This window comes from Phodopus roborovskii, unplaced genomic scaffold (assembly GCF_943737965.1).
Source record: "Phodopus roborovskii unplaced genomic scaffold, PHOROB, whole genome shotgun sequence".
NCBI classification, from domain to species: domain Eukaryota; kingdom Metazoa; phylum Chordata; class Mammalia; order Rodentia; family Cricetidae; genus Phodopus; species Phodopus roborovskii.
In genome coordinates, this window is record NW_026126585.1 from 4,226,509 (window position 1) to 4,748,571 (window position 522,063).

Below are 522,063 nucleotides of genomic sequence, written 5' to 3' on the forward strand. Positions count from 1 at the left end.
TTGGCCTTTTCACAGGGTGCTATATTTCCTGGATATTTTATGTTAGGGATTTGTTGGACTTAAGATTTTCTTTGGCCAATGAATCTATTTCTCCTAGTGTATCTTGAATGCCTGAGATTTTCTCTTCCATCTCTTGTATTCTGTTGGTTATGCTTGCATCTACAGTTCCTGATCATTTACCCAACTTTCCTATTTCCAGTATTCCCTCAGAAAGTGGTTTTTTGGTTGGGTTTTTTTTTTTTTTTTTGGTTTATTTTGTTTTGTTTGTTTGTTTTTGTTGTTGTTATTGTTTGTTTTTGTTTGTTTGTTTCTATTTCAGTTTCCAAACCTTGCACTGTTTGAATTGTTTCTTGCAATTTTTGGTTTGTCTTTTCTTCCATTTCTTTAAAGGATTTTCTCATTTCCTCTTTTAGGGTCTCTATCATCTTCATGAAGTTGTTTTTAGGGTCATTCTCTTCTGCTTCATCTGTGTTCAAGTCTTGCTGGTGTGGAGTCCCTAGACCCTGCGGGTATCATATTAATCTTTCTGTTGTTGACTGTGTTCTTATACTGTCATCTACCGGTCCCTTCTTCCAGTGCATACCGATGGGACCAAGGTTTTCTTCCAGTAGGTGCAAGCAGGTCCAATACTCCAATAGCTCTCCCCTTCCAGTGGGACTAGGTTGCAGGCAAACTCAGGATAGGCCAGTCTGCTGAGTCGGACTCACACACACACACAGTCCCTAGTCCTCAGGAGGCTCTGAACTGGGCACAGGAAGGCAGGTTCCTTCTGTGGGTGGAGGCAGGACCAGGAAGCTGGCAGCAAAAATGACAATTCTTGAATTGAAGCTTTTTAGTTAAATTGTAAATATGGTCCATAGGGAGACGTTACTTCCCTGGTCCTTTATAGTACACCATTGCAGAATATCATAGTTTCTTGTATGACTCAGTTTATCACTACAGCTTAACAAAGTTGGCAAAGACAAGGTGGGGAGACATATATTCTTAAGTCAGTTTCTTTAGCCTGAATAGACCTGAGGTAAGGAGAGACACTCATAGGCTCTCTGTCAAGATGCTTATGGCATTGTCTTTCTGCATCATAAGACAGAAAAATCCTAAGTTCTGGTGTCTAGTAGTTGTAACCCTAACTTCAGTTGGCCGATGACTACACTGGGTGTTTGGGATTCCAATCTGGCAGTGAGTCTTTCTCAGGGTGGCCTTTTAAGAATAAAAACCATATTTTGGGTTGACATATTTCAGTTAACAAAAAGAGTTCATCAGAAGCAGAAATACGGGACTTAAAAGGCAAGGTCAGCACATTTGAATATTTTCCCAGAACCAGAAACATTGATGGATTTGGGTCTTTGTTTTAAGATTACCTACCTATGCAGACTTCTTACTATTAACCTTCTGTTATAAGTTTTAAGTCAGCTTTTGTTACAGATTCTACAGACTTTTAATCATATCAATAAACATAAATCCGAGGTACAGAAAGCTCATCTTCCTTCCAACACTGGAGATTTAAAACAGCTACCCCTTTAATCGTAGCACTTAGGAGGCAGAAGCAGGTAGATCTCTGAGTTCAAGGACAGGCTGGTCTATAAAGCAAGTTCCAGGACAGCCAGAGCTACCAGTAGAAACCCAATCTTTAAAAAGAAAAAAGAAAAAACTTAAATGAATAAATAAAACCTGCCACCTTGTTCCAGGGAAAGGACATTATCATCCTTACCTCTATTTTTGTGCCAATTTGAAGTTTATACTGAATATGTGGTCATAGGATACTAGTGTGGTCTTGCTGCATGGCGAACTTGAACGAATTCGAGTCAGTAGGGTCCTTCCCTGGCTCCCTGTGGCCTCTATGGATGTTACTGCCCCCTCTGGCAGGGTGGAGCTTGCATTTGCAGTATCCCTGAGTTCACAGCCCCATTCCTTCCAGCTAGCTGTGCATGGGGAAGTCTGAGTCTGTGGACACTGGGGCATCTTGGTGCAGTATCTCTTCCAAGGGCTATGGAATACAGAATCCCTGCCACAGAGGAACACAAAACAAAGACACTACCGCCATGGCCACTTTGAATCCAGCCCTGTGCACACGCCTCACCCCAACTTCTAGAATTAGAGAGCTTTTTAAAAAGAACATGAGAATTCACATCCTTTCCCCTGGGGAAAGGCCTGCCCTCCAGAGAGCAGCTTTCCGTTCCTTTGGCATTGTCATAGTCCATAAGCATGGCAGAAGCTGAAAGGTCCTCCCTGGTGAGGGCACCCCCTCACCCTGACCCCTGCCTTCCCGATTAATATAGGTTCCCCCATCTGGCTGTGAGTTAATTCATCCTGGCTGAGGGGTGGGCCATTCAACCTCTTTGATTAAATTCCATTCAGAAAGTCCTGCCCCTAGAAGGAACAATGGAGGCCTCTCTAAGGTATATTCATTTTACAAAACCATATATTTAGCAAAGAGTAGAATTTAGAAACCATTCAACTCATGAGATCCGTAGAATAGTGCCTCCACTTCAGAAAACAGTCTGGCAGCCCCCACCGAAAATTTGGTATATGACCCAGCAATTCCGCTGGGCGTGACTACAAAGAAAATGCAAACAGGTGTTCACTCAGAAGCCTGTGACAGGCACAGAGAGGGGAAACCCATTGGTGGCCCGCTCGCTTTGCAAGCATGCGGCCCGGAATTTGTTCACCAGCGCCTATGTTAAAAAAAGAAAAAAATTCTGGGCAGAGTGGTGTACATTTGTAATCCTGTCACTGGGAAGACAGAGATATATCAATTCCTGAGGCTCCAGGAGACCTTGTCCCAAAAAAGGTGGAGAGTTACTGATGGAGACACCTCACATTAACCTCTGGTTCACACACACACGCACACACACACACACACACACACACACAGAGTCATACATGCACACTCACACATATACAATTTCTCACACACATACATGCATACACTCACACATACAAAATTTCTCACACACTCATACACATACACACACATTCACACACACACATACACAATTTCTCACACACACACTCATACACATATTCACACACACACACTCTCTCACACATACACAATTTCTCACACACATACTCATACACACACACATACATACATACACACACTCACACATACACAATTTCTCACACACACACTCATACATATACACACACATACATACACACACTCACATACACAATTTCTCACACACATACATACACACACTCACATACACAATTTCTCACACACACTCATACACACACACACACAAATAAGATAAAATAAATGTAAAGGCCAACTGCCCTGATGCTTCTCAGTCTACACACAGGTGCTCCAGCCATTGTTCCAAACTGTACAGAGACCTTAAGGCGTCTTGCACTGGGCTCCAAGAGAAGCTTCCAGATAATTACGTATTCTAGATATTAACTGTTGTCTGAACTATAGCTGGTACCCACATCTCTGAGCAGAGACCTGTCACTATTGTGTTTGTCCTTAGTGACATCAATCATCACACATCAATGACCATCTCAATTCTTTCCTTTCCTGTGTCTCTTTTACCTGAAAGAAACAGCCACACAAGCTCCTCCTCTGGGTCATCAGTTTTCACTTACTGTCTCTATAGATCAGGGCATGGGACAGAGAGATGAATCAGAAACAGTAGTCCTGCCTCTGAAGATCTCTCATAGTCTATCGGGAAGGACATAAACGTCATCTTTCATATTTCCTTTTTCTCACGGTTTTACTCTGTCTTCCCCCACTGATGTGAGCCTCATAAAAAAAAAGCAGGTTGACTGTGTCCCCTTAGTCATTCACATTAGGCACCAGATAAAAATATTCACTGAACTCAAATGCCACATGACCACCTCATCCACTTAGGACCAAACAAGATCCACAAAGGACTATGGATTGTGTTATTTCAAATAGTAATCTAGTTGGGCATAGTGGCACACACCTGTGATCCCAGCACTCAGGAAGTTAAAGCAGGAAAATGGCTAAGTCTGAGGCTAGCTTGGCCACACAGGGAGTTCCAGACCAGCTTGGGCTACAAATGATGAGCCTTTCTCAAATAATAACTATACATACATATACACATGCAGGCAAATGAGGCCAAAGTACTCGGGAGAAAACCTAAGCACATAGACTGAATGAGGAGGTAATAGCTCCTCCCAGGACCAACCTGTCACTCATCTTCTCTGAGCCTCCTCCCGTTTGACTGACTACAGTCCATCTGGGCTCCATCCCCTCTGCCTTTCTGACCTAGAAACTGGATGAGACCCACCTGTACACATGTAGTGCTGAAGGAATTGATGCTGGCTTATGCTGGGTTCCTGAACAGGATTCCAAAACCTTGAATTATCTCCTACCTATGTTTTTAGTCACAACAAACCCGTGTATTTCTACCCTTTTTCTTCTCTTTCCTCTCAGTTAAAATTCCAACTGTTTCGAGCTGGATGGTGACCCTGTTTGGTGGACTTCCAGATGTGGTGATCCTTTCCCTCCAGTCTCCATGCCCCCCCAACACAGAACCTGCCTCATGCTAGCAGCCCGAACCTAGCCCACAGACTAAGGCTCTCTTCCCCATCACTGTGGTCCTTAGACCGATTTTAGAGACATTGTTAATACAGAAATGAAGGCTGCAGCCTGACTCGGTACAGGAGAAACACACATCCTGCGTGTGATCACAGAGGAGCAGCAGCCCCAGACCCGCTGGGGTAAGAAGGCCCTGCACTGGGCGTAGAATTAGGAGTCAATATTAACCAGGTGGTCTGCAAACCCCGGTAGCAAAGATAATAAATTGCTGCAGTGCCCAGGTTTTCTTTGCTCTTGCACTTGGTCTATCTTTCCCTTTAATTAGATCACTGGAGACCTGGTCAATAAAATCAAGATTGATTCAGGTTTCCTCAGCCCCAGCTGCTCCTAAGGACCAAGGCTGGCTACTACATCTTAAATTAGGGTTCCACTCTGGGCAGGAGATAGGAATCAGGGCCAGGAGCTATTTTCTTCCAAAGAGAATTACCACCTAACCCTTGTAGGGAGGAGGGCTTTGGCTCTAAAGGGGAAAGTAACTCTTCCTATCCTGTTTCTAGGGCTGGAGCAGGGGCTGGGCCTGGGCCTAGGACAGGGACAGGGACAGGGGCTGCGTCTGGGACTGAGGCTGGGACTGAGGCTGGGACATGGGCTGGGGAGAATATAAAGCAGGATTTAGGGATGGGAGTGACTCAGCTTGGTCTCTACTATTAGATATGATTAAATTGTGTTTATTTTAAAAGAGTTACAAATAGATTCTTGTAATGAGTCCAAATAGTATATCCTTATCAAAATGAGAAACAAACATAAAATAATGAGGCTTTGTCAAATATGCTATACTTGTATTACAGGGTATTTGGCATATCCCTTTAAAAGTTGCAACTGTTGCAAGAAAAGATGCATATAATGTTATGTACTACATTAGAAAGAAAGCCTACAAAAATGATGTGAACAGGCTAAAGAGATGGAAGGCTCCACAGTTAGGAGTACTTGCTGCCCTCTCAGAAGACCTGAGTTCAGTTCCCAGCACCCTCATCAGGTGGCTCACAATATCCTGAAACTCCAGCTCTGTGGGACCTGACACCCTCTTCCGGGCCTGCATAGGCATTCATGCACACAAATGCACATGCACAAAAATAAACAAATAAGTAAATAGTATTTTTAATTGTGTGAAGCATGTTGCCACTTTTGTTTAAAAACAAATATATAAAAGCTATAGATATGGCTCAGGAGTAAGATCACCTGTTCCACAATCATAAGGACAGAGTTTGGCTCCCAGCACCCACACCCACCCCTAACTTCAGCTCCGAGCTGGGGCTTGCCAGCCAATCAAGAAAATGTGATCCCCGGTTTCAGGAACGAGACCCTGCCTCAGAGAAATCGGTAGAGCATAACAGAGGACACCCAACAGACACACTCTTCTGATCTCCATACATACAAATGCACAGACACACACGTGTGAACACACACGTGCGCATATACAGACAAAGCACATTTGGTATCAGAAGTGGAGTTGTTCTATTCTGTGTGCCTTGGGAAACTATTCCTTGAACCTCTTGAGCGATGTTACGTGAGAGAAAGCTGCCTCTGGTATGGTAGAAGCCAGAGCACAGTGTCACACCTGACCTCATGGTACCAGGTCCCATAATGCTAGGCATAGCTCCTTGCCTCAGTAAAGAACTGAGACTTAGGATCCCTGGGCCTCTCCATATCTAAAATGTACTAGCTGCAGTCTATGGTTTTTTAAGACCTGGAACTCTGGTCATTGTTAATAACACTCTTCACCACTGTTGTATGTGGCCAGTTTGTCTCTACACATGACTGAGGACAGAAAGAAAACAGCATTCAATTGATTTTTTTTCTTACAAAAATCAATTGTAGAAAAAAATTAATAACAGCTTTCAAAACTGTGTAAACTTTCTAAAGAACTGAATCCATCCAGGGGGTTTCTTCTTCTAGCCAAGCACCAGGTCCGCCACTAAATCTCTAGAAGGCTTTCGCGTCCCAGGAAGTGCCTCTTGCTTGCTATTCATGTATTTGCACAATCCCAGATTGAATGTTCACTCATTAGTCCTCATCCACAGCTCCAAAGGCCTCCCAGCTCAGAATCGTTTGTGACTACATGAACAGCCATTGGCCTCTCCCTCCTTGATGATTAATAAAAGCGGTTAAGGAAGTGGGATTTTTTTCGGCTGTTCAGGAATGGTATACGATTATACGTTTACCCTCTGCCTCCATCTCTGTTGGTTTCTAAACTACTCTCTCCTCCTGCCAGAGCCCATGGAAGCCATCACTTCTCAAGGAGTCCCACCTCCCAGCAGCATCTACCTCCTTCTATTGCCCATTTTCACCAGACATTCCGTTTCCTACTTCATGTTTCCACATATCCCTGTCTTCTTTAATATGTTCATGTGTGTATGCACATGTGTGTATGTACACGTGGAGGCCACATGGAGGCCAGAGGCTGAAGCTGAACGTCTTCCTCAATTTTTCTCCACATTATTTTCTATGGAAATATTTTCTCCATTGAGAGACTCTTTTCCCAAACCACTCTAGCTTGTATCAAGTTGACAGAAACCTATCCAACAAAACCTGCTTTTTTTTTTTTTTTTTAAGGCAGGATATACAGGAGTGATAGTTGAGTAGTTACGAGCACTTGTTACTCCTGCAGAGGACCCAGGTTTGGTTCTTAAACCATCTGCAGGGGATCCATTATCCTCTTATGACCTCTGTAGGTACCACGCACTCTTATCTCACACACGCACACACACACACACACACACACACATGCACTACTCAATCACATAAAGCATTTTTTAAGCCAGATGTGGTGGCATGTACTTATAATTCCAGCACTAGGGAGTGGAGATAGGCAGATCCCAAGGGCTCACAAGCCAGCCAACCTAGCTTGTTTGCAAACAGGGAGATGGGGAGTCAGGCTGCTCAGCACTTGCGGCCAAGCCTGAAGATCTGACCTGGATCCCTGGAACCCATATAGTGGAAACCAATGAACTCCTGCAAGTTGTCCTCTGACTTTGACATTCCCACACACAAACAAACCAATACATAAAGAGACAATATTTTTAAAAGTAAAAAGAGGGGTGTTACCTGAGGAAAACACCTACAGTTGATCTCCTGCCTGCACACACATGCACACACACACACACACACAAATGTAGGAGGCCCGATTGCATTTGAGTTTGCATAGGAAAAACTTACACTATTTATTTATTGAATTCCAATGTACCATGTGTCTGTCCTTCCTTTAACCTGATAACCCTATTAGAGTTCTCCATGCAAGGTGTTTTGATATTTTTTTGTGTCAACTATGAAGGCTCCGACCTGCTCTCCAGAGCGGAAAACATTCTGAAAATCTGGTGAGAGCTTCCCCAACTTCTTTGTAACTGGCTTGGTGTGCAACCTAAGCACATTGGGAGTAAACATGAATCTCATTTTCCCAATACCTGCCACCAGCCAGGCTCACTCACAACCCTCCTCCCCATCCCCTGCTGCGAGGCAGCTCTCTTAATGACGTCACAGTTGGATCCGTACTCTTGTGATGATTTTTGGCTAATTAAAGCAATCACATACTGTTGTAAAGGCTTGATGCTACTCATTTTAGAACTTCAATCTAAGATTTAATTCGAGGTAAAACTCACTCTCAGCATAGGGCAAGTTCATGAGCCTTGGGGGAAGGCAGGCAGAACTGAGTGCTGGATTATTTTCCTGTTGCTATGGGAAAACATCATGACCAAAGCAACTTAGGAAAGGAAGATTTCCTCTTGACTTACAGTTCCAGATGGGTAAGAGTCCATTGCAGGAGAGCTGGAGCAATGGCTCGGAGTTTGAGAGCACTGGCTGCTCTTCCAGGGGACTAGAATTCAATTTCCTGCACCTGTACGGAAGCTCACAACTGTTTGTAACTCTAGTTCTAGGGAATCCAATGCTGTGTTCTAGTTTCTCAAGACACCACATACATACAGAGAAAACACACACACACACATACAAAAATAAAATTTTCAGAGTCCATCATGGTAGAAGACATAACTGCACACAGCAAGCATGGCTACAGGAGCTGGAAGCTGAGACCTCACATTTCCAATAGCAAGCGGGAAGCAGAAATGAACACACTAGAAAGGGCATGAGGCTTTTCATCTCAAAGCCCACGCACAGTGGCATATGGCCTGCAGCAAGCCACTCCTAAACAGCGCCACCCGATGGGGACAAGTGTCGAGCTGCCTGATCCAGGACGTTTTCCTTCGAACCACAAGTGCTAGACTCCTCCTGATCATCCCCAGTGTTTGTCCCTCTGTGGTTGGGATGGGAGGAAAGGAAACTGTCCCTTGGGTGCACCATGAACGAAAGCCTCATGCTACTTTAGTCAGGGGTTGGACTGTCATGAAAAACACCAAACCTTCCAGATGAACTCCAGCCCAGGGGAGTCCTTCAAATTCCACGACAACCCTTCCACTTATGTTTCAGACTGACATCCTGGGCCCATCCCATCGGTACCCAGGGGGTCTACTGAACACGAACAGGATCCAGTTCCCTTGTCGTGTGCAGTTCTGCCAACAGCTGCCCACCAGCTGCTACCCAATTTCTATGTGTCCGTTTCCATTTACAGCAGATGTCGATGTGACATCTAGCCACACAAAGCTGGGAAGGGATGCTGCAGTGGTCATTCTTCATTGTCACTTGTCTGCATTTGGAGTCATCTAGGAGTGTGGTGGAGGCTCACCCCAGCAGTGTGCATCTGAGGGTGTTTCCAGAGAGGACCAACTAGAGGGAAGCCCTGAATATAAGAGGTCACCAAGCTCCCAGCTCAATAGTCTAGCAATGTCAGCCACTGTCATGGGTCGAGATCCCAGAGAGGATTTGCTGAGGATTTCTGAGCAAGAGAATTATAAAGGAGATGCTCCTGCTGGGGTGGGGGGGGGTAGACAAAGATGTAGACAAAATCAAGAGAAGGTCCAAGGCCAACCACCTTCCTGCTCTTGTATAACCCATAAGCTAAGAGTAATTTTTCAATCTTCACGTATTATATATGTGTGTGTGCACATATTATATTAGTAAACATACACATATAATATTAACTAAACTTAACATATTTAATTAAAATAATAAATACTATATTTTAAAATCTAACCAGGTATGGTGATGCACACTCTTAATCTCAGCACTCAGGATGCAGAATCGGGTGAATTCTGTAAGTTCAAAGCCTGTATGTTCTACATAGCAAGTTCCAGGCCAACCAGAGGTTCACAATGAGATCTTGCCCACTGCGCCCCCCCCCACCGCAATCCAAAACCTTCTTTCATTTTGAATGTTGACTGCAAACCCAAAAAGTTGCTCCCTGGCCTTTTCTATAATAGGAACCCTGAGCAACAGACTCGGATAAATTAGTAGGTGAATATTTGTCACGTAAATATGAGGGCCTGAGTTTGACTGCCCAACAGCCAGATCAAAAATCTGGACACAAGTGGCACACGTGTGTAACTTCAGAGACAGGAGAGTCCCTAGGTGGCAAGCCAGTCTAGAACGTTCCAGATTCAGTGAAGCCCCTGTCTCAAAAAAAGGGTGGATGGGCCAGCAAAGTACTCAGTGAGGAAAAAGTGTTTGCTCAGAAAGCCTGACAACCTGAGTTCCATCCCAAGAGTCTACAGTAGAAGAGGAAAACCAACTCCCAAGATTTATTTTCTGACCTCCACGTGTGCTGTGGCATACAAGTACCTGCACATACACACACTAATAATAATTATAACTAGCATTTTAAATTAAATAATAATAAGATAGCTTGAGTAAGACACCTGACATCAACTTTGACCTCTACATCTATGTCCATACACATAAACACATGCATACAAATACACACACACACACACACAACATACAACACACAACACACACACACACATCCCAAAACAAACAAAAAAAAATGAAATATAAAAGGTAAAGAGTCTTTGTGTGACCCAGGTTTGAATGCTAGTAAAACATTTTGGTAGTAATTTTGAAGATGTTGCTGTGAAATCATGTCGGCTACATTAGATAATCTGTTGGAGATGTGTGCTTAATTATTTAGGGTTGAAATGTCACAATGATTGTAATTTACTCTAAATGCTTCAATAAAGCAGATGAGGCAAACACAGAAGAATGTTAATGATCATTAAGTTGGGTGATGGATCTCTCCCTACCAGTCTCATTATCGTATGTGGAAAAATCTACAATTAAAATTATGAAATTAATGCTCATCTTTAATTTTTCACCTTCCACGGCTAATCCATCATCTAAGTCATGTCTGTCTAACTCTGTGAATTGCTTCCCAAGCTCCCTTTTCCATTATGACTGCCACAGTTTTAGCTAAACCCCCCGCCACAAATCACACAGCCAGAGTTCAGGTTTCCAAAGATTTTGCTTTATTTTAATTGTATTTGCATACATGAGTATGAATATTTTGGCAGATTGACTTTTATGCCCTTACATTTCCACCACCTGGTTCCTCAAACGGATTGTGCCCCTCTGGTTATTTAGGTATGGAACCCAGAGCAGGAAAAAGCTGATGATGGGCCACTCAGCCAAGTGTCCACAGTGAGATTTCTGTTCATATCAACAAGCGACACCAACATGCCACCTCCGTGGGAGACAGCTGAGCTGCTTAATATGAGCACTTTTTTGTCTGGAACCCATATGATATCCAGTGTGATAGCCACTCATGTAGCAAGAGATTAACATCCTTTCCAGGCATCAGTACCATCCAGACAGTCTGGAGATATGGGAGGGAGTGGATCAGTTATTGGTGGTCCCAAAGGGAATGGAGGCACCCACCATGGCAGGAAGGGGGCCTGGATGTGGTGAGCCACTGAGTCTCAGCCTTTCCTGGTCCAGGGACTGACCTCGGCACTGGGAGTGATGGAAGGAGAAAGGAATTCCGTGGAGCAGCTTTGAACTTGTGTGAGATCTGGGGGAAGCTTAACTCTCATTTTCCTTTTCCTGAGTTGCCATTTCTGTATTAGTAGCCACTTCACAGGCTGGGAAAGTAGATCAGACAGATCTTGCTCTGTTGATTCCAAATCCAATATAAACCACATCACTGGCTTCTCTCTCTAATCAACTGAAATGGCAGTAGCTGGGTAAATGCAGTTGCCCTCTGCCCGAACTATAGAACATTTATCCCTAACTTCCCACCGTTCTCAAGGGAGTTGGGACATTTCTTCTCTAGGTTTTTGCTCTCCTTAGCAGGTTTCCTAGCTGTGCCTTTGGGTTTATCTGGTTTCACAAGTGTCACCATTCTTAGAGCATTTGTAAAGCAAGCCACAGCTTTATCGTAAGTTTTTATCAGTGTTGATTCATCCCAAATGCTAACATCGCTCTGGCCACGACAGCACCTGTTCCGAGACCGCTCAGCCGCTGACCACTGGGGCCCTGAAGCTGCTTCTTGTCAGGCATTTGTCACAGAAACAAGAAAAATGACGGGTAAGAAACTGCAACCGATCGCTTCTAGATTATCACTCAAGTTCACGCCTATCTCCCTGACACAGACTTAGGTTTTTATCAGCCATTCCAGAAACAGTCTACGGAACATGCACTGTTTACACTGGCTACAGAAAGTGATACCCTTTCACTCTCCTTGAAAGGCTGATGTCAACCGTCACCCACCAGGACTATGCCCTCAGGTCCCCCCTCCACATGCCATACGGTTCCACACTGTGGTGGGCTAGTAATATTTTACTAGTGGCCTTTTGAGACTAGAGAGGGAAAGACACAACTTCTTTGTGTGTGCAAAGCAGAAAAAGGAGATGTAAGCAACGCACACTGGAAAAACAGAGAGAGGGGTGGGTGATGGTGGTTGTCTTCTAAGAACTAACAGTAGAGAACTCCCCGGTTTGTATGTTTGCCGGTGTCTGTAGTATAAACATCACCATTTACACCCACTTAGCAATATGAGAAGAGATGCTGCAGTTTAACCTTCACTGTTACTTGACAGAAGGAGGCTGGTGAGACTGTGTCTGAGGACACCGTCCAGAGAGTCCTGCCCTTCATGTGGGTGGCACCATCCATGTGCAGGGGTGGGACTTTCTCCTCTAGTTAATCCTCTCCTGTGCTCCCTGATCAGTTGTGGAGGGAGAAGCCATCCAAGCTCAGGGGACTAACCGACCATGTTAGTATTCAGGCATCTGTACTGGCCTGTCCTTGGGGTTCCAACAGGACACGCCCTCAGCTGCAGCCACTAAGAGCACCACCTGTGTACATTCACTCTGTTCCCTGTTAAAGGGGCCCTGCCCACCTCCCAAGCTCTCTTTCTCTCCCCTCCTCATCTCTGTCTGTTTCTCTCTCTCTCTCTCTCTCTCTCTCTCTCTCTCTCTCTCTCTCTCTCCTCTTCTCTTTCGCTGCTCCTGTCCCCAGAGGCTAGTCTCCCTGCTTCTCTTTCCCCCTTTCCCATTCATTCTCCCCTAATTAAAAAAAACACCCAAGTTTTGTTGCATGGCATCTTTCTCCCGCACAATACTTTTTAAAGTCTGAATCTTCTGAAACCTTGACCCCCAGATAGGTAATGCCTCCGTTATGATGTTTCTGTTAGGTGTTTGGTCACAGCAAGACCAAAGGTAACAATGATACCTGGAGGCTGAGGAGATGGCACACACACACACACACACACACACACACGCGCGCGCGCTCGCGCGCGCGCGCACGTTACAAGCACTTTCCCACCGGCCTGGTCCCACAGCTGTGTCAGCCCCAGATAACACACAGAGACGCTGTATTAATTATTAAACTGTTGGCCTGTTAGTAGCGTTTCTTATTGGCTAGCTCTGTCTTAAATATTAACTCATTTCTATCAATCTAAGTGTTTCCACGTGGTCTTATACATCTCATCGTGGTGTGGGTCATGGCAGCAGGAGTACCACGCAGCCAGTCACATTCCATCCACAGTCAGGGAACAGAATCAGAAAGCCCAAGGGATTGTGCTACCCAGACTCGGGATGGGTTTACACATCTCAGTTAACCCTATCTAGAAATTCCTTCACAGGAGTGCCAAGATGTTCGCTCCCAATATGACTCTAGATCATGTCACATTAATGATTATATTAACCATCACACTGTCTCACTGTAGAGCCATCCCAGAATAGTCTAGAGCTCTCATCTGGCTGTGCCACTTAATTTTTGATAATAGTCAAGCATAACAGCTGACTTACAAATGGCTGGCCTCAAACTCTCTATGTAGACCAGGTTGGCCCAGAACTCAGGGAGGTTAGCCTATCTCTGCTTCCCGAGTGCTGAGATTAAAGATGTGCACGTCTGGGGCTGTCCTCTGGCTCTCACACACATGAACATGCACCCACATCACATGCTCTCTCTCCCTCCCTCCCTCCCCCCCCCTCTCTCTTTCTCTCTCTCTCTCTCTCTCTCTCTCTCTCTCTCTCTCTCTCTCTCTCACACACACACACACACACACCTAAAAGGTTGGCAACCATATAACTAGAGTACCATGCAAACCAGTGACATCCTAACAGACACCTAGCAAGTAAGTGTAACAGCATCCCCGGTGAGCCCTTCCTCACACCGGTAAGCTCTGAACGTCCACCTTCAACAAGTAGGTCTTGAGGGCTTCGCATATAGCTTAATAGCACAGCACTTGAATAACATGGCCAAGGCCCTGCCCTCTATCTCCATCCCTGTGAAAAAGATGTAAGAGGAGAAAGGTGGAGGGGTGGGAGGTCCAGGAAGGTAGAGGGAGGGGAGATGAAAACTGAAGGGAAGGAAGGAGAGCAGATGGGGAGGAGACGATCTTGAGCTGGAAATGTAGCTTAGCGGTGTAGCACTTGCCTGCCATAGCCATCCGCAGCACTAGAGAACAGTAGACCTTTGAGAGCATTTCCTGACAGTGCACACTCTCTATTGCACTGAAAATTTCCATCCTGATCTAGGCCACCACCTAGATTTGGGTTTTTTGGTTTGGTTTTTAGTTTTGATTTTGGTTTTGATTTGTTTCCCCCACTGTGATGGGAGTTGCCAGTTTCCCTACAGCTCATAACTTCAGAGTTTGATTGTTGTGTGAAAACCCATGGCCCTCGAGCTGTCAAACCGTTCCCATTACTGTGACGAAACGCTCAACCAAAGCAGCTATTTCCATCTTGCACTACCCATCTCTGCCACTCCTGGGTAGATACCTGTGTTGGCAGAGCACAGAAATACTTACACAACATCACCAATACTGTATCTTTCATACTAGTCACATACAGAGCCAGGCTGGACAGGTGCCCATGGATGAACAAATCAGTAAAGCCCCAAACCGAAGGCCCACTACTTTGCTTTTCTATTACTTGATAAACACCATGACCAAAGAGCATCTTGGAAAGGCAAGGGCTCGTTTCAGCTCGTAGTTTATGTTCCTTCACTAAGGGAAGGCAGGGCAGGAAGCTGGGGGCAGAAGCTGGAGCAGAGACCATGGAGAAACACTGCTTCCCTGGCTTGACCCCTTGATCCTCTCAGCTTGCTTTCGTATACAGCTCAGGAACTCCTGCCCAGGGGCTGGCACCACTCACAGTGGCCTGGACCCTCCCACATCAATCAAGAAAAGTACCACACTGACTTGCATACAGGCATTCTAATGGAGGCATCCTTGCAGCACAAATAATAAAAACCCAGAGACAGACACTGGGCTTCAAGTTGAAGATCAGAAAAGCAAAGCAGCCAGCCAGTAGCTCTTACCTCTACCAAGACTGAAATGGAGATCCTGTCTTCCCTGTGACTGGAAACTGAATCTCACATGAGACCCTTTACTTCTTCCTTATATACCTCTCTAGCCCTGGAATTGAAGATGTGAACTGTTTCTCTTCTAGACTGATTCACTCTTATGTAGCCCAGGGTGGTCTTGAACTCACTGAGATCTATCAGCCTGTCTTCGAGTCCTGGGATTAAAGGTGTGTGCCACCACTGCCCAGCTTCTATGGCTAAGTAGTGTGAGTGGCTTTGCATTCTGATCCCCAGGTAAGCTTTATTAAATCATAGGCAATATGTCACTACACATCCTCTTTCTGTTGTGGTGGTGGTAGAGGTGGCTTCAAACAAGATCTCACTTTGTAGTTTTGGCTGTCCTAAAACTATGTAGACCATACTGACCTCAAAATCAGAGATCTGCCTTCCTCTGTCTCCCTAGCACTGGGATTAAAGACATGTGTCACTACACTCAGCTGGAGGCATCTTCTTAATTGAGCTTCCTTCTACCAGGTGATTCTAGCTTTTATCAAGTTGTCAAAACTAACCAACATGGGCTGCATTTTTTCCCCTTGGCTTTTCTTACAGGCTGAGTCTTTCCTTTTCAATATGGTGTCCTGGAATGCCATCCTCCAAGCATCCAGGTACCTTCCTTATCAGATCCCCTGCACCTGATTGCAAGAGACCATCAGAGCCTGTGGGTTGTTGGCATTCTCTCAAGTAATCTGAGAGGATCATTCCTTCTCAGTCTCAGGAGGCCCTAGAGTATAAATGCTGTGCAAGGTTGACGAAGAAGGATCCATCTATTAGTGTGGGTAAGCCATTGTCCAGGCCTGATAAAGGCACCCCAATGCAGCTGCTTTGAGATTCACCCACACTCCTGCCAATAATCCCTCACCCATGTTCTATAAGTAAGCTCATTGAACTCACAGGTTCCTCAGGGAGGACTCTGGTGGAATCATACCTTGCTTTGTCACTGGGACCTTATAGGTCGACCATTTACACCTCCCCAGGGAAGAAATTCTCACATCTGTGGGAAAGCTTGCTCTTCTTACCCTCTAGACAGCTTCAAGGCTCAACACCCAGAAAGAAATATCCAGAGAGAGTGAGCCCCATAGATAGCTTCCTGACATGAATGATTCAGTCCCGCAGCTTCCTGGCATCAAGAGTGAACCCCACAGCTTCCTGACACCAAAAGTGAACCCCACAGCTTCTGTCATCAGTCCCCATGTCAAGCTCCTGTGAATTCTGTCAAATCTCAGGAACTTGCTCTGGATTTGTCTTAGAAATAGTAGTGCAGAGTAAAAAATCCCTCCTATTCCCCCCCCCCGGAAGCCTCACAGTTATCACAGGGCCAGGGTAAAGGGGTGAAGGAGGGAACGGATGCTGGAATCTGAAATGTATCCATTTCTACTTAGCAAGACTTACTCCTCATTAAACAAGACTACATTCAGGGTGGGACATTCTTCACGGGGAGTGTGGTCCCGCGCCTGCTTGGTATAAAAAAAAAAAAAAGAGTCTTTCTTAGAAAGGGCCACCAGGCACTATTCTCAGAGAGATAAAGTGAGAAGGGGGAATCTCTCAGACACATGCCCAGACTCTTGTCTCTAGGTGTCTTTAGATCCTCTCAAGTTGATAACTGATATTAACCATCACCTCTACCTTCATTATAAGAATTATGAGTAAAGAGAGGACTCCCCCGCACAGCCCTTACATCTAAGAGGAGACAGTGGAATAAAGCAAATGCCTAACAGTAATAACCCGGGTGCCAGGGTATAGCGGACACCACACTAGCAGGGCTTTCCAGATGGGTGCTGCTACCATCGTGCACATTCTGTTAGCACGAACCTCCATGAGTTCAGGGCCCCCCCCCCATTAACCAAGCTTCAGTCAGGCTTCTCTGAGCCTCCTTCTCAACTAGGTGTTTCCCCTGGACTGCTGAGTCGGTCTACTCTTAGTAAGAATCCTCTGAACCAATTTATGAAGAATTTTCCACCCAAGATAGACAACCAAACTCCTTGTCCTCCATCCTTGATATCTAATCACACTTGTCTCAGCAGCTTTCTACTCATTCCTTGGTCCTGCCCACTGGCCCAAGTCATCTCTTGTCTCTGTTGTATTTGAAAATAATCCTACAGGCCTGTTGTCAACAGCTAATCGGGGATCAATGAGGGGTTATGGGGCCCTACCCCTCCCTGCTGAACTATTGACAACTAATGGGTTCTAGGGTAGGGAATCATTGCCTTCGGTCAATTAAACGGTGAGCCCATCAGGCTCTGATGGATAGTTCCAAGCACGTGGCCATCCTGGTTCAAATCTGTGGGTCAAAAAACAAAATAAAAGAAGCATGAATGTGGGAAAGAGAGGGAGATGAATGACATGTGTGGAGGAAGATAAGATAGGGTGGAACAAAAGTAAACAGAATATGAAACCATCAAAGGACAAATGTGATCAATAAACTGAAAGATTTTTTTTAAGAAGTAGGAATGCCCAGGCAAGCTAAGAAAAAGAAAGAATATCCCAAGATGAGAACATGCTCTATTGTGTTATCACTACTCAGGAAAAGCAGAGGCCTCCCAAGGACACTGCTGACTTTACACAGGCAGGTAGATCTGTGAGTTAAAGGCCAACTGCTCTATTTAGGAAGTTCCAGGCCAGCCAGGGCTACACAGTGAAACCTTATCTAAAAGGAAGGAGGGAGGGAGGGGGGAAGGAAAGAGAGGAAGGGAGGGAGAGGGAGAGAGGGGAAGGGAGGAGGGAGGGAAGGAGGGAAGGAGAAGGGGAGGAAGGGAGAAAAAAGGGAGGGAAGGAGGGAGGGAGGGAAGGAATAAATACCATGGGGCCTGGAGAGTTGGCTGAATGACTAAAGGCACTTGCTGCTCTTTTAAGGGCTCAGAATTTAGCTCTCCAAACACTCTGGGCAGCTCATAAGGACCTGTAACACTAGCTCTAGGGGATCCAATGACCTATTCTAAGCCCACATGCACATGGGTGTATACACACACACACACACACACACACACACACACACACACATTTAAAAATGTAAAAGAATGAATACCAAGAAATACCAGAAAATTGCATGAGCACCCCTTTCCATCACAATGGAGTCCTACAGAAGTGCATGGTGCTTCCCAGAAGCCAAAGCGCTCTTATTAGCTTTTACTGTGACAGTGTGATCAGGAGGATGGACTTGGTAAGCACTATGAGACCTGGGGTTTGATGCGCACACAGAGTGAAACCTTACAAAGAAAGTATGAACTTGGAAAGAAAAATCTCTCACCAACCAAGTTGACAATAAAAAAGAAAGAAAGAAAGAAAGAAAACTTGGCTTTCACTTTAGAGGGGAAAATAAATAACTCAATTGATAGATAAACAGACACTTCCCTGGGAATTCATAACCACAAACCTGCCTTCACACAGATTTGGGGCTCAAGTTTATATAATCCTAGTTGATCTGGAAAAGCCCAAGGTAAGAAGCAGCAACACGCAACCTGGTTCTCAACTAATGATGTCCCATGGGACTTGACCAAAGGCAACACTCCACAGTTGGCTACATTATAGAAAGACATAATATTAAAAACAAATCTATCCTCTACAAAGAGATTCACAGAGGGAACAAATCCCTTCAAAATCCTAGCAGGTGTTTTCATGGCAACCAATGCCTAAGAACCTGAGGTCACTGCCTCCATCCCACAAGGTTGCAGGACAGAAGAGACTCCCAGAGTTGTCCTCACACCTCGCACCTGCACATAAATAAATAAGAATTTTAGATACAAATGCAAAAAGCGTGTAGAGAGATGACTCAGTGGTTTAAACACTCGCTGCTCTTGCAGAGGACACAGGATCAGTTCCCAGCATCTACATGGTGGCTCACAGCCATGTGTAACTTAAGTTTCAAGCAACCCAACACCTTCTTCTGACCTCCCCGGGCATCAGGCACACACTGGTATACATATATACATGTAGGCAAAATACCCATACACATACAGTAGAATAAATCTATAAGTAGATTTTAATGTAAATGTAAGAAAGCCAAAAAAAATAGCCAAAACACAAAATTCCAAGGCAGCCAAGTAGAAACATCCAAGTAAAGAAAGGCAGCTGCACTCCTACACTACAATGATGACCAAGGGGCAGCTAAGTGACCCAATAGGGCACAGAGGCCCAGGCTCACAGCACAGAAAGAACACAGCCCATGACCCTGCCTCCCTAGCCTCGTTCCAGGGGAAAGGTGAAGCTGGGAGTCCTAGAAGATTCGATCATACTAAAAAGTCCCACAGTCACCGGAGGCTTAGGTCCCTGTTGTGACAACCGCCTTGGGTTCACACAGTAGCTTCATTTCAGAGAAGGAAGTCTCGCTCTCACTCACCCGGTCCCTAGACACCAGGCTGCTAGAGCACAGTGATGTTCTGAGAAAGTTGCTGATGTTGGGAACCGTACTGCAGTAAAGGACAAAAGCCTCTGCACACTTGTCCCTGGGACAAAGATATCCCCCTACGCTATCAAAACCCCTGGTTAGGGGCCTGAGAGACAGCCCAGTCTATACAGTGCCTGCCATGCAAACACGAGATGCTGAGTTCAGATTCCCAGCACCCATGAAAAGCCAGGTCTGAAGGGACAGAAAGGATGGTCCTGGGAGCTCGCTAGCCAGGCAGTCAGTCTAGCCAACCACAGTGCAAATCCTCATCGAGGCCCCTCCAAGAACTAAGACGCGTACTACCGTATGATCCATCTATGCAGTCCTTGGGGAAATAGTTGTGTTGATTAGCTTTGACAACTTGGTGCAAACTAGAGGCTCTGGGAAGAGGATTTGCCTCTATCAGACTGGCCCATAGGAAGTCTCTTCCTTGGTGATTGATGTGGGAGGGCCCAGTCTCTGTGGGTGGGGACACCCTGTGCAGGTGGTCCTGGGGTCTCTAAGGAGCTAGCTGTCCCCGTCAGGGGAAGTGAGCCAGTAAATAGCTTTCCTCTGTGGGCTCCCCCCTCCATTCCTGCCGCAGGACCCCGCCTTGGTTCTTGCCCTGGCCTCCCTCAGTGATGGGCTGTAAAGTGTAAACTGAACTCTTTCCTCCTCAAGTCTTGGCTTTGGTCAGTGTTTTATCACGGCAACAGAAACCTAACTAGAGGAATACCCAAAGAGATCTAAACAGGCAAACCTCGGGGATGCTTACTCTTCCGTGTTGATTGCCACTCTGTTCCCAAAAGCCAAGATTTATAGAAACAACTTAGGTGTTCATTAGTGAGCAAATGGGTAGATAAAATGTGGAAAGATACACACAGTGGGTTTTTTTTTACCCTGCATATAAATAATTAAGTTACATTATATGCAAGAAAGTAGATGGAACTGGAGATCACCATGCTAAGAGAAACAAGTCAGACTGAAGAAATAACTGTAACATGTTGTCTCTCAAATGTATGGAAAAGTAGAAGGGAAATTTTGCACAGGGAGGAACAAAAGATAGGAAATGGGGGAGAAAACAGAAAACATCACATCTGTCATCTCTCACTGACAGAATCTAGATTTAATTAGAAGTCAGAGGGTGGCCAGTGAGATGGCTTAGCAGGTGAAGGTGCTTGCTGCCAAGCCTGACAACCTGAGTTCAATCCCAGGTCCCACGTGCGGAAGGAGAAAAATCAAGCCTTGTAAGCTATCCGGTCGCCTCCACACATGTGCTGAGTGTTCTCTCAGAGGGGAAGAAAGGGACCAGGGATCTGAGAGGAGAGCGGGAGGAGGGGTGGTTTGGGTGAACATGAGTGAAATGCAACCATGCGTGTGTGGAAATATCGTGGCAAAACCCATTTGGGAATACATAAAAGGGACATAAAGAGGGGCTAGCAAGATGGCTCAAAGAGGGAAAGAGCTTGTCATCAGGCCTGATGATCCAGTTCAATTCCAGTGAGGTGCTCAGAAGAAGGAAAGAACTAACTCCTATAAATTGTCTTCTCACTGCTGCGGCCTTGTGAAAGCATGCATTGCGTGCGCACACACACACACACCGGCTCGCACACACGTAAATAAATAAGTGTAGTAAGAAGCCTTAATAGATTTCAAATAAACAATATTACAATTCAGTGAACTAAAAAGACATAACAAGCCAAAATTAAAATTAGTAAGTGAAATAATAAAAGCGAAAGCAGAAATAAACTCGAAACAAAAGATCAATGAAGCAAATAGTTGGGTTTCTCCTTTTTAATGATAAACGTAATTGAAAATCTTTACCCTAGCTAACCTAGAGGGGGGTAGGAGGGAAAAGAAAGGGAGCACAGAAATACAAACACAAGAGTTCATTGCGGACAATTACCAACAAACATACAGCAGCAAACTGGAAACCCTAGGCGGAAAAAAAAAAAAAAACAGACCAATTTCTGGACATGTGTGATCTACCAAAACTGAACCAAAAGACACAAGGTTCTGGAACAGACCAGCAGTGAGCATCCAGGCTGAATCAGTAATGAAGTCTCCCAGCAGAGAGCAGCCCAGGGCCAGACAGTTTCACGGCGGAATCATACAAAACATCTGAAGAAGAAACAGTGCCAATTCTTCTCCTACTATCCCAAAAATTTGAGAGGCAGGAGAAACTGCCAAAAGTGTCTGACAAGGCTAGAATTACTATGATGGCAAAGCTAGAGGGCCACATAATGAAAAGGGCAAAGTGGAGAGTTGGCTTAGCTGAGTTTGGTTCCAACACCCATGCGGGAACAGCTCCAGTGCCAAAGGATCTACCACCCTCTTCTGGCTTTCACATGCATCTGCACACTTGTATACAACATACACATGTGCATGTGCACACACACACACACACACACACACACACACACGCGCGCGCGCACACGATCTTTAAAAAGGAAAATTATCAGCTAATAGCCCTGATAAACAAAACATAGCTGTAAAATTCTCAAGCCAGGGCTGGTGGAGCACACCTTTAGTCCTAACACTCAAGAGGCAGAGGCAGGCAACAGAGCAAGTTTCAAGACAACCAGAGCTACACAGAGAAACCCTGTCTCAAAAAACACACACAAACAAAACCAAACATTAACAAACTAAAGCCAAGCATAGTGGTGCACCCCTTTAATCCCAGCACTCAGGAGGCAGAGGCAGGTGGATGGATCCCTATGCAGTTCGAGGCCAACCTGGCCTACGTGGTGAATTCCAGGACAGCCAGAGCTACACACTAATCTCCTTTCTTCTTGGGGGAAGAAAGGAGAAATATGTATGTGTGTGCATGTGTGGATGTACATGTGTGTGCATATATATGTATATATGTGTGTATATATATGTATATACATATATACATATATACATATAATTAATATATATGTATATATATACATATGTATATTAATTATATATGTATATATGTATATATCTATAGATATATACATATATACATACATATACATATGTGTATATATGTATATATGTGTGTGTATATATGTATATGTATATGTATATATATATATATATATAAAGAGAGAGAGAGAGAGAGACATTAAATCTAACAACACACCAGAAAGGTTACATACCCTGGTCAAGTGAATTATCCTAGGGAGTTAAGGATGATCAATACACACAAAATAACAAAAACAAGGTGTGAGGTAGAGCAGACCAATAGGTTCAAAGACAAAACCTGCATGGTCTTCTTGTAGAAGAATCATCTAGTAAAAACACTCTTCCATTACAATTAAAAACAAAGAAAACTCAACAAATCATGTCCCGAAGTATACCCCAACACAAGAAAGGGTACATAGGACATAACATTGCCAAGAGACAAGGAAGTTATTAAACATCTCCACTGAGATACAAAGCAAACACAAACATGGCCACCTTTACGACTCCTATTCAGCGACTACTGAACATCTTATACCGAATATTTAGGCGATAGAAATCAAGTACATTCAAATTCAAAAAGAAACCAAAGGCTGGAGAGAGTGCAACGTGCTTACCACGAGCACGTGAGCACCTGAATTTAAATCTCTAGAACCCACATAAAGCAGGACATGGTAGCATGCATCTTTGTCCTAATGTACGTCTCTGTGGCTGTGGTAACACACTGATAAAAAGCAATTGAGGGAGGAAAGGTTTCCTGGCTAGTTTTTACCAACATGAAACACTCTGGAAGGAGGAAACCTCAACTGAGAAAATGCCTCTTTACGGTGTGGCTGTAGGTAAGGCAAGCCTGTAGGTATTTTCTTAATCAGTGGTCAACGGCGGAGGGCCCAAGCCCTTGGCTGGCGGTGTTGGGTTCTATGAGAAAGCAGACTGAAGAAGCTATGGCCTCAGCATCAGCGCCTGTCTCCAGGTTCTTGCCCTGACTACCGTCATTGATGAACAGTGATGTGGAGGCCTAAGCAAACTAAACCTTTTCCTCCCCAAGTTACAGCCAGCCATGTTATTTCATCCCAGCAACGGCAACCCTAATGGAGACAGAGGATTTATTTGGCTAACGGGTCACAGTCCATCAGCAGAGAAGTCGAGGCAGGCGCTAAAGCAGAACCCACAGAGGGATGCTGCTTACTGGCTTGCTCCCCCTGGCTTGCTCAGCTGCTTTTCTTACACAGCCCAGGATCATCTGTCCAGGGATGGTACTGCCCACAGAGGGCTAGGCCCTTCTACATCACCTAGCCGTCGAGAAAATGCGCCCACAGACAAGCCCACAGCCAATCTGATAGAGGACATTGTGACTCCCTCTTGTCAGGTATGTGTCAAGTTGACAAAAAAAAAAATATTAGAACATCTGTAACACAGGCATGGGGAGACGGGAGGTAGAGACCAGAGAATCCCCAGAAGTCTATGCCCAACCTAGCCTGGTATACACATTGGGAACAAGGGACCCTGTCTGGAAGGTGAGGGCTGGCATTCAAGGTTGTCATCTTATCTCAATGGCATGCTATGCCATCCCTGCCGGAGAGCCAGTGTGAACGCTGTGAGTACCTGATTCCCAGAAGGCTGCTGATAAATATTCAACATTCGATGCCAGGAGGATGGCTCCTTCAGGAAAGTGCTTGCCAAGTGAGCTGCAGGGCCTGGGTTCAGTTTCCCAGAAGCACATGAAGAAGCCAAACAGGGCTCACAAACCTGTAATTCGAACACTACGAAGGTAAAGACAGGGCAATTCCAGAGGCTCACCCGCCAACCAGAGGAGACAAATCAACAAACTCCAGGCTCAGGAAGAAACCTGTCTCAAAAAATAAGGTGGAGGCTGGCGAGATAGCTCAGTGGGGTGCTGGCTGCCAAACCTGACAACCTAAGTGTGACCCCCAGAAACCACGAGGTAGAAGGAGAGAAGCCAATCCCCACGAGTTATCCTAACTTCTCAATGTGTGCCATGGCACGCCCCATACACACAATAAATCCATAAATGTTTAAAAGTTTACAATTAATAAATAAGGTGGAGATCAATTGAGGAAAATACTTGATGTTGACTGATGGCCTCTGCATGTGTACACAAATGCAAACACACACATATACACATACAAACATTTTAATTATGACACTGTTGTCTATTTTCTATCAACTTGAATCCCTGTCACTTTGTCCTGATAGCCCACTGGAAACGAGTGTAATCTCTGAGCTTCAAACCATGTTGAACAAGCCCACACACAGAAAAGCCACACAGCCGTCCACTGTGCTAGAAATACAAAGCAGCGGAGTGTTGAGATGACCCCCTCTCCGACCCCTCTTTGAAAAAGATGTTTGATCATCCCAAATATTGAGAATTTTCTCACCAACTGTTTTCTGTTTCTCTCCTTAGAAGCAGAGGATCAGGTGTGTGTGTGCCTGTTGGTAGAGGATGAACCTACTGTGTACCCAGCTCTGGGTTCTATCCACAGTATGTAAGAGGCATAGACAAGGTAAGACACACCTGCAATCCCATCCCTTAGAGAATGTGGCAGTAATATAGACAGTTAAGGACAGCCTGAGTGAGAGAACTTGCAAATAGATAATCAATCCACATACATCAAAACCAATAAATAAATAAATAAATAAATAAATAAATAAATAAGCAACTATTCACGTAATTCAGATTGACTGTAACTGGAGGGCCTATTCTCAACTGGTATTTGGCAACAACAAAGAGAGATGGGTAGACACTCTGGAGGATTTGGACACATGGTCTGAAGAACAGAGAGAAAACATGAGCCACGTGAACAAGGCATACAGGGCCCTGTTCCATTCTGCCAAAACAGCCATATAGTGAGGCTAAGTCTAAACAGAACTTAGGCAAAGGCAAATAGATCTCTGTGAGTTTGAGGCCAGCCTGGGTCTACATAGCAAATTCAGACTACACAAGACTACATAGCAAGACCCTGTCTCAAAAAACTATTTTTTTTAATAGAAGATCCATCATATTTCTAACAGGATCCCCAATTTGGGAGAACAACAGAGGATGGATTGAAAGATCATCTATAAATTTCCCAATCTGGTCCAGCCTGTGTTCTGCAATCTGCCGCCTTCTCAGCCCTCACAATGGATTGTGGGTGTTATGCATATCTCCCACCAAAACTAAAACACAGAACCAAACAGAAAGTAGAGTCTAAAGACCTTCATACTTGTGGTGGTTTGAAAGAAAATGGCCCCCAAAGAGAGTGGCACTATTAGGGGTGTGGCTGTGTTGGAAGAAGTGTGTCCCTGTGGAGGCAGCTTTGAATTCTCGTATATGCTCAAGCCCCAGCTAATGTCTCAGACCTCTTCCTGTTGCCTATTGAGTCCAGATGTAAGGACTCTCAGCTCCCTCTCCAGCATGGTGTCGCCTGCACACCGCCATACTCCCAGGAGCCATGCTCCCCACCATGATAATAATGAACTGGACCTCTGAACTAAAAGCAAGCCACCACAATTAAGTGTCCTCCTTTATAAGAGTTGCTATGGTCATGGTGTCTCTACGCAGCAACAGAAACCCTAAGACAATACTCAAAAAATCTGTCCACCGCTAGCAAAACAGTGACCTGAAATTGTGCCATCAAAGATTCATTGCTGGGCCAGTAAGACAGATGGCTGTCAGTAAAACGTTTGTCTTACAAGCTTGAGCTCCTGAGTTCAGTCTCCAGAACCCATGGGGTGAAGAGGCCAAGTGTGGTAACACACAGGAAGCTCTCTGGGGATCACTGGCCAATCTCGCCCACCTGGCAGCCTCCAGGCTGGTAGAGATTCTATCTCAGGAGGCAAGGTGGGAGGGAGGGAGATGGTTCAGCAAGTAAAACTTCCTGCCACCAAGCCTGACAATCCCTAGGTCCACACGGTGGAAACTGGAAACTGACTCCCACACGTTGTCCTCTGATCTCCACACACATGCCATGGTGTGTGGGTGTGCACACACAAACAAAACATTAAAAAAAAATGACACCAGAAACTAACATCTGGCTTCACACACACACACACACACACACACACACACACACACACACAATAAAATAAAAGATTTATTGCTTCTTTGGGGGCATTAAAGGGAAATTCAGCAACCCGGGTTCATAGGCGCTGCAGAGACTCAACCACCAACCAGGCAGCCTGCATGGGACTGACCTCAGCCCTCTGCATACATGTGACGGTTGTACGGCTTGGCCTCCTTGTGGGACTCCTAGTGGAGGGAGCAGGGGCTGTCTCTGACTCTTTTGCCTGCTTTTGGGACCCTTTTCCTCCTGCTAGGTTGCCTCATCCAGCCTTAACAGAAGAGGCGGTATCTAGCCCTGCTGAGATTAGACATGCCATGGCTGGCTGATATCCACGGGAGCCCTGACCTTTTCTGAAGAGAAACGGAGAAGTAGATGATGGGGTGGTGGGGGAGGGGGCTGAAAGCAAAAAGCAAGTTCAGAATAGACATGGGGAGGACGGAGGCTGACCTTGTAAGCGGGGACATGTGGCTGCTGATGGCCTGCTCTGTGGGCTGTAGCACCTACAGGGTACTGGGCTACACACACATGCTAGAAAACCCTTGAAAATGAGTCCCAGAGAAGGGTATGCAGTAAATCAGCAAAGGGGGAATTAAGAGGATCAATAAAAGAGTTTAATGAAACATAAACAGGTGCAGGAAAGGCTTAAACAAATCCACAGTCAATCCATAGCAGGCACTTAAGGGGCAACCCTGCCTCTTGAAGGCTGATACTGTAGAGACCAGCCATGCCCTCCTGCACGGCATCCCCAGACACAGACGCTCTGGCTGCCAGTCCTAGTGCAGACTGGCCTAGCAGAGTATCCCCTCGTTAATTTGGGAGTGTTGAGCCAGAATGGGAGCAGGAAGGCTGCCCCAAAAACACTGGCAAGCAACTCTTGCCTGGCTATGGGATCCAAAGCTGGCAGGAACAGAGCCAGCAAGCAGGTCCCGGTTCCACTGGGGTATGCAAGCGGACTACGGTGCTACAGGCAAGCAACACGAGCTCAGCTGCCCTCCCTAGGACCCCACCACACCACATGGTTGTCGAAGCATCCCAGGGCCCTCCTTCTGTTCCCTATACCATTTGCGCTCCCATATGATCCCCCTCCCCTCCCTAGGAAGAGGTCCACACTACAGAGAAGAGCAAATCCCTTCTGCCGCAAGCGCTCCAGCTGTTGAACCCCGGTCCTACCCCTCCCCAAGCCTGCCAGGGTTCCAGCACTCTCAGTCACAGAGGGGTCAGCCCCCAATCTGACCCGCTGCCTGCCTCTCTGCTGCTTCCCTGTATGGGAGGAAAAGCTGGCCACAGCTCTAGCCTGGCTACTCTCCCACTCAAGGCTCATGCCCCCAACCACCCACGCAGCAAGAGCCTCACCCCCTGCCCATCGGGATGAGAAGCCCTTGTCAGTTCCTGAAACCCATGTCCAGGACCCCAAGGAAGAGCCCACCGCGGCGCATCCACTCTTCCAGAAGGGAAGACCTCTAGGTCACATGCCTCCTGCTTCCAAGAGAGCACACAGAGCCTTCTCTCCCCAGTTCGCCGCACTGGCACGCTAAAACTAGGGCATTGTCACTGCATGTGTTGCTAGGACAAATAAACACCTACTTATGTTTCCTTCTCTTCTGCAGGGCGTCAGGCTGCAACAAGTGAGCCATGTACCCCAGGCGACTATAGAAAGTGATAGGTCCTCTCCGCCCACCTGCAGTTAGAAACTTAGGCGCTGGAACTTAGGAATTTAGGAAGACTGGATGCTGTAGAGAGCAATGCCTGGAGGCAATGCAACTTCCCAGCCTTCTTCCCTAAGAAATAAGGGCTCTTATGCCATGGGACTTATAATTAAGTAAAGCCTGCAGGCCTCTGTGGAATCTTCTAGATGGTTAGTGTGCTGGATTGTCCTGTGTCAATTTGACACCAGCTAGCATCATTCAGGAAGAGTGAGCCTTCCTGATGAAGGGAATCGCCCCTACCAGAGGGGCAAGCTGGTAGGGCATTTGCTTAATTAATGATTGATATAGGAAAGCCCAGTTCATGTGGAGGGCGCCACCTCTGGGCCAGTGGCTCTGGGTACTATAAGAGAGCAAGCTGAGCAATCCCTGGGAAGGAAGCCAGTAAGCAGCTTTCCTCCATGGCCTCCGCCTTGGTACCTGCCTCGAGTTCCTGCCCTGACTCTCCCGGATAACGGACTGTGAACTGTATGATGAAATAAACACACCCCTTCCCAAGATGGTCATGGTTTTTTTGTTTGTTTGTTTGTTTGTTTGTTTGTTTGTTTTAATCACAGCAGTAGAAACCCTAAAACAATCACAGACCTCAGAGAGCTTCAGTAGTCTAGTAGCCCAGGAGACAGTAGAATCCGGTTCCCAAGGTTCTTGTGACTCTCAATGAACAGCTGAGGATGCAAAACTTAGCTGGCATCTACCATGTGGCTCTTAAGCGACTGTCATTTTCATTGCGGGGTCCCCTCTCCATCTCCCATGGAAGGTAGTAGGGTAGAAGCTACTGTTGTTATTTTGCTAAGTGGTCATGGTGTCAAATTGCCCTCTGTACTCACAGACCTGGAAAGCTCTGAGCGAAGCTTCTTCTTCTTCTTGCTGGGAGCAGCAGCCAACAGAAAGATGCAGAACCGATCACAGTACAGAGAATGAGATGAATGCTCATCCATCAGCAAGACAGCAACATGTACGGGCATTGGCACTTGCACAGGCACACGTGCACGCATGCACACACACACACACACACACACACACACACACACACAATGGCTCAGAGAACATCAGGAGCAGGGACGAACGAAGATGTGAGAAGTGCTGTGAAACGTGCAAGCTCAAACCAGCCCCAATTCCAGCATAAACGGGGACGGCTTTCCCAGGCCCCGCCCCTTACAGAGAATTATCGGCAAGATTATTTTCAAAGAGAAGATATGAAGTTGGATTGGGAAGAGGATGTGTTGGGGGCAATATGGAAGGAACTGGAGAGGGGAATGGGGGGGGTGGATGTGACACTTCACTGTATAAACGTATGAAATTCTGAAAAACAAAAAAAGGAGTGCCTCAGCCAGGCACTGTGGCACACACCTTTAATCCCAGCGCTCAAGAGGCAGAGGCGGGTGGACTCTGAGTTCAAGGCCAGCCTGGTCTACACCATGAGTTCTAGATCAACCAGAGTTGCATAGCGAGACGCTATTTTTTTGTTTTTGTTTTTAAATCCCATCCAATTTCTCATCATCTCCTAATAAAACTGTGTGAAATGGTGTGAAAGTAGATTGTCTTCTCGTTCCTTCCAGCTAATATTCCAGGCATCTGCAAAGAGAGTAAGGAAAGCATGGCTTTGCAGCCAGCTCTGCCCTTTCCTGCCCTGTCTTTTCCCTGGGGAAATTTCTGGCCTTTGAAAGCTGGACTCAGTACCATTCTCCCATCTAACCCCTCGGTACCAACACCCTAAAGATTTCCATTTTCGTTATTGCTTTGCTCGCCTCCTCCGCAACTTCATATTCCTCTCCTGTGCCCGTGTTGGGCTCCAGTGAAGACCTGCACCTTATTAACACTGCTGGCAGGTTCACCTTCCTCCGCAGAGCACGTGCGCACTGGATATCATAACCAGAATGTCACTCAAGCCTTTGCCCCACGCCAGGCAGCCCTCACACAGCCCTGAGAGATGCTACCTGGACTTAAGACGAAATCGCTGAGGGCGGGTGTGCACAGGAGCATATAAGGTGCTGAGGAGGATGCACAGGGAGGGAGGGACGCCCACTCTGGGCTCCAGTAAGTTCCACGGAGCCAAGGCCATCACCTAAACCGCATCCCACTCCATTCACCTCCCCCTTCCAGGAGATGACAGTGTGAGTGAGTGAGTGTGTGTGTGTGTGTGTGTGTGTGTGTGTGTGTGATGGTTATTGATAATATCAGCTTGATGGAACGTAGAATCTCCTGGGGTGGGGGGTTGCTTTGACCATCTTAATTGTGGATGCGGCCATCTCTGGACCAGGCACCCTGAACCGTCTGAGGTAGAGAAATCGAGCGTGAACAGGTGTGTGTGCGCGCAGCTCTCGGTTTCTGATTGTGGGTTCAGGTGTGTGCAGCTGCTTCAAACTCCTGCTGCCTTGACTCCAGCACCGTGACGGATCGCCCTATAAATTATAAGAAAAATAAACCTTTGTTCCCCTTGTCCGGTATTTTGTCACAGCAACAGGAAAATAAACTTAAAAAGTGTCCCACTGTGGGCATCGTTTTCAAATCAGAGCTCCTACCCAGTGGCTTCCATTGAGCTGAAAAGTGAGTACCCCATCCCAACACACACGAGTGAGTACCCCATCCCAACACACAGGCACACACAAGCACACGCGGGCGATTCTACGAAGAAAGCTCTAGGCTGAGGTTTTCCCTTGATGAGAAGAAAGCTTGGCTCCTGCCTAGCGGTGATGGCCTTGCCCGTGCTCTGCGGGAAGGAGGAGCTGGGGTGAAGGAATAAAGAAGTAGAAACATAAAAGAGAGGCTCCTGAAAGTGGAACCCCGCGGGGGGGGGCCTCCCACAAGCTAAGCAGGCAAACCCGGGTGGTCCCTGAAAAGTGAGGGCTGTCGTGCCTGTCGGGGGGGGCTCCTTTTCACTCCCCGCAGCCCCTTGCCACATGGCTTATTTAACGAGTGCACACTATGTTACTATGAGCTGACCGTGGGACGGTTCCAGCAGCACTGGCCCATCTCCATCGCCTCCGAGAGAAGGGATGAAGACTCTGGGTATACTGCCATGTCCCCCAGTCCTTACCTGATGGCGGAACCTTGGGTGGCTGACTTGTGTTGAGAATGTGAGGTTAACAGCTAGAGTCAGAAGATGCCACGGGGGGGGGGGGGGGGGGAAGAGGCCCTGGTTACAAGGTCAGCCTCGGGGAGGGTGTGGGACAGGCCCTGACAAAAGTGTCTTCTGGGACTACAGACAGCGCAGTCTTGCTTAGGAGCTCCGGGTTGAAAACGTGTGCTACCCGCACCCACCCTGATGGTCAAACGCCTGCACAGGACTGACCTGGGGCTCTGCAGCCTGCCGGTTTAGCTTCTGCACCTGCAGCTAGCCAGCCCCTAGACAGGAGGACTCTGGTCTCTTCCCTATTGTTCTGCCGGTTGGCTTGCTTTCACTCCCCCTCCCGCGCCCTCCCCCCCCCCCCACTGGCTTTTTGGCTTCCTGGTTAACTTGGAGGATTAAGTGCTTCAGAGGCTTAGGAACAGGCCTGGAGGCTCGGCAGAATCCAGGTTTTGAGGTTTCCCCGCAAGGCGCCAGCACCCTGCAGCTACGTGGAATCGCTTGTGTCTGGTGCCCTCTTTTGGTCATTTTGGAGAAGCGCAGGTAACGGAGCTAAGGCACCCGGTCTTCAAGACTGGAAAATATTCACCTGTAGTCCAGCAAGCAGAAAGGCTTAGCAGTGGAAGGAAAAGAAGGGGGAGCGGGAGAGAAGAAGAGTAAGAGAAGAAAGAGGAGGAGGAGAGGAAGGAAGGAAGGGAGGGAGGGAGGGAGGGAGGGAGGGAGGGAGGGAGGGAGGGAGGGAGGGAGGGAGGGAGGGAGTCTTCTGGGATTTTATTTCTGAAATTTTAGGCCAGCCAGATGGCTAAATAAACAAAGGTGCTTTGTATTGGACTGGCTTACACCACGCAGGCTGGGCATCCTAGTGACCATCTACACACTCTGAGACACTGAGAACCTTACCAGAAAGCTCCTACTTCAGACAACCTAATCAACAAAGTCCTCACAGGCGAGCCCCATAGCTTGTCACAGCTGGTTCCAGTTGGCACCCAGGATTAACCCTCACATACTTCCTGGCAATTTTAATACAGAAATTTAGAAAAGACCAGCAAAACTGTGGCTCCAATGAGTGTGCCCCAAAGGCCTGTGACAGTCAGGAGAAACGGGGCAGGGGTGGCTCTGCAGTTAAGAACATGGATTGCTTTCCCACAGGACACAGGTTCATCCCCAGCACCCACATGGCCACCACCCGGAACTTCAGTGTCAGGGGATCCAGCATCTTCTAGCTTCCTCGGGCACCGCATGCATTTGGTGCTCAAGCATCCTTGCAGGCAAACGCATGCATTTGGTGCTCAAGCATACATGCAGGCAAAACGCCCACACACAAAAATAAAAGGAGAGAGCAGGAAAGAGTGTGCAGAGCTCGAGCTGGTGCCTAGTGCAAGGTCCTTCACGGGGGAGTCTGAAGAGGGCCGTGCAACCCATTTCCTGTCTCGTTCTGTTTCCTGTTCACGATGTAAGGAATTTTGTCCACCACGCACCCCTCCCCCAGGAAATGCTGCCCTCGGCAGAAACCAAAAGCAATGCGTCCACTCTATCCTGGACTGCAACTGTGACCTTTTCTCTTTATAAGTCAGTTGCCTTGGGTATGTCATTACAGTGATGGAACACTGACTCATATACTTCTCAAGAGAGGAAGCCCCTCCTCCAGATGCTCCTCTTCCAGAAGGAAGGGAAAGGATAAAGCAAGGAACTAAGGAGGGAAGGGAAAAGGAGGAAAATCCAAAACGCTGACACCAAATAGCCCACGATCAATTAAATAACTGCAAAGTGGGGACAGCTTTAAATGCTGAGAGTTTTGCCTTGCAAGCCTCTGTATCTGTTTTGGGTGTTGGATGCACGCCTTTTTAGAACAAAAATAAACACTTCTGGGGATTTAAGAGATGATTTTTCCATAACAAATTTTTTTAAATGTCAGGAAAAAACAGCATTCCTATTTGGTTCTGTCCTAAGTGGCCTGGGAGATTTACATTCAGTTTGCTGAGTGAGGGTGGGTTTGCTACAGTTGAAATGGCTTGGGGGGGGGGGGGTTCAGCGCCTTGATGGCCTCTGGCCACCCAAGATGACAACCTTGCAGAGAGGAGGAGGGAAGGAAGAGAGAGAGGGGGAGATGAGAGGGGAGAAAGGGAGAGAGGCAGGGAGGGAAGGAGGAGATAGGCAGGAAGGAAATGAGGGAGGGAGGGAGGGAGGGAGGGAGGGAGGGAGGGAGGGAGGGAGGGAGGGAGCCACACACTTTTTGCCTTTGGTAGTCACAGACTGAACTGTGATGAAATCATAAAAACTGCTCTCTGTTGGGAAGGGTTTTTGTTTGTTTTTGCTTTTTTTTTTTTCATTCAATGCAGTTTTCTTCCATATTTACAGTTTGATTGTGAGTTTAGAAAGAATAATTTATTTGTAATCACGGCCCCTCCCTCAGGCGAATATCTCCACACCAAGAAGCTATTTCACACTGCAAAGTATTGGTCAGTTGCTGTTTAGACATGGAAGGTCTCCTGTGTGGGGCTGGGGAGAGACACACGTGTGGGGACTTCAGTTTGATCCCCACAAAAGAAATCTGGGTGCAGCTGGCTGCACAAACCTGACCATTTGTTTCTAACTTGTACAGCCAAATACAATAACATGCACTTGGGATTTCAATAGTGGAAAGGCAGAGAGGAGAGTCTCTCTGGAGCCCAACGGCTGCCCAAGACCAGGGAGAGACTTGGCCTCGAAACAAAGGTGAACCCAGGGAGGAAAGAAAAAAAAAGAACCCACACAGCTATGGCCACCTAATTTTTAATAAAGGTATCAAAACACGCTGGAGGGGGAAAAAACATGCTAGCAAAACTGCATTCACACACACACACGACATCCACTCCCACAGACGCAAATCCGTAAATAAAAACAGCAAAAATGTTCAAATTAACTCAAAAGGGATCAAAGCCTTTTATATGAGATCTGAAACAGGCAGAACACCTCAAGATGCAAACACAGGCAACAGCTTTCTGGCATTGATGCCAACCGCTCACAGACTGATAGCCAGAGTGGTAAATAGGATCAACAGAATGGAAGGGCAGCTGCATTGGGGGCAGGGGCGGGGGGGGGGGGGGACTGCCACCTTTACAGCTACCAGCTAATATCTAGAACCAATAAAGAACTCAGATCATCGACTCAATAAATGAGCAACTGAATTGAACAGACAGTTCTCCTTGCCCCCTCCATCTGCGGTCAGGTCTAAGAGAGACGCCGCTGTGACACACATACAGACATACAGGGACATGAGAAAGCCAGGTGGGGAGCATCCAGAATCCCCAGCAGCCTGTGCACGCCTCCTTCCCAGGCTCACTAGCCCCATCCAAAGCCCAGAGTTCATAAAAAGTGACCCCCTGAATTCCGAGATACCACGCTGGGGGGGGGAATTTATAGCATTATTAATATGGAAATATGCAATGGCACTTCTGAAAGCCACTCACTCTTTTATTAGTAATGGTTATTCACAGCCCAGGAGTCAAAGGCTTTTCTGTATGGATGCTAATTAAAACTGGCCCTGCAGGAAATGGGAGGGTGACCGCAATAAACCTGCCACGGGTCTGACTATCTTGTGTCAGGGGTAGGGAAGTTCATCACCAGGGTGGAGTGACAAGCAGGGGTAAATCTCCAATTGCAGTCACTGAGCAGTGTGCTAGGCAGAATATGTTCCTGCCGTCACCCAGATGTCTACTACTGGGGGAAAAGCTGTATGCCAAAATTACCCATCATCCCTAGACTTTGCAGCCAATCAAGGGTGAGGAGAGAGAATTCCACAAATTCTGTTCTTGGCATGAGACCAGGTTATATTCCTGAAGAATTCCTTTGTTCATAGATGGGAGGGTAACTATGGATTGACCATGCAGCTTTTTTCTTTGGCGTTTGTATAGGAAAACATGATGCCAGCTTTGCATTGGACCTGGAGAAAAGAGATTAACATGCCAAACAGACAGGAGTTATGGGAGGTGATGGGAAAATGGCGCACCAGAAAATGAGGTCATCTCTATACCCAGATGTAAATCCATCTGCCTATGGACACCATATATATATATATATATATACACACACACACACACACACACACACACACACACACACACCAGAAATACATGATATGGGTGCAGTAAGCATCTTCAACTGGATGTAAACGAATGCAAATAGACCCATATACATCACACTACACAAAATTCAAATCCAAGTAGATCAAAGACCTCACTATAAAATCGAATATACTGAACCTAATAGAAGAGAAAATGGGGAATAACTTTGAACACATTGGCACAGAGACAACTTCCTGAACAGAATACCAATCATGCAGACACTAAGATCAACAATTAATAAATGAGACCTCATAAAACTGGAAAGCTTCTGTAAAGCAAAGGACACTGTTGATAAGACAAAACAGCAGCAGCCTACAGAATGGGAAAAGATCTTGACCAACTCCACATCCAACAGAGAGCTAATATACCCAAAATATAAACTCAAGAAAGTGTACATCAACAAACCAAATAACCCAATTAAAAAATGGGGTATAGCTCTAAACAGAGAATTCTCAACATAGGAATCTCAAATGGCTGAGAAACACTTAAATGTTCAACATCCTTAGCCATCACAGAAATGCAAATCAAAATGACTTTGAGATTTCATCTTTCACCTGTCAGCATGGCTAAGATCAATAGCACAAGTGACAGCTCATGCCGGTGAGGATTTGGAGCAAGGAGAATACCCCCCATTGCTGGAGGGAGTGCAACCATGCACATCCAATGGAGAAATCAATATTGTGGCTTCTCGGATAAAATGAGAACCAGGCTGGAGAGATGGCTCAGTGGTTAAGGGCACTGGCTGCTCTTCCAGACCACCTGAGTTCAATTCCCACAACCACATCATAGCTCACAACCATCTACAGTGGAATCGGATGCCCTCTTCTGGCATTAAAGTGCAGATAGAGCACTCATATATAAAACAAATAAATAAATCCTTTTTTAAAAAATGAGAACCAATCTACCTTAAGACCCAGCTATGCCACTCTTGGGCATAAACCCAAAGGATGCTCCATCCCTCCATAAGGATGCTTGCTCAACCATGTTCAGGGCAGCTTTATTCATAATGGCCAGAAACTGGAAACAACCTAGATGTCCCTCAACCAAAGAATGCATAGAGAAAATGTAGTACATTTATACAATTGAGTACTAATCCAGCTAGTAAAAAAAAAAAAAAAAAAAACAATGACATCATGAAATTTGCAGGCAAATGGATGGAACTAGAGAAAAATCATCCTGAGTGAGGTAACACAAACCCAAATGACAAACAAAGCATGTACTCATTTATAAGCGGACATTAACTGTTAAATAAAGGATAATCGTGCCACAACCCACAGACCCAGAGAGGCTAAGTAACAAGGGGGGCTGGGGGCCAGGGAGGTGGGTCTCTCTGGGAAGGGAAAACAGAATAGAGTTTGGGATAGGATTGGAGTGAGTGAAAATGGGGGGGGAGGGTATCAGATGGTGGGTGGAAGGAGATGTCCTGGGAGAGACAACTAGAATTGGGGGTGGGCCGCTGGATGGGGGCAACACAGAAACCTAGTGCAGTGGAAACTTCCAGTGACTCTAGGGGAAACCCCTAGTAATGGCGGATATGGAGCCTGAACCCACTATCTTCTATAACCAGGCAAGGCTTCCAGCAGCGAGACTGGAACATCAACCCAGCCACAAAAACCTCTGACCTATAATCTGTCCTGCCTGCAAGATGTGCACGGGTAATAGTAGTGTAGAACTTGAGTGGCCAACCAGTGACAGGTCCAACTTGAGGCTCGCACCACAAGAGGGAGCCCACGCCTGCTACTGCCTGGATGGCGAGGATCCAGAGGCAGGAAAATGTAGAGATCCAGGATAGAATCAAATATGATCGGGGGTGGGGGTGGTGATTTCCTCAATGAAATGATCACTAATGATACTCTGCTCTACTCATAGATTGATGCCTAGCCCAATTGTCACCAGAGAAAAATGTCATCCAGCATTCTGACGGGAGCAGAAGCAGAGACCCATGGCCAAACATTAGGCAGAGCCAGGGGAATCGCCAAAAAAGGGGGGATGTTGCAGGAGCCAGGAGGGTAAAGGACACACAGGAACGCAGCCCACAGAATCAACTAAGGCAACTAAGCAGGGCTCGTAGGGGATAACAGACACTGAATCGACAATCAGTGAGCCTCTATGAGTCTGCATTAGGTCCTCTGCGTATGTTCCGGTTGTGTAGCTGGGTGTTCTTGTGGGACCCTAACAATGGGAGCCGGGGTATCTCTGACTCTTTCGCCTGCTCTCGGGACCCTTTTCCTCCTACTAGAATGCCTCACCCAGCCTTGATATGAGGGTTTGTGCCTAGACTTATAATTTGTTATGCCTTGTTCAGCTGGTATCCCTGGGAGCACTGTTTTGTTTGTTTGTTTGTTTGTTTGTTTGTTTTTGAAGGGAGATGGAGAAGTGGATCTGGGTTAGAAGGGAAGTAGCAGAGAGGCCTAGAAACTGCAGTGGGGGTGTAATGTATCACTCAAAAAGGAAAAAAAGGAAAGGAAGCCATTGCTTATGAGGTGCCCTCAACAGAACAACAGAAACAACAGCAAATCTTACGTTTGGTAAGGAAGTCTTTAGGGGGTGTCAAGATGGCTCAGTGGGTCAAGGGGCTTGCCGCTGCCTATGACCTCCTGAGTTTGATCCTCAGGACCTACATGGTGGGAGGAAAAAAAAAAAAAAAACACTCCAAGAAGTCATTCTCTGACTTCCGCCTGTGCTGAAGCATAAACACAGACACACGTGCACATGCATGCATGCATGCACTCATGTACACACACAATAAATACACGTCTTATATGGACATTTTTAAAGTATTACAAGCCAAGCCCTTTCATCCAAAGCCCGGTCTGTTGCAGCCAGCCCAGCCTCCTCACAGTTCTGGTTTCCTGCTGTCCACCACCAGGTCCAGCACCTGGCACAGCAGCTCGAGATGGTTTCCTTTGCTTTATCTTCACATCAAGTATCGCAAGATTTAATTTGCACGTTCCACACGTCGCACCCGGAACTCAGGCCCTCTACACACTGTGATCTCAGCCAGCTGCTCTGAGGACGTCTCTAGACCAGCGCCTGGAAGAGCCCATTAGCTCGACTCTGAAATAGTTATGGATGATGCAGCTCAGGCTGCTGTGGGCAGTGTGTGCAGCCCAGCATCCGCATCAGAGTGCGCTGGGTAAGCACAGAGCAGGTTCCTCGCGCTTATGAACTATAAAAAACGATCTCCAGAGTATAGAATTGGGATCTTGACATTAACTTCAACCCTTCCGCCTAAGGACGGCTCAGGGAGCTCAAGACCTCTGCTTGCCAGGAGCATGATGTGACTATAATGATAGGGGTCACTTCCTCCAAGAAGCCACGCTCTCCATCTCCATGTTTCCTAGGGGCTTCCCACCCCTGCCCCTTCTGTAGCTTTGCGACTTCATATTCTGGCATTCTGCGCGGAGAGGAGAGATCTAAAGTTGTCACTCTCTTGCTAGCTAGTCAAAGGGAACGTCCGAATTAGTGTTCAAGGCTAAGATGCCTCCTTCTCTTGCGCCATCTCTCTTACTGCTTTTTAAGTATCACATTTTTGGCTAGGCATGGTAGTGCGTGCCTTTAACCCCAAACCCCTGGAAGCAGAGAAAGACACATCTCTGAGTTTGAGGTCAGCCGAGTCTACATAGAGTGTTCCGGGACAGCCAGGGCTAGGTAGAGGCATTTATTTTTCACTTGTATGTGTTCATACTCATCAACCAGGAAGTATATATAGAACTCAGAGAACAACCATTGAGAGACGGTTCTTCCCTCAGTTATGTGGGTCCCTGAGAGCAAACTCAGGTCGCAAAGGTTTTTACCACTAAGCACAGGCTGGCCTTGAATTCAAGCCTCTGCTCCCAAGTGCTGGGATTGATTGCCAGCCTCTGCCAGCCCACCGAGTCCTCTCTCGTGGTGTATGTACATGTCTCTGTGGGTGTGTGCATCCATTCCTGTTTGGAGGCCAGGGATCAATGCTCATCACCTTCCTCTACCACTCTCCACTTTTTTTTTCATATTGTTTTATTTAAACTTGAAACAAGCTTGTTTCACATATCAATCCCAGTTCCTGCAGCCTCCCATCCTCCTCTGTTCCCCCCACCACCACCCCCATCCCATCCCCTTTCTGCTCCCCAGGGAGGGTGAGGCCTTCCCTGGAGAGTCTTCAAAGTCTGTCATAGCATTTGGAGCAAGGCTCAGGCCCTCCCCCATGTGTCTAGGCTGAGGGAGTATCCCTCCATGTGGAATGGGCTCCCAAAGTCCATTCATAGACTAGGGATAAATCCTGATCCACTACCAGAGGCCCCTTAGACTGCCCAGTCCTCCTAACTAACACCACCCTCTCATCCCCTTAGCAGTGTGAAACAGCTCAGTGGGAGAGTGTGCTTAGCAGGCAAAGCTCTGAGGGACTGGGGAGAGATGGAGGCAAGAGCCTCACTCTATTTATGCAGTGTCTTTGCCCACTCCCCTGCCTGTCCGACCTTGTCTTGAGACTGCCAAGTCTCCGGGAGACATCCATGTTAAAGAATCCACACTGGTTTTTTTTTCTGTGTATGTTCATGTGGGTATACACGTGTACAGGTGGGTATACACATGTACAGACTCCTTCCACTTTTCAATTCAGATCAGGTCAGTCCTTGGCCTGGAATGTCTCCAAGTAGGTTTGACTAACTAGTTTCAGAGATCTGCCTATTACCGCCTCCCATCTCATCACTGGGAAGAGAGAGCCACTGTGGCTGACTTCTTCCATGGCTTTGAGGCACTTACACTTGGGTCCTTCTAATTGTGAGACAGGCACTTTTGCCAACCAAGCCATCTCCCAGGCTCAAAACCTTCCCATTAAATATATTACATTATTTCAGGGAAGGCTGCATATCATCATGCATGTGCAGAGTAGAGGAAACTTTTTACGAGATGGTTTTCTCCTTCTACTATATAAGATCTAGGAATCGAATTCGGGTTGTCAGGCTTCGCAGAAATCACCCACTATGCCGTCTCATAGCTCCCAACCCCCCCCCACTTCAAATTTGTTTTTATTTCATGTGCACCGGTATTTTGTCTGCAAGTATGTCTGTACCACAGGCATGCTTTCAGTACATACAGTAGCCAAAAGAGATCATTGGATCCCCCAGAACTGGAATTGTAAGTCACCATGTGCTGGGTGGGACTCAAACCCCACCATCTGGAAGAGCAGCCAGTGCTCTTAACCACTGAGCCATCACTCCCAGCCCTAGACCCTCTCTTTTCAAGTGGCAACTCTCTGGGCCCTCCCAGTGGCCAGGAGCAGCATACAATTGCTCCAGAGGGCAGCGTACGTGAGGAAAACTGGCCAGTGTGTCAGCAAAATCCAAGGCAACGAAGACAACCCTCCTTTCTCCAGCAGCCTCCCAGGCACTGTCTGTCACCCCTAACATGGCATTTGTCTGAATTACTTACCAAAATGTGAAAACTTGAAAGGATGCTATAAGATAGATAGATAGATAGATAGATAGATAGATAGATAGATGATAGATAGATAAATGATAGATAGATAGACAGATAGATAGGAGATTCCAAATAAGTCCCTGCCAAGTTGAGGCAGGGCAGTAAAATGCTTGTCTTGCAGGCATGAGAACTGTAGTTCAATCCCAAGACCCCATGATTAATGTATGTATGTATGTATGTATGTATGTATGTATGTATGTATGTATGTATATCTTGCAATCCCAGTGTTCAGGAGTCAAAAAATTGCTGATCCCTGAAGCACAAAGGCCCTCCAGCATAGCCAGAAACAAAGAAAAGAAACAAGATGGATGGTGCTTGACAAATAACAGCTGAGGATCTCTGGCCTCTGCATGTATAGTATCTATGGCATGTATGGCATGTGCAGGCACCTGTACAGACACGTACATACACAAGCAAAGTAAATAAGTCAGGAATTCCATCAGTGGCCCACCCCAAGGCCCAGCCACCCATGCCTAAGGAGTCCTGTTTGAGCAGGGCATGTGCCTGCTTCCCTTGGATGTGGGACTGATTGCTCATTGGTCACCTCAGTAGCTATTTGTCACCTCTGTCACCTGCTGCTCTGGGAATAAAGGATATGGCACACAAGGGTAGCACTAAAGCAGCTACTTCTTTACATTCTTAAATCTTGTAACCTAGTTTCCCACTTACCCATGGGGATGTTAGAATCCAGAATCACCTGCCAGGCAAGCTTCCGGCCACACAGTGGGGATTTGTTGACTAGGTTTAATTGAGTTGTAAAGACCCATCCTGAACGTGGACAGATCTGACCCTGGGTTATGTAGTGAGAATCAGCATCCATCCCCATTTCCTGATGATGGAGGATGCAACATGACTTCAAGTTCACGTAGCCTTGACTTCCCACCGTGATTGACTATGCCTTGAGCTGTGAGCTAGAGCAATCCCTCTGGGCCAGCCAAGTGACTCACCAGGCAAAGGCGCTTGCTCTGGGCCTAAAGACCAGAGTCCAAGCTTCCATTCCTGGGACCTACATAGTGGAAGAGGGTACTGACTCCCAAAAGTTGTCCTCTGACCTCCACATGTGTGCCATGGTGTACACAAGTACACACACACACACACACACACTGTACATATAAAATTTTTAATTATTTTAAAAAGCCCTTTCTCCCCTAAGTTGCTCCTTTCGGGATATTTTTTCATAGAAACAGGAAAGAAACTAAGAGCCCCAAATCACAAGAGCATTGAGTGATGAAACAGCATCAGCCAATGAGAACTCAGCATTACCAATGCCCAGGGACTGAGCTTGGACTCGGCAGAGCCTTGCCCAGCAGTCCCTGCCTGTTGGAGCAGCTCTCCATACAAGTGGATCTGGCAGTCTTTGTCAGCTTTGCTGACGCTGATGCTCCAGGCTGTTCAGAACTCCAGGAGATGGAGATGACTAAGGCACTGATCCCAGGCTGGCTGCAGATATGGGTCTCAATGAGCTCCCTTTGTGGTTGCTGTTTATGTTGACGAACTAGGCAGGCAGTTGCTTCTGAATCCTGACCTTGGTTTTTGAGCCTGGGAAAAGCTCACTAATCCAAAAACAAAAGTCCTTTTCTTCTCCTCAGTTGTGTGGGAATAAGCCTTTCGACGCTGTTCAGTGTGCATGTGTGTTCCCATACCTGTAAAACGTTTATTCATGGGCTGGAGAGATAGCTCATGCTCTTGAGCTGACCGTTCTTACAGAAGACCCTGGTTCAATTCCCAGCATCCACATGGCAGCTCACAACTGTCCATATCTCCTGTTCCAGGATTTCAGACACCCTCTACACAGATATATAGCCAGGCAAAATACCAGTGTAAATAAAATACAAACAAATAAATAATTTTCAAAAAATGTATTCATTCAGCAGGCAACTGTTGAGCATCTACTGTGAACAAGAGGCCTTCCCCACCCCTCCTCTGACAGAGGCAAAGTACAGAGGTAACACACAGGGGCTGGGCATGGCTGAGCTGGTCAAGTGTTTGCTGCACAAACATGAGCACCAGATTTGGATTCCTGGCATCCACATTAAAAGGAAAAGAAGAAAGAGCCGGGTGGTGGTGGTAGCACACATCTTTAACCCCAGTACTCAGGAAGCAGCGGCAGGCGGATCTCTGTGAGTTCGAGGCCAGCCTGGTCTATAGAGAGAGTTCCAGGACAGGCTCCAAAGCTACACAGAGAAATCCTGTCTCAAAAAAAAAAAGAGGAAGAGGAAGAAGGAAGAAGGAAGAAGGAAGAAGAAGAAGAAGAAGAAGAGAGAGAGAGAGAGAGAGAGAGAGAGAGAGAGAGAGAGAAAGAGAATGGAGAAGGGAAGGAGGGAGGGAGGGACAAAGGGAGGAAATTAAGTTGGGCACTTGTAGAATATTATTTTAACTATGTAAAGATGTGCTGCATTTGTTTGTGCTGCAGAATATTTAACTGTGTAAAGATGCAATGCTTCTGTTCATGCTGCCTTTGTTTAACTATGTAAAGATGTGCTGCATTTGTTTGTGCTGCAGAATATTTAACTGTGTAAAGATGCAATGCTTCTGTTCATGCTGCCTTTGTTTAACTATGTAAAGATGTGCTGCATTTGTTTGTGCTGCAGAATATTTAACTGTGTAAAGATGCAATGCTTCTGTTCATGCTGCCTTTGTTTAACTATGTAAAGATGTGATGCATTTGTTTGTGCTGCAGAATATTTAACTGTGTAAAGATGCAATGCTTCTGTTCATGCTGCCTTTGTTTAACTATGTAAAGATGTGCTGCATTTGTTTCACCTTGCCTGCCTCAGGCACCTGATTGGTCTAATGAAGAGATGAATGGTCCATAGCTAGGCAGAGAAATAAGTGGGGCTGGCAGATAGAGAGAATAAATAGCAGGAGAAATCTAGACTCGGAAGGAAGGAAAGAAGAGAATGGAGAGAATGAGGGACACACCTGGGGCAAGAATCCAGCAGCCTCCAGCCAGCACACATGAGAAAGAGTAAAAGTAAGATAGACCAAAAAAAAAGGGTGGGGGGAATATAAAGTCCCGAGGCAAAAGGTGGATGAACAGGTTAATTTAAGCCAAAAGAGCTAGCCAAAAAGGGGTCTAAGCTAGGCTGAGCATTCAGAACTAATAAGAAGTCCCTGTGTCATGATTTGTGAGCTGCCTGGTGGCCCAAAAGGAAAAGTCTGCTACAAGTTGGCATTCCAACCTGAGGCCCGTATTTCTACGTAAGTCCTGAGAGACTTGGGGGGGGGGGGGGAAGATACGGCGCCTTTAAGAGTCTCTGCTGTATAACAAAGCCCTTGAGCTGCCAGTGCCCCCCATAGAAATAAAAAGCTCAGTAAAAATGCCTGCCACAGTGTAGGCACCCACTTCCTAGAGCTGGAGGATCGAATGCAGTTCCCGCTCACACACCTCAGGACAGGCCCTGGAGTGGGGTGGAGTTGACCACCAAAGCAGTGTCGGAGGACCCAGAGGTAGCTTAGCAGTTTAAGATTTTGCTCATGAAGACAAAAATGGCAGTAAAGCAGGTTCAGATGGAAAAAGCCTCTAAACGGGTTATAGTGTGTTTAAAAATGCACATACGCTTAATGGGTACAGACAGTCATTTTAAAAACATGAAATAATTTATAAATAATTAAAAAAAGAGAATAAGCCATGTAGAGAGGGGAAATACACAGGGAGCCTGCATCCTGTTATGGTGTTGTATTGACTTTGGATGTTTGAATGCTGATGAGGAACAACAGCTGCTTGGAGACTTAGGACTGTGAAAGGGACTGAGGAATTAAATCAGCCTGGATACTTTAGGCACGTCTTAATTTTAAAATGGAAGTCAGAAACTGTATTGCTTTGGGGAAGAAGTTATGCGTTTGTTTCCACAAGAAAGGAAAGGCTGTGGATTCATTCAAGGTTAATAGAGATCAGATTTGATCAGGGAAGACCCCACCCCCAGCGAAAATTCTGGCTACAGACACAAAGAAATAAATCAAGGAAAACTACAAGATAGATGGCATGTATTTAACCTGCTCAAACACAAAAACAAAACAATCTTTGACTGGCCTGTGTACTTGTGTTGATGCAGATGTGTATGTTACCTCTGGAAGTGTGTTTTAACACGGGGACCGGACACCAGTGAAAATGGGTGGCTGAGGTGACCCAGTCTCTCTGAGTGCCTCTGTTACAGTTCCCTGAATTCTGCTAGAACAGCTGCACGGCTGCCGGTTGAGATGGTCCAGGCTCACTGACTATGCCAGCCAGGACTGTACGTAAGCCTTGTGCTTTCCCATTGCACAGAGACTGGACAACAAATGTTCTAACGGGTTTCCCCAGGACTTAATCATTACCTCAATTTTCTCAGGTTCCCTAAAGATGCATCCCCAGACAACAGGAAGCAGTCTAGAAAACACAACACCCACAGTCCCAAAGAGGTGGAGTGGGTAGTTTATGGACATTTGTTATCATTTAGGGGAATGTAGGAATATAGGACAAAAAAGACAACTATTAACCTCAAAAATTTCACATTGGTATAGATTTTGGTATATTGGTACAAATTTAAAGTTTTTTTTTATTATACTTAATGTGCTGTACCTATGCAGCTCATTTAAAAATGTAATGTATAATTAAGAAATGCAAATTAGTAGTTAGTCATCTATAGTAATCAAACTTGTAGTCATATTAGGTTAAACAGATATATTTAGATAGGATGGTCTTCAAATACGCTGAAGACCTACAGAATTTGGTATTTAAAGTGTTTGTTAGCATAGGACTTTTCTAGACGGTGAGACACACCTGCTCCTGGCAGCACCAATTTAGTTCAAAAGGATAGTGGGCATCAAAGAACCTCCATACGGAGTTTGCTTTCTATGTGACAAAGATAGCCATTTGGGCAGGAAACTGCCTTGCCTCGACTGATGACAGTACGCTACCCAAATTGGATGATCAGGATACAAAAGAAGGCAACTGTTAAACTTTGCCAAGGCAAGACAGTAATTAAGTTGGGCACTGTCTTAGTTTGGATTACAATTCCTAAGATGAAACGCCATGACCAAAAGCAAAGGGAGAAAGGGGTTTATTTAGCTTACGTGTCTACACCGTAGACCATCATTGAAGGAAGTCAGGGCAGAAACTCAAACAGGGAAGGAACCTGAAGGCAGGAGCTGATGTAGAAGCCATGGAGGGATGCTGCTTACTGGATTGTTCCTCGTGGCTTGCTCAGTCTGCTTTCTGACAGAACCCAGGACCACCAGCCCAGGGATGGCACTACCCAGAATGGCCTGGGCCCTCCCACATCAATCACTAATTAAGAAAATGCTCTGTAGGTTGCCTACTCAATCATATGGAGATACTTTCCTCAACTGGGTTCCCTCCTCTCAGATGACTCTAGCCTGTGTCAAGTTGACATAAACTTAGCCAGCACAAATGCATCATGGTAGCACTCACATTTTATCTGAATACTGAATCTCTTGTTTTGGCACCCTGAACATCTTTGTGAGGGTGGGGTAGACATGTATGCAGGTATATTTACATATGTAGAAGTCAGCACATAACCTCAGGGTTGTTTCTTAGGCATCATTTGGGGGGTGAGGATGCAAAGCCGGGGTCTCTTAAAAAACCTGTTGTTGTTCTTTTGCTGCAGCTAATGCCTAAGAAACACAAACACGAGACCCAGAGCCCACGTGGAGTTTATTGAGAGAGGGGAGAAAGAGGGGGTAGCTGGTGGCCAACCGAAAGCAGGAGAGACAGGAAACAGAGAGGGACCAGAGAGAGGCAGAGAGCAGAGGCAGAGAAAGAGCAGAGAGAGAGCAGAGAGGCAGAGAGAGGCAGAGAGAAGCACTTGGCTTTAAAAGAGGCTTGCGCATGCGTAACTGAGTCCTCTGGCCGCCAGGTAAAGCTGACTAGCGATGACAGGGCCATGAGCATCCCGCCATCGTCGGGGCGGGGGTCAGCTGCCTGCTAGTTCCTAACACCTGTAACTCACTAGATAGGATAAGCTGGCTAGCCAGTTTGGGTGGGGGGTGGTGGATGACCAGTCCTGGCCTCCCCAGCACTGACTGTTGGAAGTAAACATTTCTTTCAATTTGTTGAGAATTAGCTCCGGTCCTTGAGTTTACCAGGTATGTTAAGTTATCAACTTGGCAGAATCTAGAATCTCCTGAAAGACGGGACTCTGGGCATGCCTGTGGGGTTAGTTATTTTGATTGAGATGAGGTGGGAAGACTCAACCACTTTGGTTCCGTTCGATGGGCTCCAGTATTGGACTGAATAGAAGAGAGAATGCTAGTTGAGTGAGCACAAGTGTGCATTCATTTCTGTCTCCTAATGAGATGTGAGCAGCAGCCTTAAGCTCCTGCTACTTTGAGTTCCCCACTGTGATGTATGAACTCTTGACCTTCCAGCCAAAATAAACTGTTTCTATTTGGATTTCTCTTATCAGGGTATTTAATCACACAGATCCAGAACCATAAGACACAAAGCCCTAACTAACATCTTAAGGAAAGCCAAATCCTCCTCTTATCTTCATGTTAATTTTGAAGACAACTATACCCAGCTCAAAGTTATTTGCTGAGGGCTCCCAGCTGTTTTTGGATTTCCTCTTGGTCTCCTTGGGTTAGAGAGTAATATCACAGAAGATCATCAAGGGAGGAACAGTCTACACCAAAGTTACAGTTAAAGGAGTAGCCCAGCTACTGGGAAGAATCCAATTGAAGGATGGCTTGAGGCCAGGGTGCAAGGCCAACTTGGGCAACATAAGAGACCATGTCCTTAAATCATCCCAATACAAACTTAAAAGGTAACTGGCTCTGCTTCACAGCTCAGAACATGAATTTAAGGAAATTTCCTCTTGGAGCCAAGCACATACAGCTCACTGAATGCTGGCTGGAGGGCACCTCAATGGACAGAGTGCTCACCTACAGGGCACGAAGCCTTAGACTTCACCCCTAACACAGAAAAAAAAAAAAAAAAAAAAAAAGAAACCCAGCTCTGAGACGGGTGGAGGCAGTGTTAGGAGTTAGAAAACATCAGAGACCACCCTAATTCTATAAAGTTGTAATTAGCCAGATTTTTATTTAAGCTGCAGTTGTCCCTAGCTCCCATGGTTGGCTTTGGAATTGAGACCCAGCTAAAAGGGAAGGGCTGCTATTAAAGCCAAAAGCCACAATTTACTCTTCCAAGTGTGAAAGCTGCAAGTCTTTTGCATTCCTGGGATTCCTCCTGGTGTTGCCTTAACAGCCTCAAACTTCTAAGATGGAGTCCTCGGCTGCTACACTCCCTACTGGCGCTTGCTTTTATGAATCCAATCATTTATGTAAGTATCTAACGGTGTTGACTCTCCTTTTCATATGTAAGTAACCAGTTTAGGATAGAAGGACCTATGGTAACAACCACAAGCTAGAGAGGATTCTCAGTTGCCTAGTAATGTTTCCTCCTCTTTGTCACATGTCTTGACACAAGGGCGTCCCCCACGGAGTTCCAATCCCAGATATTTAGCAGGCTGTTATCCTTAGCTGTCACACCAGGAAGATGAAATCGTTCAAGGTCATCCTTGGCTAAATAGCAAGTTGAAGACCAGCAATGGAGAGATGAGGTCTTTCCTCAAAAAAAAAAAAAAAAAGTTTCAAAACACACATACAAACCCAACAGATGCTAGCTCAACTGTTACCTACCTCACAAGCAGGAACCGTCTCTCCTCGTCATCACAGGCAGGTGTGGCCCTGTCACCCAAGCCCACTGACACTAGTGTGTCCGGAGGCACACTGAGTAACTGTCCCTCCCACCTTCATATTTGACTTACCAGCTCTGACTCCCGCCTTACACCACACAATTTCACTCCGTGGCTTTTTATAGTTTAACGGGGCCATGAGTCCAGTTCACAGGAACCGGCTCTACAGGCGATGTGTCATTTCCAAACCAGAGCAGGTGTGGCTTCGAGAACTGGCACAGCTTTTTGCCTCTCCCTGTGAGCAGCCACTGTCAGGTTTGTGGCTGTCAGCCTAGGGAACAAGAGAAGCAGATCCCCAGCCAACGGGCACCGCACAGGGACCGTGAGTCAGAAAGAGACCGCCTACAGGCAACGGATGCAGACTTTGGCAGGGTTAGTCCAACGCAGCCCACCTAACCTGTCCTACAGATTACAATCGTGTGGTCCTCAGGCCGTGAGATGCTGTATTATAAATCTCTCCACCTGAGTTTGATCCTCAGGATGCACCGGTGGAGAAAACTGTCTCCTGCCAGGTGTCCTCTGACCTCCATGCCTACCACTGCAGCACACAAATGCAGGAAGGCGAACAGGACAGTCAGAAGAGCTGGGAAGCAGGCACTACCCTGTGAGCATGACGGCCCAAGCAATCACGATGCCACAGCAGCAGCTGCAGCTGCCTACAGTGGACCTGCACAAGACGAGGTCTATCAACTGTCCCCATCCTTAAGCCCACTTGGCCCAACCCTTGCCTGCCAAACTCTACACTGGATTACAGGTGTGCTGGCTAGTTTACGTCAACTTGACACAGGCTGAGAGTCATCTGAGGAGGGAGCCGCCACGGAGGAAAAGCCTCTATAAGGTCCAGCTGTAGGCAAGCCTACAGGGCATTTTCTTAATTAGCGATTGTCCCGGGAGGGCCCAGCGCATTGTGTAAACCATAATAAACCCTTTCCTCCCCAACTTGCTTCTGGTCATGGTGTTTCACCGCAGTAATAATAACCCTGACTCAGACACTAGGGGAGGAGCAGACATGAATTACCAAACAAAACAGGGACCTGGGAAAGGGGCTTGTGGGGGTAGGGGATTAGGGCTGGGAGGGAGACAATAGCAAGGGGACAGTTACCAAAATGCACCACATACCCGTAGGAAACTGTCAAATAAAATCTAACTCTCATCCCAAACCCCTGTATGGCTATCTTCTACTGGTTTCTGCCACTTTACCGCCAACCTCTCCGATTTCCTCTGCCTATAATGGAGTTGGGTGTTGTTTTGTTTGGGGGGTGGGATATGGCTTCTGTTCACCTGTGAACAGGTAGAGGCGGCCCAGGAGAATGGCAAGTACCCTGCTGAACGCACTCCCTTCCCCAGAGACAGGCTCTCCCCGTGAACCTGGAGCTGGCTGGCTGGCTGCAGGGCCCAGCAATTCTCCCATTTGTCCCCAGCCGCTAGAGTGACAGGAATACACAGCCATACCCAGTGTGGGGTTTTTTTAACCTGGTCGGGGGATCTTTATTCAGGCACTAAGCTTGTGGCACGTGTGCTCTTAGCCACTGAGCCAGCCCCCGACTCATTAAAGCATACCCCTAACTGAGGTTTCGGCCCTCACCTTGTGTTATCCATTTCACACATTCTCCATGGAGCATGGCCACTTCTGACCACCCAGCTAGCCGCTACACAGCATCATCCCAAAATATCCGAGGGTACCAACACTTCCAACAGCCAACGGCCCCTGCAGATGAGGTTTCTTCCTCCACTCCCCAGCTGAGTTAACTGCACCTTAGTCTAAGTTACCCAGCCCATCCTCAACCAACCAACCAGTACTAGCAGCTTTACACACCTTCAACAGTGTGGGCGGTGCAGCGTAGGTTACCGTCTGGTGATGGAATTGTTTTTGTTTATACAGTAACTGGCCTTGTCAGTTAATGTTACCCTTGGTTGTCAATTAGATGACTGGGCATGGGATCAATTAAAAACCCCATCTCCAGTATTTCTGGGACGGATGAGCTAAGGGGAGAAGACCCTCTCCCCGAGTGCCGGCACCTTCTGGCAGCCTGCCAGCCCTCGTTCCCGGCTGGGGAGTGAGTGCACTGGCTCTGCTGCTCTGCAGTCACCGTTCCCTGAAGTCAGACCCCAGCCTCTTCTGCCATCCAAGTCACACTGAAGACCAGCAGCTCTCCAGCAATCCTCCAGGCCTTTGGAGCCAAAGCATCCAAATTTGGGGGACTAAGCCTCAGCCTCTGCGGTGTGTAGACAGCCAGTTGAATTAAGCAGTCTGTGTTATACAAGGAAGCCAATCTAATAAATCCCCTTTTATAATGTATCCATTCCAAGAGTCCTGTTCCTCTAGAGACCCCAAACATAACTGTGTACTAAGAAAAATTACTTCAGGCTTGGGACGAGCCCTGCCTGGTGTCAGGCATGACTAGGAAGAAAACAGTTCAGTCCAAACAAAGAAAGCCACAGAAAGCTCTTCTCCTACCCAGGAGCTAGGGTATGTTTTTCTGGTGCCTCTTTCTTTTTAAAAAAAACTTTTATTACAGCTTATTATATGTGTACACTGATGCTAAGTCAGGGGACAACTTGTGGGAGCCCATTCTCTCCTTACAACATCCACAGGATCTCCAATCTGGAGACCCTGAAGATTAAAGTCAGGTTACAAGGTTTGGGGACAAGTGCCTTTTCCTAATGAACCATCTTGCTGGACAAGCTCTACCTCATTTTTTTTTTTTTGTTGTCTTTTAAGGATTTTTATTTTTAAATTATATGTATGCATGTGTATCTACGTAGGAGCACATGAACGTGATCGCCCAAGGAAGCCAGAAGATCGCAGTGAATTTCCTGGAGCTGCAGTTACGGGCAGCTGAGCCAGCAGACTGACACCCTTGCTGGAAACCCAACTCAGGCCCTCTGAAAGAGCTGTGCACACTCTTACTTGCTGAGCCATCTTTGCAGCTGCCCTATCGTAAGAGTGTTTGCCTAGCATGAACAAAGTTCCGGACTTGATCCCCAGCATGACAGTATTGTGGCTCACACCTGTAAGCCTGGCACACAGGAGCTAGAGGCAGGAGGATCAGAAATCCAAAATCATCCTCAGCTACACAGCAAACTGATGGCTGGCTGGGCTACACGAGACCCTGTCTCAGAAAATAAATAAATAAATAAATGAAGATAACGCGTTTATTATGTATCTCCAAAGTAGGATGCACGCTTAGTGTATGGGAGTTAGTCCAGGGCTCATCAAAACAAAAAGGTATTCTAAAACCAGAGGCAAGGTTTCTTGACCTCTTCAATTCAGATACCTTGAATTTCCTGGTAGAGGTAGATCACAGGCATCACCTGTGCTTTATGTCAAAGACCTAGGAGTGGCTAGTGCCTTGGTTAGCGTCACTATCACACAACAGCACATGCTAACCACTCAACAATTAATTTTCCAGAGAAGAGTTCAAGCAGCAGCACACTAAGTTACAAAGAGACCAAAAGACAGTTTTATTGCTTTACAAGGCAGCAAGGAACACGACTAATTATCAACATGACACTTCTAAACTCTCAAATGCAATTACAACACCAGGTCTAAACTCTCAAACGGAATTACAACACCAGAACGTACTCCTTCTATTTAAATGCAATTTCATTGCGTTTGTTCAAGAGTTATGTAGACACAGTGGCACTGGCCTAGACAGAATCCCAGCTGCTTGGCAGGCTGAGGCAGGAGGAGGGCTTGAGCCCCGGAGGTTGAGACCAGTCTAGAGAACACTATAGGCGGGACACCACACCCTGTCTCTAAACAGGTACATCTGAAACGTTTGGCAAGAGCTTTAATGTGTCCAGCAGCACAGCACCCACACTTAACCAACAAAGCCAGGACCTGTGGAACCACCTGTCACTACTGAACATGCAGCTGGAAAGCCGCCTACTCGGTCCAGCCTGTGCTACCACTGAGCATTTTAAACAACCTTCCCAGACTGTACTCACGAGGTGGAAACAGAGGTGCGAATCCCAGGCCAGCCTGGACTATTAGCAAAGCTTTGTCTCCAAGGGCAAACTAACGAACAATAGCCTAGTAACTTGGTCTAACGCTGCAAAAAGAACCGTGGAGAAAGCTGGTCTACATGTCCAACAATACGCAGCAATCACGTCCCATCCCCTCTGATAGGAAATTACGAGTCGCCATCACCCCACCCCACTGCAGAGGGGCTGAACCCAGGGCTTCACGGTGCTAGGAACACAGGCACTGAAACATTCCCCTGGCCTTTTTGGTTGTTTTCCTGCCACAAGGTCTCACTCAATTAATCAGGCAAGCCTTGAGGCCGTGAACTTGCCATCCTCCTGCCTCAGCCTGTGGATCTGGGAGGACAGGTCTGCACCTTCGGGTCCCACTTCCCAGTCAGTCTTTTAGCCACAGCCTGACAAAAGCGAGTCTCAAATATCCCACTGCACAAACATGAAGCCCGAACTAACTAACATCAAGCGAGAAAGGGTGACATTTCTAAAAGCTCCTTATTACAATGAAGACACCAGCAGCTTCCTCGCAGAGGGGGAAAAGAAAAAAGCTGGGGCGTTTTTTGTTAGATTTTTGGGGCGTTTTTTGTTCTCGTTTTTTTTTTTTTTTTTTAAGTCCCAGGAATGGACCCGGGCAAGTGCTCTACCACTGAGCGACATCACCAGCCGTGACTTCAAACAAAACTGCAGAACTGCCCCAAGAATGGCCACAGACGCATTCTTACACTATCTGAAAAGAAGCAATCAGAAGAGCACCCAAAGGTTGCGTCACTACCCTGAACTGTGCATCTAAAATGTACTGATCGCATCGAAACCCCAAAGTTCTTATTCCAAAAAAAAATACTAGCAACCACGTGAATTTTTTTTTTTTTTAAAGTCAAGTTTTACTTTCTTCCACGGCAAACAGCACTGTTTTCTGTTAAGAACACACTCCTCGGGTACAGCTAATGAATGAATGCATGAGGATGGCTTTCTACTCCCAGACCAGGGCTGGCTGGCTGCTGGGAAAAGGTCTCATGGTTCACAAACACAGCACACATGGGTGTTAGCTCACGACAGGAGTGGCGACTCTAACTGCTAAGGCAGGCAGGACAGAAGGGGACCTCAGAAAACAAGGTGCTCTAACCAGACAGCGGCATCACTTAACAGAAGATCCTTCTAAACTGGCCTTGCTGAGTTGGACTCTACAGTCTCATATGCAGTACTCTGATGGCAGTGAAAGAATTGAGGCCTCTAATTTCCTCGGCCAATAAAAAAAAAAAAAAAAAAAAAAAAAAAAAAAAACCTAATTTACAAGGCTTAAAATAAGAAGGGGAAAATAAGGTCCCCTCACTTGCCAACCATCCTCGCACTGTACTCAAGCTAGGACTAGCAATGGAGGACTAACTTGGACCTAGCAAACATCATGGGGTCACTTCTGGAAGAATCACGAACAAGACAGGAAACTCGTCTAGCAGTACATCAACAGTCAGGTAATCAAGAAAAGAACGTTCACCAAGAGACCAACACTTACACTTTTGACAAAATGGTAATACAACAAACTACACGGCAAGTTCACTGAAACTTCAACAAGGGAAATCCTATCAGTGGAAAGGGTTTTTTTTTTTTTTTTTTTTTTTTTTTAAGATCCAAAAAGTATCTCAATTCTGCTACTCACACCACACAGCTGGTTGCGAAAATAAAGCGCAGCGTTTAGCAGCTGGCGTGCTAACTAAAGGAGAGGCACTGTGCCAGCCCTCCCTGGCAAACGCCTTGTCGGCAAGGCCAGCCACAGGGAGGAGAAGCTCCTATTTTTCACCACAAGCCGCTGCTGTCTCCTTATTGAAGCCTCGGATGGAAAGATCATAGACCACCTCCTCCACTTTCTTCACGTCGTACTTCAAGCCATCGTAGCGCTTCCTCAGGGAGTCGTTTTTCAGATTGAGAAGGCGGAACCCTGAATCCAGCTCATTGATGAAAGTAGAGATGTGAAGGGGCCGAGAGTAGTCTCCAGCAGTCACACTATTGACAGACAGCCTGGACTGCACACGGAGGAGAGATCAGGAGCGTTACTAAGTGGCCTCTCCCTCGGCACCTCCCCCCAATCACAGCTAGAACCTTAAATCTAGACACCCACACCCAACCGTATTCGGGTACTCATCAGCACATTACAACAGAAGGTCCTCTGCAACAATCCCCACCAGAGCTCAGACAATGTCTGCTACAAGCGCTAGGTATAATTAGCATCTTCTAAAATCTCTCTAATGCCATTAGCTGGCTATTGTGGAATACAGTTATGTTAAATCAAGCAAATTTCAACTTCACAGCTCATCAGCTACTGTACAGAACAGGAAAAAAATGTCACAGCAATCAATGACTCTGTTATCATTGTAAAACTAGGCCAAATGAGCACACGTCTATATACAGCCCACTACTGAGGGCCATCTGTCACCTAGAATCAGTGACACAAGACAGGCGGGTTAAGAAGCCAAAACTAAGTCACTTCAATATTGTCTTGAAGCACAGGTAGGATTTCAAGACTCCAACTCAAGAGCCTCTTCCCCATGAAGTCCTTTCCTATCTCACAGCCTTCTCAGTACATTCCCATCATGCACAGTAGTCAAGACACTTCACCCTGGCCACTAACGGTGACCAGTGCTCAGAGATTCAAACTTCCTGATGAGTTAGTTAGTTGCCTCCCACAAGTCTGAGATGGAGGTGCAACTTTCCAATGGGCTTCAGTGTCCCCTCTCCCCATTTCCATATTGAGATTGTTCAAATCCTCACTGCTTTCCACAAACACCAAGAGATGGCAGATCCGGCCCCAGGTTAGCAGCCACAGAACGGCTGCTTTCTTTTGGTCCATTTTTGCAGTGCTTGCGCGGATGGAACCTAGGCATGCTACACGTGAGGCAGGGGAGTGACCCTACAGCCACATCCCAGCCCCGAGTCCTTAGGATGCTAAACGGAACTAAAAGTTGTTCCGTGATTTCCATGCACGCTTCATTCATGTCACACGCATGCAACATTCACAAATGTGCACCTGCACACATACAACGCGCGCACACGCGCGTGCACGCACGCACACACACACACACACACACACACACACACACACACACAACACTACCCCCAAACACACTCCTTACCAGCTCACTAGCAAGAATTAAAACTCCTGAGAGGTAATCTTCCACATCCAGATGAAATCCTTTCTCCCGATCTGGTTCAACTAAGAAAACACATCAAAATAAAAGACAGTCACGACTGAGGGCAATTTCAGCTGGAAAATATAACACACACACACACAGTCAAATGAACAGATGAAAAATCTTCCCTAGCTTCTTAGGGTGTCCCCACCTTTGCCAACCCTACAGATGCTATTACACACTGCTCATGCTGGCCGCCTAGCCTGGTGACCCCAGTTCATACTGGGAGCTGCCTGACATGCCAGAAGGCAACCAACACCCAAACTGTCCTCTGACCTCCACACGAATGCCTCATGTTCTGTGCACACGAGCACAAATAATTCAATGCAGTTAGGCTTTTGCTTTTTTTTTTTTTTTTAAGTAGACAGTACCCAAGGAAGAACACCCAGGGTTGTTGCTCTGACCCACTTAAAAACACAGATAGGAATAGTTCCCCACACACCAAACCTAAGCTAATGTTCATGACTCCACGGATCACACGGAGGCACTTACTGCCAAGAATCTCTGTAACCGCCTCCCGAGTCACCAGGGTCTCTGTTTCCAAATACACTACGAAGGCCGCCAGGAAGACAAGGCGCTGGAGCACAAACCGCCAGTGCTCGTGAAACCTGCAAAGGCACAGCAGGCGCCAGGGTTAGGGCTGGCTGCCACAAGGACGCGCCCAACGCGGCTCATCCAGCACACTGGAAATGGGGCTCTCCTACAACAATCGACGCGCAACCCCAATATATACAACAGACAGAAGCAGTCAGGCCTCGGTGGCTCTCCTACAACAATCGAATTGCAACCCCAATATATACAACAGACAGAAGTAGTCAGGCCTCGGTGGCTCTCCTACAACAATCGAATTGCAACCCCAATATATACAACAGACAGAAGCAGTCAGGCCTCGGTGGTGCACACCTTTAATCCCAGCACTTGGGAGACAGAGGTGGGTGGATCTCTGAGTTCGAAGCCAGTCTACAAAGCAAGTTCCAGGGCAGGTTCCAAAGCCACAGAGAAACCCTTTCTCCAAAAACAAAAAACAAAATAACAACAATAAAAAAAAAAAAAAAGGACAGAAACATCTCAAAACTCAAATACATTAAATGGATTTGGCATAAATTTGCCAAGTTCAGATTTGCAGTATTTACTTGTAAGTTTAATCAATCCAATTTTTTAATATAAAAATTAAAAATTGAAGACGGCTCAGGTAGTAGACTATTTGTCTGGTATACACAAAGCCCTGGGTTCTGCTCCACACACACCGCATAAAGTGGGCATGGTTGCACACATACGTAATCCCAGCATTCAAGAGGTAAAGGCAGGAGGGGGAGATGTTCAAGGCCATCATCCTTTAGTATACACCAAGGCTGAGGCCAGCCTGGGCTACAAGGAAAGAAAGAGGAGGGGAAGAGGAGAAATACTGCAATCAAATTACAATCTCAAAAAAATAATTGTTTTTTAAAGTAATGGTTTCCTTAAAAATTATTTGGAAGCAAACAGAAGGAAATATGAGAAGAAGGTGACTCTGTGTTGTTCCTTCTACAAAGACTTTTACCCACTCCCACGGAATACATCAGCACCTATTTTTCCCTTGCCTTTCTTCCAAAAGCCTAATGTTGTAAACTAGAGCTGGTTTTCTTACAAACCTGTAATACTGTTCCGCGGGGAACTTGGTCTTCAGAGATGTGAGGTGTGTCTTCACAGTACCAAAATGTTCTCGAGCTTTCAAGCACCGCTTTGGAACTGATCAGAAAAGAATCAAATTTAACAATGAAACACTTACCAAGTTACAACTACAGTTCTTGCTTAATAATCTATGTAGTTTCCCTGGACATTAACCAACTTAAAGGCAGAGACTATTATCCCTCAGCTGCCCAACTGTTTCTATCTACACTGTGATCAGAAAGAGCTCTTACTGACTACTGTCAGACTGGTAAACCCCACATCACCACATAAATGACTTGCCTTGGAGACTCCATGAGAGAATCACTCTCTCTTAGCTGTGCTGCCAGCCTCTTACTGTAAGGGCTTCCGTGTCTAACTATAAGCCTATGAATTTTACATTTTATATTTGTCACCTCATATCTACAAATGTATACTATCAGGTATTCCATCATTACAAGCATACATGCGCACACACACACACACACACACACACACACACACACACACACACACACACACACCTGTTCACCAAATAAAAGTTCTTAGATATGCAAGGTTCTTTTGGTTTTTGGTTTTGGGCAAATGGTTAATTGAAAAGCAATCAACATACCAAGAATACTGCAAATCCATAAAATGATCAAGCTGCTATTCTCTAATTTTTACTACTAAAAAGAAAGCATATTGGACATTTTACACAATAAGATGACACAGATACACTAGATATAGCTTCCTAAAGGAAATTAACTTAGAGACTGACAGACTGGACAGAAACCTTCAAAAGCAAAGCAAAGCACTTACTGTCCTGAAACCCAGGGCCCTGGTGAACCCCTTGAAGCAGGGTCAAAATCTCTCGAGCAGTTTGTTCTAAACTCTGTACAACTTTTCGGATTTCCTAGAGAATTACAAAAACCAGATAAGGTCAGTGTGATCATTATCAGTCATACAAACATGCTACCAAACCTCATATTATTCAGTCACAACCCTCTGAAGCCACACTCTTCCACTGATTTACTCTTGTCACAACTCAAGGAGTCACTAAAAAGCCTTAGATTCCTAAGGTAGCCATAAAAGAAAAACAGCCATCTCCCCAAGTACCCATCTGAGACACTATAAAAATTAATAGTTGGCAATGTGAATGCTGTCTACAGAAAAAAGTTTAAATACAAATTCTGAGTGGTTTTCATTAATTCAATTTACAAACACTCACTGAGCACTTTCAGTGATGGGCCTTATTCAGCCATTCAAGACGCAAACATCCCTTCTGGCAACTTAATAAGTAGGATAGCACTTTTTAATTTTTCATGAATTTAAAAGCTAGCAGAAAGCAATCCTTTATGTTAGAAGGTCAAGATGAGAGCTGTAAACTGTGCTCAGGCAGCGCCTGTCTGTGTAATACCAACACTAAAGACGCCAAAGGCTAAAGATTCAAGTTCGAGGCCACGCAGGGCTCCATATCAAGGTCCTGTCTCCAGTACAAAAGAGCGAAAACGGGAGATAAATTCCAGCAAAAGCAGACAGTACATTCAAGAGCCCTCAAACAGGATAACATCTGAAGCACTGGAGAAATGAAAAGGTAAATCTGAACACACGCACACAGGAAACAAGTGTAAAATGAGATCGGGGACAGAGACCTTATGAGCCACAGCAGAATCTAGACTTTTTAAATTCTATGTGGAATGAGAAGGTATGGGAGTTTTTTTGTTTGTTTGTTTGTTTGTTTGTTTTATTTTGTTTAAAGGAAAGATAGCAAGTACTTTTTAAAGAAAATCAGCAGCCAGTACTTTTCAAGAAAGGTGTACTGGATGATCGCCCCGGGCGTTAACGGAGCCTGGGAAGGGAATCCTGAAATAGTGGATTTCAAAGTGGCAGGAAGGCAAAGTGATATTCGAAGGGGCGGGTGATGCTGAGGAGCAAGAAGAGAAATCGAATCGGGAACCGAGAGGCGGCCTAACCTGAACCCATCGGCCCGAAAACAAGACAGCGAGCAGGGCGGGACCGAGCAGCCCAGCCCGGCAGGGAAGAGGAAAAAAAGGATGGGGAGGCTCGCCTCTCGGATGTCCTGCTCCGCAGCCAAAAAGCCCTGCAGCTCCACGAAGATCTCGCTCACAGACATGGCGCCGGCCGCCCAACAATCAGCCAGCGCCCGAGCACAGACAAGCAGCGAACTCGCTCTCTCGCTCGCAACGCCCGTCGCTGCCGCCGCCGCCGCCGCCGCGTCCGCCGGCTCTGCGCCACCGCTGGCGCCGGGGTCTTCCCACGCCCGCGGCGCACCGGAGCCCGGGCTGCCCGCCGCGATGCCTGAGGCGCCGCGCCCAGAGCCCCGTGCCAGGCGCGCGTGCGGACGCCGGGCAGCAGCACTCAGGGCGGGCCCCGGCGCCGGCGCCGCCCGCAGATAGGCATCGCCGCAAACAGCCCGACGCGAGGGGCTTCGGGAGGCACGTGGCCCTAGGCCCGCTGATAGGCAGCTCCAGCCGAGGAGGCGGGGCCGAGGGCGGGGACAAGCCTAGGCTTGCAGATAGGCAGATAGGGAAACCGCCGGGAGGGAGGGAGGGAGGGAGGGAGGGGGCCTTCGCGGCACGTGGCTCGAAGGAGGCGGGGCCAGCGAGTGGTGCTGCTGGCTTATGCATGCTATTTGCATACTTCAAGGGAGGAAAAAAAAAATACTGAGCAACAAAGGGCATGCACAGAGTGTGCAAGAATGTCAAAAGAAGTAGTCTAATAAATAAAAATGATAAAAGGGCAGAGTACGGTGAGTCACGCCTTTAATCCCAGCAGAGGCAGGAGGATGTCTTTGGGTTGAAGGCCAGCCTGGTCTAGAAGGCGAGTTTCAGGGCAGCTAAGGCTGTTACACAGAGAAAACCGATAATGATACTATACAATTTCCAATAGATATTAATAAATAAAAATGTTATCTTCAAAGATGTTTGCTAATGTAATCTTCGAGTGATAAAAAACACTTCATCTGGGAAAGTGCTTGGGGCTTTGAAATCCTTGCCTGCCCCACCACTAACCAATCATTCCAGTGAGTATCTTGAAAAATCTGGTCTTGAGCAATCTCGAAGCACCCAGAATTCACCTTGAAGCTTTTCCACCTAGTCAGAGAGTCCACTTATTGTCTGAACGAGCTTGGGTCGAGTCTGTTGAGTTGTCTCTCTGAAAGGGCATCTTCAGGAGTGGAGTGGAGTGGATGGCTCTTAGTCATTGGAAGATGGCTTAGCAGTTGAGTTTGTCAATAGCCTGACCGTCCAATGGAAAGGAAGAAACAACTCCCACAAGTGGTCGTCTGGCCACTTCAAACACACACACACACACACACACACACACACACACACACACACCAAATAAATAAATGTTTACTCTTTGGAGAGCACTCTGAAATTCTCCCCGAAACCCAGCAAATCTATTTTAACCTCAAAAGAGCCAATCTTCTTTGAAGGGGCAGGAATTAGCCAAGACACCAGAGCCCTCTTGTGCAGGAACTGTTTTTGATCATGTGATGGTCCCAGTTACCTCCTATCTTAGATGGGAAGGAATATTCCAAGTGCCATTTAACCTCAACATTTACCTTTCTTTGGAGTCCGTGGCTGGGGTTTAGACCCCTTGCTGCAGCAAAGGAGAGGAGCTGGTTCTTTTGATCAGAAAGTTTCTCTATCCCAACAATCAGCCTCTTGTTTTCTTTGGGTTTTTTGTTTTGTTTGTTTGTTTTGTTTTGTTTTTTGTCTTGTTTTGATAACATAGATAGGTGTTAGGCCTCAAAGAAACCCAGGGCAAGTCTCACTCATAGCTACTCCAAGTATTTCTCTCCCTGCCCCCAACCCTAAAACCCTCCCTCTCCCCCCTCCAGTTTTCTTCATTTTGGCTTTGTACTCCCTTGGTCCTCTGGCTCCCTTTTGACCTCTGGACCCACTTGCCCTCCTTCCCTTCCTCCCCCCTCCTCTCTCCTCTTCTCCCCACCTCTCATGGTCTTCCAGATGCTTGTGGCTAGTCCCTTCCTTGTATGTACAATAAACCCTTCTAAAGCATACCTTGGAGCAGTCTTATGTTCATTTGTCATTATCGGGGTCTTATTCAGGGTGCTGAACTCATTATGTAGCTAAGGCTAGCCATGCACCTTCTGACCTTCCCGGGATGACAAGCATGGACCACCATGGCCAGCTTTAAGTCATCACTTGACCAAACTCCCATGCCTGCTATTTTGTTCAAATACCACCGTCTGAGAAAGTTCCCAAGATATCCAAGTTCAGGGGTGTGGTAGACATGAGGACAATGGCTCCAGCAGCAACATCTGGGAAGAGTGGCTTGTGGATGGAAGGATAACTCTCTCTTGAGTCCTGTAGTCCAACACGTAGAAATATCTGGCCTCCTAGTGGACCACACCAAGTGACTATAGCTGGCATACAAGCCCAGGCGCTAGAGAATGCAGGCAAAGGATGGGACCTATGACCTATGACCTCCCTGCAGGTAGCAAAACCAGCAACATGGCTGTGTGTGACTTGAGATAGCTTTCTTTTCCCCTTGAGGGCATGGTTTCCCTGTCAAGTCACAAATTACTAACCCTTATCTCGAAAAGATAAAGCTAGACCTCTGAAAGGTGCCCTGGGGAGAGTCTCATACCTGTAATCTCAGTTCCTGGTCTACCCGGTGCGAAAGGAGGATCCTTGAGCTAGGAGTGTAAGACCAGCGTGGGAGCACTGGGTGGCATTGCAAGACCCCCATCTCAGAGGTGGGTGTTAGCAGAGTAGCGTTTGTAAGACCCCTATGGAGGGAGTGCAGAAAAGGTAGAAGGGCCAGGTGTGGTAATGTACAGCCGTGTGACCAGTACTTTTGACAGCCAAGCCATGAGGATTGGAGATTTAAGGACTCGCTAAGCTAATGGTGATACAGGTCAAAAAAAAGAAAAAGGTGAGGGTCCCAAAGTGTATGCCAAACAGAACTTTTGTCTTTATGACTGACTATTCTAGATACCTCAGAAATGCAACTTTAGGGGCTAGGGATGCGGTTCAGTTGAGTGAGTGCTTATCTGGTGTTAGGTCCCAAGGGCCTCCAAAATAGTAGTGCTGATGACAAAGTCCAAAACAGAAGGAATGCTGTTGGGTAAATGGAAGCCTGAGGGTGAGTTTCTATTTACCAGGAACCTCCCTTAACCCATCCTGAAGGTCCTCTACCTCAGGCAAAGGCATCTAGTTGCTGAAGAACCTGAACAGCCTAGGTTCCAACATCACATAAACTGCATGCGGTGACAAACACCTGTACCCCCAGCCCTCGGGAGGTGAGGCAGGTCAATCAGTAGTTCAAGTTCATTCTCAGCTGCATAGTGAGCTTCGGGAGAAGTGCAACTCAGAAAATCTTTGTTTTTCCGTGTCTGGCTTTGTCTTCTTAGTTCGGGTTTCTGCTGCTATGATGAAACACCATGACCAAGACAACTTGGGGAAGAAAGGGTTTATTTTAGTTTACGCTTCCAGGTGAAGGAAGTCAGGGCAGGAAATCAAACAGGGCTGAAACCTGGAGGCAGGAGCTGATGCAGAGGCCACGGAGCAGAGCTGCTTACTGGTTTGCTCATCATGGTTTGCTCACCCTGCTTTGTTATAGAACCCAGGACCACCAGCCCAGGGATGGCGCCGTGGCTTTAATGCCCACGTGGGAAGGGCCTTCCCCCATCAATCACAAATTCAGAAAATATTCTACAGGTGTGCCTACAGCCTGTTCTTATGGGAGCATTTTTGAGGCTCCCTCCTCTCAAATTAGTTTAGTTTGTGTCAAGCTGATAAAAATTTCCAAGATAGGCTTATGTCACATTACAATGGCCTCAATGTGCATCTGTGCCATAGCATGTGCCCAAATTTAAAATCCTTTCTATGAACTCAAACTTTACCAATTGTCTGTTGAGCAGAATTCATATTATCCACCTTTTGACTTTTTTCTTTTCTTTTCTTTTTTAAGGAGAACTAATATATTGGGCCTGCTTAAGGAGCATGGGGGGAGGGGCAACTAACAGGAGAGAGATATGGCACCTTTGCCTGGAAAACAGATTACTCATAGCTCCAGGGGTAGAGCCCAACCCGCTTCTGATGACCTCCCACACTGTAGCATCACCTGAGACCATGAGGCAGTTAGGGCAGAATGACAAGGAAATGCCTGGAAAATACAGGAGGGAGCAGCCTACATCTGTCTCTCCTCCCTCCCTGATTCTAGGCCAGAAAATCAACAGTCAGTGCACTCATGTGGGTGTTACTTGCAGGTCCTTCCAGATGTTCTGATGCAGATGATGGCCACGGTTCTCTGAAGATAGTGCCATATGGGTTGGTCGCAGGCTCACACACACATATTTGAAACTATGCTGGCGCTCCCCACACAGCAGGTGTGTAGCCTACCTCTACAACCACACGAAGACTCTATCCAGGGCTCCCATGCCCAGGACCTGTCTATCGAAGCTACCAAAGCCCCAATCTTGACGCCACAGTCCCATGGGTTGGACTAGGAGAAACCATCCTGAGTGAGGTAACCCAGCCACAGAAAGACAAACATGGTATGTACTCACTCACTCATATATGGATGGTATTAGACATAGAGCAAAGGATTACCAGAATACAATCCACACCTCCCGAGAAGCTAGGAAACAAGGAGGACCCTAAGAGAGACATACATGGTCCCTCGGTTAAGGGGAAAGGGACAAGAGCCCCTGAAAACATTGGGGGGGGAAGGGGGAAGGAGGAAGGAGGAAGAGGAGGGGAGAAGAGGAAGGGGAGGAGGACATGAGGGATCAGGAAGATTGAGTGGGGAGATGAATAGAGGATGGCAAGAAAAGAGACGCATCAATAGATGGAGCCATGCTCATCACCTGGGCACATCTCTGCCTCTCTGCCCGCTACGCCCATGTGGACATCTCTCTTTTTAAAGATACCTACTCCTCTCCCTCCATTGGAATCTTTGGTTTTTCCAAAATCTCTCCCAGTCTTCTCCAGCCGCTTTCGCCTCTCCTCCTCCACTGGGTAAGCATGACCCCAGAGCTGTCTGCTTTTATTACTACAGACGCCACACCCGTGTGCCAGGATGCTATCATGCGGACAGACGCACCTCTTCTCTGTGAACCGGGACAATTCTCTCAGTCCACTTGGGGAGGCCCCAGATTGGGCTTACCCCCTTGCTCCCTCTCAGTATCCTCCTGGGCCTGTGACCCTTTCCTTCTTCCTCCCTGTCAGAGCCACCTGGAGGTTGCCTGCCTCCCTGTAGGAGCTGAAGTCCTGTAGCTTCGCTAAGCCCTTCTGGGCTTACGTTAGAACCCTCCCTTGGGCTGGGCTCCTATACTTAGCAACTGTTCCCTCTCAGCTCTCTGCCTGGTCCTGTGGCTTCTTTGCATCCCCCTGAGCCATTGCAGCGAAGTCTTTCCTCCCTCCCCCCTGAGCTGCCTGCTCTCTCTTCCTTAGGCCTCCTGGGCTTCCTCATTCCCTTCTGGGCCTTTTATGACTCTTCCTCTCTTCCTTCCCAGATTCAGATTTTATTACACCTTCACCATCTTGCTGCAAACGCTTGGCCTCATTACAGTCCAATCAATGGCCAAACATTGACACTCTCGTTTTTTTGTTTTTTGGTTTTTTTTTTCCTCTGCTTCTCTCACCACTGGTGGGGCAATAAGCCAATCAGACCGAATTAATAAATCCAGGTTTAATCTGAACAAAGCATTCCTCGGTGGCCCAGAAAACCAGGACCCCAAGGTGAATCCAGAGGTGGGGGGATTTTAATGCCCTCCAGGGGTGCTGATGGTTAGCTTTTTAGGGGCGGAGTCTGGAGTGAGGTGACTCCAGGGAAGGACCTGCCATTGGCACTCTGAGGGTGGGGTTTACAACAGGGCTACCAAACACACATTCTGTTCAAAAACATTTTTTTTTTCCCTTAGAACTGTTGTGCAAACTCTATCTCAAGATTTCTAAGTTCATTGGGGGTGTGGCTAAAAACAATCTGTAACAAAATTTAGCTAAAAACTTATAACAAAAGGCTTATAGTTTAAAATCGATATATGGGTAGTCTTAATTAGCTATGACATACTTGTTTCATGGGAACCTCCATAATGCCCCTACATGATCCAGAAAGTCCCATTCCTGTCTCTCTCTCTCCCACCCCTGCACTCAGAGATCCTCTGAATAAAGGAAAGGCAGAGGGGGGGGACAGTCTGCATTTTTGGTAGTTACTGCAGCTTCCTCCCCTGAAGTTGCCAGCTCCTAGTCCCCACCTAAAATGCTCAGCTTTGACTACACTTGAGCATAAACCCAGCCTGTGACAAACATATCACCACCCCTCACCTACAACCTATACAGTCTCCCTGCTTTAGTTCTGGAATGTTGCTTCTGCCTCCATCTCTGAGACTGGAGAACTCACTCTTCTGGGAGTTGCTTTGCTCAAATAAACTGTCATGTGTGTACATTTCGGCCTGATCTGGCTTACTGCATCGGCAGAGGCAAAGAGACATATTACGGGTGGGGACGGGGAACCTATTTTGCTAAGAATATATTTTAAATAGCAACCCCATATAACTTGCCTCCATCTTTGCTGATGACTTCATTAGGATGGAAGCAAACATGTGGCTGGCATGCTTTTAACTAAGGTTAAAGGTGAGTACATGCCATGTGACTTCACCACCATCTTGGTTAAGATGACCACATTGCATAAAGCAACAATTATAAAACTTCTTAGTCCTACTGAGCTTTCTGCCTATCGTCATATCTTCTGAAGGGCCCAGACCCTCACCCAGCCCCCTGCTTTGGCAGCCATGACAGGTTGCAGAAAAGACCCAGCAAGATGTAGGTCTCTGACTCGGCAACATGTACTGTGCCTCTGACCTTGCCCTAATCACTAGGAAGCAACTGCCAGATACCTTCCATGTGGCAAGGAACCAATCAGAAGTTAGCTGGCAGGCTCTGGATGCAGGGCGTAGGAACTGCCCTGGGAGGGCCTCCAGGTACAACATCATGATCCAAAGCCAACAGGAAGTGAACTATCTCACTGGACGTGGCTTGAGCATATATGAGACCTCAAAGCCCACCTCTACATTGACACATTTCCTCCAAAAAGGCCACACCTACTCGAACGAGGCCACACCTACTCGAACGAGGCCACACCTACTCGAACGAGGCCATGCCTCCTTATAGCTCCGCTCCCTGTAGGGACTTTTCAAACCACCACAGTTGTAAGCCGTGACATTCCCTGACAGGATTTAAGGAAGCTGCATCTCCCAGAAGTAACTCTCCTAGACAAAGGAAGCTCCCAGAGGCTTCTCTTTGTGTTACTGAATCTCACAAGTATTTGGCTTAAAATAATGTTCAGACCAAGTCAGTGAAACGATTCAACGGGTGAGAGCACTTTCCAGCAAGCCTGACCCTGAGTCCAGTTCCCAGAACCTACTACATAGTGGAGGAAAGTCCTTCGACCTACTCACACAAAGGTGGACACCCCTGCACTCACAGGCAGGCACATGCACACACAAAATCAACCATAAATAAATAAATAACAATGAGGAGGAGAAGACCGAAAGGTAGCTCTTTTACCACAGCAACTCTCACAAACTTCTCTTTCCACGTTTTTTCAGAAATTCCTATTGTGTTAAGGAAAGAAATCTCCTCAGGGACGGGGGGGGGGGGGGGGGGTAAAAAGGGGGCGGGAGGGAGGGGGAGGGGGAGGGCGAGAGAGATGGCTCTGTGCTAAAGAGCAACAATAGTTACTCCTGCAGAGAACCCTGGCTCAAGATCCCTAACTCCAGTTCCTGTGTTTTGGTGCCCTCTTCTGGCCTCTGCAGGCACTGCACATGAAGGGTACGCATTCGTAGACGCATACATGCAGGCAAAACCCTCATACACATAAAAAGTATGAAGATTATTTATAAATCAATCACACTTTATATTATTTTGGGTGTTTGGATATTGGTGTGTACATATGCAAGCCACAACATATGTATGGAGGTCAGAGGACACACATGATTGGGTTTTCTTCTCCAGTCATGGGAAACCCAGATACTATGTTAATAGGTGGTAAAAACAAAATTTTCTCTTTTTAAAAAAATATGTCTTTTACACTTATTTTATTTTATATGAATGGGTGTTTTGCTGCATGTACTTCTGTGTACCACATGTGTGTCTGGTACCCAAAGAGGTCAAAAGACAGTGTTATAACTTGAAGACAAAAAACACCGGACTTTTCAGATGCAGGACTCAGGGGGAGCTGGATCTGACCTGGAACCCTCTTCCCCAGGGACTAGCTCTCATAGTATCAGAAAGGACTATGCAAACTGCCAAGGGCAAAAAAGTGATCAATATTCCTCCCAGGCTGTACAGCCCACAAACCACAACAACACCCAGCCTGGCAGGGCAGCCGCCAGATTGCAACTGCAGCAGCTTTACAATGGGTAGACCACAGCTGTCTAATTCGATGTAAAGCCCTCTTAATTTGAGAATTCAAGCCTAATCCAACATAATTTTTAACCGTGGTCTAAATATTTACATCCACAGACAAATATAGCTCTCACCTATTTGTTTTCTTCTATGGCAAAATACTAAAACTAACTTGAGGAAGAAAGATTTTATTTCGTCTTACAGATCATACTCCACCAGTGAAGAAGTCAGGGCAGGAATTCAAGGCAGGAACCTTTTGTGAGACAAGGTCTATCTTCCCCTGGTTGCCTTGGAACTTGCTAACTAGACCAGGCTGGCCTCAAACTCACAAAGATCTGCCTGAGTCATACGATAAAGGTGTGCACCACTATGCCTGACCCCCCAGTTTACAGCCCAAGACTACTCTCCCAAAAATGGTGGCACCATCCATTGTGGGCTGTGCTTCCCCACAGGTAAATCAAGAAATGTCCCACCAACAGGTCCATCTGATGAGGGAAACATTTCCATTGAAGTGGCCTCTTGCCAAGTGACTCTAGTTTGTGTCAAATCGTCAAATACTGCGAGCACACTCTTGTCAAAGAAGCTGCTTTTTGCAGCAGATGGAAGTGATTACAGAGATCCACAGCTCGTCAACATGCAGAGAATAAGATGTTAAGAGAAGCTTTTCCTGCCAGCCTTGTCCCAGAGCCACCCCAGCCCCAAATAACACACAGAAACGCTGTATAGATATAAAGCTGTTAGCCTGTTACTAGCATTTCTTATTGGCTGGCTCTGTCTTAAATATTAAGTATTTCCACGTGGTCTTATCTTACCAGAGAGAGGGCCCGGACCTCTGCTCCTTTGGCCTTACATGTTGACTCTCCTCCTCCCTCCTCGGGAATCCTCCTTGTCTCCTAGTCCCGCCTATCTTGTTTTCCTATTGGCTAAAAGTGCTTTATTCATTAACCAATACCAGAAACACATTTACAGAATGACATCTCCCATCAATAAGGGACTGTGGAGGTGCCCTGTAGCAACTGATGTATTTACAACGAAACCCCAACACCTACCCCAGTGGGAATTGTAGAAGAGTGGCCAGAGGGTAAGAGCCAGAATATGAGGATGCCTGCCAAGAGACAGTATCTTCTAGACATGAAAGGGAAGCTGCGCCCATGGAATCTCAACAATACAGTTGCCTAAGCAAGACCTGTGGAATGACAACTGTACATAAATACAGTACTTGTGTTTGAAATCTCAACAAATAAAACGTTTAAATTAAAAGAAGCTGGGGCAGGCCCAGTGTTAGGAGATGTGTTCCCACCAGCCTGGTCCCAGAGCCGCTTCAGCCCCAAATAACACACAGAGACGCTGTATAGATATAAACCTGTTGGCCTGTTACTAGTGTTTCTTGTTGGCTAGTTCTGTCTTAAATATTAACCCATTTCTATCAATCTAAGTGTTTCCACGTGGTTTAATCTTACCAGAGAGAAGGTCCACACCTCTTCTCTCCAGTCCCTATGTCTCCTTACTACATCTCCCAGAATCCTCCATGTCTCCTAGTCCCGCCTATCTTGCCTTCCTATTGGCCAACAGTGCTTTATTCATTAACCAATAAGAGAAACCTATTTACAGAATGGCAACTCCCATCAGCCCAGCTCAGGCCAGGGTGGAAGGCGGCCAGAGGACATAAGGCAGGTACCACTAGCATGAGCGAGTATGAGGTGGAGAGAAAGGAGAGGGGTAGCGGAGCGATGTGTATACTATGAAGAGAGGTGGGACTGGAGATATTGATGCTGAGGAACAGCCTGATGTGAGAGGCCTGTGCTGTCCCCTGAGGTCAGGGTGATGCCTACAGCCATGCTGCTACCAAGAGCCATGTCTCTGTCCGTGGCCCTGTTAAAGCAGGGGTCTGTGTAGCTCATGTTACCACCAAAAGCCATGCAGACATCCGTGGTCTGGGTGGCCATCTGAGGACATGTTGATGATGGAGCATCATGGTGACCTGGCCCTGCTCCTTACTGCACACAGCAGAGCTGGCCCCAATGGTGTAATCATGGGAGAGCTGGGCGTTGACCGACTCAGCTACCACCCAGGCCCAGATCTAACAACTACCCCACCTATGAGCTGCTGGGGCGAATGAAGAGACCAGTGTTAAGAGCACTTGCTCCTCTTGCTGAAGACCCAGGTTCTCTTTAAACACCCACATATGGGGAGGTGGTGGCGCACGCCTTTAATCCCAGCACTCAGGAGGCAGAGGCAGGCAGGTCTCAGTGAGTTCGAGGCCAGCCTGGTCTACAAAGCAAGCTCCATGACAGCCAAGGCTGTTACACAGAGAAACCCTGTCTTGAAAAAGACAAAATAAAACAAAAATAAACATAAACACCCACACAGTGACTCACAACCATCTGCAACTCCAGTTCCAGAGACCCTACATCCTCTGGCCTCGTCAGGCACCAGGCATACATGGTGCCCACACATGCATGCAAGCAAAACATGTGTTCTTTTACTGAGATGCTTGTGATCCCAGCACTGAGGATGTGGAGACAGTCCAGCCAGCCTACCTTAACGGGTGGAGCTACGCCAGTTAGAGACCCTATGTATGAAAAGGAGTGGACTGTACTCCCAAGGATGACACTATAGGTTGTCCTCTGATGTCCACATGTCATTCATCTTTGAACATGCTCACCCACAGACATACAAACACACGTGCACATTCACACCCGTGAGAAACATGGACAAAGGGCTGGAAAAACATTTCTTTTTTAGATTTATTTAATTTTAACAAGGTTTGGTGGTGCATTTTTTTTTGCTTTTGTTTTTTGTTTGTTTATTTGTTTTGTTTGTTTGCTTTTGTTTTTCGAGACAGGGTTTCTCTGTATTGCTTTGGAGCCTGTCCTGGAACTAGCTCTGTAGACCAGACTGATCTCAAACTCACAGAGATCCACCTGCCTCTGCCTCCCGAGTGCTGGGATTAAAGGCCACCAATGCCTGGCTGGTGGTGCATGCTTTTAAGGGAGGAGATGGAGGCAGGCAGATCTCTGAGTGAGACCCTGTTTCAAAGCCAACAAGCAAGCAAACAAAAAGATTTAGTTATTTTTAAGTGTGTGTGTGTGTGTGTGTGTTATAAGTGTGTGGGTGTGTGCATATGAGCACAGGTGCAGTCAGGGGCCAGAAGAGGGTGTTGGATCCCCTAGAGCTGGAGTTACAGCAGCTGGAAGCCACTTGATATGAGTGCCAGGAAACAAATTCTGGTCCTCTGGAAGAGCAGTACACTCTCTTAACTGCTTTCCAGTCCCCTTGAATAGACATTTCTCAAAAAAAGATGCACAGGTGTCCCCTAAACATGTGAAAAACCTGAATAATGTCCCCAGTCACCAAAGAATGCAACCCAAACCACACACACACACACACACACACACACACCAGCAGGAGTGGGAGAGGAAAGGAGATGAGTATGATCAAAACACATTTATACATGTATGTAAATGTCCTCATAACAAGCAAAGCACAAATGCGTTGGGGGTCGGCGGGAGGTTATGAGTGAAGGACCGGCTGGCAGTATACCGAGGGCATCCTGACCCTCCGGCCTCCACCTTGTGAGTGTGGGATTACAGACGTGGGACTCCAGTCTCGGATTCCCAGCCAGGATTTAGTGCATGCTGGGCAAGCCCTTTACCTGCTGAGCCCCATCCTCCCCCCCCCACGCCCGCCTGGGGGGGGGTTATTTTCAAAGCGTTTCCGTTTATGGCCCGTAGGTGGCGCTCGAGCCCGCCCAACCCCAGACACCGCGGCCAGCTGTTCTTTGCCCCGCCTCTTCCGGCCTCTACTTCCGCTTCCGAGAGGCGATCGGGAGCGCCGCTTCCGGCAGCTCCTCGTGGCCCCCTCCGGCATGGCGGTGGTAGCTGGTCCCGCGAAGCCGAGTCTGGCGCTGAACCCGAAGGAGGACTCGCTGTTCCAGAAGGAGGTGACGCAAGTCCGACAGCGCGTGCAGAAGGTGAGCGGGCGGGCTCCGGGCCGAGTGGGGAGCCAGGGGCGTGCGGACTGCGGTTCGCGTCAGGGGGCCCAGGCGGGGCGGCAGTCAGGGTGGGGCGCGGCTCCTTGGGCCGCCGGGGCAGACGGGGCAGACGGGGGGCGCCCGGCGGAGGAGCCTGGCCCCGGCGGCCCCCAGGGTGAGTCGGAGCTGGCGCGCGTCCGCCCTGGCCCGCAGAGTGACACATTCCGCTAAAGGAAGAGCGACGTCGCCCGGACGGTGGTGACCCACGCGAGGCAAGGGCAGGGCCATCTCTCCAGTTCCCGCAAAGAAGGGAAGGGAGACAGACGGAAAGAAAGGGAAAAAAGGAAAGGGAGACTAATAGAATAGAAACACGTTAAGCTCCATTTGTCCACAGCGGCCCCTAACAAAAGTTTATAGTCCCTTTGGTTTATAGCACCAAGTGTGCAGGAGGAAATGAAAGGTTTCCCTTGTTGTTGTTTTTGGGGGAGGGCTTTGTTTGGGGGGTTCTGGTTGTTTTTGTTTGTTTCTACTTTTCAGTGTCATTACAGGGTCTGCTGTAGCCCACGCTAGCCTTAAATGTACTGTGCAGCTGAGGCCTTAAACCCTTGTATCCACTTCTTGAGTTTCAGCTCCGGTTGCAGGCCTGGGTCGCTCCCTGGGTTAGAGTGTGGTGCCGGGGAAGTACAGTCTGCGTGTGGGGGTTAGCAACTGCGAATAGGTGTGAATAAACTCAGAGATGAAGGTGTCAGGTTCAACGTGACAGTGACGGGCATTTGCTTGTTTACCCATTCTCTCACTATAAAGCTAGCTTGCCAAACACGTTGCGCTGAGGTGATAGACTGGGAAGACTTCCTGGGGGGGGGGGGCGTGGATATGTGTGTGGCCATGTGCATAAGTCGGAAGACAACCCTTGGGAGTCTCTCTCTTGCACTGTGGCTCTCGGTAATTGTGCCATCTTGCTGCCCCAAGAAAACCAATGGCAGCCCAACAGCTTTCCTTAAGGGAAGAGAGACATCAAACACCTAGCTCTTTAATTACTGCTGTGATGGAGATATAAGTAGGTTCCTGGACCAAGGGGAGTGAAGGGTTTTGAAAGTTTTATTTCAAGCCAGGCAAGGTGATTGTGTACCATCAGTGCTGTGGAGCCATAGGCAGGCAGATCTCTGCCTCCCCTAAAAAAGACTGTAGAATTAATATCCCTCAAAGGACATGGTAATGGAGGCCTTTAATCCCAGCATCCAGGAGTTAGAGGCCAGCCTCCACATAGTGAGTTCCAGGCTAACCAAGGTTCCATAGTGAGACCCTGTTCAGATAAGCGCACACACACACACACACACAAGTTTTGGTGCAGTGTGAGTTTGTGTTTTTAAAATGTGTGTTGTTTTTGTCCTCAGCAAAAGAAGGAAGGAAATCTTAATCCTGGAGTGATCTTTCTGGGCCACCTGCCTTCAACGCTGTCTGAAACCCACATCTATGACTACTTCACCCAGTTTGGAGCTATTAGCAGGTTCAGATTGTCCAGAAGTAAACGGGTAAGATGTGTCTGAATTCAACTGTGTCTGTTTTTGTTTTTCCATTGTGTGTCATCTTTTGTAGCTGGGCGTGGTGGTACATACCTTTAATCCAAGCACTCTGGAAGCAGAGGCTAGCACATCCCTGTTGAGTTCAAAGCCAGCCTGGTTTGTGTCATGAGTTCTAGCACAGCCAGGGATACATAAGGAGCCTAACTATAAAGTAAATAACTTCACAGGTTGCAGTGGAGTCGCAAGAAAATAACCCTGGCATAGTGGTGTACACCTTTAATCAGAGGCAGGCGGGTCTGTGAGTTTGAAGCCAGCCATAGCTGCATAGTGTAGAATCCTGTCTCAGTAAAAAGAAAGACGAAATCATAAGGCGGGGAGGTATCTCAGTCTATAACTCTCAATCTACAGAGCCCAAGTCAAGAGCCAGATGTGGTCATGTGCACTTGTAATCCCAATGCTAAGAAGGTGGGGACTGCATCCCTGGGTCTTGCTGACCATCCAGCCTTGCCCAACTCCAGGCCAGTGAGAGACTGCTTCAAAGTTCTAGGTGGTTGGGGGTCAGGGAGATGACTTAATGGTAAGAGCACTTTTGCTGTAAGCATGGGGTGGAAAACACACACGTGAGGTTTCACAGCAACCTGATGACAGGTTGTTTTATTGTCCTCATTCCATGGAATGACAATCTGAGGCTTACATGTCACTTAACACAAGTCGGTGTCTGCGCCAGAATCAAAGCATAGGCATTTGAACTCCAGACCGCATGCTACACTTGAGAATAATATGGGTAAGGAAATTCACTTGTGAGCAGGGATTAGGAATTCAGGGCCTGCATTTCAGAGACCCTTGGCATGTTTCTTTCCCTGGGCTGGAGACTCAGTGTCAGTTTCTTGGTGAGCCTGGTGACACTGGAGAGTTGGTTGTTTCTACTCTTACCGTGTGAGATGAGGTGGTGCTGCCTGCGTTTTCCCGTCTAGTACTGGGGACTGAACCCAGGACATATTGGGTAAGTGCTCAGTTACATTCCTGTTTTCCTTTGGAGACAAAGTCTTAACTAAGTTACCCAGATTGGCCTAATTAGACTCATAAGAACCATGAGCTCCTCCTGCCACAACCTCCCATGTAACTAGAGTTACAGCAGTACCCTTACTGATATCTGATGTGTTCTTAGTGAAATAACATTACATAACAAAAGTCCAGGGCCGTGGGAGCCCAAAAATGGCAACACCGGGTGCTGCTGTTGAACGAATCATAGCCTCTAAGCCAGAATAATATCTTACTGAGGGGAGTTTTTTTGTTTGTTTGTTTTTTTGGAGACAGGGTTTCTCTGTGGCTTTGGAGCCTGTCCTGAAACTAGCTCTTGCTCTTGGAGGCCAGGCTGGTGTCAGACTCACAGAGGATCCGCCTGCCCCTACCTCTCAAGTGCTGGGATTAAAGGTGTGTGCCACCACTGCCCAGCTTACTGGGGCGAGTTTTAAGGATAGCAGAAAATCTGTTTATCCCAAGTTGTGACTGTCATGGTTGTTTTCTTTTTGTGTAACTGTTCCATAGTGTGTGGAGTGGGGTTGGAGTTGAGGTGGTGAAATTGTGGCTGTGGTGTCTCCTGGGCACCCACAGGGACATGTTAGGAGCTTGGTGGCGTGTTAGATTTACCTGTTCTTTCTGTGGGTTTTCTGTTGCAGACGGGAAACAGCAGAGGATATGCCTTTGTGGAGTTTGAGTCTGAGGATGTTGCCAAGATAGTTGCAGAAACAATGGACAACTACCTTTTTGGTGAAAGACTTTTATCGTGTAAGTACTCTGACCTAGCATGGGGCCTGTCTCTACACTGCTGAGGTTAAGCATGGGCTTGTCCTTGGGAAGAAGAGCTAACCCATCCTTAATGGTTGATTAAAATAGAAGATTGGTACCATTAAAGCCTACCATGGAGACCCATGCCTTTAATCTCAGCACATGGGGTGTGGAGGCAAAGGCAGGCAGAATTGTCTCCAGAGAAGGAGGGGGATGTTGATGTTAGAGAGGCCCTGGCTGGATAAAGGGATGGAGGTGCAGGCTGAGGTCATCTCTGACCAAAAGGGTGACAATACCAAACCAGGCCTGACTGGTGTTTAGTTGTTGGGGACTGTGAGGAAACCAGAATGGGGGATGTAGGCGACAGGTCAGATTCTTAACACCCATAAAACTCAGGGTTTATACTGAGGTCTGGGTACAGCCCACTCATGGGTCTGAACAGGATAACAAGAGACTGAATGGCATGCCAGCTCCAGGTTCAGTGGGAGGCCCTGAAGGAAACAGGACGGGTGGTGAAGCAGAAAACCATGTAGCTCCTCCCGCTCTGCACAGATGCACTCATCCAGATACACGTCCATTCACTGTACACAAGGCCAGCTGCAGCCGCTAACGCCTGGGTTCCATCCCAGGACACCCACGGTAGTGTGTGCCCTGTCCCGTGACCAGTCCACAGACTGGTGGGGTTCCGTGCTCAGTTGAAAGCGTGGCTCTTGAAAGGGAAAGTGGCTGGGCTCACTCATCTGCCTTGAAGGGAAACATTACCAAGGGCCCTGGATTCTGCAGACTGGTCTGTACAGGATGGACTCTGTGACTGTTAGCCCCCCAGGGTAGAATGGGGTCGTCTCTGGGCCTGGGAGTGTAGCTTAGTTGGTAGAATGCTGGCCTAGCATGCACAGGGCTCTGAATTTCATCCCTAGGGACACATGCACTGTGTCTGATGGCATAAGCTTTAATGTCTGTATTCACATCAAACATGAAAGCTGGAGGATCACAAATTCAAGGTCATTCTAGGCAACACAGGGTGTTCAGAAACAGCTTAGACTACATGAGACCCGGTGCTAAAAGGGGCAGAGAGGCGGCTCAGCAGGGAACAGTGCTTGCTGTGAAAGTATGACAATCGGTTCAATCCCGAGAACCCGCGTAATGGAAGCATGTGAACCCACACAGGCATTTGTTTAGACGATAATATTTTTTTTTTTAGTTTTAAAAAGTTATTTTCTGCCATGTAATTTAGTTCATACCACAAGAAATGGCCCTAGGAAAAATACAAAATTAAAGCTAAGATCCTTTTTGGGTTTTGTTTGTTTTGTTCTTTTCATATATAGGTAAATTTATGCCACCAGAAAAAGTCCATAAAGATCTTTTTAAAGAATGGAATGTTCCGTTTCATCAGCCATCATTTCCATCAGTAAAACGCTATAATCAGAAACGGGGGCGTTTTGAAATGTTGAAGATGGAATATCGGTTCAAGAGGAAGGAAAAATTACTCCGGAAGAAGCTAGCTAAGAAGGGGTTTGATTATAGTTTCCCCTCGCTGGTAAGTGTCCTTTCCTAAGGTTTGCTCGGTAGTTTCTCTTTGGGGTGGGATTTCTACCTCACAAAAGTCTGTGTGATCATGGAGACTATTGCAGGGCTTCTCACGTGCTAGGTTTTGGGTACGGGGCCCGTGGTTCTTTTGATTGGTTGGCGGCCAGGCTAGATTCTGTTCATGCTAGGCAAGTGGTCTATTGCTAAATACTTGTCCAGTTTGTGCTAAGGTTTTCGCTGAAACTTTGAAACACCGCAGGGTGGGTTCTTTCTTTCTAATGTTGATGGTACTGAGGATGGGACCCAGAGCATTGAGCGTGCATCATCCATCCACCCCACCCCCAAACACTGTCCTCCTTTAGAGGAAAAAATCACAGTGAGTTGCGTGGATTGGTTTGAATGCAGTTCCTCCTGCCTCTGCCTCTTGAGTTCCTCAGTGAATAGGTGGCTTATAGCCCCACATAGGCAGCTGCTGCTGCAGTTGATGGTGTTAAGACTGTCTCTTTGGGGTTTCTCTGTATTGCTTTGGAGCCTGTCCTGAAACTTGCTCTGTAGAGCAGGCTGGCTTTGAACTCACGGAGATCAGCCTACCTCTGCCTCCCGAGTGCTGGGATTAAAGGTGTGCGCCACCAGTGCTCAGCTAAAACTGGGTCTTTTGTTCCAAGCTGGCATCAGACTTGTTACGCAGCTGGGGATGACAGAATTTCTGGTCTTCCTGCTTACACGTCCTGAAGGTATAACCTGGGGTTTTAGGGTGCTGCTTTATAAGAACTACATCCCCCGACTCCTGCCAGTTTTGTTCCTGCTATGTACCAGATAGATACCAGGCACCTTGGAGGCCAGAAGAGGGCATTGAACCCATAAAACTCTAGTTTACAAGTAGTTGTGAACCATCATGTGGTGCTGAGTATTGAACCTGGGTCCTCTGAAATAGCAGCTTTAAGCCAGGGTCTTGCTACATGATTTAGGTTCCCCACAAATTGGAGATCCTTCTGCTTCCAAGTGCTGTGATTGTAAGCATGTAATACTCACCTGTGTAATAGCAAAGCCTTTGTTCACAGTTGTATTTGAACTAACCATTTCCTTTGGCAACTGGACGTTGATGTTCAAAATAGACATCCAGCCACAGCATATTTATGTAGCTTATAAATGTGCAAACTTTATTTGCAGGTCTTACCTAAGCTGAAGAAAGGGACTTCACAGGACACTCCTAGCACCCCTGAGAATCCCAAGGAGTCCGAGGGTACCCAGGTGAGATTGGCTCAAAACCGGCCACTGGTTACTATAGAAATACTTTCAGGAATATTGGTGAGATGACTTGGAATGAGGGCACTCACTTCCTTCACCTAATCAATCTCTGAAGGAAAGAGCTGCCTCCTAAAATTGTCCTCTGACCTTTACACACATGTGATGTGCACACAAAGTAGTTTAAGAAAAAAATTTAAGGCAGATTACCTGAAAAAAGCAAGTAATTTCTCCTACTTTGCTTTTTGTTAAGACTTCAGTTGGGGGAGGGGATTGAGACCTGGTAATCTTCAACTTCCTATGTTCTGAAGATGGCATTCTCATCCTCCTGCCTCCCACATCCCTAGTGCTGGGACTGTGCTTTATGATGCTGCAACAATCCTGACTGTCCTGGCACTCACTCTGTAGACCAGGCTGGCACCGAACTCAAAGAGCTCCACCTGCCTCTGCCTCCCAAGTGCCAGGACTAAAGGCGTGTGCCGTGCACCACCATTGCCCAGTGGGCACATTGTGGATTCTGAAAAGCTTTTAAAATCAGGTGGAGATGACAGATGAGGAAGAGCGCTTGCTATGTAAATACAAGGGCCTGAGTTCAGATCCCAGTTCCTGCATAATGCCAGGGCTAGCATGGATGTTCATGTACATGCCTGCACCTCAGGAAGAGGAGGGACATGGACACATAGGTGGCCACCAGCCTAGCTTCAGGTTTGGTGAGAGACTTTGGGACAGGACACCAGTGCCCTTCTGCCTTCAGGCTTGCATGCACAGATAGTGTGGTCCACCCTGTGGGTGCTGAAAATTGAGCTTAGATTCTCTGGAAGAGCAGCCAAGATTGAGTCATCTCTCCAGCCTCTTGATCTTCATTACTGTGGCATTCTAGTTAAGATTTTGCTTCTTACTCTTTTAAATTGGAAATGACCATAAAATCATCTCCTTCTGACAGTTGAGCATCAATTCTGTGATAGATTTCAAGGGTGTGTGGGCTGGACTACAGCAACCCCAGAAATAAGAAGTGAGTGAATTGCAAAGGTATTTTCCTTGCTAGTTAGGAGATGAGGAAGCTGGCTGGACTTTGCCCTCCACTTCAGTAGGAAGTACTGGGTGTTTCTCACTATAAAACAAGAATGTAGGTTCAAAGGGCTACACCTAAGGGTTGCTGAAGATCTTACCTTTTTCCTTGACTGAATCTTGAGTAAATTTTCCATCTTCCATAGGACCTGTCAGCCTTTTTCTAAAACACATGGTTGGTGAGAGATGGCATCTGTTTCCAGGCTATTAGACTTCCTCAGAAGCCAGGTGTCTGTTATCTCTTTGCCCGGTCCCAGTCTTTAAAAGTCACAGAAGCATCGTGTCAAGACTTGGAGATAGGGTCTGCTGTGTAATCTCAACTGGGATTATAGGCATGCCTCTAGTCCGCTATCATGAACTAGTTTAAAGATATGTACAACTATAGTGTATGTGTAGCTGAGAAATGTACGAATTGTTTAACTCCTAACCTTTGTTTTTAGGTTTTGCCTGTCCCAGGAGAAAGGCTTTCAGGTATACCTAAGAAAAAGGAGAGAAAGACATTTAAGAAAATTGTCAAACGCATTCGTAACAAGCAAAAGAGGCAGTCCAAGAAGTCTGTGGACAGCCAGGTGAGTGTGTCCTCATGCTCTGGGAGCCAGTTACTGCACTTATGGTTTGAAGGAGGAAAAGCAGACACTACTGTTCCCTGGGTGAGGTTTTGAAGTTAGCTGTCTTTGATTATTTGACACAGGATCTAATGTAGTCTAGGTAGTCGTCCAACTCACATTGTGGCCCAAACTAACCTAACTTCTGATCTTCTGCCCCAGCCCCTGCCTGCTTCCTGAAAGCTGAAGTTACCAACATAAACCATCCATTTGGCTCAATACCAGATTGAATCTTGTGACATTTTGATAGATCCCTCACTAGTAACTTAACAACTTTGTATTTAATGTCTTATAGTAAACCATCCACTCCATGAATTTGCATGCTAAGTAAGTTTGGTAAGCTCCTAAAGTCTCTGACCATCTTCGATGGTGTCAGCATGAGGTAAAAACAGGCTGAAAATAGTTCACATGGTACAACTTAAAATTAGGAGGATAGTGGTGTTGGGTGGTCATTCCTGATAAGCTAGGAGACAGTGATCTTGGGTGGTTGTTCTCGTTGCCTGTTCTCCATCCTGGACTGTAATGGACTTCCTGATTTCAGGGTCCCACACCAGTTTGTACACCAACGTTTTTGGAGAGACGAAAATCAGAAGTGACTGAAATCGGTGACAGTAAAGACGATGAAATCGTTTTCAAACAGCCTGTGTCCGCGGTGAAAGAAGAGGGGCAAAAGACTCCAACACCTGCCCGCTCTGGGAAAAAAAGACCAAGAAAAAGGAAGAGCAACCAGTGATCCTGAAAGCATCTGTGTGCACGTCTGGACAGATGTGATTTTGATATAAAGGCCTACTTTATTTCATCAGATGCAGTCATGTGCAAGCCATAGATGAGACTGTTGGAGGAAAATCCCGTGGTGGCTCATGCCAGTGAGGAAAGCCATCAGGAACTTGGCTGTTTTGCCCTCCTGACCTGAGTTGTGTTCAGGGTTCAAACCCCCTTAGTTTACTCCGCCCGTGTTCTGTCACAGGCTTAGTTAGACACCAGCAGCAGCCTTTGCTGGCCCCACCCGCGCTGTTTGATTGCCTGGTAGTTGTGCATATAAAACCCAAAAGAATGTGTCAGGCTTCAGCCTCAGACCGCTGACACTGGAAGTGCACGTGTGAACACATTTGCACAAGCACTGTGAGGGTCTGGGATAACTTGTTTTCACCCAATGCGGGCTTGACGGATCAGTTCCAGCAGGTATGCTGAAGATTCCAACTGTGACCAAACTTTGCTACAATTTATTTGTGTACTTTGGGGGCCGGGGTCCATCACCTGTTTCTGTGAGCACCCCGTATGTACTTTCGTATTGCTAATACAGGTTTGTTAAGTATACCTATCTCCACTGAGCAGTCTTCTCATCCAGGTGTCGAGTGTGAGCGCACACAAGCCCAAAGGGGAGGTCCGGGGTCTTACATCACTGCCTCTTACTCATTTGAGATAGGACTCTGTTATTTTTGTTTGGTTTTTCAAGACAGGGTTTCTCTGTAGCCATGGCTGTCCTGGAACTCACTCTGTAGACCAACCTGGCTTCAAGATCTGCCTGCCTCTGCCTCCCAACTGCTGAGATGGAATGCATGAACCACCACCGCGCAGCTTGAGAGGGGGCTCTTAGTGAACCTGACTTCAGGCCATAACACCGAGCACCTTGATGGCCCGGTGCTGAGTTCAGGACCTAGGTGAACACATGCTGAGTGTGAGAGCCTTTCCCATTCACCAGCAGACACTAGTTTCCTAGTGCTTGTTTAAGCTAATGACTACAACTTAGAATCAAGGCAGAATGTGGTGGGTTAAACGCTTACGATGTTTTGTGTGTGATGTAAGCCAAATATTTCTTCTTCAGTCACTTTATGTTATGTCTGTCTATGTCTGATGCTAGAGAAGAAAGGGGCACATACAGGCCACGGCATGTGTGTGGAAATCAGAGCTCCTCTTTGTGGTGGGTTTTCACAGAGCTCACCAGAAAGCCTGAGATCTTTTTCTCTGAGCAGGGATTCATCAGCAAGCCTGGTTCTTCTCTAGGTTCTGAATCAAACGTAAGCCCTCATGCTTGTGTGACAAGTGCTGTGTCACCTTCCCAGCCCAGTTCTCATTTGTTGTGGCCCTCCTTGCCTAGCATCTCTCCTCGCCCCCCTGCTGAGGATTGTACCTAGGCCATCCCTCCTCACTCTACCACTGAGCTGTGTCCTCAAACCTAAGAAATGGTTTTTAGATACTGTCTTAGGCTTGCTGTGAAGACCATGACTACAGCCACTCTTATGAAGGAACAGTGAGAGGTTCAGTCCGTTACGGTGGGACATGGTGATGGAGAGGTAGCTCAGAGTTCTACATCTTGTTCAGGCAACAGGGAGTAGACTGAGACACTGGCTGTGGCTTGAGTGACTGTGAGACCTCAAAGCCTGCCTGTACTTGCTCCAGTATCATACCTATAAACAGAGGCACTCCCTCCCTTTGGGGACCATTTTCACATTTGACTCAAACATCATTGTATTTTATATCCTTGTGATGTCTTCTGGCCTCAGCACGTGGACGTCTGCATTTATTGAAATCATGTTTAGGGAGTGACATCTACTTGGCTATGACCAGAAACAAAATCTCACTTCATGTGGACATCAACAGTCCAGTGTTTACCGGTGATTTGGGAAGGAAACACCTTCACCTCTACAGAAACTGTAATGTGAGCATTTATACTTTATGTATACTTACCTAAGGCAAAACAAGGGAAGCTGGAGAGATGGCTGATGCTTACAGCACTTGTTCCCCAGAGGATCTAGGTTTGATCCCCAGCACCCACTGTTATCACTAACTGCCCTATCCTGGCCTCCAAGGGCACCAGGTAACAAATGTGTGCACATGTGCATGCGGGCAAGGTATCCACAGATACAAAACTCAACACGGCCATCACAGTGCTGCATTGGACACAGCAGACCACTGTCATCCCAACACTCAAATGTGACATGGCTCGTTTTGATGCCATCGAAGTCGATAGAATTCAGGGCGGCATTATAGCACTGGCGTGAAGCCGCAGGACTCTATTGTGATGCAGCTGTCCCATAGACACTAGCGCGTCCACTAATAACAGGACGGTGTTCCACATTGCCACCGCTGTGATCATTGTGTCACTACACTGTGGTTGTGGCATCACAGGGCATCACCTACCACCCAACAATGTGACATTGTAAAGCACTATGACACAGCAAAACCCCACTGTGACATCAATCCTCAAATACTGTGCTGAAATGCTTTGCTGAGACCATGAACTGGATTTTGGTTATCCAGTGCTGGGCTTGGCGCTGTGCGTTGTAATCCTCAGGAAGCTGCGCTAGGGGGACGTTTTGAGGGCAGCCTGGGTTACATAGAATCTGTTTAAAAACAAGGAAAATAACCCCGAGATTTGCTCTGTGGCGTGCTTGTTTGGCAAGCTTGCATCCCTGGAGCTCATTCCCAGCACTGAAAACTGGTGATGGTGGTGCACAATGAAGGCAGGAGTATTTGAAGTTGAAGATCATCCTAGCATGCAAGAATCCTTATTCAAAAAGGGAGGTGGGGGATAGTATAAAAGACTGAACCCTTGAGTTCCCATTTAAGCACTCTTAAGTGCGTGATTGCAGTTTATACCGGTTTACACCATTTAGTGTGTATGTGGCTCAGACACTGTTGCAAAGCACTTTATCCTAGCTGCTTGTTTTTCCTTTCGGCATGGGGGTGGGGGATGTCCTTCCTATGTCTCGATTTCCCTTCTGCTGTGCAGTGTACTCCAGGCTAGCTGGCCCACAAGCTTATGGGTGACTGTCTCTCTGTCCACTGAAAGCGGGAATTACAGGTGCAGGAGACTGCGTACAGCTTCCTATGTGGTTTCTGGGGTAGAGCTCAGCTCTTGAGAGTTATAAGCACTTCTCCCTGCTGAGCTCTCTTTCCAGACCTAAATCTTTTTTGCTTTTTTGGGTTTTTGGTTGGTTGGTTGTTTTGGTATAGTTTGGTTTTTGGAGGTTTCTCTGTGTAGCCCTGGCTGTCCTGGAACTCTGTAGACTAGACTGGCCTTGAGCTCTCTTGCCTCTGCCTCCCAAGTGTGGGGATTAAGGCGAGTGCCATCATTGCCTGAGTCTCTTTTTTTTTTTTTTTTTTTTTTTTTAGGACAGTTTCTTGCTGAACTTGGAGCTCACCATTTTAGCTAAACTGGCTGCCACTGAGTCCCCAGGAACTACCTGTCTTGGCTCAGTCAGTGTGGGGTTTCAGACATGAGCTGTCACTCCTAGCTTTATGTGGGTGCCCCAATATCGTGGATAAATAAGAATCTGGGAAAACAGGCTGATGGATGTTCAGGGGAAAACTCACAGCAGAAACATGACCGCCAGCAGGTTCCCTTCCCAAGGAAGCCTCTGGATGTCATCTGTCTCCATCTCTGACCAGGAGGCAAGAGAGAGTGCTGGGGTCCCAGGCCCAGTTCCCCCAGGTCACTACCGCACCTGTCCCCACCCCCAATGGGCATGGTCAGTGCTACAGGTTCGGGCGGGGTGGATATCTCACTAAACTCCAGTCCTTACTGCAAGGCAAACACTTCCCACTGAACCATCTTCCCAGGTCCTAACTGGCGTAATGAAGCAGATGCTACCGTTCTCATCCAAAAGAGGAGGGAACTGAGACCTGGGAGTGGTCCCCTAGTTAAACTGACTCAAGCCCTTGTTTTACTGGGACAAGCGTGGCTGTTGTTATTATTCTTAGCAATGGAAAGGAAAGACAAAAGCCTTGTGGATGAGACTGGATGACTCTGAAGGTGGGATGGAGGCCAAGATCTCTTATTTAGATTCTGTGCTGGCTAGTTTTATGTCTAGTTGACATAAACTACAGTCATCTCAGAGGAGAAAACCTCAGTTGAGAAAGCGCTTCCCTCCATAATATAGGGCTGTAAGCCAACAAACCTGTCAGGCATTCTTAATTAGTATTTAATGGGGGAGGGTCCAAGCTGTTGTGGGTGGTACCATCCCTAGCGTAGTAGTTCCAGCAAACCAGTAAGCGGCACCCTCCATGGCCTCTACACCAGCTCCTGCCTCCAGGTTCCTGCCCTGACTTCCTTCAAAGAATTGCGATTTGGAAATGTAAGTGAAATAAACTCTCTTAGTTGCTTTGGTCATTGTTTCATCGCAGCAAAAGAAACCCTAACAAGACAGGGTCTCAAAATAGCAGCAGCATACCACTAGGTGGCAATCGAGCCTAAAGACTAATCCTAAAAAAACTAGATCTGCTGTTTAGATTGCCAGAAGTACAAGATTATTAGGGGAATTTATAGTAGTTAGTAGCTTTGTTGTTGTTGTTTTTAACAGTCCCCTTTATCCCCTACTAGCCTCACACAGCTGTGTGGCTAAAGATGACCTTGAATTTCTGATCTTTCTGCTTCTGCCTTCCAAGTGCCAGGATTGCAGATGCGCCCCACTATGGTGATTTGCAGTGTTGGGAATGGAACCCATGTTCATGCCAGACAAGCTAGTTCCCAGGCCCCCAGTCTCTCTGTAAAACTACAGTTCCGTGCAGGGAACTTGGCTTTGCTACCATAATTACTCTAAAGATTGTCTTGTTTTGTTTCTTTGAGAGAGAAAGAGAGAGAGAGCGTGCGCGCGCGCGCACGCGTGTGTGTGTGTGTGTGTGTGTGTGTGTGTGTGTTGGTGCCTGCAGAGAGCAGAAGAAGGTACTGGCTGAAGTTACAAGTAGATGCTAGCCACCAACATTAATGCCAGAACCAAATATGGATTCTTTGGGAAAGCAACAAGTGCTCTTAAACGTAGCCATCTAGCTCCTAAACACAGAACACAGTCTTTGATTCACGATGTATTTTCAACTCAATTGTAGTTATTTACATACATAACCACTCTACTTAGAATGGTGCCACTTTTCTGCTTCAATTAATAATCTCACCATTTTAGATCTTCTCTTCTTTCTAAGGCTGTTTTCGAACTCTCCATCCTCTTGCCTTGGCCTCTGGAGTGCTAGGATACAGGCCTTCGAGGCTACACTCAGCTGGAATTACTTTTCAAGTTCTATCCCCATGATGTATTTCTAGCCTTGTTCCTCTCAAAAACAATATTTTAAATTCCATTTGAAAAGTTAGAGTTTACCTTAGGCCAGGAGTTAGGGTCCTGTCCCCACCCCCCAAAAAGGACCTCACATGTAGCTCTGGCTGTCCTCGAACTCACAGATCGTCCTTCCTCTGCCTCCCAAGTGCTGGGATTAAAGGGGTGCAACACTATACCAGCTTGCGAGTCCTACTGTTTTAAGAATACTTAGCCGGGCAGTGGTGGCAGATGCCTTTAATCACAGCACTTGGGAGGCAGAGACAGGCAGAGCTCTGTGAGTTTGAGGCCAGCCTGGTGTACAGAGTAAGTTCTAGGACAGCCAGGGCTACACAGAGAAACCCTGTCTCAAAAGAGAAAGAGAGAGAGAAGGAAAGAAAGAGACAGAGGGAGGAAGGAAGGATGGATGGGTGGATGAATACTTAGGCTGGGGATGTAGCTCAGCAGGCAGGGTGCACGCTACCATGCCCAAAGCCCTATACTCTCTATTCTATCCCAAGCACTACAGAAACAAGGTGTGATTGTGCATGCCTATAATCCCAGCACTTAGGAGACAGAAGCAGGAGAATCAGAAGTCCAAGGTTGGCTACATGGTGAGCTTGAGACCATCTTGGGATACCTGAGACCCTGACTCATCAGGGTGGGGAGTGGGGCTGGGTTTTAACCTCAGAGCTCAAGAGGCAAAGCCGGAGATCTCTGAGAGTTTGAGCCTGGTCTACATGGAGAATTCCAGACGGGCCAGGGCTACATAGTGAGACCCTGAGAGGAAAAAAGAGAACAGGTTTTACGGGTCCTTACAGAGGACCTGCATTCAATCCCAAACACCCGCCTTGTGGATTCTAACCACCTGTAACTCCAGTTTCAGGGGAATCTGTCACCCTGCTCATCACCCTGTCCTGGTGACCCAGGGCACCTGCAAATTTCTCTAGTTTTACAATCACATTGCTCAGCAGGTGTCTGGATGCCTGCACTGGGTCTGCTGTGCTAACAGAAAAACAGGACTCTAAGCCATCAGAGATTTTACTTCTCTACTTCTCTGGCCAGATGGTGCCAATTTTAGAATCTCCCAGCTATAAATAAAGCTGTCAACTCTCTGATGCCCAGAAAAAGAGACTCAAGACATTTGATACTTGCCAAACACGGTCTCTCTGCAAATGTCCCAGTATTAACCCTGCTGTCCTCAAGGCCATTTCATTCACAGTTTCTTTGGTGTTCTGGAAATCTAAGTGCATGTATGGGTTGGAGTTGATGTTGCTATGGGAGAAGCAGAACCAAGAGAAACTCCTGTGCATCAGCCAGCAAGACGCTGTGATGTTGGGGCATTGTCACAGGGTCACTGGCAATCTGTTTCCTTCTGAAGGAACATGACATGTGCCCTTCTGGCTCTGCTTTAACCCTTCAGGAAATGGTAAGCACTGTGGATTGTTTTCTGTTTTTGAGACAGGGTCCCTTATAACCCAGGCTTGCTTAGAACTTCAGGTCTGAGCTTAAACTGACCTTGAACTCCTGATCCCTGCTTGCACCTCCCCAGTGCTGGGATCACACGTGTTAACCATTGTGCCTCTGGTTGCTTTTGTTTTGAGACTGGGTCTCCCTATGTAGCCCTGGCTGACTTAGAGCTCACAACTATAAGTGAAAGTTAGCCATTAAGAGGAATCAACTATTTAAATAATGTGTATGTGTTTGTGGCAGAAGCCGGTGCCCTGGATTTGAGCCTCCGAATTCACGGTGGGAGGAGAGATCTGATTCCCAAAATCATCCTCTGTCCTCTGCATACTCACACATGCTCAGTGAAAAATGAAATACTTGTTTTATATATTTGTATGTGTATGGGCATTTTGCTTACATGTATGATGTGGATGCCCTTCTGTATGCTGTGAATATGTGTTGCTTTTATTGGTTGATAAAGCTGATTTGACCGAAGGCCAATGGCCAGGCAGAGCAGAGCCAGGTGGGAAATCCAAACAAAGATATGGAGAGAAAGGCAGCTGGAGATTTCACTCAGTTGGTAGCAGGTAGGAAGAAACCCTAGGATTAATTTCAGGTGTGTTGGCAATATTAAATAATGCAGGAGAAGTCAGTGAATTAGGTATGGTCCCTGGTCAGATGTAACTCTTACCATGAGTGCAACTCCTACTCCTGTTTCGTTTTGTTTTTGAAACAGGGTCTCACCGCATAGCCCTAATGGCTAGAAACTCACTATGTAGACCAGACCATCCTGGAACTCACAGACATCCAACTGCCTCTTCCTCCCAAGTGCCAAAGGTGTTTTGCCTGTTTTTGTTTGTTGTCTTTGTTTTCTGTTTGAGACAGGGTCTTGCATAGCCCAGGTTGGCCTCCAACTCAGTGTGTATACAAGGATATCCTTAGACTTCTGACCCTCCTCTCTCAGCCTCCTGAGTGCTAACATTACAGATGACAGATGTGCACCACCACACCTGACCTAGGCACACACACACACACACACACACACACAGAGAGAGAGAGAGAGAGAGAGAGAGAGAGAGATTCTCACTAGTGCACTGTGAAAAGGGCCACTTTCACAGCCTTTCTGAATACTTTCCCAAGCCTCTGTGCTGTTTTTCATCACCACAGAGAGCTGTAGCCTGAAAATAAAGTCAACACCAGAGCAATCTGAGCCAAGAGATGGGAAAGATTGGCTTCCTGACAACCTTGCGTCTCTTGGCCCAGGCATACCTGATTTCCCCTTGACTTTTTGGTTAAGTTATGTCAATACTTTCCCTTCCATTCCCTTGAAACTGGTTTCAGTTTCATCGCTGTTACAGGCAACCAAAAATGTCCCATTAGAAGTTGCGTAAACTGTTGCCAGGCTATGGTGGTGCACACCTGTAACCCCAGCACTCAGGAGGCAGAGGCAGGCAGAACTCTTGAGTTCAAGACCAGTCTGGACTACAGAGGGAGTTCCAGGATGGCCAGGGATACACAGAAAAATTCTGTCTTGAAAAACAAAAACAGCATCAACAAAATGTATACTACACTGATGACATGACTGCTTCACGTTTTAGTTAAGGGGGAGGTTTTAGTGTGTGTGTGTGTGTGTGTGAGAGAGAGAGAGAGAGAGAGAGAGAGAGAGAGAGAGAGAGAGAGAGAGCAGCCAGAGGAATCTGGAAGAAACCTGAGCAAAAAGAGAAAGACTGAACGAGTCTAGCAGGCTGGACCTGCCTGGCCAGGACTATCTATGAGAGAGTGTAGAGTAGCAAGGGATAGAAACAGAGAAAGCATAAGATCTTGGAGCAGAGAGAACATAGCTAGAAGAGAGGAGAATAAGGAGAATGAGTAGCTAACAGAGGAGAAAGCCTATGAGCTGGAAGGAGTTTAGGGTAGCAGAGGACTAGAACTTTGAAATGTATAACAGGTACTTGTGAAACCAGCGTGCGCTTTTTGATATGCTAATAGGTGTCACAGGAAGCCATCTGTCCCTTCTGCCAGCAATAAGGGGAAAGACTCCCTTTGGTAGTGGGGAACCAGCTTCACAAGTTCCTGAGGAATGCTGGCTTCTAACCCCCAGCCCGTTTCTGGATATTTGGACTGCCTTTTGGAGTTTGGAGAATTTCTGTTGGACCTGACAGAACCAAAATTTTCTTGGGGGTGCATGTAATATGTGCAAGCATGTGGGGGCTGAGGTCTATGTCAGGAGTCTTCCTCAACCACTTTCCACCTCAGTGTGTGTGTGTGTGTGTGTGTGTGTCTGTCTGTCTCTCTATGTGTATCTGTATATCTCTGTCTCTGTGTGTGCATGTGTTTGTGCATCTGTGTGTGTGTCTGTGTGTATCTCTGTGTATCTGTGTGTGTGTGTCTGTGTGTGTGTGTGTATCTGTGTGTGTGTGTCTGTGTATCTGTGTGTCTCTCTGTGTGTGTATCTTTCTCTGTGTGTGTGTGTGTGTATCTGTATGTGTGTCTATGTATTTCTGTGTGTATAACGCATGTATGTGCACCTCTGTCAGTCGCTCTCACTTGAGACTGTCTCACTGAACCTGGAGTTCGTGTTTTCTAGCCCAGCTGGCCCCTGGATTCTCCTGTCTCCACTGCCACTCCAACCCCCATGTCACTGGAGTTACATGCAGGTATATGTTACAGCCATGTTGCTGGGGATTTGAACTCAGGTCTTCGTGGTAGACTTGAGGCACACGTGGCAAGCACTTTACTCCTCAGCCACACATTACAGCTTTTTCAACCTGCAGCAATTGCAGGCTTCAGAATGTAAAGTCTGACCCTAATGCACAGCCTGGAGAATAACACTGTCATAGGTGACTCGAGAGCAGACCACCTGGACTCTAGAACATTCTGAAAGTCATCCTAACCAACTCAGGGTGTGGAAACCTCATTCTGGGTCCTCTGGTTAGCAGGAGTTCCAGCCTTTAAACAGAGCTTCCGGAAGGAAAGCAAGCGCTTTCTGAAGTCGGTTGGGTGGGGGCCAGGAGCTGCCACCTGTTTTGTCAAGGAAACCAGCATACCAAAGCAGCTACGGAGAATTTTCCTCTGAACGGCATGGTAAATGTGTCTTGCAGCCAGGCGTTGGTGGGGCACGCCTTTCATCCCAACACTTGGGAGGCAAAGGCAGGTGGATTTCTGTCAGTTCAATGCCAGCCTGGGAGTTCCAGGACAGGCTCCAAAGCAGCACAGAGAAACCCTGTCTCAGGAAAAAAAAAAAAAAAAGTGTCTTGCACAATTCAGCCTCTCTTGTCCTGGTAAAATATTTCACATAGCTGCCTGCCCGGTAGGGGTTGTGTGTGTTGGGGGTGGGAAACAACCAATCAACAAATCATTCTTCAGGTCTGTGTTAGTGAGGAATTCCCATCAGGCAGCAGGAGCACCAGCCCTTAGGGTCCACCTGGGTGCAGTGAGTATAGATAGCACGGCCTCATGCAGATGCCTGTGTCAGGAGGACAGGGCTTTCTTTGATGTTAAAACCATCGGGCATTTACTTGGCCCGCTCTTATAGGCAGATACCATGACCCTAGTGGCATTGTTCTTATTTTCTCTTCCAAAAGCCTTGTGTTCAGATGAGAGTGCATACCTGTAATGCCAGCAGTTGGAGATGGAAGCAGGAGGATTGCTACAAGGCTGAGGCCAGCATGGGCTATGCAGCAAGTCACTGTCTCAAAAAAAAAAAAAAAAACTCAGCAGGTCCAGGGAGATGGCTTAGCCACTAAAGCAATTGCTGTACAAGACAAGGACCAGAGTTCAAGTCTCCAGAAGTACATGAATCTTGGACAGGTGTGGTAGTTCGCCTATAATCCCAGCAGCAGGAAGCAGTCAGAAGGGGTCTCAGGGAGCCAAGTGGCTAGCTAGACCACCCAGACAGGCAAGCCCAAGTTCAAGTGAGAGACCTGCCCTAATATGTACAAGGTGGAGGAAGGATGGTCAGAGAAAATATCTGATGCCAATTTTTAACCTCCACATGCACACACACACACACACACACACACACACACACACACACACACACACATGCAAAAATAAAGAAATAAATTGGGCTGAGTATGTTTCTCAGTTGGTAGAGTGTTTGTCTAGCATGCATGAAGTCCCAAATTCAATCCTCAGCATAAATGGTGTGGCCAGCAATCCCAGCACTCCGAGGGTGGATCAAGAGTTCAAGGTCACACTCTGCTGCTGTGTTATTAGGGGCTCTCTAGAGGAACAATAGAATGGATATGTATCACAACCGGGCTGTTAAGATCGGCTTACACATATGGGCTGGGTCATCTAACGATGGCTTTCTTCACACTGGAAAAGCCGAGAATCCTGTAGCTGCTCAGTCAACAAAGCTGAGCACCTCACCTGTCCAGGCTAGCAATGAGAGCTGGAGGATTCAGTCCACCATGGAAAGCTGAACAAGCAGGTTTCTGGCGCCTGGAAAAGAAAGTGGCACCTACAGCAGCGGCACAGTAGATGAACTTGCCAGCTATGTGAAAGCAAGCAGGCAAACAGCAAGAAACCTCTCCCTTGGACCATCATTTGTTTGTTTGTTCATTCGTTCCAAGACAGGGTTTCTCTGTATAACAGCCTTCGCTGTCCTGGAACTCTCTGTAGAGCAGACTGGCCTCTAACTCAGAGATCCATCTTCGTCGGTCTCCTGCCTCTGGAGTGCTGGGATTAAAGGTGTATGCCACAATCATCAGCCTTGTATATCTTTTTTTCCCCCCCATAGGTATATAAACTATTAACAGTGAAGGCCCAGAGACTCATTTCTTCTTGGATACACCCACAGTACGGCCCCGGCGGCCAGTGGTCTTAGTGTGCTGACCTCGGACACGAAGGCCCCAGAAGTCGCGCAGCCCTCTGTGGGCTCTGATCTTCTTCAGCCGCTCCAGGTCCTCACGTAGCTTGTTGTCTAGACCATTGGCCAGAACCTGGCTGTACTTGCCATCCTTCACGTCCTTCTGTCTGTCTAAGAACCAGTCTGGGATCTTGTACTGCCTTGGATTCTGCATGATGGTGACCACGCGCTCCACCTCATCCTCTGTGAGCTCTCCAGCCCTCTTGGTGAGGTCAATGTCCACTTTCCTCAGCACCACATGAGCATATCTCCGCCCCACACCCTTAATGGCGGTGATGGCAAAGGCTATTTTCCGACGCCCATCGATGTTGGTGTTGAGTACTCGCAGGATGTGCTGGAACTTCTCAGGGATCACTAGAGACATGGTGGCAGGAGAATCGGCGGCGTCTATATCTTTAATCTGGCATGCCACCCATGCTTAGAGTGGATCTTCCCACTTCAAGTTTAGTTAATCAAGAAAATCCCCCACAGATGTGCTCAGTAATTTGTCTTTAGTTAATCCCAGACGCAATCAAAACCAACATTAATCATTACAGCTACATAGTGAGTTTGAGGCCAGACTGGGCTACTTAAGACCCTGTCTCAAAAAACAAACTGGGGCTGGGGAGGTGGCTCTGCAGTGAAGACCACTAGCTGCCCTTCTGGAGGACTGGGGTTCATTTCTCAGCACCCACAGATATTAGACAGTCCCTGGACCACAGAGAAGGAGAGGGGGCCTGGCCAGGTAACAAAGGGGACAGATTAAGATGGAGGATTCTTCCTCACCCTCCTGGTCAGGGATAGAAGCCTGGCAGTTTAAAACAAAGGCCTTGTAAGCTAGTGTCTCCTACCAGCAGGCTCTGCTGATGGCCTGGCTCAACGAGCTGCAGGCCACATCAGGACGTGATTACCCAGCAGCCGTGGGCCAGTCAGCGGCGGTCCTATCTTTCCTCAGACTGGCCAAGCCTCAGTCCAGGGAGGAAGACTTTCAGAGGCTGTAAAATACCAGAAGAGACTGGATTTTTCTACTTCCTGAGTCCTGTGCTTGTGTCCTACCTCATGCCCACCCCTTGCAGAGGGTCTTTTCCTGAGTGCCTGCTGGAAGTGTGTTTCCCCATCCCCTGCCAACGCCTTTCTTAACTGCCGATTCTGGCTGCTGCTGTCTGAGGTGTTTGGGATTTTCCCGTTGCCGCCTGCCAGGCTTGAGATCATTCCTGCCTTCCAGTTCCTTAAGTGACAAAGAACACTAACAGAATCAAGACCCCCTAGACTATATCAACACGATGGCTTGAAACCAACTGTCACTCCAGTTCCGGAGCAGCCAAAGCCTTCTGACTTCTGCAGGAACCAGGCACACCCTTGGTACACATATGCATGCAGGAAAGACATTCCTGCATGCACACACAATTTCTTAACGTTTAAAGCAAAACTGAAATAAGTAAAATAAAATTACTTTAATGCCATTTTTTGCATGGAATTTGTTGCTGAGGAGTCATGACTTAAAACTACAAATTACAGTCTATGCCAGGTGGTGGTGGTGTACCCCTTTAATCCCAGCACTCAGGAGGCAAAGGCATGCAGATAGATCTCTATGAGTTCCAGACCAGCCTGGTCTACAGAGCGAGTTCCAGGACAGCCAGGGCTACACAGACAAACCCTGTCTCATAATAACAAGCAAATAAACAAAAAACCCCACAAAAAAAAAAAAAACAAGGAGTAACTTTTACATACTCACCACATATGTGAACCCATGAAAATACATGGAATTACTGGGTGTAGCTCACTGCTGCAGATATATTCACATGCTAAAGGCCGTGTGTTTAGTAGACAGTGTCTCCAAAATTTAATGTGCAGCATTTTTTTCCAACATAGAATTTTTATTGATTATTTGGAAATTTCACATCAAGCACTCAATGACACTCACTTCTCAGTCCTCAGGTCTGTCCCCAATCCTTGTGCCCCCCCCCCAGCAAAAAAAAAAAAAAAGGAGGAGGAGGAAGAAGAAAAAGCATCAAACACAAGTCCAGTTTGTCCAGTTTGTGTTGCCTATATACGCATTGGTCAAACTTCCAGTAGCCACCCCTTAAAGAAACTAGTTTCATTTTATTTATTTATTTATTTTTGAGACAGGGTTTCTCTGTGGTTTTGGAGGCTATCCTGGAACTAGCTCTTGTAAACCAGGCTGGTCTCGAACTCACAGAGATCTACCCGCCTCTGCCTCCTGAGTGCTGGGATTAAAGGTGTGCGCCACCACCGCCCGGCTTAGAAACTAGTTTCCTTTTTAATCACATGGATCATACAGACAAACAGGTTCAGATACACTAAGCAAGGGTACAGTGTTGCACAGCAGAGATTTGGTGAGAGAGCATTCTCTGAACATGCTGGACCAGACTCTCCCCTCTGTCCACTTTCTGTTCTGTGGCAGGAGGGTAGAGATTCCGAGAGAGAGGCATCAGGGTTAACACATGAGGGCTGGCAAGGTGGATTAGCAGGAAGGGTGCTTGGCACCAAGTTTGGGGACCTGAGTGCATCCCTGGAACCCACACCATGGAGGAAGAGGATTAACTCCTGCCAGTTGTCCTCAGATTCTCACGAATGTGCTTTGAAATGTGTGGGGGGCACACACACAAATAACAAATGTTAAAAGTTAACATATGAGCTGGGTCTTGGTGGCACATGCCTTTAGTCCCAGCGCTCAGGAGGCAGAGGCAGGCGGATCTCTGTGAGTTCTAGGCCAGCCTGGTCTACAGAGCTAGTTCTAGGACAGACTTCAAAACAATACAGAAAAACCCTGTCTTGAAAAACCAAAAAAAAAAAAAAAAAAAAGTAACATATGAGGGCTAGGCATGATGGTCCAAACTCTCAGGAGGCACAGCCTGTTGGCTTTCTGTGAGTTCAAGGCCAGCCTGGTTTATTAGCATATTCCCAGACAGCCAGGGTTCCATAGTGAGACTGTTTCAAAAACAAAAAGCAAACAGTAACGCATGAAAGCAGAAAGCAGGTCCTGATAGAAAAAGACTGAAACGTCTTCCCTCCTGGCCTACAGGCCACAACCAGATCGTGTGTGAGAAAAGCCTGTCATATCCAAGCTTGGGGAAAGGCAGGTGCCTTGTAAATGACCTACAAAGGGTCAAATGACTTCCGGCCCAGGGTTTCTGAGTATTTCTTTTCTCCATTCACTCACCCACTCTCACTCCTAGGAGGTTTCTCCCCCCCCCCACCTTGGTTTCTTCACCTTCGGGGGGGGGGGGTTGATATAAGGTTTCTCTGTGTAGCCTCTCCTGCAATTCCCTCTGTACATCAGGGGCTGGCCTGGAACTCAGAGATCCGCCTGCCTCTGCCTCCAAAACCCTGGGATTAAAGGTGCCACCACCGCCCAGCTCACACACTCCATTTTCAAAGAGAGCATTTCGTTTGCACATCTTGTCAATGGCTCCCTCAGGCATCCCACCCACAGATGGCTTAGCTTAAGTCTTATCATCCATAGCAAGGACAATTAGTGAAAAGTTTGTATACCCTGATAAGCCTCTCCGACCATGCAGCAATCCAAATCAGACCAAATCAAACCCAATTAGAAAAAGCCCATGTTTAATGAACACACTCCCCGATAACCTTCCAGTTCCCCAGAGAGGAGAAAGGAAAGGGAGACAGGAAAAAAAGCCATAAGTCTATTTCCTGGGGGGGGGGCAGTTTAAATTCTCTGTGGGAGTGGTCTTGAGCATCTCTGGGGGAGGGGTCATCATTTGACAGGCTTTCTGAGACTCAGCAGGGTTTGGAGAGAGACAGGGGAGGGGGCTTGGGTGGAACTTCCACCATAACATTCCAGACTTTGAGTATATGGATGCCAGGGGCTGGGGTGAAGCTTCCGCCATAACAAATAGTCCGCCCAGATAAACTTTTAGTTCTTTCAGGTCCCTGCCCATTTAGCACAGACTGAAGAGACAATTCTACTCAAGTCCAGCTTGCTGCAACAATTCACTTAATTGAGACTATTTACAGAAGCATGAGCAGCTGGCAGACATCTCTACCACCTAAGATTCTCTCGCCTTTGTTATCTATGCAAGTATCCCCCAAAGAGGGCGGTGCCTTGTTAGCCACACCCCCACCCCTACTGCTTTCTGAGTCCCCATAGCCTTCAGTGAGAGCATGTTAGCCAGCCGAACTCGCGAAGGTCTTGCGTGATTATTCATAGCTGCTCTGATTTCAAGAGGACAACCACCATATCATCCTCAGAGGACAGAGTTCTGTCCTAAGAGTGCACACGACAAGCAGAGTGATGGCATGTGCCTGCAACTCCTGTACTAAGGAGACAGAGGCAGGAGGATTGCCACAGATTTGAGGCCAGCCAGGACTGCGGAGTGAGAGCCTGTCTTTAAGAGCGAGCTGAGGAGCGTCACTCAGAGTGTTCACCTGGCTTGCAGGAAGACCAGGGTTCTATCCCTAGCAGTGCATAAACCCCACATGAGGCATGATGATGGCGCAGCTGTAATCTCAGCACACAGGAGGTGGGGCCAGAGGATTGGCTGTTCAAGGCCATCTTCAGCTATACAGAAAGTTTGAGTTTGAGGCCAACCTGGGATACGTGAGAACCATCTACCATCTATCACACACACACACACACACACACACACACACACACACACACACAGAGAGAGAGAGAGAGAGAGAGAGAGGCATACTCACCAGATTTGCCATGGACCAATCAAATCAGCTCTGGCCATAAAATGCTCACTTATTGGGAGAGCAGAAAGCAGGGCTCTGGCCGAAACCACATTGTCTTCAACAGCAACTTTTAATCCCATTGTCTGGCGAATGAAATCAGTTCCCAGAACACGGAGGTTATTAATAACTTTGGGACCTTTTCCCAGTCTCCGGATCAATTGGCAGGAGCCTCTGGTTATTCACTCCTGGATGCTCCTATTATTTAGGGCCAGGAAATGACTTGCTCTTCAACAACCTGTGCTGAAGTTTACCCTGCCTGGAGTTAGCAGTGACCCCTCACCCCACAAAGAGGCCGTGCCTGACCTTGAGGTTTCTTGCACAAGCTAAGCAGGTGGCAGCATCTTTGCCCACCGTCTCCTGGAAACTCTGCTCTTAGGTGTCTCCTCACTGCCAAGTGCTGTTCAGAGTGTTGACAGGGAACCATGGAGCCGGCCCCATTTAGACTGAGGTCACTTTGAGCTGGCTCCTCCCTTCAGGCTGGGTGCAGGCTTCCCAGTCAGAGGCTGAGCGGGTCATAGGCAGGGCCACCGTCTCAGTCTGGGGGCCTTGTAGTGGATGCTCTTCCAGAGCAACTGCTGCAGCCCACAGATGCCCTGGCATGGGGGCGTCCTGCGTGCCTGTATTCACAGGGCACCTTCTGCTCTCCATGTCCACAGAGTCTCACTGCAGCCACTCTGTCACCTGCTTTGTCAGCTTCTGCAGACTCACCTGCCCACACGCAAACTGCAAGAGATTGTCCCAACACCCTAATACTGCTGGGCACAACGGGGCACACAGGCCTGGTGCCCCTCCCTAGCCAAAGCTGTTAGCCGAGCTGAGAAGTATGAGAGCATGCTGTGGGAGGCCGAGTAACATGACTGGCATGTAAAGGGACTTGCATTAAGGGTAGCACCACGGGCCCCGGGGAGATGGCTTGGTAAAGTGCATTCAGCATAAGCTTGAGGACCTGAGTCCCAATCCACATGAAAAAGCCGAGCAGAGCAGTGTGTCCCTGGCCTCCCAAAGCCGGGAAGGCATACACAGAAACGTCTCTGGGCTTGTGGCCAAGATAATCTAGGCAGGTCACTGGGCACCAGTTTCAGTGAGAGAGCCTGTCTCAAAAAAAAAAAAAAAAAAAAAAAAAAGGAGGGCTCAGCTAGTAAAAACACTTGCCCCACAAGCCTGGTGATGTGAGTTCGATTCTTAGAGCCCATACAACATTGGAAGGAGAGAAGTAATGTCTCAGGGTTGTCCTCTGACCTCGGTGAAGACACATAGCACTTGTGTGTCCCTCATCTCACACACACACACACACACACACACACACACACACACACACACACGCGGAAATGACAAGTTGAAGACGCTGGAGATGTGGCTCCACGTTGGTTGCTTTTCCAGAGGACTTGGGTTCTATTTCTAGCACCCACGTGTCAACTGAAGTAACCATGTTACCCCAGTTCCAGTGGATCCAATGCCCCGCTTTGGCTTCTGCAGTAACTGTATACACATGGCGCTCAGACACACACGTAGTCATACGCATACAATAAAAATAAATAAAACCTAAAAGAAAAATAAATGTTAAACAATAGGGTAGAGAGTGAGGAAGACATCTGACATCTCTACCTCTGGTCTCCAATGTGTGCACGCACACACACACACCCACACACTCATATATGTGAACACAAATGTACATATTATACATAACACACACTCATGCGTGCAAACAAACAGACACAAAATGTGGTGTTGTGATCTCCAGCACCAGCTCATCTTTCTCTCGAGGCCTCTGCTTATTGTCCACCGACAGCATCCAAGTTTGGTCCATCCCTCACTCCAGGCACGCATCACTTTTCCTGGATTGTTTTGGTTTTTTTTAGATTTATTTACTTGTATGTGCTTGAGTATTTTGCCTGCATACATGTATAACACCATATGTATTACGCCATGGAGATCCAAAGAGGGTATCAGATCCCCTGAAGCTGGAGTTACAGATGGTTGTAAGCTACCATGGGTTCCGGGAGCAGAACTCGGGTCATCTGCAAGAGCAGCGAGCTCTTAACTGATGAGTCATCTCTATTGTCTTTACTGATCATTTTTTTTAAAACTCTGACCATTTTGTGCATGTATACAATGCATGATGATCATACTCCCTTCCCTACATGCATGGTGATCATATTCCCTTCCCTACATGCATGGTGATCATACTCCCTTCCCTACATGCATGGTGATCATATTCCCTTCCCTACATGCATGGTGATCATATTCCCTTCCCTACATACACGGTGATCATATTCCCTTCCCACTCCCACTGGCCCTTTGCTTCTTCCTCCCTACTTTCATGTCTCTCTGTCTGTCTGTCTGTCTGGTGCAGGCAACCACAGCTGCTGTGCGTTCGTGAGTATAATGGCGGTGCCACAGTCAGAAGACAGTGTTTCTCAGCTCTCCCCACTACCCTCCGGCTATTACAGTCTTTCTACTTCCTCTACTGTACAGTCTCTGAGCCTTGGAGGGGGTTATATGGATACTGTTTTTAGGGCCAAGCGATTAATAGTTACTTATCTCAGTTATGAGCCTCTACATTCAGTAATCATTGCCCACAGCAACAAGCAGCTTTCTGATCTGGGCTGAGAGCAGCACTAATCTATGGCTATGGTGGAGTCACAGATGTTAGCATCACTTTGGGTACATGTCTGTTCAGGAAAGCATTAGAGCACATTCCCTCCTAGTCTTCATTGTTTGGTTCGGTTTTTTGTTTTTTATTTGTAAAAATGTGTGTGAATGTTGTGCATGAGTATGTACGATTACCATGTGCATGTCTGGTATCCTAGGCAATCATAAGAGAGCACTGGGCCCTCTGGAACTGGAAGTAAGGATGTTGTGAGCCACCATGTGGGTGCTGGGAATCGGACACAGGTCCTCTGCAGGAACAACAGTGCTCTTAACTGCTGAGCCATCTTTCCAACCTCTGGTCCAACTTTTTAAAAGACAGAATTGTGGGGTGGCATGGGAGGAAGAGATGGTTCAGTGGTTAGGAACCGTTCTTTTGAGGACCGGGGTTTGATCACAGCACCCACATGGCAGCTCACAAGTGTCTGAAACTCTGGTCCCAGGGAATCTAATGCCCACTTCTTGACTCCCAGAATAACAGGTACACAAGTCGTACAAAGATACATATGCAGGCAAAAAAAAAAAGTGCACATAAGATAAAAAGTTTTAAATCTTTAAGAAATGAATACAAAAGAAAAGAATGTTAGCATCCTTTTGTGTAGGTCAGTGGTCCAGCACTCATCTTGAGAGTGGGAAGACAGGTTCAATCCCAGCACAGCGTAGATGTATTGTAAGTGAGCTAGTGTTTAGACAGAAACATTTTACATACATGTGTATATGGTTTGCATGTGCGTATATGGATGTGCATGTGAGGGGTTTCACATATGAGTGGGTTTACATGTGTGCACATACATGTGGAAACTAAATGTTGATGTCTAGTGTCTTCCTAGATTGCTCTCAACCTTGTATATTGAGGCAACTTCAGCTAGTCTGGCTAGCTGGATTGTCCTGTGGATTTTCCCTCTCTTTGCCTCCTACTGGCTGGGATTATAAAATTGCCACCATACCCTTGAATATGCATTCTAGGGGTTTGAACCCTGGTCCTCCAGAGTAGGCACCAAGTACTTCATTTGTCGAGGCACCGGCTCCTCAGCCCCTATTCTTGCTAGTTTTATGTCAGTTTCACACTAGAGTCATTTGGGAAGAGGGACCTCAATTAAGAAAACTCCCTCATTAGATTGGCCCTGACAAGACTGTGGTTCATTTTCTTGATTGATGATGGATGTAGGAGAACCTAGCTCATCATGGGTGGGGCTGCTCATGGGCTGGTGGTCCTGGGTGCTGTAAGAAAGCAGGCTAAGCAAGCTGTGGAGGGCATGCGAGTGAGCAGCACCCCTCCATGGCCTCTGCTTCAGTTCCTGCCTCCTGGTTCCTGCCCTGACTCCCTTTGATGATGGACTGTGATAGGGAACTGTAAGCTGAAATAAACCCTTTCCTGCCCAAGCCGCTTTGGGTCATGGTTCTTTATCACAGCAACAGAGACCTTAACTGAGACAACCCCTTAGGTAGGAAATGAGTGGCCAGAGTTTCACAGTGTACACACACAGGAGAAGATGGAGTAAGTTTTGTTTGGGCCAGGCCCAGGGTGAAACGTCCTCTCTTGGCTTCTAGCACCAGTGTCCCTTCCTCTTTCCTCCCTGTCATGTCCTTCCTGCTCACCTTGGTTTGTGTCCTAGCACCTTCATAACCCATGGGTTCTCTACCCGGAACCCTGCCTGTGCCCGTGGAAGAGATTTGCCCTTGCTGCCCTCCCCAGGTACGAGCCTGGATGCTGCGGACAGCTTGTCTGGCTGAGCATTAAGTGGTGTCATGGGATCTGCTGCCTTTGGACACTTCCTGGGAAGCCACAAGAGACCTTGTCTTTCTTCCTGGTGTTGGCACAGGTGCTTCCTCCCTTAGAGCCTCCCTCCATCCTCCTCCACTCCTCCTGTCCCTCAGTGTCCCTGCTCATTGCCCAGGGTACCTACAATAGGGCCCCCGCTCGAGATTCCAACCAAGCTTCCCAGCCACCAACCAAGCTTCCCAGCCACCGTGTCTCCCAGATTAGTAAATTTAGAGGATTAATCCATCAATCTTCGCATATCCCCTTCCTCTTCACAGTTAGTCTTCTATTATTTTCATGTTGTATTTGTGAACGTGCATATGGTGCTCGCTCATGTGTGCGTGCATGCGTGCGTGAGTGCCTGCGTGAGTGCGTATGTGTGTGTGTAAAACAATGTGTTTCATGGGTGTTACTCACAGGAGCATGGGCCTCTTACCAGTGGCTGCACCACTGAAGAAAATGTCTTTTCCTCTCTCAGCAACTCTTAACTGCCTCCGAGAGGGGTGGACCCTTGTGGCCCCCTCTGCCCCATTGGAGGCTTTTGCTGCCGGGTACCATTTGCCAGGCAGCATTGGTGCCTTTTGTCTTCCTACCTGTTTTCTTCTCTCTTGTCCCTTAACACAGGCTGCCTCCTCCACTGGAGATGCGGGCCATGGAGTCATTTACAGGTCAAAGCCACATGAGAATGATGCAGTGTGGGTGTTCCTGCCCCCAAATGCCTCCTCACAGGAGGAAGGTAGTCTGGAAAACTCCACTGATCTCTGTTTCCCACCCAGGCTTCTGGCCACTGTTTGGACTTCAGATGGGAATTATCAGTTAGGGGAAGGTTATTTATCCATCCATCCATCCATCCGTCCATCCACCCATCTTCTGTCTGTCTGTCTATCATGTATCTATCGATCATCTATATCTATCCATTTATTTTTTTTTTACTTAAAAATTTTATTGTGTTTAATCACTTATTTGTGTGTGTGGGGCACATGAATGCCACAGCCTCTGTGCAGAAGTTAGAGGACAACTTGTAGGTTTATTCTTTCCTTCTACGATGTGGGTCCTAGGGAGTGAAATCAACTTGTCAGGCTTGGCAACAAGTGCTTTTACCTGCTGAGTCTTATCATACGCCCTATTTGGGGTTTTTGTTTTATTTCCTTTTTGAGACAGGGTTTTTCTATGTAGCTCTGGCTGTCTTGGACTCGCCTTGTAGACCAGGCTGGCTTCAAACACAGAGATCCTCCTCAGTGCTGGGATTAAAGGCAGGTGCCACTGGGTAGTGGTTTTGTTTTTATTTTAACATTTATGCTGCTGTGTGTGTCGATATGAGTGTACCATCAGAGGTCAGAAGAGTGTGTCAGATCCCCTGGAGCTGGAAATACAGGTAGCTGTGAACGACTAAGAATTGAATTAATTACTCTTCTATCACTATGGTACAACATCATGACCAAGGTACCTTATAGCAGGAAGAGTTTATTTAGACTATTGTTCCTGCTCTGTTTAGTTTATGAGATGGTCTCATGATGAGGGATATTTGTTTGTACACTGTGTGAAGATGTGTGTGCTGTGATTGGTGTAATAAAACAAAACCAAAACTGAGCAGCCAATAGCCAGGCAGGAGAGATAGGCAGGACTTCTGAGAAAAAGAGGAACTGTGGATGATTCTAGGTATGCAAGAGGGAAAAGCCATGGAGGCGTGGAACAAATCAGAATGGAGAAAGGTAAAATTGTCATGTGATATAGTGTAGATTAAGGGATGGCTCAGGGGTTCAGAGCATTGGCTGCCCTCTCAGAAGTCCTAAGTTCAATTCCCAGCAACCACATGGTGGCTCACAACTGATCTGTAATCAGATCTGGTTCCCTTTTCTGGCCTGCGGGCATACATGCAGGCAGAACTCTGTATACATAAATAAATAAATCTTTTTTTTTTTAAAGACACAGATCAATAAAAACAGGTTAAGTTATAAGAGCTAGTTGAAAAAAGCCTAAGTTAAGGCCAAGCTTTCATAATTAACAATAAGTCTCTGTGTCATTATTTGGGTGCTGGTAATCCAAAGATAGTCGGACAAGAAAGCTCATTACAGTCTCATGCAACTTAGACTAGCTTGGAGCTCCCTGTGTAGCTGGAAGGTAGACTTGTACTTCTGATTCTTCAGCCTCCGCCTCTCAAAGGCAGTGATTAGTGGCACAAGCCACCACACCTGGTTTGTGGGGTGCTACAGATTTGACCCTGGTTTTGTGCATGCTAGGCAAGCATTCTATCAGCTGAGCTACAGCCATGTTTAACTCAACAAATGCATATGATTTGTGCCCGGGGCCAGAGCCAGTTTGGAGTTGCAGATTCAGAAGGTATTCGAAGGGGGAGGGAATGTTCCCATTGAAGATAAAGCAATGCAAGTCAGACAATGCAGCGTGCCCTCTCCCAGCCTTCCACCCGTTTTCAGAGAGAGAATTGGCAGTGGGACCAGACGCCTGCATTGCTGGTGAGAGTGGATGCTGACTGACACTTTGGAGAAGTGTTTTGTTTTGTTTTTCTGTAAATGTCAATAATGCATTTGGACCTCCTGAGCCCATACTCTGGAGCTGCAACCCAAGGCAAGAATTCCAAATAGAAGAGACACTTTCTGTACCAAGATCCTTGGGTTCAGGCTTGCTTTTTGTTTTATTATTTATTCTTGAGACAGGGGCTATGTAGCCTGGAGCTTGCTATGTAGAGCAGGTGAGCAGGTCTCTGTAAGTAGAGAGGCAGAGACTAAGCCAACGTTGCAAGGAAAACAAGAAATTCAGAGATCAGACTGCCAGTGCTGGGAAGACAGGCATTTGCCACCACGCCTGGCTCTGATTTTTTTTTTTTTTCTTCCCTGTTACTGGGTGCATGAGTGTGGGGTGTGTGTGCCACTTGGAATGTATGGAGGTCAAAGGACAACTCTGGGAGTGTCCTTCCTCCTTATTGAGGCAGGGCCTCTCTTGTGGCTCCTGCTGTTCTGCGTACTCTGGACTAGCTGGTGCATGAGATTCTGGCTATTTTTTGTTTGCTACCTTCCACCTCACCTTAGCAGTCCTTGGATTACAGATGCAAGCCACCACATCTGGCTCTTGTGGGTTCTGTGGTTTGAACCCATCATCAGTCTTGGGCAGCGAGTACTTTTACTGGGTGAGCCATCTAGCTAGACGTTTATTTATTTATAGATAAGATCTTACTCTTGGTAATAACCCAAACACCTAATTAGATGAGGATAATAATTTGCAGAAGGTTTGTTATGATACATGGTTGAGTAACTGTTACTGAAATAAGGATAAACTGTATAACCCAGAATTCATTACTGTGCTTAATAAGGGCTGCATGAAGACAGAAACACTGCATTTCAAGGGGAGAAAGGGACCTGTTACCAGTCTGGGTCTTTCAGAGATTCACCAGTCTGACAAGAATAACTTTTTAACAAAGAAGAGGCCTTTATCCATGCTGCCAGGTTGACACCTGACTCTATTCCCAAATGTAGTGCCTCCTCACATTTATAAAGACAAACAACACAAAGTTACATTTTCTTCCAGTGCAAGCAGACCATCATCTCCCGAGAAACAAGCTTTTATTTACAGAGGCAGAAACAGTAGTTGATCTTAGGATCTACGGCCTTGCATAAACAATAGTTTTGTTGAAATTGTATAACACCAGGCAATTACAAAAATTAACCCTTAATAGCCCTTAACATTTGGAAGTCTAATTTTGCTTTATAGTTCTCTTAAGAACAGAAAATTTAAACCTTTTTCCCCCTTTTTCTTTCGTTCTTTCTTTTTTCTTTCAGAGATGGGTTTCTCTCTGTAACAGCCCTAGCTATCCTGGAACTCACTCTGTAGACCAGGCTGGCCTCGAACTCACGGAGATATGCCTGCCTCTGCCTCCCGAGTGCTGGGATTAAAGGCATGCACCACCAAGCCACACTTTAATGCCAGCCATCCTCAAATGATGGGGCAGAGTGAGCATTCCTCTTTTCTATTGTTTTGTGTGTATAGTATACAAATTGTCCATCAGACCAGATTATGTTCATAGCTGGAAAACCAAGAACAAGCCAGTTATACTTTATGTTAGTCAAGAATATGGTTGGTTTGGTTTGGAGATCTTGCTTAGAAATGGGAGGAGGGGCCAGGTATGTTTGCACTCATCTGTCATTCCAGCACTGGTGAAGCTGAGGCAGGAGGATTTGCCACGTTCCAAGCTAGCCGGGCCTACATACTGAGACCCTGTCTCAAACACACGCACAAATAAGTAAGTAATAAACCGATTAAAAAAAAAACCAAAGCCAAAACTAAAACCAAACAAAACAAAGAAAACGAAAGGGAAAGAAAAATAATGAGTAAAGTACTTGGTGTAAGGGAAAAGGGCCAACTAAAGAAATCCACCCTGAGCAGAGTCAAACAATCACACCTGGGCCCTGCAACCAGATCCAAAGAAATTCTCCCTGAAACCATTGCCAAAGAAACACACTTTGCCCCTGGAATCAGAGCCAGTGAAAGAAATATACACGCTGGTCCTAAAATTACAGCCAAAAGGCTCAAAAGGGCCAGTGAAAGAAACACACTCGGGCCCTGAAACCAGAGCTAAATCTGACCCCAAACCTGCGCAGAAAACCAACCAATCCCTGAACAGGAGATCTAGCCAGTCTGAGCTCAAGGACTGAAATCTGACCAATCCCCACCGTGGAAATCTCCCCGGAAAAACTCCGCCCCCTAAGAATTCTTATAAACCCCCATCTGTGCGCTTGTGGCTGTTGGGTCTTCCTGGCTGTCCTCTGACATCCTGCACTCTAACCTCCCCCCCCACCCCCAGTAAATCTCTTGGACGAGGTTTGAGTGAGACCTTTCTCTGGAGCGGAGATGCATTGGAGCCGAACTGTAACATCTTCCCTGGGAAACCCTCTCCTGCCAGAGCAGAGCTGATAACACTGGGGAAGCCTTTCCCTGAAGCAGAGCTGTAAGCTGGATGCTTACTGTGACCTGTGGTACTCCTTGGCTCCCGAGTGCCAGAATAGCTTTGCATCTGAGCTGTAACACTCAGTATTTTGGCGCCCAAGTGCCAGAGTCCCTGTCCATCCCATCTGAGTGGTCAAAATGCTTACAGTTGGTGCAAGGCTGACAGCCTGAGTTCCACCCCTGAGACTACCACCAATAGGTAGAAGAAATGAAGGAAGGAATCTCCAAAAGTCTTTCTCTGACCCTGCCCCTCAGCAAAATGCTTTCATAAAGATGACTTGGTCCTGGCTAGGAGGAGACTGAAGATTAAAGGGAGTAGGGTCCAAGAAGCTAGTCCTGGGGAGTAAGGGCAGTACACATTCTCAAGGGTAAGAGTGTAACTGTTTCCTCTCAGACTGAAACACTCCATCCTGCAGGAAAGCTTCTTTATAAGCAGGAAGGTAAACAACTCAAAAGAGGAAGTCCCTGAAACTGACCAGACTCAAGGCCCCCAAAAGCCGACTCTCAGCGACTGTCCGAGGCCAACTGCCTGGGAGAAGCAGAAATCATCCAAGCTGCCTGGAAGAGCTTAGACCAGAGTCGTTTGGAAAGGACACTCCACCCTGTTGAGCTGCCTGCAGGCTGCTCAGTATGCTTCAGGTTTCCCGGATTTGTGAGGGGCCACCCATGCCGGGGTGATGCAGCTGTCTTTGAGTCATTTCTGCTCTTGTAAGTAACTCCTCACCCATGTTCCTGTAAGTAATCCCACTTAGACTCGTTCACTCACCAAGTCAGACTTTGGAGTTAACCGTACTTTGGTCCTCTCATGGGCTCCCTAACTGGAGCGACTAAGAGGGAGCTGAAGTTTTTTTTTTTTTTTTTCTTTTTTGGTTTTTTGAGACGGGATTTCTCTGTTTTGTTTGGAGCCGGTCCTGGAACTCGCTCTGTAGACTAGGCTGGCCTGGAAGTCACAGAGATCCCCCTGTCTCTGCCTCCCGAGCGCTGGGACTAAAGGCGTGCGCCACCAATGCCAGGCGGAGCTGAAGCTTTGAATCAATCTGAGGCATACCTCAGTTCACGCGGTGCCCGTACACTATAACCCTTTTCTTTCCTCTAGCCAGCTTTCCTTTCTCTCTCTCTTTCTCCCATCCCTCGTTCTTTCCTTAAAGATTTTTATGCGCATGGCTGATTTTGCTCTTGTGTATGATATGTGTGTACCATGTGCATGCTCGGTGCTCCCAGAGGTCAGAAGTGGACCCTGGGTCCCCTGGAACTGAAGTTACAAATGGTTGTGAGCTGCCAAGTGTGTGCTGGTAGCCAAACCCAGGTCCTCTGGAAGAGCAGGATGTGCTCTTAACCAGTGAGCCATCTGTCTCTTTAAAAAATTCTGGGTTTATGTGTGTGTGTGTGTCTGAGTACTGGCTTATGAATGTGAGTGTAGTATCCTCAGGCCAGAAGAAAGCATTAGATCCCTGGAACTAGAGTCTCAGGAGGCGCCTCCTCCTAACGTGGGTGCTGGGAACGAATCTCAGGTCCTCTGCAAGAATAACAAGTGCTCTCAACAAACTGAGCCCTCTCTCCAGCCTCAGATTTATTTTATTTGTAATCAAGTGTATGTACGTGTGTATCTGTGTGTGGGTATGTGCCTGAGGGGGCTGGAAGTGTTAGGTCCCTCCGCCTTTAACAGGCAGTGATGAGCCACCTGGAGAGGGTTCTGGGAACTGAACTCCCGATACCCTGGTGTCCCATGCATGCTTTTCACAGGTGGCCTATTGAGCCATCTGTCTAGCCCTGTTCTTTTTGTTTTGTTTTGGAAACAGGGTTTCTCTGTGTCCTCCTGGCTGGTCTGAATTTCACTTTGTAGGCCAGGCTTCAACGTGTTACGGCTTTGAGGGGAAAGGTTCCCCAGTGCAAATGCTGCAGCTTGAGGGAAAGTTATCCTGGCAGTCTGGAGCCAAGGGATGCCACAGAGTCACACCACATGACAAACCACACTCAAGAGATTTCTTGGGGCAGACAACAGAGGGTGGCCGCCTCTGCTCGGCTGAGAAGTAGCAGGGAACTGAGCAGGAGGCAGGGTTTATATAAGGTTTCTTTCCTGGCATACTTCTCCATGGTAAAGATTTCCAGGGTGAGGATTGGTGGGATTTCAAGTCCTGAGCTTGGTAAAGCTCAGGGATTGGTGGATTTTCAAAACCTGAAAGTTAGGGTTTTTTCTCCTGCAAAGCAGAGCTCAAATTCAGAGATCCATCTGCCTCTGCCTCCCAGGTGCTGGGATTAAAGGAGTGTGCCACCACATCTGGCTTTCTCTCTCTTTCTCTCTCTCTCTCTCTCTCTCTCTCTCTCTCTCTCTCTCTCTCTCTCTCTCTCAACAGAGTCTCATGTGGCCCAGGCTGGCCTTAATCTCAATGTATAGCTAAGGACGCTCTGAACTTGTGATCCTCTGGCTTCTTCTACACCCGGGATTGCCAGTGTGCACTACCATGGCATTTAAAAAAGTTGTTTTAGTTACATTTATTATCTGATTGTGTTTGTGCAGAGGTCAGCCTGCTGCAATTCTGCCCTTTCATCTTCAGTCCTGGTGGCAAGTACATTTCCTGGCTGAGCTTCCTCACTGATGGGGATGGAGCCCAGGGCTGGGTGAATGTTAGGCTAGTACTCTATCCACGGAGTCACGTCCCAGCTCTCTGTTGTGTGTGAACAAGTGTGAACACCTTCTGGTTCCAGAAACCATGGTGAACTGATTACCCAACAACCCAGGAGTGAATGCAGTAGATGAACAAATGGAAATGACTGGTTCTTCAGGCTCCGCCAAGGTCTATGGCTTGCTTTTCCTGTCTGCCTCCCAGGATCGGCTAGACACAAACAGGGTGGCTTCCCTTACTCATTTATGCACCCGTTCATTCAACTTGTGCATTTGGGAAGTTGGTGATCACCACAGTAGTCAAATCTCTGCCTTTGTGAGATTTCCTCGTGTGCTAGAGATAGATGCCAAAAAATGATGGAGGAACAGTGCTGGGAGTTGGATAAGCCAGAACAAATGTTGGAAAAATAGATGTGGGATACTGTATTAAGTACGATGATTGGGATAGACTATTTGAGCTGGGCAAAGACCTACAGGAAGGGACAGGGCAGGCCATGGTGATTTGGGTAGAAGAGCGTGCTAGAGCAGGTACATACACTACCAGTCAGTTTTGAAGTCCAGATGAATGTGAAATACTTTTTCCAGTACTAGGGAGATGACACATCTAGGGAGTATAAGCATGTGGACTTGAACTTGTTCCCCAGATCCCATGTGAAAGGCCAGGTATACCTGGAATTCCAACGTTCATAAGTCTTCAAAAGTAAGGAAGACAGGACTGGCCGATGGCTCGTGTAAAGGCACTTGCTGCCAAGCTGCAGCCTGAGGACCTGCATTCCATCCCCAGGATCCAGAGATGATAGAGGGAAAGACCCACCTCCCCCAGGCTGTGCCCTGACCCCCACTCACACATACACTCCTCAGTGTAAGCCTCAACTATCACCTGAGATGTTGATACTAAAAGTCATCGAAGTTCAGAGAAAAAAATTGAGACGAGGGCTCACTGTTTTACCCTGACTGTCTTAGAACTCACTCTGAAGACCAGGCTGGCCTTGAACTTACAGAGATCCACCTGCCTCTGCCTCCCGAGTGCTGGGATTAAAGGCGTGTGCCGCTGCCGCCACCCAGATCAAAATTCAAAACTTGATGTTGAATATTTTCTTAGAGCGAGAAATCCAACTACTGTGATTTGAGACGCCTCAAACAAAAAGTTAAGATAAATAATAAGGAAGCTGGATGCTGTGGTTCCTGCCTTTGGCTCTTGTACTTGGGAGGGCAAGGCAGGCAAGTCACAGAGTGTGAGGCTAGCTCGGGCTACACAGTGAGTTCTGTGAGATCCTGGCTCAAACAAGGGCTGGAGATACGGCTCAGTTGACAGAGTTTGAGGACAGCCTGGGCTATATATCTAGACCCTGTCTCAAAAAGAAAAAAAAGGACAAACAAAAGTTTTTGTTGTTCATTTTATTGTCCCATTATTTATTAATTTGAGACAGTGTCCCATATAACCCTGGCAGGCTTCAAGCTCACCAGAGAGCTGAGGCTGACCTTGACCTCCTGATTGGCCTAGGGTTTACCTCCCTGTGTAGTGGGGCTGCAGGCGTAGGCCACCGCACTGGGGTTAAGAGCTTTCTTTAAGGAATAATCCACATGGAAAGCCAACCTAAAAACAACTGCAAGCCTACACCCTCTGAGGTAAGGATGACTAAACCAAGCTGCCCCTCCTCTTTTGCAAGCGGCCACCTCTGTGCTGTTTTCCCAGGGCAGTCCCAACAGTGACAAACTGGGTGTCTTCAGTCGGAGCGGGTCTATTCTCTCACAGTGCCGTTTATGGGATGGCGGTGAAATCGCCACCTGGGCCCCACCCTCTCCGAAGACTCTAGGGTGAGAACCTTACTGTTTCTATAGTGCTAGTGGCCACGGGCAATCGTTCCCTGGCTTCTGGCAGCAGTGCCAGCCGGTGACTCCTTTGCCGCATCATGTTGTCTGGGTCCAAATTAAACTGTGTGAGTCACTGGATGACAGCATGCAGGAGTCCAGGATGACTTCAGCTGAACCGATACAAAGGCCCATTCCTAAATAAGGTCACATTCCCGGATCTTGGGGATTTCGGACTTTGATGTATTTTTCTTGGGAACACGATTCAGTCTGCAGCACTCAGTGCCAAGGACACCAATCCATCTTTGTTTCGGGAACTTAATGGCTTCTTCTTTTGGTGGAGAAAGAGTTAGAAGGTGCTTCAGAGGGTAAGATCACATCCTGCATGAGCAGGAGGATCTGAGTGCGAATCTGCAGCATTCGTTAACAGATATGGCTGTTTGAGCCTGTACCAGCAGTGCTGGGCTAAGTGGAGAGGCATATGGCTGGGGCTTGCTGGCCCACCACGCTAGCCAGAGAAAAAGGAGCTCCAAGTTCAGTGAGCAAGCCTGTCCCAAGAAAGTAAGTGGGTCTAGGTGTGTACATTTTTCATCCCTGCACTTGAAGGGTGAGGAGAGGTGGGCAAAGCAGGTGGATCTCTGTGAGTTTAGGGTCAGCCTGGTCTACATAGATAGTTCCTGGATAGCCAGCACACACACACACACACACACACACACACACACACACACACACCTTACATGAAGACGAAGGATGCTTCCAGCATTCCAGAAATCGGCATCCTATCCCATCCCAGTCATTACGTGTGTGGGAATCTTCCAAGGGATCTTGACTTCTATCATCATAGGTTGATGTACTTCATAGATTCTTGTACTTCATAGGTTCCCAGAACATCACTTACTTACAGTATCCAAGTAGAACACACAGAGCAGCTAAAAACTGCCGTCCTCACTGCTGTGGTTTACCGGTAATTCAGCAGATGCAGATCCAGTTGAGACAGCAGAAGAGGAATGTGATTCTCAGTCCAGGAACCTCCAGGACAGCTGCCATGTACTCACTCCAACTCCTCCAAGTGACAGTATATGATGGTACCCATCAATTATCGATCACTGAACCTTGTTGGGACTTCTGTAGACCCTGGTCCTACAGGCATGGCTGACTACACACATGGCCATGGCTGACCCGAGGCTTAGCCTCTCCAGAGGAAAGCATGAAATGCTAACTGCCTCTTTCCTCATTGTACTGGCAGTCTGGTTAAAAATTAACCGAGCTTTGATATATGAGTTTATTTGTAGGTTTTCTCAATTCTATCCTTGTCTGTCTATAAGCCAGCATCTTATTATTTTAATTATGACAGCTCTGTACTAAGGGTTTTGTCTATTTTTGTGCCCAAGATGGAACCCCCAAGCACACGCTCTCCCACTGAACTGGAGGAAGCTTGATTTAGCGTTGAGATTAGCAACTGAATCTTCTCTCTTCTTTACCTCTAGGATTGCTCGGATTTTCTTGATGCTTTGCTTTCCCATACTGATGTGTGCAGCACTTTTCTACTTTCATCCAAAAAGCTGCTGGGGTTTTCATGGGCATTGCTTTGACCTTGTAGATAAATTGAGAGTTCTTAATGACGCTGAATGTGTCAACCGGCAAATGCATGATATCTTTTCATTAAGTTTTGCGTTGCTTTCTTTTAGCAGTGTTTACCTCGTGTGCTTCTTCTGTTAAACATGTTCTTAAGTGTTAGCTGCTTTGATCCTATTACAAGTGAAATGTAGGGGCAGAGGAATCGGCTCAGTGGGCAAAGTGCTTGCTATAGAGGCATGAGGACCAGAGTTTGAGTCCCCAGCATCCGTGGGAGCATGTGTCTGTAACCCCAGAACTGGGGGAGGGGTGCAGAGACAGACCTTGGGGATCCATTAGCTAGTCTAGTCAAAAGGGACAAGCTTCAAGTTCACTGAGAGACCCTGTCTCAAAATACAAGATGGAGACTGAGGAAGATACTTTCTTCCTCCACACATGCACACACATATCACCTGCATATGCACATGTATTCCCAACACACACAGTACAAGAGACATTCCTGTCTGTCCAGTTACCTAAGGAAAGGGCATCACAAAGATTCAAGGTAGTTTTAGGGGTACGAGTTTAAAGAGTGAGTTGTCAAATTAAGTCCTAAGACTATCAGGACAAAGCCTGAATTATCTGGTTCTAGTTTTCAGTCTGTAACTAGCCAGGAAGATGACTATGGTGCATCTCTGAGCTGCTCTGGCCTTTAGCCTCCTCATAGTGAAATCAGTATGGGAAACTGTCTCCGTCAGAGTTTCTGTTGCTGTGGTGAAATACCATGATCAAAAGCAACTCAAGGAGAAGAAGGTTCGTTTCATCTTACGTTGTAGGTAACAGTTCATCACCGAGTGAGGTCCGGCCAGGAACCTGGAGGCAGGAACTGATGCAGAGGTCATGGAGGAGTGTTCCTCACTGACATGCTCTCATGACTAGCTTGGCCTGCTTTCTTAGTGCAAACAGGATGATCCAACCAGGGAATACACCACCTACAATGAGCTAGTTCCTATTACATCAACCAAGAAAACACACCATAGGTTTGCCCATAGGCCAGTCTGGTGGGGGAATTCTTCACAGTTGAGGTTCCATTTTCCTAAAATGACTCTAACTGTGTCACGGTGACATAAAACCAGTCAGCATGGGGACGAAATACCATGCATTTGTTTTCTCCATATAACTGATGTTATGACAGAATTTGAGATTCTGTTAAAAAGTTCTTTGGTTCCTTTACCTCTAATTTCTATCACACTGGTTGGACAGACACACACTGGTGATGGGGGATGTCCTCTGCATGCTGTGACTATGGGTTTCTCGGATTGGTTGATGAATAAAGCTGTTTCAGCCAATGGACAGGTAGAATTTAGTTAGGTGGGAATTCTGAACTAGGGCCGGGAGAAGGAAGACCATGTAGTCTCCAGGGAGTCAAGAGACCCTGGCGTCTAAAGTATGCCAATAAAAACTTGAAAATCTATTTCTGCTTTTCTCTTGGTTAGCACCAAAAGAATCTACTTTGTTTTCAGAGGCCTAGAAAATAGTTTTGGTTGAATTGAGATGTGTGATTGATGGACAAGGAGGGGCCCATGGATTTAAATGCTCTGTCCCCCAGAATCAGGCAGTGGCCTCTACAACCCTCTTCCTCTCCTGGGGACAGAGAGCTAAGAAGCCGTGCTGTGCTGTGCTTTCCCAGCCCTTCTGGAAGCTGCTAGAGAAATTTAGTTTTATTCACTACCAGGCTCCGTGCATACTAAACCAGTCTAAATCACATAAGAGGCTGTATGCCAATTTCTCCGAACTCACAAAAGTCAAATATTCCCTTTGGGAGAGTTCCTCGGAAGGCCCTCCCTTTCCTGGTCCTCTCATTCACATTGTCCATGGTAGCAGTGTCTCTTCATGCTGTGCTTAATAAATTTCGTAATAAAACTCATCCCTGGGTTTTAGAGAGAAGCCCCCCCCCACCCCCCACCCCCCTGCCAGGGGCCTGGTATGCTACTTCTAGTGTGATGCATTTGTCTTTATAATGCTTGTCATCTAAAGGCCCATCATGTCCCCCCCCCCCCATGGCCACTAGTCTCTGCCTCTCTGTAAAGCTTATTCTGAAGGGTAATGTTCAGCTTCCTTTCGGTCCCGTATGTTCTCCTAATTTGTTATAGTAGTAGTATCCCAGTTGCGGAGTTTACACGAATACAAAGAATTCAGTTCAGCAGTCTCAGAGGGATCAAACCTGCTGGAAGCAACCGAAGTCAGTTTAATTCACATAGTGTTTGAATCCAAGAAACCAGGCAGGCCATGAGGGAAGGTGAAATATCATACTCCTAATATTAGACAGAGTGCAAATTAGAACAACAATTCTATGTGATAGACTGGTGGTTCTCAACCTAATGCTGAGACCCTTTAACACATGTTGTGCTAACCTCCCCCAACCACAACATTATTTTTATTGCTACTTTGTAACTGTGATTTTGCTACTGTTACGAATCGTAGTGTAACCACCTGTGTTTTCTAATGGTCTTAGGTGACCCCTGTGAAAATGTCATTTGACGCCCACAAGTTAAAAGCCACTATGGTAGAGGCTAAAGTTACACACGCTAAGCAGAACTGGGGAAGTGATATGATTATGGAAAATGGCAAATTTGGGGAATTGATAAAAATCAAAATCCAGGGCTGCTATGATGGTTCAGCTGGTTAAGGAGCTTACCATGCAAAGCTGGCCACCTATGTCAAAATCCTTGTAACCCAGATGAAGATGGAATGACCACGGGCTCCAGAGTGGTCTTCTGACCCTCACGGGCAGGTCCTCACACGCGCATCTCTGCATCATGCATATTGGAAGGTTAGTTTAAGGCCTAAACAGGTCGACAAGAGAGTGAGACTCCATGCTGTCTACACCGTGACTTACTCAAAAATCCTTCCCTCCTGTCTCCCTCCCTCCCTCCCCCACTCCTCCCCACTCTCCCCCTCCCCCTCCATCTTTCTCCCCTCTCTCCCTCCCTCCCTCCCTCCTTCCCTTCCTGAGCAGAATCTCATTGTGAAGCCCCAACTGGCCTGGAACTTGCTACATAGATCAGGCTGACCTCAGAGAGAGCTCTGCCTGTCTCTGCCTCTTAAGTGCTAGGATCAAAGGTGTACGCCATCACGCTCAACAAAATAGCCTTTTTCAAATGAGACTTGGTCTAAATCATTGTTGTACTTTATACCATTTTATAATGGGGAACTTGCAAGTTTTTTTTTCTTCTTTCTTTCTTTTTTCCCCCCTTTGGTTTTTCGAGGCAGGATCTCTCTCCATATCCCTGTCTGTTCCAGAACGTGCTTTGTAGACCATGCTGGGCTTAAACTCAAGGAGATCTGCCTGCCTCTGCCTCGAGTGCTGGGACTAAAGGTGTGCACCACCACCATCTGGCAAGTCTTTTTTCTCTTTTTGTGTTTCTTTTGTTGCTGTGTTTATTAATTTTGTATGTGTGCATGCCCATGCAAGCTCACGCTGCACACACACACACACACACACACACACACTCACACGCTTGTGACCATCTCTATACATATTTGGAGGTCACAGGGAAACTTGCAATGTTGGCTCTTTCCTTTCAGTATGTGGGTCTCAGGGACAGAACCCCAGGATCAGGCCACAGCAGACACTTGTGAGCCAACTAGCTGGCTATCATTTTGTTGTTGTTCAACTTTTTGCATTTAATGTCACTGTGTGTCTTCATGCACGTGTGTGTGTGTGTGTGTGTGTGTGTGTGTGTGTGTGTGTGTGTACTCATGTGAGTGCATACCAGGGTGCAAGTGGGGTGACGGGGGCCGGCTTTGTGGGGTCATTTCTTTCCACCTTTTTGTAGGTTGTGGAACTCCAACCCAGGGAGTCAGGTTTGAGCAGCAAACAACTTTACACACTGAGCCGTTTGCCAGCCCCATTTTGTTTGCGTAAGGCCGTTGCCGTTTTTTTTGCTTTCTCAGCTTTCTTTGGGAACACTTTGCTAACAACCCCTTTTGTGTTGTTTGTATACCATCCTCACACATTTCTACCACTGTGGCACTTGCATAGTCTAGAAACTTGATTTCTTTCCCCCCACCCCCGCCCCACTAAACGCTTCCTCTAGATATAAAAATGTCTTTTGAGTTGTGTACAGCTTAGGTTTTGGAAAAGGGGAAGCTAATAGATAATGTATAAATGAAAACAGGTCCCTTCATTTGGTTTTGAAGGCCTCAAATAGTTCTCTGCATTTGCAAGGTCAGGTGTGGTTTGGATAGGTTTTGTTCCCCAGAGGCCTGAGTCCTGGTTGCTTGGTCTCCAGTGCGTCATTGCTGAGGTGGTGGGACCTTCAAGAGGCAGGGCCCGGTGGGAGGTGGTTAGGCAATGCCAATGCTGCTCCACGAATGGGTTTGTGTGCTTCTTATGGGACCCTGGTCAGTTTTCGTGAAGGTGAATTGATAAAATAGAGTAAACCCGATTCTTGAGGGTTGCTTTCTGGTTTCATGTCTCCACACCGTGATTCCATGTGATGCAGCCAAGGGAGCTTCGGCCAGAGGCTGAGCAGATGGGGGCCCTGGTCTTGGGTTTCTGGCTATCTGAAGTGTGGACTAAATGAATCTCCCCACCCTGCAATTTGTGGTGGTTTGGAGAATGGTCCCCACAGGCTCATATGTTTGAATGCTTAGGGAGGGGCCCAGTGTCTCTCTCTTCCTGCTGCCTGCAGACCTGGATGTAGAACCCTAGGCTACTCACCAGCACCATGTCTGCCAGTGTGCTGCCATGTTGACAACGGACTCAACTTTTGAACTGTAAGCAAGTCCCAATTAAAAACTTTTCTTTTCTAAGAGCTGCTGTGGTCATGGTCACTATGTAGCTAAAGGTGACCTTTTTTTTTTTTTAATTTAATTTTATATAACAAAGTTAAATTAAATGAAAACAAACATTTATACACAGTATTTGGGAATTTGGGTGTCGTTCTTTCCAAACTACTTCCTGCTGGTAAGGGGCGCTGTCTTGGGGGATTCGAAGAAGATTCAGATATCCTAGCTGTAGTCTGTAGGGCTGTTTTGTCCAGCTGTTTTGGCTAAAGATGACCTTAAACTCCTTGTTATGCATCTACTTCCAGAGCGCTGATATTAGAGGCCAGTACCTCTATACCCCATTGATGCTGTGCTCTGATTAAACCCAGGGCTTCCAAAGGAGCTACATTATTCGGCCCACCCCTTTAAAAATATCTACCCTCAAGGGTTTTATTATAGTAATAGAAAACTGACTAGTATAGACAGATTGGCTGGTCAGTTGCCTAGGTTTGCATTTGTAAACTGTCATTGACCAGTGTGACCTGGGAGACTTCACTGATAGCAATTCAAAAGGGAATGCTCAAGTTTCTTTCTGGTACTGTCCTTAGTCCTTCCTAGATATGAAGGATGGTCTTAAAAACATCTGGAATTGTGTTCCACATGTCAGGCAACAGGTAATGTTTAAAGGGTTTACTCAGGGCTTACTCAGGAATAGCCTTGAAGTAGAGTGCATGTCTAGCACTCAAAGCTTTGATTTCCAGAAGAGCCAACTGAATTTGTCACACTTCTTACAAAATAACGTTTTATTATTTTTTATCATTATTTTTACTCTATGTGCATTGGATGTATGTCTATATGAGGGTGTCAGGTCCCCTGGAACTGGAGTCTCAGATAGTTGTAAGCTGCCATTTGGGTGGTGGGTATTGAACCCGAGCCCTGTGGAAGAGCAGCCAGTGCTCTTAACTGCTGGGCCATTTCTCCAGCCCCCAAAGAACTCTTTTTAAATGACTTTGTCACTAAGATGTGCGTTTTGTAATACCAGTTTCACTGGTTGTGACAGTGTAAAAAGTAGAGCTGTCACCTCCATTAAAGGTGAAGTGGCCTTGGTGTAGTGCAAATGAGAATAAGCAGTGTGTTAACACCAATGGGAGCAGTTTTCAAGCCTGCTGGCTCCCAGGTTACTATTACTCAAGTGCCCACTGGATCTGCTGGTTGAGGAAAAGGCGCCCTTACTGTCTTCTCTAGCAGGCGGTACTTGCTGGGTCAGTCAAGTACCAGAGTCATGGCTCTTCAGGGTGTGGTTATGAACGTGATTTAGCAAACTGGTTTGCAATCTACCATCTCATCATTGGCAATGGCATGCCCCACCTCTGCCAGCATTTCTACAGGCTCATGACTTTTCTGGCAAAGACACTTTCTGTCCTGCAAGTGATGAAAACTTAAGACTCTATATGGGCCAGGCACAGACGTCAGAAGTATATACGTACTACTTTTCCTGAATTTTAATTTCTCTGGGCACAGAGTAGTTTTTACTGAGCCTTTAATCTAGATTACTAAGGAGGATAGGGTAAGGCTAGATAATTAGATATTAGTAGCTATTACTGAAGTATTTAGGCTAACCTAGTCTGGGAGAAAGGGCCTCACTGAGTCATATGGAGGAAAAGAAATCTTTCTACTTAATGACCCCCTGTTAGGGTATGGTACAAAAAACATATACCATGGCCAACTTTAAAAATCTATTTGTGGAGTAAAATGAAGGATATGACATACATGTTTTTAAGAAGAAACGTTAAAACATTCACTCATTTAGTGTGTATGTACATGCTGTGCCATGTCAATGGAGGCCAGAGTGTAACTAGCAGGGCCATGTGGGGCCTGGGGATTGAGTTCAGGTCATCAGGATTAGTAGCAAGCATTTTTCTCTCTAGCTCCACAGATGTAAACATTATTTAGTTAGTTTTTTGAGCAGGGGTTCTCTGAGTAACAGCTTTGGTTATCCTTTAACTAGCTCTGTAGCCCAGGCTGGCCTTGAACTCATAGCGATCTGCCTGCCTCTGCCTCCAAGTGCCACCCAAGGTAAACAAAATTTTAAAAAGAGAACGTTATCAGTCATGGTGGTAAATTCCTTAAATCCCAGCACTTGGGAGGCAGAGGCAGGTGAATCTCTGAGTTTGAGTCCAGCCTGGTCTAAAGAACATGTTCCAAGACTGACGCTCCAGTTCCAAGGGATCTGACCTCTCTTCTGGCCTCCAAAGGTACTATATACACATAGTGTGCAGACATGTATGTGGGCAAGAGTTAAAACATTTCTCATGTGTTACTTGTTCTCATTCCAGCGTCTTCCAGCAGTGACACATCATTACATCTAAGGTAGCTACATAGGTATTTTTGTTATCACCCACTATACAGAAGAGATTCTTTTCAGAGGTGGTGTCATCCCTGGGCTGCTGGTCCTGGGTTCTATAAGGTGAGTTGAGCAAGTCACGGAAAGCAAGCCAGTAAGCAGCCCCCTTCCATGGCCTCTGCATCAGTTCCTGCCCCTGGGATTCTGACCTGTTTTGAGTTCCTGCCCTGATTTCCTTCAGAGATGAACAGCAAGGCTGAAATCTAAGCCATAAACTCTTTTCTCCTCAACTTGCTTTGTGGTCATGGTGTTTCGTCACAGTAATAGAAACCCTAACTTCGATACTGTATTTGTACACTTTGATTTGTGTGTGTGTGTGTGTGTGTGTGTGTGTGTGTGTGTGTGTGTGTGTCCTGGAACCAAATACCCTGTGGATGTAGGGGAAGCCTAGTTATTTTGAAATTATTAAATTCCTTTGTGTATGTCCAGGTCAGACTTTGTTGTTTTTCTTGACTCCATTTTATTTACTGAGACATGGTCTCTTGAGAACCCAGAGGTCACTAATTAGGGTAATCTAGCTAGCCAGCTTTCCCAAAAATGTAATCTCCATCTCTGAAGTGCTGGGACTGTAAGTAGGCTGCCATGCCCACCTGGCATTTACTTGGGAGATCCAAACTTTGGTCCTCATGATTGAATAGTCAGCACTTCACCCACTGAGTCACGTCCCCAGCTTTGGATTAATTTTTAAGGTGTGAGGGAGGTCACTATTTTCCTTTTCTTTCTTTTTTGACACCAGGTTTAACTATGTGGTCCTAGCTGACTTGGAACTTACCTTAATACATAGACCAGGCTGGCCCAGAATTCAGAGAGCTGCCACCAGTCTCTGTCCTGGAGCTAAAGGCCTACACCACCACATGTGGTTTAGGTTTCTTAATGGAAACTCATCTTCTCCTGGTGTTTTCAAGCAAACTTCTTTCCCATCCCCAAACACTCCTCTATTTTGCTTCATCTCTACCCCCAGTACTTATCCTTCCTGTCACATCATGTATTTTACTCATTACCTTACTATTTCCTTGGTGCCATCAGAGAGGTTCCCTAAGTGGCTGTTTGACCCAGAGTCTGTATCCGGAAGTCTTGAGTGTATAAGAGCTATTTATAATGTATTTACATTCTCTGTCTCCTTGCTTCTCTAACATTAATTTCAGTGGAGTTTAGGCTAGGATTCCTGAGGAAGGTGGGGTAAGGTGAATAGAGACATTGTCCATTCACTGAGCACCCGTCTCTCAAAGGACCAAAGCAGAGTGGGAATCCCAAGGCTCTTGATTTCCTCACCTGCGAGGTATTCTGAGAGTACGAATGAAAGATGGAGTGCTGAGAAGTTAATTCATGACATAAAAAGGTATTCTGACCTAACTAAAGTTAAAAAGCCATTTCTGCCTGACACTTTGTATTTGTCAGAGGCAGATCTCTAATCAAGTCCAGGTTTGTTTTAGGGGTTTGGCAGATGCAATGTTGCTGTATTGGGCCTTGATGAACACCAGTAATGAGGGAGGGAAGGAAAGGGCTGGAGAGATGGCTTGTCAGTTAGGAGCACATATGGCTGCAGCCTAGGACCTGTTCTGTTTCCCGGCACCCACATCTTTCAGTTCACATCCACCTGTAACTTCAGCTCCAGGGGATCCAGCAATTCATTCTGACTTCTACAGTCACCTGAACACACACCACAGGAACACATACACATAACAAAACAAAAACAAGCCGGGTAATAGTGCTGTACCACTTTAATCAGCACTCTGGAAGCAGAGGCAGGTAGATTTCTGAGTTTTACATCAGCCTGAACTACAGCCAGGGCCACATAGAAAAATCTTCTCATTAAGGAAAAACAAAACAGAAACACAAACAAAACCCAACTCCCCCCCCCAAAAAAAACCAACAAACCCACCAAACAAATCATGAGTTTGTGCCATCTGTCACCTCTCCTGAGTTATATGTGAGCATTTGCTGAGCATGCACAAGACCCTCGGTTTGATGCCCAGCAGTGTCCCCTCCCTGCAAAAAAGCCACTCATACATGTGAATGTTTTCTTTCACATCCTGCCCTCTGCAGTGACCTGTCAGTGCCCTCAAGTACTCAGTTCTACGGCAATGTTCTTTCTTAACCGCTAGTGGGAATGCATGGCTGTTGGGGCCTCCCCTCAATCTATCTGTAACACAACCTGGCTTATCTCTTCCGAAAATAAGGAGAGTAACAACTGTCTCAAATTTACTCTGACGGACGTCATGACACAGATAATTTACAGAAAGTGCTCATACAGTACCTGGGAGAGGTACAGGCTTCCATGCATGCTTTATATAAAGTATAAATTTAGCTTCCTGGCCTTCTGGGTGACTCACTTTCTAAAACAGTTCTTGGGGCTGGGGGGGGGTCTAGCTAGTCTTAGAGCACTTGCTTAGCAAGTGTGAGGCCCTGTTCCTCCCTAGCATTGCAAACAACCCTCCCTCCCCACCCCACCCCCACTATGAAACTATCTGTAGTTAAGGTATGGGTAATATGTATCAAGTGTGCATTTCTTCTCATGGTTTCCCATCTTCCTATTTTATTAAAAGTGACTTAAAAACACATTTATCTATTTAATATGCGTTGAGTTTATGGGCCATAGTGTCTGTGTGGAAGAGAGGATAACTTGCAGGAGTGGGTTCTCCCCTTCCATTATGGAGTGTGATAGAATTCAGGTAATCGGGCTTGTAAACACGTGCCTTCACCCAGAGTCATCTTGAGCCATCTCCCCGGGCCCTAAAAGTAGGATCCAAAAGAGAGAATGGCATCCATGTTCACAACATTGTGGACAATGGCAAATGATGGAGGCACCCGCGGTGAATAATACGCTGGCATGGTATTCAGCTTTAACGAGGGCTCTCTGGACACATGCTGCAACATGCACAAACCCAGGGTCTATTAGGCTGTATGACATAACCCAATCACAAAGAACCAGACGACGTGATCCCACTTTTCAAAGCACCCAGTCTTCAAATTCATAGGAAGTAGACTGTTGTGACCAGAGCCGGAGGTAAAAACTTGGGAAATTACAGATTTCATCGGTGCCCGGCTCGATTTGTGAGACAGAAAGCTGTCTGGCTGGCTACACAACAATGTAACTTCACTGAACTATACAATAAAAAGCAGCTACAATATTTAACTTTGTTGAGAAAACATCGAGAACATTCCTTCCCGTTGTACTTATCGAACTTTACTCGCGTTTTCTCTTTTCTTTCCCTTTCCCACAGACTGTTCTTCACACACATTGTTCTCCCGGCACACCACCCACTTCCGCTTGACCCGGCGGTGTTTCTTTTCTAGAACGCTCTTCAGTAAACTTGGTTGCGACTGAAGATGCTACTTTCCCTGTATCCAACCATGAGTCCCACCCTGCATGCGAATCCTCCTCTTTAGACATAGTCCTTTACTCCTTTCCACACTGCAGAGGGTCTTTATTGGTCCCAAGTCCTGAGGACCAGTGGCATTGTCGCACATCCCCCAGTACAGACACACTGCAGACACCCAATCGCGATGGAGGGAGCCGATCGACACACTGTCACGGTGATTTTTCACCAGCGTACAGCTTCAACACGAAAGCTATCGAAGCCAAACTGTGGAGGAGCGCGCGGGCGCAGGGCGGCAAAGCTGGGCGTCCTTGAGCTCCGCGCAGGCAGCGCTGCAATGTGCATGGCCCGAACACTTCACACACACCCCGAGGGCCACGCGGGGCAGCCCTGCCGCGGAGAAACCTAGGAAAGGAGCGGTCACCAGGCTCGCCGCTACAGCCAAAGCCTCCAACCCGCCGCTTGGATGGCCAAAGCGCGAGCAACGGTTTGAAAGCTGTGCTTCCGGTAGCGGCGTCTGCCCGCATGCTCAGAGGAGAGATCTGGAACGCACCGCCGGCTACGGGAAGTCGTGGGGGTCAGTTTCCTTCGCCGAGCTCGGCCGATGAATAGCGGGTACCCATAACCCAGAAGTGAAAGCCGGTTCGCTTCAATATCACATACGCCGACGATCAAAGGAAGTTCCGGCTGGAAGACTTGGTCCACGCTCTCCTGACTTCTTCCTAGCTCTTTCATCACACAGCCTTCCCCTATAATCTTGCTTCCACTCCCCAAGGGGCCCAAAGACTCCTTGGTCACCTTTCTCATTAAAGCACCTTTACGCTACGGGTCGCCGTTAGGCTCAATCACCATCGCCCTAGCGGGGCAAAGGAGCTCCGCGCGGCCAGTGCGCCTGGCGTTACCATAGAGAGGAAGCCACCTCTCTGGGCTGACTTTGGAGTCTCTATGGTCCAACTGAGCTGGTGGCGGTAAGGAACACAGCGAGGCCTCACTGCGCAGGCGCAGTTGGCTTCTCACTTTTTTTTTTTTTTTTTTAATCCCCGCACCAAGCACTTAACCTCATTGGGGTGGAGGAGAAGGCGGCGGCTGTCCGGTCCGCAGCCCCAACAGTAGTGAATAATAGAGCCGTAAGTACCGGGTTAAAGACGAAGAATGCGGAGACTGGAGTCCACCCGAGGGCCCTGCTCCTTTCCCGGGCGGCGGCGGGCGCAGGGTCCGGGTGGGGACGGTGTCCGGCGCTGTCAGCCGCTCTGGGGTGCGCTTTGGGGGGAGGGGGCGGCCCTGGGAGGGGATCGGGCTGAGGACCCAGGATGCGCGGCTGCTGGGTCCAATCCTGATCGCAGGCTGCTTTGCGGAGGGGAGGTGGGGCGGCCGTGGGGTCAAGCCTGGCTTTGTGTGCCTGTCTCTTTCAGACCCCACCCCGGGGCCCCTTCTTGACCCGGAGTCTCCCCTGGCCGGCTTGGGAGACGCCAGAGCAGCCCGGGGTCTCTTTGAAAGAACCCGATGTTGCACAGAGCGGGAAGGGGCTCCAGGAGAAGAAACCCCACTCCAAGTAGTCATCGGCGAGTGATGGGTGTGGAGAAAGATTCTGAGGGAAGAAGGGGTTGTCGGGGAGGCAGGCCGGGCGGCCGGGGCTCCCAGCCTGGGCCAGACAAAAGCGGAGCAGCCGGGGCCCAGCGGGATGCAGAAGGTCCCCTTGGTCCCCAGGAGGGCCCCCTCTGCGAGGGTCTTTGCGAAGCTAGGAAGAGCCGACAAGTGCTGAGTTAAGCCCGTGCAGCCTCAACTTGCCTTTGTTGTTCTTTGGTATTGGCAGAGCCGCTCTGACGAGGATGAGTGTGTGATCTTGCACGTTAGTCTGGTTGGGTACAATGGAGCAGATTGAATCTTGCTTTCCATTTTATGAGCGGCTTGGATGAGTGCGGGGTTTTCCAAAGTCAAACTCATTACATAATATATCAATAGATTTTTAAAAATAGTTGAGTTTATTTCTTAAATTAAAAGAATGATTAAAGCATGCTGTGTCGCATCCGAGAGGGTTTCTGTTGGGGGATTCGTTCATGAAACGCTGACCTAATGGTGGAACTCATAGGTTCTTTAAACCTGATACTTTAATTTGTGATGTGGCAATGAGCGCTTTGGATGCTGTAGTCCTTTGGGAGGCAGTGATGCGGGGAGAGTCAGGAGCGATGCAGTTGAGTTGCTTGCTACTCTGTCCCTTGCACCAGATTCAGGTGCCCCGGGCTAGTAATTCTGGCCTTAGAAATGATCATTTTTACTGTTATTCGTGACATTTATGGAACTCTTATGAGGGACCCGAAACAGAGTGGTACGGTCGTTCATCCATGGACCAAGAATAGTAAAATTGATGCAGAGACATAGAGATAGGGAAAATAACAAAGCGCCCAGACAACTGAGTATTACTTATCTTTTTTACTTGCTAAGAAAGATTTAAATTTTAATGAGCTATTTGTTCATTCATCTCTGTAAAGTTGGTTAATTGCTCCCTTGTAGCAGCACTCAAATTTCAGTTTTTGTATGTCATTGTTTAGTATGGGTAACATGTAACTGCTAGTTTTTATTGTCAACTTGACACAACCTCCTTTCACTGGGGAAGAGGGAGCCATGATCCAGGAATTTCTCAGATCAGATTGGCCTGTGGCAGATGTGGGCGTGCCCAGACCACTGTGGGCGGCACCATTTCTAGGCAGGTAGGTCTGGGCCATATAATAAAAGGAAACTAGCTGAGGTAGTCTGTTTTCTGTTTTCTCCTGCTTTTTGATCTGAAGCCATGAAACTCTCCGTCTGTCTTTGAGGACTCTCTGTGCTCTGTGTGCCAATTTATGCTAATGAAAATTTGTTTGTAGACTTCTGAATTCTGGATCGATGTCAAAATTAGAGGAACACCTTACCTGGCAAGATGCTACCCCAGTTTTATGAGTTGTAGCTAGGGACAGGCTGCTCTGTGAGCAGATTCATAACTGACTTTGAGTTTATTTATTCTTACCTTTATGGATTCGGGACATTTATCCCATGGAACACTCTCATATGAATCAATGATTTTAAATAGCAGAGGTTATGTGCCAATATCATACTCGGTTTGAAAACAGTCTAGATTCACCCTTAACCCCCCTTCCCCCCAAAGTAGAGAACCATGGAAGTGTGTGTCAGGGAAATAGTGAATGAAAGACCCAACACCATTTCAAGTGTTGACTTGGGGATCTAACCCTGATGTCAGTTGGAAACACTCGCTCCTTTGTTGGACTTTTTTTTTTTTCCTTCTGGTCTAAGTGGAGGAATGAAGCTATAAATTTGGGTGATTAAGGCAGCCTTGATACCAGCTGCCTCAGGATGGCACTACCCCTTCAAAGTTGGATGGATGCCTATAGATACAGCATTTACTCTTGCAAAGTTTTAAAATGAGTTTGCTCTTCTTGTATAGGTTTATTAACTTTTTGAGGTTATGATTGTAAAAAGAGCCATTTCAAACTTTAAAATTCTAGTGAAGGTGTTTGTTTTTTTTTAAATAAAGTTTTAAATATTCAAAAAAGCAAAAGAAAACTAGCCTAGTAAGTGAGAGAGCAGGTCAGTAAGCAGTGGTTGTCATGGGTTTTGCTGGGAGTTCCTCCTGCCTTAACTTCAATAATGAATTGTGAGGCTCAATCCAAATAGACCCTTTCCTTCCCTAAGTTGCTTTTGGTCAGTGTGTTTGTCACAACAAAAGACAAACCAGAACAGTAAACTGGTTTACATCTTTAAAGTTTAATTTACAGTGCTGGGGATTGACCCCAGGGTCTTATGTGTGCTAGACCCTCTTTGCCAATGAACTACATCCCAGCCTCTAAGTTTTTATTTGTTTTTTTACGTTTATTTGTATATGTGTGAGTGTGCCATATACAACAGGCATGCAATGGGCAGAGGACAACTTGTAGGAATAGGTTTCCTTTTACTTTATAGGTCCCTCTGATCCTCAGGCTGGGCAGCAAGTGCCTTTACTCTCTGAGCCATCTCACTGCCCACCCCCCACCCAACGTTTCTTTTTGTATTGAAGGCAAGCAAAAATCTACAGCTTAGTTTGCTTGCCTCAGTAACAACTGTGATAGACTCTCTGAAGTGTAACACAGACAGTGGGAATTTGCTTTTTATAGAGCAGGATTCAGATCCTTAAAATAGTTTACATGGATGGTGAGGATGATTGGCAGAAGGACATTAGGACTACCATTCGGATGTGTTTCCTTTTGTTTGGTTTTGGATTTTGGATTTTCTCCCCCTAGTCTTTTATTAATTTTATTTTCTTGAGCAGCTCAGCATCTTGGTTTAGAAATTTGGGTAGATAACTTATGTTCTTGACTGCCTGTTATTTTTAGTAATCTACTTTAAATCAGCTCCTATTACTTTTATTTATTGGCCTATACTTAAATTAGTGTGTGTATATGTCAGGTGCATGATATGTAGACATCTTAGAACAACTTTCGTTTCTTTTTTTTTTTTTTTTTTTTTTTTTTTTTTTTTTTTGGAGATAGGGTTTCTCTGTGTTGCCTTGGCTGTCCTGGAACTCACTTTGTAGACCAGGCTGTCCTCAAACTGACAGAAATCCACCTCCTTCTGCCTCCCAGGTTCAGGAATTAAAGGTGTGCACCGTTACTCTTGGCTCAGAGGACAATTTTGAGTGTCAGATCTGTGGTTCCATGCTGTGTGTTTTAGGGATTGAATTAGGCTTGGTGGCAAGTGCCTTCATCCACTGAACCGTTTTAAGTGTCCTAATATCAGCTTTTAAGTAAACAGTACTTTAATTGTGCAGTACTGTTGTAATTATTGCCATCTAAGGGTGTTAGTCCCAGAGTTGAATTTCAATAGCTGTCAGTTGTGATAAGTGCCAGCCTGGCTCCCAAACGAAATGGTAGTTGATCAGAAACAACTAGAAATTTTCTTGAAGATAAAAGAAAGGTCCAGTTTTAATGGAAACAAAAACTACACAGGGAAGAAATCATAGCTGATACAGCTCTTGATTTGTAAAATGTGGTAGTCAGGAATGAGCCATGCTTTCTTCACTTGGGACCTAGCACAACATCACCTGTGCATACATGTGTGAGTGTTTGTGGTGTTTGTGTGATGTGTGTGTGTGTGTGTGTGTGTGATGTTGGTGTGTGTGGTGTGTATATGAGTGTTTGTGATATATTGTGATGTGTATGTGTGTATGGTGTGTATGTGGTATGTGTATGTGTGTTTGTGGTGTGTATGTGTGTGGTGTGTGTGTGGTATGTGTGTGTATGGTGTGTAAATGTGTGTGTAAGTGTGTGTGTGTGATGTGGGTGTGTGTGGTGTGTATATGAGTGTTTGTGATATATTGTGATGTGTATGTGTGTATGGTGTGTATGAGTATGTGTGTTTGTGGTGTGTATGTGTGTGGTGTGTGTGTGGTATGTGTATGTGGTGTGTGTATGGTGTGTGTGTGTATGGTGTGTGTGAGTGTGTGTGTGTGTGTGTGTGTGTGTGTGATTAACTGATTATGAAGCTCTAGGGTTTACTGATAGTTTCTAACTGGCCCAAGGCTTTACTGATTTCTTTGCTGCCGCACCTGATTCATGTCTTATCCCACCACGCATCATGGATCCCAACACTCCTGAGATGGGAGTGTTTCTTGTTGGCTTCTGCTCTCCTCCTGCTGGGAAGTCTCCAGTCCTTGCCATTTCTGGTTTTATCCCTCAGCTTTCCCCTCACACTGCTTCCCTCCTGGACATTTACTCTTCTTAAAGAGTGCTAGCTGCTCTTGCAGAGGACCTGTGGTCCATTTCTAGCCCCACATGGTGGCTCACAACTGTCTGTTACTCCAGTTTCAGGGGATCTGGCTGTCTCTTCTGGTCTCCAAGGGCACCAGGCACTCATGTGGTGCATAGACATAAAATAAAAATACAACACGCCACCCCCATATCTCGGCATAGGATTGGATTGGAGCTATGGAAGAACATCTAGAGACCCCACGGGCCGGCCATTGTGTCCCCTGACAACTGCAGCGCTCTTCTCCAATCTCAAAGTGCAGGTGAACCTGTTTGTTTCAGGATAGACTTTGTTTACCACAAATACTTTATACTGCATCCAATCTGGCCACTGCTTTTATTTGATGAGATTAGTTATTCCCCCCAAACCGACGCTTTACACACACAGCTCTCTCCATATTCTTGTGGACCATTATCAGGCTTTTTTTTTTTTTTAAGTTATATATCCCACCGCTTCCCTTCCCTCCTCCACTTTCTCCTTCTACCCTCCCCCCCCTACCCCTCATGCTCCCAGTTAACTCAGGAGATCTTGTCTATTTCCCCCTCCTCTTCCTCTTCTTTTTCTGTGGGCTGTTAGGGGATGGAAGTAGGTTCTTAAACTTGTGCGGCAGAGCCATCACCCCAGCCCTGTGTATTTTCTTTCTTCCTTTTTCTTTTTTGGCTTTTCGAGACGATTTCTCTGGGTAGCCCCAGCTTTCCTGGAACTCACTCTGTAGCAGAGATCCACCTGCCTCTGCTTCTCAAGTGAGCGCTGGGACTAAAGGTGTGCACCACCACCCATCTTCCCTTGTCCCCCGCTGACCCCCATCCCATCCCTCTTCTGCTCCATAGAAAAGGTGAGGCCTCCCATGGGAGATCATCATTTGGGGCAGGGCCTAGGCCCTCCCCTAACCCTTAGGTCTTCTTTAAATGCAGTTTGTAAAACAAACAAAGTCTTTCACAGGGCTACATCAGAACACACAGCTGTCTCCTCACATTAGAAAACCACAGCAACAAATTCTAAACTCTGCTGTGCATTCTGGCTCTGCTTTGGGCTGGTTTCTTTGTATGTTAGTCTATATATATATATATATATATATATATATATATAAAATGGGGATGGGGTGGAGTGAAGAGGGGTGGGGTGGGGGACCAGGGGAGGGTACCTATTTACATGGTTGTTGTAAGGATGAGATGAGATAATACATTTAGAGTCGGAAGACTGACAGATCATCGTGGCAGGAAGAAGCTCATATTAGTAAGTGCTATAGCACTTAGGAATTCAGCATGCTCACTTGGGGAGCTTGTACTAGTATGACTGGCCAGGCTCCGCTTCCTCTCGTCCATCCAGAGATTTGGTCAGCTCAGTATCAGTGGGACCTGGGCAGCCACAGTGTCTAACCCCCTTGCAGGTTGAAAGCCCTATGCTGCATTTAATGCTGCCAGCAATGACATTACAAAATTAAAATGTAAGCAGCTTCCCAAGCAATAGCTGAATAGAACTGGAACTGACCCTTGTTGACCTGGGGAGGCGTGGCCACCACTCACAAGCTCCTCTGGAGGCCAGTGTTGGTGTGTATACGAGTGGTGGCTTGAAGGAAAATGACCTCCAAAGGGAGTGGCACTATTAGGAGGTGTGGCCTTCCCGGAGTGGGCGTGGTCTTGTTGGAGGAAGTGTGTCACTGTGGGGGCGGGCTTTGAGGTCTCTTTTCCCAAGCTTCCCTCGGTGTAGCAGTCAGTTGACTTCTTGTTGCCTGCGAGATGCAAGACCCTTGGTTATTTCTCCAGTGCCCTGCCTTCCTGCGTGCTGCCATGTTCCCTGCCGTAATGATAACGGACAGAGTCTCTGAAATGTCAGCAAGCCACCACAATTAAATTCTACGCCATAAGAGTGGTCATGGTGTCTCTTCACAGCTATAGGAACTCTGGGGCAAAGACTCAGGTGGAATGGGGTGGGTAAGTGCATGTGGGGGACCAGAAGAAGCTGGGGCTGGCCTGCAGGAGCTGTCCACCGCATTTTTTGAGACTGGGTTTCTTACTGGCTTGGAGCTCACTGATTCGGCTAGACTGGCTGGCCAGCAAGTCCCAGGGATCTGCCCATCTCTGCCTCCTGCCTGTTGAGGTTACAAATGTGAGCCATCATGCCCAGCTCTTTTCGTGTGTGCTCTAGGGATTCAATTTAGAACCTCATGCTTGCAGGCCAAGCATTTTACTGCCTAAGCTGCCTTCCTTAGGCTGCAGACACGTCTTTAAAAATTCGCTTTTTATAGTTATTCAGTTATTGTTTCTCTCTCTCTCTCTCTCTCTCTCTCTCTCTCTGTGTGTGTGTGTGTGTGTGTGTGTGCTCCATTTGCACACATTCCAGGTCAGGGGACAACCTGCAGGAGTTAGTTCTCTCAACCCTGTGGGTTCTGAGGCTGAAACTCTGGCTGTGCCTTTACCCCCTGAGCCATCTCACCAGCTCCTGGCCCCCCCTTTAATCAGTGGCAGTGCTGTTGCCACTTTTGGTAGAGATATAAATGGATGATGTCATAATAGCAACAGTGATTTTTAAAAGCATTTTGATAGTCTTAATCCCTTTTGCTCCTTCCAAAGCTCAGAGCAGAGGTCAGGGAGAATGTGGCTTTGCTGGCACTTTGCAGATGAGAAACAGGTCTGTAGGTGAGGCTGCTCTCAGAAGTAGGAGACACAGGGCCTGTGTTGTTTGTCCTTGTGTTCTCTTCCACCTGCATAGTTTTGTTGATTTTTATTGAAGTGTGGTTCATGGAGCCTTCTGATCTTCTTGCCATGTGAATAGCTGTGATACTGGATTTCCTCCTTTCCTTTAGAGTATATATACTTACCTTAAAAAACAAAGCAAAGCAAAATCGGTGGGTGGTGGTCACACATACCTTCAGTCTGAGTACTGGGGAGGCAGAGGCAAGTGGATCTCTGTGAGTTCGAGGCCAGCCTGGTCTACAGAGCTGGTTCCAGGACAGGACTACACAGAAAAACCCTGTCTTGAAAAACGAAAAAATAGCTGGGTGGGCGTTGGTGGCACACACCTTTAATCCCAGCACTTGGGTGGCAGAGGCAGGAGGATCTCTGTGAGTTCAAGGCCAGCCTGGTCTACAGAGCATGTTCCAGGACAGGCTCCAAAGCTACAGAGAAACCCTGTCTCAAAAAAAACCCAAAAAAGAAAAAGAAAAAGAAAAACAACCCCCCCCCACACACCATCCTGAATGTGAATCCAGCCAGGTGTGGGGGTATTATCATCTCTTATCCCAAACTGAGGAGTTTAAAGTTTTGTACTCACATCTATTTATGTCTGAGATGTATCTTTCAGGGGAAAAAAAAAAAAGTCTAGAACTGGGGTCTTGACCACTTGTTACCATGGCCATTTTGGATATCTGTCTTTGATCAGGACAGCTGAGGCCAGCACTTCCTGCCTGTGTCTGTAACTTGTTGGAGTAACTCTCCAGGTAGAGTGAATTAAATTGACAGTCGTGTTGGTGTAATGTAGCAATAGTGCATAAAGGTGAGGTTAGAAGGGGAAACCCACATTTTAACATTCTAGAGCTGTGTGTGGCTAGGGATTTGAGTTCAGGGCCTCAGGGACGCTCAGCAAACACTCTTCCACAGCGCCTTACTCTCAGCCCTACGTACTATTTGAGGTGGATTTTTGAGTGCACTTTATGAGTAACCTTTGCAACACTGTAATATGTGTATATATATTATTTTAACTCTTAATATGTTTTCATTTTAGATGATACAGCAAAGTTCTTTAGAGGAGTTTTTGTTTTAACTTGGTGTGTGTGTGTGTGTGTGTCTGTGTGTCTGTGTGTCTGTGTGTCTGTGTGTCAAGGTGCACATGTGCAGTCCAGAAGATAATAAATGGTAATTGTTCTCTGCTCTGGGAGTCAAACTCAGGTTAGCTGTCTTGGAGGCTAGTGCTTTACCGACTGTATGTCAGAGGTCTTCCTTCTCTTGAATTCTTTCACTGCCAATACTATTTCCAAAGCTGTAGGAGGAGTGTGCCGCTCTTGCCCTGAGACAGAGAGAGAGAGAGAGAGAGAGAGAGGGAGAGAGAGAGAGAGAGCAGTGTTAGTCCACATCAGAATGTGATCACACAACATTTCTGTGGCCTACCTTCAAGTATTTCATTAAATAGTTGTGCACTAGTGTCAAGCTTAAAATATTTACTAGTCAGAATGGCTGTGGGTGGAGCCAAGGTTTCTGTTTTTTCAAACGCATTCCCCAAGTGCTTCTGAGGCCACTAAAGTTTGAGAGTAGCCCCTGGGGGCTACCTTCTGGGTAATTTCACAGATTGTTATCTTTTCTGTGGGTCGAGGCTGAGTCTTTCATGAACGGGTGCTCAGATGTGCTACACAGAGGCCTGTTGTGTATGGAGAATGAATTGTGTAGCAGGCCTTTCCCAGTGAAGGGTAGCTGGGCTCACTCGAGGAACAATAAGCCAGTCTTTGAAAGAGAAGTTGAACTTCATTCAAACAGCTCCTCCTCGGAAGTCTCCTTGTGGTGCTGAAGCTGTTTCTTTTAAGTTTTTGTATAATTTTGTTTTGACACAGTTGAACGTCTCATGTAGCCAGGTTGGCCTTAAACTCTCTGTGTGTCTCTACCCTGGCTTCTGGAAGATGGAGGCTCGAACCCTGGGCTTCTTGTATGTGCAAGGTTGGCTCTTTACCGACTGAGCTCCATCCCCAACTTAGACTCAGTCAGTAGGTGGCCAAGGACTGACTACCTTGAACTTGTAATTAACCTGCCTCTGCCCTCACGAGTGCTGGGATTATGTGTGCCACCACTTGGAAATCAGTGCTGGAATCAAATCCAAGGCCTTGAGCATGCTGGGCAAGCACTCTTCCGTCTGAGCCACATTTCCAGGCCTTAAAGTCTTGATAGGATATGGAGTTCTGACCCAAGAACACAGGGTAGGACACAGGCAGGACACAGATGTATATCATATTGTCACAGTTCATAGCTGTCATGGATTAAATGCTCACCCCCTACCAAGCACTGGTTTAAGTGTTGCAAATAGACTTGTATTATATTAATTTTTATGCCAACATTTAAAGGACAATGGTGTCCCCCCATTCCCCTCAAAAAAGGGTTTCTCTATGTGGCCCAGGCTGACCTCAGTAATAAGTTTTCTGTGTCCCAATAATAGGTTTCTCCGTCAAGCTGAATTGAATAAGTAAAAGAACAGGTTTGTTTTGAGCAAAGCAATTCCCCAGGTGAGTCCTCCAGCCCCTAGAGATTGAGGTGAGAGAAGGAGCCCGAGCTAAATGAGGGAGCTTAAATACCCTGTAGGTCAGGGGTGATGACTGTGTCCTCTGTAAACTGGGTTTGTACCCAATTATGACGCTTTGGGCAGGGATTGGGCCCAGGCAACTTTAGGGGAGGAGCTGCTTGCAGCGTCTAAGAATGAGGAACTGGGTTTTTGGCGGCTTTTCTCAGGTCGGAGATTCTCTGAGAGGGCGCGGTTTGGAGAGAGGAGCGGGGCTGTCAGGATCAAGCTGAGATGTCCCGAGGAGCACTCACCGAGATCTGCCTGCCTCTGTCTTCCGAGCGCTAGAATAAAAAGTGAGCCCCCACGCCCTGCTGGTTTCCCTTTATAAAGACAGGAAGCTGAGGTCTACGGCAGTTGAGTGGTCCCTTGTCACAGCTGCAGAAGTCTACGCTTGGCTTTCAGGTGCTTCATATGCCCCTCCATTTCTCCGTTTGTCTCCTGCGGCCAGTCTCTGTCGCTCTCTGTCTTCTCCTCCCCATCTGGTCCAGTCTGCTCTACCGTCTGACCCTCTCAGACATGTTTGCGTCTCTGTCGTCAGCTGGGTGTCGGTCTGTCTGGGAGGGCAGCTGCTGGGTGTTCGGCGTTTTGGGGCGTTTGCAGAAGAGTCCCACCGTGGCCTGCCACTTCCCACCCCACCAGCACCTCGAGCCTCCAGTTCCTACACAGCCTTACCCGCGCGCTGTTTGCTGTTGTTAGAAAATACTCTGTGGCTTTCCATTTATAGTGCACGCGAAGTGACAGCCGCGACTTTGATTTGGATTTCCCTAATGGCTAAGGTGCAGGGAACCTTCCCTTGGGTTTACATCTGAATACCTCTGTAGGAATGGCTCTGCCCATTTTAAAGTTGGACTGTCTTTGTGTTAATTTCAGAGGTTTCTTAAATTGAAAAAAAGAAATAGTTTATTTGGTGTGGATGGGTGCACACACATGCGTGTACATACTGTGGCACACGTGTGGAGGTCCAGAAGTGAGTTTGTGGTTCCGTCCATCACCATGCGGTGCTGGGTACTGAGCTCAGGTTGTCAGGCTTGGTAGCAAGTGCCTTCCCCCATGGAGACATGTCACTTGCACCAGAAGTTTGCTTCTTCCATTTTTGTTTTTGACATTTTCAAAATTTGTATGATAAACAAATTCTAGTCTCCAGAATTTCCTGTGTGTTTAGGATATGTCTCTTATCAGATATATGATCTGCAAGTCTTTTCTCCCACTCTGTATTTCTTTTTTGCATTTTTTTAAATTTAAATCAGAAACAGTCTTATTTTATGTATCAATCCCAGTTCCCTCTCCCTCCCATTCTCCCGTGCCCCCCACTGACCCACATTCCATCCTTCTGCTTAGGTCTTCTTCTTCTTTTTTTTTTAAATATAGATTTGTTTTTTAGTTTTTGTCTTTTGCCTGGTGCCCATGGAGGTCAGAAGAGGGTGCTGGATCCCCTGGAACTGGAGTTACAGGCAGTTGTGAGCTGTCATGTGGGGCTGGGAACTGAAGTTCTGCAGAGCAGCCTGTGCTCTTAGTCACCAAGCCATCTTGTCAGTTCCTAGGTTGCCTGCCTGCCTGCCTTCTTTTCTTTTTGTTTTTCAAAGACAGGGTTTCTCTATATAACCCTAGGTGTCTTGGAACTCACACAGATCCACCTGCTTCTGCTGGAATTAAAGGTGTACACACCTCCCACTACTACTAGTTGCCTTTCTTAATAGTGGTTCTGGCACAGAGCTTTCAAATGTCTGACTTGTGTATGTTCTTTTTTGTTGTTAATTACTGTCATGTCTGAGAATTTATTAGCAAATTTTCTGGATAATGGAGACCTACCCATGTTTTCTTCTAAGATTTTAAAGTTTCAGGTCCCTCCTTCCCTCCCTTCCTCTTTTCCTCCCTCCCTCTTTCCCTCCTTCCCTCCCTCCCTCCTTTCTTCCCTCCCTCCATCCCTCCCTCTCTCCCACTCTCCCATTACCCTTTAATCTCAGTTCTTCTCAGGTGCTTGACTAATTTTGAGTTTTTGTACATGGAGTGATAGAGTAGATTCATGATGATTCTGCTGCACAGGGAAAACCAGCTGTCCAAGCATGGGTTGTGGAACACTAACTAATTTGAACTTCGAAGTTCTCTCTCTCTCTCTCTCTCTCTCTCTCTCTCTCTCTCTCTCACTCACTCTCTCTCTCATATTTGCATTTTGCTTTGGGCTTTTATTTCAATGCATCCTCCTTATTTCTCTCTGCTTCCTGTTTTCTTTCCTTAAGAAAGGACACATGTAAGCAAGAACACTTGCCTATCATGTGTAAAGCTCTGCCTTTCTACCAGGCACCTCATAAAACTGGGCATTGTGGCAGTAATCTGAGCAGGAGGCAGAAGGATCAGAAATTCAAGTTCATTCTTGGCTACATAGTAAGTCTGAGACCAACCAGAGTTTGTGAAACATTTTGTCAACAAAAAAAAAAAAAAGTGGATTCATGAATTTTTTTTGTGATACTGCTTAATCCCTTGTATAAAGTTGATCAAAGTTGTGAGTTTTTTTTTTTCTATTTAAAAGTTTATGTTGCTTCATAGGGTTTATTTGTTTATTTATTTATTTATTTGACTATGTAGGCTGGCCTTGAACTCACAGAGAATCCACGAGCCACTTTGCTTCCTGAGTGCTGGGATTAACACTTGGCAACTATGCAGGTTTCATTTTTAATTAGAACTTTTGTTGCATTTTTAGTTATTTTATTTGTGTTGGGGGGCAGTGTTAGCATCACACATGTGTCACAGTACATTTGTGGAGTCTAGAGAACTTTCAGGAGTCGTGTCCCCCACCATGTGAGTCCTAGGAAGGGAGCTCAGTTGTCAGGCTTGGTGGCAGGCACCGCCACCCATTGAGGCATCTCTCCAGACCACTTTCTCCTTTTTAACCCATCCAGACTCGAGCCCGGGCAGTGGTGCTGAGTATACTCAGGGTTAGTCTTCCCACATCACTTAACCAAATGTAGACAGTTTCTCATAGGTGCTCCTTGATATGAGGTCCCTGGGTGATTCTAGGTCCTATCAAATTGCAGTCAGTATTAATGACCATAGGGTGATTGATACACAGTAGATAAGATGGTGTATGTCTGTAATCCCAGCACTCAGGAGGCAGAAGCAGAGGAGTTTGAGTTCAGGGTCAGCCTGCGCTACATGGTGAGACTCTAGGTCATAATAAAACAAAATAGGGATTTCAGTGACTGAATTCTCAGTTTGTTTTATATTAGCGGTGATTTTGTATTTGACTTTATTTTTTTCTACCCTAAGCTTTTTTCAGTTTTGAATGCTTAGTTTCAGATTATTTTCATTTTTCGCGAAGACGTGTATGTGTTCTTTCCAGCAAAATGGACTAAGCAGCATTAGCAAATTGTTTTGTCGAGAATGTCAGAGCTAAACTAGGGAAGAAGTGTCCAGTCCCCATCCCTGCCTGTCACCGTGTTTCCCCACTGCTCTCCACCGTGCTCAGGAGTGTCTAGTGTTACTTGTCCTGGTGACAAGGCCTCCCTTGGGAACCCTTTTTGAGCCTACCATCCACATTTGGTGCAGGAGCCCCAGCTCTCAGCCTGGTCTTGACGTTGGGTTTCCAGGGTGTTTTACTCCAGGTTAGTTTCTTAGCATCTGCTTAGATCACACTTCCATCATCTCTGGTGCTGTCTTGGAGCCTGGTTACCGGTGGAGCAAGGACACATCATTTCATCTTTCATTCCCTAGTTCTAAGCACCATAGCAGAGAGCAGAAGAAATGCAGCATATCTACTGTGCTTTCGAGGAAATTGTCAGTCAACAAAGTGATATATCGGTTGCTTAAACTCTGGATTGAGGGCTTGTCTGTAAAGTGCTGAGTTGGATCTCTAGAATTTTCTCTCTCACACACAATCATGGGGAAAGCTGGGTATGGTGGCCTGAGTTTGTAATCCCAGTGTTGGGAACTGGAGACAAGAAGCTGGCCAGCCACTCCAGCCTACCTGAGGAGTTTGAAGCCAGTAAGAGATCCTACCTCAAAAATAGATAGATGATAGATAGATAGATGATAGATAGATAGATGATAGATAGATAATGGATAGATGGTAGATAGATGATAGATTATAGATAGATGATAGATAGATAGAAGATGGATAGATGGTAGATAGATGATAGATAGATTATAGATAGATGATAGATAGATAGAAGATGGATAGATGGTAGATAGATGATAGATAGATTATAGATAGATGATAGATGGATAGATAGGCAGATGATGGATAGATAGATGATAGATAGGTGATAGATAGGTAGATGATAGATAGATGATAGAAGATGGATAGATGGTAGATAGATGATAGATAGATTATAGATAGATGATAGATGGATAGATAGGCAGATGATGGATAGATAGATGATAGATGATAGATAGGTAGATGATAGATAGATAGATGATAGATAGATGATGGATAGATGGTAGATAGATGGATGATAGATAGATAAATAGGTAGATAGATAGATCAAGCTCACTAGAGAGAAAGCTCGGTGGGTGAAAGCACTTGCCACGGATTCTGATGACTTTAGTGTGCTCCCTGGGAGGGAGAAGAGACATGACTCCCAAAAGTTGTCCTTTGACCCCCAGAGGCACTCTGTGGCACATACACGTGCAACCACACACACACAATAAATGAGTAAAGGTGGACATTGTGAGGGATGATACCCAACATCGCCCCTGGCCTCCACACATATGCACACATGTGCACATGCACATGTAACCTCCCCCCCCCATGAGCTTTAAACTCTTTAGTGGGAATGCTGCTGCATGCAGACAGTGGCGGGGGCTTGCAACTTTCTTTATCACCATGTCTTTTTAGGGAGAAATTGGGCTGGCTTTATATAGATTGAAGCTGGAGCTGGAGCTATACCTTCACGCACATCTTTTGTTCAAAGACTGATCCAAGTAGTGGGGATGTTATTTCTGTTGTTTGTTTTCTATTTATTCTACTGTACCACGGACTTGAGTTCCCATTTGAGGAGAACAGCCCTCTAAGGAGAAACATGCTTCTCAGTGTGTGAGATCTCTGTGCGTGGTCTCTGTGCGTGGTCTTGGTATATTGGAGGTCTTGGTGTATGCGGTCTCGGTGTGTGCATGGTCTCGGTGTGTGCAGTCTCAGCATGCATGGTACTCCGTGCTGCTTGGCTTGCTGGTACTGATGGGCATGTCGAACGTGTGGCTCATGACCTAGACCAGTGTTTCAAAGTAAGCACAGTGGAAAAAGCTTTCCATTCGGTTAACTTTTTCAGAGGTGAGAGTGTATTTCCGAGCTCGCCAAAGCATATGTTTGGATATAGTACTGATGTTTTGCTGAATTGTATAGTGATGGTTGTATAGAAGAATCAGGGATAAATGACTTGAGATTCTCACTGGGATTACTTGGCTAGACATCTTTCAGGATAGGTTGGGGCTAGAATGGGTGCAGATATGGTGTGTTAATGAGACCTGAGCCTCCAAATAGCCTTTAATGAAAACTGCTGCCATTCAGAGTTATTCTTGGGTGGAGGGGTTGGGGATGTAGCTCAGTCAATAGAGTGTTTGCCTGCCGTTCACAAAGCCTGCATTCCACCTACAGTACCACATAAAACTGGGCATGATGGCACACGCCTGTTACCCCTGCACTTGGGTAGCTGAGGCAGGAACATATAGAGTTCCCGGGCAGCCTGAGACACTGTCTCAAAATACTACCATGAGCCTTGTTATTGTGAGTGATTAGTAGAGACTGAAAGACTGCATAGATTGCTGAGAGTCTTCATTCAACAAACATTCCTTAATACTTAGTTTCTAAGGGAAGACAGACAAGCAATGAGATGGCAGATTCCAGGAGTTAGAGTACCACCATGGGAGAATAGAGAGGAAAGTGATCTGCGTAAGTTCAGATGTGTCCCCCCCACAACTGTATGTGTTGGACACTTAACCCCCAAATTCACATTGATGCCATTTGGGAGTGGAGCCTGGGAGACTTTGATGGAGCTAAGATGGTGGGGTTCCTCCAGTGGAACTGGTGGCTTTGCTTGGCAAGAAAGAGAGCCACAGCTAGTATGTTTGCACCTCCAGGAGCTGTTATCTTCCATCCATGCGAAGCTTTGTTGTCTGGAGGGGGGGAGGTCTGTGTTCATGAGACAAAGAGTCCGACCCCAGGTACTTAATTATTCATGCCACGTTCTAATTTAGTAACTGGCTGCAGATACACGGGTCCACAAGCACCTTGGCTGAGAGGAGCTGTTTGAAACTAACCTCTTGGAGAACGAGATCTCACAAAATCAAGACTTCTTTTTCCAGCTCTTTACTTGAGTCAGTGAATTGGTTTTGGGGTTTTTCGGGTGGGATGAGACATCCCCTTTTGGAAATCTTGTCATTTCTCCTGAGTAGTGACGGCATTGTATATATTTTTTTTTTATGGTAGTTACAAGCACAATACGTACACAGACTATTCACTTCAAAACAGATTCTTAGTGAATATATGCAGATAGAAGTTTCTGTCCTGCTCGGTCCTGCAGCTGTTTAGTCTAAATAAACACACGGAGGCTTGTATTAATTATAAACTGTTGGCTGATGGCTCAGGCTTCTCATTGGCTAGCTCTCTCCTAATTATTAACCCACTTCTATTAACCTGTGTATCTCCATGTGGTCTTGGCTTACTGGTGGATGCCCAGGTCTCTTGCTTCCTCGGCAGCTACATGGCGTCTCCTTGACCCTGCACTACCTTTCTCTGTTTGGGTTTCCCGCCTGGCTAAATCCTGCCTGCCCATTGGCTGAAACAGCTTTATTCATCAGCCAATAAGAGAAACGTATATTGACAGCCCACAGAAGGACCTCCCCCATCAGATATACTTGTGTTCTTTTTGTTATGAGTGGGTCTACTCCATGATGTTATTTTATTCACTATTTGTGTGGATGTGTGTGCGCTTGCATGCCATGGCACGTATGTGAAGGTCAGAGGACAACTTTTGGGAGCCCGTTCTCTCCTTCCGTCATGTGGGTCCTAGGGATTGAACCTGGTGTCTGTCAGGCGTGTGTGGTAAGCAGTTTCCCCATTGTCTTCTCTTCCTAGCTTATAAGTGAAGTCAATCTTGTAAGAGTTGAACCTGAGACGCTTCATATTTCCTTCTATTACCTGGAAGTGTCAAGGGTGTTGCTTAAATGATTGGGAGGTTTCTATTATAAAACTCCCTCCCCCTTTATTTTTTTTGGTGTGTGTGCATATATGGTTTAGGTATATGTTTGTGTGTATGTGTTCATACAGGTGTGGTATATGTATGTATGTGAATCCAAGCATATGTGCAGATGTGTGGAGGCCAGATGGTGAATTTAGGTGTCTTTCTCGATTGTGCTTCACCCTCCATTTTTGTGAATAGTCTCTCACTGAGTCTGGAGTTCACTATTCAGCTAAGCTGGCCGGCCAGCAAGCCCCAGGGATTTGCTGTCCCTGCCTTACCGAGCTGGGTTACAAGAATGTGTCACCACTCTGGCTTTTTACCTGGGTGCTTGGGGCTCAAACTTAGGTCCCTATACTAGCATGGCCAGCACTTTACCTACCAAGCCCTCTCCAGCCCCTTGTGCATTTAAAAAAGTAGATAAAAAAAAACCATATAAACACACACACTCCCCTATGTACAGATGGTTGTCTGTTACAGCCCACTGCATTGTATGGTTTGGTTTTTTGAGACAGGGCTTCTCAGTGTAGCTCTGGAGTCTGTCCTGGAACTTGCTGTGTAGACCAGGCTGGCTTCAAACTCACCGGGGATCTGCCTGCCTCTGCCTCCCGAGTGCTGGGATTAGAGGTGTGCACCATCATTGTATTTTTCTAAAGCTTGTGTCTTGGGAATTGTCCTTTCAGTACATCAAGGACTTCATCTTTATTATTTAATGAATGTTTGAATAACCTGCTGTTGTACGGTATGCTGTTTGTCCTCTATTAATATTTTGTTATATGTATTATAAATAATGCTACAGAGAAGAATTCTGCATTATTTTGTGTAAGTAAATACATTTCCAGAAGTTTGTTTTTCTCATTATTATTTTTTTTTAGTTTTTTTTTTGTTGTTGTTTGTTTTTTGAGACAAGGTTTCTTTTGCTTCGGAGCCTGTCCTGGAACTAACTCTTGTCGAACAGGCTGGTTTCAAACTCACAGAGATACACCTGCCTCTGCCTCCCAAGTGCTGAGACTAAAGGTGTGCACCACCAACACCCAGCTATTTTTTTAGTTTTTTTGAAGCAAGATTTCACTATGCACCTTGACTATCCTTGAATTCCTTATGTGTATAGACCTGGCTGGTCTCAAACGCATAGATATCTTACCTGCATCTATCTCTTAAGTGTTGGGATTAACGGCATGGCATGCACTATAACATCAGGAGATGGATGTTGGCAGTTTTTAAATACATCTTTTTGTCCTTTGAGCAATTCATACATGTATACAATGAATTTTGATCACGTTCACCTCCTCCAATCCTCTCCAGGTCTTCCATATCCCTCAGTGTTGACAGACTTTTAAAGAAGTATCATGATTTTTACATTATATGTATGTGTCTGTGTGAGCGTGTGTGCATGTTAGTGTGTCTGTGTGAGCGTGTGTGCATGCTAGTGTGTCTGTGACCATGTGAGTATGTGTGAGCGTGTGTGCATGTTAGTGTGTCTGTGTGAGCTTGTGAGTATGTGTCTGTGTGAGCGCGTGTGCATGCTAGTGTGTCTGTGCGAGCATGTGTGCATGCTTGTTAGTGCAGGTCCCAGTGGAGGCAGACAAGGGTGTTTGACCCCCCTGGAGCAGGGGTTATAGATGCTCCTGAGATACCTGAAGTGGTTGCGGGAACTAAACGTGGTCCTCTGCAAGAGCAGTGCGCGCTCTGACCACTGAGACATCTCTGCAGCCTCACTGGTGTTCTCTTGCTGCTGAGTCTCTGAGCCTGTCTCTTGTAACTATGCTTGGTAATGATTCTCTCCCTGGGAATGGGGGGATAGACAGGAAGACATTTATCTAGTTTCTTAACTAACAGCTGCTGCTGTAGACGGGAAGTTACCTCACACATGCCACAGCCCAAGCCTGCCATGCTTAATTAGCTAATTTGGAGGCAGGGTCCTGCTATGTAGTTTTGGTTGACCTGCAGTTTTGCTATGGATACTAGGCTGGCCTTAGACCTGGAGACATACGCTTCCTCTGCCTCTGGAGTGCCAGGATTAAAAGAGTGTGCTATGCTACCATGTCTGGTTGCCTTGCTTATTTTAAATTGTTGTGATGGAAACCAGCCTGAGGCGTTGTGCTGCATTGCCGGCTTGTAGTTTTGACTCCTTTACTCGGTAGCAGAGAAGAGTCCCTCATGTATTCATACCCCAGCCTTCTTATACCTTCTGTCTTCACATTGATACTCAGACCTTAATAGGCCCTCTTTTTTGTCAGCTGGGTGCGGCTCACCTCCCTGGGGACTCTGTGTCAGCTGTTACACTATCAAGTGACATATTAAATGCTCTCCTCTCATTCACCCAAGTTAGTTCAGATACGTCTGGGGAAACCTCTCAAGCTGGATGGCATATATGCTCCATGTTGTTTGGACTTTGAGTAGATTTTGCTGCAAGAAATGAACTATTCGTGTGGTGTTAGGAACTGGAAATCTTATTTTTAGAGGGTACACATATAATACAAAGATCTTAATAAAATAAGTACGTGCGTGTGCGCACACACACGCGCGCGCCTCTGTATAGAATTATTATAAAGAACAGGGAATAAGATGAAAACTTTAAGATTTATACAATTGCCACATTTTCCTACCTGAATTGGTCTAGATGGATACAGACTTTAAAGTATTAAAGGGACAGATATGTGTAGAATATTCCAATAAGTTAACAGCAGGCCAAGGACATATGAGCCTCCTATAGGATAGACCATATGTTAGCTCATAAAACCAGCCTCAATACATTTAAAAGGATGGATGCCATCCAAAGAGTTCGCTGACCACAGAGAAGTGAAATTAAATATCAACAGAATGGGATTCGAGAAATTTGCAAATATGTTCAGTTTAAAGTTTGTACTTTGCACCCTCCCACGGCTGAAAGAGAAGCTGCTGGTGCTATTTACAACGCCGTGAATGGACTTTTCCCACTGCATTACGCACTTCAAGTGACTGAGGTGGGGATTCTTACATGCGCTTTACGACAGTTAGAGAACACCTTGCTATTCACCTGTTCAAGAATAAATGTCTATTGAGTCCCAGCACTACTCCAAGCAAAAAACCCAAGCCAAACCATGTCCCAAATTAGATAATCTGGGCAGCAGCAGGGCTCAGAGGGAATATATGGTTCGTAAGGCCCTCCCAGAAGAGCTGTTGCCAGTTAGTGGGGGAGAGGAAGCTCGTTTCTTCAGTTTGCAGCCGCTGGTAAGAGGGCTAAATCAGTTGCGGCTGCTTGTAAGAGGGCTCAGCTGCAGCGAGAACCCCCGCCTCTATTTGTGCAAGCAACTGTGACTGCCAAACCAAAAGCCAAACCCAAACCCCAAACCTAACCACACAAAACAAAACACTGACAAAAGATAAAAAAGCAGGAGGGGCCACTCCCAGCACTCGGGAGACAGAGGCAGGTGATCTCTGAGGTCCAGGCCAGCCTGGTCTAGAGAGCGAGTTCCAGGACAGCCAGAGCTGCACAGAGAAACCCTGTCTCGAAAAACCAGCCAACCAACCAACCCACCAAACACACAAATAAATTAATAAAAGGTAGAGGGGGACTTGTTGGGAAGAAGGGGCTTCAACGAGAGTTGAGGGAGAAGGGTAGGGGGACAGACGACTGACATGTTCTACACATACGTACGTGCATACCTACATATAAAGGAATAAACTCCAATATCCTAATAGTAGTAATAACTTGACAGTAGTACTCTCAATAATCAAAAAGTAAGTTTTTTTCTGTACTTATCACCTTTTTTTTTAACCTTTTGATAAAAATATTTTATTTTTATTTTCGTTCATGTATGTGTGTGTCTTCCATACGTGTGTGGGAGCCAGAAGAGAATGTTGGAGTCCCCGAGGCTGGAGTCACAGGCCACAGGGGATTGAACTGGCATCCAAGCTCTGGGTCTCTGGAAGAGCAGTAAATGTTCTTTACCTCTGAACCATCTCTCTAGCCCCCTTTCTACCTTTTAAAAGCAGTGCCTTAACTAATGTAGTGTATTCAGATTCAGGGTTTCTCACTGACACCCCACATAGGCCTGTTTTGTTCTTTTACCTACCCCTCCCTCATGCATTCCCTTATGACCGCCTTTCCCCACCGTTCCCACTTCCCTATGGGTTTCTGTAGGCTAGCATGCTGACCCCTGCTTCCATCTGTTTCCCTGCAAGTGATAGCATTTCAGGTAGCTTTCTTCGTTGCTCTTTACTTATTGAGGCACAGGATCTCGTTTCCACCTCCACACAGATTTTCCTAGTGGCTGCATTAATTTATATTTCCACCAACGGTATGTAAATGTTAATTTTATTATGCATCCTTACTGGTGTTTAGTGCTTTTAATGTTGATGCTAACCAGCGTGAGATAAAACTCTTAATGTAGTTTTGATTTGCATTTTCTTGATAGCTAAAGATATGAGCATTGTATTTATTGTTCATAGTCCATTTATTGATTGGATTGGACTGCTTATTTCTTTTTTTCTTTTTTTTTTTTTTTAGACAGGGTTTCCTCTGTATAACAGCCCTGGCCTTCCTAGAACTCAATTTTTAGACCAGGCTGGTCTCGAACTCACAGAGATCTACTTGCCTCTGCCTCCTGAGTGCTGGGATTAAAGGCCTATGCCACCACGGCCCTGCTTATTCTTTTTAATGTTTTTGAGTTCTGTGGATATTCATCATCATCATCTTCTCTTCCTCCTCCTCCTTTTTGGTTTTGTGAGATAGAGTCTCACTATGTAGCCCTGACCTTCCTGGAGCTCACTCTGTAGACCAGTCTGGCCTCAACCTCAGATCTGCCTGCCTCTGCCTCCCAAGTGCTGGGATTAGAGGTGTGCACCACCACATCTGGCATTGGATGTCGATCTTCTGTCAGATATGTGGGTGGCTAAGCTTTTCCCATTCTTTAGACTGTAGACTTTGCTCTATAGTTTCCTTTGCCGTGTAAACCTTAAAATTTGATGTAGTTCATTTGTCAAATTTTGCTTTTATTTCCTGAGCCATTAAGAGCCCTCCTATGCAAGACGTCTTTGCTTCTCCACATATCTTGAAGTGTTTTTCTCTGTGCTTGCCTCTAATAGTTTGAACAATTTAGGTCTTACATTAAGGTCTTTGATCCATTTGTTTGTTTGCTTTTGAACAGATGTCTAGTTTCAGGCATCTGTGGATGTCCTGATTTTGAAAAAAGGTATATGAGTATTTTTTCATGACTATATGTACTACATATAGGCTACATGCATGCCTAGTTCCTAATAGGCATCAGATCCCCTGAAGCTGGAATTACAGATGGTTGTGAGCCTCCATGTGGATGATGGGAATCAAATCCAGGCTGTGCAAGAATGACAGGTGCTTTAACCACTGGGCAATCTCTCCAACCCTTGTTTGTTTTTTAAGGCCCTAGTTGTTATATGTAACTGGTTTTTCTTTAACATGATTTGGCATCTTTGTTGAGAATCAGATGGCTGTCTTTGCATCGGTTTATTTTTCTGTCCTTTAGTCTGTCCCATTGCTCTACCTGTCTATGTTAATACTGTACTGTTATTGTTGCCTCTGAATGACGTGGCTTGAAATCTGTTTTGATGGATATGTATAGGTTCTGCAACTTGTTTTTTGATCTCATCTACTTGCAAAATTATTTCCTATCCTTTTATTTTCCATGTCTCTGCAGATGAGGTGATTTTCTTTCAGATAGAAATGTGTTGGGTATTTTGTGTGTTTACTTGTTGCCAAATCCTTGACTTAACTACCAAGATCATGACTTAAACACAGAGAGAGACAGAGACAGAGATAAAATGGCAAAATAGATCTCATCAGCAAAGTTGGTGAGGACTTCACGTGTGTGATGTACTGCCTGAATGTGTGATGCTGAGATGGGCACAGCTTAGGCTCAGAGATGGCAGAGCCTTCCTTAAAGGTCCAAGTGTGAGTGTTGATAGCGTGTGCAGAGAAAGAAAGAGTCCACCACGCTTCCTCCCCACTAGATGTTTAAGGCCTGAAGACTGCTCCACCTAGACTGGCTAACCCTGTGCCCTTGATCCCACTACATAATGTATGGTAATAATGCCACCTCTGTTCAATGCTATATAATAAACAGATCAGCTCCGACCGTGGTGCGGTTTCTCTGTCTGACAGCCCAGACACCCAAACCCAGCTTTTCTGTGTGTTTGTCTCGGTCTTTTCTTTATCCCCTCATCGCCCCTGGTCTCTGTCGCTCTCCGTGTTTAAGTCATGATCTTGGTAGTTAAGTCCAGGCTGGCCTGCAGCTCAAGATCCTCCTGCCTCAGACTTCCCAGCTGTTGCATTTATGCCCCTTTTCCTGCTTTTAAGTCTTGGAGAGTGAAGACCTTCTCTCTTTGGGGCCATTCTTGGAAGGTATGTGCCAGCCTGTGTCCTTCTGTTGTATCTTGTGGGGTTCTGAGTATGCACCTTCTTTTCTGCCTGTGAGAGTCATCACTTTACTGAATTAATCATATTTGGCTTTTTCCTCTTTTCCTTTACTTGCCAACTATTCTCTTGACATTTCTCTTTCTCATGCTTTTATACTTGTGTTTATCTTGTGTTCTCTTTTGGTTGTATGATTCCTCTAAGGATATTTGATAGTGCTGACCTAGTGTCTTGAATTCCTTTAGTCTGTGCTTATCTTGAAAGGTTTTTCTTCGACTTTATATCTGAAGAATTATTTTGTCAGGTGTAGTAATAGAGGTTGGCAGTTATCTTCTTCCAGGACCACACTCTTAAAGAAAACCTTCCTGAGAAGGTTCTGTCTGAGGTTCCTCAGTTAGGGGTAGAGGCATGGGGACTCCCCTCCTCTCCCTCTCCATGTTGGAATGTGCTTGATCCTGTGCAGGTCTTATGCAGGTGACCCTGGCAACCGTGAATTCATGAGTGCAGTGGACTTGCCATGTCCAGAAGACACTTTGACTCTTGTCTTCTCCATCCTCTGGTTCCTAGTGTCATTCTACCTTCTAAGACTTGAGGGGGCAGGCACATAGACATCCTCTTGGTGGTTGGGTACCCCACTGATATTTATTCTCTGTAGTCTGACACTATAAATTTTCCAGTCATGCGTTAGAAAAATTAGATACCATGACAAAGTGGAATATCTCACAAAATACAAGCTTGGTTTAATATCTGAATATAGACCATTATATTAATAAAATAAGAAACAAAACTCATTAGTTCATCTTAGTAGCTGCAAGAAGACATTTGTGACAAAGTCTAGCACGTTCTCATGACTAAAAAATAATATGTGCCGGGTGTAGTAGTGCATATCTTTAACAGAAACAGATGGGTCTCTGTGAGTTCAAGGCTAGCCTGGTCTTCAAGGGGAGTTCTAGGACAGCCAGGGCTATTAGACAGAGAAACTCTGTCTCAAAAAATGAGCCAACAAACAAAGCAAAACAACCCCCCCCCATCCAAACCCATAACCTCAAAATATTTGGATTAAAGGCCTACTTCCTTGATGCGATGACCATCTGTGAGAACCCACAGCTACCATCTTCAGTGAGGACTCAATGCTATCCTTCAAAAATATGGAATAAAATAGAGATGCTTACTGTGACCACATCCACTTCATGTAAGAGAGAAGGAGCACAGGGCATGCACATTGGCAAGGAGGGTATGTAGAAACTGTTTTTGCAGATGACATGACTGTGTAGACAGAATATCCCAAATAATACATTCTGCGGTATTAGAACTAATAAAGGAGATAAAGCCAAGCTTCAGGGTCAAGGTCAAAGGTCAGCTCTTCTTGGCTGGCAAAGATAACGTGAAATAAAACCGAGAAAGCAACTCCCGTAATAATAAACCAAGGAAAAGACAGAACTAGGAGTAAACAAGAGAAGTTGACATTTCCCCTTGGAATTCTACAATACCATTTAGAGAAGGAAGGATCCGGCATCTCTGCATTGCAGGCTTGACCTTGCTGTGGTGGTAATACTCCCAAGTTGCTCTCCAGATCCAGCACGCTCCTGTTGGGATCTCAGATGCCTGTGTTCACAAGTAACAAGTAGATTTTAAAATTCGCATTGAAATGCAGGGGCTCAAGAGTCTTGATAGAGAGTGTAGTTAAGACGTAGCTACAATGCTACAATAATTGAAACCAGTTCCTGTAGACTGAAGGGTAAATATAGGTCAGTGGATTAGAAGGAGAGTCCAGAAATAAATGCTAACACTTATGGCCAATTGTGTTTTTTGTTTTTGTTTTTTGAGACAGGGTTTCTCTGTGTAGGAGCCCTGGCTGTTCTGGAACTTGCCTTAAACTCATAGAGATCCACATGTCTCCAACTCCCCAACCCCCACCCCCAATTTTTTTTTTTTTTTTTTTTTAACATGGCTATAAAGAATGACAATTCCGTGGAGGAAAGGAATAGCCTTTTCAGTAAGAAATGGTGAGACAAATAGGTGTCCTTGTGTAAAAGGATGGATTTGGGTCCCTACTGTATATAGATAGGTTATACATATACATATATATAAACTTGAAATTGATTATAGGCCTAAATGCAAGATCTAAGCCTATAAAATTCTATGAAGAAAAAATTGTCTATAAATCTTCACGCCTTTGAATAAGACAGCAGTTTGCCTTTCCTTTTTACTATATTGAAACAACCAAAGTAAATCGGTCTTCATACAGTTTAGAAACTTTGTCACATGACATCAAGAAAATGAAAAGAAGCTGGGCAGTTGTGGCGCACACCTTCAATCCCAGCACTGGGGAGGCAGAAGTAGGTGGATCTCTGTGAGTTTCCAGGCCAGCCTGGTCTACAGAGCGAGTGCCAGGACAAGCCTCCAAAGCCACAGAGAATCTTCTCTCAAAAAACAAAAACAAAAACAAAAACAAAAAAAATAAATGAAAGAGACCTTATAGATTGAGAAAAAGTATTCATAATATAGATTGAGAAAAAGTATTCATAATTCTTGTGATAAAAGAGTTTTATCTTGAATATTTTTGAAAATTTATCAATTAAACGATATGTGACCCAAGGCCAGGTGTGGTGACACATGCCTTTACTATCAACATTTGGGAGGAAGAGGCAGCAAGATGCATTCCAGGCTAACCAGTACTACAAAACACAAAACTCAATTGAAAATGAGTGAAAAATTTGATGAAATGTTTCTCCAGAAATGAAATGATGCCCAAACGATCTGCCTTAATCCTTAGTGCAAACCACCACCCAAACCCCCCAACCTTTATTTAATATTTTACTTTTTAATTATGTGGTGTGTATATGTGTGTGTGTGTGTATATGGATGTGTGTGTGCACACACATGCCATGATGGTAGAGGCCAGAAGAGGTTGTGGGATCTCCTGGAGCCCGTGTTATAAGTGTGCTGGGCACCATACTTGGGTCTTCTGGTAGAACAGCAGGTACTTTTAACTGGTAACCACCTTTCAGACCCGCTTGCTACATTCTTTAACAAGTCATGTCCATGAAAAAATAGCTGGTACTCAACCTCCATAGTCTTTGGAAAATACTAATTAAAGTCTCAAAAAGATACTACTGTGTACCCACAAGAATGGTACTAGTTAAAAGGGTGAGTTTTTTCAGGAATACTCTTTTTTTTAATTTAATTTTTTAAATTTAATTTATAATTTTACATGTCGATCCCAGTTTCCTCTCGCTCCCTCCCTCCCTCCCTCCCTTTCAGGAATATTCTTGATGGGGTTGTTTGTCATGGTCTCAAAGTAGAAAAACGTCCAAATACGGAAAGGATATATGACATATCTGCATGACAGAGGATCTTTAGCCAGGCTGTGACTGAAGAACATACCGAGAGACACATGCTACAATGTGGGTAAACCTCGGAGACAGTGTGCTGTGTGAAAGGGTCATTCGTGGAGGCCACATATCTTATGTCTCCATTTATATTCAGTGTCCAAAACAGCCAAGCAGAGTGGAGCATTCTTGTAGTCCTAGCTAAGGTGTGAAGATTGTGAGTGTGAGGCTAGCCTGGGCTATGCCGTGATGTCTCATAAAACCAAAAAGGAAGAAAAGTCAGAGAAAAAAATTTGCCAGAATTAAGGCTTTAGCTGGGGACATGGCTCAGTTGGTAGAGCGCTTAGTCAGCATACACAAAGCCCTGGGCTGAGCCCCAGCACTGCATGAACGGATGGTATTACGTGTGTGTCTACAGCCCCACAACCTCACAGACAGATGCAGGAGGATTAGAAGTTCAAGGTCACGTGTGGCTGAATAGCCAGTTTGAGGCCAGCCTGGAATACATGTGCCCCTGTCTCCAATGAATGAATGAATGATTATGATTCAGTACAAGGCAATACCATACAGTAGGGCTTGGAGGAAGAGGTGGTGGGGTATAATTCACACTGCCGAATCTAGGGAGAGTTAGTGATATCTGGTTATCCTGTTACCAGAAAGCCCTATGTAGATGTTGCTGAGGTTTGGTGATCTGAACCTGTAGATGTGGCTCTGTGTGTGAGAGGCAACTGAAGTCCAGTAGTGGTAGAGTGGGTGATTCCGGTTCTCCAGAGGAACCGGTGTGTGAGCCGCACCCTGTCTGTGATGCTAATTGTTTCCCTAACAAGCTGGTCCTCTGCCAGGATCTCATCTCCATGGAGGCCCTGCTTTAGGAAGCTGTAACCTAAGTTGTTATTACTCTCTCTTCTCCAGGGTTAAGTGCTTTCATTTTGTAACAAATTGCTGTGCTGGTGTTGACACTAATCCCTTTGTATACATTTAAATGTTTTTAAAAAGAAGAAAAATCAGCCTATTTTTTTTTTTTTAAAGGCTTTTGTTTTCAGTTGATGGTTCATTTTGGAAAACTAAGGTTAAGTAAATGGGGTTTCATTTGGGATTTTTTCTTTTCTGTTTAAAAAATATGAAAAGTATGGAAGTGTGGGGCTAGTAAGATGCTTTAGGGGATACACGTACCTGCCTCCAAGCCTGCTGATCTGTTTGAACAGAAAGAGAGTTCCTGTAAGTTGTCCCCTGCTTTCCACAGACATGCTGTGGTATGTGCACACACTCTAAATAAAAGGTTAAAAAAAAAATACATTAAGTAGAAGGATAACCATTCAGTAGAAAAGAATGCATTCTTGATCTTATTAATTAGGCTATACTTTAATATTTTATATTTCTATACTTTCTGAAATAATAGACTTTATCAATAGCACGATTTAATATAATTCCATAATCTGTATTGTTTATATTTTTTATTAGTATACTTTTCTCATACGTTTAAAACATGTTTGTTTATGAGGGTTTTGTCTGCCTGTGTGTCTGCACCACATGTATGCAGTGTCCTTGCAAAGCCGGAAAGGGTGTTGGATCCCCGGGAGCTGAACTTACAGATGGTTGTGAACTGCCATGTGGGTCCTAGGAGCTGAACCCTGGTCCTCGTAAGAGCAACAAGTGCTCTTTACTGCTCAACTATCTCTAAAAGCCGAAACCCCTTTCTTCTTAAAGTACTGGACAGTCTGTAGCACACACAGAAGCAAAGGCGAGTGTTGCAAATGCTCATCTCTCATCATGGTAGCTGTCTAGACGTGTTTCTCTTTTAATTTTTGAGAGAGTTCTGAGAAATAGAAAGATAAGTGAGTCTTTTTAAAAGTTTTCATTTTTGTGGCGATGGGAATCGAACTTGGGTCCTCCGCAAGCACATTGTACATACACCCTAGCTGCTGAGCTAGCTCTCCAGTCCCTTGACAACTGTGCCGCTGATGGAAGGCGTGTGTTGAGGGCCTTCTGAAGATGGGTGATTTGAGGGACCTTTACAGGTTGCTGGTAGAGTAAGCCAACAGAAGGCACAGCTCATTCATCCTGCAGCAGGTGACTGGAAGGTTGGAAGGTTCAAGGTTAAAGGTCTGAGGAGACAGAAAGGAGGCATTGAAGCCATAGCGGAAACTAGAAGAGACTAGGAGGGAGCCAGCTCACTGGAGTGTTGGTTGGTGACGAGGGAATCTGGGCTGCAATGGTTGCGCTGAGCCTGATTGAGGTGAGGTACAGTGGACGCCCCATCTTTGGCCCTGAGCTGAAGTGTTGCTGGGCCCCGAGTGTTTTGTCGTCTTCTTGCTTGCAGCTGCTTGCCTGCCTCTTCCTTGTTCTAGGCAGTAAGAGCCCTTGAGTCAGACAGATGCTGTGCAGTAGTCAGTACAGTACAGTACAGTGCCTGTCTTCCCGTGGGCCTGTGTAGTGTGTAGTGTTCGCTGAGTGAGTGTGGGCTGCAGCGTGGGGGCTTGTGTGGGAGAAGGAAGAAGGGAGAGCATGTAGAACAAGAACACAGACTCCTGCTCAGCGCATGCTAAGCTCTGACTGCTACAAACGCTGCAGAAGGAGACACTGACTGGTTGCTTTTGACTGCGTTCGCGTGAATTCTACCACTCCTGGTCTTCTAGGGTTGGCTACATAATAGCATGCCTGCCTTCTAAAAACATACCTGGTTTTAATTTATGTTTAATTGAATTATAGTTGCATAACTCTCCCCCTTCCTTTTTCTCCTTTCCATGCCCCCTCTGAAACAGTGTGTGTGTGTGTGTGTGTGTGTGTGTGTGCGCGCGCGTGTGTGTGTGCATGGATGTGAGTGCCTGTGGGTGCATGTACAGGCACAGCACATGTGTAGGACACAGGGCAGCCTCAGGTACCTTTTGCTAGGGTCTCTAGCTGGATTTTGGCCAAAAGCGCCGTTCTGTGTCCCCTGAGTGGGCTGGGAAGCTGTGCTGTTGTGCCGTATTTGCCCATGAACTCAGTGGTCTCAGGTTCTAGCTTGCTGGTTCCCCAGCTTTGCCTTTGCATTTAAAGGGATGGAAAGGGGTTCCTTGGCAGTTTCTGGGCATGTCAGTGCCTCTTGGCAGCATGGCTGGAGTAGCTAGTTCTGGCCGTGGCCCTACATTTTGGCATACCAGAAAGCAGATAGGGCTGGCAGCTTCCCTGTCCTTAGTGATGTTTCTGGGGGAATATTAGCCCCTAAGAGATTCCCGAGTGTTTGCTTGTGTGTTGACTGGCGCTCCTGAGTCCATGGCCCACTATTGTAGCTGGCGTTGAACAATGAATAGTGCTTGATACTTGTGCTTTCAACTTTCAATGAGGTGGTAGTGTAGTGGGAAGAGACACAGACTTTGGGACCACGTAGAATGCTTCTGTTTTTATATTTAAAAAGTCTATTATGAGGGTGGTTGTGCATGTCATGGCACACCTGTGGAGGTCAGAGGGTAACCTTGCCAAGCCAGTTTTCTCTCTCCACCCCTTGCATGGGTTCCAGGGATTGAATTCAGCTCACCAGGTTTTTGTGGTGTCTCTATCCACGGAGCCATCTTCCTGGCCCTCATTTTAAATTACTTGTGTGTGTGTGCTGTGCACACCTGTGTATGCATTTGCTCACAGAAGCCGGAGGAGGCCATGGATGTCTTCCTCAATCTCTTTCTTTCTTACTCCTTTGAAATGGAGCCTCTCCCTGACTTGGAGCTCATGTGTTTTGGCTGGGATGGCTGCTAACAAGCTTGGTCTGTCCTCCTGTGCCCTTCTGGGATCACAGGTGCGTACGAGACCAGCTTGTTATGTGGGTGCCGGGATCTGAACTCATGTCTGCATGCTTGTGAAGCAAGCACTCTTGCCCACTGAGTCATTTTCCAGCTCTCAGATGCTGCATCTTTAAAAAAGCTGGGCTTTCTGTGTGTTTTCCTAGTTTAGAAAGAAAGGAACTAATTAGTAGAACTAACTAGTAGGAGAGAACTGAATAGGAAGCATATTACTCTGCCGGCTACAGTTAACTAGTTAGCTCTTAAGTCTGTTTGGCGGAAACAATTTTGAGGGACTGAAGGTGGGTCAGCTCAGTGGTAGAGCACTTGCCTAGTACGCACAAGTGCCTGTGTTCCTGCCTCAGCCCTGCAAGAAGTCCAAACTCACTGTGCGTTTACAGTGCCCGAGCATGATATTTGAGCACTCTCTTCATAACAAAGCAGTCGTCCCAAGTGGAATTGATGTCAACTGGGAATACTGTGTCAACAGCCCATCCGTCTCCTTTTCTTCCCTCTGCTCCTTTCTCTCCTTTGCTTGGAAAGGAGGCTCCATCCGCTGTGAAACTGCAGAGCAGCAAGGACAGCGTAGGTGCTCGCTGCCTTTGACTTTGGTTAACGTGACCAAGCTTGGGTCCCTTCCCAGGACCGAGTTTATGGAGAGAAGGACGCTAAGGCAAGGAGCCTCCGGACCTACCATGGCTTCGGAGTGCGGCAGGGTTTTGGGAGGAGCAAAACTGAAGCCCCCGGAGGCAGAGGATTCCTGTCCTAACTTGTGCTTTGCAAGCTGGGGAACCGTGGAAAGTACCAGCTTCCCGAACACATAGCTCGCTGGCTCCATCCTTTGGGCTTCGCCGTTCTGCTAATAAAAATAATAATTGTAATTATGCTTTTCTGATACATTTGCCAAGTGCTCATGCTTCCCAGTCCACACGTGATCAAGGGTGTTTATATGCATGTGTGCTTTGTCTTTGATGAGTGTTTCCTAACAGTTGCGTGTTCTGCTCTCTGGCTGATCTGTTGTCCTTTCTTCCTTTTCAGAATGGACTGCTGAATTATGAAGTATGTCAGACTTAGCCGAAGACCATCACTCTGCCACTCTCTCCTTGATCGCCTACTAGTTATTTAAATTGGACTTTTAATACCCTACCAGCTGCTCTTCAGACACACATGGTGCATTGCTGCCATTCCCCGGATTGCATCTTTGAAACACACGCTCTCAGTAGACTTCGGCGAACAAAGAGGCCACCTCCCGGTACAGCTACCGGGAGGGAGTCATCCTGACTGCCCGCTAGCCTTGGCCGGATCTGGATTTGAATTCTACCATGGAACCTCGAATGGAGTCCTGTCTGGCCTTGGTGCTGCAGAAGGATGTGGGGAAACGGCTGCAGGTTGGCCAGGAACTCATAGACTATTTCTCAGACAAGCAGAAGTCTGCTGACCTTGAACATGACCAGACCATGTTAGATAAGCTTGTGGATGGACTCGCTACCTCTTGGGTGAACTCTAGCAATTACAAGGTAAGCCTCGCGTTAGGAGGTGGGTGTTCTTGAAGGTGGTAAAGCTGTCTTGGCAGATCAAATTTGGGTTGGGGAAAAAAAAAATCTTTTGGGAAGACTCAGCAGCCTGAGCCCTCAGCTTCAAACACGATACACATGCAAGTTGTGAGAAGAGGAGATGGGGGGGCTTTTATATGGGGATGTTTACAAGTGTTTGCAGCCTTGACACTGACGTCTTACCATGTTTTGCAGAGAGGTGGTTTTGACACCTTGGTGAGTGGCCTCTCACGACTGAAAGGTGTCTTCAGGGTCAGAATGTATAGCATTTTACTTTCAAATGACTACTTTGAAGTATACTCGGTACCTGGCCAGAAACAGTTTTAGTTGTCAGGCAGTGACTTTGACCCATAGGTAATGGACCTTAGGTAATAGGTATCCTAGAGGATAGCTTTTGGCTTTGAACATTAGGCTCTTCATGTGCGACAGGGGGGAAATGGGAGGGGGAGGGTGTCTGCAGGGAGGTGGCTGCCCACAGCCCATTTAAGTTGTGAACATGGACCATTTTACCATTCAGGGTTGAGTGTCGTGAATGCAAAATGTGGGATATTCTTCACCTGCCCCCTCCTGCATCTAACCCTAACCCTTCCAGGGGTGGCGTCTCTGGGTCAGGGTTGAGTGGATGGAAGGGAAGGAAGCTTGCGTGGCTGCTTTAGTGCTGTAGACTTTGTCAGGGGCATAAACACACAAAAGCGAGCTGCTCTTCAGCGACTCAGTTGCCTGAGGCTGTTTTGGATGTAGGAGCTGGTGCTTCCAGGATTCCTTTTGCTCTGCCTTCCACATACACGTAAGCCTCAGTTTCAACCAAGATGGTGAGCTCTGCGTTCAGACATTACCTAGTACGTAATAGTTCATTCACCACTGGGTATACCCATGGATCCTCCTGTTCTTGAAGCTGAGCTGAAATCCTATCTTAGTCTATTGCATTTGGCAGAAGTGCATGTCATGTGCAGGCCACCCCATGCCCTACGGTGAGAGCACTGGCCATGAGAGGTCAGGTAGCGTCTGCTTGTGCTTGTGAGGGCCGACGGGTTACCTTGTCTGTGTTTGACTCATGGGTCCACTGCTTCTGTGTGCATGTTATAAGCATTTGATCCAGAGAAACTGAGAAGGACCTTAGGAAATTTAGCAAGCCTAGTAGTAGCCCAGGTAATGTCCAGGGAGGAAGAGCGCTTTCTGAGCTCACAGCAGACCTCATGCATAACTCTGGCCCACTCTGGCCAGTCGGCCTTACTTCCTCCCTTCCCTCCCTGCAGGAGCATGGGGCAGTGAGCGCCATGGGGCAGTGAGCAGAGCATCATGGGGCAGTGAGCATCATGGGGCAGTGAGCGCCCTGGGGCAGTGAGCATCATGGGGCAGTGAGCGCCATGGGGCAGTGAGCATCATGGGGCAGTGAGCACCCTGGGGCAGTGAGCATCATGGGGCAGTGAGCATCATGGGGCAGTGAGCATCATGGGGCAGTGAGCACCCTGGGGCAGTGAGCATCATGGGGCAGTGAGCGCCATCGGGCAGTGAGCGCCAGGGGGCAGTGAGCGCCATGGGGCAGTGAGCATCTTCGGGCAGTGAGCGCCATCGGGCAGTGAGCGCCATGGGGCAGTGAGCAGAGCATCATGGGGCAGTGAGCATCATGGGGCAGTGAGCATCATGGGGCAGTGAGCACCCTGGGGCAGTGAGCGCCATGGGGCAGTGAGCGCCCTGGGGCAGTGAGCATCATGGGGCAGTGAGCATCATGGGGCAGTGAGCGCCATGGGGCAGTGAGCATCATGGTGCAGTGAGCGCCATGGGGCAGTGAGCGCCCTGGGGCAGTGAGCGCCATCGGGCAGTGAGCGCCATCGGGCAGTGAGCATCATGGGGCAGTGAGCATCATGGGGCAGTGAGCGCCATGGGGCAGTGAGCATCATGGGGCAGTGAGCGCCATGGGGCAGTGAGCGCCATGGAGCAGTGAGCGCCATCGGGCAGTGAGCATCATCGGGCAGTGAGCATCATGGGGCAGTGATTGCCATGGGGCAGTGAGCGCCATGGGGCAGTGAGCGCCATCGGGCAGTGAGCATCATCGGGCAGTGAGCATCATGGGGCAGTGATTGCCATGGGGCAGTGAGCGCCATCGGGCAGTGAGCGCCATGGGGCAGTGAGCAGAGCATCATGGGGCAGTGAGCATCATGGGGCAGTGAGCATCATGGGGCAGTGAGCACCCTGGGGCAGTGAGCATCATGGGGCAGTGAGCATCATGGGGCAGTGAGCGCCATCGGGCAGTGAGCGCCATCGGGCAGTGAGCATCATGGGGCAGTGAGCATCATGGGGCAGTGAGCGCCATCGGGCAGTGAGCGCCATCGGGCAGTGAACATCATGGGGCAGTGAGCATCATGGGGCAGTGAGCGCCATCGGGCAGTGAGCGCCCTGGGGCAGTGAGCATCATGGGGCAGTGAGCGCCATGGGGCAGTGAGCATCATGGGGCAGTGATTGCCATGGGGCAGTGTCTATGGATGTCTATCCAGGATCACTTCCCACCTCCTGCTTACCTGAAGGTCTCAAGGTCTCATCACAGATGCTCCTCCCTCCCCTGAGGGAAGTCTGTGCTCACAGGAAGGAGGAAGGAACAGGAGTTGAGTCTGTACTAGGAAGGGGAGGTTTTCCCTGGGATAAAGCTGATGAACTCCCTGTGGAGCCTGTTTCTCTGAGCTTTTTATGTGTCTGAGTCTCCGGTTCCCCATTTAAAGTCAGGATAATCAAGTTATTCACTAACCTTTAAAGAGTCATTTATTCTTATTTTATGTGTATGAGTGTTTGCATGTTTGTGTCCCACATGCGTGCAGTGCTCATGGAGTGAGGAGAGGCCCTCTCCCCAAACTGAACTGGAGTTACAGTTGTGAGCCACCACATGGATGCTGGGAACCAAACTTGCTTCTCTGCAAGAGCAGTTAATACTACTAAGCACTAGGCCATTTCTCCAGCCCCTTGGAAGATTTTTTTTTTTTTTTTTGTATATATGTGTGTTTATGTGTATGTGAGTGTGCCTATGCCATGGTGTGTGTGTGTGTGTGTGTGTGTGTGTGTGTGTGTGTTGGAGAACCTCAGGTGTTGTATTTTGCTGAATTATTCTGTTTCCAATAAAAACTGGAGAGTCAGATGTCGGTGTGAAAAAACTTACAGATCAAAGAAGCAGAGGAGCGAGCAGCTGACCTTCCCAGCCAGAATCTCTTCTCCAGAGTTCCAGGTGGAAGAGAGCCCCTCCCTTCTCCTTCCTGTCTGACTTCCCTGTCTCTATTTCTGGCTTCTCCATGGCTGATTCCCATCGGCTAGTGGCCGGCTCTGCGCCCTGATTTAAAGTTAACTTTATTGAGTGTCATAGGATGGTCAAATCTCCCTTAGCATTCAGGTGTTGGTCCTTGCCTTTCAGTTGATTTGAGATAGGGTCTCTTCTTGCTCACCACTGTTCTGTGTGCCAGGCTAGCTGAGCCATAAGCTTCCAGGGAGCCTTCTGATCCTCTCCCCTCTCCCCATAGGAGTGCTGAGATTATAGATGTGCTCCCACATCCAGCATTTACATGGTTCTGGGGAGCTGAACTCAGGTCCTTGTGCATGGGTACCAGTGACTTGACCTTCTGAGCCATCTCCCCGGTCAGATAACAGAGTTTTTTGAGCACTGAATGGGTCTCAGTTATTTCTTGCCACTGTCCCCTAAGCTCCTTAGTGGTGGCTCTTGTCTAGGGGCAGGTGCTGGTCAAAGTAGGTGATGACATCACTGTTCAGGTACAGCATGTGCACGAATAGAAATCATGGGATGTAAGCAGCACCGCTTGGGGGGGGGGGCTGGGACTTTCAGTCCTTTTCCAGAATGGATTTGGGAACCCACAGGAGGGAAGGTTTAAGACTCAACACTCTGAGGAGGATTATCTTTGCTCTCCCATGCTGTTCCCCCCCCCCCCCCTTCTCCTGTCCTCTTTTCTTTCCTCTTCTCTTTTTGATACAGGGTCTTCTAGCTAGCCCAGGCTGGCCTGAACTTGGGTGATCTTGAACTCAGGTTCCTGCGGTCCCCAGTCCTTAAGTGCTGGGATGACAGCGGTGGGTGTGTGCTAGCATGCCTGACCAGGAGTAATTAGCAAGCGAAAGCAGGTTGTTGGGAAGTAAAGTGACAAAGATTGGGCCCAGGACCAACTCACTTGTGACCAGGGTCGCCAACCCGTTTGTCATGCTGATGAGCTGAGTGTGATGTCACTTGGGGACACTCAGCTCTGAAGTGTACTGCTTTAATACAGGGCTCTTTTGTGGTTTTAATCCTGCAGGGCAGAGCACCCCCCCCCCAAGTGTTGAGGTGCAGAGACAGCCCTGTTCCCAGCCTGGACCTGATAGGGGCTCAGCAAATACTGGATACAGGGATGGACTTGGATTATTGAATGCTTAGCAGGTCTGGCAGGTTGCTTTGTTGAAATCTGGACATTAATCTTTTGGGTTCCTCCTCCTTTGTTTTCTTAATCTTAGTCAAGAGTTCTGAGAATCTGAGGTACATTTTATTAGACTTTAATTTTAAAATAATAGGCATGGAAGAGATTAGTTTTCCAAACAGAAGCTGCACTCGTAGATTCTTTTTAAGTTAAGGGCTGAAGAGATAGGAGGAGAAAGGTGAAGTAATTTTGGTCTTCTAAAGCGACAGTACTCATATGTTATTTCTTTTTCTTTGTGTGTGTGTGTGTGTGTGTGTGTGTGTGTGTGTGGTCATGTGTAGAGGCCAAAGGCCAGTCTTAGGTGTCATTCCCCAGGAGCTAGTTCCTTTTTTTGAGATAGGATTTCTCACGCGGCTGGCTGTGGCTAGTCACTGAGCTCCAGCTTCATCCAGTGGACACCTCCTCAGCATGTGGGTACTGGGGATTGAATCAGGTCTGCGTGCCTGTGTGGCTAGCCTCAACTAACCAAGGGCTCTCCCCAGTCCTTATTTTCTCAACAGGGAAGGAATGCCATGGAGACATTGGGCAGTTCACGCTGGCCTAGAACTCTTGTCCTTTGCCTGAGCCTCGAATGTGCAGACATTTACACACGTGACCCATGATGCCTGGCCAAGAAGGTTTGGCTGGGGCTTGAATACATTTACTTTATTTTCCTGACTCTGCAGACAGGTTGCCACTGACGATTTGCCGTTTACTTCAAACTACAAGTCAGCCATCTTACCTCTTATTTAATTATGGAGCACTCCTATTACCTAAAACTTAAACAATCTTATTATAGTGCCTGTGTGCGTGCGTGTGCGCGCACACACGCGCGTGCGCCACAGTGGGAGGTCAGAGCACGTCTCTCCTTCTACCATCTAGGCTCTGGGAATCAAATTCAGATTGTCAGTCAGGCTTGTCAGCAGGCACTTGCTTGGTTTTTCCCTCAGGCCCTTGGTCTCTTGCCTGACACAAACCAGAGTCTCCTGCTGTGGTTGTTCTACTGAGAAATGTCTCCCATGGTCTTGGGTATTTGAGCGCATGGTCTCTAGTTGCTGGCACTGTTTGGAGAGGTTTAGGAGGAAATGAGGAGTAAAAAGCCCTGCCTACTTCCAGTTTGCTCCACTTCACGTTTGCATTTAAAGATGTAAGGCTAATTGTTCCTGCTGCCTTGCCTCCTCTCTGGAACCCTTGGCCGTGGTGTTTTATTAGAGCAACAGAAAAATAGCTAACACACTTAGAAGAGGGAACTTCAACTAAGGACTGGTCTCTGTCGGCTGGTCTCTGGGCATGTGTGTGGGACAGAGTTTCATCAGTGGTTGATGTGGGAGGGCACAGTCCTCTGTGGACCATACCACCCCTGGGCTGGCAGTTCCCGGTTAGTTAGGCCAGCAGGCTGAGCACGCCTGGGAAAGCAAGCCAGTAAACTACATTCCTCCACGGTTGCTATTCCGTTCCTGCCTCAGGCTTCTGCTTGCTTTCCTCTCATCAATGAGCTGTGATCTGGAAGTATAATGAAGTTCAATTAAGTTGCTTTTGGTCAGTGTTCTTTTTTTTTTTTTAAGATTTGTTTTTATTATGTGTCCCGGAGTTACAGGTAATGTGAGCCACCTGTTGTAGGTGCTGGGAACTGAACTCAGGTCCTCTGGGGGAGTGGAAATGATCTTAACCACTAAGCCATCTCTCTATCCAGGCCCTTTTGGTCAGTAAGCATCTTAGTTTTCTACGTGAGGCGATTCCTGCTGGTGGTTATGGAAGCAAATCTTAAGTATGTGTCCTTCTTATGGCTGGTCCAGCCTTCTGTAAGATCCTAAAGGGCAGTCAGATCAGCACTCTAGTCATCGTGGGCCACATGGTTTTCTAACAAATACTCAGGTAATTCAGGTCACAAACACAACTGAAGAGAATACATGAATGAACAGGCTTGGCCATGCCCCAGCAACACTTGATTCATAGAAACCTTGGCCCTGTGCTCAGTAACAATGAACGCCTTGCTATGACTCAGACGAACACCTTTTCTTCAGCATGGGAACCATTAATGATTCATCAGGGTGAATCGTGGGGGTTCCAGTTTGTTTTTAACCCTTTACTGCAGGAACCCTTGCCTGTCTTAGCTCCCTCCTTCAGACTCATTGACGCCCATTTGAATCGTTGGCCTGTCACTGTCACGTATAGAGAACTGGCTTTGGACTTTCTTGGCTGGTTGAAGTCATCTGGAGGAGGCCGGAGAGCGCAGTCAGTAAGGTGTCCCCCTTTGAAGCATGAGGACATGAGTTCAGATCTCCAGCACCTATGAAAAAATGAATGTAGTGGCACAGGTTTGTCACCCAGATTCAGGGGCTGGGGGAAGGGAAGGCCGGCCAGCCTTGCCAAATCTGTGAGCTCCAGGTTTAGTGAGAGATCTTGTCTCAAATAAGGTGGAAAGCAACAGGGGAAGACAGCCAGTGTTAACCTCTCGTCTCTCTGCATGCATATGTATACACCTATACAAACAAGCCTCACACACACACACACACACACACACACACACACACACACACCAACACCAAGTCATTTAAAAATATTTATTTGTTTTATGAGTGTCTTGTCTTCATGAATGTATGTGCACCGCATCAGGTGTCTTCATCAGGTCCCCTGGAACTGGAGTTACAGATGGCTGTGAGCCACCATCACCATGTAGGTGCTGGGAACTGAACCCAGGTCCTCTGTAAGAACAAGTTCTCTTAAGTGCATGAGCCAGCATGTCAAATCTTTAAGGGTTCAGTCAGTAATTGGTTATTTAAATTCTGATGCAGGGGCTGTCAAGATGGCTTAGCAGGTGCAGACACTTATGCACAGTTCCAATGACCTGGGTCCAATTGCTAGATCCTGTGCACAGTTCCAATGACCTGGGTCCAATTGCTGGATCCTGTGCACAGTTCCAATGACCTGGGTCCAATTGCTGGATCCTGTGCACAGTTCCAATGACCTGGGTCCAATTGCTGGATCCTGTGCACAGTTCCAATGACCTGGGTCCAATTGCTGGATCCTGTGCACAGTTCCAATGACCTGGGTCCAATTGCTGGATCCCACAAGGTGGAAGAAGAGAATTGACTCTAGCGTCGCCTTCTGACCTCACATGTGTCCTGTGGCTTGCCCATGCCTGTGCTGGCCCCTTCCTCTCTCTCATATCCACAGGCATGCACACACGTACACGCACACACAGTGTAATTGGAAATTTAAACACTCATACATCCAGAGCACAGCACGGGGTGCTGTTTAATCTGGAATAATGTGTGGAGTGTCACTTTGCTGTAGTGACCGTGGGAGACCGGAGGCCCGTCTCTCTTAAGAGGGTTCTCTTTAGATTATCAGAAATAAAACATGGCAGTTCTCTCTCAGAGATCTGGTCTTCCCTTCCCTTTCTTTCTTCATCTTTTTCTTTTTTTTTTTTTTTTTTGTTTTTGTTTTTGTTTTGTTTTTTGGGGGAAGGGGGAGACAAGGTCTCACTGTGTAGCTCTTACTGGCCTGAAACAGAGATTCTTCTGCCTTTACCTCTGGAATGCAGGGATTAAAGGCGTGTACAACCATCCCCAGCCCCTGCTATTTCCTTCCTGGTTTCTTTGATGAAAGCCTGAAGGGAAGGAAAAGGAAGGGGAGGGGAGGGGAGGGGAGGGAAGGGAAGGGGAGGAAAGGAGAGGTTCTGGGGTACGTGTCTGTACATATTTGGAGCCATCATCTTCCCACTCGTCATCGTGTTCCCAAAGAAGAATAATCTCCCCTAAGAGGCTGGTACTGCGGCAGCCTGAGGCAGCTGTGAGGAATTTAGGCTGTGCAGTTTAGTTTTCCCGGCTAACCTTGCCACCTTTACCTTGTGCGGTGTTACAGCCTCTCATCCTCAGCAGAGCATGTGCCTTTGGTGAGCCCTGTGGATGGACACCCGGCATCCTAGGAGGGCAGTTTCTGTGAATACAGCCTTACAGCCTTTCCCCCAGCATCCTCGACAAGCACAGTAGCGTCTGTGACTACACCATACATCATAGCCCCCAGAGCCTAGAAATCTAGCGTTTCCCATAACTTATTTGCCATTGGAACTTCAGGAGACACCATAGGCTTCCTTACCAGCTGCCCAGGACATGTTTCACTGCAGAAGGAGGTTGATTCTTGTTGCTACCTCAGAGATTCAAGGAGTTATATTATTAAATAGTGCCATCTACCTTCTGAAAACCCCCCAAATTCTGTGTCCCAGAACATACCTGATTTCCAATTCTGGATAAGAAGTTGTGGGCCTATGTATAACTCTGTGGAATAATAATGGCAGCCTCTGGCTAGGACACATGCACTGTGCCAGTTGATGCTGAAGGGAGTTACTTTTTACTATACGAGGTACTTATTGTCATTTCCATTCTGTAGATGAGCAAATTGATGCTTGGAGGAGTCAGATGTCTTGTTTGGGGTGATGACCTAGTAATTAAGGTTTCTGGGTTTTGAACAAAGTCTTTCTGCGACACCCAAGGTTAAGCATTGACCATGTGGCAGATGTTATGCTCCACTATGTGGAGAGGATGGCAGCGGTCTCGGCCTTCACACTCTGTGGCTGGTGTCTAGGCAGGGTAGTTTGTTTAATCTAGTATTTGTGAATTTTGCCTCTGTCCATGGTTATCTCAAGGCTTCTGCCACACTGCTGGGAATTTGAATTTGGAGGTTTCCAGTTCCCTTTAGATTAGCCCTAAAGGCTGATATGGTTTGATTGGAGGAGCAGCTAGGATGTACCAGAGGGCAATGGTTTGATTGGAGGAGCAGCTAGGATGTGAGGGCAGTGTTTTGATTGGAGGAGCAGCTAGGATTTATCAGAGGGCAATGGTTTGATTGGAGGAGTAGCTAGGATGTGAGGGCAGTGTTTTGATTGGAGGAGCAGCTAGGATTTATCTGGAGGGCAGTGTTTTGATTGGAGGAGCAGCTAGGATTTATCTGGAGGGCAGGGGTGTAACCTACAGTGTGAGATCGCAAACAGTCATTGTAAATTATCACATGGGAATGTCTGTGAGTGCTTTAAGGGTGATGATGAAGAAAGGTTAATGGGGTATTCTCAGTTGGAAAGACCGATGGAAAGTGGAATGAATGTGGCCATGAGGAATGAGAAGTTACGTTGCCAGCAGCCTTTCCTGGTCCCTCTTTGGGCAGGACTGTCTCTGTGGCCTGTGGAAGGGTTAGCCTTGCCTAAGCCACTGGTCAAGCTCAGTGGACGCATGCATTTGTGGGCACGAGGGGGATGTATGGACGGATAGGGAGGTGCCTCTCTCTCCCCTTGCCTATCTCCCAGCCTTGGCTCCTTTCATGAGGTTCCCGTTTCACTCCTGTGTCCTTGAGAGGAGAGCCAGAAAAGATTATTGGGTTCAGATTAAGTGGCTTCTGTTTTTTGTCTGGCTGGTTGCTTGGTTCCGCCCAGTGGTGCATCTGTTAGGAGGCCGGGGAGACAGGGTCTTCCGGGCTCTCCTTGCAGGTGCTGGCACTGGAAGTTAATTTCTCTGGTGCAATTAAAATAGATGCCACTCCTGTCAGTAGAAAAGCTACAGTGAGCAGCTAAGCAAAAGCAGACAGCCTCATGGCATGTCATTTCAGGAAAATGTGTGTCGATTGTCAAGTGAAAATGATCTTTTTGATATTTGTAGTTGATTACTTTCTTCCTAAATGTGACGTGCGTGCGTGCATGTGCATGTGTGTGCACGTGCACACACACATGCATGTGCATGTGCACATATGCATATGACAGACAACAAGCTGTACTGGAAATAATTCAGATATGAGATGAGCCGTTTGGTTCTCCTCTGGGCTTTGCCATTTTGACCTTTGTGCTGTAATGGATTCAGTGCTGCCTTCTACATGAAGTTACTCTGAGGATTCAGACAGCCAGTGTGAGTAAGGTCTGCCACAGTGCAGTGCAGGCTGCATGTGGCCAATAAGAGAAGTCAATGAAGATAGGTAATTGGGGTCAAATGAAAGCATGAGCTGTTCAGAGTCAACTTTTGTAGGGCTGATGTTGCGTGCCTTCCTGTAGCCCTGCCTGTTACTTAGCCTGTGTCCTGGGACAGGAGACTCAGTCTGTCATAAGATGAAGCCCTGAGTTGTACAGTGTTGATGGACAGTCCCTGAGCAGAGCAGCTGGCTGGGGATCCTGTCGAGGATGAGCAGAGGCCACTGGAATAAATGAATCCATTGAGTGAGGACCCTGGCCTTTGGAAGCTTTTGCTTGTTCTTTTTATTTTTTTATACAACTGTTACACTTTGCCTTGTTTGCAACAGTTAAAATTTAAATAAGGATACAGATAAGAGATCATTAATTGAATCCCAAAAGCAAACAAAGAGAAACATCTGGGTGAGCAGATGAGCGAGGGCAGCCGTCAGTCAGCGAGGCTGCTGAGGCCTGAAAGCTGGTGTTTGCTGATGACTAGCATCTATTAAGTACCCTTGACTGCCTCGGTGCTTTGGATGCACTTTGCTAGGACCTTCAGGGAAGTGGTTCGTGAGTAGCCTCCGTCCCAGGAAACCTCCTAAGAGGAGTTCGGAAGAAACGTCTCTGAGATTCTGTGCCTACGCATGCCAGAGGCAGGTGTTATTTTACAGCTGTTCTTTGGCAATTCCATACAGTGCACGTACTACATGTGTGTCCTACATCTTGAGCATATCTACCAGTGTCCCCCTCACCTCACCAGCACTTCTGCCCCCCCCCCCCCACTCCCGTTTCTCCCGTCACTTTTTAAAAAGTGACCCCTGGACGTTGGCTGACCTGGTGCCGGCTGACATAGCACATAGCCATGTCCTGTCTAGAACTCAGTATTTCATAGCATTCTTGTCCATCCCCTGGCTCCGCCATTTTTTCTGTGACGGCCTGAGCCATATGAGGGCGGGGTTGATGTAAATGTCCCATTCAGGGCTTAGTAATCACTTAATCAGAGCTTTGACCAGCCATGACCTCCATCACCAAGTGAGACATCATAAAGTTACCGTATGTGGCAGGCTTGGATGTGTATCGTTCTCAGTCACCTTCATTCCCAGAGGTCGGAGGTCTTAGTACCGAGATTCTTCCAGGTCAAATAATGTTCTCCAGAGCGATAGGGTTTGCATGCCGGTGAGCCTGTTGTCCCTGCAACTGATAGGTGTATCCCTGCTTTGTAATCTCTTTGTGTAGTACTGGAGTAAGAAAACGAAAACTCATCTTGAATTTCCTGTTGGGTTAACAGTAATAGGTAGGAATTTTTATTTTCAGGGGGAGAAATTTTTTATAGAAGGCCAGCAGATTATAGAAGAGCAACAATTGACCCCCAGCTCCACGCCCATGAGTGTATATGTGTGTGTGCGTGCATGGTTTTGTATATATGTGTATGTGTGCTGTCTGTCTGTCTGTCTGTAGTGTATGTGTGGGAGTGTCTGCCTGTATGTGTGTGTGTGTATGTGTGTGCGCGCGCACGTGTGTGTGTGTGCTGTCTGTGTGGTGTATGTCTGGGAGTGTGTGTGTGCTGTCTGTTTGGTGTATGTATGGGAGTATGTGTGTGTGTGTGTGTGTGTGCACGTGTGTGTGCATGCGTGACTGTGCATGCATGCATGTGCCAGTAGAGGCAGAGGTTGATGACAGTCGACGTCCTCAGGTACTCTGATAGTTTCCTTAGGACTAAGTTTAGGAGGAAAGCATGTATTTATCTTCTACCTAAGAACAAAAGGGCCTGTTGGGAGTGAAATGATCACAGGGACTGGATTTCATAGCACCTGACGTCATTCACTCTGCAGTCACTTCTGAGAGAGTGTACATTGGAAATTCAAGGTCATCTATCTGATAGCTATTAATACAGGGACATGCGCGCGGGTAAACAAGGTCACTCTTGCTTCACGATTTTTGGTGTGGAGGTCAGGACAGGGGTCTGATTGTGAATGAAAACTGGCTAGAAGGCTTTTTTGACTGATTGAGGGCACGACCTTTCATTTCTAAGTGGTTAGAAGAATTGATGGTTCATTGTTTGTTCATTCCTAATGATGTGGATGGTGTTCTCAGACTGGAATACCCCTTTTGGCAGTGATGCTGCATCACAGTAACTTGAAAATAAATCTGTAGGTACCAAATGCATGTTTCCCCTGTGTGTGTGTATCCATGAAAGAAGTGTGTAAATGAAAGTTAGAAAAATTACTTGAAATGAGAAATGATAGCTTTCAAATTGGGCCAAGGCTTTGTTGAGTAAACCCAGCTCTTTAGCTTTACTTCTGTAAGGATTTTCATCTGGGTGCTGTTTAACATTGAACTTAAATATCTGTAGAAGTTCTGCATTTAGTACATGAGCTGTTTTGATGAGTTTTGCCAGCTAAATGAGCAAACACGGGTGTGAATTTATCTTTTTTAATTACTCATTTACTACATTTTAACATTTAGCTTAGTGTGTGTGTGTGTGAGAGACATGATTGCTGTAGGGTTTTTTTTTTTTTGTTTTTTTTTTTTTTTTTTTTTTTTTGTTTTTTTGGTTTTCACTTCAGAATTTTGAGATAGAAGATGGTAAAATATGCTGTAGCCAAATGTTCAGAGTTGATTAGCAATGCAAGCCAAATCTGTTGGTTTGGATTTTACTGTACAGTAGAGGGAGAAGCATGTGTACACAATGGGCCATGAGGCAGACCAGTGGGTTCTTCTTATGGATCCTGTGACTTAGGAGTGAATGCACTACACCCCCACCCCAGTGACAAAGTGGCCTGAGGACGAATTACAGTTGTATTGGGATTTGCAAGGGACCAGGGGAGTGGCTATTAATGGGATACTTTTTTGGGGGGTGGGTGACACAGGGTTTCTCTGTGTAGCTCTGTAGACCAGGCTGGCCTCAAACTCACAGAGATCCTCCTGCCTCTGTCTCTGTGTGCTGGGATTAAAGAAAGGTGTGTGCCACCACCGTCCGGTGATAATTGGTTTTTGAACTGTTAATGTGACTCAACCTATAATCACAAAATTTTAAGGAATTGCCAGGTTTGGTTGGCCTGTGGGCGTGTCTGAGGAGATTGTCTGGCCTGTGGGTGTGTCTGAGGAGATTGTCTAGCCTGTGGGTGTGTCTGCAGGAGATTGTCTAGCCTGTGGGCGTGTCTGAGGAGATTGTCTGGCCTGTGGGCGTGTCTGAGGAGAGTGTCTGGCCTGTGGGCGTGTCTGAGGAGATTGTCTAGCCTGTGGGCGTGTCTGAGGAGATTGTCTGGCCTGTGGGCATGTCTGCAGGAGATTGTCTTGATTGCTTGATTGATGTCTGAGGGCCTAACCCATCATGAGTGACACCATTCCCTAGGCAGGATCCTGAACTATTTAGGACAGGAGAAAGCTAGATGAACACAAGCAAACAAAGCGAGGACGTGGGTGCTCTTCTCTTATTGCTCTGACTGGATGTGATGTTTAAGTTTCTGCCTTTACCCTTTAAGTTGCTTTTCGTCAGTGCTGCGGGGACCTTTCTGGAATAAAACACTCTGACAAGAGTGAGATTGAAAGGCAGGCGATGTCACTGGTGCACGGAAGCTGGGACACTCCTGAAAGGCTTCCATCCCAGTTCAGTTTGTGTTCTCGTTTTAGATTCCAAACCACAGGTGGAGTGGGCAAGCAAGCAAGATTTTACCGATATGTGTGTGTGGCAGTCAGCAGGTTGTTAAGGGCAACCGTCCAGTGTTTTGGCTATTTCTCCAGGTCATTCAATTGATTTATGCTATTCTAACAATTTAGCTGTTGTTCCAGGTAGCAAGTTATGCTTGGCAAAAAGGCAGTACAGGCAGTATTTTAAAGTAAATCAATCAATCAATCAATCAATCAATAAATCAGCCAGCCATGGTAGTACATGTCTTTAATTCCAGCACTTGGGAGGCAGAGACAGGTGGATCTCTGGGTTTGGGGCCAGCCTGGTCTACAATGTGAGTTGCAGGACAACGCAGAGAAACGCTGTCCTGATAAAGAAAATCAGTATCTAATAATTAGTCTTTTCCACCTTCATCAGTGTGTTTTGTCACAGCAGTAGAAAAGGAGCTGGGCAGAGGATAAAGCTCTGTGTAGGAAGAAACATGAGTGCATGTGGAAAAGCATACTTCAGGGTTTGCCAGCTCCTCAGTCCTATTCATAATAAATCACAGAGATGCCTAGTCCTATCAGAATGCTGAATTCCATGGGCATTTGACAAAGCAAATGTATTCGTTCTCTGAAAGACAGGAGGATAGAGTATATGTAATTAGATGCCCTTTAGATAGTCCACAGAATAGAATTAGAGTATACACAGTTATTCTAAGGGGAGTTTATTGGATTGGTTTGCATGACTCAAGGCTGAATAATCCCACAATGATTGTGTACTGTCTGGAAATCTGGGCAAACAATAGCTGTTAGTCTAAAAAGCTGGACACATCAGAATAAGAAGACCAGCCATACAGCCGTAATCCAGTGCCAAAGGCCTAGAAGCTCCCTGAAGGGTTTCAGGGACATGTCTGTGTTCAATAGAATCTGCCATTCCCAAGCCAGTCAAGAAGGCTCAGTACATGTACTGTGTACTTCCCTTCTCTCATTCATGCTCCAAGCCTTTGCGGGGTACCGTCCACATTGAGGATTTTCTTCTTCAGATAGCTGACTCTTATGGCAGGCATCAGGAAAACCCCATCACAGACAGTATGTATGCTTTACTGTTTTTCTAACAGCCATCAAGCAAGTCCTGTTGACACCCAAGATTCCCCACACTGGGGGAAAAAAACATATAGTTTATCATTCTCCTATGTGGAATGTCCCTAGGAAGTTATAATCAGTTTTCCTGCCGGCCTGGTCCCAGAGCCACACCAGCCCCAAATAACGTACAGAGGCATTGTATTAGATATAAAGCTGTTGGCCTGTTACTAGCATTACTTATTGGCTGGCTCTGTCTTAAATATTAACCCATTTGTATTAATCTAAGTATTTTCACGTGGTCTTATCTTACGGGAAAGAGGGCCTAGCATTCTTCTCTCGTGGTCCTACGTTTTGAATCTCCTCCTTACTCCTTCCAGAATCTTCCTTGTCTCCGAGTCCCACCTATCTTGCTTTCCTATTGGCCAACAGGGCTTCATTCATTAACCAATGTGAGAGACATATTTACAGAATGACATCTCCCATCACATCGGTGGATTGTACTTTCAAAAGTCATATTGCAGTGAAGGGCTGGAGAGAGGGCTCAGCAGGTAAGGGCGGGTGGTCATTGGTCATCAAGCCTGCCCTACCTACCTGCAGAGATCATGACGTGAGCTTTCCTTCTGTTGCCCTTTTCCTTTGTGGCCTCTGAACTTCAGAATCAGACACATTTCTGTGCTTGCTCTCTAAGCAGGTGGCTCCAAAGCATCCCATCAAAAAATCTAAAAGACAAAACGAAAACACCAAGCCTTCCTTAGGGCTGGAGAGATGGCTCAGTGGTTAAAAGCATTTGCTGCTGCTCACAGTCACCTGTAACGCCAGCTTCACAAGATCTGCAACCTCTTCCCGACTCCTTGGCTGCATGCACATACACACATACTACATAGGTAAATGTAAAATACATTATGGGGAGACAAGGCCTTTAGAGTGGTGGAGATGGGCTCAGTGGGTAGGAGGTCTGGATCTGCAAGCATGAGGACCTGAGTTAGAATCCCCAGCCATGCTTATGGCTGCATGGACACTTAATCACAGTATTGGGAGGATAGACACAGATGAATCCCGAGAGCTTGGCGGTCAGTTAGCCTAGTTAAATGGCGAGTGAGAAACCCTGTCTGATGATACAGTGAAGCGTGGAAGAGGAGGGAGGCACCTGCTCTGGCCTCTGCATGTGCATGCATAGGGTTCATGCACAACTATAGATCCAGGCATCTCTCTCTCTCTCTCTCTCTCTCTCTCTCTCTCTCTCTCTCTCTCACACACACACACACACACACACACACACTTGTCTTTTTGAATCAACATATGAAATGATGTTTCTCATGTACAATGTATTCAAATATGTATGTGCTGTAGAATGGCCAATTGAACAAATTGCTAATGATATACATGCACATTATCTCACACAGTTAATTTTGTGGTAAAACACTGAATCTCTTGGCATTTATTGTTTACTTCTTGAGATTATAATTACATCATTTCCCATTCCCTTTCTTCCCTCTGAATCTTCCCATATACCCTTCCTTGTTCTCTTTCAAATTCATGGCCTCTTTTTTCATTAATTTCTGTAACGTGTGTGTGTGTGTGTGTGTGTGTGTGTGTGTGTGTGTGTGTGTGTCTATCCTTAAATACAGCAAGCCCAGTCTGTAATCATTTGGATGTATGTTTTCAGGACTGACATTTGGTACTGGACAGCCAGTTGGTTTGCTCTTCCCTGGGGAAGACACTTTTCCCTGCTCTCCTCGTTTCTCAGTAGTTCTCATGTCTTCCCGTCCATTCCAGCATTATTATTCGCCTATTGTTGTTGCCCTTGGTCTGCTCACGTTCAGGCAGGCGTGCTGGCGAGACTTTACAGTGTAGTTTCCGATATTACCAGGAGACACAGTCTTCCAGCACATTCCCCGTGTTTCTAGCCCCTCTCCTGCAGGGCTCCCCAAGCCTTAAGTGCAGGACTGGGCCTCACAATTGGGCATTTTGATTGGTTGTGGTTTTCTGTAATGATCTCCATCTGAGGACCACACTTATCTGTGGGTGTAAGGACACGTGTTTAGAATGTAGCCAGGGTTTAGTAAAGTGGTGATTGCAGATTCTTCTACAAGATCCAGACTTCACTAGCCTCGAGAAGTCAGCTGTGTAAGGAATACGGTTTTTCTGCCCGCCGCCACTGGTCTTGTCCCATCGCCATGCCAGCCCCAAATAACACACAGAGACTCTGTATTTAATATAATTCTGTTGGCCTGTTACTAGTTTCTTATCGGCTAGCTCTATCTTAACTATTAACCCATTTCTATGTATTTCCACGTGGTGTTACCAGCTAGAGGTGGCTGGAGGTTCTGCCTTCTCCAGACTCTCCATCTTGGCTCCTCCTTACTACTTCCTCTTTCCTCCTCATCTAGTCCCACCTAACTAGCTTTCCTATTGGCCATCAGTGCTTTATTCATTAACCAGTATGAGAAACATTTACAGAATGACATCTCCCATCATCTCCTCTTTTCTGTCTAAATAAAAAAGAAGGGTTTTAATCTTAACATAGCAAAATATATAACATAACAGTTATCAAATAAGAATCACAGTTGACAATATTTAGTCCATTAACATTTAGCAATATTTAAGAAACTATTCTATAATCTATCCCATATTTGCGAGTCTAAAGTCCTATATGTAACTTATCTTTAAGCTTAACTAAGGAAAACTATAACCATAACTGTCTTCAACTCTTTCAAAGACCACAGAAGGATAATATATAAACTCTAGAAATGACAGAGATATCTTGCTTTGTCAGTCACCTGAAGTTCTTTTGTAATCTTCCATCTTCAGTCCACAGGCCATAGTGTGTCTGGCAGACTCTTCAGTAAAGAATAAACTTTAAACTGTTTAGTCAGTCACTTTTTTCTGTGTCCTGCAGACTATCTGGCAGACTCTTCCATGAAGCAGGAACTCAGTAGCAATGTCCATCTTCAATCAGCAGTCTCTTTTCTGTGGGTCCTGCATGTCCAGTTTATACAGCATAAAGTTAAACAGTCCAGACAAGAGCAGTATCTTGTCCAAATGGCTAGTCTTGCCATATTGAAAGTGAACTCCATAACGAGTTTCTTCAATGTCTATCTTCCTTTTTGACACCAGGAGCATTTATGTCTTGCTGTCAAGAAAAACCCTAAATCATTTTAAATATCATATTCTGTAGGTCTTTGAAAGGTTTGAAGAATTCCTATCCATCTCAAATATATCTAGAAATCTTAACTGACTTAACTATAATATCTGACTATCATAGGTACTATCTATAATCTGTATTGAATTATACATTACATTTTAAAATGAGCTATATAAACACAATACCTAAACAAGAGGAGAAATATACTTAATTACAAAATTAACCTTAAATTTTTATCAATAAATGAAAATCCATTCCAAAACAAAGTATTCATATCTATACCATAATTCCCTTTTTACCTTTAAAATGAGATTGGTTGTGGTCATTAACCATTTATAACCAACCCCATTTAAATGAAAACAAACATTTATGAACAATATTTGGGAATTTGGGCGTCGTTCTTTCCAAACTACTTCCTGCTGGTAGGGGGCGCTGTCATAGGGATCCTAAGAAGATGCAGAAATCCTGGCTGTAGTCTGCAAGGCTGCTTTGTCCAAGCTGTTTTGAATGTTGGATCACCAGGAACGCTGTTTCAGGGGGTCTGGCTTGATCAAACCACATTAGTCTGGAAGGAATCCACAGCTTTTTATTTTCTGTGGAAACAAAAATAGAAATCCTTTTCCCCAGTAACTTGTCCTTAGACTTAAATTTTTGAGTCAAAGCATTTTTAAAATATATAAATTGAATTAATCCAGCAGCATTTGTTTTAACGGTTGTTTCCTCAGCAGTCAAACAATACAAAGACAGTATAATACCATACAGTAACCAGATTGATTTCCCTCTTTTATAGCAGGTTTTAGGAATACAGAACGTTGCTGTAATTGTAGTCCCTGTGCTCATTTTTGGCCCTTTTTGGACAGGAATTCTTTTTGTAACTCTGGCTGCCCTGGATTTGGTCTGTAGTCCAAGTTAGTGTTAAGCTCAGAGCTCCCACACCCCAGCGTACACCACCATGCTCAGTTGCTGTTGTATAACCTGACTGTGTCCCCTCACTGTGACTAAATATGTGACAAGACGCAACATTGACGAATAAGTATCTATTGTGGCTCACAGTGTGAGGGATGCAGTCCGTTGTATGGGGACATGGTGGCAGGAAACTCCATACTGGTAGATCACTCAGTGAGGCAGGAGCTAGCTGTAGTTTGCTTTATTTCAATGCACTAGGAAGGATGGGGAGAAGGGAGACAGATTAGAAGGAGGGCCAGGCCATAGCACTTAAGGCCTGCTTCCCAGAAACCCATTTCCTCTAGCCAGGCCTCCCTCCTAAAGGCTCCACAACCCTCCCCAAGCACCAGGGGGAGGGACCAAGTGTTGAACAGTCACGGAGACATTTGACATCCAAACCATAACATCTCCTTTCTATTAAAAGATTTTTTAAAAGATTTATTTATTTTTATCTTGTGTGTATGAGCTTTTGCCTGTACATATGTGTACCACATATATGTGTACCACATGTGTACCTGGTGGCCCTGGAGGTCAGAAGAGGGCATGGATCCTCTGGACTTGGAGTTATGGATGGTTGTGAACCACGTGGGCATGTTGGGAATCAAGCCCAGGTCCTCTGCAAGAGCAGTAAGTGCTCTTAACGCCTGAGCCATCCCACCCCCTCTACTGAAGTTTTTCTTCTGTACACACCTGCAATCGGCCATGCTTCTTGTCAACATCCCTCTCACTGGGGTGATCCCCGTTCTGCTGTGCTTGTGGGTCTGCTCTGCTCTGTGGCCACAGCGACAGTGATTCACAGGACACATGCTCAGGGGCTTTTGTGTTTGTGTATTTGTGAAATCTCTGTACCACTGAATTTGAGGTTAGACTAGATTCATCTGTAGTTATAAGAATGGAAGTTACCATGTGTGCAGAGGGGTCCTTTGTAGAAATAGTTTCATGTAATAGGAGAGGATGGATATATAGGTGAAGAAAAATATGATTGCTCTAGTTTCAGCTCCAGTGACTGTAGAACAACCATGAAGCATTGGGCCAACCAGTCAATCGCATCCTCTAAGGGATGTCTGCGAGAGCAGAGGACTGATGCTTGAGCACATAGTCCTAGTATTCCAAGGGCGTTTTGAGTTGTCGTAGTTCCCTGAAGACTGGGTGGGTCATCTTAGCTCACTGTCACTTTTTTTGCATAGTCCTTTGTTGAATTCGTGTCTTCTGCGTAGAAAACTGTTTGCTTGGGCTCCGCAGAAATGGTAGTGCTAGACAGAGTGCTTGCCGAGTCAGTGCAAAGCTCTAGGTTCTGCCCCGAGATGTTTGGGGCACAAATATCATGAGCATCGCAGAGTGATTGCAGTCCAGCCCTGGGTGGAGGACAACTTGCAGGTGTTGGTTCTTTCCTTCCCTTATGTGGTTCCCTGGGATTGAAGTTAGGTCATCAGGCTTGGCCGCAAGCTCCTCTGTCAGCTGAGCCATCTTGCCATCCCCGGCCTTTTTCATTTTCTAATGGGTGGGGAAAAGATGGCGGGTGAAGCTACAATGCTTCCTAACCTCCTTTGATTGTATTTGGTCTTGAGGCATGACTAACCACCCACAGTAAAATTCTAGCGTAAATTTCTCATGTGTCACATGTTCTTTACCCCCAACGTACACGGCCAATTAGCAATATGCTCTTTTTGCTAAAGAGCCTGTATTTACTGCTGTGTTTAGAGTTACCTACTTGAAGACAGCAGAGGAGCGTAAAGAAAACATGACGTGAAATGACTTGAAGTCTGCCCTTCACGCCTCCCTGCCTGCTTGTCCAGCCTGTCTCTGACACAGTGCTCAGACGCCAGTCTTCTTGCCTGGCTTGTTGAAGAGTTTTCAGCTAGCCTCTCCAGGCCAAGTGAGCTTTCTAATACACTTGACTGCATTCCCTGGGCTCCCAGGAGCCTCGAGTGCCCTGCTGTCTACAGACCAAGGCCCGAACACCCGAGCATGCTTTCAGGGTCTCTGCACACATGCCATTTCTCTGCTCCGTTCCGCCGCAGGCCCTCCGCCGCATGCCCTCCATTCTGGGACACACTGAGCTGATGCATGCCCCCTGTAGTTGTTTGGTTGCATGGATTGCATCTCCCTAGCTCTGCTGATCTTTCTTGTTGTGGCTAACAATGCATTGCATGTGCTCTCTGGCTCCTGCTAAGCCTGGGCGGCTTCCTGGTTGAAGGGATTGACATAGCAATCACTGCTTTATCCTCTTAGCCACCATTCATTCTGCCAGACCACGGTTGTCTTAAATTATGGCCTTTTGCATATTCGTTTCAACTCTATTACCCATGATTTTGCAGATGAAGACTTCCTTTTTATTTATCCTTAGGTTTCTGAACCTCTTTCTTGCCCAGAAGGACCCAGTGTTGTAACTGTTTATTAAATTCAGTTATATTTGGCTGGATAGTAAGTGTCCCTTGCTTGCAGTTATTTGCTGTGTGTGTGTGTGTGTGTGTGTGTATGTTTTTTTTTTTTTTTCCTTTCTCTAATTTGCTTTGTTCTAGAAAAACAAAAACAAAGCAAGGGGTTGGTGGCACACACCTTTAATTCCCAGGGAAGGCTGTGGAGGCCAGGGCAGGCAGTTCTCTGTGAGTTCTAGGCCAGCGTGGTCTGCAGAGTGAGTTCCTAGACACCCAGAGCTAAAAGAGAAACCCTGTCTCAAGAAACAAAACAAAAGAAATGAAACAACAACAACCATCACCCCAAACCAAAATTCCCTTTTAATTTGAAAACCATCCCTTTGAATGGAACTTGTGGGAAATTGGCTGACTTTTCATCTTTCTTGACGGTGAAGTTGGATGAGGTTCTGACAAATCTGGAAGACGGGTACTGGTTGGCTGGTAACTCCCTTATCATCATCATCCTCTTACAAATCTGGAAGATGGGTGGGTGCTGGTTGACACCTATACTAGTTTGCTTTGCATTCCTGTGATAAAGATTATGACCAAAAGCAACTTGGGTTGAGAAGATTTATTTAATTTAGATATTTAGATAACCCAAGTCACAGTCCATTGAGATAGGCCAAGGCAGAATCCATGGAGAATGCTTTTTAGTGGCTAGCTCAGTTTGCTTCTGTATACACTCCAGGACCACACGCAGGATGGCCCTGCCTGGGGGCGGGGTGGGGCAGGGCTGGGCCCTCCCACTCTCACATCAGTCAATCAGTGATGAAAATCCCCTATAGGCTCGTCTACAGGCCAGTCTGATGGGGGCATTTTCTCAGTTGAGATTTCTTCTTGAATGATCCCTTGTGTCAAACTGACAAAAAACTAACCAGAGCAACACCCCCATCCTAAACATAGTTAGCAGTCGAAGACTAATTAATTAATTAGTTACTTAATTATGGCCCACGTGGTACTGATTGATTGTCGACCTGACATTGTAGAATCACCTAGAAGGAGATTCTCAGTGAGGCTCTTAGAAGTCATCCGGGAGAGCAGCTGTGCGCCCGCTATGTGTCTCATGCCGGGAAATCTCTGCTAAAGTAGTTATGAAATACTGAAGAATGCGCTGTTACTTGGTTTGCATGGGATCCACCCGGCTCCTTCTCCGAAATCACAGACATTTTGAGTTTGTTTCTTCAGGAAATTCCTCTGATAGGACTATCCCAGAGTTGGGCAGGAGGTCCTAAAGGCCATCTGCCACCCTTCTTGGCTTCTCCCAGGGACCCAGGAGGAAGGAGCTTGACTCTCTTGACTCTCTGCTGAAGGCTGACTCTCTGAACTTCGAGCAGCCATTGCTAATGGGCTGTGAGCCACCCACCCTCTTCTGGGTCCACTGTGCTTGTGTGTGTGTGTGTGTGTGTGTGTGTGTGTGTGTGAGAGAGAGAGAGAGAGCATTGCACATTAGCACAAGTCTTCTGGGCGTACCCTCTTGACTTGTACCAAAATTTTTATTAGTCAGAAAATTTCTATTTTTGTTGTTTTTTGTTTGCTTGTTTTTTTGTTTTTGTTTTTGTGTGTGTGTGATAAGATTTCTCTGTGTAGCTTTGGAGCCTGTCCTGGAACTCCCTCTGTAGACCAGGCTGGCCTCGAACTCACAGAGATCCGCCTGCCTCTGCCTCCAGAGTGCTGGGACTAAAGGTGTGCGCCACCACCGCCCCACCAGAAAAACTTTCTAAACTGCATTAAATTGATGGAACCCTGAAAGTCCATCAGGCCGTAACTGCCCTTTGTGGTCTATGGATGTAAAAGTATGCAAGTCAGCCTGTGGGTGGGGTGCACTTCTTTAGTTTTAGTGCGCCTTTTTATTCTTGCTTTTTTTTTTTTGTTGTTGTTCTTACTTAATCCCACCCCTTCCCACTTCCCCTGGGTCTCTCTTGAGCTCTCAGATGGGTATAGGAGAGTTACGTAGAGATCTATTCACCCATCTTAGAAATGTTGCTTTTTGTGAAAAGGCATCTAGATGCCTTTGGGAATGATTTCTTGTCTTTAGAACGGATGCAATTTGCATACATCTCTGTATGTAAAATATTATAACTGGGAAGTTAATGTGTGCCATGAACAGAATACCTGAGTCCAGAACCTCTGGAGTTGATGGGTCTGGAGCTGGACCTTAAAGGTAGGCAAGGTTTTGGCAGGGGGAAGTTCACATTTCAGTGGCCTGAGCAAATCCGTGGCGGCTAGAGTGGGCTGGGAAGGTCACGGACACATGCAGTGAAGTACTGGGTTTCTGCCCTTCCCTATCCCTGGAGGAGGGCGGAATGCAGGGTAAGATAAGAACCGAGTTAGGGGAGTGCTCCCTCACTGTAGTGCTCAGCTAGTACTCCATGAATGGAGGACGCTAGCATAGCAAAAAACAGCTAAATGCACATCGAATGGTCCTTAGGCTCCAGGAAGTGCTGTGATTTCCTGCAAATTATTTTCATTCCCTGACAGCTGGCTAGTTGCCATTGCTTTCCCCTTTAATGCATGAGCGGGAGAGGTGTCATGGGAAACTGGATTATTTGTGATCAGAACCCAAAATTCTCTCTGAACTTGGCTCCCTAGAAAGGTAGGTAGGTGGTGCTGGATCCGAAGGACATGAATGGCACACTAAACTGGGTTTCAAGCCAGCAAAGGGTCCTCCGTGGCATTTTAGCAGTTCCTAGGGAGTTTCAAGTTATGTGGTATCCTGCATGGTATTCAGTACTGCAGAAATCACTTGAGGTGAAATATGGTTATCATCACCAAAATGGCCATTGGCGTTGAAACGTAATTTGAAACTGGACTTGTTCTCAATAAGCCCTCTCTCCCGTGCCTTTGCTTTGGGCCTTTGGATTTGCTTGACCAATGACATCCTTAACTACAGACATCTGAAGTGTTAGGCCAGTAAGTGAGGTATCCTTAGTTCTGTGTCCATAGTTCTACCCAATAACAGCTTTATGAGGACCACAACCATTTCTGCCATGTGCTTGGTTTGCAAACTGTAAGTGTTTGTTTCTCTGTGTGTAGGTATAAGTGTAAGCCTGCTTTAGTGATGGTTTTTTGTTTGTTTTTCGTTTTCCTTTTTGGAGTCAGGGTTTCTCTGTGTAGCCCTGGCTGTTCTGGAACTCACTCTGAACACCAGGCTGATCTTGAATCCAGAGATCCACCCGCCTCTGCCTCCTGAGTGCTGGGATTAAAAGTGTGTGCCGCCACCACCCAGCTTTTATTCAACTGTATTGTGTTTTGCTTGAGTCTATGTGTGTGTACCATGTACATGCTCTGTACTCACTGAGGTCAGAACATGGTGTTAGATCCCCTGGAATTGAAATTAAGGATGGTTGTGAATAAGTATGTGGGTGCTGGGAAGTGAACCTGTGTATTATAGTGTGTGTGTGGGGGGGCATGGCACACATGTCACGCATGTGCATGCCTGAGTCCATGCCATGGCATGACACACATAAGAGAAAGTTGGAGGAAACTTGTGGGAGTTTCTTTCTACACATGGGCCTCCGATATCAAACTCAGGTTGTTAGGTTTGACGGTAAGGACCCCTACCCACGGGCCATATTTTTTGTTTTTCTGAGACCAAGTCCCATACCATAACCCTGGATGGCCTGGGTATGGCAGTGTGGCCCAAACTGGTCTGGAATTTATGACAGTTTTTCTGCTTCAGCCTATTGAGCATGGGTCATGCTGTTGTGGCATTGTTATCCAGGGACTCGAGTATGTGTGTGTACTGAGCTGTTCTCATGGATGCAGAAGGGGGACAGCATGGAGCAACAGAAAGCGTCCAGTGTGAAATAACTGTGTCGTTTATGAAGCAGTGCCCGGCTAAAACATGGCCATCCATGGCATATGCCAGTCACGTGACTTCATGGTGGCCCCAGGAAGCACCTGAGGCCCCACCCGAGGGCCCCACCTGAGGCCAATCCTGCACTCCCTCCCTCCCTCCCATTTCTCTCTGGCACACTACAATCTCCACTCCCCAGATCCTGTCTTCACGGGTTATTGGCTGGTCTTGTCGAAACTTTCTGGTAGTTTGGATTACAGCAGTGAAATGTAAGGAGGGAGCTGGAGGTCCATTAATAGGGTCCACAGCTGTCCAACTCAGAGGGGAGCCTGGGTCAGAGCCCAGAGCCAGCCCTGTTCCTTCCTTGTTTCTAGCCTTCTCTGGGACAGTCTCCTTGTGCTTTCTGAGCAATTTCTCCTCAAAAGAACTGATTCCACCAGGCGGTGGTGGCACACACCTTTAATCCTAGCACTTGGGAGGCAGAGACAGGCGGATCCCTGTGAATTCTAGGTCAGCCTAGTCTACAGAGTGAGCCACAGGACAGGCTCCAGCGCTACAGAGAAACCCTGTCTTGAAACAAAGCAAAAAAAAAAGAACAGATTCTAAGCTTTTGTTTAGTGCCTTCCCTGAGGGTGACTTTGGACAGACAAACTGACCCAAACCAGGAAAGGACTTAGAGGGAGTTGGGGACGCTTGCTCCTTACAGTATATGCTGAGTCTCAGTGTCGCATTGACTTCTAGACTGGGCTGCGGATACGGTCATGCTTGGTGATCTTTGTTTGAGTTACTGTGCCAGTAATGGCCAGAGTTGGAGCATCCTGATGAAAAAGGCCCTGGGCTCCCAGCGTGGAGTGTCAGCTGTCGCTGTGGCTCTCAGTGGGGTGACAGTCTTTCTCTGCCAGGGAGGGATGGACATGGAAGGTCACAGCAAGTTCAGCGGGAAAGTAGCTTCGGGTAGAGCTTTGGCCGACTGTGGAGATGGAGATCGCTCAGTTCATAGCTCGTTTAGAGACCGTGCATTTTGGTTTTGTTTTAAATGAAGCCAGGTGTATCTTCTAGGGGACACGGCTGCTGCAGAGGGTATGACTGCCTCCTGGAGTGGCAGGGCAGGCAGCGCTGGGTGGGAATAGCAGGCGGGTTTACAAGGACTGAAGACCATGGCCGTAGCAACTGCTCATCCTCTCTTTGTCAAGGGAGACAAAGCTGCTCGGGAATGTGGAGCAGAGGAAGGCGTGTGCTTCAGCCCCAGGCAGGGCTCATGCCCAGTGAGTCTTCACGTACACTTCTTGTCCTGCTGTGGCAGGACTCTCTTTTGACCTTCAGAACTCCAGATGTGGGCGATAACTTCTTCGTGGTAGGAGGCAATCTCACGAGTGGCTTCTTCACGAACTGTAGACTTTCTCTTCTGCCTTCTCCGCCTGTTAGGTCAGAAGACAACTTGCAAGAGTCAGCTCTCTCGTTCCGGTGTGTGGGTCCCTGGGTTTGAACTCAGATTGTCAGGCTTGGCAGCAAGTACCTTTGCTCCCTGAGCCATCTAGCCAGCCCATCTTACAGCGTGCCTGTGCTTCTCGTCCCGCCGTGGTCTGCTGAAGCCGGAAGGGAGGGTATCTTAGGACCTGGGGGATCAGATTCTGACTTGAGTCTCCCGCCATGTCTCTTCCGTAGTTGTGCGTAGGGAAAGAGAAGTCATTTGCTGACTGGCTGCCGTGACCTCCCTGTTCCCCACCCTCCAGGGTGTTTGCAGGGTGATCTAAAGTGCTTCTAGACTTTTAGTGACTGTCAGGGCCAAGGTTGATAAAAATGTCTCCCCGACTTCTTGTCATTAACTTTGCAACTCTGGCGACAGTGTCACCGAGAGAGCTGGACTTGGGAGCCTTCCTCAGATATGGGAGCAGGGGACAAAGCTGTTGCTAGAACAGGGGAATGGGCCAAAGCCCTTCTGCCTTTCAAAACTGCGTGTGGCTCTGTGTTGTTGACGACAGCCATGAACTTGGCCCAACACAAAATCATAAACTTATTTAAAACACTGAAATCTTTGTGTGCGTGTGTGTGTGCACGTGTGTTTATGCTCTTCACACATGAACTTTGTAGATGATAACATTCTCTTGTGATGTCAAAAGGTTGTTCTTGCCTGGCTGGGCCCAAGGCCTTCAGTAATCCTTCCCTTGGTTCCAAGGGTGCAGCGGTTATGGAAATCAAGCCAGTATGCAGTCACAGTAGGAGACTGACTGGCAGCCCTGGGCCATGGGGAATCGCGACAGGGCTTCAGGGAGGGTAGATATACACTGCTCTCTAAAAGCAAGCTTTTAGATAGAATGGACAACGTTAAATGTTATCTCGGATTTGCTTTTCATCGTTGCTTAGGCTGCACAGATGTGTGTGTGTGTGTGTGTGTGTGTGTGTGTACACTTATATGTGGCGAAGGGCATGACTGGAAGTGAGAGCAAGCCTTTGGGAGGCAGATCTCTCTGTGTCCACCATGTGGGTCCTGGGGATTGAACTTGGGTTCTCAAGCTTAACTGCAATCCTTTTTCTTGCTGAGCCATCCCACCTGCCAGTGAACTCAACTTCCCAGCTCTCACTGTTTCTTAGCCTGTTTTTCCTAACGGCGGGTCTCTCTGCTAATACTCTTTACAGTTGAGATAGCGTCCGGATAGCAGTAGGAGACAGTAGAAAAGAAGCTGGCTGGCTGGCTGGCATTACACAGACTACCCCGAGAACCCGGTGGGGCAGTCAGGTGGCAGTTTGTGTGACCCTCGGGTGTGATGGTTGCGGGTTAGGGAAGCCAGGGAGAAGGGAAGACCACGCCCTGATGGGGAGCCCCCATCAGCCACGTGTACTTGAACCTGGAAGGGATTGGTTGGTTAGTTGAGAGGAGGAGGCGCTCAGGGCTTGGGAAGCCAAGGGGGGAGGGGGGCAGTGCCGTAGGACAGTTCAGCGGGGCCCGGGTGGGACTTAGGAAGTTAGCTAAGGTGCTTGCTGCCAAGCCTCACAACCTGAGTTCGATCCCCAGCACCATATGGTACAAGGAGAAAACCAACTCCCAGCGTGTCGTCCTCCGGCCGCCACACCTGCTTGTGCCCCCTTCAATAAATGTGTAAATGCAATGAAATTAAACAACAGAGTAACGCCTGTGTGTTGCAGCGCTTCACAGTGGAAGGGATGTGAAATTAATAGAGCTACTTGGTTGAGAGCTAAAGGAGCCCAGGCCTAAGTGACTTCCCTTTCGAATGTCATAAGCCCAACACCAGGAGAGGAGCGCACCAACCCTGGCATTGCAAGGGAAGACTTGGAAACCAGCACTTCGGTGACGCAGACCCGTAGGGTAAAGTGCAGTGAAATTTGCCTAGTGTACTTCTTTGCTTGGTTTGATCCCCCATAAATAATGGAAGAGTTTGGGATCGCTCCAGTGTGGAACTTTCCACTCTGTATTGATCTGAAATTGTTCAGGAGGATGTTCCTCTAGGGTTGCTAATAATTCTCCTCCTCCTCCTGTTCTTACTTTTTATTTTTCATTTTTAATTCTGAGACAGGGTCTCTCTGTGTAGCCCTAGCTGTCCTGGTACTTGCTCTGAGGACCAGGCTGGCCTCTGACTCACAGAGACCTCTGCCTCTGCCTCCCAGGTGCTGGAATTAAGAGTGTGTGCCACCACCGCCTGGCTGGCTCCTTTTTTTTTTTTTTTTAATGGAGACAAGACTCCGTCAGCTTTGGAGCAACTGTGTCTACTTTCATGTGCTCTTGGGGTTATTCTTGCTGGGTGATAGTATGTATGTATGTATGTATGTATGCATGCATGTATGCATGTATGCATGCATATATTTATATGTAGATCTCTGACAAACAGAATGTAGGGAAAGGTGTGGGAGCTGGAATAGGAGAAGGATCAGACCTCCTAGGCTGTGTGCTATGCACATAATTTCAAAATAGCTCCTTTTACCCTGTGAAGGACTTATACCTTTCAGCCAACATTTATTAAGCACATGGTGGGCATAGTCAACTCTGAGCCGTCCGCCTGCCAGGCTCCTGAGCTGAGTCCAGCCCTTTGCTGTAAGGCTTAAAGAGAAGGCAGGAGCCCCAGTTGTAGGAGGACTTGGTACCTGGGCCAGAGGCTGTCACTCGACTGTGGATGCTCAGTTTATGTGAGGAGCAAACATTTCATCCTGGATAGACCACAGATGGCAGAACACATGTCTGACGTTAAGCTCTGTGTAGGCTTCCTAATGAAGTCAGCCTGACCTTCGGCTGTCCTGATACCTGCAGACTGTTGTAGATGGGTTAGCTGGGAGTCTGATGGTCTTTCATGGGAGAGGGAGGCCATGTGCTCTAGATCTCATGGTTGGTTTTGTTTGTTTTTCCCCTTTACAATATGCCATGGCGCTGGGCATGGAGCTGAGTTGCTCAAGAGTCTGAGACGGGAGGTGTGACACTGTCAGTTAATTATTGGTTACCAACCAGCCAGTGATAAATAAACTCACTTCTTTTCTCAGTCCCAGGACTGATGCCCCGAGTTTTCCTGTGACAGTGGTGAGGTCAGGGGTCTGCCCTGCAGCTCCCTCCCAGACTAACAGCCCTGTATCTTAACCCTGATTCTAGAGTAATTTTCTTTAACTTGTATTGTGAGAGATTTGCCGCAAATCTCAAGTTTATATATGCTTGTAAAAAATTTCATAGTACAGACGTGTGTGATGTCTGAGATGAAAAGTTGGTTTCTCCGAGTTGCACACACTACACACTATCCATGTATTGAAGGTTTGTTTTGTACGTAGTAGAGTCATATTATCTATAGTGTTCTACAGCTTTAACTCTGTAACACAGGCTCATCTCCGCGTTAAATGTCTGCCAGTGTTTCAGGAGCTGTTTTTGAGAGTGAGACACTATTATTTGTTCTGTTAGACGTGCACATGTGTGTATACATAGATATTTAATTACATTTTTATTTTATTTATTTTTGGGTGTACACACCCACCCATGCATATTTGTGTGTAGGCACAAGTGTTGTGGTCAGAGGACAGCTTGTGGAAGTCACATTTTCTTTTTCCACTATGTGGGTCCTGGGGATGGAACCCAGGTTGCCGGACCTGGCAGCAAGCGCCGTTGCCGGCTGAGCCATCTCTGTAGTACTTGTCCTGTTATATTTTAATTAACGCCTTCCTTTAACATGATTCCGTGATTGCTGTATATATTTAACTGAGCATCTTGCCGGGGCAGAGTACATTTGTCAGGACTATACTAAACCACAAGGGACTTGGTTCAACACTGATCATTATCTGCAGGCTTTATTGGGTTGCTTCAGTGCTTTTGTTGATAGCTAGCTAGCTGTCTTCTCTTTTCTTGAATTCTTTCCAGAATACCAGGTCAGTAAATCATATTGATGGTGGTGGTGGTGATGATTTTAACTGCCTGGCTGAAATGTAATTCACTGTTAGAAAATTCACTCTTTTATATCACATGCAGCTTATCGTTCTTTTATATATGAACAGTTCTAGAACCAAGATTGTTCAATTAAAATTTGCTAAATTTATTGTGTGTGTGTGTGTGTGTGTGTGTGTGTGTGTGTGTGTGTACACGTGCCACAGTATGCAGGTGGAGATCGGAAGACGCTTGCAGGAATCTATTCTTTCTTTCCACCGTGTGGGTCCTGAGGAATTGAACTCAGCTCTTTTATCAGGCTTGGCTGCAAGTGCCTTCACCGCCGAACCATCTACTGGGCCACCACTGTCTGACTTTAAGGAACTTTAAGGAACTCCATAGTCATCAGCAGCCATGCTCCATCTCAGTACCTGGCAGTGGCAACCATTAGCCTAAGTGTTTTTCTGTCGCTACCCTAGGTATTTCGTAAGCACCGTACAGCATGTGTCCATTTGTGCGCCGTTCATTTCACTGACAGGCTCTGTTTGCGAGTTGTGTTATTCATGTTGTGGTATGAGTTTAGCCTGTGTAATTTCATTATTCCCAAATACTGGTTATTCAGCTGTTGTCCATGTGGCTTGATTGATTCTACTGACTGTTGTGAGTAGCTAGCTGTGCTTTGAACATTTGTGAATTATTGTGTGGACAAAGCTTTTCTGTTCTCTGGAGTGTTTCTCTAGGAGTGGAATAATTGGAACAGAGTGTCTCTCATGGTGAATGCTGATGAAGTAAGAGACTGCGCCCTGTGACAGTCCCATTAGCACTTAGGTACGGGTTCCGGTTTTTCCGTGTCCCATCGGCTGTCATCACCTCTGAGTTTTGTCCTCTGGGTTTCTAAAGATTGAGTGTTCTTCTCCTTTGTCTTGACCCATGTGGGTCACATACCTCCCGAGAGATGCCTAGCCCACCTCCATCCCAGCGACCTGGCTCTAAAATCTCTGAGTTTAGATAAGGCACAGCCGAAGCTGTGGGAGCGATGGCTCACATGATAAAGGATGTGGTGCTCAAGCCCAGGGCTCCGAGTTCAAGCCCTGCCATCCTCATAAAGACAGAAGGAGGGAACTGAGTCCACAAAGTTGCCCTTGACCTCCGTGCATGTGCCCCTCCCCCGTTATGCATAATAGTAATAAATATGGAGCGAGAGGCCATGGGAGGAGTTGGAGGGAGGGCAGAGGAGGGCAGAGGAGGGGGAAGTGATGTGATTATATTTTAATGAACGAAATATGGTCAGAAGGATGTATGTGAGAAAGTACTCATGTTTAACTTGACTTTGAATTCAAGAGAAAGATGATTTCCAAGGGATTCATTCATCTATTCAGCGAGTGACTGGGTAAACATTTCTATGTGCAGAGATGGCTCAGAGGTTAAGAACACTGGCTGCTCTTCCAGAGGTCCTGAGTTCAATTCCCAGCAACGGCATGGTGGTTCATAACCATCTATCATGAGATCTGATGCCCTGTTCTGGCCTGCAGGCATACATGCAGACAGAACACTGTATACATAATAAATAAATCTTAAAAAAATTTTTTTTGTATGTCCGTGGAGCTTGTATTCTGTTTGGAGAAAGAATCAATCTACAAGTCACCTGAATACATTTTGCAGAATTTTGGAAAACTGTACTTACCACCAAGGGAACAGTACGCCGTGGGAGGCTGTATCTTGTAAGTGGACACTGAGCTCCGACCTCCGTACAGCTTTGTCCTTCACCCATAGCTCCACTTACAGACCCCTTGGACCCCGCTGCCTTCTTCAGCAGCTAGAGCCCTCCATGGTCTCATCACCAGGAAACTGGAGAATTCTTTAAGCCTAGTAATAGCTTTCACCTTAAAAAAAAAAAAAAAAAAAAAGTTTTATTGAGATACCTAAAACTCAGCCACATGTATGGTTCCGTTATTCTTCACAGATTTGTGGAACTATCATCATCATAATCCTGTCTCAGGACAATCTCCGTCCCTCATACGATCCCTCATGCCCGTTTGTGGTCCATCCCCATTCTGAAGCACAGCCCTCGGAAACCACGGTCTCTTTTCTGCTTCTGGAAGTTTCTTGTGAGCAGATTTACCCAGAATGCAATCCTGGGCATCTTGTTCTTTTCGCCGAGCCTGGAATTTTCTAAGTGCATCTGAGGTGAAGTGTGTGTGTCACTAATCTCTCCTTTGTTGTTAAGTGGGGTTTCATGGTGTGGCTGTACCAAGTTTTGTTTGGTCTCCTTACCGCTATAACTCCCAGAGTAGGTTACCAGTGTTTTAACTCTGGCCTCTAATCCCACATGCTATTGGGCGGCTAGCTCTTAAGCACTGCTGGTGTTATAGCCGCCCTGGGACCCTTCCATGGCCTGCCTCTTTTCTCCTTGCTCATTTGAGTTTGGAGCCAGCTGAGCTGCAGGGTAGCCAGTCTTGGTGGCTATGGAAAGTGACATTAAGTAACATTTACGAACTGAAAACTTCTGGCTTCCATTTACACTATTTACGTTTCTGGGTGTATGCGTGCGTTTATGTGTATGGGTGTGTATGAGTGTGTGCACATATGCTTATGGCAGCCAGATAGCAACCTCAGTTACCATCCCTCAGAAGCTGGCCACCTTGTCTACCTTGTTTCCTCCCTCCCCTCCGCTCTCTGAGACAGGGTCTGTCTCTGTGACCTGAGTCTTGCCAGTGAGGCTTGGCTGGCTGGCCAGGGATCCCTAGCACGTCTGACTTCCAATGTTTGCCCGACACTATGATTTCACCTGACCTTGTCCTTTTGTGGCTCCTTTTGTGGCCAGGGTTGCCTCCTGTGAAAAGAAACGTTTTGATGGTGCAATGTCCGGAGTCACATCTAATAGTCACATCTCTGGAGGGGCAGCAACTGGCAATAAGCTTGTAACAAGTCCTCCAGATGGCATTCCAGACATGGATTTAAGAAAGAGCCAGCCCAGTGGCATTAGTGCGGTGGGTCAGGAACTGTGGGTGTCAGGAACTCCCTCGTGACTGCCCTGTAGGACAGCTCCGCCAGACGAGTCCTCTCCCCTGTGCATGTGTGGGGACTGACTCCCAGTGCTTCCAAACTTACAGCCTTTTCCTCTTCGGTTTGCATTGTGCTTTTACTTTTGAAGTTGGAAGTGAGCTCAGTAGAGAGTGCTAACTAATTTCTCTTTAATCGATAGCAAGCTACATCTGAACATTGGAAGCAACAGCTGAGCAATGTATAGAGCACAGTAGCGTGTGCCTCAGTTCTCAAGGGTGGCCGCTGAGTTTTGTGACAGTGCCGATGTAGAAGGAAGATTATTTTTCCCCATATTTTATTCTTTTTTTAGTATATTTTAAAAAAAATTTGAAACAAGCTTGTTTTACATATCAATCTGAGTTCTGAACCCTCCTGTCCTCCCCTGTCCCCCCTCCACCAACCCCCATCCCATCCCCTTTCTGCTCCCCAGCGAGGGTGAGGCCTGGAAGGAAGAGTGTTTTTATACCTGCAGATATCCTAATAAACATTGGTGCTGAGAGATAGCTGTGCACATGTGGACACGGGTATCCTAAGAGATAGAAGCACATGTGTGGTCATGGGTATCCTAAGAGATAGAAGCACACATGTGGTCATGGGTATCCTAAGAGATAACTGTGCACATGTGGACACGGGTATCCTAAGAGATAGAAGCACATGTGTGGTCATGGGTATCCTAAGAGATAGAAGCACATGTGTGGACATGGGTATCCTAAGAGATAGAAGCACATGTGGACACGGGTATCCTAAGAGATAGAAGCACACATGTGTGGTCATGGGTATCCTAAGAGATAGAAGCACATGTGTGGTCATGGGTATCCTAAGAGATAGAAGCACATGTGGACATGGGTATCCTAAGAGATAGAAGCACACATGTGGTCATGGGTATCCTAAGAGATAGAAGCACACACATGGACACGTGTGTCCACTTGTTTGTAAGTGTGTGGAGGATGGGGCCAGTAATCATGAAGACAAGCTATAGTGGGAAGCCGGCCAACTGAAGATGGACTGTAGTTGTGTTGTCTGAGAAAGATCCCCATGGCACTCTGATGAATGAAAACTGCACGTGTGGGCCTGGCAGACGTGCCACAGGGTGACTAACCGTATTGTCAGCTGTCAGTGACTGGTGTGGTTTTAGGCAATCTTGACTGTTTCTTCTTTATGCTGTGTGCGCGTGCGCGTGCGCATTCGAATGAATACATGTGGAGACCAGGGGTCAGATGCCTTCACCGGTCACTCTCCACTTTTACTTTATTATTTATTTAGTTGCATTTTTATTTACTTGTTTGTTTGTTTACTTTTGAGGTCGTGTTTCTCTATGTAGTCCTGGTTATTCTGGAACTTGCTATGTAGATCAAGTTGTTCTCGAGCTCAACAGATCCACCTGCCTCTGCTGGGATTAAAGGCACGTGCCACTATGCTCAGCTCACTTTTATGTCTTGAGATGGTGTCAGTATAATCCCAGCAGAGGCAGGTGGGTTACCTACCGTGTACCAGGCATACTGGTAAAGCTTGCCAGCTGTCCTGTGTGCTCTGTAGGGTGGATGAATTGTTAGGTGGTGCTTTTCAAACTTGGAGACGGGACATCTGGCAGGGGGAGGTTGAGCCTGGTGTCCCCTGTCCCCAATGAGCCTGGGTTTAGGGAGCCTGTGTGTTTTTTCAGGACCTGTCATTATCAGGGCACCAAAGAGAGCCAGGCGACTTTGGAGGTCATCTGGTGTTGGCTGGGAGGTGTTGTGACTTGCCCAAGGTCTTAAACTAGCTGGGCAGAGGTGAGGGAGCCCGAAAGCAGCAGGTCTGCGTATAAGGTGGTGGAGTTGCACTGGAAACAGCCTTGACATAGTCGGAAGGCTGGGGTTTGTTTGTGAACGTCGTGGCCGTGGATAATCTCTGTACGGTTTTGCGCTGCTTTGCTTCTCCTCAAGTGCCTCAGGGACGAGAGTCAAGTATGCCAGTTCATCAGTCTGGTCCTGTGAAGCCTGTTTATTTGGCTTGGATTTCCTCCTAGCCCAGGATCATGGAGCTGTTCGCTGAAGCTGGTGTGCCCAGCCTGGTGTGTCCCAGGAGGCTTTCTCCGTTTATTCCCTCTGGATAGTGGAGTGACCCGAGGGTGGTTTATCCAGAAACACCACTGTTCCCACTGCTTGCCTTGTCTGCTTGGGTCTGTGTCCTTTCCTGGCTGCTGGCGGATTTCTGTTTGTTAGCACTCTGCTTGTGAGCTAATGGCACCTGCCTTTGTTCCCGCTGTTCTGTAGTCAGTCCTGGTGTCCAGTAGGAGGGAGTTCGGCCACCTTGTACTGAATGTCTTGCCATTTGTATTTCTACATATATTCACCAGCCTATAAAGTCTTTCCTGAGGGGGAAACCAGGTGTGGAACCGTGTCCCCGTAGCCCTGATACTTTTCTCGTTGGCATATCCATATTGTCAGTGTCACTCTTGTGCTTCGGGAATGTTTTTAAGTAGCTCAGGCCTTCCTTAGCACCCTTGTGTCTCCCAGCAGACCAGCCAGTGGCTCATGGAGGGCATCCTATACTGCTTGGACGCTGGATACCAAAGGGATGCTTCTCATTCTGGGTGTGAGATTTCATTGTGCTGCTCACAATTTCGGTTGTATAAATTGTTTATTTCAAGAATTTGTCATGTGTCACAGAGAGCACCATTGTGTCTGAGGAGGGTAGAAGACAAGTGTGACTGACTTTAGGGCTGCATTCTACAGATAAGACTGTTGAGCGTCCTCGTGTAGAATGATGCCACGGATGAGGGCACACACAGCTCCTGACCCTGCTTCACCTCCCTTGGCCTTTCTGTCCAGAAGTAGAATAGCTGGGTCATATAGTTAAATTATATTTAATTTTCTGAAGACCGTTCCCACACTGACCCCATTTTACACTCCTACCAGCAGTGCAGTTATTTCTTTGTACTGTCCCGTCTCCCCTTTCCCTCCTCCCCCCTTTCTCCCATTTTCCTTTATAGTAGCCGCCCAGTGAATGTCAGCTGTTTATTGCCCACTCAGCTCTGTCTGAGCCTGTGTTCCCTCCTCTGCTCTGCTCCTGCTCCGTAGAGTTCCCCACAGCCTCTTTGTGCTGTATTTTGGAGCCTTCCCTGACTTCCCTCCCTCCTGTTTAAATTTTTCTTGTTCTGTTGTAGTGCACTTTAGACAGAGCCCTCTCATTGGCTCTTAATTTGGTCTGTTCACTATTGGGTTCTTTCAAAAAACCGTCTTTGGAATGCCATTTTCCTCTTCCCAGGCAACTCATGAGGTTACAACTGTCTGGGTACCCTTTCCCAGGAGTTGATGGCCCTCTGAGAATGGTAACCAGTTGCTACGAGGTTATCTTTAAAATTTTGTCTTCTTACTTGGTGGTCAAACCAGATCTCTTTTTAGTTTTTCCTAAAGTCCCCCACTACCTCTGGGAATTCTATCCAAGATGCCCATTATATTTATTTCCCCTCCTTTGCTCCCACATACCTGTGGCATGCTCTCAGACATCCTTGGTTTTGGTCTTGACGGTGGCGCTCTGGACAGGTGTTTGCCTTTCCCTTATGTGCTTGTGGTCACTCATGCTTACATTACAGGCTTTGGAGAGACTGTCACAGAGGTGACATGTATCTCACGTTATGTTTTCATCACCAGCATGACTTAGACTGTTCCTATTGACCTTGGCCACCCGGATGAGGTGGCTTATCAGGTTTCTGTACTGTAAAATTCCCCAACAGGTGTTCTTTGGAATGCTGTGTGTGGTTCAATAAATAAAACCAGTATTTTGAACTAAAAAAAAGAAAGTGCTCATAATTAAACTCATTTTAAAAGTTTGCTGGTAGGGCAACGTCTTTAATTCAAAATAGAGCTGTGAGTTGAGGAAGGAAAAAAAAGCCATTTCTTCACACACTTGCAAGTATTTCTTACTGGATGTGAACTAAAATACAGATAAGGTTTACACTCACAAAACCAAGTGTGTTACCAATGGATTCCCTCCCCTTTTAAGAGCGGTTTTCTAGGCAGGAAATAAAAACACAGGTTCGGGCGACAGAGTGCCCTCTAGCAGCTGATAACAGGAATGCTTAGGGAGCAACATAGTGCAACCGGGCCACTGCTGCCCCCTAGGAGCCAAAGGGAGAGTGGCAGAAAAATAGACTTAGACATCATACTTATTTTTCAACATTAATGCGAGGGAAAGAGGTTTTGTGGTTTCCAAAAATTGCACCAAGGTAAAGCAGAGCTCTAGCCGATGCGGGTGTGTTGTCAGGCGTTAGCAGTACTGCCCTCACTACGCGTTCATTGGACAGTAACGCAACCCCAAGAAAAGGATGGTTGCTGGACAGCATGCGCGCCCGACAGCCAGGAAGCTGCAGGCCCGGGTTGGCTTGCGGTGACCATCGCGGGGAGTTCTTCCTCAGCCCACGGGGTGGCCAGTGTTTTCTACAAGTACATCTTCCAGGGCCGAATACCCTGTCGGCTTTCCTGAAACTCCCGAGGGGCTTTCAGCCGCCTGCTCGGCTTTACCCAGAAGGCCGCGCGCCACACGTCTGGAAATTTGCATACGCGCCTCTCTGGGCGGGGCCGGAGGGTTTTCCGCAGAGAGCTGGTTATTTGCATACGCAGGGGCGGGGCGGGGCCGTGATGGGCTCCTGCGGGTTGAGCTGCTTCTGTTTCAATGGAGTTTCGCCTCCGTGACTTTTTCTTCCAAACCATAACCAGCTTTTCCGCGCCGAGCATCCTTTCTTGGCCAGCCCAGCTCTTCGTCTCAGTCATTAGGTGTCCCGGGCTGTGGGACCGCGGGGACCCGATATGCAGGCACTACCTCACTGCATCGCTGTGCCTGTTTCCCGTTGCAGGTGGTTCTCCTGGGCATGGACATCCTGTCGGCACTGGTGACAAGGCTGCAGGACCGGTTCAAGGCACAAATCGGCACAGGTAAGCTGTGAGCAGCAGACTCTCAGCCTCTCCTGCCACTTCGGGCTCAGCCCACATCACGGTTTCACCGCCTCTAAATTGGCACCTTTCCTTCTAATCCCGAAATAGTCCTTCCTGCCGGTGACCTCGAATGTGAAAGATTACCAGTCGAGGACTTTATGCAAGAGCGGCCATCAGACTTGGTGCATGCCAGTGCATATTGCCCCAGCCCCTCCTGAAAGCCAGTTTTCTATTTTACAGTCCTACAAAGAAAAGGAGCTAGTTGGATTTCCCCACAGTTTAAACGTCACAACATCAAGGTGTTTCATGGTGGCAATGTAAACACGAAGGAGTTCTGTTTATACAACTGTTTCGGCAGAAAATCTCTCCATCCCCTTTTTCTTTCTTCTTTCTGATTTGTGTGGGCAGTGGATATAACCCGTGGCCTCTGGGTGTCAGTCAAGCACTCCGACCACTAAGCCACGGTGCTAGCTGCTATTTCCCAGGTGCGGTCATCATTAGTGTTTGTCCGTTTCCTTTTCTGCAGCTCTGGTCAGTGTGCTCACTGAGAAGGATGGTGGGCCATTTAAGAACGTCATGCTAGGAATTTGGTGTTTGGACCATTTTCCATTTCCCTCCTACATTAGCTCAAGACTCATGGAGTCTCACAAGAAGTCTAACAGGCTTGGGATAGGAATGGGTGGGCTGGCCCACGCTTCAGTGTGTAGATGTGGTGTGTGTCTTATGTGCGCTATAAGTAAAATGTACCCAGTGCCAGTGAAGCATGTTGATCCCCTTTGTCCCCAGACAAGGCCTGTTTAATGTTTTTATTAGCACATGGCAATTATACAGCATTACATCTTATATATTGCATGCATACATAAAAATGTATGTATTAAATGTACATATACCTACTCCTGCAGTTACCTTCTGTTCCCCTCCCCTCCTGCTGTCCTCCCTTTCCCACCTAGTCCTCCTGCTTTCAGGTCCCTTTTCCTCCCGTGACCAGCGAGTTTCATTAGTGTTGTTTGCAGAATCTTAGGTGAAGGGTTGTTTATCCACAGTGTAACTACCAATGAAAATGTCTCTCCCATCAACAATTAACTGCATCTAAATCCTCAGGGGAGGGGAGGTCCTTGGGAGTGCTCCTACTGTCCCGCCCACCCTTCCTCCCTCCCTCCCTCCCTCCCTCCGACACTGGGTGCCTTATATCCTTGGCTGGCCTTGAACCATCCATGCAGCAAAGGAAGACCTTATGACTTGATCCTGGTCTTTCCTCCTGATCCTCCTAAGAGTGCTGAGATTTTAGGCATACGGCATTGCCAGCTCTTTCCTTCAGGGTCACCCTTGCCTGCCAAGCCTTGTATTTTAATATTTCACCGGGTTCCAGATATGTTGGGTGTAGCTAGAGTCAAATGAGTGTAGAGACAGTCTGCCCAAGTACAAGGTTCTGCCGGTGGTTATGGAAATGTACTTTGGCAAGGAGAGCGGAGCTCTGCCAAGGATGGGTGGCTTTGGAATAACTTGCCCATGGAATAATAGGCTTTTGGAATTCCTTACTTAGGCCAGCTTACTGCAGAGGAATAGTGGGTGACCAAGATCTTTTTCATTTAATCATTTCCATTTTGGTTTCCAGTGTTGCCAAGTCTAATAGACAGACTGGGAGACGCTAAGGACTCCGTGAGGGAGCAAGACCAAACCCTGCTGCTAAAGATCATGGATCAAGCTGCTAACCCCCAGGTAGGAAAGAGAATTACTCCTGTATGCACAGTGTTCATCCAGTTCATCACTGAAGGAAGTCAGGATGGGAGCTCAAACAGGGCAGGACCCTGGAGGCAGGAGCTGATGCAGAGGCCATGGAAGGGTGCTGCTTCCCATGGCTTACTCAGACTGCTTTCTTATAGAATGCAGGACCACCAGCCTAGGGATGGCCCCACCCACAATGGGCTGGGCCCTTCCCCATTGGTCATTCATTGAGAATATGCCTTACAGCTGGATCTCAAGGAGGCATTTCCCTAACTGATGCTCCTTCCTCTGATGACTCTAGCTTGTATCAAGTTAACATAAAACTAGCCAGTCTAGCAATGACCATTCTTATAGCCCACAGTTCCTCCTCGTATGAGAAGTTTAAATATATAACTACCCTTAGCTTACTTATGGCCCTGGCTCTCCCTTTCTCTGGAAAGGGGTAGCTGGTGGCATCTGAGAAGCCAGGAGGTCTGGCTGGGGCCCTGGTGCTTATATGGCCGTTAGTGGGACTTGCTTGAATGGATGGACTCAGCCCTGTCTCCAGGGCCCCACTGACCATTGTTTGGGGATGCAGCTGGGGCAGCCAACAGCAGTTTCCCAGGGGACATAAAACAATACTGGGGTGAGCCTCGGTGAGGAGGGCTGTTCCAGACAGAAAGCAGGGTGCATGCCTGCTGTCATTTGGGCCGTCCTGTTCTCAGTCATAAAATGGGGGTAATTATACCTCCTCAGGGGTGTGGGGAGAGTCAGTAGTGTTACATAAGTACACCCAGTTTTCACACTGTAACTGCATGTGTTTAGTAAAGTAATTCCCTGTCCTACTTCTGTGTGTTTGTGAGAGGACCCCAGGGTGGGTGGGAATGGGGCCAGTTTGGTTCCTGTGAAGAGGCTCGTACCTGTTGCCTCTCTCCTTACTGTGAGGGGCTGCAAAATCCTTATTCTCTCACCTGTTTCTTGCCACCTGCAGTATGTATGGGACAGAATGCTCGGAGGCTTCAAACACAAGAACTTCCGCACGAGAGAGGGCATCTGCCTCTGCCTTATTGCAACACTCAATGCGTAAGTCTGGGGTGAACCCGCAAAATGTGCTTGGCTAAAGCTCTTCCCCCTGCCCACAGCTTTGGAGCCTGTCCTGAAACCCACTCTGTAGACCACACCGGCCTCAAACTCAGAGATCCGCCTGCCTCTGCCTCCCAAGTGCTGGGATTAAAGGTGTTTTTCACCACTGCCCAACTTTTTTTATTCTTTTTAAAGAGAGAGTCTCATATGGCCCTCTGGTCTTGAACTTACTTTGTAATTGAGTGTGTCTTGAACTTCTGATCCTTCTGCCTCCACTCTTCAAGAGCTGGGATTACTGGCACAGGCCAACATGTGTCCTATTTCTTTGGCTCTGGGGATGCTAGGCAACCACTCTATCCGAATTAAATCTCCAGCCCCTTGGCTAAAAACTTTAAAACAAAACGGAAAATACCACCAACAACCTTTTGTTCATTAGCAATTAGATCTACAGGTAGTTATAAGGAAATGTACTGGGAAGCAGCTTCTTCCCTTCACCAGACTGGTACAGGATTTTACACAGGATCGTGTAGCCTTCAGTACGGGTGCTGCTCACAGAGCTCGCCCACTGCCCTTTTGCCACACACTTTGTAGCCTGTGGCAGCCACTGTTACTCTGTCTCTATGATCTGGTCACATCAAACTGCTATTCACATGGAATGAAGCCTTGAGAACCCCCTCAGGGTTGCCTTCTTGATTTCCACTTAGTGAGGTTCTACTCCTGAGTGATTACTGCTGAGTAGACTCCTTTGGTATAGTATCTATACCATAGGATAGAGTATATCGTTTAGAATATATATTGTAGATGTAGTCGAGTTTATTTAGCCATTCATCCATTGAAGAAAATGTGGGTGACTTCAAGTTTGGGCATCCCAGGAGTAAAAGTGCTATGGATATACAAGTTTCTCCACAAGTGTACATTTTTAGTTCTCTGAGTAAGAGTACAATGGAAGGGTCATTTTCTAAGCCCATTTTTTGTTTGCTCATTTATTTATTATTGTGTTTGGGAGTGTTGCCTGCATGCATGTCTGTGCACTGTGTGAGTGATGGTGCCCTTGGAGGGTATTAGATCCCCAGGAACTGCAGTACAGATGTTTGTGAGTTGCCATGTGGGTGCTGGGTAGTAAACCCGGTGCTCTTAACCACTGTGCTATCCCTCCACTCTCCACCCCATTTTTAGTTTTTGAGAGAAACTGCTGAAGTAATTTCCAGAGTTGTCTGCGCTGTTTCAGAGAGCATATTCACAGATGATGTCTGTGCCATGAGCACTGCAGTGGTGATAGGGCTGGAGCGATGGTTAAATGACTAAGAGTGCTCGCTTCTCTTCCAGAGGACCCGAGCTTGGTTCCCCGAACCCACAACTGCCTATAGATGTCATTCCAGGGGGACAGACATCCTCTTCTGGCATTGCATACAGACAGACAGACAGACAGACAGACATGCACGTACACAAGTAAAAATAAACCTCCAAAAGCTGGGCGTTGGTGGTGCATGCCTTTAGTCCCAGCACTCGGGAGGCAGAGGCAGAGGCAGGGGGATCTGTGTGAGTTCGAGGCCAGCCTGGTCTACAGAGCTAGTTCCAGGACAGGCTCCAAAGCTACACAGAGAAACCCTGTTTTGAAAAACCAACCAGCCAGCCAGCCAGCCAGCCAACCAACCAACCAACCAACAAATAAACAAAACCACCACTACCACCACCACCATCACCAAAACAAAAAAACACAACAACAAAAAATAAAAATAAACCTCCAAGAAAAGTGATAAACTTGAGTTCCCCAGCAGAGCAGTGTGTGGTCAGATGCCTTGCAGCCACCTTGTCACCAGCAACATTAACAGAGGGTCTGAAAGCCTCTCCAGAGGTGATCCTGAAGAGTTTGGCTGGGCCCACTGAGTTTGGCGGAACAGGAAATAAGATCTGACATAGTGGAGCGAGGGCCCGAGGCAGGCACGATCGCAAGGCGCAGGCCCTGGTGTGGTCGTCAAGGCCACGGAAGAGCCCAAGCTCTGCAGACAGGCTCTGGGGTGCTTTGGAGCCACGTTGAGTAGAATGGAGGGAACCTTGGTGTGAGGTTAATCCTAGGGCTGGAGAAGGGCAGATGTGGGCCTTGGCATCTTTCTGCCCTTTGTTCTTACGCATGCCTTTCGTTTGCAGCTCTGGGGCACAGACTCTAACACTAAGCAAGATTGTGCCACATATATGTAACTTACTGGGAGATCCCAACAGCCAGGTGAGTGCAAAGGCCTGCAGCCCATGACGGTGCATTCTGGTGTGCCGTGTGCCAACGGCGGGCGGACTCAACGACCGGGGAGCTCCGACTCTGATTGAAGAGATTAGCTATGCACTGGCGTTTATAAAATATCACAGGCTGGTCCTTGTGTCTGGCCAGATGATGAACTTGCAGTCGCGGGAGGGGGGAGTGTCTCCTGACATTGAGGGTCTTACTTGGGTGCTCGGACTTCTGGACCTAAGAAACCTGACTTTCCTGAGCACTAACATGGCTCCTCTCTCCCTCCCCACCTTCTCTTTCTCCTTGTGGGTGCGTGCATGCATGTGTACGCATGTGCACATAAGCTTGTGCAGGTCAAAGGACAATTTAGATATGTAGGCTCTGCTAGACGGTCACTGAGCCCCAGGATCCGTCAGTCTCTGCTGTCCTGGTGCTGGGATCATACGTGTGTGCCCATCTAGTTTTTTTTTTTTTTTTTTTTTTTTTTTTTTTAAACATAGGTTCTAAGGGTCACAGGGGTCCTCGTGTCTACAGGGCCAACACTTTACCGAGCAACTCTGCTCCTACCTTTCTACTATGACCTTTGCTTTTGGACAGTATTGACCACATCCTGCCTTCTTCTGTTAAAGTAACACTTGTGTGGTGTTGCTTCATTTTAGCATTGTAAATTCCTTGAGTGCGGGGCCCTGCTGGCCATTGCTCGGTTTTGTTTCCTGTTTCAATCTCCTTACACACGGAGCTGATACTTTAGGCGATCTTCTTATACAATGTCTTAGTTATACTAGAGACGCCATGACCAAGGCAACTTATAAAAGAGAAAGTTTCCATAGCGATGACGGGTTCCAAAGGCTGGAGTCTGCTACCATCATGGCAAGGAGCATGGCAGTCGGGGTGCTGGAGCTGAGAGCTCAAATCCCGACCCACAAGCTCACTGGGACTGGAGTGGGCGCTTGAAACGGTCAGCTTGCCCACAGTGACAAGTCTCCTCCAATAGGCCATACCTCTTAATTCTTCCCAAACAATCCGACTAACTGGGGCCACTGTCCTATTCAAACCACTACCCATCTGATGCTTTACCTTGTAGCGTAGTTCTTTTTCAGTTTTTTGAAAAGTCTTGTTTCCTGATTACATGATGAAGAATGGGGGGACTTGGGATCTGTACAGAAAGCCGGGGGCGTTTTCTGCAATTTGGATTTCCTGTGATTAGGGGTTGTTTTATGGGAGTGAAGACATGCAAATGTGCCCTTGCTGTACTGCTAGGCCGGTGATAAATTGGGGTGGCCTGTAGACTGCTAGAGTATCTGGGAGAGTTGGGGCGTGACCTGAAGTATCTGTAAGATCTCTCTTTTATGTCTAGGTTAGAGATGCAGCAATAAACAGCCTGGTGGAGATTTACAGACATGTAGGCGAACGCGTGAGGGCCGACCTCAGTAAGAAAGGGCTGCCACAGTCCCGGTGAGTGCTCGCTTTCTCCTTTTTCCACTTAAAATGTTACGTTTTTATTTGTGTCTCTGTGTATGGGGGTCCTTGTGCCATGTTGTGTGTGGAGGTCAGGGGACAACTTGCAAGAATTCGTTCTCTCCACGTGAACACTGGGGATTGAATTCAAGCTGTCAGACTCAACAGCAAGTGCCTTTTCCTGATGGCCCTTAAAAATATTTTTGAGACATTTATTTATTCTGCATATGTGTGTGGATGGGTACTCTTCCCACACCCTCCCCCCCCCCCTCCTTTTCAGGTTTCATCTTGGTTCATGCTCCCGTTTTTGATTGGTAATTTTATTCAAAGAACGCATGGTTATGAGATTGGTGGCTAGAAATCCCCTCCAGTTCGCACCAGAGATAGGGGAAGCCTTTTATCTTATCCCTTCAAAAATCAGACTTGGGGCTGGGGAGACGGCTCAGCAAAGTGCTTGCCGTGAAAGCTTGAGTGCCGAAGTTTGAGCCTCAAAAGTTACTTTAAAAATGCTGGATGTGGTGGCGTGTGCTTGTAGTCTCAGCACCAGGGAGGCAGAGACAAGATCCCTAGGGCTCCCTCATCAGGCAGCCTAGCTGAATTGAAGAGCTCTAGGCCAACGAGAGACTGTCTCAAAGGAAAGCAGTTGGCACTCAGGGTTGATCTCACAGCTCCCCCATCCCCCAACTCTCCCTCATCTACCTCAGATGACTCATGCGGACATCTGGGCCCATTCCATACCTGTCTTAAGTTACTTGCCTATTGTTGTGACAAAATACCATGACCAAGGCAACTTATAACAGAAAGCATTTTATTGGGGCTCATGGTTCCAGGGGGTTAGAGCTCATGATCAGCAGGTAGGTAGGCACGGTGCTGGAGTAGCAATTGAGAGTTTACATCTGGTCTGCAAACCAGCAGGCAGGTGGGTGGGCGCAAGCGCGCGCGCACGTGTGCACACACACTCACACACACACTCTCTCTCTCTCACACACGGAATGGAGTGAGTTTTTGGAAAGGTCCAAGCCCACCCCCAGTGACACACATCCTCCAAGGCCACACTTTCTAACCCTTCCCCCAGACGACTGGGGAGCACACATTCAAATATGAACTTCTAGATGCCATTCTCATTCAAAGCATCACATTCCATCCTCTGGCCTCTATAGTGTTGCCATATCATAGTGCAAAATGCATTTAGTCCAACTTCAAACATCCACATGGTCTTTCCCAGGCTCAGTGTAGTTTAAAAGTATGAAGTCTTGCCCTGCTCCAAATGACAGGACAGACTTTGAAGATTCCCCCCATGGAAGGCCTACCCTCCCTGGGGAGAGGGGACTGGGACTGACATGTAAAACTAGCTTGATTTTAATTTAAATTAAAAAAAAAAGTATGAAGTCTTTTCTAGGACTCAAGACAGTTTCTCAGTTGTAAACCCTTACAAAACCGAAAAGCTCCTTATATGCTTCTGTTGCATAATGGCCCAGAATACATATTACCATTCCAAAAGGGAGGGAAGGAGGCATAGCGAGGTAATGCTGGGCCAAAGCAAGACAGAAACCCCGGAGAGCAAACCCTAAGTTCGGTAGGGTTACTTCTAATGTCTTTCTCCTTCCAGCTTGTCTGACTGTGAGACACCTCTCTCTTGGGCGGGGTTCCACTCGTTAGCAGCTCTCCTTGGCAGATACTGAATGGTCCCGGTGTCTCCAACACCTTGAGGTCTCCCACACAATCCGCGCTTCACTCCCACAGAGTCATACAGTTGCCTTTCTGGGCCTCCATGTAGGGGCTGTGCTGGCACAGGCCGGGCCTCAGTGGCTTTCCTTGGCCATGGAGGAAGACCCCTCACCTTCATTACTCCTGTGCCCTTCGTTCATGACTGACACCAGATCCGTGCGGCCAAAGCGGTGAGGTTCTGCTGCCTTCTTGGAATGGAACCTGTTCCCCTTGAATTATATTTGCACAACGTTTTGATTTGTTGTTGCTCTTTAGGGACAGATAGTTCTGTAGGTTCTTTCCCCCAACGGGCTTCAGGATGGCAGTCATCCTTACCCCGAGGACATCATTCCTTTATCCCATTTCTCCACCAACTCAGGCTTTAACATTACATTTCCTGCTGCTCTTTTTCTCTTCTCTCTGTGTTTTGCATTTTTCTTTTTCTTTTTTGCCCATTTGTCTTTTTCATTGTAGATTTGCGGAAGATCTCTCCAACAGGGTCAAAGTTAGGCTGCCTTGAAATCTTCTCTGCCAACAAAATTAATGCACAACTCTTCAGTTAAGCCTCAGACAGATTTTTAGGACAGGGCCAAAAAGCACATTCTTTGCCAAAATATCAGAAGAATTGTGGCTAGTGATAGTATTATACGGAATGTCTTGAACCAGGCCTCCAGAGTCCACATTACCGTCAGTACTACTGTCTTCCAAGCTTAGTAGAGTGACCCACTAAGCTCTGCTTACAGCTGTCAACAACTTTGTTAGTTCAAAGACCCAGTCTTACACACAGTTCCCACAAAACAAAAAAACAAACCCCCCCCCCCGAAAATAACCCCGCCCCAAAACCCAGCCTGGGGGAGCATGGCAGCAGGGCAGGAGGCTGCAGCAGTGGAGTAGTGGCTGAGCTCACAAGCACAGAGGCTGGACTGGGGATGGCTTGTGAAATCCTAAGTCTGTCCCCAGTGACACACCTCCTCCAAGGCCATCCCCGTTAGGGGATGTCACCTGCGGCCATTGCAAAGCACAGCTGTTTTACATTACAATTCCTAGTTCCTACAGTTATGAAGCAGCAATGAAACTAACAGTATGGTTGGGTTCACCACCACATGAGGCACTATATTAAAGGGTTGGAGCATTAGGAAGGGTAGGAACCACTGTTCTGATCCTTTCCAAACACTTCCACTAACCGGGGATCAAGTATTCCAATTTGAGCCTATAGGGGCAATTCTTATTCAAGCCACTACAGCGTTCCACACGTCTCCATGTGTTCGTGTTGGGACACTTAGCACTCAGCATTTTTGAGGTTCGTTATCTTGTATACACCCAGCACCTAATGCAGCAGGCGCTTAGACGTTTGGATTAGTGAAGGAAGCCGTTCTAATACATGCCTGCCTATCAGAAAGCCCCTGGGGACCACATCCTCAGAAGGTTGGTGTTCTGTTCCACTGTGCAAGAAAACCAGCACCTTACTAGGCCCAAGAAAATGAGCTAGAAATGGCTCACTAGAGATAGGATTTAAAAATACAGTGTAACAATTGGCTCTCTATTCTCACAATCCTAGATGGCCACAACTCCCCAAGCCTGTCCCTGGGTCCCTAGAAACGGACGGGGCCCAGAGACTCAAGCTGACTTTGGAGAGATCACTCAGTAGTGAGAGTCAGAGCCAAGGCTCATTTCTTTGGACTCAGCTTCATTTTCTCTGCTCTGTTCCATGGGAGAGTTTCCAGAGTCCTGGGCACAGGGCGTGTGGCACTGTATACTGACAGAGATTAGGAGTCGTTTGCCTTGGTGTGAGTCAGGCCTGTGGTGAACAGGTGTGGGTGGAGCCTGACTTCAGGACCCGGGGATGTACATGCCTCAATCATGTGAAAGTGCGTTCATTTTGAAGTTACATTTATTTTGTATGTCTCTGATGGTGGGTGTATGCCATGCCACACATGTAGCGGTCCGAGGACAACTTTTGACTCTGTCCTCCTGCTTTATGTGGGTCCCGGGGAACCAAGCTGAGGCTGTGGCTGATGCCTTTATACGGTGAGTGTGGTTTGCATGTGTGTATGTATGGGTTCATATGTGTGTGAGTACGGTGCACATATATATCATATCTTAATCACTCTTGCTGTTGCTGTGATGAAACATCATAAGCAAAGCACCTAGAGGGAAGCTTACACTTACTGTTCATCACTGAAGGAAGTCAGGACAGGAACTCAAGCAGGGCAGGAATCTGGAGGCAGGAGCCGATGCAGAGACCATGGAGGAGGGCTGTTGACTAGTTTGCTCTTCATGGCTTGCTCAGTCTGCTTTCTTATAGAACCTTAGACCACCAGCCCAGGGGTAGAGCCTACCACCAGGGGCTGGGCCCTCCCCTATTAGTTCTAAGAAAGTACCCTGCAGCTGGATCTTATGGAGGCATTTCCTCAGTTGAGTCTCTCTCCTTTCAGATGACTCTAGCTTGGGTCAAGTTGACATAAAAACGAGTCAGCGTCCATGTGGAGGTCCAAGGTTGATGTCAGGAATCATCCTTAGTCACTTTTCTGCCTTATTTATTAAGTAAGGTCTCTCACTCAAACTCAGAGCTTGCTCTAGGGATCCCTTGTCTCTGCTTTCTGAGAGCAGCGTTACTGGAGGGGAGGGCCATCTCACTACCCAGCATGCACCCGAGTTCTGGGGATCTGAACTCTGACCCTCATGCTCAAGGGATAGACATTTTAGCCACCAAGTCATCTCCTCAGTCCTAGTACAACTTTTTGTTTTGTTTCGGTGTTTGGTTTTTTGAGACAGGGTTTCTCTGTGTAACTCTGTAGACCAGTCTGGTCTGGACCTCACTCAGAGATCTAGAGAGCTGCCTGCCTCTGCCTTCCAAGTGCTGGAATTAAGGGCGCGTGCCACCTCGCCTGGCTGAGGTCGAGATTTTGAGTACATGCTTCTTTTCTTTAAACACAATTGTGTGTATGAGAGAGAACTTGAGGGATGGCAGAGATTGATTGACAGTTGTGGAAGATGTGCACACGTAGCACAGTATGCACATGGTCTGCAGAGGACAGACTGGAAATTGGTTCTCTTCTTCTATATGGGTTCTGGGGATCAAACAGGTTGTCAGATTTGACAGCAGGCACTTTTGCTGGTTGAGCATCTCACCGGCTCTAATACTTGTATCTATGTTAAAAAAAATGTTGGTACCCTTATTCAGGAGGGGAGACTTAGGCTGAGCCTTTCATGTTTGGATGCAGTTTGTTGACTGAGATTCTCAGGATTTGTTTCTTGGGGATGACTTAAAATTTATGTTTTACATTACTAAAAAATTCTAGCAAAGATTTAAATATAAATCTTACAGTATAATAAACTATCGGGATTGAAGTTAATGTAAATAGTTAGATTCAGAAAAAAACTAGGGCAAAATGATAGTGGTGATTTGTCAAACTAATAAAGAAAGTAATTTCTTCTTTTTTGAGGGTAGTGAGAATTTAATCCAAGGTTACATGTATGGTACTCTGTATTTTACCACTGAGGCATACCCCAAGCCACAAGATGTTAAATTGAAACCTGAAGATTTAAGAACAAAACCATTTGATCACTTCAGAGGGTGTGAGGTCAGCTTTAAGGTCAACTTGACCCCGCCTAGACTCAGCTGGGGAGAGGTTGCCTGCATTGGATTGACCTGTGAGATTGTCTGGGGGGGGGGATTTTTTTTCTCCTAAGTTTACTTTTGTGGGACAATCCAACCCACTCTGGGTGTCACTGTTCCCTAATCATGGGACACTGAACTGTGTAAGAGTGGAGAGATCGAGGTGAGCACAAGCAAGCACCTGGGCACCGCTTCTCTGTGGCCCGGGCTAAGTGCGACTTTGGAGTTCCTGCTGCCCTGATGTCCCTGGCTGTGATGGACTACAGACTGGAGTTGTGAGCTAGAATGAACCCTTTCTCTCCTGAGCTGCCTTTTGTCAGGGTATCTTAGCACCACAACAGAGCGAAAGAAACTAGGATACAAACCTGGGACTCATCTGCTTACATTTGTGCCAACTGATGTTTCCACGAGAGGCCTCTTAAATGGTTGTGTTTGAAGCTAGCAGACCAGAGTGTTATTTCCATGCCTTAGGAGTGTTCTGTTGGTGTCCAGTTGCCCACAGCCAGGTTGCAGGAACCATGATGGGGTTACTACTGAGCAAAGAGTGAGGGAGGGGGTTGGTTAACCCGGAGTGTGACAGTGACAGGGCGCCCTCTGGGAGAATCCCACGTGAAGGCAGGAACCAGGGACAGAGTGCTTCTTTGGACATTTCCCTGCCTGCCTCGGGACGTGGTTACGGCTACCACAGTGTTTAGACAGAGCTCACCTCTTGGAGAGATCCTACAGCACTGTCTCCACAAGTGCCATTTGTAAGTGGGACACTCCCACGAATGTAAGTAACACTCACCTTCTTCCAGAAGCTTCTGAGACAGCCAGACGAAAGGGATCCCTCTGCCCTAACTTGTAAACTTGCTGGCATGTTCCTGTCGTGGCAGAGGGTGTGGTTGTGACGCAATAAAGTGGTACCTAAGTGAGGGCACACCCTGGCAACCTGTGCAGGGAGCCTACTTATGGGCTTGTGCATCCATCCAAGACCTCTGTTGCTTTAAAAGGGAAGGTGATGGGAACATCTCAAGGATTGATATTTAGGCATCTTTCCAGGTCTTTAGTAACCGCTGGATTTGAATGTGAGTGTTACTCATGTCTGGCCCTGAGCCTGCAGCTGGACTTTTATTTTAGTCTCCACTTTGATTTGTGGGCAGGAGTGTTCTAAATTTGGGAAGGATTCTGAAGCCGTGTCTGGACCTGGGAGTCTTGAAAGGATTATTGGTTTCTCCTGTGGGATGGGAGGGCTGAGGCACTGTAAAAGGCAGTTTCATCCCTTCGTTTGCCAGGAGTGTTCTTGGCTGGCCTGCTACCTCAAGTGTACGCTTCAGAGGGAAGCAGCCTCCCCAGTCAGTGTCTAGTTAGCTTTGAGCTAGGCACAGAATAGAAACGTGAGTATTTGGTGCGTGAATAATGAGTGAACTAAGACCAGAGTGTATTCAGTGTTCCGGAGGGAAGGCAGAGACATGGCGAGGTACCAGCTCAGACATGGCTCCCATCTCAGCCTCCAAGGAGTTGCCGTTCTGGAAAGGTGTGAAAATGCTTAACTCTCAAAGGCAGGCTGGAAGGGTAAGAGAGTGCTAGTGATTAGCCTGGTCCCAGGAGTGGTGGCAGCTGTTTGGATGCAGAGTGCTGTGCTCTGGGGCGCCGGTATTGGCCTCACAGCAGAGAGTGAGCCAGGAGCTCTTTTCCTTGGGAACCCTCTGTGCTTTTGCTTCTAGGTAATCTTACATCGCCTGTCTTTTTTCTTAGTTTCCGTGTCAGCTAGGATAGAATGTTTTGACCCACCAGCAGTTTGGCTTGCATTTAAATGCCAAGGTGGGATAATCTGTTATTAGAAGTGCCGCGTAGATTTCTTAAGCCGAAAAGCCTGTTCAGTCACAACATTTGTTTTTGGAAGGAGTTATTTATAACGTTTGGAATTAAGCGCAAGTCAGAGAAAGCCTGTAAGCGTGAAAAGTAGCACATTATGAACACTTTATCTAAAGTAACTGGCAGTTTGCTTTCAAAAGAAGCAGGAGAAACATGAACTTTTAAATCAAATTTTAAAAAATGTTTTCCGAGGGGAGAGAGAGAGAGAGAGGGAGAGAGATGAGAGAGAGAGAGAGAGAGAGGGAGAGAGAGGGAGAGAGATGAGAGAGAGAGAGAGAGGGAGAGAGATGAGAGAGAGAGAAAGATGAGAGAGAGATGAGAGAGAGAGAGGGAGAGAGATGAGAGAGAGAGAGAGGGAGAGAGAGAGAGAGGGAGAGAGAGAGAGAGAGTACACAGGCGTAGGATGCCCTGTTCTATCACCCTCGCCGTTTCCCTTTGAGATGACTTTCTCATTGAACCTGAAGCTAGGCTGGTGGCCAGCAGACCCAGCGACCCCCCTGTTTCTCAGTCCTCATAGTGTGGGGATTTCAGGTGTGTGAGTGACCAAAGCCAATTTTAACGTTGACACTGGGGGCTTGAACTCCTGTCCTCATTTGTGTGCAGCGCTGTAGTGTGATCTTTTAGACTGAGACCTTATACCAGGGATGGAGCCATTCTAGATGTTCATCATTGCTGGTTATCATCAGTTACTGAGGGAGTTAACCATCCCCCCCACCCCCCACAGAGTTTCTCTGTGTAGCTTTGTAGACTAGGCCGGCCTCGAACTCACAGAGCTCTACCTGCCTCTGCCTCCCAGCCCGAGTGCTGGGATTAAAGGAGTGCACCACCATCGCCCAGCTTGGAAGTTACTATACCTGCTAAGTGTTTTGTTTTCTTTTTGGTGTTTTTTTCCCCCGAGACAGGGTTTCTCTGCATTGTTTTGGAGCCTGTCCTGGAACTCGCTCTGAAGATCAGGCTGGCCTCAAACTCAGAGATCCGCCTGCCTCTGCCTCCTGAGTGCTGAGACTAAAGGTGTGCACCACCAACACCCGGCTTGCTAAGTGGTTTTTATAATTGATCATTTCGGGTGTGGGGGGCTGATTGTTAGTTTTAATTGTCAACTTGACACAATTTAGGATTTCCCGCGCATCTCAAGGAGAGCCTGTGTGTATTGACTTGGCCTATGAGCATGTCCATGGGGGTTATCTTGATTATGTCAACTGGAGTGGGAAGACCTGCCAACTGTGGGCAGCACAATTCCTTTGGCTAGGGTTTTTATGAGTCTGAGCTGATTGGGTGCATGTGTGCATTCATTGTCTCTCCGTCTTGACTGTGGGTGTGACCAACTGCCTCAGGTACTTAACGTGGGCTTCTCCACAGCGATGGGCGATGGGCTGTAACCTGGAGTCCTGAGCTGAAATAGACCCTTTCTCTCCTTGCTTGCTTTTGTTAGGGCATTTTATCACAGCAGCAGAAAGAAAACTAAGGTCTCAGGAGCAGTCAAGGTAATAGTTTGTTAATCATAAAGGTCATGATTGATATTCCATATATATATATTTTTTTGTTTTCAAACAGGTTGAATGTCATTTTTACAAAATTTGATGAAGTCCAAAAGTCTGGAAATATGATACAGTCTGCAAATGGTGAGTGGGAAAGCCAGTCTCCATTTCTGCATTTTTCAGTTTCACGGCAATTATGCTTTTGCTATTTCTAAATGGATACTACATGTTTCAATAAGGGTTTCTAGGTCTTAAAAGTTAGGTTTCCTCCATCTACTTCCCACTGGTTTTGTTTCAGAGCCTCAGTCGAATCCATTAGATACAGTCCGTTCTCCTGGGCTGTCCTGGCAGCATCCGGATGTTGGTTCCTCTTCCTCCCCCATGTCTATAGTCTATGTTCTGAGCATCCAGTCTAATCCTGTTAGAATGCAAATAAGGTGTTGTGGTCCACCCATTCATACTCATAGCCAGACTGCAACTTAGTGGCCCCAGGCCTGGAAATGTGGCTTAGACCCCTATTCTGAAGTCATCCTTTCTGAAAGTTCTCTCTACTCCTGCCATGCTGGCCGCCATGCTAAGTTAGAACATCCTGAGCACCTCTGTGCTTGCGACTTGCACTTCCTGAAACACTGGTCCCTGGTGTCATTATGGCCTCCTCTCCTGGAGGATGCTATAATAGTAGCTCTATTTTCAGCTGTAAAGAATGAATGTATTAAATATGTAGCAAGCCGAGTGAAAGAATAAATAGGTACTAGATAGCTAAACATCGTCAAATCAGGTCCTTGCAACATCCAGCCAAAGCCTACTAGCCCCTTATGGCAGCCACCTGAAGTTCAAGGAGAGGGAGTCCCAGGCAGAGAGAGCGCCCTCTTGGGTGAGGTTTCCAAGTAAAAGAACACATGGTAACAGATGGAGGTGGCATCATCAAATCAGGTGCTCACAGTATCCAGCCGAAGCTGACTGGGGCGGGGGGGGGGGGGCTGAGGCAGTCCGCTGGAGTGCCCAGTGAAGCTCTGTCTGTGGCCGAGCTTCCCTTAGCCGAACTTGCGGTGTCTGCTTCCCGCTGCAGACATTCTCAGTGACTCTGCTGGAAACAGCTCACCTTCTGTTTTTTAGGGGTTTTACTTTTGGGCTCTTTTGCTGTTCTCCTGCCCTGTCACAGAGCCCATGGGGCCAGCTTAGCCCTGCAAAGCGGGTCCCAGGAGACACTTGGCATACACACGCTTGGGCGTGAAGTTAGGGTGCTTCCAGCGCCAGCTTCTCAGTGAGCTCAAATAGCGCGTGCCAGTTTAACAACGGAATGCACTTAACCCCTTCACCCATCGTGATCTTCATGGCAGAGGCCACACAGAGTGCTGTGGTCAGGGGCTTCCTGAGGCGGTGTGCCTCGCCCTGTTTGATACTTCTTAGCAGTTTCACTAGAAAATACTTGCTTACTTATGAGGGGAGGGTCTTCATTTCATTCCCTTTTTTATTTTATTCCACTGAGCAGGATTCAGTCCTTCACAGCTGTCTCTGGCCTGTGCTAGGTGTGTGATAAATATTGTTCTATAAATATGGCGAGGACTGTGATAAGTGGCATGGCCTGCCCTTTCCTTCCTACTTCCTGACCTGCCTTCTCTATACTCGTTGATGGTAACTGAGGACAAATAGGTAACTTTTGTGATTCCCAAAAGGAGGAAAAGACAGAAGGGAATTGCTGTGGGAATGAAAAGCCAACAAGAGTTTTGTGTGTGTGTGTGTGTGTGTGTGCGCGCGCGCGTGCCCTAGCTGGTTCTCTAGAGACATAAAGCTGATTAGTACGAATAGCAATGGGGGGAAAGAAATACTAAACTTACTTTCCAGACATTTGCAGGTACACTTGGGTGAGGAGGAGAAGCCTGGCTCCCATAACCCTTTGCTGGCTGACACAGTGAATAAACTTTAAGCAGGAAAGAATGTGTGGTTCCAAATTGCTAAAGGAGTATCATCTGCCTTGTTTGTGTGTTACCCCTGCTTCAGTGTGAAGATACCTAACAGCAAATGAAGCCTTCGGCTCTCTCTGGTTTTGCCGTCGTGGACATTCTGTACAAATAGAATCATACACTATGTGGCTTTTCTGTTTGGCTTCTATGAAACAGGACGGTTGTTTCAGAGTTTACCCAATAGGTACTATATCTGTGCTAAATTCCCCTATCTCTGCTTCCCAAGTCCTGGGGTTAAAGGCATGCACTATCATATTTTTTTTTTTTTTTTTTTTTTTTTTTTTTTGTGGTCTTGTCAATAGGCGCTCCCTCCTTCAGCTGACCCTAAAATAGTGCCTTTTCAGTGATCGGTTCAAATCAGGTTCCTGACTTGAAAGTGTTGTCAGCGTTAGGACATGGTCAGTGCTGTTCAGCAGGTGGTAACTAGAGTGTCCCCCCCCCCCCCAAAGGAAATGTAGCTAGTGTTAGGAAACAGCTAGCAGGCAATTGAAATGTGTACATACCCTTCCTGTGTCCTCTCACCAGGCTTTAGCATTGCAGCCTGGGCCAAGCGAGTCAACTCTTGACAGTGCCTGTTTGCTATTTGCTCATCCTCAGAGTGAAGTGCCCTGTGAAGATTTGCAGAGTAGTGAGATAATGTGTAGGGACCTTAGCGCAGCGCTCGGATGGAGCTGGTGCCCAACATGACCCTGCCTCCTAGTTGCCCTCTACCTGGGATCTGCTGCCAGCTGTCATTCCACTCATCAAACAGCCAGTGCTCTCCTTATCTCGAACAAGTGAGTCACTGTGCTGGAATCCAGCGGTATGATGCACTCTGTCCCGCGTGACAGTTACTGCGCAGTCTCTTCCTCTGGCCTCTCGAGATGTCAGGTGACCCCCGTCAGTCACTTAGAAGTGTTCGCACCTGGCAGAGTCGGCTCTCCGCCAATGGTAACGTGGCCATCAAAACTGGTGCTGGGTTATTAGACAAGTTTGTGCACCTTCTACTCCAAGCAGCCCGCCACCTTTCATTTCAGAGTCACATGTAATTTGCTCACACACACTATGGCACTCAGCTGCAGGTCAGAAGTCAGTGTGTCCTTCCACCGTGGGAGTCCCAGGGATCGAATGAGATGGCTGGGCCATCTCACTGAGCCTTTGCTCACTTTTAAGCTGTGCTGTTTTAAGTCTTCACGATTGAGCTGTAGGAATTCTTTTTAGACTTCTGCATCATAGGACGCATAGCTCGTAAATAATTTGCAGGGTGTCCCTCTCCCTATGTCTTGGTGTTTAAGATTTAAGGTCTGATGAAGTGATTCATCTGTTTCTTTAGCTTTTGTCGCCCGTGAACAATGATGCCATTTTCAGCCAGAAACAGCAGCTCTAAATTAGTGCTAGCTCATACAAACTTGTTTTTGAAAAGATTACTGATTAATTTTGGACAATTTCATACATGTATGCGAATATGATCATATTCACCCTGCTGGCCTCTCTCGATCCTCTTCCCTGCTGGCCCTCTCTTCCCATCCAGCCCCCTCCTACTTTAATGTTATTTTATTTTATTTGGTGCAGGTTTTGAAAATAATTACCATGGACACATATTTTTACAAAACCTGCTAATGCTGAGGGCAATTCTCTAAGGAAGAGCTAATGCTCATTTTGGGTTGTTTCTTGACATGCTTAAAATTGTATCCTGTGAAGCCAGTGGGCTCCATTCTTTGTGAGCGTGACACGATTGTGACCGAGATCGGCGTAGAGACATAGCCAAGTAGCAGTGTAAAATGGCTTGCTGTCTGAAGCGGAATGTTTTCATCTGTATATGAACCCTCCCTGTTGCTAGGCTACCCAAGGGCTTTCAGCTTTGGCAAAAATATGGGCGTTAAAAATATGTTGTTTGTATAGATTTTTCTATCTCCATATAATTAGCAAACCCCTTGAAGAACAAATTACAGTTTTCTCTTCTGTGGTTTTCAAAAAGCAAATTATTAGTATTTTTTTTATCAAGCAGATGTGCTACGCTTACAGGAGAATAGGCCTCTCAGCATGAAAGAGCATTAATTATGGACTAGTCAGTGTCCTTTATCTGCAGCCACTTAATGATCTCGGATTGTGTTTGATTGACATGAGGCTGTGGACATAGTTTGCTTAGAAAAGTCACATGGTGGTATTTCCTAGGAAAAGCTAACATGGTGATGAGGGGATCTAGAAAGTATCATGTCAATTACATGCCTAGGAATGTCATAATCTGTAGCTAAAGGAAAGGACAAAATATCGTTTACAGATAAAGCCACACACTAAATTTACAGATAACGATTTAAAAAAAAAAAAAACCCTATTATTTGTTACATACATGAAAGCCCCTAGGGTATCATTTTGCTGTCAAATGCTGCCTTCCTTACATTTTAACAGTTGAAAACAACTTGCCAAATGTTACCCAGTTCAACTTTGTTGGAGGCGAGAGCTTTCTGTGAGCTGTAAACAAACTGATGAGCACGTTAGGTAAGGTTCACTTACAGGGGAACCCTTATTAAGCAGCCAGCCCTCCATTATCCACTCACAGGCTTTTAAAGACAGTGGTCCAGCCTAAGTGGTGCAGGTGGGTGATCCCGCCCTCCCCATTCTGCCGCTGCTTGTTTATGAGGCTATGCATCTCCCAGGCGTGGAGAGTTCAGTCTTAGGAAAGTGTTTCCATCCTCACAGCTACCGTGGGAAACGTGCTGCCAGGCTGGCCCAAGTGTCGGGCTCTGCTGAGAAGCCCACTCCAAACAGCCTAGAAGAGGCCCCTCTCAGCGAGCGGCAGGGACTGCCCGTGCCATCCCCAAGTGGGACTGAAATCGCTACTTCTTGTTTTAAAGCTGATGGCAGTTAGGGACAGGGTGTCTCTTAAGGGAGTAGAGTGTTGGTTTGCAAAGCCTGAATAAGCTGTAAAAAAAAAAGACTCTTATTATCTGAGGAAAGACAGATAGAGGCACTCCCCTCCCCTGGCTGAAAAATGCAGGGCGAGAGGCTAGGCTTTTATTTTGGAATGAGGTGGCGCTTGTCACAGTACTGGCTCTCCTGAAGGAGGTGTGGGAGGGGAGTCTGCTGATGCCTAGGCTGCTGTGAGAAGGACTCACCAGACCACTGACAACATGACCGCCGGGAAAGGTAGGCGCTTTATATTCTCTGGAAAGTGTCGTCATTGCCGACGGGCTGGGGAGCCAAGAAAAGATGTAGGACACTTTATAATCTCGTTGTTAATTTATGCCCATGGCTAGGAGTAAAGAACTTGTTGCTGCCAGTGTTATTTGCAGCTGGGCTGGGGAGGTAACCAAGCCTGCAGATTATTAGAGTAGTACAGTTGATGATCTTCAAAGACCAGGGCACAGGAGCGAGGTTGACAAGCTGTCCCAGCTGCACTTTTGTGCCCTCTTAGTTTTTCTCTGCTCCTTTATGTTCTGGGGGATGCTGGTTATGGGGATAAATCTGTTTTGCCCATCTAAAGCATTTGCGGTCATCAGGAAGCGTGTACTGGCTGGGAATGTCTGACTTTCTCCGGCTGCAGTCGGAAGGAAAACAAGCTGCAGCCGCCAATTGCAGGGCTTCCCCCCTTTTGAAGGGAGAGTCTGTAAGGGATCACAAGTCAAGAGGGAGCCACTCAGCACAGGCTGCTCACACAGTCCTCCTGTTGCCTACCCTCATCTTCTGTGGAGGATTTATTTGCGCGGGCTCAGGCAGGGCTGAGGGGACTGGGAGAGAGCCACCACAGAAAGAAGGGTTATGTTTACTAGCTGAATTCAGCTGATGGGCTAGGAGCCACCTGTTCGCTTGTCCTAGGGGTGGTGCTCCTGGCAGACATAATCTCTTGTTTCTGAGGGACATTTCCAGACACTTAACTAAAGCAGATACAACTCAAAGCAACTGTTTCCAGTAAGGCTGTCCATTCACCTCCCGGTATGTTTGTACCGTGCTAATATTGTAGGGATCCTATCTTGTTTTCGGTTTTCGCATTACTTTATTTATTTGCATGCGCATGGGTATACATGTGGAGGTCAGGGGATGACTTGCAGGCGTTGGTGCTCTTTTTCCATTGTGTGGGTCCCGGGTTTGAACTCTGCCCGTCAGGCATGGCAGCAAGTGCCTTAACCTGCTGAGCTGTCGTGGCCCGATATCTCCTTAAACTAAGCCTGCTTTAGCTGAAACCAAACAGAAGTTTTATTTTGGCTGAAAATTGTCCCATTGGAAAATGTCCTATCTCTGCTCATAGTTTCATGTGGGTATTACTGGGGATAGTGATGACATTGTTTTTCTTACCTTGTAATTGCCTTTTGTCAGGGTCCCTGGCTGTTTAGGAAATCAATACCTGGATGGAAACGATGAATAATACATGTTCCAAAGAGTCTTTGGTTTGAAGCTTTGGAAGTGCGTCACTGATAATAGCATCTGCCTTACATTGCTGTATTTGAGGGCTGTTTTCTAAACATCAGGACAAGCTAATCTAGAAGTCAGCAGTCTGCGTTGGAGGCCTGGGAGGAGCCTTGCTAACCCTGAATTTAGCATGGAGATCCCACTTCTGCTTGGGAGCTCCTTCCATGACACCTGGCCGTCTGGTGTTGAGATGCAGCTTCAGCCGCAAGAGTGTTGGGAAACGGGTCTGAGACCACTCCGTCTGAGTGTCCTGCCAGTGGTGTGGCTAATAAGAGGGGCTGACAGTATCCACATGGTGACAGCTACGTGTACAATCAGAGCTCATCCCGACACTCTGCTGTTTACCGTTGTTGTTCTATTGTCCTCATGAGGTAACCCTGACGAGTAGGCCTGCGGTTTCAGGTTCTCAGTAGTTGGGTTAGTGTCAGGACACAGGAAAGAAAATGCTGCACTCTGCTGTCTTAGATCAGTTACCTGCTTCCCAGCACGCCCTCCTGCTGCCTCCTTAGCTGCTGCTGTTAAGGCTGGAGCTGTGCTTGCTTCTGTGTTGAGTAACTGCTGTAGAGAATGATTCAACAAACAAAATCCTCGAAACAGACATTAAGACGGGCTGGCATCCGAGCCGGCTGTGGGTACCCTGCTAGAAATATTAGCACCTCGGGGCCTGAGGCAGGAGGATAACAAGGTTAAGGCACTCACCCCATCGCCGAAGGGTGCCCTGGGGATGTGGTGCTGAGGAGGTTTGGGAGTGGGGTCGGGTTCTGACCCCAGATTCATGAGTTTGGTTTTAGTGGCGGCTTGCTGTTGTTGGCGGGGAGCGCATGGAGAAGATGGCCAGGGCTCTGTGTCCCAAGCACAGAAGCCGATCCCTTTATTGAACGCCATTACTGTGGTATGGAGACTCCAGCCACTGAGACTGTGTGGGTGAGGGAGACGGACACAGAGTGGCCGGCCACTTGAATTTGATCAAATGCAGCTTATCTGTCACCACCATTTTAGAATACAAGGGGCAGGGACACCAGTGGGAAGCAGAGAAAGACACCATTTCAGAAAGGAAGGCAGGCCCTTAAATGGGACACATTCAGCTTTCTGAGTGTGTGTGCGTGTGCGGCATGTGTGTGTGCATGTGTGCGCTCTTGTGTGTGCATGTGTGCTCGTGTGTGGTGTGTGTGTGTACGCACACGCATGCATGCATGCATGTATGGGTGCCTGTGTCCTCAGAGTCCAGAAGAGGGTGTTGTATCTGCTGAAGCTGGACTTACAGGTACTTGTGAGCATCTTGCTACGGGTGTTGGGAACTGAACTCAGACCCAACTCAATCAGCGAGCCATCTCCAGCATCAGTTTTCCTTATTTTCAGTTTCATACAGACTAGTATAAATCATCTTTTAAAAATATTGCCAGTCCTTCAGGTAGCTTTTGGGACTACTGGTTGCTGTAAGTAGGGGAGGGGCTTCCGGGCTAGAATAAACATGGAGGGTCTCCTCTGTAAGAACATTGTATGACCTGGGCAGGGAGCCTTTCTGTCAGCCTCAGTTTCCTACCCAGTGCAAACTGGAGATTATAACTCCTGTGCTGCTGTGGAAAGTAGATGTAAGACATGGTGGTATGGCATAATGTCATCACACTTGACACTTAAGTTCTATCCTGTTTTACAGGGACACAGTCCACTGAGACGGTAGAAGTTGGAGTTTTGTTTTAAGGACTTGCTATTTTTTTTTCAAATGTACTTATGTGTGTATGTGGTGTATGTATGTGTGTGCATGCACAAGTGTATCAGTGTGAGTATGCACACCCTGGAGCTAGAGTTACTGGTGGCTGTGATGGCTGTGTGCAGGGAACTGAACTCAGGTATTTTGAACAAGTGCTCTTAACTGCTGAGACATCTCTCTATCCCTTGGACCTTGGTTGTATATGATATGGTTAATATTCTCTGCAGATACAGAAAGCTCTCTTAAGGCCCCAAGATGCAGAATCAGATGTATAAGAAGACCTTTAACCATGATAGGAGCCTGTCTTTAATCCTAGCACTCAGGAGGCAGAAGGAATTCTATGGGTGCAAGGCCAGCCTGTTCTACAAAGCAAGTTCCAGGGCCAGGACTCTATAGAGAGACCTATCTCAACACAAGTGAAACAAAGCAAAACAAGAAGAGGAAAGCTGGGCCTTGGTGACGCACTCCCTTAATCCCAGCACTCACGACACAAAGGCAGGCAGATCTCTGTGAGCTCGAGGCCAGCCTGGTCTACAGCGGGAGTTCCAGGACAGGCCGTAAAGAATACAGAGAAACAAACAAAAAACCAATTAAAAAAAAAAAAACAAACAAAACAAAAAGAAGAGGAAGAGGAGGAGAAGGAGGAGGGTCTGAAAGAGTCTGCCCCCTCATTGCCAGATCTCATGTGCCACGAGGCTCGTTGGGAAGAGGTGACTTTAGAGCTGAAGGGGGAGCCTACACAGGCAGCCAGGGAAATGTGGCCGAGCCATGGAACACACTTGGAAAGCAAAGGGGAGCAGCATGAGTCTCTGAGAGACTAGACAGGGCTCCCTGTGGCCCAAGTTGGGATACTTTAAGCCACAAAAGAGGCTTTTATTAGACTGTAAGAGCACTCTTGAGTGTGGGTGGCATGCAGTGACCTCCTTTCCACAGAGCATAGCGTGCTTTGGGCCGGGAGGCAGTAGGCTTTGGTTACTTACCTCCCTGGCGTACCTGAGAGCAGGGCCTAAAAATGAGGTCGACTGGAGGCTCATGTGGTAGCCAACTTTGTTCAGAGCATCAGGCAGTTTATGCTCTGAGGGTTAAGAAGAGTCATCTGAATAAAGTATGCAATCAGCAGGTCAGCTGCACATGGCGAAACCATGTGTTTCCATAGAAGCACACGAGTAACAACAGCCGAAGTGAACTCGCTCCTGTCTGCTGCACCCGGGAGCATCAGGGAAACACATTCCAAGAACAGTTCTGTGTTTCACAGAAACTGATGTCACAAGATTCTTGTCTTGTTTTCTTGCAGTTTCCTCACAAGTACTCAGAATTCGCATACAATTCAATTCTTGGACTCTTCTGACTGGATGTATGTATGTATGTATGTATGTATGTATGTATATGTATATGTATATATGATTTATCTGTGTATCTTAGGTGTCCAGAAAAGACTTAGATCAGTAGAGCACGTATGTAGGTGTGTATAGAAGGAAGTTTCAGAGAGATTAAGGGAGGGAAATGTGCCTTGAACGTCGGGCACCACCTCTTGGCCAGGGGGTCCAGGCAGAATACAGAGGACAAAGCCCACCAGTGTGGGCATTTGCTCTCGGGCTTCTGTGACATGAGCTTTGCCCCACGGACTGAAATTGCCAGGTAAGATAACAGCTTTCCTCTCTGTTTCCTGTTGGCTTCTGTTTTCTGGCCACCAACAGATGGCAGACATGACATTCAGCCACTGTGATCTTCCTCTTCCTATCCAGAAACCCATGGACAAAGCACATCGACGTGCTTTATCCAGAGCTAGCTAACCCCTGATCCCCAGAATGGTGAAGGCTATCTGAGAGCTTGGGAAGACCACGACACTGTGAGAGCCTAGAGCACACGAGGAACTGTGGCTGTGGACCTTAATGGTAGTCCTGGACACACAGGACCTTGTCTGAGAACTAAGGGTGCAGGTAGACTGTGGTCGTGGCTCGATAATGAGAATGTGTCATCTCTGGCACTTGAGTGGAGGCAAGTGTGCTTTGCTACTGCTGTAAGATGTTGTAGGGAAACCGGTGTGGTGTACGTGGCAGTTCTGACTTTTAGGAACTCTGCAAATATAATACTTCCCTCCACGTTTGTATTAAATATATAAAAACGGTAAAGAAGTTAGAAAGAAGCTTTTTAATTTGCCTTGTCTTCCCATAATACTGTAATTATTTACCCACATTTATGCATGAATTGATTTCATTTTTGAAAACAAATTGATCTGGGATTTGGATGGTATGCTTATATACTTTTTTTTTTTTTTTTACATGTTTACTAGAAACATACACTGCCATTTACTTTTTAAGGCAACAACTAGAGTCATGGAAGCTGGCACTTTCAGTGAAAGGAACCCCTAAGACGCGCACATATAAGGCAAGCAAGGGCCTGATCTGTGGTGTCTTGGTAGAACTGGAGATTGGAGGATGGTGAGAGCATTCTGAGTAGCGCCTACTACTGCTAGTGGGTATTCGGGTGGGTAAATGACAGCTTGTGGGGAGAGATGGGAAGGCAGAAAGGGCTGAGAGCAAAGCCGTGGTTTGGCTTGGTGGTGCCAAGCGAGTCAGGACCCTGCAGCGGGGCCTGAGGGTGGGCTCGTTATGGCTGGTGATGCAATTTGCCTTGATTCAAGTAGTCTGTATTTTGGAGTAGAGAAGGGGCTGCTATGAGACAATTGAAATCTTTATTAGGCTCTTGGTCTTTATTTTAATTGCCATCTTATCTCTCTTTCTCTCTTCATGGAGAAGTGTGGTACTTTGCCCCTCCTAAGGGTTCCTGAGGACTGAGGTTATTGAAGCCCAGGTGGGGAATCGGAAGGCCTATTTGCACAAAAAGGGAATAGCTTACAGCATAATCACTGCTAAGTACCACTGACATTTTGTTAGGAGGCCATCCCCAAATTTGGCTCTGAGCTTTCCAGCTCTCGTGTCCTCGTGCCTGATCAGTGGCTGTCATGAAGAATTAGGTCAGTATGGCCACACTGGTCATTAGAGTGGCAGTCCCAAAGCTGTACATCTGGTGGCTGTGGGGCATGGGCTCTGATAGTATTCCTTGAGGTCAAGGTCAAAGGTAAAATAAGTTCTGTAGTATAAAAGAGGATGAATATTTATTTAGTCAGTGAGAGGGCATGCAGTGGTTCTTGTTAATATGGCTTTTTACAGATTGTCTTAGTTGGTGGTCTTATTGTTTAAAACTTTATTTTAAACTCTTAGTTTGCCATCCTTACAAAACTCTGCTTAAACTCTCCCCCTTTTCCATGAATTATTAAAATTATGTCACATGCACGGTCAGGTTGGAGAAATAGCTCAATGGGTCAAGTGCTTGCTGCACAAGTATAGGTGAGGACCAGAATTGGGATCCCTGGAACCCATCCAGTAGCAGCTGCAGTAGCCTGAAGGTCTGTGGAAAGATAGAGCGTGGAAACTTAGTTACTTTTCTATTGCTGTAATAAAACACATTTGGCCAAGGCAGCTTATAAAAGGAAGCATTTAATTTGTCTTATGATTTTAGAGGGTCAAAGTCCATGGTGGTAGAACAAGGGATCAACCAAGAGCTCACATCTTGATTGATCTACAACCACAAGGGGAGATGGATGGGTGATGGATGGATGGGTGGATGGAGGGATGGAGAGATAGATAGATAGATAGATAGATAGATAGATAGATAGATAGATCACAAGAGAAATTGTGAGCCCTCACTTTACACTGGGAATTGCATGAGTCTTTTGAAACCTCAAAGCCTGTCCCAATGCCACACCTCCTGATCCTTCTCAAGCAGTTCCACAGACTAGGGACCAAATGGTCAAATATATGAGCCTATGGGCCATTCTCACTGAAGCTAGCACAAAACCTCATGCAACTATGTTTGTTGTTTGGAGGTTTCAGTTTTGGGAACGTGATTAGTTGTAGATAAGGTCATCAGGGTAGAGTCCCGTGTTTGAAACCTAGTGGTTTTGTCAAAAGCAGTGTGCGAAGGCTCTGGAATACAGCTCTGCCGGTAGAGTACTTGCCTAGCATGCATGCAGTAAGTGGTCCTGTGCTTGTTCTGGAAGTTCCCTTTGTACAGTTAGTATGACCTACCTAAGAAAATGGAACAGATCCTGGAGGAGCTTAAAGGAAAATATAAAGGCAGAAGGTGGCTTTCCACATCAGGTAACAGCTGGCTCCCATTCCTTACCTAAGTGAAGTTACCCTGGCTCCTCCTCCTCCTTTGTTCACTGACCTGGAGCTCATAAGAGAGACTATTCCAATCTCACTAGTTCTCTGTCCACCTCACCACTGTTTTTCTTCGCATCTCTACCCCCTCTCGTTGCCTTCAAGAGGTGCATTACCAGCTACAACAACGTTAGCCTTTGACAAAGGCTCTAGACAAAGGGTCAGAGGAGTAGTTTCTGCTTGCAACAAAGCTGACTTCTGTAGGAAGGCTAGAAGGAAAATCGGTTTCATTGTTTGAGTCCAGTTTATTAGCCTGGTACTGTGTAACCCAAGTGGCACTGGAATTACAGGCATATACTGCCTCGAACCCAGGCTTTAGAGGGGAGCATTATAAATTGGGTGTAAACTTTCTTACACACTGTCCTCTGTCATAATTGGACAATGAGATTATTATTTGGAGAATTGCCTTAGAAGCTGTGGGATGCTGTGAAAAGCCAAAGGCAGTGATGGGTGTGCCTGTGTCTGGTCAGGGTGATGAAGGTGTAGAATGTGGACAGTCACTGGTGTATTTAGGCCAGGTAGGAAACATATGACCCTTGTGTGAGGACAGGTATCATAAGCCATTTCAGTAAATGGTTAACTGTAATTCACAAAACTCTTAAAGAATCCCCTTTCCTGGATGTAGGGCAATTACACATCTCCCCCGTCAAGTACATATGCTTGCTGTCTCCCAGTACTTGACAGCCCCTTGAACTTGGCTCACTTCCTGCTGTTGTGTGGCCTATACATGTGCCATGCATCACGATGTCATGGTAATTCTTTAATCAAAAACAAGAAACCCAGTTTGACTTGCTCTGGTACCTGGACGCAATCATAAGAGTCTTAGGAGGCCAATTTGATGCATCGTGAAACAAGTTATTCTTGGTCTGTTACTGTTTGCTTGGTAATTATGGAAATCATTTCAGCAGTAGGAACTCCAGCTAGCTGTTGAATAGGCTTCAAGCTGATGCTGAGATGCTAGGGCACTTGCTGTAAGCACGTGTGTTTCCTGACCACAGAGAACCATCAGGTATAAAACACAACTTTTCAAATAGGCTTGGAGTTATCAGATTTGAATGAACATTGTCGAGAAGAAGCACTCATTAATTGGTGGATAATTAAAACAAACCCAAACTCTTACACACTCACACAGCTATTTATTAGAAAAAACTGCTACCTTCTTAAACGATAACTTACATGTTTGCAGCATGACATACATACATACATACATACATACATACATACATACATGGAACTAAAACCTCGGGCCCTTAGATAGGATAGAGAATTATATAGACTGAAGTGTAGGGCAAGGAATGCAGACCATGAGATCACAGCACAGCAGCAGCAGGGAACCCTCAAGACACGTGTGTGTCCAGTTGAGGCACACGACATCAGCATAGTTGTCTTCCCAAGCCCTTACAGACCCCTCTCACCTGGCCAATCAGGGATACTGATGCAGGCTGCCTTTCTCCTCATCCATTAGTCTTCTTTTTGCTTGCTGGTCTAGTGCTGCCATCCCAGCTTCCCTGCACACTGAGCAGTGGCCTCAGTACCACTGGTTGCTATTCATTGCTTGGGAATTTTGCCTTCAGTCCTCTGCTCTCTCTGCTCACGGGGAGAACAGTGCCAGAATTATGACGTTTCTGTGCCCAGGCTCTTGGGAGGGCAGCTGGCTGCTTTGTTTATTATCCCCCGTGAGAGAGAGCTCCCTTATTCTTACATTTGCTCAGAAACTGTCGTTGGGATTTGTTCTGTGGAGGTGTTGAGCTTCGTAGCCTAACGTGTTCCCGACTCAAGCAGGATGTGCACACATTTCAAAGCATCTCACACTCCTAGTTCTGCACTACTGGGTACAAGTAGAGCTGTGAGTCACAGGACCGGCCCAGGAGGAGGACGCAGAGCATCCTCTCCAACGTTATTTGAGCTTTCTGTGTGAGTATGAATGCATGTGCGCGCGTATGTGTGCGCTTATGTGTGTGTATATGTGTGCATGCCTGTGTGTGTATATTTGTGTGTATTTGTGTGTGTGTGTGTGTGTGTGTGTAGTCACACTGGATGTGACTGCATCAAGGTATTGCCACGTGTGTGATCTGATCCATCCCTTACTGGATTATGAATGCTACAGGGAACTGCGGCATCCCTTCCTTTGTTCCAACCCTGTAGAGTACCCGAGAGCACAGTCATACACAGTAAACCAGTGCTGGAGAGATGGAGGAAGACACTCTGGGTGTTGGCATCCAGTGGTGACAGACGGGCCAGACTGGTGGTGCTCGGAGTCCACCCAGTTTCATCACAACAAAAACAGAATGATTTCTTTGAGATCAAATCACTTCCAGAGCGATGTTGTGCCCAGCCTTGAACTTCCTCCACACAAGGGAGGCCAGGGGCAATTTGGGAAAAATTTTAAATGTGATGCTACTTGGTGAAAACATTCTTTAGATTTTTTTTCTTTTCCTTATAAAAGACATGCTTCTTTCCTGTGACTGTGAGAGATTCATTCCCGGGGGCACTCCAAAGCTTTGGTACAAGGCTACATATACATAGATCCTTTCCCACTGGAACCAATTCTTGGAAAGGTTGTGTGAGTGCATCGTCCCATTTGTCAATAGTGTTCATGTGTTTTTTTTTTTTTTTTTTTTTTTTTTTTTTCCTTTTTGAGACAGGGTTTCTCTGTGTATCCCTGTCTGCCCTGGAACTTGCTCTGTAGACCAAGCTGACCTGGAACTCAGAGATCCGCCTGTCTCTGCCTCCCAAGTGCTGGGATTAAAGGCGTGCACCGCCACTGCCCTACAGGTTTCTTTCTAATATCTAGCCTGGATTATTTGTGTGCCTTTTAAACAAGAATTTATTTATGTGTGTGTGCATGCTCACCACATGTGTGGGCACCCACAAAGGTCAGAAGAGGGCATTGGGCCCCCTGGAGCTGGAGGTGATTGTGAGCTGCCCAATAGGGGTTCTGGGAACTGAACTCAGGTGTGTGGTAAGAGCAGCAAGTGCTGCCACCATCTCTCCAGCCACAGTTGTCCTGGCTGTGTGCCATCCATCCATCCATCCATCCGTTTATTTTGAGACATAGAGCAAGCCAACTCACCACACTGGTTTGCTGTGTGTCCCACCACCTGGCAGACTTGTTGGTTTGACCTCAGGTTTATCTTGAATGAGCTTCCTAGGGTTCGCTGGAGGCTTAGGTAACAACTCCACTGCCACCCTGTGGCAACCTCATGAGCCTTTTGGAATGTCTTGTCCTAGTGCTGTGGGAGGAGAGACGAGGTTCAAGTGACTTTGACGGATCGAAGGTGGCTGGGAACTGAAGGCTTCCCCTAGACTGTCAGACAAGACAGCAGGAGTAGGTGGTGTCCCCACTGGTGGCTGAGGGTAGAATGGATTCTTCGGGCCCAGGAGAATGGATGTTTCTGCAAGACCATTTGCTGTGGGTAGCATACACTGTGTGAAAAAACGTTAACCTAGTGTGATAGCAAAACTTGCGCAGCTAGAAATCCTCGTTTCCACATGTTTGCTGTGGTCTAGGTTCTAGAAGCAGTCCTGTACTGACCGGTATCTGCTTAGCCGAAACCCTGAAGAAGCTAGGCGTTCAGATGCTAGCAGGTGTAGTGGAAAAGCCCTTTAATCCCAGCACTTGGGAGGCAGGGGCAGAGGCTGTGAGTTCTAGGACAGCCTGGTCTACACAGTGAGTTCCAGGACAGCCAGAGCTACATAGTGAGCCCCTATCTTGAAAAACAAAACAAAACAGATGCTAACAGATACCAGTGTGCATTGTGATTTAGTTGAGCAATACTGAAATATGTCAAGAACCCAAGACTGTGTATCTCTGTATCTGGGACAGCTGTGGAGCCACCCTGTCACCAGCTCACTTATATAAATGGCCCATTTGCCTTTTAAGGAATGATCCTTTCTGCAGATGAGAATTTCCCAGTGACCTGAAACCAGGCTCCTTTCTGATTGCCCAGACTCCCTGCCTCCCTCCCTCCCTGCCTCCCTCCTTCTTTGGAAAAAATTAGCATTTTTATTCACTTAGAAATTTATATTGGTCATATTTACCGCAGCTTCTCTTTAAACCCTCCCAGATGGGGAAGTATCTCCCTACTTCCCCGTTTTGTGTATTCTTTCTTTTTACTTAATAGCTCATCAGCTCCAATTTCTGTTGCCAGTATACTTTTAGCGATGGGCCATCCACTGTATTGTGGTTGACCTAGGAGCCACTCCTGAAGCCACCAGCTGTCCATAGCTCCCCAGTTATGGGTGGGGACTCTATGCTGGATCGCTGATTGGCTTGATCTTGTGTGGGTCTTGTGCAGTAATCCTGTTATATTGAGTAGACGCTGTTTTTGCACTAGTCTACCCAAACCTCTAGCTTCTAGAATCTGATGTTCCGGTTTGTTGCTGGGCACTCTCCAGTTACTCTCTGGGCTTTGATCGGTTGTGGGTTTCTGTGTTAACCAGCACCCACTACACAAGGAAACTTCCTTAGGGTCTGAGAGCTGCACTAGTCCATCAGTAGAAAGATAGGAATTTAGACCACAGATTGATACTGTGTCCACTTAACAAAATAATAGTTGTAGGTTCACCCCTGAGGCCTTTGGGCTAGCCCCCAGCCATGGCTTCTTGGCCAGATTTGCAGTGCCAGGCATGCATCTCCTCCTGTGGAACACGCCTGATACCCAGTCAGAAGTAATTGGTTACCCCATAACTCATGCCGCTATTGTACCCATTGGTATATCCTGCCACTCTGGTCATTATTGTATTTCACTAAGTTCATAGCTCAGTAAGACTCTTTCTGACTCCCCTCCCAACCCCTACAGCCTGTGCACCACTTTCTAGTACTAGCCAACAGGGAGGAAGTTTCCTGGTCAGTGCTAACATGGTATCCCCATGCCTAGTGTCTGCTTGTGGTGTCTGCCGTGAGAGGGTCTTACCATCACTTCTGGTGGGCAGTCAAGAGCAATGACAATAGTCCGTGGTTTTGGGTGTCTCTGGGATGCCTTTGACCTGCAATTTCAGGAAAAGCATCCCACATAACCCGGAAGAGGTGACCAACTCCAAAGATGTCTGAAAAGGCCACATGAAAACCTACTATTTTATAAGCTTCTTAAATGCGCGTGTGAATGTAAAAGTTTAATTGGGCCTTGCCTCCTTTTAATTTGTGTGTGTAGGGGGGTCTGGGGCTGAGTGTATACATAAATACATGCACATATGGAGGGAAAAGATCAATCACATGTAGAGGTTAGAGGACAATTTGTGTTCTGGGGATTGAGTCAGGCTCTCGTGCTTGGCAGCAAGTGTCTTCACCTGACATCTTGCCAGCCCTCTTCCATAGGTCTTAGGACAGGTTCTTCCTGGCCTATGGCTGGCTGATTAGGTTAGGCTGGCTATCTCTGCCTCCCTAGAACTGGGATTAAATCACATGGCTTCTTTCATTTAGTGGGTTCTGGGGATGGGCCTCATTTTCTAAGCAGTTTACTGATTGAGCCTTCCTTCTCCCCAGCTCCAGCCTCCTTTTATTTCATTTTTAAGGCTCAAAAAAGCCGAGAAACGTAGTCTGAACTTGTTTTTTAAACCACTGTTAGTTTATCCCCAAACATGTTCTCAGATACAATTCTGATTTAAAACATCATGTCGAGCTATGATCTGGAAAGTGCATTCCTAGTTTTCCTGTTTTGATGCATTTCCAGCTGAGGCAGAAAGACCAGATAGCGGGCTAATCCCTCTGTGGATCAGGAAAAAACTGTCCTGCCTGGGTGCCCTCTGCAGTGCATTTCAAGTCTCTAGGTGTCCTTTGACCCCCGCAGTGTGTGGTGTCTGCTGTGCAGTGTGTCCCCGTCAGCCGGTCACTGTTACCTCACGCTAGTGTCCCTTTACTTAGCCCAGCCGCCCTTGTCGATCTGTAATTGCCCTCTGCTCTGCTGAGGGGATCAGGTAAGTGAGCTGTTAGGCTTGTCGCCAGCTAAAACCCTACACACTTAAGCTACTTCCTTTTTCCCTTCCCGGGAGGGCGGGAAGGCTGCCAAGGCTGCCACAGATGCCTTCCCAGGAAGGAGCTAAAAAAAATACTCTTGAGGACAGAAATACAGCGGCTTCTGTTTTCTTCTCAAGTGTGTTGTGTTCCCCAGACTTTATTTTTGTGGGGGGGGGGCAACCAGACAGCAACAATATATCGAGCCAAAAACTTGCCCACAGGAGAAAAAAAAAAAAAAAAAAAAAAAAAAAAAAAAAAAAAAAAAAAAAAAAAAATGATCAAGGGCTGGAGAAGGGTTATGGAACTGAATACAGGGCATACAGAGAGCGCTGTCCAGAATGGCTTAGACCATACCCTGTAACTCAGGGACCACCCCCCCCCCAAAAAAAAAAAAAAAAAGGAGAAAAGGGGGGGGGGGGGGGGGGGGGGGGGGGGGGGGGGAGGGGGCAGCGGGGGAGGGCAGCCGGGCCCGGAGAAGGAGGCGGGCACCCCCCGATGGTAGGGACTGAGGGATGCTGACAGAACCTGGCAGCCAGATCTGCTTTAATATGTTAAATAGGCGTCATTGTGTTGTTCCGGGTTTGAATCCTAACAGTGGTGAGTGACCCCCAACCACAAAAGTATTTTCATTGTTATTCATAACTGTACTTTTGCTACTGTTATGAATCATAGCTGATACACAGGATATCTGCTATATGACCCCAAGTGGATAGTTGCTATTTTTTATTTTCTTTTTCTTTTAATAGTTCTTTATCTCTGTGGATATGGAAACACGGAGAGAATAATGAATCGGTCTTGAGGAGAAAGTCTTGCATTTTCATGTGCTACCGTCTTCATTTCTTTCTGTAAATCCAGCATTCCCGCTGTCCACTTTCCTTTCCGAAAGTCTCCCGTAACATTTTCTAGAGTGAGAGCTGCTGGGGACATTCTGGTTTTGTCTTAACATATTTTTATTTTGCCTTTCTTCTTGGTCCTAATTTAAACGTAATTATTCATTTTATTTATACATTTATACATGTGTGCATAGCCCATGGCACGCGTACATCCGTCAGAAGACCACCTGGGGGAGGCTGTCTCCTTCCACCATGTGTGCTCAGGGAGCTCGCTCCTGCTGACAGGCAAGGGCCGTTGCCACATGGCCACCTTGCTGGCCCTGCCTTCATTCTTAAGCTGACTTTACTGGTTTTGAAACACTAAGTTGGTAAATCACTTTCAAGGCGCAGCCCCGTTTTCTCTGCCTGGGATCCCTTCTGTCCCTTCCTCATCTTGGGTTTGTCCTCACAATGCCTGGGATGCACTTTCCTTCCGGGGACAATTTCCCTGACTGGAAACAGTTGCACAATGGTGGGCCTCGGTGTGAGTGTTGGTTGGCCTTAACTGCCACCTTGGCACAGCTAGAGTCATCTGAGCAGAGAGCCTCGACGGAGGGCATGTCGGGATGAGGGGAGTGGGCAGTCTTGGTTTTTAGTTGTTATAGAAGAGCCCAGCCCACTGCAGGCAGCACTGGCCCTAAGAGCCAGAGAGTGAACCCGTAAGCAGCATTCTTCTGTGGTTTCTGTGTCAGAGGGCAGCCTTGAGTTCGTGCCTGGCTTCCCTCAGTGATGGTCTGTGGCCTGGAAGTGTGGGCTGAGATAAACAGTTTCCTCCCTCTGTTGCTTTGGCCCCAGAGTGGTTTTATCACAGCAACAATGAGCAAACCTGCTTTTTTTTCTCTGTTGGTGCCTTGTTTGTTTGTTTTTCAGCTTCCTGAATCGGTGGGCCTATTTTCCTCATTAAATGAAGCTCTGACTATCATTTCGATAGTTTTCTAGTCCTCATTGCATCCTGCTGGGAGTGCAGTTTCGAATGTTAGACTGCTGTTGCTGTCTCATGGTGTTCTCCAACTCTGTTCCCTCCCTCCCTCCCTCCCTCCCTCCCTCCCTCCCTCCCTCCCTCCCTCCCCCTTCTTTCTAAAAATCATTTCACCTTCCCTCTTTCTAAAAAGCATATTTTGTTTCTTTAATGGTGGCTGAATTCTGCTGTGTGTATTTAAGTTCTCCAGCCCCCTAACATCGGATGTCCTGGAGCTGGTGTTCGAGGTTCATGTGAGCCACCAGATGTGGTGCTGCAAGCCTTAAACACCGAGCCATCTCTCCAGCTCCTGTAATTTATTGTTTGATATTGCCTTTAGATATTTGGTCCAAGTATATTTTGTGTCCTTTTGGCAATTGTTGCTGGCAGTTTTCCTTGTCCTGGCTAGTCCCCCTGCCCTTCAGTCCCAAAAGAACACTGGATGCTATATTATTTATTAAACTGTTGGCCGATGACTAGGGCTTCTTACTGGCTAGCACTGTTTTAATTATTAACATTTCTATCAATCTGTGTATTGCCATGAGTCTGTGGCTTACCTGGTAATGCCTGGCATGTTGTTACTCCTTCGGCAGCATCCAGACTTTGTGTGGCTGGCTCACTCTGCCTACCTTTCCCAGAATTCTCCTTGTCTCCTAGACCCACCTATCTTCCCTGCCTCACTGGCAGAATAGTGTATTATGCATTAACCAATAATATATATATATATATATACACACACACACACACACACACACATATACATACACACACACACACATACACACACACACCTCCCATCAGGCAGTCATTGTTACCCGACTGGTGTTAGCCTTCCTTTTTATTTTTATTCATGCCAAGTTGATTTTAGCATCCTCAATGGTTCACATTTGCCACATAAATCCTTGGAATTGGATACCTAACTTTAATTTTGTATCATTAAAATGTTTATAAGTAGGGCTGGCGAGGTGGTTCAGTGTAAAAGTGCTTGCTATAAGCCTGACACCTTGAGTTTATCCCCCAACCCACAGTGAACAGAAAACTGTTTCCCAAATGTTGTCCTCTGACTACATAGGCACCATGACACATGCATGACCACACAATACAGTAATAATAATAAAAATAGTAGTAGTAGTAGTAGTAGTAATAAAATGAACTTATAATGGTTATAAATAGGTTGAATTTTGAGACCCAATGATATGTTTTCTTTTCTTCTTTTTAATTTTGAATGCAACAGAGGAGATAATAAGCCTTGCTGGTTTCAAGGTCTAAACATGACCAGTGTAATGAAAAAAAATATTCAGCTTCATTAAAGGAAATGCCGCCTAGAAGACATGCTTTTTGCCTGTCTAATTGACATGCTTGTAAATGATAATTTAGTGCTGGCAGAGATATGGAGCCAGATAGATGCTTCCTTGAGTTTCCAGGCAAATGGACATTTATATGGCTTTTAGAAGATAAACACAGTATTATTAGTAAGCATTTTCATGCTGTTTGACCCAGTAATGTTGCTTGTTGGAGTTTCTTAAAAATGCTTAAAATTCCAACAAAAAGCTAGTTGTTGAAAAGTGTTTGTTACAGTCATAGCTCTTTGAATTGTTTTGCATTTTATTGTTGACTTACGTATTTTGTATGTATGTGTGCACACATGCTCACAAGTCTGGGTGCCCTGGTACTTCTGTGGAGGTCAGAGGACAATGTGTGTGGGTTAGTTCTATCTCTTATGGATTCTGGGGATCCAACTCAGGTCATCAGGATTGGTGGTAAGTGGCTCTACCCACCAAGCCATCTGGCCAGTCTACAACCCTGTTTCTAATGGTCAGGTATTATGCAGCTAAACTGACGGTCAGGAGGTGTCTCAGTGAGACACTTTCACTCACAAAGTATTTTACTACCACTAAAAACAGCTTTATGAAAAATACTCTATCATAAAGGAAAATTGAAATAAATTAGTATTTCAAGGAGATGTGTTGTTTAGCTATTATTAAAAAAAAAAAAAAAAAGCAAATGTATGTACTCCAGGCATGATGGCACCACCAGTAATGCCAACTCTCAGGATCATGAGTTTGAGGCCAGCCTGGGCTACAGAGCAAGGCCCTGGAGGACTGAGAAATGGGGCTAGGAGATTTCTCAGTGAATAAAGCACTTGGGTGCAACTATGAGGACTTGAGTTCAAATTTCCAGCACCCATGTAAAATCTGGCAAAATAGCATAAGCCTCTGTAATCCAGCACTCCTGTGTGGAGATGGGAGCCAGAGACAGGAATGCCCCGGAAGAGCATCCCTGTCAAACAAGGTGCTATGTGAGGACAGACACAGGAGATTCATGCATGTGCATGCATGACAGTACACACACACACACACACACACACACACACACACAGTAAAACCTACAAACTGGAAAGCTGTAGAGTCAGATGTTTCTATGTTGGAGTGGGAGAGCATTCTAGCTCTGAAGGTAGATGCACCTGCCTCTGCCTCCCAAGTGCTGGGATTAATGGTGTGCGCCACCACCAGTGAAAACATAAGTTTTTAAACAATGACTCCTTTGCTTTCTTTTCAGATAAAAATTTTGATGATGAGGACTCTGTGGATGGAAACAGACCTTCTTCTGCCAGCTCCTCCTCATCCAAGGCTCCATCTAGTTCCCGGAGGAATGTTAGCATGGGGACTACCCGTCGACTCGTGTCTTCTAGTCTTGGATCTAAGTCTTCAGGTAAGACCACATCCTGTGTGACTGTCCTGTGTGATGTGCTGGGGTCCTCTGTCATAGTCCTTGCCTACTGAGTCCCCTAGGCATGAACCAGTTCCTGTGTGCACATTCTTGCTTACAGTCGGTGTGGCCTGGTACCTCTCTGTTGATGCCCATGAGCTGGCGATGGTAGTTTAATTACCACATTTTAGGGAGTCCAGCCAGTTAACATGCAGACGGTACAGAGGAAAGCACAGCCTCAGATGAAGATGAGTAACACAGCACAAGCCCCATTTAGTCATCTGGAACCAGTCTTGCCTTGGCCAGCATCGGGGCATTTAACCAAATCTGTTTGTGTAGATCAGATGCCACATTGGAAATTTTCACATTGTGAAAAAAATTGCTTTGATCATACAGGTAGCATTTTTTCCCTTGTGATGATCAGTGTGAGAACGGAGTAAATAAACAGTAGGAGGCCGGTGATGGCTCAGCAGGTAAAGGCACTTGATGCACAAACCGGTGCCGACAGGGTTCAGTCCTGGGAACCCTCCTCCCCAGTAACTCCTTGCCTTAGACAGTTTGACTTCTAGTTACCTGTATCTCTTTTTGCTGTCACATCTTAGATTTGTACTTTTCCTTCCTCTTTATCTCTAAAAGATTGTGTAGTCACTTGCTTTAAAACCATGGTCACTGATGGCTGTGTCTTGGGGTTGAGGGTAGAGAGCTGAGTAGAATCCCACAGCTATGAAAGCTCAGTGAACTCCTCAGGGGGAGGCCCTGGGATACTGCCCCCTGGTGTCCTCTTCTGGATAAGGAAGGTTTTAGGAGTGATGCCCTCTGGTGTTCTCTTCTGGATGAAGGAAGGTCTTAGCAGTGATGCCCTCTGGTGTCTTCTTCTGGAGAAGGAAGGTCTTAACAGTGATGCCCCCTGGCATGGCAGTATCTTGACTGGATTCACAAAGTGCCACTGTGCCCTCCAGCCCAGCAGTCATCCTGCCCTGGGAGCTGTGTTGGCCACAGGAAGACCAATGTTACTTTATGTCCTGTGTTTGTCATTCCTCCTCCTCATCTTGAGTGCTGTTAAGTTTTTGTTGTTGAGTTTATGTTTATTTAACATACAATTCACTATTTTTCAAAGATCTATTTACTTTTATGTTAGTGCATGAATGTTTGCTGACGTGTATGTGTGTCACTGTGTGCATAGCTGGTTCCTGCAGCATAAGGTCCCCTGGAACTGGAGTTAGAGATGATTGTAATCCAGCCTAGGCTCTCTGCAAGAGCAGTAAGTGCGCTTAACCTCTGAGCCGCTCTTCAGCTATTGTCAAAGGGAATCTTTTCAGTGTTTTATTCACCTTGTAGCATGTATTGAGACCTCGTGTGTGTGTCTGTGTGTGTGTGGGGGGAAGACACGTGCATACATGTATACTTGGGCATGCTTGTAGAGGTCAGAGGACAACTTTGGGGTGTCAGCTCTTTGCTTCTGTGATGTGGGTCTCAGGAAGCGAATTCAGATCGTCAGGCCTGGTGACAAGCTCCTTTACCTGGGAGCCATCCACTTGTCCCATTTCTTTGACTTTAGTGCATTTCTTGAGCTTCCCTTGAGTGATGCTACTTCCATAAACAAGAGTAAGACAATTTCTACATGATCCGGTTGCTGCTTTCCTGCCCGTCTGTCAACCACAGCCCCTCCAGAAGTCTCCACTGGGTGGGCTTTGCCCCCCCCCCCCCTAGCCATACCCTCATCCTTTCTTTGTTTTACACCGCAGTCCTGAGAGCTTTAGAGTTCCTGCTTCGCAGATCCTGTGGGCTCAGAGGCCATTGCTTTCTGATCACAGCGCTCTAACCATATGCGAAAGCAGCTCTGGGGTGTGCATCACAGCCTGTGACCGACGGTCGTGGGAACACATTTACTGCTACCCGGGCTGTCCAGTGTTTGTCTCATTTTCTCTAGCAGGCCCAGCAGGGCCCTAACAGCAAGTCACGTGTCTGAAAAGAGCAGACATGCTAATCCATATAAGTCACTGCTGGGGTTTTGAGGATGAGCACAGACACGGGTGTAAAAACTCAAGGAGCAGAACAAGATGAGGTTGACGTTAGGAAGCAGACGCCATTTTGTCCTGTGGCAGCACAGAGTGGCTAGACAGCCTCGGCATGGTCAGATACAGTTCCTGCTCTGCCCACCAGCCCTTCCGGAAGTTCCCGGGGCCAGTTTTGCCCTCGGCTCTTGCCTCTGTTTCAAGTGTACAGGGCATCTTTTTTTTTTTTTTTTTTTTTTTGAAGGTCTTTTTTCATTCTTTATGTACAAAGACTAGCATGATGCGTTTCACTGGGTAGACAGTCTTGAATGATCCACTCAAGGTTGCTAGTCCACCTTAATGAACCCTACGTCCTTCGCGTGCTGACGGAAACACTGACAGCACATGTTCAGCCCATGCTTCTGGATCAGACCGTGGCGGTTAGAGCAGATGCGGCAAGAGCGAGAGCCCTGGCCGAACTCCCGCGGGTGACTCCAGTAGAGCTGCTGGAAACCCATCTGGACTTCAGCCGGCCAAGGAAGGAAAAGGGCTGCACAGGGCATCTTCACACAGCTTTGTGGGAGAAACTTGAATAAAATTTTGAGGGACTGGAGAGCTGGCTCAGCAGCAAGAGTGTTGGCTGCTCTTGCCTCTTTTGGAGAGGACCAGAGTTGGCTTCTGGTGCTCACACCAAGCAGCCCACAACTGCTCATGAGCAGCTCAGAGGCCGCAGTGCCCTCTGGGACTGTGTGCAACCACACAGAGCACGCACAGCCACACACACAAGCTCATACCCATAAATACAATCAGTCGTTTTTGTTTTTTTTTAATGAGTTTTAAATGTTCCAAAATGTAATTTCAGTTATGCATATGAACAAGTCTGTAGCATATGCTTTATATAGTGTTGTTCATATTACCGTTTTTATAAAAACTTGGTCCTTTTTTGTTTTGTTTTGTAACAGCTGCAAAAGAAGGCGCTGGTGCCGTGGATGAAGAGGATTTTATTAAAGCCTTTGATGATGTGCCCGTAGTACAGGTCAGTGTGGGTCTGTGCTGCTACTGTTCACGTCAGGTAGAGGCTCAAGAAATGACGTGGTTTAGAGCCCTTGCAGCTCCTCCAGACGGCTCAGTCTGGTTCCCAGCACACAGGTGGGATGCTCACAAGTGCCTGTAACCCTAGGGCATACAACACCTTCTTCTGGCTCTGGCTGCTACAGGTACCTAAAATCTCTCTCTCTCTCTCTCTCTCTCTCTCTCTCTCTCACACACACACACACACACACACACCCCAGACACACAAGAGTAATAAATGAGCCTCTTTTATTTTAAATCAAGGTAGAAGGTCTTTAGATTTTATTTTTCAAACATATCTTTATGGTCCAAGTGATGAAATGCCTGTGGGACCAATTTTTATAAAGGCAAAAGATTCCTTTTCCTCGTAACTTTGGAGGCCCGAAGTATGAAGTATGTGGAGCAGGCTCAAGAACCATGCCTTGACCATAATACATCATGGTGTGGGGTAGATGGTCCTGGGACAGGAGGCAGCTCCTGTCAGACCAGCAGAAAGAGGACAGGGTGGGATCAGCTCAAGCTTTCATTGACAACCCTCTCAGAATTGCCTCCCAGTGACCCAAGGCCTTAAAGAGCTCACCCCTTGTTAGTGGAACCCCTGGCTCCTAATCTTTTCACACAGTGGACCCTGGGGACTCATGATCCCGCTGCAGAATCAATGTATTGTCAAGACTATAGATCTCAGGTACAGATTAGAAAATGTGGGAGCCCTGTACGTGTGGGACAAATCAGAAGTCTTGATCCTATTTGATGTCTCTGTAGAGGAAGTTAGTTTGTCACATTCAGAAAAGAGACGGTTGCTGATCATTTAGAGAAGAGAGCTGCATATTTAAGAACTTCTTCTTAAATGACCTTTATGTGTGAACTAGGTTTTAGCACCTACAAAAGCTCAAGAGAAGGTTCACAGAAGCGTGGTTTACTCTCTTTGATGCCTCGTTTAACAAATGAAGTGCTGGGGCCTGCCTTCCGCCTGTAGCCTCTGTTCTGATTGGGCCTGATTCCCTGTGCACTGCGCCGTCAGTTCCTGCATCACTTGATAGGTCGCCACATGCAGCTCTCTGTGCTAGCTGGGACTATAGTGTTCATCAGCTGGCAGGCTCCACGGCTCAGGTTCTTCCTCAGTGCTAGGTCTCACAGTAGGATTGAGGACTAATGAGGGAGTAGATTTGGGTGTCACATGAGAGTTAAAGAGCTTGCCCTGGAAGCTGGTCTCTGGTGTCCTTTTTGTTACTGTGATAAACATTGCCCCAAAGCAGTAGTGAAGGAGAGGATCTAGTTGGCTTGCTCCGGGTCATAGTCCATCCTTGAGGGAGGGAGCTCAAGGCGGGAAGTAAATGTCAAGCCTGCTTTCTGTCCCATACAACTCTATCTCTACCTAGGAAATCAACTAACAGCCAATGAAGTATACTAGACGTGATGGAGGATGCTGCTCGCTGGCTTACTCTGAGATCCACGCTTAGCTAGCTTTCTTATACAGTCTGTAGCCCCTGCTCCAGTGCCACTACAGTGGGCTGGGTCCTTCTACACCAATCAGCAGTCAAGACGATGCTACACACAGCATTCCCACGGGCAATCTGATCTGGGCAATTCTTCAGTTGAGGCATCCTTCTCAGATGGTTGTAGGCTGGGTCAAGATGGTCCTTAGAGCCTGTTAGATGATGGCTAGGATGCCTGATGGCCTCAATTTGATTCCTGAATCTCATAGTAGAAATTGAAGAGTGACTGCCAGAAGTTGCAATGCACCATGAGACACTTGTCCCTACCATACCTATTCAGTAACAAGTTTGTTTTTTTTTTTTTTAAATAACTAATGCATCACTGTCTGTTGTGTTCTTTCTCTCGTACACAAACTCCCACGTTGCATTTCTAGAAAAGATGTCCAAAGCAAGGTTGCTTTCATGTGGCAGCAAATGTAGGGGTTGATTGTGGGTGTGGGCTCACTGAGGTGAGCATGCCCAGAGAATCCCTCATGTGGAGTGAGAGTTTCCCTTACTATTGTTCCTTGACTTCGTATATTTAAAAATCACCTCAATTCTGTTCATTGTTGTCTGCTGAGTAAAAATTAATTTGCTTCCAGATTTACTCTAGCCGAGACCTGGAGGAGTCCATAAACAAAATTAGAGAGATCCTATCAGATGACAAGCATGACTGGGAACAGAGAGTCAATGCCGTGAGTGCTGCTTTCCTATGTTTCTGTTCTGGTTAGGTACTCATTTACACACATAGGAATACTCTATACGTAAATCACCACCTGTACGGAGCTGGAGAGATGGCTCTACGGTTAAGAGCTCTGGCTACTCTGCCAGAAGACCTGAGTTGAAAGCTGCCCTGGAGAGGTCCAGGACAACCAGGACCACGTAGAGAGACGCTGTCTCAAAAGCAAATAAACAGCAACTTAAGGGCTAGGGAGATGGCTTAGCAGTTAAGAACACAACTGCTTGTACTCCGGTTCTGGGAACCAGTGCCCTTTCCTGTGCCCCTGTGACCTTGTAGAGTTGAGCAGGTGCACACATACACCGAAAATGTGTGTATGTGTTTCTTAAGGAAATCATATGCATCGTGGGTGCTGCATTTAAAATGGGGTCTTAGTTGTGATTTAATTAGTTCATTGTACATTAGGTAATAGTTGCCCAAATTATCTTTGCAAACGTAGTTTCTAGGGTAGAGATGTAAATTCAGCCGTTAAAGCCCTTGATGCTCTTACAGGGGACCTTAGCTTGGCTTATAACCACCTGTAACTCCAGCTGTAGGGCATCTGGCGCCCTCTTCTGGCCTCAGCAGGTGCCTGCACAAATGTCACTCCCACACCCACACATCCTTTTTAAAAATGGGTTCCTATTGTCAGTTAACTTTTATGTTACCTTATATTGACAGCTTTTTTTTTTGTTACGTAGATTCAGTGTTTGGCAATGTTTCCCACATCTGACTTTTCTCTGCCCCATTAGCTAAAAAAGATGAGGTCATTGCTCTTGGCTGGGGCTGCTGAGTACGATAACTTCTTTCAACACTTACGCCTTCTGGACGGAGCCTTTAAACTCTCTGCTAAGGACCTGCGGTCTCAGGTGGTGCGGGAAGCTTGCATCACCTTGGGGTAAGGACTGCCACGTGTTACATTCATTCACCCACACTGTTGTCATAGCCCTTTTCTGTCTGCTTGAGCGTGTCTGTGGGGTCACCTCCAGCTGGTCTTCAGCATTTCTGTCTATACTGTTAGAGTAGTTGCTGCCCAGCTGTGTACAGTGTTGAATTAAAATTTTCCACCCTGGCATCTCTGAAGCCTTTATTGTACTACTAATGGGGGGGGGGGAATGAAATCCTGTCTTTGAGATCTTTTTTTGATTTCTTTTTAAGCTACAGGTTCCTTGCATATTAGGACATTCGTTTGTCTCTCAGTGCTATAAAGTAAACGCAGGGCCGTGGGTATCGTTAGTTTCAGAGTAGCTGCCTAACATGCCTAACCCTCAGTTCGGTACTCAGAATTGGAGAAAGAGAAAGAAGCTTAGCAAAAGGACGACAATGCTGTTTTAGCTTCAGCTAAACTTAACCGCCATGTTTATATGCGCCAGAATATTAAAGCAGTGGCCACAGCAGCTGGCAAGTATTGCGACGGTATAAAGTTTTAGTTAGGCAGATCTTAGAGCATCATGTCTTCTATGCAAAACAAAAGTAAGATACAAAGGGGCAAGCATTGTGTCCGTGCTAAATGGTTGTTAGAACGTCTTTGGTCTTGGTGGGGTTGGCGTTTGCTCTTTTAATACTTGTTTGGAAATTAAAATTGTTGGCTGATGGCTGTACCAAGTTCTGTACGTGTGCATTTTTAAATTCAATTTTAAGATGTCTTCGGCCCTTGGCTTTTTTTTCCTAGAGGACTGTCTGGGGGTGTGGGGAGCCTGTCAAATGTTGAGAGGCTCTGTGCTTCCCTGTGTGTGAGAATGTGACCACAGCAGGCCCTTTCTTGTTGCAGGCATCTGTCATCAGTTCTGGGAAATAAGTTTGATCATGGAGCTGAAGCCATTATGCCAACTATCTTTAATTTAATCCCAAACAGTGCCAAAATTATGGCTACTTCTGGTGTTGTAGCTGTTAGGCTAATTATTCGGGTAAGTATGCCTTGGGGCCACCAGTAAAAGATGGGAGTCGTAGATCCTGCGGGCTGGTGGGACGTAGCAGGCCCGCCTCCTGAGGGTGGTCTGTAACATTGCAATCTGTGTGCACGTGCAGCGTGTCCTTCCCATGGACGGCGGTGTTCAAAGCTGCAGGGTTTGTGCTGTGCCTTGTGAGCTGCACCATTGACTCACCCGCCATTGGCTCATCGTTGCTGAGGGGCTCACCATTGACTCACCCGCTATTGGCTCTAAGCACTTGACCGTCCAGAGCCTTTGGCTTTTGTCTCCTTACCACCACTCTGTTCATCCTTCCATGTTAGCTGTTTGTGCTCATGGTTGCTGTTTTCCTCAAAGTCATTTTACTATAATTGCAACAAATGAGGAGCTGGAATGATCGATCACTTCATCGACTTTCCTAGCTTCCCTGTAGGGTGAGCAGTGGCCGAGTTAGTAACCCTCCTGTGTGTCTTCATGCACTTAGTTCATGAAGGCTCGAAAGAATCTCCACTACCTTCAAGGCAGCTGCCTACCAGCAAGCCTGAGGACCCAAGTTCAATCCTCATGGTGAAGGGAGAACCAGCTCCCACAAGTTCCCTCTGGCTTCTGCACACTAATAAACAAACAAACAGGTCTGCAGAATGTGCTCAATCCCCACAAGATACTTAGTATCATTTTCATTCTTACTGTTCTTGTTTGCCCTTACTTGTGGTATTAAACCCAAAGCCATTGTACTTTTCCATTGAAACTGTCAGGATGGCTCAGCGTGATGAGGCCCTATGTATGCACACTTAACTCTGCTTTAGGCCTCCTACCTCACGCTGCCCTGACCGCAGACTGATTCCTATCGCCTCTTCTTGTCTGTTGTGGCTTTGCCGGTTCTATAGTGGCCTGTGTGTGACATTTCAAAGCCGTCTGTCTCCTTCTTGAGCACTGGCAGTTCAGACTGAATGTCCTCGTGCTATGAGGTCAGATCTTTTGCGTCTTGTTCCGGGCCTGTGTCCCAGGTACTCACGTCTGTTTTTACCCCTCTCCACAGCACACACACATCCCTCGGCTAATCCCTGTCATAACAAGCAACTGTACCTCTAAGTCTGTGGCAGTTAGAAGGTACGTATTGGAAGCTCTCTTACTATCTTTGGGTGTCTAAAAACGGGGAACTGAGCACCAAACTTCCTTCCAGGATAGTTTCACATTTGAACTTGTTATTTAAGATCACCATAACAACTGCTTCTTGGTCCAAAGTCAGTAAAACATTTTGTGGCTGGCAAGATGGTTCGATGGGTAAAGGTACTTGTCGCCAAGCCTTAGGACCTGAGTTCATCCCCACGACTCTAAGAAGTTTTCTGGCATGTGTGAACATGTGTGCACACACAGACATACGCAATTAAGATCTTAAAAAATATTTTAAAGTTCTTAATATCTTGGAAGGGAGGGAGAGGGGGAGAGAGAGAGAGATTGAGGGGAGTGTGTGTGTGTCTGTGTGTCCCTGTGTGTCCGTGTGTCTGTGTGTGTGTGTGTCTGTGTATGTGTGTGTCTGTGTCCGTTTGTCCGTGTGTGTGTGTATGTGTGTGTGTGTCTGTGTGTGCGTGTGTGTGTCTGTGTCCGTTTGTCCGTGTGTGTGTGTCTGTGTGTGCGTGTGTGTGTCCGTGTGTGTGTGTGTGTGTGTGTGTGTGTCCCTCAGAACACTGGCCTAGTCTTTGCTTCCTTACCTCTCCTTTTTCTGTTTTACCCCCTTAACTGAAACTTATCTGCTCAAAAGATAAACTGATTGGTTTAAGCAAAAAGCTGTTTTATTTTCACCAACAGACATCTTACTAAGTTGTGTTTCTTTCTCACCACGTTTTAGACGCTGTTTTGAATTTTTAGATTTACTATTACAAGAATGGCAGACACATTCACTAGAAAGGTGAGCTTCTGGGATTCAGAACCATTCTGTGGCCTAAGAGTCTGGGGATGAGTGCCTCAGCAAGGGGTCTACCACATCTCGAATAAGTAAGGAGTGAGTCGAGCATATGCTTAAGTGACTGTGGTTTCTACTGATGTGAGCAACTTCATACCACAGAAGCTTTAGGGAAAGCATCCTTCCAGATACTAGTATGTTATGGCTTGTGTAGCTCAGTTGGTAGGGTGCTTGCCCTGAGTTCCATCCCCAGTCTTAAATAAACAGTGCCTATAATACCAGTGAGGGATGGGGCGGGTGGGGGGGATCAAAAGTTCCAGGTCATCCTCAGATTCATTGGGAGTTTAACACCAACCTGGGCTAATGAAAAATAAAACAAAACTGATATGCCCCCAGCTGGCAGTATGCGTTACCATTATTATCCGGTAGAGGGCAGTATCCATACAGTTCTGTCCCAAACTTAGTGAGGGTTTAGAGCTACCCTCTTCTGTTACTTTGCAGAGATTTCACCCACTTGAGGCTTTTTTTTTTATTCCTCCTATCATTGAGCAGCCATCGTCTTTATGGCGGTTTGCAGCCGGGTACTTTTACATATCAGAATTTAAAGTAGCCCTGTGTCAGGCTTTCTAACCAACCTTGTGCCCGTTCATTTTCTTTGACATTTTTACTTCCTGTCAGTTTTGGGAACTGCGCTTCTCAGTTTGGAGGCCATGGGTGGTAGTGGCGTGCCACACCAGAATGGGCATCATAGTTTGTCCAGCATTTTTCATCGTAGCGCGAATAGACCGCAGGGAGTTCATCCCAGCGACTATAGAGATAAAAACTAAGACTCAGCCTGAACTCCTACGCAGATTTCTGAGCAGAAGCCCTGGTTTTGAGAAGCCGAGGCTGCCGTCCAGCAGAGAAAAGCACAGGAGCTTGAATGTTCCTGCAGAAGAAGCCTGGTGTTCGTTAGTCATGGAGGCAGTAGTTTTCGCAAATTTTGTCTTTATTGTTTGAGGAGATTTTCCTGTCATAATGTGTGCATCACAGGCCACTTTCCCCCTGGAAATCTTTGTGTTATCCTGTCCAAGACAGTTTTTCTCTCTTAATAAAGCAAAGGGATAAGAAATAGGCACTCTGAGGTGCAGGCCCCGGGTAACGTGGCTTACGTATGAAGAGCGTAGAACGCCTTTGGTCTTCTACAGCTAAATAAGTATGGTTGGATTTAAAGGCAGTGCTGTCGACCCACATCCTTCAAGAGTAGGGCGGGGATGGGAAGGGGACCTTGGCGAGGGAGGAGGTGGGGCCTGTTCTTACCCTCTACGCTGCGCTTTCACTGACTGCCTGTGGCATGAAGCCACCAGGCCCACGCTGCTATTTTGAAGTGGATTTCACAAGCCTGTTTGACCCACTGAAAGTTGTGTGGCTGAATGACTGTTACCACTCTCTTTCCTCACTCTCTAGACACATATCAGTATTAGCTGAAACCATAAAGAAAGGGATACATGATGCCGACTCTGAAGCAAGAATAGAAGCCAGAAAGTAAGTTCCTACTGAACCCAGCTTACCACTCACTCCCACCACATGGATTGTCCCTCTCAGCCCTCCCCCTGATTTCCGTATTCGTTAGTGACACCTGTTAAACGTGACTCCAGAAGCCCACCTCAGCACCATTCTCCAAGCGTTGGTGGATGTTTTGCTCTTCAGATGGTTGCCTAAGGGGAACGGAATATTAATAACTGAGGTTGGCAGTAGGAGGCTTGTTTTCTATCTTAAGAGAAGTTATGAGTCAGTATGGCTGGTTCCCACTGTTTATTCATCTCCTAAGCCGTTGAGAGCCGTGGAACCCAGTGTCCCTTAACACATTAGCATGGGAGAAGACAGCCACAGGGTATTCTCTTCTGGCATCACGTTTGAAACATTCAATGGACCCTTAGCGAGCATGCGTCATAGGAGCAGGGGGGAGGGGGGGATTGGATTGACTGATGCCTGGTTTGTCATGGTGATAATGTCCAGTGTCAGGCTCCCAGTGTTCAGCCCTGTGGTTATGGCCCTCAGTCCAGTACCTCCCTGGAGATCACTTGTCAGGAGACTTACAAGAAGGTTTGGTGTTGAGGCCTACTGACTTGCAAGTTAGAACCTTTCATTCCCATTTTGTAAACGAGACAGCAGCTCAGAGAAGTTAAGTAACTTCTCCAGCATCAGAAGCTGGTACGGAGCAAGATGGCTCAGCCGGTAAAGGCGCTTGCCACCAAGCCTGCTGCCCTGAGTTCAGTCCCTGGGAGAACCAGCTTCCACGGTTGTCCCCACATGTGTGCTGAGACACCTCTACCCCACAGCCACGTCAACAAACAAAGGGCTTCTTAGATCTAAACTGTAGGTTGCAAAGGCGGGGTCTGTTGGAGGCCTCCCTTGTTAGTTCTCTGCTCCACTTAGCAGGTAAGTGGAGGCCTCGAATCCCAGCCATGCCGCCTTAGGTATTCTTGGGCTCAGCAGGGTGCTCTGACTGGACCGGGGTTCGTCTTTTTCCTAGATGCTACTGGGGTTTCCACAGTCACTTCAGCCGAGAAGCAGAGCACCTGTACCACACATTGGAGTCCTCCTACCAGAAGGCCCTGCAGACCCACTTGAAGAACTCGGACAGCATTGTGTCCCTGCCTCAATCAGACCGATCTTCTTCCAGCTCTCAGGAGAGCCTCAAGTAAGGGCCTGGGCTTTGCTGGCCACAGTGCGTTGCTGTGTGTGTAAGGCGGGCTACACAGACACACACTTCTTGGCTGTGTCTTCACCTGATGAACGGCTAAAGCTCCCCAGGTGTCAAGGTAGACACTGGTTCTAGATCAGGTACGGTTTGGGCGGTGAGAAACTTGGCCTTGGACTCTGCCACAGACTCTCTTCTCTGCCATAGCATAGCGAGTTTTAGAGCATCATGAACCGTGCACATTAATGCATCCGGGGGTCCCCAAGCTGATGTGAGTGTTGCCCAGACACAGGTTTGCAAAGGGAAGGCACTCAAAACATGGGACTCCGCCTGGTAGCATGCCTTGTTCTGTTTGAAAGGACATTTCATCCCAGACAGTGTTAACGCTCTGTCAGGCGTGGGGTTGGCGAAATAATGAGTTGCTGGAAAAGTTCTGAAGATCCTAAAATTCTTGAAGGGCACACTTCGTTGTTGTAGTTGGGTCACTACAGACAGAGTACATGTTTGGTAACATACATGTGCATGCGTTTTGCAGCCGGCCCCTTTCTGCCAAGAGAAGTCCTACCGGCAGCACCACATCCAGAGGTAAGAGCCACAGTGCCACAGCATCACATCCATGGGAGGCCTGTCCCAGCCCCGTGGGACAGGCCTGCTCATCCCCCGAGGCTTCTTGCAGGGACAGGAGGCTGTGGCCTGTTCTCAGCCCCGCTCAGCTGAGAGCCATGCCCTGTACTCTGCCATCCGCTGGGACTCTTCAGCAGGGCTCCGCTGCACATTCCGCAGAAGGCTAGGCGGGCAGAGGTCAGGCTCTGTGACCTCTCCTTCCTCCCTGCCTCTGCAGCCTCATAAATGGAGAGTGAGGGCAGCAGTTTGCTGGCTAGTAGAAGCTGGTAAAGGGTGTGCTTCCAGAGACGGTGTAGCAAAATGAAGACACTTACTTTATTCCATATGTGGGCCATAACCTTAGACCTGTAGTTTTGCTTTTTCCTATGGTTTTCTGTGCATGAACCCATCTCTGGGACGGTGAGGTGCTTCTTCCCTCTTGTGGTCACCGACATGTATTACAGCCTTTAGCATTTGTCTCTAAGAAAAGCCGAGCAGCAGCATGAAACAGGGAGCTTCCTGACTTCTCTTCCTTCACCCCTATAGCCTCTACAGTCAGTACCAAATCTGTGTCGACGACAGGATCCCTCCAGCGGTCGCGAAGTGACATTGACGTGAATGCAGCAGCCAGTGCCAAATCCAAAGTCTCCTCCTCCTCAGGCTCCACGGCCTTCAGCTCTGCGGCAGCCTTGCCTCCTGGGTCCTATGCATCTTTAGGTAAGCAGGCCCCCTCCTGTCGCGCTGCCCCAGTGACCCAGCCTCTCAGCAGATTACAGCCCTCTGTGTAGCAGCAGCGCGGTCTGAAGTATAAGGAACTGCGCTCAGGGATCGTTCCCAGCTGTCCAGTGTCATGTCCAGGGGCCCTCTTCTCTGGGACACCAGCCTGTTCCGTAAGGACTTGTGTGCCTTCAGGCTGTGTGGACCTCCTGCCGTCTTTCCCACAGCGAGTCCTGCCTGTACGTACCCAAGCCACCGCCCATATCGCCAGCACTGGCTGTCCCCCTCCTACTGGTGGGAACAGCCTGATGGCTCAGTGGGGACTCACGTTTCCTGTAGTTGAGTGTCTCTTAGAGTGGGGGGGGGGTGACAGGAGGCTTCTAAATGACCTTTAGTCAACTAAGCCACAGCAGTGCAAACGTTCCGCCCTCCACGTTGCTTGAGGGGAGCACACCCGTACTGAAGACCGCTCCAAAGGGGTGTTCGTAATTATTTTCCAAGTTTTTGGTATCCCGCGTAATGGTAGGTGCTTTACTCATCCTGTCAGCTGGTACTGAGTAGCCTCTCCGTGCCAGGCTGGTGGTGTATATTTTTGTAAGCGTTGAGTTAGTCATTCAACCCCCAAAGCCGAGACTTAGCTTAATTAGAGCACCAGACCCAGGTTACTCACAGAGCCCATTAGGCTTTGAGACCGGAAGCATGGGGACAGGACGGCAGCCAAAGATGGTGACAGGGGACAAGCCTAGAGTCTGTTCTTTGCCATCGACCTTGTGGTAATGGTAGCGGTGGGACTCAGGCACATGTTGAGGGTTACCTGAAGGGCCTTTGTAAACAACTGCCCTTCAAGGTAGAAGAAAGTAGAACTGAAATAAGAGCACCCTTAACCTGCGACAGTGTATGTCCTGGAAGCACGTGTCCCCGAGCTCAGATATTGTCTTCCCCCTGCTCACTACTGTACCATTAACGTGCGAGCCTTAAGGAGGTGTTTTGTCATATTTGGAAAAGGGAAGAGCAACAGCTGTCCCTCCCACGGAGAACGAGTTGTGATCTAAGTATTTACCAGGGTGTCAATGCTTTTGATCTACTTTTACTTTTGGTTTTTTGTTCGTTTGTTTGTTCTATTTTTATTTATTTATTTATTTGTTTGTTTTCGAGACAGGGCCCTACTGTGTAACCCCAGCTAGCCTGGAGCTCACTGTGTAGACCAAGCTGGCCTCCAACTCACGGAGGGCCTGGCCCCCCCTTCAGTATTTTTAGTTAGCATTTGCTTGCCAGTTTTCACGCCAGCCTTTAGTAGCATACCCAGGGTCGTTATTTACTTGTACACATCTGGGGTATTTAGTGGGGGCCTGATTAGATAGAGTCCCTCGGTACTGAGGAAAACCCCGGGAGTTTGGTCTGGTGACAGACAAGTGCACTCTCAGAAGCACTGAGGACACTCTCCTAGCCCAGGTCTCCTCCCCAGACTGTTCTCTCCCTTCCCTGTAAGAATTCTCCCTCCAGGTCCCTTGTTTGCGCCCCTCCTCCACATGCTACTTGAGCAAGAAGGTGAAGTAGTAGATAGTTTCGAGACTACGTTCAGGGCCCACTTAGACGTTGACCGAGACACTTGACGTGCATTAAAGGCTTATAACCATTTTCCAAACTTCTAGAGTCCCGACACGTGAGGGAAGACTTGGAATACGTAGGCCTGGATGCAGGTACTCTACTCGACAGCTGCCGCTGCTGGGCGTGTAGTTGGGATAGGCCTCGCTCGCTACAGTGTTCTCAGCTTCTCACTGGGTTCTGCTCTTGGGGTGACTCCTTAGAACCTGAACTAGTTGCTCCTCTACGCCCCCTGTCCTGCTAGAACTTTCAGGGACTGGGAACTTCCGAGGATGATGCAGTTGACAAAGCGGAGGTCCCGAGTCACGCTTGTCCACTGTGACGCAGCAGCTGTGGACGCTGTTCTGTTAGCTTTCCAAAGGCAAACCCTGTTACTCCAGGCTGAGCTAACTCCTGGCGAGGGCACACTCAGGCCGGCTTCCAGCTCCGCTCTGCCTTTGACCGTGTTCCCCTTTTGGCTTTGTTTTAAAGTGTACATTTTGCTTTTTTCTTTAGTAGCTAATAACATTCTGCGTTTTAATTTTCTGAATGTCACTAACTGTTCCCTGTTGTCCCCTCCCTTGTTTTTTAATTGGCGTAAAGACGGTACTTCCACTAAAGCGGAGGGTAAGCGGTTTGTTTCTGTGATTGAGGTGTGTGTCTCTCTGGTCCTCTGTCCCCACCGAGTGCTTTCTGGTGCCCACTCGTCCCCACTGAGGCCCCTGCATGATGCATTGCACGATGTCCTCACCTTCTTTTTCCTTCTGTCTCCAGCGGCTCCTGGCCCTCCCTCTCCCTCAGTTCACTCCCCATTCTTGTTTAGTCTTCGTTCTGGTGGATCAGGGCACTGAAGTGTGCTGAGGGCGGTGACGATGCTGAGACTCGCTGGGGAGGAGTACTGGACGTCACCCACTCGAGCGACGCTTTCTTCTCTGTGCTTTGTGGGGCCTCTTGGGTTCATCTTTCTGGTTTTGAAAGTAAATGTCTGTGTCAAGTACGCAGGTTCAAGACTAGTGAGGTTTTCTACTGCGCTGTAAAGACATTTCTAGATAACGTTTTTTACCCTCCTTTGAAGAGCACTGCCGAATCACGTGATGTGTTTTATTTGTGTCAGTGTCACGTGCCCGCTTGTTCATTTGTGCACATTGATCCTCCCACCAGCCACATGCTAACAGCTTTCTCTGCTGAGTGCCGCAGTCCACACCACGGAGAGAAACGGGTTTGTCCACATCCCCTCCATCTATATTTTAGGCTAAGAAGCTCTTGCTGAGCTTTTGCCTTGTCCTTTGAACTTGAGATACAGCTGGTGCGCTCTGCATTGACCTCTGATTAGCAAGTGTTAGACGGCATTATCCTTCCCCCAGATTTCTGGGTAGAAAATAGGATAATTCTTCAACAGTTGCATTTAGAGAAGTGTTGCGGGTTTGAGACTGTGGCTAGGCCTCCAGACAATGTCTTCAACAATCAGGGACAGCCTGTTTAATTTGTAACTGTGAAATGGCTACCATGTAGAGGGATCTAGGTTTGAGCAGGGTAGCTCTTTGGCGTTTTTAAAGTTTATTACTGTGTGTGTATGGTGCGTGTATGAGTTTAGGTATGTATGCTATGGCGTGAGTGATGGACAATTTTCAAGGGAGTCAGTTCTGCCCTTCCCTTATGCGCAGCCCCTGGGAATTGAACTCAGCTTGTCACACTTGTACGGCAAGAGCTTTAACCACTCCCCAGCCCCAGCAGAGTATTCTTATGTATAATTTCACTTTGTTTGGAGATGGGGTATCACGGAGCCCACACAGGCCTCAAACTTTGCCTAGCCAAGGTTGATCTTATGGCCTGATCCTCCCAAGTGAGGCTGAGGTTACAGTCATGTCACACCACACCCACATTTATCAGGGCTAGAAGTTGAGCCCAAGGATTTGAGCATGCTGAGCCAGCATTTTGCCAACGGAGCAACCTCCTCAGCCATGCTAGATCTCAGGAGTCAGAAAGGAGAAGAGAGAAACAGGGTTACAATTTTTAAATTACATTTATTTATTGGTATGTGTTCATGTGGGAGTATATGTGTGAGCACATATTTCTCAGACATGTCTCATGCTAAGAACTAACATGAATGTTTACAAGAAACACACACGCAGGCAGGCAGGCAGGTGTCCTGGGTAAATAACTCTGAAGATGCTGATTAAGACAGAAGGATCTAGAGAACCTGAACTTGAAGGAATGTTGCCGGTGATCTCAAGGTTGGACAGATTTGTGAAATGGGAGGACAGTCAACAAAGCTCTACCCAGCTGAGGCTTTTATGTGGGTTAACCAAAGGCCATGGCTGGGTGTGGTTACAACGCTGGGTGATTATTTTCTTGTTCGCTAATGGTAATACTTTTGTTTCTGGTCCTCTAATGAAACAATCCTATGTTTCCTCTTCCTACATGGAAGGAAAATGGAAAACCAGAATAGAATAGAATAGAATAGAATAGAATAGAATAGAATAGAATAGAATAGAATAGAATAGAATTTCGTGTTAGCTGCTTTTCTGTTGTAATGAAATACCTTGGTAAAAAGTGACTTAAATAGAAGGGATTTGGGCTTTTGATTCCAGAGGGGAGAGTCCATAACGGTGCAAGAGGCCTGGCAGCAGGGAGTCAGAAATCACACCTCAGAAGGTCACAGTTCCCGAAGGGAAGACAGGGCGGCAGGAAGCGTGGGCAGGGAGCTGAGAGACCCCATCTTCTGCAGGCACAAAGCAGAGAGAGCTAACCGGAAGTGGAAGACAATAACCTCTCAAAGCCTGACCTCAGTGATGTACTTCCTCCGGCAAGTCCCCAAACAGCATCATCCACTGGAGGCCGTGTGCTCAAATACATGAGCCTGTGAGGGTCATTTCTCATTCAAACCAGAGTGAGAAACATTTTTTTTTCCCCAGAATATTTTTTCCTATATAACAGAATTGAAATCTACCTATTATCCCCACCCAAAGAATTATTTACTTTTTTTCTCCCCCATTTTTTTTTTTTTTTCTTTTTACTCAATTATACAGAACCAAACCAAGTTACATTGGTTGTTCAGTTACTGGGTGAGGCACTAAGTCACTTTCTGGTTTCCTTCAGGCAGGAGTTATGGAATGATCTGTTTTTAGAAAAATGAGAATGGTCAGGGTGGTTGTAGCACAGGCCTTTAATCCCAACAGTCTGGGGCAGAGGCTGGCAGATCTCTGTGAGTTCAAGGCCAGCCTGGTCTCCAGAGTGAGTTCCAGGACAGGGCTACACAGAGAAACCCTGTCTCAAAAATTAAATAAATAAAAATAAAAAAAAAAATAAAGAAAGAAAAAAAGGAAGAACGAGACAGTGGGGAGCTTTGCAGGAAGAGGGTAGTATTTGCACCAGGGTTACCCAAGTCCTTTGTCATGGTACCCAGAGGACAGAGGTGTCAGTGCAGACATGCTGTGAAACACAGAGCTGGTGATGTTTGCCAGTGATAAGAAGGAGCTGTTAGCTATGTATGATGGGTATGCTTTTGGTACCAGCACTCGAGAGGCAGAGGCAAGTAGATCTTTGTGAGTTCAAGACCAGCCTGGCATAGACCATGTCACCCAGGTCTACATAGTAAGGTCCTGTCTCAGGCATAGGGTGGGGGGTAAGGAGGCAATACCACTTGGTACCCTTAGAATTTCTCGTCTGGTGTCTTTTTCCCTCTTCTCCTCTTCCTTATTCACATATTCATGTGTGTGAGAGTGTACATGAGCATGTTGTGTTAAGGCCCAAAGTTGACATCTAGTGTCTCCCTCATTCACTCTCCAACTTGTTTACTGACATGAGGTCTCCTGTGGGACCCAGAGTGACTCCAGTCTAGCTAGCCAGCTTGTCAGCCTCTAGATTTACAGGCGGCTACCCTGCCCGCCTGACTTGTATGTTAACGTTGGGGATCCATGTTCTTGGGTAAGCGCTTGGGAAACTAGGCCATGTGCCCAGGCCTCCACCGTCTCTTTTAAATCATTGTGCTTCCTGTCTTCTCTTTCAGTAGTGAAAGGGTTGGCTCCTGATAACCACTTGACCACTGAACTAGACTCCCAGCTGGGAGCCTGTAAATATCTGTTTAAATAAGTGTTTAATATTTTATAATCTCTAATCCCCGAGACAAAAAAAAAAAAAAAACGAACAAAACTTGGTGTGGAATGTAATTCCAGCACTTGAGAGGCTGAGGGAAGAAGATTGCTGCAAATTTAAGGCCAGCCCGTGCTACAGGGAGAGACCTGTGTCAAAACAGCCACCACCCAGAAAGTCAGATCAGGTGGGTGGCCAGAGTCAGGTCACCTGGGGCAGGGGAAGATGGCTCAGTGTGGGCAAAGCAGTTACCATGCAGGTGTGAGGACCAGCATTCAGAACCTCAGCACACGCACAAGTCAGCGGGACTTGGTGGTCTGCCTGCATGGGAGACAGATGGCCATGCCTAGAACAAGTTGGCTAGCTACACTAGCTGAATCAGCAAATTCTGGGATCAGTTGAGAGACCGTCTCAATGTGTAATAGAGAGAGCAATTGAAGAAGACACTGTGTCAACCTCAGGGTTCCTCATGCATGTGCACACACACTCACATGCACCTAAACTACACACACACACACACACACACACACACACACACACACACACGTTAGCTTAACTTTTGCTAAATTATGATTATAGTAAAAAAAATATTATGTAGCCTCATCCAGGAAAAAGAACTTAAATTTTAGTTTGATTTTGCTGGAAAAGAAGCATTTAATATTGGTTCCTGTTTGTCTAAAAACTCTGAATTTAAGAAATTGACCTTTCTTTACAACTGAAAATAGGTCTCTTTATAAAAGTAAAAATCTTACACTTGTTTTTAAAAACTTGGTTCTTTTGAAGGTAGGGGTGATAGACAGGTAGCAATAACAACACGGGATCATGTTCTTTGGTTCTGGCTGTGTTGGGAGCCAGCTGTGCACGAGCAGAGGCTGGTTTCATTGTGTTCCAGCAGGTGAGATGTAAAACAGCTGGGCATGCTCAAATGGCCAAGGCTTCTGAGATTTCTACTCACCCAAGAGATGACTATACGGCCCCTGGGTATATGGATATCTACACTAAGTGTATAGACCAAACAAGTACTGTAAGTTATAAAGAATTTCATTGTAAAACAATTCTTTGGCATGTATACAATGTTACCATTTATTAAAGATAAAAGCACAAATGTACTTGTTTATTTTGTCTGCAAAGAATGAAATCTTGCCTGAATAATTGGTGGTGCAGAACACAGACTGTTGTCAACCCTTTTCAGAATTGATTGATTGATGTATAGATCACCACTTCCCATAGTACAAGATCGCATCGTGTGGCTGGGGCCATTTCAAAAATCATTACAAATTCTGTCCTAACCCCAAGTTGAGATTCATTGAGCAGATGTTAACTAACTCAAGCTAGCAAGTCAAAGAATGATCTTTAAAATCAGGCAATCTCTACATCAATCAATCAATCAAGTCAGACATTCTCAACAATATACTCCACAGGCAGACTAATATTTTTGCATGAGAGGTGATAGTAAGAAAATATGAGAAATCTTTACCTTTCTTGTGTTTCTGTAAGAGCAGGAGTTCACTTATTAAGAAGAAAAGGAAAACATTACAGCTTATAACATAACTATAGTCAGACGAGTGAGTGCTGCCAGAGGCTTCATTATGAGTTTTACTTTGAATTCCAATTTTTGGTTTGACTATTCATCAACTTTTTTACTGCTCATTTTTCTCATAGCCCCCACGTTTATTTATGGGTCCACATAAATAAATAAAATATGGGCTGAATTGACTATTGAGAACCATTCCCGTAAGTTAGATTTAGAACACAGCTTCAGGCTCCCATGTTTTAGGGTCTTTCCCCACAGAATAAAAACACAAGTGAAATTGGAATGTTCTTCCTTGATTCTGTGAAAGCTGAATGTTTAACTCCTCCCAAAGTCCTTGGTTCTCGTTTCTGGTCATATATATATATATGTATATATGTATATGTATGTATATGTATATACGTGTATGTGTATATGTATGTATATGTATATTTGTATATATGTATATGTATACATACATGTATATGTATATATACATATTTATTTATATTTATATATCTATATTTTGTGCATCCCTGGCTCCTCTTAAGTCTATAATTTTCCTTCATTGTTACACAGTTATTTAGTTATTTTTATTATTCTTACTTAGGCTGGCTTTGCTCCCTTTCATACATGTTCTGTCTCTTCCCATTTAATCGTGGTATACAATTGAAGTATGTTCTCATGGTTCTCTGTCAGTCATTTAATCATGGTACACAGTGGGAGTATGTTCTCACGGTTTGCTGTGTTTGGTGCAGTAGCTTGTGATTCTCTTGAAGACCACACAACATTTTGTGGTTTTCCTTTAAAACATATCCAGGCACTTATAACTGCCAACTAATTATCATAGAAGCCAGTTCCTCTTCCTATGAAGTAGACACATATCTGAACACAGCACACCAGAAGCCCTTCAAACTATGTAGCTACCCCCCCCAAAAGTAAAGAAAGTTAAAAAAAAAAAAAAAAAAAAGCCAGAGGCCCTTTCCACGTGACTCCTGTAGCATAGTAGGAGTGCCAGAGCACATGGAAAATAAGACCTTGAACTCACCAAAGGTGAAGGCACTGGCTCGAAGCCAACCAGCATCCACAAGGGACCATATGTCCTTAAAGAGGTACACACAGAAAAACTCTTCAGATGGCCTTGCTGTCGTCAAGTGTCCTTGATGGAGCAAACAGTCCTCTCTTAGCCTTTGTGACTGAGCTCTGTACATACACTAAGCTGACATCTCCATCTCCTTTGTGGGATCTGAGACACCCGCCTGCTGTAGAATTAAGTGGTCTGTGTTTGTAGGTCCTGTGGGGACACTGAATTTTCCCAGAAGGATCTATTCTTAGGCCTATCTGCTAGGCTTTCCTTGTGCCACATATGCAGGTATGGGCTGAAGACACTACATGTATGAGGCATCAGGGAAAGGGAAACAGAATAAACCCTGAAGGACTTTACAGTCAGTTGTGGAATATAAAATACCTACTCAAGGTGTTCAAAAGAAACACGAAATTTAATTTTTTTTTGTGTGTGTGCATGAGTGAAATACATAGACTGTAGTGGCCAAAATGATCCTTCTGATTGAGGACACACTGCCAATCTAGAATAAGCAATGTAGCCACCCAGCTCCAGACGTGATGCCTGCAAGGTCCAGGTAGAAGGTAGCAAGGCTGGCTAAACCAAGGTCATTGGCTGAACCCTGGGGCCTGTGGGCGTTCACTATCGTGACTCTGCAGTACACTAGGTTTTATTCACCTGCATCCCTGGCCAGCAAAAGGCAACTTTACTGGGAAAAGACAAGAGGCCATTTTGTATGCATGAATGTGTGAGCCTGTGTGTTTCGGGGGAGGGTGACTGAGCCCCAGACCTTGCCTGTGCAGTCTGTCAATGGGTGTACCCCTACACCCAGCATTTTTAAAGATCTCTTTTGAGTCAACAGTGCTGCTTTGCTACGGCTATTTTTGTTACACGAGTAAGACAGCGCAATAAAGGCAAATAAGTGAAAATGTGTAAGTTGAAAAAAATAATGGCTGGCTTATTTTATAGGTTAGATAACCCAAGTTCTATATACAAATTAATTTTAAAAAGTCTGGCAAAAGTTCTAAACTGAAGGTCAATATGTAATGTCTAAAAGCCAGGTATGGTGGCATGAGGACTGTAAATTCAGGACTCAGGAGGTTGAGGCAGGAAGATTGCTGTAAGTTTGAGGCCACTACATTACAAATACCAGCTCAGCTTGGACTGCAAGGCTGTCTCAAGAAACTGTGTGTGTGTGTGTGTGTGTGTGTGTGTGTGTGTGTGTGTGTGTGTGTGTGTGTACACATGTCTATGTGAATGATACATTATCTGTTAACACACTAAAACCTAAAAGTACTTTTAGTAATTAAAGTACCCTTGCCTGAGTCTAGAAACTGAAGTAGAGCTTTGAGAGAGAGCGGCATTGTAAATTATAAGAAAAGATCTGAGAAAATTTATTCGAGAATTAGTCATATAGAAAAGATAATTTCTCCTTGGCACATATGAAAAATACATTCCACAAGTGTACTCATAAATACGTTGTTGAGTAATGCAATATAGTTATCATTTTAAAATTCAATTTTAATTTTCATTAAGCAAAACAATGGCATATGTGTCTTGATCATGCAAATATATTTATCTACAGGGGAAAAAAAAGAATTTGAGAGTCCTGAGCACTGGCCTTAGGGTTGTGTTACCAATTGCTGGGGAATGGGACTCCTCCAAGAGGGATTTAATTCTTCAAGCTTCATGGGTATAGATGGGCATTGTGTGTGTGTGTGTGTGTGTGTGTGTGTGTCCTAAGTATTATTCTGGTAATCACTTTAAAATAGATTGTTTTTTCATGTTCATTTTGCCTGATTGCCTTCTCGTGTTTTGCTGGGTGCCCTCACAGAAAGCAGAGGTACTTTGGGGGGCAGCCAGCTGGCCTTGGACAGGCACCTCTGCCAGGCGAGTGGACACTGGACAGACTTCTCCCTGTTTGGCTCTTTCCTTTCCATACACTGCTGTGAAGATTCTGGTTTGACAGAGATCGTAGTTCTCAGTAGAGTCAATAATTTTAGTAAATGTCCAGTAGTAAATGTAGCCCGGGTGGGCCTCAAACTTCACTGTGTGAACTTCTCGTCATCCTCCTGCCTCACCTTCCAAGTCCTGGGATCACAGGGTGTGCCACGGTACTCAGCTTGTAATCTTTTTACAGCTTTACTAAAAGTCTCTGGCTTCCCCTCCACCCTGATGTGGCACTTTCTTGAACCTTCTTCAAACCTCAGGGCTTGTTTCTGCATCCCTTCTTCTGCAAGCTTCGTCTCCTGGGCTGGGAAGGCGTCAGTCATGGCCAGTTCTAGCTGGCTCGCGGAGAAGGGCATTTTGTACCTCCTTGAATCCAGAGCAGCCTTGTTGGGAGTTCAAAGCCACACTCAACCCTGCTCATCCTGCTGTGGTTACATTGGTGTTTCACCTCTCATGGGGGACCTGGCTGACAGAAGCCCCTGCTCCCTGCGTGGTCAGCCGCATCAGTGCCCTGTGCTTGTGGGTGAGGGTTCTTGTGTGGGTCACACTGGCCGAAGATGTTATGAAAACACTGTTTTTGCTGTGTCCTCCAGGTCGGATCCGCACGAGACGGCAAAGCTCGGGGAGTGCCACCAATGTCGCCTCCACACCCTCGGATAGTCGGGGCCGCAGTCGCGCCAAAGTGGTTTCACAGTCTCAGCGTAAGCAGTGTGCTTTATGTTTTCGTTTCCTTAGCGTCTCTTAGTAGCAGGTCCCACAGCTGGACAGAGACCACCAGCGGCTCTGGGACACTAACCACACTGCTAAGGTAGGCTTACAAGATGGAGCATTCCAAGCACGCTTTGGTCTCCTATCCAGGTGGTTCCTATTTCACGGGCTGGGTAGATGATGACTGTGTCTGTAGTGCTTGAGGACCTGAGTTTGGATTTCCAGTACCCACATAAAAAGCATGCTGCCATCCCAGTACGGGGAGGGGGGGGGGTTGAAGGCGTAGGGATCCCTGGAGCTTGCTGCTCAGCCATTCTAACTGGTGAGCCTCGGAGTCCGGTGAAAGACCCTGTCCAAAAAAAGAAGGTAGTTCTAGAAGGTACCCGACATCCTCTTCTGGCCTCCACACACGCATCCGCACTCAAGAACTATTATCACTCACACACACACACACACACACACACACACACACACACACACACACGTTGATAGCGTTAAGACATTAAAATACACTTTCACTCCCCATCTTGAAGTTTCTCAGGTCAAAACTTACCTGTCATATAATCCGTTTTGCGGTATGATTTCCTGTGGGGAATGGGAGTTGAGAGGAATCTTACATTTCCTTTTTGTTAGCTCTTGACCGTGGCCTCTGCTGGGTTCCCCACCCCAGCTGGATTAGTGCTGTGTTTCTCTGGCTGTAGAACTCCAAATGTCACCTGGACTTAGAAAGAGGTGAAAATCGCTCCCCTGGGATTCACACTTAATCTCAAAACTGGGGAACACCCTGAACCCGACCTTCCAGGCTCCTCACTTCCACATTGACCTGATGTACTCACAGGAATGGAAGCCGCTAAATAGTAGCACACGATTGAGCCTACACCTCAGGCTCACACTTACAAATTCATTACTTTAATAATGATTTGAATGAGGTAAATATATTTGTACTATAAGTGTGCCCATATGACATTCATAGATTTAGGGCCCTTAAGGATTGAAATATGTTAGATATTTCAGATAAGGAAAGCCATAGATAGTCAAGGTTGAAAACAGTCCACAGCTGTGTTCTTCCGGCCACTGGCATCTTGTTAAAGGTCAGGGTGGGCACAGGTGACCCAGTTCTGCTTGTTTCCCTCTTGCTGAAAGCTGAGAGGTGTGCTGGGAGAGGCAGAGGGCTTGTCTCCTCCACATCTCTTAAGCTTGGCTCATTATAGATGGTGTTTCACACGCAGACATGGGACAGATGCTAAAACCGTGTGCTGTGCGTTAAAGCAGAACACGCTTGGGGCGGTTTTGCTGCTGTGCTTGGGAATAAGCCGTTCACGCTGTGTCGCATGCTGACCTTCCGTATTGTGTTATTGTCTTTTAATCCACTTCTTGCCTGTCCTTTGGTCTGCTCTCCTAACGAAGGATCCAGATCTGCTAACCCTGCTGGTGGTAAGCCATTTCTCTTGTTGCTTATCTGTTGTGGTTGGCACCCTGCCTCAGCCATGCTCCCTGCACAGTATTAATTTCTCTGCTCATGCTTGCTCTTTCTGCATCTTCCTGTATTTCCAAATACTAGAGTTTGAAATGCGTTTCTTTTTGCCCTTGACATAGCTTAATAGTTTACTTCATGTTCAGGTCTCGGGCTACGTCGTCATAATAATGTGCATTACTGACTTTTACCATGATTTCCTTTGCAAATTGTGTACATATAGTTTAATCAATGTTCGGTATTAATTTTCTTGTGCAGCCAACCAAGTGACTCATTTGAGTGGTGATAGCTTTAATATATGAAGTACACTTTTGAGACATATTGTAAAATACATTTTAAAGTCTTTATTCTGTAAGAAAGAATACTTTGTGAATGAGTGTTGTTTCAAAAGAGATTTTTTGATTTTTTTTTTTGGTTATGCATCACAATACTTTATATTTTATGTTTTAAAATTTTACTGCCTTCTCTACTTAGGGAGATAATCTGTTATGCGGCTGTCATTTTGTGTATATTACTTAAAATGTTGCTGTTTTCAAGGAGAGACTTCTGTCCTATATTAAATGGTTATAACCATGTTTGGATATTTAGCCATTAATAAAGTTTAGCAGTCCTATCACTTATTTCTGGTTTCTGGTTTTCTTGCATATTTCTCAGGGATTATGGCCCATGTGGTTTCCTTTTTTTTTTTTTTTCCTCAGGTTTTCTGAGATTTGTTTTGAGGTTTAGTACACAGCTAACATTCATAAAATGTGGGCGTTAAAAACGAAAACAGTGCTTTGGGATATACACAAGGGGTTTGCATGTGAGGTCACACTTTATGAAATGTTAGGTAGCTGAGTGCAGTGACACAAACTGAGCTGGCCACAGCCTCACCCGGGAACACGGGCAGGACTGGCTGTATGTGTGATCTGGTGCCAACAGAGGAGTTGTCATTGTAACTCATGGTTGTATGTGTCCTGTACATGCTTGTCATCAAACTGTCTGTGCACACGTTTGGTTGCTGGCTCCGTCCATTTTTTTTTTTTTTTTTTCCTGAGGCTTATTAGGTTTTCTATAGGGTCTTTTAATAGTGATGGGTTTTCCCATCTCTCTATATATTCTTATCTTTTTCTTGCTTCAAAGCTATATTGTTTGGAGTTTGTATTTATTATATTTGTGGTCAGTTACCCTTTTACCAGTGTTTGTGCTTTTTTGTTGTTGTTGCTGCTTGTTTTTAAGTGTGTTATTTGACTCAAATAGTATATAGTATCACTTCATTTATTCCTTTCATCAGTTCGAGGCCAGGGTTGTAGCTCATTCAGTAGTAGAGCACTTGGCTAGCACAACAAAAGTCGACCGAAAACTTCCTGTCTTTTAATAGATGAGTGGTGTCCAGCCACGTCCATTACAGCACTGATAGGGTTAAGCTTATTTGTACCATCTTACTCTGGGATATTTTTTCAAAACCATTTCTAGTCATTTCCCCCCCATGTCTTTCTGCATTTGTTAGATTAATGCCATTTTCTCAAACCCGTTTTCCCTATGTTACTGTCTAAGGACTTTTATCGTGTTCGTATTTCTGTGAGTGTGCTTAGTGGGAGAGTGCTTGCGGATGCCTCCGGTCCTGTGTAGAGCTGTGCTTTGGAGCAGGGTGCTTGTGGCACTCAGTTTTCCCATTAGAAACTGCGCCTCCGCTTTCAGAGTTTGCTCATGGGCCTTCTAGGCAAATATGTTAGCTGACCGTAGTAATGCTACTTTTATGTAAAACTTCTTAATGGTTCGGGCAAATTCACGTGTGAAAACGTGTTTCTTTAATTACCATGAACTGTCACCTGATTTGCAGCCGGCCCTCACCATCATTTTGTTTCCCTTCTAGCTGGCAGCCGGTCGAGTTCCCCTGGGAAGCTGTTGGGAAGTGGCTATGGTGGACTTGCTGGGGGATCGTCCAGAGGCCCACCTGTAACTCTGTCTTCAGAAAAGCGAAGCAAGATCCCCAGGAGTCAGGGATGTAGCCGGGAAACAAGTCCTAACCGGATAGGATTAGGTAAGGCTTCTCCAAGAATTGAAACCTCACTCCCAGCATGGCTGCAACCTTGGGACATGATCTAATCACTGTCTGATACAGAAAGTCTGCTTTTCAACTCAAGGAGCTGTACCTAAAAACAGGCATTTGCTTTGTCTGCTGTACCATGCAGACTATACTGAGATTTCATTAAAAACTGTGTGGACCTTAGGCTTCCAGCTGATGGGGTGGGAATTTACCATTTGCAAAGTACTAGGACTGGAAAATAATAAGAGTTCCTTTCCTAATTAGAAGCACTGTCACGCTTCATTTTTCTTTCACTGAATTCATTCTAGTCACTAGTGTATATTAATTTTTAAAAGCATTGCAAGGCCCCTATTTTTGTTTTGATCTCTAACCTAATTCGTGAAACTTACAGCAAAAGAGTATGTATAATTACTTTTGTCATAATTTTGGTGAAACATGAAAGTTGGAGATTGATGAACGCTGATATAAATACTCACTTGAGTGTTGTTTAATCTCTTTAGAACACAGATGGTCCTCAGTAACTTACAGACCTGAAACACCCCAACTCATATGTGCCATTTTGATGTAAAAGTACTTCAGGGTTTTATACCAAAGCATTATTATTTACTGATGCATCTACATTTATATAACTATCTGCTTCATTAAGTACACACTTATTATTGTAAAATGAGAGCATTGTATCTTTAACTTTTGGTGTTGGCTTAGTTTTCATATCTCAGCAGTTTTTCCCTTGAATGTTTACTGTGTACCAGGTCCTTTTTTAGACCCAAGAATTAGAAGATAAATTAAATAGGCCTAGCTTCTCCTCTCCGAACCCTCCTACTGTCTTGGGAAGGGGTGGGGCTGGAAAGTGGGCGGTGCACTATGGCAGGTGCTCAGGGACCGTGTGAAAGGAGGCCCTGGCGACCCTCTCTGTGCTCGGGAACAGAGAACCGAGTCCAGAAGGGAGCAGCTGGGTACGAAGGACTCATTAGCCATGTGGGGTGGCTGGCACTCAGGGGCAGCAGCTGGTAGGCTCAGCCAAGGGCCGGTGTGAAGGAGTGGGTAAGATGTGCTTTGAACTTAGCATTTCCAAGGCGAATGCATGAACTGCCTCATCTGCTCCTGAAACAGAAGCCATGTGCATTTGGCTTAGGTTTTGATTGGAAGGACATTTTATTTTATTTACATCTAGGGGCGATGCTTCTTCAGTTGTGTTTGCCATTGTTGATTTCTGAAGCTTGTGTAAGTTGTGTGTATGCTTGCGTTCTATTATTATATCTAAAAATAGTGTTTTCAGTTGAGGGCATCTAAGTGTCTATCAGGATTATTTGTTTCAGGTGCTTCCCTCCCTTCCTTCCTCCCCTCCTCCTCCCTCCCTCCCTCCCTCCCTCCCTTCTTTCCTTCCTTCCTTCCTGTTTCTGTGGCTTTGGACCCTGTCCTGGAACTCACTCTATAGTCCAGGCAGGCCTCGAACTCAGAGAGATCCGCCTGCCTCTGCCTCCCGAGTCCTGGGATTAAAGGTGTGTGCCACCACTCACTGCCCGGCCAGGTACTTTTCTTGCTGGGGCAAAACACCTGACTGACAATGGCGCCTTAGGGGAGGAAGGGCTTGTTCTGGGTCACAGTTGGAGGGCACAGCCCATCTTGTCCCGGAAGGTTTGTGGCTGGAGGATGAGGCAGCCACGGTGAGCCACAGTGCTGATTCTCAGCTCACTCTTTTGTTTAATCCAGGCCCCCAGGCCGCAGGGCGGGTCTTCCAATCTCAGTTTCCTCTGTCTAGAAACTCCCCTACAGACATGCCCCTTGGTGACATGTCCTGTCCGGTTGACAATCACCCACCACCCATTACATTCTTCTTGAAATTAGGGAATAACCCAATTTCAGTAATCTATCATAACTCTAGGACTTGTTATTCCAGTCTTTAATCCAATGGTCCCTTGTGTATAGTAGAACTGAGCTTTGAAGGCCAGTATCATGAACGAACTATCAATAAAGGAGTTTGTTTCCTTCCAAAGAGCTCGTCTATGAAGGTGGTCTCTCTCTCCCTCCCTCCCTCTCTCCTCTCTCTCTTTCTTTTGAAACAGGTCTTATGTAGTCCAGGCTAGCCTAGAACTCAGAGCTCTGCCTACCTCTGTCTCCCAGGTGCTGGGATTGTATTACCATCTTTGTCTAAAGTATTATTTTGAAGGAAGTTATTTCCTTGGTGTTCATGAGGGAGGTGGGTAGTGCTGGAATTTTAAGATCATACATGTTCTGATGAGAACCTTTTCTGATATATATAAAGAAATACATATGAACAAAATGTATCTTTACACTTACATTTATAAGGTGGTAGGTGCTTAACATTTTTTTAGTAATAGATTGTTTACTATGATCACTGAGTTTATAGTAGATATATATTTGTGTGCCTGGTCATTTGGATTACTCCCTAGCAGTTTTAAATGCACATATTCAAAAGAGACATAACATGTTTTAAGAATGTTTCCTCAAATCAGCAAACCACTGAACCGAGGTAAAACTTAAGCGGTTTTAGTGGCTGCTAAACTAGGCTTAGAATTTGCATTGAAAGCTCATCCTAAGGCCAGGGAGATGGGCCTGTGGGTAAAGCTGCTAGCTTCACAAGAACCCACAGAGAAGCCAGGTGTGGTAACACTTACCTTTGATTCCTAGCATTCCTGCTGCAAGGTGGAGAGGAGAAATCGAGTTTCTGCCAGCCCCAGGCACATAGCTCTGGGAAGGAAATGAGAGAAAGCCCGCCCCAGCGAGATGTGAACTGGTCCCCACACATGTGCCAGGCTTCACCATCTTTCTTACATGCCCCCAGAGGAGGTGGGGGGGGCTAAAGGAAGAAAACCAATTCCAGATGATCTACAAATTATTCCTCTTTTGTTTTAAATACATTTAACTAAACTTTCATTTCTTGTTATAGAAATAATGCCAGGGCCCTTGTTGTTGTATTTTTTGTTTTGTTATTTTTGAGACAGGGTCTCTTCCTTTAGCCCAGGTTGGCCTAGAATTGTAGCTGGAGTTCGAGCTGGCCTAGTTGCAGGACTCTTTCCTCGGCCTCCCAGGAGCTGGGAGAAAGGCTCCATCCATCAAACTCAGCTGCCATTTAATTACTAAGTAAAACGCACATACCTGGACAGTCAAGAAACAAAGGCCCGTTTGCTCTTGCACACAATGCCTCCCAACCTCTGTCCTTCTCCAGAGATTGACTCTCTCTCTCCCACCCCCCCTTTTCCTCCCCCATTTTTCCCTCTTATCCCTCCACAATCAGGGAAGCACATTCATAAATGGTTCCACTTTGGTGCCTTTAAGACTTTGCAGATGTGAAGCCATGGAAATAGGCAGAGTCACTAGTGTCTGTTAGCAGTCGCCTCCAGTTTGCGTCTCCTATGCATCTATGGAGAAGAAGACTACCCAAACCATTTAACAGTTTTGCAACCCACATTTTGTGCTGTATATTTTAAATGCCTTATGACTTTCTGGTTCAAACAGATTTTTGGAAGATTTTGAAATTAACTAACTGATTTCTTTCAGTTATGAGACTAGATTTGCCGGGACATGAAAATGTCTAGAGAGGTAGAAAATGCCTAGCTTCTAGTAGTTTTCCTTAATTTTCTTGCACTTTAACTTTGGTGTGCACTCTGATTGGGTCATTCCTTAAAAGGCAAAAGTTGGGTTGGAGAGATGGTTCAACAGTTAAGAGCATAAACTCTTGCAGAGGACTAGAGTTCAGTTGCCAGGATCCACCTCCAACTCCAGCCCAGGTGGACCTGATGCCCACTTCTGGCTTCAAAAGGCATTACGCTCATGTGGAATGTACTGCTATAGACATAATACAAATACATATAGGCAAAAATGAAAATAAATCCTTTAAGACAAAAGTAAGGATTGCCCTTGATGTATGGTAGTCTTATCAAGAAATGTAAACCAAGCAAGCGCCAGCATTTTATGTAGACAAGGTCAAGAGCTTTCTAGAGTGACTGCTGTTGGAAACACTAACTATATTTCTCCCCTTACACACACACACACACACACACACACACACACACACACACACACACACAAACACACACCATGCCATTACCTCACTTGGATGTTTGTTTGGGCCTTTATTGCCAAGACTAGCTGAATTTATACTCTAGGTAGCTAGGTAGGTAGGCAGATTGATAGATGGGTGGGTGGGTGAAGAGTATATGAATGAGTTTTGATGACTTAGCCTATAAAAATAATTTTCCATGCTTATTCTTTATCTTTCTGTAGACTAGTCTTGGAACTAATGTTTTAAGTGTCTGGGTTTTTTGTTGTTTTGTTTTGTTTTTTTTTCTCTTACCGGGTAAATTACCCTGCATTTGAAATACCACTCTTAATCACAAAATGTACTTTAATGAGATTTAGGGCAAATATGGATAGGCTTCTGACAAGTAGTAGGCAGAATTCTTTTTCTATGTGTCACGTCATAAAGGAGCTCATGAGCACGGATGGGTGAGTGCATTCTCTGGAAGAAATGCCAAGAGGGTAAGGCTTGTCGAGAAGTTTGTGTGGGCATTATCCCACTGCTGCTATTATTATTATTATTATTATTATTATTATTATTCCATTGTTCTTGTCAGTGGTCTTCATTGTCTTCATAAAGTAGGCCTAGTCCAGAGAGAGCACGTATTTCCATTTCTTTAGCAAGTCTATGAATTTGAAAGGGTGTGGGTTCTGGATAAAGTTCCGGTGTAATCAGCTGAGCGTGCACCTATATGAAAAGCCAGGAGGACATCTTCAATCACCTGCTTTGGAATAGATAGTAGAAAAGGTCAGGACTTCCATGTATGATGTTTGGCAAGCAACTCTGAAGTATATGCGTATGCATTGTTCCCGGCACCCTTCTCATGTAAATGAGGCGAGTCTTTTTTATTCCTTCTGTCTCTCTGGGGAAGGATGAGAGCCAGGGAGACCATGTAGGTGGACCAGTGAGGCAGCCGGGAGCTGTCTGGGTCACTTTGTGGCTCAGGTACAGTCGTCTCTAAAGATAAGCAGCCCTGCTGTGTCCACTTGGAGGAAGCTCTTACGTGGCGGTTGGTACAGCTTGGCGCCTGTCGCTTTGGCTCTCCTTGTGTGCCATATTTAGAATGGTACCAGGGACTGCTAAGTGGTCAGCAGTGCTGGGAGTGCAAACCTCAGTGTTTCTGTGTCATTCTGTCCAAATTGGACAATGTCCAGGGAAGCCTTTGGGTGGGTCACATCATATCAGATTATATTGCTTTCCCACCTTTCCCTCCTGCAGACTGACCAGCCGTGGAGCACACTCTAAGCTGCCTCTATTTCTCACCCGCGTTCTTCTTTATTGCAGTGTTTCATGATTCTGCTCAGTGAGGTGTTCTTGTTACAGTTTAGCTATAAATCTTTGCTCTGAAATATTAGGCTGTGTTCATGGTGACGTAGAAGATGTGCTTGTTTTTACATCGGAGTACCAAGCCCACTAGTTTCCAGAGCCTCCAGTCATTCCTGCCCAGCCTAGAAGCTCTAGAACTCTGAAGATGAGCTCTTCCCACCACCTGTGATGTTACTCATCCCTCTGCACATAGCCCGTACTCAGTGTCTCTGAAGAGTGTTTGCCAGTTATTTCTGTTTTCCTCAATTTGAGCAGCATGGGTGGCATAGTCTTCCTAAGCTTCACAGCCAGAATATTATTAGACTTAGACTATTGTATGACTTTGTCTTGCAGTCTAATGTTACAATGTATGGGAATAATAAACTGCTCAGAGACAGCTAAAAAGTAATTACTACTCCGAGGCCGGAAGAGGAATCTTCTTGCACAAATACTGAGATTGTCTGTTTTCTTGCTGTAGAGCTCGGAAGATAAGAAACAGTCAATCCTGGCTCTGCATCTGTTGGTTTAGATGGCTGGCTTCATGTGTGTGGCATCTCCATCTTGACGAGCATGTTAAGAGCCATCTTCTTTTCCTTAGGGAAGTTTGCAGACTTGAAGACCAGAGCCTTCATTCCTAGTATTCATCCAAACTAAATGGTCTTCTGGGGGAACCAAGCGCCGTTGTAACAGCTTTGGTCTCCAGAGCTCTTGGGGGGATGTCTGCTGAAGCCACAGACATTCGTGTTTCTGACATGCTTTAGATCTTACTATATTTGTTGCCAGGCTGTCCTTTGGGAAGATTTCATTTCTCACATTTAAGTGTAATTTCACGTCAGTGTTTAAATCCACAGCCTTCTGAGGGTCAGAGCACAGTCAGGTTTATCCAGACCCTCCCGCCAGTAAGGCCTCATCATGGGCAGGTGGCCCATACTTCCCAGCATAGACAATGTCATAATTACATTGAAGCAAATGTGACTGATGCTTTTGAGTTTTTCTGTCTTCATTAAATTTGTTCACCTTCTCTGAAACCCCTCATGCTGCACGCTAGCACGGAGCAGCCGTATCCCCAGACCCAGCATGAGTCAGGGGTGCAGCCGCGATGCCAGCCGTGAGAGCAGCCGCGATACAAGCCCTGCTCGGGGCTTCGCTCCGCTCGGTGAGTACCCATAGGCTCTGCGCAGGGGCTCCCAGTGTTTGTGCAGGCACTGCTGGGTGGAATGGCCGCTTCCCTCTGCTGCCCTGTGATCCTCTCTTCTCTCTACCCTCTTCCTTAGTCACCCCTGTGGTCCCCTCTGCATGTGTAGACTTAAACAACTACCAGTTTTCACACATTAGAGGGGAAAAAACAAAAAACAAAAACAAAACACCATTTCAATCTGCCATGGCCATTTGTGGCCACCTATCACCAGACAAGCCCATTCGGGGGCCGGTTTCTAACATAAGGCGAAACTTAGCTGAAGTGAATGGCTTCACGTGAGTTCACACGGAATGAATTTCAGAATCCACACTTAGTCGCCACATCCCTGTACCTTTATTTTTCCCAAAGAGGATGGAACCAGGGGCCTCAAGCTTCCAGGGGCTGGGCACTGAGCCGTGCCCCGAAGCCCAGTATATATTATTCAAAGGAAGGGCAAGAGTATACTCATATAATATTTTGAAAATTAAATGAGTTTTAGTTTTAATAGTCCTGCCTTCCTCTAAAATGGACATAGTACATGTGTTTAGTAGAAATTACCAATTCCCAATGCACACTAATGAAAGGGTTTTCATCCTTCGAAGGTTGTTTTTCAGTTGTTTGGCATGTGTAGCGTCATCGGGGTGTATATTTTACTCTTAGTGAACATAAGGGCAGAAGTAATTTTGTTGGATTAGATCTAGACCTGAAATGACACCATTCCAAGTGAAGCAGGGGCTTCAGCGGTCTGCGATTTTTTTTTTTTTTTTCCTCCCCCTTTTGGCTGTAAGATTATTAAGCTGATCTTTTTTACTCTGCACATGTCACCCTGAGAGAGACAGTAGTAGATCAAGTGGGAGGTCTCTCCTGCTGATGCCGTACACCTCATCTGATGCCTTGTTTTTTCTCCAGTTACTGCCAACAGTTGAAGTCAAGCTGTAGCGTCTGAAAACAGACACCAAAGTTCTCTTTCTCTGATAGATCCTTCCCTTAGGTTCTCAGCCATTCTTCCGTCCCTCAGCCTTTGCCAGCGCATGCGGGGATGCCGCAGCAACCCTCAAGCTTTGGAGTCGAATCTCAAGGATAGCGACACCGATACTACTTACGTTTAACTCCTCAATGAACTGGTGATTTTTTTTTTTTTTTTTTTTTTTTTTTTCTCCTTTTGAATTCAGGTTATACACCTGTGCGCCCTGGCTAGCTCTCTGACCTTCCAGACAGCCTGTTGCATGAGTAAGCAATTCAGTCTGTGGATGGTTTTGTCTGTTAGAAGCAGGCCAGCCTTTTCATATGGCTGATTATTCTGCACTGACTGTGGGCCCAGCCTTGAAGTCTGACATGCTGTTTGGGGACCACACGAGGAGGGCTGAATTGCTGGTGTCTAGATTGACCCCTGAGCAACTGATTGATCACATCAGCTTTTGCTCCTTGGGTAAACAGATCTGCTTAACTGACTTGGCGACATCCCAGAATATTGCAGTGTGTAGCTGCTGTTGCCAAGGCAGAAGCTTCTGCTGCTGCTGCTGAACTCTGGGTTCATCAGCCGCTATCTTCTGTTGTGCTCAGGGCAGTAGGAAACTTTGAGACGTTTTAGACCATGACTTTTACCTCCTTGGGTTAAACCTGGCCCCTAAACTCGTGTCCAGAGGAATGACAAAGGTACCATTTGAAGCATCAGCTAGCACAGCGCCTTCAGTCCCTTCACACTGAGTAACAAGCACCTTCATCATCAGCCTCCAGGCCTGATCTTACGTCATACATTAAAACTGTGGAGCCAAGTGTGATTTTGATTCCCAGCCTGCCTTGTTCAAAAGCAGCCCTGATGAGTTCTCTCCCATCGCTAAACCGTGTTGTAAATGGTTGGTAGTAAAGTCCCTACTGCGTTAGACACAGAAAGAGGCTCAAGTGATTTACTGAAATGTTGGTCTCCAGGCTTGGAGTTAGGGAGCCAGAGAGGCCTCCCGAAAGTGGCTGCCCTGTGGGAGCTTGCTACATATCCCTGAATGCCTCCTTTTTCTTGTTTGTCTCCATAACCACTTCCCACCAGTTACCCTTTGAGTAAACTTACCTGGCCAGACTTCATTAGGAGAAGGCAGGAAGGGAGGGAGGGAGGGAGAGACAGGGGGAGGGAGAGGGAGAGAGGAAGACAGGGAGGGAGGGAGGGAGGGAGGAAGGAGGGAGGAAGGTGATTGTTCCTCAGAGAATGAAGAACTCTCTCTGCCTCCACAGAGGATTGCTCCCAGGGCTGCCTGCAGATGCTCAGGTCCATTCTATAAAATGCTGGAGTATTGAACACAGCCTGTGCTCCCATGCCTCCCCACCCATACATTTAAATCATCTCTGCAGTATTTATAAATATGAAACAATGTAAATGCTGTGTAAATGGCTGTGTGCTGTGCTCCTTACGGATTGATGGCAGCATATTCAAAATCTACAGGTGTGGAAGCTGCGGTTGCCAGCCGTAGCTGCCAGTTTTAAGTTTGGAACACTGTGTTGAAGCCTCTCAGTAGTCTCTATGCTAAGTGAAATTATAGACTAGCCCTCTGCTGCCAGTCAAGTCAGGCTTTGACACAAGTGAGTCCTTCATGGATGCCTTTGCTGGGTGTTCACTTGGGAATTCAGTGGAGGAGTCGTTACAGAGCAGATGTTCTGTATAGTATTGTGGTCAAACCGAAGAATTGTATTTTAAGAGACCTACAGATAAAATCGAGTATTAAAACCATTTCCAATGTAAGCTTCAAGATAGAGCGTGTATGTAATAGATAAGAACTTTGTGTCTCAACGAAACGGAACCAGCTTCCTTACCTAGCAAAGTGGTAAGTCTTGTTCTAGACACATCACCTCATGTTTTGTGTGTGGATTTCCAAAAAGAGGATTTTCCCTTTTTTTTTTTTTTCCAAGCTGCTAAAATTTGTATTGCTTGGCCAGGTAACATTTTCTTCTTAATGTCGCATCTATCACAGGATGTATATTGTATAAAGTGACAAGAACTTAGGAATAAAATGATACCTTAGGTTAGCGGTTTTGACACTTAGTGAACAGATGTGTGGGTTTAATGTGTGCAGAATTGCGTGGGGGGTTGGGAGGTGGAGGGTAAAGGGTTTCAACTCTCTGTGGTTTTGGTAGGCACGTGGGCATCTTTGATAGAGCACCATGACTTTCCCAGAGCAGTGAAAGGCAACAGCATCTTCTGTTATTCTGAATATTAATTATGTAGCTGAATATTAATTATGTGGACCTGTGACACCACCATTGCAGACCAACTTCTTATTCCAAATTTATTTCCCAAAGTTACTCTTGTCTCACTAACGGAATTTAACACCCGTATCTTAAGGTCAATGACTTCATAAACATATTACAAATACTTGTTCATAAAATAACATCCTGGGCTGGAGAGATGGTTCAAAGGCTGAGTTCCATTCCCAGCAACCACGTGATGGCTCACAACCATCCATAATGAGATCTGGTGCCCTCTTCTGACCTGCAGGGATACGTGCAGGCAGAACACTGTATAGATAATAAATAAATAAGTCTTTTTAAAAAATAAATAAAATAGCATCCTAAATGCAAGTTTTCCATGGCCTTCATTCACCGCTACACCCAATGCTAATACCATCTCCAGCGCTGCTGTGTGCTGGTGATGTGTGCTCACCTTTAACACGCCCCATGACAAACAAGAGGTGGGTACTGTGACTAACAACCACTTTAGAGATGAAGAAACCAAGAGAAACGAGAGCGTTAGTATATTACCAGGGGCCCCAGCTCGCTGTGGGCACAGGCCTGCCATGTGTTTCTGAAGTGCTCAGACTGACTTCTGTACTGTATCTCCAAGGAAGGCCTCCACACTCAGTGCCCGTGGGTGCCCGACAGTTAGACAGGCACGTTAATAACGAGGGTAGCTGTGCAGTAGACACTAAGCCTTCCCGCGAGGTAGAATGTAGATGTCGAGGCCCCCTTGTTCCCCATGAATTTCTGTTGAGATAACGTTACGAACCTCTCTGCTTTTGTTTTTGGTGCATGGTGGCATATGCATCACATACCAGTGACCCATCTCGTAAGCCGAGTTGATACTCCATCCTCTCGCTGTCCGCCCTGGGTTCAGATGGCGCTCTGACCCCTAATGTTCTCCATGTGGCTTATTTCCATGGCGGCTGGTGGAAGCTTCGTGTGTGAACCTAAACCTGGAGTCTGAGTCCGTCAGTGCGTCCTTAGTACGAAGCCGCACTGTTAACGAGTGCCTCTGTCTGCCTGTGTGTGTAAGAGCTGTGTGAGGCCAGCGGCCACCGTGCAGCGCAGGGCCAGTCCTGCTGTCCATTCATACCCAGCACCATTTCTTCATGAGAAACGCGGCCTCGGTGGTAGCAGCCCCTGCATTCATTTCCTCTGGTACTCGTGTGTTAACCCTGTGGGTGTTGCCGTTCCTTTTACCTGCAGCCTCTCGACGTCACTCCCGGTCCACTAGCGCTCTCTCCACTGCTGAATCTGTTGGGCAGTCAGGTGAACAAGTGCTAACTGCATGACTCGGCTTCCCCGTCCACCCTCCCAGCCACCCCCACGTCAGCCTTCGTTGTCATCTGTCATCGTGTCAGCTAGCGCTTGGCATGTGTGCGCCTCATGCTCGCCTCCCCGTGTCGTCCTTTTTTTGAGTTGTTGAATGTTTATGGTTCTGTCCGTAGGCTTGATGCTTGGTCGCCTGTTTGGCATTGTTTCTCTAGCGCTCATCAAAACAAAACTCAGGGAAGTACTTCCTCCTTCCTCCCACCCCCTTCCCAGGAAAGGAAGAAACCTAAGTAGGTGTCGCTAGGCCTCCCACGGGGAAGGGGGGATTGATACCATCCAGCAGTGTACGGTCAGATACTAAGTTAGCTGTATTAGTGTCAGGTACCAGTTCCGCACACCTCACGTTACAGCATACATAACGTCACACATACGGAAGTAAATAAATTGCCCAGGAAGCTTTATAGAAAAGCAGGGTCAGGACCCAGGCCATGAAGAGGCAAGAGGTTAATCTCATTGCCTGTGAACTCCGAACCTGTCTCGGCCTCACTTAAGCAAAACCCACTGGTCACGGGAGTAAAGAGTGAGTGTCTAAAGATGCATCTCTGTGTCACCTTCACTGGCATTGGCGTCATTGTCATGCACTCACAGCCCCTAATGGCTACTTTCTCAATGGAGTCAGCATGCACTACTAATTCGCATATTGTTATTGGTGCCAATGCTTGCCTGTTTATCAAGTGAGTCACTTGCCCTTTCTAAACGAAGCCAGCCATGTGTTTCCACCATGTAGGCTCTGATTGAATGTGTTCCCTTAAGGGTTAGGGGCCAGGCTGAGGATGCAGTCCTCTGTACCCATCGTTTGGCTGTATCACAGTTTTGGAACAGTGAGCATGGACCACAGGGTTTTGCCTGGTGAAAACAAAAAGTCCATCATCCTGCTTAGATCTAGACAAGCACGTCCCCCTCAGGTCCACAGGTCTCAATGTCTACTTTATCAGATGACCAACAATTGCTGTGTGTGGCAAAGCTATATGCATCTGGGAAGCAATGAATCCTTGCTTTATTCTTAAAATTTTTTCATTTTCTATTTTCTATTATCCCTGGAGTAAGAATTGCTGGCATGAAATCTACTTGTGTTTTTTTGTTTGTTTGTTTTGTTTTATTATGTTTTTTAATTTTTGTTTGTTTTTAAGACTTTATGTGTATGCTGGGTAACTTTTAAATGGCTTTTAACTGAATTACTCATTCCGTTACTCATAAATCCCCTGCTATCCACCCTTTTTTAATGGAAAAAAAAAAAGACTTGAACCAAAATTACGTATAAAACAGCATGCATATAACTCTCAATTCTATCCCTGCTTCACATTCTAACAAATGAGCATACATACATAGGGTATGAGTTGACTGTCCGTGGTCTTTGTATAGTTCGTATAGCAACAGTAACTCACCACCAAAGCCTAATGGAATAAGATGACATTTGAAATCATCAGCCAAGTGCATTAAAAAAGGGGATAGTATGACATACAATTTTTGTTTATTAAAAAATTTGTGACTGTGTATGAGTCTATTAACTAGCAGTGTGTAAATTATTTTTCCTGCCTATGGTGGTAGAAGGGTAAACTGTTTTGAAAGTGATATTTTTAAAAAGCTAAATAATGCTTCATTTTAAAGTTCATGGATTTTGTAGATGATGTTTCACTCCCTGTCCAAATGTTTAAATAATCATTTCATAAGCAAGTCAATTCCTAGGGCTCAGCGAGATGGTTCAGCAGGCAGTCTTGCCACCAAGCCTGACAACTTGATTTGCTTATCTGGTACCCACACAATGGACAAAGGGAACTGACTCCTGCAAGTTGTCCTCTGACTTCCATTGAGTCCCATAGCCCCTCCTCACATAATAGTAAATAAATTAAAATTAATTTCCAAAGAAAGATCAATTCCTGTAGAAATAAATACTATACCTTACTCTAAATGCTGTATTGCTAAAGTGTGACCAAGGCAGAGATTTGTTTTTCCTTGTCCAAATATTCCTTATTAACTCAGGAAAACATGTTTGTTATCTTCAGATGTTTTTTCTTCTAGAGGTTTCTATGTATTAGAATTTTAATGAGTAAACTTTTCATCAGTAGCTGGCTGATGAACCCTCCCTGGAATATATAACTTCCATGGACTTTCTCCTGCTGTAGTTTTAGTCTCCAGCACTTTTTAAGGAAAGCTGGCTAGCTGACTCCACGGGACTTGAAGTTAGTTCACTTACCTTGCTGAAGAACAGCCCTAGACAGCTGAAGAGATGGCTGTGTGGATAAGAGCACTCACTCACTGCTTCTCCAGAGAACCCATGTTGAGTTGCCAGTATCTGTGTTATGCAACTCACGAGTGCCTTTAATTCCAGCTCCAGGGTGTCTGGTGCCCTTTTCTGGCCTCTTAGCACACGTGTGACATACAATCACACATACACACACACACACAAATAAAAATAACTTTTAAAAATTGCTTAATTTGTTATTATTTATCCTGAGTTTTTGGATTCCTTCTGCCTTATCTATATAAAGTTTATCATTCAAAAAATCCTTGAAAGGACTCAGGTAACATTTAAACTGATGATATCTAGATGACTGATGTTCTGAAAAGAAGGCACTAGATTCTCCTGGTGATCATTAGATAATTTTAGTGAGTTGATCTTCAAATAATAATAACACTAAGGAAAATTGGTACCAAGATCAATTTAATAATTTATTTAAAAGCTTAACTTTTCCCATCACTTTGCCTTGGATCTTAGATCTTATTTTCCAAACCACGAAGCTTGCTTAAGCTAAGTAACCATCAAGGGCACTTGCCTCTAGAAGGTAAATAGAGTAAAAGTGGCAACCCAGAGCCTGCTCCCTTCTACAAGTTCACTTCTGTTTCTGGCCTTTGCAGTAACAGAATGTCCAGAATAGGCTCCACTTTAAAAAAAAAAAAAAAAAAAAAAAAAGAGGGAAAAGCTCTTGCAGTGACATGTCAGTGTTGAATGTGATGCTGCAGATATATCCAGTGCAGCTCACACGGGCTAGGGAGTCTTCATGTCTCTGTCTTAGTGGGAGGAGGCAGGAACCCTTGTAGAGAACTGAGGCGCCGTGAGTAGACTGACATATGTCCTGCTTTTGTCTTTAAATAGATCGGTTTGGGCTGGGCCAGTCAGGAAGAATCCCTGGTTCCGTGAATGCCATGCGAGTATTGAGCACCAGCACAGACCTAGAAGCTGCAGTGGCTGACGCGCTGGTAAGAAGCACAGGAAGGATGGAGTCGCAGTTGCTCAAACATACTTTTCTACCTTAACGCACAATTGCTCTCAAATCGGGTGACTAAGTCTTTTACACTCTTCCAAAGGCGTGCGTGTGAACAGGGCTGCGGTGACAGCTCCACCCACCATTAAAGCACTCGCAAAGGTGATGACCAGAGTTCAGATCCCAGGACCGGGGTGGCCTGCCTGTAGTCGCAGCATTCCAGAGGCAGAATGGGATGCTCTGAGAAAGCTGGCCATCTTGATTACATGATGGCAGTCTGTGGGTTTGAGTGAGAGGATTGTGATCAAGGAAGACTTGGCATCCTCTTTGCACACCCTGCGTGCGCGCACGCCCACACACACACACTGACGTACTCATACCCACACATACATTACACAGGAGAAAAAGAGAGAAAAGTTATGCAAAGTTTATTATTGTTTTCTTTCTTACACTTTTACCTCTTTACAACACACAGTAAGGTCAGCCCTCAGGAAATAGCAGCATCAAGAACCTGGCCCATGAATGCTCCTTGGCATTCAGGAAACTTTGATGGCATTGGGCTTTCCCACATGTCATCAAGCTCTGTCTTTTGTTTTCTGTATACCATAGCTTCTTTTCCCACAGTATTTCCTGGTCTCCATCCTGCTGCCTCCCTTGCTTTACGAGCTTTGACAGCACAGCCCACATGCATGATTATAACGACAGGCGATAGATAGTTTGAGACCTGAAAGTTGTATTTATTTTGTTACGTGATTCTGACTTAGACCCCCCCCCCCAAAATGGATCAATTCAGTATTTGAGAAAAATGTCCTGGGTTGGGGAGGGAGATGGCTCAGTCCCAAGTTTAATCCCCAGAGTCCACATAGAAAGCTGTGTGTGGTGGCATACCCTTGTCGTTGCTGCACCGGAGAGATGGAGAAGGGCTGAGTCCAGGAGCTCAGGAAACGGTGAGATCCTGTCTCACAAACAAGGTAAACAGCACCTTGAAGAATGGTGTCTCACTCACACATGCACACAAACGCACACACGTACATGTACAGACATGAAAATGTTCCTAAATATATCGAAAGCACTAATGGGGGGACTTTGCATATTACAAAACAAAAACAAAAGACCCACTGAGTGCTCGTGGCTCCATCAGCCTGTGGCACAGAGAAAATTCTGTAGGACCAGCTTGTGGCGAACTTGCCTCCCCGCTGGTAGGAACAGCCTGGTACACGTGCTCAGCATTTGAAATAGGTGTCTTCAGAGTGGTCTCATAGGCGCCCTGCCCCCTGCTGTTCTAAGATTTATTTTCTTGTTAGAAAAAGAACACACACAAAGCCCTGCCTTTCGAGTCTGAGGTTCTGAGTTTAGGCGCTGCCACCTGGTCATCGCTTTATGGTCCGTGGCTGCTATGAGTCCCGCTTCCATCTCTTTGCATCTCTGCCTTGGTCGCTCTTACTCGGTCAGCTGCTTTCTTTAATGCGTATCTGTGAGCAAGCCGTTGGTGGCTCTCAGAAGGCTTTCCTGCCAGGCAGCTAGCCTGGCCAGCTCTATTCATCAGCCTAAGCACAGGACTTTTTCCTGGCAGGTATCAGGGTACGCAGTGTTGCTCCAACTGGTTTTAACCTAAGAGTCAAGAGCTGGAACAGAATCCAGTGAGGCTTTGTCCTTCCAAGTCAAAGCATTCTGAGTCTGCCTTGTATATATATATATATTCAGAGACCCTAGGAAGTGGTGCTGGTCAGGAGGCTGGGAAACAGTGGAGCTAAGGGAGACTTCCAGTTAAAGCAAAAGATGTTCTTAGATGTTTGAAGCCCACATAAGGGACCGTATGCAAAGTTCTAGAAGGCAAAGTGGGGCTGGAGAGTTCAGACCTTTGCTATTGACTTGAGCTTTCCTCTGAGCCCCAGGGCCAGTCTGTCTGGTCTCTCCAAGTGACTGGTTCTAAAGGGGAAAGTGCCAGAATGGTAGAGAAGGAATCCCTGCCCACAGAATGGAAGCCGTTGGGATAGGCAGAAGCTCTCATAGAAGCAAAGAACGGATGAACAGAGACTTAGAGAGGTACCTCCTGGGTGTGGGACGTCTCCGTGGGAATTCTGCCACGAACCACAGAGCCTGGGGAGAGGTTCAGGACTAGGCAATAGCATCCGGGAAGCAGTCTGCTATGATCTCCCCAGACAAACCGCTTGCTGACCTGTGTTTTGGTTTGCTAAGAGATGTGTGCTGTACACTTTTGTTGCCAGAACAATCCCCACATGCGCTTCTGACATAATTCTCTATGCTTTTTCCCCGTCCTCCAATACTTTCCTGCCTCCAGCTGTTAGGAGACGCCAGGAGCAAGGTACCCATGCTTTCACTTTGTTTACAACTCTTTTTTTTTTTCCTGTTGCAAGTGTATTTTTTTTTAGAATCTAGTTGAAAGCAGCACAAAATGTAGTTGTAGTTAGCCGTTCTGGTCTCACGTGTTTCCGGTAAGCATTCTGATTTGCTGTCTTTACTTGTGATGGACTCAGTCACCTTTCACATACTTCTGTTTTTTTGTTTTTTTGTTTTTTGTTTTGTTTTGTTTTTATGTTACTCCCCACTCCGTTTTGTGCTTCATTTTATTAACTCAATTTGTGTCTATTTTATCACAATTTCATGAATAGATCTGTCAGCCATCCTTTTGTCTAATTTTAGGAATCTGGCTTTTATGTCAGTGTAAACCATATAGTTTATTATCTAAATCAAAAATATTTTCGAAGGTAAAAACAAAGGTTGTTATGAACGATTTTGTTGGGACAGAAAGCAGTATAGTCCAGAGCAAGCTGGTATTCAAAATAATTAAGTTATTTGAAAATTAAGACTGTGTGGCTAGAGTCAGTGACTACATTTAGGAAACATAGTATTGCTAACCTTATTGCACATTGTACTATATATGGATTTAACACACTGTCTTGTGTTCAGGGTGTGAGAGAGGAATGAAGGAAATTGTAGTCTACTTTAAAAAGAAGCCAATTGGACTAGAGAGTTGGCTCAGAGGTTAAGAGCGCTGGCTGCTCTTCCAGAGTTCCTGAGTTCAAATCCCAGAAACCACATGGTGGCTCACAACCATCAGTAATGAGATCTGGTGCCCTCTGCTGGCACACAGATATGCATATAGGAGGAAGGAACACTGTATACATAATAAATTAATAAATCTTAAATCTTTTTTTAAAAAATCCTATTTGCATTATAAAACCAAATGATGTTGTTACCTAAAGTGGCTCACACAGTATGGGACCCTTCTGCATAGAATTCTCCCACCACTGATATTTCAACTGCAAACGTCTTAAAAGCAAGCAGGATTGTTCACGCCAAGGGCATCCATGCACAGCCCATGCCTAAGGCAGATTGCTCTGTGCTCTGGAGGGGCTGAGCATGTGCACACATCCACAGTGTGTCAGCCCTTCGTCCTTGAGGGTCCTCTACACCCTCACAGTAGTCTGGTCAGGCAAGTGTGATGGCTACCCCCCTTGAGAGGATTCACTGAGGCAGAAAATGGCACAGTCGTTCAACAGTGATACCAGGATTAGAACCCAAGACCATCTCGCTGAAAACCCTCCTAGCCACCCATGCACGTACACACACTTTCTACGAAACAACAAATTATTTCTCCCTCAACAAGATGTATGTCATGCCACTTGTATTACTACCCTGACAATTCCCTAATCTGTAAGCATAGAAAAAATGTGTGCGTCTTTTTACTGCACTGTAGCTTTTAGTAAACAACTTGTGAGCGGTTCACCTTTCTGCTTCTTCCTTGCCCCGCTCCTCATGGGACATCTTAGAAGAAGCCTGTGAGGAGAAGGTATGAGCCCTACGGAATGTACTCTGACGATGATGCCAACAGCGACGCCTCCAGTGTGTGCTCTGAGCGCTCATACGGCTCCCGGAATGGTGGCATTCCTCATTATCTGCGGCAGACCGAGGATGTAGCAGAAGTTCTCAATCACTGTGCTAGTTCCAACTGGTCGGAAAGGAAAGAGGGGCTCCTGGGCCTGCAGAACTTACTGAAGAGCCAAAGAACACTGAGGTAAGGACTAGGCACTGCCGTGGGCTACATCCCAGGGAGGGAGTCGGCCATTACAGAGTCCTTGCAAAAGTTCTAGTCACTGGGTGCTAACAGTGGGAAGACGTAGAGCTTGCCGCACAGGTGATCGGAAGCATCTAGCAAATTCTCTGTAATCTGTTAGGCTCCCGAGGCATTTGGTTGCTGTAAGGTGTGCATCTGTCCACTAGATGATGCTTCTGAGGAGTCAGGTACAGAGAGCAGCTGCACATTGCTAGCTAGGGTTACACCTTTCCAGGCTCCAGGGTGAAGTGCAGCATCTATAAACTCACACCACTCACGTGTTCAGTTCAGACCCAGCAAGCCCTGGCTGAAACAGCACTCCACAATAGAAGCAGCACATTAGCTTTACAGCGATTATTTCTCCAACCTTCCCTTGATATTTCATAAAAGTTCTTAAATAAGCAAGCATTGCATCCCATGTCGTCACACCTAAGCTGCCATCAGCGTGCCATTATTTTGTAACTCATGAAATAACAGAGAGATAGCTAGGGATGGGTAGGCTATGCCTGTAATCTCCGTGTTGTGAATCTTAAGCCAGTTTGGACTACAGAGTGAGGTCCTGTCTCTACCCGTCCCCAAAATAAAGGGAAAGAAAAAAGGATCAGGAGAAAGAGAGAGGCCAATACATTCTGTTCACTAATCAAGCTGTTAATACGTCCTTGGTTTGAAGACCGATCTGCTAAGTGAGTGAAGACTGTGGAAGCCACGAATCACACTGTATTACAGTTTTTGAGTATTCACTGCAGAGAAGGGCAGGTTTTTTTTTAAAAAGGAAAAATTGTGAGCCTGAATGGGTTTGCAGCTGTGGATGGAGGACCCGTCTGAGCCCGCGCGGTTTATGTGCTGTTTGGCTGTCCAGTCTACAACACCATATCCCCCCTGCTCCTATTAGCCCATTCTTTTCTTCCTTCCTTCCTTCCTTTCTTTTTCTCTTTTAATTTTTTTTTAAATTTTACATATCAATCCCAGTTCCCTCTCCCTCCCTCCTTCCCTCCTTCCCATGCTCCCCCACCTCCCCTCCCACCCTATCCCCTCCCCAAACTGCACAGAGAGGGTGATACCTTCCAGGAGGGATCATCAAAAACTATCAAGTCACTTGGAGTAGGCACTAGGCCCTCCCTCCTGCCTCTAGGCTAAGGGAGTGTCCCTCCATGGGCAATGTGCTCCCAAAGTCCTTCCCATCAGCCCATTCTATCCATGAACATAGACACCCTGTGATGTGTCAAACACGTGAATGTGATTGGTCATGGTTGTTCTTGAAGCTCTGTTTGGTCTTGTTGACTAGTCCACTTTCTAGATTCTCAGTGTTTCCTAGGAGCACCCGAATGGTCCCCGTGGACCTGCTAGCACCTCTAGGTTACTGAAGGATCTTTGAGGCATCTGCGTCTCACTCTGTGAAGGAGGTGTATTGTCCCAGGGTGACAGGAAGAAAGAACCCTTCCTCCCAACCCTGATTTGAAAAGGCAGAGGACACCAGTGTGCACTGAGGCTTTTCTTGGTCCCGGTGTTAGCCACTGTCTTGTACTCTCCTTAGCACCGTGGCACCATGCTTATCCGTGGTCCCCAGCTAAAGAGAAGGCACAGAGATGCCACTGTATGTGGTGAGTGCAAGCCTGTGGCCCAGTCTTGACTCCTGTCTGTCCGCTTCGTGAGCACGTGGCAATCAAATCTGTTTCCTCGTCTTAAAATGCGTCTAAGACCGCAGCTTGTAGAGTCTCATCAGTTCATCACAATTGAGACAGTTCATTCCAGATAGGCTTTTTGTGGTTGTCATATAACTAGAGATAAGGTAAGGGGTTTTAAAAGCAAAGCCTTGACAGTTTAAACTCATTTTATTTCCACTTTTTTTGTTTTTCCTCTAGTCGAGTAGAATTGAAGAGATTGTGTGAGATTTTCACCCGAATGTTTGCTGACCCTCACAGCAAGGTAACCAGGCTTTATGTATATTCCATCTGCATGCCCGTGCAAACTGTGTAATACACCCCAGGACTAAGAGAGCATTCCCCAATAGTCCTCATTAACATCTTCCTCTGTGCAATTCTTGGGAACTCACTCCATTAATTTCAAATTAAGTGGGCCTCAAATAAGGAGTGTCATGAAAGGAACCTAGTGTAATCTTTAATTCAGTCACCTATTTGTCTGTCTCCCTTTAGCCAAACAGTGTGCTAGATTCTAGAATATAATACAGTCCATTTAAAAACTGTTACATTAGTGGGAAATGTGTGTGATTACTTTGGTATCTCATGTAGAATTTGTATTCATAGAATAAGATAGAGGACTAGAAGTATTAATTTGTTCCCTTTACTGGAAAAAACAATTCAGTCCCTCCTCTCCTCCCCCCCCCCCACATTCCCCATGGAATCTGGCTATTCCCTAGAGCTTGCCGCTAAGAGTTCTCCTAGGTGGTCCCCTGCCTTCGGGAAGAAAATGGGCACCAAGCTTGAGGACTGCTGAGGAGAAACCATACAAGGGATGGAACAAAGTCCTTTCCAGGAGTAGCGCTGAAAGGGGCCTCTTTACAAAAGTTCCTTGGATCTAACAGTATTTTAAAGAAATACTGTTGTTTGGGAAGAGGCTAGTAAGGGCTATTGATGTCGGAAGAGTGAGAAAATGGAGAAATGATGACAGGGATGTAGAGGATGAACACATGGTGGAGATGAATAGGAACTAAATACATTGGGGACAGGACTGCACTACAGTTTCCTTGTGAACATGGTCTCTTCTAAGTCACCCTGGGAGGGAAAAAGCCTGTGGTAGCAAGGGAGTCCAGCAACTGGCTTTTCTTTCTTCTTTCCTATCCTTGCTTCCTCACAGAAATTGTCCTGGAAGTACTAACTATCCACCCACCCACCTGTCTACTCAAATGTTCAGCCACCCATCAGTTGGTTCATCTAGTCACCCATCTGTCCTTTTGCCTAGCTATCCATCCTCCCGGCTACTATCCGTCTATCCATCCATCTACCCCCTCATCCACCCACTCAGTCATCCAGCCACCTCCATCTTTCCATCCATCTACCCACTCATCCACCCACTCAGTCATCCGGCCACCTCCATCCATCTACCCACTCACTACCCATCATTCACCCATCTACCCAGTCATTCAACGTTCCCTGACTTCTTTCCATGAGCTAGGGAATATGGAAAAACAAGCAAGACCCTTGCCCTGGAGGCACTCACAGGAGCCCAGGGACCAAGCCCAGGGGTTTCCTCTGCTTGTTCCTGTAAGAACTCTCACCGTGTCAGTTAGGAAGCCTGTCTGTGAAGGCCTTCTAGAAAGGACAACATCAAAAGCATTAACTTTAAAGTTCCCCCAAAACCTGAGTTTAAAGGGCCACATAGATAACCAAAGATCTGATCCTCGAGTGTTCTCTACGGAATTATTAAGAGCGATACAATTTAAAGCATAAGCATGCCGTGGCTGGTAAGAGTTATACCATAAGGGATATTATATTAGATGGTTTCACATTGATGAACTTTCTGTTACCCGTTACCTCTAGATTGCTGATTCAGAAGCAGAATGTGAGGATAAAGAAGGAAATTTGTTGCCATCAGAAGGCTCTTGTCCAGTGAGTTGGAGGTCTCAGTTTAGTTCCTATTTATTAGCTACCTGAGCCACGCTAGGAGTCCCACCTATCAGAGCTCACTGACCTTTTTTCCTGAGCTGTCACCGGAGGCCCCTGGTGGTGAACACTTGCTGTGATTAAGGAGGCGAGGGTGGGTGTCCCAGCACAGCACCAGGGTTGTAGTCAGGGCCACTTGGTTCCCTGAGACGGGCTTAGGGATACTCCACTGTGCACTGTTTTACCTCAGGTAGCAGCAGTAACCTCATGGTGGCATGGGAATTAACAGGAGTTGTCAGTAGCTCCTCCGAAAGCCCCTTCATAACATCTGAAATGAGCACACGTCCAAGTCCTTGGCAGAAGTCAGTGGTTGCAGAAGCCTGAGTAGGGCTTCTACCCTGTACATCCTGTAGTAATGTGTTATATGCTAGGGCTTGAGTCAGACTAGTATAAAATCAGAACAAAACGCCACTACCCCATCTCTCTTTCCCTCTGTGTGTCTTTCTCTCTGTCTCAGAAAACCCTCCACATTAAACGCTACAAAGTGTATTGCTCTTTGTACTGACGGTTACAGGTTTAGATTGAGGGAGAAGCGTTTTATGAGTTTGTAGATTTTTCAGAATTCTTAAAAGAAACTGCATGAAACTGCTGTTCCTTTGCTGTGGACTAACATGGAATTTGTTTTGTTGCATGGCCTGGTGTGCGGTGGAATTCACAACAGAGAGTAAGTGCCAATCACCCCCAAACCCCACCCCTGTCCCTGCCCCCACTCCCCCATCCCCACCCCCACCCCACTCCCACACCTCCAACCCAGTTCTGCTGTGCATTCATTGGTCTCTGATGATGAGAGGTTAAACATTGTTAACGGAAGTGACCAGGTTGGGGTAGGCCGGCACAGGCGGCCTGGTGTCCGAGTTTGCAAGTTTCCTTGGGCTGTGGAGGGGATCCTGAATGCAGGGTGTGATGTGCTTGCTTTTCTCTTGCTGCAGGTTTTCAGTATGTTTTTGGAGACCCTCGTGGATTTTATAATCATTCATAAGGATGACTTGCAAGACTGGCTTTTCGTCCTTCTCACACAGTTACTTAAGAAAATGGGAGCAGACTTACTTGGATCTGTGCAGGCGAAAGTTCAGAAGGCACTGGATGTCACCAGGTAAGCACTCAAGGGCTTGGCCATGGTGCTGCTGGAGGAGTCTTAGCCGCGGTTTTAGTCTTTGCTCGTTTCTCACATTCTGGTTGACATGCCTCACCAGTCTCTCTAGGAGAGAAGAATACCATGTCATCCCCAAGTTGTCAATATTTTGTGAGTTCCTATAGAATATATAGAGCTTTTAAAAATCCCTTTACTGACATAGAGAGATTATTTAAATATTTATCTTTCTGAAGGGTTTAGATTTTTGTTCTTGTTTCAAGACAGGGTTTCTCAGTGTAGCTTTGGAACCTTTCCTGGAACTAGCTCTTGTAGACCATGCTGGCCTCAAACTCAGAGATCTATCTGTGCTGGGATTAAAGGCATGCACCACCACCGGCCAGCAGATTTTAGATTTTAATACTAATTTTTTTACTTATATAATTTGCCTTAGCAATTTATCAATATGTGTTGTAGAAATGAACTGTCTCTAAATTGGCTGTCCTGGGGCTAGAGAGGTAGCGGCTCAGTTGATGCTAAGGGCGTGCATAAGCACTTAAGTTTAGGTTCCTGAACCCTGTTTTCGCCTGTAATCCTAGCACTGGGGAGGAAGGGACAGAAGGGTCCTGGGTTTTGCTCATTAGTGAGTCCAACCAAATCAGCGAGAGACCCTGCCTCAAAAAGTAAGATGAGGAGTAACTGAGGATGGTACCTGGTGTTGACTTCTGGCCTCCACATGCACTGCGTGTGTGTGTTGTCTCCCCAGAAACAAATAAGTAATAATTAGTAAGAAACAATTAATGCACACACATACAGAAATCAACAGTTTCTCAGCTCGGAGTTTGAAAACATGGCAGTCTTTGTAGCCCATCTGGCTGTTACAACAGCTGGGTTGCCCTCCAGAAGCCTGGTGTCAGATGTGCAGTTGAGAGGCCTTCGCATGCCTGGGATAGAAGTGAAGGATCTTAAAAGACACTCCCGGGGACCTGACTGATGTGGTAGAAGGTCGAGGCAAAAGGGAGACTCACAGATCTTTGAAAAGAACAGACAGGTGACTCCCAGGCACTTGAACATTATCCCCAGGGCAGGAGAGACCCCAGGGGTCATGGGATTTTCACAACAAAGGAGCTCGGAGGTGAAATGTATTTTCTTGGTGAGAAATGGAAGCCACCCTCACTTGCCTAAGGTCACGATTAGTATTGGTGCCAGGATTTCTGGCCTTCACTCTTCTGTCTGGCACTAAGATTCCAGACTGCCCTGTGCGTAGGTGTCCTGCCCTCCTGTACCTTCTTGCTCAGTTAGCGTATGCCATTCCACCATCCCACCTGCGCTTCTGGCTGCCATGTGACCAACCGCCATGTGGGATTTGTGACTCTACATTCTGCTACCAGCGGTGCCTTAGCCTGTACCTTGTGTAATTTGCACAGAGTTTGAACACACTTCCTTCTTATTTTGACAGGACTAAGACTTGCATACATTGAGATGATAAGGCTTGCACATTTTCCGCTGGAGGATTCATTTTAGCAGTAGTGTGCATCCGTGCCATGGGGCCTTACAGAGGGACGGCTTGGGATTGGCTGGGTGGTCTGGTCAGATACAGCTGTGCAAGCAGCCATGCAGGGAGGAAGGAGGGTCACTGACAGCTGACACCACATGTGGTCTTACCAAAATGTGGATCCAGCGTTCCCAGGCTTCATGCAAGGGCAGAAGCTTAGATCTGGGTAACATATTCTAAAGATGTTTTTGTGACCCTATGTAGAGCAAATAAAACATATGTGAGTCAGAGTTAGTTCAGTGGCGTCGCAATTCTGGCGAGTTTATGAATGAAAGATTAAGATATTTCAAATGGTGGGAATATTAATGTTATAGTCCTAAATTTTGGTGATTAAGGAAAACAATTGGGTGTAACTCAGAGAATTTTCTCTTTCTTCCCTACTCCAGTTTTCTCTTCATACACACATTACACACAGAGACGGAGAAAAATAGAATTGTGAGCTTTTGTCAGTCACTTTTCCTTGACCTTCCCCTTCTTGTAAGAGTCCTAATTTTAAGCTGGGGAGATGGCTCAGCACTTGCCTCACAAGCATGAGGGCCAAAGGGATTGCCAAAATCCAAGTACAAGCCGAGCCGGCACAGTGGACGCCTGTAATCCCAGAACTTGCAGAGCAGAGGTGGGAGCTCTCCAGGGCGAGCTGGCTAGCTAGACTGGTCAGCATTGAGCTCTGGATTCGAGTCAGAGATCCAGTCTCAGTGAACTGAGCAATCAAGGCAGACACTCGGCATCTTCAGGGACACACACATGCACAAGCAAAAACAGAGGAAACAAGAAAATGTGTGCGTCCGCCGCCTCACCTCCATCCCCCCCCCCCCTACTTTCTCAGCTGAGATGTATAGCTGTTCTTGTAGGAAAGGTCAGGTCAGTGCAGAAGCTACTGGGAAGATGGCCTAGCTGCAGGTGCCGGAGGACACTGAATCTTATCAGTGATTATTCACCACGAGCAGCTTGCCCACTTTCTCCTCTGTGCTTGCTCCCTTGCCCTAGCCCTGCCCAAAACAGGCACGCTTCCTCCCTAAACATGCCGACATGTCTGCACCTGCTTGCTGGAAGCAGAAGCGGGAAAGACTCTCTCATCTGTGGCTTGTTGACTATCGAATGGCGACACTAACGTGCACTTTGTCCCAGATGTAGCCCGCTGTGGCTTCCAGCACATAAACAGATGTGGAAATAAGATTGCCCTTGGTCTGGTTTTCTCACTTTCCAGGGCAAGTGGATCCAAGGCTTTGCACACGTTAGGCAGGAGCTCTGTCACTTTAGGTTTTTCTGTCGGTAATTATGGCTAAAACGCTGGTTCGTGGTATGTTCTCCCTTACTAAACTTTGCAGTTTTCTTGTATTAGTTCTTCAGTTCCCACTTCAGTTTTGAAATACTCGGTAACATTTCTTCCTGTATTGGAGATTGAAGCCTGTGTTCTCAGTCACTTTCCCATACCTCTGTAGGACGTTTCTTAAGAGATGTCAAAGAAAACAGTCTTATCACTCACTCCCCCGGTACTCTGCTGCCTTATCTTTCCTGCCATGGGGATGGCGTTACATCTGAGGGGCTTCACTATGCAGTTTTAAACTAGTGGTTGTGATTGCCACGCTATAAGCCTGAAAGGACTGACATCCTAGCCAGAAGCCCCCAGGATCACTTGATTGGACCAGACATGTACGGTGACTGTGAGCCGTGGCTTTAGTCACAGGCTTGAGGCAAGAGAAGGGGCTGCTTGGACACAAGGCATCTGTGTGCGCCATAGCTGTGTAGAGAATTTCCAGCACTGAGCATCACATGGACCTTCTCTGTGGACTGCAGGAGCGTCACCTGTACATACAGAACTAGAAAGACATCTACTTAGCCTCACAGAGTGGGGGTCAGCAGTCTTCCCATGTAAGCAATGCCCAGGGAGGGGGACGAGGCAGGAGGCCGCCTGCCTCCCTACATTCGCTGCCTAGTCTTACATTTTAAAGTAGCTGTGCAACGCGACCTATTCCTTCCCTGAGTTTTCTGTATGTAAGTGTTAATTTAGTATTTATGTGAATGTACTTATATACACACATGCGTGTGTGTGTGTATGTGAGAGAGAGGGATCAGGATATTTTGTATAGTTTTATGTTCTTTTCTGTACTAAATATCTTTAAAAAATAAGAACTTTTTTTTTTTTTTTATCCTAGGGATTCTTTTCCATTTGATCAACAATTTAACATTTTGATGAGATTTATTGTGGATCAGACTCAGACTCCAAACCTCAAGGTCAGTCGGTGGCTGTTCATGCTGCTTCTCACGTTCCCTGTTTCCCGTGTGGCTTGTGATGTGTCTGCATAACATGGGAGCACCTCCATCAGCTCTCGGTGGACTCGCTCTCATTTCTCTTGACCCTGGAGGGCTAGTTCCCGATGTAGGCAAATGCCTAACTCTTTAAGGATCTGCCGAAATAACTGTGCCAAATTTTATTCCTGCCAACAGTGTCGTCGCCAACAATTGTGCCTTAGCCTTTTCACAGGTGACACTGTAACTAGAAGAGGGAAATGTCCTCGTATGCTACGACCAGTGCAGTGTTAGACTACGTTCACCAGAACGTTCTCTAAGGCACATCGAAAGTCACACCTGTATGACACGATAACTCAGGTGGCGTGTGGTCATATGCAGTCTGTTCCTTGACCACTGCCTGTTCTCGAAGCTCTAGGCTGGGTCTCAGAGATAATGATAGTCCCTCTTTCCTGAGATGAAAACCCAGTGGAGAAACTGGGGGGTGGCAATTCCTCCCAGGACCCGGCCCAGAGCGCTTCACAGAGCTGGCTTAAGAGCTCAGCTTGGCCTCCTGGCCAGCGGGACCACCACTCTCTAAGAATCTAGGAATGGGACTGGAGAGATGGCTCAGCCCTTAAGAGCACTGGCTGCTCTTCCAGAGGACCAGAGTTCAATTCCCAGCACCCTCGTGGCTGCTCACGGCTCTGTGTAAACTCCAGTTCCAGGGAATCTCACACAGACATGCATGCAGGCAAAATACCAATGCACATAATATAAAATAAAAAAAAATATATATATATACATATATATAAAATACATACACACACATATATATGTATATGTGTGTGTATATATACGTGTTTGTGTGTGTGTATATATGTATATGTGTGTGTGTGTGTGTGTGTGTGTGTATATATATATATATATATATATATATATATATATATATATATATATTCCTAGATAGATATATATATATGGATGTGGGGTGGAGTTTAGTGTGGGGCAGAGGGGAGGCTTTGCCTTCAATGTGTTCTCTATTCTGCTGAACACCAGCTAAGACTTCTGTTCAGTCTGTGACACATCTTAACATTTATAATCATTGTCTCTCAGGTAAAAGTCGCCATCCTGAAATACATCGAGTCTCTGGCCAGGCAGATGGACCCCACAGATTTTGTAAACTCCAGCGAAACAAGGCTTGCTGTTTCTAGAATCATAACGTGGACTACAGAACCAAAGAGTTCAGACGTGAGAAAGGTATGTTCACCGAGCTGCAGCAAGACTTGCAGGCTCTTCCCAGGCATGCGTAGGCACGCCCCTGGGAATGTGCACACTGGCCCACACACCCGTGTCGCCACGGGCTGTGCTGTTACTGCTTCTCTGCCCTGCTCTGCCCATCTCTAGTCTAGGAGCTCTGTGTCTGCCAGTAATGCGCTCTGATGAAGAACTTGCAGATCCGGGGCTCGCTGGCTGCAAAGGTACCTGGGAGTCAAATGTGGCTGAAACATTTGGAAGACACAGCAGACTCCTGATTTTAAAAGGGCCAAATCCTGTTTACATTTGGGAAGTAGAATGGGATTCCAATAGAATTCAGATTGTGTGTGTGTGTGTGTGTGTGTGTGTGTGTGTGCGCGCACGCGCGTGCGTGTGTTCGACACCTAACACCAAGCTATTACTGCTTTACTGGCTCGCAGGGACTGTTTCCTGCTTTTTTCTAAAACCCCATGTGGAGAGGCAAACAACAGTGGGGCAGAGGCTGCCGATTTCTTACTAGATAGTACCCTGCTTCACAGAAACATTACCCACCGATACATGCAGAACAGAGTCACCCACAAATTACAGAGTCACACTGGGGTGCTGTGGCTGTCCCTTTCCCTTTCTGCTAGTATTGTAGCCCCTGCTTGGGTTTCGCATGTGGCACAAGGCCATTGTTGCCCTCTGCTTTTTTTATATTAGAGTTTTGTGAGCTGGGGAGATGTGTCATTCAGTAAAGTGCTCAGCTAAAGGCATGAGGCCCATCCTCAGAAACCCATCTTAAAAACCAGGCTAGTGTGTGCTCACCTTAACAACTGCCCAGCACGGTTCATCCCTCTGCCATGCAGGCCTCTCTTCCTCCTCACATCTGGTTGGGCAATCAGGTGCTTTACCAATGCCAGGAGGCCCTCGGGAGCAGACTCCAGCTGTTGTCCCCTCCCCAGGGTGAAATTCAGACACTTCCCTGAAATCTTAGTGTTCTGTTGCTAAGAAGTGACACTCTGACTTCAGCAGCTATTAGAATGAAAACATTTACTTGGGGCCAGCTTATGGCTTCAGAGGTTTAGTCCATGATTATCATGGCAAGAAGCATGGTGGCAGGCAGGCAGACATGGTACCTGAGAGGTAGCGGAGAGTCCCACACCTGGATTGGCAGGCAGCAGGAAGGGAAGGCTGGGTTGAGCGTCTGAAACCTCAGAGCCCACCTCCAGTGACACATGTCCTCTACCAAGGCCACACCTCCTAATGACATCAGTCCCTGTGGCTCCTGGGATGAGGCCAGCCTGTTCTGTTCTGAGCAAGGATGGCGATGATTTCACTCAGTCTTGGACCGAGGGGTTTAGATTGAGTGGTAGCGCCCAGGTACAGGTGAGCTGGAGTTACGAGTTAGTGAGCCCGGTGCCCTCAGTCATCCGCTCTCCTGTCTCCATGGCCCGGAAGGAAGCTCAGCAGCCACTGGCAAGAGGCAGTGTGAACTGGCCCAGCTTCCGGTGGGATGCCGCCGCTCACCCGTGGGAATGGGAGGTCACGCGTAGCAAGGCTGCCCCAAGAGTTGGGGGACTCCATGACATGGGAGCCAGCAAGGTACTTCCCAGGACCCAGGTTCTAATGGCGATAAGCATGTATCATAGCAAGTTATAGGGGAAACTGAGGAAATGATGCTCAGCAGGACAGCATTTCCCAGTTGCTCTTTGGGCCCCCAGGCCAGAGCATCTCTGCCATTTACTGTCCTGTAGTCCCTTTTCCCTTTGATAAATAATGTTTTTAATTTACCGTCATTTTGTAAAACCTCTAAGTATTTGTCAGAAGAAACTCCATTGGCCAAGTGTAACCAATGAGCCGCTGTGGGGTTCAGAAGATGCAGTAGCAGATGGTTCAGTGGTTGTGTTTGATTTAGAAGTCAGAAACAGATGTTTCTATTGTCATTTTCAAAGTGTCAGGAGTACCAAATACAACAAAAGCCTTAGAGTCACTAGCCTCCCAACTCCAGGTATAAAGATGTGTTAACATTTTGTCAGAACAAAATCAGATACATACCACACGCTGTTTATGAAAGGTCAAGTGGTTTGGGATTTCAGGGTGTGGTGCTGGTGTTTTTGCTGCTTCTGTTGAGCGCCCTCTAGATAGGGATGCAGACACAGGAGGGCTTATGAGACCAGCAGGAAGCAGAGAGAAAGAGAGTCTTAGTGATGTACTCTTGAGCATGCCCCTGATGACCTAAAGACTTCCCTCTCCCAAGGTCTGCCAGCAGGAGGGTTTCTCTCCCTCCGTCTCTCGGCCTCTTTTCAGGGCTCACCTAATTGGGTCATGCGCACTCAGGTTACTTTTACCTTTGTCTCAAAGTTAACCATCTAGGCACCTTAACTCTGTCCTCACATCCCTTCCTCCAAATGATGATGATGATGATGAGAGAGGCATATCCATCATCCTCCCGAATCCCACTCACTGTGGAGAGAGTTCAGTGGTTAAGAGTGCTTACTTACTACTCTTAAGGATACAAGTTCCCTCCCCATCACCATCTCAGGCAGCTCACAACTGCCCCTCACTCCAGCTCCAGGGGATCTGTCACCCTTCTGGCTTCCGTGGGCATTTGCACACATGTGGCAATCTCTCACACAGATACACATAAATGAACAAAAAAAATCTTTAACAAAATACAAACGACAGAACAGTAGCAATCATGTATCCAAGTCTAGGAGTAGTTGCTCTTGGTATTTTAATACCCACGGGAAAGGGTACATGCCACGACACATATGTGAGGCCAGTTCCTTTTCACATGGAGTCCTGGGGCCAAATTCAGGTCATCAGTTTTGATCATACTTTTACCCTCTGAGCGATCTCACTGATCCCATGCCCAGATCTTTATGTGAGTCCTCATTGTAGCCTGTAAGCACTTTAGCAACTGAACTCTATCACCGGCCCTAGAGATTTAAGAAAAAAGTCGTTATCCATTTATTTACCTACTTACTTTGGCCTCTCTGCAAACGATGCTGAAGTTCATCTCCTAAGTAGATGTACCTCTACATTCCAGACGCTCTCTAATTTTTAATCATTCAAGGTGACTTTAAATATGTATGTTTGTATACCATGTCTGTGTCTGGTGCCTGCCAATGTCTGAAGAGGGTGTGTGTGTATTTGTATGTCTGAATGTGGGTATTAGCATGTGTGAGTACAGGTGCCCTTGGAGTCTACAAGAGGCCATCATCCCCTAGAGTTGGAGTTACGAATAGTTTTGAGCTGCTGCTTGGGTCCCCCCACCCCCCGGCCATTTATCCCTGTGACCCCATGATCCACCAGCCTCTACCTTCCAAGTTCTGAAATTACAGGCCTGGCACTATACCAGTTATATACTTCCAAGGCTCACGCCTGCCTTAATGTAGGGGATCAAACCCAGGGCCTTATGCATGCTGGCCAAGCGTTCCCACTGACTGAGCCACACCCATGGCCCTTTCGAAACTTTTGAAACTAATGCAGGCTATTGGAGTTCAGATCCATTAACTTCCAACGTGTTTAATATTCATTTTTTCTGTCTTAGTTCCATTTTTAGGGATGTTTCACATGACAAGAGAAGGGTTTTTAATATTTAAAGTGTTTCTCAAAACCAAAACCGAACTCCAAGCATTAACATTAACTTTTTCTGTGTGTGTGTGTGTGTGTGTGTGTGTGTGTGTGTGTGTGTGTGCGCGCGCCAGCCTTTAGAGGTCAGTGCACTGTTTGCTGGAGGGTAATGGAGGATGTTACCATAGAAACAACTTTGCTGTTTGGCCTTCTTTGGGCTTCTGCCCTTGCAGAGCAAGTCATTTACTCTCCTGAGGTCTTGTTTGTAATATTTGCCTGGGGCATCTAGGGCAGGCTTGATTACAGTAAGAAACAGATCCTGGAGCCTCATTTGCTAATGTATAAGGGTTGTTCAGGACTTGGTGCTGTTTAGGAAACAACTTGAAGACCCGGCTCTTTCCAGCACTTAAGAAGTCATGTGATCTATGAAAGGCCATAGATTAAAGGCAATAGACTTTTCCCCATAAACTTTTATTAGTTTGTTTCTTTCTTGTGTGTGTGAATGTGTGCAGATATGGTACTGGAGCTCAAGTCCAGGGCCTTGGAATACTAGGCAAGGCTCTATCTACCACCGTGTTACTCCTCCACCCTGGGGTTTTTTGAGACAGGATTTCATGAAGCTCAAGCTGGCCTGGAATTTTTGATCTCTTACCTCACCTTTCAAAGTGCTGGGGTTGCAGGTGTGCACCCCAATGCCCATCCAGAGTATTTCATTGCATGTTCCAACTTCAGGGTTCTAAATGCTGAATGTCTGCTTGTTTCATGTAATTCTTTTTGTCAGTGCATTGTGTCAGATGTCAGTGGACTAGCAGGGCCCTTTTACAGTAATTCCTGGGCTACTAAATGTTTTGAGAAATCTGAGAGATGAAGACGTGGCAAAGAAACCTAGGAAGTGTAAAAGTGCCATTGGCTGCATCAGGAAAAGTATGTAAATGATCTTATGACCAAGATGGCCCAGAGGGCAAAGGCTCTTGCCACCAAGCCTGATGACCCGAGTTTGATTCTTAGAATTCACGTGTCAAAGATGAGAACTGATTCTCATGCTGTAGTACGTGGCACAAATAAATGTCAGTTTTAAACGTGTGTAGGATATGTGTGTGCGTGCGTGTGTGCTTGTGTGTGTGTGTGACTATAGAGGCTGCAGAGCCTAATCTAAAAACTAAGAATTGACTCTGAACTTAGCCATGACTGTGACTCCCTCTCAAGTCTTACTCGCTTTGACCTCTGGTTGCCCTTCATATCACAGGAAGCAAGAATCCCCCCCCCCCCCCCCCCGCTAAGGGAGGATTATGGTTAAATATGGAACCCAGCAAACAAACCTGTGTGTGCTGTCCCTGACTTCTGGCTCAGGGGCCTCACTGACTCTTGATGAAGCTTCACTCTGTCTGAGCCAGCAGATAGCTTTCTAATGTGCCCTGCCCTCTTCTGCTCACCAGTCCCAGCATCAGCCTCAGCGTCAGCGTAGTCGAGCAGGGGAGGATGCCTCCACGAGGTCAGTTCCTACCTGCTCTGGGCCTGGAGAAGGAAACTTGGAAGAAAGTTGTAAACAGGTAGACTGAGCCCGTGTACTAATTCCAAGCACACCCTCCTGTCTGCCCTTACATCGTCCATACCAGTCACGGTTGTGAGGCCCCTGAGAATTACTGTTAATGTAATGATGCCTGACCGTGTGTGCCTGTGTTTAACCACCTTCCCAGTGAAATGGTTCCAAGTGTAGCTCATTGCCATATTTAATAGGATAGCAAGGGGAGAAAGACAAAATCATAAATACCCAGGGCTTAGGGAGGTGCCTTCCTAAATGCAGCATTAGGTGGCTTATAGCTACCTGGAACTCCAGCTCCAGGAGATACCAATGCCTTCTTCTGACTTCTGCAGGCATATGCATGCATGTTCACACGTGTATACACAAACACAGATAAATAATAAAAATAATCTGTTTTTAAAGTAAAAGGGGCTGGAGAAATGACTCAGTAGTTAAGAGCACTCACTGTTCTTACAGAGGACCCTAGTTTAGATCCCAGAACACTATAATTCCTGCTCCACAGAATCTGACACCCTCTTCTGGCCTCTGTAGGTACACACCCATACATTTACACACTATCTATGTATCTATCTATCTATCTATCTATCTATCTATCTATCTATCTAATGGAATATACATTAAATTTAGCATTGGGACTATTTGAAAACAGGCCAATGAGCTAGAATTTAAATTATTGTGTACTTTCTTTCCTCAAATAAGTGTATTCATATTAAATAGCCAAGAGTTTGCACGTTGTCTAGGACTGTAGGCTTACTGTCCTTAAACGATACTGCTTTTTAAATTAGCATCATGAAAAACCTCAAGTTTGTGGTGTTACGTAACATCATCCTGGGAGGAAATATAGTCTCTTAAAGACAGCAACACGTTTCACATGAAGCTAGACTATTCAAGAATCTAGCAATAGGGCCGGGGCTGCAGCTAGGAGTAGAGTACTTGCCTAGCATGCACAAGGCCCTGGTTCCATCCACAGCTCCACAGTATGGGCATAGTAGTGCACAGCTGTTCCCTTGTTACCCTGGCACTCAGGAGAAGGAGAAGCAGAAGTTCAGTCATCGTTGGCTGTGTATAGCATATTCAGGACCATCTTGAGACAGTCTCCAGAACGAAGAGTGAGAATGTAGTAATGGATCTGTGCAGTTTTCAGGCATCAGTCGCTACACATAAAAGCTTAGTGTCTGTGCTTACTTACTGCAGTGACAGCATGCTTGCGTTTTCTTGCTGAAATTCCAGTCTCCTGCCTGCTTTCTCCTCCTCATGCTATTTTTTTTTTTCCTGCACGTGTGTGAGGTTGTCTTAACATCTAGTTAAAGGTTTTAAACTGTGCAAGTTAATTTGCACATTGTTTGAAGTTGGTTTTGTTAGTGCAAATCTCCATAACAGTGCCTTTATTTGTTGGGAAACAGGTGGTTTTGGATGATGCTTGAATCCAGGAAAGTATGTTTTATTGTAGGGCAACAGTAATGATGTTGTCATGTATGGGAAGAGTACACTGGCCACTGGATGGAAAAGCTGCTGACTGATTTCAGTTCTAGAAAGTTGAAAAATAATGGTTTTTTTGTTTGTTTGTTTGTTTGTTTGTTTTGGGTTTTTTTGTCCCACAAAGAATATCGTTCTATTTAGTTTTTGATTTGAGCCTATATCATGGAAAAATATCCCAAATACTTGACTGCAATCCTAAAAATTATACTCTCTGAAAAGAAGTCATATAGTAAGTTAAAATGATAATGAAATAGAAGCTATTTCTAAAGAATATAAAGAAACTGTTGTATCCTTAGAAATAGTTTTGCGTAAGATCTTTTCCTTTCTCTTGACTCTTAGAGATTAACAAGAAATGACAATTGGCATTTACTAAAAGAGTCTTTCAGCTCAGTTTTTGTTTGGTTGTTGTTTAACACAAAATCTCCCTCTTCACTCTTGGCTAGCCTGGGACTCACTATGTAGATCAGGCCACCCTGAACTCAGAGATCTGCCTCTGCTGGGATTAAAAGGTGTGTGCCACCCTGGCCTCTTTAGCAAGTCAGCCTCCTCGCTAACTCCCGAGTCTTTGGGTTTTAAACTTGGAGTGCATATGGCTGACTCTCTTAGGAGCACTTGCTTGTGGGAAATTCCTTATCTCTTGTTTTACCTCATTGCTTTCCCATGTGTAAATGTCCCTGCATTGTTACCTCAGTTAAGGAAATGCTTCCCCAAAGGTAGTAGAGTGTCTATCATCAGTACCCCGTTTGTTTCCCCAACGCCTATGTTCTTGTTTCTAAGGCATAAAAGGAGAAATTTTTCATGCGTATTTAAAATGTGTAGTGCAGTGGGTGGAATGTCCCAAGATAAACCCGGCAGTGGTTTCCCTAGAAGCTCCCTCTTCCCAGGGTGCACTGGGGTACACTGCCAGCGTGTCCAGCTCTCACTAGAGTGAGAGCAATCTTAAACATCTGGTGTGTTTTTATTGCTCTATTTACTGGCTTTTTTCCTTGTGCTAGACAAAAAAAAAAAAAAAGAAATATGTCTAGGCCAGAACATTGAAACAGGAGCAGGGAAGCCAGGCATTGGTGGCACACACCTTTAATCCCAGCACTTGGGAGGCAGAGGCAGGCGGATCTCTGTGAGTTCGAGGCCAGCCTGGTCTACAAAGAGAGTTCCAGTCTCCTAAGCCACAGAGAAACCCTGTCTCGAAAAAACAAAACAAAACAGAAGCAAGGAATGTTCCAGATTAATGCCAGGCTCCCTGTGGCTGATGTTACCATTTCCTCCAGACCTCAGTTATACAGAAATGCTCTCCCTGTCAGTGAATGTTCTGTGGTGTGCAGACATCTCTTAGCCACAACTTCTTTTTCCAGGCTGCACAGATTGTGCTCATCTCTCTGTTTGAATTGAACACTCCCGAATTTACCATGTTACTTGGTGCCTTGCCAAAAACATTCCAGGATGGTGCCACCAAACTCCTGCATAACCACCTCAAGAACTCCAGTAACACCAGTGTGGTAAGTGCCCCGACTGTGGTGGTCTTGACCTCCAAGTGATCCTCACCCAACGGCAAGGCTGATGGGCAGAGAACATCCTTGCTCTTGGTTAATAGCCTGTGAGCCTATGGAGGTTGGGGTCCTTTCTGGTCCTCGCACCCACCCTGGAATTGAATGGACTTGGTCCTCTTATGTGACCTTTTTCTTAGGGTAAGGTTGTTGAGTCAGTTGAATGCTTGCTAAGTAGTTTTATTATTCATTCATTCTCTCTTTGAATCTGTCTTAGCTATTTTAACTCTGTAATGAGAGAAGTGTTTAATTGTGTGTATCACTCTAGCACAACGCTGTCAGTTCCTTTTCTCATTGCTCTGAACTGACGGATGGGGGGATTTGTTTTTGTTCACATCTCCAAGGTGGCACAGTCCTCCATGACAGGGATGGCGTAAGTGACAGGCATGAGGGGCAGCTGGTCACAAAGGCATTTCTAGTTAGCAGACAGAGAGCAGTGACTGCTTGCTGGCTGGTGCTCAGCTCTCTGTCTGCCTCTTGATAGCCTGACTCTCCCACCCGTGGGAGGGTACTGCCGTACTGCCGCTATTCAGGCTGGATCTTCCCACCTTCATCAATGCAGTCCTGAAAGTCTCTCCAGACACGTCTAGTGACGTGTCTCCTACGTGATTCTGGATCTCGTCAGATTGGCAGCCAGTATTAACCTCCAGAAGTGACAGTGGATTCCTACAGAACAGTTACCCATCCATGCAGCTAATAATCCGTGGAGGTGGGGGCTGGGGCCACTGTGGACAGCTCCTACCCATTTACACATGACTTGAGACACAGAGCGGGGCTGGATTAGATGTCCAAGAAAGCCACTGGACAACGATACCTGCCCTTTTTTGCTCCAGGGATCTCCAAGCAATACCATTGGCCGGACGCCTTCCCGACACCCCAGTAGCAGGACCAGCCCCCTGACCTCACCCACCAACTGTTCCCATGGGGGACTATCTCCAAGGTAAGCTCTCCCACAGAATTGAAAAATGAAGATGCCCTGCTTTCTGTGCAGCCTGACTTAGACTTCAGTTTAGGAGAAGAGTGCTAAGGATCGGGGGGGGGGGGTGCGCTCCCTCCTCCCGTCGCTTGTCACTGTGTGGTCTTTGGCCGGTTAACTCCTGCGCTGCAGTGAGGAGCTTGCGCTCCATGCTCTCTGTAGTTCTGCTAGCTCTAAACACTGAGACTGAAGTCACATGAATCCCCAAGGAAGCCTGTCAGCTGTCCTCTAAGAGATGGAGAACCCTAATGGTATTTGTAGTTTTCCAGGCAGGGAGCCGCTCCAGGCACAGCAGATGCTGGCCTGAAAAGACAGTGTCGCTCTCCACAGACACCTGTTTGGACCGTCACGATGGCCTTACAGAGTCAGGGGACTGACTTCTTACGTGTTTGTTTCTGAGACAGGGTCTGCTATGTGGTCCCGGTTGGCCTGGAACTTTCTGTATATACCTTGCCCCAGCCTCCAGGTTGCCGAGGTCACACACCACCATGCCCAACAGTGGGTCTGATGCTCTGTCTCAAGGCTTGCTAGATGCTTCAGGGAGACTTTGATGACTCCCTCATGTAGGTTGGCACTACCTAGTCCCTTAGAGTGGTGGCTCTGTGAAGCCACACATTTTTCTGGACCAGCAAGGGCCACAAGTGTTATATTTTTCTATGAGAAGTCACGATCTTTGGGCTGTGAGAATCTAGAAGACTTGTGCCCTGAAGGTGCTATCACAAGGTCTTAAAATGCAACGTGAATGTGCCAAATGTACCCTTTCCTGGTAAAGGCCCTCCATCTGCTGGAAAGATGGCCAGATTTATTTTTGTTTTTGAGACAGGGACTCATTTAGCCAGGCTGACTATGAACTCCCGACTCTGTGCCTTCACTTTCCCGAGTGTTGGGATTACAAGCATGGAAGGCCAAGCTTGGCACACCAGTGCTTTTAAATGTAGCTTTTTACGAAGTCCTTTCTTACCACTAGAGCTCTCTTCAGGCTCCGGTGATACTACCAATATTATGGAAACAAAGGAAATCTGTTTTCCTCTTGGGGAAAGCATGTGGAGTTTTGTTTGTTTGTTGTTCGAAAGCTTGTGTTTTATAAGCTGTTGTAGCACCTTGCTGTTTTCCTGTTGCTTCGTGTGTGCTCCATGACCTATATCTAGTCTGATGGGACACCTCCAGATTCAATCCATGTTTCAGTGTGGTCTTAGGGTTAGACAGTTGTGATCTGAAACTGATAAAAACACATCTGCCCTTCCCCCAGTGTGATCGAGCACTAAGATCTCTGAAGTATATGTTTCATTTTATCCTGAGTGCTCAGGGTCCAGTGCAGACAGTGAAAATGTTGTGGAAAATTCATATTCTCTATAAATTGTTGCTTAGTCTAGACATATGCTCTGCACTGTTAGTTGGGAAGTCTCTTCTTCCATAATGTGCAGTTCATACACCTTTTAGTTTTATTACATTATTATGTAGTAAGAAAATATACCTCAAATTAAGCATTTTATTACTTTGTTTATTAAATGCCTACATTTTAAAAAGTGGGTGGATGTGTTAATAGAATCCAACAAAGAACTGGCTGGAAATTACCCCTTGAAGATCTCCAAATCATTAAAAATTTCCATTAATTCTTAACCATAGCTTTTTTTTTTTTAACTCTTAGATGAAAGACATGAGATTTATTTTCAATATCAAAAGTTCTGGCTGTGACTTAAATATTTTCTTGTGGCCAAATCTTTTTAGGGAATTAGTTAGTGTAGTTTCTGTTAAAAAAGGAAAGGCCCCCTGCAGTGCTTAGAGCAGGCCAGCCTGAGCCAGCCTGAGCCAGCCTGAGCAGGAGAGGTGGGTGGTCGGTCCCCTGGTGAAAACTGCACACACAGACACACACACGCACACACACACACACACACACACACACACACACTGGTTGTGCCATTGGAGGAGGCACTCAAGCATGTGGTGTGCTTTCTACTATAAAAGCAATGAAGGTTTAGACTGAGCAGAAGAGTTGAGTAGCTCGCCACGTCTCCAGCACCTTGCAGCCTTGGACATGTTTCTGAGTGCACCCTAGAAACGTGATTTTGACTATAAACTGTTAGCTTTCCATTTTAAAGAGGGAAAAAAAATAAGAGCAGATATTTGTTTTTTATTTAATTCTGAACATCAAGATGAACTAGGAATTTAAAACTTTTTTTATTCAAAAGTTCTGTGAGTTGTTGCCAGGCAATGGTGGCGCACACACCTTTAATCCCAGCACTTGTGAGGCAGAAGCAGGTGGATCTTTGTGAGTTTGAGGCCAGCCTGGTCTAAAGAGTGAATGCCAGGACAGGCTCCAAGTCTTGAAAAAAAAAAAAATGTTCTGTGATTTGATCATGGTGATAACAAGGGACGGTTCAAAAGTGGTGACAGCTGTAATATGGTAGCTTCAGATTTGTCCAGGGAGGAAGTTGTTTTCATCTACCAGTGGTGTCGGAGATACCAGCAGGCCAACGCTTTGTAAACATCTCACTACTAATTAGTTGTGAGAGTGGGTTGGTTGCCAGCCATTCCCAACTACTGAACCCGCATGACACGATATTTGAGCAGATTTAGGACCTATTTTATCATCTGACAAATACTTATATTTTAGCTCATTTTACCCATTGTGATTTTGTGGTAGGGAAGTTGCAGTTCCAAGTGTCCAGGGTCCTGCACCAACCTGGCGGGTGCTCCTGATGAGGTGTCCTAGAACAGAAAGGAACCGCATGGTCACCTCTGGGTGCCCTGGCAAGGCTACCCTGCTGACGGCCCTTGAGTTTCTCCTGTCAGACTGAAGTAGCACCTACAGACCCTGGCAAGGGTTCACAGCAAGCCCGGGCCCACACAGGGAGTCAGGCCTGAGTGTCACCTCCATTCCCTTTGTGCCCTTACCCCTAGCCCAGAGCGTGGCTTGAAGAAGGGCTTTAGACCTGCACTGCAATGACCTCTCATCTCCAAGCTGTATTTTCCCTACAAAACGGGTTCTATGACCCTGCTCAGAGCTGACACTAAGGGATACCGTGTTGGTGGGACCTAAAGTTGATGGCTCAGTTAGTAAACCATGTGCCTTGCAAGCCTGAGGACTTGAGTTCAGAACCTATGTTTTAACTATTTATTTTTTTTAAAAGGCCAGGCACAGTGGTACATCCGTGTATTCCCAGCAATAACGTGATGAGAAATGAAGACAACTTCCCAGAATGTATGTGCAAGCTAGCCTAGTTAGCCTGCCTGGTGAAGTTCCAGGCTAGGAAGAGGCCTTGTCTCATACAAAACGTAGAAGGCCCTTGAGTGTTGGCGCCCCCTGACCTCCGTACATACACACATGTACAAACTGTGCCACAGCAGGCAGATGCTGTGGGGTCTGCCCTGTAGCAGAAGTTAGAACTTTGCCTGGGGACCTCCGCAAACCCAGGCCACCAGATAGCGACACTGTGGCGAGCAAATAGATGCCAGGTGTATTTTCGTTTCCTTTGGGTGGTATAGAAGCAGAGGAACACCATTTCATTTCTTTATTCTATTTCCTCCTCTGAGCTGGCCAGTTGAGACTCACTGCCCCCATGTGCTCACCGTCCAGTGGCACTCCGTCCGCTGGACTCCCCCAGGTCCCCAGCTCAGGAGCACACTCTCTCAGGTGCTGAGTCCCAATAGTGTGGGCATGGAGCCCCTCCTTGCTTCCGTCTCACTTGAATCAAGTCTTGAGAGCGCCACCTCTGGTGCTTCCTGAAATAACCACTAGGGTGTTAACCTCAGCACCCTTAGTTTTCCTGCTGAGTGCTTCCAGTGCACGCCCAGCCCAGGCAGGCCGGTGTGCCCTCTCACAGGTATGTACCCTAAGCTTGGGATCTTAGTTGACTCTTCATGAAGTCAGCTTTAGCCCGTGGTTGGGAAAGGAAAGAATAAAAGCAGTCTTAGTGAGGAGCAAAGTGTAAAATGAATTGGTTCTTTTCCCCTGTGTATCGAGGCCCAAGTTTTGCTCCAGCTAATTTGATGGGACCCCGGTGGAGTACCTTCCTCCTCCCCTCCCCTTTGCTTCGATGTTTCTCTCTCTGATTTTCCTCTTCTGATCACTGCAGTCGGTTGTGGGGTTGGAGTGCCGATGGGCTATCGAAGCCCCAACCTCCCTTTTCTCAGCCTAACTCCATTCCCACCGCTCCCTCCCACAAGACTCTCAGGCGCTCTTACTCTCCCAGGTAACATGCTACCTGTTAAATTTGTTCAAAATGTCACAATATTATGGTGTTTCCAAGGTTGCCCTGGGTCTTTTGGCAAGCCTCTGAGCTCCTCTGGTGTGATTCCTGCTTGCATTTAAATTAGCCCTGCAGGAATGGAGCCCGGGTGAGCTGCGCGAACAGGAGCAGGCTCAGAGCCAGGCTGCTGCTCTGTCTAAGGACAGTAACTGCTTTAACCACCCAGCCAGACTTGTCACCATTTACCCTCATGGGCTGTTTGTCCCAGCGTGTCATTCAGGTACATCCTGATATCCAGGTAGCAGTGGCAGGCACAGTTCCCTTAATATGATAATCAGGTGCAGAAGAGGTCTACTAAGGATCGGGTGAGACCTGTGCTTTTCGCGAGTCGCTGTCCCTGCCGCAAATGGCCCAGGCTGACTACTTTCTTATATACTGTTTTACAGCAACCACACAGGATGCCCTAACAGCTGGTGTCTTAGTTGGCTTTTTACTGCTGTGATAAGCACCGTGACCAGAAGCAGCTTGGGGAGGACTAGCTTTATTTCACCTTACAGCTTGTAGGCCATCTTCCAGAGAAATCAGGGCAGGGGTTCCAGGCAGGGACTGAAGCAGAAGCCATGGAGGGATGCTGCCTACTGGCTTGTTCTCACGGCTTGCTCAGACTGCCTTCTTATACCACTCAGGGTACCACCTGCCCAGGACATGGCACTGCCCATAATGAGGGACCTCGCACGCGGATCACTAAGTTACCTACAAGCTGTGTGATAAAGCATTTTCTCAGTCCCTCTTCTCAGATAACTACAGCTTAAGTCAAGTTGACCAAAACCACCAGGATCAGGGCCTGCATTGCCCATCTCCCTAAAGATGCCCTACCGAGGGCTAACACTATGGTTTCATGGTAGAGCTCCTACCTAGCATGCGTGAGATCCTGGGTTCAGTCTCCAGTACTGGCAAACAAATAAATGCATTGCTTGGGAAGGATGCCCTGCTTTCAGACAGGACATTAGTATAGCAAGCATTGGCATCTGGTGGGAAGTGAGGCTGCCTGGCACTGGCTGAGTGACTGTGTTACAAGTCCAGAATGACATGGCTTCTGTCAGGTTTTAAAACCGTTATGTTAGTGATCCCAAGAAAGTCCTGTGTATCCCTCCAGACTCCTGTGTCAGGTCTCCTGGACGCTGTCATAAAGGTCCAAAGCTAAGAGCGTGCCTGTCCTAGAAGCCTGTCATCGCATGGGCAGAAAACAGGAGGCCCAGCTGTCACTGTGCTCTGTTACAGGCAGGTGTACCCAACCTTGTAAACAGATACGAGTTTTGTTTTTTAACAAAAGAAAGAAATCCAGAGGGTCTGTGAGATGACCTGCCCATGCCTGACCATGTGGGTTCAGTCCCTGAAACCCACAGAAAGGTGGAAGGTGAAACCAACTCCACAGAATTGTCCTCTGACTTCCACACATATATCATGGTGCTAGCGTGCACGCGCACGCACGCACACACACACACACACACACACACACACATACACGGTAATAAATTACGAACTGAAAAAGTAAACCTGGAAAGCAAGGTGGCAGCAGCCATGGGCTCCCGTGACCACTGATGCACAGACCCGTACCCACTGTTTTAGTGATGACTGCACTTGTCACCATTTTTTGAGAGTAGCCTCGTCACCCAGTGTAGGTGTGTTTCACCGACTGTCCCTCGGTGTGCTGGCCAGCACGCCCTTCCACACATTGAGCCTCAATCCAGCCACTCATCAATAGCACCATCCACGGGACACCCCTCTCCAGAATCATCTTTCCCGTGAGCACACAGTAACTCACTTAATAGACACGTAGACTCTGGAGTGTGGCTCAGTGGCAGGGCGCTTCCCTGTCACGCACAAAGCCCTGGGTTCAGTGTCCAGCACTGAGGGTGGGGGAAAGACATAAGGAGAACTTCTGGAGAGAGCAAGCTGAGTGCAGATGGATTTAGGAGACTAGCAGAGAACCATTTCTCTTTGTACGGTATTCATCTCCCAAAACAACAGAACAGAGCGGCACAAAGAGAAGGTGTCCTCGATCTATGTGGTTTCCTCTTGGTGTCTCTTCTCCCCACCACCTGGTTCTCCACTGGGTCCTCTGGCTGCAGTAGTGTGGGGTGACAGGACCTCAGGCTGTTGACTGAGTTACTCCTCCTAATCTCGTCTCCTAAGGACACCCTCCCCGCCTATTCAGAATGTTTACAGGTGATCAAGGCCTGGCCTTTAATCCAAAAGATTATGTCCTGGGACTGTCTTCAGGCTAAAACGGGACATTGTGTGTCACAGGCAGGGTCACGTCATCAGCCTGTTCGGTCTGCTTCTGGGCCATCCCCCTGGTCCCCATGTGTCTGTCGTTCCTCAGGTCTCATGATTGGCAGCTCTATCAGTTTGAATCCTAGTGCCTACTTCAGTGGCTCACACATGGCTGCAGCTTTGGCTCTCGGGAGTTGACAGCTTCTGGCCTCTCTGAGTACCTATGCAAGCATGCACACACACGTGCACATACACACACACACACACACACACACACACACACACACACACACACAAAGTCTTTTTAAAATGGGTTTAATGTTGTTTGTCCAACCCACTTCATGATGACAGCCTTCCTGGGAATTTTTTTTTTTTTTCTGCAAGAAGTGAATGCTTAAAGACTAATCTGTAGAGCTATAAACATCATAGAAGAAGCAAGAAAAGGAAATGTTGGCCATCATCACTAGAAAGCACTTGTCTCTCACACCCAGAGCTCATGATATCAGATTCATTCCGAGGGGCATTTGGACACGGACACCTCGGGAATGGCCTCAGTGGGCATGGACACGCCACACACACTGCTCCCAAGTTGGCAGCTGGAGTTGGTTCGTTCCTGGAAAGTGAGAAGAGAGAATAAACAACAGTTGGCAGAGCCTTTATTTTCTTATCTTCAAAAGAGGCAATTGTGCAGTCATTTGAACTGAAATGAAATGTTTTAAGGGAGTTTGGGTTTAAAATCATGGGGTGAATTATCTGAAAGCAAACGTTCTTTGAAGCAACACATGGAAAATAATATTGTGACATCCCTTAAAAGATTGAACGTTCCTCCAGACCACCTCTCGTTCATCCATCACTCTTTCAATTCTTTGATTTTTTTTTTTTTTTTTTCCTTTTGCATGGGCTATGCTATTATCTTTGGTTGTTGTGATTAAAAGTATTTAAGGCATTCTTTTACATCTTGTATATATATTTTATTTGAGCCATAATACTCAGTCTTTCTGTATAAAAATAGTGTACTGGTCAGATGTATAAACACTTCTGAATATAAGCTGGTGTTGCAGAGTGCCTAGGAAAGGGACATAGAATATCCTCTCCGGTCATACTTTTAACACTTCTGGAGAGTCACCTTGGGGACAGCCTGTGAACTGAGAGTGCTTAGAACCCTTGAGCTCTGCTCGGTTTAGTTTTAAATTAACCTCTCATGGGTGCACACATTGGGTTTCAGCTGCAGATGTGTTCAGAGTTCATGGTTCTTCTCACTGGGTGCCAAGGCCACTGAGTTGGCATGTGTTGTCTGAACCCTCCTAATACAGATGATATGTGCTTTCTTCCATTTATCAGCAAAGGATTCCTTTCTGGACCAGTGTTGCAGTGCGAGGCCGGTAGCTTCCACCCATGAGAGCAAGCTCGGGGCCGTTGCTGTAGGCAGCATTAGAAAATACTTGAGTCATTGCACCCTCTAGCAGGCAGAGATCTAGCCAGTCCCATGACACTCACTGGGGAAGGGGCTTAAGCAGTTCTGATTGTGTTTACCTTAAAGGAAATTTACTTCTTGTGCTATGTGTGTTGCCATTAGGAACAGGTCTCACCAGTGGACACCTTGTACCTCAGTTCTCATTTTGTGGAAGAACTAACAATGCCATTTGCTTATTTCTGTACAGCCAAGGATTTCCCAGTGCACCAGCTCCTCAGCTAGCTCAGGACTTTGTATACGTGAAGTTAGCTTACAGCATCTCATCTCTTCTTGCATACAGTGTTAGTTGCTTTTCTATTGCTGTAATAAAATGTCTTGACCAAGGAACTTAGAGGAAGAAGTTCATTTGGGCTTATGGTTTCCAAGGAGTCATGGCAGGGGATGCATGGCAGCAGGAAGCCGAGCGCTCCCATCAACTACTGCATTCTACTCCCTCACCCCTCGTAGCCATACGACGATACAAAAGGCATTTAGCCCAACTTCAAAAGTTCTCATAGTCTTTCGTAGTCTAAAAGCCCAAAGTCTCCAGCGATTCCAGGCAACTATAACCCCCTGTGAAACCAAGCCAGGTTACGTATTTCCAATATATAATGGCACAGAATAGACACTAGCATTCCAAAAGGAAGGAATGGCGGCACGGTCAAGAACTGCTGAACCGAAACAAGACCGAACCCATCGGAGCGAGTGCTGTCTAGTTCCATGTCCATGTCTGGGGTTTCCATTTCAAAGGGCTCAGATGGCTCTGCCCCTGCAGCTTTGCTCTCTGTGATGGAGATGTCTTCCTTGGGCTGGTTCTACGTGGCAGATGCCTCATGACTGGCATCTCTGACATCTTGCCGTCCCTCTTCCACTGTTAACTGACTTCACGCTCACAGCTTCTCGGAGGTGGCATCTCGTAGCCTCTTGCCCTCCCGGAGCGGCCACGTAGGTATTGCCTCACCACACATTGTCCTCAGTGACTGTCTGCGACTGAAGGCTCTACGACCCTGACCCTTTCCCTCTTACATGCCTTCGTGCCTCTAAGGCCAGTACCACAGGGACACACACCCTTACCTGGTTCAGCATAGCGGCACTTGCATTCGAAGCTTAGCTGGATGAGGTCTTGACTGAGGCATCCTTCCTTTTGTTTCTGTGCAGAGCACGGGGCCCCTCCTCATCGGCTGCAGCCCCTCTTGTAGCACAGGTCTTGACTAGTGGAGAGAGAGAGCATGGTGCTTCCTAGCTCCGTTTCTATTTCTCTCTGTCCCACTTCTTCCTTGCAGCCTGCGTGTGTGTTATCAGTAACAGCCATGCCACTGATTCAGTGTTATCCTGTCTTGAAATGTTCTCCACCAGAGAAATTAGTCCATTGCTTTTCAGGTTAGCCTCTGGCAGGTTCTTGGGACAAGGGCAGCCAGGTTCTTTCCCAAAATGTCACAAGAGCATTCCCTGGCCCAGCTCCGAATGCTGTTCCCCTCCGAAGCCTGTTGAGCTGAGCTGCTGCCCATCTACACTGCTCTTGGGGCTCCTTCCTGTCTTCCGGGCTCCTGCTAGATGACTCGTAGAGCAATCAGTCACCTCTCAAAGTCCCAAAGTCTCCCACATTCTCCACATCACAACACAGTTCCAGAGGGACAAGGGTCCATCATGGCAGGGAGGCATGGCAGTGGGCAGGGCAGGGGTGGTGGCAGGAACCGGAAATGGAGAACTCACCTCTTCAAAAGCAAGCATGATGCAGAGAGAGCAAACTGGAAGGTGGGCACGGCTTTTCATTCTCAAAGCCCATAGCCAGTGATGTGGCTCCTCCAGCAAGGCCACACCTCCTAACACCCACACCCCAAATAATGCCACCCACTGTGGATGAGTTAATTCGATTACCAGAGCCTCTGGGATACAGTGCCATTTAAGCCACTCCAGATGCTCTCTTAAAGGAAGCAGTGTTTAAAGTGTCCTTAGTGATTTTCCCACCATGCTTTGCTTTCGCTGTTGTCTACCCATCCTGTGCTTCTTGGTATTTGGTTTGGGGGTGGTTGTTTTGTTTTGTTTTTTAATTCTCAGTGGGGGGAGGTGTGGATTTTTTTTTCCCATGGTCTTCTTTGTTCAGTATCCTTTGCACGCGTCTAAAGAACACTTGCTGACAAACGGCAAAAGGCTCCCTTGCCTTTTTCTTTTTTAAAACCATTTCTGCTTCATGTTGTATTGTTATTAGTGTCTCAAAGGGTAGCAATTGGCCTCACTCTCCCATAAAGGACAAGTGTTGTTTCTAGAAGTGTTTTACGTGTTCATCCAGGAAGGTGGTTCACCCAGGAGGTAGAGCCCCAGGAGCCCGGTGAGGGTAGCTCTGACTCTGCCTCCCAGGCTTGGATTTTTTGAGGGAGGGTCTGACTTGTTTCTCTGGATTGGATTCTGGTGTGCACAGCCCGGTCCTGTGAAGTGATTTGCTTTGCTCCCCAGAAGTCTCTCTGTAAGCCAAGCTTATTTCCATGTGCCTGTTCCTCCAGAGTTTGTACATTTGAGACCAGTAACAACCAAACTACCTCTTTTTTCATCTCCAAGATAAGAAAGTTCCTTTTCCACCTTCATTACCTTGTACATTCCGTCACCGATATCACTCCTGAGTTCTCACGTTCTTGTGGTTTGTTGTCTCTGACTGGTCCCTGGGTGCTGTGTAACTTGTCTGGGGCCGGCTTTGAGTGGAAGATGGACAGTGGCAGACAAGAAATGTCCCCTTCGTACCCCAACTAACCAGAAGACCCCAAATTTAACTAGTCTTACTCTAAATTACTAAATCATTTAGGCCCATGCCTTGGTCTTATGCATATACCTCAGTTTTTCAAAAAATGCCTTTCCTTTCTTTTAAATTATAGCATGCTGGACTATGATACAGAGAACTTGAACTCTGAAGAAATCTACAGCTCTTTTCGTGGAGTTACAGAAGCCATCGAAAAGTTCAGCTTCCGAAGCCAAGAGGACCTGAATGAGCCAATTAAGCGAGATGGCAAGAAAGATTGTGATCTTGTGAGTACCCTGGGCCAGGGCACAGCTATGTCAGTTAGGTGGCAGTGGACTGAATCTATCCCACACCGAGCTCAGTCCCGGGTGACAGCGGTCTCTATTCTGGTGTTAAAATAATAGACTTTTGGGCAGCCTAAGGCAGTTTTAAGACACTTCAGAAGAGTGAGCCTCGGCTTCTTACCATCTGTCTTGGACGTGTTCTTGCTTCTCTGGTGAGTCTGGGGCTGGAGCGATGCTCAGTCAGTAAAGGACTTGCCTCACGTGCATGAGAGCCTGACTTCAGTCCCCAGAACCACACCAAAACTCAGGCAGCAGAGGCAGGCTGCTCTACAGAGCGACTTCCAGAACAGCCAGAGCTACACAGAGAACCCCTGTCTCAAATAACCAAAAGCTAAAAAAAATCTTGGCATGGTAGAATGTATCCGAGTGTCTGAAAGGCCAGCTCCAGGGAACCAGAGATGCTAGAGCAGTGTTCTCAACCTGTGGATTGGAGCCTCTTTGGGGGTTGAATGACCCTTCCACAGGGGTGACCCAAGACCATTAGAAAACACAGAGATTTGCATTATGGTTCATGACAGCAAAATTACAGTTATGAAGTAGCAACAAAATAATTTTATGGTTGGGGGTATCACCACAATGTGAGAAACTGCATTAAAAGGTTGCAGCATTAGGAAGGTTGAGAACCACCGTTCTAGGGGAAAAGGTGTTAACAGGGGCCAGAAGTCTCCGGGGCTCTTGAGACAGATGACATGATCTGATGAGGTGGTAATGTCTGAGAAAGAGAAAACAGTGAGCTATTGAGAGCACCGTGAATCTAGCTGTGCGTATGTGTGGATTGCAGGGCTCATGGATCAACTAAACAAACTTAGAAAATCAGTGTGCTGGGAGTTTAGGTCAGTGCCTGAGGCCAGAGCAGAGACTTGGGAGGCGCTGAAGAGTGAGTCTGATACGAAAAGAAAGTGAAGGATTTAGTGCTGAGGCACTCGGCGATGACAGAGCCCTGGGGAGCAGCCCCAGCTCAGCACAATGGGAGCATGGGAAAGAAGCCGAGGTCCTGTGGCACCAGGGATGGAGGGAGCTTCAGGGCAGACAAGATGCTTTCCCTGTTCCATGTGAACTCCCATGACACCACCAAGCGGATGTGCCATGTGTGGACTCGCAGTGTTCTGTTTGGGGTCATTTCAGTGTTTTCTACGTTTTCAAAGTACAAAAAAGCCCCGATGAGAGTTGAAAGGAATAAAAATTGACAAGAGAAATAAAAGATGGTAAAGCCCAAGAAACCTCACATTTCTGAAGGCCCTGTGAAATGAAGGGGACAGGTGTCAGGGCCACAGGGCCTTTGGTGGTCAGGGCTATCATGCCATTGGTGGTTAAGACGTTGGCTTTTGATCTGTATGTGCACATATGGTCCTGGAAATTGAACTCAGAGCCCCAAGACGCTAAGCAGATGCTCTGCTATGGACCACACACACACAGCTCTACCCCGATATTTCCTCCTGTTCTGCTCGTCCTCTGGCCATGTCGTCCATCATACACAGGCCCTCCCTGAAATGCATTCAGCCCTTCATATGCCCGGGCTCTTCCTCAGTGGAGTCAATCAGATATGCACTAGAATATGCATTAAAAACCCTGTAGTCTAAATGTGCGCAGACTATTTTCCTTCCTGGTGATTGATGTAGGAGGGCCCACTCAGTATGGGCAGGGCCACCTCTGGACTGGTGGCCCTGGGTGCTATAAGAAAGCAGGCCAAGCAAGCCATGGGGAGACAGTCAGTAAGCAGTATTCCTTGTGGCCTCTGCTTTAGTTCCTGTGTTCATGCTTCTGCGCTGAGCCCCTACCCTGTCTTCGTTTGGTGATGGAGTGTGGCCTCAGAGTTGTAAGCTGAAATAAATCCTTCCCTCCCCAAAGTTGTTTTTGTCATGGTGCTTTCTCACAGCAACCAAAAACCCTAATTAGAACGGGGAAGAAACGGTTTGTTTCATCTTCAACTTAGAGTCGGTCATTGCGGGAAACCAAGGCAAGAAACTGGAAGCAAAAACCAGAGCAGGGACCACAGAGGACACTGTTTACTGGCTTCTCCCTATGGATTTCTTATACGACCCAAGACCTACTCAGGAGTGGCCCTGCCCACAGTGGGCTGGGCCCTCCTCAACAGTCATTAAGTTAAGAAGATGCCCTACAGACACACGCACAGGCCAGTCTAACGGAAGCCGGCCTAAACTGTTCCCATCACTTCTTCCATGCGATGCTAATTGGTGTCAAGTTGTCAAAAATTAACCAGTGCGGACACATTTTCAGCTAAGACGCTGAGTGAAAGTCAGAGCCAGTGTATCTGCACCAGTAGGCCTAATTCGCCAAGGCCGTGCGTGGACACAAATCAGAGCTGGTGGGTGATGGTTCACACAAGAAATGACAACGTTAAAAATGTTGGGAAAGTCCTTCCTGAACAGTGACAGAGGTACAAGGACCGGGTATCCAGGTTCCAGTCTGCTTTCAGTCGACATGGTAGCACTGAATGTAAGGGAGATCATAATGCTGTAGTGAGACGCAGGTACTCTGTGAGACTATGGGATTATCTGGACACACGTGATCGCCGACTTTACCAGTAATTTATTCTGAGTAAAGAGCTCAGCAAAAGAAAAGAACAGCACAAAGCATCACATTTCAGTACTAATCTACAACCTTTTGAAAAAGAGTAATTGAGTGAATTTTATTAGTAGTGTGATTGCACATCATAACCACAAAAGTTTATCTACACGTGAATTGCTTATGCCATGAGGAAAACAAAATGTCAATTGTATATGTACATGAAATCCAATCTTTGCAAAATCTGCAGGTAGAGAAGGACAGAAAAGAAATAATATGTACACAAGAAAAGTAAAGTTGGAGGGCTGCTGAAAACGTGACTCAGAGGGTAAAAAACACTTGCTGCTCAGTTCAGTCCTTGAAACACAAAGGTGGAAAGAGAACTGAGCCCATAAGGTTGTCCTCTGACCCCCCATATTTGTGTATGGTGCACACACACACACACACACACACACACACACACATTAATTATAAGAGAGTTACAAACTCACCCATGCATTACCTTCTACTCGAAAGCTGCTATTGAGATACTATACCTTGTGGGCCTGAATTTTGTACAAGTCTATGCCTATATTATTTTTTATTCTCTGTACCTTAACTGTACTATAGAGTCTTACTTGTAGGTGTCACTGATAAATGGCATTCCAGATCTTCATGAGGGATATGCACAGAAAGTTGCAAGTGTGGGTTCAGACAGGTACCTGTAGACTAGCATTTACAGTAGCTTTGGTCATGGTAGCCAAGGCGAACACAGTCCCAGTGTGGGTCAACAGGTGCAAGGGTTAAATGTGACAGGCAGCCTTCCAAAGGGAGAAAGCTGGCCTGTGCTAGAACCTAGACGAACTTAAAATGCATACTGCAAGTGAAATCAGCCAGCTGCAAAGGGGCTAGTATCCTCTCATCTCCTTTACCTGAGATGCCTAGCATGACACATTAGTAGAGAATAGAATCAAGGTTTGTGGGGGCAGGAGAATTGTTATTTATCAGGTACTGTAGGGTTTTGGGGGGGATGAGAAAGTTTGGGGTGTGCATGGTGTTGATGGTTACACAAAATAGTGAATGTATCCCATGTCACTGAACCATGCAGGTATGGATGGTTGAAATGACAGGGTATGAGTATTTACACAACTTTTAAAAACACATAAACACAGAGTGAGAGTTGTGTCTTGTTGGCAGCACAAATACAATTTTGTGGGAGTCACCAGTATGCTCCAGATTCCTGGAAATCATGTCCAGGTGAGGAAATAGGCTGCCTGTTGCCAGCACTTAGCCCAGACTTGTCCTCATAGTACCGTCATGTAGGGGCTGAAGCAGCTAATTGGCCAAGGTAAAGGCCAGATACCGGGTCTTGGTTCCATTTCTGTCACTGTGACAGAACACCATGAGCCGACACAGCTTGAGGAGGAAAAGGTTTGCAATTCCATGTCATAGTCCACCCCTGAGGGAAGATAGGCAGGTGCTAATGCAGAGTCCACAGGAGAGTGCTGCTTACTGACTTGTTCCTCATGCCCTCCCACATTAATTATTGATTAAGAAAATATACCGCAGACCTTCCCACAGGCCAGTCTCCTAAGGGTATTTTTTTTTTTTTCCAGCTGAGGTTCCCTTTTCCCAAATGACTCTAGATTGTGTCAAGTCGACATAAAACTAGGTAGCCATCAGAGCAAGAGTATCAAAAACATGCCAGAGACCATTGAAAGACAACTGTTAAGACAAACAAAGGAGAAGAAAGTTCAGTACTAGGTATCCAAAGAATGGAGGAGTGATTTGTGGCCTGGGGGATATTTCTTGTATCTCAAGGTGTTAGAGGTAGTTTTGAGATAATCTGGCTAACCCTCATTATTATCTCAAAATATCTACAAATCAAGGGGCTGGTTTGTAGCTATTTAGACTGCTTTAGATTCTGAGCGGTGATTGAGCTTTCTCCACAGAGGTCTCATTAAGGTATCATTGAGAAGCCCCTACTGTTGGCAACCGAGACAGAGGTCAGTGGTCTGAAGCAGGCTTCTCAAGAATGGACAGTGAAGGACTCTTCAGGCTTCTTGGTAGTGATCCATAAGAAAACTCATGAGTGAATCACCAAAACACAAAGAAATACATAAGCAGATGTGGGAATGTTCTATTCAGATAGAAATACCAGTAGCATGGAGCTGGACAGATGGCTCCATGCTTAAGAGCATGTTCTTTCACTTGCTGTACCAGGCAGCTCACAGCTAGCTGTAACTCCAAGGACACATTCTGAACACACACACACACACACACACACACACACACTTTTTAAAAAAAAAATTTAAATAAAATCAATATCAATAGCTGTTCTTTTTGTCAGTAGCCAGCTTGCAAATGGAAATCCCTGGTCCCTCTAAGAAATTCCTTAGCATCAACGAGAAAGCATGGACTCGGTGTGGTGGCACATGCCTTTTAATCCTAGCACCGGTGACAGCTAGCTATGTGGACCTCTGAGTTTCAGTTTCACATAGTGAGACCCTGTGAAAGAGAGAGATGGAGGGAGAGAAGAGAGAGGAAGGAGTGATGGAAAACTAACAAATGGACAGGTGTGCCGGGGCGTCCCAGAGTGACTGTGTGCTGTGTTCCAGGTGTCCCGAGATGGGGGAGCAGCCTCACCTGCCACTGAGGGCCGGGGCGGTGGAGAGGTGGAAGGAGGCAGGATGGCTTTGGACAACAAGACCTCCCTGCTCAACACACAACCTCCACGTGCCTTCCCGGGGCCACGAGCACGGGAATATAACCCATATCCCTACTCGGACACCATCAACACCTATGACAAGACAGCTCTGAAGGAGGCGGTGTTTGACGATGACATGGAGCAGCTCCGAGATGGTCTGTCTGCTTGCCCACCCTTCTATGTCTCCTACACACCTCCCTCTATCATCCCAGCCCTGTGGGCCCTGTCAAACACAAATAGAAACACGGGGTCTGTCCTGGTCCGTCATTTGCTCAGAGCTGCTTATTGAGTCCCTGCTATGTGCTTGTGCCCGGGAGGTCGCCTGGGAGTAGAAGCCTATTTGGGCTTGCACTCTGCGGAGCCTGTAGTCTGTCCATTGGAGGCTCTGCCACTGGGGCTTTCCTAGAATGCTTCCTGAGGGGGGTGGTTGGCCAGGGTATGCAACAGGGCACAGGCGTCTCATGCTTGATCTCTGTGAAGACCTTGGCCCACACTGTCCCAGCTCTCTTAGTCATAACGATGAGGTCCCAAAGCCACGCAGGAGGCTTCCTCCTTCCTTCAGTGGTGCCGCACCCAGGGTCTTCCCCGGCTGTGCTTGGCACTTTGCCAAGAAGCATCTTCCCATTAGCTCCTGAGATTAGAGACAGCTGTTCTCACTTTGCAGGTTAACAAACAGATGCAGAAAGATTAAGATAACCTGCCCAAAATATACCATAGGGATGTATCCAGGATTTCTTCTGAGTCCCACGTCAAGACCAGTGTCCAGGGATAGAGAAAGTGGCTCAGGGATTGAGTTGTGCTTAGCACACGTGAGACCATGGATTCAATCTACAGAGCCACAGGAAAATCCAAGGCTGGTGTCCACTAGCAAGGGACCAATGAGTGACTATATATTGGTCTTTGTGCCAGCAACTTTAAGCTTTCCTTTTCCCACCTCGCTCATATCCACTAGCTTTGTTCTATTGCAACTTCCTCTGACTTTTTTGTTTGGATGGAGAATTATGTAAATGAAAATTATAAATAAGCAACACCTGCTTGAATGGCATCTGGAATCATGAAGTACTTAGGTTGCCCTGCCCAGAAGGAAAGCAAGGCACACTTCCTGGCATGATTGTTCCGGCCTGTTGGGTTGCAGACTCAGGATGAGCACAACTTTGGAGGGGGCTGTGACATAGGACAGGGGGCAGGTTCAAGACGCAGAAGGCATAGAGGTCCCCGTACTTTGCCATACTGAGGTAGAAGACAGTTCTCCAGGGTGTCCAGGGAGACCCAGAAGCATTAAGGGTCAAAAAACAATCCCAGAACTGTCGTTCCCCTGGATTTGCAAGTGCTGGTCCCCTGGCTGTAAGCCTGGGCTGGCCAGTGTTTGCGTGACCCATGCTTTCGCAGAAGTGGGTGGTTTTTTCCTTTGCTTGTGGAATCGCTTCACCCTTTCTCCTTTATTGCTCTTGACCAGAGATGAGCGTGTCAGTCGCTTCTTACCCACCCCCAGGGTACTGAAGAGCATATGGAGAAAGGCGGGATGGCGGGCCAGGGCTTAGTGTTTTAAACTTCCTTATGTGCTTGCCCCCAATCTCAGAAGCTAAAGAAATTGGCAAATATGCCTCAGGAGAGTGCTTGTGGTGACTCAGCTGCACAGTTGGCTCCCCATGCCCACTGTTCAAAGTTGAGTTTTCAGAGTCGAGGGCTTTTCAGTGAGTATGGCCAGGGACAGAGGTGCTTTTGAGCCATTGGAAGAGGTTCAGACCCCTCCTGGTAAGCATGCTAGTGGAGGTGGACAGGCTTTCCAGTCTTTGGATAGTCTGGTTGGGTTGGCATCAGTTACTGCCTTTGCACATCCAAGAATGGAAGATCCTAGTCAGTGTGATAGTGAGAAGGTCTTCAGGGATGTTTGCAGTTGGAATTGGGACAGATGTTAGTCAGTTAGAGAATGGGAGGGCAGAGTAAGAGGGAGAGCGTAGCATCTATCAGTGAGAGTCACGGTAGGAAAGAACATGGCGGGAACAGATGGCCACCCCCTCCTGAGGTTCCCTGTTTGCCTCCCCAGTGCCCATTGACCACTCGGACCTGGTGGCTGACTTGCTGAAGGAGCTCTCTAACCACAATGAGCGTGTGGAGGAGCGGAAGGGCGCACTACTGGAGCTGCTCAAGATCACCAGGGAGGACAGCCTGGGCGTGTGGGAGGAGCACTTCAAGACCATCCTGCTGCTGCTGCTGGAAACTCTAGGGGACAAAGATGTAGGCATTTCCATGGCGCCTTCAACATGGTGCCGTTCCTGATCAGGGCTGACTAGCTTTCCTTTGGGTTTCATGCCTGGCTTACACCAAATCAAGTGTCCATGCAGTTACCACATAGCCACATGAGCTCCCTGTGCAGACCCAAGTCCCCCTGTACCTGCGTGTACACCCAACCAGTCAAACGCCTTTCCCAACCTAGACACTTTAGCACAGATGTTGCCCAGACCCCATTAGTATAGATCGTAGCCTTCCAGCCTTCATTCTTGTATGGGTTTCACTTTGAGTTCATGTAAAATAAAGAAATAGACTTTATTTTTAATTTTTTTTTAAACTAATTTGCCAGGTGGCGATGGCACATGCCTTTAATCCCAGCACTCAGGAGGTAGACGCAGGTGATCTCTGTGAGTTCAAAGCCAGCCCAGTCTACAGAGAGAGTTCTAGTACAATCAGGGCTACACAGTGAAACCCTGCCTTGATGGTGGTGGTGGTGGGGGGGGTTGTTTTGTCTTACCTAACTAATGTGGACACACACAGCACATGTGTGCGTCAGAGGCCAACTTTTTTCCTGCCTCGGTGTGAATTTGGGGGGTGAAACTCAAGTCACTGAGCCATCTTACCTGCCCAGATTTTATTTGTCAAGAGCCCTTATTTAAAGTGCTGCATTTCATGACATTTCATCTTGGCTCACCATGTGCCTGTTAGAGCTAATGTTAGCAGGGCAGATGACAGGTTCCCAAGGTGTCTTGATAGTTATAAAGCAAAACACTCATGCTGGGACGTTTGAGTGAGACAGACCAGGCTTTGTAGCGTACCTGGGCTGTGACTATACCTGGTACCTAGTAGCTAACATTGTGGAGGTGAGTGTAGAGGGGGAAGGTGGCCCAGTCTTGCCTCCTGCCTGTGGAGCAGGCCCCTAACACAGAAGTGGGAGGGGCTAGCTGAGATTAAACTTTCTAAGTAATGGTGCATTTTTTCTCATTGGGCTTTCATGGCCTAACAGACATGGCAGGCGGATGGGGCTGGGAGGAGTTCCAGAAAGCTAGGACAGGGTGAGGTCATAGGCCAGACCCAGGGTCACAGTGGTGGTGACTGATGGCAGCCAGGAGTGGAGGAGGGGAAGAGCAGTAAATGCTGCCTGGAATGGTTTTCTTAGGATTAAAGGCCTGGTTTAGGGGTAAGGAAAGATGGGGAATGTGCTGCCTATGGAGACAGCTACACTCGACTGGGCCCTGGGGGAGACAGGGTGACGTCATGCAGAGGGCAGGTGCTTTCTGTGTGCGTTTGCACACTGCACAGTTGAGTGACAAGGAATCAGGATGTGCTTCTTGGCTCTGTTTGCAGTAAACTCTGCTCTCTCTTCTTGAGATTAGGCGTCTGTTTGGAATGGCTTTCCTCCAGACACATGACTTGGGCCTTAACAGCTTGAGGCCTGTTGCATGGGTGACCTCATCATCAAGAAGGTCAGGAACAGACACTGGTCTCTAGCTGACCTCAGAGAGTTCCCAGCCTGGGAGGTCCTGTCCCTGCTGTCCCTGTGCATGTTTCACAGAAGGATGAATGACTCATGAACCCAAGCTTCCATTAAGTCAAGAAAGACTAGGGAACTGACCGTGAACTCAGTTGTGCCATCCTCATTTGATCTGCAGTATAGAGTTCATTCTAGAAGCCATTTCCTGCCTGTCCAGGTGCTGGGTCCTGAAGATGTCACCATGCATCAGACCCTGCCCTTACTAAGTTGACGTTCTAGGAAGCCCACGTTGAGTAGGCTTTGCCATCCAAGTAGAGAGGACTGTAAGAGGCCAGGCCACCTAGAAAAGGGCTTAGCCTGTGGGTCAATGCATGCTATAGGCATGGGCAAGAGCCACATACTATTTGGTGACATTGCTTTTCCTTGCATACCTAGCATTCTATTCGAGCTCTGGCTCTGAGAGTTTTACGGGAGATTCTGAGAAACCAGCCAGCAAGATTCAAAAACTACGCAGAACTGACCATCATGAAGACTCTGGAAGCCCACAAAGACTCCCACAAAGAGGTAAGGAGTCCCTGTGGGCATGTGCCAGCAGGAATGGGTAGAGGAGGGCAGGGCCCAAGATGAATGTTCAAGCTTACAGTCTTTCCCTTCTAACTCTGCCTGGGTTAAATGGAGTAAAATTCCTGCTGCTGACATCCGAGCTGAGGGATGCCTAAGATGCTCACTCACAAAGTGTCCCTGTGGTTCCCAGGTCCCAGCATCTCCACTGCCCTCTCGGGAGCAGGCAGGCTACATCTCTGTGCTTTGTGCATGTGGTATAGATGATAGGTCTCAGCAGTCACCCTCCTGTTGCTTGTTGGTGTGTGGGTGTTGAGCCCCTGTGGTTCCCTACTCCGTAGAAGGGCAAGACCTCAGGAGTGTAAGGAGCTGCCTCAAAGTGAGTCCAGGGCTGGGTGCGTAAATTACTCAGTAAAATACCTGCTCTGCAAGCATGAGTATCGAATCCATCTCCAGAATCCACATTAAAAAGTCAGTAACCCGGTACTGGGTAGGAAGAGGCGGGTATATCCATGGGATTGTTAGCCTACTCAGCAAACTGGAGCAAACTGGACACTGTCTCAAGAAGGAGTGGGAGGGGAGAAAAGATGGACAGCACCAGAGATGCATGACCTCTGGATTGTATGCGTGTACACACACACACACACACACACACACACACACACACAGTAACACCCTCCATCAGAAGACTCATGGAAATCAGAATGGTGGGTTTAGAGCTGGAGCAAACTCAAGATGGTAAAGAGTGGGTGTGACCCCACCAACCCATGACCTCATGTCCAGTGCAAGCTCTTGGTTCTGCATGATTATTGTGAGAATGCTCGTAGATGAGGGCTTATGGGTAGACCAGTTCTTACATTAGCAAAGGAGATGAGGCCCTGAGGGTAGTTTTCCTCCTGGCTGTGGTTTGACTGCTTGGGCAGTTACTGCTTTGACCTCCTTAGATCGTCACCTGGAGAAGGGCTATCCTGTGTCTCTCTCCCTGCTGGACTCATACGGTACACCACACATAGGCTTAGGAACATTCCCAACACGTGACTGAGTCGCTAAAACCCGGCTTGGTGGCATGATAGTGACACACACTCATGTTTGACCAGAAGTCTTCCCACTTAGCAACTCACTTGAGCACGTGAACCAGACAGGCCTAACATATGGCCAAGGTCATTGTTCCCAGATGAGGACGAAAAGGCCTCAAAGAGCCTGCCCAGCAGTTCCTAACAGACCAGGGCTTGGGTGTCTTATGAGGGACAAGCTATCTTGCAACGACTTTACTTTTTAAATAGCTTGTCCTTAGAATCAGTGATGACAAACTGAGCTGAAATTGGTGTTGTTTTATATCTAGGATTCAGGTGTGCCCAACCAGCAGTTTGGATCCCAGATGGATTCATCTCAAAATTGTAAACTTAAATGCTAGGGGTGTGCGCGTGCACGTGTGTGGGATTTATTATTATTATTATTATTATTATTATTATTATTATTATTATTATTATACTTTGCTCTGTGTATGCACGTGTGGAGATAGAGGAGAATTTAATCGAAAGTCAGTTCTCGCCGTCCGTCATGTAGAACCCGTGTAGAACTGAGTTAAGCTCAGACCGTCAAACTTCAGCAAGCACCTTCACCTACTCGACCCCTGCTCATTTGACAACTCAAGAGTGTAGTTCTCGAAGCATGCACTTTGTAGCTAACAGTATTAAATATGGCAATGTCAAAAGGTTGGCCACGCCTGACAGGTGCTAGTAGCTGCTTTGGTGACAAAAGACAGGCTTGAAATGAGATTAAAGTGACTAAGGGGGCTGGAGAGATGGCTCTGTGGTTAAGAGAATTGGCTGCTCTTCCAGAGGACACAGGTTAGATTCTATGTGACAGCTCTCAACCATCTGTAGTTTCTGTCCCAGGGAATCTGAGGCTCACTTCTGGCTTTTTTAGGGCACTAGGCATGGCATGGTGCGCATGCATACATGTGGGCAAGATACCACCCACATACGTTGTTTTATTATTAAATGTCTAAGTAACTAAGCTAATAGAATGTTAGAGTGCTCACTCTCCAGCTGGAGGCTGCCTTTTTAAACAGGGCATCCCAATATTGAAAACCTTTACAGTGGACTCCCAGGTGTAAGTCGAAATTTACTATTTTATTTTTGTTTTCCCTGAAAACGGTTTGGAAAGTATGAGGCCCTCTTAAATTGCCTAGGGAAAGAGTAGAAAGATCTGCTCCAGATAGGTTTCTCAGTATTCTGTCAGCATGGGAGTCCTGTATCCGGAAGGTGCCATACTGCCATCGCAGTGACCTAAGAGTGCCAGCGGGACATAGTGTTCTGAGGTCTGTGTTGGCAGGCCCTCTCTGCTTTGCATGTCTGGGCTCACCTTGACTCTATGCCCTTGCCGCTTCCTCCTCCAACCTCAGGCAGTCACGTAGCCAGGAGCAGCTTGCGCACCTGTGTGCTTAGGTTTGGGGTTTGGTTTTCATTTTTCTTGAGTGTGTGTGTGTGTGTACACTTATGTGTGTGCACATGTATGCGTATATATGGAGGCAAGAAGTCAGTCTTGGGTGTTCCTCAAGTACTGTCTCCCTTTTATTTTGAGACAGAACCTCGCTGATCTGGGACTTGACCAGTAGGCTAGGCTGGCTGGCCAGAGAAGAGAACTCCAGGGATCTGCCCGTCACCACCTCTCTAGTCCTGTGACTAAGTGCTACTGCACGTGTCTTTTTTATCTTTAATGAGTGTGTGTGTGCGGGTATGCTCATGCCTCTGGATACGTGTAGGTGGAGTTCCGTGGACAGTTTCCGAAGTCACCTCTGTCCTTCCACTCTGAGCTCCAGGGATCAAGCTCGGGTCATTGAGCTTGCACAGAGAGTGCTTTTACTTGTTTGAGCCATCTTGCCAGCCCATGCCTGGCTTTTTTATGTGGGTTCTGGAGATTAAAGCTAATTCCTGTGTGAAGTGTTACCAACTGAGTCCTCTCTCTCTCCCTCTTCCCCTCTCCTCCCCTGGTCTCTGATTCTCAGGGTTCTTCTGAGAAGTTAGCTCACATGCAGTTTTGTGACAGCTGTGCTGGTGGCATTCATCATTTTTGTCTAGTCTTAACTATATTTTCTACATTTAGTACTAAAAACTCCACACGTGCTTAGAAGGGAGCCATGGTGCTTTTATGTTTGTATGACCATCATCCAAAGGCAAAATCTGTTTGCCTGTCTGCTCAACACTTCCAGAGTGTGCACATCCCAGGGGGCCTCCCTTAGAACTACCCTCTCTGAAGAAGGAGGTGGTTTTATATTCCCCAACAAAACCCGGGCCTTAGTAGGAGCTGAACACACATCCTGACTGGCTCACACGGAACTGCTCCAAGAGTGTGGAATTGCAGCTGTGAAAGACGGCTTCTAGAAAACCAACATTTTGAAAGTGAGATATGTTTTAAAAGCTACTAGAGGACCAGAGAGATGTTTCAATGGGCAAAGTGGCATGAGGACCTGAGTTTCAAATCCTCAGCGCCCATATAACATATAATAACATGTATGTGCGCTCCCAGCGCCCTTGTAAGCACAATGTCAGACAGAGACAGGAGAATTTCTGTAAGCTTACAAGCCAGCTAGGCTAGCTTACACACCAGCAAACCCTGGTGGAAACAAGGTGGAAGGCAGGAATGATGCCTGAAAGTTGTCCTCGAGCCGTCTGTGTTCGCTGTGACATAGTAACACGCGTATGCACGCTCTCTCTCTCTCTCTCACACACACACACACATACACACAGTGTGTGTATTAGAGTTTAAGGGGGGTGCTGGAGACATGGCTCTGCTCTTGCAGGGGACCTGGTTTTCTCCTCTTAGCACCCACACAACCATCAGTAGCTCCAGTTCCAGGGGATCCAATGACCTCTTCCGGTCAGAGGGCACTGCATACGTATGGTGCATATATATACCTGCAGCCAAAATACTCATACACATACATTTTTTTTTTTTAAGATTTAAAAAAGGCTATTCTTCAAAATTGGGAAGGTAGGACTGGCAGCAAGATGGCTAGTCTCCTTACCCGTGAGCCAAGGCCAGCTTTTCCAAAAGAGCGGTGAGGGCAGGGCATGTTTCTGACACACTGAGAATGCCACCCACCTACAGGCAGTAACTTGTCTCAGAGCCACCATCCACAGCTAATGACAAACTGCAGAGACTCAGAGCTTCATTGTAAAAGCTGGTGTTTGTCATCTTAGATACAGTGCTTTCATAGTTCCTATCTGAGCAGACAATGCTGAGTTCGCGTGCCGGCATCATGTATGAAGTTGCTGTGTCTCCTGTTGGTGTTTGCATCCAGCAAACACCTTAAGGGCCAAGCTTGATTCGGTGACCTTTGTGACAGTTTCTATCATTCTGTTTGCGGGAGCTGATGGAGAACCTCTCCTTTGACCAGTCAGTACGGGGGGGTTTAGTAAGAGAACTGACAGCGGCTGTGGGAAGACAACCCTGCAGATACAGGACTGTTTGCGAGAGTCGAGGAATAAATAAAGACAGGGCAGCTTCTGTCTGTCTCCGTGGAGCCAACTGGGCCTCAACCTTTCCTTCTGCGTGCCCAGCCTCGGCTCTAGTTCTGGAAACTGGAACTGTGCGATCATTAGAGGTTTTGTTCTGTTGAGGGGAAGGGGAGCTTTGTCACTTTGGTGAGTACTCAATTACATTTACCTACCAAAAGAGGGAAAGGTTAGCTCGGCACAGTGGTTCATAACTGCCATCCTAGTTTCTAGGAGATTGAAGCAGGAGGCTCTCTTGAACCCCAGAGCCAGCCTGAGCAGCATGCTGAGACTCTCCCTCTTAAAAATACGCATAAGGGCCCTTGTGCAGAGCCTGACAACTGTGGCTCAGTCCCCGGGACCCACGGTAGGAGGAGAAAAGCAACTTCAGAAAGTTGTCCTTGGATCTACACATACACACACACACACACACACACACACACACACACACACACACACACACCATGGCTAGCACCGTGGCGTGTGCACACATAAGAGGGGGCAGGGGATAAATGTCTCTTCAATGAGAAAGGAAAATGGTGTCATTTCATGTCACCTTAATAACACCAAACATTTCTAATTGTACACCGTAAAGAATCCATCTTTCGGTGATGTGACTTATTTGAAGAAATTGATTTCTTAGCTGAATAGTAAATAATTATTCTGTCTCTGGAGGTTTTGTTTTTAAACCTTTTCCAGTTAGATTTTTTTTTTTTTTTTTTTTTTTTTTTAAGACTTGAAGGCATTAGAAAAGCAAAATCAGACCAAAGTGGCTTGACAATAGGCGGGAAATGAAAGCTCCCAGGCTGCCTGGCCTTCCCCAGCAGCGGAGTGTGTTTGCTCTGTCCTTTGAACAGATGCCTCTGGCCAGAGGAGAGGTGAGAAGGAGGAGGAGGATCCTCCTTCAGGTGTCTATTAAAATTCCCAGCCAGCCCCACCCCCACCAGCCTCCAGGGCAGCAGAACAACCTAGAAGTCACTACCCCCTGTGGACCTTGCTTTTTCTTATCTGGTAGCCCCAGGCCCAATCCGAGGGTTATCTCTGTCTCTTCCAGTTCCAGGATAATAGCAGCGGTAACAGTAGTGGCTGTTGAGTAATAACAAACCTAAATCCTCAGATTCTAAATCTCTAGTTTTCCGGGGACCCAGTCTTGGGATTTTACCATAAGGCCCATTTCTTTTGGAAATTATTGCTTTCTAATAAACAGACAAAATCAGAAACCTAGATAGCATCATTGTGTGGTCCCTAGGAGCCAGCATCTACTGCTGGCACCAGCTTCTCCCGCCACTGTTCTATCACTGGCCAGGGCCAGCTGGGAGCAGGTAGTGATAGGGCCTTCAAGCCTGGGGTGTTTGGTCCATTACAGCAGACCTCACTGTGTGGTTCCCTGTGAGGGATGCTGCGATGCTGGGAACTTGGAGCTGGCTTGAAAGGCCAGGGTAGACAGTCTGGACAGCAAGAAAGAAGAGAGAGCCAGCAGGCATTGGGGGGCATGAACTGGGGTGTGCAGACAGACGGCATGTCTGAATCCCGCTGATGGCGGAGCCCTGCAGTCTCCATGTCTAGGGACATGCCTTGTCCACCTCCAAGACTCATAATGGGCCAGGCCCAGACAGCACTGCCTCTGCTGCTGTTGAGAATACTCTTCACTGACCCCCTGAGAGCTGTGACGCCCACCGCCCCTTAGCTGACACCTGTCCTTGAGCCGGTAGATGGGATTGCTCACTGCTCAGAGGCTGTGACAGGACAAGTCTCCAAGGTGCTCTGATGTCTAGGGGTGTTACATGGGGAGAGGAGTGTTTGTGCCCTCCCTGTGGGGCTCATATGGGAGAGTGGGGTGGCTGGCGCCCCCCCCCCACCTTCTCCTGTTGGAGAAAGTATGCTAATTTAAAACAAAGTAAATGAAAGGTTATTACATTTATGTACTCATTTTGTGCGTGACACACATACACAGTAAAGTAAAATACAATTTACCTACATTTCATTGACTAGATCCAAGAGGCCGTTTAAATTCAACTGGGGGGGAGAAGCCTCTACCTAAACTGCAGTCAAATTGACTTGTATCCCTGAGCTGCCGTCGCTTTCAGCCGTTTTGTGCTTACATTGCCAGGCCGGCGTCAGCCCTGGACTGCAAGGCACTGTAAGCTTTTAGAGATGGACAGTGGAGTTAGGAACGCAGAGAGGGCTCCCTTCTCAGTCACATCGCTGTGCAGCACTGGGCTGGGCCTACACCCTGCCACTCCCCACCGTCCCCTCCCAGAGCCCCTCCCAGTCCCAGTCTGCACCATTGCCCCTGCTGACCCCAGTCTGCTTAAAGACTAGGTAGGTCTCTTGTTTATTGTTATAGTTAGTGTGAGGGGGATGTGCACGCTGCAGCTACAGTCACTGTGGAGAGGTCGGTGGCAATGGGTGGGAGTCCTCTCTGTCTGTCCGTCCGTCCGTCCGTCCTCCTTCCCTCCCTCTCTCTCTCTCTCTCTCTCTTTCTCTTCCTCCCTCCTCTTTTTCTTTCCCAAGTGGGTCCTAGGAGCAAACTCAGGCCACCAAGCTTGGCTGTAAGTGCCGTTACCCACTGAGCCCCTCACTGGTTATGAGTACGCTGCCTCCCTTCTGAGGGCTCTTGAAGCCCTTGTTTGTATGAATGCATTTTTTTTCTTTCTTTTTTTTTTTTTTTTTTTTAGGAAAATGCTCATCGGGTTGTGATGAATGATAAGATTATACAATCCAAAAATACTTTAACAATTCTCTATATAGCTTTCCTGATGAGAAAAACAGGCATGGGCATAGGAAGGATTTTACCTCTGCATCTCCTGGCCGCTTGGTAACAGAATTAGCTCCAGACTGGAGCCTCCAGAGCCTGAGCTTTCTGTTTCTCCCTCTTATCTCAGCTTGATGACACTGTCTGTCAGGGCTAACCCATAGTTGCACTCACTGTAAGTCCCAGCTCCTCTCTGTGCCATAATGTTTTATTATTGATGCTGTTATTATTGTTGTTGTTATTATTAACAGGGTGTCTCTGTATCCCTCACTGAACTGGAGCTCTGTTTGTAGAGCAGGTTGGTCTCAAACTCACAGACATTTGTCTGCTTTTGCCTCTTGAGTGCTGGGGTTAAAGACATGCGACTCCCTACTTTTTCTCAGGGACACAGAGCCACTACAGGTGTGCCTGCTGAGAGGCTTTCTGGCCTGTCCCACAAGGTGGCATCAGCATCTCTTTAGCTTCCAATGATCCAGGAGCTAAAACTCCAGGTGCCCTGGGGAAGAGCTCTTGGATTCTTGCCATCATTGTTTTTGGATGTCTGCTTTTTTTTTTTTTTTGCTCTCAGTTGTTCCGATGTGTCTGAGACAGAGCCAAATCAAACTTGGCGCACTCCAAACACGCAGTCCAAATGTCGAGAACTTCTGTGCCTTAAAATTAAGAAACCTAATCTTTAAGCAAACATTCATCAGTATTTTGAGTCATGATCCCATTTCCTTAAAAAGCTAGGTGTGCAAGAGGGTCAAGAGGTCAAGACCAGCCTGGGCCGGGCGCGGAGCTAGACCTCACTGTACAAACATCCACTGGTGACAATTGCCGTTTCCTAGCGAGACATTTGCATCCTTATAAGTGGAGAGGGAAAGTTCCTGTGTTTCTAACCAGACAGAAGCAGAGTCAAAATACAGACGTGAGCTTGCTCCTGCTCACCCTCTATGTCCCTCTCCTGTTTAAATCCCCTCAGCACTGGTATCACCTTGTCTGTTGAGCACGCTGCCTTCCTTTCCTTCTGTTACTTGTGTTTACTTTTGCTTACATTATAATCTCGCTTATTATGTTACAGAGAACATAGGGCAGAACCTAAAGTTCACCCTGATACGGGCAGCCTGCCAAAGCCAGGGTTTGGCATATGGAGGGAAGTCAGAACACTACCTTCCCTGCCAAAACCAGTGTCTTGTCTTGGGGAACTTTCTCTCACCCTGGGGGGAAGAGAGGGCCTTCAACTGCTCACCCTGCTGTACAGTCCCTGGCAGTTTATTTCCAGACTGTCCCCAGAAACCCAGTACACATGGATGCGGTTGCTGAACTGCTTCGTGCCCGTTCCCTCTAGAATCCCTGGGTGTCCCAGGAGGACACGCTGCTGGAGCTGGGCTCACGTCAGCAGACCCGAAAGGGTGTTTTCGCAGCAGCTTGGTCTTGAACCTGCAGAGCAACAGCAGGAGAGGGTGCTCTTCTCACTGTGGGGCACCAGAGCTGGTTGGCTGGCTTCTCTGAGTCCGTGTTTGTTCTACTCCTGATGAGGTCTCCAGCTGTACAACCACACGTCAGTGTTTCTTTCTTAGACGTATCAAACGTAGAAGTCCGAAACTTTGTGGTGTGACCTGTGGTTGGGTGCTTCTTGGGCACGTATGAGGCCCCAGGTTCAATCCCCTGCACCACCACAACAGCAACAACAACAACGCTGGGCCACAGAGTCCTCTGGTGTACTGTGGCAGCTGTGTATGGCGCCCGTCAAAGCCCAGAGCTACTGCCTTGCTGCTGGGCCGGCCTCCTCCTGCCACGGGCCTCGCCCAGTTCTCCCCATGGAGCAACCTCGTGGGTAGAGGGAGACTGAGGGTTGACGTGGCCCTGCTTTCCAGACAGCTGGCCGCTGGGGAAAGCCCTAGTCTTTTTTACTGTGCTTTTGGTGAATGACCTAGAATACAGTTCGTAGACCTTGTTGTTGTTGTTGTTGTTACAGTATACGGGTGTGTGTGTGTGTGTGTGTGAGAGAGAGAGAGAGAGGGAGAGGGAGAGAGAGAACGAACGTGTGCCGTGATGCCCTTGAGATAGAGGTCAGAGGACAGCTTTCAGGAGTCAGTTCTTGCCCTGTGGCATGTAGGTCCTGGCCTGGATTTGGCCATTATTCTCAGCTGCAGGTTAAGTTCCCCGCATTAATTAACAGACTGCCAGGTCCCTACATCTGGATTCCATCTATCAATGTTTCTTAGCTAGTTATACGATGCTCACACAGCTGAACGTGAAACATTTTAATTCCAACATAAGAGTCTGAGGCTCTGAAGAAGTATCTTGACAGCTAAGCCTGCCTGCCACACCATTGGCTCCCTCTGCAGGCCTTTCTGGAACAAGGGGCCACATAGCTTTCAGAACACCCAATGAGCATCTTTTCTACTTCCCAACCCTTACCAGCTACCTCCTAACCCCTAAGCAGAAGATAACCCCTCGGGAGCTTGTCTCTGGGCCTTCACATCCTGACACTACCCCTCTGTACCAGCCACCCTAACCCTCCCCTGCAGAGTGAAGGCCCAGACGGGTCTTTCCTTCCCAGCTGAGTCCTGGAACTCAGTTCCCACACCTAGGAAGCAACTGGTCAGGACTGGGTGACAAAGCCCAGAGGAAGGGTGTGAGAGAGAGCAGCTGCACACTTCCAAGCTCATAGCCAGGAGCACCACAGCCACCTAGGAAGCTCTTGAACGAGGATATGTTCCCAAACAGAGAACAGGGGACAAGAGAGGGACACAGCCCATTAGTCAGTGCCAGACCCCTGGGAGGAGGGCCCGAGCTGTGCCTGGTTGCAAAGAATTCCACATGAAAATGTAACCATGATGAAAAGCGCGCTCTGGTGTGGCGTGAGATGATCCTGTGAGCCCTGTATGGGGATTAGTGCATGTCCTGGATTAGCCAGGCTGGGGTGGTGGGCAGGGACAGCGGAGATCATTGCAATGTTAGCACTCCACCCCCACGCCAAGGCTGCTGCTCAGGTGTGGTTCTCTGACCACTCCTTCCCAGGGACTGCCACTTCTCTGACCTCCCAAGACACTCGAGCTAGATTTTTATCAATGTCCCCTTGCCAGGAAGGTTGACGTTAGTGGCAACTTTTCGAGGTATAAAGCATAAAGAAGAAAGAGAAAAGATCCCGTAGCCAGACCACTGTGAGGGGAATGAGTGATAGTATGCATTGCCACCAAGATTTGTGTGTGTGTGTGTGTGTGTGGACGCTAGAGGTCAGCTTCAAGTGTTGTTCAGCGAAGCTTGTCACCTGCCAACAAACCTCCAGGCCCCTTGTTCCCGAGTCCCAGCCCCGAGATTACAAGTGTGTGCCACCTCGCCTGGCTGTTTTATGTGGGTGCTGGGAGTCAAACTCGGTCCTCACCTCATGCTTTTACAGCGTGCGCACGCTACCATCTTAGCTCCCTACCACCCCACCTGAGCGAGTGTTTTATAGTGGTGGACATCACATACTGAGTGTGAGTAGCTGACTCTCAGGGAACTTCACAAGGAAAATCCCACTGCTAACATGGCCAGTCCTGAAAGTATTAAGTGAGGTAGCCATGGCTGTGACTAGGATAGCTCTGTGGAATGGGACCTACCCAGGGGCTGATCAGGCACACTCCCTAACAGAGCACTGTTTGCAGAGAAGGCGGAACCCAGCCACTGATGGATGGGGAGCCCAGAGGAGATTAGGTGGTAGGCAGAACCTAATTCAAGGCCCCAAAGTGATTGAAACCTGTGTGTGTGCCCTCAAAACCCAAATCTGGCCCAGCACAAGTAGCCTGTCTGGACACAGCTACCCCGCCCCTCTCCTAGTCTACCATGTGGCTTCCTGGGTGGTTCAAATGCTGTTTCCAGGACCAGTCACTTGTAAGGACTGGGGGAGGGGGGGCGGGGGTGGCAGCAAGATGGCTCAGTGGGCAAAAGAACTTCTGTGCCGAAAAGAAAGGCAGCAGGGTAGGCTGGAGAGATGCTCAGAGACTAAGAGTACTTCCTTCCCCTGCACAGGACCGTGTGTCAGACAGCTCACGGCTGCTGGTCACTGTAGTTTTAGGGGATCTGACTCCCCTGACCTCCATGGGCTTTCATGTGAACATAACCACACAGGCGTGTGCTTAACAAAAAGTAACTTAAAATATAGTATAGACGGCTATAGGTTTCTCAACTGGGTAGTTGAGAACACACCTTTTATCCCAGCATTTGAGAGGCAGAGGCAGGTAGATCTCTGTGACTTCAAGCCTTCCCCCCCCACCCCCCAGCGTGAGTTCCAGGACAGGCTACATAGAGAGGCTCTGTCAAACAAAGAAATAATCATGGTTGGCAGGATAGTCCAGCAGGTAAAAGGACCTACTGACCTGAGTTGTCGTGTGACCTTCATACACATACCATGGCATGTCCTCCCTGGCTTTCGCGTGTACTTCCATCTTTATGAGGGAGGATCTTCTACGGTTCCAGAAATCAGAGCCGTTCCCTCGGCCGTGTGGCAATCATTTTATGCACTTCCTGAAAAGTGAGAGCAGGAGCTGAGGGTGTAGTTCACTCAGTTGGAGTGCTTGCCTCAATGCAGTTCTGGGCTCCATCCCGTCACTGCCTAAACTGGCCTGGTGGTGCATGCACGGAACCCCAGCCCTCGGGCGGTAGAGGCAGGAAGATCAGAAGTTCAAGGTCACCCTCTGCTATATAGTGAGTGGAAGCCCAATCTGGGAGACAGACTTTTTCTGCAATAGATGGATGGATATAACTAGTCAGTAACTGAAAATTAAAGCTACAATGTCAAAAAGCACCATGGGCACAGATTCCTGGGCACCAGCTTCCCACAAGGGATTCCCTAGGAAAGCACAGCCTTCCCCTAGAGCCTGCCCTGGTACCTGCAGTTCAGCGCCTCCTAGGGGACGTCAGTATGAAAGACACTGATTTCCTCCAGGAGACTGCCTCAGAGGGTCCTGATGGCCCTTAGCAAGGATTTACTTTCGGGACCTAATCTCCCAGGGCAGAGATTTTCCACTACTGTGGTAAGAATGGCCAGAGGGGCCCATCTCTGAGACAGCGCCCTGGGGAAGACTGAGAAGTATTGTTGCTAAGGAGATCTCAAGGAGGTGGGTACAACTGTAAACACAGGTTCAGCTGCTGCTGCACGTGCACGGAACACATTTGGAGACCCCTCTGCCGAAGTCTTTGTCCCAACCCCCAGGCCTGTACGTCCTTGTCCCACACAACAACCCAGGTTGCTTTTAGTTTTCCTCAGCAGTATTGGAGGACATATAGGTCATTGTATTTGGCTACTGGAGTGGTGCTGGTCCTTTTCAAAACTCCTGAGGCACAGCTCACTCTGTGGTCCTGTTCCAGGTGGTGAGAGCTGCTGAGGAAGCTGCATCTACACTAGCCAGCTCAATCCACCCAGAGCAATGCATCAAAGTGCTGTGCCCAATCATCCAGACGGCCGACTATCCCATCAACCTGGCCGCCATCAAGATGCAGACGAAAGTGGTAGAGAGGATCACCAAGGAGTCCTTGCTGCAACTCCTCGTCGACATCATCCCAGGCCTGCTGCAGGTATGCACCCTGTGAGGCCCAACTCAGGCTGCTCAGCATGAAGAGGGGCAGACCGGAGGCCACAGCGCTGGCACCGCCCTCGGGACCCACGTCCTTTCTATTAGGAAGTGTTTCCTTAGCATACATCAATAATGAGTTTAGCTGGACAGTGGTGGTGCGCACCTTTAATCCCAGCACTCGGGATGGAGGCAGAGGCAGGCCGATCTCTGTGAGTTCGAGGCCAACCTGGCCTACATAGTGTGTTCCAGGACAGCCAGGGCTACACAGAAAAACCCTGACTCAGAAAACAAAACAAGGAAGGGAGGACGGACAGATGGACGGAGTTTGGTTGTGGCTTTTCCATCCCATGCATCTTTTGTGTCTGCCCCCACCGCCTTCTCCTGGTCCTCTCCCGAGGGTCCCTTTCCCCGTCCTCCTCCTGCTTTAATGTTTTTAATTTATTTACTTTTTGCTAGTTTGATTTTAAAAGCTTAGGTTTTATAGCAGAGGGTGTTCTCTAAGTGATGCCTTCTTTTAATCTGTTAAAATCTAGCACAGACCTTTTAGTTAGTCTACCCATGTCCTTTGTTAATAAGGCAGAGGCTCTTGAGAACACATGTCCACTGGAGACTAGACTGGAAATATTTTGTATGCCTTGACAAGCTGGTGAGTTTCATAAGGGTTGCTTACAGGAGTGTGGGTGGGGGATTGTTCACAGGAAGATAAGCACCTAGCCAGTGCTGTAACACCGAAGAAAATGTCTCTCCCTTTCCTGGCAGCCATGAACTATTTGTAGATACTTGGATGAGGGGTCAGAGGCTCATGGCCCTTCTCTTACCCCCATGACAAGATGTTGGTTGCACAAACACATCTTAGCCCACATGAGACAAAAGATAACTGACAGCCCAGATCAGGCCCTGTGGTTCAAGAAACGAGCCTTCAGTTTAGTGTAAAGATGTGTTGTTCATTGCTTCAACAAACACCCGTGCCATGCCTCCTGTGGGTCGGCCCTGGGCCAAAGGGGTGCATGGAAGTATGCATCATGAGTACTTGGATGTCCTGTGTCTGTACTCCTGATGGGCAGCCCCCTATGAGACATGGTAGGACCACATAGCAGCTGCAAGCGACGGCATCCTGTGCTGTGCAGTCCACATAAAGGGTGGACATCGGTGAAGAAAGGTAGAGAAACTAGCTTCCCGTTTCTTGCATGCTGCCGTTTTCTGTTTGCAATGGTTTGTTTGGACTTCCTAGTGTTGAAGACCATCCCATATGGAAGGGAAGACAAAGGCTATCTGTGGCAAAGCTCTTGGCCCATTTTAGTGGGACATGAGGGACACATGAAGTCCCTGGACAGTAGAGAATCTTGCTTTTAGGAATGACTGGTGTGTGTGCACGTATCCATGTGCGTGCACGTCGATCAGAGAACAGCTTGAGGGGCCTCCATATTCCCCTTCACCCCGTGAGTCCTGCCTATCAGGCTTGGCAGTGCATGCCTGCTGAACTGGACATCTTTCTTTTCTTTTAAGCCATTTCTACTCAGGCAGTTCGCTCCTCTCCACCACCAGGAGGAACCCGGATGAGGCATGTGTTTCTCCACAGCTCCCAGAATTTTCTCTTTCCATTCCTCCTTCCTGTGGCCATCTGTAGTGGCAGCGCCTTGTAACAAAGCAGCCACCTGGTACCCACATCCCCCTGTCCCTGCACGCCACTCATGCAGCCAGTCACTTTTAACCCTCCAGGGCAGCCAGCCGCTCTCTGGATTCACTGCAGGTCTGAGACGCGTGTGGTTGTTACTGACAAGTCCAGGGTTGCGCTCCGAGGGCATTTGCGGAGGCCTTGTGGGATCACTGGCTGGAGGCGCAGCTTTGATCTGACTTCCTCTTCTCTCTCCCCCTTCAACTCTCTAGGGTTACGACAATGCCGAGAGCAGTGTACGGAAGGCCAGCGTGTTTTGCTTAGTGGCAATCTATTCCGTAATCGGAGAAGATCTGAAACCTCACCTTGCACAGCTCACGGGGAGCAAGGTATGTATAGTGTTACCCTGCTGTTGCCCACACCTGGGCCTCCAGCTCACGAGCCTTCTTGGTGGCAGCTCTTTTCATTTGAGTGTGTTTAGCTGCCTGTCTTCTCAGCAGGCATTTTTCCCTAAGGTGAAAACGACTGGCTGTGAAGTAAAGCCATGGAAAGTGGTGCTGAATGACAGGCACACCATCGGCCACTCTTCACTAATTTTAAAGACAGCCTGACTGTCAGTGTATCTACTGAAGGAAGATAACCTTGCTCAGAAGCCAGGTTTCCCCCCGCCCCCGCCCCCCAAGGACTCACTAAAGAAATTTACCTCAGGGTGGGCAAGTTGGTTCAGTGGGTAAAAGCGCTTGCCATGAGGCCTGGCAGCCTGTTTTTGATCCCTGAGACCCACATAAAGGTGGATGGAGAGATCCAAACCCCACATGCCTTCTGTGGCTTGCACACAGGCACACACACAATAATAAATTACTTTAAGATTACCTCATTCTTGAATGAATTGCTGAACTAGGGTTAAGTGCCTTGTGGACATCAGCAGTAGAATGGCAGCCTCGCCCTGGGCCTGCTGCCCCGCAGGCCCTGCTCCATACACTTGGCATGCCAGTGAGAGCGCAGGGCCCTGCTCCTTGTCAGGGAACTTCCTAGTGAGGTGTGTTTCGATTGGACTGCCACTTTGACACAGCTGGGGAGCACCCTGGCCAGAGCCTCGGTTCCCCAGAATTTATGACACCCTGCCACAAGACGGGATTCCCTGGGGGGGGCAAGAATGGTCATTCTGTCCGGCCTGCCGAGGATGTACCCTGCCAAGAGTGCCCTGCTCCCTGTCTGAGAAGAAATATGCAGGGCGGTGCTTCCGTTCCGTTCAGTTGCTGCTGTGACGCTGTCGGATTGTATTGTAGCCAGGGCAGCGATGGCCTGTTTCCCCAGGGACCCTGGAGGCCACTCGCTTGTGGAAGCTCACATATACAGTGTCAGAAGTTTGGCCAACAACCCCAGCCACCGTCTACATGCCAGTAGCTCTCCCTTTAATTGTAAGGTCATTACCCTTAATGGCTCTATACATGCTTGGATGTGTCGTGTCTCCCCCGCCCAGAGCAAAACTACATACAGTTGAGAACCACTAGTCCAGAGGACATACTCTGAAGACAGATGGAAAGTGGGGGTGAGGTAGGTGAGGCTGGGGCGTGTTTGCCTAGTGTGCACAGAGTCCTGGTTCCACCCACACACTGCGTAAACCTGTAATCCCAGTGCTCAGGTAGAGGCAGAAGGTTCAAGGAGTCAAGATCATCTACAGCTACATGGTTAAAGGCTAGCCTGGGTTACAGGAGAAGATAGATAGACGTATGGATGGATGGATGGATGGATGGATGGATGGATGGACGGACAGACAGATAAGGGATGGATGGATGGATGGATGAATAAGTGATGGATGGATGGATGGGTGGGTGGGTGGATGGATGGATGGGTGGATGGATGGATAGATGGATGGATGGATGGGTGGATGAATGGATGGATGGGTGGGTGGGTGGGTGGATGAATGGGTAGGTGGATGGATAGATGGATGAATGGATGGATAGATGGATGGATGGATGGATGGATGGATGGATGGATGGATGGATGGATAACAGATTCTACCTTACCTGACCAAATCTCCGCACTCTGCCACTCCCTCCTGCCAGGACTCTAATCAGATTGCTTTCCCACCCCCACCCCCCACCCCCACTCCCCCAGATAGGGATTCTCCATGAAGCCCTGACTGTCCTGGAATTCATTCTGTAGACCAGGCTGGCCTGGAACTACCCCTGTAGACCAGACTAGCCTCAAACTCAGATCCACCTGCCTCCCCAGTGTTGGGGCTAAGGGTGTGAGACACTCCACCTGGCTCTGATGGCTTTCTTAACTGTTAATGAAAAGTGGTGGTGGTAATTACAGTTTTTCCCTCCTCCTCTCCTCCTCCGCACCCTCTGCAGGGATTCAGAGGTGGCTTGGCTATAGTGACCACCATCGTGGCCCTATCCATAAAGGGAGTTGGACTTACAAATGAATCAATCTAAAAGTATTATTCAGCTCTTTCTGATATAATTTATCTACTTGTTTCCTGGACCCTTGGGGTCCCATTTCAGAAAACATTACCACCTCCACTGTCATGAGACTGTTGTCTAGCTTTCATGTGAGTTTTGGATTTTAAGCTCCTAGATGTCTTAGGTTCAGGTTTGTGACTCACTCGGGTTTTTTAACCCTGCCCCTTCCCATCCTGTCTGTCCCTTTTGTCCTCCCACCACAGGCGGCTTCGCTTCTGTCCCACTCATGCTATATACACATGATTTCATACTCCCATGTAAGTTCCAGGGACCACATATGAGAGCCAAGTGTTTGTCTTTCTGAGACTGGCTTAATTCCTTCAATATGATTATCTCCAGTTGCATCCATTTTCCCGCAAATGGCATTATTTTGTTATTCTTGACGGCTGAAAAAACTCCATTGTGTATGTGAACCTCATTTTCTTTATGATCCCTCTGCTATTGGACACCTGGCTGGTTCTATTTGGGTTAATTTTTGTCTGCGGTGTTAGGTAAGGTTAAACTTGATTCTGCTGCAGAGAGCTACCCATCTCCCAGCATCATCATTTCCTGTAAAGATAATCTTTTCCCTCACAGTCTTGATCCCGTTGTCAAATATCTGTGGGAAGGATTCCTTGCGGTGCCATTCCACCGATGCTGTGTTTGTACTTTTTGCCGTGTGTGTGTGTGTGTGTGTGTGTGTGTGTGTGTGCGTGTGTGCGAGTGTGCGTGTGTGTGTGTGATGTATATGTGTGTGAGTGTGTGTGTGATGTATGTGTGTGTGTGATGTATATGTGAGTGTGTGTGTGATGTATATGTGAGTGTGTGTATGTGTGTGTGTGTGTGGTCCGCAAGTGACGTGGCACATGTGTGAAGATCAGATGACAGCTTGCCACTTGGTTCTCTCCATCATATGAGTCCTGAGAATCAAACTGAGAATCATCGGGCTCACGAACACCATGTCACTGGCCCCAGTGCTTGGGGATTTTTGAGATATGGTCTGGCTCTATGGCCAAGACTAGCTTCAGAAGTGTCCTCCTGCCATAGGCACCAGCCGCCACACTGTACTTAACTTTCTTTTATTGTTTTTCTTTTTGCAGTGCTGGGGAAAATCAAAGCCATGGTGGGTTTCATGGAGTCAGCCACAATAGTCTCAGGTGTGGCTGGCATCCGTAGCTGTCTGTTGGGGTCCTGGGGAAAGGAGCGGCTGCAGCACGGGTTGGAGGCTTTATCCCTGTGCTGTGTTGGCCCCACCCCTGTGTACCTTCCTTGGCAGCCCAACCTTCAGGTCACTTGTTCTCTTTAAGTTCTCCCTGTGTCCCCAGACCCTGAGCTATGCACCAGCACCCCAATCAGAGCATCTGGGTACCAACTGTCTTCAGACACCAAACTGCAGACCCTTAGCTAAGCACCAGCATCCCTATCAGAGCATCTGGGTACCAGCTGTCTTCAGACCTTGAGCTATGCACCAGCACCCCAGTCAGAGCATCTGGGTACCAGCTGTCTTCAGACCTTGAGCTATGCACCAGCACCCCAGTCAGAGCATCTGGGTACCAGCTGTCTTCAGACCCTGAGCTAAGCACCAGCACCCCTATCAGAGCATCTGGATACCAACTGTCTTCAGACACCAAACTGCAGACCTCTCTCCTACTTCTTGCTGATCTCTGCTCACTCAACTTTCTTTTCTTCTCTCCGCAGATGAAGCTGCTGAACTTATACATAAAGAGGGCCCAGACCACCAACAGCAACAGCAGCTCCTCCTCTGATGTGTCCACACACAGCTAGTGGCCATGCCAGTCTGTGCAGAACACACAGTGGTGGTTGGGGCCTCTGAGAAGCTCCATCAGCTGCCCAGTCCACTCGAGGAGGCCGCACATAATTTATTACAATCAGTATTTTGGTCCCTTCCAGCTTTTGTGTAGAATTTTGCTGGTATTGAATGTAACAGAAGCCAGGCCTGTTATGCAGTCTCCCTAGAAACAAAAGGACTGAGAAATGAACAGCCATACTTACCCATGTCTTGCACCGCCTGCTGACATCACCAAACCATGGAGTTCTTAGAACCCAGAGCTCTCTAGCCAGTGCTTGGTACACAGTAGCATTTTTTTTTTTTTTCAGTTGATACAGACCTGGGGGTGGTTTAGGGTGTTGCTGTGTGTTCTTTATGCTTATGTTCTTAGAGTGTGATCAGATGGGACAAGACCCCCCCTCCCCCACCCGTTTTCCACTTGACACCTAGAAAGGCTGTGTGTGTCTTTAGGTCTTGTCTTAAGAGACCTTGTCAACGTGAGATTGCAGCCTGGGCAAGAAAAGGACAACAATCTGGAGCTGGCCTGGCGACAAACAGATGAGGCTAACTGCCCTGCCTTTGGGAACAGAGCTGGTAATGCCACCAAGTTTTCATGGTTGCATTAAATAAAAGGTGACTGCAGAATGCCACGATTGGAAAGAGGCTTGCATTGTGTTTCCTTCCCAGGGAATCCCTGGCCTAACCTCTTGAAGGGCTTTTGACGTAGCAACTAAGGTTGAGTCTGGCTAAAATGTATTCAGAATAAAATTCTCAAGCCAAATGACAGTTTTTAATGCAATCATGCAAACTTTCCTAGGCTGGCCTTGAACTTGGTATCCTCCTGCCTGTGGCCTCCCAAGTACTGTGGTTTTATAGTTATGGGCCACGTGCCCAGCAAGAGACACTTTGGGGTGTTCATTTTAGCAAAGCATGCACTCTTCCAGGGCAGAGCCCACTTCAGCTACCAGAGGTAAAAGGAGGTAAAAGGGCACCTGAGTTCTTAGCCTTGATCCCAGCACTGAGTCCCTGACCCTCCAAATGATAGGGTTGGCCCGTGGTGGCGCACAACTTTAATCCCAGCACTTGGAAGGCAACGGCAAGGTGGATCTCTGAGTTCTAGGTCAGCCTGGTCTAGAGTTAGTTCCAGGACAGCTGGGGCTATGTAGAGACTCTGTCTCAAAAAACAATCAAAAAGAGATAGGTTGGGAGAGAGCCATGCTGTATTTGGAAATACACTGAAAATGAAGGTCCTTACTCTGTGTGTGTGTGCGTGCGTGCGTGCGTGAGTGAGTGGCTCACACATGTAACCGCCCCACTACCGCTGTTTGGGAAACTCGGGGGTGCATTTTAAGGGATTTGCTATTATTGACTGTCTTAGAAGCAAAATATAGCAGGACCAGACTTGACTTTTGGTTAAAAAAAAACAAAACCTCCTGTCTGTTGAGAGTTCGCTGCTGAGATTCCTTCTCACCCTCCACTAGGGTCCCTCGGTGTTGGAACCACAGCTGGGTAGAATTGTGCACCCTGGCCAGGTCACTTAGGAGTTAGTTCTCTTAGGCCTAATGCAGTTAGAAAAGGGCCCTTCTCTGGAGTCCCCTGCCCCACAGATGGCCCCCAGGCCCCCACCAAAACTGGACAGGTCAGAACATTGCCTGAGTTCCTCACAGCACTCACAAAGGGCTAGCCTCGAATGTCACATGCCCTCTTCAGCCGGAGAGAGAGAATACAATCATTTGACAGGTCTCTTGGGCTCAATCTGAAGACTGCTGCCTGCAATGCTGAGGAGGCTTGCATGCTGCCACCACCACCACCTCATGGAGGGCGACGGCGCGCTCTTGGAACCCTGATGGCTACAGCTGCCTTCCTTGCCTTGCCTCCACCTCCTCAACGGACTCTGTTCAAAGCACCTAGACCCTGACGGACTTCACAGCACCCCACCTATCTGACTATCCAGGGCCTTGGAACCCCCTACCCTGTGTCCAGGGGAACTGCTCATCTGACTTCCCGCTTCCTGGCAAGCCGCCCCTCCCTCTACTGGACAGGCGCTCTCCAGGTGCACTCGTGTGCCGCGGACCTGGTACCCACAGATGGCCTGGGCTTGCCTTATCTATGGCCCACCACTAGCTTTTCAACACCTGTGCAGGTAATGCAACAGGTTTGTCTCAGACATCTTCTGTTCCTCTGTCACCCTTATGGAAACTCCCACTTTAAAAGACAGCAGATTAGAACTTCGTAGACCCCCAGCCAGGACTCTGCTAACAATGTTCAGAAGAAATAATTGCTCTGAAAACAATCCGCCACCAAAATAGTTCACACGCATGGTCCCTGCACCCCCAGATTGGGTGGTGTTTGTTTGGGGTTTTCGGGGGGCTTTTTCATGTTACATCCATAATCTGTATTTATATCTGATTTGTTTCACCTTCTAAGTGTATCATGGCAAATGTACAGATTTTTTTTGTTGTTGTTAATAATGTGCTAGGATTTGCTAAAAAAGAAAATTAAAAAAAAAAAAAAAAACTTGAGTTTGCCCTGGAACATGAGACAATTACACACACAAACCCTTATGCACATAAAATATGATCTTTATAAAGTAAAAATGGAGGTGGGGTCCCTTTTGTTTGAGCTATTGAAAACAGCAGAATGCCATCGCCTGTGGCTCCCGTCTTGCCATAGCAGTGCGCTGGGATGACATGCACATCCGTTGTCTTCTTACTTGGGTCCAGGAGTTGAGCTCAGGGTGTCTGGCTTTTGCAGCAAGCATGCTTTACCAGCTGGGCCATCTCACCTGTCCATCTGATGTTCTCGAAGAATTCTCATCTGTGGCTTATTACAGATCTGCAGCTCATAGAGCTGCTAGCCTTCCTGTTCCCAGCCTTCCTGTTCCCGTCCTGAAGGAGGAAACCGAAGCACAGGAAACCCCCAGCACCAGGCTCCTCCCTACCAGCTTAGCAACTTCCTTCACCCCTCATTGGGCGGCGGTTCCTTTCCCCGCAGGTAGAGAGAGATGTGTCTGGCTTCTTGCTTATAGCAGAACCCCGGGGAGTGGCAGCACCTTGGAGTAGCCTGAGAACGGATTCCCAGCAAGTGTCCAGGTCTGCTAGTCCGTTTCTCAGTGAATCTTCATGAACATTCTAGAGTCTGGACTGGCAGAAATTAGCACTAGGCCTCAGGAAACTTAGCCCCAGGGCAGCCTTGCCTGACATTACGGGTAACAATAACTAGGTCCATTGAAAGTGAACTAGGCTAGCCTGGGGAGTTAGTCCAGCAGGCAAAATGTGAGCAAAGTTCAGCGCTCAGAACCCATGTAAAAAGTTGGTGGTGCACCCTTGTAACTCCAGCTCTGAGGAAGACGCCTGGGGTTTGCTGTCAGCCAGCATCGCTTAACACGGTAGCTCCAGACCAATGAGAAACCCTGTCTCAAAAAAAGGTGGGTAGCAATTCTACAGTTATCTTCTGGCCTCTACATGTGTGCACGTGCATGCACACACCCCCCATGTACTAACACATACATACATATGTATGCATACACATACACAGTTTTTAAGTGAAATAGGTACTTTCACCTATTAGAGCTCAGGCAGAAGTGTCCGGGCATGCTGGGCACGCAGCTCTATCAGTTCTGGGATGGACTTCCTCCATGAGCTTAGCCCAAACCTCCCTGACCCCTCTGATTCCTCCTTTATTTATTAACTCATACTTTGGAGGTTCCAGGCAAGAGCGGACAAAGGTCATGTGAATGGGCATCTAATCCTGGATTATGGAAAGGCATTGAAATGCAGCCACTCCATGTCCTCCTCTGGTGTGGGTCCTGCTGCCAGGCTGTGGTCCCAGAAGCAGGCTCCTTCTCGGGCTCCTCCCTGTGTGTCCTGGAAGTAGACCAAGGATGCTTCTGCCCCCCTCCATGTTCTACTAAGGCCTGAGTTCCAGAGGGACCCGTCAGGGAGGAGTGGGTTGGTCACGAAGGCATCTGGTCCAGGCTTTGAGCCTCTTCAGTATCCTCCCCCAGAAGAGCCTAGAGAGGCATGTCTGATGCACACCTGCTCAGGGTCTATTGCTCTTCCATTTCCTGGTCTATGCCAGGACACCTCAGGCCGCAGTATCAGTGATGAGAGCTTACCATCTGCCAGGCTCTGTTCCCGAGAGCTATCTGTCTGCAATCATCGTCTGAGGCAGGAGCCCTGATTACTCCCATTTCAGACTGTAAACAAGCACAGCAAGGTCAAGTACTTTGCTTGGGGTCACACGGCTAATAAGCAGCAGAGCTGGGACTCGAATTCAGGGAGTCAGGCCAGTTCCAAACCTGATCTCATGACCTGAGTTCTAGCTATCCCTAGGAACTGCAGCGGGAGGAGAGAACCAATTCCTGCTAACTGACCTCTGGCCTCCACATGTGTAGTATGGCAAACACATGCACACGCACATACACACACACACACACACACATACGTGCACGCAAATACACATGCACACACACTGAGGCCTTCTCTCACTTTTTCAGACCCACTAGTCCATTCCCTACCCCCGACACGACACTTGTTAGCAGGGCCAGCTCAGTCGGTCAGGCCACCAAGCTCACAATTAACTTCCTGCAGAAGCCCTAGGAATCACTAGCAGCCAGGGCCTGCCTGGGAAAGGGGAGCAACACACGGTGTGGGAGATGATGGGAGCAGAGAGAAGGAAAGGGCAGTTGGTTTCAGTGATTGTTTTGACCCTGAGTCTCTTGTATCTCAGGTGGTCTAGAACTCAACACCTGGTAGAAGATGACCTTGAACTTCTGATCCTCCCGCTCCCACCTCCTGAGTGCTATGGTTACAGGTGTGTTCCACCACATCCTGTTTATTGGTGTTGGGATGGAACCGAGGGCCTTATGCATGCCAGGCAAGGACTCTACCAACAGAGTTCTATCCCTACCTGCAATTTCACTGATGATGCTCAGCTTCCTAACTTGGGTTCATGGGTATTTTAAGATTATATATTCAGTGTTCCCACATGTATATACCTTTCTGCCAGAAGAGGGCACCGGATCTCATTATAGATGGTTGTGGGCCGCCATGCAGTTGCTGGGAACTGAACTCTGGACCTCTGGAAAAGCAGCCAGTGCTCTTAAACGCTGGGCCATCTCTCCGGCCCAGTTCATGGGTATTTTATGACTACTTGTAACAAATGTATTCTTTTCTTATGCATGCCATAATTTTTATGATTTATTATAAATTATTATTAGTGTGTAGCATATGCACACATGTGGGGCTGTGCCCACCCATGAAATCTTCTACAAGAAGACATTGGGCATCCTGCTCTATTGATCTCTCCTTTATTCCCTGGAGACAAGGTGTCGCACTGAACCTTGAGCTAGACTAGGCACCCAAGTTCCAGCAATCCTCCTGCCTCTGCTGCACACAGTACTGAGTTACCGGCATGTACACAGCTATGCACAACTTCTGCATAGGTGCTTCGGATCCAAACCCGATGCCCGAACTTGCACAGCAAATGCTCTGACTCACTGAGCTGCCTCTCCAGCCCTCAAGTTCAAATGTAGGCAATGGTGATGGTGTCAGGGTCACATTGTGCATGGACCAGTGCTGCTTTCTGGCGATGGGTCTGGGATCTCAAGAGTGGGCTCCTGGGGCTAGAGTGACAGCTCAGTAGTTAAGAGCTTTTATTCTGCTCATGCAGAGAGCCCTGGTTTGGTTCCCAGCACCCACATGGCGGCTCACAACCAGCTGTTGCTCCAGTTCTAGAGGACCTAAAGTTCTTTCCACCTCCTCAGGCAGCTGCACACGCGTGGCACACATAAACTCATACAGACACATGCACATAAATAATAAATCATTTTAAAGAACGGGATCCTAAGAAAGAGTGGATTTGGCTAGCTGTCTGCCTCTTGCTTCCAGCTTGCTGTCTGGTGCAGCCTGTCATGTAATTCTGCCACATGTTAGGACACAGCTGTCTCCTGCCAGAGCAGATACCACGTTCTTGACTCCCCAGTCTCCAGAACTATGAGAAAGAAATCTCTATTTGCTATAGGGGTATGCACACACAAGTGCATGTGGACAGAGGCTAGAGATCAAGTTCCTGCATTATTCATCGGGATACCATCTACCTTATTTTGTTTTGCTTCTGAAACAGGGTCTCTTACTGGCCTGAATCCCACCAAGTATGTTAGGCTGGCTGGACAGGGAGCCCCCTGGGATCTGCTTGTCTCCATCTCCCTAGCCCTAGGATTGCAAGCACACGAACCACTCCTGGCTTTTTAAAAGAGTTATTATTTTTAACTATGTCTCTGTGTAGGTGTGTGCACATGCGTGCAGGTGCCCAAGGAGGCCAGAAGAGGGCTTTGGATCCCCTGGACCTGGGGTACAGGAGGTCTTGAATCCTGGGTGCAGGGAACTAAACTCAGGGCTCTCTAAGAGCAGTAAGCACTCTTAATCACTGAGCCATCTCTCCAGCCCCAGCCTTGGCTTCTTAAAAACCCTGGTTCTAAGGGTCAAGCTCAGGTCCTTGTATATAGACTGCAAGAACTTTACCAGTTAAGCCATCTCCCCACCCTAAATTTCTGTTATAGTAGCAGAAAACAGACAAGACAGACCCTGAACAGCAATGGTTTGACCTCTTGTTCCTAATCGGTCTGTTTCTCTCTTTATTGGGCTTTGCTTCCTAATAAAGGCCAAGGGGAAACAGCCCCATTGTTCAGGCTGTAACTGGTCACAGAGGCTTCCCCAGCCAAGTCTGAGGTAGAGGAAAGAGGACCCAAGAGAGCCACTGGGGGAGAGACAGCCAGCTCTTGGAAGTAACCAGATGCAGAGGGAAGGATGAGGAGACTCAGCTTGCTCTATTCCCAGCCAGGATGCTGCTCTATCACAGAGCCCAAGCAGCTAGTGGCACATTGGAGAAGAAAGGAATTGTCATGAGTGCAGTTATCCCTGTACCCTAACTGCCTAACTCTTAAGCATTTCCTCACTGAGGGCTGGGCTGCAGCTCAGTGACAGGCGCTTGCCGAGTACACACAAAGACCGAGTTCAATCCCCAGCACCACAGAGGGAGGGACAGACAGGGCAGTGTTTGTGGCAGAGGGATTCAATACTACGGCAATGTCAGGGCGCTGTGTCCAGTGTGTAACAAGCACTGCTTCATCGGAACAATCGGAACAGCAATAGCGCAGGTGATTTCTGTGTGTATTTATTTATTTACTTACTTAGTTTGCAGTACTGGGGATGTAACCCAGGGACCCTGTGCACCTGAGCAAGTGTTCCCGCCATCCTGGTCCCACAGCCGCACCAGCCCCAAATAACACACAGAGACGCTGTATTAGATATAAAGTTGTTGGCCTGTTACTAGCATTTCTTATTGGCTAACTCTGTCTTAAATATTAACCCATTTCTATTACTCTATTTCCATGTGGTCTTATCTTACCAGAGAGAGGGCCTGGACCTCTGCTCTCTTAGTCTACATGTTGACTCTCCTCCTCTATCCCCGAATCTTCCTTGTCTCCTAGTCCCGCCTATCTTGCTCTCCTATTGGCCAACAGGGTTGTATTCATTAACCAATAAGAGAAACATATTTACAGAATGACATCTCTCATCATCTTTTCTGTCTAAAATAAAAAGAAGGGTTTTAATCTTAACATAGCAAAATATATAACAAACAGTTACCAAACAAGAACCACAGTTAACAAGTCCATTAACATTTAGCAAGATTTAAAGAAAATGTTCTATCATCTATCTTTGTGAGTCTATATGTAACTTATCTTTAATCCTAACTAAGGAAAACTATAACCATAACTATCTGTCTTCACTCCTTCAAAGACCACAGAAGGATAATATATAAACTCTAGAAATGACAGAGACAACTCGCCATGTCAGTCACCTAAAGTTCTTCTGTAATCTTCCATCTTCAGCCCATAGGCCATAGTGTGTCTGGCAGACTTCTCAGAAAATCAAAAAATTTCAAAATGTCCCACCTGTATTGGCAGTTTGTCAGTCACTTTTCTCTGTGTCCTGCAGAATGTCTGGCAGATTCTTCCATGAAACAGAAACCCTGTAGCAATGTCCATCTTGTATCAGCAGTCACTTTCGTGTGGGTCCTGTATGCCCATTTTACAGCATAAAGTCAAACAGTCCAGACAAGAGCAGTATCTTGTCCAAATGGCTAGTTTTGCCATATTGGAAGTAAACTCCATAACGCGTTTCTTCAATGTTCATCTTTCTTTGTGACGCAGGTGGTGTTGCCAGGAGCAGTTATGTCTCACTGTCAAGAAAAACCCTAAACCATTTTAAATGCCATATTCTGTAGGTCTTTGAAAGGTTTGAAGAATGCCTATTCATCTCAAATATATCTCTGTATATTTAGAAAACCTAACTCATCTAACTATATAATCTGTACTTAATTATACATTACATTTGTAAATGAGCTCTCTAAATGCAATACCTAAACAAGAGAAGAAATATACATATCACAAAATTGACCTTAAATTTGTATCAATAAATGAAAATCCATTCTAAAACAAAGTATTTATATCTATACCATAATTCCCTTTTTACCTTTAAAGAGATTGGTTGTGGTCATTAACCATTTATAACCAACCCCATATAAATGAAAACAAACATTTATAAACAATATTTGGGAATCTGGGTGTTGTTCTTTCCAAATTGCTTTATGCTGGTAGGGGGCGCTGCCTTGAGGAACCTAAGATGTAGAAATCCTGGCTGTAGTCTGCAAGGTTGCCTTGTTCCAACTGTTTTGAATGTTGAATCACCTGGGCAAATGTTAAAGGAGGCAGGGCCGAAGAGATAAGGACTGACTTCCAGAAGCCACGTGAGGCTGCTCTGGGGTATCTGACACTCTCTTCCGCCTCTGCAGGCACCTGAACTCATGCATATACCCACACACATACGCACACAGTTAGAATAAAATACAGCCTTTTTAAATGTTAAAAGGGGAGTTATTGAGCTGGGCGTTGGTGGCACACACCTTTAATCCTAGCACTCTGGAGGCAGAGGCAGGCATATCTCTGTAAGTTCAAGGCCAGCCTGGTCTACAGAGGGAGTTCCAGGATAGACTCCCAAGCTACAGAGAACCCCTGTTTTCTTGTAAAACCCCAAAAGGGGAGGCTGGGTAATTGAAAGCTTCATGGGGTAAGATTATTCTAAATTGTATTAATTTATTATTGTGTGTGTGTGTGAGTGAGAGAGAGTATATTTGTGTGTGTGTGAGAGAGAATATTTGTGTGTGAGGGGGGAAAGAGAGTATATTTGTGTGTGTGTGTGTGTGTGTGTGTGTGTGTGTGTGTGTGTGTGTGCGTGCACTGGGATGTTTATAGAGGTTGGAAGACAACTTGCTAAAGCTGTCTCTTCTACCATAAGGGTCCCCACATCAAACTCAGGCCATAGGGATGGTTGGTGGCACCTTTACCTGCTGAGCCATCTTGTATTTCAGGTGTGATTTGTGTATTTCAGGTGTGATTGTGTGTATTCCAGCTTGTGATTATGTGTATTTCAGGTATGAGTGTGTATATTTCAGGGTCTGATTTTTGTGTATTTCAGGTGTGACTCTGCATATTTCAGGGTGTGATTTTGTTTGTAAAGCTTCTTACCTGAATACATGCCTCGTGAGTGCATTGAGCAGTATACAGTGAACTATAGCTATAGGGAGTAATCTTCACAATACCCGTCGGGGCCCTGGCTTTGGAGGACACACTGAGTCAGCTCACCTTTGGTGGGATTTTCCCATAACCTCCACCACCCATGACATGGAGGTCAGAATTGTCTCACATACTTATCTTGCTCTGAGAGGGTCTGGGAAATGTAGTTTTGATTTGTTTTGTTTTGTTTTGTTTTTCTCAGTGAATATTGCTTACACCTCCAAAAGATCAGGATTTTCAGCTGGGGTTGTAGGTCTGTGGTAGAGAGCTTGCTTACCAGGGGCTGGGCCTTGGGTTCCATTTTCAGCACTATCCACGTGGCAGGAATTCCTTCGTGGGAAGCCATGACAACTGCTTCCACTTCAAGGTCATAAAGACAAACCAAAGTACAATCCCACCCTGGGGAACGATGCATCTATTGGTCATACTTAGATGCATAGGTGGGTTACCAACATCAGTGTGGGGGCCCCAAGGCAGCTCCACTGGAAAGTTTTCACCCAGCATGGTGAAGGCTTTCCCACAGCCTCACCCAACGACTCGGTATAGTCAACCTTCCCTACCTACATACCCTAACCTCCCAAGACCTCCAGCTAATTAGAGCAAAACTGCACACAAATGGCTGGGAGGAGTGACAGGAATCTCAAGTAAGAGTCCAGTGGCTGTCCCCACACCACCCCCTTCTATGAGGGAATATAAACAAGTCCCCAAGCCTGATTAGGTTGGACTCTTTGGGTGATGCACAGCTGACTGGTGGCAGATCTTTTTCTTTGGGGGTGTTATATAACAACACCCCAAAGAAAAATCAGTGCAGAGAAAGGATAAAAAAGAAATCAACGAGAGGTCTAACCTCTCCCAAAGAATTTCTAGAAAGAGAAAGACGGTCCAGCATGGAAGCCAGGGAGCTTCTCTCTGACAAGGAGAATGGGAAATGTAGTGGGTTCTGTGTTTGACTTTTGTTTGTTTTATTTTTGCTTCTTCTGTTTTCATTTATTCTTAAATTCAGATTGAGGTATGTTCAAAGCCCTGGCTTCGGTCCCCAGCACTACATACATCAGACATGGTAGTTCAACCTGTAATCCCAGCACTTGGGAGGTAGACACAGGAGATTCCAGAGTCCAAGGTTGCTGTCAGCTACATAATGAGTTTGAGGCCAGCCTGAGATGCATAAGACCCTGTAAAGTAGACTCTATGGAGGGGGCACCCCACACCTCCACACACACACACAATTGTGTGGAATTAGTATATCCTTGATTCTCAGATAAGAGGGTTTTTTCCCTCCACATTCCTATTTCCACAGTTTGAATGCTGCTGACAGTTAGAGTAACTTGTTTGGTGGGCTGTTTTCTGATATGCTTGGTATTGTCTTAAGCTCTTAAATTTCCTTGGAGGACTGAGAGAGTCCACACTGAGCCATGAGGAGGAAGGGCAGTATCATTGACTTCAAAGAAACTTAACAATAACCAAAGCCCATGAGTGATGCTCTGTGAGTGATGGCCAAACATCGCCCTTTTGGAAGGTTGGAGGTTGAGACTAGAGAGCCTCCTGCCTCAACGCTAAAGTGTCTTGGTATCCTGTCCTGTCCCATGACTTATTGTAGAAGGAGTGATTTCTGTTTTCTAGAATATTGTTTACTTACGAGTTGACAGTTTCGTGCCCGAATACGATGTATATGGATCCTACCACCCCCAAATTCCCTTCCACTTTCATGCTCCGCCAGCACCACCACCCCTTCAGATCCTTGAGTCCAATTGGTGCTGCCTGCAGGAATGCTTGACTGACCTTACTGTCTGGACCTAGTGTCCGTAATAATAGCTGCAAGGAGATCATGTGCACAATGTCCATGGCGTCCAGAACACAGCATTTTACAGCCTTTCTCCCCTCTTCTGGCTCTTACATCCTTTCTGCCTCCTCTCCCATAATGGTGTCTCCTCTGAGGCTGGGAGAGGCTGTTGATACAGATATCCCATTTAGGGCTGAACACAGAATGGACATTTTTTTTCTTAGCACTTTGGCCAATTAAGAGTCTCTGTATCCACTGCTGTTCACTGTACCTCATGGTTTTCGTTGTTTGCGCTCAGGATTTGGAGGTCCAAGGATCACAAGTTCAAAGTCATCCTGAGCTAAGTGAGAACCCACAGAGGTGGTGCGGGGGGGGGGGGGGAGATGCACAATTAATAAGAAAGTATCTTTATGCCCTCAAGCCTTACGGGTTTGTCCAAGCTGTCCAGCCTCAGAGCTTGGGATTTCTCCTCAGTGACGTGGGACAGTGATACCTTCGGGTGTGTGAGGACATGCAAGGGAAGTTCGTATCCTCTGCCCCTGCTCCCGAGACTCCGGAGAGGGGTTACTACTGTTTTCTCCAACCTCCCTTCCAGGGCTCCCTGCTCCTGTGAAAGAGGTGCTGCTTGTGGTCCCTCTTAGAGGCTGGTACTTGCAACTAGGGACATTTGCAGAAGGAGGTGTGAAGCTGATAGCAGGCTTTTTATTTGGCCCCAGAGGAAAAGCAGTGTGCCAAAGTGTAAGTGGCCAGCTCCACCCGGGACTGTTTGCTGGGTCTGCTCCAGAGGGAGGGCATGGCAGCCCTGTGAGAATGAGGAGTTCTAGGCCTGAGGATGCCAGCACAGCTGCTAGAGTAGATCTCCTATGCTTGAGGCCTGGGTTTAATCCCCACCCTGTAAACCTGAGTGGTGATTTGTTGTCTGCATCCCAGTGGGAGGTGGAGGCAGGAAGTCAGAGGCTCAAGATGATCATTGGTTATACAAGAATCCAAGGCAAGCCTAGGCTACACGAGGCCCTTTATCAAAAAATAATTGTCTCTTATATAGTTGGTATATGAGCTACTAGCAGGTTATGGTATAGTTTTGTGGTTTTTGTCTTGTCTTGTTGTCAGGCTGGGGGTGGACTTAGGGCCTCGTGCATTCTAAGATCACACTATTCAGCTGAGCGACATCTTAGCCTGTTTCTTTATGCACATCTTTGCAGTTAGTGTCTACTTACTTCATAGTCTCAGCATGCAAGCGGCCGCTGGCACTTTGTGGCCAGTGGGTACCAAGGCAAATGGTTTTGACTGTTGACTTCTAACACTTGATGAAAGGGATACCTTTCTCTGGCATTTAAACTTTTGTCCTTTTTGAGGTAGCGCCTCACGTATTCCAAGATGGCCTCAAACTCTCCGAGGATGACCTTGAACTCCTGATCCTCCTGCCTCCACCTCCATAGTGCTGGGGGTTTGTAGCCATGCATCGCTGTGACTAGTTTTATGGAGTTCTGAGGATTGAATCCAAGGCTTATCTATGTACCAGGTGTATATATGTGCTGGTGTACTCATAGCATGACATACATGTGTCAGAGGGTACGTTGCATGAGTCGGTTTTCTCCTTCTACCCCCTGGGTCCCAGGGATCGAACTCAAAATGGCCAGGTTTGGCAACAAGCCCCTTTATCTTCTGAGCCATCTTGCCTGCCCTTACTTTGGATTTCCGTTCCTTGCAACAGAAAATAATTATAATCAGCTCATGAGGCGCTACACTGGCTACAGCTGCTGAAGTAACCCGACCTGTGGCAAAGTTCACTCTACTGCACATGCACCTTTACCCAAAGACACTTGACAGCTCCAAGAGGCTTCAACATCTTTGTCAGAAGTGATGGCCCCAAGCTCAGAGGGCATGGCAGGTGCCAACATGTCCGGCTGACTAACGTGTCTCTTCCAGGGCCCTGGTGCTTTTTGGTCTCTGGAGTCCCCAAGGCATCCACTTCGAGGCCTTATGGCTTGACTGGACCCCTGCCCACCGCTTCCCTGACTGCCTGACAGCGGCTGACCCTTGAGCCCCTGACATCTCCGTTAAAACGCTTAGACATTCTTCCTCCAGTCAAATCCCAGCCCCTCCCCAGGCTGCCATGAACTCATTCACCCTTTCAAAATCATATTCTTAGAGGGCAGGCTCTGAGTCATGGTCATGCCCAAGAAAAACTGGGAGAGCCTTGTGAACGGTTAAATGGGTGGCTCCTGGGGATGGAGGCTTTATTTTTGTTCTTGAAGGATGCTGGGGTTGAGTCTGGGGCAGACACATATGTTGATCAAGCTTTTTCCAGTACCGGGTGAAGAAAGGAACTTGGGGCATGAGGACAGGGACTGTTGTGGTCACCAAACAGCAGGGCCCTGGGTGCACAGACTAGACCCAGATCTCTGTGCTGTCCACCTCATGAACCTCACTATAACACGGGAGAAGATCCCAGCCACTGGGCTGGTGAGATGGCTCAAGAAATAGGGTTCCTGCCTCCAAGCCTGACCACCTGGGCTAGATCCCTGGGACCCACACCCTGGAAGGAGAGGGCTGACTCTATGCTAGCCACAGGAGGGCTGTGTCATGGCCCCTCCTGCAAATAATTTTTAAAAGGTCCATATACCGATTATATGCCAATCACGTACATTTACAAAATAAAGACGGGGAAAGACGGCTTATCTGCATATGTGTCCTCTCTGTAGCAGACTAATTGTGTCCCCAAAGACTGAAAAAGTCAAAAGCTCAGAAATTCATCATTATCCTCCCAGCAGGAATCAAAGGGCTGCCTCTGCCCTCCTGGAGAGAGGTTTTGTGGTCACCTGCCACACACTTGGACAACAGGATCTACATTTCCTTTCCCTTCAAGCTTGTTAGAGCCCAGAACGTAAGCTATTTTTAGGTGCTCAGAGCCAATATTCAGCAAGCCCCCTCAGCTTGCTGTTCGGTCTGTGTTTCCACTGATCTTTGTGTTTGCTGGAGCACTGAGGGTCTGGGATGCGCGAAGGCAGGTGAGTGCCCCTCTCTAATGGGACGCTTGCTGTTCAGAGCTGGCACACAGGGAGATGATTCACGGTACCCTCGGGATCAGGCTGGGCCAGCGCTTCCGTGATAAGGAGCCCAGTTGGAGGAGAAGGGGCGGGGTCCAATAGAAAAGCAGGGCACAAACAATCCAGGCAGGGTAAATTGGCCCCACACAGATCACACCTGACAGCTCAGCGGAGAAGTCTGAGCCCCTGCCGCGTGTTTGTCTGTGGATTCACTTTCTCTAAGCATTAGCATGTGGTGTGTGCTCCCCTGGAAGCTGCCCTCCCTTCATTCTTACTACTGTCCATTGCTGGTGTGCTGTTAGCCCCCCACCCACACCCTGGAAACCTCCAAAGTCATGTTGTCTCCCACCCCCCACCGTTCCCATAGCAGTTTTTATCGCTTGGGTTTTTGTTTGCTTGTTTCTTCTAAACAGGGTTTCTCCATGTAGACCTGGCTGTCCTAGAACTTGCCCTGTAAACCAGGCTGGCCTCGAACTCACCTGCCTATGCCCCCTACGTGTTGGGATTAAATGGTGATGCCTGGCTTTTTTTTTTTTTTTTCCCCCTTATTGAGTGACATTGCTACTGTTGCTGCTTACCCACTGGCCTTGGTAGAATGATAGGAGCCTCTGGAAGGGCTGGCTCGTCGTCGGCATTTTCCTAGGGTGCTCTCTTCTTGAACACACATACCTGTCATGGTCCCTAAGGGAAACTTGGTGGTCAGGATGTTCATTACAGAATTCTTTAGTGTCAACATCTGGACAATGGGAAGAATAGACAGGTGATTGCTTCTTCCAGTTTCTCCGTGGGATCTCTGGCGCTAAGATGGCCTCTGCATTGTCACACATCCAAAGAGATGGGTGTGATAGCCACAGGAATGTTGACCACCCCCCACGCTCCCCCCAGACATGTGACTTCTAGGAATAGCTAGTGCAATGGAGGTGGTCCCTGGAGAGGCAGACAGCGAGTGATACAATGGCTCCTCACAGAGCAGCAACTTGAAGCTGGAGATACAGCAGGACCAGCACGGAAAGGAGGACTGTGTGTCTATGCAGTCTCCTCCAGAGACTAACTCAGTTGCTTCCCGTAAGCAGAACGGATGCCTTACTGAGGTCCTGGGGCAGCCATCACTTGTGGGTCCAGCTCCTGGGGAATTGCACACCTTCCTACCTGCCCGTCTGCCGGTGCCCATTCAGCCACACTCACCTTTCCAAAAGCTGCCTGAGGAGGTGGGAATGACACCTGCAAGTTGTCCTCTGAAGTTCACACACACCAAGCAACAATGCCACCCCCCTCCAGGGGGATTGGGGAAGGAAGTGGAAAGCCCCCTGCTACCTACCTGTTCTACCCTGGCACTACTTCACCCCATTCCCTAAGCTCTTCCGTAGGTCCCACAAGCCCAGCTTGTCAAAGCAGGGTTGGCACAAGCCTCCGTGGCTACTACTTTCTTTTCAGATTCTTGCTAGGCACATCTGGACTCCAACTAAGGACTGTCCCGGCTCTAAGTAACAGGCCCAGGGGTCGATTTTATTTTATTTTAATTTTATGGAAAAGTCTCCTACATTTCTGTGACTTAATGTGTAGCAGAAAATGACCTTGAACTTTGGATCTTTCTGCCTCCGGCCAGGCTAGGATTACAGGTCTAGTCTACCGCACCTGGGTTTAGAACCTAGGGCTTTGTGTACGTTAGGCCAGCAGTGAACTACAGAAACACCTAGCCACGGGATTAAAGACTAGAAAAAACACCGGAGAGAAAAAGGCCATAACATCAGTGTTCAGTGCAAGGAAAAATAAAAGCAACCTTAAGGGGACCCAGAATGCCTAGGAACTCCTGCCACGAACAACCTGCCCGTGGCTCCGGGGATCTGCCCTGGGCTCAGAGTGGCTCTGTCCCCAGGGTCAGCGGCCAGGAGTTAGCTCCCGGAAAGGCAGAGGACGGCTCAGCCAGGTGTGGCCCAGCGCCGCCCTCCCGCCGCCAGCCGTGGGGGCGGACCTGCAATCACCACGCCCCGGAATGCCACGCCCACCCGAGGCCCATAAAAGGCGCCGCCCGCCGGCGGCTCGGGTTCGAGTGCTGCTTTGGGGTGGACTGCTGGCGGCCAGCGTCGCCGCGGTCAGCTCGGTGCCACGCCCCGGCCGGTGCTGCGGGAGCCCCAGCCATGCTGTTCTGGCACACGCAGCCCGAACACTACAACCAGCACAACTCTGGCAGCTACCTGCGGTAAGACGGGACGGCACCTGCCTGCGATCGGGGTCCGGGCGCAGTGAGGCCTCCGGGGAGGGGGTCCTTCGGGAGACCCCCGGGGGGGGGGCTGATCGGGGAGGCGGCGCGCTCATGCCGAAGGGCGCGACTCTCCGAGGTCTCCCTGTCGCTCGCAGCGTCCCGGCCCGGTCCGGCAGCCTTCCCTCTCCCTTCTCCAGTTGGAGAAATAAACTTGCCACATCCATCAGGAGCTCGTGTGTCCCGGGAAGCCAGGCCCCTCTCCCTGCTCTTCGTGGCCAGTGGGCCCACAGGTGGGTGGCGGGAGCCGGTCTGCGCTGCAGCCTTGCGGGCCCTGGCTCCTGGGGGGCTGGCCGTCCCTGCCAGGGTGAGCCTAGTGTGGCCCCCCAGGTCCCGGCTTCACCGAAATCTGCTTCGGCGAAATCTCTAACGCACTTCAAGGGAAGAGGGTCCCGCGGGTTTCGCAAAAGTTCTCTGAACTCCCTGATTCTGGAAGTAGACCCCACCCCCACGGCTTCGGTGACTACGGGATTCTTTTTTCCACCGTGCTGCAGCTGACCGGAGGGCTAATAGGCAGGCATTTCATTTTCTGAACTCGCTAAAACCAGCTTCAACCTGTCTTTATTCCATCCTAGTCACAGTTTATTATATGTGCCTTACTTAACCAAAAAGGTGTTGTTGGACATAGGCAAGCAGAAGTCAACCCCAACAACAGAACCTTACGTGCTTTTTTGGACCCCCAAATCTCCCCGTTTGGATTTTCTGTCATTTGAATTTTCTGGCTTCTAATTCATGTATGTCCAGAAGAACTCTGGGCAGACACCGCCTTCTTAGAAAGCCGAGACTGACCAGGTTTCGCTAGTGTATCTTCAGTTCTAAGTTATAGAAAGTGGCAATCAGTAGGGTTTGACTGCAGATCCCTGTGTGTTAAGGGTTATGCAAAGCCCACGGTTAAAATGCTACAGAAGAAACACATATTAACCATGCAACGCTCTTTAGGGTCACTTGTAGTTTCTTTTGAATTGCAGTGCATGGCCATTAAGGTATCTCATCCTATCTTAAAAAGGAGTTTGAAGATGACCTTGAGCTGAGCATATTTGAAACCTAGATGCACGATCCTGTTAGGGGACAGTTTTATAGGAGAAGAGGTGTGGTTTTTGCATCTGTGCCTGAGATGGAAGTTTGTGAGCCAACCCTGATACTTTTAGGTTTTGGACTTTGCATGGGAGGAGGAAGGCAAACATTGGGGCCCAGAGCTGCTGCAAACCGCTCTGGTTCCTTTGAGGAAGTGATGGGTTAAGACAGTCCATACTCCCCTCTTGGAAGCTGGTTTATTATTATTATTATTATTATTATTATTATTATTATTATTATTATTTCTACTTTCAAATAGTTTGACCTCTTTGAAGGCCTGTGCCCCATGTCAGAGTGAGGATATTTTTCTTTGTTTTGCCTTTTTCCTCTTTAAAACTTTTTAAAAATTAGTATTTTTTTTTTTTTTTTTTCAGTGAGGGATGAGCCCTGGGACTTAAGACTTGTTCTTCCATTTTGGTAACTTCCAGTCCTCCTTTTTATTATTATTCTTTTTGCTCTACTAGAAGTTCTGCAAGCCATCTGACTTCCCCTGAATAGCGAGTGGCCTTCAGGTCCCTCCCTCTCCTTTCTGTTTGATGTTCTGGTAACTTTTATTCTTTGGCAAATAAGGACACCAGGCCAGAAACAAGTTAGTGTTGAGTGAAGGTTCTTAACAATCCCTCCTCTTTTTTTTTTTTTTTTTTTTTTTGATTTAAAAGTAACAGTGCATGGATTATTAACTTAACATGGTCTGGACAAACATGAAATTATGCAATTCCTAGGTGAGTAGGATGGCTTGCTCCTTCCCGTGCTCCTTAATAACTGCCCAGGCAGGGGAAGGGGAAAGGAAGGCTTGCTGCTCCTGGCGAAGGTGCAGCTGGCCAACCTTGCTCTCTCTCTCTCTCTCTCTCTCTCTCTCTCTCTCTCTCTCTCTCTCTCTCTCTCTCTCTCTCTTCCTCTTTCGGCAGCAGACAGAAATAGCAGAAGAGCCCACGTGGGGAAGGTTTCCCAGGTGTGCCCAGAAAGGCAGGCTTTCTGAGGATTTGTTAGACACTGTTGGGGTGTGTGCTGGTTTATATTTCACGGACACTCATTTATGATGCTGAACAGGGAACACATAGTACTGGTAGCTATGCAGTGAAGTGAGGTCAGCTGATCTGATTCATGGCCCAGACCGATGGAGGGAGGAGGGTCATCAGATAGGGTGCGACACCTTTTGGTAGGTGTTTCTGTGGCAACATAGTTTAGAATCTTTAAGCAAGTCTTGCCTGCCTGCTGGTAATTCCGATCCTCAGGGATTTCATTGTTCCTTGCAAGGACACTCATCTGAAGTCCTGCAATGGGGAAACTGAAGTAAGACAGTTCCTTGAGTCTGGCAGTTCAAGGCTAGCCTAGACAACATACGATACCTTCCTGAAAAGTCTAGAAACAAGTTTCTCTGCCACAGGGTGATTGGAGGCTGCTGTGTACATGTGTGTGATGGTGTGTGTGCATATGTGTAGGGGCCAGAGGAAGGACTACTACCTCCAGTATTGTGTTATTTGTATTGTTTTGTTTTGTTTTTGAAGCAACATCTCACTATGTAGCTCTAGCTGTCCTATGACTCTCTATGTAGATCAGGCTGGCCTTGAACTCATAGATATCCACCTGCCTCTCCCAAGAGCTATGATTAAAGGTGTGGGCCACTAGCTATGGCTAGCTAGTCTTTTTAGTGATGTTCCTCAGGAACCCATGCATTTGTTATTTGAGGCTGGATCCTCTACTGGTCTGAAACTTGACAAGTAGGCTAAGCTGGCTGGCCAGTGAGCCTTGGGGATCATCCTGTCCAATCTCTCCAGCACTGGGACTGATTGTATGTGCAGCTACACTCAATTTTTGTAGGCTGTGGGCTCTGGGACTGACTCTATATGTCTTCATGCTTGCAAATGCTTTACTGACTGAGCCCTCTCTCCAGGCCAGGGCTGATGTTTTTGGTGGAGGGAACATCATATAGATGAAGGAAACAATTGTGAGGGTTTTTTTTTTTTTTTTCATTTTGTTTTGCTTTTTTTTTTTTTTTTTTTAATTGAGACAAGGTTTTTCTTTTTTTCTTTCTGTTTTTTTTTTTTTTTTTTTTTTTTTTTTTTTTTTTGAGACAGGGTTTCTTGTTTCTCTGTATTGCTTTGGAGGTTGTCCTGGCACTCACTTTGTAGACCAAGCTAGCCTTGAACTCACAGAGATCCACCTGCCTCTGCCTCCCGAGATTAAAGGCGTGTGCGACCATCTGCCTCAACTCTGAGTTAAGATTTGCTGCTTAGGTAAGAAAACTGAGGTTAAGTTTTTCTATCTTCATAGTATTTTGGAGATACCAGTCTGAGCTTTAAAACGGGGCTATGGACAGGCAACATGGCTTAGCAGGTAAAGGTGCTTGCTACCAAGCCTAATGACCTGAGTTCCATCCCAGGAGTCCATCCACATGATAAAGGGAGGGAAACAGATCCCCCCCCCCCCCCCCCCGCCACACACACACATCTTGGTGTTAGCACACACTGTCTGTGCACTTGTTCACATTCACATGTACATATGGGAACACACACACATACAAACAACTAGCCTACTTAACTAAAGAAGTATATGTTGAAAATTCAAAACAGAAAACCAAACAACAACAAAAACTCCAAAGTGGGGCCGTGGTGGAAGGTGCAAGCCAGCGCTCGGGAGGCAGAGGCAGGCGGATCTTTGTGAATTCGAGGCCAGCCTGGTCTACAGAGTGAGTTCCAGGACAGCCACGGCGATTACATCCTCCTACCCACTAAATAAATAACGTAAAAAAGGAACAAAAATGTTCAGGTGATTGTCCTCAAAGATGTCTGAGCGAGTACTTACAGGTAGGAAGCAGGCGGTACAGCATGTTTAGCATGTACACAGTTCTGGATTCAGTCCCTGAACGAGCACTATATATCTCCCCCCAGGAGAAAGGAGAAAAACAAAGAAATAGCTTTCTAAGAGAAAAAGAAGGAAATAGCTGCTGGCTTCTATTGCTTACATTTCAGAACCTTTCCCTTCTCCAGGCCTTGGGTGACTAGATCTCATGAGGGCCATTGAACGGAGCCAGGACCATGCAGGAGTGGTTGCATCTGAGATATGGGCTGTGTGGATGAGGAACTAGGTCATCTTGTCACACTGGACTCTGAAGTCATCTTTGGTACCGTGGCCTGCATCTCTCTCCCTCCAACATTGCTCTGTGTTCCTGGGCTTTGCTTCTGACCACCGCTTCCTGTGTTTTACAGTGATGTGCTGGCTCTGCCCATCTTCAAGCAGGAGGAGCCCCAGCTATCTCCTGAGAATGGGGCCCGCCTACCGCCCCTACAGTACGTGCTGTGTGCCGCCACCTCTCCGGCTGTGAAGCTACACGAAGAGACCTTGACATATCTCAATCAAGGTAGAGGCCTCCATAGGGATGGAACCTGGGTGGGCGGACAAGACAAGCGGGGGTAGTTAGCAGATGGTGTGCAAGACCCTGCTGGGCCTCTTTAGCTGTGACGTGGGAAAGAGTACAAACTTAGGGGTCAGGCACAGGTTCCGATTCTGTAGCTTAGCCGTGTCGTGTGGCTTCCCACACAGGACTGCCATGACTTCACTGGGTAAATGGAAATATTGCTAACTGAGCTAGGAGATGTGAGCCGGTTGTCTTACTCCTTAGGCAGAGGCAGCCTGGACTTCATAGGCAGAGTCAGCCTGAAGTCCATAGGCAGAGGCAGCCTGGACAATAGAAGCAGACTCCTGAAAAGGAGGGAAGCCAAGAAGGCCAAGTGCGGGTCTTCTTGTAAGTAACATCCCTTCCTCAAGACTGCTGTTACTGTTTGATACTTTTGTTACCTAGTCTGCTGTCCTTTTTATGGAGTGACAGCTGGCCCACATGCTCCTCAAATAGGGTGTGGCTTCCACCCATTGGAGAGCAGTTGCCCTTGGCTGCCCAGGCCACCACAGTGCCAGCACCTATTTCTAATTCTCAGTGACCCCTCTCTCTCTCTCTCTGAGATAGGGTTTCTCTGTGTAACCCTGGCTGATCTGGAACTCGCTCTGTAGACCAGGCTGGCATCGTACTCACAGAGATCTGCCTGACTCTGCCTCTTAAAGTTCTGGGATTAAAGGCATGTGCCACCATCACCCATCCCTCAGTGATTGCCTGTGTGAAATAAGAAAGTCTAATTTTGGAGGGGGTGTGTAAAAGGGCGAAGGTAAGTGATCTGCATGATGGCAGTTGCGCAAACACTAGTCCTTCAAGTTTCTGTTCGTTTGCTTGTCGGTTTTCAAGTTGGAGTCTTGCTATGTATCCCAGGCTAGTCTGGAACTCAAGATCCTCCTGCCTCAACCTCCTAAGAGGGAGACAGGCTTGTACTCTGTGTTTAGCTTTCAATCCTCCTTTAATTTTTTTTCATTAGGTTTATATATGTGTGTGTGATTACATTTATGTATTTGTAAAAGTGTATGCGATTGTGATTACATTATGTATAGGTGCGTGTGATACATTTGTATATATTTGTGTGTGCATGTTTTGAGGAGCTTATTCTCTTTAACCATGTGGGACTCGTGTCTTGGCAGCAGATTCCTTTGCCCAATCAGCCATCTCACCACGCCATGTTCTCAGTTTTGAGTGATTCGTTTGTCAGACACACGGATCCTATCCTGGTGGCTAGGGCTTCACTGGTCCCTGTCCTGATGATAGGACTGTATTTATCGTCTCAGAATGAATCTGGTTGCCATTACCCAGGGCACTGGTTTCTTGTCTGCTGTGAGTTGGAATCTGGGGGAGGCTGGCAGCTGAGCCCTGGCAGAAAGCTGCCTCCATTGGGCAGAATTGCCTCTTGGATTTGACTTTGCCCGTGTCCCAACTCACAGTGAATGGAAGTGGCGGGGCATGGAATCTGCCCGTCATTACTGGTGCGTCCTGGAGGAAGGCAGGGTTAACCCTGTGGGCCGAACTCCCTGCTCTGTCTGTGGTGGATGACGGTCATTGATGGCAGGCGACGAGCCAGTTGGAAGCAGTCCCTTGTGTGTTTGCACAGTGGCTTCTGTCCTTGTCCTTTCTTACTTGTTGAAGGTTAAATGTTGCCTGAGTAGTTTCTTTCCTCATCAGTCTACACCCGCCCCCCCTTCTTGCTTAAACTTGAGAGTGAAGGAACGAGGCCCCTGAGCTGATGTGGGTCTTGTTCGGGGCCATGTCCCATGTGAGCGGATGAGTGAGCAGTGTGAGGTCTTGGCTGAAAAGGGACATTGTGTGTTGGTCCCCTGCCCCCATTTAAAGGCCTGTCTGTGGTTGTGTTAATCATACCCCTCCCCATTATTTAGTGAACAGTAGAAAGTGTTTGATAGCAGACTAGGTCTTCCTAACAAGTTTAAAAGAACATCTTCTCCATCATAGATGTTAAAGGGCACACCACATGGTTCCATCCGCCTGCCTGTGTTAACTTGGTATATTTTTTGGATATTTACAGATTATAGTTATCATTTTATTGTACATTAATGGGAATTGAGTTCAGGGTCCCCTGCTCAAAAGGCTGGTCCTCTAGCACAGAGCCATACTCCGTCCTCCCCTGCAAACTTTAAGTTATGCGTTCTTTGATGTTTCGAGAAAGAGTTCTTGTGGAACCTCCTGTGCATCCCAGATTGGCCTCTGTCTAACTCCATCTTGTCTCAGTTTTGCAAATGCACCATCTTGACTGATGGGTAATAAATACAATAGATGTTCATTACAGAAAGTGTCTACTGTTGGCAAGATAAAACTGTTTAGAAGGGCTGAGGCATAGCACAGTTGCCAGAGTGCTTGCCTGGCATGCAGAAAGCCCTGGGTTTGATCCCCAGCACCTCATAAGCCAAGTGTGGTGGTACACGCTTGTAATCCCAGCTCTCTGAGATGCAGGAGGTTCAGTTCAAGGTCATCCTCAGCTACATAGAGTGAGGATAGCCGGGGGATGCTTGAGACACTGTCTTTTCATTCATTCATTCATTCATTCATTCATTCATTCATTCATTCATTCATTTTACGAGTCCCCTATCTGCATGACTTTATGCCAGAAGAGGACATCAGATTCCATTATAGATGGTTGTGAGCCACCATGTGGGTGCTGGGAATTAAGCCCAGGACCTCTCTCTGAAGGAACAGCCAGTGCTCTCAACCGCTGAGCCATCTTTTAAAGTGAGTGGTCTGGGCCTGGTGTAGTGGCATATGTAGAGTTTGAGACCAGCCTGGTCTACATTGTGAGTTCTAAGCCATCCAGAGTTACATAGAAACCCTGTCTTTAAAAAAGTTACTATTCACATTCTGCGCTTTCATCATCTCTGTAGTAACTACAATGTAACAATATCCATACAATATGCAAAATGTATTCATTGTTGCTAATTTGCATGTTTCTGCCAAATTAAAATAGTATCCTACTGAAACTCAAGAAAGTAACAGAAAAGCAAGAGCAAAAGGCAGAAAATTTAAAAAACATAAAATAAAAAATTTAAGTCCCCTCTAATATCATGTGTGTATGTTTATTTAATTCCATTTAGTATGGAGGGCTGGGTCATGCTTTTCTGCTATGACACGCGAGCACGCACGCGCACACACACACACACACACACACACACAGAGAGAGAGAGAGAGAGAGAGAGAGAGAGAGAGAGGTCAGAGGACAACTTCCAGAAGTCAGTTTTCTCCCACCACATGGGTTCTGGAGGTAGGAATGATCAGACTGAGCTATCTTGCAAGCCTGGCCACTAATATCTGTTATTTTGTTTTGTTTTGTTTTGCTTTTTTAGTTTTTCAAGACAAGGTTTCTCTGTAACAGCCCTAGCTGTCCTGGAACTAGCTCTGTAAACCAGGGTGGCCTTGAACTCACAGAATCCACCTGCCTCTGCCTCTCGATTGCTGGGATTAAAGTCATGTGCCACCACTGCCTGGCTGTCTATGTATTATACATGCATCTTTTAAAATTTTGGAATAATATAGTACTATACCATAAACTCTGGTCAGTTTTATATTGTGAGCAATCATTTTTTTGTTGTTGTTGTCAGAAGTAAACACTGAAGGGAAATGAGATGACTCAACAAGTAAGGACACTTGCCACCACCAAGACTAACCTGTGTTCAATCCCCAAGAAAGAGAGAACTGATTTTGAAAAGTTGTCCTCTAACCCCTATGTAGGCATCATGGCGTGAGCATGGGCACACACAACTACAAATAAATGTAATATTTTTATTTATGTATTTATTTTGGTTTTTCAAGACAAGGTTTCCCTGTGTAGCTTTGGAGACGGTCCTGGAACTAGCTCATGTAGACCAGGCTGGTCTCGAACTCACAGAGGTCTGTCTGCCTCTGCCTTCCAAGTGCTGGAATTAAAGGCGTGCGCGACCACCGTCTGGCATAAATGTAATACTTTTTAAAAATTTAAACTTTGAGGACTGGGGCTATGGCTCAGTGGTAGAACACTTGTCTAGAAATTAAACACTGATAAGCATCCTTGTGTATACAGCTTGGCTATATTTTAGTTATACACCTAATGAATAGAAATATAACATTAAAATATTATGCATTATCTTCTTGGTAGAGTGTCTCATATCCTACCCGACTCTGTGTATCTCATGGTCTGGCTCAAAGGCAGGTATTGCCAGTTTTCACATGAGATTTTATTATTATTATTATTATTTATTTATTTATTTTAAATCACACTTTATTTCCTGTTTAATTTTTAAAATAATTTATTTAACCTTTATTTTGTGTGCATTGGGGTGAATGTATCCGATCCCCTAAACTAGAGTTACAGACAGTTGTAAGATGCCATGTAGGTCCTTTGGAAGAACAGTCAGTACTCGTAACTGCTGAGCCATCTCTCCAGCCCCTGCTATTACTATTTTTTTTTTAAAAAATAAAAATCTTTGTTGTAGTATCTTGGTCACTGTTCTGTTGCTATGAAGAGACACCATCAACAAGACAACTCTTGTAAAATAAAACATTGAATGAGGGCTTGCTTGCTCTTTCAGAGTCTGTTATCCTCATGTCCTCATGGAGTGCATGGCAGTAGGCATGGCTAGCATGGTGATGGAGAACTGGTCGAGTGCTACATCCAGATCTGCAGGCAGAGCGCCTTTGGCTTGGCCTGGGCTTTTAAAACATCAAAGCCCAATCCCAGTGACAGGCTTCCTCCAGCAAGGCCACACCTCCTTATCCTTCTGATCCTTTTAAACAGCTCCAGCCGCTCCCTGGTGACCTATGGGGGCCATTCTGGGATTCTCCCGTCTCCGTTTCCCATCTCCCCATAGGAGAATTGGAGTTGTAGGTGCTACTGCTATCCAGCTTTACGTGGGTTCTGGGGATCCAAACTCGGGTCCTCATGCCTGCACTGCAAGAGCGAGCGCAGTGCCCATAGAGGTCGTAGGCATCAGATACCCAGACACTCGGTTGTGGACGGCCTGCTGGTACTGAAAGTAGAACCTTTGCAAGCACAGAAATAAGTGCTCTTTACCTCTGAGCTTTGTCGTCTCCAGCTCTCAAAAACTTGATTTTTAAGTTAGTATTCATTCTTAAGTTTTACTTTTTTTTTTTTTTTTTTAACTTGGGGTATGTGTATGTGTGGAGGTTTCGAGACAGGGTTTCTCTGTTTCTCCGTCCTGATTAACCTGGAATTCACTTTGTAGACTAACTAGGCTGGTGTAGAACTCACTGAGACCCTCCTGCCTCTCCCTCCTGAGTGTTGATTAAAGGTGTGCACCACCACTGCCTGGCTTTTTGTTCGTTTTTTTTAAAGCTGTGGTCCCATTCTTTATGGGTCCTAGTGTGGCCTCAAACTTGTGATCCTCCTGTCTCAGCTTCCAGAGTGTTGGGACTATAGGCGAGCACCTACTTGCTTAAACATTCTATGCTCTAATGACTAACATGATGAAATACCTAAAATGTCCATTGGTGTTTTAGAATGCCTGTGTAGTTTTATTATGTCCTTTGTAAATGTCCTGTCCATTGGAAGAGACATCATCTGTGAAGCATTTTGCGGCCATATGTTGCAATATTTTCCTCTTCAGCCATTTAGCTATATTTTGTGATAATTACATTTTTGGTGTGTATATGTAAGGTCTGAGGGTCCTCAGCACGCCAAGCGAGCACTGGACCTACCACTGGACCTACACTCCCAGAGCAATGATTAAATTTTGTTATTGCATTTATTTGTTTGTTTGTCTACCTATTTATTCCTGTGAGTGTGTGTGCAAACCACACACACCTGTGTAGATCTATCTATCTATCTATCTATCTATGTGCATTTTAAGCATTATGTTGGGTACCTTATGGTATGAGAACAAGAATTACTCAGAACTTAAATGTCTTTTCTTCCTTTTGCTCTTCTTAATGACACTATACTAGGTGCCTTCAGCACACCTCCCATCCAAGTACTCAGCCAGCGCCTGCCTTGACTAGCTTGAGATCAGATAAGATGGAGCATCTTCTCCATTAATCGGTAATCTTAGCACTGAGCTGAAGCAGGAGGATCATGAGTTGGAGGCCAGCTTAAAAAAAAAAAATGCCCTCATTATCAACAGCATGTCATTCAAGACCCTTTTAGTCCATTGCTTTTAGTCCATTGGAAGGTTTTCTCTCCCGTTATTTCTATTTATTGTGTTGGCTCTATGATACTTATTGCCCCCCCCCAGCCCATGGTACTTCAAATAGAAGCCAAGGCCTTGTATGTGCTAGGTAAATGCTCTATCTTTGAACTATGTTCCCTGTTCCTTACTGTTTCCTGTGTGAAGCCCATCCATGTGTTTAAAGTTCCCTGAGAACAAAAAGAACTCTGTGTGTATATCAAAGTCTCTTACTGAATCACTGGACCACCATTTCCTGGGCAGTGTCCAAGGAAGGCCTTGGCAGTAGGAGGACTCTGGTAGTCACGTCATGCCGCACAGGGGTGTCCTGGCCACCAAACCCGGTGGCTGGTTTTAGAGGTGGGGAACATGGTTTGGAAACAAGCATATCTTCAGAGAAAAGTCTTGTAAAGGAGCAACAACTGGGAAATAGACTGAGGGTTACAAGTTCCTGCTGGGGTCAAAGGTCCCTGGGGACCCAGCTTTCCTGACCCTGAAGCCTGAGGGGAGAGAGGAGGTGAGCCCCAGGTGCCTGAGGCCTGGAGATAAGAAGCTCCGTTTTGAGTGCATGAGAAGGAGAAAGCTTTGGTATTTTCCACCCAAACTCTTAATGTGTTTTTCTTTATTACATTAATTAATTAATTAATTTTTATTTGTGTGCTTCTGAGACCAGACAAGGGGTGCTCTAATGAGGGGGGAGGAGAGCCTGCTGAGGTTGGTCCTCTCCTGCCATGAGGGGATCCCAGGACTGAATTCAGATCACCAGGCTTGGTGGCAAGCGCATTGCGTTTCCGTGCTCAGCCACCTCGGCAGCCTCGAAGCAACCTCGAATCCTAAATCTAGTGACACATTACCACTGGAGCCTTGATTTCATTCACCCAGGAACCAAAGTCAATGGGGACCGAAGGTTCCGAAAAGAGAAGGAATCTGAAGGAAGGCAAGAAATGGAGAGCCAGAGAGGCCGACACACCTCTCTTCCATCCAGCAAGTCACGGAACCCTCTTCCCACGCTTTACCATAAGTGGGAAAATCCCTACAAGTAGGTGCTCCTAGGACACGTGCAGTTGGAAATTGCAGAGCTTGAAGTCGGGCACCTGGTTCCAACAAGCCAGTTTCTTCCACTATTGTTTATAAAGAGGAAATATGGGCTGGGGAGCTGGCTTAGCAGGGAAAGGTATTTGCTGCTAAGCAAGATAGCCTTCCGAGGATCAGGCTCAGCCCTCTGCTCTTGCTCTGATACTCTGTAGGTATACTCTAAAATAAATTGTTCTTGTTTTTCCAGGTAACAGCCTGATAGGTGTCGTTAAATTCCCTACTCTCCTCACCTAGTCAGGCAGGAGTCTGGGGAGGGATGGAGCTATAGTGGGTCATGAAGAACTTTCTGGAAGGGGAGGAGTCATTTGGGAAGCCAGGTTTTGTTTTGGGTAGGTCTAGGCCCTGCTCTTCCTGTAGCCTCTGAGGAAAATCTCTTCAGGGAAAGAAGAAACACCCTCCCTTCAGGGAGGGAGATTAGAGTGGCTGCCTTGGCTGAACATCTCCTGCTTGTAAAATGGAGTTTAGCCTTTTCCCTAGCCCCTGGGAACTCCTTCAATCTCTGGACTCCTGGCTGTCCTCTCCAGGACAACCTCCTTTGCTGCAGCTGTTGCCTGAAGAATTACGTGTTCACAAATGCCTGGTTACATTTTTTTCCTTCTTCCCAGGTCTCTCAAGGACTGAATTTAAAGAATGAGGTGGGATTAACTCCTCTGTTTGCTTCCTTTCCTCAACCTCAACAGCAAAGGTTTTTTTTTTTTTTTTAAAAGATTAATTTTTAGCTCAAAGTTTGAGAATATAAACTACAAATGACCCTGCCTGTTCTAGAAAATGTTCCACAGTCTCTGTCTTCCAGATTTTTTTCTTGGTCACTCTGGCATGGGCGTGTGTGTGTGTGTGTGTGTGTGTGTGTGTGTGTGTGTGTGTGTGTGTGTGTGTGTGTTTTTGAGACAGCCTTAGTGTGTAGCCCTGGCTAGCCATCCTGGAACTCACTTTGTAGACCAGGCTGGCCTCAACTCTTGGAGGTCCACCTGCCTCTGCCTCCCGAGTACTGAGTTTAAAATCATAGGTTACCACATCTGGATGTCTGGATCATTTATACATTCTTATGATGTAAGCTTTCCTTCCCCCTGGAGGCTGTCCTGGAACTAGAGCCCCTCTACATGTCTTAGTATAAAAAAGGCCTTTGAGTGACTTGAGGGCCACTTCTCCCAACCCCATTTACTTGGTGGAAAAACTGAGGCCTAGAGTGTGGGAATAACACTTTTCAACCTACACAGTGGGGTTCTAACCATCTTTGTGTCTGTGAGAACACTCCTGGTTTCTCTCTGGGGCTCAAGGGTGGCATTCATACAGCACCCAGAGTGTGTAGTTTCTCCTGTGTTTGAGCCTCGGGACAGAAGGCTAGGGATCTGTTTTTGTAGTGTGGGCTAGAATGGAGTAGAGAAGTCGGGGCTGAACACATACGGGTCTGTTATCCCCTTGCTGGCTGAAGAGCACTCTGCATCCAGAGCTCTCTGTGCCTGAGAGAACCTGGGGTACTTGACCTGCCATTCTCCAGCTTGTTACCACGGATCCTGTGGATCCGGAATGGGAGGAGAGGCCAGGGGTTCATAGGAATCCAGAGTCATGCATTAGTGCCTGTGCCCCAGTGTCCCTACGGGAAAATGCAGAGTCCTGGGTGTCTGCCACCAGGACAGCTGACCAAATTTCTGGTGATTATAACTGCGTCCAGGTTATAGAAGCATGAGCTAGCCCTTGTACGTCAGCTGTTCACTTCATAGTGGGTAAACTAGGCTTAGAGAGACTGCCTGACTGCCCCAGGACATGCAGTGTTACCCCCCTCTTCCTCCCCTTCCTCCTCCCCATCTTCCTCCCCTTCCTCCTCCCCATCTTCCTCCCCTTCCTCCTCCCCATCTTCCTCCCCTTCCTCCTCCCCATCTTCCTCCCCTTCCTCCTCCCCATCTTCCCCCCCCTTCCTCCTACCCATCTTCCTCCCCTTCCTCCTCCCCATCTTCCTCCCCTTCCTCCTCCCCATCTTCCTCCCCTTCCTCCTCCCCATCTTCCCCCCCCTTCCTCCTACCCATCTTCCTCCCCTTCCTCCTCCCCATCTTCCTCCCCTTCCTCCTCCCCATCTTCCTCCCCTTCCTCCTCCCCATCTTCCTCCCCTTTCTCCTCCCCATCTTCCCCCCCTTTCTCCTCCCCATCTTCCCCCCCTTTCTCCTCCCCATCTTCCCCCCTCCTCCTCCTCCCCATCTTTTCCCCCCTTCCTCCTCCCCATCTTCCTCCCCCTTCCTCCTCCCCATCTTCCTCCCCCTTCCTCCTCCCCTTCCTCCTCCCCATCTTCCTCCCCTTCCTCCTACCTCTCCTTTTATTTCCAGGTCTCTCTCCCCTTTCCTAGGGCCTCATACAGCCCAGGCTAAGGGATGGCCTTGGACTACCGATCTTCCCAAGTGCTGGGATTACAGCCATACAGGCCATACTTATTTTTATGACTTTCTGGAGATTACAGGCATGAGCCACCACCACGCCTGGCTTCTGTCTTTTGTCTGTCTTTTTCCTTCTTTTAAGATTTATCTTTAAGATATCCTACACTATATCTGAGTCAGTGTTCTATTGCTGTGAAGAGACACTATGACCAAGACGACTCTTATAAAGGAAAGCATTTAACTGGAGGCTTGCTAAAAGTTTTAGAGGGCCAGTCCATGGTCATAGCAAGAAGCAGTCAGGCATGGTGCTGGCTGGATCAATAGCTTTGAGCTTTACAACCTGATGTGCAGGGAGGGAGGGAGGGAGAGAGAGAGAGAGAGAGAGAGAGAGAGAGAGAGAGAGAGAGAGAGAGAGAGAGAGAGAGAGAGAGAGAGCCTGAGCCTGAGCCTGGCTGTAGAGGGCTTTTGAAACTTCCAAGCCCATGGCCAGTGACACACTTGCTCTACACCTGCTCTAACCAGGTCAGGCCTCCTAATCCTTTCCCAGAAGTTGCACTAACTGGGGACAAAGCATTCAAACATGAGCCTTTGGGGGGCCGTTCTCATTCAGGTCACCACCCTGGTTTGTATGTGCACCACAGCCCGAATGTTTGTGTGTGCACCATGTGTGTGCCTGGTGCTGTGCAGGGCAGAAGAGGATACCACATTCATTGAAAGCGGAGTTAGAGATGGCTGTGAGCTGCCTCGTGCGTGAAACCAAACGCTGTTCTTACAGCCATCTTTCGAACCCTTGGTGTGCCTTTGGAAGGTATTCTTAGAAAACAGCTTTATTGGAATGTAATTTCTACAACGTGCAAACCACCCATTTTAAAGTGTACAATTCAGCTGGGTGTGGTGGCAAGTCTCAAGTTGTCACTGTGTCCCAGCATGTCACAGGGGAAGCAGGATTTCCAGTCTGAGGCTATGCAGCAAGACTATCTTAAAAAAAAAAAAAAAAAAAAAAAAAAAGGCAATTTAATGTTTTTTTTTTTTTTTTTTTTGTATATTCTACTAACATCATTTTGATTCATTTTAGAATATTTTTGTCCTTGGCGTCCATGAGCAGTCATCACCACCCCACCCCTTTTGAATGACAAATAGCTTATTGAGTACATTACATCAATAAATGGGCATTGAGTGGAGTACCATCTACTGCTCAGTAATCCACATCCTATCTTAATTAAATTTGCCATCTTGGGGGCTGGCAGATGGCTCAGATGGTAAAGCACTTGTCACAGAAGCTTCTGAGGGTTCAATCCCTCAGAACCCATGTAGGGGGGAAAAATCTGGCTGTGGTGGTATAGACCCTTAATGTGCTTATTAATGGTGTCCTGGAAATGTTGGCCATTTGAGACTGACTTCTTTAATTCACGCATCAAAACCTTCACTCCTTGAAATCACAGAGCCATCTTGCATTGTACGGGCAATGTCACCATATCTTCTTGAGTTGTTCGTTAGCTGATAGACAGTTGTTATGGCTCTGTGTATGTGGGGTGGGGTAGGGTGTGTGTGGGTGTGGTTCTGGGGTCTTGTTCATAGTTAACAACTGTCTCTGAGCTAAGTTCGCCAGCCCTTGTGTTCATGAACACGTGTATGTTTTGTTTGCTTGTGGTTAGGGTTAGGGATACGGTTTGACCAGAGGTTTCATTGTTTCTCAGGTGCTAAACAAGTTTACAATGTTTTTAAAATCATGATCGGGTCATTGGATTAGCATTTCTATCTCTGAATATTAATCAGTGTTATTGTTGATGTGTATGTGTTTGTGGGTTGGGTGCCTTTGAACTCCCTCGTTATTATTAAATATTATTATTATTATTATTTGTTATTTCTTGAGATAGGTTCTCACTGTGTAGCTCAGGCTGACATCAATCAAACCTTTGTGAATCCTCAACTTCCCCATTGTTGGATTATGGGCATCCAATAAGAAACTCTAGATTCTAGCAACCCTGCCATGCTGTCTTTGTAACTTGTTTTAGTACCCAGTGCCCAGCTGTCCAACCCCCCTTCTCCCTCTGAGAGATTTTTTTTTTGGTGGGAAATGACAGTTTTAGGGATGGGACCCAAGGCCTTGAACTGATTGCTTGTTTGCGTTTGTTTTGGACACAGGGTTTCTCTGTGTAGCCCTGGCTGTCCTGGAAACTTGCTCTGTAGACCAGCCTTGCCTAGAACTCTCTCTCACAGATCCTCCTGTCTCTGCCTCCCAAGTGCTGGGATTAAAGGCATGCATCACCACCATCTGGCTGGTTTTGCACGTGTTAAGCACATCCTCTCCCTCTGCTCTCCCAGCCCCCTCTGAGGGTTTCTATGTATATGTGTGTGTGCATGTACATATGTGTGGAGGCCAGAGGACACCGAGGACACCTGTGGGTGGTGGCCTTCTTCCTACAAGCAACTTGTACTTGCTATTTGACTTAGGGTCTAATGCTCGCTCCCTGGAACTCACAGTCAGCTAGGCTAGCTAGCCAGAGAGCACCAAGGACTCTGTGCCTTCTTTTGTTGGTTGTTTTTGGTTTTTTGGGGGGTTTCAGTCTCTTTGTATAGCCCTGGCACCTGGAATTCTCACAGAGCGACAGAGCTATCTCCTTCCTGCTGATTTTAAAGGTGTGTGCATTAACTATGGCCTCCATCCCTCCCCCACCCTTTTTTAAAAAAACAAAACATTGGTTCCAGGAATCAAACTCAGGCCCTCATGCTTGCACAGTAAGGACTTAATTCACCGAGCCATTTCATGAGTCCCTCTGAGTTTTGTAGGATGACATTTAGACTCTGCATTTCTGGCCCGAGAGGTGTGGAAGCCACCAGTGCCTTGGCAGGGCATATATCACTGGGGATCATCATGCTGTGTTTTTTTTTTTTTTTTTTTTTTGATTGCTAGTAATGTTGGCCTTGAAGACTGAAATAAGACAGTGTGTTGGGTTTCTGCGCAGTTACCTGTCCTCCTGTGCAGCTGTTAAATACCTTGAGCTGAGGAAGCCACTTGGCTGTGGCTTGACCCCCTTTCTGCCTGCTGTGGGGCAAACCATGGTCGCTGTAGTTGCCCGGTAGTGCTTTCCCTCTGCCTACACTTGTGTTAGAAACGCTTCTGTAAGGAGTTTGTCAGGCTAGAGAGATGAGATATCGCAGTCAGTGTAAAGCTTGAGGACCCAAGTTCAATCCCCAACACCCATGGGGGGGGGGTTACAGGGTTAGTAGCGCATACTTTCAATCCCAATGTTGGGAAGATAAAGACAAGTGACTCCCTAGAGCTCACTGGCCAGCCAGCCTCTCCAAATCAGTGCGCTCCAGGTTCAGTGAGAGACCCTGTCTCAAAACAATGTGGCCAATGGTAGAGGATGACACCTGGCATGGACCTCTGGCCTCCACACACAAAATACATACATACATACATATGCATACATACATACATGTCTCCTGGGTTGGCAAGATGGCTCAGCAGGTGAAGGTGCTTGCCCCCAAGTCTGATGACATGAGTTTGGTCCCTGGGACCCACATGGTGAGAGGAGAGAGCTGTCTCTCCTTTGCTGTTCTCTCTCTCTCTCTCTCCCTCCCTCCCTGAATGCATGTGCTGTTCTTTTCCTGTTCTCCCTGCACGTTTACAGGTTAACATGGGTCTTCCGTCATATTTCAGTCTCACGTTGTCCTGCCGATGCTGTAAGTCCCTCCGCCTGGCTCCTCTCTCATTTGTGCCTTGAGCATTTCCTCACTCTTTGCCCCACAAGGCACTTGATGCTCCTCTGGGGTTTCACCTGCCTCAGCCCCGACAGCAGCCCCTTCTCTCTTAAGCGTGCAGGCTATAGCTTTCTTTCCGCGGGGGAGGTACTTTCCTGCACGGAACGACTTTGTATATTCTGACCGGGGGCCTACCGTGTGCCACCAGGCATGATACTTCATCCATGACTCATTGTAGGAAAGAGGTTAAGGTCTTCCAAGGTTACATAGGTCATGGCCCTTCTGGGTGGGGACTTGGGCCCCTGGACAGAAAGGCCTTTGTCCCTGCAGTGTGCTGTCTCCTTGACTGAGTGTACTCAGTCATGGTCACGGGTGCTTGCGTGACACCATGTGCACTGCGGTGACAGGACAGATACTCCCGTCCTGCTGCATGGCCACCTCACTGTGGTTGTCCTGCTCGCCCCCCCCCCCCTTTTGTGAGACAAGGTTTCTTTGTGTAGCTCTGGCTGTCCTGGAATTCGCTCTGTACACCAGGCTGGCCTCGAACTCACAAACATCCGACCACCTCTGCCTCCCAAGGGCTGAGATTAAAGATTAAAGACATGCGCACCACCACTGCCCAACACCTTCACTTTTTTCCCGCCCTCCGACAAGAAGCCATAACTTTTATTAGTGACATAAACAGTAAGTACAAATTTCAAACCACGCTGTAGCTCCCCTTTTGAAACATCAGAAAGGGGAGGTGCCCTTGCCGTCAAATAGTTACATTGTTAATTCCACAACAGGGTTCACAATATCATTACTTACTCTTGCCGCATCTGCTTGTCACTTGACCAATTCTAGGTCCTTAACCTGTTTCACCGACCTCTTCCTCCTCATTCTCTTGTTGGGTCGGAGCCTGAGTGTTTGCTTCAATGTTTGAAACAGCTTCCCCTTGAACAGCTGAGGCAAATCTTCAATCTTGGCTCCTCCAGAAACTATGTAGGCGTCTGAAGCTGGGTGCTTGTAGATGCCTGGTTTTGTGACGATAAAGAGAATGTTTTTAGATTTCCACAGAGCGACTCTAGGAACCCCGTAAGCTGCTGAATACCCAGTTCGGACCCAGCCTTCTTCGCCTTCTTTTCACTCTGACTCTGTTTTGCTCTACTGACCAGTTCTTCATCCGGTTCAGCTGTTGCCACCAGCCGGCCTTGCTGTGTGAAGTCTTCTTGGTCTGTTTCTGATCCTGTCTCAGCCTGAGGCTGTGGCAACTCCTCCTGTTCTGTAACAGGGATGGTTTCTGTGACTTCACCAGGCATTTTGTGCAGGGGACTCGGAACCAAGATGGTGGCAGAACGAGAGGGAGTGAGAGGGTGACCTCCCCGTCATTCTTACAGGACTCTTGGCACATTGCCCTCCTTTTTCTCTGGGGCGACAAGGGCCTCTTATATAGTTTATGTGGCATTCATTACCCAAACCAGCAACTGTTGGAAAGTAAACAATCTGTAAATCTTGACTGGCCAGGGCAATTGCCTCCTGTTCTTGGGAACATGGTGATCTGGGCAGAAGGCCCTGCTCTGGGATCTGCCCATTGGGTAGAGAGCTATTCTAGTTTGTATGCCGTTCTTGCAAAGGCACCTGGTAGGCCCTGCCCAGTGGAGGCCAGCTGGGATAGGCTGCTCTGGACAGCACTGTGCACATAGGAGCTGGCTTCTGGGAGACACTTGGACTGCCCGGCAGAGTTCAAGTTCTGGGGATGGCTCTCTGCTAGGCTGCCTCCTAGCTTAGTGACCTTGAGCGCTGGGTCATTTGGTGTCTAGGATGGTGGTACTGCAGGAGTTATTTGTGCAGTTTAGAGCGGCTGGCACAGGGCTGGGGCAGGTAAGGAAAGCTCAGCCCTTACCTGACTGTTGTGGTCATGGAGAGCGCTCACAAGAAGTGCTGAAGACAGCATTATGTCCCGTTAAGAAAGAGACACAGGGAGGCTGAAAACTTTCTTTGGAAGCTGGGGAGATGGCTCAATGGGTAGAATGCTTACTGGGCCAACATGAGGACCAGAGTTCGGATCCCCAGCCCATACGTTAAATGATGGGTGCGCCTTGAGCTAGCATCAGTCACCCCCAGGGCTGTCGGGGTGGAGACAGGAGGATAACGGGTTTACTGGCTGCCAGCCTAGTTCCAGATGAGATGCTGCTTCAAGGGAATACGTCAGGATGATAGAGCAGGGCACCCAGTGTCCTTTGTGGCCGCGGCATGGTACCCAGGAACCTGTGCACACATGCATATGCAGCAATACACACTTAACTCTCGCTCTCTCTCTCTCTCTCTCTCACACACACACACACATTCCACAAAAACCAAAACCATAAATTGTTTGGACACATAACAAACTTGGGAGGGTCTGGACTCAACTCCAGGGCATCTTCCCAGATCCTGTCTCCTTTTTCTCTTCTTGTTTTGGTCTAGGCTTCGGGTTGCTGAGTCTGCCACTGATCTACAGGGCACCTCAGCCTTGGGCATGTTAGCACCCTCCTGGACCTTCTATCAGAGTGCACTGTGGGTTCTTTGTTTGTTTTTTAGAGACAGGGTTTCCCTGTGTAGCTTTGGAGCCCATCCTGGAACTAGCTCTTATAGACCAGGCTGGTCTTGAACTCACAGAGATCTGCCTGCCTCTACTTCCCAAGGGCTGGGATCAAAGGCATTCGCCACCAACACCCAGCGGGCTCTTTGGTTTTCAAGACAGGGTCTCAGAGATCCCAGGCCGACTTAGTGCAATGTTGCCTAAAAGGATCTAGAACTCCTGATCCTCTCGCCTCCCCTGATCTCTGGGAAGATTACAGGTGTGCTCCTCTATGGCGTTTGTGCGGTGCTGGGTTGCAAACCCAGGGCCTCGTGCACACTAGGTGAGTGCTGGACCAACTGAGCTACTACATCTCCTGTTGCTGCACTGTAGAGTCTTAGCTCCTTGGGCGGCAGCTTCCTTCTGTTCCATTGATAGGACTTGGTCACATTCTGTACCTTCTAATTGGTTCCCTTTTCTCAATGCCCACCTGTCTGATGAGCCTTAGGGTACCAGCTTGACCCTGCAAGAATAAATAGCAACCACTGTTGTCTTGATCATCACCTGTGGCCTGGAATCCAGGCACTTGCCAGTCTTCTTGGTTTGTGTTCCTTCACATTTACTCACAATATACTCTGATTTTGTATGTTCTCTCAAGGCATTTGGAATTTTATTATTTTACTTATTTTTAGTATCTGTATATTTGTTATGTGTCTGTGTGTGTCTATACTAGTGACAGGTGGTGGTCAGAAGATAGCTTGTGTGAGTGTATCTGTATGTGTTTATCTGCCTTTACATCTATAATAGGTAGGTGTGTGTGTGTGTGTGTGTGTGTGTGTGTGTCAGTGCACGTGAACATGTGTGTGCCTCTGTGTGAAGACCAAAGGTTGCTTGAATCATTTCAGAGTTCATCAATACAACATAACCTTTATTCCCATTTACCATACATTTCTTGAGAACAAGGGCTTTTTTTTTTAACAGTTTAAAATTTTGCTTATTTATGTGTGTGTGCATGTATTTGTGCAGGTCAGACAACCTGTTCCGTCCTCCTACCATGTGAGTCCTAAACTTGAACTCGGGTGTCTAGACTTAGTGCCAGGCACCTTTACAAGCTGAGCCATCCCAATGCCAAGGACATTGTTTTATATTCCCAAACTGAGGAAGTTTAGTACTGATATTATAGTAGGACCTGCCGTATGCCTCAACGGTGTTCAGAAGGTCCTGGCATGGTGGGGCCCAACTTTAAGTACAGCACTCAGGAGGCAGAGACAGGTGGATCTTTGTGAGCTGGAGGTCAGCCAAGGCTGCATAGTGTGACCCTGACCTGCCACGGCCCACCCAACCCCCCCCCCCCATTTTAATGTGCTGGGAATCAAACCCAGGGCCCTGAGCATGCAAGGTGAGGGTTTTTTCACAGGACCACACTCTAGCCCTTGATAAGATCTTGTTTCAATCAGGTTTCTGGCCTAATTGAAGCTCCCTGGAGGATGAGGTGTTGTATTCAGCTGGTTAGCCTGCACCTGTTTTGACATTCCCTGTCTACCGTTATACTGAAGGATGCAGGCCAGGTAACTGTATACTGTTACTCAATTAGGTTTGCCTCCTCTGCCCAGATGATGCCAACTTGGACCCTAAGTGAATGTGAGTGCCTTGTTCTCTGCTTTTGTGTTACAGTTTTCTGGAAACACAATGGTGGATCATTTAAGTATGTTTTCAGGGTTTAGCTATCAGTACTGCTGTTCAGTACTGCTGTTCAATACAGATTTGTGCAAGTATTTTTCTTTTGTGCTATTTGTTTGTGTGTACATGTGTATGTGTATATGCGTGCGTGCGCATGTGTGTTTGTATGTGTATCTGGGTGTGTGTTTGCGCACTGTATTGCATGTGTGTATTATGTGTGTTTTCTGATGTGTGTGAGGGTATTATGTGTATGTATTGTATGTGTATTATGTGTATATGTATGTATTCTGTGTGTATTATGTATATTGTGTATGTATTGTATGTATATTATGTGTATATGTATGTATTATATGTGTGCATATGTGCATTGTGTGTATGTATTATGTGCATTATGTGTGTACATGTTACTGTGTGTGCATATTTATAGATGTCCAAGGCAGACTGAGGTTTGGAACCTTCCTTTACCATGTTCCACCTTATATATTGAAGCTGAGTCTCTTGCTGAACCCCGAGTTTGAGGCTTGGTGTGTCCTGGTGGAGAGGTGTCTGAGGTCATTAGTTACTTGTCTTCCTGCAGTGACGATGCCCGATAAAAGCAACTCTTGGGCTGTTTTGGTTCCCAGTCCATCACTGCAGGGAAGGCTCAGCAGTACCAGGGTGAGGCAGCTGGGCACACTGCCAGGAAGCAGGGACTATGGCACTGGATTTCAGCTCACCCTGTCCTTTGACTTCACTTAGCCCCCTGCCCATGGAATGGGGTTGTCCACATTAGGGTAGGCCTTCCCACCGTAGTTAGCCTAACCTAGAGAGTTCCTCACAGACTTGCCCAAAGGTTTGCCTCCTGGGTGATTGATTCTAGACCCTGACCAATCTTCCTGTAGTGTCTTGCGAGGATGTTAGCAGTCTTCCCTGTTTGTTTACGTATTGATAAGCTGATGTGAACCACACTTTGTTACTGTTTTTTCTTTAGCCTTTTTCAATCTTTCCTGGGGGTGGGGAAGATTCCATGTTCTTCTTGGTTCGGATCACCATCTCCAGCTCTCTTATTTGTGTTAGGTGTGTTATGGTAGAATTGACCTTGCCCTTCCCCAGCTTCGTGGTCCTGAGCTGCATCCTCATTCCAATGGCAGGGTCCTAGCCACTGTGATGCGAATATCTGTATTTCCTAATGATCTTAGGCGAGCCCCGTTAAAGTGTCCTTTGGGAACTACTGTGTTAAGGGAAAGAAGAAAGTAACATTCACATAGCTGGTGGGTGGGGGATCACTACCCTTCTACCTACCTAGGTCAGGTCAGGAAAGGAAAGGGTAAGGGACCTAACAGGCAACACCAACCAAATCCACAAATGGCCTTGCCCATTCTGGTGGCCACCTCTGAGGTAGAGGTGAAGTCAGGCTGAATTTAAATTACTCCAGGGAGTCCCCACCCCTCCTTTGGGAGGGACAGTACTTCTTAGTTTGAGTGGGTGGTGTGAGTCAGGCCTCAGTTCCTGCCCCTCCCAGGTCACCTTGGCTCCCTGGGTTGGGCTGGGAGCCACCTGTCAGGAGCTAGTTTACATCACAAAGTGACCTGGGCTCCTTCCCTGCTGTCCTTTGGCAGGGCCTTTAACAATTGTAAGTGTGGTGCTGGGCTGGGTCTTTCCCGGAGGTGCTGGCGCAGCCTGCCTGCCTGCCCCTGACAGCTGGGACCCTCAGACCTCCCAGCACCCGCTCAAGCTAAGTGTCAGAGCTGTCACATTATTTATTTTTGGTTTTTTGAGACAGGGTGTCTCTATTGCTTTGGAGCCTGTCCTGGAACTCGCTCCGTAGACCAGGCTGACCTTGAACTCACAGAGATCTGCCCACCTCTGCCTCCCTGGTGCTGGGACTGAAGTTGTGCACCACCACCGCCCGTCCATCATGATTTTTTTAATGGTGCATAATTATGAGTGTTTTTTTGTTAGGTTGGTTATTTTGCATTTGCTTTTTGAGACAGGCTTCCTCTGTATAGCCCTGGCTGCCCTGGAACTCTGAGGACCAGGCTGGCCTCGAACTCAGAGATCCTCCGGTTTCTGCTTCCTGAGTGCTGGGACTAAAGGTGTGCGTGGATTAAGATGTTTTATGTGAAGATGTGATATGTGCTTGAAAATATTGATTCAAGTTTAAAGTGGTGAGTGACTGACTGAGGATGTAACTAGGTTGGTACCTAACACAAACAAAGCCTGGGGTTTGACCCCAGTGTCCAATGACCCCATGCTTTGAGGGTAATGGTGCATCATAATCTGTAATCTCAATACTGTGGAAGCAGAGGCAGGAAGATCAGAAGTTCAAGGTCCTTCCCAGTTATCTGGGAAGCCCCTCTGTTGCATAACTCTGAAATGGAAACTCCCATTTCCGGTAGGGATTCTTTCCTCCTCTCCATTCCTAAATAATTGCTTAGGATGTTGGAAAAGATCTTAACTTGGAAGAAGGATGTTGGAGGATGTTCAGGGTAGCCTTAAGCACATGCCTTCCAGATAGCAACAACTGCCTGGCTTGTCCTGGGAACCTCTGTGGGCCTCTGCTTTTGTCCCATGGGACTCATGCTACTCCTGGCTAGTTGAGAGACGCTGACAAATCGATATCCCGGAGCCTGTGCCTCCGGTCTACTCCCTGAGTGAAGCGGTCCCTCATCATTCTCCAGAGGAAACCCGCACGCCTGCTGCACTTTGCTTGCCATTTGTATCATATTCATTCCTTCCCTTGGCTCCACAGACACCCTGCCTGTTCTTCAGAGCCCTCTCCCATGCTCCCTGCACGCTCCAGCCTTGCTTCACATGCTCATCAGGATGAGCGAGCGCACCCGGCATTCCTGTCCCCTTCTCTCTGAAGGAGTTATTCAAATTCTGCTTTAGACCTGGACAATGACAAACCTTTGAGAGCAGGAATGTGTTAAACCCTTTGCAAAACCCCATGGTTCTAACACAGGAGAGCATTGTAAAGGATTTGAAATTGGGGCTGGGGGGGAGTGGCTCAGTTGGTAGGACGTTTGCTGTGCAAGCATGAGGATTTGAGTTGGACCCCTAGAAATCACATAAAAAAAGCTGGTCGTGATGGGGCTGGAGAGATGACTTGGGTTATGAGCACCTGATACTCTTTCTAAGGGCCCAGCACCCACACCACGAGGCTCACAAGTGCCAATGACTCTAACACGCTTCCTTGGCCTTTACAGGCTTACACACATAAATAAAACTTTTAAGTGAAAATTTAAAACAGGAAGAAAAGTTGGCTTTGCTTCCCAGTTCCCAGCATTGAGAAGGTGGAGACAGCTGGTTCCCAGGGGATGGCTGGTTTACCAGCCTCGCTGGATTGAGGGACTCCTGTCTCAAAAGAAACAGGTGTCATGCACAGCATACTCATTTAATCCCAGAGTTTGAGAGGCAGAGGCAGGCAGATTTCTTGTGAGTTCGAGCCCAGCCTGCTCTGTATAGGAAGTCACAAGCCAGTCAGAGCTACATAGAGAGATCCCGTCTCAAAGAAGACAACAGCAACCCACCAACCAGTCAAACAAAAACCAAACCACAAAAAGATACGGCGGGGAGTGATTGACAGGGAGGACACCATCTAGCCTCCGTGTGTGCGCATGCATTTGCACTTAAGCACACTACACAATACACACCAGACTATGAACCCACACAGAAGCTTTCGTACAGCACCTACTACGTGCCAGCAGTGAGCTGGGTGGTGGTGGCGGCGGCCCGAACCTCGGGAGTCAGAGGCAGGAGAATCTCTTGAGTTTGAGGCCAGCCTGCTCTACAGAGTGAGTACCAGGGTGATGGTCAGGGCAGCACAGAGAAACCCTGCCTCAAAAAACCAACCCTCCCCCCAAAACAGCAAGAACCCCAACAATTACACAGAGGTCCCCAGATACGGTCCAGACCTTCACAGTTCCAGTTCCCTTCCTCCCGTGCAAGAGCAAGAATGTTACAAGATGGCACTGTGGGCCAGGCTGGTGACTTTGGTCTATGTGACCATGCTCATCCAGTCTGGCTCTAGTGTGCTAGCCTTGAGGCTCACGTGGGCAGGGCAGCTGATGAAGAGGAACAGGATGACTTGGGAGGGGCAGGTGGTTAGAGGCGTCCTTGCCTGTGTATTTGAGATGAGAGGACACAGGAAGAGCATAGGCTAGATTCCCATGGTGATGGAGAAGCCCACCCTGTGATCCTGCCCTCAGTCCACACAGTGGGTCTGACTTGCCAGTGCCGCCTCTTGGTGCAGACTGAAATAATTCTCTATCCGCCAGGAGTTGACCCTGCTTGGCCTGAGTAGAGGTCACCCTGCAGAGCCTGGGGCCAATGCTAATTGCCCCCCCTGGGGCTAGTGCTAATTGCCCCCCTGGGGCTCCTGTAAACTTGTAATGACCACTTGGGCCTTGGGTCTCTGCCAACACCTTCTACATTCTTCAGCAAAGGGAAGGACACTGGAAAAACCAGTTAGGGTGTGGAAGGCTCTTAGTATGTCCAGGCCTAGGGAGTGCTGGACTCTAGTTTCAGGGGCCCAGAAGCAGAGCTTTAAAAAGTCTTAGTTGCTGAGAACATACCTCAGCTGACAAAAATGCTTGGAGCTAAGTTTGGTTCCGAGCATTCACATAAAAAAAGTCAGGCATGGTGGCAGTCTCTTGTAAGCCAAGCTCTAGGGAGACTAAGACAGGTGGACCCCAGGGGCTCTCTGGCCAGCCAAAATCTAGTCAACTTGACAAGTCACAGGCCAGTGAGAGGCTCTCAAAACACAAGTTGGCCGATGCCTGAGGAAGGACGGCTGTTGTCCTCTGGCCTCCACAGGTTGGTGCGATTGTACCGAAGAGCATCCACACTTACAGACACACCCACCCACAGGCACATAGTAGTGGATAGAGAAGGGTATGTGACTGTGCATGGCCAGCTTTGGGTCCAGACCCAGAAGCTGTCTGTGATCAGGAAACTGTGGTCCACATGTGACTGGGGCCCTTCCATTTACTCTCAAGACTCCAGGGTTTGCAGAGTGTTCCCTGTGTAATTGTTACTCAGCAAATGTTTGCACCAAAGGTTTGATTTCCGGTTCTTTGCCCCTTCTGGAATGATTTCCCTTCTTTGCCCCTTTGGCTTGTTTCCTTGGCAGCTGGTTCTCGCAGCTTAGAAGGCTGGAGAGAAGAGTCACAGGGCTGGGCACCTGTGGGAGGTACCACTGTTGACCATTAACCTTCTGCTGTCTCCAGGCAGTTCTTGGCGTGTGGCCACGTCACTTGCTCCACCTCTGACCCTCTCTGCCACCCCTGAGTGTCACTGTGCATGCCATTGGATTTGGGGCTCAGGGTCCTTACCTTACCTTAGAATTCTCAGTTTGTCTGCTGTGACTGTCTGTCCTATTTAAGGCCACAGTTCCAGTTTCCATAACTGGGTGAAGGAAGGAGGGTGTATGTATTTCTCTAACTAGTTGCCTCTTTTGTTTAAAGTGTGTGTGTGTGTGTGTGTGTGTGTGTGTGTGTGTGTGTGTGTGTGATGATATGATGCGTGTGAAGGTTAGAAGGCAATTTGTGGGAGTCTGGTTCTTTGTCTCCCCAGCTCCTTGATTTCATTTTTGACAAAGAATCTCGCTACATGGGCTATCGTGGTCTTGAATTGTCAATCCTCCTGCCTCAGCTTTCCCTGCATTCCATTACATCAGCCACTTGTAAAGGTGCCCGGTTGTCACTGGGCTTGCTGTCACTGCTTTGTGTTGGGATCAGGTTCACATTTATAGAACGTGACTTTCCAGCCTCTTTGACTTCAGGTTGGGAAAGTCTTCCCCCAGTAGGCAGCTTATAACACAGCAGCTTAAATAAAGCCTTGAGAAATGGATTGTTTGTTTATTTGGAGTCAGGATCTCACCATGTAGCCCTGGCTGGCTTGCAACTCACAGTGATCTACCTGCCTTTGCCTCCCAAGTGCCAATATGCCTGGCTGAGAATTTGAGCTTTGATTTTTAAAAATTATTTTGTGTGCCAGGTAGTGGTGGTGCACGCCTTTAATCTCAGCACTCAAGAGGCACAGGCAGGTGGATCTCTGCAAGTTCCAGGTCAGCCTGGTCTACATAGTGAATTTCAGGATAGCCAGGCTGTCAAACCAAGAAATCCTATCTTAAAAAACAAAACAAAACAACAACAAAAAACTATGTGTTTGGATGTTCTGGCTGCATGTGTCTGTACACCGCATGTGTGCCTGGTGTCTTCAGAGTCTAGATCTCCTAGAACTGTAGTTACAGATGGTTGTGAGCCACCATGTAAGAGCTGGGAATTGAACTGAGGACCATTGAATGAGCAGCCAGTGCTCTTAACTGCTGAGCCATCTCTCTGGCTCTGAGAGATTGGATTTTTTTTTTTAACTGCACGTGTAAAGTCCTTGCTGTGCAAGCACGTGGACCAGGTTCTGGCCCCAGAACCCGTGAATAAGCCAGGCAGAAGCAGGAGGGTCAGGGGTTCACGGTTCTCCTTAGCTACCCAGCAAGTCTGAGGCCAGCTCAGGCTACACGAGAGCCTGTCTCAAAATAAAATTACAAAAAGAAATGAAGAAATGTACTGCCCACCCCCCTCAGGTCAGTCATATGAAATCCGGCTGCTGGAGAATCGGAAGCTCGGGGACTTCCAAGATCTGAACACGAAGTACGTGAAGGTGAGCGAGTCTTCACTTCACGACGGGGTCTGGGTGCCTGGGGGCTGGAGTTGTAGGGAGGAATTCAAGGGAGAGGCAGCTTCCTCCTCATCCTTGAGCTACGGTCCCATCCCGGTTTCTGGAGTGCACTGTCCCCATGGGTTGGGTAGGCAGTGGAGCAGGGTAGAGTGGCTTACGTTGGTGGCTCTGGGTTACCTGATTTTGCCCTCAATTAAGCCTTTCTTACCTGCACAGAACAGCACATTAGTTAGGCGTGCATGCCAAGCTGTCAAAACACTGGAAAACACTGGAAACAACGGGAGGCCGCACCCTTCTCACCGGCCACACCATTGTTCACGTTCTTGGGGGTCTCTGAGGAGAGAAAGGCCCCAAAAAGAGGGAAAGGGGTTTTCCCCGGCCAGGGACAGGGATGCATGCTCTTCTTGGGGTTCCTCAGTCCCTGAATACAGCCATCTCTGACATCTGCCTTTCACAGAGTATCATCCGCGTAGTTTTCCATGACCGCCGGCTGCAGTACACAGAACACCAGCAGTTGGAGGGTTGGCGGTGGAGCAGGCCTGGGGACCGTATCCTGGACATTGGTGAGTCTCTTCAGCCAGTACCAACCTGAACACTTGGGCCATCATGGTGGGGGGGGGGGTAGTTCTTTGTGAATGCCACTTGGCTTTATGCTTACGGTGAAGCCCAGCATGGTGGTACACTCATGCAGTTCGGTACTGGGGATGCACAGGCCGACATTGAGGTTGAGGCCGTGTCGGTCTGTATATAGTGAGTCTGAAAGAGAGCAGACTGATAAGATAGCTCAGCTGGTCAAATGTAAGCATGAGGACCTGAGTTCAACCCTAGAACCTATGTAAAAAGAAGCCATGCGTGGTGTAATCCCAGCTATGGGGACGCACAGACAGGCAGATCCCTAGTGCTCACTGGCCAGCTAGCTGGGTTGAGTTGATGCGCTTCAGGTACCATGAGAGTCCGTGTTCCAAAAACCATGGTGAAGAGTGGCAATCAAGGTTTACCTCTGATCTTCATGTATGTGTGTGTGCATGTGCATACATAAACACATGCCCTGGATGAGTATCCCATGCCCATATGGAAAGAGGGAGGGAGGGACGGAGGGGAGATCATGAGAGCTTTCATTGGTAACTCAAGCCGCTGGATGCTACTCTCAGGGAGTTCTCTATAGAAGAGTGCAAAGCCTTAAAGGTTTGAAACTCAGTGTAGACCATGCTGAATTCAAACTCACGGAAATCCACCTGCCTCTGCCTCTTGAGTTTATCATGTGCCATCATGCCTGGCTCCTTCAAGGGTTTTGATAAGTGGTTAGGGAAGGGCGGGTATATCACCGAGCTGGGGGCCTCAGGTACTGACAACCTGGCTTTGCCCACAGCCCTCAGCTGTGCTTTGGGAAAATAAGGGTGATGATAGGGTATGTATACCAGGACATCAGCCTGGTGGTACTTCCAGATGGAAATCAAGGGAAACTTTCACAGGAAAGGGTAAAGACCTCAAGCAAGGCACAGAAATTTCTGTCAGGCTATCTGTTAGCAGAGATGGGCAAAGCATACTTTTAGATCAGCTGTGGTTTCAAACTACAGGAGTGTAGGCCCATACCTGGGATCCTTCCCCTCCGTGTTTGGGAGAGGCTGACGGTCGCACTTTTGTGTGTGTGTGTGTACAGATATTCCACTGTCTGTTGGTATCTTGGACCCCAGGGCCAGTCCAACCCAACTGAATGCTGTGGAATTTTTGTGGGATCCAGCAAAAAGAGCATCTGCGTTCATTCAGGTAAGCAAACATGAGAGCTTTGGGGAGTAGCGTGTTGGCCAGCCAAGATGGCTGTCTGTTGAATGGAAGAGTAGCTGAGGGAGGACAAAGGATGGGTAGACATACTCAGGCTCTCGGGTCAGGAGAGTTGAAGCAAGGACTTGGAATGTTGTAGAATTGCATTTGGCTTCTTGCTTATAGAATGCTGTGAGGTCAAAAAAGATTTAGTATTTCCAAGGCTAGGGAAATGGCTCAGTCTGTAAAGTACTAGTCACAAAAGCTTGAAGACCTGAGTTCAGTCCTCCACATAAGACTGGAATGGTGATGCACTGTGGGGTGTGTGTGTGTGTGTGTGTGTGTGTGGCGGGGGGAGTGAAAGCAGGTAGACCAGTTGGCCTAGTTCAATTAGTGAGTTCCAGGCCAGTGAGAGACCCCAGCTCAAAAAATCAAGGTAGACTTCATGGGGGGGGCAGTCACACCTGAGGTTGATCTCTAATCTCTGTGGATGCACACAAACACCTACGTACCACCCCATTAAAAAGTAAATCAGGGTATTGGAGCCATGGGGTGGTTTGAAGTGAAGGCACCTGGTGCTAATCCTGATGCCCTAAATGGTGAGAGGATTGAACTGACTCCCAAAAGCAGCTGCAGTGGCCCGTTGTGTGGGCCATTTACACACACACACACACACACACACACACACACACACACACACGGAGTAAAAATGTAACAAGCTGGGTTTTTTTGTTTTGTTTTTTTGAGACGTGTCTCTATGAAGTCCTGGCTGTCCTGGAATACTCTGTAAATGGTTCTTAACCTGTGGGTCACAAGCCTTTTTAATAAATCTCTTTCTCCAAAGATATTAAGATTCATTACAGTAGGAAAATTACAGTTATGAAATAGCAAGGAAAATAATTTGATGGTTGGCGGTCACTACAACCTGAGTTGTAGACCAGGCTGACCTCAAACTCACAGAGATCAGTCCACTTCTGCCTCCCAAGCACTAGAATGAAAGGTATGTGCCGCCATGCCTAGCAATAACAAAAGCTTTTAAAGTCAATATTCACTGATGTGAATAACTTGGAGCGGAACATCCCCCATTCTAATGTATTGTTGAGCGTATTCATTATTTGTACCTGATGTGGCTTCTGCCTCTTGTTACCTACTGTCTGGGTTCAGATGGCCAAGGGCATGGCTATGGTCTGTTATGGCTCTGGGCTAGCCTGGCTCTTGTTAACAGGCTATGTGGTTTTTTATACTCCCTCCCCCATTATTTGTTTGTTTTTGAGACAAGGCCTTCCTATAGAGATTCAAGCTGGCCTTGAACATACACTATATGCCTCAGTTTCCTGAATGCTAGATGTGTGCCAACACACTTTGCCTCCCCATTTTAAGTTTTAGGAAGTTCATGTATTTTATAAAGTATATAAGAAATATGGCAAGTCCAAAGGAATAGCAGAGGCAGGCAGATGTCTGTGAGTTCGAGGTCAGCCTGCCAGGTCTACAGAGTAAATTCCAGGCCAGGCAGGACTATTTCACAAAAAACAAAAACAAGGAGAATAATATTCTAGTTGCAAAATTTAATTATAATTGTATTTCAGTAATACTGTATTTTAAAACATTTCACTATCGGATACAGTGTCAGAACAATGCATAGGTATCCAATGCCTTCTCTGTGGTATGGGTTCAGAAATACAGAGATGAGTTTGGCTCTCTGACTATGGCTGCAGACTTGGTCAGTAACAGGCTACCAGGATTTCAGATGCTCATCTGCCCTACAAAGTCTAGGATTTACCAAGGGAGAGGTGATGCTGGGGCAGCTATGTTTAGTGCTATGTTTAGCTGATCAGACAAAGCCCCAAATAAAGGGGCAGAGGTGGACGCTGTGTGTGCTCTGTGGCTAGAGGGCAGGGAGGCCCTGCTTGGCCTGATGTGAGGGTAAATGGGAAGTTAAGCAGGATTGCTTTCGGGAGAGGGGCCAATCAGACTCCCTTTTCCTACCTGACTTCAGGTCTCTTTCCCCTCCCCCCCCTCCCCCCCCCCGCTCCCCTCCTAGGTGCACTGTATCAGCACAGAATTCACCCCCAGGAAGCATGGGGGCGAGAAAGGAGTGCCTTTTCGGGTGCAGATTGACACTTTTAAGCAGAACGAGAATGGGGAATACACGGAGCATCTACACTCGGCCAGCTGCCAGATCAAGGTGTTCAAGGTAGGATGGACCATGTTACCAGCGGTTTCTCCGCCAGCCTCAAATAACACACAGAGATGCGGTATCAGATATAAAGCTGTTGACCAGTTACTATCGCTTCTTATTGGCTGTCTCTGTCTTAAATATTAACCCATTTCCACATGGTCCGGGCCTCTTTCCTCAAGTCTCTACATCTTGACTCCCACCACATCTCCCAGAATCCTCCTTGTCTCCTAGTCCCGCCTATCTCGCCTTCGTATTGGCCAACAGGGCTTTATTCATTAACCAATAAGAGAAACATATTTACAGAATGACATCTCCCATCACCATACAGCCAATCACCATACAGCCAACCTGGGGCAAACCCTCCTGCGAATGGCCCTTTGCCGTTCTTAAAGCATAGACCCATGTGAGTGTGTGGCCGCCCAGGCTTTTCTCTGGGTCCCAGCTCATGGACCTGGACCTGTCCCTGCCCAGCCTGCTCTAGTTACTCACAGGTGTTGGAAGGGGTGTCTCCCCATACCTACACAAGGCTCTGCTTTCGTAAGAATGACTGACTTTGTTTAGAGTTGTGTTTTCCCAGACTCCAAGCACTTCACAGGTATTCATATGTTCTCCTATGCAGTATCTCCTTAAACAGGAGGGCAAACACAGGTGTGCCAGTGCCTTTGATTCCAGGCAGAGGCAAGTGGATCTCTGTGCATTTCAGCCCAGCCTGATCTACAAAGTGAGCTCCGGGCCAGCCAGGGCAACGAACAGAAAAGAAGTGAACATGAGGTCAAGGGGGCCATTCTTGGAGATCTTGCTCAATGCCATTTTTCTCTTCATTAGTTGGCTGTGTGTGTGTGTGTGTGTGTGTGTGTGTGTGTGTGTGTTAGAGAGACAGACAGACAGACTGGACAGAAGTCAGCCCTCTACCTTTCTAGGTCCTGGAAATTGCACTCAGTATCATCAGGCTTTGCCTCTCCCTACCCACTGAGCAATCTCGCCAGTTCATTGTCCGCTTTAGTTTTTGAGACAGGGTTTCTCACTGAGCCCAGAGTTCACCAATACACTCTGACAAGCTGACCACTGAATTCCAGGGACCCTCCTATCTCTGCCTCCTCAGAACCAGTATCCCAGATGTGTGGGATGCCTGGATTTTTCTGTGGGTGTTGGTTCCATCTTAGGCTCTCGCGCTTGTATGATGGGCACTGTACAAGAACGCTACCATTGGGAAGACCCTCAGGCCGGCTTTCTTTCAAAAGGACGGTGGTGTGGCTCAGTGACAGGAGATTGGCTCTAGCCTGTAAGGAGGTCCTGAGTTCTGTCCCAAGTGCCAGGAAAACCAAATTCATCTTAGAGAAAGATGACATCTTCAGAAGGCTATCCTCTTGCTATCCTGATTCATGCAGCTGTCTCTCACTGCTGGTTCTGGTCTCCTCAGTCTGGATTGATTATTTCCTGAAGGTTACACACAGTCCCTGTGCCCTCAGGGAAATATGTCAGTCACTTTTTGGTGGGTGGGGGGGGGTGATAGGGCTTCTCTGTGCAACAGCCCTGGCCCCTGGCTGTCCTGGAACTTTCTCTGTAGACCAGGCTAGCCTTGAACTCACAGAGACCCACCTGCCTCTGCCTCCCCAATGCTGGGATTAAAGGCGTGCACCGCCACCGCCAGGCTGCCAATATCATTCTTAAGAGCATGAGGCTAGCCCATGACCAGCAGGTTAAACTGCTCCTATCCATCTGTGGAATATTGCAGCCCCTCCCATCAGGGCTCACTTTGGGTGACCAGCCTTCTTCATACCCAGGTGAATTTGGAACCCGCTGGAGACATTTGCTGCTACTAGGGACCAGGGGAGAGTCTATTTCAGACAGGGATGTATTAGACAGCAGGGTCATGCTGATCTTCCCGAACAGGGATAGACAGGAACTAGATATCCGTAGGTGTAACCGCAGACCTGGAGGCTGAGTAGCTGAGGCTGCCCCCCAAACAGCTTGGTGCCCCCAGGAAATAAGACTGCCTCCACCCTCTTTGTGGCCTGGCACTCTGAGGTCATGGCAGGCATGTTACCTATAAGATCATTTTTCCCTCTCTATATAAGGGGGTGTTTGTATGTGTATGTGGGGGTTGAGTATACTTGTGTAGCATGTGGAGGTCAGGGTTCAACCTTAGGTTCCCCAGGAATCCTCTACCTATTTTTGATACAAATTCTCTCACTGAATGTGAAGCTGGCCCATTAGGCTAAAAGGTCTACTGGTCTTCCTTGCCCCTGGAACTATGTGTTTGGTGTTTGTCACTATGTCCTGTTTTGTTTGTTTGTTTGTTTTAAACATATTTTCAGGGGGATCGAATTCAGGGTCTTGACGTGTCAGGTTTCTGAAAGAAAAAGGCACTTACAGTTTCTGCGGTACTCATGCTGAATACTATGCCTGCGGTTGAGTGTCCCCATGTGGCTCACCGCAAGCTTATCTTGATCTGGGGTTGGTGTCACCCTGAACGAGCCTTCCCTAAAAGCCCTTGAGCGGGGAACCAAAAGGCATCCCCTGAGGAAGGTACGCTGGAATGGAAGGTCTGTGGGGCCACTGGACCCAAACTAATTGTTAGTATCTGCACATCACAGGTGTGTAATAAGATTGCTCAGCGTGGAGGGGCTCTGAGTCTCGTACATGTGCTTGCCAAGCAGGGTGGACCCATGGGAGGCACAAGGCAGGTGACACAGGAGGGAGAGACTGTACCCTCAGGCCCTCCTGCCAACTCAGGCCCTGAGCCTCTGCTTTGGCTGTGGAGCTGGGGCACTCTTTGTAGGTAGCACCTGGATCCTGCAGCCTCTTGCGATGCTGCCGTTGAGATCTAAATGTATTGAGGGCTGGGTGTGCGGGGAGCCCAGCACACGGTACAGGTTGAGACATTAGCTACTCTCCTACCTCCCTTTCGTCTCCACCAGTCACCCAGCACTGTGGTATATTCTATCTTGGTTTGCCATGGCTCCTTCCAGAAGCAAGTGGCCATTGGCAGCCATCTTTGCTAAGCACCCACTGAGCTGCCAAGCGCTAGGCTCAAGATCCCAGGGGCGGAAAGAAAAGATGCCACCCAGGGGAGGTGCGAGAGCTGTCCTTTCTGCTTTTCAGGCCCCAGGTTGAGGTGCGGGCCTGCAGACCTCTGTCCTCCTTCCCCAGCCCATGGCTGCTTTCTGGATCCTGTGTTTTGTCCTTGCAGCCAAAGGGAGCTGACCGGAAACAGAAGACAGACCGGGAAAAGATGGAGAAAAGAACAGCTCAGGAGAAGGAGAAGTACCAGCCATCCTATGAAACCACCATCCTCACTGAGGTGGGCTGGGGCCAGGGGTGGGGCTGGCACAGTAAGAAGATCGCCTATCGGTGGGCGAGAGCTCTGTTGAGTGCCCAGTGCACACCTCAGTGGGGCTGTTGGTGGGTGACTCTGAGGTCCCTTTGAGCTCCCTGCTGCCTTTTAATACATTGGTGCGTTTGAAAATGTGGGAATACAGGTCATGCGTTCAGTCAGTGTGGTTCAAAATGCAAAAGAGTGCAACCCAAAGTATCTCCCCATGGACGGATCTAGCGACTGAGGCGAAGGAGTGTGGGTGTAGGACCGAAACTATGGCTAGTATTAGTTTAATGTAGACGAGAAAGTTAATTATGGTAAGCGAGCAGCTTCTCTCTCTCTAAGCGCCCAGGGTCTAGTTCTGTGGGCGTCTGTCTTTCCCTGCAGTTAAGGCTGTGTGTTGTGCGTGTACACTTTAGCCTGTGTCTGTGTATCAGCAACAGCCACTCTTCTGCATGGTCTGTTGTGTCTAACGGCTCACCTTGCACGAGACTCTTGCTGTCCTTTCACAACAACTTTCTAGTTCCTTGTTCAGTTGTGCTGTGTCCTGAGGAGGCTGTGGACGCACATGGCAGGATTATGTACAGTATTCTACTCATCTATGTGAGCTCACTGGCTGGCAGTGTAAGCACTGGCTTTTGTCTTGTTGGTTGCTCGTTTTGTTTGGTTGTTTTTGTTTTGTTTTGTTTCCTGAGACAGGGTCCTTATGTATCTCTGGCTGTCCTTGAACCTTTGATGTAGACCAGAGACTGTGCCTCTGTTTCTTGAATGCTGGGATTAAAAGGTGTGTGCCACTCTGCCCGGCAATCACAGACTTTATAATTCAGTGCTAGGGTCTGAGAGATGGCCACTTTTATGAAGTAAAAGTGCTTGCTTCATAAGCCTAGCAGCTGGAGTTTGAGCCCAAATCCAAGATGGAAAGAGAGGACTGACTTCTGGGTGTTGTCCTCTGAGCTCCATACACAAGTCATGCATTATGCACCCCAGAGCACGCATATGCACACGCTCACACGCACACATGCACACCCCCCACACATACCTTCATATAATAAAATAAATACACAAGTACATTTAAGATCCGGCGTCAGAGTTGGAACCCAGGACCTCAGGTGCATGCAATGAGCACCTGAGGCCGCTGAGCCCATCCCCAACACTGGCTATTTCTTCTTAGGACAGGTTCAGAAATGCACTTCCTGTTAAGCCTGACACCACAGAGACAGCCTTCTGGAGCCATCCGTGGGTTCAGAGAGCTCAGAGGCTATCTATCACCAGCTCTTCTGCTTCTTGTCACTGTGCTGGCCTGTTTGCTTTCAGTGACCATTCCTCAATTGTGTTGGGGACTTTTGACTAGTTGCATTCCCTCTAACGGCATGCGTAAGACCCTAGATGGCCTTGCACGGTCAAGGCTATGTTGATGGTAATACTTGTGTTTAGACATCCAAGAGGACAGTGGTCCCAACTGTGCTAAGCCTCACGTGAGGAATGTTCACAGAAGGCAGGCTAAAAAGCTAATGTGGCTTACAAGTATGTACTGGCATTTTATTTTTCCTGAGGGTGACGGTGGGCAGGGAGCCTGGAACAGGAAAACTTCCTTTTGCTCTCTGCCAGCAGAAGGACACAAGGACTGTGTTTCATGCAGTTTCATCCCATGCCTGGTCCATGACGCTGCCAGGAATACCTCATCTGGTGCTGTTTCTCATCCTGGCTGAGCCCCAGTTTCTCTGTTCTAATCCTGACTTCCTTGAAAGAATAGAGTGTGCCGTGGCTGTGCGGACCCTACCCCCCCCCCACCCACACACACAGTACAGCATAAAGGATCCAGGCTATGACCTTGGGATGCCAGCATGCCCCTTCCTATCAGCTCATCAGATTTCCTCCCGCCGTAGGATTTAGCATCAACAAATTCCAGCCCACACTCACAACGGTTAAATATTTACCAACCTGGCATTTGGTGGGGGATAGTCAGTCTTGAGGTATGCTGCAGCCTGGCCCTCTCCAATGGAAGTCACTGAGCCACTGCCCTCCAAGGGAGGAAAGGGAAGAAACACAGGCTTGGGGTGCGCCCATTCCCCTGAGGTCTGTGTTCTGTCTCCAACACCCCCAACTGGCCTGCGCATCGGAATGTCCACCAGGGCCAGGCTTACATCATGTGTGTTTCTGTCTTTTGGAGCCCAGATGGGTACTAAAATGGAGTAACTGTACAAGCCGGCTGGGAGGAGCTCCTCTTGGATGAGTTCCAGGATCCCTCCTGCCTGCTACGGCCCTGCGTGCAGTCTCCTCGCTTCACAGAAAGGGTTTAAGCTCTGAATTGTACACTTTTCTTTTCTCTTTTTTCTTGAGAAGTTATATTTGACCAGTCGGGTTGATTGTTTTCATTTGAGGGATTAGGTATTACATGATGCTTCTTTCCAACTTTGGTTTGACTACCAGGAAGCTCAAAGGGGTCCATTTCATGAGCTGCCTGTTCCCTGTCACGTCGGGGGGGGGGTGAGGGCCCTAGCAATCTGGCTGGCTGTGGCTCATTGTGGGTGCTCAGTCAGTATGGGCTCTGTGCTGACACAGCAGAGTCTTCGGTATCAGTGCTTATGAATGCTAACTTCGAAGGGCCCAAGGAGCATGGGCCCTCTCTGGAGCTGATCCCAAGACCACTGTTGAGTCACACTGCCCTGTATCTCTTCCTACAGTGCTCTCCATGGCCTGACGTAGCCTACCAGGTGAACAGTGCTCCATCCCCAAGCTACAATGGCTCTCCCAACAGCTTTGGACTTGGTGAAGGGTATGTCCATCCTTCTTTTCCTTGGGGTCCCGGCATGCCGTGGGGTAGAGGTTCCTTTTTTTCATCTTCTTTCATCCCATGGCCCGGCATCTATTTGGGTTTTAGTGTGGCTAGCTGGTATAGCAATTGCAGCCATATTTATCTATTCCTTACCTGTCACTGAACTACATCCCCTCCGTTCCCATATTTAGCTTTGGGTTAGTAAGGCAGGGTTGTACATAATCCAGAATGACCTTGAGACTGTTGGTTAGCACAGGCTGGCCTTGAACTTGCAATCCTTTTTTTAGCATGTTGTATGCCATCATACCTGGTTATGTGCTCTCTCTCCCTCTCTCTCTCTCTCTCTATCTCTCTCTCTATGTGTGTGTGTGTGTGTGTGTGTGTGTGCGCGTGCGTGCGTGTGCTTTCCTGTTATACTTCCACAAGTGGTAACAGGCGTGTGAGAATTTCCCTTGAAAACCAGTGTTCACCTGGGGTGGCTGCTGGATGGCTGAGGCATTCAGAAGATCCTCTTTGGTTTTTTCTCTACCTCTTGGGAATGCTTCCTGAAGGACTGCTGAGGTAGGAGCCTCCACCCTAGGTGTTTTAGTGTTTGTAGCACAGAAGCTTGCTGGATTTGGCTGGCTCTGCAGATAGGCCTTGTGGCCCGAAGGACACAGAGAGGAGAGTGAAGACATCATAGAAACATTCTAACTGGCAGGTACAGACCGAGGCTCTTGACATCGCTCTAAGGTGGCTTTGCATTGATGTCCTGGGAGTGAGGAGAGGACTCCAGCCTGGATGCGGTTAACCCTCGAAGACAGAAACTTCTGTGTTTTGTGCCTTGAGCCCCTGCTCAGCAGTCCATCTCTAATGGAAAGTCAGGGTTGGGGATGGTCCTGGAGCTCATTCGGAACAGGAAATGTTGGGTTTGATCTCCAGCACCGGTGTGGCGGTACCTGTAATTCTAGTATTCTGGAGGTAGAGGAAGAGGATCAGTAGTTCAAAGTTATGTAGCAAGTTCAAGGCCAGCCCAAACTAAAGGAGATATGCTCAACTAACTAACTAACTAACTAACTAACTAACTAACTAACTAACTAACGAAAGAAAGAAAGAAAGAAAGAAAGAAAGGAAGAAAGAAAGAAAGAAAGACAGACAGAAAGCAAGAGAAAAACAAAAGCAAGGGTCTCTGTTGATCTGGGTTTTTCTACTGTGGAATGTCTTCTCAAGAGCTCAGAATAAAAAGAAAGGGGCATTTAGATCAGACTTGCTCTTTCGTGTCTACCCTCTCCAGTACAGAAGGGGAGGGGGTTAGGGGTTCAATACAGGGTCATGAGGATGCACGTGCCGGGGATACAGACAGTAGAAGGGTTGCTGCTGTGACTGATGGCTAGGATGAGGGCCATCTCTGCAAGGGGGCCTGTATGCATATGTACATGTCAGTGTGTGGTTGTGCATGCGTGTGTCCCCGTGGAAGCCAGAAGCTGACGTCAGGCAGTGCTCTCTACCTCGCTTTTTGAGTCAGAGCCTCACTGACCCTGCAGCTCACTGGCTTGGTGAGTGAGGCTGGTCATTTCTCAGGACTGGGTTAGAGGCAAGCCATACTTCACCAGGTTTATGTAGACGTTGGGACTTGAACATGCTTGCACGGCAAGAGTTTCTGTACCTTCCTCTGGGGAAAACCCAGGCCATGTTTTTCCTTCCTAAGTGAGTACCAACCTATGGATTCAGCCCAGTGACCCTTATGTGTCGTCGTGGTGTCCCCCCGCCCCCATTCCCGGGATCTGGTTTGTGATTCTAGTCCAGCTGTAGCTTCCTAGGCTCTAAATTCCTGGAAGGAGTGTGGCCTGTGTCCTTTTGTTAGGCTGGAACTTGGGTAATTTAGCTATTTCCTTGCCCTGGGATGACATTCTTGACAAGAGGTGATTGAAGGATTTATTTCAGCTCACAATTCAAGGAGATGCAGTCTGTCACTGTGTAGAAGTCACGGCAGCCAGAGTGTGCCGTAGGGCAACTGGTCACGCTGCATCCAGTTAGGATGCAGGAGGCAAAGATGGATGCTGGTGCTCAGCTGCCTTCCTCCTTTACAGTCAGTGCAGAACCCCAGCCCGGGGGATGCTGCTGCCCATGTGTAGAGTCTGTCTTACCACCTCGTTTACCTTGATGTAGAAACTCTCCTAGACATGTGCAGAGGTTTGTTTCCATGGTGAGGATCCACCATGCAGCGCGATCCAATCACCATGGACAGGCCCTTCTTGGTCGTTGCTGCTGAATGTCCAGGTAGAATTACTGTTGCTTGAACAGTGTGGTCGTCTAACGCCCCTCCCCACCCCATGCAGTCCAGGAGATGTGAGAGATTGGGTCTTACTACACTTGTCTCATTCAAAGCAGCCTTGCCGGACTGGCAAGTCCCACACCTGCTGGAATGTGGGTGCCACGCAGGTTCTGGAACCTTCTTCATGTCCTTGGAAGCCCTCATGCTCATCTCTTTTCCATTACAGCAACAGCTCACCTACCCACCCAGTGGAGCCCTTACCCCTGGGCAGTGACGTGAGTATGCTTGGGTGTTGGCAGGCGGGTGGTCCCTCTGGCTCTGCGGCCATTTTCAGCCCTCCTTTCTCTTGCTTGCAGCACCTGCTCCCCTCTGCCTCTATCCAGGATGCCCAGCAGTGGCTGTACCGAAACCGCTTCTCACAGTTCTGCCGGCTCTTCGCCAGTTTCTCAGGTGGGCATCGTGGAGGAGTTAGGTGTCCTGGCTTGCTCTTGGTCCCATGGGCCTGTGGCTGTGTCCAGGAAAACCCTCCATGGGGATTCCCTTTTCTTTCTTTCGTTTTTTCGAGGCAGGGTTTCTCTGTATTGTTTTGGAGCCTGTCCTGGAACTCGCTCTGTGGACCAGGCTGGCCTCGAACTCACAGAGATCTGCCTGCCTCTGCCTCCCGAGTGCTGGGATTAAAGGCGTGTGCCTCCAATGCCCGGCTGGGAACCCCTTTCTTACAGCTTGTGGTATGACATTCTGTCCCTAGACAATCCTTGTCAAGTTCAACTTGAGGGGCTGTTGGGTGTCTGCATTCACATCCTCTCCCTGTAGGTGTGGCTGGGCTCTGACCTGCCCAGGTAGGGCTCTTCTTGCTTACTTTTCTCATCGATGTGGCAGGAGGGAGGGATATTTTGTCTCACAGTTTGAAGATACAGTTTCATCCAGGCAGGGGGGCTGTGGCAGCAGCTGCTCACAGGGCATCCACAGTCAAGAAACAGTGCTGAATGCTGGCATTCAGTTCCTTCCCTCTTTTTCTTTAGCCCAGAAGCCCAGCCCATGGTATGGTGCTGCCCGCATTCAGGGTGGGTCTTCCCACCTCAGTTAACCAAATCTAGACTCTACCGTACACACATGCCCAGAGGTTAGTGTCCTAAGTGATTCTAGGTCCTGTGGGGTGGACAGCATTAACCATCACAGGCCCTCTTGGCCAGTCAGGGCAACAAATACTCGTTATATGGGCCCTGCACATCTCCTCCAGGGCTATCCACTCAAGCTGGAGTTGAACCTTAGGCAGGATAGACAACCTGTTCCCCAACCAAAGGGTTTCTGAGGGTTTGGCTGAGGGGAGGCCAGCAGACGAATGTTGTAAATGGGGTGCTGTGGGTAAGGTAAACAAACCAGTGCTGTATGCTTCTGCACAGAGACACATGAGTGTCACTGGTGGCAGCATGCTGGTAAAATCTGTGCTGATAGAGTAGTTAGTGCTGATGGAGAGTCCAGAGAGCCGGGAGGGCAGGCAGGTGGGCAGGGCGGGTGGGCGATCTCCTTGTACTTGTGAGCTTGTACGGCTCCTGGGGTTGTTTAGTCTTATGCCACTCCTCTCTGTGGAAGGTCTAGTGCCCACTGAGAGTGAGGCTGGCTGACTGTCCCCAGCCTTGGCTGTGGGGTCTGCAGGTACACACCATGTGACTGGTTGGTGGTGCGTGTCTCCGCTTAGGTGCTGACCTGCTAAAAATGTCCAGAGACGATTTGGTCCAGGTCTGTGGCCCTGCAGATGGGATTCGGCTCTTCAATGCCATCAAAGGCAGGTAGGTGTCAGTTTAGAGGAAACAGCCAAAGACTGTGGCCACTGGGCTGCCTGTGTACAGCAAGAAGCCCCACCTCGGCCTTTTGAACTGTGGTGGGACTAGGTGATGGAAGGGACCCCTTTTTCAGCATGGGGATACATAGGTGCTCGAGATAGGACAGAGAATGAGATCACACAACACCTGCCTGCTGTGGTCCTTGCTCAGACACACCTCAGTGTTAGTTCATTTTCTCGTTGCCATGACAACATGCCCGATAAAGGCAGCTTATGAGAAGAAAGATTATTTTGGTGCATGGTTTGAAGGTACAGTGCTATGTCCAGCACTGCTCGAGGGATGGAGCAGACTGTGGCAACTAGGGGATGAAGAAAGGGCAGACACACACCGGAAAGCTGGCTTCGGATAGACTGGATTCCCTGAAGGAGGGCAGCTCAGTGTCTTAATTAGAGTTGAACACGTAGGTGGGTTATTGCATGCAGGTGAACAAGGGTTAGGGCATGCAGAGAAACAGGAACGAGGATTTACAGTATACAGCCGAAAAAGGATGATTTAGCTAATCTCAGTAGGAGCCGTCTCTGAGGGGAACAGTCTTCAGGCCGTAAATATCAAGGGGGTGGAGCCACAGTGGATGTTTTCTGGACTCACTGTCAATATTCATACGAAGACTCTGAGCCTCACTTCAGGGCAAGGCTTTGCCATTTATTTCCTCATGGGTCTGAGGCTTGGCCAGCTTCTTTCTTTATATGTATGTTTAGATATGAGTTCTCTGCATGCCAGAAGAGGACATCAGATCCAATCATAGATGGTTGTGAGCTATGGTATGGTTGCTGGGAATTGAACTCAGGACCTCTGCAAGAGTAGCCCGTCCTCTTAACCGCTGAGCCATCTCTCCAACCCTGGCATGGCCAGCGAAGGACAACACCACGCGCGTGTTCACACGCTCGGGGCTTCCTCTGCTCCCCACAGCACAGCCTGTCAAGGAGGCCATGGCTTAAGTAGTAGGAGGCGGCTGCTCACATTGTGTCTGTCAGTCAGGGAGCAGAAACAGAGGGCTGCTGGGGGTTCAGATTGCTTTCTTCTTTGTGTGGCGTGACAGACCCCAGTTCATGAGATAGAGCTGCCTGCGTTTGTGGTGGGCCTCTTAACCTCAGTTAACCCAAGCTCACAGCAGTTTGCCGCCTATGTGATTCCAGATCCTCAATTAATATTAACCATCACATCCTCCCTCTCCTCCTTTGGACACAGAGGCTGTGGATCTTGGCCTTTAGTTAGTCGCTAGGCTAGACTCTGGATACTTGCAGAGTTCTGGCTGAGAGCTTCCGTGCCAGGGGTGGGGTATGGCCTTGAAAAGCCCAGTGCAGTTTTCAGGGCGATGCCGTGTGATAGAACTCTCTGCCACCGTGGAAACGAAATGTTCTGTGGCAGTCCGGAAACCTGGCCATGTGGACCCTGTACTGTGGCACTAGGCTGAACAGCACAGTCAAACCAAATTTAAGTTTTTGTTGAGAGTTTGTGCTTTTTTTTCTAGTTTCTGGTGCCGGGACCGGAGCCCAGAGCTTGTGTATGCCAACATGTGCTCTGCTGTTGAGCTGCTCCTGAGCCTTAAAGTTAAAACACAAAAGCCAGTTGTAGAGCAAGAGAACACACTTGAGAGTGAATCCCAGATCTGCCTCCTAGGGCCATTTGCCCCTCTGAGCCTCAGTTTCCCTGTATGTGAAATGGGGATAAGCCAAGCTCACTCTTGTGTGAGGAACTGTGTATGTCAAGTTCTCTTTTCTTCTCCTGTTTGGGGGAAGAAACCCAGGCCTGCACATATGTCAAGCAATGCTCTACCACTAGGCTACACTCCCTACCACCATACCATCTTTTGAGATCCTCATCTCAAGATTCAGGTCTACAGAACAAAGCCTTAGCTTGGCAGGTTGCAAAGAGTCCTCTACCTGCTTCCTGCAGACCATGCTGTGTGAAGCCATAAAGATCCGTCAGTACTGGACTCTCTGTCCCTTAGAACCTGTCCATGAGAAGCATACTGCATCCTTACCACCCGCTTCTTCCCCTAAAGCCCTCCACACTGTGAGTTCCACTCTAGGCTCTGGAATATTCCAGCACATTCTAGAGCAACAGCCCATCGTGTCTGCTAGTTATTTCCTCTTTTGCCAGGAATGTGAGGCCAAAGATGACCATCTATGTCTGTCAGGAGCTGGAGCAGAACCGGGTACCCTTGCCACAGAAGCAGGATGGCAGTGGGGACAATAGCCTGTGTGGTGAGTGGAGCGGAGCCCGCAGCCTGCTCAGTGTCTCTTATAGTTCTCTCTTGCTGAGACAGGTTACCTGACCCAAGCAAGCCACCACAGCAGCGTAAGGAAGGGGGCTTGTTATGCCTCTCAGTCTGAGGCACAGTCCGTGTGGTAGGAAAGTCACGGCGGTGATGCACCCGGTCATGTAGCATCCACAGTGAGGGAGCAGGGACCACTGATCACTGGCTCTCAGCTGGCTGACTCCCAAGTATCTTTGTGCCGCCAGAAGCCCCTGAGTAACCCCTGGGAAGGCGACCTGGCGTTCTCTCCTCCCACAGTGCAGGGAGGAGAGAGCGTGCACACCAGGCCCCACATCTGAATTCCTGTGTTCCTATAGGAACTCCCCTCCCCTAGCTGGGTGCCTTGGGGTCTGGTTGGGTCTAGCAAATCAGCCAGTGCTTACCTGCTGGTAGGCTGCACCGGCCTTTTCAGCTTCCAGCAGAATCCATGGCTCCGGGCGAGAGCATCCACACATGGAAGCTCTTGGCTTCTCACGATGGGGTAGGGACACATAGACGGGTTCTTGTTGTTCATTTAAAACAAAGCGCTTGCTCCTTCCCAGTGTACCATGCCATCTTCCTGGAAGAGCTGACCACCCTGGAGTTGATGGAAAAGATCGCCAGCCTGTACAGCATCCCCCCGCAGCACATTCACCGGATTTATCGGCAGGGCCCCACCGGCATCCACGTGGTGGTGAGCAATGAGGTGAGCCGACCTGGCCGGCAGTTAGAGGCTCAGATCCCTGCATGGGAGTGGACTCCTCGGCAACCTGTGGGTCACAACCCCTCCATCAAACCTCTGTCTCTTTTCCTGGAAAAACATGAACAAACGTCTTCTCCCCCAAGACAGGGCAGCCACCACAAGAAGTTCCAGGACTGATTAATTCTTTATTAGGTTTACTTACAGGAGTATAGGTGATCCCCCAAGGGCCACACCGTGGAAAAGTAAGTCTTCTCCCCTTAGCTTTGTAGATGGGGGGGGGGGTCTCTCAGTTAACCTTCCAAACTAACTCTATAAAACTGGGAGGGAAGTGTAGGAAGAATCAGCTTCGTGTGAGAAGTCAAGAATGCCCCCCCCCAAAATAAGGGACTGGGAATAAATCCTACAGTTGAAAACATTTTATTACATTTATTTATTATTTTGTGAAGGATGGTAGGTGGGTTGAGTGAGTGCTACTTACTACACATACAAAGATAAGAGGAAAACTTGTAGGAGTCAATTCTCCTCCCCCCTTACCACAAGGGACTCAAAGGCCAGACTTGGGGCAAGCACTATTATGAGCCAGCCATCTCCACAGCCCAACAGGCTGGTTCTTGAGGGTCCCTTGTGGGTAGTCATAGCTGCCTGTGACTAAGATGGCAGTACTAGGCTGTTATGTTCAGAGTGAACATGTCCTTGGCCGGGTGCTTTGGGACACACACAGGCAGGAGAAGGTGTCGTCACCCATCAGGAGCTAGTAGTTAAATGAGGGGCAGCTGTGGCTCACTGGAGACACTAGCAAGGCCTCCTTCTGGGATGAAGATACATACCACTGAGTTGGAGCTCAACACAATCCCATGGAAGGAACATGGAAATAGCTGCTAGCAGAAGGCCTACAAAGTGACAGAGCCCTGTGGGAACCTTGCCCCAGCCCTTCGGGGAGTGCTGTGTTGAGCAGACTTGCCCACCAAATTGGGCATCCCTTGCACACGATGGAACAGATAATCTTAAAAATTAAGCTTGAGTCCTGGATCTTCCTTCCATTGAGGGTTCGGCATTGTACTGGTTAGCTTTCTGGCACTGTAAGGAATACATGGGATTGTGAATATAAGAAGAAAGAGGTTCAATGTGAGGAAAAGCTCACTCAGTAAAGCGCTCACCTTGAAAGTCTGAGCACCTGGGTTCAATTTCCTGAACCCTTGTCAGAAGCTGGACGCGGTGGTACACCCCAGTGACATCTCAGTGCTGGAGGGAAGGCACACACACACACACACACACACACACGACTCTGCCTCTCAGTTTGAGAGATTTTGGTCCTGGTGTTTGGGGGCTGGAGTAAGATGACCCATCATGGTAGGGGTGTGACTAAGCAAATTGTTCTCACTATGGCCAAGAAGGAAGCAGGTCAGGTGAGGTGCTAAGGTCCCAATATTCCCTTCAATAGTAACCCTAGTGACCAGAGGCTAAGACAAAGCTTTGAACACAGGGGCCTTGGGGAAGACATTACGGATTCAGACCTGTTAACGCTTCTGTGCCCTGGCTGGTGGCTGGTGGTGGTGTGTGTGTGTGCGCGCGCGCGCGTGCATGCGTGTGTACAAAAGTCCATCTCTCACATGGGAGACCGAGGCACAGAGACACTGGGCGGTGCCTGCAGATTGCACAGCTGAGATGAGGTAGAGAAAGGAACCCAGATGAACCGCTGTTTGAGGGCTGAGCCAGCAAGAGAGCCAGCCTCTTCTGAGATGGGAGCTGTGCTTCTGTTTTGTGTTTGCTTTTGTTTTGTGACAAAGTCCCCGTGGGAAACCCTAGCTGTCCTGAAACTAATGATGATGTAGACCAGGCTGGTCTTGTCCTTACTGCGATGCTTTGCTTGCCTCTGCCTCCTGAATGCCGGGCTTACAGGAGTGTGAGCATTTCCTTGTTCTTTTTATTTGTTTTATGGCTTCAGGGTAAACCCTGACTGGCCCAGCACTCACTGTGTAGACAAGGTTAGCCTCCACCATGCTGTAGTCCTGCAGCTGCCTTGTGAGTACAGGAGCTGCAGACGGACCAACGGGTCTAGCTTTTGGTCCTATGTCACAGAAAATGAAAATGGAACCTGCCTCTAGAGCCGAGAGGGTGTTAGGGCCTCTGGGTGGTAGACTGCTCTAGCGAAACTGAAGGCATTGCTACTTGGTACCTCAAAGAGAATTGTTTGTTTAAGACAGGATCTGTAGCCCAGGCTGGCCGTGCACTTGCTGGATAGCCAAGGGTAACCTTGACTTTCTGATTTTCCCACCTCCACCTCCCCATGGCTGGAATCATAGTGTGTTGAGATTACAGCCCTGTACCGTATCATACCTGGTATATGGAACCCAGGGCTCTGTACATGCTAGCTAAGCAAGCAATGGAGCCACGTCCTCAGCGCCTCCCCCCCCCAAACCAGGATTTCTTTTTGAGAAGATAAAAACCATGAACATGCCTTGCAACTCTCCAGGTCCCCGAGGAAGTCCCTCCCCCACTCGCCCTGTGCCCTCAACAACAACAGGCACTTAAGCAAGTAAGTGAGGCAGAGAACAGACCTCAAACGCCACCTTGGCTAAGTAGGCCATTCTCACTCCCCCCGAGTCTCCTTCCCATTCAACCCGAATCAATTTGGAAACCTTCAGCACAGAATTACCCAGAGAGCTGGAGGCAGCCTGGCCAGCATGGAGCCAGCCCCCGGGGTGCAAGGGCACTCAATTAAACAAGGGAGTTACTGATTAAGCCCTTGTGGGCCCTGCTTAGGGCTTTTCATGCCCAAGTGGCTGGGCGGCCAAGAGTCCGAGCTGGAGCAGGCCGAGGTATAGAATAAATGTACTTCATGCTCCATTAGGCCCTGCAGGGAGGGTCAGGGTCGACAGGTGGGTGCATTTGTAGGATTTGAGGCAGCAGTCCAGAGAAGGCAATACCAAGTGGGTTGCTTTCCTCTTTTTAATTGAAAGGGGTTTTGCTATCCTGTTGGGCTTGGCGCTCGTGTTTACACACATGTTTATACTTTAACTCTTTCTGAAGTGTGTATTGGGAAATACACACATGCCGAGATTTTATAAAACTAATGTACGTTTTGTTTTTAAATCTGGTTTTACATGTGTGCGTGCATGCTCGCACACAGGTATTTATATGTATACTCGCACGCTCGCGCGTGCGTGCGTGCGTGCGTGCGTGCGTGTGTGTGTGTGTGTGTGTGTGTGTGTGTGTGTGTGTGTGTGGTTTCTCTCCCCCACCTCCTGCTGTGGGTTCTGTCAATCAAACTTAGGTCTTCCAGGCTCCCATAGAAAATGCTTTTACCTGCTCACCTATCTCACAGGCCCTGACTTTCACATTTGAATAAGTCGCCTAGTGCTCGTACCCAGTTCACTAGAATAGGGTGCTTATAACCCTTTGTAGGCTCATTGCGTGTTCATGTGTACTTTATAGTAATCATTTTTCCCCCTGCTTCTTTTTTCCCTGACATGCTATTTAGGGGTGGGGGGCAGGACACACGTATGCTATGGAGATTGAAGGATAGCCTTGGCTTTGTTCCTCAGGCACTACTCACCATGGCTTTTAAGACAGGGCCTCTTTGTGTGCTAGAGCTGACCAAATAGGCTGTGGTGGCTGCTCAGGGAACCTGAGCAATCCTTGTCTCCGTCTGCCCATCCTGGAGTTACAAGCCCACAGCAACGTGCCTGTTTGGTTTGGTGGGTTTTTCACCTGAGTTCTGGGAACCAAACTCAGCCCTTCACGCCTGCAAGGCAAGCATGCAGCCATCCAGCCACCTCCTCAGTCCAGTAGACCACTTCCTTCTGCCTGCTTTAAAACTTACAGGTGTGCAATAGCCATGCACTCCTCTGGGACCCCCATTTTTCACTCCACCATATGATTTTGCTTCACAAATGCCGATGACGTACAACCGAGGGCCGCTATGCCTCCAAGTGCCAGGCATGGTTAGATCCCAGTTGACCCGCACTCCCGCCACCGGCAGTGCCGGGAATGGTGTGGGCTTTGTGTGGTCGGCGTTGCTGTCACCGTTCTTCAGTGTGTCCTGAGGGTGCACACGTGGAGGGGTTTGCCTAGGGCACATATGTGCCTTGCCGGGGTGACCTCCAGTTGACGGAGTTTCCTAAATATTTATCACCCTCTGGAGGTGTTAGTCCCCTTCTATACCCTGGTTATATTTTATCATCGTCATGATGCTCTGTTTCCCATGGAGCCAGAAAGCATTTTTTTTTCTTTTTTCCTCGTGATCACTGGTTGGTAATCACAGAGAGAGCTTGCGATAGGCGGCTATGAGTCATCTCTCTTGCACATGTGGGAAGTACAGCAAGCAATTCCTTTCTGTTTGGTCTTTGCAAGCAGCTGACACACGAATGAATGAATGAATTTCTTGTGGCTATAACAAAAACACCCAACGAGAAACAATGCCAGAAAGGAAGGGTTTATTGTGCTCCATGGAGGTGTAGAAAGTATGGCAGCAGGGGAGGGTCCTGGGCCCCTCAGGAAACAGAGAGACCAGAAAATGGTGTCCACCTATGAACACCCAAGACTACCCATTGGCTCCACCTCCCAAAGGTCCCACAAATTCCCCAGTGGTGCCACCAGCCCCGAGCCAGGTGTTCAAGACATGGGTCTAGAGACAATATTTTGCATTCAGGCGCAAGTGTTGCCTCATTTAAGAACGTGTTCCAGTCACGAGCCTGTTGAACGATGATGATGCTTTGCTAGGTGACCTGATGGTGCGCGTGAGTCACTAGACACGTCATTGATGCAGCCAAGGGGCCAGGTGTGTGAGAGCACAAAGGATGGTGTGGCGGGTGAACAGACTGGTAGCGGTGTGTACCATGTGTCATCATCTGTACCTTACTGGCAACGCAGTAGGGTGGTTACAGTATCCCACAGATATGAGGGATGTTTCCAGGGCCACACGGCCACTAAGCAATGAGACTCGTTCAGCTCCATCAATTGTATACGTGTCCTGTTGTTGACCAAAATGGGATTTTGTGGGATGTGACTTTATTTTGGAGACAGTCTCACTATGTAGCCCTGGTGTTTCTGGAACTAACTATGTAAGCCAGGCTGGCCTCAAACTCACAGGGATCCACCTGCCTCTGCCTCCTGAGTGCTGGGATTAAGAGTGCACGCCACTAGCTGGGCATTGGTGGCGCACACATTTAATCCCAGCACTGGGGAGGCAGAGGCAGGTGGGTCCCTGTGAGTTTGAGGCCAGCCTGGTCTCAAGAGTGAGTTCCAGGACAGCCAGGGCTGTTATACAGAGAAACCCTGTCTTCAGAGAGAGAGAGAGAGAGAGAGAGAGAGAGAGAGAGAGAGAGAGAGAGAGAGAGAGAGAAGAGAGAGAAGAGAGTATATACCACCATGTCTATTTTTGTGTTTAGTTTTTTAAAAGATACATTCTTGTTGTAACATAAAACCTTCCTTTAGTCCAGTACAGGGACTAGATGACTCCCTTGTACTTTGTGCCTGTGGGCATGTGGTGGTCAGAGGAGAGCCTGATGTTCCCTCTGGTACTGCCTCGTGCTCAGCAGCAATCACCGCCTGGGCCCTCTCCCCAACCCCTTCAGCCTGGCACTGATACATTGGAAGACAGCACTGAGAAGAACATGTCTCTCTTTTGCCTTTCAGATGGTTCAGAATTTCCAAGACGAGTCTTGTTTTACCCTCAGCACATTAAAAGGTAAGCGCACCCTGCCATCCCGATAGAAATGTGTGTCTGTGTTCCCCGACGTCACAGGGTGACAGGTGGGATCTGCCTGGCCCGGGTCCTTCTGGAAGCTGCTGACCTTGGAGCAGCCTCTGGGAGCACCAAGCTTTGTCATACCCAGTCCTAGCCATGCCAGGATGAGTGACATCTCCAGGGAGCAGGCCTGGACTTTGGTTCTCCATGACCTAAGTGCTTGAGCTTTCATAGACAGTCTCTGGGAGCCCAAGCAAGGACTACAGTGGCAGGCAGAGCGAATCAGGGACTTGGAGGACCCGTCTGAGCCAGATGTCTTGAGAGAATGCCAGTGAGCCTACATACCAGGAGTCCTGTTTATTTGCCCAAGGCAGAGGAAGACCAGCTGTGAGCGTTCTTGGGGCTGGGAGGGTAAGTGGGTGAGCTTCGTCAGAACAGAGGATTGGGGCCTGAGATGTGGCCTGTGGATATTGCTCCTGCAGAGAACCCAAGTTTGGCTCCCAGCACCCATGTCTGGTGGTTCACAACCACTGGTAACTCCAGCTTCGTGGGACCCAAAACCCTCACATACATGCGCCTGTGCACGTAATTAAGACTTTAAAAATAAAACAAACAACAGGAGACTGGGTCCCAGACTATGCTGTGACCACTTCCTGCCTCGTTCTGTGAATCTAGATTATGTCAGTTAGCTTCTCGTTACTGTAACAAGCCTGAGCTAACCAAAAATGAAGACGGGCTTGTCCGGGCTCAGTTTTGGAAATCTTAGTCCAGTGCCGATTGGCCCTATTGCATTTGGGCCCATGGCAAGGCAACATGTGATGGCGTGCGTGAGTGTGGCGAACTGCTTTGCTCTCTTCCAGACAGCTGGCCAGTGAATGGAGAGGAAGCTCTGAGACTCAGTGTCACTTTCTTACTAGACCCATCGTCACTGACTAGTGCCATAGGCTGGATGCTAAACCTTTCACAACATGGGCCTTTTCCTAAATACATCACAGGCAACGGGTTACAGTTTGCCTGTGCCTCCTTGTGAAAAGGCTCATTGTAAAACACCAGAGTGCCTGGGAAGTAGGTAACAGTGCTTGCCATGCAAGCATGAGGACCCCAGTTCAAACCCAGAATCCATGTTCATTCGTTTGTTTGTTTTAAAAAGCCAGGCACTGGTGGTGATACTTATTACTAGTCCTAGCACTGGTGACTCAGATGGATGGATCTCTGGGGCTCACTGGCTAGCCAGCCTAGCTTACTTGGTGAGCTCCAGACCAATGAGAGACCCTGTCCCCAAATACAAGATGGATAACTCCTAAGAAATGATACCTTTGGTCCCTTTGGCCTCCATACAGTGTGTGCGCACAGATGCAGTGAACACACACACACACAGAGGGAGGGAGGCCAAAACCTGGTTGAAATCCCTACTTCTGTAGACATTACCTACCCTTCCTTATGTGGCTATTTAAGAGGTTTTGTGTCTGTCTTAATACATGATGTGGTAGACTCTGGGGACTCTGAGGGGGTACCACCTCTCTCCCTGTGATGCATGCCCATGCCCAGTGTTTCTCTTGCAGCAGAGAGCAATGACGGCTACCACATCATCCTGAAATGCGGGCTCTGAGCAGCTGAGACCTGTGCCTGTTCCCACCCCATGGATCCCCTGGCTGTAGAAGTTGCGCCATTATCAGCTGCCATTCATCCAACAAGCTCAGACTGGGAGGGACTCTGCCCAGACCAGGAAAGCTAATGGCAGCCATGGACACGAAGTCTGGCATGTAGAAAGCCAGTGGCTCCTTTCTCTCTTCTGCTTTTAGCTTTTTTAATAGTCCCTTATTCTGTTTCCCAGGCAGACACCGGGGACGTACATCTCTTAAACCCTGAACCCCCTGTAGTTGGAGGCCCCTTAAGATGTCCTGGTCCCTCCTGACTACTCTTTTGCCTCACGCTATTCCTGTACCCCTTTCTTGGGTCACTGGCTTCATGTCTAGCCCCGCCAGCCTGACAGGGACACCTTGCACAACTCTCCTATTCTAATACCATCTCAGCGACCCTGGTGTGACCTCTCTCCTGCTCTGGGATGAATTATTAGGACTGGGGCTATTTATTTTGTGCCTTTCACCTTTTCTCAGTTGCCTTGTTTCTAAGGATCTGACACCTTCAAGCCTAGAGGCATATGCCCGTCTCTGCCTTGACATGGTAGATGTCAAGTGCACCTATGTGACTTCTCGTGGGCATTGCATTACGTTCCTATTGCTGTGATGAAGTACCCTAACAAAAGCAACTACATGGCCAACTCGTGGGCACTGCATTTCCTACTGCTGTGATGAAATACCCTAACAAAAGCAACTACATGCTGACGGGGCTTGTTTAGGCTTTTAGAGTTTTAGGGGGATAGGGTGTGAGGAAGGTGTAGAGTAGAAAGCTAGTTGGTCCCATTTTCATACACATAGGAAGTGAGAGAAAGAGAGAGAACACATGCAAACAGCGGGTGGTACAAGGTTACAAACCCTCAAGGTCCACCCCCCCCCCCCCCCAGTGATCTGCCTCTCCCAGCAAGACTGCATCTTCTAAAGGCTCCGTAACCTCCTCAGACAACACCACCAGCTGGGGCCACGTGTTTATGGGGACACATTTCTCATCCAGACCACACATTTGGCCCCTGTGTGACCTCTCACAGCTAGCTGCTAATTCTAGTGGCAATGGACTGGGAGAGAACACGGGACATCCTCACCTGGGTGAGGACATGATTTCTCTTGGGTTACTTACTGCAGTGTAGTCTCAATTCCTGATCAGCAAAGGAGAGTACTGAAGAGGTGAGGATTTCATTGAGTGCAGTGGCCTTGACCATCAGTTTAGATGGGTTGGGGTATGGCCCAGTAGAAAACCCTTGCCTGGCAAGTATGAGCTGCTGGGTATCATCCCAGTACTTACTGCAGCAGAGGGATTTACGGGACTCCCTTTTTGAGACAACCCTGGTTAACCAACCCTGTTTGCCAAGTCCTAGGGGAAGTGTATTCTCTATGGTGTTCTCATTTCAGAGTTCATCCTTTCCCAATTGTGGGTGTATATTGAGGGTATTTTGTCTTGTTGCTATGGTTGAAATGCCTTCCTTAAGTATGGGGGAATTTGAGAATTGGTAGCTGTGGTAGACTTAAGAATTCATCTTCATGTTGCCAGGGTTCTCTGCTGGCCCATGGCTTCAACTCCTTCCTAACTCAAGATCTCCCAAAGTGTGGCGAGTCCTCTGACCACCAGAGCTCTTGTGGGATAGACTTCTATTTTCAAAGATCACCAGGTTTTGGCAAACATTCGTTTAAAGGCACAGAAACTGTTCTTACAGCCAGGCTGGGCTCTCAGTTCCTCGTCTTTTGGGAGTGTGTGGGCGTGTCTGACGGCTTTATTGAGACATGGGTACTGTGAACACATTGGTACAGGTTTTCGTGTGGACAGGGATTCATTTTGGGAATGTGCCTGCGAGCAGCTCCTAAAGAATCTTCACCGCCTTGAGGACCCGCCCTGTGTTTCCCACATAGCCGCCATTCACAATCCCACCAGCAATAGAGGATGGTTCCAATTTCTCTGCCTCCTCACCAACACTTGTGATGTCTTTCTTTCCCTCTCCCTCCCCTCTCTCTTCCTTTCATACAGCTTACTGTAGCCTCAAAGTCACTAGGTAGGAGAGGATGATTGAACTCCTGGTCCTCCTGACTCCCATCTCCTGAGTGCTAAGAACACAGTAAAGTACCTCCATGCTTAGCTTATGCAGTGCTAGGACAGAATCCAGGCCTCTGTTCTTGCTCAGCAAGTGCTCTATCAACTGAAGCCCTCCACCCCTCCCCTTGCTTTACAATACCCTGCAGGTGTCTTGCTTGTTTCTGATGGCTGGTGATCGACCTCTTCATGTGTTAATTGGCCATTCCTATGTCTTTGGGGAAATGTCTGTTCAGGTCCTTTGGCCATTGAATTGTTCAAATTGTTGGTAAATTCTAGGTCAAGTCCTTTATCAGTTTTTCTCCATTCTGCAAGTTGTCTTTGCTCTCTCTCTCTTTTTAACCTATACTTTTTTTTTAATTTTTATTTTACAGATCGATCCCAGTTCCCTCTTCCTCCCTCCCTTCCTCCCTTCCTTTTTCCCTTTCTCCTCCCCCTCACATACACCCAACCACCCTCCCATCCCCCCCACACACACACTCCACATGTAGGGCTATGCCATCCAGGTGGAGTCACTTAAATCTGTCACGTCATTTGGAGTAGGGACTAGGACTTCTGTCTCTAGGTTAGGGGAGTATCCCTCCATGGGGGATGTGTCTACAAGGTCCTTTTGTGCACCAGGAATACATCCTGGTTCCGCCATCTGAGGTCCCTTTGACTGCTCAGGCCTTCTAGCTGAGACCCATATTCAGTCCCATGGTGGATTCCCAGCTATCAGTCTGGGGGCCCGTTAGCTCCTCCTTGTTCAGGTCAGCTGTCTCTATGTGTTTCTGCAGCGTGGTCTTGTCCTCCCTCTCTGCATCTGGATTCTAGTTCTGCTCAGTGTTTAGTTGTGGGTGTTTGCTTCTGTTTCCAACAGGTGTCTTCGCTCTCTTAATGATGTCATTTGGGGTGTGCAAGTCTGTAACTTGGTTGGGGGTTGGTAGACGCACCAGCACCCCCAATACTCAGAAGGCTGAGGCTCCCAAGTTCAAGGTCAGTCCAGCCTGCATAATGAAACCCTGTTTCAAAACAATTATTACTTTATTTTGGGTGATGACTGAGTTACCTACTTCTCCTATTGCTTGTGCTTTTGATGTGGATGCTAAGAAACCACGACCTAATGTAAACTCAGGAAAATCAATGTGTGTTTTCTTCTAAGAATTTTTGAAGTTTTAATTGTTACAGTGGGCTCTGCTCCAGTTTAATAAGTTGGTTTTACATGCATGGCATGTAGCATATGAATATCTGCTTCTTTACCCCTAATCACTGAAAGGCCTCGTCCTTCCCATTGCCAGTCATTTTTGCTGGAGGCCTCTGATTCCTGGATCTCTCTGGGATGGTGTAGCCGCTGCTGATCTTGTCTTCCTACCCATTTCTCAGTCTGCATTTGGGTCTACTGTTCTTAGAGTCACCTCCTTACTCTGCCCCTGCGTTCTCTCTGTCTTCCTGTCCGCAGGACTGGGCGACACTCCTGACATTCCTCTGTGTTGCCGTCTTTCCTGGAACATGACCCACCACTCCCCAGTTCTAGAAGTTCACACCCAATCATTTCCATGTTTCCATGTTCGGGCTGAGAGGCAACTGAGTTACTTGGAATAATTTGCTCAGGGTCAGATACTAGAGGAAACAGAGCTAGATTTTGGGCCTCTGACTTTGAGCCCATTGAGACATCTCTGGACACTGCACCCGGGTGATGGCTCTACAGTGGCCATGTGAAGAGAGCCCAAAATTTAACTCTTAAGAAGTGGGGGTGTTGATAACTGTCTCAGTTCCAAATGGGTCTAAATGGAGAGTAAAAGATGGCATGCTGTCAAAAGGGCAAATGGTGTGAGACGTTCCAAGTCTTAGCTATTCGTTATTTTTCTCATTGTTATGACAAAATGACCAAACAAACAAACAAACAAAAACCCCAAATAAAAGAGGAAGGTTTGTTTGTTTGTTTGTTTTTTCTAGCTCACAGTCTGAGGGTGCAGACCATCACTGTTGTTTTTTCTGGCTCACAGTCCGAGGGTGCAGACCATCACTATTGTTTGTTGTTTTTTTCTGGCTCACAGTCCGAGGGTGCAGACCATCACTGTTTGTTGTTTTTTCTGGTTCACAGTCCGAGGGTGCAGACCATCACTGTTTGTTGTTTTTTCTGGCTCACAGTCTGAGGGTGCAGACCATCACAGCAGGGAAGGCAGGGCAGCAGGAGAGTGAGGCAGCTGCTCACACGGTGTCCAGAGTCAGGAAGCAGAGACAGATGAATGTCGGTGCTCAGCTCACCCACTCCTTTTTATTCAGAGCAAAACCAACCCCAGCCCAGGAAGCTTTAGGGTGTGCATTCCCGCCTCATTGAGCTAATCTGGAAAACTTACCTGGAAGGGGAGAAACCATGACCAAGAAGATGACTTTCCCAGGGACCCTCTTTGCACCCTGGATGCCCTGGTTTCTGATTTCCCCCAACTTGACTGCATAGTTTTTGTTTTCTTGCTCTCGCTTAGTAAATTGAAAGACAGGGAATAAAGCCCCTCACAGAGATACCCAGAAGTTCATTTCCATGCCTATACTAAATCCCATCAAGTGAAAATGAATCCTCATGGGGGTCCAGGAAAAGGTCAGACCTTGCCCTAGTGACCTGTCACCCAGTCTGCCTGGAGCCCCTTGAGCATAGCTATTAACCCAGAGAGATCTTCACCAGGGGAAAAAGCTGGGACCCATGAGTGCGTCACTAGTTCCTAAGTCCAGTGTTGCTCCAGGGGCTGGCCCGAGCGGCCGGAGCTCTGAAAATCATTAACGTGCCAGTGGAAGAGACAGAACTTTAGCTGTTCTATTTAGAACAGGCTCTTTAGCTGTTGTCAGTGGAAAGTTGGGGTTGGTGGGGGCATGGGGGATTGGATTTGGGCACCGTCTTAGGTACCCTGGAGGGACAGGAGCAAAAGTCAAGGGTCCCAGGCTGCATCATAAGTAACTGTCTGATTAACACCAGATATACCCCCTTGGTAGAGTGTTTGTCCCTGGGTTTGAACCCCAGCACTTCCCCCAAATGAAACCAGCAGCATTGACTTGGAGACCTCAGACCCAGGGACTGATAGCCAGGATGTGAATCTAAGCTGTGGCAAGGCTTTACCGTTGCTTCCCGTTCATCACAGTCAGGCAATAGACAGGTGACCTTTGCTTGTCCTGGGCATGCTGCTACTGCTCACCGAGCCCCCGGCCTTCGAGCTGACTGAAGCCGGATGTGTAGGGGCAGACTTCTGGGTGGCACGCTGCTGCTGCTGTCATCCAAGTTAGTCTCCTTGGCCAGTATGGAAAGTTCTTACCTTTTCTCCCTTTCTCTTTGCCCCTGGAAGAAAGGGCCACTGGGCCTGAGAACCAGTGAGGTCCTGGGAAATACCCTGGCTCCCTGTCCAGAGCCATCTCTGTTTAGAACTCACCAAACCCCACTAGGCTTATGGAAGATTATGCTGAGGCCTCTTCCAGACATTCCTGTCACCTGGTAAAGCCCTAACAGACCTTGTCCTGGGCCATCAGGCTGTCCTTCCTAAGGGCCAGAGTGATACGGTCTGTTTTCTCTTCCTTCCAGAGAGCCACACCCACCCTGCTTATTGTTCGGGAATGGGACCGGAACCCTATGCTGTCTATTTTGCCATCGGTTTGATAATAGAGAACATTGTCTTCAAACCTACTTTAGGAAAGGATAGCCCTGCCAACACAAATGGTACTAAATGGCTACATTTTGAATTTCTTATGTTAAATCATGCAGGACTGGGGCGTGGCTCAGTGGCAGAACGCTTGCCAGCCGTGATCGAGGCCCTGGGTTCTATCCCTAGCACCATAAACCGTACATCATGGAAAGCTGGTGTGGTGGTCCAAACCTGTAATGCAGACATAAAGCTGACACAGGGTGATGCTAGCTTTAGGGAGTAAAAGCACCATGGCTGGATTTGAGGCCACTCTGGGCTATTTAAAAAAAAAAAAAAAATAGAATCTTGTTTTCTGTTGTGCCAACATGGTTTTTTTTTACCTCTTGGTCCTTAAAATACCGAAATGTTTACTCCCTAACCCCTCCCTTTTTAATATTTTTAATGTGTTTTATTGTTTTTTTTGCAGTGATAGGGAACAAACCTAGAACCCCAGGGCCTTACACATTTGAGGCAGGTGTTCTGCCCACAAGCTAGCTCCTGAGTTTGAACCCAGAACGCAGAGAGCCTCAAGCATACAAGGCAAACACCCTGCCACTGAGCTGCACACCCAGCCTCAGTTGCCTTCAGCTGATTTACAGGCAGTCTCAGGTGTTAAGGAGCATCTTAAATAACAAATGCATTTTGCATAAACTTAGAGGGTATGTATGTTCCTTGCCTTCTGGGTGTCTCACTTCTGGAAAGTTCTGGTCCTCCCTTGGCTCCCAAGGACTCTGCCCAGCCTCCTCATGGGAGTACAGAGGTCTCTTCCTCAAATGCTCCTGCTACCTGGATCTCTGTCATGGTCGCTTGGCCAGGGTTTGGTAGAAGAAAGGACTTTTGTGCAGTATTCACAGGCTGCCGAGCTGGGGGTGGGGAGGTAGGGAGTGGGGGGATGGCCTGAGCTGCTCGCTAGAACCTGCCCTGGAAGGCATAGGCTGATTTCAGCTGGTGCCTTGCCTAAAGCCCTGCTAGCATAGCATCTCCGGAGCCTGCAGACCCCTCCCGTATGTGCTGGTCCCTCTCTGTGCAGGGTTGTGAGTGCATGGGCCGCCTCCTGCATTCCTTGGACCCAGATAACTAGATCCGTTCTTGCAGGGGAGAGTCGCGTCCTCCAGGGTTCCCATCTTCCATGGCTCGTCTGTTTTCTGGGTCCCTCGGGTCTTCTGCAACCCCTCACTGGCAGCAGGCACTCAGAAGCCTGCCTCCCTGTGTGCCACTTGGACTCACCTTGTTCAGTTTTCCCCAGCCTTCTGCCTAGGCTTCTAGCTGGGGAAGCCATTGAAAAGTAAGGGCAGGCCCTGTCCTCACACTACAGCAGGTGGAGCATCCTGTTTCTCAGATCCAAATTTCTATACCAGGCCTCATGGGGACAGGTCACATTCAAAACATGGGTGTACTACAAACATTACCCGTAGGCGGCGCAGCATATGCAGAAACAGGCGTGGGTTTTGTGTTTAGATGTAATTCCCATCCCAAGATAGCTGTATTATGTATGTATCAGTAGTGCTAGACCCAAACCCTCCCAGATCTAGGGTTTGTTCTGGGATATATAGCCTGCAATGGGCTGAGCCAGGATGGGTGTCAGGCATCCATCCAGTCCAGGTTCCATCCAGGCCACATGTGAACAAGCTCATACCCATGTAGCTGTCCTGAGTCTTTGTCCCTGGGCTGGCGGTATTACTGGAGAGAGCTCTGTGGGGGCTAGAACATTAAAAACAAGCAAAGGGAGACTGTTTCGTGCACTGGCCTGTCTTTTCCTGCCAGGTAAAAGTTAGTCACTGGGCTCTTCTGTGTCCATGCTTTAAAATGAGTCTTCTCTGAAGTACACCTACTTCCTTTAAATCAGGTGGTTAGTTCCTAAAGGTGGTGAGGGGTTGGGGGGGGGGCAGATCGGTCAAATGAGTGTGACAGGTCATGGGGAGGTGGCCATGCAAATCCAAGTTGTCATAATGTCATGTTGTTTTTATACCTGAAATAAAGCATATTTTGCACTTGTAAATGAGAAATCTGTATGTGGGCTCTGTGCTGGGTCAGAATGCAAATAAAACCATTTGTACTAAACCCTTGTGGCTGGCACCTCAAATTGCTTTGTTTATTGAACTGTAGCAATTGAATTCACTATTGAGGAGTATGTGGAGACACAGCTCAGTGGCGTTAGGTACACTCCATGCTGCCCCTATGCTCCAGCTTTAGTGTTCTTCTTGGAGATCTACACCCCAGCCAATAAACAGTAGCTCCTGGGTCCCTTCCCCCAACCCTTAGCAGCTACCCCCTACTTTGTAAATGAGGAGCTTCGTTTGACAATAAACAATAATAAATAAATCTATTATGTGTCTTGTGTAGGAGATGTATTTGGATCTCCTCCATCTTCAAAGCTAAGTGATACTCCATTGTGTGGCTGGACCACGTATGTCTGTTCACTCTCAATGGACACAGGTGACTCCTACCCTTGGGTATAGTGGATGACACTGCTATACACATGGGCTGTCCTACTTTTAATTCCTTTGGGTACAGGTCCAGAAAAATGCAGAGGTGAAAGTCATGTGGTATTCTGTTTGATTTTGTAGCTAGAGGCAGAAATCGTTGTGCATTCCCACCTGTATTGCTTGAGCTTCCGGACTTAAACTCTGGGTAATAAGGATGACCTTAAACTTCTAACACTATTGAACATCTGTAAGCTCAGCATGGAGGAAGGAGGATCAGGAGTTCAAGGTCATCCTTGGCTATCTAGCAAGGTTGAGGCCAGGCTCTGTTATAGAGATACTGCAAAAAAAGTGACACCCACCCTGGGTCCTTGCAGAGTCACCTGATCTAAGGACATCACAGACCTCTGATTTACAAGGTTTGGCCCCAGCAATCTTCTCCCCATTACCTCTGGTCCTAGACCTACTGTTGACCTTGCTGATGCCTCCCTCTGATGACTGGGAAGGCCTGTGACTCCCTGCTGCCCATTTGTCCCTGCAACACATGGCCCTTTACTCTCCCAGAGAGACAAGGAGCTTACAGAGGAAGGCCTGGTTTAGACACTGTGACATATGTCCTCTAGTCACCTTAAGTCTTAGGCCTGCTGCTTGATTATAATTATAAATTTTCAAGTGAGGACTGCTAATTTCTGCTTCAGACCAACACATGAAGATAAATTATTTAACTCTGGCACTTTTGACCTGGGGTTCCCAATATGATTACAGTTACTCTATAGGAAACTTCTCTTCCTAGGGCTGGGGACATAGCTCTCCAATAAAGTGTTTGTCATTTTTACTCGAGAGCCAAAGTTTGACCCACTGGAACATCATTAAAACACACCAGAGGTAGTGTCTCACTCTTGTAGTTCCAGCATTGAGGAAGTGAGGGCAGGCAGGTCCCTGGGATACTGGTTAGTTCAATCAGTGAGCTCCAGTTTCAGTGAGAGGTACCATTTCAAGAAATTAGGGACGCTGAGTATGGTGGCATATGCCTTTAACCCCAGCACTTGAGACAGGAAGCCAGAGGCAGGCAGATCAATGATTTTGAGCCAGGCTGGTCTACATAATGAGGGAGTCCAGGACAGCAAGGGTTGCATAGAGATACCCTGTCTCAAAAAGAAACTTAGGCAAACAATGATAAAGTAGGACCCTAGAATTGACCTCTGGCCTTTAGGAGTGCACACACACTCACTAGTGCATACATGGACATGTGTGAATACCCACAGATGTACGCATGTGAAGGTGAAGAAGAGGGAAGGATGAAATCAGGAAAGATGCCAATGCTGAGTACACTGGTTCTGCCTAGCTGCATTGCCAGTCTGGTACCAAGGTCCATGACACCTCTATTTAGGCGCCATAATCAGCACTTCTGCTGGGCGGAGGCTGGGCACACGGTCCAGTTGGTAGAATGCTTGCCCAACATGTCCGAAGCCTTGAGTTTGATCCTCAGCACTGCAAGAACTAGGCATGGTTTTACATGCCTGTAATCCCAGAACTTGGGGAGGAAAGGCAAAAGGATCAGCCGTTCATGTTCAGTCTCTGCTACATAGAGAGTTCAAGGCCAACCTGGGTTACCTGAGACCCTGTTCAAGCAATGATAACAAAAACAAGGCAACTCTCCCTTGGGGAACCCATACCAATGTGTCCTTCTTTCTTTCTGAGAGCCTCGCTTTCTGCGCTAATCTTCATGCTTAAAATCTATATTAAGCCAGGTGTGGTGGTGCACGCTTTTAATCCCAGCACTCAAGAGGCAGAAGCAGGCAGATCTCTGTGAGATCCAAGTAAAGCCTTATCTACATATCAAATTTCAGGCCAGCCAAAGCTACACAGTGAAACCCTGACTCAAAAAAAAAAAAAAATTAAAGTTAAAATACGTTAATAAATTACAGTTCTGCTTCATTAAAAGCTGTGGGAGAGGCGATTGGAGCGGAAGGGCCTTGACTTGGAAGAAAGGGGATGGGGGATGGAAGAAAAGACCAGCCCCAAACAGGTTAATCTTTAGGGGCTATTTATTCATAATTCATTCATTTCCCCTTTTCAACAGGTGGTTTGCTTGAGTCCACAGTCTGCAGCGTCAGTCACTATAGTAGCTAGCTGCTGGAGACAAGTGATGAGTAGGAAGAGTCTCTTCCAGAATTTTCCAAGGCCCCTACTTGTGTGGCCAAATCAGCCACTCACTGTCACCTTTAAGAAAAAAAAGTGCCTTGTTGCTGAAAAGACACCGTGAGTGTGCAGTTTCCAAAGCCCCAAAAGCAATGTTTGTATACAAAACAGGAGGGCGGTGCGGGTGGCCAGGGCTGAGCACACAGAGGCCACTGTCAGGCAGGGCTTAGGAGGATGGGCACCAGGCTCCCGTGTGACACAGGTGTGGCACAGTGGTGGGATTTCAGGCTGGCTGCAGACCTGTGGAAGCTGGGAACATGTAGACTCACCCTTCCAAGCCCTCATAAGGAGAACAGCTCAGGCCTGCTAGTCTAATCTCTGTGGCTCCTGGGGAAACTGAGGCCCACTGAATGCAGGTGCCCACACCATAACGTGTATTGATTGAACTACAGTCTCCTTGTAGCCCGGGCTGACCTTGAACTCCATTTGTAGTTGAGAATGATCTTGAACTTCTGATTCTCCTACTCTACTTCCTAGGTACTGTGATTACACAGGTGCATACTAGACCCAATTTGAGTGGTGCTGGGAGGATCGAACCCAGGGCTGTCTGCACCCTAGGCAAATGTTCTACCAACTGAGCTACATCCTCAGCCTCTATGCCATACCTGACGATTCACGTCTGGCACCGACCAGTGCTCTATCCCTCTGGACACAAATCATCAACTCGTGTAGCAACAGAGTAGAAGTTGGAAAGAGCTTCATCAAGATTAACATGACGCCAGTTAGTAGGAAAAAACAGGAAGTCCATCCCCAGCTGGGCGTCATACAACAGGCATGTGGGGGAAAAGCCTGCAGTATTCAACTGTGGAAGAGGTGAGTGTCCTATAGGAAGGTGCTGAGTCTCTTGGCCCAGCATGTTTGCGTATGCACACACACCATGTGTGCGCATGCACACACACACACACACACACACACACACACGCTACATCACGTATGAGGAAGTCAGAGGAAAACTTGCAGCAGCAGTTCTCCCCTTCTGGGAATCAAACTCAGGTCTTCAAGCTTGACCACAAGCATCTTTATCTGCTGAGCTGCCGTTGCTGGCTCCTGGACCAGCGCTTGGGAGCGCCTGGCTTTCCCCCAGCTCACTAACCTGCTTTCATTCTCTTAATAAACTGTCTCTATTCTACTTCTATGTGTAATCGCGAGTCTCTGGTCAAATTTGTTGTCCTGGAACACAAGAGCCTGGAAACTTTTACCACTCATTGTGAGACCCAAGTTAATGCGTCACAGAGGGACAAGGTAAGGGCTACCAGACTCCAAATGCCAAGCATGAACGAGTCTCCAGGTTACCCACAATGCTGCAGATGGAAAGGTCCCACGCCCCCCTCTTCAAGTTCAATATTTCTCTGATGCCTCACAAAACTACTTTAGTCAATGATTTGCTCATTCTATTTTCTTAAAATATTTTTACTTTGTTACAGTGGGTGTATGTGGGGTGGTGTCAGTTTGTGTGTATGTCTGTGTGTGTATAGCTCTGTGTCTGTATGTCTATGCATGTCTGTGTGTCTGTCTGTGTGTGTGTGCAGGAAGCAGTTCTTGCCTTCCATCTTATCCCAGGGATTGAACTCAGGTCATGAGGCTTGGCAGCTGGCGCCTTTAGCCACTGAGCCGTCTCATCTGCCTCTGTTTATTTTATATTAAGGGAGTGATGAATGGCATAGATAGGCTGCCACATGAAAACGCCCGTGAAACTTATCAGGCTGAGTGTAAAGTCCCGGGACTTCTTACCCTGGGAGAATGGCATGCCACCTTTTGGCATATGGACAAGTTCACCAACGTGGGAATTCTCTGAGCCTCCCACTTTAGCGATTTGTGGGGAGGCGCTAAGGATAGAATCCGGGACCCTGAGTGTCGGGCAAGCTCTACCACTGAGACACGCCCACTTATATAGGGGTCACATTCCCCAGCTCTCCTCCCCTAGAGGATGGGGTGGGGCTGAAAATTTCCTGTTCAGGACTGTGGCTGCTCATCCTTGTGATCAACATATGGGCCATCTGGGAGGCCTCCAAGAATCATCTAATTGTAGCAAAAGATGCTTTTGTTGCACCGGAAATGGATGGGTTTCACTTTTTAAAAAGTATTAATTTCTGGGCATGGTGACACCTTTACATCCCAGCACGCAGGAGGTAGAGGCAGGCAGATCTCTGAGTCAGAGGCCAGCCTGGCCTACATAGAGAATCCCAAGCCTGCCAGGACTACATAGTGAGATTCTGTCTATAGAAACAATACTTACTTATTTTTAATTATTATTATTGTTGTTGTTGCATATGAAGGATGTAGGGGCCTGCCCCTGTGTGTCTGCCTAGGTCCGAGGAGGGTGTCAGGTGTCCTCTGTCACTCTCTGTACACAACTGAAGGCCCAGAAAGTGGATATCTAAGGAGTCATGGTGATGCCACATCGATGGTCAAGGTCCGACTACCCAAAGTCAGGAGGGTGGCTTTCTGGGGGAGGGGGAGTCATTTGAGGGGCAAAGCGTGGCACACAGGGGTAAAGCAGGAACACAAAGGTATCTATTTCTGGACTGGGTGGCTTTGTGCTAAGCCACTGAGCTGTGGCCCTGTTTGGTACTCTTCTGCGTGTGAATTCCATTGCACAGTGGGGAGCCTGGCAGAAGAGGAGGGTGCCTTCTGCTGAAGGACCTGCCCTTGGGCTGTGTCCCGCTGGAGTGCAGATCCTGAGGCCTAGGGTAGATCTGACTAACTGCTCTTCCTTCGCCTTCCTGGCAGAAGTGTGAATGGGATGCTAGGTGTCCTCCCCCATCTCTGCCATCTCTGTCACTTCCAGGCCAAGGTTGCTGAAGCCTGTCCATTGTCCTTTCCTGTGGGGCTGAGAGCTCTGAAGCCAGGGCCTCCCAATGGTGTGTGAAGAGATAACACTTCACTGTCTTATCACATTCTCCCCCCCCCCTCTCTTTCTCTCTGCTCTGTGTGTGTGTGTGTGTGTGTGTGTGTGTGTGTGTGTGTGTGTGTGTGTGTGCGCGCGCGCGCAGGAGCGTGTCGTCCCTCACATGCCTCACTCCTGACCTCCTGACCCAGGCAGGCTCAGATTTTGTGACTCCATAAGGAATCCCTGGATTACTGATTCTTTTTCTTGGTCACCTGATCCCAGAAGCTCCTGCATCTGTCCAGAGTCTGGACTTCGTAGGTCTGTCTGTCAACTTCAGAAAAAAACAATCCTAGGAAGCCAGATGTGGTGACATAGGCCTGTAATCATGCTGCTGAGGCAGGAGGAGAGTTTCCAGGTTAATCTGAGCCACACAGTAGTGTATACATGCGTGTTCATGTGTGTATACATATGTGGCCAACCAGAGCTTGACAATGGATGTCTTCCTTTATTGCTCTCTGCATTTTTTTTTTTTTTTTTTTTTTTTTTGGTTTTAAATGGGTCTCTGGCTGAGCTCACTATTAAATGGAGCTTACTATTTCAGGTAGGCTGACCCTGGCAGCCATTGAGCCCCAGAGATCCTCCTGAGTTCGCCTCCCAAGCACCTGTACCCTGCCTGGCATCTATGCGTGTTTGGAATCCAAACCCAGCTCCTCATGCTTGCTCACCAAGTACTGTGACTCTCTGAGTCATGTCCCCAGCCCCCACTTCTCATGAGGCTTCAGCTTACAACCTAGTGACCAGCAAAGGCCTCTCCATCATGGTCTCTGTCGTTGGCCCCATGGATTGGTGTTGGGTTCCCGGCCCATGGGATGTGGGCATTCTTTGTTACCTGGCTATGTGCAGCCACCTGGAGTAGGGCCCAGACAAGAAGCTGCTCAATAAAGACAGAGGGACCAATCTGGGGAGACGGCTCAGTAAGAGTGTTTATCGTGTGAAAATTGTGCTCAAGTCCCCAGAATGCCCATGTAAAACTCTAGGTGTGACTGTGCACACAGGCCTGTAACTCTAGTGCTCTGTGTGTCTGTGTGTCCTCTGGAACTGGGACACAGCCAGATGTGAACCATCTAAGATGGGTTCTGGGAACTGAACCCTTTAGAAGAGGAACAGACATTCTTAACCGTTGAGCCACCTCTCTAGTCCCACTTTCTTATATCTGTGCACGTGCTCCTCTATGTGCATGTATGTGTGGGTACACTCACCTGTGCATGTATGTGTGCCAGAGGTCAGAGGTCGACATCAGGTTTCTTTCTCAATTGCTCGTCCCCTTATACTTTGAGGCAAGGCCTCTCACCAAAGCTGGAGCTCACTCTTTGGACTGTTGTGGCTGACCTGCGAGCGAGCTCTCCTGCGAGCGAGCTCTCCTGCGAGCGAGCTCTCCTGCGAGCGAGCTCTCCTGCGAGCGAGCTCTCCTGCGAGCGAGCTCTGGGGTCCACCTGTATCCATACTCCTCTTTCCCCTATCACTGGGGTTATGTGAGTACCGAGGTTGAAACTCCTACATACACAGCAAGTACTTGGACCACTGAAGCATCTCCCTAGTGTCCTGTTTATTTTCAAACTAGTCTCATGTAGCTCAGGCTAACCCTGAACTCACTACATAGGTAAGAAAGACCTCGAGACTGGCCCTCGCTTCTACCTCTCTAGTGTGATTACAGATGTGTGCATCATGATCCTTTGTGTGGTGCTGAGGATTGAACCCAGGGCTTTGTTCATGGCAGGCAAGCACTCTACCGACTGAGCCACATCCCCAACTGAGGACATTCTTACATATGGCCTCAGCAACATGCTGGGGTACATGTAGTTAATGGGCATTGTTTTGAGCATCTCAGGGTGTTGGCAGGAGGTCTAGACATCACAGGGGAAGCTGTGATGTCGCCCCAGGAGGGGGAGGAAGGGACTAGACTGCAGAGTTGGTAGCACCCCTCCCAAAGGCCTGGGGTGAAGCCCGAGGCTGAACCTAACTGGAATAGAGCAGGAACCAGGAAGTCACAGGTGGGGATCACGCATGTGCTTCCGCCCCATGTCCAGGATCCTACACAAAGCCAGGCTCCAAGCTGAGCTGACAATCCCAGTCAGCAAAGATCCTGGGTCCACAGGAGGAGAATTGAGTTCAGTGAGAACAGAATGTCCCCAAGCAGGGGACAGGGAGTGGTGGACAGAAAGGAACACAAAAATCAAGTCAGGGATAGCATCTGGCAGGTGCCAGGTCTGTTTTGTAACCACCAGGTGAGTCACCCTTTCAGGGCCCATCCTCTGTGCCACATCACCTGTGTCTCGTGCCTTGTTCAAGCCACGTCGTTTTGTCCTCTTAATATTCACAATGATAATGGTGCACCTGGCCCTGGGTTACTCAGAACTGGATTGACATCCTCCTGGGCTGGTGTATGAGCTTGGAGAAGGACCCCTTCGAGTCCCAGTGTGGGCTTCACGGTGTGGAGGGAGCTCCAGATGGGATGACAGGCAGCTCAACTCAAAGCAGCTTCAGGGGCCTGTATCTGTCAGACTGGCCCTCAGCGTCCCAGTGGGCAATGGCTACTTTCCTGTCTGCCACAGAGCTCAGATCCCTCCCATGCAAATAAACCACTTAGGCCACTGGGGCTGGCTCACCTAGATATTCTCTCTCTCTCTCTGTCTCTTTCTTCGTGTGTGTGTGTGTGTGTGTGTGTGTGTGTGTGTGTGTGCGCGAGCGCGTGCGTGCGCGCGGTGTGGATACACGTGAACGTCTCTGCACTTGAGTGTGGAAGCCACAGGACACCCCTGCTATTGTTCTCCAGGTATTATCCACTCCACCTTTTTAAAAAATGTTTTTGAGAATACCGTTTTGAAACTCACTTGGCTGACCAGCTCACTGTGTCTGCCTCCCCAGTCCGGGAGTTAGTGTACACCACCATTTTAAAAAAAAAATGTGGGTTCTTGGGATTTAGCAGAGGGCCACAGGCTTGCCAGCCAAGCATGTTGTTGATGGAGCCATCTCCTCAGCCAGGACATTCGTGGCTGGCTTCACAGCACAAGGAAGGGACCCGCGCCTCTGCTGTAAGAACTTTTGCCGAAGTTTCATTGAGCTGGCACATGACAGAGCCTTGGGAGTCATCGTACCTCCTGCAAGGCCTTTAGACCAGAAGTGCGTCCCAGAGTACCTGTTCAGAGGCAAGAAGCCCCATGATGAGCTCTCATGTTGGAGTAGATGGGCAGCATAAAGTGAGCTCACCAGTGCTGGGAGATACCTACACCCCTGAGGCTTAAGAGTAGACGGCTGGCGCAGCGGCGGCCGGTGTGTGCGTGTGGGGTGAAGGAGGGGGTCACAGCTGCAGCTGCAGTACAGGCCAGGCACTGCATGGGGAATGCTGGCCGTGCACATGAGACGGGGGGGGGGTACAGTAACTAACCCTTGCCCCTGTGCCTCACCTGTCTCCTCTAGCTGCTCCAATTGCAGTTCGAAGGTGCTGCCAACTGCTCAGTGATGCTCTGGGGCCAAACTATGTCCCTGGCCTACTGCCGCCACCACAGGACTTGGTGCCAGCTGCCTTGTCCCAGGAAGACACAGTGCCTTTAAGGCCTTGGGGTCTTGAGGTTGACAGCATCTCTACAGTTTGGCACAGGGAGGAGCCAGGTGCTCTTGGGCTGGGCTCTGAAGCCAGTCTGATGTCCCTTGCTAGCTGGGTGACTGGGCAACTGACAGAGCCTCTAGGGGCCTCGGCTAACTCAGCTGTGAAACGAGGCTGCTTTTGGCCCAGCGGTGATGCTGTGTTGGGTTCAGAGTAGTCCTGCCTGGTGTGAGTAGCCCTGGCCTGACGTGTGTATCACGCTAACAGGAACCCTTATTACAAGGACCCTGTCCCCTTTTTGAGGGTAAATAAGGCCAGCTTCCTCTCGCCTAATCCTGTAGCCCTGTGCTATTTGACCTCTGTGCAATGAGCTAGTCACATCTGTCACCATTCAAACCTTCCTTCGGTATCTAATCCAAGCCTCCAGCCATGCCTAGGGTCTCAGCCTGGAGCAGAGGTCCCCACCAGGCAGGGCCAGCATCCATTCCTTAGCTTACGTATCTCCTCCTGCAAGAGGGATTGAAGATGAAGCTGGGTCATTGGTTGCCCGAGCTTGGTAATAGACATGGATGGCCGAGACTGGATTCCGAGACTGGTGCTGTCTCCTCTAGACATGCTGCTTCTTGTAGTTAAGGTTTTGGGGGATGCTGAAATGAGTGACCTGGTCTATCTTAGTTCCCAGCTGCTGGAACTAAGCACTGTCATGGCTAAGATTCCCCTTAGCCAAGGCTCAGCCTCCTTCCTGCCAGAGGATGGATGCATTGTCTTCTGCATGTTTGGACCTTGAATGATGACGGTATGGAGATGTAAAGATGTGGCTCTGGCTCCTACCTGAGACAGCTCTGCAGGTTCATCTATCTCCACCTCCACAGCTGCCTGTGTGGTGGGGATGGATGGACTCTCTGCCCCGCTCCCAGGAGATACCACTCAGCAGCCATTCCTTTGTTCCTCCTCCATGTCGAGCCCCAGAACAAGTGCTCTTCCAGTCTCCAGAGCTACTTTCCTACCCAGCCATCTGAAACCCCGGAAGCCCACAGATCCTGCCAACCTGCTGGGCAGCATCAGGGCCCTCCTGTATCCCCAGGGAGTAGGGCCAGGGGGGAGAAATGCACCCGGAAGCCTTTGGGCACCAGAGTGGTGGCAGATGATGCTCCCCAGAGTTCCAGATGTCCCAAGCAGAGTCCCACTCCTGTAGCACGTAGTGCCTGGCTCCCATTGGTGGGATCAGGGAGTGAGAGGTTAGGCTGACTCAGGAATATAGAGGAAGGGTATCTGGGGGCTTGGGTTAGGGAAACACACTTCAGTCTTCTTTGTAATGCCCCAGGCCTTTAGCAGCAGCCTGAGCAGGGACCACAGGCATTGTAGTGATAGGTGATAGGTACTTAAAAAAAAAAAGTGTCTGTGTGTGTATGAATGTGGGGGCCAGAGGAAAAACTCAACCATTAGGTTAGAGCGGTTGGCAGTGAGCTCCAAGGGATCTGCCTGTTTCTATACCTGTATTTTTTTTTTTTTTTTTTTTGGTGGGGTTTCTGGGGATTGAACCCAGGTCCTCGCGTTTGTAAGGCTGGAGCTGTGTTGACCTTTCTAGCTGCTGGGAGCTGCACTTTGAAACTCTTCTGCCTTTACCAGTGTCTTCTCCTCACAAATTGTTATGCAGGTTTCTGGCTGTCATTTTGTGAGCCCCTCGTATGGGCAACGTGTAGGGTCTGGGTTCAGCTTTGACCCCAGGCTGGGATGTCATACAGGCTGGAACAGCTCAGAGCTAAGGATATGGCTGGGTTCAGGCCTAGGGAGATTGTTTCATCAGTAAAATGCTTGTCTTACAGGGACTGGGAACTGAGTTCTGTCCCTGAACCCATGTAAAATGGCTAGGTGTGGTGGCACGTACTATAATCCCAGTGCTAGGGAGCGGGAGACAGGAGGGTCCCCAGATCTCAGTGCCCAGCCAGCCTGGCTGGGGAGGCAGACACAGTGAGCTCCAGGCTAGTGAGAGTCCTCTCTCGAGGGAAAGACAGAAGGCGCCTGGGCAGCCAAACATGTGCAGGCAACTCCACATTCAAGGCATCTGCACACATGCAAACTCACACCCAATCGTCCGACTAGACAGAGGCCAGGGCTGCAGCTTGGGTCATGTCGGTACATCTTATAGGATAAGAGGACCGACCGACTTGAGGAGGATTCAAGCCCTCAAGGGTTTGAGTGCCCAGCACAGAGCAGCTCGCCACTGCATCTCAGAATTTACTATATACCAGGCAGGTCCGCCTGGGTGGCAGTGCTGGCTTCTTGCAGACAAAGCCATGGTCTTTCTTTTGCTGGGCATTCTTCCTCCCTTGGGCCCTGAGTGGGCTCTGGCAGTAAATGTGTGAGCAAGGCCAGCGTCTGGTCGGGGGAGAGAAGAGGGAAAAGATGATGGAATTCCCTTCCTCTCAGGGGCCTTGCCATTCCATTTCATCTTAGTGTTTAAAGTATCTATCGACTGTGAATGATGAAAGGAAATTCCGGAGCTTCCCCCGCTTACAGGTATCCACCGTTTATCAGTCTGTCTACCTCTCAGCTGTCCACCCATCACCCATCCCATAAACAGTTCATTTTTTTGGCCCTATAATGCTCTGAGATTTGCTGAGCCCCCAGGGCCCAAGGGAGACAGGAGGTCTGTCATCAGAGAGTCCTGTCTGTAGGTGGGGTGAGAACATGAGCAGATGATGGGCACAATGGGACAGGACAGCGGGCTCTGAGGGACCTGAAGGAGACACCCCACTTAGCCTGGGGGATTTTTTATCTAGGAAGTTTCCTGGTATGATTTAAATGCAAAATGACTCCCTGAGACTCCCATGTTTGGCCACTTGGTCCTGGCTGGTCGTGCTGTTTCAGGAGGCCATGTGAACTTTATGGGGTGAGCCTCATGGGAGGAAGAAAGGCCTAATGGGTTGTACTCAGGCCCTAGTCCCTTCCCTTTAGTTCTTGTCCGGTATTTGGTCCCAGTGTGGAGAAAAGTAACACATTTCCCTAAAGGTGAAGTTTGAGGCTTGCAAGATACATAGGTGGCCATTTGTCAGAGAAGAAGCAAGCATCCTGATGGACAGGAACACAGCGCACTGCAGCTCATGTTGCCGTAGTGTGGCACAACCTCTGGACATTGGTTACCATTGTCATTATACATCGTATCGTTATTTTATGTTGTATTATGATCTATTCTCAAATATTACTTCTCTCGTTATATTGTGACAAAATAAACGATGAGAGGCAGCTTAAGGCAGGAAGGGCTTACCCAGCTCACAGTCTGAGGGTACAGTCCGCCATTGTGGGGGAAGGCATGCTGGCAAGGGTAAGAGGCTGGCTGGGCACATTGCACCCACAGCCAGGAATCAGAGTGAGCAGGGAGTGGGGCTTGCCGGACAGATCTCTCCAGCAGTAATTGAGAGCCTTCCCATTCAGTGCCACCATCTGGGCAACAAGCGTCCTAGCATTCAAGGTTATAGGGGATGTGGTAGGCAAGGTCAGGCCATGGGACAAGCCAGAAGTTTCATGGCACTTTTTCCCACTGATGGCTTTGGAAGGACTCTGACCACAGAGGAGGTTCGGTGTGAGCTTTAGCCTGTACCACACTAAGGCTCTCGGAGGTTGGCAGGCTCAGCTCTTGGCATTCCTGTAAGGAGGGGGTGGGGGCAGGAGAAATGTGGTTCTGAGGATGTAAGCCACATGGCCCTGACTCCAAAGTCCCACGGAGACTTGTGGCTTGTGGGTGCAGGGAGGCGGGGGCTTAGGGAGGAGATGGACAGAGAGAGGCCTCCCTGGGGGAGATGCATGTGGAAGCTGATGAGGAATTGTAGCTGACTCAGGAATCCACATGGGTCAGCAGCTGTAAGAGGGTTGTGTTGGGTAAACTGCGGCTTTTAAACAGAGGGCTAGGGGGCAGTGTCAGGGCACAACAGCTTGGCCACAAATACCAGGCCTCATTCATGCCAGCCTTCCGACCTCCAGAACAGCCAGAGGCGAAAGGCAGTTGTCATCGGTGGTCCTGTGGGGCCCGGGGCTACCCAGGGCTAACGCTGACTCTGCAGAGTGTAGATGCGGGCTTCTTCAGGCTGAGTGGGACTTTTGCTCATCCATGTGGACAGGCAGAGTCCACGGAGGTGGAAACTGAGGGCAGAGGGCAGGGAGGGGGCAGGGTGTTGGAGAAGTACCAGGGCTGTGGTGCTAGGTTCCGTGGCTTCTCCCCCTTTCTGGAAAGAGGGAACATGTTGTTCAAGTGTGATCTCAAGCAGGAAACCCGAGGCTTGTTGATCTTGAATGCTTGCCGGGATCTTGGCCAAGGATCTGGGCTTGAGACCCAGGGCATACATCATCGTTTAGCCTATGGAGGGGAAAGATGAAGATTGGTGCTATGGGGGGATGCGGTTCCCTCGCTTTGCTTCCTAGGGAACGGATGCGACCTTCGGGGGACTCTACTCGCTGCCACTGACCTTGACACCCCATGCAAAGCTCAGATGGTAGTTGTTTTGTTTAAAGTGCTCCTATAGGGTGCAAGACCTGATGTACAGGATGCCATAGCTACTATTTTATTGAAACCAGGAGCTCGGCTCCACATCGGCTCACAGAGGATGAAATTTTATGGATCCAATATCCAATCAGCAGAGCAGGCGGCGCACACACATCACTTGACGTGAATGATCCAGACCTTGCCCAGCGTTTCCTAAAGGGCACACTTCCTGTGTCACAGACAGAAGCCTGAGACCTCCCCAAAGCTACCATTCTCTGAGAAGCAGAAATAACTGTTCGTCCTGCTGTTGCTGTTTCTTCTCTTTAGCCCAGGCTGGTCTTGAACTTGCTGTGTAGTGGAGGATGACTTTAAAATCCCGATCTACCTACATTCCAAGTTCTAGGATCATGGATGTGTGGCGCTAGAGGTCAAGCTCAGGGCCTCGCGAATGCTAGGCAAGCTTTCTAAAGCAGGGGTATAGTCTGGCCCAGAGCTTATAACTTCCGGGTGGGGTCCCGTAAGACAGTGTCAGACCTCAGAGGCAGGGCCTGGCCTGGTCTCTGGCTAGAGCCACGCACCCTGATCTTGCCTGCTGTCCTTTCAGAGAGATGTGTGACCTAACAGGAATGCACACAGGACTGTCCCACAAGGACAGGGGGGTAACCAGAGCAGCCACCAGTGACAGGCAGAGGCTTGGGGTTTGATGCAGCGCGTTTCCTGTCTTACAGCTAGAGAGGGACATTGAGGTCCTGGAGGGCATTGGAAGGTCATGTTTCAGTGACCAAATCAGGGCTTGCTCAAGGTCACTCGCTTCCTGGTTCCCCGTGGTGACTGCGGTAGAACAGGCAGGACGTTACTTTTCTCCTTGCCTAACCAAAGCTGCCTAAGGAAGGAACGGTTTATTTTGGTTCACAGTTTGAGGGTGCAGTCCACCGTGGCAGGGAGGGAGACAGCGGAAGCATGAGGCAGCTGGTCACAGAGCATCCACAGTCAGGAAGAGGGGATGGGTGCCCTCTCTCCCTTTCTTTCCCAACCCTGGACCCCACCCCATGGGCCATTTCCACATTAAGATGAATCTTCCTCTTCTGGAAGCGCGCTCATAAACACACCCAGAGGTGCCCTTCCATGGTGGCTTACAATCCTGTCAAGCTGACGACAAGAAAATGAAGAACAGCCACACCCTGCTTAGAGTCACCTATGCTAAAAATCGTCATTTACAAATGACTGCTGTCATTTGCTCGGCACATCTCCATGTCACTGATTACGGCTTTCCAATGTCTCGAGCGTCATTTGATTGTCGTGAAACCTATCATTGAGTTGTTAGGAAAGTTCCCTATTATTAAGCCAACTGTATGAAATGGAATGCTTAAGGACCTGTGTGCTGTGCACACAGCACACGGAGCTGAGATTGGAATGTGGCTATGTCTGGCCTGAACCCACGGCCCCCGGGGCCACTGCTACGTGCTGCTCTGGGTAGACAAACCCTGCATGTTGTCAGCATCTGGAGGAAAGAATTGGCACTTGAGTTGTCCCAAAATGCCAAGGCTTCCTGGAGGAAGCGGTACCTGAACCAAACGTTTTAAAATCTCACTGTTTGGTCTGGGAAGGCGGCTCAGTCAGTGAGGGCTTGCCGTGGAGGCAGCAGAACATGGCTTTGATCCCAAGCACCCACGTGTAAAGACTGGATACAGCAGTGTGGGAAATGGTGGTGAGGGGACCCCTGGGCAGGCAGAGACACTGGCTCAAAAGCTAAGGTGGAGAAAGACTGAGGAAGACTCCGTCATCAGCCTCTGACCCCACATTCACACAGAGGCACAAACGCACACCACCAGCACGCACACAAATACGACTCCTTCAGATAGACATTTCCAAGCACCCACAAAAATAGTTGGAACTGAATCTTCAAGGGATGAGGCAGAGGAGATGACTATTGGAGCCTGGGATTGTCAATCTCCCAGGTAGGCAGGCCCTATAAATCCGGAGCAGCGGCACCATCAGAGGTGGAGCACAGAGGTAGAGGAGCTGACTTTCACAGTTTGGAGGATGGCCCCTTCTTGACTTTGGGCTGATGCTCTTGAAGCATCTACACGCAGCCGTAGCAGTTGAAGGGTTTGCTGTTTTAGGGCAGCAGCAGCAGTAGGTAGATAATTTCTGGCACTCTGGCTCAGGTAGGTTCCCAGTGGGACGTCAATCTTTCAGCACTGATCGTCCTAGAGTGGGCACGAGAACCTAAGTCACCAGAGACTTGTGGTTGGCACCATCATGGGACCTCCTAGGAGCCAGAGTAGGCAACAACTGACTCATGGCCAAGGTCAAGGTCACGTTCGTTTACACAACAGACATGGTTGTGGCTTGGACGGGAACATTTTGTAGTAGGTGATAGTTGTTGACATTGGAAATGTCCCCACATGGGGTTGGGGAGGTGGCTTGGTGACTACAGTGCTTGCTGTGCAAGCCTGATGACCTGAGATGGAATTCCCAGACCTCATGAGAGGTCAGACGCAGTAGTGCCCTTCTACAGTCCCAGTAGCCTTTGGGGACACAGGAGCACCCCTCCAGGAGCTCCGGGAACAGCTAGAGTGGTGTATCCAGCAGTGGCATGTCTTCTGACATGCGTGCTATGACACGCGCACACACACACACACACACACACACACACACACACGAAATGTCCCTGGGTGTTATACAGCAAGCAGTTAAGACTCCTGAGGGTAGAGGATGAAAGACTCCCAGAGATGCCTCTCTCTGGCATCAGAAGTTGCCACTGTGCTACAGCCAGGGTCACCGTGCATGTGTTCTACAAATAACTCTGCAGTGTCTGGCCCAGGCGTTTGCTCTGCCTCCTTCTCCTACAGCATGACTCTCTCCTTTCCTGGCAACCCTCATGCCTTTCCCATCCCCTAGATGAAGAGAGAGATGACCAAGAAAGCAAGCTCTCCGGCACCCTTTTATCGATTACCTAATTATTTGTTTATTGTGTGTGTGTATTTGTGGTGTATGCAGGTTAAGCATGTGTACATGTCTGTGTGCATGGATAGAGGTACCCCTGCACATGCAAACACATGCAATGGAGACCAGAGGTAGTATCCTTGATCACTCTCTATGTCTTTGAGACAGGGTCTCTCAAGGACTGGCTAGGTTGGCTGACCACCGAGTTTCAGAGGAGCCATGTGTCTCTGCCCACTGTGTTCAGCTTTGACATGAATGTTGAAGATCCCCATTCAGGTCCTCATCCTTGTGTGGTAAGAACATTACCCACTGAGCCATCTCCACGGTCCCTTCTGACATCCTTTCTTATTTCCATCTTGCATCCATCTCCCTCAGGTGGGCTTTGCTGATGAGCAAGGAAGAGGAAAGAGGGAAGTGTTCTGGAGCCTCTCTATCACACATGACAACATCAGTGCCTGCACCCTTACGCGGGAGGTGAAGGGCAGCTGTCAGGCACATGAGCATTGCCATTTTCCAGCTGTATGGCCTTGGCGATTACTTAATGCCCATGACTACCCACTCCCTCAGCTCATAAGGTAAGAATAGAGTACCTCCAATATATGAGCTATACTGCAACTGTAGGACTTTGGTGAGCACACTCATTTGCAATCTTATTTTGTCTCATGGCGACTATATGAGGTCATCCCTTGAGAGGGGGATCTACTAAATCCCTGAGTTCTTTTCATGGAGAGGGAAACTGAGAGAGACTAGAGAGGCAGTCAGTCATTCTCCCAGAATCCAGGGCAAATAAAAACTAGCTATGGGAGCATGGACTTGTAATCCCAGCTCGGGGTGGAGATAGGTAGATCCCAGGGACTTGCTGTCCAGCCAACACAGACCTCTTGCTGAATCCTAGGCCAATGAGAGACCCTGCCTCACAGAACCGGGTGGCTGGTGCCTGAAGAATAATAAGCGAGGCTGACTCAAGATCTACTCCCTGTTCATAATTTAGCAGTGGTCCAAAAATCAAAACTTGGACTCATACAGAGATTGAGGTGAGTGTAAGCTAAAAAGGGCGGGGCACAGAGTGAGTCATAGACTGAGACTCCATCAGAGAGCACAGCCTGCTGCTGTAGGAGGGGATGTCCTACCTCCTCTTGTTGGCTCAGTCCTGGGGCAAAACAGGGTTGCACGCACACACACCTGTGGAGTGCATTCGGAAAAGAGAGGGGGTATAGCACCATACTCCTGCAGGGCAAGCCTTAGCCTTTCCGCTTGAAAGCAATGGGCAGGGGTCTGTCTCCGTGGTAGGGCTCTTGCAGACCCTGGGTTAATCTTCAGTATCACAAAAGTAAACAAACCAGCTGTAAAAATAGTTATCTTATTTTCGTGTGTGTGTGTGTGTGTGTGTGTGTGTGTGTGTGTGTGTGTGTGTGTGTGTGTGAATGCAGAGACTAAAAGAGCCCAGAAAAGGGTGTCAGACCCCTGGATCTGGAGTTACAGGCAGTTGTGAGCCACTCAATGTGGGCGCTCAGAACAAAATTTGAGTTCTTTACAAGAACACTACACATTCTTAATTACTGAACCATCCTTCCATCCCCCCCCACACACACAACTCCTAATGCTTATTCAGCTTTAAAGACGTACCTACCTTGTACTAGATTTCGCTGAATATTAAGCTGTCAGCAGGATTAAAAGAACTAAGAGAAGACTTTAATCTGAGTATGACCAGTGTGTCTGTGGGATGTGAAGCATGCAGAATCCACAAATGGTGGTGCCTGCCTCTCTCTAATCCCAGCACTTGGGAGGCAAAGTCAGTGGGATCACCACGGGTTCAAGGCCAGTCCCAGCTACACAGTGGAGACTAAAGGAGGAGAGTGGTTACAAACCTGTATCTCAGTGTAGAGGTCTGCCTAGCATGCATAAAGCCCTGAGTGGGATCTCCAGCATGCCACAGACTGGGTGTTAGTGCCCATGCCTGCAATTCCAGCATTTGAGGGGTGGGAGCCAGAAGGATCAGGAGTTCAAGATCCTCCTCTATTACATATCCAGGATGAGGCTAGCCTGGGTTACATGAGATCCTGTCTCAAAAAGAGGGGGGTTAAAGGAGGGCAAGGGGTGGGCAAAAAATATGATTCAATAGAGTACGTGCATGGTGAAGTTGTCAAATATAAAGCAGCAATCGGAAGAGCCGACAGCCATGATTTTTTGTGTGTTGCTGTATTCCACCGAAGCTTAGTAACAAGCAACACTAAATGCAATTCCTGACAGGTCTGGGAAGTTTAATGAACAATGCCACTGGCACACAGAGTCCAGTTAAGATTTTGATGATGCTGGGAGTTGAACCCAGAACTTTGTGCGTTCTAGACAAATGCTCTGCCACTGAACAACACCTCCAGCTCATGGCTTTCAGAGTTAGAAGGGCTCAAGGTCTCACTGTGTAGCCCAGGCTGGCCTCGGCTTTTCAAGAAGCCCTGTTGTTATTGCTACAGGCTACACCAGGCTGTGAGAGGCGAGCCAAGCTGCCCAAGGCAGTCTGTATAGCAGGAAGTAGAACTTGGATTCAAGCACAGCTCTGTTTGTCTACAAACATGTGCGCTTGAATATGTCTCCAGGGAAAGAGCAAGATTTTTGAAAATTTAAAAATGACTTTATGGGTGTTCTGAAGAAGGGTTGAAGATTCCCTACATACTAAATGCCATGTCAAGGTCATCTGACTTCAGCCTGAGAAAACAATAAAAAAACGTGTCATTAGCCCAAGGAGTTGGTCCCAGCAGGTGGCATAGACTACAGACATCATGTTTTTCTAAGGCAGGGTTTCTTTATGTAACTCTGGCTGTCCTAGAACTAGCTCTCTAGATCTGGCTTCGAACTCACAGAGATCCACCTGCTTTTGCCTCCCTCCCAAGTCCCGAACATCACTGCCAGGCATACAGACATCGGTTTTTATAAATTTACCTCTTTTTAATTTTATTTATTTATTTATTTATTTATTTATTGGTTTTCTAGACAGTTTCTCTGTATAACAGTTCTGGCTATCTTGGAATTAGCTTTGTAGATCAGGCTGGCTTCAAACTTAAAAAGAGGTCTGCCTATCTCTGCCTTCCTGTGCTAGGATTAAAGGCATGCATCATCACCACCCGGCCTCAGACACCAGTTTTACAAAGAACTTAAACAGGATTTTGTGTTCGTTCCTAATGCTTGTGTGTATGTGGGTATGCATGTTTATGTATAGTCAGGCAGATGTGTAAACATGAAAATGGAGGCTGGAGGACAACCATTAAGTGTCATCCTTCAGACTAATGTCATTGATCTTAGATAGAAGGTCTCTCACTGGCTGCAGCTTGCTAGACAATAGTGAGCCAGAGACAACCTGTTTCCATCTCTCTGGTGCTGGAGTTACTAGTGACCACCACTGTGTCTGGCAGCTTTACATGGGTTCTAGGATTAAATTCTTATCTTTCTGCTTGTAAAATAAACACTTTGCCAATTGAGCCATCCCCTGGGATCTGTTTGCTTGTTGTTGACATAAGCTCTCATATAGGCCATGCAGGTCTCAAATTCACCATGTAGCTGAAGATGACCTTACCCTACTGATCCTTCTGCCACTACCCTCCAAGGGGTTATACTGTGAGCACATGCACATGCATTCTCTCTCTCTCTCTCTCTCACACACACACACACACACACACACGCACACACACACGACATACCTAAGAAGCTTACATAGTGTTAACCAGGTATAAAGTTGTTACTTAAGTAACTAAAGGCAAAAGAACACAAACTTCCAGTAGAGGTGATAACTCCTGGAAGTGTCCACCTGCGGGAAGTCGACCTTGGGAAGAGACTAGAATTACAACCTTGTGTGCATGGAGCAAATACTCTGAAGGAGGAGGAAGTGTTCAGCTGGAGACAGACACCGAGAGGCTGGCAGCTTGTGCTGGCTAGTTTTATGTCAACTTGACGCAAGCTAGAGTCACTGGAGAGGAGGGAGCTTCAATGGAGAGAATCCCTCAATGAGACTGATCTATAGGCAGACCTGTAGGATGTTTTCATAATAAATGATTGGTGGGGAGGACCCAGCCAATTGATTATGCATGGTTCCGTCCCCAGGCAGGTAGTCCTGGGTTCTGGAAGAAAGCAGGTTGCATAAGCCATTGGGAGAAAGAGAGTAAGCACCCTCCATGGCCTCTGCACCAGCTTCTGCCTCCAGGTTCCTACCCTGTTTGAGTTCCTGTCCTGACTTCTTCCTTCAGTGGTGACCAGCAATATGGATGTAAAAGCCAAATAAGTCCTTTCTTCCCTAATTTGCTTTTCGATCACGGTGTTTCATCACAGCGGTAGTGACCCTAACTAAGACACCTCTGCCTCCCCCAACCATGCACACATTTGAAATTGAGCATGAGGAGCTAAAGACGCCTCGGGTGGACCATGCACACCCGGCCCCAATGCCCAACTGCAGAACCCTCCACTCATCTGGGGAGCTGTGCCAGAATGATGCGGTCCCAGGCATTCCCTGCCCTTGGCAGCAGCTCCCACCTTGGTGGGTAGCCCAGCTCACTTTTGACAACCTGCAGCTCAGGCATGCTCTAAGAATTCTGCTCCTCTCTTGGAATCTTGAGACATTCTCTGGCCTCTCTCTGTCCCCCTGTCCTGGCAGGCCCAACCTGGCAGTGGTAACTGGCAAACATCATTCCCCTGCCTCGAAACTACAAACAAAGAAGCTGCTTAGCCTGAGCCGGCCGGCCACCTGCCTCTCAGCAGCCTCGGGAACACGGGCTGGGAGTAGCCCAGGGCCGATTGCCCAGAAACCAGGTCTAGAGGGAGGGAGTGGTGCACAGGCATGTCTGGCGGGCATTGCGAGGAAGATGGATTCTGAGGAAAAGGGGTCTCTCTCCATGGTGTGGAATGAGGGTGTGGCTCGTTTGAATTCACCCATCCTGGGACGCCAAACCAAGAGTATATTTATTTTGCTGTTCATTCAGACTTTCATTTTATTGTTTTCTCTTTCCTTTCTTCCTCCCATCTCTCCTTGCCCCCTTCTCGTCCTCTCTCCCCTTTCTCCTTCTTTGGTGGTCTCAACTGTGTAGACACGAGGCTTTTAGCAATCCTCCTGCCTCAAGAGCTGGAACTATAGGCATGTGCAACTACAAGTAGATTTGGTTTATTTCTTCCTCTGAGTTGGTTTTTCTTTCCTTTTTAATCGTATTGGGGTTTTTGGGTTTGGTGTGTGTGTGTATGTGTGTGTGTGTGTGTGTATGTGTGCGTATCTTGTTTTGCTTTTTGAGATCACATTTCACTGTACACACACAGGCCTCAAATTTGTCTCCTCCTGGCTCTGACAGTCTGAGTCTGGGATTACAGGAGTACACAGCGCGCCCAGTCTTTTTCCTTTTATTATTATTGTTATTATTATCATTATAGTCCCATGGAACACAGGCTTATCTTGAACTCACTACACAGGCGAGGATCCTCTTTCTCCTCACTCCTGGTAGTGTACCTGCCTTTGCTGGCAAAGGTGGCTGAGTGTACTCACTGCTACTGAACACATACACCCATGTATGCTTGTGAGGATGACACAGGACCGCCTATGAGAGCCAGATGCATGGTAGTGTAGGTACCAAGACTCAACATCCCTCCCTCCCTCCCTCCCTTCCTTGTGTGTGCATATGCTTGCTTGTATATGTATGTACATGCTATGTACACGCTATGTATGTGTGTTTACATGTATGATGTGATTTCCTGTGGAGATCAGAGCTCAGCCTTGGATGTTGTTCCTCGGAGACCACCCACCTTACTTTTTGGCACAGTGTCTCTCACTGGCCTGGAATTCACCACTCACCAAATGGACTAGACTGGCTGGCTGGCGAGACCCAGGGACCTCCCTGCCTCCACCTCGGCACTGGATCACACTCAGCTTTTTACATGGGTACTGGGGTTTGACTCAGCTTCCCAAGCTTAACCAGCTGAGCCATCTATATAGTCCACTGGCTTCTAAGTCCTTCCCAGACTCACTGTAGTGGGTGTGTTATTATTTATTCCCTCTTTGGAGCTGAAAACAAGGTTCAGAGAAGTTGGCAGAAACATTTCTTAGCATAGGTTCCCAACCTTTCCCCTTTCTCCTCTTTGTTTTAGCCTGTTTTGTTTTGTTTTTTTTTTTTTTTTTTTTTTTTTTAAGAGAGTTTCCTGGCTGTCCTGGAACTCACTCTGTAGACCAAGCTGGTCTGAAGCTCAGAGATCCACCCGCCTCTGCCTCTTGAGCGCTGGGATTAAAGGTGTGGGCCACCACTGCTCTGCTCTGTTATATCCTGCTTTTTTTAAACATAGAAACTGATATTCCAGAGGGGCCAGCAGACACAGGGCTCTGGGCTGCTCCCGAGGTAGTGTATACGTGGGTTCTCATGGCCTGGGCTCAGCCCGGGAAGGGTGACAGCATGGATTAACAGCTCCCCAGGCATTTGGTGGCCTGGCAGAACAGAGCATGCTAGGGACTTGGCTCTTAACCAAAGCACCTGAGCCATTGGAGATGGAAGGGACTCAAATGTGTGGTTTTCCTGGTGCATGAGCAGGCAGGGTTGGGATGCCAGGGCTTGGTGTCACCTGAACCCCAGGGAAAGGGTGGCAGCTCTCCTCCCCACCTGGCCATGCCCTGGGGACACTCGGCCCCCACCCTACAAGGCTGACATGGGATGCCCGAGTGACCTCTGAGCTCCAGACTTCCTTCTGCAGACTATAGAAAAGCAGGCTAGAAATCCAGGGCACAATGTTGGGAGATGACTCAGCCAGCAATGGGCTTGTGCAGACATGAGAACTTGAGCTCAGTCCTCCAGAACCCACGGGGAAATCCAGGCAGAGCTGAGCATGGTCCCTGGTGCTTCTGCCTGGGAATGGATGGTGGAAGGTGGGCCGAGGGTGAGCTGAGCTGGGAGAGCACTCACCTGCTAAGCACAAACCTCTAGCTCTGATTCCCAGCTGTAGGCATGGCTGTGCACCTGTGATCCCAACACTCAGGCAGTAAGAGGATCGGAAGTTCAAGACCATTCTTGGCCACACACAGAGAGGCCTGAGATTCTGGATAACAGGAAGGAAGAGAAGAAGGAAGGGAGGAAGGGAGGGAGGGTGGGAGGGAAGGAGAGAGAGAGAGGAGAGACTAGGGGAGAAAGGGAGGGAAGGGAAGGGGAAGGGAGGGGAATAGAGGAAAGGGAAGAGGAGGGGTAGAGAACAGAAAGGAAGAAAAAACTAATAGGAACCAAGTCAGCCGATCACCCGAACAAATCTGTTAGGGTATTTGAAGCAACAGTTTGCGGCAAAATGTCAATGAGGCAATATTTCCAAGATAGAGACATGAAGCAACCTTTACTTTATGAGCTCACGGGCAGCAAAGCAGGGAAGAAGGAGGCTGGGCCTCCCGACTTGAGATGGTGCTGATGGTCCAGGAAGAACCAGGTAGCCTAAGCTCCAGGCCAGTGAGCCCTTTCTCTCACTGAACAAGGGGACAGTGTCCTGAGGGATGGCTTCTGCGTTAGTTTGCTTCCTGGTGCTGTGATGAACACTAAGAACAAAGGCAACACACTGAAGGAAGCCAGCACAGGAACTCAAGCAGGGCAGGAACCTGGAGGCAGGAGCTGATGCAGAGGCCAGGGAGGGATGCTGCTTGCTGGCTTGCTCTCCATGACTTTCTCAGCCTGCTTTACTATAGATCCCAGGACCACTTGCCCAGGGATGGTACTGCCACCTTTAATAAAAGAAAACACCCCACAGACATGCTCATGGACCAATATGATGGAGGCAATTCCTCAACTGAAGTTCTCCCTCCCCAGGTGACGCCAGGGTTTGTTTGTTTATCAAGAAGACAAAACGTAACTAGCATAGCATCTAAGGTTGACTTCTGGCCTACACACACACACACACACACACACACACACAAATAAATGTGGCCTGATGGGAGATGTTTCTCATACTGGTTAATGAATAAAGCACTGTTGGCCAATAGGAAAGGAAGATAGGAGGGACTAGGAGACAAGGAGGAAAGAGGAAGTAGTAAGGAGGAGTCAAGATGGAGAGTCTGGAGAAAGCAGAACCCCAGCCTCCTCTCCCTGGTAAGACCACATGGAAATACATAGAAATGGGTTAATAATTAAGACAGAGCTAGCCGATAAGAAACTAGTACCTGGCGAACAGCATTATATCTAATACAGAGTCTCGGTGTGTTATTTGGGGCTGGCGCGGTGGCGGCGGCAGGACAAGACCAGGTGGCGGGCAGAAAAACCTTACTCCTTACAGTGGCCTATTGCATATCATTTAAAAATCTGCTCAAAAACAAGCTCTGTAGGTTGCCACTGCCCACTGAATATCCAACCCACTGAATATCCAAGGCCCTTCATCAATCATCACCATGTCTCAGAACTCACTGGTTAAGGAAACTATGAAAATTTTACTGATAATTCACTGTTGCAGAATTTTGTATTAATCAGCTTTCCCCCACTGTAACCAATATCTGAGACAACCAAGTTATAGAGTAGGTTCATTTTGGTTGACAGTTTTGGAGGTTTCAGTCCATCATCGGTTGACCCCATTGCCGTTGAGCTTAGGCAAATAGAGCTGTAGGAGCTGCAGAAGCTCATGGCCGAATAGAACCACCAGCCTCAGGTGAACATGAGTGTGAATGCATCCTATGGACCCATGCGTTGGAACCTTTGGCCCCCAGCTGGTGACACTGTTTGGGAAGGTAGTAAAATCATTAGGAAACAGAGCCTCAGTGGAGGGAGGGGGGCATTCGGGGAGGCCTTGACGCTTTATAGTCGGACCCCACTTCCTGCTCCCCCTCTGCAGATGCAATATGACCAGCAGCCTCACCCTCCTCCTGCCGTGCCCTCTCCACCATGATGGACTGTATCCCTACAAACTGTGAGCCACAACCAATCTGCTCCCTTAAGTTCTTTCTTAGCAGGTCACTGGTCCCAGCAATGAGAAATGTAACTGATACATCTTAGGTCTCAGAAGTCAAAGACAGGGAGATGAAGTGGCTAGGGTCCTACCTCCCAGTGGCATCCTTAAATCAAGGCCCTACCTTCTAAGTGTGTTGCCACCTCTCAAGCCCAGTGGGGCTAAGCCTCTAACATGAGGGGTTTGGGGGATTTCTCTGCCTCATTTTTTTTTTTTTTTTTTTGCTAACCAAACTACCTGACCAAAGCTACATAAGGTAGGAAGAGTTAATTTGGGTTCACCATGTAAGATCTGTGTTGGGGAAGGCGTGGAGGCAGGGGTTTGAGGTGGCTGGTCACATTACATGCACAGCCAGGAGGCAGAGGAAGATAAACGCTGGTGTTCAGCTCCCTCTCCAGCCTATGGGATGGTACTGCCCACAGCTAAGGCCAGTCCTCTCACCTCAGGAAATCTGGCCTAGACAATCCTGCTGCGGTCCGTAAGATCATACAGTGAGATTTCAGTCAACAAACTCACCAGGCTACCCATCGGCATTCCTTTGCAGAAAAATCCCCACTTGCAAAGCCTTGGGGGATACCTGCCTTTTGAATAATCGCTGTCATCCCTGTAAAACCCTTGTGAAAACATAGCACAACACTTTTCCATAGTGGGATTTGTACCCCCAAGCCCCAGCAGTATATTAATCAATAACCGGGCACACTCCTTCTTGTACTGGTGAACTGAATAACCTTCCCCCACACGGTGGGGTCCTGGTGTGGAAGTATTCACACAGTCAAGGAAATCTTTTGTCCTCATAGTCAAATCTTTGTAACTCAGAAGCTAGCTCCCTATAATCATCTCTTACAGCAGGACATCCCTCAAGGAGAAGAGCTTTGCAAATAGACCACATTCAGAGCTTCAAAAGACAGTCACTGAGTATGAGACACAAAAGTCTGCCCCACTGACAAGCAGGACTGGACGGTACTGATTCCTCTAACAGCTGACTCAGGAGAGTGCAGCCTACTGGCCCCTGCTCTGCCTTAGCAAGCTATCAGTATTGAGTATTCACCTCCACCTCAATTCTACTGATACAAGGTCTTAACTGTTTGTGCCTTTACTCCTAAGATTGGGGAAAAACCATTGGATCACTTAGCCAGCCCCAGAGAAAGGAATCCCTTCTCACCAGGTGTCAGAGATACCAATGTTCCCTCCATTTAGTGTTGAGAGAATTCACTAGCAATTGGCAAAAATACAGAGTAAGGGCCCATTTTCATTTTACAGCTTATGTAAGTTGCCACGACTACAATGATGCTGTGTTTCCAATTACCTCGAAAGCAAAAGCAAAACCCAAGGCATACAGTGTTTTTACCCTTTTTACATTTATTAATTATAAACCTCTAGTGTTTCTTACTTGTTTTGCATTTATCAGATACAAACTTCTAGGTTAACGAGCCACACGAATGTAATTTTGGGCACTAACATTTTTCTTCCTTCTTAGCGATAATAAGCCCCTTACTCCATTGCACCCATCTCCGGCCTCTTGGGTTTTGCTGTAGACCTGGATGGGAGCAGGGAACAGTAGCCATGTGGCAGCCTGAGTGAACACCTTGAAATTTCCTCTGCCAAACAAATCAGCCCATTATCTATCAATTCAACTTCATGCAAGTTCTCAGGGCATGGGCGAAGTGAAGTCAGTGTTTCCTCGTTGTGGTTGTTTTGTTTAGTTTTTGGGTGGCTATCACATGAATGGCCTCTAGCCCAGTTCCCAATACAGCCAATACAGCCCCTGTGAAACCTCATGAGCCAGGCCTCCACTTCCCTTTCAACCTTCTTGTCTTCTAGCTCACACTGGACCGGCCCATTAAGCTTACAACGTTGGAGGGCTTTGATAGCCCAGCACTGTGTAGGGCGGGAACAGGAAGACTGCCGGGACTTGCTGCTGCCTGGAAAAATGTAAGCTCTGGGTTCAGTGAAAGACCCTGTCTCAATATGCACACACACATACACCGCACACAGACACGGGCATGTGTACCACACCACACCACACACACACACACACACACACAGAGGCACATAGATCACGCATACCACCAAACACCTCACACTAAGAGTACTTGAGGTGTGATGGGGATACAGAGACTATGCACACGTAGAGAAGTAGGGAAAACTATCCATTATAGACAGGTACCGGTTGAGTATGCTATTTCATTAAGCTCTGCTATATTTATCTCCATGTTACTGATTCCTTAATATTTATGATAGAGAAGAAGAAAAGAACAAGTGAGTTGGAGAGATGGGTCAGTGGTTGAAAGCCCTTGCTGCTCCCGCAGAGGACCCAGGTTCGTTTATCCGAGTTCAGTTCCTAGCACCCACGTTGGATGGCTCACAACTGCCTGTGACTCCAGCTCCAGGGGATCTGATGGCCTCTGAGATCACCTGCAAGCATGTACGCATACATACACACATATAAGAACAGAGTAAATCTTAAAAAATAAATGACTTGGTTCAGAGCTAGGGCGGTAGAGGCAAGCACATCTCTGCGAGTTTGAGGCCTGCCTGCTCTACATAGTGAGTTCCAGGCTCATGCGTGGTAAGATCCTGTCTCAAGAAGAGGAGGAGGAGGAAGAAGGGAGAAGCAGGAAAGGAGGGGAGGGAGGGGAGGAGGAAGAGGAGGGAAAAGGGAAGAGGGTGACAGGAAAGGAAAATATGTGATAGAAACAGTATTTAACTCACAGACTCTAAAGTATTTACTGTTTTTTTTTTGACAGCTTTTTTTTAATCTTACAGTTTTCAATTAAATTAATTAATTAGTGTATGGAAAGGCATATATACCACATCATATGTGTGGAAGTCAGAGGACGACTTTCAGGGGTTGGATTTCTCCTCCCTCTATGTGGTTCCTGGAGATTAAACTCAAGTAATCAGCTTTGGGGATGGCATGTTTACTCACCGATCTATGTTGCTGGCCCTATGTTTGCCTTTTATAGAAAAAGTAGCCAACAAATATTCCAGGGTATGCAGACATAGAAAACAGCACCACAGTCCACTGCAGACATGACTAATTGATCGTAGCTCTCTTTCCTAGATGGGCCTAGACAAGGCCACAGGATCTGTCTCAGTAATTCCTTCAGGTAACCATTTAAATCCACCAAAATTGGCACATGAGCATGAAGCCTATTCTCTATCCCTGGATTTCATAGATATGACTTGTCCTGGTTTTGTTTCTGATTGCTATGATAAAAAAAAAAAAAAAACACCCCCCTCAAGAAAAACAACTCAGGGAATACAGCTCACAATTCCAGGTTACAGTTCATCGTTGGCAGCAAGAACTTGAAGCAGCAAGTTACACCCACAGTCAAAGAGAGAATGCATGCATGCTTCCTGCTCTGCTTTCTCCTCCTTTAGGCAGTCTAGGGCTCAAGCATAGGGAATGATGCTGCCCACTGTTACTGGGTCTTCTCACATCAATTGATATAACGTAGACACGCCTTCACAGATATGTCAATAGGCTTATCAAATCTAGCTCCCACCTCATTGAGAATTTCTTCCAACTCAAGTCTATGTCATGTCAAGTTGATAGTTAAAACTAACCGTCACATGCCATAAGTAGTCAATCCCCTCAAGGCTGAGTGGCGTAGAATCCAAGATCTAGGAACAGTTAAAGGAAGATGGAGCAGGCAGTCCCCTGGAATTCTCTACTCACCGAGGAGAAGTGACAGAAGGGCCAACGAGATGGCTTAGTGGGTAGAACAGCTTTTGCTAAGCCTGATGACCTGGGTTCGATTCCCAGGACCCCATATGGTCAGAAGGAAAAGCGATCACTCCAAGTTGTCTTCTGACTTCCACCTGTGGTCATACATGTGTGCACACGCAGGAATGCAATTAAACATATATGTGGATGGGGAGAGTGATAATTGATGTGGACACGAGATGAAGTAGTATTTTGTTTACATACGAGTGTCTCCTCATTCCCCTCCTCCTCATCTCTGGCTGAGGACGGAGCTTCACACACCATTAACTTGAAGTCCCCGTGGCTCACAGACTGGTGGTGGCCCGAGAGTTGACTGTGCTCCTTTGGCACAAGAAACATTAAGTATCTTAAACATGTAGTGTTGAAAAAGTAGAAACAATGGGCCCTTGTTGCTGAGCCATCTGGCCCCAGGTTTTGTGGTGGAGGGTGGGGCTGAGCTCCAGCTGAGGGAGCTAGGGACAGCCTGCTTGCACTTGGCAGTGCCCGCCTCACTGAAAAACACCGTGGTCTGCACACACTCAATCACACACACCTCATCACATCTAAGGTATTTACACTGGACCCTTTTTGTTTATGCTGGAGCCCTTTGCCTTTATTAACAATGGCTGATACATCTCAGGTGGTGGTGTTTCTGTTGTGTATAACAATCGTTATGAGTTGGTTTCGGTCATTTCCATCTTACAGCGGCCATAAGAGAGCAAGAGCCTCCCAGCTTCAGAGAGTTTAGGGGACCCGGCTAGTAAGTGTTTCCATGGGGGCTTGTGTCTAAGATATCCTGGGTCCCAAGTTAGCTATCTACAGCTTCCCGGGGAGACACAAACAAGTATCTACTTAACCTTCTTACAGTGCTGATTACTGATGGAAGCAACAATTCTAAAGTCTACCTTGCCAAACCAATGTTTTTGCTTTGTTTTGGTTGTTACTTGCAGGAGCATGGGTGACTCACAGAAGCTGCCTCACTGAAAAAGCCCACCTCAGCACGAGTGGCCCTCGCACAGGGAACTCCATCACCCCAAACCTCTACTGGAACACATTGATGGAGTAGAACTGTCTTCTCCAAGAGCTGAGGCCAGGGGTCAGTCCTGAAGGGCTTGTAGGGCAGTGGGAAGCATCCAAATCTTCATCTGGCAGTACTGGGGGCCCATGAGGATCACATCTGGCAGTACTGGGGACCCATGAGGATCACATAGGAGGGATGAATACAGCTTAGATTTTAGTCCTTGCTCGGGCTCTGGCATTAAGAATGAAGGTCTCAGAAGTAAAGCAGAGGTCACCCTAGATGCAGATGCTACAAGCATCTCTCTCTCTCTCTCTCTCTCTCTCTCTCTCTCTCTCTCTCTCTCTCTCTCTCTCTCTGTCCCTCTCTTCCAACAGAGTTTCAAGGATCTGAAAGTAGCCTTGAACTTGACATATGACTGAGGATGATTTTGAACTTTTTTAAATTAAACTTTTTCTTTAGACTTATTTTATTTGTACTAGATTTTTGTGTGTTGTTTTTGCTTATGTGTATATTTGTGTATCGTGTACATCCTGGGACTGGAGTTATGGCCATGTGGGTGTTGGGAATTGAACCCAGGTCCCCTGATGTTGACCTTTAATCCCGCCTCCATGTGCTGGGGTTAGAGGAAGGAGTTCCCACACCTGGTTTAGGTAATGCTAGGGATCCAATCCAGGCCTTTATGCACGCTGAGCAAGCAATGCCCCCAGCCCTGCAAGCTGTCCCAAGTGAACGTGTCAGTCCTGCCTAATGGCTTAGCTTCGAGAGTTCCCTCCCCTGAGTGTCCTATCTGTGATGGAGTGAGGTCAGAATGCTACAGACCAGCCTGTTCAGGACTGAACTTGGATGGGGAACAGTGAAAGGGAAATGCCTTGATGGGCTGGGCCTGGGTGGGCCCTATCTGCAAAGCCAGGGCTGTTGTAGGTCCAGAGAAAGTCTTCAGGCCCTCCAGGCACTAAGGCAAGCTTGGATTCCCTGCGGCTGGGCAAGAGGGGGTAGACAGGAATCAGGAGGATCGAGGAGTGGAGAGAAAAGAAGGGGCTGAGCTGTGTGGGATCAGATGGGGTTGAAGCAGACAAGAGAGGAGAGTGGTACTGCTCCCTGGGCGGTGGCTGGTTAGCGCCTCCATGAGTCTCCAGGATGGGCAGATGCTGCTCTGGTTTGGGGTGGCGAAGACTGGACCCGTCCCAGGGCGTGCTGCCGAGATGAGCTCCAGGACACTGCAATCGCCAGACAGAACAGACCCCAGTGAGAGCGGCTGGCCCTGGTGACACAGGGAAGAACCTTCTGGAAATAGTCAGAGAGCTTTGGAAAGCCCTGGGAATGGGAAGCACGGAGCAGGGATTTGAGACCTCACACGTGCAAAGCCCAGGTTTTATCTCTAGACAGCATAGATTGGGTATAGTGGCGCTCAGGAGGGTTAGTGTTCAGCTACGAAGTGAGTCAGGAGCCAGCCTGGGCTACATGTGGTCCTGTCTAAAACGATGAAGTGTTCTGTGTAGTCACACCGAAGCTGGGGTTCCAGCAGATGTTTCCCCCAAAGTTATAGTGATAACCACGAGAAAGAGGCGAAGTCTGCACCCTCAGACTTCTAGACTGAACTTTCTAGGCTACCCTCTGTTCAGGCCCCACAAACCTGATTTAGTGAGCCTTCCGCCGACCTTCTTTCATGTCTAAAGTGTTTGTCGAGTGCCTGCCGGCGACAGGCACAGGACAAGCATCTCAGCAGCTGAGATGGAAGCAAGGTAGAACTCTGCCCGGCAGGGTCTCACGGTCAAGGCTGGCTGACAGATGAGAATACAATGCAGGAATGAAGCCGAGGACAGGGGGTGTGGCTCAGTGGGTAGAGACCTGCCTGGCAAACAGGAAGCTGTGTTCTGTCCCTGTGTGGTATAAGCTTGCTATAGTAAGTAGCTCGTGCCTGTGATCCCAGCACTGATGAAAGGTTGTCTTCGGCTACATAGAAAGTTGGAAGCCAGCCCGGGCTCCAGAACTCCTCTCCCCAGACAAAATGAGAAATTTCTCTGCTGTGCTTCTTCCAGAAAACGCCAGGTCTATCCCACACAGTCCTGAATGCACTCCTCTTGTGTGTTCTCACAAGCTAATCGGGGTCCAACACACCCAATGGTGGGTACTTGGATGGGGGAAAAAATCTCTCAGTGACTGCTATGGTGGCATCTGCTCCTTTCTATTCTGTCTCTCTGATGCCTCCAGAGACCAGTCTGGCACTCCATGCGTGTCCTAGTCTGGGGATCCACCAGGAACACCTCGACATCTCATGGCTCCCCAGTACTAGAGAGAACCAAGGAGGCCTGACTCAGTGGTGGGCATGCTCCTGGAGGGAGGGACACGAGCTGGCAAAGGGCCCCGGGCCCTGGCGAGATAGGGAGGGCATCCACAGTCAGATGGCATCAAAGTTCTAGTCTGCCAGTATACTGGTTAGTTTTTTTGTTTTGTTTGGTTTGGTTATTTTTGTTTCATTTTAGTGTGTGTGTGTGTGTGTGTGTGTGTAGGTCAGAGGACAACTTGCAGAAGTCAGTTCTCTCTCTTCATCTTATGGTTTCCGGGATCGAACTCAGGTTGTCGGGATTAGTGGCAGGTGACTTCACTGGCTGAGCCATGTTGCCAGCCTGTGCCAGTTAGCTTTAATTGTCATCTTGCCAGGATCTGGGATCACTTGAGACAAGCATTTCAATGAGGGACTGTCTAGGTCAAGTGGACCTGTGAGCATCCTCGAGGGAGACCCTTTTTTCTTTGTTGGGTTAATTGATGCAGGAAGACATGCTGAGTGGTGCCATCTCCCTGGGTTTGAGCCCTGAATTGTATAAGAGTAGAGAAAGCAAGGCCAGTACTTAGCTGGGTGCCTTTGTCTCTCCTGCTCTTGACTGGGGATGGGGCATGACAGCTTCTTCAAGTCCCTGCACCTGCCTTCCCTGCAGTGATGGACGGCAACCTGGAACTGTGAGCTGAAATGAGCCCTGTCTCCCCTAAACTGCTCTTATCACAGACACAGAAAAGACACACAGATAGCCAAGCGTTGAGGCTTTGGGCAAGTGACTTAACGTCCTTCTGCCTCCATCTGTAAAACGGGAGAAGGAGCACCCACCTCAAAGGGCTGTTGGCGTTACTAGGTGGGATGGGGCACGGAGAACAGCCCTGGAACAGACCAAGCCCTTACCACACCTTACCATTCACCACAGGTGTGCAGATGTGCAGCGTGGGCCGGCTACTCATGGCTTCCGCCTCTGCAGGGCCAGCCAACTGTGACTGGAAAACATTCAAAACAAAGTTGTGTTTGCACTGAACCCACATTTTTCTCCATGTCATTATTTCCTAAACAATACAGCTATTTCCATAGCATGTCCATTGTACTCAAGATTATGAGCAATCTAGGGGCAATTTAAAGTATATGAGAGGACGTGTATAGACTCTGCAGAAACATTAGCCCTTTGAAAACAAAACACAAAACAAAACAAAAAATGTGTGCATGTGTATGACTGGAGGCCAGAGGACAACCTCGGCTATGGTTCCACACGGTGCCCATCCATCTTGATTTCTCACAGGCTTGAAAATCAGCAGGCTCGGTAGAATGGCTGGCTAGCGAGCCCCACTGGGATTATAAATTCACACCACCATATCCAGCTTTTTACTTGGGTTCTATGGATCGAACTTGGGTCCTCGGGCTTGCAGAGCGATCACTTTAATGACTGAGCCACGGACTGGCATTGTTCATTTTCTATAGTGAACCCAAGCACCAGCAGATTGTGGGGGATGGTCCTGGAACAAACCAAGGCAGATGGAGACTACTGCCATGTTTCTTTATTTCTTTTCTCCATTCTCTTTATTTTTCTCCCTGCCCCTCTCTCTTTCCTTCTCCTTTTGAGACCAGGTTTCTCTATGTAGCCCTGGCTGTCCTGGAATTCACTCTGTAGACCAGCCTGGCCTCTGCTTCCCAAACGCTGGGATTAAAGGAGTGAACCACCACAGCCTGGCTTTCTTTTTCTTTTTTAAAAAAATGTTTTGGCAGTGCCAGTACTTAGCCCAGGGCATCAGACATGCTAGGGATGTGCTCTACCACAGAGTATCAGTCCCATCCTAACCACGGTATATGCTCACACAGGAATTTCTGTTCCTTCTGTCTTTGCACCTCTGAGTCTCACGTATGTGTTAAGAGAGAAAATCCTGTTTCATAGACACAAAGGAAAAAACAAGTATTTGGCTGCTAACGGGTCTTTAATGAAGGTTTAGGCAGTGAGAGCCAAGGCCTTCTGGTGGCTTGGACAGAGTGTGGGGGGTGTGGCACCTGGTAAGGCTTCTGGGCTCTTCTTAGGGTTGACATAAGCAGCTTGAAGATGACGATAGCAAGAGAGTTCAGGACAAAGACAGGTTTGTGAGCCTTTGCCCCTCTACTCCCCCAGACTCTTGGAACATCTGGTATACCTCCAGGTGCAGTAGACAGACCCTGGTCTAACAGACTGGGCCCCTCTGGACTCACTGAGCACAGGTTTGTGCTTCTAGTTGCAGCTGAAGTTGCATCAATAATCAATCTCTTTTTCTGTATCTCTCTGCCCCTCTTTCTCTCCATCTCCCCCACCCTGACAAAATCTTATGTAGACCAGGCTGAGCTTGAACTCATTATGTGGCTGGTGATGATCTTAAATCTCTTATCTTTGTGCCTTCACTGCTCCTGTGCTGGGACTACAGGCATTTACCATCATACATGGTTTCATGCTGTGCTGGGGATCAAACCCAGGCATATAAGCTTCTCTTAAGATGATGGGAGTCCAGTGTGGATGGGGAGACAAATGGCTTAGTGGGCAAAGTGCTTATGCAAGCATAAAAACACAACTTTGATCCACAGAACCTATGTAAAAAAAAAAAAAAATCTAAGTTCAGCCATGTGGTGGTGGTGTACACTTTTAATTTTAGCCCTCAGGAGGCAGAGGCAGGTAAATCTCTGTGAGTTAAAGGCCAGCCTGGTCTACAGAGTGAGTTTCAAGACACCCAGAGCTACATAGAGAAACCTTGCCTTAAAAAAATGTTTAAGAAGAAAGAAAATCTCGATTTGGCAGCAAACTATTGCAATCTCAGTACTGGCAGAGACAGGTAGATCCCTGGGACTCGATGGCTATCCAGCTTGCATAGCCTACCCTCTCAAATCCTGGTCAGTGAGAGACCCTGTCTCAAAGGACAAGGTGGGTGGCTGTATTGGTTGCTTTTCTGTTGCTGTGATAAAATACCCTGACCAGAAAAATCTTTTTAAAGGGGAAAGGATTTATTTTAGGTTACAATTCCAGAAGGGTGAAGTCCATCATGGTGGAGAAGGCATGGCAGCAATCACGAAAAGCTTGGGCACAGGATCTGGAGTCTGCTTCCTCACATTTTCACCCACACATAGAAGTCAAGAGCGATCAGGAAGTGTGGTAAGGCTATGAGCCCTGGAGGCCCCTAGTGACATTTTCTTCCAGCAAGGACCTACCTCCTAAAGGTTCCTTAACCTCCCCCCAAAAATGACACCAACTGGGTACCAAGTTTTCAAACATATGAGTTATGGGGGATATTATTTGTTTAAAACACCGTAATAGCATGTCTGGGGAACATTAACTAAGGTTGGCCTCTGTATGCACGTGCGCACGCGCACACACACACACACACACACACACACACACACGAGGGGAGGGGTGAGGGGTCAGAAGGGTTCAGAGAGAAGTGCTGGTTGATGGAAGTGTCTTATATCTGGTGTGCTGTCTGCTGTCCACCACTCTGTCTGTCTGTCCACTCCTGGGAGACATGAGAACTGGCAGCCTTTGCAAGCACAGAGGATTACGTGGGCCTGAGGAGTGGCCAGTGTACATCTCCACTCTCCTTGAGAGTCCCAGAATCGGTGCTCTCAACCCCAGGTGTGAAGCTGGGGTCATTCCCCAGGGTCACCCCGTACCTTGGAAGAGAGCACAATGGACCCACCCCCCGAGGGGCCTGTCCGCGCCTAGTGATCACAAATCTCCTTCACTAATGTTTCGCCAGTTTGAAAATCTTACATGAATAGAGTATATGATGTGTGACGTTCGAGATTGCCTTTCCTCGGTTAGCATAATGAACGTGAGAACCATGTTATTGTTCCGAAGAGAAATAGAATCAATTGAATGGATGCATGTATTGGCCGAGGATGTGACTCAGTGGGTAGGGTACTTGCTTAGCATTCAGGAAAGCCCTGGCTGCTGTGCTAACTACCACGTTAATTGAATATGGTGGTACACGCTTGTAATCCCAGCAATCGAGAGGTTGAGGCAGGAGGACCAGAAGTTCCAGGGTCATTCTTAGATCATAGTGAATTTGAGGCCAGCCTGGACTAGGTGAGACCTTGTTCTCCTCCACAAAATGTGTTAGTATAAAAATATTCATGTGTGTGTGTGTGTGTGTACCCCTGAAATAGAGACTGACTCACATGGTTGTAGAGATAGCCAAGTCTAAAGTGTGCAGGGTGGGCCAAAAGGCTTGAGTCTGGAGGAAGGGCTGACCCTAAAGCTCCAGCCCAAAGGTAGCAAGGAAGTGGGATCATTCACTCTTCTTTAGGGCCTTCAACTTCTTGTCAAGGCCCACCTATATTACAGAAGAGAATCTGTTCCATACACGGGCGACTGACGTCATAATCTGCCTCATGTAAAAGATGTGTTCACACAGACACCCAACAGGTGTTAGACCAAATGACAGAGTGCCATGGCCTGGGTAATGATCACACACACAACATGTCAGAAGGATTGTGTGTGATATGTGTGGTGTGTGTTGATGTCTCTGTTGTTCTGTAATCTGTTCTCACTGATTTATTTAACCACTGAAAGATGTTTGGTTGTTTCTAGTTTGGGGCTATTACAATATGGCCGACTTGGGCTGGAACATTGGCTTAGAAGGTAAAGTGCTTGTTGTGTAAGCAGGGGAGTGTGACGTTGAAGACTAGAACCCATGTAAAAAGTCAGGTGTGTTGGCTCAGGCATATGTATAATCCCAGTACAGGAGAGATGGAAACAGGGAGCTCCCTGGGGCTCGATGGCCGGCCAGCCAAGTCAAAGAAGAGATCCTGCCTCAAAACACAGGTGGAGGATGCCTGAGGAATGACAATATCCATGCACACGCAAATGCATGTCCCTCCCATGTGTACACACACAAAGACACCCAAAAGCTATCATGAACAAGTATGTACAGCTTTTTGTATGGGTATGCTTTTAATATCTAATTTTCTCTGTGTAGGTGTGCATATGCACATGTGTGTGGTTATCCACAGAAGCCAGAAAAGAATGTTAGAGCCACTAGGGCTGGAGTTACAGATGGTTGTAAGGTGTCCGATGCAGAACTAAACTCTAGTCTTCTACAGGAGGAGACATGTCCTTAACCACTGAGCCACCTCTGCATTCCCTGAACATACGTTTTATTTAATTGACTTGATTTTATGTGTATGGATATTTTGCCTGTGTGTATCAGATCACATGAGTGTCTTGTGCCCAAGGATGCCAGAAGAAGATGTCAGGTCCTCTGGAACTGGAGTTACAGACTGTTGTGAGCTGCTATGTGAGTGCTGGGAATTGAACCTGGGTTCTCGGGAAGAGTAGCAAGAACTCTTCTCTCTAGCCTATGGGCATGATTTTATTTCTCTAGGTGACTACTGGGCTAAATAATTTGCATATGTTCAACTCTTTGGGATACTTGTAGACTGAATTCTGTGTGGCTGTCCATTCTATGTCCTCACTAGCGATATATGAGACAGCCAAGTTTTGGAGCTGGCAGTGGATGAAGGTATTTGCAACTGAACCTAAAGGCCTGAGTTCAGTCCCTAAGACCTACATGGTGGGAGGGGGAGGACTGAGTTCTGCCAGTTGTCCCTTGACCTCCATGAGTAAGTCCTGGAAATGCACATACACGTGCACAATAAATAAATGTAAAAGAGAGATAGAGAGATAAGCCTCCTTTTAACCTCCTTTTTATTATAGTTACTCTAACAGGCATCTCACTGGAAGATGTCTTACTGCAGCTTTCTTCATTTTCCCAAGGCTTGGAGAGGCTGGACATCTTTTCATGATTTACTTGCCATTTGTGTGAGCTTATGACTGTAGTTGTCCATGTAAGTGTAGATTAATTGAGTGGGCACATGTGTGGAGGCCATCCAATGTTTCCAAAAGACAGCCTGGGACACACTGATTCAGGTAGGACAGGCTGGCTAAGGAACATCAAGGATGCTCCTGTCTCCATCTCTCCAGATCTGGGGTTACAAGTGGGTGTCACCATGCCCGGCTCTCCTAGGCGGGTCCTGGTGACCAAATGCAGGACCTTGTGCTTCCATGGCAAAAATGAATGATTAGACCACCTCCCCAGCAGAATTCTGGATGCAAAGTTCAGACAAGGCTGTGAATCAGACTCGTGCCAAGGTAAGACTGATGGGAGCAGAAGGCAGGCTAGCTCCAGCACACAGCGAGCTCTCCACCAATGGAGCCCACCTGGTGCTGTGTTGGGCGGTGCAGCTTTACGATGGGTTTAGATTTGGGGATGGAGTCCACATAACCCAGGCTCTCCGAAACTCACCTGGCAGCTGAGGATGACCTTGAACTCCTGATCCTCCTGCCTCCCGCTCCCAAGTGCTGACTAAAGGAATGGACTGCCACAGCTGGTTTAAGCACGGGTAGGAAGGGACCCCAGGGCTTCGTGCATTCTGGACATGTGTCCTAGCAGCTGGGGTGTCCAATTCTGTCAGAAGTCCCTGCACTGACCACAAAGCCACTCCATCATGACTGGTCACACACAGAAGCCTCGCCCTGTCCTGCTAAGCATGTGGTACTAGCTCAGGCCCTAGCAGCTCTCCTCCCAGATGCTAGGGACAGATAGAGAACCGGCTCTGTCCAGCCAAGCCACCTACGGCAGACTTCTGTTCTGTAGAGGGACTGCACTTGGCAGTGTGACCTTGTCTTAGCCCTGCTGGTGGATGCAGGTCAGCCAATGGCAGTCCCTCGGGCTATTGGGTCACCTTTCTGTACTCAAACACACACAAACATGCACATCATACACAATACACATCACACACTCATACAAACCACACATATATATACTCCATACACACACGCGCACACACACACACTCTCTCACACCACATATGTTCATCACACTTCCACACACATAAACCTCAAATATACACTCGGACACACTCACACCCATCCCTACAATGCTCATATACACCCTTCCATATGGGCGCACATCCTCATTCCCATACTATAACACACACACTCTCACACAGAGGTGGCTTTGTGTCTCCGTGTGCCTTCCCTGCAGCAGGCTGGTCACAATGCTCAGCAGTGGGACGTTTGCTGAGGGGAGGGACAGTTGTCTGGGAGGACACTTAGTCATGACCACCCATGCTTCAGACCAGCCTTAGTCTACCGAGCGCCCACCACAGGTGCCGGCTCTGGGCTCTTGCTTGGGTCAGTGGGTAGGTAAAAAGTGGTGAGCCATTGCAGCGAGGGAGAAAAGGGATTTCTACCCTGCCCCATCCTCCGGGGTACACAGAGGACATCCCAGATGGGTGGTCACCCCTCCCCCTCCCATCTGCCCCTCCCTCCGTCCCTTCCTTTCTTTCTCTCAGGTATCTGTACATATGTTGTACATGTCTATGTACATTTGTGTTGGAGGTTCCTATATATGTGTTTGCGCATGTGTGCATTGTGCGCGTGCGCGCTCATGCGCGTGCACCTGCATGTGAAGGCCCAAAGCTGAAATCAGGAGTCTTCTTCAGCTTCCTTCACTGAGGTGGGTTCACTCAGTCGACTCCAGAGCTCACACTACAGCCAGTCCAGCTCCCCAGTGTGCTCTGGAGCCCTGTGTTGCTTTCCAAGTGCTGGGGTTACAGGGGAGCGCCCACACCTGCCCAGCTTTTACGCCGGCGCTGCTTCTCCGGACTCCAGTTTTCACACTTGCAGGACAAGTGCTCAGCCATTCCACCCCACCCGGCTTCTCCTTTTCTAGTGGTGAACGTGACTGTGGGGCTGACCTCAGCTGAGGTAGTACGCTGGCCCTGCCTCTGTATGAACCTGTCCAGGTCCCTTCCCCATCATTCCAGTGGCCTGGGGGTTCTGGAGCCCAGTTGCTGCCCCAGGAGCTCCTCCCTGAGCCCTGGGCCTGAGTGGGGCTGTAGGACAACCAGACGAAGCTGTGGCAGACAAGGATGAAGGAAGTGGTCTGTAGTTCGTCACGGCTGAACTCTGCCTGGGACTGTTGAAAGATGGCCAGCAACTTGAGTTTGCTTTCCCAGAGAGTAAGAGATAAGCTGCAAGGCCAACCACCGCCAGCCTGGTCTCTTGCCATCTGCAAAATGTGGCCACTTGGCCTGGGGTGTTGTTCGGTGTGATACAGTGCTTGCCTAGCATGGGACCCAGTTCAGTGCCATGTAAACTGGACATGGCCGTACACACACACCCGGAATGCCAGCACCTGGGAACGACACACAGGAGGATCAGAAGTTCGAAGTCATCCTCAGCTATATAATTCAGGGCCAGCCTGGGCTAAACTGTTACCAGAATGAGGATGGCTGGAAGGATCCAGGTTCCCTACCCTCTTCCTCATTTTTAATAATTTTTTTGAGAAGATCCCAAGTGTGTGAGCCCATCCTTGCCACCTTCTTACACAAGGGCTACAGACACTCTGCCATACCCAGTTCACCCAGTTCACCCAGTGCTGGGAATAGAACACGGCTCTCTGAGAGGAAGCTGAACTTCGAGAAACAGCCCATTTGGTGGGCGTGTGAGGAGGTGGGTGAGAGGCCTTTGGGGGAGGTACCAACTGACCATGTATGGGGGTGGCTGCTCCAGAGCCGGAGGGTTGCCTGTCAGTGCCTGGAACAGTGGCCGAGTGATTAACTCACTACCAGCCACAAGGGCAGAGTTACCTGTATCAGAGGTCATGGAGCCACGAAGAGCCAAGACCTGGGGTTTCCTCATCCTTGGTCACAGTGAACTAAGCAAAACCAAACCAGACTGACAACCCAAGTGACATCGGTGCCCTGGGCCTGTACAGCTGAAAAAAAAAACCAAAAAAACAAAAACCAATAGCCATCCAGGCATCGGAAAGGCCTGTACACCCTCCCTGCATGAAGGCCACCAGGCCCCTCCTGTCCTGTGCCTCTGTCCTCTACACCCAAGGCCCAAGGGGACAAACTGGAAACCTCAGGTCTTGAGTCAAGTTGTCAAAACAAACTCCTTTTGTCTCTTTTACCCCTTCCGTGTTTAAACAATAACCATACGAAAATGCAGTCATTGTGTACCCTGCCATTGCCCCAGCCCGCTGACTGCTGGCCCTGCCTCTCTGTGGCCTGGAAGGCCATGTCTGCCTGGTGCTGTGGCCCACATCACAGCCTCATTTCTCAAATCCCCTCCACAGTTGCAAAATACAGCCACTTTTTTTTATTAATACATTTATTTATTTATTTAGTGTTCACATGTGTGGGTATGCAAGAGGTCAAGGTTATTTGTGGAGTGAGTTCTCTCCTTTACCGTGTAGATTCAGAGGACTGAACTTAGTGGCAGGCACTGTTACCTGCTGAGCCGCCTCGCTGGCCCTGTGTCTCATTCTTTCAGACTGCATTTCCCTGCCAATCAAATGCACGGGGCCTCTCCTGAGTGGCCAGCCTGCTCGGCACCACCATATGGAGGACAGAGGCTTTGTGGAGAGGGGCTGCTGTTTGGAGACAGAACTCTCCAGACTGAAGGCAAGGATGCCTTTTGGGGGTAGAGTTTGCAGTCCTGAGCAGTGGATGAGGAGGGACTGAGTGTGTGTGTGTGTGTGTGTGTGTGTGGCTGGTCTCATGTGGCCCAGGCTGGCCTCAAACTCTGCTATGTATCTGAGAATAGTCTTGAACTTCTGATCCTCCTTCCTCTACCTCCTGAGGGCTGAGATTATAGGTGTGAGCCACCAGTCCTGGTCCATGCACTGATAGGTATCAAGTCCAAGGCTCTGTGTATGTTAGGTGACCACTCCACCATCTGAGCTGCCTCTGCAGCCTGGGACTGCTTTCTTAATTGCGCTGAGTTTAGTTTCATTTGAAGTAGGTGCACAGAGTAGTGGCTGCTGCATGGGGGGGGGGGGTAGGGAAGTATGGTGGGTCAGGGAGTCCTGTATGTTCTTAGTGGGGCAGAGGGGTGGAAAGCCACATCTTACTGTCTGTGACTTAGTCCTACCCGTGAGAGCCCATGCACAGCGGCTGCTATAAATGGGAGGGCCCAGGTCCTTGCTGGGCTGGGGGCCTGGCCAGCAGGTGGGCCTCGGCATTCTCCTCTGCAAAGCCAGGGAGGCAGTGTTGACCTGACAGCTATGACCCTTGCCTATGCTGACCAGCACTTTAGCTCTAGGTGGTGACACACAAGGCTCCAGAAGCCACAACCTCCCATCTCTAAGAGGGAAGGGCCAAGGAAACAGCTTTGGGATAGTGTGCCCATCCCTGGCATCTGCAAGAGGATTCTGGGGGCAGTAAGGTGCCTGAATCTTTTTTTTTTTTTCCTTTTATGATTCAGTCTCATTAGATAGCCCAAGTGGCCTGAACCCAGGCCTCAGACTCACAGAGATCTGTCTGCTTCTGTCCCTGCCTCCTGAGTGCTGGGATTAAAGGTGTGCACCACCATGTCCAGCCCTCCCATCTTTTAAAGCAAGTCCTCAACGCCAGGGAGAGGGATACAGCCGTAGCCCAGCTGGTGGAATGCTTGTCTAGCAGACCCAAAGCCCCAGGCTCCAGCCCCTACCCTAGCCATTCATAAATCCTCTCAGCACTGGGAGGCGGAAGCAAGAGAACAGAGAGTTCAAGGTCATCTTTGGCTGCATACCCAAGTTCAAGGCCAGCCTAGGCTACATGGGATCCACTCTCAAACACAGGCTTCCGAGAGCCTGAACTGGGGACACTGAGCTCCAGGAGGGCCTAAAGATTCCAGAGGCTGGCCTTGGAGTACCGGCTTGAGAGCATCCTGTGTGCCCACAAGAGACATGGGTTTCTCCATCAGCTTTGCACTGACTCTCCTGGCCTTTCATGAGAGGAAAAGTTAGCATTCCCCAACTAATCTATGTAACAAGAATGGTGACCCATCTCTGCTCTACAGAAGGGGAGACTGGGGCTCATAGAGTACCTGGTTCGAGCTACAAAGTGGCGGTGCTGGCATCTGTCTCCAGGCCTGCCTGAGTTTCACAGACAAGCCTGCCAGACAACCCCACCGGAGTTCCTGGGGAACAGCCAACACACATCATAGCAGCACAAACAAGAATATTGGTTTCGTTTTTTAAGGATTTGTTTTTTATGTATGAGTTGTGCATGTGAGCACAGGTGTCTGAGAAGGCCAGAAGAGGGCGTTTAGATTCCCCCCTGAGCTGGAGTTACCAGCCACCCAACATGTGTGCTGGGAACTGAACTTGGGTCCTCTTGAAGACGTTCGCAGCTGCTGAGCCAGCTCTGCAGACCCTGTGCTGTGTTTTGTCTGTTTGGTTTTATTTTCCTAAGAACAAGACCACAGTAGGGCATTCTCTGGTCTCTGTGTAAGGGAGCTGTTCTGGGCATTCCCCTCCAGGACAGAACAGGGTGGTGGGATGTGTCACTGACCGGATGATGGGACAATGGTGCTCCCAGCGGCATTCGCCAGCACAGCCGCTTGGCTTTCTTGAAGCAGAAAGGAAAGACAGGGCCAAGGATGGGAAGGGAAGCAGCCCTCAGCCTGGAGTCTAATGTGAGCCTCTCGAAGAGCTAGAACCCCTGCACCGTGAACAATGCCTGTTGGAGGCCTTCCTCCCCGCAACTGAGAATCTGAAATTGTTTAGAAACCTCCTCTACAGCGTCAGGCGTGTCCTAAGCTGATCATTCATCACAAAGAGATGGAATAAAAAGGTTCCTTGCCGTCCTTTGAGGCGTCATTTCAGAACCCCCAAAATCACCTATAGGGCTGACATTAAGGCACTCATTACAAACCGGGTGTTGGTGGCGCACGCCTTTAATCCCAGGACTCGGGAGACAGAGGCAGGAGGATCTCTGTGAGTTCCAGGCCAGCCTGGTCTACAAGAGCTAGTTTGTGGCCAGTCTCCAAAGCAATAGAGAGAAACCCTGTCTCTGAAGAAAAAAAAAAAAAAAAAAAAAAAAAAAAGGCACTCATTGCCATTCTCCTTTAAGAAGCCCGCACCCATATTTGAATGACAAATTTCCTCTTTTTTCTTAACCCCTAAGATTAAAATCTGTGTTTAAAGGGCCTTTAAATACACTGTGGCTTTTCTCTGAGAAGCTCACATCGGGCTCTTAGCTATGTTTTATTCTCCCCTGAGGACCTTTCTATTTTTATTAAGCATATGAATTTTTTTTTTGTCTGCACGTGTATATATTACCATGTATGTGTCTGGTACTCACCCAAGCCGGGAGAGGATATAAGATCCCCTGGAACTGGAGTTACAAATAGTTGTGAGATGCCACGTAGGTGTTGGGAACTGAACCAGGGTCCTCTGGGAGAAGAGCAAATGCTCTTAACCACTGACCCATCTCTCCAGCCTAGTTGTGCTACTTTTAATAAGCCCTACTTACGCTGTGGTGGTTTGAGAAGAAACATCCCCATGGGTTCACATATTGGCCCCAGCTGGTGACACTGTTTGGGGGAGCTGTAGAACCCTTAGGAGGTGAAGTCTTGCTGGAGGCTGCTCGTCACGGGGTGGGCTCCAGGAGTTTATGGCCCTACCCCACTTCCCGGTTACTCTCCTTCACATTTACAATGGGGAATGTGACCTCTCAGGTTATTGCTCTGGCTGCCTGCGGGCATGCCTTCCCCATCATTAAGGACTCCCCTTCTGGAACTGTAAGCCCAGATGAACTCTGTCTTCCTTAAATTGCCTTGGCCATGATGTCTTACCATAGCAGCAAAAGCATAGCTAACACACTGTCTCATTCTGAAACTCTTCTTGACATCACAGCCGAGGATCTGGCTTAGGTCTAGGTCCTGCAGGAGTGGATCTCAACCTTCCTAATGCAGCAACTCTTTAATACATTTCCTCATGTTTTGACCCCAACCATAACATTATTTTGTTGCTGCTTCATAACTGTAATTTTGTTATTGTTATGAATTGTAATGTAAATATCTGGCAGGTAAGATATCTAATGTGTGATCCCGATGAAAGGGATGTTTGAGGGGTCATGACCCACAGGTTAAGAATCACTGGATTAAGAGAACTCAGGCTGCAGAGGGCAATGGTATGGAGCTGTGCCCTTCTCCCTGACATAACTGACACCCTGAATTTCCCTCCACACCTTATTGGTGACAAACCAGCACTAGCCTGTCGGACCCACCCTGGAGACAGGAACCTGTTGAATTCCATTTCCTCATGTTGTCAACCAAGTGCTTTGCCCATGCCATTCAAAAAGCAGCTTCAAAGCTTGGGTTTGTGGCTCACACCTATTAGCCCTGCCCTCAAGAGGCTGTGAGGAGAGGATCGCTACAACTTCAAGGCAAGCCTGGGCTGTGAGTGGAACTCACCAGTTCCAAGCCAGCCGGTCTCAGAAAAATAAAATGAAACACATCAACACACCAAAAAGGAAGGAAGATTTGAAAAGAAACAAGGTTCTACGGAAACTCACCTCAAGCAGAGATGCCGAGGATAGGTGTCCCCATGCCCATGACACCATGTTTCCTGAAGCTAAAAGAGAAGTCACCTTGAGACATCAGGGTTCTACCTCCTGATTCTGGCCACTGGGAAGCTCATATATTTACCCCACTTTTAGTATTATTGTACATGTTTTTATATATTGATTTTACCTTGTTTTTACCTGTACCCACCATTAATCAAAAAATAAAACAAGATAAACAAACAACTCCATATACCGGAGCTTGGAAACTGCTTTGTCAGTAAAGTATTTGTCATGCAAACCTGAGGGCCTGAGTTTGAGTCCCAGAACACACAGAAAAAGCCGGGGAGGTGGAGACGAGGGAATGTCTGGGCCTCAATGGTCAGCCAGTCTAGCTCAATTGGTGAGGTCCAGATTCAGCGAGAGACCCTGCCTCAAAGTGTAATGTGAAGAGTTGATGAAACAGCACAGCAGGTAAAAGTACCAGCTGCCAGTCCTGGCGCCAGTTCCCAACTCTGAAGGGCTGCCCTCTGACCTCTATATGTGTGGCATGGTGTGAAGGCTCTCACACATGCATACATATACAAACACGTCATCTATCTATCATCTAGCTATCATCTATCACCTACCTATCATCTATCTATCATGTATCTATCATCTAGCTATCATCTAGCACCTACCTATCATCTATCTATCATCTATATTTATCTATCATCTATCTACCACCTATCTATCATATATTTATGTATCATCTATGTATACATATGGGTACATGTGGAGGCTAGAGGGTGACCTCCAGTGAGTGATGTTCCTCGGGTGATGTCCTGAAGGCAGGGTTTCACTATGTGGTCCTGGCTGGCCTGGGACTCACAGAGCTCAACCTGCTTCTGGGATTAAGGCTGTAGCACTTGTTACTGGAGACAGGGTCTTTCATTGGCCTGGAACTTGCCAGTTAGGCTAGGCTGCTTGGCAAGTTTGCCTCGGGGTCCTCCTGTCTCCATCAGCCCAGAGTTGGGATTATTGGTATGTACCACAGTCTGGACTTTTATAGGTCCTGGAGTCCAGAAAGAAAGGAAATCTATAATGTGAGAGATGCCAGCACCTCCAACTTCAGAGTTTCCGTAGGTGTGCAGCCATTGCTAGTCACATCAAGGGAACACATTAAATACCTCCTTATTATACATACGTACATATATGTGCGCATGTGTGTGTATATATGTATATATATATATGTATGTATATGTATATGTACTTCCCAATGTTTTTGTGGGGGAAGGATCTCTTGTCTAGGTGAGTCTCAGCCTTGCTATGTAGCTGGGGATGACCTTGAACTTCTGATCCTCCTTCCTCCACTCCCCAAATGCCGGAATAACAGGCATGCACCGCCAAGCCTGGTTCGTGCAGTGCTGGGCATGGAACCCAGGGCTTTTTGAGTGCCAGAAAAGTGATCTGCCCACCGAGCTACACTCCCAGCTCGAGTGCATTCCAATGTTATTTCAAGGATTTACCTATGATTTTGCATAAACGGACCCTGGCCCAGTATTTCCAGGATAAATACTGGAGTCTGATTACGTATTGACTGCAATAAAGGCTGCTGTTCCAACTTGTTTAAACCAACTCCATACTGTTTTACGGTGCGGAATTTCCCCCTAACACAGCCCAGAACAGGAATCGTTGGGTAAACAGGGATCAAAACCGAACAGAAGCCCAGAAAAACACTCCCCTAACCCTGACAATGACTTCTGCTTTAACAGGCAGCAAAATCATAGCCCACTCAGTCATGGATAGAGGTATCATCACACTGGGGCTGGACCTCTTTGTCCTCGCCAGTGTGATCCAGTAGACAAGCTAGGGCTTTCCTAGAGGACACCAAGCAAAACCCAACTGGAGCTCCCCTTGGAGTTTTGGACCTGCTGGCCAAGCCAGGAGCCACAAACAGGCTTTTCTTTCTGTATGACCTTGGACAGGAGACCTGGCCTGCCCTAAGCACTTGGTACCTGCTTGATACCATGTAGGACTCAGAAGATGGATTCCCCAAAATGGTTCAGGGGTCAGTGGGCTTGAGCACATGAGTCTGGAAGGAAGTGAGGAGTGAGGAAGCCAGCTCTGGTGGCGCATGCCCCGTCTAGCCATAGGCAAGGTCCTGTGTGGATGCCTGCCCTGTGACTACTCTGGAATAGTTTGGAGTTGGGATTTGTTTCTCTCTCTCTCTCTCTCTCTCTCTCTCTCTGTGTGTGTGTGTGTGTGTGTGTGTGTGTGTGAAGGTGAATGTGCATTTGCACATGAGAGTACAGGTGGTGTGGTGTACACACCTGTGTGTATTTTTGTAGGGGCCAGAGGTCAACTTCAGAAGCTAGACGCTTGGGGCTTTGGAGACAGGGTTTCTTGCTGGTCTGAGACGTGCTAGTTCAGGAGCTCCTGGGATCTGCCTGTCTCCGCCTCCCCAGCTCTGAGATTGCTAGTGCATGTCACTGTGCCTAAGCGGGTTCTGGAGACCAAACTCAGTTCATCTGCTTTTGAGGCGGATGTTTTACCCACTGAGCCATTTTCTCAGTCCCAAGGGATTCCTCCTCTTTAACTGCTTCACGGGGGTAGAGGGGGCTTACAATGGGCTGCACAGAGTTTTAAGTTCATGTTATTGGCTTTAGAGCCCACACTCTCGTGGAACCATTACTGCTTGCCACTCACAGTAACTGACATGTCCCTCACCTCCAAACCTATCCTGAGACCCTTTACAGTCTCTTTACAATGATCCCCTGGCAATACCTACTTACTTTCTCCCAGTCTGGATTGCTCCGAACCGTCTAGAACTACATGTCAGTAGGATTACACAGTAGGTCCCTTCACCCTCATTTTTCAGTGTTACGATGGAAGTGAGGGCCGTTAGTGTTTTCTTAAACATATTTTTAAAATGTTTGTTCTGTATGTCGATCCATCCATCCATCCATCATCTGTTTGATTGTGTGTAAATCCTAGTTAGGGTCACTATTGCTATGATGAAACACCATGGCCACAGCAATTTAGGGAGGAAAGGGTTTATTTCAGCTTACACTTTCAGGCAACAGGCCATCACTGAGGAAAGTCAGGGTGGGAACCTGGAGGCAGGAGCTGATGCAGAGGCCGTGGAGGGGAGCTCTTACTGACTTGCTCTTTCTGGCTTGCTCAGCCTGCTTTTTTATAGAAGCCAGGACTTCCAGCCTAGAGGTGGTCCCATCCACAATGGATTGGGCTCTCCCCGTTGACCTACCAATTAAGAACATAACTTATAGTCTCCATATTATGGAGACATTTTTTTCATCTTGTTTAGCTTGTGCCAAGTTCACATAAAACCACCTGGCACACACAGTGTGTGTGTGTGCATGAATGGGCACACATATATACATGCGTGTGTATGTCTGGCATGCACTTGCCAGTGTGCATGTGTGGAAGTCAGAAGACAACTTGCCGGAGTCTGCTCTCTCCTTCTTCCTTGTGAGACCTGGGGCTAGAGCTCGGGTTGTCAGAGTTGGCAGCAAGCGCCCCACACACTGAGCTAGCCCACCATCCTAACCTAGTGCCTTTTGTACTCCAGACGAGCATCTGCCTCCCCTCGAGTCACTCTGGTCCTGGGTATTCTCCTTAGCTCGATTTCCTCCATGACTCTGAGAGTTCACACCTTAGCAAGCTCCAGCAGGTTGTGTCATCCTTGACATATCAAGCCCCTGGGGCTGGCAGGCACTCAGCCAGTCAGTCACAGATGTCACCTGTGTAGAGAGGAGAGATGGAGTCTGGCCCAGATCCATCGTCTCATTCCACCACGGCCTCTGGAAGGAGCCTCAGCATGAGATCCACCTCTGTGCAGTCACCGTCAGCTTCCCCTTAGGCCTTTCTGCTCTGTCCCCTTTCCACACCCTGTCCTGGGGATTCAGAGTCCTGCTCCCTGAGACAGAAGCCTTCCCCGTCCTGGGGAGGGAGTGGGCAGACACCCCTTCTTCCCCAACTGGACCGTGAGGAGCCAAGGTGGAGACAGAGCTCACGTTTGGTCCCCGGAACCCAACACCACTTAACCACAATACTGGGTCTTACACACTGCATGGATTTGTACTGCATTCTCTGTGTGTATGTGCATGCATGTATGTACATATGTGTCCATGCCTGTAGAAGCCAGAGGACACCTCAAGTGCATCCCTCCTCAGCTGCTGTCCACCTTGGGTTTTTTGTTTTGTTTTTAATTTTTAAAAAAGATTTATTTCTAATTGTGTGTGTGTGTGTAGGTGAGTACAGGCGTCCATGGAGGCCAAAGGAGGGTGTTGGTCCCCTGGAGCTGGAGTCGCAGGTGGTTGTGAGACCCTCAGTGTGTGTGCTGGGAACTCAATGCAGGGTCTTGGAAGATCAGTATGCGCTTTTATCCGCAGATTGGCCCTTTTGCATTGTCTCTGCAGTCTGAGAGCTGGGACTAAAGGTGTGAGCCACCAGGCTCAGGTCACACTTGTTGAGATGGTGCCTGGCAGGGAACTTACCAACTAGGCAAGGCTGGTGTGGTGCTTTAAAAGAAAATGCCCCCCCTAAAGGGAATGGCACTATTCAGAAGGAAGTGTAGCTTTGTTGAAGTTAGGTGTGGTCTTACTGGAGGAAGTAGGCTTTGAGGTCTCCTATGCTCAAGCTATGCCCAGTGATACAGTTCATTTCCCGTTGCTTGTGGATCAAGATGTAGGACTCTCAGCTCCTTCTCCAGCCCCATGTTTGCCTGCACGCTGCCGTGAGCAACCATGATGACAATGGACTAAACCTCTGAAACTGTAAGCCACCCAATTAAATGTTTTCCTTTATAAGAGTTACCACGGGCCGGGCATTGGTTGTGCACACCTTTAATCTCAGCACTTGGGAAGCAGAGGTGGGGGACCGTGAGTTTGAGGCCAGCCTGGTCTACAGAGTGAGTTCCAGGATAGGCAGGACTGTTACACAGAAAAACCCTGTCTCAAAAAACAAAAACAGAAGGAGGAGGAGGAGAAGAAAGAAAAGAAAAAAGGAAGGAAGGAAGGAAGGAAAGCGTTGTCATGGTCACGGTGTCTCTACAGCAATAGAAACCCTAAGAGAGCTGGTTAGCAAATGAGTACTGAGAATACGGGTGTGCACCGTCTTTCCTGTGGGTTCTGGGAACTCAAACTTGGGGCCTCATGTTTGTATGACCAGTGCTTCCCCATCACGCCAGGCTCCAGCCTGGGTTTATGTTCTTTAAGCCTCTTTTACATCACTCCTGAGGAGCCCATGCTGGTGAGGAAACGCCACTTCAGACTTGCAGGAGGATTGTTAAGGTTCGCAAAGACTAGGGTCTGCCCTTGTGACTCCAGAGCATGGGTGGGACCCCCCCTCCCCCGGCCCCATACCCCCCTCCCCGGCAGCCCTAAGCCCACTGTGCTCATGTCTCCTGGGCCTAAAACGACGCGGCTCATGACATGCAGAGCAGGAGCTGGAATAGAAACAGACAGCCAGCTCTTTCCCTCCCCTTTCCCTCCACTCCTGTCTTCCCTCTCTCCTTCCCTTCCTCCTTCCTTCATTTCTCTACGTCTTCCTTTACCCATCCACTCATTCTATTTTCACAGGCCCCGTCAGACCCAAAGGTAAGATAGACCCAGGTCCGGCCACTGGGCTGCCGTGCGGGTTGCATCCTACACGTGCATCCCAGACAGGAGCCTGCAAAGTCCTGGAGGAACATGTGCACGTGGTAGTCTTGACTCTGTCTTAGGTAGGCCTCAGGAGTCCATGGTCAAGGGTAGTATGGGTAAGTGACAGGAAAATATCCTTAAGACATGCTGTGTGTAGGCTATACAAAGAGCGCTGACTAGCCAGGAGGTGCCACACCAGCAGGGGAGGCAAAGACATTCCAGATAGGATGGAGGAGAAGACTACAAGGTCAGAGCTGGGATGCCAAGATGACCCAGGCAGAAGCAGAGGCAAGCAAGCACACTGCGACCCTTACAGAGGGGCAGACTGATAGGGGAAGGCTGGGCCACAGAGGACAGCCTGTCCTGACAGAGGTCAGCCCGGATTCCTGGGAACTTCAGTTAGGGGCGTGGAAACTTTGCTTCCATCACTTTTCCTGCAGGGCCAGGCCGGGCCGGGCCTCGCCATCCCGTGCCCAGCCAGCCAGCGGGATGCATCTGACATTGGCAGGTCCATGAAGGAGCCTGCCCCCAACCGCAAGGACAGGAGCTGTCCGGCTGGGCCTGGCTGGCACCACCTGCCTGCCCCCTGCTCTGATGCCCTCCCTGCACATCAGAATCAAACGATGAAACCAGATCTCACTGCGGAGAAGTGTGACAACGTGCCTCTGCACTCCAGTCCTCCAGATGCAGGGCCCTGACACCTGGCTCACCTCCTCTGGCACCCAGCCCTTGAGCCAGGGCCAAAGTATCTGGGCTGGGCTAGGCCAGGCAGAGTGTCGGATGGTGAGGTTTCCTTGGACTGGTGCCCAGGGACCTCAAAGGAGACAGGCACATCACCCTTCTCCCCATCCTAAGTTGGCCTGGCCAGGCTCTGCTAACAGCCATCAAGGGGGTCTGGGGAGCTAACTCAGCTGTTAAAGTACTTGCTATGCAAGGGTGAGGGCCCTAGTTGAGATATCCAGCAGCACCCAAATAAATGTGATGCCCGGAACTCGTGATGCAGAGCAAGCTGGCTAGATAGGCTAGCTGACTCTACATGTTCTGGCTTCCAGTGAAGACAGCCTGCCTCAGTATGTAAGGTGGGCGTGGCCAAGGAGGACCTCTATACTTACTCTAGCGTCCACATATAAACACACACAAACACACACACATCTGTAAATGCATATCCACTAACATACATGTGAACACACATATACCCATATACTAAAACAGAATCTGCAAGGTCCCAGGTCACCTACCCCTCCCCATCCAATCAGTACTTCCAGCAGCCCCCTTCTAAGTGCCCGGCCTGGCAGAACTTTGTGAGGGCCCAGAGGTCAGTAGATGTCCCACACGTGAGCAAAGTCATGCAGGCCCTTCGTGGTGGCCTGACTTTCTGGTTAAAGTAGAGATGTACTCCCATTTTAGAAGCATGGAGAAATACAAACAAGGGGAAAACAGGAAAAGACAACCCCATCACCAAGAGATCAGCACTATCCAATCAATGGCATCATTCATCCATCCCAGAATTATTCTCCACATGCTGTGGGGACATGTTCCTGTACTCAGCCCGTGTGTGTGTGTGTGTGTGTGTGTGTGTGTGTGTGTGTGTGTGTGCGCGCGCGCGTGCGTGCGCGCGCTCCTGTGCACGTGCACACATTAGAGTTGCATGTGGAAGTCAGAGGACAACTTTTAGGGAGTCAGTTCTCCACATGGGTCCTGGGGATTAAACTGAGGTCATCAGGCTTGGTGGCAAACACCTTTGCCTGCTGAGACATCTCACCAATCGTGTACCATGCATTTCTTTTCATACTATTTTATCATGGATGTCTTCACTGGTTGTTAAAGATGTGTGAAAGAACTTCAAAGGAAAGGCTTCCCCAGTGTATCAGCTCTGCTGGGTCTGGTTTCCCTGGTGAAATTGTTACAGTTCAGCTCCAGAGGCGAAAGGTGCTACAGCTCTGCTCTGCTCTGCAGCTGGGTCGTCGTCTCTTCGTCTCTGCTCCTGCGAAAGAAGGTCTCACCCAAACCTCATCCAACAGACTGACTGGGAGGGAAGAATCCAGGAGAGTGGCTGCCCTCTGCCAGGGTGGAAGAGGACGGCCAGCCGGGCAACCTGAACAGACACGGGGTTTATATAAGAATTCTTAGGGGGCGGAGTTTTTCCGGGGAGATTTCCAGGGTGGGGATTGGTCAGATTTCAATCCTTGAGCTCAGACTGGCTAGATCTCCCGTTCAGGGATTGGTTGGTTTTCTGCGCAGGTTTGGGGTCAGATTTAGCTCTGGTTCCAGGGCCCGAGTGTGTTTCTTTCACTGGCCCTTTTGAGCCTTTTGGCTCTAATTTTAGGACCAGGGTGTATCTCTTCCACTGGCTATTCTTATTCCAGGGACAACGTGTGTCTCTTTGGCACTGGTTTCAGAGCCAGGGTGCATTTCTTTGGCTCTGGTTGCAGGGACCAAAGTGTGTTTCTTTGGCCCTGCTCAGGGTGGGTTTCTTTGGCTGGCCCTTTTTCCTTACACACCCCTCTCGTTAGCTATCAGACTATCCCGGCTTTGATTGCCAAGAAATTGGAATTTCCCAGGGGAAGGAAAAGACTGGAACCTGCTCGGCAGCCGGAGCCTGTCTCCCAGGAAGAGATTCACACCGTGCGGACAGCCTGTCAGACCACCTTGCAAGAGACATCGGAGCGGAGATGTGGATGGGCCAGTGGCGGACAGGACACTCCGTGACCAGGACTGCTTATGTGTGTGCAACTTTTACCCTTCATTTAAAATCTCATGTGAGGACCATGAAAATAGACTTGGTGGGGGTGGGGGTTGGGGTGGGGTTGAGTGACCTCTTTATTTGTTCTTCTTCCCGACGTGGTTACATGGACTAAATCTTCCTTTTCCGCCTTCTGGTGTTAATTATGTTAATTGGACAATTAAGGACAGGTGAGCAACAGTTAGGATGGTAGGTTACAGGTCAAGGCTCTGACTGACTCTGTTTACAGCTCCAACTCCTGCGTGCTCTGCCCGCTAGGACCGAGTCTTCAACACATGGGCCTCCGGAGAACGTTCTAGATTTTAAATGGCACTGCTTGTAAGGACTCAGGCATTACGCTGGCCTGCTGCTATCACCTGACAGAAAGCATTCAGGCAATACTCTGGTCAGCCCAGGGTTCCATGAGTACTAGTCTGCAGGCAGGTGCAAAGGACCCCTTTAAAAGAAAGAGCCCACCCATTTAAGCTCTCCTTCCCTCTGTTCCTTCCCCCTCCCTCCCCTTTCTAATAAAACTTCTCACTTGAGCTCTGTCTGCCTGGCATGTTTATCCCCCGCCTTGGTCACGGTCACCCTCGCCCACCGTGGCATTTGCCTTGGTTGCTCAGCTGCCCTAACTGCTTGACGGAAATGCTGCATGATAGCACACTGTGCCCCAGGGTATGCTGGGAGGTGGCTGTGTGCCCCAATTTCTGTATGTAGACTGCCAGGAGACAGCCATTCTGACTCCTGTCTTCCCACACCTCATCTTGTAGATGGGTCTGTAGAGCCTCCAACTGCGGGTGCGGCATCTGCCCAAATCCCACACAGATGCAAAACTTTTACCAAACACAATCTGCGGCAAACCTAACTGTTCTCTCTCCCTCCTTCATCCCATACCCCCATACCTCACCCCAGCACCTTCCGTCTCAGTAGGGGGCTGACCTCATGTAGATCAGGCTTCCCTCAAGGATGACCTTGAACTTCTGATCCTTCTGTCTCTGCCCCCAGAGTGCCGGGACTGTAGACACTGGGGATTGAATACAGGTTCTCATGCATGCTAGACAAACAAGCTACCATCTCAGGGCATTTCCAGCCAAATAGGAGGCTTGAACGGTGGTCTGGCTGATCCTTTTGTTTTACTTTAGCAGCGAATTTGGAATTTTAATTTTATGAAAGAGACATTCCCACCCTGGTGTAGACTCCTTAAGCCCTGGGGCTCATTTTGAGACTTGAGGTATGCAAAGGCTTACAGATCAACACGGCAGGGGTATAGAGGCTCATTTCCAGGGCTGCAGCCCGGTGCCCTCCCTCCGGCACAGCTGACATCTAACTGCAGGCCCTCTGCTAACATGCCGACTCAGGTGGGCTGGAGCCTGAAGTTCAGCAGAGAGATAGCTGGACAGTTCCCAGGGTACTCCCAGGAACCAGGAAGGCAGTGGCAGCTAAGAAAGGGTGGGCCACACCTTCTCCAGGAGCCGGCAGAGTGGGCACCTCCACCCTGCACCCTGGTTTCACCTGGGTTTGTCCTTTTCTTCCAGACCTGAGATTCTAGAAGCCCTCAGTCATCTGAAGCTCTAGGTCAATCAGAACAATGATCCTTATTGATGAGGCACCTTGGGTTCAGGTGGCTTAGTCTGTAAAGCGCTTGCTTTGCAAGCCTGAGGACCTGAGTTCAGTCCCCAGGATGCACTCAGTGAAAGGAGAGAACTTTCTTGTGATAGCTGTCCTCTGAAATCCACGCATGTGCTGGGGCATGTGTCTCCCCTGTCAGCGATGGAAGCTGAGACAGGAGGATCCCTAGCAGAGGCTTTTTTGGGAAAGTTCCAGGCTAATGAGGAGCCCTGCCTCAAAGAAAACATGGATGACAGCTATGGAAAAATACCTACGATTTCCTTCAGACCTCCACATACATGCGCACACACACTATGTATCAAAACTCACTTACAGTCTGTGTAAACGGCCATGGGTAGCCAAGAGTAACCAGAGGTGTTTGATCCCAGGCTGTGGGACTGGGAGGGGTGGGAAAGGAGAGTTGAGCTTCTCCCAGGATCAGGCTCATGGCTGGATCACTGGAGGTGGGTATGTCTCAGGGAATATCCAGGAACCACCTGTGTGTGTTCCTGTTTGTGTGTGTGTGGGTACACATACACTTGTGTCCAGAGGGCAACCTCGGGCATGCTTCCTGGGGAGCTGTCTCCCTGCGTTTTGTTTGTTTTTATCTCTTACTTGCTAAGTAGACTGCTTTGTTTTTCATGGGTTCTGGGCATCGAACTTGGGTCCTCATACTTGTGAGGCAAACACTTTTCCAAACGAGCTATCACTCTATCCCCTCCAAAGATATCCCCTTAAAAAGATAATTGTCTGTCTATCTGTCTGTTCCGTCTCCCTCTGTGGCTGTGGAGATCAGAAGCAATGTCTGTTGAGGTTAGTCGTAACCTTCCATCTCGTCTGAGCCAGGCAGGCTGGCCCGAGAGCTTCTGTGGATTCTCCTGACTCTGCCTCTCTCATCTTACTGTAAGAGTGCTGGAATTACAGAAGCGTGTTACCACATCCAACCCTATATAGTTTCAGGGCAACTGAACTCCGTCCGCACACATGGGTGGCAGGCTCTTCATACACTGAGGCATCTCCTTAGCCTCTAAGACAGTTTTGCTGAATCTGGCTTGGACATCCTTCAAAACTACACATTCTCTCAGAGTGCCCAGACGCTGAACCCGAACTTCAACTCCCCCCTCATTCACTGTTCAGCCCTCTCTCATGATGTCCTTGCTATAATACAGCATCGTTCTTGATTTCACTGCATTTAGACACATGGAGTGACAGCCAATGCTATTACCTCCCCTTGCCTTACTCTGTCTTAGAGATGCTGCACCAAGGGGTTATAAGAGTTACATGTACTGTGCTTAAATTTCATTGGAAGGCATTGGGCCAATTACACATTTTTTGTTTGTTTGTTTGTTTGTTTGGTTTTTTTTTGTGACTGGGTCTCATAATAGCCCAGGCTGACCTCAAAATTGATATGTAGCAAAGAATGACCTTGAGCTTCTGATCCTCCCATCTCAACCTCTCAAGTGCTGGGATGACTGGAGTGTACCTTCATGCCCACTTTACGCAGCGCGGAGTATGGAACCGAAGGCCTCATGCATGCTAGGCAAACACTCTTCAAACCTAGCCCCAGCCCCAGCCCCATTACACTTTATTATTATTTGTATTAACTATTCATTTACTGTTCTCACCCCCACCCAAGTAGCGGAACAAATAGAACAGCTTAAATTATGCTTCTGGTAGCTTATATTTGTAGAATGATCCATTTCTTAAGTTACACATTAATTCAAGGTTTCATTAAGTAGCTCAATGCCTTGGGCAACAGATTACTTATAAATAGTATAATATTTAGTGGTTCCTTAGTTTTGCAGTCAGACATTATTAATGGCCCGTGACTTGAGTCAGGATGAAGTTTGAACAGAAGTCCACACCTGTTTGTGTTGAGTGATGGACACAGCAAGATGCCATCAGTGTTATGAGCTAACACTACCATTACTTTTGGGGAGAGGAAGGTCAAAATTAAAACAAACAAACAAACAAAAAACTTGGGCAAAGATCCTTTTCATAAAAGAAAACAGAAGAAGAACTCCAAGTGTTGGTTGACCAGTTGTCCTAGTCTCAGGCAAAGCATCTTTTCAGGACATCTTTCCCAGGTGGCATTAGGTACTATGGACAACTGACCAAGTCTTTCACTAGGCAAAAAGTAGAGGCCTTCCCCAACCAGGAAAGGTGGTGCACACCTGTTGTCCAAGCTCTCTAGAGATGGAGGCAGGAGGACCAGAGTCTAAGGTTATACTGAGTTTGAGGCCAGCCTGGACTACAAGGGACATTGAATTTAAAAGGGAGAAGAAGGTGGCTGAGGAAATAGCTCAGTTGATAAAGGACTTGCTTCACACGTTTGAGGACAGGGTGGATAATTGAGGGATGAAAGAGGGATGTTAGCACAATTTCCTGAAGAATACTCATCACGTCACAGGTCTGTCGAGATGGTCCAGTGGTTAGTGTGCTACACTGCCAGTGTTTATGAAATCATATGAGGCACTTTTATTTGGAGATCATCATCTGGGGACTGGGAATGAGTTTGCAAGAGCCGTGGGCTGTGACTCATCAGGTGAGGGCACAGGAGTGACCCGAAGTTTTGGAGATGACTCAGTTGGAAAAGTGTTTGATGTGTGAGCACGAGGACCTGAGTTCAGGTGCCCAACACCTGTGTAAAAATCACATGCAACAGAATGACTTGTAATTCCAGCACTGGGGAGACAAATGCAGACAGATTGCTGGAGTTCAGAGTGGGATTACAGAAGCATATCTCCTCTCCCATTTGCTTTTTGTTTGTTTTTAATGTCAATGTTGGGACAGAATTGAGGTCCTCATGCTTACACAGGACTGAACCATCTATCCACCTCAGTCCCCCTTCTTATCTGTAAAATAGAACTATATAGAGCTAAGCATGGTGGAGGACATCCCATATCCACAGCATTCAGGAAAAAGAGGTTTACATGGTCCATCAGGAATTTCAGGCTAGTTCAGGATCCACAGCAAGACCTGGTCTCAACAAACACCACACACACACACACACACACACACACACACACACACTCTACAATCCAGTATCGAGACTATTGTCATAGGCTGTTAACAACACAAAATGACATTATATATACAAAGATAGACTGGGATGCAGAGATGGCTCAGTGGGTAAGCACTTGCTACACAAATGTGAGGACCTAAGCTGAGTCCTCAGAACCCGCAGAAAAGCAGACTCGGAAGTACGTGCCTGTAATCCCAGCACTCCTGCTATGTAATGGGGGCAGAGACAGGACAATCTCCAGGAGCCCAATATATTCAGTAGAGAACAAGAGACCCTGTGTCAAACAAAAAGGGAGGTGAGGACCAATACCTGAGTTTGTTCTCTGACCTCTAACAAGCACTCAAGCACTGATATCCACCCCGACACACACAACACTTTTTTTTCTCAGAAGAAACTATCAGCCACCATCAGCCATTATCAGCATTCCGTAAATGCTTCTTCTCTTTCTAGGGAGTGTGTGTGTGTGTGTGTGTGTGTGTGTGTGTTTGATGGGGTTGGCTATGTGTATGGACATGGTGTGAATGTGTGCATGGTATGTGTGGATGTATGGTGTATGTATGTGAATGTGGTATGCATGTGTTGTGTATGTGTGGAGTGTGTGTGTGTGTGTTTTGTAGCTTCAGTCTTGCCTTATTGCGTATGTGGAGGTAAGAAGACAACTTGTGGGAATTAATTCTCTCCTTCTACCATGTGGGTCCTTAGAATTGAACTGAGGTCCTCAGGCATGGTAACACATGCCTTTTTACCCTCTGGGCCATCTTGCTGGCCCTGTCATTTCTTCTTAGGCCAGCAGGGGAATGTTAGGTAGATGTTCTGCCAAGGGCCCCCAAGATAACCTGTCCCTCAAGGCCATTATGCTCTCACAACTCATTTAAGTGCTGGAAACTGCTCAGTTCAGGAATGGAATGTTCCAGCAGGCCGATTTGATTTTCAAATCGCTTCCCTCTGAGCTGTAGTCTCCCCCAGAGCAAAGCCCTGGCCAGGACTTCCTCACACCATGGGCTAAATGGTTGGTTAAGACTGCAGTAGGGGGAGGGCACCCTACGCTGTGCTCACCACCCCCACCCTAGCTCCAGAATGCATTTATAAAAGCCAGGTAGAGAGAGGGCAGGACCCCTGTTCAACAGCAATGGAAGCCGCGGTGCTTGTGGGCTCTCACTCCTATTTCTTACTCTAGTTGATTTCCCCAGGCTTCTGTCCTTGGGAGGAGGAAACTTAGGAACCCCCTGCCCCCATTTCTGAATTGTCCACCTGGAACCTCCCTTTAGGACAAGGCCAGCAGAGGGCACCAGGATAGCCAGGTACAACCCAGGCCTCCACCCCTTTGAGCTCATGGGAATGCTCCCCTCTGCCACCTATGAACCAACAGGGACCACAGAGCAGCCCTGCTATCTCTGAACTCAAGGGCTGCTCTCAACACTCAGAAACAAGATGCGTCTGTTTAGGCTAAGCTAATCAGCAAGCCTCAGGGGCTTGGCCCTTGCCTCATATCTGTCAACGAACAGTTGACTCCACCTGGTTTGAAGTCCTCAGTCAAACTCTTTTCCTTTGGGGGCAAGACTTCATGTAGGCCAGGCTGACCTCGAACTTGTTATACAGTCGAGGTTGACCTTGAAATCCTGGTCCTCCTGCCTGCACACGGTGTGTCTAGGATTGCAGGTGTGCACCACCACACTTGGTTGAAGCAGTGCTCAGGATTGAACCCAGGACCTCATGCAAGCTCAGCTGATAATACTAACTGAACTTCACGCTCAGGCCACATGTGAGGGCTTTTCTTTCACTTTTTTTTTAATCTAATATTTTATTAATTCTTTGAGGGTTTCCTACATGCATGCAATGTGTTTTGATCATATCCATCCTCCTCTCCTCCCCCTGACTCCTCTATTTTCACCCCTCAGTCCTTTTTCCTCTGTGTTCCACTCAGCCCAATTTGTGCTTCACATATGGTGCAAGAAGGGGGCCTGTCCACTAGAGCGCGGCCAACATTCCAGGGGCCACACCCTTAAAGCCAACTGCCTCTTTCTAAGAAGCCATTGACTGTTGACAGCTCCTCAGCTAAGGGCTGGGCCCCTGCCTTGTCGGAATGCTGACTAGATTGATTTTGTGTAGGTCTTGCACAGACAGCCACAGCTGCTGGGAATTCAAGAGTCCAGCAACCCTGCTACATCTAGAAGAAACTGTTTTATTCTGTTCCTCCCCAAACTCTGGCTGTTAACAATCTTTCTGTCCCTTCTTTAGCAACAGTCCCTGAGACCATGGCTGCTCATGAGCCAGGGGGGTCTGGGAGATATTCTGTTGGGTCCTAGTATTGACACTGTTCCTGGTGGCAGGGTGGCAATAAGAAATTCACCCTGAAGGCCACTGAATTAGCTTCTGTGACAAAATAGCTGACAAAAACAACGTAAAGGATAAAAGGTTTCTTTTGGGTCACAGTGCAAGGCTACAGTCCATCATGGAGAGGAAATCCTGTGTGGTGGTATGAAAGAAAGGGAGTGGCATTATTAGGAGGTGTGGCCTTGTTGGAGGAAGTGTGTCACTGTGGAGGTGGGCTTTGAGGTCTCATATATGCTCAAGCCACACTCGGTGTCCAGATCACTTCCTGTTGCCTCCAAGTTAAAATGTAGAACATTTGGCTACTTCTTCAGCACAAAAACTGCCTGCATGCAGGCCATCATGTCATAACATGATGATAATGGACTGAACCTCTGAAACTGTAAGCCACCCCAATTAGATGTTTTCCTTTATAAGAGTTGCTGTGGTCATGGTGTCTCTTCACAGCAATGGAAACCCTTGTTAAGACACCGGGCAGTAAGAGCTTGAAGTGGCAGGTCACACTGAACCCAGTCAGGAAGCAGGATGGAGTGCTCAGACCCCTTCCTCCTTTTAATTTGACCAGGCACATCAATCCATGGGACAGGGCCACTGACATCCAGGGTGGGCGCTCCCTCCTCAGCTGACCTAGTCTGGAGACTCTCTTGGGCACACCCAGAAGTTTGTCTCTAGAATCTCTGGGGAAGAAAGTGCTGGTGAGGGATGATGTAGCTCAGGTTGGCCTGTGGGGGTGCCTGTGGATGTCTCCTGATTTTCTTAATTGATGTGGGAAAACCTGAAGCATTTATCTACTTATTCTTTACCAATAAAAAATCAGGAGTCGGATATTGGAGTAAGAACATGAAAGACCAGAGAAGCAGGGAAGCCAACAGTGACTTCCTTTTATTTTTTTCATTCCTTCCTCCAAAAAGAGCCAAAATCCTCTCCCAGCCCCACCTTACTACTTCCTGTCTCCTCTCTGTCCACAGTCCTCCAAACCTCTATGGTTAGTTGTGGTCCGCTAGTGGCTAGCTCCACCCTCTGACTCAAAGCATGCTTTATTTTCAGAATGAGATAAAAAAAAAATCACACAACAAAAACTTTTCCCTTATGCTGCCTTTTTCCCCCCCCAGAGTATTTTAGTCACAGCAACAGAAATGAAACTTGGGCAGTCTCCCAGGCAATTCTAGATCCTGTTGAGTTGACAATCATTATAAACTACCACAACTTCCTAGGGAAAGCATGTCCCCGGATGCTTTGACCGTCAAGAACAACTCAGAAGGCCCATGTGCTGACCTGGGCAGGTTGTGGTAGGAAGAGTAATGTCCCTAGAGAATGTCAGGCATCTCTCCATTAGAGACAGTTGCTTTGAGTAGTAGCTCAGTCTTTGAGGGCTCTCTGAGGAGGTGAAGTAGTCAATGGAGGGCCAGCAAGGTGTTGCTATGGAGCAAGCTGGGTGCTGAGGCTGCCCATAGCACCCCAGTGAGAAAGCATCCAGGACCCTCCCACATGGTGGGGGACTCCAGGAGAGGGCCCTCGCCCGCTCCGAACTTTGCAGAGGATTTGTTCCTTGGGAGAGTCCTCTGCTGGGTGGCTACTGCTGACACCCACAACTGGTTCATGTGCTCAGGGTAAGTGGTTTTTGAATGTTCAGTCCTAACCCCAACATCTATATCGCCTTCTTCAGGGTTCGGTGACATTGTGGAAGAGGCGGCGGAAAGAGTTGGAGGGAGGGGTGGAGTGTTGTGGAATGCGGGCTTCCGGACATGGCGTGCATTTTGTGCCCTTGAACTCATAGCAGCTTTAATTACCTGCACAACAGTTATCAAGATTGACCAGTGCTGGGTAGTTTTATGTGAACTTGATATACGATAGAGTCATCAGAGAGGAGGGAGCCTCACTTGAGAAAAAAAAACTCCCCCACAAGATTAGGCTGTGGCTTAAAGTTGATTGGTGTGGGATGGCCCAGCCCATTGTGGGTGGTGCCATCCCTGAGCTGGTGACCCAGGTTCTATAAGAAAGCCAGTAAGTAGCACCCCTCCATGGCCTCTGCCTGGCCTACCTGAGTTCCTGCACTGACTTCCTTCCTTCAGAGATGGACTGTGATGGGGAAGTATAGCCAAATAAACCCTTTGCCTTCCAAATTGCTTTTGGTCATGGTGTTTCATCATAGCAATGCAACCCTACCTAAGACAGGGCCCATCGATATTTAATAATGGGAGAAGGCAGAAAGTCTAGAGAGGCCCACCCCTCCCTACGGAATGACACACAGATAAAGGTCGCTGTAGCTACCCCTCACTTGTGCTCCTGTAAATGACCCCAGTTAAACTCAGGAAACTAGAAGACTAGTTGGGAAAAACGAGACCAGCAAGAGTGGGAGGGGACAAGAGAATATGGGCTGAGTATGGTCAAAATTCGTTATGGATTTGCATGAACTGTCACAATGCAATCTCATTCTGTGTAGAATTAATAGGACATTCAGAGATATTATTGGATAGAGAACCAGAGAGATGGTTCAGCCAGGAAAGGCGTTTGCTCTGCAAGCCTGGTGACCTGAGTTCAATCCCTGGAACCCATGTGAAGGTGCAAGCAGGGGACCAGCTCCACAAAACTGTCCCCTGATCAGCACACACACGACACACGCAGCCACCCGCACATTCTCCACACAGTAATAATTAGTAACAGTGACCACAACATTAACATATTATTGGTCAGATCTGAAGGTTGACGGCTATGGGTTTGCACTGCCGGGCCCTGAGCTGGCTTCCCTACTTCATGATGCCCCCTCACCCCCCCCACCCGCAGTGAGTGCCCAACCCCCAGCCTCATTAATGCTATATCTGCTTCTCCTGTTTCCACACAAGAGGCCATCTGCCCCATGCAGTGCCCTACTTCTCCCATTGATGACCTTCTAGCACCATCTGTGCTCAACCCTACCCCTAGGCCAGGCAGAGCAAACCCTGGTGGCCTCTGTGCCTGCCCATGTCACCCCTGAGAGTTACAAAGGTGAGGGCATTATACCCTGTATCTGGCTGCTGCAGGGATCCAAGGTTACCCTAGGAGGAGTCAGCTGACTCAGCTCTCAAAACTGAACACCCCACCCCACCCCACACTCATGCCCCACCTCATTTTTGGCTACGTACTGACACCTGCTGGCCAGACAGGTTCTAGTAAGGGAGATTTGTGGGAAATTCCTCATCCAGCATTGCTTCTGCACAGGACGGAAAGCATCTGCTAACACACATGGAAATCTTATGGTTGATGCTGACTTCTTATACATCCTCGTGTGTGTGTGTGTGTGTGTGTGTGTGTGTGTGTGTGTGTGTGGTGTGGTGTGTCTGTGTTTCCCTGTCTGCACGGGTGGATGTGTTTGAGGGGTCTTCTGTAATGTGTGTGGATGGATGTGTGTTGAGGTCAGAGGATGGTGGTGGATATCTTCCTTGATGGATCTCCTCTCTGAACACAGAGGCAGGGTCCGTCACTTGTTTACCAATCCAGCACATCTGGCTTGCTCTGGGGAATCTCATCTCCATCTTCTGAGCTGTGGGATTACAGGTGGGCTGCCACATCTGGCACACTTGCGAGGGTTCTGGGGATCTGGACTCTTCCTGTCCACATGCTTGCACTGATCCACTGAGCCATCACAGCAGCCCTGACACTGACATCCCTTGCTGCCCTTTACCCAGGCCATCCGAGAACGCAATTAATCAAACAGAAATGCAACAGTGTTGATTGACCTTCAAAGAAATGAGGCAGGAATGATGGAGTCCAGACCCCACTCTGGTGCTGTGAGGAGGCGGAAAGGGTAGGGTCCCACCTGCCCGTTGCTAGCTCTACACGGGAACAAGGACCACGCAAGTGTGGCAGCTTCCTGGTGCCTGTCATCTCAGAACAACCTGCTGTTAGGCTTAAGAGTTGCTTAATGGTCGGTCAGTATACAGAAAACTTCAAGAATTAAATGCAATTTTTCATAGGGAACAAACTAAAATCTAAAAGGCTGAGCTTTAGATAAATTCACGGGTGAGATATGTTGAGTGAGCATGTGTGTGTGTGTGCTCATGTGCGCGCGCACACACACACACACACACACACTCTCTCTCTCTCTCTCTCTCTCTCTCTCTCTCTCTTGCAAATCTATGTACTGCTGCATGTGTGTGAGTGGAGGCCAGAGGTCAACAGAGATTAACCTTGGGCATCATTGCACCTTGTTTTTTAAGACAAGGTTTCTCAATGGGACCTGAACTCACTGATTAGGCTGGGGTGACTGTCCAGTCAGTGAGCCCCAAGAATCCATCCTGTCTTCCCATAGCTGGGATTACATGCACATATCACTACATTGGACTTAAAAAAAAAAAAAAAAAAACCAAACTTTTTTTTTTTTTTTTTTTTTTTGGTTTTTTCAAGACAAGGTTTCTCTGTCCTGGAACTTGCCTTGTAGACCAGGCTGGCCTTTAACTCACAGGGATCTGCCTATCCTCTGCCTCCCCAGTGCTGGGATTAAAGGTGTGCGCCACCACTGGCCAGAAAAAAAAAATAAAACTTTTAAAACAATTTAAAAGCTTTATTTCTTTGTCAGTTCATGTGTATTGTGGCACTTCATGAGTTTATGTGTACATCACGTACATACATGTGCATGGGGGAACCAGGAGAGGGCACCGGATCTCCTGGAACTGGAGATGTGTGTTGCCTTTTAGAGGTGCTGGGAACTGGACTGGATTGTCTACAAGAGCGGACAGTGCTCAGACACTGAGCCGGCTCTCAAAACATCAACGGACAACTTTCCACACAGGTGAGGGGTTAAACTCAGTCCTCAAGCTTTCCGTGTTTCAGTTACTCCCCTGTTGCTATGAAGACGCACCATGACCAAGACCGCTTACACGCGAGTCTATTGGCTTATAGTTCTAGAGGGCTAAGAGTCCAGCATGGTGTGCGTGTGTGTGTGTGTGTGTGTGTGTGTGTGTGTGTGTGTGTATGTGTGTGTGTGTGTGTGTGTGGGTACCGCAGCAAGTGCAGGACTGCAACCTGAGCAGGAAGCTGCAAACACAAAGGAGCAGAGAGCAAAGTGTAAGCGTGGCAAAGCTATGATCTCTCAAAGCTTGCCCGCCGTGACCTACTTCCTCCAGCAAGGCTCCCACAACCTCCTAGAGAGCGCCACCAGCTGCACCAGCTGGTGCCCAAGTGTTCAAACACGTAAACCTGTGGGGGACAGACCTCCTTCAAGCCACCAAGGCAAGCACTTTCCTGTTTGTCTCCAGTGACCCCAGCGTCTCTCTTCTGTAGGGTTTAAAGCCTGTGACTATAGGTTCCGGGTTGCTCTAGATGCTTCGGGGTGGCCCATAGCTCCAGGGGTAATTTGTCACTGGGCTTCAGGCCTCTCCCTATCTTTGGCTCCCATTGGCTTCCCTCTGTCTTGTATACATGAATGCATACATTCTTTGTTTCTTCCTTCCTTCCTTCCTTCCTTTCTTCATCTCCCTCTCTCCCTCCTTTCCTCCTTCCTCCCTCTGTCCCTCCCTCCCTCTCTCCCTCCTTCCCTCCCTCTCTCCCTCCTTCCATCCCTCTGTTCCTCCCTCCCTCCCTGCCTCCTTCCTTTTTTTTTTTTTTTTTTAAACATCAGTTGCAGGTTTGGTGTCCCTACAGTCCCGGCAAGCAGGAAGGCTCACCTGAACCTCATTGCTCAGAGTTTTCTCCGGTTTATCGTCTGTGCTCCGTTAATTGCCCCGTGACTGATCTCAGTCATCAGTATCCATCCCTTGCGTCTTGACTCAGAGGCTGGCTTTGTGTCACGTGTTTGGTCATTCTGTGAACAGTGCTGTGATGGTTAATTGTTTGTCGTCAACTTAACTAGATTTAGAATCAACATGGAAACAGACCTGTGGGTCTGTGCGTGCGTGCGTGTGCACATGTGTGTATGCGTGCGTGCATGCACGTGTGTGTGTGTGTGTGTGTGTGTGTGTGTGTGGTGTGTATTTTCAAAAAGGTTCGATTGAAGAAGGAAGTCTCGCCTTAATCTCAGCTGCACCGTCCTACAGCCTATACCTGTGAACCGTGTAGAAAGGAGAGAGTGAGCTGAGCCCGGCATCCATCTCTCCGCTTCCTGCCGTGGATGCTGTGTTACCTGCCGCCTCACACCCCCCGCTGCAGTGTCTTCCGGCCATGATGGCCTGTGCCCTTAACTTGTGAGCCAAAATAACCCCTTCCTTCCTTCCTTAAATTGCTTTGCCGGGTATTTTATCATACCCGGGTATGTTAGTTTCTTTCGCTATACTAAAACTCCATGATGAAAGTCAACCTGGGGAGGAAAGTGTTCATTTTACTTCCACATCACTGAGGGAGACGGAAAGCATGGCAGAACTTGGAGGCGGGAGCTGACTCGGAGGCCATGAGCAGCGCTGCTTACCAGCTTGCTCCCCATGGCTGCTCAGCCTGCTCTCTGTCCTGCTATTCCTTTGTGGCTTTCAAAATATATATACCTGGGATTTGAACTTAAATCCTTGTGCTTGCAAGACAAATGCTTTATGAACTGAGCCCTCGTCACAGGCCTGCCCCCCCTTTTTTGGAGACAGATTCTCATGTATCCCTGACAGACTACAAATCCTTTAAGTAGCTGATACACCATGAACTTCTGTCTCTACCTCTAGAAGGCTAGGATTATAGCTGTGCACCATCACACCTACAGGTGCTGGGAACGGAACTCGGGGCTTTGTGCATCCTAGGTGAGCACACCGCCAACTGAGCTACACCCAGGCCCTGGAAAAAAGTTTGCAAGATGTTTTTTAAGCCATGCACATTGATGCCAAATACTTGTGTTGAATTGGTTTGCAGCTGTGCCTTGTGCGGACACTGATTCCTCTGCTGGTGATTCCTCTATGCCGGGCTGGCTTTGACAAGCCGGTTCTGGCCCTGTCCCAAGTGCTGAGGCAGCAGCGCGTGCCAACTTGAAGGTGGCATGGCTGGTCATAGCTCATCCTCCTGTCTTCCTGGGGGATTTAGGGCCCACTGATCACCAGCTGAAGTGTCAAGGATCTCTTTGCTGGAGAAAATTAACTTGCGTGTTGCACTTTTTACCTGTAGCAGTGTAATTGTCAGTCGATCCCTCACCTGCCGGAGAGCCGGCTGCATCCATCCTTTCTGGAAACAGCCTTCTCTGCAGGTTAGGAGGGTGACCTGAGGGGTCTTGGCATTCACAGAGTGGGGCCTTTAAAACCACCTTCTTATTACATCTATTCAGTGCGTGTGCCTGCGAGAGCACAGGTGACCACAGCACGGTGCACCCCTGGAGGTCAGAGGACAAAGGTCAGGAACAGGTTCTCCTTTCACCTTGTGGGTCCTGGGGATGGACCAAGCCTCATCTTCAGGCTTGGTGGCGCGTGCCCTTATCTGCTGATCCACCTCACTGGACCCAGAGTGGGGTCCTTTAACTGTGCTGTGAGCGGGACCCAGAGGAGACGGTTGTGCTGGTGGAAACAATGGTGAGCGGCAAAGGACACGGGTGGGTGCTTTCAACACCCTGACGCTATCATGTGGATCCCGGTGGTACATTTTTAATGATCCCGTAAAGCCACTAGAGATCAGAATGCAAAGCCAGGCACAGCTGCAGAGGCCAGGTGGCACACATTTTTAATCCCAGGACTCGGGAGACAGGGGCAGATGGATGTCTGTGAGTTCAAGGCCATCCGGGGCTATACGAGAGTGAATCAGTCTAAAAGAGAAACAGAGCTCATGCCTTTAATCCCAGTACTAGCGAGGTACATAAGACACTGTTCAGTCTTAGGCACATTGAGGTCGGGATCTCCCCGGCCTTGGTAGAGGTGAGAGCTCTCCTTCGCTTCTCTGATCTTCAGCTTGAACCCCAATATCTGTCTCTGGGTTTTATTATTCGTGTTACAGATCCCTGCTCCCTAGTTGGGAGACTGGACTAACTCCTTCACCTTCATCATCCTGGGCTTCCATAGGACCACACAGAGTCGTGGGAATGCATTGAGCAAGGTAAGCACTTGGTACCCTGGTATTGATTGATGGCTGCCGTGCCTACAGTTTCTGCCTCTTCTTCTTCCTCCAGATTAAAAATAAAAATTCTGTGTTTGTTGTCAGATCTCAAGGAAACTCCATTTCCCCAAAATCCAAAATGGCAGAAGGGACAAATGGCTATCTGTGATGCCTATTAGCATATCAAAGCACACGCTGGCCTCCAGGCTCCCCCAGTATTAGGGATACCCGCTACACATTTCAGAGTCCATCCTGGCTCTTCTCACCTCCTCTCCTACCCTAAACTTCTCCAGCTCACTCACTCCCAGCTCCTTACAACCCTTTGTTAGATATGTTCACTCTATCTTCCTCTCTGCTCTCCTACATTTTCCTGCTCTCTGCTTCCCCCATCTCCCTCCTCCCCCTCTGTCTCCCTCCTCCCCCTCTGTCTCCCTCCTCCCCCTCTGTCTCCCTCCTCCCCTCTCTGTCTCCCTCCTCCCCTCTCTGTCTCCCTCCTCCCCCTCTGTCTCCCTCCTCCCCGTCTGTCTCCCTCCTCCCCCTCTCTCCCCCCACTCTGTCTCCCTCCTCCCCCTCTGTCCCCTCCTCCCCTGCACTCCTGCTTTCTGCTCTCCCTCCTCCCCCTCTGTCTCCCTCCTCTCCCCTCTGTCTCCCTCCTCCTCCTCTGTCTCCCTCCTCCCCTGCTCACCTGCTTTCTGCTCTCCCTCCTCCCCCTCTGTCTCCCTCCTCCCTCTCTGTCTCCCTCCTCCCCTCTCTGTCTCCCTCCCTCCCCTCTCTGTCTCCCTCCTCCCCCTCTGTCTCCCTCCTCCCCTGCTCACCTGCTTTCTGCTCTCCCTCCTCCCTCTCTGTCTCCCTCCTCCCCCTCTGTCTCCCTCCTCCCCCTGTCTCCCTCCTCCCCCTCTGTCTCCCTCCTCTCCCCTCTGTCTCCCTCCTCTCCCCTCTGTCTCCCTCTTCACTCTCTCTGTCTCCCTCCTCCCCCTCTGTCTCCCTCCTCCCCTGCTCACCTGCTTTCTGCTCTCCCTCCTCCCTCTCTGTCTCCCTCCTCCCCTGCACTCCTGCTTTCTGCTCTCCCTCCTCCCTCTCTGTCTCCCTCCTCCCCTGCACTCCTAGACTCTTCTGCTCTTTCTGTTCCTCTCTCTGCTCTGCTCCTACTTCTCTCCTGCCCAGGCAGTTCCAGCCTGCTGGCCATGCTCTCTCTGCTCCGGATTCTTCCAGATACCACTGGCTGTCCTCTCCCTCTTATCTATAATAAAAGCCTTCCCCTCAACCATTCCATGGAGCAGTCATGTCACCAGGTTGTACATTTGTTTATATGTGCTCGTGTGTGGGTACCTGGAGGTTAGAAGGGGGTGCCAGGTCTCCTGGAGCCACAGGCTGTGAGCACTCAGCTCCCTGCCATCTGATCCTTATCAGCTCCGTCTTCCTCCAACAGAGTCCCCTATGCCCTCAGATTCTCCACCCAGAGTGCCTTGCTCAGCACTACCCCAACCCCCACCACCCAGCCAACGGGAGAGAGAAACCAGTCGAGGATAAATACATACGATTGCCCATCTTCTCTATGTGCTGGTGTTTGTGGAGCTGCCAGGGTCAGTCTGGGACAACACTTGGAGAATGACACCCCAGGTTGCCGTCTGGCCTGTACACACACGTACGCATATATCTGGATATGAAAATGCATCTGCACACACGTGAACGTGGGCACGCACACACAAGCTTCCGGCTTTGTTGGTGCCTTTTGGTTGCAGTAGGGAGATGAGAACACTAAGTGGCGCCATTGGGCCATGTTCCACTCTCAGCTCCGGCTTCTCTTGACTCCGCTCTCCTTCAAACTTGCAGAGCGCAGATTTCCGCAGACACTCTGAACTCTTGAATCTCCCCTAATCTCCAAGTACACCCATATCACAAGTCCCTATATCTCCCTAGACCCTCACATCCCCATATTCTGGGCCCCTTCTTCTGATTCCCAAGGTGTTAGATGCCTAAATTCTCAAATCATCTCAGCCCTAGACCCTTAAGGTTGATTTCATCAAGTGCCCAAACTGTTTTCAGCTCCAGGTCCCTATAGCCTGAAGCCTCCCCTGCTCCTACTAAGACCTCACGCCTTTAGCCACTCCTCCCTGCAGACTCCTAGATGCCGAGCTGCGGAAACCTTACATACTGCCCCAGTCTCCGAATCCTTCTAGAGTCCTTATGTAAGCATCCTGGTAGAAGCCAAGCTTTCTAAAGGGACACTTGTGCCCCTCCCTTTGGCTGTCAGACAATGGACCCCAAGACATTAGAATTTCCCCCAAGAAGCTCATGTTGGAGAAGGAAGCAGCTGAAGCCCTGTTATCAGCCGGAGCGGGAGCTTGTCTCCCAGAAAGAGATTTCACATGGTTCTGACATTCTCTCAGAACATCTTGCAGGACAGCCTGGAGCCCAGATAATGATGATGGGCGGGACCACACCTTGACCAGAACTGCTTAGCTATGCACACCTCTTGCCATCTGTTTAAACCGGAACCAAGATGTATTTAGTGGGGGAAGTGGACCTCTTTATTTGTTCCTCTTTCCAATGTGGCCGCAGTGAGTAGTAGATCTCCTCTCTGCTTCCCAGTATCACTAGCCTAAGTGTCCTATTGAAGGCAGGTGGCCCTAACAACTCCAATAATGTTTAGACCCCTGAACTCTGTGCACAGATAGAGACCCCCACACCCCAGGCATCAATTTTCCCATTCACTAGCTCCTCAAGTCTTTATGCCAACGTTTGTATTCTACTGTCACATCCGATGTCCTGGGGGAGTTCCGTGCCAGGGGACTAGACGCTGGTCACCCTTTGAGCTGGAAGATGGATGCCTCCTCTCTTTGGTGACAGCCACAACACCAAAGCTCTGGGACCCATCGTGATGGATCTGCATTCTGCAGAGATGAGTGACCAAAGGTCTGGAGGAAAATAAGAACTTGTTCCATGCCCTTGGGTGTGAAACCCAGGCTGGCCACCTCAGAACACATACAGTGCCTGGTATACAGTAAGTACTCAACAAATGCTGGTTATCATTAGCATTACTGTAACCCACACAGCCAGATCAGCAGTCCCGGCTGCTACCTAGGCTGACCTTGCCCGAGGCCCAATATGAGACCATTCTATCTTCCCAGTACCAAATGGTCAGAATACCTAGCAACATCTGCAAATTTAATTAACAGGCTGTTTATCTTCCTGGCTGAGCGATTAATAAAGGTGTCAGATAGGACAAGGCCCTAGACAGCCTCCAGCAGGACCCTGAAAGTATCTTCTCCTCCTGCTCCAGGGGACTGGCCATTCATCAGAGGCATGAGGAGGCTGAGCTGGTGAGGATTACAGAGAGAGAGAGAGAGAGACAGAGAGAGAGAGAGAGAGAGAGAGAGAGAGAGAGAGAGAGAGAGAGAGGAAAGGATTAGAGAAAGAAGCAGGAAGGACATGAAGTCACCACTGGACATTGTGCCCTCCTTCAGCTGTCAGCCTCTACTGCGTGCTGGGCACCGTGCAGCGCTCAGAGAGTCCTCTGAGGAATTGTGGGTATGATCTTCTCACCAGAGGGAGGAGCAGTAAGAAACGAATAAAGGGTGCGAGCTGAGACCTCCAAAGTTAGGAGTCATCTAACTGCTCACACGCTGGTTTTTGCGACATACCAGCTCCAGGAGGGGACCTGCCCCTCCTGTGAATGGCACCATCACATGGCCCAAGGCTCCAGACTGAGCACAAAGGAGAAAGCGTTCATCCCTCTCTGCTTCCTGACTGTGGTTATAATGTGAGCAGCTGCCTCCGGCTCCTGCAGCCTTGCCTGCCCTGCCGTGATGGACTGTAATATTGAACTGCAGCCCAAATTAGTCCTTCCTCCCCAAGCTGCTTCCACCAATCCCAACAAGGAAAAATGTAACTAACACACCGCCCCTCAGACCGGTCAGGGCACACCCTATACGGATTCCCCTCCACATCTTTACTTCAGTAGGGTCCCCAGGCAAACTCCTGCCACCCTTCAGCCCTACTGTCACTTGCTCCTGGGGCTTTGGCAAACTTCACTCAACTGTATTTGGGCAGCAACCCATGTTGGATACGTTGGATATGGGGTGTTAATGGACCTAAATCAGCACCCCAGAAATACGGGGAGGTTAACATCATAGGTCAGTCCAGGCTGGCCTTGAACTCGATGTAGCCAAGGATGAGCTTGAACTTCTGATCTCTTCTACCTCTCAAATGCCCGATTACAGACGTGTGCCACCATGCCTAATTTAAACTGGGGGCGGGTCCCAAGGCTTTGCACACACTAGGCAAGCCCTCTACCCACTGAGACACATTGCCTGCCCATGGACCAGCCTTTACCAGTCAGGAGGGATCAACTGAACAAATACCTCCTGCCCTTTATCTCTCAATGTTCGTGATGCAACCCTTTAATACAGTTCCTCATGTTGTGATGACCCCCAACTGTAAAATTATTTCGTTGCTACTTCATAAACGTGATCTTGCTACTGTTATGAATTGTGATGTAAATGTCTGATATGCAGGATATCTGGTCTGTGGCCTCCGAAAGGGGTCATGACCCCCAGGCTAAGAACCACTGGTGGTCTGGGGTGCAGGTCATTGTGCTCTTCAGGAGGTGGCTGACTCACTCCCAAGATGCCACCGTGACAGTGCATCCGTTTGTTGTCTCTATTTCCCTTCTAGTTTCCTTCCCTGCTCCCTGTTCAATCCCTGTCTCAGCTTAGCTCTCCGGGAATGAGACCCCAGCTGTGAGAAGAGACAGTTTCCTGGCTGCGTGTGTGCGTGGTACTCAGCCAGCGCCGGGCAGCTGTGCCTTGCCAGCTCTCCACACTGTTCTGGTGTGGCCCCAGCCACGCACGGCTGGGCAAAGCAGACTGTCCACCAAGCAGGTGTGCTGTCCCACGCCCTGTGCTCCAGCGTCCTCTGCTGGCGACTGCAGGTCCTGCAGGGAGGTCCAGGACTCTCAGCTTCTGGGATGTGTGCAGTCTAAGGGAGCTACAGTACCGGGCAGAGCCGGGCAGTGGGGTGGGGTGGGGTCAGTGAGAACCCCAGGAAGGGACCACCTGCCTGCTTGTGTGTGTGTGTGCTCTTGTTTCAGACTGGAGTAGGATTGGGGAGTTAACTGAAGCCACACTTAGATACTTTATGCCTTAGCATTCTTTTTAATTACAGTTTCTTTCATTCTTGAGCATCATCTTGAAATGTGACCCTCCCCCACTTCTCATGTCCCCATTGTCTCTCCAACATGCCCCCTCCTAACTCTGTATCCTTTCTTTCTTTCCTTTTTTGTTTGTGTTTTCAAGACAAGGTTTCTCTGTGTAGCTTTGGAGCCTGTCCTGGAATTCCCTCTGTAGACCATGCTGGCCTTGAACTCATAGAGCTCCCCCTGGCTCTGCCTCCCGGGTGCGGGAATTAACGGCGTGCACCACCAACGCCCCGCATCTTTTCTTTTTTTAATAACCTACTAAGTCCAATGATTGGTGCTGCCTGTGTGTGAACGGTGTGCGGCCACCCGGCCAAGTGTAAGAAACCTACTGGTGGCTACATACTCCGAAAAGAACAATTCTCCCTTCCCAGCAGCTTCCAACCTCAGAAAGGGGCGAGGCTAAGGTAACACCCTTAGCCAGAGTCCTGTCTGTTGATGCCTAAGTTGCCTTAGAATTTTTAGTGGGCACCTCATCGGCTTAACCGCTGCAGGATGAGGCCAGACATGGCTGGAGAAATGGCTCAGGGGCAAAGTGCCTGGCAAACAGGGATAAGGACCTGAATTGGGATCCCTGGCAACCACATACAAAGCCAGGTGGACTCTGTGACTCCAGCTGGGGAGGCAGAGAGAAGTAGGTCCTTGGAACTCGTTGGCTGCTTGGACTTGCTGAATTGGTGAGCTCCAGGTTCAATGAGAGACCCTGCCTCAAAAAATAAGGTGGCAGAGAGTGACAGGAAGACACCTGATGTCAACCTCTGGTCTACACACACACACACACACACACACACACACACACACACCAAGGGTGGCTTGGAGTGGGGTGCGGCTGTTATGTCGATTCTGATCCCCTGTGAATCAAGGGACCAAGCAAACCGAAGGTCACATGTCTTTGGTGGATGTTGTGACAGGACTTATCTAGGCAGTAGGGGTGCCTGTTTCCTCTAGGTTAAACATTGAGTGTGTTTCATGAGGAGATCTATGTGCAAAATGCTCTCTCTGCTTCTCTAGCCAGTTCTTAAAGCTGGTAATGAGTCGCCTTCGGGCTGGGAGGTACCCTGTGCAATTCTACACACCCATTTAGTAAATGCGAGCTAACATTGTGCCTGCAGCCATTGGGGTACATCCAGAAGAAAGCAGCTCTCGGAGGAAGTATCTTCCGTCTCAAGGGAATGACAAAAATGCACACAGACTCACTTTGTGAAGCAGGTCCAGGACCCACGAGGTGCCTGTGGATTTCCCCGAGGAAGTGATGGAGACCTAAGGGTCGGTGGGAGTCAACAAGTGTCCTACTGTTCAGAATGGGGGAGAGTTAATGTAAGGACACAATGCAATGGTAGGTGTACAGAGAAAGAGACCGCATGGCTGCCCAGGGCTGGGCAAAGGACCTGGGCAGCGTTTGGGAGATGTTCTCTCAGTTCCTCGATCCTTACAGAAGAGGGTTGGGGCTGAGAAAGGAGCCGTGATGGTAACATGCTTGCCATGAAAGCATGGGGACAGGAGTTTGATCCTCAGTGTCCACATGAAATGGCAGAGTGTGGCGGCACACCTGCAATCCCAGTTCTGGAGAGGGAGAAGCAGAGAAAGGCGCATACCCGGCCTTCCTGGACAACTAGTCTACCAGAGAACCTCAGAGCAGTGAGAGATGCCACCTGTGAAGAAAGAGGAAAAGGCCACGGACTTGAGAGAGAGCAGGAGTGCGGTACATGGGAAGGGCAGATGGGAAGAAAGGGAAGGGGAGAAATATGTAATTACAATCTCAAAAACATTTAAAAACACAGTTTATAAAAGGATAGCAAAAGGCCGGGGAAACGACTCAGTGGGTAAGGCTACTTGAAGTACAATCGTGAGGATGGGAATTTAAATGCCCAGCACCTGTGTGACACTGGTCATTTGTTCCTGTGTCTGGCGCTATGAGGCAGACACAGGAGGGACCATGGCGCTTGCTGGTGCCACCCTAGCTCCATCCTACTATGACCCAAGTACATCCCACTCATATCACACACACACACACACACACACACACACACACACACACACACACACACGCTACTAAAAGTAATTTTTTAAAAAGGAGAGCGGTAAAAGCAAGAGCTAGCACCTCTCAGCTTCGCAATCAGCTGCTATCTTTTCCTGTTAGTGGGAAGAAGGAAGATTTAGCCTCTGCCTAGGCAGCAGGGAAGGAAGGCACCAGAAGCTCTTCCCCCAGCTCATTTGCATTTCAAACAGCCCCGTTTGTTTTATCTCCTAATTAGCATACTCACCCTCAGCAGCAAAGAGTCCATTAGAGGGAACTCTGCTCCAGGCCTGGCTCCTCCTTTAAATATTTCTAAAGTGCGTGATTAATACACTTGCCCAGGCACTGCCTGGACGGTGCTGGGGGTCAGGGGGCAGGAAAAGAAGGGAAAATGGCTGCTCTCGGGCTGACTGGCTGATTAATCACCGACTCCCTCCAATAAATCACAGCAGCTGGCAGGAGCTGGCTGCCCGCCCTGAGGGGCTGCTCACTGGCTCGGCTGGAGCAGGGTCGGAGGAGATCTGAACACCTGGGTTATGTTCTCTGGCCTTCATCAGTGCCACAGGCTTTGGGCCCTTTCCACTCTGACTTCAAAGTCCCCAAGTTCAAGAGACTGGCTATTGGGGAGACAGAGGCGTGTCCCACCAATGCCCATGTGCCCCAGGATAGCTGTGAATGCAGCCCGAAACAGGATGGTAAAGTAGTAAAGTCACTTTTTGTGGGTGGTGTGTGTGTGTGTGAGTGTTTGCTTGCTGTGGTGGTGGACAACTTAATCTTCCCCGTGTTCTCCTCTTGTACCCATCCGACAAGCTGCTGGAGACCCTCCTGTCTCTATTATCTGAATGTTGGATACTGAATATGTGGTACTGTTGTTATTGTTATTACTATTACGTTATTTTTTTCTTGTTTGCTTAAATATGGATTCTGGGGACTCAAACGCAGGCCCTCATGCTGGTCACGTGAAGAGATTTTAAAAGAATGTTTAAGTTACACATTCATTAATTTAGTCTATGTGCACACCACAGCATGTGTGCAGAGGCCGGAGGACAATGTGCAGAAGACTGTTCCAGATTGCGGGTCCCAACACATGGGTCCTCTGGAAGAGCCGTACTTGCTTTCATCTGCTGAGCCAACTCTCCAGCCCCTCCCCCTTTTAAACTCAATTACACAGTTCTTGAGAACTTTGTGGATGACGACATCTGTCATAATGTCAAACAGTTGCACACACTGCGAGAACCCTTTCTCTGGGAATTATCAGAACTCAATAACAAGATCAATTTTAGAAACAGCCGACTTCAGGGTGTAGCGTCTGGCACACTGATATTTGCCTCGATTTTGTGTTGAATTCCACCCCCCCCCAATCTCTTTTCCAGGTGGGAATGTGGGGCCAGGCAGGGAAGGTGCAGGCAGAGGCAGCCATGTTCCTAAGAGAGGGTGTCACCCAGCCTGCCTTTGCCCCCTAACCCAGTGTCTGCAGCCACAAGGAAAAAGAGAGACCCTGCCTCCAACAAGATGCTAGGCAAGAACTCACACCCAAAGTTGTGCTCTGACGTGGATTGTGGCAGGTGCATGTCTGGGGACAAGCTCTTCTGATCAGGCCCAAGGCTGTTCTCTGCCTCCTGTCAGTGTACACCCAGTGGTGGTTTCTTTGTCTCTGGGCATGCGCTCTTTCCCAAGAGAGGCAAATTTCTGGATAGAGCCCTGTAGTCTGCCCAGGGCTACCATTGCCGATGCTAGAACTCTTCCTGGCCTAGATCGGGCAATTGAGGGCCCAAGACACTTTGCATGCTGTGGCATGGTAGCCAGGCCTTCTGTGGCAGGAGAAAGGGGGGACACACTCTTAGGGCCACACCTACAAGAGGTGGCTGGAGCCAAGGAAGCCAGCAAGCAGCCCTCCACTGCGGTGGAGGCTCAAAGGTGGGCAGGTTGATCTGGAGTCCAACACTCCCCAGTGGTTCCAGCTTGGCTTGTCACAGCCCGTGTGCACATGATATCCCTCAGTGGCCAGCTTCCCTCTCTCACATTTATCCTGCCCACTCTCAGCACCGGACACAGCAATGGCCTCCCTGGTTCCACAGACCTCACCCTGGAATGACGTCACATGCCTATGAATGTCAGTCAGGATTCTGTAGAGGAACAGAGTTAATGAAACAAGTATGTTCAAAGGCGAGAGTTATTAGATTGGCTTACACGGTAGGTCCTGGATAGTCCAACAGTGGCTGTCTGCCTGGGATGTCTCACAAGTGCCAATATAGTGCTGAAGGCCAGGAGGATTCCTGGAGAGCGGCTAGTCTTTAGTCCACTCTGGAAAATGGAAGAAGCTAGGTTCTGATGCCAGTGAAAAAAATCATCACCGCCATCACCAGCAGCAGCAGCAGCAGCATGCATGGATTCAGAAATCTGCTAGATGAGCATCAGCGAAACTTGAAGGCATTGAGGCAAAAAGGAAGGCTTCTTCCTCAGACCTCCTTTATCTGGGGACCACCAAAAGGTGCTGCCTACATTTAGGGTGGGTCTTCCCACTTCCTAACCTGATCAAGAAGAGCCCTCACAGGTGTGCCCAGCAGCCTGGTCCTTTTTGTTGTTTGTTTATGGAGACAGGGTTTCTCTGTGGCTTTGGAGGCTGTCCTAGAACTGGCTCTTGTAGACCAGGCTGGTCTTGAACTCGCAGAGATCTGCCTTCCAAGTGCTGGGATTAAAGGCGTGTGCCACCACCATCCAGCCAGCAGCCTGGTTCTTAGTTGCTTCCAGATCCAGCCAAGCTGACAGCCAAGATCCAATTCAAGATTGACCACCATGGTAGGTGTGTGTGTGTGTGTGTGTGTGTGTGTGTGTGTGTGTGTGTGTGTGTGTGTGTGTGTACCAAAGGACAACCTTGGTGCTGTGTGTCAGGAGACATCCACCTTGCTTTTTGAGACAATGTCACTAGTCAGGAGCTCACTGAGTATGCCAGGCCTCTGGTCACTGAGTCTCAGGGATCCTCCTGGGCTTATAAACAAGTGCCACCACACTCAGCTTTTGGGGTTTTTTGTTTTGTTTTGTTTTGTTTTTGTATCCTTACATGGGCTCGGATCCTCATGCTTGGGCAGCAAGCACTTTACCATTAGAGCCGTCGCTCCAGCTCTGAGGCTGAACTTTAGAGACTCAGAGGCCGATCCCTGCCAGGAGTCTCCAGGTTCTGGGGTTTGCAGAGAATGGTTGCACTGTCTGCTTCCTCAGTCTTGCTCCGGGTCCTTCGCTCAAGGCCAGCAGGAGGGGCAGCTCCTCTGACATGTGTGTGCAAAGGCTGTTCAAGTTGGGCCAGTGTGTATGTGCACGTGTTTTCCGGTGCTTATACACACGCTCCCTGTGCATGTAGACCCCAGAGGACAGCCACGGCCATCATTCACCAGTTGTCATCCACCTAGTTTGTTTTGAGACTGGGCTTGTCACTTGCCAAGTAGACTGGGCTGGTTGGCCAATGAGTCCCAGGTCCCTCCTCTCTCTATTTTCCCAGCACTAGTATTACAAGCCTGGACTGCTATGTCTAGCTTTAGAAAGAAAGACAGGCAGAAAGAAAGGAAAAGAAATAAACAAAAACACATGGGTTCTGTGGGATTGAACTCAGGTCCTAATGCTTGCAAGGCAAGCATTTTGCCAAGTGACCTATTCCCCCGACCCTCAAGTGGGTTTGACAGTGGCTGATGGTATTATTGACCTCACCTCAGATGGACGCTTCCTTCACGGTCAAGGGTGTCCCCACCATTATGGAGCTCCTATCCCAATATGAGTAATGGGTACAATGTGACATTTCTAGAACGTCCTGGAAGGATAGACCCAGCCACTAAGGAGCCAGGGGATGAGAGAAACAGGAATCTTTGACTCTGGGGACAAGCACAACCTTCCGGATGGCTTGTCCTTTAAATTGAGATCTACGTGTGGAGAAAAAGGCAGAAGAGGACACTGTCAGACAAGGGAAGTGGCAGCAAGTGCAGAGGTCGTGGCCTGTGGCGAGTGTGATGGGGTTGAAAGAACAGAGGGGACCAGCAAAAGATGAGCCTGGGCACCAGCAGGTCGGATCACCTTGCGGTCACACCCAATGTGGACCTTTCCACCCTCGCACTGGTCATGCAGAGGCAATGGTCTGTGAGAACGTAAGAGGAAGGGCGGGTTGGGGGCTGGGAGAGACTCAGTTTATACAGTGTTTCACAAGCACGGAGAGCCGAGTTTGAAGCCCAGAACTCACATCGAAAGTCAGGCATGCTGCAACATGCTTGTAGTCCCCTCTGGGCAAGCTGAGCCAGGAGGATTCCTGGGGACTAGCCAGCGCAGCCTCATCAGAATGCTGATGGTCTCAATTGATTGCGGCTGGAGAGATGGCTCACCAGTGTGAGCACTTGTCTTTCAATCCAGAGGACCAGAGTTCAGATCCTAGCACCCATATCGGGCAGCTCACAGATGCCTGTAGCTGCAGCTCCAAGGGGTCTGATGACCTCTTTTGGCCCCTAAGGGCACCTACACACACACACACACACACACACACACACACACACACACACACACAGAGAGAAAATTAAAAAATCTTTTCTACCTCACACGTTGGTCACAAGACATGAAAAAAAATCAAGGTAGCAAACAGGAAGTACCCCCCTCTCACAACCCCCCCCCACTAGCTGTCATAGTGCTTCTAGAAGGTGCTATGTGGCTGCTGAGGGGGGAAAGCCATTAAGACTTACCACTGTGAACCCTGGAATTGCAATAATGACCAGCGTGGCCAGATATGCCAATGGGTGTGGTAGTGGTCCAGATGTCGGGGTACAGGTGCTTTCGGATTAGATTTAAGGCCTGCTCTCATGTTAACACAAGTGGCATCTGGGAAGATGGAACTTCAACTGAGAAAATTCCTCCATCATGATGGCCCGGGATGCATTTTCTTTATTAATGATTGATTCCAGAGGGCCCAGCCCACTGTGGGCGGTGCCACCACTGGATAGGTGATCCCAGATTGGATTATTTATATATATATATATATGGAAGCAGAATGATCCACGAGGAACCAGCTAGTAGGCAGCATCCCTCCATGGTCCCTGCTTCGGTCCCTGCATCTCTGCATCCCTCCAAGTTCCTGCTTGAGTTCCTGCCCTGGCTTCCCCTGGCAAGGGATTATTACCTGGAAGTGTGAGATGAGATAAACTCTTTCCTTGCAGAGTTGTTGTTAGCCAGAGTTTTATCACAGCAACAGAAAGCAAACTAGGGTTGACTCATTATCAAAGTGCCCTCTGAATTTGTACCCGTCCCTATAGATGAACGCAGCTCAGACCTCAACAGAGAAGCTTCTTTGTGCAATGAGTGTGGTTAACACAGGCAGCAGAGAGTAAGTGCCAGGGGAGTGCTTAGCCTCAAGAGGGACATCTCCATCACACGCCTCCCAAGAAGAGGGGCCAGCACAGAAGAGAGGGCAAAGGACTGTCGGAACTGGAGGTCACTGAGGTCCGGAGCAAAACAGAATCTTCAGGAGGATCTTCATGTCAGCCCCTCTTCACTGCACTAACAAACCCACAGTGATGGCTGCCAGCACAGCCCTGCACTGATTGAACTGTCCTGCACAGCCCTGCATATCTCTGCACTGTCCTGCACATCCCTGCACATCCCTGCACAGCTCTGCACTGCCCTGCACAGCCCTGCACAGCCCTTCATCGCCCTGCACTGCCTACACAGCCTGGGAGCCAGGCAACACTCCACCACGGAGCAAGAAGGGCTCTATGAATTCCACCTCTAACTGAGGAGCTAAGGCAGTTAATGGCTTTTGGGGGAGGGAGAGTCAGTCCTCTTTAAAGAGTGGCTCCTGGCAGGTTGACCGTGTTCCAGTCAATGACCCTTTACCCAGAAGTTCATGGATCAAACAGATTGGAGTTGATGGGGCTATTAAAAAATAAAGGACAAGAAGTTGGGAGGTAAGGAGGTGAGAGGGTGATTCTGGGAAAAATTAGGCAGAAGAGTTTGGTGCTATGATTAAATACATTGTATTAACTTCTCTAAGAATTAATAAAATATAAATAAATAAATAAATTTTATGTGCATTGGTCCTTTGCCTGCATGTATGTCTGTGAGAGTATCCGATCCCCTGAACTAGAGTTACAGACAATTGTGAGCTGCCATGTGGGTGCTGGGGATTGAACCTGGGTCCTCTGGAAGAGCAGTCAGAATTCTTAACCACTGAGCCCTTAAATAAATAAAAATTTAAAGGGAGATCCTGTCCCAAAACACAAGGTGAATAGTTTCTGAGGAATGACACTGGAAGTTGGCCTCTGGCTTCTGCATACATGTGCACATGCACCACTCCCCCATACACACACACACACACACACACACACACACACACACGCACGCATGCACACATGCACACACAAAATAGCACACAGAAGAGGGGACAGGTGACGGCTGTGACAGTTGTTCAGGTAACCTTGGAGGTGACACTGAGATCTTACCAATGGCTCTAGTAGCAAACACTAGGAGACAGAGCAGGCAGAGGCTCTAGAATGCAGACAGGAAGCACAGGTGGAGGGAGGTGGGGCATGGGTGAGGAGCTCTCGTCCCTTCGGGGCCACATGCCCTTCCCACTCTGGCCCACTGAGAATCTGCATTAGGATGGCATGAACACAAGGGACGCCGTTTCCTATAGGCCCGTGGCCATGTCCGAGAGGCCTTCCCACCAGACACAAGGGAAAAACGAAGGGTCCTTTGCAGGCAATTTCTGAGAATTAGGACAAAAGGGAGGAACAGAGGGGGAGGATGAGTGGGATGGGGAGGAAGGAATCGGGGGGGGGGAGGATGTTAGGGAGGCTTGAAGGAAAGAGAGGATGGAATGGAGGAAAGGAAGAAAGGGATGCAAGAAAGGCAGAAGGGAGGAGTGGGGGGAGGGGGAGGGGAAGAGGAGGAAAGTAGTCAAAACCAACCAGGAACTCTAGCCCTGGGGGAGGGAACAGGCTTTTCAGGATATGGAGAGAGCAGGTAGCCAGAGGGCCAGCTTCCAGGGGTGGCTTTCACCCTGGCACTGAGGCAGAGACAGAAAGACAGAGCCACATTCCCCAAGCTCTCTCCTCCTGCCAGTCATCCCAGAGGCCAGGTAGGGCTACACCGTGCTCCCAATTGGGTCCTCCCACTACTAACCTACTATGTACCACTCATCTAACTATGCCTAGAGCCCAGAATGTCTCTGAGGGACAGAGAACATCTTACTTTTGGTGGACTCCTGTCTTTTGCCCATCTTTGTCCTTTTGAGGCTCAAGTATCTCCTGCATTTTCCCAGCATCCTGGTTACAGGAGCCATCTCTGATACGCAATGAGGCATCCAATACCAATAAGTTAACGTCAAGCTCCCTCCTTAGTTAGGATTTCTATTGCTTTGAGGAGCCCCCATTACCACAGCAACTCTTATAAAAGAGAACATTTAATTGGGTGGCTTACAGTTCAGAGGTTTAGCTCATTAACATCGTGGAGGAACATGGTGGCAGGCAGGCAGGCAGACAGGGTGATGGAGCTGAAGCTGAGAGTTCTACAGCTTGACCCACAGGCAACAGGAAGTGGTCTGAGTCACACTGAGCAAAGCTTGAGCATAGGAGACCTCAAAGCCCATCCAACAGTGACACACTTCTTCCAACAAGGGCACACCTCCTAATAGTGCCACTGCCTATGAGCTTAAGGGGGGGGGTCAATTGCATTCAAACTGCCACACTTACGCTCGCCATATTTCCCTCTCTGTGTCTTACTATCTTGAATCTACCTTGTTTTCATTACAGCGGCCTCTTCAACATTCCCTCTGTCTGGCTCTACCCCCACTCCATCGGAAGGGAAAGGGACTGTCCTTCGCCTCCAGTGCTTAAAGTGTAAAATCTGAGCACTTTTTCCTGCAGCCCAAAGCCTTCTGTGTTAAACTGTGGAATGCTGTAATGCATGGTTTACATGGTATAGCTACCATTCCTTGTTTCACTGCAGACATCACCAATCAATTATAGCACTCCTTTCCCTGCTAGCCCAGGATGGAGCTTGTGAGTTCCTTTCAGTATGACAGAGCTGCCTGTTCCATCCTAAGCTTTGAGTTCTAGGTTCTGAGATGATGGAATGCACATTTACCTGGGACTTCTCTCCGCCCTTGTTGCATGGCAGACATTACTAATTGATTACAGCATTCTTCCCCCAGGGTGTGACTTCAGTTTTCTTCAGCACAACAGACTAGATAAATTCATAAGTCCTCTGTGGTAGGGTCTGGGATGCTAGGATTCATGACTCAAGTGAAGACTGGGTCATCACATATCATTTTTATTTTTATTATTATCAACAAAAAGGCTGGGATGCCTGAGGTGCCTTCTTACCATATCAAACCACGGCAGCTTTACAAAGGAAAACATTTAAGTGGGTGGCTTACAGTCAGAGGTTTAGTCCATTATCACCATGGTGGGACATGGTGGTGTGCAGGCAGACGTGGTGGCTGGTTCTCCCCTGCATCCCTCCGTCCCTACCCATTACAGAGCCCTCGTAGCTGGCATCCTCCCCCATCCCCAACTTCTCCAGGCCAAGGCTGAGCTGCCCTTCCCTAAATAATCAACCATTTTGGTTACCCGGCCTTTTATCTACTCTTTGGGCCTCCTGACTGCTCTCTCCTTAGCCCTTTCCCTCTGCCCACATGGCCCAGGGTCATGTGATGAGAGATGTCCTTCTGTAAATATGTTTCTCCTATTGGTTAATGAATAAAACACTTTTGGCCAATAGGAAAGCAAGATAGGCGGGACTAGGAGACAAGGAGGAGAGAGGAAGAAGTAGGGAGGAAATCCAAGATGGAGGACCAACAAGATAGAATGCTGGGCCCTCTCTCCGGTAAGATAAGACCACGTGGAAATACTTAGATTAATAGACATGGGTTAATATTTAAAACAGAGCTAGCCAATAAGAAATGGTAGTAACAGGCCAACAGCATTTTATCTAATACAGCGTCTCTGTGCGTTATTTGGGGCTGGCGCAGCTCTGGTACTAGGCAGGCAGGAAAACATGCTCGTAACAGTCATGGTCACTCTGAACTCTCCCAGATGTCCTGCCTCTGACTATACTCTCCCTTTTATCTACAATAAACTTTCTTCTCTACCATACCTAGGAGCAGTCATGTTCTTTTCTTTTTATTATTATTTTTCTCATTCCCACAGTCAACATGACTAATAATTGCAGCCCTTTTTTCCCTGGTAGTCCAGGATGTGGCTTTTGCGTTCCAGGCACATCTTGGGATCATGTCCTAACCGCAAGCTGTGCCCAATCTCCTTTTCCTTCTCCGTTCCCCTTACATCCAGCCATAGCACTGAAATGATCAAGAAGCATAGAATAAGTGGAGCAGAGCTAGCAGCTCAGGGCTACTGCCACACTCCTGGATTCTCACAGGGGACCCATCATTAAGGAGGCAAGAAACCAGAAAGCAGAGAATCCCACAGGAAAGGGCTCCGGTTGGGCGCTCTGGCTCAGGGACTTTGGGTAGCCCTCAAAGCCACTGAAATGGAGAGAGCTAGGGCCAGTCTCATCCACTGTTCCTGTCATACACCTGCCTGGGCTCCCCTTGCCTGAGACCTAGTTTTGTAGTACCTGTCACAGGGCCCAGTGCATCCTTATGGCTGACTGGGAGGCAGGAGAAAAGTCCAGCATCCAGGAGCTTGTTTGCCCCATGCTCTGAGATGTGAGCGGTCTCGCATGGGCCACGCCCTCAACCCCTGGCTCTGTTTGCCCCACCCCGCTCCTACCTGCAGAATTCCAGCTGCCAGTGTGCCTGTGCCTCACCTGCCCAAGCCTGCTTCCTTCTTGCACCCCCTCGATTGGTTTCCCCGTTCTTGCTGGTCTCTAATACCTTCCAGGCGGAGGCCACTGTCCTCATACCAGGTGGGTACCATGCATGGGAATGGAGGCCAGGCCCATGTGTGGACAGCATCCTGCAATCGAAACAGCCATCCTGACATGAGCAGAGCCGTGGCTCCATCCTTTCGTCTCCCCGCTGGGTGACCCGCCACTCATGCTGTCCCAGGAGACGACGAGGAAACGAAATTCGGCTCTGTTGTCTGAGTGAGGGACATGAAATCTCTTGGGTGTGTGTGAAACAAAGGTACACGCTCGGGGTGTGCCGCACACTCTCTACCGGTGTGTCTTTGAAGCCCTTGAAGGTGCTAACACTGAACCCTGAGAGAACTTGTTTTCAGGAAGCCACCGTCTGCTTCTGTGCTTCTTGTGCTTGCCTAGAAGACTCAGCTCCGTATGAGCAGTCTCCAGCCTTCCCTGGCACAGCCGCCACTGTTTGCCTGTGGTATGCAGTTGGCATATGCATTCTGTCTCTTTGGGATCCTGTCCCACTTGCTTGGTGACAAATTGCAGAAACCACTAAGGCCACATCAGAGGCCGGTGACCTGGCCCCTGGTGAGTCCGCTGCAGAGCTCTGGTGCCGTTTGATGGCTCTTTGGACGGCCCGCTAGTATATTCACCCGCAAGCCTGCCTGGTCTTCGGTTTCTTCTGTGTGGTCCTGCCTTCTATTTTGCCATCTGTCTTTGGACAAATGGCCGGCCACTCCCTGCTGTATGGCAGTGCTATCCCACACTCAAGTCAACTGTCCCTAACAAACATCTGAGAACCTGGTAGGTCCCGTTGTCCACCCTGGACCTCAGAACAATCCCGCACGAGACAAGCAGGGCAGAGAGGAGGCGCATTCATGTGTGTGCTATCAGGGAAGGCTCCCTGGAGGAGGAAGTGTTTTGTGGGAAAGCAGAGATTCCCTATGGCCATAGTGGACATGTCCCTTGCTGCCAGTCTCTATCCAGGACAAGTGTGCGTAGGCGGGCAGGGTGATGTTACATGCGGTCCACTACCCAGAGGTCAGCCATGGTGAAAACAGAACGTCACAGGCATTTTCAGACAGCATGCCTAAAGACAGCCATGACTTTGTGCTTGCCATCTAACCCCAGGGAAACTGGCCCCAGGAGCAGCCTAACCCCTAACCCTAACCCATCCCCGTTCTCAGCATGGAGGCTCCAACCTGCTCCCCTAGTCACAGTCAGAGGAATCGTGACAAATTGTAGACTCTCGGCTTCCAAGACTCAGAGGTGGCTGAGCACATTAATAAGAAATTGTGCTGGTGACAGTGCTTGGCTGCTTCTGAATGAAGTGTGGCCCCTCTGTACCACACCATAGCCCTCCTGTTGGTTTCCAGTCTGCAACTAAAGCCAACCTCATTAGCCTCCCTCCCCTGTGCTCACCCCTAATTATGCTCCAGCAGAGGTGGGGGGCACAGCCCTTATGGCCCAGGCAGCCGGGATCCTTAATAAAAAGCCATACTAATAATTACAAACAACCTATGAGGCTGTTTGCAGCCCTGCCATTCAACCTGGCTCAGAACCAGGACCCTAGGTCCTTCAGTGATGCCCCAGACTATATTCCAAGCATGCCACCCTGGCAGACAAGAGCAGTCCTGTTCCTACTTATTAGTGGGCATCTGCTAGGACCCTGTGAGTTCAACGACCTTGGAAAGGGAGACTGAGAGACGGTGCAGCTGGAAACCAAGCTCAGTTAGCTGTGACCTCTGATGGGGAAGTCAAGGACAAGTTACACCTTCGTACCTGGCCATCCTCCCTCCCAGTGTCCTTCCGGCCCCGTTGTGGTACCCAGCCCCGATCCTGTACTCTGGCTGCTTCCTCTGAATGCCTCTCCTCACAGCCAGGCAACACTTGGCTTTCCTGGGCCCCATGTTCCTCTCCAGTGCCAGCTAGTACCAAATGTCAGAGTCTTCTGCACCTCTGAGAGCATGGATCACTGCCTTGCGTTTCCTGTGGCCGGGCTATGCTAACTGAATATGAGCACTGCGAGCTGCCATCAGGACTACCAGGGATAACAGGCACTCACATCTTCCCATCTCCTCGTTGGATACAGAACCCTAACTCCAGGCTGAGCTACAACTGCTGGGCTTGAGGGTGGTCACCAATCTCTTCCTCCACAGACAGTTGCTCTCAGGCACTGCCCACCACACAGATGTGGCTAGGGCTGGGGGCTGGCTCAGTTGGTAAAGGACTGAGTTCAGGTCTCTAGCACTCTTGCTAAAGCCAGGCAAGAAGATGCAAATTTGTAACAGGCGCTCTTGTCTGCCAGGACGATCCTTAGGGGTTTTTGGTTCAGCCAGCCCAAGGGAATTAGAGAGCTCCAGGCCCTGTCACAAAGAAGTAAAGTAGAATGTCCCGAGATGGCTCGGTGGGTAAAAGTACTGGTCACTCAAGCCTGGCCTCAGAGTTTGATCAAAAATTCCTCCTCCAACAAGGCTACACCTCCTAATCCTTCCCAATCAGTTCCACCAGTGTGGTGGGGAGGGGCAAGCATTCAAATACACATGGAAGCCACTCTCATTCAAACCTCCACGCAGGCCGTACCGGACTGGAGTATAGTCACAACCCAATGACGTACAACTCGGAAGTGTGGAGGATTATGAGAAAGTCTGGCCTGGCTGGGAAGGTGCCACTACAAAGGGCTTCTGAAGTAAAAGCTGAAAGATAGGCAGTGTTATTGGGGGTGGGGGAGAAATGGAATTAAAGATTCAGGCAGGGGTAACTGGCTGGGCAAAGGCCCTGGGGCCAGCGCGAGACTGATAAAGTGATGGAGACACGTGGCATGGCGGTAGGAGAGCTGGGTGAGGGGGGGAGAGCTTTGCAGTGGTCACAGCGTGGCTTTTCAGGGGACTGCTGCTTGTTGTCCTGGGAGGAAGTGGAGGCGTGATTGCATTTGCTGGACATAGGGTTGGGGGCCATGGAAGAGAGAGGGTAGATACAGAGAAACCGGTCAAACACTTGATACTTGCCACCTCATCAAGGGAAATGGCTCGCAGAGGGGACCTCATCATGAGGGGAGAGTTCAACAGGACCTGGGTGGGTGGCAGGGGCTGCAGGAGGGTCTGTGATGGTGGGGGCAGCTCAAGGCAGAGGCTGGGTCCAGAGATGCTCTGGGGGCACACCACCCTAACCCCCACACTTTCAGCTCCCTCCTGCCTGCCTCTGACCTTCCAGGTCAGGGAAGAATTCCTGAGCGGTGCAGAGAGAACCACCCGTCCAAAGGATTCCAGAAACATTTCTTCCAGTTTTAAAAACACACATCTAAGAGACAGCCCTTTTAAAGCTAAGTGTGAATAACCACTGAACTAAGTAAGAAACTGCGGACAGAGCGTGAGATGTGAACGCTAAAGGAGATTAAACGAGCCAAAACATGATGGCTGCAAATGATAATGATGGGTCCCTCTCTACAGATTCTCTAGTCCCAAGTGGCGTCCCCGAGGAAAACACAGACCTATTTGGGTTCTTTCCAGTGCCCATCCTTGTTATCTGTGGTGCCTATCACACACTCCTTCCTGTCTCTGTGTGTGGTCTTTTTTTGGACCCTGCACACTGAAGTCACCCTGCAATGCATGGCTGGCTTCTGTCACGGAACACCATGTTTTGGGGAATCCCAGTAAGCAGCATGCATCCGTTTTAAATTCTTTGGGGCGACTAGGTGCTGCAGTGGGTGGAAGAGGCCACACAGACTGAGAAGTTGCAAGCGAAGCTAAAGGCAAAACAAGGATTTCTATTTGCCTGAAAAACAGATGTGCAAATCAGGAACACGGGTTTAGTTTCCAAAGTGAGTGTCCCACCCAGAAGACGGCGGTGAATCGGGTGTCCACATCTCCCACAAACCAGCCTGGCTGTGAAGTATGCACGTTCTTTGGGATGTCCAGGTCAAGAGGCAAACTGGCCACTGTAGCATTCACTTCTCAAACCTCTCTAAGTCTTCTTAGACTCTCAGATAACCTGTCTCTTCCCCACAAAGTAAGGGGAGCATCAGAGGGGCCTTGGGTCTGGGAAGACTCTGCAACCACTGAGCCCTGTTGGCCTTGGCAGCTCACCTCTCAAATGTCACTCACCTGCCTGCAAGGGTACAGCGAAGAGAGAATACAGAACGGACAGAACCAGGCTCAATGAGGAGGGACTGTCATTTGTAGACGCAGTTACTGTTGTAGCTCATGTAGTTGTGCACGCACAACTTCCAGCGGGGTTATTGCAAGCTGAAAGCAAGTCACACAAAGCTAAGCAACCACTCATCCTATGTCAACAGGCTGAGCAACCTGGTTGGTGCAGCGTGTTGTAGGGATGTTTCCCTTTGATGAAAGGGCTATCTACGGACTTGGGTCATTATCACCCCAGCATCTCAAGAGAGGATGAGAAAGAGCTAGACCCCCAATTACTGTTGGGTGTAGCAGCATCTTCCTGGTGAACCTGTAATGGTGGCCACAGGGGCGTGGCCTCTGGCGGGTGGAAGTGGAAGGAGGGAAGCGGAAGGCATGGTCTCACTTGAGCAGTCTCTTTCTCTTGGGTCAGTGGATCTGATGGGAAGGCCGAGAAGCACTCCTGTGGTTCATTATTATTATCCGTGTAAACACCCATTTACCATTTATCTTGGGTCTAGTGAAATCTTTATACCCTCGCCTTCAGTTGAGTGTAAATCTTCTATGCTATTATAAAGTCAAAAAGTGTGTGTGTTCGTGTGCAAATACACGTGGAGTGGAGGTGTTTTCCTCAATCATTCTCTGCCTTATTTGTGTGTGTGTGCATACGTACGTATGTATGTATATGCTCACATATGCATGTACATTTTTACATGTGGAAGCCAGAGGTCAACACTTCTTGTCTTCCTCAATCACTTTCTATTTTCTGCGTGCGCGCGCACGCGCGCGCGCGCGTGCGTGTGTGTGTGTGTGTGTGTGTGTGTGTGTGTGTGTGTAGACAGAGTTAGCCTGGGATGTCTTTCTAGATTATTCACCAGCTTATGGTATGTGTTTGTTTTGTTTTGCTTTGCTTTGTGAGGTAGGGTCTGACAGTGTGTCCTTGACTGGCCTGGAACTTGCTACGCAGACCAGACTGGCCTTATAGAGATCCTCCTGCCTTTGCCCCTTACTTAAGTTCTGGGATTCAAGCAATGTACTACCAAGCCCATTGATCTTACGTGTTCTGCTATGGGTCTTTCATGGCCCCTGGAACTCATCACTCTGCTGTGGGGTTACAGATGCACCGCCATGACTGGCCAGTGTTGACTGCCTTACAGCACTTGGCTCGTGACCCATGACTTTATGTGCTCCCAGTTGTATGTGTGTGTGTGTGTGTGTGTGGTGGGGGGGGGAGATGAGTGTGCATGCACACACACGGGTATCTGAACTCATGTCTTTATGCAAGAACTTCACCAGGCTGAGCCGTTTTCCCAGCCCCATGAAGTCAGTTGGACTATCATGAATTGGATGTCTGACTAGGGGGAGAAACTTGAGTAGTTTTAGGTTGGTTCTGAATTGGCTAGGGATCTGCAGGGGTTACATACACGTTAGGCAAGTGAGCAGCGAGCAGTTTACTTGGGCGAAATCCCTCAGCTTCTGCAGGCACAATAGGTTAGGATGTCACCCCCTCTGTGTTGCTTGGTGTCACTGTCGTCTCTTAAAGAGGTGCTGGGTCCTGACAGAAGACCTTAGTAAATGCCCACAGGCGCCTTTACTCCTGCCTGACTATCAGGTCTGTGGTGTGAGAGATCTTCATTTCCATGTTGCAGGATGAATTCCAAGAGAAAGATACAAGCTAAGCAGACTTGCTAACTAAACTCATGAACGCCTCCCGGGGGCTTTGCCCATACAGAGCTGTTCAGATATGTCACTAAAGGCGAAAGAGATGGCTCAGTGGGTAAAGTCACTTGCCACCAAGCGTGACAACCTGAGTGTGATCCCTGGGACCTGAATGATGAAAGAGGGGAGAACAGACTCCTGAAATGTTGTCCTCTGACCACACACACGTGTCCATGTTGTGTATGCGTGTATACACATGCATTCAAGTGCAGGCATGCACCCACAGTAAATAAAATTAAGAAGTTGTCATAAAATTGCTAAGTGTCAATTTATGAGCAAATGTTAAGAGCATCTCTGATCTGGGCCACCCGGGAGCCTGACTTCTACAGATCAGCACAATAAAACCCTGATCCTTAGGTCATCTGGGCCCTGTAGGACTAGTCAGGCACATGGTCACCATCAGCAAAAGAGCTGGGAGCCAGGAGTCCCCTCAGGCACCTGTTAAATGCTTCTTGGAGAGAGACTCATTTGGGACACACGCTAGCTGTGTGACATTGGACAAGCTACTTAACCTTTCCTTGCTTCGCGGAGGTGAGGGTGAGAAGTAAAATAGGAACGCAGCGCGTATCCTGAGAGTCAGAGAGAGAATTAGATAGCATAGCGTGTTGTTCCCAAAGTCTGGTGATGTAGGCTCACCCTCCCAGCCTCCTCCCCTCCGTGCGATACCTGGACACATCCATCAGCCGAGGCTCATCGTCACCAAGAGTTCTCAGCCTCAGTCCCGCCTGTGTGAGCAGAGCAAGGTCCGGGATGGTGGAGATGGACAGCATCCCCCTAACTGACAGTAACTCTGTCCCAGGAGCCCTCATGAAGGGCAGGCATTGACTTGAAGGGGAACGTGTCCTGCACATTGTCCTCGGAACCCCGAGGAAGCTGATGACATACTGGAGTGTGGACGTTAATGCAATCGTTGGATAATTCAATCACTTTATAGAAGTTGATCTGTCCTTTTTATTACAATTACTGTCGGCTGGGGTGTTTCGTTCCATCATTGAAAATAAACATCATTTATCATACTTGTAAAGATTAGCCCCCGACAGCTCCTGCTCTTGCTTTGCATAAATGTGTATTAATGCTGGCCCTGCCCGCAGTGCGAGGAGAAGTCTATAATTCACAAGACTGATTAGGACCTGTCACCGCTGCTTTAAGTAATGTCTTATCATGACTGATACTCCCAGACTAGAGAGCCGAGGCTAGGGAAGGAGGGGCTGCTCTGGGAGATTTATGGTGGCACCGGAATGAAAAACAAACCGGGGACGGTGGCATCTGTTTCCTCTGGGCTGAGCTGTGCCCACGCTGGGGCTTCCCTTTATCTTAAAGCCCTGGCCCCACATGCAAAGGGCTCCATGCAAGTGAAAGGTCTGTTCTCCCAATGGCCACTGATGGGTTCCCATGGGAGTCTTGCCAGCCCATGCATGGCCTCCTCTGAGACTCCATAGAGGTTCTGTCTCCCTGCCTCTGCTCTGTGGAAGCTATCTACTCAGCAATTATCTGTCAAGAGCCCCCAGGTGGGGCCCACAATGTTGTCACCCAGTAATCTCCAGCCTATGTCTCTTGGGCCCTTCCTCAATCTTCCCGAGAGTCCACTGATTTCCACCTCGTCCACCCTCTTTGTGTGTGTGTGTGTGTATGTGTGTATACATGCGTGTGTGTACATGTGTATGTGTGTGCACCTGTGTGTGCTCATGTGCGTGTGTGTGTGTGCAGGTGTGTGTGTTGCATGTGCATGCATGTACGGAATGTTGTGACCAGAGGAAGATATCATGTGTCTCCCTCAATTGATCTCCCTCTACCTGTATTCTAAGAATGTATTTCTTTTTATTATCTTTCATATTGGTTATGTGTGTAGGTATGTGCATATTCGTGCTGTTGCCGTGGAGGCCAGGAGAGACTGTCAGACCCCCTGGAGCTGGAGTGACAGGTGGCTGTGAGCTGCCTGGCATGGATGCTCTGCGAGAGCAACACACACTTTTAAACACCAAGCCCTCAGCCCTCCACCTAGTATCTTCGAGACGGAGTCTCTCACTGATACTCAAGCTTGCCAATGCAATTAGACCAGTTGCTCAGAAATCCTTAAGAATCTACCTGTCTCTGCCTGCCTTCCTGTTGCTAGGATCACAGGTGTGCCGCTGTGCCTGGCTTTCTTTACTGGGATTCTGGGGGATTACATTCAAGGCCTCATGCTTTCATGGAAAGCACTTTACTGGCTGAGCCATTTGTCTAGTCCCTGGTCCATCTTCCTGTCAGCCTTTGTCATCCTCCTGTCTGTCCTTGTCATCCCCCTGTCTGTCTGCCCTCCACATTATAGTGTAATGCTCTACACTCTGGTGATTTCCCTTACCTCACCTCGAAGGCAGTGTCAAAGTTTGCTGGGAGCTGAGTGCCATTGGGCTTTCTGGTTCTGCAGGTTCTGTCTGCACTTCCTGTCTCCTTCTGTTGCTAGACCCTTCGAATGCTCAACCTTGCTTACTGTTGTGGATTGAACACTTGGTCCCAGTTGGCTGTTTGGGAAGATCGTGAAACCTTTAAGAGGTGAACCCTCACTGGAGGAAGTGAGTGTGGGGGGGAGCCTTGAGGTTTTATAGTCCAGCCACTTCCTGCTCATTCTCTGCTCCCTGACTGTGATTACAATGTGACCGACTGTTCTGTGCTCCTGCCTCCATGCCTGCCCGCCATGGTGGACTGTATCCCTTTGAACTGTGAGCCACAATAAACCCTCCCTTACTTAAGTTGCCTCTAGGTATTTTGGTCACAGCAGCTAGAAAAGTAACTAATTTATCCCCTCCAGCTGGCTCCAGATTTCACAACCCCATCCTTGAGCTGGGTTGGCAATGGCCATTACAAACCAGAGTTTAAAAAGATGGTATAAGATCTGTTCTGTGTAAGAGAGTCCTAAGAGTAAAGAGAGGGAAGCAGAGGACGCTGGGATCTTCTAGGAGTGCCCAGGCTAACTATAAACCAAACCAAGCCAGATGATACCAACTTAGACTGATGACACAGTTGAATTAGACAAAGATGGCAGGAAGCAGGGTGTAGGAAGAAGGGCCAGGCCTCTACCTGAGCAGGGGCAAAGGTTTTGAGAGTTTGAAATGTCTCTTGGATGGGAGAGGTGCCACAGTTGGTGACAAAACTCTGACTTTGACACCCCAGAATCTCTGTAAAATAAATTAGGGGTAGCTTCATGTGTTTATAATTTTAATGCAAGGAAGATGGAGACAGGCATAGCCCTAGGGCTCACTCTCCAGCCAGCCTAGACAACGTGGTGCGTTCCAGGCCAACTAGAGACATAACAAGACGGATGGTATCTGAGGAATGATACCTGAGGTTGACCTCTGGCCTTTACACATTAGTGCATATATGTGTATTCACACATATATGAGCATATGTACATATACACATATATATTATTAGTGCATCCATGTTTTGTTATTTGTGGTTGGGTTAATGTCCTTTATTCACACAACTGTTTGTGTACTTATCCTAAAATGGCTGGCCTGTACTTCCAATAGTTGTCTTCCCAGGAAGGAGTCGCCATCCACAAGTGACAATTTATAATTAAATTAGTTAAAATTAAATGCAAACAAAATTTCAATTCTGCATTCTACTCAAACTATGTCAAGGTCTCAAAAGTTCCCATATTTGTCACCAAAGACTTAAGCATTCCCACCTTTCTAGAAAGTTTTGTTGGGTATCCCGTGGGCTGAGGGATGCTTAGAGAGCACAGAAGTACTGTGATAGGTCTGACCATCTTTTTGTTTGGAAGAATTTGGACTTTGGTATTTTGGGTTAGAAAAGCAGCAGAATTCTTTAAGCACTGCTGAATGAGCCAAACTAGTAGGAACATGGAAGACAGTAGTGCTGAATGCGATTTGAACTGGGAGGGGGGGGGGGATGAAGAGGTTTCAGAGTAGAAGAATTTTAGTATGTTTCCTAGAGATCATTCCCATGATATTCTGGTGAACAATGTGGCTACTATCCAAAGAATCTGCCTGAGCCTAAAGCGAAGAGATTTGGATTAATTCTGTTGGAAGAGGAAATCTCAAAACAACCTACAATAGACATGGGTGGTTGCTAGTGTTCATGCTTATAAAGATCTATAATGAAAAGGAGCGAGCTGAGCAAGGAGAAATGGAAAACATGCAATTTGAGGAGGAAAAGAGCACCAGGAAGTGGAGCTAAGTCCTGTGTTCGGGGAGATAAACAGATTAAGAAATAGAATAACATATGTTAATAGAGAGAACAGTGGTGACCTCGTGGCAAGATCCCACACAGCTAAGTTTCTAACTTGTGAAAAGAAATTAAAGAAAAGCTTAGAGCTGGGTGTGGTGGAACATGCCTTTAATCTCAGCACTTGGAAAGTGGAGGCCAGCCTGGTTTACAGAGCAAGTTCCAGAACAGTCAAGCTTATCCAGTGAAGGAAACCATGGAAAACAGGAAGCTGGTGAAGATGTAGTTGAACGGGGGTGGGGGAGTCCATGTTCCAGCCCCAGCAAGCAGCAGAACTTGGAAGCTTCAGCCACGTGGCTCTGGCTTTAGAATCAAGAAAAGAAGAAAGGGGATATGGAAAAGCCGCTGAGGTGAGGCATGTGTCGGGGGTGTCCCTCAATGGAAGCCTAGAGAGGTCATTTCAAGATTCTGTGAAGGTGAAGCTTGTATTGTCTTAGAGACCCCAAGATGTTGGAGATAGCAGAGTTGTGGGATCCCGACAATGAGAGATGCCGACAGGGAATGGAAGCAACCCAAGAGAAAAGAAGTTATGTTGCCGTCAACAAAGCTGAAAGGAGTTGGAGATCTGAGGAGTGCTTTGGCATCAGACACGAAGATGCAGTGTTTGGAGTTTGTGCGGCTGGGTTCGGTTTTGCTTTGGTCCAGTATTTCCTTACTATGCTCCTTCCCCCCATGTTTTAGAATGGTACTGTATATCCTGTGCCATTATATGTTGGAAGCATGGGATCTGTTTTTTGATTTTGATTTTATAGCTGACTACAATTAAGAGATTGCAAGAATCTCAGAAAAGACCTTGAACTTTGGACTTTAAAACGTTGTTGAGACCGTGATGGACTATGGGGAGTTTTGCAAGTAGACTAAATACTTTTCCCATTATGATATTGTTAAAGGTTTATGGTGGCCAGGGAATGGAATGTGGTAGTTTAAATGTAATTGGCCCCCATAAGCTCATGGGGGAGTGGCCATGTTATTGGGAGGCGTGGCCTTGTTAGAGTAGATGTGACCTTGTTGGAGGAAGTGTGTCACTGTGGGGGTGGGCTTTGAGGTCTCCTTTGCTCATGTTTCTCTCAGTGTGACACTCAGATCGCTTACTGTTGCCTGCGCAAGGTGTAGAATTCTTCAGTACCTTGTCTGCCTGCACGCCACCATGGCCCATCATGATGATAATGGGCTGAGCCTCTGAATTCTAAGCCATCCCCATTAAATGTTTTCTTTTATAAGAGTTGCCATGGCCATGGTGTCTCTTCACAGCAATAAAAACCCTAACTAAGACAGTGGCACACACCTGTAATTTCATCTCCAGGGAGGTGAGGTGGACACAGGAGCCCAGAAGGTCAAAGTCATCTTTCGCTGTACAGTAGGCACAAGGTCAACCAAGGTCACATACAACCCTGTCTCAAAAATAAGAGAATTAATTATGAAAATTTAAGTTGCAAAATACTAAGAATTAAGGCAACAACTTTGCATTTTGGGGAGGCCTGGTGTGCTTGTGAATCTAGGGACCAGCAGAGCCCTTTCAAAGCCCCTTAATATGGGGGAAGTTTGAGGGGATGGAAAGAAAGTTCTAGAGAACTCTAGAAAACCAGCCATGGGAGCTGGAGCTGGACTCCAGCCCTAATGGGCGTCTTTCATTCTCATTACCCCCATTAGTGCTTTATTGTATTAGTTATAGCTAATTTACATTTTACTGAAGCATTGAAAACAGATTGCAGATGTTTGGAAACAGATGTTATCCTAATGTTAAGGCAAGACCATGAATATTTATGATGGTTATTGCCTGGATCAAATTACCTCCCTTAAACAGGGAGGCAGGCATGTTCTGACAACATTGGCCCGCACCTGGGGAGGGGAGACAGGCGAGTATTGAAGAAGTTTTGGGCACACTTCAATTTTCCTTCATGAGGGATCTATTTTTTCCTTCTGCCTTCCAGGGAACAGAGGTTGGTTGTTACAAAATACATTTATGGATCACTGTGCAGCAGTTACTGGCCAGGTCCAGAGTCTCCAGCTGGCTTTTTCCATGCTCTCCTTGCAGAAGGCCCTGCCAAGCCTTCCTCTGACCTAAGCAGCTATGGATGCTGCCCAGGACAGAAGGGGGCGCTGGGTTTCTCCATGCCCACCTGCGGGGGAGACACCAGGAGAATACGACTCACCACCAAGAAGGGCTGGCTGTTCCTCCATCCCGTCCCTTCTCCCTCCCTCTCTTTCTCTCCTCCTTTTCTTCCTCTTCTTCCTTCCTTCCTCTCTTCTTCCCTCCCTCCCTCCCCCTCCCTCCCTCCTCTCTTCTTCCCTCCCTCCTCTCTGCTTCCCTCCCTCTCTTCTTCCCTCCCTCCCTCCCCCTCCCTCCCTCCTCTCTTCTCTCCCTCCCTCCCCCTCCCTCCCTCCTCTCTGCTTCCCTCCCTCTCTTCTTCCCTCCCTCTCTTCCTCCCTCCCTCCCCCTCCCTCCCTCCTCTCTTCTTCCCTCCCTCCCTCCTTTTTTTTTTTTTTGAGACAGTCTCCTGTAGCCCACACTGATCGGCTTCAGACTTACCATGCAACCAAGGATGCCCTTCTATTTCTGATCCTCCTGCCTGCACTTCTCAGTTGCTGGGGTTACCGGACCGGAGTGCACCATCAGGCATGGTTTATGCTGTGCTAGGGATAGGAGATTTGTGTGTGCAAATATTCTACTAGCTGGGTTAGACCCCCTAGCTTCCAAGAAGGGCTTTCTCCTCCTGCTATCCATGTTGAGAGGAGGCCAGCTATGGAGTGCTTCCTTTGCTGTCTTAGGAGACCCTACCTTGAATTTAGGCCCGGTGGGGAGGACTCTGCTGAGTAGAACAGGTAAAATGATGCTTGACTTAGGGCCTCAGAGTCCCCTTAACATTTTGGTCCCTGTCTTGTGACTTTTCCCGGGAAGATGTGAACAAACCCCTGCTGTCTCCAGGTGGGACCCTGAAGACAGACAAGAAGAAAATTCCATTCAAGTCCAGAGGAGCGAGCCAGTGAGGCTTTTGGCGATACTCACAGAACCCGGGGTGAGGGGTGCCTACGGGAGCATGGATGGCTCAAAAGTAGTCGTTTCACCCGAAGTCCAGCCAGCATGGGTGATGCCTCACAAAGGCTCTACCACAGAGCTCTACCTACAGGGCTTGCAGGCAGGTGAGAAAGTGCGTCCATCAGATTAGCCTGTAAGTAAGTCTGTGGTCATTCTCCTGACTAATGATTGGTGTGGGAGGACCCAGCCCACTGTGGGCGGTGCCCCCCCCCCCCCCCCCCCGTCTTGAGTTGTATATAAAAAAAAAAAAGCCTTCTGTGGTCTCTGTTCAGTTTCTTCTGCCTCCATGTTTCTGCCTTGAGTTCCTGCCCTGACTTCCCTCAGTGACCAACCTCAATCTGGGCATGTCAGCCCTTCCTTCCCTCCCTCCCTCCCTCTGAAGATGTATTTATTTTTATTTATGTGTATGTTTGTGTGCCTACATGAGTTTATGTGTGCCACAGGCATACAGGTGCCCTTGGAGGCCAGAGGAAATACAACCCCTGCCCCCCCGACTGGAGTTATAGACAGTTGTAAGCTGTCTGGAGTGGGTGCTGGGAACTGAACCCAGGTCCTCTGGAAGTCATCCCTCAAGCCCCAAGCCCTTTCTTACCTCCATTGTTCTTGGGCATAGTATTTACCACAGCAACAAAAAGCCAACTAGACCATTTCCTGAGTCCTTCCTCCACCACCACCAGTGTGGAATGTTTCCGTTCCTGGGAAACTGCTGTTCAACTGTCCCCTCCCCAAATATTTGCATTTATTTATTTATTTTTAGGGCACAGAGGAACGCTTTATTTAGTGAGGGCAAACATCATTCAGAAGACACCAGATGGGCAAGGTGCTGTGATAAGGGAGCCTAGGAGGGGCCGTATAGACATCTCCCAATGGGCAAGGCACCGGCTCGGGATATGGAAATGTCCTCAGCCACTTAGCACCATCCGGACGAGCTCTTCGTAGTTGATACAACCGTTGTTGTCCTCATGTCCAGCCACCAGCATCTCTACCTCTGTCATCTTCTCCCCCAGTGTGACGAGGACATGACGGATCTCTGCACCCATGATGGTGCCATTTCCTTCCTTGTCAAACACGCCAAGGCCTTCAACATAACCCTCGTAAGTCCCTGGTCCTCGTTCTTGGCCACCGTCTGCAGCATGGGCAGGAAGTGCTCAAAGTCCAGAACCTTCACGTTCATCTCACCACTCTGGGGTTCCCCAGGACCTTGAGCACCTCGGCGTTGGTAGGGTTCTGGCCCCCACACTGGCTGTACAGGATCTTGCCATCACCGGTTCGGTCAAACAACTGGAAAGCCTCCTTGAATTCTGCGGTCTGGTCCTCGGTGAAGTCACACATCTCGGCCGCTCTGCTCTGCAGGCCTTGCCCGGCAGTAATCAAATATTTGCATTTATTATCGCACCTGCTAGTATTCTTAGTGGGCTTGTCTGCCAGGAGCAGCAACTCAAAGGTAGGCTGGTACTGACTCTCATACTTCCTCCTCTGGTTCCCTGGCTCTTGGTGGATAGAGCCCGAGACATAACAAAATCTCCCAAGGGAACAAGCTGATGACTTTTATCTTCTGGGGCCATCTTCCTTGTGACTTACTCCAGGCTGACTTCTGGGCTAACTTTAGCAGGTATGTGCAACATTTTGATAGCACAACATGAATATTGTCATTTACAAAGGTCACAGCGAGAGAAATGAACCATCAAGCTATAAAATCAATCAATCAAGACTGGCCTGGGCTGACACACGCAAAAAAATTTGCAAAGTAACTTCATGATGTTTTAAGTAAGTTTACATCTTCATGTCGGACTCCATCCATAACTATCCTGGGGTACAAGAAGTCTATAGGCTGCAGGTTGGATGAGCCTGAAACGTAAGGACATTTAGCATTTGGGGGACAGATGCTGTGTGCCTGAGAAATCCACCAGTAGGCAGGCAGTTTTAGGAGCCAGCCGAGGGATAGGCATTAAGGGAAGGAGGATGGGCTAATGGGCAGCTGCTAGCTGTGCCTGAGGGTCCTCTCTAGCATCCACAGCATGCTCCACTCTGGCTTGGAACTGTCCCATCTCAGCACAGCCCTCCCAGATGGGTCCCAGTTCCCACAGAAGTGAAAGGTTGACTGAGTCACTCAGGACATAGAAATGTTTGTGTGCGTTGTTATGCTTTTGTTTGGGTACATACAGATAGCATGCATACGGAGACGAGAGGTCCATTGCAGATAACTTCACCAATCACTCTCCATTTTATTTTTTGAGGCACGATCTCTCATTGAACCTGGATCAGCCAGGCTGGCTAGCCAATGAGTCCCAGGGATCTGCCTGCCTTTGCCCACCCCACTCCACCCCCATCTTGCTTTTTACTGGGTTCTGAGGAGCTGACATCTGTCCTCTTGCTTGCAAAACATTTAGTTTACTGACTGAGCCATTTACCTGTTTCTGATTCATTCAGTTTTTATCCAGAGACTTCTAGGGTAGCTGGGGTTGGGCTGGGCACTGAGAAATCCTGGGTCAGCCATTGAGTAAGATCTCTATCCACACGGTAAGAGGTGATGAGGAAAACAGATGTGACTACGCAGGCAAACCTTGGTGATCTAAAGGATTGATTGACTTGGAACCTCCTGTGGATGGCTATGTCCACAGATGCTCAAGTCCCTTAGAGACAACAGTGCAATGCTTGCTTAAAAACATAGGCACATTCTTAGGTCACAGTATCTGACATGTGACTGCTAGATCAATAGTCCGCATGCTGTGATATCCAGGAATAAGGACAAGCAAAAGTCTCTGCATGTTCAGTCTGGGAGTGTACTATTGTTATTATTATTATTATTATTATTATTATTATTATTATTATTATTATACCCTGGTTGGTTGACTTTGAGGGAGCAGAACCTGAAGATACTGACAGTCAACTCTATATGCACAATAAGCATGGAAGGCTCAGTCAGTAGCGTGCTAGCCTAGCATGCAGGAAACCCTGATTCTATTTGTAGCACTATGTAAGCCAGGCATGGTGGCACATGCTGTAATCAGCTGTGCAGTCATCCGTGGCTGGATCATGGATTTGAGACCTGTCTGGGCTACACGAGAAACTCGAATCTTTTGGAAAACAACATAACAACATACACACGGGGCTGGAGAGATAGCTCAGAGGTTAAGAGCCCTCCCAGAGGATGGAGGTTCAGTTCCCAGCACCCACAAGGCAGCTCACAGCCATCTGCAATTCCAGTTCCATGGGTCTGATGCCCTTCTTCTGGCCTCCGCAGGCAACACACACACACACACACACACACACACACACACACACACACACACACACAAACATGCACATAATAAAAATAAATCAATCTTTTAAGATGGGCATGTGACTATAAGAGACATACTAGGTACACGGAGATGGATGATGAATGCTCTGTAGAGCCGCTATGAGAATCCGTTGTCTGGGGCATGATATTTGTTCTGAAAGTGAAGGAGGAGGAGGTACACCCACGTGAAGTAAGAAGGAAGGCTCTGGCCTATCCCAGGGTCCGGGATGAAGTCGTTTAAGGTATTACAGAGGGGCTTCAAGGACAGCGTGACTGGAGAGGTTACTGCAAGGGTCAGGCCGCACCGGACTTCATCCTGGTAGATGTCAGGTCAGATTGCCCTGCTTAGGCAGGAAAGGGTCAGACCTGAGCCAGTGGCCTGACTCTGGCCTCTGAGGACAGAACTCTGGGGCAAAACCGTGGACAGCAAGGAGACTGCATCTTTTCTGTCCAGTCAGCATGACTCAGCATGTCTCCTCCTGGGCACTTGGGCAAAAATCTTTAGAGGATTTTCCAGGAAAGGGCTGGAAATGTACCTACCCCACTCTGTGAATGTGTGATTTCTTATGAAGCTTGCACATGAGTGATTTCCTGTGATGCGGTCTACACAAGCCTGGAGTAGTCAGGTCAAAGAGACAGATGGATGAGAATGCAAGAAAATGAAAAATGATATCACCGTGGCTTGCCTTGACAACACCAGATCATGCCAGCAGCCCCCACTACCCCTCCCCTGTCACCCCTGGGAGTCTGCCAAGCTGGCCTTCCTGTGCCTGGGAAAACAGACAGATAACTGAGCATTGCTCTCCTGGGAGGAGATAAGGAGAACATTTGATGTTTTGATTGTTGGGACAGTCAATCTGTTCAAGAGATTAAGTATCGTCCTCAGAGATAAACAAAAGCTTTGGTGGACGATGATTCCTTTTAAGCCCTTCAGGGTCTTTGCTCAAAGAGGCCTGCACAGGACCAGGGTGTAGGAGAGGAAGGCTGCAGGTGGTTGAGTAAAAGGCAGCAGCTGCGTGCTATAACTTAGTGCCTGGGTTTCCCTCGGCTTGCATCTTTAGAAAACAATTATTCCCTCTGAAGGTGATGCAGCCAGAAGGCTGAGTCTGGGAATTTCATGTCTGTTACTAAAGAGCCAGGCAAATGAGATGGCTTGCACAGAGTCATTCCTGTTAAAACTACAGCTACATAGCCGGCTACTAGTGTTGCCCAGTGGAATAGCGAGCCCACTGATAGCCCACAGTAGACTTTCCTGGGAGTTCAAGTTCTGTGTTCTAGCTTGCTGTTGTATTTTCTTAGTGGGCTATTGTCTGTAGTGTACAAGGCACTGGAGTGGCCTGGAAGAAATCCTAGAAGCTTGGCAAATACATCCTTAATTGGTTTTTCACAGGTCATTATTATTTGTTGACTAGCACTTGTGAATTCAAGGACTTGCTAAAAATTTCTTTGTGAACCTCAAATGTGAGGCGTGTGTGTGTGTGTGTGTGTGGGGGGGGGGGATTCCTTTACAGACACGAGTAGATGGGTGAAATCCGAGGCCTCCTGTGGGTGTGGTTCTAGAAGAGCCACAGGACAAGGCAACCCTTTGTTTCCTTGTTCCAGCTGTGAACAGTTGTCCTTTGCAGAGTCTATGCTGTGCTAATTTTTTCACGCCTGGAGACCTGTTTTCGTTTATATGTGTGTAGTGAGCATTGGTCTGAATGTTTGTGGATGCCTGCCTGTGCAAGTATGTGTGTATGTGGGTATAGTGCATGTCCGTGAGCATATACAGAGGTCCAAGGTTGACATCAGATGTCTTCCTCTGCTGCTCTCCACCGCATGTGTTTCAAGGCAGGGCTTCTCAAAGAACCCGCAGCTTGCTGATTTGATTAGTCTGGCTAGCCAGCTTGCTCAGGGGATCCCTTGTCTCTAACTGCTGTGGGATTACAGGAGGGCTGCCATGTCCACCCGGCCTTTGAAAGGTTCTGGGGACCTGAACTCTGGTTCTTATACTGGTATAAGCCCTCTACCTGCTAAGGCATCTCTCTCTCTCTCTCTGTGTGTGTGTGTGTGTGTGTGTGTGTGTGTGTGTGTCTCCTCTCTCTGTCTCTGTCTCTCTACCAGTTTTTTTGAGACATGGTTTCTCTGTGTAGCTCTAGATAGCCTTGGACTCAGAGATCTTCCTGCCCCTGCCTCCTGAGTGGTGGGACCAAAGGTATGCATCTCTATTGCCCAGCCTCTTAGGGATTTTTTTAGTTAGGGATTTCACTATTTAAAATGGCTCAGTGGTAGAGCACGTGAATGGCAAGTTTAATCCCTGATAGCAGCAATAGATTAAAAAAAAATAAGTAAATATAAATAAAATGGCTCCAAACCCAGCATAAAGTGCTATCTAATGTTCCCAGGGACTTGAAGGCCGTGGTGGGGGAAAATACAAGGGTTTGATAAACCTTCTTCATCCATGGCAGTAGTGCTCTTGTTCAATGGCAATTAACTGAAGTCTATGTTAAGTGAGATGTAGCTCACTCAGTTGGTAGAGTGCTTGCTTAGCATGCGTGAGGTCAGGGTTCAGCCCTCAGTGCCATGTAGTAATAGAGTGTCTTTAACAGAATCATTCAAAGAAAGAAGAAGCTATGTATTGGTTTCTGGAATTTGTGCATTTGCATGAAAGCGTGTGTGTGTGTGTGTGTGTGTGTGTGTGTGTGTGTGTGCACGCGCATGCATATGAAGACAAGACGTTAGTATTAGCTATCTGCTTCACTAGCTGTTTATCTTGTATTTTGAGACTGGGCCTCTCACTGAACCTGAAGTCCACTGATTCAGGTAGACTGGCTGGTCCAGGAGCCGAGGGGTCCTCCTGTCTCTCTCTACCAGCACAGGATTACAGAGGCACACCACTGCTTTCCACGTGGATGCTGGGAACCAAACTCAGGTCCTCGCACTCACAAAATGAGAACTCTCTCTGCTGAGTCATCTCCCCTACTCTCCAGCCCTGTGTGTGTTGTTTGGTTTTGATAAACACTATGACCAATAAACAAGAGCTCCAAAAACCTGTGTATCTTTCCCCTTGGGGCAATAGGTTAGGAATCACTGATCTTGAGTTCACCATTGTGGTAGTTGGAATGTAATTGGCACCGATACCCTGGCAAGGAATGGCCCTTTTAGGAGGTGTGGCCTTGCTGGAGGAAGTGTGTCACTGTAGGGGTGGGCTTTGAGGTCTCTTTTGCTCAAGCTTTGCTCAGTGTGACCCTCAGACCATTTCCTGTTACCTGCAAGATGAAAGAGTCTCAGCTGCTTCTCCAGCACCATGTCTGCCTGCGTGCTGCCATGATGATAATGGGCTGAACTTCTGAATTGTAAGTGAGCCACCCCAATTAAATGTTTTCTTCCTTAGAGTTGCTGTGGGTTGGGGAGACCCACAGCAACAGCTGACCTGAACAAGTGGGAACTCATGGCCCCAGTATGACAGCTTGGGAACCAACATAGGACCAAACCAGACCCCCTGAACGTGGGTGTCAGCTAGGAGGCCTGGGCAGTCTCTGGGGCCTCTGGCAGTGGAACCAGGATGTATCCCTAGCGCATGAATGGACTTTGGGAGCCCATTCTCCATGGACAGATGCTCCCTTAGCCTAGAGACACAGGAGAGGGCCTAGGTCCTACCCCAAATGACAGATTTTGATGATCCCTCCTGGAAGGCTTCACCCTCCCTGGGGTCTGGATGGGGGGGGGTGGAGTGGGGAATGAGAAGATGGAAGGGAGAGGGAACTGGGATGGATATGTAAAATAAGATTGTTTTGAATTTAAATAAAGTTTATTAAAAAAGAAGTTGCTGTGGTCATGGTGTCTCTTCACAGCAGTAGAAACCCTAACTAAGACAGCCATGATGCCACAGACCCCATATAATAATGGTGTTGTCTCCCCAGCACACACAACAACCTCTCCCAAAGGAAGTCATCAGCCTTAAAACTTGGGTGGACCTGATGTCACCCTCAACTCCAAGGATGGGCTGTGCTGGTTACTTTTAATTGAATCAGCTGAGAAGGGTGTCTCAATGAGAAACTGTCGAGATCAGGGTGGCCCATGGGCATGTCCGTGGGGGGCTGTCCTGCCTACACTGATAAGGGAAGACCCATCCTCCGTGTGAATTAGTTATTGCTCACTACTTTTAACTATGAATGTGACAGAGCCAGCTCCCTCTAGCTCGTGCTGCTGTGACTACTCTGTAGTGGTAGACTTAGAACCTGGAATTGTGAGCCAAACAAACCTTTTTCTCTTTCAAGTGGCTTTTGTCAGAGTAATTTTATTACTACAACAAGGAAAGAAACCAAGATTAGCTTATGAAATCATATCCTAGTTTGCCACGAGACCGCGTTTGGGGACTTTGTAGTGCTGCTGTGAGTTGGTCTAACTGTAACCAAAATCCTGCAGCTCAGAGCTACGTGTCCCTGGAAGACCGCAATCTGAAGCTTGGAGCTACATGTCCTTCACAGACGCCAATGAGCAGAGACCAGAGCTGAGTCTTATTCGGGGCATCTGAAAGACAGTGGATCAACATCCTAAACATCTGGTTTGCACCTCATCTCCAGCAGGCAGATTATAAAGGGAGGGGTGGGAAAATGAATGTGTCAATCATCCCAGAGCTCAGTCTTTGCCCCTCCGGTCAGCCAGTTGGCCACGCCTCTGAGGTGTATGCCTTTTTGTGTCTCTCTCCCTTGCAGAAATGTTTGTTGAGTCTAGTTGGTGTCTGCCAATATCAACCTGGGACTCCTCCAGGAGTGAACCCTGAGCAAAGCAGACCAACCATGATGATGCTTGTGTGCTGATTCCTTCCTAGGATACAGAATACAAGTAGGTCTCTAAAATACAAAATAGAAGCAAAAAAAGAAAAGAAAGAAAGAAAGAAAGAAAGAAAGAAAGAAAGAAAGAAAAAGCCGGGTGTTGGTGCATTGGTGGCGCACACCGTTAGTCTCAGCACTTGGGAGGCAAAAGCAGGCGGATCTATGTGAGTTCAAGACCAGCCTGGTCTACAGAGCTAGTTCCAGGACAGCCTCCAAAGCAATACAGAGAAATCCTGTCTCGAAAAACCAAAACTAAAATAGGAAGTACCCTTATCATACTCAAAGTAAAAACATTTCTCAAGTGTGTTCCCTGGGGGCAGAGATACCTCTCCTCCGCAAAACCCCACTATCCTACTTACTAGAAAGACCCTTGGGAGGGCCTGAAGAGATGGTTCAGTGGGTAAGAGCAATGTAATGTACTGCTCTTGCAGAGGACCTGGGTTTGGTCCCCAGAATCCACATGGCACCCACATGATAGGTGAAAAACTCAAGTCCAGAGATTAAGTCTCCATGGAAACTGCCTGCCCAGCTACATGAAGGATCCAGATTTTGGTGGCCCAAACAGAGCAACCAGGTCAGAAAACTGTCGACAATAGCAAATTAATATGACCACAATGACAAGATATAGTTAGAGATCGGGGCCCAGCTGGTCCTCCATAAATTTGGTGGTCCTGATACAAGCTTTTACTGTGGAACTTAAAAGAGGAAGACACGAACTTCAGGACCTGGATTCAGGCCCCCAGATGGACTTTCTTAGACATGAAGTTCTCTGGAGATGGAGAAGGCTCCTTCTTTCCAGGGGCTTCTGTCCTTGCTGATGGTTCAAATAAGTCCTGGCTGACTCCTCATGCCTGAGGCTTCTGCCCAGGCAGGATGATCAGTCAGCTTCCAGGATGTGATGGATAGATGTGGGCAGAGGGACTCATTCCTGAGTTCATCAGCAGAGACCTGAGGCACCAGCTCTTAAAACCTACTGTCCTGCAACTCCCCTTGGTGACCTGTAGAGCTCGGGGACTGCTCTCAGGGCACCCTGAGACCTTTGTGCAGGAGCACTTTTCAGAGCTGGGCTGTCAGCTAGCATCCCACTGCTACATGTCAATCAATTGTAAGCTGTCCCCTCTTTGAAGGTCATTAATCCTGAGTTCACAACGAAGTTCCTCCTGTTGTCTTTGTTGCCTGCCCACTCATTCTTAGAGGAAGGGCCAACA

The 522,063-nt window shown here is 47.7% G+C and overlaps 5 protein-coding genes, 1 non-coding gene and 2 pseudogenes across 28 annotated transcripts; 3 read left to right on the forward strand and 5 right to left on the reverse strand.

The window, feature by feature from the left end:
* Positions 1–11,107: 11,107 nt before the first annotated feature.
* On the reverse strand, positions 11,108–29,279 carry LOC127236387 (survival motor neuron protein-like; annotated as a pseudogene).
* A 24,927-nt stretch (positions 29,280–54,206) lies between these two features.
* Tsn (translin) lies at positions 54,207–59,779 on the reverse strand. Its single transcript, XM_051203991.1, has 6 exons — positions 59,499–59,779; positions 58,250–58,343; positions 57,433–57,529; positions 56,294–56,409; positions 55,745–55,824; positions 54,207–54,637 (listed from the first exon to the last, which is right to left on the reverse strand). Exons 1-6 carry the CDS (start codon positions 59,562–59,564, stop codon positions 54,404–54,406), a joined length of 687 nt encoding a protein of 228 aa, XP_051059948.1. The 5' UTR covers positions 59,565–59,779; the 3' UTR covers positions 54,207–54,403.
* Positions 59,780–71,691: 11,912 nt separating this feature from the next.
* Positions 71,692–80,874, forward strand: Nifk (nucleolar protein interacting with the FHA domain of MKI67). Its single transcript, XM_051204063.1, has 7 exons — positions 71,692–71,803; positions 73,198–73,335; positions 75,006–75,114; positions 76,440–76,651; positions 77,812–77,892; positions 79,395–79,523; positions 80,101–80,874. The coding sequence occupies exons 1-7, from the start codon at positions 71,699–71,701 to the stop codon at positions 80,290–80,292; spliced, it is 966 nt and encodes a 321-aa protein (XP_051060020.1). The 5' UTR covers positions 71,692–71,698; the 3' UTR covers positions 80,293–80,874.
* Positions 80,875–91,793: 10,919 nt separating this feature from the next.
* LOC127236331 (40S ribosomal protein S18) lies at positions 91,794–92,291 on the reverse strand. The gene has a single exon (XM_051203946.1). The coding sequence runs from the start codon at positions 92,269–92,271 to the stop codon at positions 91,813–91,815; it is 459 nt and encodes a 152-aa protein (XP_051059903.1). The 5' UTR covers positions 92,272–92,291; the 3' UTR covers positions 91,794–91,812.
* A 31,190-nt stretch (positions 92,292–123,481) lies between these two features.
* Clasp1 (cytoplasmic linker associated protein 1) lies at positions 123,482–336,266 on the forward strand. Of its 23 annotated transcripts, XM_051204094.1 has the most exons (42): positions 123,482–123,591; positions 155,169–155,647; positions 194,267–194,345; positions 195,961–196,064; positions 197,041–197,132; positions 199,281–199,356; positions 200,714–200,811; positions 209,552–209,619; positions 232,108–232,260; positions 235,214–235,287; positions 237,400–237,492; positions 238,268–238,413; positions 239,287–239,422; positions 240,465–240,535; positions 241,275–241,334; positions 242,775–242,852; positions 243,844–244,011; positions 244,547–244,596; positions 245,161–245,331; positions 246,984–247,031; positions 256,124–256,231; positions 259,568–259,735; positions 266,137–266,244; positions 270,697–270,759; positions 273,917–274,020; positions 276,328–276,351; positions 277,820–278,064; positions 279,966–280,029; positions 281,601–281,680; positions 282,661–282,816; positions 286,504–286,582; positions 287,693–287,836; positions 295,766–295,909; positions 296,791–296,897; positions 301,010–301,126; positions 307,721–307,871; positions 313,052–313,295; positions 315,188–315,378; positions 317,282–317,410; positions 329,996–330,202; positions 332,089–332,205; positions 335,965–336,266. In XM_051204094.1, the coding sequence occupies exons 2-42, from the start codon at positions 155,453–155,455 to the stop codon at positions 336,049–336,051; spliced, it is 4,797 nt and encodes a 1,598-aa protein (XP_051060051.1). In that variant the 5' UTR covers positions 123,482–123,591; positions 155,169–155,452; the 3' UTR covers positions 336,052–336,266. The 23 variants fall into 23 exon arrangements, with proteins under 23 accessions (XP_051060051.1, XP_051060060.1, XP_051060053.1 ...); XM_051204103.1 differs by lacking the exon at positions 301,010–301,126; XM_051204096.1 differs by lacking the exon at positions 276,328–276,351.
* On the reverse strand, positions 193,619–193,743 carry LOC127236492 (U4atac minor spliceosomal RNA). The gene has a single exon (XR_007835773.1). It is a non-coding gene; the product is annotated as a U4atac minor spliceosomal RNA (small nuclear RNA).
* A 16,310-nt stretch (positions 336,267–352,576) lies between the features above and the next one.
* On the forward strand, positions 352,577–405,865 carry Tfcp2l1 (transcription factor CP2 like 1). Its single transcript, XM_051204093.1, has 15 exons — positions 352,577–352,722; positions 357,066–357,217; positions 381,347–381,423; positions 381,899–382,004; positions 383,102–383,208; positions 385,244–385,396; positions 388,575–388,685; positions 391,385–391,476; positions 393,957–394,005; positions 394,087–394,180; positions 395,430–395,520; positions 397,678–397,781; positions 398,377–398,519; positions 404,154–404,205; positions 405,768–405,865. The coding sequence occupies exons 1-15, from the start codon at positions 352,661–352,663 to the stop codon at positions 405,812–405,814; spliced, it is 1,440 nt and encodes a 479-aa protein (XP_051060050.1). The 5' UTR covers positions 352,577–352,660; the 3' UTR covers positions 405,815–405,865.
* Positions 405,866–513,628: 107,763 nt separating this feature from the next.
* LOC127236342 (myosin light polypeptide 6-like) lies at positions 513,629–514,120 on the reverse strand (annotated as a pseudogene).
* Between the last annotated feature and the right edge of the window lie 7,943 nt (positions 514,121–522,063).

Coding starts and splice junctions, on each gene's coding strand:
- Tsn (XM_051203991.1), bottom strand. CDS start 59,564: ATGTCTGTGAGCGAGATCTTCGTGGAGCTGCAGGGCTTTTTGGCTGCG. Junction 55,825..56,293: donor GGTTACAGAGATTCTTGGCA/GTAAGTGCCTCC, acceptor GTGTTTTCTTAG/TTGAACCAGATCGGGAGAAA. Junction 54,638..55,744: donor TAATTCTTGCTAGTGAGCTG/GTAAGGAGTGTG, acceptor CTCCGTGTGCAG/TCCAGGCTGTCTGTCAATAG.
- Nifk (XM_051204063.1), top strand. CDS start 71,699: ATGGCGGTGGTAGCTGGTCCCGCGAAGCCGAGTCTGGCGCTGAACCCG. Junction 77,893..79,394: donor AGGAGTCCGAGGGTACCCAG/GTGAGATTGGCT, acceptor CTTTGTTTTTAG/GTTTTGCCTGTCCCAGGAGA. Junction 79,524..80,100: donor AGAAGTCTGTGGACAGCCAG/GTGAGTGTGTCC, acceptor TCCTGATTTCAG/GGTCCCACACCAGTTTGTAC.
- LOC127236331 (XM_051203946.1), bottom strand. CDS start 92,271: ATGTCTCTAGTGATCCCTGAGAAGTTCCAGCACATCCTGCGAGTACTC.
- Clasp1 (XM_051204094.1), top strand. CDS start 155,453: ATGGAACCTCGAATGGAGTCCTGTCTGGCCTTGGTGCTGCAGAAGGAT. Junction 247,032..256,123: donor ATACGTAGGCCTGGATGCAG/GTACTCTACTCG, acceptor TGTGTCCTCCAG/GTCGGATCCGCACGAGACGG. Junction 315,379..317,281: donor AAACTCTAGGGGACAAAGAT/GTAGGCATTTCC, acceptor TTGCATACCTAG/CATTCTATTCGAGCTCTGGC.
- Tfcp2l1 (XM_051204093.1), top strand. CDS start 352,661: ATGCTGTTCTGGCACACGCAGCCCGAACACTACAACCAGCACAACTCT. Junction 391,477..393,956: donor AGCTTTGGACTTGGTGAAGG/GTATGTCCATCC, acceptor TTTCCATTACAG/CAACAGCTCACCTACCCACC. Junction 397,782..398,376: donor TGGGGACAATAGCCTGTGTG/GTGAGTGGAGCG, acceptor GCTCCTTCCCAG/TGTACCATGCCATCTTCCTG.